The following is a 504,633-nucleotide window of genomic DNA, read 5'->3' on the forward strand; positions in this document are numbered from 1 at the left end:
AGTGACTGCTACCAGAGCTGTGCTCCTGCACCCACGCCTGTCCCTTGCAAGCCTGTGCTGGGCACCGTGCCCCAGCCATGCCCAGCCTGGATTAGGCTGACCAGGCAGATAACAGGAGCATTGTCAAGCCGTGGTGCTGCCCACAGGCTCTGTAACCCACCAGCCCCTCCACAGCTCAGTGCTGGCTGCACCACAACCCCCCCCAGCACGGTTTCCTTCCCAGAGGAAGGAAATTTTCCCACTCCAACTGGCCTAAGAGATACCGAGGGGAAGATGTTATCAGGGTGGAGCAGGCTCTGAAGCCAGAGGACAGCTCTAATTATCGAGAGCCAATTCCATTACAGCAATCTCAGCCCCAGGGCAATGCAGGCCGGATTTTCCAGAGGGGCCTGAGAGCCACAGAAGCAGCTTATCCTCTGTGCCCACAGGAAAAATGAATTATGCACGCACAGAGCAGACCTGTGGCAGCCCGCAGGGACCTTCACATGTGTTACCAAACCACACTGCTCCGGCACAGAGCTGATAGACCTCGGGGGCACTTCGCTCCTTGCTTTTCTTCTGGAGAGCCCCCCTCTCCCTTTCACCACCCACCACTTTCACCTTGAGCTTCAGTTTGTTCTGGCTTTGCCTGGGCATCCTCTTGGCCCTGGCTCGGGCAGATTTCAGCTGTGGCACAGCCCACAGCTCTGTGCAGGGGTGTCCCAGAGCCACAGAGGCCACAAAGACAGCCCCACTCCACCAACCCCATTCCACCAGCCCCTACAAGAGCATGAGAGAAGACAAAGCCAGAGTGTTAACCCTGCTATTCCTGGCTCCCAGAAAAACCTCCGGGGAGGGAGAGCAGCACATCCAACAAGCATCCAACAAGAAGGGAATAGTCTGGGATTCCTACCACCTGAAGGAAGGAGGGCTGCTCCTCCAGCCACCTCCCACAGCACAGGTGAACCAGCAAAACCCCCTGTCCTCCCCAGCTGCTTCCCACATCTGAAGGGACAGGAGAGACAGGGAAGTAGTTTAGTCATCCCAAAGGCAACAAGAAAGTGGCAGCAAGTCACGGTTTTAACCAACCTTCTTATTTCTTTATTTGAAAGGCACAGCTTGTACGTCCTTGATACAGCATTTTCAGTTCCTCTTATTATAGGTCAAGTGATTAAACACAAAAAGCAAAACAAGATCTTTCTAAAGAACTATATACAAACACCAGATTATTATTTATTTTTTTTTCCATTTTTGTTTTTTAAGAAGACACGCTAGCGCACGGAGATAAGAACAGAGAAAGCTGCTGTATCCTCTACACAGGGCAGGGGCACAGGGAGGGGGAGGCCGGGGAAGGCTCTCGGTCTGCCTGCCCCCTCTGCCCAGCCACCTGGGCCCCCAAAGCCAGGTGCTGTGCTGAGGGGGAGCAGGTGGCACAGGCTCCCCCTCCAGCCCAGGGTGAACCCCCTGGCAGCCAGAGCTGGTTGAGAACAGGTACATGCAGAACAGCAAGGCGCCGGCCTGGTATTAGTGCAGGAGGGGCGTGGGGGACGCGGGGCCAGGGCGATGCGACGAGACCAAGAGCGCCTGGGGAAGGGAGGAGATTGTTCTGGGCCAGGGATCCCAGCAGGGAGTTGTGCAGAACCGTTAGGATCGAGGGGCAATCTTTAAATACCGAGGGGGGAGCAGCAGGTGGAGGGAGGGGCCACATGGCACCGAGGAGCTGGGACAGCCAGAGGGCTAAGTGGCCCCAGAGTGGCACAAGCCAGGCTCTGGCTCGGCTCTGTGACGGAGTGGGAGGAGAGACAGGGAAGGCAGGCTGGGCACAGGGAGAGCACGATTGGCCACACGGGTAATGCTATGGCGCTTGCATTGCTGTGCAGCAGCCGGGGACGGCGCTGGGGACACCCCCAGGCCCTGCCACCCGCCCGTGGGGACAGGCCTGGCAAGCTGCCACCGAGCACAGGTCCCCACGGCCCTGCTGCACAGCAACTAGAGAGAGATACTGCATTTTGCACTAACCCGCCCCCTCCCTCCCCCAGACAGCCCCTTTCCCCCGGCCCCCCAGTCGCTCTAATCCGATTTCTCCCCATCATCATCTTGGTGGGCATCCCCATCATGGCCGTTCTTGTCCTCCTTGGAGAGGTGAGCCTGAGAGCCCAGGGCCGAGAGCGACAGGAGCCCAGTGCCGGCACTGACAGCGGGGAGGGATGGGGGCTGCAGCCCCACGGGGAGTGGAGTCAGAGGCAGAGCGAGGGCTTGGAGCTGCGACAGCTGGTGAGCTTGAAGCTGCTGCTGTAGGGAACGATGGACAGACACAGAGACACAGCAGGGATATTGTCATTTGGAGTGCACTTGGATGCCAAACCAAGGGCCCGGGCTGGCCAGACGGTGCCAGCAGTCAAGCTTAAACCAGGGACCTCAGGGAGCTTGAGAGCATTGCAGCCTCAGGGTTGGGTGGGAAGAGAGATTCTTGAGTCCTGCTGCTGTGACAGCCTCAAGAAAAGTCTGGACACTGTGTCCCCAGCAGGACACACAGCCCCTACCCCACAGGACATCTGGCCTCAGGCTCTGGCACGTCCCAAGGCTGCAGTTAAAACCCTCACTCACAACCTTGACCAAGAGCAGATGGTGTTTTCACGCCGAGTACCTACTGTGGGTTCCTGCTCAAAACCAAAGCTGCTCTCCTTGCACCCTGCTGAGACAGAGCAGGGAATCCCTGCTCCCCTGCAAATATCACAGCAAGCCTGGGGGGAGCCTGCCCTGTGCCAGCACAGCCAGCCCAGCCTTGCAGCCTCATCCCACTGCAGCTGCAGCACTGTAGCAGGGGTCCCCTGATGTCCCCAGGGTGTGACTCCACAGCCCAGCTCTGTCACCAGGCCACAGGCCTGCATTGCCAGCCCTCCCAACCCAAACGAAACATGCATCACGTACACGGATGATGGAGTTCAGTTCTGGCGCCGTGACCTGCTTAGCTCGTTCAATGGCTCCCAAGACTTGCTGCTGATGCTGGTGTGGAGAAAACAGAGGAATTTGGGGTCATTTCTAGCGCCACAGGGAAGCACTGGGGAAGCACCCAGCCCTGCTGGGTCTCACAAACACACAGACAGGCTGGTCACTCCACAGCTGGGGACACCTGCACACACTTTACCCATGGCAAGGGCCTCACATCCAGGCCTAGGGCAGCAAGGAGCAGGGAAGGAAACACACTTATCTCATCTATTTCCTCACCACAGGGTTAAGCAGGTCCCCTCTTACCCCCACCCTCATCCTGCTCTGCACAGGCCCAGCAATCTTTGGCCAGAAGTGCTCCAAGGTGGGCAATGGCTCTCATCCTGCCACCCTTCAACTACACAGACCCTCTAACAAACAAAACAAGCCCTAAAATCAGAAGCTCTTGGGAAACTTCACAGTCTTTTGCACACATCCTGGATGCCAACTGCAGCAGCTGGGTGTTCCAAACACAAGCAGAAAAAATGGCTGTATCATATATTTAGAAAAAATAAATGATAACTGTAGCTGCTCCTTGCAGAGCACAAGGTCTCTGAACACCAGCCCTGTCCACTGCACTCCAGCAAGGGGATTTTTCTTTTCACTTTGGCAGCAGGACAGGGTAAGGATTGCATTAAGATGCAAAAGATTTAGCTGGGGCTTAGTTATTAGGCAGCTCTGATCTGATCAGTAAGCGACTTTGTCTCTCCTAAGAACAGGTGGGTGGGAAAAACAGAACCTGTGCCCCAAGCCCACTGCTGACCCCAAGCAAGAAGCCTCCAACCCCCAAACAGCCAAGAGAACTGCTTAGCCTCCATGGGGAGGCAGACAGTTAAGGCACTAGAGGTGCTTAATCTTCCCCTCGCCTCAGACAGCAACTCCCAAGCACCCCCTCCCACAATTAATTTCCCAGGGGAGTAGGAGGAGCCCATCAGCTGCATTAATTAATGAGGCAGAGGAACCAGATCTCAAAGAGGAGCCATATGGAGGCATTTTTTTAAGTGTCCTTCTCCCCCGATTAGCACCCAAAGCTCCCACTGCCCCTGCAGACGTGGCTGATGGCTCAGAGAGCACAGGCAGGAAAGAGGACAATCTTTGTCCCCAGACACCACAAAAGGGATGGAGTGGCACATCACTGTGCTTGGAGAGCCAAAACTGCCTTGAAGACCCATGCAGGGTCTCAGAGCAAGCAAGGAGGTTTCCCAAACCAGGGGTGGGAGCTGTGACTCCTGTGCTGCCTCTGCTCCCTCCTGCCAACAAACCCCCAAGTTGGGGGACTCACCTCTTGTGAAAGGTAGGGCAGAACCTGTGCACAAATCCCATTTAGCCTCTTGACGATTTCAGCCTAAAAAGTGGAAGGAACAGAGAGGAAAGGTCAGGCAGGTCGGGACTGAGCACTCACAGCACCACAGCACCACCACATTCCCCCTCCTCTGGCCAGGCCTGAGTCCCCAAATGGCTCTAGGAAAACCCACTCTCCTCAGAAAGATTCTGGCAGCATCCTGGTGCCATGGGGATCACCTGACCCCCCTGAGGCTCCTCCCTGCACAATTAATAAAAGGATGCTGCTGTGAAGCCATCAGTCCTTTGCAAATCACTTTCCAAAGGAGTTAAAAGAAATACAGAGGCAAAGGGTTTAGGCACACACCAAAACCAGCTGAGGGGACCTTGCCAGCACCACAGGGCAGCAGATGAGGCTGGGAGACATTCGTGGGCCAGCAGTGAGGACTCGTGGCTCAGATTCTCTGACAAGATCCAGGTTTTCCCAGGGAAGCCAGTCCCATGGGCTTAGTAACAAGGGCAATGGGATCAGAAGCACCAAGTGCCTTTGTGGGGAACAGAACTGTGCTAAGAGGCTTAAAACTGAGCCACGACTTTGTGACTGGAGCTGGAGCCAGATAGAGACAGGCTCAGAGGAGGCTCATGTTGTTAACACCACAGGTAATTAGTCACTGGGGATAATTAACAACTTAACCACCAGTGAGGGTAATGAGCAAATTTATCCAGGCTGCCACAGTCTCCAAGCCATAGCTCCAGACCCTGCCTGGTGTCCAGTTCAGGCCCTGGGGAGAACCACAGGGTGCCCAGAGCCCAGGATGGCAGCCCACAGTCCAGCCTTGTGATCCTGAGAGGTGAGGGGGCCCTGCATTGCAAAGGCAGCTCTGCCATTTCACAGGCTGATGGCATTTCTAGTTCCTGAAACACAACTGAAGTGACAGAGGGCAATGCGCAGCAAACAATGCACCTTCCCCAGGAATTACAGCACTTGGAGATGCTTTTGCCCCTACCTGTTTGTGCATTTCAATATTCAGCCCGTAGGACATCTCATAGTACTGCAGAGCAGGAGAGAAGAGAACAAAACAAATTGTAAGTCAAGTCGCTGCCAGATAAGTGCTGGGAACCACCAATGCATTCTCGGCAGGGTTTTCTACAAAGGCTGGGCAAAGAGGGAGAGCACAGGCCAGCCCTAGGCAATAAAGACAGCAGGAGGCAAGCACAGAGACCTCCTTCAGGTGCTCCCTACCCACCCTGCTCCAGACCTGGAGATTTGCCCCACAGGACTCCCCTCACAGACGCCTCTCCCCAGTCTGCACCGAGGTGAGAGTGAGTGATGTTGTGTCAAACCTGGAAAAAAGGCTCAGGGCTCCAGACTTCCCTAAGCACAGCCAAGAGAGAGGCAGCCTGACTCTGTGAGCTTTGCCTGGCCAGTATCCTAGAGCCCCCATGACTGCTTCAGCAGCAAATGGAAGCAATCACAACTGGACTTCATCTAGCAAGTAACACATCCAGCTGCACACAGCTCCAGCTGTTTAGGAAGGAGTTATGTGGAAACCACCCCCCTCCACACACAAAAACAATCCACCCAGAAAACCCCTGCACAGCAGCAACAGGCAGCTACAGACAGTCTATTGGCAGAAGCAGCTAATTCCTGACCCCTGGAAGAAGCTGTTATAAGGCTGATGTTTTGAGAGTTTAGAGACCTCCTCCTGCAGCCTGCAGGCTGCAATCCTGATTCTTCCAAAGGGAAAAGAACAATCCACATCTGTGCTCATTTAATTGAAGATCACTGGCATCCTGGTACCGACGCCACAAGGCTACGAAGCGCCCGGCTTGGTATCGGAATGATCTCAGCCTGCTGCGGGCTCTCGAGGCTTCTTTGCATTCTGAAGACCGAGCAGGAAGCAGGAGCCCGTCCCCCAAGCTGCCAATTGTGACTTATTCAAAAATCAGAGCAGCTGTAGCAGCTTTGCACATTCACAGGAACCCTCCTCTTGGCTCCCCGTGACGGGGAGCGGCAGCAGCTCCGGCTCAGCCACGCAGACAAGGCAGGAGCTGCTGCGCCTGCAGAGCCTCCAGCGCTGCGCCACGAGTAACAGCCCTTCCCCTCTGCTGCTGACAGCAACCTGAATCAATTCTGGTGACTGCCAGCATTAAGGGGGGAAAAAAAAAATGTATCTCAGCCACAGCTGGAGATGAGGGTCTCCGTGCAGACTGTGAGGCACAGGAAGCAATTGTTTACCAGTGAGAACAGGCAGGTTCCCCATTAATACACCAGGAAAGCTGTGACCTCTTCTCCTTGTCCCCAGCCCCAAGCACACCTTGCTCCCCACAGCACCAGAGTCTGGGCACACAGGCAGTAGAGGAAGATGGAGGGGCCAGCTCCCTCATTTCTGGTTTTGAACTCTGCTCTGAAGAGCTGCTCTGTTAATTTCTACATGGTATCTCTTCCTTCCAGGGCAGGTGCAGCAGCTGGCAAGCAGGAACCAGCTCATCTTCATGGACAGTATTGCAGCCTCCTGGTAACTCCATGATTGGAAGAGACCACAGCCCTACCTGGCATCCCTCCCCTCTGCTACAGGGGCTCTTCCAGAGCTATTACCTGGCAGGCAAACCCTCACCCTGCTTACCAGAACATGGCTGTTTCCTGGCAGATCTCTCCTTGGAAAGCCACAGCTAAGCCTGCTGTCCACACATGGCACCATTTCTCATGCCTTTACCAGGCACTGCCTTGGGACTTGCACACTCTGTGCTGGACACATGTGCCAGCACTCAGCACCACAGGTCAGCAAGGCTGCAGGGTCACCAGAAGGTGCACAGGGCTTAGCCCTTGCACAGAAGCTGGTTTCTGCATCTAAAATCACACCAGGCTTCTGGGGTATCCTAGTTTCATGACTTCTCAGAGCACTGCTTTATCTCTCACTGGCCACGACCCTCCCAGAGTACCCAAACACCAGCACTTTCTCAGGTGTGTAAGAGCTGTCACTTCTGTGCACAGGGAGCCAGCCCAAGGACCCATCAAGCAATCAGCCCCATTTTCTCCACCAAAAAACTCCCTGCCACCCGGCATTTCAACAACCCACTGCACGCAGCCAACACAAAACAGCCCCATTTTCAGAAAAAGCCAATTCCAGCCCTGCTGAGAGCCCTGGAGCTCTGTGGGGCGTGGGCTCCCTGCCAAGCAGAGCCCAGGCACAGGCACCTGCTGGTGTTGCCACCCACACACTCTGCTCTCGGCTGCCGGGCCGGTCCTTACCATGACGTAGTGACGCTGCATCTCCGATTTCTCGCTGGCTAGTTTGTCACATTCCAACTTCAAGCTGAAAAGCCAGAAAACAGTAAGAAAACCACAAACAGGAGGTGAGAGAGTTGATCGCCACAGAGCAGCTGCTTCCTGCACGGCCTCGTCCCGGCCAGGCTGGATTCTTGGACATCACTATGAGGACTTCAAGGGGTGGCCAGAGCCCAGGGCTGGGCTGTGCTGGCACAGCAGTGACCACACAGAGCCTGCTCCCACTTTCCCAGCTGGAGTCTCACCAACACACACTCGGGAGAAGGACACAAGGCTATCCACCAGCTGAACACTGACCTCCCTCAAGGCAAATCCATTCCACAGGAAGCAGAGTGCTGGGTAGAAGCAGAGTTGGCTGCCCAGGAAGGGGTTTGCCTTTCCTCAACAGATCGCTGGCAGCTGGGGACAGATTCTGGCACAGAACCTGTCTGCAGCACTCAAGAGATGTTCCAATACAACATCAAAACCAAAGCCAGACCCACTTCTGGACGGGGGCGGGGGGGAGGCCCAAGTGCAGCACATCCCTCCAGAAGCAAGGATTTTTCCTCTCTCCTAGATTCTTCACACCCTTCAGAGAAAGTGCCGCTGCTCCTAGTGTTTTATGAGACTCCAACTCACCAGCCGAGCAACTGCAGCCAGCATGTGCTGTGGTTTTATGTTTCAAACAAGAAACAGCTTCACCTACACAAAACCTGCTCCTTCTTGAGCAGATTAAGTCCAAGCGGGTGGAGCGGCGTGGGGGGAAGCTTCCCTTTCAGCAGGAACGTTCCTTGGGCTGCCCTACTCCCCCAGTGGCACTGCCAAGGCACGGAGACACCAGGAAATGGCCACTTCCCAGCAGTTTTTCTGCCTGCTCCTGCCAGAATGACACCACCACAAACTTGCAACGTGCCTGCAGGCAGAGCCCGAGCTGGGGGACATTGCAGCCACATGGCACCAATGCACACACCACAACCAGCTCCAGGCAGTGGCAGAGGGCATCACCCAGTCAATTTAACCCAAGGGCTTCATGTTTATGTCACACACACACACACACACACACGCAAAGCAACAGATTGTCTCAAGCCAGCTTTTGGGTCAGCAGCACTATTTCCACACACACACACAGAAAAGTAGGAGCTTTTGGATTTAAGTGCTCCCTGCAGCATTTGCAGTCCAGGAATGGCAGCCAGCGAGAAGAACTGAGGAAAACTCCCAGCAAGAAGCAGGAGGCCTGGCAAGTGTCTGTGCAGTCCTGGCTGAGCAGCACTTGGAGGAAAGACCTTGGCTGGAGAAGGGAATGGGCGTTCTCCTCGCTGGGCTCCCATGTGGACACCACCAAGCCCGTGCCCGAGGTCCTCCAGCAGCCAAAGGTGTCCCAAGCTACGCGACCGGGTCCCCTTGCCCGTGTTCTCATCCGGTCCCCGCAGCTAAGCAACGAGCAGAAGAATCGCAGCGATTCCCGTGCACGGGCCAGCGGGACAGCCCCGGGCCCGGGGCAGCACGTACCTGTGGTACTGGGCCTGCAGCAGCTGGAACTCGTCCTTGATGCGGTCGCAGGAGTCGGAGGTCGTGAACTTCAGCTGCTGAGGCAGGTGAGAGGAGCCCTTGAACAACAGGAGACAGCGCTGGGGCTGGAGTCGGCGGCCGCCGGGCCCCCCCGCCCCGAGCCCGCCCCGCTCTGGCCGCGCCGGGCGCCGAGCCCCTGCCGGGGGCACCGCCGGGGCCCAGCGCCCGTGCCCGGGACGCGCCCAAGGTCACCCGTGGGGCCCCTTCCCCAGGTACCGCCCGCGGCCCCGCCGCCCCTCGGCACCGGCCGGCGGCGGGAGGCGCTCGATCGCCTCGACCCCGCGGGGGCCCAGAGAGGCCGGGCAGCCCCCGCGCCGTCCCGCGGCCCCGCCGGCGCCCGGCCCCGCCCCGCGGCCGCTCCGGCCCCGGGCCGCGCCGTACCGAGTGCCGGCTTTGTGGAAACATCATGTCAGGTTGCGGCTCGGTCCCCGCACGGAGCAACCCGGTGCCGCCTCCCGCTCCTGCTCCCGCCCCCGCCGCGGCTCCCCGCGCCGCCGCCGCCTTTGTCCGCGCCGGGTCCGGCCGCCCCGGCCCCGCGGCCGCCCCGCCCCGGCCGCGCCGCTCGCCCCGCGCCGCTCCCGCCGCCGGCGCCTATTGTCTAATGGCGGCTGCGGCTCCGGCTCCGTCCTGCGGCTGCTCGGCACCACCTGCCGCCGCCGCCGCCTCCCCGGCCCGGGCGGGCCCACGGCCGCGCCCGCCCCCGCCGGTCCCCGCCCCCGCCGCGCGGCGCCGCCGCCCGTGGACACCGGGCCGGGCTGCGCTCCGTGCCGCGCTCCGTGCCCTCCCCGCCGGGCTCCGGGGGGAGCGGGCGATCCGGCTCCGCGCTCGGGGCCGGCCTTGCCCCGCCGGCTCGTCCTCCCCGCGCCCCGGCCGGGGCTGCCCGGCCCTCCCCGCAGCCTGCCGGTGCTGCCGGGTGTCGCTGCCCGAGCCCCGGGCCCCTCCGAGCCCCGAGCCCCACCGTGTTTGCCCGGCCGGGGCAGAGGCTGCGGGGCAGGCTAGGGTCCGGCTGGCCTGAGGCAGGTCTAGAGCCCTGCACCGGCCCTTGCCGGGCAGTGAGGCTCCTCGCCCTTCGCAGCTCATTTTCACGCCCATCCCCGAGCAGAACAGGCATTTTGTTACCCAGGGTTTCGTTTTGCTTTATTTCAGCGCTGCCCTTGGCTGAGTGTGAGGGAAGGCAAAGGAAAAAAGGTAATTCACCTGCAACTGACCCCCCAGACAAACCTCTGATCTCCGAACAATGGAATATTCTGCTCTGCATGCAAACTTTGGTCCTAAATATGCTGCCTGAGGAGGAGACCCTGCAGTTCGTGTCCTGGGGGATTCACTGCATCCCTCCAGAGAGCAGTGGGGTGGGCAATTCAGCCAGAGACTTTATTTCTGGGAGGACTGTTGCCATGGGGCCTCTTGCAAAGCCACACACACAAATATGCCCGAGCTGAGGCAGGATCAGGTCCTTGGAAGCCATTCGGGGAATAACAGGCAGGAACACGGTTGGTACGTGTGAGCACACAGGGAGCTTTCATAAATTTCAGATGTTGCTCTGTGTCTATCTTTAAAAATCAGTACATTTTCTGATTAAAAATAAAACCCTACACGTCATGACTCCAGCAATGTGGGCTGGCCTGTTGTGGTATTTATTTTTAAAAAGAACAATATAGCAGCTGAGTTATTGTGACACCTCCTGCATATTGTGCAGTAGCTTTTTCACTTCAACATCTCCATATTAGTGGAAACTGTGACAGCTTCATGCCAAGGATTATTAATAGTGCAGGCAGGCTTTGTGTCCCTGCAGAATAAGGGTTGGAAAACAGGGCAGACAGTCTTCCCCCAGTGGGGTTGGCATCCCGGTCCCCCTTTTTACATGGAAGAAATTGAGTCACCCCAGCTTAGGCTCTGCTCAAGGGCACAGAGATGCAGTTTATAGTCAATGTGTGCATGAGAGGAGACCAGGTCCCTGTTGTCCCCTTCCTCTGGTCCTGGAGCAGCACAGGCACGCTGCCCTACCCTTGCAGCAACTTGCAGTCACTCCCTTCCAAGTGGGAAATGAAATGCTCCTTTATTGGCATTTCTCTTGGCTACAAAATGTTCCATTTTATCTTTTTTTTTCCCCTCTCCCCTTACATTCTTCCAGGAAACACACTAATTTATGGTATAATCTTGGCAAATCCCAATCCAGGGGAACACAAACTCACTTGTGCCTGGTAAATGACTTTTTAATGGGCCCATTTCCAGCCGGGCAATGCACCTGCATCTGAAGAAGGGGGGATTTTAGCCTTGCCCAGGCTGTGTGAATCAGTGGGGCTGAATATGGCCTGGGTACAGAGGAGCTGGCCCCAAACACAGCCTGGAGAACAGCAGGGGGTCCCACAGCCCACCTCAGACCTGGCTTGAGAAATGAAGGTTTTTCCAGCACAGGAAAGGGAGTTCTGTGTAGGAGCTCTCCAAGTAAACCAACATTTGTCTGCTGCAAAGCTTTTTGAAGGCAATGTTGGGAAGCCCCTTGCTCCCTCAACACCTTCACCAGGAATAAAGTCATGCTGGGCTCTTGCTACAACCAGGGCAGGGTTGGAGTTAGGCAGGTGGGTTTCCAGAAAGCCTTAGGGGCAGAAATATTTTGCATTTCTAATGGAGCAATATGCTGTCCCAGTCCCTGGCCCCACTGGAACAATTCATACAGGGATGTCCTAATGAAACCAGAGAAACTTCCTATTAGTTCCTAAAAGGAGCAGTCTAACAAAGCTGCCAAAAATAAATCTGTGTAATGAAGAGCCTTTGTAAATTATTCAGATATAATATCCCACTCCAGCACTGGTTCAAGGAGAGAGGTTGTACAGACATTTTCTGCTCTGACGCTCTGGACACAAGGTGAACGCCATGCTGTCATTATTATGAAAATGTAGGCTCTGAGATCCTGCTTTTACCCTGAGAATACTGACTCTTTTACCTGGAATTAAAGAAGAAGAAATTAAAAAGGCACAGCAGCAATTCAACCCTGAGACAAGGAAGGTGGTTTTTTTTTCCTTTCTCCACAGCCTCAGGATCTCTCTTGAGTCCCATCACCTCAAGCTGACCACATACACAGGGGCTTTGCAGGATTGAGTCTGAGGAATTTGGGCTTCCTGGGGCACTGCTCACCTCAGAGTGGCACAGACACGACCCCACTGGGTGTGGGGTGGCTGAGCCAGCGACTCCTCCTTTGCTTCTCAGTTGTGGTTTAAATGTTGTTGTCTCCTTCCAGTAGAAACAGGGCTGAGACCCACCAAACACATCAAACTTCAGCTGCCCTCCATACCCCACCTGCTAACAAACCCCAATCCCTCCCTGGGCTGCAATCCCCCACTGCCACCCCATATTCAGACATCTGTGAGGCATTTCTTGAGGGGCAGTGGTGGCAGCTTGTGGGCTGTTAGCCCCATGCCATGCTGCTTGGGCTCACAGAGTTCTCCCCTTCCTCCCTTCCTGCTTCCCCAGCCCCTCTGTTCCTGCTTTTTTATTTTTTTTGGTTTTGCCCAGCCCTGCCAGGTCTGTGCTACCTGGCTGGGATGGGGAGGTTGGGACTGGTGGGGGTGGCCAAGCAGTGGACCTTGGCCCCCTGCCACATCCAGGCCACACTGTCCCTTATCACCCCTTTTATCACAGGGATTATTGGCTTTTTATATTAAACTTTCTCCAGATAGCATAACACAATCAGCCAGACACGAGGCAAGGGCTGGGCAGAACTTCGAGTGATTTACAAGCGATCTGCCTCTGAAGTCTCTCTTTCACATACGGGGCTGTTTTCCTTCTCTCCCTCACCACATGCCAACTCTCCTGCTGCTGTTATGAGCTGGGCAGGGTTTTCCTGCTGCAGCAAAAGGCTGGGATGAGCAGTGGGGCTGCACAGAGTGAGCAGCGGGGCTGCACAGGCTCTCAGGGAGGTGAGGAAGCCAGAAATTGTCAGATTTCCCACACCCAGGGAAACCTGACAATTTCCCAAGCCACAGATGTCCCTCACCCCCATCACCCCCCAGCCCCAACTGCTCTGTCCCCTGGGACACCCAGGTGCTCCTGAAGGGACACAGCAGAGCCCCAGCACCTGAGTGCCCATGTGGGCAGCACACAAAGCACTTGTTCTGCACCATGTGCCCATAGTTCCATGCTCATTTCCTGCTGAAACTGTCTCGCTGCTTGCCCTCAGAGGCAGAAATGAACACCAGCCCAAATTCCTCGCCTACACCAAGAAGAAAAATGAGAAACTGTCCCTGGATGTGCATTGGTCCCAGCCAGGAATGGCCTGTAGGCAGAAAGGGCCTTTCTCCAAGAACAGCCGTGGTCCAGGCAGGCTTTTTACAGCTGGTAAAACATTCCTACCCTCTTTGATCCCGTTTTATCAGTGACTTGGAATAATTGGGTTCCATTCCTCATGGTGGCTGCCCCCCACCCCTCCCTTCTGCTGTGGCCTGTGTTTTTGCTGCAGACTGATTAGGGGCAATTATCATCCTTTTTACCAGCCAAAGTGCAAGGAACAGTTCACACTCCTTGCAGGAAGCAGGAAAGAGATTTTGCAGCTGAGCCGTGATTAGGAAGCACATGGCAAGGATGCCTGAACCTGCTTGCTCCCTGGGTGGTGTCCCTGAGGCACTTGGTGGGAGATAAGCAGGAAATTCAAAGCTGTAAGAAAGTCAGGAGATCCAGGGGAATCCACTGACCTTTTGGTCATGAGAAGGCTTCCTGGCACAATCAGTTTGCAGAAGCAGCACGTGAATCCCTCTGCAGACTGAGCCTGGAGGTGGGAGTGATCCACCTTCCAGAGGGGCTGGAATGGGCAAAGGAACAGCTTCTTGACCAGGCCCACTTGTGCTGTGGGCATTGCAAGGATTCAGGATTCTCCCCTCTCCTCTGGCTCCCTTGCTGGGCAAAGGGAGGAGCAAAATACTGATTTTAAGGTCAAATGGATCACCTTTGAGGCACAGCTTTCCTTCTGCCTCACGTGAGGCAGATTTCCTCCTGTTCCTGTGCAGGATCAGTGTTCATCTACTGCACTGGAGCTTCACCAAATGAATATTTGCAGCAATTTCTGAGATTTGCACAGGGAAGACACATTACTACACCCTTAAGAGTCTTTCTGTACTCGGCTAGTTCAGCAGCACTCCTCCAGGTAGGGAGAACATTTCTTCCTGACCTCAATTTATGACAAACACTGAAGCATGAGGCTGGATTGATTGCACAAGGAGATTGTGTCTTAGTAACTTATGTGAATGCTGCAGCAGCTATGCTAATTCATCATTCCTTTATTTATGAAATCTGTGTGCAGGTTGAGTGCAATTAAATGATGTGCTTTGGGATCCTAGGGGATGAAAGGATCATGGAAAATGTAGGTTTGTTATCCTAGTTTACTGTGCACTGAGCCCACCTACAACACCATGACAAACCAGATGTGAAACATAAGGTTTAAAAAAACTAATCCAGCAATTGCTGTCACAGGCTGCATTTGTCAGTGTTGTTTGATCTTGGTGCCTTTCCCCCTCTTTTCAGAGAACTCAAATCTCCTCGTGGCATCTTCCTGTGACAGGCAATTGAAGAGCTTGTAAAATTAATTTTGGGGGAGGCTGAAACATTTGACACGTGCTCTGCAGCTGGGTCCCCATCAGCACCCACAGAGCGTCCAGACACATTCCTCCTCTGAATATCAGGAGAGAAGGAGACTCTGGAACCTCTCTGGGCAACCCTTTCCAGTGCCCTGTCACCTGCACAGGAAAGCTCTTCCTCATGTTTGAGGTAGAACTTCCTGTGTATCAGGTTCTGCCCATTGTCCTATTTCCTGGCACCACTGAGCAGAGCCAGGCTCCATCCTCTGACATTCTTCACATTCTTCCTTCAGGTACGTATGGATATTGGTGAGATCCCTGCTTGGTCTTCTCCAGGCTGAACACACTCAGCTCCCTCAGCCTGGCAGGATCACCTCCCTGACCTGCTGACAATCTCTGCTCTCAAGCATGTGGAACTCACAAGCACCTGAGCAATGGGGCAAGAATGGAGAAAAAGGATGGCACTTTGAAATGTCTGCAGTGCTGCCCAGCATGGTGTGCCTGCATCTCAATGGGCCTCGGGATCTTCCCCTCTATAAACAAATGGGGGTCATCTTGAAGCTCAGCATTAACTGCTGCAAATGTGGGCCATGGGAACAGTTGCTCTGGAAGTGGCCTGACACGTTCAGGATCATCTTTCTGGGGGAACAGGGACATGGAGACTGGGGAATTGCACAGCACACTGGTGACAGAGCTGAGGGAAATCACAGGTCTCCTGGGAACCCTCTGAGCACCAAAACTTTTCCATTAGAGCAGAAAGGGAGGGAGTGGATGGGCTATTGTTGCTGTTCTGGCAGTTCTGTCATCCTTAACTCTTTGATCAGGATTCATCCAAACTCAACATCTCTCAATAGGAACCAAACAAGCAGTCCAAAGGCTGGATGCAAATTTTGTTACTCCTTTTCTTCTGGCAAACTGTGGAAATTTCTTCAGGATCTTCTCACCTTTAGATTTTGATCCTGCCCAGGAGAAGGCATCCAAAACAATAGCTTCCAGCATGCAGCACCTTGTGGTTCAAAGCAGCCCAGCAATCTGAACTAGATAACTCTTTAGCAAGCCCCAGATGTGTTATCTATGTTACCTTCACAGCCTGAGGACATGCAAAGAGGTCAAGTGACTTGCCCAGTCAGGGCAGTGCTGCAGGGGTTATAGGAACCTCAGTCCTCTGCCTCCTGGAGGATTGTCCAGAGATGGGAGCTCCAAAGGGCAACAGGTCACAGGGAACAGCCACTGGGCTTTGATCCTGGGTGTACTGAACACTTCTGTCTGCTGAATAATTTTCAGCTGCCAAAGGAAAATGACCACACTGCCTTTGTCAGAGGTCTGTGGTGAGGGAGGAACAGTCCTCTTGACTGTGGGGCACCTGGGAGAGAAAGTAGGAGTGTGTAACCAAGGGAAGTGAGTATTGATGCCATAAAAGGCCAAACTGTGGAGAAACCACTTAAAAAAAAAAGCTAGAATCTTCTTTTAATTGAGGCAAAGAACTTACGGGTATAGCATAGGCGTAAGAGGGTATTTAAGTGGAAAACAGAACCTGTTGTTTGTGAGTATCTTGTGTTTCTGTCTCAGTCAAACTGCCAAGAGGCAGGGACTGGCAAACCATGGCATAAGCCAGGCTGGTAGCAAGGAAGACAGATATGTAACAGCCCCATTATGCTTTTTTTTGACCTTCAAAAAGACTGTTTAGATACAGACCCCAGGCAAGGCAGGGCAAGGGCTGTGCTTAGCAGAGGGGTGTGAGTGTATGGAGAGTCCAGGTAACAGCTATTCTGCCTGGGGCAGTTCTCACAGAGCACGGTGAGGCTCCTCTGACAGATAAAGCTGCACTGGCAGCCAAAGAATGAACACAAGGCTGTGGCATGGAGGGGATGTGTCATGCTGCTGGCTGGAGGACCTGTTACAGGTCAACAGGCACCTGGGTAGGAAGTAATGAGGAAACCTGGGATAAAGGCAGCTTTGAGCCACCTCAAATATACAGAGAGATACAGAGCGAGGGAGGGCTCCAGGCGGCACCCAGAGAGCTCGGCTGGCAGGGTCTGCCTGGCCCCGGTGGGACACGGCAGCAGCTCAGGGCTGGACAGCGAGGCCTCAGCCTGCTCCTGCTGAGCACCGAGGGCTGCCGCAGACGGGGCGGCCGGGCTGGCGGGGTCTGCGGGCTGGGCTGGCTCCGTCCCCCGCAGGGCCGAGTCCGGCCCGCTTCGCGCACCCGCTGAGGGCTCCGAGCGCTGCGGGACGAGCCGCAACCTCCGGGGCCCGGGCCTGTCCTGTGCCGCCATCCCAGCGGCCGCCAAGGCCCTACCCGCCCCGCGGGGCCCAAGCATGGGCCCGTAAAGGGGGAGAGGAGGTGGCGGCTCGGTGCTCGGCCCGGCCGGGCCCGGTCACGGGAGGGTCCGGTCCGGTCCCGTCCCGCCCCGCCATTGGCGCCCGGTCCGCCACCTTCCCACAATGCCCGGCGGTCCCGCCCCGCTCTAGGAACGCGCGTCCGTGCGCCCTCCCCCCCCGCGACCGGCCAACCAAACCCTGCGCTCCGATTGGCCGCCGTGCCCCGTCCCGCCCGTCCGGGCCCGCCCCGCTGAGCGCCGCGCTCTCCCATTGGCCCCGGCCGCTGCCAGTCAGCGCTTGTTTTCGGCGGCAGCGGGTTGGGTTGCGCCGGCTCGTCGGTGTCTCGGCGGAGCCGTGCGGAGGGAGCGGCGGCGCAGCCGGGCGAGAGCGGCGCGGGGGCGGCGGCGGCGCTGGCGCTGGGCCCGGCCGCAGCACTCGGGGCCGGGGCGAGGCCGGGCCGGGCCGGCGCCGCGCAGGGCGGGAGGGTGGGGAGGGAACGGGGCGCGGGACCGGGCCGGGCCAGGCTCCCGGCCGTGCGGAGGACGGTGGTCGGTGCCGGGGGGGTGGGGGGGTGGGCGGGGGCGTCCCGGCCGCGACGCGACCATGACTCTGGAGTCCATGATGGCCTGTTGCCTGAGCGACGAGGTGAAGGAGTCGAAGCGCATCAACGCCGAGATCGAGAAGCAGCTGCGGAGGGACAAGCGCGACGCGCGCCGCGAGCTGAAGCTGCTGCTGCTGGGTGAGGAGCGCGGCGCCGGTCCGGCCCCGAGGGCCGCCGCGGGGCCCGGCAGGGGCTTGGCAGGTCCGGGTGGCCGGGCCGGGCGGGGAGCGGGTGTGGCGGGGAAGCGGCGGGAGCCATCCCCGCCTCAGCCCGGCGCTCGGGGCCGCTCCCGAGCCGTGCGGGGCGGCCGCCTCATTGGCTGCCCTTTGTTTGATTTTGTGATGCGTTCGCTGTCAAAATGGGTTTTGACACAACCAGGAACTAAGTAGCTGAAATTCCTGGTTGTGAAGGCGGGCACGCACACGGGCGCGTGAAATTTGTCTCGAGGAAACGATTCTCGGGAGTGTGCCGGCCTTCGTTAGCGTGTGGAAATCCGCCGGTGGAGTTAGTGCTTTTCGGGATTGTCGGTGAACTCCTGGGCCTTGGGTGAACATCTGTGGAAAAACTGGCCTCCAGCTCCTAAACCACAGAGTTTCCCCTTGGGCAAGACCTGGGAGAGGCAGCCGGGCTGGGAGCTCGGTGTGGTGGTTCTGGAGGGGGACGAGGCAGTAGGAATGTGCGAGTTGAGTGTTGGATGAGGAGATGTCTGTGGTGTTCAGCGTTGCTTTCAGAGGTAGAGATCACCTGTGCGGCCATAAGAATCTAGGTCTTCGGATGGAAACACAGTGGTGTTCTCTGTGCGGATGGATAACTGTGCCGTGTTTAGATGAGTTTGGAGGGATGGGTAGTCAGTTGCAAGCTAAGGCTTGCAGGCACGTATATCCTTCTTTTGCAGTGAGTTTGATGTTCATGCCTAGGTAGCCCCCAAATTTAAGTTACAGTTTTCATGTGTGCTGTGATTTAGCATTGCTTGTGTCTCAAATACATCCTGCTTTGTGTCTTGATTACTGTATCATGTTGAAATGAAATCTGAAGCTGATCTGCTGGATCTGTTGACAACCCATTAAGGTCCAGCTGAAGGAGGAAACTGACCCTTGGGAAAATGAACACTTTGCAGAAGTGAGGGCTGTGTGTGCCCAGCCCTTTGGAGGGTTCCAGTACCAGCACTGGTGCCTGGTGATAATTATTAAGTAAAGGCCAGGGCTTTCCTTCTCACCCTGAATCCTGTTTGCTGTTCTTTGTGTGAAAGGCAAAATTGAGGGTTTCACATTTTTGCTCTTTGGAGATGCTGTGGCAGTTTCTGTAAGGCTTCTTAAAGATGAGGGAAGGTGTCCCTCACTCTCATGCTTCCCTAAAAGCAGTCCCAAAGAAGCAGCTGTGTCAAAATAGGTTGTCGCTATAGGATAGATCTGGGTTAAGAAGATCCCACTGGATCTAAAGATTTCACTTTAGAAATAATTCAAATTGCTCAAGAATCCTTTCTGCTTTTCTAAAAGATACAGATTCAGCATCAGTTTAAAAAAACATACAGAAGGTGGTTATGATTTGATAAGCAACACAGGCAGTGTTTGCTGGATGCTTTTCACTGGACACAGCACACTGCCCACCTTCATCAGGGACAGGTAACCTGTGTTCTCTCTCCTTGCAGGGGTTTCTTCTGTCTTACTCCTGTTCTATGGAGTTCTTACATTCACAAGTGTTAGTGATAGGCTTAGTGAGAGGGATTTCTCAAATCTCCAAAATTTTGAATGTGTGGAGGGAGTTTCCACCTTGTAGAAACTGTTGAATTTTTCTTGTCATTACATCTGGTGACAGTTGCTTTGTTGAAGCCTAAAATAGAAAATTGAGGTAAAGAATCACAGTGCTAATCAATGATGAACCTGTTAATAAGAAATTCAAGGTGTTGGACATTGCCATCTGGTATAAGGTAGTCATCTGTCTTTTTACTGGGCAGGGAGGATATTTTGTACAAAAACTATTTGTAATTAAGCATGGGATACTGTTGGCTGAGTAATGCATTTACAAGAGCCCATGAGGTACTTGGGGGTCATTAGGAAGTTACTGTAAACTCTGCTGCTTTCACATGTTGGCAGAAAAAATGGTGAATTCAGGTTATCTCCTGTCATATTAAAAAAAGGGTTTTGTGCCCTTAGAGTTGTAGGGAGCGCCCTACAGCTTGCCCACCAGAGCTTGTAAGCTGCTGGTGTAGTGCTGTGCTGTGTTGTTGATGCCTCAGGGGAAGTAAAAGGCACCTTAAAAAAAAAAAAAACCCAAACCAAGAAGCCACCACCACCAACCAAAACCAACCCCCAAACCAAAAAGGGGCAATACTGGAGTGACAGGAAGAATCTGTGTTTGAACATTTAAGTTCTGAAGCAAGCCAAGGTCTGTTGTTGAGGTTTCTCTTACATTTTCATTGTTGAAATGCTTTAAAGCACCACCTATTTTTTTTTTTTTTCCCTCTCAGTTTTGGTCGCTGTGGTAAAAGACAAGGAAGTATTTCTCACCACAGTGACAGAAACCACAGAAGATTTCAGTTTCCAGTTTTTCCCCCGCTTGGGGTGCACCTTTTGTGTTCGAGATGGAGATAGTTGGCTGCATATTGATAGTGTCTGCAGTGTTAATTTCTGGCTATGCTGGCGTGATTTCTGTCAGTTCTTGCTGTTCATTTCGAACATTGTACTTCTGGTTAGGTGCTTGTTGCTTTTATCTGAGCATTTTTATTTGTTTGCCTTTTAGCCTGCCAAGATAAAATGAGTAACCATGTATCTACATGCGAGCAGTAATTGTGTATTGGGATGAATGAGATCCTGCCTGAATCCATCTCTCCCCTGGTGTGAGGAGGACCTGGTGGTGCCTGTGGGGAGGGCTCTGCCAGCATTGTAACTACAGGTCAAAAGGATTGGTATCACTGATGTGATATATTTTGAGTTTTTGGTCTCCTTAGTCAATTGAGCTGGGCCACTGTGTTAGTAGAGGTGTGGGGTTTTTATCGAAATCCTGCATCATGATAGCAAATTTTAGAAGATTGAACAAAAGCACTCCACAGAAACATCCGTGGTGTCCATTTAGGCTGATCAAGTGTGGATTCAGCTTATCCCAAATGAGACCTGGCCTGTGTGTTCCCTCCACAAAGGACTGTGCAAGGAGTGGGTATTGCTGGGGATGTCCCAGTTGAATTGTGAATTTAGCAAGGCTGTGTAGCTGCGTGGATGCTGTCTGACGGCGGTTCTCTCTCCTCCTCGCTCTGTTAAAAAGTTCCCACTGTCCTTTGGTATCATCTGGTGGCCTTCACATGCTAAATGACACTCCTGTGGGGCCATAAATGTAGGAGTGGAAGGACCTGCCCGAGTGACGGTGCAGGAAGCCGGCGCTGGGAGAGCTGCCCTGTGTCGTGCACGCGCCGTGTCCTGCCCTCCCATCTGCTCCCAGCCCGGCAGTAAAACCTGCGAGAGAAGGAAAAGAAGGAAGCAGTGGCCTTGCTGAGCAGGCTGCAGCCCGTGGGGACCCAGGCACAGCACCGACAGCTGGAGCAGTGGCCTACTCTGCTCTCCCTGCCAGACGCCATTTTTAACTCCCTCGTATCCAGAGCAGGATTTGAGGAATCGTGCCACGATCGGGGTTGTGGGTTCAGCCCTGAGGAGCAAACCTCTGCACAGTAGTTTGGGATACAAGGCAGATGTGCTGACTGGGTTGTTCGTGTCAGATGGATCAGCAAGGAGTTTCTTGGGCTCCATTCTCCTTTAGAGTTGATTTTTTTTTTTTTCCCTGTTGTGTTTGGTTCTTCCCTATGAAAAGACACGTCGTCCATAAGGCAAAGAGAATTTTGTGCCAAATTACAGCCAAAAAAAATTCAATTTTTACTGGGCTTCTCCTGGCCAGTCACTGTTGTCTGGGTCTGTAGTACTTTACTGGCTTGAGAGTGTGTCCAGGCCCTTCCTGGCTGGTTGTAGCATCTTGCAGGAGTATCTGGGAATAGGTCAGGTGTGACGGGCAAGGGCCTCTTGACGCAGGACGTGTGGGAGTGGCTGTAACGTGAGATTTGGAATAAGTACCAGAGCTACATTTGAAGGCTGCTGTAAAGGACAAGGTGTCTTCCTTCCATGCTGTCGGGTTCGTAGTGGGGATGAGCAATCCAGGCTGCCTTTTACCAGTCTGGGAAGTGGCAAAAAGGGGACTGGGAGTAGTGTGTGCTTGGGTGTAGTGATAGGGACTTTCATCTGTTGTGGGCTTTGCTCCTGGTGGCTCCTAACTCACTCTCTTGCATTCTGTAGGCACTGGGGAGAGTGGGAAAAGCACGTTCATTAAGCAAATGCGTATAATTCATGGCTCAGGCTACTCTGAAGAGGACAAAAAAGGCTTCACCAAGCTGGTGTACCAAAACATCTTCACTGCCATGCAGTCTATGATAAGAGCCATGGAAACCCTGAAGATTCTGTACAAATATGAACAGAACAAGGTAAGTTTCTCACAGTTTTTGCATGTGGCTTTAGGCAGTGAGGATTCTAAGTTCCTGTTTGTTTGTGTCCTCCTGCTTTGCAACCTCAACCTCCCTGAACTCTTTTCCATAAACTTTTTATGACATTTTCTTGATACCCAACTCCTTTTACTTGGTTGTATTGAGGGATAGAGCAACTTTGCATGGTTGGTGCACTGGTCTGCCTAGTGAGTGGTGGAAGCAAGGGATTGAGATATGATGGAGGGGATGGGAGGGGTGTTATTTTTACTCATTTCAAGGATTCAGCGTTGTTAAATGTGTCGGCATTTTCTTTGCATATGAGTTGCTGTTCCTGTTGGAACTTGGAACTGCCAAAATACTTGCTGGACCCAAAAGATACAGACCTTTGCTGGTAGTTATCCCAGTTATCCCTGTTTCTGCAATCCATCTGTTTTTCTGATAGCTACTGACCGAGGGTATAAACCTTTCTTGAAGAATTTTGGTCTCAACCACAGAAACATACTGATTTTGGGACCAGGAATTAATTTTAGACAGATCTGATCTAAATTATTTTATCTTTTTGAGGGGGAGGACAGTGAGAGTGAGGGCATGCCAGAAAAATAGATTTTTTTTTAGCATATTTTCCTTCTTTTAGTGCTTAGTATCCTTAATATTTTCAAGTGAAATTGTATTTTGTGTGTCCTGTCACCCAGTATCTTGGAGCTGAGTTTGAATAATTATTTATAGGGACTGGATGGTGCACCTTTCCTGTCTGTGATGAGAATAGGCAGGGTGTGAGGAAGCTTTCCCTGTGCTTTATGTGGGGCATGGTGGAGGGGTTCTGATAAATAAAATCTGCCAACTTTTACTTACCATAACTTGTGCAAAATTTGGCATTGTTTATTTATTTGGGGTATTGGCAAAAGCCCCGTGGTGTGGATAATCACCTCACAGACACCAGAGGCTGTGGGAGTTACTCTAGTCCTTCCTTTGCTTAGCCATTGCAGGGTGGGCATTTTTATGCCCCTCAGGTTTTTAGGTTTTCTACTTTTTCTTTCTTTTCTTTTTCTTTTCAATCTGCAGGCCAATGCAGTGCTGATCCGAGAAGTGGATGTAGAAAAGGTCATGACATTTGAGCAGCCATATGTAAGTGCAATTAAAACATTGTGGAACGACCCTGGAATACAAGAGTGTTATGACAGGAGAAGAGAATATCAGCTTTCTGACTCAGCTAAATAGTAAGTGTACCATCACTGGCATGCAGTGATGGTCTGACAAATTGTATCTGTCCAAATTCTTTTTATTGACATCTAGAGTTTGTTTCCTTACTATTTGCTGCTTTTCCTGAGAGCATGAGGTGTTCTGGATGGTGTTCAAGGGTGTTCACTGCTTCAGGGTATACCTGAGGCCAGGATCTCTGCATTATTCCATCTGTATTGATCCCTTGGGCAGCAGAAGTGCTGCTCTTTCTCTTCAGGTTTGTCTTTGGCCTACGGGTCTAAATGGATGTGTAACTCAGATTTTATTAGTTATAAATCCATTAAGTTTGGCAATGTACAGAGGATTTTGCATTTATAAGTAAATAAGTGTATGATTCTACATTTCTAAGTAGAAAACCTCAGATGATACTTGATCCTGAAACATAAAGCATCTACTGTAGTTAAACTTTCTCTGTAGTAAAGATTGTCTCCCACACTCCTAGACAAAGTTGATAAAGTTGTGTATCTGTTTATCCTCCAAGGGGGCTGGCTGGTGAATAATTGTCCCCCAAAGATGTTTTCTGTTACCTTCTCTCACCCTATTTTAAACAATTCAGACAACTTCTGCCTTTTCTCGTTACGCTAGGGAAAGACTTCATGTAGCAGTTTTTACATCTGTATTTTTACCTGCAATCTAAGGTAGTTTTTTCTTTTTCTTTGTTTTTTTTTTTTTCCCACTGTCCTGCTTGCAGCTATCTCAGCGATGTGGATCGTATCGCTACCCCAGGATATCTACCAACTCAGCAAGATGTGCTACGGGTTAGAGTTCCTACAACCGGGATCATAGAGTACCCCTTTGACCTAGAGAATATTATCTTCAGGTACTGGAGGTGTCTTCATGTTACAGATGAACTGGCACTGCAGGGAGATGGTTTCAGGAAGGATAAGTTCTGGGTTGCTTTAGGGTGTCCAGATGCTTTGAGTGGATGTGTTGTGCTGTGGAATTATCTGCTGGTGGGTGCTCCTCTCGTTGGAGTGGTCTGATGTTCTGGCTGTCAGAAAACAGAACCTGCTTTTGAGTCAGTGACACTTCAAACCCAGGGAACCATCTTAGTGGCTGTGCACTGCTGGCATCTGAGGCTGAATTCTTGACTTGTGAGGCAGCTGGGGGAAGTGTTGAGAGCTGAAGCCACCAAAGGCTGACACTTTAGGTGCAGAAATACTTCCCTGTACCCAGACCTGCCCTGAGAGGTGGTTTTCTGTGCCTACCTTGTACTCTCAGGATGGCACCAAAACTTGCTGTCTGTGCTGCTGCAGCAACAGATGGTCTTTGCCAGCAACAAAGCCTGGCATGACCAGTCTGAACACAGCAATATTCTTGTGTTTCCTGCCTCTCTGGTGCTTGGGTGCTCCCTGCCCTTCCCCATTATGCCAGAGAGGAATAAAGGAGCTGCATCCTCTCTCTTAAACCATTTGGTTACAGAGATGCAGAAGGCTTCTCTCCCTGTTCTGTTTTGCTGACCTAGGGAATAGCTGTAGGATTTTATCAAAGGTGGACCACGTGTGTGGCACTTCAGGTGAGTGGCAGAATAATTTCAGTGTACTGTACAGGTAGGACTTGGAACTGAGAGGGTGAAGTGCGTGGCTGTTAAACAGCACATTCCAACAAAAGTGTAACAACTAAAGAAAGCTTTGGGTGGGGGAGAAGCTTTGAGGCAAGCAGGTGCTTTAATTAAAAATAAAAATAGTTTGCTCATGTGACAGAGCACAGTTTTGAAGGACTTGCCTTTTCAGACTGCGTAGGAAACCAGAGCAGAATGCAACAAAAATGGCAGTGCTGATTTCTGGGGGCTGAATTTGGCATCACTCACCTGTGGCCATTCTTTCAGTTTGATGTATTTCTGCAGCAGGATATTTTGTAAATTTGCTGGTTTTGTTAGCAGGCAGATACTGTCACATCCCCATGCCAGGTTAACTGAAATGGTAAAGCACCAAATTCCTTCTCATTGTTTGCTGGTCCTTTGCCAGAGAACTGCAGCAACCTCTGTGATACTCTATGTACTTCTCTTCCTTAGAATGGTGGATGTTGGAGGTCAAAGATCAGAACGAAGGAAGTGGATCCATTGCTTTGAAAATGTGACTTCCATCATGTTTTTAGTAGCACTTAGTGAATATGACCAAGTTCTGGTGGAATCGGATAATGAGGTGAGCCAAAGAATGGGAACTCTGCAGGAGGGAGGAAGGAAAGGAGGGAGGAATGTCTTTCTAGTTTCTTGGAGGTTGGTACCCAGGTGCTTGATGCCAAGTTGGATTAGCAACTATTATTGGTTTTGGCCTTCAGTTCTTGTTGCAAAGGGAACATGAGCCTCGACGGGTCATGATGTCCCTGAGGATGGAAAAAGCAGAGGGCATTCAAATCATCTGAACTTCTCAAGTGCAAAATGAAATATTCTGAAGTTGCAGAGTCCCTTGTGCTGTGGAAGGCACTGTGCAAGTGCTCTCAAATCACCCCTTCCTGCACTGGGTTAATTCAGGCTTTGCTGTCTTGTGAGCTAGTGCCTGGACTTCTTGAAGTTGCAAATCTGATTTTTGGCACTTGTTAATAGATTAAAAACATGCTGTTAGATAACAGTAGTTATTCCTTTTCTAGTAGACAAAATATGCTCACAAAGTGTCATTGGCCACTTCTCTCACATGACTGTGAAAGCATAAAATGACTTTTAAGTCTTCTGAGATGAACAGTTTGGTAATTAAATGAACCTTGAGTCCCTCAGATTTTGCATTTCCTTTCCATTTGCTGATCCAGCTTGAACCAGAATCTACCTGGGGCCAAAGTTTCCTGTGTGTAGTATTTGAGATGTTGAATTACTACAGATCTGAGTGCATGTGCAGGCAGCAGAAAGGCATTTTAGTGTTCCTGTGTGAAAACGGGGCTTTCTTTTTCTGATTTCAGAACCGGATGGAAGAGAGTAAAGCTCTCTTTCGAACCATTATAACTTATCCATGGTTCCAAAATTCTTCTGTTATCCTCTTTCTCAACAAGAAAGATTTGTTGGAAGACAAGATCCTGTATTCCCACCTTGTTGACTATTTCCCAGAGTTTGATGGTGAGTGGCTTTTAAGGGGGAACGCTCTGGGATGGAGGTGATTTGGTTAAAAATCATTTGTTTCTTAAAGAAAACGGGGATCTAGAAGTGGAGAAAATATTAATTTGAGAAAGAATGCCTACAGCAATAGGGAAACATCACAAAAATATCTTAATCAGGCATAGACAACTTGAATCTGATAAGATAATCAAATAATGAGCCTCTCCTAAATGAAGAATTACCCCCTCCAATATGCAGTGCAAAGTATTAAATAATGGAAGTCTAACTTGTACAAATAACCAGTTTCATAAACATGACAATTTACTGGTATTGTGGACCTTTGAACCCTCTAATCAGGAGGTGACTTGAGTCTTTGTTTTGAGAAACTGACTGGTTGAATATCCAAGTTGTTCAAATGATGGTGCTAAAAAATCCTCAGGCAGCATGAAATTCTTATTAGCATGCCATCTGCTGTTGTGGGAAAATAATATCTATGTGAAACAGAGAATTTCCCATCTGAAACAAAACTTCTTGGCCAAAATAGTATTTCAGGCTCTTCAGCTGAGTGCGTTTTAAAGCTGGCTGGTAACACCTCTGTATAGGGCTGAAAAATAAGAGGTAAAGGAAGAATTACCATTTTGCAAACAGCTTTCATCTTTTAAAGCACCAGTGAAATTGCTCTTTTTCAGTTGTCCTCCCACATCTGGAGTTCCTGCTTGGGGCACTGGTGGGAGCACCATGTTTTTACAGCAGGCTGGGGATTGCTGAAGAGCTGCTGCCCCAACAGTGCCTTCTTCAAATGGAGTTTAACAGCTGGAGACAGATCCCAGCTTTGGGGGGTGTGCTGTATTTTCATTTTTTCCTACAAGTAGCTCCTTCAGGGATGCTGCATGGCCTGGGAGTGGGAGGTTGCCCATGGGCTTTGCTCTCAAGAGATGGCATTTGCCATGGGGAATGCGACAACAGCAGTCCTGTGGAAGAAATAGCAGTGGGTGACTATTTTCTGGGGATCTGTCAGCAATATGGATTAAAAACTGGCTGAAATTCCAGTTTTTAACTCCTGTGAGGTGACCAGTTGGATAAGACAGGCTGTATTTTTGACTGGCAATAACCCTGGTTTCCAAAATACACACTGGTGTCCTTCAGCCTATAAGATCCACCTGTATATTAGGAAGAAATTTACACCCCATTTCCATGGGAGAGCATTTTGTGGTGTCTATCCAGCATCTGCCACTGTCACCCAGTGGATTCTCCCACCCAGGGTTGTTCCAAGGATGCCAGAGCAGGGTCTGAACTGACCCATCAGTGTCTGCAAAGTGCCCAATACCCTTTGTGGGATTTGACAGCTGAAAAGCATAAGACACTTCAGCTCCTTTTATCCCATAAATGATCTTAATTTCTTCTTTAAAGCTCTGTCACCCATAGGAAAAAGTGCTGATGGATCAATTGATGGATCTGGGGGATGCATGGGAGTGAATCCATTCACTGGTGTCTCTGTTTGCTGCAGGCCCACAGAGGGATGCACAGGCAGCCCGTGAGTTCATCCTCAAGATGTTTGTGGATTTAAATCCCGACAGTGATAAAATCATCTATTCCCATTTCACATGTGCCACAGACACAGAAAACATCCGTTTCGTCTTTGCAGCTGTCAAGGACACCATCCTACAGCTCAACCTGAAGGAGTACAACCTGGTTTGACCTGCTCTGCTCTTGCCCCTTGAGAGGCTTCTTTGTGAAGAAAAGACAAAAAAATGAAATTTTAAATATGACAGGAAAAAAAAAAGTTTTAATTTTTGATGATGTAATGATTGCAAATTGTCTGATCTGTGGAGTGGCAAGTGCTCAGTGTTATCCTGGAGTCTCATGTCTCTGTCCACAGAGTAGTTGATTTCATATTTTTAACAAATTGCTTTTATGTCACAGTTAACGGGGATATGCCTCATTTCTTCAGCACCTTGCTTACTTCTTAATTTTTGCCAAGCAGCTAAGGCAGCCTCATCTTGATCTTTCCTTTGTTGCTAAGCCACTTTTTTTTTTTCCCCCCTTTCATTCCCGTGGTATATGTAGAGAAAAAAACAACCAAACCCAACACTTTCCAGCTGAGATTGTGAATTCACTGGACTGTGGGAGTGCAGAATGCTACTGGTCCCTTTGCCTTGTGCTATAGGGTGCCTCTGGTGTAATTTGCTAATCCTGCTTTACTTCCCCTCCTTCTTTCCCTTCCCTTCCCCAGGACACGCTCCATGGTTCACTGTGATGAAATGTTGGGGAGGAGCGATTGCTCTCCAACTATTGTGCAAAAAAAAAAAAAAGAAAAAGGCAAAACAAACAACAACAACAACAAAAAAAAGCCATCACTTTTCCATTCTTTATATGTTCTGAGTAATTTTTTGTTATCAATTATAAAAGGTATGGAGACTGTGATTTTTTTTTTTAAATTATTGATGTTCTATACATAGTTTGCTATGTGTTGCTGTATTTTGTTCATGGACTACAGATGATGGAAGCTCTTGGAGCAATAGCTGCTGAGCCTGGGGAAGTGCCTGACTGTAATTGTTCTTTTTTTTTAATTTTAAATTTTATTTTATTTCGTTTTTATTTCTTCTTTTTCACATACATAAACACATCCCACCCACACCACAAGCGCGTGGCCGGGTGCACACAAGGCTCAGTTTGCAGAGAGGAACTGTTTTGTTGGGTAGAGTTTTTGACATCAATGAGCAACTTCTCTATGCAGCAGTTACCAAAAGCACACTGAGTAATTGTGGCATTCGAACATCAGACTTTGCCTGGATTGAAAATCTTAATCTCGTGCCATCCTCTAGGTCTTTTCTTGCTGCCTAGTAGCAAACAAGCCTTGTTTTATTGCATTTTGTGCCAGTGTGTGAATGACTTTGTAAGAATTCCTCAGCCTTGTCCTGCTTGCAGAGTTTTAGAGAGGACCAGAGCTGGTGGGTGACAGACTTTGGGACACCGGTAGGATTCTTACTTGGGAAGACTGAGGATAGCTCTTGGAGGGAGCAGCAGTTCTCTGTCTCCCCTTTTTATGCATTCCCCTGAGGCACACCTGCTGTGTCCCTCTTTGGAGGAGTATGGGATCTTTGGAAGACTTGCACACATCCTTGCTCCAGGGTGCCTGTGGATTGAGTTACAGCAGAGTGGCTGCTGCAGAACCCAGAGAGTCCTGCCCTGGCTGCACCTGGTGCAGCAGGAGAGGAGAGGCAGCAGCACTTGCTGGAAGGCAGAGTGGATGTAGTTTTGGATTCTAAATGCCACCTGAATCTCCACTGATCAGGAGGATGGGAAGCCTTTGCACATTAGAGAGCTTTATTTTCCAGGAGCTGAGGCGAGTCAAGGTGCTGAAGGGCTGTTGGCAGCCTGGGAGAGAGAAGTGCATTGGCAAGGCAGGGAGAGAGTGGGAAGCAGGAGATGTGACCCACGTCTGGACGTGTGTCAGTCAGCCATCACTGATGCTTCTGTTTCAATTCCAACAAGTAGCATTGGGTCCAAATTCTCTGGATCAACCAGATTGCCCCCTTGAAGGCTGCCAGTAGAAAAAAAGCCTAAACGAGCTGCACTGTTGAAGGGGGCTGTTGATATTTTGTCTCTTTTGTAGACAGAGCACTACATCAGTGTTTTGCACAACGTTGTAAGAGTAAATCTAACTGTCTGAGATGCTTAAGATGCTTTGATCTAGAACACTAAAATATGGAGGGATATAATTCTGAATAATTCTGTTGATAGGTCCCTCTTGTTTTCCAGAGTAGCCGAGCGGAGCCTCTGTATGCTCAGAGCACTACAGAAGAAAGCAAGCTCTGCTCCAAGTGGTTAGAGAGCTCAAGTTGGAACAGTAGCCATGGGACCAACAGTTGAAGAGCCAGTCTGAGTGCTGATGCTGAGGGAAACATAGCATCTCTTTAGACTAACCATGCTCTGGACTGCATTTAACCTTTGGGAGGAATGAGAGGGATTCCCATGTGTCAGACAGCTTTGCATCAATTTTATTGCTTTTTTTTTTTTTCATCTTTATGCCAAAATGATCCAGTTTGTAGAAACTGTCTTATAAAGAGGAATTTATAATCATCTTCATGTATTCTAAGTGCTGTTCCTCTGAAGCAGAAGGCAGCACCAGCCTCTTCCGCTTCTGTGATCCTTTTGTAAATGGTTCACACTACAGCTGTTGCCAGCAACGAGCCTGGCACTGAGATACACAGGTTCTTGGAAAATAACTTCCCAGAAGTTTTTCTTTTCCAAGGTGAATGATGGTGGTACTTTCCACTTGAATCAGAAACTTTTTTTTTGTCTTGTTTTGTACCTTCCCCTTTCTTTAAGAGCTGCTGCCCTGGCACAGGAGGAGGGATCTTGGCATCTGTCTCTTGCAGAGTGACTCTGCATTGTCGTAGGCAACTGTGGGAGGCTGTGGGCACAAGGATTTAGGGAATGTGCTGTACCTTATTGAGCACCTGCTTGGGGTAGCTGTTGGCCTGAGAATCAGGGCGGGGAGGGATGGGCCGAGCATTGCGCAATGGCTCTCGCTGAGTGAACTCAAACCTCCTCCTGGATTGGGGTGGGAATGGGTCAGACCTGTGCACGTCACCTGGAGTTGTCTGTGACTGTATCATGTGTGAGAAGATACCAGTGTTAGCACGTGCTTTCCTTAGTAAGCAGTTGCTTGTGTGCCTCCAGCTTGGCCAGTGAAGTGTTCCTGCAGAACTGGCTCCTGTCTCTGTTGGCTGGCAAATGCCTGCCCTAGCAAAAGTGCCAAACCTTAAAACCAAATTTGCCTGTATCACCCTTTCTGAAAGTGAGGCCTGTCAGAGTTCTCTGCAGGTTGAGAGTGGCTTTCAGAAGAGAGGTAAAATTGGGTTGTTGTAGGGAATCTAGAGCCTGAGGAGTTGGTCTCCTTGCTAACCTCTGCTCCTTGTGCACTTTTAATCTTTGTTCTGTTGAAGAAACCAACCTACTTTGAACTAGTTTGAAACTTGAAGTCAGTGAGCAGAGGACCATCCTTTTTCCTTGCACCATTCCATGTGGATTGGCCATTCCTGGTGAGCAAAAGCCCCTTCCAGCTGCAGCGTGTCAGCTCCTGCCCTTCCTGCCTCCCCCCTTCTCCCCGAGTTGGATTCTTTGGTCTCTTGTTGTTGCTTCCTAGCAATGTTGGCCTTGCGTTCAACTATGGTTTTTCTTCATGTGTTTTATTGGTTTAAAAAAAAAAAAAAGGCAAAAAAAAAGACCAAAAAAAGAAAAAAAAAGAAAAAAAAAAGTACTTCCGGAGTGTGCTGACCATTGTATTGTCCTGTACAGAGCCCAGGTCGTTAGAGTCCAGCAGAGATAAAGTGTGTTATGCAGCACCCAGTTTTTTAAGAGTATGGTTTGTGCCAATGCCCCTTCTTTAGTAGTGCCAGAGACTCTTTACAAGTGCCAATGTGGTGGAAATTATTTGGTTATACTTGTATATTATAGGATCCTGATTTAAGACAATTTAAACATTATCCTATTTAAAAAGAATACTATATAAAATGCTGTTTTTAAACCTTGTCATTTGCAATGCATGTATTGTTGTGCGTGTTGGGGGGCGGGGAGGGAAGAGGGTAGGGTAAAGGAGTTTCTGAATAAGATGCCCAGTGTCAGGATCTATTCAGACTCCAAACTGTCTCATTCCAGTCCAGGAGTGTGATTGTTTCTTGGAATGATCCCACTCTGACTGCTGGGCAACACGCTTATTACAGAAATATCTGATGGAAATTGATTTTCATATCTTTCTCCTGAAATAAACTCTCTGTTTGAAATTGGAATAAATTTTGTTCCTAAAAGCCGTGGTTGTCGTGTGTGTGTTTCTTCACTCCTCCCCTCCCCTCTCCTCCTCCCTGGTTGGCTCAGTAATTTCTGTACCCTGTGGGACCTGCAGCTTATGGAAGCAGCCTCTGCCTCCTGTCACAAAATCAGGATTCTGAGGCATAGAAACAAAGCATTTTCGGTAAATAAAAGGTATAATATGCCATAATTATATATAATGCACTGCACCAATAATTCTGGAGGGTGAACAGTGCCTGACTGGGGTTTTAAGTTGCAGGGGTGCAGTGGTGGCATCTTGATTTAAAGCTTTCCAGGATTATGGAGTAGGATTGCTGAGTGAAGTTGTTGGTGTTTGCTGCTGCCTCTTGCTGTAGTGTCAGCCCATTGCAGGCACAATTCCAAACAGGATATCTGTTGCCAATAGCAGGAATGTTGGTGGGACAAGAACTGCTTCCAGTCTCGTCTGTTAGAAACGTGGACTGAAATATGAAACATGGCTTAAAATTATCCCTTCAGGAGTCCAGGGACGGATGATTGTGAAAACTTCCACAAAGTGATTTCCTGAGATGGAGTTCACAGAGCTTAATTCTTTTTCTCTGGGCTCATTCTCCAGGAATGTTGCATTAAATCAGCTGGGAGTGGGTAGAGATGGCCAACTTCCTTTATTGTAAAGGTTTCCTGTGTTTTCAGGAAACTGCAGCTGAGGATGTTCTGCTCCCTTCAAGGTGAAGCTGCAGCTCCTGGGCAGCCTGAGGCATTTTGTTGGCTTCCACCAGGACAGGAACTCTGCTCTGGTTGCCAGAGCCCTGGCAAGGACTTGTATTGTCAATGTTTTCTAGTTAGGGGTGAGGTTTTTTGCTTTTCTCAGTGGCTCTGTCCCCTCACCAGCTGGGGAGCAATGTCAGAGCTCACTGCCCCTGTCCTCAGCTCTGTGTTATGAGTCATGTGCTGTTCTTTGCACAGAGCCAAACATGCTGTTTAAATAAAGCAAAGCAACAGGTTGAGGCTTTTCAAGGAAAAAGGTGAAGCCTTTAATGCCCAGTGTTCCCAGCTGGCTCTGAGGGCCTCGTGTTTTGGCCTTTTGCAGCTCCAGGTGTGTGTGGGGCTGTCTCTGGAGGGTGGCAGTGGAGGAGCAGCCCAGGGAAGGAGGCAGCTGTGGCAGCAGCTGAGGGAACAACCCTGCAGGAGGCTCACAGTTGCTGCTTTCCCAAGGATCACTCCAGCCCAGGCTGGATAAAGTGTTCCCAGCAGGACAGGGAGCTTCTCCTCACCTCCACCTCTGCAGCTTCTCTGATCCTCCAGTGCCCATCCTGCCCGGAGAGGTCTTGGGAACGTGGGAGGTTGTGTCATGAAGCTGCCACTGCCTGGAGAACTCCTTTGGCCTGCAGTCTGCTCCAGAGGGAGGGACTCAGCACAAGAGGGCTGCCAGAGCTGGGCTGTGGGCCAGGGGAGTGTCCTGATAAGGTGAGCTGGCCCAGGGACTGTGGCAGTGCTGGAAATTACTTTAAACCTCGCCATTGGATGTCCCTGCTGACACCAAAGCAGGTCCCTGGGATTGTGTACGTGGTGGAGCAGACATTAACAAAATCAATTTTCATATTTAAACAATCCCACGTGGAAGACAAGGGCAAAGAAGAGGGAGTTTGGGATTTGCCTTGTCCTTGGCTCCATCATCCGTGTAACAGGAGGAAGCTCTTTCCTTTGAGCATTCCCTTTGCCCTCTTGGGAAAGAGAGTGAAGTATCTGTCCAGCACAAGAAGAGTAAAATACCATGTGTAATTTATAAAGCAGGAACATAAAGCCTCCCCCCTCTCACTTCAGCCTTCCCCCCTGTGTAATCCTGGCCCCACACAGGACTCTGAGGCTGATGTGCAGCTCAGGAGCACAGGACCAGCTTGGTCTGTGGAACAGCAGCTGCTCTTGGTGCAATGTTACTGTCAAGAGCTTCCTGGGCTCAGTGACGGCTTCTTCCTACCCCAGCTGTTTCCTGTGTGCTCTCCCAGTGATACCAGTTTGGTATAATTGTGCTTCAGCTGCTTTATCTTCTGCCTTGCAGCCTCAGCAGGAAGTTAAGCCTTCACAGGCAATTTTTGTAACATCTCCACCATCATGGGTGGAGAACTCATGGCTTTTGATGAGTTTTTGTGGCTCCCATGCTGGACTGTGTGACAAAGACTCCACAAGTGGGTTAGGCAAAGCTTTTGTGTAACCCCAGCTGCTGAGCTGGGTGAAGATGTGGCTCATCAGGGACTTCAGCTGCTGCCCAAGGCTGTCCTACACCTCTGGGCAAGTGCTGTTCCTTGTCCCTGGCCACTCCTGTGCACTGCTCCCAGAGCTGCTCCTCCCTTCATCTCAGTGAGTATCTGTAGCTCCTGGCCATGGAAATAAATGGTGTTTTTATGGAGCTCCCCAAAGACAGGTCTCTCCTGCTCTGCTGGTTCCCATCCTCCTTCCCAGTGACTCAGACCTTCAGTCTCCAGCTCTCCAAAAGGTGACAGGATCTTTGCCCAGGAGAGGTGGTGCAGGATGAGAACATCTCTTGGAATTCTTCTGGGAAAGATTTAGCAGCCTCATTAGAAAAGGAATCTTTGCCCAGTGATGGCTTTGCAGCCTTTGATTCAGAGCAGATTAAATGATGTAAAGAGCCTTGGGGGAAAGAGGTGCCTTCCCTGAGCTCAGCCATGGGTTTACTTCCAAACTGCAAGAGGTTTTCTTGGATCAATTCAGAAGTTGTTTTGAGACAGAGCCTTGAAGAACACACCCTATTGCCAACCCAAAGAGGGCACTCTGGGCATGGAAAACTCATGCTAGAGGTGCTTTCCTTGTGCAACATCACCCACAGCAAAAACCACTGATAACTCTGCTCAGCTGCAACTTTTCTGAGGCAGGTGAGTGACCTGGGAACTTTTGGACATTTTGAATGATAAGGTTTGGAAAATATTTGGAGTCTTCACGTCTTTGGCCCAGTGTTTTGTATCCAGGGCTGCCACAGATGTTGGAATGGCCTCTGACAAGTCACCTTTGGGCAGAGGTGAGCATAAGGAAAGGCAAACACTCCTCAGAAGTGTGTTTTTGTCAATGAAATCCTAAACATCTGACGGAAGTGTTTGTGCTTCTCTTGCTGGGTCTCTTGCCAAAGCCCCAGATTAATTTCCTCAGGTTGCAATGTTTTTAAGCTCTATTGGAGAGGAGGCAGTGGTTTGGGGGTTTTTTTGTCTTCAACCATGACATGTAAAAAGAAAATATTTGCTGGATGTCAGGCCACGGTGGGACTGTGTGGTTCTTCTCGTTGCTGCCAACTTGATTAAAAAGATGACTCAGTGTACCTTGATGAACACCTGTGTGGCACAGAGTTGCACTGGGGGGAAGATGCTGGCTTTGTGTGGAATGGCAGCCAGAGGTGGGAGGGGGTAGAGTTGAGGGGAGTTCACAGGCCAGGAGATGTGATAGAGAGAGGAAATCCCCCAAAGTACCAGCTTGGAGGGACATTCCTGGAGGGACATTCCACTCCCCTGAAGTGTCCAGCTGCATGTGAGGAGAGCTCCTGCCCTGAAATCCAGGCTGGACACCTATTCTGGAGGTTTGGGTGGGACAGAAAATGGAGGCTATTTGTTGGGGTAGAAACTTCCAGCTTTGGATTCAGCTGTCTGGGCAGTGACTTTTTCCTGAGCTCTTCAGGACTGGAGCCAGCGGCCGAGAGAAATACAAATCACAGCAGGAAAAAGGCTTTCAAATGCAGATGAAATTTATTGTTTTCATGAGTTCTTACAACACTGGAGCTACAGAAGAGAGAAGAAAGGAGGCAGCAGGTTTCAGAGGTAGGGGACAGTAGTGGTGAAGCAGGATCTGAAAGTGTCCTCCTTGGAGTTTGGGCAGCCCTGTAGCCCCAGGGCTTGGGCACAGGACACCCAGACAGACATATGGTGTCACAAATGACAGACAGGGAGGAGGCTGCTCCTTGGATCCCTCTGACCTCCTTGTCCAGCCTTCCCCAGAAGGTTACAGACATCCCCACAGCTCCTGACACCTCTATCAGGGCTGTCCTGCTGCTTCCTCTCCGGAGCTGTAGCCACCAAGGGCTGAATCAGGGCAGCAGTACAGGAGTGCAGGCACTCCCACTTTGAACAGGAAATAAATAGAGTTAAGACACAACTTCTGGACAATAAATACAGTTAAGGCACAACCACACACAGAGTTCAGTCTGGCCACAGAGAATTCCTTGCTTCATCCATGAGGATCAGTGGAAGATGTTTCCCATGGGGAAAGGAAAGGAAAGGTGGTGAGGATGAGGCTCTGGAGGGTGAGTTCTCCAAGGCAGCAGCTGCAGGGGGAGCAGGGTCATGCTGACTTCATGACACTGTTGACCCAGGGCAGGTAGGGATAGATGTGGGTGTAAAATCCAGGCCAGTTGTTGTGCTTGTAGGAGAAGATTCCACAGACTTTGTTGTTGCAGACCAGAGGATCCCCAGCATCACCCTGTGAAGAGGAGGAGGAGAGAGATCAGTGCTGATTGATGGGAACTCCAGGGAAGGAGTGTCTTTGCAAGGAACAGGGAGGCTGCAAACATCAGGACAGAATTTCCCAGGAGAAGCCTGGACTCACAGAGGGTGGGGATAACTCTGGGTCCACAAGGGACTGGTGACAGCCTTGTTTGAGACCCAGCTGGGGGAACACTGAAGCTTCATTTCTGCACTTCTGCTGGCTTCAGATCCAAAACACACTCAGACCAGCTAGGAGATTCAGGGTGAACCCCCCAGCTGTTTTCCCCCTGCGCCATGGGAAGACAAGGATCCTCTTGTCCCTTGTGCTTTTCCCCCAGCTAAAACCTCCCCTGCAGCCTCCTCCTCCTCCATAGCCACAGACTGACCTTTTCAGGTATCCCAGCAGATCTGCTGCGGCCACAGATCAAGTTGTCAGCAAGCCCAGGGTAGTGGCTGAGGCAGTCCCTCTGTTTGATGATGGTGACAGTGGCCTCACGGAGGGTGACAGCAGATGCTGTCCTGTAGCCCCAGCCAGCCAGGCTGCACTCAGCCCCACCACGAACTTTGGATTTGTCAAAGGAGATGGGTCTGACGTGGCTGTTGCTGGTGGCATTGCCATTCAGCTGGGTGAGGGGACAGAAAACACAGAAATGAGTGTAAATGTAAATGCACTGTCCCCTTCTGCATATCAGGGCCATGCAGGTGCCCCAGCCAGGTTACCTTCAGCAGGAGGATGTCCTTTCCCTTCTTAGGGCTTGTGAAATCGGGGTGGCAGTGATACTCCTCGACTTGGAAGGTTTGCCAGCTTTCCTCTCTCTTCTGGAGGGTGTGAGCTCCCAGGATGACAGTCAGGGGTTTGTAGCTGGTGAAATCAAGCACAGTGGGTGTCAGCAGCTTGTCCCTGTCTTGCTGGGCAGCACTGAGGCTCCTCTCCCAGGGGTGTGGCCAGGAGAGATCATGTACACATATATAGTGTGTAGAGTATATATTCCCTATATACAAAATACATTATATATACATTTATTTATTTTAAGAAGAATGGTGGGAACAAGGAGCTCTGCCAGGGAATCTGCCCAGCCAAGAGGCACAGCAAGTTTCCCATCTGACAGACCAGAGCTCTGAAAGGGTTCCTTTATCTCCAGACATCAAGCTGGGCACGTTTGGTCCAATGCTGCTGCTGTGTGCTGATTTATAGACTTTTGTTCCAGGCTTCATAGGCCTAGAGAAGTCAGGGATTTCTAAACCAGGACCCTTCTCTGTCCTTTACATCACCTGCAGAAGGAGCTGCCTCAGGAAAACTGGAAAAGTACCCACAGGAGTCTCTCCCAGTCCCCCAGGTGAGGCTTGGGCATCCTGGGTTCTGCTGCTCCTCCTTTTTGCTGCTCAGGTGTGAGGATTGACCCCAAGCCTGAAGCCCTGGCACCAGGACACAGCTGCCAGCCCTGAGCTGTGTGGGAGCTACACCCAGTGCTGTGCCCATCTGGAAAAGTCCTCCTGCCCATCCACACCCCAGCTGGAGGGATGGAAAAGGGCTGGGTGAAATAATTCTAACAAATTATTATAACAAATAACAAACTGGTGGCAGAAAGGGCAAAGCCTGACAGCAGGTCAGTGCCAGTGAGGGAAGAAGCCACTCTGACCTCTCATTGTTGACATCTGGGAAATATAAAATGAGTCATGGAGGGAGAATAAAAAAATCAAGGTGGATTGGTGAGAAAACCCAAAACCCTGGGGTGGGCTGGGGAGACAGATGGGGCTCAGGGGAAGCTGTGGCAGCCCCAGCCACGCCCTGCCCCGTGCTCCCTGCCGGGGAAAGAGCCTGGTCACGGCTGAAGAGACCCCAAATGTGGGACCTCCCTGCAGGAGATGTTCCCCAGGCCATGGGGGAGCAAACAGCTCATGGCAGGAGCTGTGTGAGCACAGCAGGAACTTACACAAGGCACTGAGCTGCTGTCATCACCCAGTTGGGGGCCACGAGGAAGCCCCCGCAGAAGTGGTTGTCCTTCCCCTGCAGATAGGCCATGTAGGGCGTGGGGTGTGTCCTGGAGGGTGGCTTGGCTTCTCCTCCTCCCTCCCTCCTCTTCCAGGGATGATCTGCAATGGATGGAGCTGAGGATGAGGGGCTTGGAGGGCACAGGGCTGAGATTCATCCTTCCCCGAGCCTCTCCTCGCCTCCAGCCCGCTCTACTCACCGCTGCTGACTGGGGGGCACATCACCAGCAGGAGAGGGACCAGGAGGGTCTGCAGGTGCTCCATTACGGCCTTCTGGGCTTCAGTGGATCCCTTAGAGGTGGGGCTGCGTCTGGGGTCCCTTTCTGCTCCCAGAAAGGTTTTATAGCCTGAGAGCAGACTCCAGGAAACCACAGACGGCAGAATCATCGGAAGAATCTCTCCACAAGTTGCATGTCTCAGCAACGTGAGAGGGGAATTCAGGCAGTCTTGGCCTTGAGCATCAACCCACCTTCATCATGGCTCTGATCTGAGGGATCTGACGTCCTTCTGAACCCGGAGTTAATTTTAGAACCTTACCTTTGTGCTGGAAGCTGTGCGGAAAGCAGCCACCCCTATCTCCGTGACTTCCAGTGAGGTCTTCCCTTGCAGCTTCTATGTTTTGTCAAGCACTTGCAAGCCCTCTTGATTGTTATCATGAGCCCTACATAAACAAGATTTCTTTCACCTGATGCATCAGTTCCAAAATGATGTGGCAGGTGAAGACCCTCCTACTCTCCCTCAGGAGCTGCAGTCGTGGCTAATGGAGGAAGATTGCTGTGGATGTGTTTGTAACATGGCACTGGTGGTGGGAAGAAATTCTTGGCTGTGAGGGTGGTGAAACGCTGGCACAGGTTGCCCAGAGCAGCTGTGGCTGGCCCTGGATCCCTGGCAGTGTCCAAGGCCAGGTTGGATAGGGCTTGGAGCCCTGGGATGGTGGAAGGTGTCCCTGCCATGGCAGGGGTGGGATGAGATGATCCCTAAGGACTCTTCTGATCCAAACCACTCCGGGATTTTACAGGAAGAGCAAACTTTGAACATCCACAGTTGAAATGACGAGTTGTGGCCAATATTTCCTTGCTGCCCTCCCTGCTCTCGCTGCCAGTAAATCTGCTTTCCTCTCTGCCTCCAGTGCCACTGGGTAAACCCCATTTTTAAGCTACAAATTGCCATTCTCGTGCAAAGCCTGCAGCAGCTGGAGCTTCAAGGAAAACCCTGACGTGACAAAGATTCATAATGCACAGATAAGCAGCTGCAGCCTGTTCATTTGCAGATTTGTGAGCTGATAGCAGCTGTGAGCAGAAGCCCAAACATGGACCCTTCTCAGTTTCCCCTGGGCAGCCTGGGTGACGAAGGCGGAGGTGACGCAGTTTCCCTTCATCCCAGGCAGGAACGTGGAGGATTTACAAGCAGAAGTCCAGGATGGACTGTGGAAACCTCTTCCCTCTGATGGAGGTGACCCGTGGGAGACTGGGAAAGGCCATGAGAGTACGACAAACACCCCCTTCCCTTGGACTGCTGACAGTTTTAAAATCCTCCACTGGTTTTTCCCACTGCAAACCAACTTTTGACATCACAGCCATCCGTCATCCCCTGCCAGGGAGTTCTGCACTCACTCATTCACCAGGGCATCGTCTCTGCCCCCATCACGTCCCCCAGGGAACTCTCTGTACACATGGGATGCCCCCAGGAAGGAGCTGGAATGAAGGAGATGAGGGCTCAGAGGCAGCCTGGTGCAGGCCATGGGAGGAGGTTCAGATTCCTGTGCAGGAGCTGTCTGAAAACAGCACTCAAGCATCCTTTGTGGGGAGAATTTGTCTTTGGGCATCATCCAGCTGAGGGAAGAGGTTTGGGCTGCCATTGGCACAGCCTCTGAGTGGGACAGAAATGTGCCAAAAGCAGGCAGTCCCCAGTGAGGACCTGTCCTTGCCCTCTCCAAGCTGGACTCCCCCTGCAGTTATCAAGGCAGGAAAGGAGGAAGTGCCTTGGGGTCAAGCACTTCTGTGAACCCTTCATTCGGGTCCTTTATTAACCCTTCCGGTTCAACCTTTTCAATGTCTTTACCCAGGACGTGGTGCAGCAGCAGGGAGTGAAGGACTGTGGCTGCTGGCAAATGGCAAAGCCTGGAGGCACTGGGTGTGCAACAGCTGGGATTTTGGGTGTGCAGCAGCTGGGATTTTGGGTGTGCCTCCTCTCCGGGATCCTAAACCCTGTCCCTGGCCTCTTAACAGCCACCTGCCTACGCCCAAGGGCACGGTCCACAAAAAGTCGAGCTCCCTCCAGCCGGTGAAGCCTCTTGCAGCTCAGACAGCTGGGAGATAAGCCTGGAGCGCCCTGTGACCAGGCTGTCCTGTGACCAGGCTGTCCTGGCTGCACTCTGTCCTAGGGTGCAACAGCTCCCCAGCATGAGGTTTGTGCAGAGGGAGCAGCCTTGGCTCTGCAGGGAACGACAGCTCTGGAGTCCTGGTGGCTGCTGATGGGCACGTCCTTGCTGCCTGTGCTCCCAGGGAGGTGACAGTGATGCTGAAATTGGTGAATGGAATGAGTGCCACTCACTTTCCCCAGAATATTTCTACCTGTGTGGTTTTCCTCCTTGCTCATCATCCCCGTGACCCCAGGAAGGGCAACCTTCCCTCTCGTTTCCTAGCCTGCCAGTGATTCAGGGTGCAGAGCTGTGATTGCTGCTATCCCAACAGCCTGGCCTCTCCCATGAGGCACCCAGACCCTCCCTCCCTCCCTCTGCCACAAGAAAGACAACACAGGGTGGGAGATGCAGCTTTGAGTTTACTGTGGGTGCTTTGAGTGCAGCAGGGTTCAAGCAGGAACAGGGTTATCTCTGAAGGAAGTGGGGTCTGTTGTGACACAGCCTCTGTTTGTGCCATCTGGGGCTATCTCTGCCTCTGTCAGGGTGATTTAACACCATCCTGAGATGGGCAGGGAGCAGGACAGGCAGCAGCCTCAGAGCAGAGGGACAGGGACTCTCAAGTGCACTGAGCAGGTCACTTGGGTTCCCAAGGAAAGAGGAGGGAATTGAGCCTTCAGCAGGGGCAGGAAGGAAGCTATTGCAGTATCCAGAGCCACACCAGAGCTGGAGCAAATGCTGCCACTGCTGCTACTTCTTCATGATTTTTTTGATCCAGGGCAGGTAGTTGGAGATGCGGGTGTAGACCCCAGGCGGGGAGTCGTAGCCAAAGGAAACGATGCCTTGTGCCACTTTATTGCACACCAGGGGCCCACCAGAATCTCCCTGGGGAGAGAGGAGACTGATTTTAGAGGCCTCTTCCCTGTGGGAACAGGTTTCTCCCTGGTCCCTCCCTGCTCCTGCCCCAATCCCACCCCTGAGCTGGTGAGCTGTGCCTCCACCCCTGTGCTGTGCAGGGCCTGTGGGTGCTGTCAGGGCATCCAGAGAGCCAGTCCATGTGGGGATTACTATCAAGTGCTTGTCTCCTGCCCTGGGAACTGGCTGCAGCAGCTCCCGCTCCCAGAGCTCCTCGTGCACCCTTCCCATACCTGGCTGGAATCCTTCAGCTCGTGGAAGCTGCCAGCACAGACCATGCCAGAGTCGAGGTGTGGGTAGAAGAGGATGCATTTCCTGCGGCTGTAGATGGAGACTTTGGTCTCAAAGAGTTTGCTGGTGGCTCTGTCCTCATCGATCTTCCCCCAGCCGGCGATCATGCACTTGGTGCCCGTGGGGAGGTCACTGCCGGACTTGGGCAGAGGGATGGTCTGGACGTATTTGTTGAGAGTGGCCTTTGAGGTCAGCTAGGGGAAAGCAGGGAGTTGGGAGAAGGATGTGAGCAGGACAGTTTCTGTGCAGAGGCTGGGGGGTCTAGCTGCTGCTGTGAGCTCTGGGGAGCTGCTGTGAAAGCCACGTGAAGCTCCAAACCTTGCCCAGGTTCCTTCCCAGTCCTGCCAGCCTCCAGCACTTTGGGCAGAAGCACCTTTGCAAAGGATCTAACAGCCAGGACGAGCTCTGCCCAGTCCCTGCCAACCCCACAGCCCCAGCCCACCCTCTGCCCCTGCAGAACTCCTTGCCTGGAGCAGCATGATGTCGTTGTACATCGTGTTAGGGTCGTATTCAGGGTGCTCGTGGTACTTGAGGACTCCCCGGACCTGCTGGGATTTCTCTGGCTCGTCGATGTTGTGAGCCCCCAGGATGACTGTGATGTTCCTGGCCGTGGCAGTGGAGGGGAGAAAGGGGAATCAGTCTGGGTGTCAGAGCTCCCTCGTTTTGTCAGGCAGGTGGGGAGAGCTGCCAAGCACAGGAGGAATCCAAAATTGCCCCAGGGAAGGACCCCACAGGCTGGGGGAGAAAGAAGAAGATAAAACCCCTGTACAAAGTACTCACCCCATGCAGTGTGCAGCTGACATCACCCAGTCAGGAGCCACCAGGAAGCCCCCGCAGGCCCCCTCCCCTGCCACCTTCAGGTATGCCATGTAGGGGTGGGAGTGGGGCTGTGCCTCGTGGCCACCCACGATCTGACCCCGCAGAGCACCTGCAAGACACCCCAACACAGGGTGAGCCAGGGGCTGCTCAGCTGAGAGCCCAGAGGAACCACCTCACCCCCAGCAATGCCCTGACTCACTGGCAGTGGCCCATGGGCAGCAGAGCAGGAGCAGCAGGGCTGGCAGCAGCTGGGGTTGGCACATCTCTGCCACAGCTGGATGCTCCTCCCCAGATGTATGGAACCCTGGAGTTTGCCCCTGGCCAGGGGCTGGTTTTATAGCCTGGAGGCAGCTGTGCCCAGCGGCCAGGAAACCATGTGCAAGAGGCTGATTGTGCTCATCAGGGCATCCCTGGCCTGGGCTGCCCACGTGCCTGTGGCTGTGATTGATGGGTGATAGCACAGGACAGAAAGTCCAGGACACCACAGGCACAGAGCCTCGGGGGTGCTGGCAGCCAGAGAGAGGTGTCCTGTGGTGGTTTTGAGGTGTGATTTTACATTTCTGCCACAGTTTCTGTCTAATGTTTTTGCCTTGAGGAAATGCAAGGTTCTAAAAAAAAGTCACTTAAAAAAAAATCATCAAAACTTTGCCATTTAAGGTCATGAATGTGGTCTAGAGGAGACAATCCTGAAACTTTCTCTTTCATGCTCTTGTTTTCCTTCAAATCAAAAGGTGCTCTGCAGAGACTTTTTTCTACAGGGATCCATTATAATCATCACTCCATTTTAATGAACAGACAGAGAAACAAACAGTTGTTGTGCCTGGGACAGTTCTTTGAGCACCGTGCAGAGTCAGATCTGCAGGGTTTGGTGTCAGCCGAGGTCAGAGGGGCTTTCCTGGTTCTTCTGGGTTTCTCTGGGGCCAGAAGCATCCTGCCAGCCTGGGGACTGGGATGTGTGAAGTGCTGCTGCTCCGCAGAAGAGACCAAAGCGGGGAAGTGCAACCACCCAACTGCCAGGAGTGATCAGTCATTTTCAAACCAGCCCTGCTCCACCCTTCCTGGAGCAGAAAAACACCTGCGGGCAAATGGATGCCTTGGGCTGTGCTGGGGCCACGAACAGGGGACAGGATGGGTGGGTGTGGAGGTGGGGATGTGGGACAGAGATGGGGATGGCTGATGTCCATGAGCCAGCCTGGGGGCTGCTTGACACAGAGCTCTGCATAAAGTTTCACCCATGTTTTGGTTTTTCTAATCATAACGTCTGAAAACACGAGCTCTAATCAGGACTGTGCAGCAGCACAGCAGGAAAACCTCAGCAGGAATCATCGATATTTTATCTGTGTTTATCGATATTTTATCTTGTGGTTGTAACTTGCTGTCTTTCCCCTGCAGCTGCCTGTGGCTCTCTACAGTCTGTGGCTGGCCACCCTCCTGGGAGCAGCAGCCCCAGGGCAGGAGGGACTGGGCAAGCCACTGGCCATGGACACAGGGAGCTGCTGCTCCCCTGCTCCTCTCTGGTGTCCATTTGAGTGCAGATGAACTCCTCACTCAGGGCCTGAGGTATTTTGGCCTTCCTGTTGACCTCTGAAAGGTTCCAGGGCTTCTCAGCTGAGGTGCCTCATCCCAGCATCCATCAATACCTGCTCTGGCCCTGGAAGTACAGCAGATCCATGGTGCTCCAGCTGCCCCCCAAGCCTCCCCTGGCCTTTTCCAGCCCAGCACTCAGAGCCACCAGGCAGTTTCAAGTTGATTGTGGATTTGATCTGAAGGGAAGAGATGACAAACGTAGCAGGAGGGGTTGTCCCTCCTCTGCCCCACTTCGTTTCAATGGAAGAACATCAGAACTGAAACGGCAGCAAAGGAGAAGTGCCAAGATAAAGCTCAGCCTGTGACTGCAGATAGCAGTGGGGACAAGGCAGAACAGGAACTCTCCCTCGGGTGGGGGCTCAGCCAAAAGGGCCTCTTTTGCCCCCAGACATAGAGCTGGGGACTCCATGCCTTGGATATGTTTTTGGAGGGGGTATTAGGAAAAGCCTGTGATGTTTTGTTGGTCCACAGGACGTTGCACCCCATGGGGGAGTGGGTCAAGCTGTCCCAGCTGCTCATCTGCCTCGAGCCCTCCTGCCATCAAAAGGGTTTTCCTGCCACCAGTCCCATGCCCTCCACAGATCTCACTCCTATCAGGAACCTCTGATACTCCTCCCATGCCACCAGCTTTCTGAGAAGCTACTTAAGGCCCCTGACAAGGCAAGTTTCTCCATCCTCTGATCTTTCAGGAACACTCCACCAGTTCTGTCTTCAGCAGGTACTTTAGCTGGAGGCTCATCCTAAAGCAAGAGCAAAGCAGGGGTGATGCTCCAGGATCACAGTGACCCTTTGGATTCCAGTGATTCGTGGGCATCAGCCCAGAGCATTTGGGAGAGAGCTCTTCGTGCAGAACGTGCAGCCCTGCTCCCCTCTGAGCACTCACAGCCCAGCCTTCCTGCTGATTTCCTCTCTTTCAATCTCGGGGTCATCTGCTGACTTTATCAGCTCGAGTTTCTTTCCACACTGCTGATAGAAAAGGCCAAAACCCCTTGAAAGGGGTTGAAAGGGCAAAGGTGGAGGATGAAGCCCTAAGCTTTTGATGAGAACCACTGTTGCTTGCATGTTTGCCTCCTTTGCATTTGCCAGTTCTCTCTACTGCCATCCAGGCTGGGATCAATCCACTCCCCCAGCAGTGGATGAGCTCCCTGGACAGCTCCCTGCTGATGGAAGAAGTCATTGCTGTGCTCTCATCCTGAACCTCTTCATGACTTCCTGCCAGCCTGGAGTGAGAACAGCAGGGCACAGCTTCTGCTGTGATCCTGAGTTAAAAGGTGCTCTGCTTTTGTTTTATCTCTGCCACTTTGCAGCTGATTTGGGTGGGGTCCACTCTGCACAGAAATGTGGTTGATGTTGCAACTTCCCTTTTTTCACTTTGGTAGGTAGAAGCCTCACTTATTTTGCACAAGGAGCTGTCCCCACTACCTGCTCCATGCTGGGCCTCAGGCAAACATCTGGAGAGCACTGCTGAACCTCTCTCTGGCGGCAGGAGCCTCCCACCAGCCCTGACAGGTGAGTCCTAAAGCAAATTCCCTGCCAGAGTTGGGAGCAGCACATTGCAAGGCTCTCCAGTTGAGTTTTGCAGATGTAGGGAATTAGGCCAATGATGAGCATTAACATTACAGTCGTTCTCCTGCCTTGGTTCTGCTGTCAGTGCTGCACCTTGTGCCTCCTGCAAAGGTGAGAAGCAGCAGCTCTTTGCCTCCTTCCCTGCCCGTGGCCCAGGCAATAGGAAGATCCTGATCAATGGGAAGATGAACTAGCAGATGCCTGGTGAGTTGAAGGTGTAGGTGCAGCATCAGGGCACAGGCTTAGCTCTGACCAGCTGATTTCCTTGGAAGTGGATGGGGCTGAGGCTCAGCTGCAGCCACACAGAGGCCTGGAGCTGCTGCACAGACAGGGCAGGACATGGGTGGATGTGGATGGATGTGTTCTGAGAGAGTGGCAGGAGCTGGGCTAGTGGAGGAGCCCAGAGAAGTGACACTGTGGACCTTCCTGGTGAAGAAGGAAGAAGGATGCATCTGGGGCAGTTGAGGAAGAGGCAGTGGCTCTGCCAGGCTCAGGGGTGAGCTGAGTACCACAACAGGCAGAGCACTTTGTGTTTCAAGTTTGCTGGGTGCTCTCAGCAGCACTTGGATCTGTTCAGCCCCACAGACTCCACCCGACAAGGTGTTGCCCCATTTCACACAGTCTGTGCCAACCCAAAGAGGGCTCTGGCACATTACTTCATTCATGTCACACCTAACAACCACAGCAAAGCTGAGAATAACCAGACCCTTACTAAGAAATGATGACAGCTGCTAGAAGAGATGTCAATAGTCTCAGTCACAACAGGAAATTTTATTAAACAACAGGAAGCCTATGCTCATAGGTGGACTTACAAAACACCTCACCCTCCTCTCCTCTTGCTCTTTCAGTGCTGCAGGGCTGGCAGACAGGGCTCTAACTCTCACCTCCACGCCAGGCAGGGCTGCTGGGCTCAGCCTCACGGCTGCTCCAGCCCTCAAACAGAGGATCTGCTCTGCCCCAAGCCCCAGCTGATCCCTTCCTCCATCGAGCATCCCCTGACTGCTGACCCAGGCTCAGAAGATGGATGCTCCAGTGCTGGGCTGGCTGGTGAATCACTCCCTCCTCCTTCCACTGGACTCTTCTCCACACCCCGAGCTCAGGCTCGACCTGCTCAGCACCAAAGCTTCCTGCCTGCAGCTGGCTGCCACGAGGAACGTCAACATGATCCTGCAGCACTACAACTTCTCAGGCAAGCTCACCCACCGGCACTCTGGGGACGAGGGCATGGGGCTGCTCCGCATGACCTTCGCCATCATCAGCTGCATCATCATCCTGGAGAACCTGCTGGTGCTGCTGGCCGTGCTGCGCTGCCTGCGGGGTCGGCGCTGGGTCTACTCCTGCATCGCCAGCATCACCGTCAGCGACCTGCTGGCAGGCATCGCCTACCTCTCCAACCTCTGCCTCTCGGGCAGGAAGACCTTCCAGCTCTCCCCCGAGCTCTGGTTCCTGCGGGAGGGCATCCTCTTCATCGCCTTGGCTGCCTCCACCTTCAGCCTGCTGGTGACGGCCATCGAGCGCTACAGTGCCATGGTGAGGCCGATCGCGGAGAACGAGGCCAGCAAGACCCTGCGGCTCCGCGGGCTCATCGTGTCCTGCTGGCTGCTGGCCTTCGTCATCGGGCTGCTCCCGCTGCTGGGCTGGAATTGCCTCTGTGACTTCCAGGCCTGCTCGGTGCTGCTGCCTCTCTACTCCAAGAATTACATCCTTTTCTCCGTGGTCATGTTCAGCATCATCCTCCTGGGCATCATCGGCCTCTACATCTCCATCTTCCACCTGGTGCAGGCCAGCTCCAAGCAAAGCAGCTCCCGGCACGGCCGCAAGCGCTCGCTGCGCCTGCTGAAGACTGTGCTGATGATCCTGGGGGCTTTCATCATCTGCTGGAGTCCCCTCTTTGTCCTGCTGCTCTTCGATGTCTTCTGTGACACCAGGACCTGCACCCACCTGCGCAGCCTGGACTGGACCCTGGCTCTGGCCCTGCTGAACTCGGGGGTCAATCCCATCATTTATTCCCTGAGGAGCGTGGAGGTTCGCCGTGCCGTGGGGAGCCTGCTGTGCTGCTGCTGTGTCAGGGTTGGGCTCTGCGGGCCTGCCAGCTGCCTGGTCATCTCAGACATCAATTCTGGCTCCTCCACGGAGAGCTCCCTGCGCTACCGGGACAGCTTCCGCAGCTCCGTGGCATGGAATGCTCGGCCCAGGGCACCTCTGTCCAGCAACTCCAGCATGATGAGCAATCTCCCCAGCCTGTGAGAGGCCATGGGGACAGTGAGAGATGCCAGACAGCCTGCAGGACCTCGTGCTGCTGGTCGTGGCCTGGCAGAACTGTGGAAACTCAGGCTGACCAAGGGCAGCCCCACCCCAGATTTTAACTGAGGCCAGGCTTTCCAGTCCCATCAGACTGGGATGGTGCTTCAGTGTGGGTTCAGCACCAGGACAGGCATTGCTCCTAGGCTGGGAGTGAGAGATACAGGAACATTTTAGGATTGGTGCTCTGCTGAGAAATCTGCAGTGCTCAGGTTATATGTGTGTGCTCTGGGAGTGCAGAGGGGTGCTGCACCTGCCTACCTGAGGGTGTTTTGCCCCAGGGCACAGTGGCAAACAGACACTGGCAGCTCGTGCTTCAGATCCCTGCTCTTCTGTTCCCTTACGGAGGGAATGATCAGAGCAGCACCAAAATGAATACTCTCACTGTGCCAGAAGGCCACTGAAGCACTGGGGACTCATATAAAACCTGCTGGCCCAGCCCCTCTGTAGGAGCTGAGTGTGCAGCCCATTTGTTTCACAATAAATCGAGGTGATCAGAAAGCCCCGGGCTGGTTTGCTTTGATTTTTTTCTCCAGAGGCCAGGTACTGGTGGGGAGGTGTCCTTGTAGTCTGGGGACAGCTGGAGCTCATCCTCCTGTTCTCAGGACAGGGGGATCACCCCACTCAGAGGGCAGTGGGAGCCTCCTGCTCTGTCCTGTTCATCCTGCCCCATCCCATCTCACCCTGTCCATCCCATCCCAGTTCCCCATCCCATCCCATCCCATCCCATCCCAGTTCCCCATCCCATCCCATCTCATCCCATCCCATCCCAGTTCCCCATCCTGCCCCATCCCATCCCATCCCAGTTCCCCATCCCATCCCATCCCATCCCATCCCATCCCATCCCATCCCATCCCATCCCATCCCATCCCACCCACCCACCACCACCACCACCACCACCACACCACCCACCATCCCATCCCATCCCAGTTCCCCATGCCATCCCAGTTCCCCATCCCATACCATGCCATCCCAGTATCCCATCCCAGTATCCCATCCCAGTATCCCATCCCATCCCATCCCAGTATCCCATCCCAGTATCCCATCCCAGTATCCCATCCCATCCCAGTATCCCATCCCAGTATCCCATCCCATCCCATCCCATCCCATCCCATCCCATCCCATCCCATCCCATCCCATCCCATCCCATCCCTCCCCGGCCGCTTGGGGGCGCTCGGCAGTGTCCAACCGCTCGGAGGCGCCCCCTGCAGGCCAAACTGGGGCTGTACAGCGGCCCGCACGGGCTGCCGAGACTACAACTCCCAGCGCGCCTAGCGGCGGCGCGCGAACTACAGCTCCCGGCATGCCGCGCGGGGGGCGCGGCGTGCGTGCCGAGCAGGCCGCAGTGCGGGCCGGGCCGCGGCGATGCTGGAGGAGGCGAGTGAGGTGCTGGAGTCGGTGCTCAAGGCCTCGTGCCTCCCGCTCAGCGTCCTGCTCTTCGTGCCCGCCGTGCTGCTGCTCCTGGGGCCGCCGCCCGCCGCCGAGGCGGCGCACGAGTTCACGGTGTACCGCATGCAGCAGTACGAGCTGGGCGGGCAGCCCTATGGTGAGGAACCGCACGGCCCGGCCGGGCTCGGTCCGCCCGGCAGCCGCACCTTCGGGGCTGGTGGGGCCGTGGGGAGAGAACCCCGACCCGGGGAGGAGCCCTGCGTGGGCCGTGAAGGCGCGGGCGGCCCGTGCAGGGTGGCCTGGCCTAGGGGAGGCCGCGGGGGGCTCGGGGGCTCTGGGAGGCGGCAGCAGCCGGGCACGGGCCGGGCTCAGCTACAGGGGAGGGCCTTGTCTGGCTGAGTTTCACTGCCCAGGCTCAGCACGAGCAGGAGAGTGCTGGGAGCTCCATCGTGGTGACCTAGAGGAAGCCAAGGACCCCTGTCTGTGGGCTGTGGTCTCTGTGTTTCAGCTGCATCCCTCCTGCATTCTGGAAATCTTACGGTTGTGTGCTCAGTTTTGTCCTTTCGCCTTTAACTCTTTTATTGGCAGGTTGATTCTTTGCTCTTCATCCTCAGCAGTGGCTCCATTTCAGAGCCTTTCCTTCCATTGGGTTACAATTGACCTTCCTCTGTTCTCTTCCTTCCAGCCTGCTGATTGTGCAACACCTTTCTTTGGGTCAGGGACACGCCCTGTTCTGCAAGTCCTTGAGGTGCTGTAACCCTCAGCCTCCTCTCCTGTGTGCTCATAAACCCAGAATCAAGGTTTTTTTCTGGGTTTTTTGCAGATGTTTTATACCAGACCAGGGCATCTGTTCTGTCTGTGAGTGACAGACATAAGTTTCAGAGTTATATTAACAATAAATAGCCTCATGTTTAGTCTGTGCTGTCCATGAGACACCATCTCTCAATCTTTCAGATCTGAATTGTTCAAATACATAAGTTACAAAGTGCAGCTGTGCCTGTGTACTTCTTAAATACTTCACCTTTCCATTGGCCTCTAAATATCTGAAATAATTTCTGGGTTCTTCCAGCACAGTTTCTCAGAATGTGTCCACATCTTGAGGGCTCTGTTGCTGACAACCTCAGTAGCTCCAAGGCAGTCTCCTGCATGGGGTAGGAAACTCTCTCTTTTCTCAGGTGGTGGGACTGTTGCCAGGCTTAGCAGGGGCAGCAGGGATGTGATTCTGCTGGCTTTGGTTGCCTGAGTGTTCCCTCTAACAGAGTGCTCACAGTTTGGAGAATTTTGTGAACTCTTGAAAAGCCAGGTGTTATGTTTTGAAGATGCTTCCAATTAACTTTTTATGCTTTTTCTTTTCCTGGAGCCTTTTAGCTCGGCGGGTTGTGTGTTTCCTTTGTTCCTTCCTGCTCCCTTTGGGTAGCTGCTGTTCCTGTTCCTTGTGTGTTCTGAGATGTCCTTCAGGATAAAAGTTGTGTTTCACAAAGCAGTCTGAGTAGGAAGGGACCCACAAGAATCATCGAGTGAATGACACACAGAGGGATCAAACCCACAATCGTGGCATTATTAGCATCATGCTCTGACCACTTGAGCTGATTTGTTGTTCCAGATTCTCAAATTCTTTAAAAAAAACCCCAAAATACAGGTTGCTGCTCTGCCTCTTCTTTCAGGGGGAAGAATTTTCTTGTCAGTATCACTCATAGAGCAATTGAACAACAAGCTTGGACTTCCTGTGATATTGATAGAATGAGTTCTTTAGTTAGATTCTTTAGTTTAGTAGATGAGTGATTATTAATTGGCTCTTTGTGGAGAAACTACAGAAAATCAACTTGTCAGAAAAACTCTGTTGTGGCTGCTCTGCTGAGATGTCAGAGAGTGGTGCTGGGAGCACAGCTTTAGGTCCACACATTGCTGTGTTTCAGAAATGGTGGAGGGGTTATCCTCATTTTGAATTGTTTTTCTCTGATTGAAGCAGGGGTGCTGTTAATATTTGTTTGTTAGCTAGTGTCAGAGCTCTATGGGAAGAATTTACATTGTGCCTGGACTCTGTTTGTGGGTGTGTGGCCCTCACTGATGCTGTGCAGGAGAAGTGTAGATTTTTCTCGTTTAGGTGATTCTATGACCTTTGATGAGGCCAAACTGATGTTAGAATTAAGCTAAGCCAGGTTTAAATCTAATTCTTAGCAATGTGAGGGAATGATGAGCTCTCCAGTGCAGGTGCCAGAGTTACAGGAGAAGAAATTGAATTACAATTTGTAAGGTGGATTTGACCCTCCCTATTTGTACAAGGTGTCCTTTTGGCCCTGCCTTGGAGGATGAAGGAGCAATTCTCTGGCAAGCCTACAGCCTGCTGTTCTCCCAAGGGATTGCATTTCCATGTGGGGGATTTGATCTGCTGCAACTGAGAGTAGGAGAAGGCGAGCCCTTAGCAGCAACCTGCTCATCTGAAGCTCTCCCAGCTACAGAACCTTCCTTGTAGCTGAGTGAGAGCAGCCCTTGGGGTGACGTGGGGCAGTCTGGTGTCCTTTCATCAGGTGGTTGTGCACAGCTTGATCCTACAGCTGCAGGAGGCTCTGGAGAGGCCAGGCTGTCTCCAGGTGTGTTGCTGTCTGCAGGTGAGCAGACAGCTAGCCTGTGTGGTTGTGTTGAGGAGGAAGACAGGAAGGTGAGGCTGTGCAGTGCTGGAATAAGGGGAGTCTGGCAGGATGTGGCTACACAGGAAAACCCACAGACCTCCTGAGGTTTGAAGCTCCTTCTCAGACGAAGAGGCAAACTCAGCTTTCTGCACCTTCTGGCTGCTCTGCAGTCCATCAGAGTGTCCCCAGGACTGTTCTGAGCAGGAGGCAGGCTGGAGCAAAGGACATGGGATGAAATGCCTTCCAAACCCCGTTGCTTTCCCCTCTGGCAGGCACCAGGAGCGCCGTGCTGAACACGGAGGCGCGCACTGTGGAAGCAGACGTGCTGAGCCGCCGCTGCGTCATGATGAGGCTGGTGGACTTCTCCTACGAGCAGTACCAGAAGGCTCTCCGCCAGTCAGCCGGGGCTGTGGTGATCATCTTGCCACGATCCATCTCTTCTGTCCCCCAGGATGTTGTACGGGTAAAAAGAAAGAAGTTTTCTTTCTCTTCCAATGGGAGTTGTACTGGGGAAAAGCTTGGGTGCTGCAGGGCTGAAAGCTTCTGTTGTAATGCACAACAAATCGTATTCTAATTTTAAAACTTCTCCCTCTGCTTTGGTTGTTAATTTTTTCCTGCCATCTCTCACTCTTAGCAGGTGCTAAGTTTGTGTCTTGCTTAAATCCTCAGCAATTCATGGAGATAGAGCCAGAAATGCTTGCTATGGAAACCATTGTGCCAGTCTACTTTGCAGTGGAAGATGAGGAGCTGCTGTCTATCTATGAACAAACACGGGCTGCTTCTGCATCACAGGGTTCTGCCTCAGCTGCAGAAGGTGAGTTCTAGCAAGGAGGAGAAACGTTCCAGGAGGACAGGCTTGGTCCCACCTCTGGGAGGAGTCTGCTGTGTCATTTGCATCATGAACCGGTGTTCTGTCACCTTTGTGTTTATTCTGTCTTTGTCAAAGTGTTTAGAGATTCAGTGGAAGAAAAACACAGTATAAGAAAGTGTTAGTTGACTATATTTGGAAGTGGTTGCATGAAGTTCTCAGCTTCACGCTGTTGCAAGTAAGGTAGAACTCAAAACTAAGTCAAAAACAACATTGAAGATGTTATGTGATGATTGTGTGTTCATAGAAGCTGAAGCTTTTTGCCTGACCACCACTCAGTTTGATGCTTTCATGTAAACTTGACTGTCTTACTGACCTGCTGCTTATGATTAGCTTTAGTACTGCTCAGGGAAAGTTTATGATCAGCTCAAGATACTGGGATTTCAGGACAGAATGAAAAAGCATGATCACCAAGATTCTGTGCCATTGCATAAGCACCAGTGACAAGTGAGAGAGCTTAAATAATTTAAAGCTTTTCTCTCCAAAGCTCAGTTAGCAGGGGAAATAAAGGGATGAAACTTCCCCAGGTGTACATTGTGGGGTTTTTTGGTGTTTTTGTTCTAGTTCTGCTGCACACAGCAACTGCCAATGGCTTCCAGATGGTGACCAGTGGGGCTCAAAGCAAAGCCATCAATGACTGGCTCATTCCCAGTGTGGAGGTGAGTTGTATATGTATTCAAATTGGCAACATTGATGAGGTGATGTCTTTTATTGGGACTCGATCAGACATTTGGACTGACAGGGTAAGTCAGGGCAGTCTGAGGTGAGTATCTGAAGTCTTCACAACTGAAGCCATGGCAGACTCAGCAGGAATGTAGAAGTCAGGCTGTCTTTGTACAGGCACACAAGAGGTGATGGGGGGTGACACTGCTCTCTTTCCTGTGCAGGGAAGGCTGACAGGGCTGGGTGGAGAAGACCTGCCCACTGTTGTGATAGTTGCCCACTATGATTCCTTTGGAGTGGCTCCAGTGAGTATTCTTTCTTCCTGCAGCTTTCTGTTCCTGTCTTTTTTCCCATATGGCCTCTGCCCATGTCTTTCCTTTGCCTAAAGGATGTGGGGCAGTTACAAGTTCAGCACAGTGGTGTGCTGGTCTTGCAGCTGAGAATCAGTGTGGGTTTGTCACTTTGTGTCTGTCCCACTTCACCCTGCAGTGGCTGTCCCACGGGGCTGACTCCAATGGCAGTGGGATCTCCGTGCTGCTGGAACTGGCCAGGCTGTTCTCTCGCCTCTACACCTACAGAAGGACCCATGCTGGGTAAGGAACTGCCCTGTTTGGGGTTTAATGTGCGTAGCTGATAAGTGGAGGGAATGATGTGGGAAATAGATTCCATCCTCAAGCCCTGGGAACTCCACCCTTTTAATCTGTCCTGCCACTGCCTGAGTATGTGGCATGTGGAAAGTGTTTGTTAATGGACAGTTTGCCTTGGATGTCAGGTGCAAATGGTTACGATTTCAGCACACTTCTAAGGCTGAGGAAAGGAATTCTTGGAGTGCAGCATGCTAACCCTTTTCTGCCTTCTTTGATGGCCAGGTATAACTTGCTGTTCTTTGCATCTGGAGGTGGCAAGTTTAATTATCAAGGAACTAAGCGGTGGCTGGAGGACAATTTGGACCACACTGGTGAGTAAGGGGCTGCTTATTAAACGTGTATAATTAATTGTCAGCTCTCCTGTGAGAATCTCCTTGTGTGAGCCTTGCTTTTTTGGAATGGAAATCCCAGCACAAGACATAGCAATGAAGATTTGGATTTTTCTGTTCCAGATTCCAGCCTGCTGCAAGACAACGTAGCATTTGTTCTCTGCCTTGACACTCTGGGCAGAGGCAATAGCCTTCATCTTCATGTCTCAAAGCCTCCCAAGGAGGGCACCTTGCAGCATGCATTTCTGAGAGAACTGGAGATGGTAAGGAAAAGCATTTTAGGCACATGGGGAACTTGGGAGTTACCATGGGGAGCTGTAGCTCTCTGTGAGAGGAAGGAAGATGTGAAGAAAGGCTGTGCCATTGAAATAATTCATGTATTGTTTAGGGTCACTTGATTTGAAGTGCAGGCAAATCCTCATGCCACAGCTCCAAATGAAGCCAACTAGATCTGCAAATGCTACCCTGTAGTGACATGAAAACAGCTTATACATGAAACCAGTTTTATAATGTTTTATAATGTCAATAACTGCACCTTACTTTCTGGAATACAAAAGAAGTGGGTCTAGGCAGACAGGGCAGTACAGGGTGGGACTATGCAGTGGGCAGCACCCCTGAATGGCTTGCCCTTTTCCTCAGGTTGTTGCCAGCCAGTTCCCAGAGGTGAAGTTTTCCATGGTGCACAAGAAGATCAACCTGGCTGAGGACATGCTGGCCTGGGAGCACGAGCGCTTCGCGATCCGACGCTTGCCGGCGTTCACCATCTCCCACCTGGAGAGCCACCGGGACAGCCTGCGCAACAGCATCATGGACAGGAGGTGAGGGACCCTGGGCTTTAAATCCAGCCCACAAACTCAAACTGGCCTCACAACTGCTTGTGTTGTGCTGATGGTCAGGGCACAGGTGACAGAAACGGTTGGGGTCTGGATTCAGGCTCGTGCTTGAGGCACTGAAAAAGGGTTGTTGCTAGAGGAAGCTGATGCCACTGGCAAGTCCATAATCCTTTCTTTTGCTCTAGGGCACGAATAGACACTAAAGCACTGACCAGAAATACTCAGATCATTGCTGAGGCTTTGACAAGGGTCATCTACAATCTAACAGAAAAGGTAAGAGGTGCCCACCATGCAGTGCTGCCCAGGCTTGTCCTGCCCAATCAATCTCACCAATAACCTGAGCTGTTTTTTTTTAATTTTCCCTTGCAGGGAGCACCTGCAGATATGCAGATCTTCACAGATCAGATGGTGAGCACAATGCATCATTTTTGTAACCTGTGGGAAGAAAGAATCTAGAGTCTGAGAGAGACCTCTGCTCTCAGCATGTGTGTGGTTGACTCCCTTTCTTTGGTGATGTTTTTCTGCAGCAGATCCAGCAGGAGCAACTGGAGTCAGTGATGGACTGGCTGAGCAGTCAGCCCAGGGCTGCCCAGCTGATTGATAAAGACAGCACCTTCCTCAACACCTTAGAATATTATATGGGACGCTACCTGAAGGATGTCAAGCAGCATCATGTGAAGGCAGACAAACGGTAAGAAAAGAAATGAAAGAACCATCCAGGCCGTGCAAAATGGCTTCCCTCTCTACAGAATTTTGTCTCTGAGCTACAACTTCCCTGGTTTCTTGGCAGGCAGCTAGAAGGCATTGCTCTTTTCTGCTCTCCTGTCAGTTTTGGTTCATGCTGTGTTCTCCTAGAGGAAGATCTTTACCATTCCTCACAGCACAGGAACAAGGCCCAGCAGCTCCCTCTGTCTGATAAACTTGTTTTTAAACTGTTAAGGTTCCACTGTTCCCACTCTGAGAGCAGAAGACCGAGTTTTGGTTAATTGCAACAAGGCAGCTTCTATCCTGTCCAACCTGCTTGGGCTGAAGCTTTTGAGTGAACACAGGGAGGAATCTTTCATGTTCAGCCTCTTTGGAGGTAGCTGAACAGCAGCATGAGTTCTGAATTTTGTCCTTAGGCTTCTGATTGTAGGGAAAGAAAGTCCTGATGACTAAAATCAGCTCAAAACCCGTATGGGAGGTGGTCATGTTTATCTGTCTCTGTGTGGGTGAACTCCTTGGGAACAGCTCTGGGCTGTCCTTACTGCAGGGTCAAGAAGTGCAGTAAACCTGAACTTTTTTTCCTTTGCACAGGGACCCCGAGTTTGTTTTCTATGATCAGCTGAAGCAGGTGATGAATGCATACAGGTATGGAATTCCCTTGGGCATGCTGGGCTGTTGTCTCACCCTCAGGCACTAACTGCTGCAGCAATTCCATGTGTACTTTTTCCTTATTCCAGGGTCAAGCCAGCAATCTTTGACCTGCTTCTGGCTGTCTGTATTGCAGCCTACCTTGGCCTTGCCTATGTTGCAGTGCAGGTGAGAGACACTGATGTATTATTTTCCTTATAGAACAAGTTAACTACAGTAATTCACACAGTCCCAGCACTAAATCTGCAACAATAATGCCAGTTGGCTGTGCTGAAGGCAGTCTCTTGCCATTCTAGTGCAAAACTGGTTTTTTAGAGCTGTTTCTTGTAGCCAAGGACATGTATAATTCACTTGCTAAGTTGTTTTGGCTCCAAACTGAAACTTTACAACAAATTTTAGTTACCTTGGTAATTTAAAGATTTGCAGTTAGTAGTGTTGGGAAATATCTGAACTTGGGATGTAGTTTAGAAATGCATCTTCAGAGTTTTGCTTTCTTTTTTCAATGAAACCATAAATACATCTTGTGTCCATACCTTTGGAAATATGATACTCCATGCCTTAGCCATGAATGAAAGGAAAGCTTTTTAGGTCACTCTCAATTTTGATCACTTTGTGTTACTTGCATCTATTATTTGTTTGGGGAAAGCATTTAAAAATTCAGTGTAACTTTATCAATAGGAGGGAAAACATATACTTTGGTTTCTGTTAGAAATCTGCATTACTTCTGTTATTTGAATTTGAAATAATTTGAAACCTGGATCTTGTTACATCTGTCAAATATCAAATCAAAATACAGTCAACCAAAGCAAAATCAAAAGAGGAATTAAGTGAATTTCTAAGTCACTGGGGAAATGGTGAAAGAAAAGATCCAGTTAAAGGATTGTGAATTACTGGGAATCTCTGTCTTTGCCTGGTTCATTTTTACCTTCCTGAAACTGCTGGCAGCAGTGTTTCTATAGAGACCAAGAACCTGCATGTGTTGAAATCTGAAGCTTTCTCCTCCCCTTCAGAAGGAGCAGAATTGCATTTTAAAAAAAAAATCTTTAACACATCTTCACAGTTGGGTGATGCACAAACACTTCTGTAAGCCATCATTTTCTGTTTAACTTGGCTTCATTGTCATAATTCCTCCTTACCCATCAAGTCCCACTCCATCTTCAGGATGAGTGGTTGATTCAAGCAAGGCATTGCATTTGCACACTTGGTATTGTTTTAAGCCTTCTGCTAAGTTTTCTATCTGTTTAGGACTGTCATGGTTACTTTTTCTCCTTTCTGTTTCCAGCACTTTGGTCTCCTTTACAAGTTGATACAGAGATTATCCCTTAAAACCAAGCAGCAGTGAAGCACCAAGTCACCCCCACCCAGCAGCACTGAGCCATCGGTGAGCCCATCGGGAACCTTCTGCCTTCCACTGAACCCTGCTATTTCTCTTCCTTTGTCTCCTCTTTGCTACTGTATAGAGGGGAGGAAGGCATAAAGAAAATGAAAATTTTAACTCTTGTGCACCTTTTAAGTGCTTTTCTTCACCTTCTTCCCCTGACTTGCACCATGTCTGTTGTTCCTTTGCATTTTGGTGAGGGAGAGGCTCAGAGATTTCTTCCTGCAGTCTTATTCTGAGCAGCTTCTCTGAGTGTAAAAGTCCAGCACCTTCAAGGACACATGTCACACATCCAGCCTGGAAACTGAAACTACAGCCTGAAGTGGTATCTCTGCCCAGCAAACAAGGACTCGAAACAGTTGTTTAAAAGAAAAAACCAAAAAGAGCACATGCAAATTAAAGAGAATGCAATTAGAATGTTCCTTATGGGACCTTTTCCTTAAGTTCACTGCCTGGCTTTAGGGAGTTGTGCTGGGCAAGCAGTGTCTGCAGCAAGCACCTGCTTGCATTTTGTCCAAACTCGCCCCCTTTTAGGAGGTGCACTGTGAATGATCTTGACTGTTATTGCCAGGGTGAGGAAAGATTGTTGAGATGGGTTTCTGATGTGAGGGTTCTTGCCAGGGACAGGTTCTCTCCTGTCTCTGTTGGAGGATGCATTTTGCTGTGTATTTGATTTCTCTGGAGGTTTATGGACCTTGAACAGTTCACAGCTGCCACCACTCTGTGCTAAACTCTTGCTTCATTTTTGAGGGGTGTTCTGTAGTCCCAGCTGCAGCAGGATCACATTCTGTGCTGCTCCATGTACTAACACAAGCTAGTTACATTAATAACGAGCAAGAGCAGCTCAGACCTGGAAAATATATGGAGATACTACAAGCCCTAGGCTGGTTGTAGTTCTAGAAGATAACCCTGAGCACTGTCCTGCCACCCAGCAAGTTTTGAGTCCTTTCTGTAATCTTCTACGTGAGGTCTCTTCACAAGCCATAGTGACACATTTTCTTTAATTTAAGCTACTATTTGTCATTAAAGTAGCAAATCTTACAGAGGCTGAAAAGCTGGTTTTGAATTGAGGTGGACCCTTTTTTTTTTGTATGGAAGGAAAATTTGAGAAGCCCTAATTTCCATCCTCCTTTGTTTGTTTTACCATAGTCTCCTTCTTGGAGTACCCTTACCCCACCATGTGTCCTTTCTGCTACTTTAAATGTGTAGCAACTTGTTCTTTAAAGGGTCTTGTCTTTTCCAGGAAAGCATGCTGGTGTCAGCGGCTCACCGTGGTGTCAGCAGGTGGCATGGTGCCAAGCACTCCAGAAATATCAGCCACACAGGGAAACCTGCCTTTTCCTGCTCTTTTGAGTGCTCATTTGAAATATGTCTCTCTGCATGCGTGAAGTGCTCATGACACTCCTCTGCCAAATGAATTTATAACGACTTCAGAAGTTGCTGGAGTGGCTGGAAGACAAGCCTTGATTGTTTTCCACTGGTTTTTATGCTCTGCCCATCGAGAGTGCATCTGCTGTGCCCTGGGAAGGTGCATGCTCTGGGCTGGATAGGTTTAGAACATGCATGGTGCAGTCTGTCTCTGAAGAACTCTGTAGGCTCTCAATATCTGGGAGTAGTTTGAGTCCTCTAGCTGCAACATTCATTTCTGGTGTGTTACACTTAGGGAGGTTGTGTTCCCTCCAATCCAGCAGATGACTTCACCAGTCTTAATGATCAACTCCATTTATTTGCTGAAAAAAATAGAAAAAATTACTATCAATCCTGCTGCAGCTTGAGTTGATGTGTGTAAAATTTGCCAGTAGTGGGCAAGAGTGAACAGAGCAGACCTGGAGTTTGTTCCTTGCAGTGGAAACTGTCAGCCTTCAGTCTTCCAGATGAGAAGCTCAGAGTCAAACTTCCACCCAGTCTGGTTGCAGCTGTGTCCCTGTCAAGGCTGTAGCACAGAGAAAACACTTTAGCTCTGTGTGAGCTGTTAACACTCCTGATGCAGTGCCAGAAGCCAGTGGAAACAACCTAAAAGAAAGAGGGATGAGATTAGTGAGGAGAGTTCATAAACCTGAGGGGCAGTTGGGATGGTACATTGCCCTCTCCCACACAGGGTTAGTTTGTCCCTTAATCCTTTTGTGTATCTCTCCCTGGCTGCCATAAAAAGTAGTTTTTACTACAGATTAGAGTATTTGCTTTTGATCAAAGTGCATGTGCACTGAAACATCTGTGCTCAAATCTGAGATAGTCAAATCCCAGCTTCCTCATAGCTGGAGCAGAATGCCCATCCTGGGATTGAATTTAGTTCCCACATTACTGTTCCCACACTGTTGTTTCCCTGGGTAAGTTAACAGAGAAGCTTGCAAAGAGACCCTGGAGCTGATCTGCACTCCAACATAACTGATCAATTCAGTTACCAACAGAAAGGCAGAAATCCAACAGGTGTTGTGATAAAATAAAAGTTCTCCACAACATTGCAGAAGAGCTCTGTGTAGCTGATTCTTGTTGCCCTTATTTTTATCTACCCTCTTTTTTTGAGGAGTTTGCCTGGCCTGTAAGGAAGAGCATGGAAAGCATTATATACACAAATGGCTAGCAGTTGATGCTTCTAGCCAGAAAGCCATTTTCTTTGCTATTTGCCTCATTTCACCTGTTCTCCTGGTGCTGTCAGAGTCTGCAGCTCACAAAAAACTGGTTTTCCAGCAAGCTGTTAATTCCTTGTCCACTTCCACCTGCATGGGCACTAGTGGGGATGGGGTGGGAGTAGTTTGGATTGTTGTAGTTCATCTCCCAAATAAGAGGGGTTGGTTTGTTATAAGGAGAGAAGTAATGCTGTGCAATATGAACTCCATTCTTCTACTCAGTGCAGAGAAGATCCAGAAGCCAAAATGGAATTGGGTATCACACTGCCTGTGGCTGAAAGTCACCACAATCTATTTAGACATTCAAAACCACAACTATACCCAAAATTGCTGTGGGGCTTGGTTTTGAGGGTGTTTTGTTTGTTTTAAATCTTGTGCTCTTACGTTGTTCATGGCCCAAGCCCAAATCCCAGGCTGCTCCTGCACCCTGTGTTTAAGCTGGGTTTTACATTTCAGAGGTTTTACATTTCATTTGGTCTTGACTCACCAATCTGAAATGCTGGGGCTGCTCCTGGATATCTCAGTAAATTGGGCCTCTAGGTACTTGAGTGTGAATTCCTCCTTTCTCACTTTGATCTGTTTAGTTTCCATTGGTAGTTACTGCATAGCAACTTCAATGTTATAATCTGGAATATTTGCAGCTCAGGAAAAGATTTGATTTATCTAGCAATATTGACTCAATTATTTATCTCTTGTGTGCCCTGAAGAACAAATGTATATTGAGGTGAATATTTAAAAGCTAATAGAAAATTCAATGCAGTTGATTTACATATTTTAGGACTATAAATGTAATAATATTTAAGTACTTTAACTTTTTTTGTTTGTCCCTTTTTCCCTTGGAAAAATAAACCAAGTGAATAGGTTTGATGGATAGATTTGTCAGAGAACTATTTGCTAAAAAAGAAATGGAATTTCCTTGCATTCTTAGGAGGAATAGACCCTTCTATAAAAAGGGAGAAAATCCATGTATTTAAAAGCTTCATCCTTTCTGTGTAGTCAAAAGTAAAATAGTATGACAAAAAACATATACACACTCCAAGCATGATTCCAGCACCTTGAGATGAGCAAATCCCTGTTTATTCAAAAGGTTTGTGCTCATGTAAAGTAATTAAAGTTTCTATGCAAAACAGCTTTGATACTGTGAAAACCTGGTTACCTCAGCAGCCAACACTGTGTGCTCGTGGAGATTGTTGTGCCTCTGTCCTTACCCAATGCCTATTCGAACCCTAAACTATTTATTCCAATTATAAGCATTGCAAGACATCTGTTCCCTGAGCATGAGTTTGTCAAAGTCGTGGTCAGTGGTATGGAGTGGCAAAGTAACCTAAAGGCGACAGAGGGGGAGAGCTGGACCTATGCTCATCCTGATGCTGAGTGGCCGAGGGGTTCTTAAGACCCTTCTAGAACCTGCTGTCCCCCTGTCCCAACCGCCTGCAGGGCTGGGCGGTGTCCCGGCGGTGACACCAGGCAGCCCCGCCCGTTGCCCGCAGGTCCCGAGGCGATGGCAGCATCCTCTGGTCCCATCCCCGGCCCGGCTCAGCCGCTGTCCCGCCCCGGGAGGTGCTCCCAGCCCGGTGCAGTGCCGGGGCGCGGCCGGAACGGCTGCCCCGGGATGCCGAGCGGGGCACGGGTACGGGCGGGGCAGGTATGGCCTCGGCATCTCCCGTTCCATCCGTGCCAGGACTCCACTTTCTTCCCCGCTTCCCTCCCGGCAGTGGGGACACGTGGCTGCCTGCCCGTGAGGCTGGGCTGGGGATGCCAAGGGGCCAGGAGGATGCCGAGGGACCAGGAGGATCCTGAGGTACCAGGAGGATGCTGAGGGACCAGCAGAATGCTGAGGGACCAGGAGGATGTCAAGGTACCAGGAGGATGCCGAGGGACCAGGAGGATGCTGAGGTCCAGGCTGTTCCCACCCGGCTGTTCAAAGTGGTGATGTGTCTTTCTAGAAAAAAAAGAAACACCTTCTAAGTCAAGGAAAAGGTTGAAAACAAAGGCCAAGGTGACAGAAAAGCCTACGGGACAAGGCAGTGAAGGTGTTCCCTAATTCTTTTGGCAGGGTGTCTGATGATGTGAGGTCCTGGCACTTTAGAACTTGAGTGTCCCATCAGAGCAGCACTACCTGAACGTGTGGTGCAAGCAAAGGCAGAAAGGGAGAAGAGGAAAACACAAAACACATCTTTCTCTAGAGCTTTTCAGATGATGGCCTAACACTCAAGCCTTTTCCTTTGGGATTTTCACAGTGATTTGCCAGCTTGCCTGCAATTTCACAGGCCCTGGACTCTTTCCACCTACCCTCTGGGTTGTGCCTAGCAAAAATTCAGTTATTGTGGAGTTTCTTGAGGAATCCTTTGGTCCTTGCTTTAGATTCTTGTGTGAGGGCAGATGAATTCGTTTCACCTTCACAGAATCAATTAGTTTGGAAAAGATCTCTGAGATCATTGAGTCCAACCTATTGGATGACTAAGCATGGTTTTCATTCCAGAAATAAATTTCTTTCAGAGAAGTTACAAGTATAAATTACTCTCTTAGAGGGAACTGTGTACCCTGTAGTGGAAATGGGAAGCAAAGCCCTCAAGCTTTTCTGTGCCACTGGGAGCAGAGAGGGAAAGGAGCATTGTGTGCTCCTTCCAGGTGGGGAAAAGCACACCCACAATGTAAGACAGAAGATCTGTCAGAAACAGAGATCATGAAGAAATATTTTTTTTTCATTTAAATACTGCCTCTGCTGTTTTTCTAGAACATTCTTAGCCCCTGATAAAGCTTGGCCCCCACTTCTTTGATATGATGCTTAACAAACCCAAAAGGAACAAGCTGATAATACCTGACTGGAAGCCCATGCAGCAATTTTGTTACAGTGTCTGTTTTGTAAGGCAAAGGGACAAGACATCAAGACCTTGTGTCTGCTGAATCTAAAAAGGAACCAATTATTCTTTATTTTTTAAGCCACACTAACGATTTCTTGTCAGCAACAGTTTTTTTTTTAACAGAACAAGAGCTACCATTATTTCCTTTGGGCAGTTCAAAGGATCATGTCTTAACTGCAGTGAGAAGTAAGGTTCTCCTGGAATTTTTTCCCAGCTCATGTGAGTGGGAATTTGTATTAGAGAATAGCCCATAAGGGATTGAGGGACTCATGAAAGGCAATTTGAGCTTTTATTCTCAGATGGTGCTTCTGTGGTAGCATTGAGTCGTTCTTGAGAGGGATGCTGAAGTGCTGTTACTGACTTCCATTTGGTTGACCATCTCTGAGTAAGACAATTTTTATTCCTTATGTTGGCATCCTCTGTGCTTCCTCCACATGCCATCCTGGGGTTTTTTTGAGTGAGGGTATTATTCTACTTTAGCAACTGGTCTGTCTGTAGAGGTTGAATATGCACAACACAGGTGTTTGCATTATAAAAAGGAGAGGCAGACAAACAACTCTTTGTTTCAGGCACCCTTCTCTGTAGGTCGCTGTTGGATTTCCCTTTTAGGAGAGTGCTCTGTGGTGTTTTTTTCTCATGGTATGTTCCCAAATACTCCTGCTCTACAGAAGCAGTCAGGCAGCAGTCTACTCCAGGTCATGGGAAGGGCACACTAGAATATGAATCATTCAAAGGAACTGGTAATTAGGAGGCCTGTTAAATAGAGGGGAAGTTAAAGAATATCCCTTTCCCTGTGGCAGAGAAAAATGACAAACTACGGGAAGATTGGAGAGAGGATATTTTATGCTTGAGCTCTAAATGGATCCCACTCTGCAATCAGCTGCAGCAAGCACAGCCTTCCTCAGCAAGGCTTTTCCAGACTTTACAACAGCTTGCGTCTTCCATCTATTTTTGGTTTTTCTCTTGCCCTGGTTTCCATAGTATCTGAATGCTTCATGCTCTTAAATATATCTGACACTTACAGCACCTTGGTGAAGTAGGAGGTACAAAGGCCCTTGCTCTTTGGAGCTGTTGGAGCTGGAACAGCCTGGGGATGTGTGGAAGATGTGGGGTGGAGTCCTGAATGGAAAATGTGCTTGTCTAGAGGCTGGGTTTGTCATTAGCCTTTCATTAGGGATAGCAGGAGAAAAGAAATCTTCATAAAGCATCTGAGAAATGTTTGAAGAGCTCAGTGGTGTAGCTGCTGGGAGCAGAGGTGGAGATGAGCAGATCTGACGATTGGCACATTCTCCTCTAGTCCTCTCTTCTCTATTCAGGTGCCACATTTCTTTCTCTCAAGTAAGTGAGAACATGAGGACAACTAAATGGTGTCCTGAAGGCAGGTTGCTCATGTTGTGGACTTATTCCTATGGAATATTTTTTATGTAATATCCTAATGTAGTGTAATGGGAAGAAATGGAAAGATAGAGAATGTACCAAAAAGAAAGAGGAATGAGAAGCAGATGTAGGGATGACCCCAAGATGCTAGGAATGCTCAATCCTTTTATTTTTAAGGGGTACCCAGATGAAAGCATGTGACAGAAACAACCATCTCTGTGCTCCAGGAGTGTTTGGAGAGCAGAAGAAGAAGCCAGATCAACACAGCAGAGCTTAATTTCTTTGCTGATTAAAACCAGGTCCAAACTGAGCTCAATCAGCTCAATTGAATATTGCATGATTGTAGAGCTGAGGAGTTGCCTCACATTATTTGGGAAAGGACAGCCAGGTGCCCTTGTTTCCTGACCAGTTTGCTTTCAAGCATTGGAAGAAACAGTTTGAGAACAACCCAAACTTCTTCCACAAGGTGGTGTGGTTTTGTTTGTTTATTTGGGTGGGTTTTTTCTGTTTTGTTTTGTTTTTTAAAGAAACTGTTTTTAAAGAACTGCTGCTCTTGGATCAGAAAGATATCTGGAATCTGAGATAGTCACTTCCAATTTACCCACTGTGACAACTTGGGTCAAGAAATTCACAAGCCTTAAAACTCAGTTAATGTTTGGTTTCTTGCAATGTTAAAATGTTAAAACCACCTAACTCTACATTGGTTGGTAAAACAGATATTCAGTGAAAGCTAAACAGCAAGGTCTTGGCAGACAAGAGAGGATAAAAGCTAATCACAAGTTATATCCTTTTACACAGGATATTTTTCTCTTAGGCTGGCAGTCTGGCTGCAGAATCTTTTACTCCAGACTGGAAGAAATCACATTACAGGAATAACTTTTATCTTCCTGAGATACTGTCTTATTGCTTGGGTATTTTCTGCCAAGGCTGTCTTAACTAGTCCTTTGGCTCTTCTGCTTGGGGATCAAATAGGTAAGGGAAGGCAGACTGTTTTGAAGGAACCTTTTTTTTATCCTCCCTCCCTTTTTTTTTTTTTGGGCTGTGGTGAGGATTTTCTGCCTTAAATGGTGTCTCCTAGGTGATGTGGAGATTCAGAGCTCCAGCTTGTATTTTCTCCATTCCTGAGTGCCTTTCGGAGCTGGAAGGATTGGGCAGACACTCCTAATGCAAAATGTACCTTGCTGTTCCTATGCCCTTTGTTTGGGCTCTTCTCAGATTTGGGCCACTGGACTGGACCTCTTCACCTTTTATCTTAGGCTGCCCCTGCCTAAATACAAATACTCATATGCCACAAGAAACCAGCGAAGTCTAGATGTGTGTGAAGAAAACACTTCAGGTGTTTTTTACCAGCAAATGTCTCTCTGTAGAGAGAAATGTTTTGGCCATACAATGTGGTTTTCACCTAGCAGTTCTTTTTTGAAGCAGCACCTCAGGTTTGGGCAGAATGTGTTCCTGTGCTCCTTCTAGCACTCTTGTGTAGGCTCCTCCATGACAGATGCAACATGTTTCTTCTTCCTCTGCCCAGGTGACCTGTCATTTCCCTTTTTCTGTCTTAGTGCTGTGACTACCTTTTATCTTCCCCTTAATCCTGTTAGTGTGGTATATAATTCTCTGTCTGGCTCTGTAAACTCCAGGTGCTGATTGACAGCTGTTCTGCTTTTCATTTGCCAGCAGTATTTTCATGTCTGTTGTTTTTTACTGCAGTCAGCGTGATTATATGTCCATTCCTGGACTCCAAAAGATACTGGATTTATCTTTCCTTCTAAATAGACATTTTCTACCCGAGGCAATGGGTCCCTTGAGCTGTAACATAAGCCTAGAGCAGCTTTTGCTGCAACAGCTGATGTGAAAAAGCAGGCTAGGCATGGAAAGGTGCTTGAAAACTTTACTTGCTTAGGTTTGATTTGTCCAAGGTGAGGATTACTGCTGTGGCAATAAAGGTTTCTTGTTTTAAAGACTGCCATATCTGTTTGCAGCTGTTAAAAATGAGAACATCTTGACTTGCCATAGGCTTTCCATCTGATGCATCTGTGGCTTTCAAATAGATGGCAGAACCCTGGTAGTCTCTGCAAGATATGTCAACAGAAAGTTTGACCAGTGTGGGGAGATAGTGGGGGGGTTTTAGGGTGAATTTTAGGGGTGGTGCCACCTTCAAACACAAGACAGCTCTCCAGCCTTGAGACACCTGGCAGTGTCCCTGGGTTCAGAGCAGGCTGCAGAAAGCTGCAGGCCTTTGTCAGTCCATTTCCATGAAAAACCTGGATGCAGATTCCAGGCTCTTGCATCTGCTGGCCCTCAGTAAGTGTTCTGGCACCTCCACACACAGGTGGGCACAACAGCCAGTGCTGCAGAAAGCAGGGAACAGAGCTGTAGCTCTGCTGAGCACAAGAGCAAAGAGGAATCCCCAGCACCTCTGGTGCTGCAGGGGCCTCTCTCATTCTTGCCATGACTTTGGCCTGGGAGCTAGGTGGGTGTTCATGCACCACCAGCATTCTCCATTCTTCCCTCTGCTCTGTAGGATTGGGATCCCTCTTCTTCCCCTGATAACACATCCTCATTTTCCTAACCTTCCCTGTACAGCTGGAAACCTGCTGCATGTATCTCCTGGTGTAGGGGCTTAGGTAAAATGATGCCTGAGAGATCTGGGTAGGGTTTGAGGCTCTGAGCACTGAGCTGGCATGTGGGGCACTGTGGGGACAGGGTAGGAGAAAGGTTGGCGCTTGGGGAGCAGGGAAGAGCATGCTGAATTTGGCTGCAGTGGGAGCACAGAGCTGTGGCTGCCCTGGCTGTTTGTGTTGGATAGCAGGGTCACCTCTCCACTCACTGCTGCCCTCCCTCCGCAGGATCCAGGGCAGGAGAAAAGGGGGATGGCAGGAAGCTCTCAGCAGAGACTACGCAAGGGGAGGTGAGGCCAGGCTGTGCCTGCACCACAATCCTTTCCACAGCCACAGGCCTGGCATGCTCAGTGGAGCAGAGCACCTGACTCTACCACAGCTCTCTCCGCAAACAACCCAGCCAACACCCCCCTCCTCCCTCCTCCCAGCACGAGGGCGCAGGAGTGTATTCATCTTCAGGGACACTGGGGCAGCATGACAGGCTAAAATGTGTGCTGTGACGACAAAAGCCGTGCACGCTGCAGAGGGAATGCTCTGTAGGAGATGCAGGCAGCATGTGGCTGTGGGCGGCAGAGCAGGGTTGGGCTGCATCCCTGCAGCACAGCTGCTCCTGATGGAGCTTCTTCGGCTGTGCTGTGGCGTGACAGAGGTGGGGCAGAGAGGTGACACAGCCCGGGGCCACCCGGGCCGCGCTGCTCAGAGCGCTGACATCCCTCCACTGCCTCACGGCATCTGCCAGAGCTGGAGAAGCCAGTGGGAGAGCAAACCAGAGCCTGACATGGGAAGGGAGGGAGAGCTGATCCCGTTAGCAATAATGGCTGCTTCAACACGGATACACAACCAGCTCCTGACCATCTGGCACGATCTGACACAGGACCGGGCTGGGCATGCCTCCACCAAGCCCCAGTGAGGAGGGAGCTGAGCTGCTCGGAAGAAAGGGGATTTTGCCTAGAAAGGCAGGGGCAGAGAGATCTGCCTGGGCTAGTAGAGCTGGGGCCATGTATGACCTCCCCTTCCAGCTGAGCCCCCTCCAGCCCTGCTGCTCGTGGCTGTGCTCGCCGCTGGGTCACGGCTGCGTTACAAAATTTTCTGCTTTAAATAATCTCTTCGCCTCCAGACCCTGGTGCTGAGGCACCGAGAAAATGGGGCGAATGCTAATTTCTGACACGGATGTGGAGCGGCTCTGCCTTCGTGGGTGCTCAGCGCTCTCCCCTGCTCCCAGGGCCCTCCGCGCTGCCGGGCCCTAAAAACACAGCTCTTCCCTCGCCCGCGGGGATGGGCATCGCGGCAGTCACGGCCGCCTTCCCTCCTCACCCACGCCGCCTTCACCACCCTCCCGGCCCAGCCAGCCGGCCCCGAGTGACCCTCCCGGCCGCTCCCGGGGGTCTCCCGGAGCCTTCCCGCTGCCCCCCGCTCCTGAGGGGCCGCGGCGGCGCGGGGCCCGGCAGGGGGCGCTGTGGCGCGGCTCTTTGTGGCGCCGCGGCGGCGGCGCTGGCGGCGGGGCCGTTCCCGCCGCGCTGCTTCCCCCGCCCGCCCGCCCGCCCGCCCGCAGCCGCGCCGGGCGCGGGGCATGGCCAGACTCACCGAGGGCGAGGCGAGGAGGCAGCCGCCGCCGCTCCCGCCAGCGCCGCAGCCGCCGCCGCCGCCGCCGCGCCGAGCCTCCCCCATGAGCAGCAGCGGCGGCGCGGAGCCCCCGGCGCAGCCCGACAGCATGAAGGACCTGGATGCCATCAAGCTCTTCGTGGGGCAGATCCCGCGCAACCTGGAGGAGAAGGACCTCAAGCCGCTCTTCGAGCAGTTCGGCAAGATCTACGAGCTCACCGTGCTCAAGGACCGCTACACCGGCATGCACAAGGGTGAGCCCGGCGCGGCGCGCACAAAGGGGCGGCGGGCCCCGGGTCGCTCCACGCGTGACCCACCGCGATGTGCTGCTCTCCCGCACCGCCCGCATCCCTCAGCGGGACTGGCGGCCCCCGATCCCCCGCTCGGGAACGCGTCCGCATCCCCAGCGTCCGCGGGCGGGGTCCGGCAGCCCCTCGGTGGAGCCCCGCGGAGCCCCCCGGCCGCGGCCCGCGCCCCGCCGGCAGCCCGGGCCTGTCGCCCGCGCGTGGGGTGCGGTGACAAAGGCGCCGCTGGCAGCGTGGGCCGGGCTGAGGCTGCTGCGGGGCGCGGGGGCCGCAGCGGGACCCTCGCTGGGCTGCTAGCCATCCCCTCAGGGGGCTCGGAGCGACCCCGGGCAGGGGCTCGGCGCTGCGGTTTTAAAACCCGCGCAACAAAGAATATTGGCCGCGAATGTGCTGCCGCTGTCAGTGGCATTTGGCGTAGGTGAGGGGCCTTCGTGATGGCACACAGGGAGATGAGGGGTCTTTCTTCGCTGAAGGACCTTTAGTGGGTGCTGAAAAGTTTGAGGTGGCTCCTTTAGCCTCGCTTATTGTTGTGTTTTTATATTGAAGAGCTGTCGCGTCAGTGTGGCAGCTCCCTTCCGTGGAGCGGCTCTACCCCACCCTAGCAGGTGTTTGGGATCTTGTGACCTGCGCTGCTCCAGCCAGGAAGGGAACTCACTGAGTTGTTTGCTGTAAGATCCGAGGGGGTGATGGCAGCCTCGCTCCCTGGCACAGGTAGAACAACCTGCAGGGAGCCTACAGTCAGTGCCCTGAAGGCTGCTGGTCCTCAGCCTATGCTGCCGTGCCCTAAAATGATCTGTGATGGGGCCATGTGTTGGTGCATGCTGGAGGGAGTGTGCCATGCTCAGTACTGATGCCTCAGATTTAGGAGGAAGGGTAGGAAAAACTGAGTGCCTTGGCAACGTGAACCGTTCTAGACTGACAGAGAGGGAAAAGGACAAGAGGAAAACAAGTTTATTTTCTAACAAAAGGCATAAATCTAACTTCAGCACAAAAGGAAAACACTTCTTCATTGATGCCTGTGGGGGCTGGGCTGACATGAATTTAGCTGGAGAAGTGTGTCTGGTTGTGACTGAAGAACGAGGATGCCATGTGCTTGTGTGTCTCTGTGTGCAAGGAACTGCATCCAAACCTGCTGCCAGGTGACTGTGAGTTGCAAGGTTTTCAACACAGCAAGGAGGAGAATGGGCCCAAGGCAAGAGGCAATTGCACATTTCATTCCAGTTGACATCTTAAATATAGACTGTGTGGTTTGAGGTCAGCTTCCAGGCAGGAGACAAATTCTAGGGATCTGCTTAGGTATGGAAATTAGAGGGGGCAGCAGTGGTATTAACCAGATGTGTGTGATATTAACTTGCTGTTAAATGCAGGATTTCTGCAGCAGAATACATCCGTTTGGTTCTAACGTCGTTTTGAGTGGATGCAGGTGTTGTTGGTCAGGGGTTGTTCAGCTCAGAAGGGGCTGTTGAGATGTGTAGGTTCTCTGGTGGTTGTTGTGGGGCTGTTTGCACACACCTTCAGTTCCCTCTGCCCCTCCTTGTCCTGTTTTGTACGAAGTGAGAGGCTGGGATTCCTTCCCTGGTGGCATGAGTTTGCATGTAGATTCTCAGCCTGTTTTGGGAACAGCCTCTCTGAAGAAGTCATCCGTTCACAAGGAAGTGTGTGGGGGTTTAGCGTGCAGTGAGGGAATTAGATCCACAATCCAGCCCACCCTGATGCCTGATCACTCTCATTTACCAGGTTTGGCTGCAGTGGCTTGGGCTCCATGCAGGGATGCCATCCTGGTGAGGAGCTGATGCTGGCATCAGCAGGCCTGGAGGGTGCCAGGCCTGACCCAGGAGCTGCAGTGGCCTGGAGCACTGTCACAGCCCCTGATCAGGGGACACTTTGGCTGCAAGCTTGTTCCTGCACTGTACAGAAACCCTACCCTTTCTGGGGCAGTTGTAGCAGCAGACTCAGTTTTCTCTCCCCATGTTCCCTGATCTGCAGTGAGATCCAACTGACAGCTCACATGCAGCTTCCATCTGCTTTTTTCCCTTTCTCTCCCCAAAGGGGAGGAAGCAGTTGTGTGAGAAGCCAGCGCTGCTGGTGAAGCCCAGCATGTCCTCTTGTATTCCCTTGCAGCTTGACATGGAGCTGAGCAGCCACCTCTGCCTCCAGGGAGGAAGAAAGGGTGGAAAGGGCCTTCCAGGGGCTGGAGGATATGAGCTGGGGGCTGCAGTGTCCAAGAGCTGGTCCTGTATGGGTGTTGAGTATGGATGAATTTGGTGGAGGCAGAGGGCAATCTTACAGATCTAGAAATGTGAGCTCTGCTATGAAATGGTTTTGTTAGTACCTGACTAGTCATGTCTCAGCAACCTAACTGCTGGTAGCTGATACTGTTCCAGCCTAATATTATTCATGAGGCAGTTTTTCTATTTATGTTAATCACAGATCCATTTGCATGTTAATGGCAGTGTTTGTCTCAAAGCTAATATTTTCATGGGAAGAGCGGGGAGGTGTTTGAACAGGCTTTTGGAATGGGTCAGGGGAGACTGAGTGGGGAGAATCAAGTGGAAATTTTTGGCCTTGTGTTCCAGGATTAGGCAGAAGGCAGTTACTTCACAAGTGTCAACTGGATGGGTTTCCTAGGAGTGCTCATGGTAGGGAAAGTGGAGAGATTAAGGAGTGTGAGGTATTAAACTCAGGGGAATATTCAGCAGGAGCAGGAGCAGCCTTCTTGCAGGCGTGTGGACAGATGGGTGCCTTTTCCAGAGGGCAAGGATACAACAACACCCTCAGCCCAACTTGCCTCCCTGGCAGCCCAGTTTTGACTCAGCTTCTGCAGGCTTGTAGATTAGCTCCCCACTGGTTCCATGCTTCCCCTGCTTGAAGTATTTGATGTGATTTCTGATGCTAAGCAGAATGTAGAGATCCCTCTCTCCTGCAAACTGGCAGCCTTTTCTTGCTCAAGGCTTTAGACTGCTGATGTGTGGCGTAATGTTTAGGATCTGAAGGGACTGTAAATTCCAGAGTCAATGTGTAGTTTGTAGGGAGGATCAGGCACAGAATATTTCTTTTTTTTTTTTTCTGCGGTCTCTTGTGAGTGGAACTAGGCAAGGCTCTGCCTTTGGGGAGCTGGAAACCCTGCTGGAGCCCATGGAAGTAGGGTGGCATTGCTGACAATGATGGGACACAGAGGTTGTTTTTGGCAGAATGATGGTGGCCTGGCTTTACAGACAGGCCTGGCTGTACAGACAGTGCTCGGGGTGCTGCTGTGCATCCCTGTGCTGGGCATGGGTCATTGGCACTGCCTGGGTGCCTGGGACCTTCCAGGCTGACACTTCTTAACACCCTGAGCACTTTCTAACACCACGTCCTGTGTCTCAGCAGGCACAGCTGACTTGGTGTTAGAAGTGCCCAAAGGGGCATCAGCCTGTCGGTCTGAGCTTGCTGTAAACTAAAGCAGGAAATGTGGAAGTGAGAAAACCTAGTGAGAGTGACAGGCCCCTCTGCACCTCTGTGGACATCTTTTCACTCTTGAGCAGCTCCTTGGGTGGCTCTGTTAAGCTCAAAGTTTTAGGAGCCCGAAGAACCCATGAAAGACATGGTGAGCAGAATCCTGCCACACCATCCCAGGGAGCAGCTGAAGAGTTAGTGTGCAAGAGATTATGGCTCTTCAGGAAGGAAGTTTGTTTTCCCTACAATTAAGCTTAGAGCACAGTGTTTCTGCCAAACCTTTTCCTTTATTTCTGACCAGGACTTTGCAAAGAGAATGGAATTGCCTTCTGCATCCTACCTCCAACACACCTGGTTGTGGAAGACAGTAATAATGTTTCCCAGAAGACATAGCTAACATCTTTAGCTCCCTCCTTTCCACAACCAGTAAAGCCTCCCAGATTCCTGCTGTTGGGGAAGTAAGAATGAGATTAGATGTACGAGAGGAATGTCCTTAAGCCTCAAAGCTGAGAAATATGAAGAGCTCAGGGATGGAGCAGTGGACCAGGCTGTCCTGTGCCTATACCTCAGTCCAGCCAGGACATTGAAGGCTGCCTGAGTGCTGTTTCGTGCTTGAGTGAAGGGAAGGAGCACAAGCTGGCTTCTGCTGAGCAAATATCCTCATCCTTGTAAAGCAGGGCAGCAGCAAGGATTGCCCTTGGGTTGAAGTTGGAGTGAGGCATCTTCAGGCTCCACAGTTACAGGATATTTTGTGTCTGGAAGCTGCTGCCTCTTGGTACCTGAGCTCCTAAAAGATGAACAGTGTTACTGCCTTTGGTCTAGGGAAGAGAAGGGCATGGGGACTCCAGGGAGGGGATTTATGGCACTTCTTCACATTGGTGCTGTTGGATGTAGGTGTTGCTGGGCTTTACAAATCCCTGATCTGGCATGATGACTTCCTTGTGTGAGGAGTGTCTCTCCTTTATCCCCTTAAATGGTGTGCTTCTGTCCAATCCTCATTTTTAGCTTGTCCTCCCATGGACTGAGGTTTTTGAGTGTGGCAGTGTGCTTTACCTCAGTTTTGACATTCCTGAGCACTGGAGTATGAGACTCGAGGATGGGCTTTGCATGTTTCATGTAGACTTAACTCTGCTCCTATCCTAAGTTTTCTTAGGTTTGATGGCTGCTGCTCCTGAGGCAGGGATGGTGTGTCTTCATTGCACGTGCACATAGTACCAATGCATTGAAGCTCTTAGTGGAATAAATTGCTTATTCCCAACTGCTGACTTCAGAGTTTTGTGAGCTGAACCTGACCCAAATTATTTTAGGAGTCGTATATGACTTGCAAAGTAGCAGACTGGAGCAGCAGGTGGAATTGGGTAAACATCCGTGTTTGAGGCTTTGGTGACCAGGCCTTCAAATCTGTTAGAAATAGATTATAGATGTTATAGAGTCTGGTCTCTGGTTTTGAGGCTTGATGTCAGAAAAATGCATGGGGGAGAGAGAAAGCAGAGGGGAGCTTCCCCACAACAACAGAGCCAGTTCCTTTGCCAGGAGCAGTAAAGTTTACCTGCATTCTTCCTGGCCTCACTGCATTTGTTAAATTACCTGTTAGTCCTACGTTTGACTTTGGTGCATCATTCTTGGTTCAAAACCTGGGCAAATAAGGAGCTTTAATTACCTCTTTGAGATATCTAGTACCTGTGTGCTGTTTATGGAGGGGTTTTTTTTTTCCCCTAGCAAGAGGTGTGAGGACAGATGTGATGTGCTTACCTGCAGCAACTTACTGGAGCTGGAATGGAAGAACAGGATAATCGTGTTGCTGTGTGTTGGGACTGTCCTGAGGAGCTTGCTTCTGCCTGACCTGAGGGTGTTGTGTACCATGGAGTCCCACTGGGGAGGAGGGGAGGGATCCAGACAGCCCCTGCACCCACCTTTGGATCCATGGAGAGCTGAAGCAGCTTTGGAGTACACCAAGCCAGGCACAAGAATGTGGAGGCAGAAGAATGGGCCTCTCTGGCCTGCAGCCCCAGCACAACAATGCATCTGCAGCCCCAGCACAGCAGTGTAGACAGAACTGTTCCGCAGCGAGCCAGAGGGACTTGTCCTGCCTTTGCTTGGGATGTGAAATGCCACTGTGGATAGGAGGGGGGTGAGTGAGGGGGTCAGATGGATTCTATTCTCCAGTGCTTTGCCTTTCCTCATCTGAAACAACTCAAGTGATGGAGCTTCAGGCAGTTCCCTGGGGAGATCATTCCACAGTCTAAATCTCTTTCTGCTAGGAAATGTTTCTTGATAACCAGCCAGATTTTTCCTTTGCTTATTCTTAGCATCAGAGCACCCAAAGATGATCCCTCTTCTTCCTGGAGGGGCTACAACTCCTCCCCTCCTCCCTTGGCTCCAGTATTCAGCTGAGATGTTGAGTCATATCTTGACTAAGAATGTCAGGATCTGGCCTTTTCTGTGTGCTTTTCATCTGGCTTCTTAAGTTGGTCCTTGCAGAATGCATGATGCTCTGCTGGGCTCTGTATTTCCCTTGTCATGCATATGTATGTTGTTGTGTGTTTATGTGCATCATATGGCACAGAAGGCCAGGCCTCTCCTCCTATAGCTTTCCCTGATTTGTGAATCTGGATCATGGAGCTTTTGTATAAGCTTAAAATCCCAGATACTCTTCTTCATTCCTTGCTTCTTCTCTGTTTTTAGTCAGTAATCATGCTGGTCCTTGCCTCTCCCCTGATCCTCGTGTTTGGGACTGTTTCTACCAGACACGATCAGCTTCCCTTTTGCTCTCCCATTGTGTCTCCAGCTTGTTCAACACCTGTGTCAAACCCACCTGATTCACTGGGACCCTTTTCCAGCTCTTAACAGACTTTAGATGTGGCCTGCAAGTCCTTTAATGTTGTTTCATTGTCTTTTTTTTTCCCCTGGAGCCTTAGACACATCCAAATTATGTAACATTTGTGTTGATGTTCATCTGCAACTGCCTGTCTAACTTGACACTCGCTGTATCTGCTGCAGGTTGTGCATTCCTCACATACTGTGCCAGAGACTCTGCCATCAAAGCCCAGACAGCGCTGCATGAACAGAAGACTTTGCCAGGGGTAAGTCCCAGTGAATTGTCTGGAGATGATGCCGTGGGCAGGAGAATGGGGAATTGTCAGGGGAGGGAGCGAGGGCGAGAAGTGGCTTAGATCAATTTTCCTGCTTGTGAAAGAGGAGGATGTTTCAGGGGTTAGAACAAGGATACCGGAGTGGAAGCACAGCAATGTTTTTCACAGAGCTGCTGCTTTTTTCTCTGGCCAGGCCTGTTCCTCTGCTGCTCTTGGCTCTCTGTAGTGTAATGTGACACCTTCAGCTTTCTGTCCCTGTCCCTAGGGAGCTGCGGGCTTTGCGTGAAGTGTGTGGGTGCAGCCTACACAGTGGGCATTGTTGGAAACTCACAGGAGATTAGATACCAGACCCTTTTTTCAGGTGTGCAGAACCTCCTGGTGCATCCAATTCTACTCTGCCATTGCCCTGCAGGGTGCCTGGACAGACTTCTGATGCAGTGGCTGAGTTGGATCAGCCTATCAAACATTGAAAAATACACTTGCCACATGCCATTGTTTGGAAGAGAGATGGGTTACTTAGGTGAGGGCAGGAGTTCTGGTCTGTTCCTGGGTCTTGCTCACTCCACAGCTGGTCTTGGGATCAAAGTGCAGTGGGGTTTGCAGTGTGGAACAGGTCCCTCCTTGCCTGGCAGTCCTCTGCCTCCCTGGGACCTGCTGGAGAGCTAAAAGGAGCTCTGGATTGTTGCCCTTCCCATTTTGGTATGATTTAAGAGCTTTGACTGGGCAGTTCCCTTGCTGTACTGAGGGGGTTGATCAAGCACGTTGAAAGGATTCATTTGGAGGTGAGTAGGAGGAGGAGTTGGGTACTTATAGATAGAAGCTCACAGGAGGCCCTGAGTGCTCAAGGCAACAGAATAATTAATGTAAACCAGGGGTCTCCGGAGGGTGGTTAGGAATTCTTAACCATAACATTTCTTCTTTAACCCATACAGGTCCAAAGAGCTTCCCTCATCTCTCCCAGCTGCCCTCCACACACACACATCCTTTTCTGTATTTGTTTACTTGTGCTTTTTTTGCATGGTCCTGTGCTGGCATTTGAGTGCTGGAAAATACATGAAACTTAATTATCACATAACAGGATCCTTATCTCAGGGCAGCCAAGGGGGAAGAGTACAGATAACCAGCACAGATCTGCCTGAGTTAATCTTGTGTGATGGGGAATGGTCAGCTTTTTGAGCTAAAGCAATGTAACCTTGTGTGTTGGTCCAGGGCAGACTGACAGTGTCTATAAGAACAAGTCAAAGGATGGAGGGAGGAGCAGTTGTAAGGAGTCATGGTACAGTGCTGTTAATGCAGTGGGGAAGTCAGACACGTCTCTCAAAAATTATTCATGTGAGGCCTGATGGATTCAAGGCAATCTCAGTTTTGCTACATTGGGAATTTGTTGCATGTTTCACTGTGTTCTCTGCTGTCTGTGCTCACAGGGGTTATAGAGAGCTGCATGGAGCAGTGTTTAAAGCAGCAATTTATCTATGATGTGGTGATCTAAAGGCTTTTTATGTTAAGGGAGGTGTAAGACACTACCTGGGAACAGTAAGAAGTCTGTGGTAGGTGAGTACTTTTGAACATACTTGTCTGGAGACAGTTAATGAGCAGTGTGGTGTAATTATGTTTCAGGATTAGGATGAAGATGAGCTGTGCTGCATTTGGAGCTGTCTATTTTCAGGCTGCCAATATACCACTTCATCACATTTAGTTTCTCTTTTGTTCAGTCCCTCAGTGACCGAGAAGGCACAATTCACTCTCTTTTTGGTCTTTTAGAGATGGTTACTTGGCATGGAAATGTTCTGGGTGAGCTGAGGTAGCTTTCAGCTGTGGTTTGCCCATGTCTGTGTAGCATCACCCATCCTTCTGGGCCAGCTGATCATGGGGAGCACTTTGGAAATTAATTACAGACAGGAGTGCTTGACAATTGCTTCCCTATTTTGGGAACAAGGCTGTAAAATTTTATCTCTGTACATTCATATCTGGATCATCTTTGGATGAACTCTGGGGCAAAGCCTGTCCCCAGTTTAGCCAGGGCCCCAGCACAGGGCAGAGCACAGAATGTACTGACCACACCACTGAGATTTCAGTCAATGGGCCACAGTCTGGTATACAAGTGATTTCTTGTGCATTTTACCCATATACTCTCTCTTCATTGCACATAGCAGTAGAAGAAAGAAAGTTGAAGGGTATATGAAGTGTAGGGTGACACAAACTGTCACCTGAATGCATGGCCAAGCATCAGCAGGTTTAGAGACAGCAGGGGATCAAAATGGCACAGGAAGGGTCTTGTGCTGATCCTACACTTGCTGTTCTACCACCAAGCAGTTGTAGATGCCACAAGAACCCAAGTAGCTTCCTTTGTTGGTCTCAGTGCAGGGAGCAGTGGTTGAACTCAACAGTTCATGAAACTGGATAGAGACAAATTGCTTTCTTGGTCTGCACTGAGGATTTGGTGAGGACAGAGTTACGGAAATGCTTTGATGTGGTTTCTGAGAAGTTCTTAGGCTGTGCTCAGGCAGCTGGGGCAGGACTTCTGGGTTTTCTTCTGGGTAGGTCTGAGCTCACAGAGGTGTTGCTTAGGTCCTCCAGGTCTGATGCCAGCAGTGTCAGCCCATCTAAGAACATAGACACAGAGTTCTTGCAGGGCCATGAGTGCAGTGCAGCTTTCCTAAGGTTTTATATATATAGTTATATTTTATGTTTACTACATAAGTCAGTAGGAATCACCATGGTCTGTATTTGATCTTGTGGCATTTGAGGCAAGTTCTCTTTGTGTGAGATCAAAGTTCTTTTTTGTTTCTGAATTGAGTGTTGTTGGATGTATGGTAACTGAATGGAATTTAAACTCTGAGAAGCTTATTTTTTGACAGTAAGGTTCACCATCTTTTTCTGAGATAGACAGAATTTTGGCTTTTACATTCTTTTGTATGGGCCAGTGTGCTCAGGGTGTAAAGCAACAAGATTGCCATAGAATCATCAGGTCAGGAAAGACCTCTGAGATCATTTAATCCAACCATTAACCCACCTAAGTCCACTAAACCGTGTCCCTAAATGCCACATCTACACTTCTTTTAAATCTCTGGTGATGGTGACCCAACCAGTCTCACCTGTACAGCTGTGTATTGTATCATCTAAAACACCTGTGCTGCCTTCAGAGCTTGAATCGTTGAAATGAGGCCCTTAATGCTTTTTCCTAAATCCAGTGTCCTCTTCAGCTGCCAGCCAGCCCAGCAGGGCAGTGTTTCACCTTCTCCCCACTCCCTGGCACACTCCTCCCTGCCTCAGTGAAATGATATTATATCTCAATAACCCATGCCTTTGATTCGTGATTGTGCCTTCACTTTGCTGAGTTCTGAAAGGAATTGGAGAGGTTATTAATGACACACAGTGATCACACAGCAAGTTAAAGCCTCTTGCTAAGTGAAATTTGAGGGAAAAGCATCCAGCTTTTCAATATTTCGCAGAAACGCTTTATATCTCTTTTCATTTGCAGCCAGACAGTTGCAAATTACATAAAATTGCTCCTGAAGAAGAAGAGGAAGAAGAATAGAGGGAGGAAGTGGAGGGGGGAGGTTTAAAAAAGTAATTCTTTTGGCAAGGTACAGTTACAGTTTTATTTCTATGCAGAACAAAGGAAGGCCTGCTGAAAGGTAGGCAAGTAAGTGGCAGAAATTGGTATTGATCCAAGCTGGGAATACGGGCAGTTTAAGAGCAGTGATGAGGGTACTGAAATGTGGCTACATCATAGGGAGAACTCATGGATGCAGGGACACAGGAATGGAAAATTACAGAGAGCAGCAGCATGAGAGCAGAGAGAGACTCTGGGAATGCACCAGGGGTTGAGAAGCTGCAGCACTAATTCAGGTGGTTGGGCACAAGGATTAGTGCAGAGACCCAGCAGAGCTTGAGCAGAGGGCATCCCTGTGGGTAGGCTGTGTCCTGTGCTGCCAGGAGCAAGGGCTCACCTGGGCCATCTGTCAGGATCCACAGCCCGTGGTGCTAGGAGGGAGCACAGGTGACTGGAGGGACTTTGGTGGAGAGGGCAAAGCATCTTCCCTCCCCTCTTGTTTGTTCAAGTGCTGGTGTGAAGCCAGCCTGGACCAGTATTTCTGAAAGTTTCAAGTGGCCTAAATGGTGTGAAGCCAGCCTGGACCAGTGTTTCTGAAAATTTCGAATGGCCTAAGTATTTGGCTGAGGGTTGAAGCTGCACCCCAGTTGTTAATCTTTGCAGCTTGAATCCTTGGACAGGGCAGGGTGGAGAAGCTTTTCCCATGTCCATGCTGCAGGTTTGATACACAGTGTCAGCAAGCTCCTGAGAGCCATGCAACATTATCAGTTAGCAATACAGAGAGCATGCCAAGGCTATCTCATGGAAATGGCAGCACCAGGACATGAAGGTACTGGGCCAAAGCAGCCCTTGGGCAAGAAGCAGCAGAAGTGCCTGTTCAGTGCAGAGGGAATTGCAAATGCTTGTGCTGTTGATTGAGGGGCTGAGAACTCTCAGTGAGGCAAGGCAGCTGCCCAGTGAAGTGCCTACACTGAAAAGCAAGCTGCCAAGGCAGACATTGCCTCCTGTTCCCTGTGGAATTGGAAGAACAATGAAATTAAAGATCAGCACCCACATGCTGACCAAGTGGACACATGCAGACTCTGTCCTGTGCACAAGGGGTCTTCCTTTCTCCAGAGAAATTGCTGCCTTTTGCACAGCCAGGCCTTGGCATCTCTTTGCAGCACAAAGCTTTGACTTTTGCCTCCCAGAGCTGGGTCTTCCCTGGTGATCTCACTTACCTGTGCTTGTGAGCACACCTGTACCTGCCCACCAGCCCACACAGACCTTTGTCTTTGCAAAGGCTCCACGTTCCCATCTCCATGGGGTGTGTGCCTGCACACAAGTGTCTGTAAATATGGATATAGATGGGAACATAAGATAATTTATGTTGGAAGAGACCTCTGGGGTCTCTGCTCCAACCCCACTCGAAGCAGGGCTGACTACACCAGATCACTGAGAGCCTTCTCCAAATGAGATTTTAGTGTCTCGAGGGGGATCCTGCAGTCACCTGGGGCCTCTTTTCTAGTCTGCCAGCACCCCTAAAGGGAAACAGCTTATCTCGTCTCAGCCCAGAACTGGCTCAGGGGATTAATGTGGTGGTGCTGGGGTTTGGGCCCATTTTGGGTGGATTTTCCCGTGGATGCATCATTATCGCCGGAGGTTTTGCTCCGCTCAGATTGTCGGTGTGAGTGGTTGCCAAGGGAACTGGCACAGCCAGTGTGTGTGCAGGCAGAGGGTCTCTGTGCCTGGCCCCCTCTGTTACATCAGCAGAGATGTCTTTCCTGGCCACTGTCATTACCCTGCCATGGGGGAGGAGAAGGGCATGGCTGCAGCAGCCCGATGGCAGCCTGTGAACCTGCCAGCACAGCCAGGAGAGGCCTGTGCGGGCTCTGCAGAGCTGCTGTGTCCATCAGCTCAGACATCTGTGCCCTTCCCCAGTTCTCTGGGGTCCTTGGAGGCTGCAGCTTGTGCACAGACAGGCACCTGAACATGCTCACTGGACCGGTGGTGCACCAGTGAGCACAGGGAAAGGCACAGGATTCTTGGTGTCTTTTCCAGTGGAAAAATCAAAGCCAGCTGAGTGTGGCAGTGCTCCCAGCTTTTTCCTGTCCAGCTTTCTTGCACTTGCTCTGAGTAACTGGGTGACCCATCCCACAGCATCTTACTCGTGCTTTTTGCAGGCCTTAAGCATTCCTTAGGCTTGCTAAGCACTTTCTACCTTGGTGGGAGTGACTCTTGTGACAAATCTTGGGCAAGTCTCTGTCCCTGCTGAAGCAAGCAAGATGCTGCAACTGACACAGGACTGTGGGTCTGAGCAGTCAGCTGTGCCTGGGTCCTCAGGCCCATGGCTTTATGGAGACCAGAACGATCTCTTCTGGTCTTGATGAACTTTCTAGAGGAGTTTTTGGGTTTTCAGTTTTATCAGTCCTTCTACGATCTTCCTTGCTCATGCAAAAAGACATAGCTGAGCAATGCAGGCAGGAGCTGTGTGGTTTGTACTCCAGGATTCACATCCTGCTTCAGCCACAGACTTTCAGCATGATCTTCATCTCCACATGCCTCAGTTCCTCCACCTGGATCACACTGCTCATAATTATCCTTGTCTCCTCCATAGTGGGATTGAATGAGGTGAATTTATAAGCAGCCTTTAGAGCTGTGCCAGAACTTGGTACTAATGTTGCTGGTGTTTGTGTAGGAGAAAACTCACCTTTCTCGGGGAAGAATGGTTCTCCTGGATAGGACTAAGACACACTGAGATGTCAGTGGAAAAATGTAAGTAGGATACTCGAGCACTGAGACTGGCACCAATCCATCCCTGCTTGCATTCCCGATCAGAAACGGAATCCAAATGAACAAATTAGCATTTAGATCTAGGTGCTCTGCCCAGTTAGAAGTGATTATCATCATTCAGGCAGGGCATTTTTAACTGGCCAGAGGAGGACAAACCCACAATTTGTAAAGCTGAAGAGCCCAGGACCTAATTCCACCAATGGCCTTGGATGCCTTTTGGTTCCTGACATCCCAGAGGAGCCAGCCTGCATTGTGTGTTTCATACTCTCTGCTTCTGACCCTCTTAACACCGTGAGGTTCCCCTGCATTGCACCTAAGGGGCTATATTACATCACTTACTCGTAATTAATAGAGAGGCTTGCCCTGCTGTCCCAGGGGGCTTTTTCCTTCCATCCAGCTTTTGCAGTTTGAAAGCTGAAGAAGCGGGATCTGGGAGTCACTGCTTCTCCTTGACAAACAGGGCTACCAGAGTGCTGAGCTGACTGACAGCTCATGCTGGGCACTGATGTAAACACGGGGAGTCAGTTCACCTCCAGAAGTCTTTTTTTGGGTGTGGTGAGAGAAGTGGTGCATTTTGGCCTTGGTGAAACCAATAGCAAAGCTTCCTCCAACTTTAGGAGTGTCAGGAATTTTTCTTAGGTCCTTGATCCCAAGAGTGCTACAAAGGTGGGAAGCATTTCCTCAAAAGCAGGGAGGAAGCCGAAACAGAATGGTGGTCCCTGCTTCTCTCTGCTTCCCATATCCTGGGGATGGGGTGAGATGTAATCCAGGCACTTGCCAGCAAAGCCTCTCAGCCTTGCCTCTTCCCTGGAAGTCTCTGGGCTCCCCTGGGCTGCAGTGACTCTCGCTGTGGGTGTCTCCTCACAGCTCCTGAGGCCTGCACAGGACATGTGGCTGCTGTGCTGTGTGACGCTCCCGAGGTTGGGATGGCCTCTTCCCCATCTGGCTGATTTGTTGTTTCCCACCAGTAACCCCCCAGAAAGCCAACAAAAGCAGCAGGCTTGTGAGAGGGAGAGTGATGCAGGCAGAGAAACATTGTCTGTGTGAGCTGTGAGCAGGGTAGGGACAGCTGTGCTCGGGAGGTTGTGTATCCAGCCAGGAGGGAAATGTGAGGGAGAAGCTGGAGCAGGGCAGTAGGAGCTTTGCTGCCCATCTGGTGCCCACTGCTGCTCCAGAGGATTTCTAGAGTGCAGTGGGTCACAGAGCTGACAGCCCTTAGAGTGTCATCAGCAGTGGGTAAGGAGGATGCTGAAGTGTGAGGGTGAGGGTCTCAGGGCAGGGGACATTTGGCCCACGGTGTCCTGACAGCATGTGCTAAATGTTAATGTGATGTTCTTAAGAAATGAAGACTAATAATGCTCAGCTGAATAATTTAACAGGGAAGATGAAGTTCAGCTTGCGAGGCAGGTGCAGGCTCATGAATCATTTGCTCGAGTTCTCCATCCTACACATGTGCTCACCTATGTGTGCCTGTGTGATAAAGGGCATCCATGTCTGTGCATGTCTGTCTACTCCACACTGGGAATTTAAAGCAGAAGCAGGTCCTCCCTGCCACCCTGTTCTCTTTCTCCCTCAGATGGAAGAGGTAAAGCTTGACCATCCTCACTCTGTGTTCCTGTAGGGGACAAAGCTCTTTGTCTGAGACCTGTGCACTAAGTTTAGGACCTCCCAGGGACAATTCTCCAGGCCTTGAGACCTATGTGGTTGAATTAAAGTTGCTGTGGACTCCCTGTGCTTGAGAGGCCTTTGATAATTTGTTCGTCTTCGGTGGCAACATGGGACTTGGAAGAACTAAAGTGGTCATGTTCTTTGTGGAAACCTCTGAGTGTTCACTTCTGTGCAAGGAGGACCATGTCTGCCTCTGCCTAAGCTTCTCCTGTTTCAGGAAGAAGCAGGCAGAGAATCCTGCTACTCTTCTCCAAGTCTCAGCATCTGGACAGATTTCTTGTATCTTGTTTTCTTCTCCTTACCCACATCTTCCCAAGCAGATGAAGACCAGCCCAGAGACCTAACTTCAGGCTGGTGGGTGTCTCTCAGAGTCACTGGAGCTGGCAAGACCTCAGGAAATGGGCAGCCCTTGACTGAGGGCTTGGTCCAACACAGGCTGAGGGAAAGTCTTCCTGTGCCCAGCCCAGGTGCTGTTTCAGGTGGGCAAGAGAGGAGCTGTGGCCGCAGCTGCGGGGTACAGGGCAGCCCTGCTTCCTCTTGTAGCCCCAGTCAGGAGCTGCCTCCAGATCTGTAACCCACAGCACTGTACTGGCACTGCCACCTCTCCTGCCATGGCTTCGTGCTGTGGCCCAGCTGTGGGCACGTCACCTCACTGGGTCAGTGGCCCTGTGGGAAGCACTCGCCCACGGTGTCAGGTTCAGTGAGGTCACCACCCCTGGGGTGAAGTCCCTGCGATGGGGGAAAGGATAGGGATGGACAGATGGATAGAGGGGGCCCCTTCCCCAGAGATCATATCAAAATGTCTCTTTTGTGCAAAGCAGAGGGAATGCCCCCAAGAGCTGGTTTCCATGGCAACTGCAAATGTCAGGTTCCATGTGGTGAATAACCGTTTCCATGACAACACCTCCTTTATCCTAGGTGCTGGGAGCTGGAGTGACAGCCCTGTTGGGGGAGGGGACAGGGAGATGGCCTCAGGTACTTAACCTCCCCCTCTCTCCCCCTTTCCTTCCCGACTCCTCGCCCTCAGCCCCTGCATCCCTGGGAGGGTGGTGCTGGATGTGTGTGCTCTGCATTTCCACAGCATCCCTTCCGCCCCTCCTACCCCCAAATGGCTCTGGGGCTTTGGCTTCCTCACAGGAGCCGAGATCTGAGTCTGTCTCTCGGTCTGCCTCCCCATCAGTTCAGTTAGTTTAGCCCTGGTTTTGCATCCTGGGTAGAAACAAAACTATTCCTCGGTGCTGGGGGAGCAGTGGGATGTGACGTGGCCAGCTGCCTCTCTTGGCTCTGCACGGAGCCCTCTCTTCTGAGCACACATCTGGGCTGCCTGCCCTCTCCCACTCAGCCTGCTCCCACAGCTCTGCCAGCCTCAGCTCACACGGGCAGCTTGCCAGGGCCCGTGAACAGTGACAGGAGCCTCTCAGCAAGGAAATTGGAGGCTTTGTGGAGCAATCTCTGACCGCAGACTCCTGAATCCCTGCCCCACATCCCACTCAGCTCAGGCAAGAGGTGCCAGGCCCTTGGCAGCTCCTGGGGGGAGCAGCAGCCCAGAGGCTGGCGAGTTCCAGTGCTGCAAGTTTTGGGACCACATGGCAGCAACAGCAGGACATCAGGAGCTCTGCAAATCCATGCAGCTGATCCAGACAAGGGAAAAGGACCTGCAGCCTCTGCCTCTTCCCTAAATGATTCAGCAGGTCTTGGGAGATGGGGTTGTTGTCTGTCGAGGCGCAGCACAGCAGCAGCTTGGCCTTCCTTTGAGGAGCTGCCAGCCCATCTCTGGGGCCATTAGCAGCAGCCCCATGATCAGTCCTTGAGGCAGGAATTGCATGGGCCTGGTCCCAGCCTCTGAGGTCTGTCAGTGAGGGGAAGCCAGCTCACAACCCCCAGCTGCCAGGCTGTGTGCCATGCCATGCCAGCCTGTCACCTCCTGGTTGGCATCTCTGTCCTGCGAACTGCAAAGCTACCTCACGGATTTCCTCCAGCTGTTGGGAGTGTGGGCTCTGCCTCTGGTTTCTGGCCAGTCTGGCTCAACCACCACTTGGAGACTGACAGCTCTCCACATATTGCATGCTGGCTTCTAAACACATTTCAGTTGGTGACTTTTATGGCTTGATTTCATTTTCTGTTTTGTTGCTGTTTTTCCTCAGGGGGTTTCCTAAGAGAGGGGGCAGACTATGCCTGGACCTGCAGCTCATGTGCAGGCCTTTCCTGTGATATTCTGATTGTTTTTTATTATGAATGTCACCGATTCAGGTCACTGTCAGCCTCTGTGAATGATGCTGAGAGACATGGAGTGAGATGTGCTGGGAATGTGGAAATCTGCCCTGTGCACCATTCCTTGGAGGATATTCTGGTGCAGTTGGATCCTGCTAGCTGGGAAAGGAGGCTACAGCTTGTCAGCTGCCTCTCTGGGCAGCACAGGACACACAGACCTGCCAGCAGATGAGTTTTGCCCTGCTTTTCAAAGCAGACAGTTAAAGCTGTGGGTTCCTTAAAGCAGCTACTTCTGTCTTACCTGGAGAATCCCCATACCATGTGAGCTAAGCTACCCTTCAGGCTTGTTTGTGGTTGGATTATTGCTGATGACACTAATGGCTGCAAGAGAAGGAAAAACCTCTTCTCAACACCCAGGCTAGAGGAATTCTGCCACTTTTGACCTGAGCATTGTCCCTGAGGGCCAGAGATGTTGTTGGAGAGCAGCACTGCTCTTCTCAAGAGCTAGTCTGGTGCAAAGAGCTCTGTCTGCACGAGGGCTGGGGAAGGGGAAACACGACTTGCCTGCTTGCTGTGCTTCTTCTAGCCAAGTTCAGAGGCAGTGTCTCTTCCCTGCTGCAAGGACAGTAAGTGGCTCAATTAGGTGACGTGGCCATGCCTGCACTGAGTCAGGGCAGACACAGGAAGAGCTTCCAGGCATAGTCTCACCTCAGGCCACCCTGACCACTGTTCAGGCTCCAGTCACATGGTGATGAGCTGCTTCTTCAGAGTCCTTTCTTTGCCACTTGCAGCACCTGAGGAGGCAGAGGTTTATGCATGGTGGGCATTTCCAGGAGAGCTGTTCTCTGGGGCGAGCAGCTGAGCAGGGAAAAGCGCCAGGTTTCTTTTGTGAAAAAATGCCCCCTTCTTCAAGGGTACTGATTGCCATCACAATGTCTTGGTTTCCCTTCTGCCACTCTGCTGCTGCCCTGTTGACAGTGCCTTTAGCAGTGTGTGCTGGGCACTGGGCCAAGCAATAACCTCTGCATTTCTCTTCCCTTGCAGATGGCGCGCCCGATCCAGGTGAAACCTGCGGACAGCGAGAGCCGTGGAGGTAGTTGTCATCTCTCCTTGATTCTCCTGTGGTGGCCTTGTGCTCGTGAGGGGGACCAGGAAATGAAACAGGGTCCTGACCCTGCCCTCCTCTGTGTGAGGAGTCTGTGTGTGTGGTAGAGGTCTGGGGGACAGGGGGGCAATGTAGGGACACAGCTGGACACAGCAGGCAGCTGACAGCACACCAGCTCCTAAGGGTGATGATGTGGCTGCCCCCTCCACTCTTTCCCAGCTATTTGAGGGTGCCATTAGTCTGTCCCAGGACATTACTGAAGCAGAGCTGTGTGGCTCCTGAAGCCCTTGGGAAGAGGTTTCTTCATTCCTACACCTGATCAACCCAATAAAAGATCCCTGCAGCAGCACTGGCTTTCTAACGTGTTCAGCTCACTGCTCTGCAGCTGATTCCCCTGTCTGCAGCTCTCTCCACTGCCTCCCCCATCAGTGCTGAGCTGTCTCAGCCCTGCCACTCTCAGTCCTGCAGTAGCCCCCAGCACATTGTCAAGGCCAAAATGCTGTTGCAGAAAAGATCACATGATGGGGAAATAATGTCTGAAGGGAAAGGATCCTGAGATGGAGGTGCTGCTAGCCTGCAGGGGACCAGCTTGGTCAGAGCAGCATATACTGAGAAGTTCAGAGCTGGAATGCTGGGAACAAGAGAATCTGGTAATTTAATGGGGAGCTCTCAGCAGCTCAAATGCCTCCTCCAGGTGGAGAAGGTTCGCAACTTCAGCCCTTTCCAAATCCATTAACTCATTTTGCTTCTTTTCCTTGCCTTGCTGATCTATTTCTTTTCCTTTTCTCTCCATTCCTACACCTGCCTCTCTGTGCCTTGTGTTGGTGGTGGTGCCCCTGAAAGCAGTTTAGTAGAGGCAGGGAGAGAGTTTGTGTGATGCTGTTTGTGCTGTGGGACAGCTTGTCCTGCATGCTTTATTTAGATTTGGAAGGCTTTTGTTTTAAACTTCCAAGCAGTTTGTAGTTGCTTTTGGTTATTGCACTGCCAAGAGGACGAGATATATTTTATAATATTTTATATGAATGTGTGTGTTTATGGTTGTGTGATCCTCCTTTTAAAAGCACACTCACCTAGTATTAAATGTTGGGATGTGAGATCTCTGATGCCTCTGTCAAATCGAGCTGAAACAGGTCAGCAGGTTAAAAACCAGGGTGTTGATTTGGAAACAAGCTTTTGGCCAAGGCACTGGGCTCTGAAATCTCTAAGCTTATGAAAAGTGCCACATTCCCTAATGATTACAAATGTCAGAACATCAACTCTGCTTCCCATGGACAAGAACAGGAATCTTTGGAGTCTGAACACCTGTCTCCTGCAGCCTGTGCTCCTCCCTTCAGGCTCATTGCAGAGCTCAAAAATAAGCAGCTCCCACAGGATCCATGACAAACTGGATTTTTTCCTGAGGCAGGAGCAGCATCAAGACAGCACCCGGTGTTTGTCTGAGTCAGGTTGCTCTCCTGAAATGTTTCTGTCGTGATGCTGGACTTGTCAGAGAAGTGGATGAGCAACTTTCCAGATATGGGAAGAACCATTCTCTGTAGCAATAGCCCCACACTGTCAGGAGGTAAAAAAAGATTTGGGGCAGGGCAGAACTGTATGGATTAGGAATTTATCAAGGGAATAGCTGCATGCATCAGTGAGGCACTGCTCTGCATTATCCTTGAAGGGAACCTCTTTTATACTCACCAGGGACTGACATTTCTCAAGTAAAGCACCCTGATTTAAGTACATGAAGTTAGAGCACCAGAATTTGTCTCTTGGTCTAAGAGATGCTAATTTTTCTGTCAAAGGGGCAGTTTTGGTCAAACCCTGCCAGGGGCTGGTGGGGATGTCTGGATGCTCAGTGTTCCTTCACCCTGCACAAGGAATTCACTAGGGAAAAATTGCTGCCTGCATTAGTTCAGAGTGGGAATTGTGATTCTGGGGCAGGCACTGTCAGCTTCCCCTGCTCTCTGCTGGGAGCCTGGGAGTGCCAGGAGGAGGTGGAGCAGAGGGGGCAGAGGAGTTTGTGTGCTTGTCTGGAGCACTGGGCTGCAGTGATGGGACATGACAGGTAACCCAAGCCGTTCAGCACTACCCAGGGACAAGGAAGCTCTGTGCTTCCCGAGGAGATTTGCTGCATCCCTTCCACAGCCAGTGGGCTTCCCTCTCTCCCTGCTCCTGGCTGCTGCCAGCTGTTGGCCAGATGACCTGAATTCCCTGGCTTTGTAGGAGCTGTGTCCAGTGCTAGTGTGCTCTCCCTCTTGGCTGTAGCATTCGGCCTCATGCCCTGCCTTGTTCCCGTAGCACCTTCATCAACAACGTGCTCTGTGCTGGCTCCCCTCTCCTGCTGCCTGCGTGGCTGACGGTGCCCAGAGCGTGTTTCCATGGGAACTCGACAGTCAGAGATCACAGTGAATTTCCCTGCTTGCTGGACAGCACGGGAAATTGCCAATCAGAGGGTGAAAAGCTGGAGCTGTAGGGAAAGTGAAGGGGAAAACAGCAGGAGGGGAGGGTGTGCTGTTCCGAGGAGGGGAGAGGAGATCTTCCAGTGCTGCAGAAATCCCTGCTGGATTGAATGATGAAGCTGATGACCTGAGAATGCCAGCGGGTTTAGGATCTGCCCTGAGAATGCCTGTGGGTTTGGGATCGATGGCTTTAGCATCAGCAGATCAGGTGGAAGGTTTGCAGCATTCCAGCCCGGCTGGAGGGGGATGAGTCAGCCTGGATATTGTGGGAGAACAGCCCTGTTTGGAAGCTGACGGAATCAGGAGGATCCCGGATCATGGGTTGGGCTCCAAGATACAGACAGGGAGAGGTGAGCAGCAGAAAAGCTCTTTCAGAGGTCCCCGGCTGCTGCAGAGGCATCCAAAGGGAACAGGCTGGATCCTTTTCCTATATGTGATATTCAGAACTGGGCTGCATGAAACAGGGTTCACTGTGAAAAAAATCTTATGTTGTCAGTGATTTCATTCCCTTTACTATTGTTGTTCTGGGCATTCAGAAAATATTCCAAACCCATTGGTGTGTGTATTTATATTGCCTTTATAGCCTGAGTTTCTAAGATGTCACAGTTTTAAGCTGTGCTGCGTAGCCAGGAAGACTGGCATTTTTTTTTCTCCAAAATTCCAAGAAGGAAAGCTGAAATTCCCACATGAAGGCAGGACTTCCAAAAGGTTCTGTTAGTGAGCCCTGTCAGACAACAGGGGACCTGCAGTAAAACTGCAAGGATGGAGCATTCACTGTTTCAATGGACTTTTCCCAAAGTGCAGGGTAAAGAAAAATGCTTTTGATTCAACAGAAATGGTGTGAGGAAGAAACCACAGGAATTACCCAGGAAATCTGAGGGCTCTTTGAAGGAGAAAATAATGAGTAACTCGTAATTTGATGTTGATTTGATTCCAAGTTCTCGTATAACTGACTTTCCCAGATCTCTCAACACCCCCTTACCATCCTGCCTCAGCCAGCCAGGGCTCTGCTGGGGTCCCTGAAGAGAAAGGCAAGACCATCAGATGCATTTCTGGCTGTCAAATCTTAGCCCCCAGTTATTTGCTCACTAGTTCAAAGAACAGAGGATTATTTCACAGCACCTAAAGCCAGTACAAGCATTTCCCAGGGTATTTCTCCCCTTTGTCGATGATTTTTTTAAGGAGCTCCCTGTTTTTTCCACCCAAAGGCTGCAGCATGGTGCACCTGTCTGAAATAAGGCCTGCTTGTAGCTGCAATGGAGTTTCAGGGTAGAAGAAAGGGGAACACTACAGAGCTCCAGTGTCCCCTGCCATGGCCAAACTGTGCTCCAGGTGATGTCAGTCAGAGCACAGAGCTACTGCTCCTTTAGTCTCAATGCTCCTCTTCACCTCCCAGTAAATCTGTTCCTGTCCTGTGCCATTTTTTTCACCCCCCTTGTCCAGTCAGGTTTTTCACCTTCTTTACGTGCTGTTTTTTGGTTGGTTTGACCACCAGCACTTCTGAGGTGGCCCTTGTGGTGGCAGGGGCTGTCTCCCTGCTCAGAAGGCAGCTGTCCAGTACCTGGTTTGTCAGCTCCTGTGCCTTGGCTGGGGATTATTGGGCATCACCAGTTTGAATGGACTCGATCAGCTGAAATAATCTCTCCAAATGCAGCCATTGCCATGCAGGTGCAGGGAGAAATGTAGAAAGAATCACAAGGAAAACAGAAGGGGATAAAATTCCCATAGGTTTAGTTACCCAGGGAATCATGAAAATTGGGAAGCTGGGAAATTTGGCTTTTAAAAAAGTACACAAGGCCATATATTTCAGCCACTTCTAATTATATAAATCAGGAGTATCAGGGTTAAGAGCCTTGGTTGTAGCACTTCTAACGCTTTCTGTGTGTGGTGGACAGAAGTGGCACTTGTCTGCCTGGGGCTACAGGAGAGCTGTGCCTGGCTGAGCCTGTGCTGGGGCTCTGGTGCAGGACGAGGTGACTCCCTGTGGTGTCTGAGTGTGTCTGTCTGCACATTCCTCTTGCTCACTAAGGAATCTTGTTCTGGAAGGCGTCCTCAGGGTCTGGGCATGTACAAGTGTGTCCCTGGGCGTGTGTGAGCCTTTGTGCTTGTCCATTAGTGCTGCTTGTGTGCATCTCCTTTTCAGTGAGGGACCCATGGCACGTGTAGGTCCTGCTGAGTGTGTTTGTACCTCGCTGAGCAGTAGGAAAGGTGCCTTCCTTCCTCACCTGGGTGGGGAGCCATCCCCTGAGCCAAGGGGAGCAAGGACAGGGCTGGGGCAAGCCTCGGTGACAGTGTGAATGTGTCATGTGCCATCCTTGCCTGCCATCCATACACACCACCCTCCCCGGAGCTGCTCTGCCGCTGTAGCTCCAAGACCTGTTGTTTTTCAGGTCACTGCACTCTCAAACAGAGAGCAGCTCCCTTGCTATTCCCCCTGACGTGCGTCACATTGCATTGGGTTGTTGGGAGGCAGCCCCTCTGATCCTGTCGCTAACAATAAGGAATCCTCTGGCACTGCTGCTCCGCAGCCACATCCCGACACGTTCCCTCCTGTGGGTCACATCTCCCCACGCAGATCTGGGGCAGTGGGGGAGGGTTATCCCTGGGGCTGGCACAACTGTTTCCTCACAAAAACAGAGATTGGGTTGGCGTTTAGGCTGGGATTTCAGTGCTGTGCTGTTTTACTGCTGTTCACATCAGTCTGGGGAAGATGTTGCCCCAAACCCTGCTGTGTTTGTGCTTGACTGGACAGCACCAGGCATGGGATCGATCCTCGTGGGTGCTGCTGGCGGGGAGAGAGAGTGGGACAACACTCTGCACCTTTCTTGCCTCCACACTTACCCACCCCAATAAAACCATAATCCTCACTTTTCTCTTCTGAGGAGGAACCCAGAAAGACTCTGAGCTCAAAGTCAAATGTGTTAGCCACTCTTCCAGCTGCCTGGCAGTGTGACCTGGGTACAAAATGCCACTGGAGAGGGGGGGAGCAGGGACCATGGAGCTGATGGTTGGCCTTCACCCAACTGTCTGGTATTTGGGTGATCCTATAGTGAGGCAGACTGGGATCCAGGATGCCAGGGTTTATCCCAGGCCTTAGGAGACAGCTGGTTAGACTGAAGTGGGGAAAGGCAAATGGAAATAAAAATGCTTGGTTACATGGCAGCTAAGATAGTGATGATCTTGGAAAGAAGGCAAAGGAAACATAAGCCAAAAGTCCTGGAGTTTATTTCCTTGCCTGGGTTGGTCTGCTGTATTTCCAAAGGTACCTGTTGGACTTCACATGCTGATCAATAGAAGTGGAATTGCCCAGACAGTTCTTCTTATTATAATTTCTGTTGGATTATTGAAATGAAAATGCTAATGAATGAACGAAAATTATTAATCTTTTGTTTCCCATTGGGGAGGGTAGGACAAGGGAAGCCACAGAAACCTTTGAAGGTGTGAGGAGCTTGGGCAGACCCTGCTTTCTCACCCCTGGAAGCATTTCAGCCAACAGCAAATCATTTCCATGCCAGGCATGTTTTTAACACTAGGCTGTTTTGTGCTTAAGTGTTCCTCTCCTCCTGCTCTGGACTGCAAGCCTCATAGAAGGTTGATGTTTCTGTGTTTGCCCCTAGGGGACAGGAAGCTCTTTGTGGGCATGTTAAATAAGCAGCAGTCTGAGGATGACGTGCTCCGGCTCTTTGAACCATTTGGGGTCATTGACGAATGCACGGTGCTCCGTGGACCTGATGGGAACAGCAAAGGTGTGAACCCTCTGTGTGTCCTGCCCTTTGTCCCTGCTCTTTGGGTAGTGCTCACCAGCCTCACCTTCCCAGTGGGGCGCTTATTCCCCACCCTGTATTCATGGGAACCCATAAACCAACCAGGAATAGGGAGCAGGGCAGGAAGAGTCATCTGCTGCCAGGGAGGATTGGGGAAGGTGGGCAGAGACTGAGGGAAGAGGAGGGGAAGTGGAGCACGATGAGTAGCTGAGCTGTCAGGGTCACTCGTGAGCCTGTAGTGTCAGTCTGGGGATGCAGGCTGAGGTGTTTGTATGCACAATGAGGAGTCCACAGAAAACTTGGGGAAGAGGTGATCGGGGCAAGGGTGGAGATGGTGACATCATCTGTAGATTATATCATTGAAGTAATAATTTGAGACCCTTCCTCTTTTTTCCAGGATAGAGGACTTGGGATGAGTCATCCTTTTTGTTCCCTGCTTCCTTGGGGTGGCTTTCCTTTGCCTTACCTGAGATACAGACACTGTCTCTTGCGTGATGGCACTTTCACAGCAGTCCTGTCACTGCAATCTCCTGTGCTCTTTCTGTCCCTTTCCAGGCTGTGCTTTTGTAAAGTTCTCATCTCACACAGAGGCTCAGGCAGCAATCCACGCACTCCATGGCAGCCAGACAATGCCCGTGAGTATAAGGCCAGGGGACCTACCCTCTTCCTAATCCTTGTCCCATTTCCCTGTTGCAGGGACCGCCCCACACTCTCCAAAAAACCACAACAGGCTCACCTGCAGTGTCCAGCTGGTTGTGTGTGGGGGTGTGAGTGTGTGTGCACATCTGTGCTCCACTCTTAGTGACCATCCTGTCTCCTGGGCTGCTGTTTGTGGCTGTGTTCGTCCAGACTGGGAGTGACAGCACTCACAGCTATAAAAGCTAAATAAAAGAGAGCCAAAAGTCAGACCCTGGTTTTGTCTGGGAAACAGCTACCTGGAGTGGTTCAAAACTGAGCAGGGTGAAAGCTGACAGTTCAGCCACATGGGTGGTCAGGGCTTCAGTGTCTGAGCACAATCCTTGGCTTCTCTTATTTAGGCAGTAGAGGAGGCCTCTGGGGTGGGCTGGGTGTGGGTGGGACTATTTTGGGCCTTGTGTGGGGTTGTCTTGCTGTGCCTTCCTGTGCAAGTGGAGCTGCAGCTGTGGCCTCATCTTGAGCAATCTCCAACCTGAAATCGGGGCACCTCATGGACAGGACAGTGCACTGCTGCAGCAGGGATATCCCAGCTGCCAGGAACTGCTCTGCCTGTCCAGCCAAGCTCATGGTGGTGGAAAGATGGTGATGGTGGCTGTCAATGCCCTGGGTGTTCCTGGCTGTACCATCACCTGGTGAATGCAGCCAGGGATGTGTGCATCCACTTAGGCAGCTGTGCGAGGCTCAGGGTGAGAGGGGAAGGGTGTGAGAGGGAAGGGTTGGATGGACAGACAGATGGGGAAGGGCACGGCCCAGGTTCCAGGCAGCTCCCCAGCACTTCCACGCCAATATTTGCTCTTCTGCTCCTCTTCCCACTCCTCTCTGCCGCCTGTCCTGCCCCATCCTCCCCTGCCTGACCGCTGACTCTCTGGCTGTCCCACGCCTCTTCTCTCCTGCCTCCTCTCTGTCTCCTCTCTCTGTGCCTAGGGTGCCTCCTCCAGTCTAGTGGTGAAGTTTGCTGACACAGATAAGGAGAGGACCCTCCGCCGTATGCAGCAAATGGTGGGGCAGCTGGGGATTTTCACTCCATCTCTCTCCCTGCCGTTCAGCCCATACAGCGCCTATGCGCAGGCTGTGAGTATCCCGCGGGGGTGGGTGGGGAAAGGCTGTCCTGCTGGCCCCGGGGCAGCACCTGGGAGAGCACAAACTGATCTCCTGGCAGCTGTGGGAAAGCTTCCCAGAACCTGGGAGTACTCCTGGCTTGTTTCTCCACTCAGCTGCCTTGTCTTGCACGGTTTTTGTGCATTTTTCTGCTGGAATGGGGGGGGCAGGGGAGAGCTGGGGCCTCCTCAAAGTGAGCCTGGGATTTCTGTGATGTGGAGGTGTTGGGAACAGGTCAGTCATGACCCAGTCTCTTTCTGTCTTGTTTTGAGGACAGCTCAGAGCCATGGTTCCTGGGTGATGTCTGCCAGACATGTGATACCAACTTGCGAACTCTTCCCTTGGGTCTGTGGCACAAATGTGTGTCTCTCTGGTTTTGGAGCACCAGGAGAGCTCTGGGGCCCAGCTTCACGAGTTTATTTCTCTGCTGAAATCCCCAGGAGGGCCCTATTTCCCCCAGTGCTGTCCTTAGCTCCCAGGGTTTCTCACTTGGCCAGTGGAACTGTGGGGTTTGCAAGGTGCTAGAGAGGGAGCAGTGAGTAGCAGAGAGCCAGAGGTGTCTCAGCAGCCTGGCTGTGCTTTGGATTTTAGTGAGAGAACCTCCTTACCTTGGAGCCATGGTGGCAATTGCCACTGATGTTTGAGGTAGGTCCCAAACTCAACAAGTCCCAGATCAGCTGTGGTGAAGCATCATTTGAGCCTCCTTGGTGACAGTAATTTTCAGATCTCTGCTGCCAAGTGTAAAGCCCATGGAAGGAGGCTCAGAATTGCTCAAGGCATGAGAGATTCTTGTGTCAACAAAGAACTCAAAAGTAGACACTGTCACTGAAAGGAATTTTCTCGGGGGAGTGCAAATAAACCTGTTCTTGTATACATGGACACCTCCTTCTCCTCTGGCTTCAGCATCTGCTTGATGTGCCTTCCTTTCATTCACATGACAGAGAAGGAATTGTTTCTCAGTTGTTGGCCATTTCTTCTCAGAGATTCTCCAGAAACTGCCAAATGCTTTTTAAATGTGTGGCAAGAGTATGAATGAGAAAAGAGGGAATACATATGAGGCTCCATAACTTTGGGTAATTCTGCAAACCAGACACAGAATGGGTCCAACACAGATTATTTGATTTGAAGCTGAGAACAGCTGACCCATTCCAAGCACAAAGGCTTCCAGCAGAAGCATGATTTAGTGGGAGGAACCATCTCTGACCAGGCACCATCTTCTGCCAGGATCCTTCTTTTCTGTCCAGCCCAGGAGCCAACTGCACCTGAGGTCAAGAACTGTGGCTTAGCTCAGCAGGGTTCAGCTCTGAGATGATCATCCTGGTGTATCTCCTGCTGTCCTAGAGATGGCACTGACTTGGGCACAGTGGAGAAGGCAGGAATGGATCACACAGTGATCCTCATGATGGCAGGAGGTGCTTTATCAGCTCGTGGTCCAGGCTGTGCAAGGAGGAAGAGCAGTGAGACCTTCTAGACTCAGTGTTTTAATCTTCAGGAACTGCTGCTGATGACAAGAAGGCAGTTAGGCTTAAGCTGTGCCTCCTTGCTTGTCTGCATCTTCTTTCTTCTCAGTTGTGTCTGTTGTGTTGCTCTGTCTCTGATTCTTCCCTGGCCTTCCTGCTCTGTGACTGTTTTGGCTTTCCCCTTGACTTGAGACTCAGCCTGTCTCCTACTTTTTTGGGATTTTTTTCCTTCTTTTCCTTTTACTTTCCACTGGGTTTGGTTCTCCTTTTTTCCCCCCGAGGCTCTGACCTCACACCTGACTGTTTTTTCTCTTGTGCCATCCTAGTCTTTGGTCTCCCTTCTCCTTTGGAGAGATCCCAGCCAGTTCTCATGCACACACAGTGCCACCAGCAGAGGGAGAGGGAATCAGCCCTTTGAAATGCCATTGAGAATCTCTAGAAGTGGGGGCAAAAGAGAGGGATTTCCATGCTGAATCTCCTCAAAATGCTCTGCCATGGGCAGCCCATGGAAGCTGGGACCTCTGGTGAGCCAGGGCTGAGGGGAAGCCCAAAATCCTTGATGCCTTCCTAAATCTGGGCTTGGAGGAGTAGCTGGTGCACCCAAGGTTCCCCCCAGGCCTGGGAGATGCAGCTGACCATTGTGGATGGGGCTGAATCAGACTGAAAGGAGTGAGTGCTGCTGGGGTGAACTGGTGCATCAGAGGCATCACAGGTTCTTAGAGTCATAGTGTAATAACTTAAATTTAATAATTTAATTTAATAATTTAATAATTTTAATAGGGTAATAATTTAATATACTTTCTCTCCCTGTCCCCACGGGGTTTGCAGTGTTACCAAGCCAAAGTGGTCCCCAGGAGTTTAGGAAGAAGTTTGGAGCCTGGGTTGTTTTTGTTTTGCTTTCAGTTGTCTGTTTTAAATTTATATTAATGGCTTTTTCTTTAAAAACTATCTCAAATTTAACATGAAATAATCATACACTAAGTTCAATCTAAAGTTATTCAGATCTATGCAAATATGCAAAATAAGATACTTAAAATAGTCAAACAGTGCATGTTATCTGAAAGTGTAAGAAAAAGTCTCATCTGGGAAGTACAACTGCCTAAGCATCTGAAAGCAGTTTGTTTCAATGCTTGAATCAGGTTTTGATCCCAGGTGTCTCTGCAAATGAGTTCATTTTATTCAACAAGTTAGTTCAGATGGACTCAGGGAAATGTTTGGGGGCTGAAAAAAAAATTACCAATACAAAAGAGGCCTGAAGTCTTAAGAAAGCAGCTAGGGCAATTTATTAAGTGCTTATAATGCTTGAATATTTCTTGCATATCATAAATTAATTAGTTCCAAACACAAAACATAATTTGTTCATACCTCCCCCCTTTTTATTTCTGCTCTTATGGTTCATTATGGTAATTTTATGTAAGTGATGAGAACAATTCCAGAATGCCAGTTTGGTCCTCATGCAGCTGGGTGCAGGTTTTGGTCCAGCCAGAGCCCAGCACAGAACAGGCATTAATGAGAATAAAGAAGATCAATATTCACATAGTGAGTAAGGAACATGTTGGTCCCTGAACCCTTGGATGGGGACAGTGTGGGGACAGGACCAGGGACACGTTGGGCTCTTGCACAGAGCCTCAGCAGGTTCCTGTGTCCCCAGCGTGGGTGGCTCCCAGTGACAGGAGTGAGTCCAGCTCCAGGGGAGCCAAGGATGAAGTGGTGGTGAACAGAGAGCTGATATCAGGGCTTTTCCTTTCAGGAATGGCACAGGAATGACCCCTGCTGCTGTCAGTCCCCTGTCCCCAGAGCCCCCACATTGGGATGGGTCTGGGAGCACTCACTGATCCCCCAAAAGGGCTCCAACCAATTTCACCCAAGTGGCTTTGCTTGTACCAGCCTAGAGAGGCAGCAGTGCCATGAAATTCCTCTTCTTTTTGTGCAAGAGCAGTAATCATACTGTAATACAGTAATCATCCTGTATGGAGGAAATTAGGAGGTTTAGCAAGCCATGAACTTTTCACCATTACCAGATCCTTCAGCTGAGACCTGGACCAGAATGACTTTGACTTCCCCCTTTGTGGATGAGGGAGGTTCCTGGAGAGCTGTGTGTTTGTGTTGCAAAACAGACAGTGGGATGTGGCAATGTAAGGAAGGTTTTTTGTCATTTTCTTGGGTTTTGCCTTGTGGCAAACCCTTGTGCCTCAGCACATCCTGAGAAACTATTTTCCAAAGGGCCTGTGCCTCCCGTGCTCTTCTTGCTTGTTGGTGAAGACAAAGCTGGATAATTTTGCATCCAGAACTAAGTCCTTGTTGCCACTGCACTCTGAGGGCATCTTATGCTCCCACTGATGGTCAAACAAGACCAGAAGGATTTTTTTCTTCTCTTAACCCTCCTCCCAGCCTTCCCACCCTTCCTTTTGTCCTGTGCATCTCTGCCTAGGCATGTGTGTCACGGGACCACACAGAGGTGATGTCCCCTGACCCCAGGGTGCAGGCCAGTGCCAGAGGACAGGCTGGGCTCAGTGGGGCATGGGGCAGACCTCTGATGGCAAAGGAGGCCACAAGAACCAGACCTGGGCACACAGCTGGCTGCATGGCAGGGTGCCCATGCCAGAGCAAGCCCTGCATGTCTCCCAGCACGATCTGCTCCTTGAGGCTGGGCAAAAGCAGACGGATTTGGACCCTGCTCCTTGAGGCAAAGCCTTGTTATTTAATATTTGGCACTGTCCCAGGAGAAGTGACCAGAGAGAGTGGCCTGTGCCTGACAGCACAGAAGGGCCTGTGGGGAGATGGCTGCTGGGTGCCAGGAGCACAGCCCTGCCCTGCTCCCCTCCCACTGCAGGGGCTCTGAGCTGAAGGGGCTGTCCTGATGCCCTGGTGCCCAGCTGAGTGAGCCACAACCCTTCGAGGCTGTTAGCCCACAGAGAGGGCGAGGCACAGAGGGTGCCCAGCCATGGCCCTGGCTGTGTGGATGGATGCCCACTGAGCTGTGTGCCCTGCCTGCAGGATGGGGAGCTGTGCCCAGCTCTCAGGGACTCTCACGGGTGGCTAGAGCACTGTCCCACCTCGGCAGGGGCAGCTGCTTCGTGAGTACCTGGCTGCAGGGACCTTGTGGGCCCTGGGTATGGGGCTGGGCCTGGGGAGGGCAACCACCAGTGCCCACCCCAGCAGGTCTGGCAGTGTCAGGGGAAGCTCCAGGGCAGGTGGCAGGACCTGGGGGAGGTGACAGCCAGGCTGGTCTGCACAGCCTCCCCCAGCTCTGCAGGGCCCTGGCAGCAGGAGGCCCTGGGCAGCACGGAGCCCTGACTGCACGGTCCTGCTTTGCAGCTGATGCAGCAGCAGACCACAGTTCTCTCCACCTCCCACGGCAGCTACCTGAGCCCGGGCGTCGCCTTCTCCCCGTGCCACATCCAGCAGATCGGTGCTGTCAGTCTCAATGGGCTGCCAGCTGCTCCCATTGCACCAGCATCAGGTGAGGACCTCCCCTGGCAGGGAACCTCCTGCCCCAGCACTCAGCACGGAGCAACCCAGGTAAAACAATTCCTGCATCTCTCCAGGCTCAGCATCTGCATTAGCTTGCTCCTGTTTAACAATCTAGGCTCTGAGCACAGCAGTCTCTGCTCTGCACAAACTCCTGCAACCCCCCTGACACCCTCACATGCTCAACACACATCCTTTTACCTTGCTGCTGTGCATTTGTGCTGCAGCTTCTCCCTTTTGTAAAGGACAGGGATCCCAGGCTTGCACTTGACTCTGAGGTCAGCAGTGTTGTTCATGATCATCATCCCACAGCAATAATGCATATGAGGTTCAAACCCCTGTCAGAACAGGCATGTGTCATGCCAGGTGCTGTGCAAAGCCAGATCAAAGCAGTTCCACCCCAAAGCTCTGACAGCAGTCAGGACTGGCAGTTCTGCACACACTCTTCCCACTAGTGCTGCCTCTTAATTTTGTGGAGGCTCCAGCAACAGTCTGTCATCTCCACGTGCTGAATAGAGAGAATGGCTTCAAACATAGCAGTCTTGCCAGGCAGATGGGTGGGGGGAGCAGGGGCTTCATGGGACCTTGACTTTCATGGGATGTCCTCTCTTCTTGTTCTACAGGGCTACATTCACCACCTCTCCTGGGAACAGCAGCCGTGCCAGGACTGGTGGCACCCATTTCCAATGGATTTACTGGAGTGGTACCATTCCCAAATGGGCATCCAACCTTGGAAACAGTTTACACCAACGGCCTTGTGCCATATTCAGGTAGTGAGGAAAAAAACCACCCATACCATGCACAGACCTGAGGAACTGCAATTAGTTCCTCTTTTCTGGATTCCCTACACAGAACACTTGTAGCTCCCTCCCAGCTAGGCACCGAGACTCACTTGGGGGCGAGGGTGGGAAGCAACACTACACACACACAGAATGCATGAGTGATTCTGTTTGCTGTGCTTCTGTGTTTTTCTCTACAGCCCAGAGCCCTTCAGTAGCAGAGACTTTGCACCCAGCTTTCACAGGAGTCCAGCAGTATGCAGGTACCAGCTTCCCTTGTCTCCCTCAGGCCCTTATGTGGCTGACCAGATCCTTAGGTAAACGGTTTGTTCTGTTTCCTTGGGCTACAGCTGTGTATCCAACCACCACCATCACCCCCATTGCACAGAGCATCCCTCAGCAGCCTCCCATCCTGCAGCAGCAGCAGCGAGAAGGTGAGGATCAGAGGGGGAATAGGTGCATCCAGGGGTGTGGGTGGGATTTGTGGAGCTCATATTCTGCACCACAGAGCCAGTGGAGAGGAGGTAGCACTAATTTTTGTCCACTGATCTTTAATCCTGGAGCTGGGTTATGGAAACATCTCTGCAGTGAGTGGACTGGGAAGGATCACAGAATTTTTGTTGTGCATACTGAGCTCATCTCTGGCCAAATGCTGCCAGGTACAAAGAGGGCAGTAGGCCCTGGAACACCAAACTTTCACAGCAAAGGGGATGAGAGTCAGCACCTTCCCTGTGCAGTCAGGGGAAAAGAGCACTCATCCCCCTCTCTACTGATGCTAGAACAGTGGTACCAGTCAAACCAGCCCCTCCAATGTACCTTCCTCAATGTTCAGCCTTCATAGCCTACTGAATTTATTTTCAACTTACTTCAAAACTGACCTGAATAGAATTTGGAGGCAAGGGCATTTTCTCTTTGCTCCTGACTGGTACAGCAAGTGTGAGCAAGGGAGCAGCTTCTTGTGTTCATAAGTGAAGGAGTGGACAGGACTGGGTCAGCCCATAAATTGGATGTGTGGCAATCCAGGAGGTTTCCAGTTAAGGCTGTGGCTGATGGACTGAAGGCAACAGTGCAGGGAGTGCTACAGCAGCAGCTTTCACACAGCAGTGTCTGCTCTCTCCCAGGACTGGGTCTGCTGTGAACTCTCACCTCAGCTGATTTCCTTCCACAAACAGCACCCAGACACTCCTAGAGTTGGTCCAGCATGCTGTGTAGGAACTAGGCAAACTTTGAAAGAGAATCTGCTGCCCAGAAACTCTAGTTTTGTTTAGAGCCTCCCAGTTGCTCTTAGACCCCTTTATGGAGCAGTGACTGAGAGATGAGCAAGGGGAGGTCAGAGCACAAGGAGGCAGTGCTAGGGCTCTGCTCCAGTGCTGTGCTGTGAGTTGAGCCCATTTCTCTTCCCCTGCCCTTTGGGGGCTTTCTGTTTTGTCCTTCCCCATTGCCCCCATACCTGCAGGTCCTGAAGGCTGCAATCTCTTCATCTACCATCTCCCCCAGGAGTTTGGAGACAACGAGTTGATGCAAATGTTCCTGCCCTTTGGCAATATCATCTCCTCAAAGGTGTTCATGGATCGTGCCACCAACCAGAGCAAGTGTTTTGGTAAGAGCAGGCAAGGGAAGCGTGATCAACAATGACACTCGTATTGGGCATGGCACCAACAGTGCCATTATCATCCACCCTGTGTCCTGTCCTTCAGGTTTTGTAAGCTTTGACAACCCATCCAGTGCACAGACTGCTATCCAGGCCATGAATGGCTTCCAGATTGGCATGAAACGCTTGAAGGTGCAGTTAAAACGGCCCAAGGATGCCAACCATCCCTACTGACAGCAGTGAGCAAGCAGGAGTCACTTCTGCAGCACAGGTAAACTGGCACCATCAGGGCACAGCTCTGAACACAGGTCCAGCTGCTCCCTGCAGTGGGAGGCCAGGAGTGGAGGCAATAACACAGCTGGTGGGGCAGAGGCTTCACCTGAGCAAGGTGACCAGAGCAGGCCTGGAGATGATGGCCAGGTTCAACAATAGTCAGACAAATTTGTGGCAATGAGGCAAGCCCAAAGCCAAGCTGGAGAGTCAAGATCAGGATCAGGTCTGGTGAAGGTGAACAGGGTCAGACATTGTCCAGGGTTTGCCAGGCAGGTCTGTAATGACAATACTAAACACTGAGGTGGGAATACAGTCCAAGGGTTGGAGTTCAGGTAATGAGATCTGTGGCCATGACCTGTCCATGAACAGATGGAGACTGGCACTGCCATGCTGTAGATCAGACAAAGGCTGATGGCACAGAGCTCTTGGACCCATGGGCAGAGTGTGGGCAGATGCTGCAGGTGAGGCTGGTCAAGCTCATCAAGGCCTCTGAGTGCACTCAGGGCCCTGACAGGCAGATGGTTCCAGTGGCCTGTTTGTGGTCTAAGCAAGGTTCCAGTCTGCTGTCCAACTGCTTCCAAAAAGCTTTTGACTGCCTAAAAAGGTTTTAAACCCCAGTAGTTTTCAATTGTTATATGGGCCCTGAAGTTAGTCTGCAAAGAATGCTTTCTGGGGTGAGAAGAGACAATCCCACAATTCACAGGGATCAGAGAAAAGCAGAGAAAAGATGGGATCTTGAAGGGCCACAGAAGAGTTGCCTCACATGAGAGCTGCTGTCCAAGAGCCAGCTCCTGCCAGCCTACAGACAGGGAGAGGCTGATCTGATTTGGGTCAGTCCTCCATGTTTAACCAGCAACAGCAGCAACTCAAAGCCTGAGGTTTGCATAGATGTCCTCCTAATCTTCCAATTCCCTCCCTCCTCCCTTTCTGTTCAGGTGAAGGGAAAGTCCAGAGGAAGAATTTCTGCTTCAGGTTGATTTACAGAGAGGCCAGTAAATTTATCGACTCTTTTGACACCACCCCTTTCCTTCCTCGGCTTCCCACCTTCCCCACCCCATCTTCCTCCTCCCCTCCTCTCCAAGACATGCAATGAAAGAGAAGGCTCAATATCTGCCCAGGAGGAAGATTCTTGCCACGCCTGGACTCGCATATTTGCTGCTAACGTGGTGCAAAGCAAAGGGACCAGCAAACCAGCAGCCCCTGGGGACACAGAGCTCTTCCTCTCGGGGTGTGGCTGGAGTCCATGGACCAAGCAAACCCACTGGTGTGTCTCTAGGTTACTGCAGTGATGTGTGGAAATTTACTTCCGTCCCTCCCTCCCTCCTGCTCTGTTTCTGGCCCTTTCATAGATAACTATAAATATATACAGTCTCTATTTTTTTTTTTAAACTAGCTCACAGGACCAAACTTTTCCATTCAGAGACTGACTGCTTGCAAGAGGTATTGGAAATTAGGGGTTTACCTTTGCAACAGTGTCTTCTCAGCACGCACTGCAGATAGGCCTGAACATTTTGGGAGGATGCTTGGAGAGAGGGGGGGCTGGGGGTGGGTTGGGGGGAGAGAGAGAGCACATCTCTCTGCTCAACACGAGCAAGAAGTAGGAGAAACACATTCCTCCAGGATTAGGGCACAGTCAGCTGCTCAGCTTGAGTCACTCATCCACCTTAGCACCAGCCTGGTTAAAGATCTTGAGAACTCTCAGTCTTACCTTTCCAAGGGCTTGTGCAGACAAAGCTCCTGGGATGTGGTGCCAGACCCTACCCTGAGCACTCCCTGATTAGGCTGAAAGCACAGGAAACCAGTCCCTTTACTTAGAGGAACTGCACTGCCTCCCCACACATGGCACAGATCCATGTTTCACAGATCTCCATGGCAACAGCATTTTCTTGATGAAGGCAGGAGAAGATAAGAGAGTGTGAGCAGATGCAATCTCCAGAACAGTTAGAGAAGCCTCCCAGGGGCTGCACAGTGCCTCCCTGTGTTGGATACCCAGCACTGGGGAGTGGGCAGTTCTCATTCCAGATCAGACAGGACCTTTTCTCCCTCTGAATTCAGCAGGAGGACTCACCTCACACAGCTGCTGCAAAGCTTTCCCCAGCAGATGCAAGGAAAATAGGATGAAAGAGGGTTCCATTCTGGGGCTCTTTCCCCCAGCACCCTCTCCAAGAAACATATTATACATTATGCAGCATATACATATATATATATATATATATATACATGTATATATATATATGTAGGGACAGCTCTATACACTATATACACATACTCTAAAGCACAGAATGTAGTTCAGAACTTGATTTAAAAAAGATCCCCTGGGAGTGGGGGGTGTGTCACGCTGACAAGGCACATCCCTTGAACAGTTTGGAACAGTCTCTTCAACTTTCTACAAAAATAAGGAAAGGAAAGCAAGGCAGAACAGACCAACAAACCCCAGAGTGATTAAGGAATGAACGATTTCAAGATTCCAGAGTTTGATAAGGTACCACAAACATTGGTGTGTGTGTGAGGGTGTGTGAGCACATTGAAATAGGAACAGAGAGTTGGTGGGGCAAAGTTGGTGCAATTGATACTGAAGTGAGCTATGGGGATTTTGGAGAATCTCAGCCAACTCTCATTCTCCTCCATTTGCCCATTGTTCAGGTGTTTGTGGCACAGTCCTTTAAGTACCTTCACATCTCCTCAACCACCCTTCTGTGTCTGACGCTGAGAGTTTATGAGAGGTGAATGAAGCTGTGAGAGTCTGTGTGTTTCTATAGTCCATGTTTACTTATTGTAAATACCATTTTTATACTTAACATCTATTATGTATGTGATTTGTATAATGTACTTTATTTCTGCTACAAGTAATTTCATGAAGTTTAAACTTAGTCTAATTTTGAACAAAAAAAAAAAAAAAGAAAAAAGATGAACAAATGCAAAATGGGAAAAAAAAGGACTTTGGGAATCCTAGGTCAAGCTGGTTTAAAACAAGCATTTACAGTTTCTTCCATCACAGTTACTGATGTGACTGTACAATGTTACAGGTGCGATACAAGCTTTGTCAATGTCAAATTCCTCACTCTGGTCAAAAAAAAATCCTAAATTTATTTAATAAAAGTTTTACTTGCTAAGTAACTGGGGCTCTACTTCATGTTCTACCTGCTTTTATGTAATGCTTACACTTGGAGACATTGCCAAAGCCCTGGGGCTAATTCCACAGGTCCCAGCAAACAGGGCTTTGCCCACAGAAACCAGGTGACCAATATTTCTTCACAGAGGAAGCATCAACACATTATACCAACACATTAAAAAAATGTTTAATTAAAAGAGAGATTGACATTCTACTTACAGGAAGCAAGAAGGTTCATGGAATCAAAAAAAACAATGAAGTGTTTTTCCACTTTGCCTATCCAAACTAGTGGAAGAGGATGTCCCAGGAATGTACAGACATTCCAGGACATCCTGTACAGACAGACAGAGGTTAAAGCTGGGGTGGTGGCAACCATGGGAGAACCATGGCTGAAGCAGGATCAGAGACCAAGAGTCCTCTTGGGAAAAGGTTACTTTGCCACCACCACTGCCCTGCTCTGGCTTGACACCAGCGGTTGAGTGGGATGCTTAGTGGGATGGCAGGAATGTGATTAGAAGTGATTTAGAATGGGAGAGGGGACTGGAATCCCTTAAGGGCTGCTGTAGTTATAGAAAGTCCGTAACACCTGGTTCCCACTGCTGGGGAAAAAAGCCCAGAAGCAGCAGAGCTGCTGCAGCCACCACGGGTAGAAAACCTCAGGCACCCGAGTGGCTCCTCCCCGGATGATGGCGAGTGCAGCCTCGGGAGCAGGACAGGCACTGAGATGCACTTTGCCCCTGCAAGGGAATGGTGAGAGGGTCACTCAAAGCCAGGTGGAGTTTGAACTGGGCAGCACCAGGGCTCTGCCTGCTCCTGTTCCATGCTGAACAACCCCCATGATGTGCTGGGCAGGTGCACTCTCCCCAAACAGATACACACACCATCCTAAACACAGCTGTGCATTTTTTTGCATGCTTTGAAGAGACACATTCCTGCAAACTCTTTCCCAGACCCTACACCCTGTTCCAAATACACACCTGGTGTACTCCATTGCTGAATCAGTATCAATCAGGCCTAGGATGCACAGTGTGATAGATACATCTTTCTTCTGCATGATAAGCTCGTGGCGCAGAGAGCCGAAGAATCCATCCAGTGCAAACTTGGTGGCAGAGTAAGAAGTGGTGAAGGGAGTGGGCATTCTCCCTGGAAATGGAGAAGAGAGAATAGAAAATGCCAGGAAACTGGCTGTAAGGTGGATCCATGGAGAGGGAATTGGGGCAAAGATGTAGGCTTTGTTGTCCTGTATCAACTCATGTTTTGTTCAGGTGAGTGTGCCTCTATATGTAATAAAGTATAACCTTAACAACAATAATATAATATTACTACATGCTAAAAAAAAGCACAGATTGAAAATGTGTTTAGGGGTTGAACAACAGAGAAATACAAACAGAAATATAAACAGTACTGGGGACCATTGTTTCCACAAAGCCAGAACTTACTCCAGGTAAAGCCACCAACCTGTGAGGGAAGAAACAACCACCAGAGAGCCTCTGTTCTTCTCCAGGGTGGGAAGAGCTGCTGTTGCAAGTGCCACATAACTCAGAAAATTCACCTGGAATGATAAATGCCGACATGGAAGAAGCAAGACAGTTTGAAAGCACGAGCCCAAAAGTCAATACAGTGGTCAGAAATGGAAAAAAGCATGGTTTGGATTTAGCTTTTCAAACATCAAGTGAGAAAAATCATCTCTGTAAAGAGAGCGACAAACATTGCACCTGTGAGTCTTTCAGATTCCAGAAAAAGCAGTGGAGAAGATTCAGTGCAAAAGTTATTCCTGGGCTTTAAGATACAGTGAAAGCAGGGATAGCTAATTGTATTCTATTCTTTACTCTGCAATCCCTGTCAAAGCCATCAGAGTCCCAGTTTGCTCCCCTTTTAAGTTCCTCTTCACTGAGCTCAGCCTACAATGAAGCATAAAATTCAGCATCTCTTCAGAGCTTGACTGCTCTCTTAAATTATATGAATTTCTTACCTATGTTCCTAGGTTCTCACTCTCCAGCAAACAGGCTCCTTCCAAAATGAAATAGAAAGTAGTATGACCCCCCTGAATGAAGAAGACTGAATCAAGAAAACAGCTCTTCATTTCCATGATCCCAAGACCAGGTACCAAGGTGATCCTAGAGGGAAACTCTAAATCTGTGAACAGAGACTGGGATGGCAGACACCATTTCAAACAACCTTAACTGTGTTCTGCAATTGTGCACATGCCATAGATCAGTTGGAAGTGCTGGCTGCTTACTTATTGACCTTCCTGAACCAGACACAACTGACTGTAACTGCCCATCAGTCCTAAAGTCCTGGGCTAATGGGAGAGAAGAAGGACAGAAGGAAGAAGTATGAAGTTCTCCCCAAACATTCCAAGAGCTGAACAAAACACCTCTCCAGCAACAAAGCCTCCAAAGTGTTTGACTTCAAACATGAATGAAGTAAAAGGTTTGTTCTCAACCATTGCCTTGGAGCTTCCCCAAGCTGTCCCAGGGGAAGCCAGGCTCACCCAGTTCCAGGAGAGCTGGGAAGCCTCACCTGCATGAGCCAGCGGGTGTATTCCACATCTCCAGTCCACTCCTGGAAACGGTTCGTGCCAATGTGGTTCAACACCAGGTAATCCAGGCCCCCTTGGACAGCAGAAAAAGCAGTCAAACAAAGGGCTCAACCCCTAACCATCAACCAGGGAGCTCAGAAATGCCAGGAGGGCTGAAGCACTCCCTTGGAAGACTAGAAGGTGCTTTACCGTGAAGCCAGATTAAATATGCCCATCCGGGAGCAGCTTTGACTGCACCTCAGGGGTAGAATTGAAAGGAAAACTCCTTGACTTTGGCAACAACTCTCTGAAATGATGTTTCAGCATGATTCAGACTCAGAATTTAGTTCTGGTGGTACATCTATGTCCTTAACACCTCTCTCAGTTCAGGGAACTGAAGTGGGAAACTCCTGCTAGAATGAGAAGTATCCACACACCTGAAAGCCAAAGAGATGCCCAGGATTCTTACCCAGCTTTTGGACAGCAAACTGAACCACCTTTTCAGGCTCTGAAGGGGAAGACATATCTGCAGGGATATAAAATATTTTCTTTGCTCCAAGTGTCAGGCATTTCTCCATCACCTTGAAAAAGAACACAGCCCCAAAGATTAAATAATATAGAAAAAGAATAGGAAAAAAGGGCACCATAAAGTAAGAGCATGGACAGAGACACACTTTCTGGACAGAGACACACTTTAATTTAAAATCTACTGCTATTTGGGCCATAGAGAGCTCACCCTGCATCCAGACTTTGAGTCTGCATCCTTCAAAGAGTTAACTCTGTTTGACTATGTGCTTAAACAATTGATTTACCTTTGAAAGGGATCAAGATTCTCCTGAAAAAAACCAATCGCCTTTAGGAGAAATCTTCTGTAATAAGGGTTCTGCTTTACATTATGTTCTTCTCTTTGTTCCAAAATAACTGGAAAATAATTCATCTTTCATAATTCCTTTGCTATGTTGAGTATGTGAATGTGCCTGGCAATGATATGCAGTTTTAGATATTTGCTGAAATAATGCCTTCCAGTCATTAGGAACTATTATTATGCTCACTGTCCCCAGCTCACCTTTTGCATCATTTCACTTTCCTTGGAAGTCATATATCCCCACATTTAAAGAGTTACCCTTTCTAAATATCGTCCCATTTCATAAAGTACAGATGAAGTCTCCTCTGTTTGAGCTGGTCAAAAAGCATTTAACCTACAAAAAGGCTTGAGTTTTTAACAAAATATCTACAAATAGAACAGTTTGGACTCTGAAAAGCTGCACAATATCACACAGGAATTGTAGTTCATGGAGTATCTCAAACTGAAAAGGACCCATAAGGATCATCAAATCCAAACCCCTGCTCCTCACAGCACTCCCTCAAAGCAAATCATATCCTTAAGGATGTGGCCCAGATGTTCCCTGAACTCTGACAGTTCAAGGCTTGGTGCCATGACCACTTCTCCCTGGGGAACTTGCTCCAGTGGCTGATCACCCTCTCAGTGGAGAATATTTTCATGACATCCAATCTGAACTTTCCCTGATGCAGCTTCACACCATTCCCTCACATAAATAAATGGTCAGGCAGTGAAAACTTCAGGCACTGTGTATGCATTGTCCTGTACAGACCAAGTTCTCTTCTGGGTTTCTGCTTAGCAACAGTTCTGAAGGAAAATTTATCATGCTGACAACTAATCTTTTTGTTGGTTTGGTAAAAGCCCAAATCTCTCACGTTTTTCCTCATACAAGGAAGAGGTTCTTACCTTCTGCAGCACAGCTTCCCTCCTGGCAGTCAACACAATTTCAGCACCAAATCTGGCATAGTGATATGCTATCTGCTCCCCAATGCCAGCACTGGCTCCAGTCACGAGAACACGGGCACCGGACAAACTCTCTTTTTTTATGAGAAAGAGAATAAAAGATATAGAATTAAGTGAAGAAATGCTTTCTGCATATAATTTATGCTTTGCCATCAGTTTGGAGACACGTTAGCCCTCTTGGGCACTGCACACCTGTAGAGATGATTCTTGACACCAAGGAATTTACAGCCAATATATAAAAAAAGAAAGGAAGTAGCAAAATGTTATTTTTTCCCCACACAGACAGCCGGATCCCTGCTCTTAAGAGCATTTTGTCTTCTTCTTTGTTTCAAGCTTCTCTTTGTTTCTGGGAATGAAACATTGCTTTGGGGACACCAGCTCTGGTAAGACTACGGGCAGGAGCAAGACCATCAGCCAAAGTTTGGAAATTCAACCTCTTCTCTTGTGTGACCTATATTTCAGCTTGAAATCATCCCCCTGGTAAGCCTACCTGGGTTAAAATCGTCTTTCCAGAAGAAAGCTACGAGCCCAGCTACAATCCCTGCAGCACAGAGCACTTTTCCAATTGGCTTCATCTCCCTCCAAACCGTGAGGAACAAAGTGAAGTCTTGAAGCTGAGCACTTCAGCCAAAATACTGTGTTCTCCTTCCTCTGCTGCCTGAAGCCAACCTGCAAGAGGCACGTAAAGGCTTTTGTAGAACCGAGACCCCACCTGAGGAGAACCACAACCACCCTGGTAATAAATAAAAAGGACCTTTCACCGGCAATTCCTACAGCCCTCTGCACTCCGACCCAGCCTCCACACACCGCAGGCCTACGGGAGAAAAAAACAACCCTCGTGTCTAATCTTAGAGAACGCTTAATTCATTAAAGACTGATAACAGTTGGCAGCAGTGACCCTGAAGGAGGGAGCCTCAGGAAGGAGCGGAGGAGGGAGGCGGCGGCAGAGCGCACAGCACGGAGGAGAGGAACAGCAGTGGGGTAAGCTGCTCTGCCGCCATGCAGCGACACAGCGCGACACTCGGGCGACGTGTGGGGACACGGCCACAAAGGGACAGGAGCCACGCCCGGCCCCTTCAGCCCTGCCCGCCCCTCAGCCCTCCCTCCCCTCAGCCCTGCCGTTCCCTCTCTCCTTCTCTCCTTCCCTCCTTCCCTCCCCTCAGCCGTTCCCTCAGCCCTTCCCGCCCTCAGCCCTCCCTCTCCTCCCTCCTTCCCCTCACGGCAGTGGAGCGGGCGGAGCCGCGCGCGGTCACGTGACGGTCCCGGCCCGCCGCCGCCATGGCCGCCCGCCTGCTCCCCGTCGCCAAGTGAGTCCCGCCGGCCTTTCCCTCCCGGCCCGGCCCGCCTGCCACACTCCCCTCCCGGTGTTTGCCTTCCCGCACTCCCCGCCCGGCGTTTCCCTCCGCGCCTCGGCGCTGCGCGGCTGTCCCCGGCCCGTCGCCAGGCCCGCTGTCCCTCGGCTCCGCTCACCTCGCTGCGCGCCCTTGGCCTCACCTGCCCCGCTCCGGCAGCTCCCTGTGTGGGTGTGGGTGTGGGGTGTGAGTTTGCCCACGGCGGCAGGGCTCGGGCGGGCTGGGGCGAGCATGGGCATGAACATACCCCGGGGATAGCGCGGAGCTCGGGTCTTGACGTTCACCCACAGCGGGGAGGTGCAGAAGGACATCCTTAGGAGCGAGCAGTGCATTTTAGCAGCGGAATCCCTTTTACCCAAAATGCGTGTGAATACATGACTTAAAAAATTGGATCTGTCGTATGTTTTACTACTGCAGTACCTCTGTCTGCCAAGTCTTGGTTTGTTCGTTTGTACAATGGCTTTTGCTGTTTTTTAAAGGGAAAGCAAATCTCTGCCCTGTGAATTTGGAAAAGTCACTTTCCTCAGATCTATGTGAATAAAGGCCAATATTCTCTTCCCATCTTCCCTTTTGTAGGTTGGCATTACAGCTGTAAAAGTGGTGACTGCACACCATGCAGGCAAGCTTTAAAAGCCTTGGCAATGCAAACACCATGGCCTGCTGTTGACTGGACTGTAATGAGCTTAACAAGATACTGGTGTCTGTCAGATTTACCAGATATATATCAGATTTATCAGGAAGAACCACATCATTAAGTGGGGTTTATCCACTGCAAAATCCTTTAGTTCCTTTTAGCAGAGATACATGCCAGTGATTCTCAGACTTTTTAAAGTGGCGCATGCTTATGAGGTGCTTAAGGCTTTCTCATTTTTTAATTGAAAACCATCACTGATAAAATGTGCATTAGGTATAGTTTCAAGGGGCTGACAGGGAATAGTTGTCCTAGGAAGACAAGGAAGGTTAGGCTGATTTTTGCCTGCAGTAAGAAATGAGATTTCTTTATTTATATCCTCTTTTTGGAAGTCACAACCATGGAGAGAGATGCACTGATGGTCATAACATGAACTGAACTGTTTAATTTTTGATTCTTTCAGGTTTCTCATCAAAGGAGGCTTGGCTGGAGCTGCTGTGTATGTGGCATATGACCAGGGGCTGCTGGGCAGTGGCAAGCAAGGTGCTGAAGCACTCAAAAAAGCTCAAGAAACGCTGCCTCCAGCTATCCAAGAGTGGACAAATTACCTGGGCTGGGAGGTAAGGGCTGCTCAGGTGATCCCTGCAACATCTCTGAATGAGGAAGATAAAACATTGGGGTGATATTCTGATTCCAGTGAAGCTGGCAGGAGTTTTACTGTTGAAATTAGATTTCACATGGCAAATATTTTGAAGAGAATTGAAATGGAAGGCAAATAACATTTTAAATTTGGGGCAGAGACATTGCTCACAGATGTTGTTTCACAGGGTAGGGGGTAACCAGCCCTGTGCAGGGTCAAGGAGGGGATTGCACATGTGCTGTGGCAGATATTTCACTATGTAATGGGATCCCTAAGGTTCTTTTGAAGGATCCTACGTTCTTTAAAAAAAAACCCATGAAAATATTATCCTCCCAATTTCTGACCTCACTTCAGTTGATTAAGCTGAATTTAAATTGCCTGAAGAAGCCCCTCCTCTATGAATAGTTCATAGTTTTTAAAATCCTCAGAAAACAAGAATTTTTTGCTTAGAAGTTTGAAAAGCATTTTTCGTATTATAGACAATTATAAACTGACAGCTGTAAGGAGAGAGCCATGGAGATGTTTTTTTCAGGAGCACCTAAATAATACATTACACCTTTTGCACCTATTTTATATTGCAGGAGAGGGCAAAGCCCAGACTTAGAGCATCATCTGATTCCTTTTGAGGGTTACAGAGTAGACACCTAAGTATTTTTGAGACCTGAGGTCAAGAGGCTTTGCCAGTGTAATATGAATTCCAAGTGAATCCCCTCAAGTACTGATATTTTGTCTTTCTCTTTCCAGCTCCCACCTACTCCAAAATTTGACTTTTCTGTCTCTGATTCCTGGAATAAAGGTAAAATAACTGCTCACTGAGTCTGAACTCAGCCTTTGGCTTTTCAGAAGGGATGAGTTCCCAATTAGAATTTTAGTCATTTTGTTTGAAGGCCAAAGGATGTTATAAATACCTAGCAATACATCGTTTTTTATGATGCAGCAAAAAGTTTTCATGTAATTTTGGGGAAACATGGTCCACAAATACTGTGACATGTCCAGCATCACCCATGGAGTCTGTGGCAAGGCCAGAAATAAAACAGGACTTAAACAAAGAACTGAGCTCAGTTTTGTAACTATCTTAACTCATCTACAGGCCCTGAAGTTGGAATTTCTGTGTCACAAATGCTGTTGAGACAATAAAGCTGTGATTGAACCATGGATCATTCAGGCCACAGTGTGTTCAAAACATGAGTTAGAGCTCAGAGTTTAAAGAGATCTACAATTCTGGAGTTGGAAATTGGGAAATTTGGCTTGAATTACGATCTTCCTGGGATAATTCTTTTTTGCTTTCCTTGCAGGAGTGCACACAGTCGTGTCTGCCTTGTCTGTAGCTCCCACCAGGGCCTGTGAATACACGACGGAAGGCTGGAAGTATGTGAAGGATCTTGTGAAATGAACTCGTTCCCCAGAGTTCAGGATTCTCTCAGTCCCTCCCTCTGGAGGGCAGCTTGGCCGTGTAAGGGCTACAATAAAAGACTTTGGAAGTTCCATTTGTATTTGGGTTGGTTTTAGCCTGCAGAGTGGAACAATTGCTTTGTCTTCATGCTGATCAAAGGCTCCAGGGATCCCAGATGAGTTGTGATGAAGTGCTGACCATGTGCTGAGTACAGCCTCTGTTCTAAAGCTTGGAAACTAAATAAATTATTCTGAAACTGAAATAATCTTGAAGGTGAATGCAATCTAGCTCAAACCAAGCCTACAAAAATTTTAAAACGTATTAAAAAATCCAAGGTAATAGTAAAAGGTGCTGTAAAGGATAGCCTAGGGTGGTTATACAAGCACAGGGAGAGTAACTGAGCAAGTTTATCTGTATGAAACGTTTTGTGAGCTTGCACTATGCCCCAGTTGGCAGACTGCACATTTTCATTTCAATATGGATGAAAACTTTCATGAGGTCACTTTTCAGTCACAGCCAAGGCAAATGTGAGGAGCACCAGTGGCCTGGAGGGCATCATTACTGTAAATAAAGTTACAGATTCTGTGTTTTTAACCCTTTGTGATGGGATTGTTATAATTACAGAATGAGCCAAAACAGCTACAAAACAGGAAAGAGGCAGTAGTAGGTGGGGAGAGCAGTATGAGTGCTTACTCTAATGAGGAAGCAAATTTAAAACACGAGCATGATGAAGGATTTGCAGTTTTGTTTCCTTTTTTAACAAACAGATACATGATGAAGCCAACTGCAAAGAGATTTCAGAGGATTTGCCTAAGATGCAAATGGCTTTAAAAAGTGCTTAAGTTAATTCCTGAAGGATGGGTCCATCAGCAGCTCTTAAACCTAATGGTCCAGATGGAAGCTTCAAGCTCAGTAAAGCTTGGAGTTGTGCTGTGCAGGTGGCAGATGTTTCACCTCATTTCAGGATCTTGATAACCTCTATCAATACCTCATTTATCCCTAACTTCCCAATGCCCACTGCTCTTGAAGCAGCACAGCTTTGGTTCCAGGTCTACTCCCCATCTCAACCAGGCCAAATCTCCCACTAAAAAAAATCTGACAGTGTCTTCTTATTTTCTTAGCTTTTGCTACACACTAAGTGTAACCACTTTGAACAAAGCACAAATAGGATACTGCACCTCTGGTATGCTTAGAAATTGAGTTCTCCGTGCTTTTCAGGATCTTTGTAACACTTTTTTTGCCCTTTCATGATTGCTCTCCAAAGCTTCATCATTGTAATATGCTTTCTCCATTGAAGAATGAAAAAATACATTCAGGCAACTCATAAAAAACCCTTCTCTAAAGATGGAAAAAACCCAGTGACCCTACAAATGAAAGTAACAGGATTTTTTCCTCTTAGCATCATAAAAGCCATCTTGGGTAAGGCCAAGGCCATGTTGCTCCAGAAACATCTGCACAAAGACAAATTATAATCTGGATATGACAAAGCAACAGATCATTTGCACCAACCTCAATTGTGTCAGTTCTCAACACATTCTTAAAATGATGCCAAAGCACAGCCAGTGGCTGCTTCTAAGGAAATTATGGATTACTCTTAAGGAAATTATGGATTGCTAGGTAAAACTACTGGGCTGAAACTGGTGGAGTTTTGGACTACCCTGATCTATCAGAAGCTAAATAAAGTGATTCTGACAAGCACTTGTAGAGGTTCACAAGCACCTCTGCATTGTCTCTTAGAGAAGCTGTGCTGCTATCACAGAATGTAACTCCTTTTCCAGACATTATATTGCACGTGAGACCAGATGAAAATAATTCTTCACCACTTGTCCCACAAGCTCCTGTGGCAATTTTGCAGTGGCAGGGTGTTCAAACTTTGACAGCTGTGATCCACTAACCTCCTCTCATGGTGGCATGTGGGCTGCTGGTTGTTAACTTTGACAACTCTGAGATAAACTCTGAGATAAAACAGCATTTCGCTTTTTCTGGGGGTGCAAAGGGACACCTGTAAGGCATTTTGACACTTCATCTTTGACACAAGGCTATGGTTTAACAGCTGAAGAACTCAGTTTGACAGGGACTGCTGTAACGAAGCAAGTAACTGTAAACTGGCGTTTATTTATGGAAAATGGAATGCTTCATTAACAAACATTTTTAAATGGGATATGAACAACACCTTACAAAACAAATGAGTTCACATTGGATTGAGTGACATAATATGGCAGCAGCTTAAAAAAAATTACACTTACAGTAGCCCATAAGTTACAATTAATGGTAACCCTGGGTAACAGATTTGTTTCACTTGCCACCTTGCATTAAAAATCAAACACAATCAGTAGCGACGGTTGAAACGAGGATCGTTCGGTCTGTTTGCTCTTTCCTGGCCAGCAAATCCTTCTCCTTGCATTCCTCCTCCGTGCATGATCTGACTCTGATTGCCACCCTGCATGAAACTGCCACGCCTGCAAAGGGATTCAGACATTTTAATGATCTCTCATGCTGGTATAGTCAGGTTTCTAGAATCTGTGTTCTTTCTGCATGATTTTTCACTCTTCTGTAAGATGCACTACATAAAAAACATGGGAAATATTTTATTATTCCTTGACATTTAAGTAGCAAATTAGATAACTGATACTCCCATACAATGTTTCTCTGGCCAATTTAAATAGAAATGTCCCTCAAAAGGACAACACTTTGCTCCTTTTAAAGTTCTTACCCTGACATGCCTCCACGATGCATCACATGGCCAGGTCTGCCTCTACCGCCACCTAAAAAAGTTCAAATGCTTCCTTTATATCCACAGCAATAATTTTACTTTATCTCCAAGTATAGTGCCTGTACTTTCTTCTTTACAGAGCACAGCTAAGGAGCTGTGCAAGAAGCATACCTTGCCATCTCTCATGATCCCGTCCTATCATCCCTCCATCCATGCTGCTCTGCCAGGAACGATCTTGGTGCCCTTCAAACTTTCGACTGTGATCTCCCCAGTCACGTCCATCCCTGTAAAAACATGAAATTCCCATCTTCTCACATGAGCCAGAGCACAGAAGATAGATTCCAATAAAAAAGCTAAGTCACCAATACTCAAATGCTCTACCAAGGCTCATATGAATCTTACATTTATATTGCTATCTCTTAAATCAAATCTCAGAAGAATTCTGCTCAAACCAAGACGACAAGTAAATAAGATATTGGGCAAGAACCACTACCTTGAAAATAGCAAGCTTTGAGAGGAATGTTAGTTAAAATTAATGGAAAGCATGACTTTAAGATGTGATGTTATTAAAAAAATCATGTCAAGTGCATGCTCTGATGCACAAAGCATCAAAACACTTGCAGTCCAACCAACACACTCGCGGTGAAAGCTGGAAAAAAACAAACTGTACTTCCAAAACCGTTCACATATAAAAATATTCCTTAGGTGCACAAGAAAAGGTGCTTTTAGCACTGACCGTGACTGTGGGGGTATCCCTCTGCTTTCACTCATCCTTCTGTCAGAGCCGTAGCTCCCCCAGCTCTCCCGGGAGTCCCGCGAGTGTCGCTCTGGGCCGCCGTGGCGCTCGTCTGGGTAATGCTGGAAGGCACAGAACTCTTACAGGGCTGCACAGAATAGATTTGTTCATCGTTTGAAGTTGCTCAGCTCTAATTACTCCATCTCAGAATCATCTGGAGTGGAAGGGACTTCCTGACCTCATCTAGGGCAACCTCCCTGCTCAGGGTCAGCCAGGACAGGATGTCCAGATGAGTTTCTCAGTGGGTTTTGAGTATCTTCACACCTAGAGACTTCACAGGTTCTCCATGCAAACTGTTCCAGTGCTCCCAGTTAAAGGGGATTTGAATTGTCTTCAGATAGAATTATATTTCAGTCTGTGCTCACTGACTCCTATCTTGCCAAGTGGCATCAGGCTACACATTATCCATATCCTCCTCCCCATCAGTTATTAATGAACATTGCTAAGGTAAATCCAGGACTTTGCAATTCCTGTGGTTGAACTTCAGGATATTCCTCTCTGCCCAACTCTCCAGCCTATCCAGGTCCCTCCAAATCTCACAGTAAAGGCCAATGAGGATTCTGTGACTTCCTAAAATTAATCTCTCACTGCTTGGATGTGGCCTGAAGGTCTTTCACCCAGCCCTCAAACACACTGCAAACATCTGCTAGGTTCAGCTGTTATTTTCAAGTCTTTGAATTGACTTTCATCTCATTGAAGTAAACTAGACAATCTGATTATTTAAACATATTTTAGTGGCTATCATGTAATTCTCAACTACTGAAATCTGATCTGACACACACAGTATAGAAAACCAGGTTACATGATGTTAAAATATTTCTGTAGCTCTATAAAGCAACTCACCTGTCCATCCCGATCTCCCATAATTGTCCTGGAGCCATCTCTCCTACAAAGAGAAACTGAGAATCAGACTGTGATAGTAAAACACAGCAGTCAGTAAAAATCCATCTATTTAACAACACAGATGAAAAATCCTGCTCCCACATAGTGCCACCATTATCCACAACAGGCATCAATAGCTAGAACATACGGAAAACACGACACATTTTGGATTCCTGGAAAACCCAGTTAGGTATAAACCAAAAAATTCTTGTTAACATTCTATGTGCCACAACATTATTTAGAAATTTTCCAGAATCCTACAAATATGTGAAGCAGAATTGCAAAAACACTTTGCCCAAGCCTGACAAGCCTTAACTCATGGCACAGTACAAATTTCTTCATGATTATAGAAGAAAAAGTCCACAGCCACTAAACCACACTTAAAATAAAATGTAAACCAAGCACACAGTAAAGGCAGCAAAATGTGACATTAAATACATATTTTTGTCTTTTGTTTTCAGGCACCAGAGGAGATAAGACACCAACCTGTCTATTGAATGCTCCTGGTAACGCCCACGATCCCTGTGATCGAAGTCATGGAAGCGATCCTGGCGACTGAAATCTGAGTGATACCTGTCATTCATGGCCATTCGTTTTGCCTCTGGCCAGTAGGGATCATCTCTCCTGAAAGAAAGAACAGACTCATTTTAGCCCAGATAAGTTTTGATATTGTTACTCCTTCCAAACCAAAAGAAGAGGAATTAAAAGGGCGCTGAGAAACCCGGGCTATTAAACACGATCATCTAAATGAAACCAACAACTGCTGAGAGCACATGTGGCTTTTCACAGCCCAGGCTGACAGACAAGAACCTGGCAGTGACGTTTTCCACTGGCATCACTTGGGTTTGGTGGCTTTACCTGCCATCTATGTCATAGGGTCTCCTCATGGCAGATCTCCTCTCCTGCTCGTAGCGCAGCTGCTCATGCTGGCGCCGCAGCTCCTCCCTCTCCCGCTGGATCCTGTCCTGCTCCCTCCTCCTCTCGTGCTCGATGTGCATCCTTTCCCTTTCCAGCCTCTCCCTCTCCATCCGTTCCCGTTCCAGGCGCTGCCGTTCGATTTCCAGTCTCTCCCGAGCAATCTCGAGCCTCTCCCGCTCTTCCCGTTCGCGGATGGTCTGCAGGTGCTGCTGCCTCTCCCGGCGCTCGCGTGTGCTGGTTGACATGAGACAAAAGTTACACAGGTAATGCTTCAAATAAATAAAATAAAATAAATAAAATAAAAATAAAAAGGTGTTACAAATGTAAACCCACAGCAAACTTCCATCACCTCCTTGAAATTACACCTGCAAAGGGTATTGAGGGAAGACTCTCTGTGTACACATGAATTAATTTAGACACTGATCAAATGACTCCCACAAAACCCAGCCCTGGGGGCAAATACTTCTAAACAGGCAGAAGAATGTGAATCCAAATGCCCACAAATACTTCTATATTTTATTCCTGTGAACCCAAATGCCCAAAGCTCATTTCTTATACTGAAATAAAGTATCTGTGAAGAATGTTTTATTTCTGTGAAGAAAGCCAGAATGGTATAGTGGATAATGACTCCACTAAAGGTCAGGAATTTAACTATGAGGGAGAAACTTTTTCCTCTCCAACAAAAATAACAAAAGCACTTTCTTCCTGTTCAATCCAACTACTTTTAGGTGAGAAATAAAAGTTTTGTAATGTGTGGAGAACATGGAATTGAGGTCACAGTTCTAGCAAGGAATCCGAAGGATGGAAATTATCATTTTTATCCTGTATTCAACATCATGAAAACAAAAAAAAAGACCCACAAAAAATACCAAAATTAAGTTCAGTAGATACCCATAAAAATAAACAAGTTAAAAGTGGGGGAAAAAAACCCCTGAAGTCCTTTTTCTGTCTCAGTCTTATTTTAATAAAAATAAAACCAACAGATATTATAGGGTAAAAAAATTTCAAACAATGTCAGTGCTGCTCTTACCGGCGCTGCTCTGCCTCCCTCATTTTTCGCTGTGCTTTGATTTTGTCAAAGGGGACAATCCCTTGTCTCTCTCTGCTCTCTGATTTGCGGTCCTGGCTCTTAACACTCTGTATTTAATAGAGAAACTTCAATTTATTAAAGGACAACCACCACAAACAATACTCTAAGCTCTGTTTCCATTCATACAATTCACATCTCAAAGCTGCATTTTTGCAAAAAGCTGTTCTGTTTTTAACATTACAGACATTACTAATACAGTAATACCTTCCCCCGTTTGTTTGGCAGCATTTGACTGCTGAATATGGTATCAGCCAAATGAGAGGTATTCTACTAATTAAGATCTAAATATACATTACAGAAACTCTAATTGGACAAACTGGCAAGACAAGTGGGGGTCACACACAGCCTGGCAGGATTCAGTATCTGTTTGTAAGGAAAATGTTTCCCATGCAAAAACATCACTTACTCTGTCTTTTGATGTAGTGGATGTTTTCACACTAATAACAGGTTCTCCTTTGGATTTATCCATGACTACTGTTCTCTCTGTTCCTTTACTTCCTAAATACATCAGAAGTGGGAAAAAAAATGAATCAAAGTACACAACGTACACCACTCATTGCCATGCTGGAAGTTCTGTTCTCTAAAATGGGAAAATGGACATTTAACCCTCTCTTCAAAACCAATTATTTCACTACCCCTAATCCAGGTACTTCTTTTAAGGATGACACAATGTCAAACATCTCCCCTTCCCCTTATTGATTCTGGATTTCTAACTAAGAATCAGAAACAATTCTAGAACATTTCTTTGGAAAGAACTACTTACAATTAAATATTCCTACATCAACGTATCTTTTACTCTATAAAAAAACAACAGCCAAATTACCTGATTTAATAGATTTAGGTTGATCTGATGAACCAGACTTCTGGTCATCTTTATCTTTCTTTTCCTTTTCATCTTTGTCTTCTGTCTTTTTAGGATCATCTTTTTGGTCAGATTTCTCATCTCGTTTAGCACCGCCAGGTCTGTGGATAAATATTGATACAGATTAGACCAATACAAATTAAGAGAAAATAAAATTCAAGGAAAATGCCAGCAACACAGCAACAAAGTGGAATTCTGATGTGATAACAACTGTAATTAGATTTCCAAACATTTCCTTCCACAACTTCCTGCCCCATAAAACAAGATATTCAGACCATCCTGTGCAGTTGTCAAAAAACTTGGCCAGGATTCAGGTATCTCAAATGGAAGCATGAGGACAAAGTCACCTCACCACGTGCTTAATGCCCACAAAATTTCTTACACAACATGACAATGAACTGCTTTTGTCAGACAACTAAGTGAAATAAAAGCAAAAAGTTGAGGAACATGAGCTGGGAACAGCATCTTGGACATCTTTTAACTGTTTGGGACCTGCAGGAAACCCTATTCCAATGAGACAAATGGTAATGAAGAAACAGTGACACATCAAAATTCTCAAATGAGCTTTCCTATATATTTAAGACATGAAAGCACCACAATTTGTTACTAAACCCTCAGTATGGCTAAATTAAAAAGTGTGCTTGAAAGTGCAACTTTCCAATGCCTGTGTTAAAGCATAGAAATATTTTAAGTTAGGCACTGAACATCATGAGTTTATCTTGTAGTAAAAGCTAAAAAAATCCATGTACTCCTCTTTTTAAATGCCACAGAAATTCTTACTGTAACTGTAGTTTTTCCTGACATCAACACAGACTGAAGAACAACAAAACACCTTTGGTAGGAGAATTTTTAACACAGTACCTCTCACTGACTGTTTCTCTCTTTGCTTCACTCTCTTTTTTTTCACTTGTCTTCTTCCCAGCGGGTTCATTTTTGGCCTGAAATTTATTTTGCACATCATCAGCTGAGAATGTGGCCTCGATCATTTGCACAATCTGGTGGGAACTCGGTATCTCTGAGGACCAGTACTCACTTTTTCCACAGAAATGATCTTGCCATGCAGCTCTGTTTTGTGCAGGTGAGTGATGCATTTTGTGGCCTCTTCAGCCGTGGACATCGTAACAAAGCCATAGCAGCGAGCGCCAGGACTGCGAGCGTTGGTGACCACCTTGGCACCCACCACCTTCCCAAAAGAAACAGCAATTATTCTCCCTGTTCCCAAATCCCCCGTGTTTTAAAAGCAAGAATTACAAGCTCTGTTTCTGCTCTTTTTAATTCCTGTTCATTGCCATGCAGGAAACTTCTGGTTTTGAGAGGTGAACAAATACAAAAGGAGCATTGCTTGGAGCCAACCATGTTTCTGTTACCAATGGAAAGTTACAAAAGCTGAATCAATAGATGGGAGCTGAAGATTGAATTCTTTTCTGGAGAAAGACCCCAGGGTGACAATAATTTTTTTTTAAAAGGCATCTAACTTTACATCAGCAACATCACTTTGCTTAAGGATAAAAGAGTAAAAACCAATACAAATTTTTAAAACCATTTCCACATAAATGTTCAACTGCTAAGTACAACCTTCCCTCAAAAAAATGTTTATATGTCACTGCTGAGGCAGATCATCCATGTCGTCTGCAAACTTTAAGAAAAAGGAAGTCTCCCCAAAAACTAAAGCTTGAAGAAGCCACATAAATGATGTTCACTTATGCTCAGATATTCAGTACAGCTCATTTTCCAATAGAGAAATCAATCATATTTCAGGTGTGATGTTTGAAAGTACAGCTGAATGAAGAACCTACTTCTGAGCATCTGATTTATTGCATGTGTATATCTACTTCCAGGAAGCTTTGCCTCTGCTAATACCCTGAAGAAAATAAAATTTTATTTAAACGACTTAATGGTACCATGGCATCTGTCTAGAGGTTTTTAATCACATTTAAGACTTTGTGGCACATCTCTATGATCAACATTTTAGGTTACCAGATGGAATTCTAAGGAAATCAATGTAAGTATTGCATTACAAGGAGCATTAAAAAGGTTTTACCAGTCCCATGACTTTCAGACTCAAAGCTGTTCTACAAATGAATCCACTTTTGTACCTATTTCTAAAGTCATACTCAAGTTCCAGAGTATTTTCATCAGTAAAACATTCAATGGCAGATTGTCAGCACATACAATTTGCTTTTACTACATTCTGCTGACAGTAATCTTTAAATAGGCTTCAGAGGTCTGACAAAAATCCTTACTGATCTCTCTGATATCAGTCTTTTATTAAACTCTTTCCATTTTCCAGCTGACAGGGAGATTTAATTTGACATTTTATCTGTCCTTAACAGCAAGTGCAGGACCTCCCCTGCCAGGAAAATCAAACAACAACTCCCCATATCTCAAACCACCCAAACAAGGGTTTTTTTAAGGAACTGCCAACTCTAGATAAAAATAAAACTTCAGGTACTAAGGCAATTCCTAAGATATTCCCCAGTAATTTTGTCTCAGCATTTACGAAATATTTTACTTAGTCCTTTTAGAAGTCTTTATTAAACATTAAATTCACAGTTGACTGTGGATTTTCAGCAGGTAAAGACACCATGCTGCAGCACAGGAGACAGAAGTGTGTGTAAAAAATTGCTGACTATTTCAAATAAAGGATGACAAATGGAATTTTGTATTTGTTTGGAAGTGAGCAACAGAATAAAAAAACCCAGCCATTCAGTGTGTACTTTGGTGATTTTTAACTTGGTATCCCACAATATTTTTGATAATTGGATTCCTTTCACTGGTACTTTCAGTGATGGGAGCTTAAGAAGTCTTATGAACAGAGCTGCAAGCAGAAAAAGCAAACAAAACAAACACCAAACCAAAAAGAAAAAACCAAAAATAACCCCTTACCTTCCCATATTTGCTAAACAGATTCTTCAGATCTGTAGCTCTGGTGGTGGAAGCCAATCCACTCACCCAAAAGTTTCTACCAGAACCGCTGGTACTGCGACCTAGTTGGGAAAACAAACAGACAAAAGCAAAACATACCCCAATCCCAATTATTTGCATTGATTTTTTGAATCATGTGAATTAAAACAGAGCAGTATCACCAATCTTTAATTTTTTATGATCACAGAGCAAGTGAAGTATGTGTGACATTCTCCTCCCATGATTTACTTTGCTGAAGGTAAGGAGCATTACAAGTCCAAAAAATTGGGTGGAGCAATGAGCTTTGATACAGAATTATTTTGTAACATTCTTCCAGAAAGCAGCTGGATTAGTGAACCTCTGAATTAACTCAGGCTCTTGAAAATGAGCCTGGATAGATCCCAGTAACTCAGTACTTACAGGAAAAGAGAGAAGCCCTGCAAGAGTTGTGGGAGCTGTGTTAGCACCCCATGTATGCTCATTATCTCAACTCCGAGGGAATGATGGTGAGATGCAGAATTTCCTTTTAAGGAAAGCCATTCACCATCAAGAAACCCAGAAAACGTCTTTATTTCTGCCCACACAGATCCACAGCTGGGATATAGAACCTGACTTCAGTTGCAGGCATTAGGAAAGACCTGGCCCTGCTTTAGCCCTGCAAGAACTACAGAACATCTGTCCAATTTTGCATCTCAACTACAAAGATGATTTCATAAACGCTAATGAATTACAAAGTCTGAAAACCCAACATGAAGTGATCAAAAAGCGACCTGAACTCCAAGTTTTAGTGTTTGCATTTCAGCATGAAGCTTTTACACAAGGATTACTGTTTCCAGTCTCCTCTGAAATGTCTTTACTGTCCTGTCAGTCTGGGTAGTGATCACTTCCAAGGCTTCAAGGAATGGATTTCACTCCAGCATGCTTCCATATCCTTTTTTTTTTTTGGTAATATATGAAATTTTACAGAACCTCTTTCATCAAGGGAAGAGATTTTTCCCAGAACCTTCCCAAAATGCTATTTTATTTGGGTGTCTTTCCATCTTCTATTTCCTGATAATTTCAGTCACTGCCACAAGTAACTGAGAACACAGTTATTAATATTTACACAAGTTTCCTAGGGAAGGATGCAGTGATTTGTAGCAACCTCTTACAAAAACACCCAAACCTAAAAGAGGTTTTTTGTATCAAGGTGACCAGGTATGAACCTGTCATCATCTATCTTAAAAGTGCTTGGATAAAGGTTTGTCATGCACACAAATATGTGGGAGTTGCATTGTCTCAGCTTTTTAAAAGCTGAGCCAAAGGCTTTGATGCTTTTACTCCATATATTTCTACAATTTAAAAATGACTAGCTGCAGTTACACTGGCACCAGAATCCTGGAGAAAGAAAGTGCTCATTTTTCTCTTTTCTGCTATTTTACCCGTGAGTTTTTTAAGATTATTTACACTACGTTGATGTCCTTCTGGATTATGGACTGATCAGTCTTAACATCTCCAGTTTTTGCCCTGCCATAAGACTTAAGAAAGTGCTCCTGCAATGGCACTGCACTTTTTAGACAAAGAAATAGTGGGATTTTAAAATATTCTCTAACTTAGAAACAAGAACAATGCAGGTACTGGAAGCCAACTATCAACGCTGGAGACATCTTTCAGATGTGAATCCACTGACTGCTAAATCCACCAGGCTGAGCTCATAAATTTGTTTTTCTGCCCTCTTGCTGATACAGGTCTCAGAATTAATACATGGAATACAGAAACTCTTCATTCCAAATAAAATCCTTTCATACAGGTGAGCAAATAGCAATGTATGAGTCAGAACTGACTTGTATATAGTTTTTTAGCTTCTTTCTGGCTCAATCATTTTGCTCTGCATGCAGAGAAAGTTACACAGTACAGCAGCTCCCTCTCTGCTGTTCCCTAAACCAGGAAATGAATAAGACAAATGTTATGGAACACAGCACATCCTTTGGAAAAAGGGATGCAGGAGGAAGGTGGTCATCAGACACCCAAGCTGCTGAAAGCTGTTTTGAATGCAAACTCAGGGAACTGAGTTTTCTCAGTCCACAAAAACAATACCTTTAAGTCTAGGGAAATGACAGCATGCAAAGAACACTCCTTGAAATATTCTGAAGAGAATGTGAGATTACAGACTGGAAGCAAGAGGTAAATTGACCCTAACAAAGCTGACAGGGAGGTCCAGCAGCTTGTGCAAACAGGTATAACCCAGGATCTTGGAATAAACAGAGAGGTGAGTTTGTGTTGTAAAACCCAATTAAAACCAAACCAATTCTTCCTGTCCAGCTGGCAGACAGACCTCATAATGAGTTTCTTGCTTTTTATAGGAATTGCTGGTACTTCCACACTTAAAAGTGCTGAAATACCTGCCAGCAGCATGTGAGAAGAATGTTAACAGTCAGTTCCAAATTTTCTGAGAACAGAGAGGTGGGTGAGGTGCAAAGACTCAGCTGCCTGGTGTATTAAAAGGAAGAAATAGGATGAAAACAAGGAGCAAGCATCTGACTGCTGATCAAAATATTTTCTTCTTGCTTATGATGTATATTGGCACCATAAGTAGGATCTGTGTGGACAAAGATTTAATAAAATCAACGTAATTTACTAACAACATTAAGTTGTAAGAATTGTAGCATTTAATTATGTGCATACTAGATCCCAAATTACTTCAGCAAAACAGAAGATGGGAAGGAGAACTGCAATTGTATAGCAGAGCAAACACAATTAGAAAAGGTTCCTGACTCAGTAACAGCTGTTAGTGTGCATCTTCGGTGCCATAAAAGGTGTATTTCCCATGTATTAACATTTACCTTTAAAAATCAAGATACAAACAAAATAGTGCAATGCAAATATTCTGAAAAAATGCATAAAAAGAAAATACTTATTTTGACATGAACCAAGAAAATCCAGAAAGAGCTGAATTTATGCTGTTTAACAACTGCACAGATTGCAATCAATTTCTACTGAAATACCCCATCCAATACAAACAGCTATCCAAGCAATCATTGAAGTTTTACATCTTGAAACAAACATACCTTTCTCATCTTTTGAGATTATCTTTGTATCTCTGTCCTCCTCAACAGGGCTAAAGACAAAACACCACATTATTCAAGTCAGAAAGAAAGGCGACAAAATATAAATTATGAAAAAAGCTAAAATTAAATACCTACCAGAAAATATGTTGCAAATGAAAACACACCTTTGTATACTTGATTTAAGAAATCTGACAAGAAATAACGAAGTCAGATTCTTAAACAGACTTACATTAAGAAGATGATTACAAATAAGAGTAATTTGGAAAAACAACCTTTGAAGGTTGATGAAGGAAAGAAATCAAACCCACTGCGTTTAAAAAAAATAAAAATATCTGCACATGGAGAAATAAAAGAGACCCTTTAGGAACAGGCTACAATTTCAGCAGTCTCGGAGGCCAATTGAAGGAAACAGCTTATTCGCATCACTTAAGGACCAATGATAAAAGATAGCATCTGGTCTATAACGGAGAAAAAACAAACCTCTTTTTCTGATCACCGCCCTCACTGGCTGAGGACTCTTTAGTGGCAGGGGAAGAAGATTCCTCTGAATTAGCTTTGTCTTCTGCTCTCTTGCCATCTTCTTTGCTATCTCTGGCTTCGGCACCTGCGCCTTTCTCCGCTGTCTCCCCACTAGAGGCTTCCAGGCCTTGGGAGCGTTTGCTACTCTGATCGCTTAGGCTCTCTACCACTACACCTTCAGAGTCCGGGGCCTCTTCCTCGGGGCTCTGTTCACTTGTCTCCCCTTTTGCTACCACTAAACGCTTTGCTTCCTTCCTTGCCAAAGCTTGGGCCGATTTGCTGTCCAAAGCTAAAGCATCTTCCTCCAACTGAGCCGCAGCAAGAGCGTCCTCTTCCTCAGCCAGCCTCTTGCCTGGCCCCGCGTTACTGGCTTCCTGCGCGCGCGGCCGCTCCGCTTCGGCACCTTCTTCGTTAAGTAGCTCAGATTTACAAGTTTCCCCCAAAATGTCGAGTATTTTCTCATTTTCTACGGATTTAACAGGAATAGAATGGCACAAGATTTAATCACCAGGGAAATACAGCAATCACAAATGTGGAACTGGCATGGCTGCCACACTAACACCAAGAGAACTGCTAAGCTACACAGAGATTGGAAAACCCTAGTGTACACAGTGTTACAGCTACCACGCTAACTGCTCTCTCACACACTGCCAAATCAGCCCTAACACCTGAACAGGGAAGAAAAATGCCCCCACAGATTTAACAAAAAACTTCGGGCTCAGCCTTCATATTCTTCAGCAAATCGTTCAGCTCTGTTTCTTCTCTAGTTAGCTTCCAGAGTCCGAGATGCTTAACTGAACGTATCAAGGCACTGAGAGTTCAATTTTTAAATTTCTGTGAAATTCTTTTAGCAGAGACAGTCCAACATGAGAACTGGGCATCTTCTGATGGTGCATGAGTGTGTTTGCAGTCCAGAAAGGGAAAAGTATCTGTATGAAATTTCCATGAAGAAACTCTCTTCTTTCTTCTGTATCCAGTAACTAATCTTTACATTTTAATGCCCTACAATATCTTTTTACTGCTTTCACTGCTCTCTACTTAGTAACAGAGTTAAGGTGTGTGCAATATCACAAGATCTGTTTACATGTAGAATATTTAGCTTTTAAAACTGTGATTAAACTTCTCTAAATCCATTTATGTAGTTTAACAGGTTTTTAAACCATTTCATTTCACTGGAAGTATTTCAAGCATCACTTCACAGATCTGGGGATATGATTGGGTTTCCAATCTCTATGACCCTGCATGATCTGGATTGTCCATTATAAAAATAATGTAAATTATGTTTGTTTGCTTGTTTTTTTTAATAGTTAATGGTTTAAAAAGTATTAGTTGAAAAGACAGGAATATGTTTTTCTTTAACAGTACCTGGCTCCAAGTGTAGCTTCTCCATTTTCTGTTTGGGGAAAAAAGATCACAGAATGAGGATTTAATAAAATACCTTTTTTAACACAGAATAATAGCAACTCCCTGCCCAATTCCAAAATTGAAAACTACACAAATTCATCTACTGTATTTAGAACTTCTTCTCACCATCCACTGGAAATGAGTATTTTATAAAGGTAACTTGTCTGGCACATTAAAGCCAAATCAAAATAGCAGCCACAACTGCATTCTCACAACTAACTCGGAATTTTAAAGAGACCAGTAAATTACTTTTGTGTACCACAATGGCTAGAGTAAAAACAAACCCAGCTACTACTTTGTATAATCAGTGGGAGAGAGAAGAAATCAACAGCAGAACAGCCTTTTTTATCATGAAGTGAAGGAAATCCTGAGAGCTGACTGAAAAGTAGGGAAAAAACCACAGGGCATCCTCATTTCACAGACTGAGCTGAGCAAGGTCATGAATGTCTTGGATTGTGCTACAGTTTTGTACTATGATCACACACTTTCTTTTTATGGGACATAACAAGTGAGTAAATATTAATAATTCAACACACTCGTAACATGACAATCTGAAATAGAGCTACATTTTCAGTTTACCTTCATTTCAATTAAATCAGAAGAGGAGGCTTCTATATTGTTTTCAATTTCATCATAATCTTCCTAAAAGAGCAAGAAAGGAATGAAAGCACTTCTTACCAAGAGTAGCTTATCAAGAACACACCTGTATTTAATTTTCCCTACCAAGAAAACCAGAAATATCTTAAAGTGTTCGACAGACCTCAATTGCTACTTCAGATTGTGACCCAAAAATGAGGAACGACATGTAAACATACCTGATAATTAAATATCTTTCTCCAATTATCTTTCATTTTAATTTCAACAGGACACTGTCTATTTCAAAGTTAAGACTCTTATTTCACATTTCTGTGGTTATTGAACATGTTTTTTCATTTTCCCACTTTTTACCTTTAGTTTCTAAATGAAAGAAACAAGTTAGAGATGAAGCTGACTTAGTTTCCACTTTTCCAAAAGGAAAACATGTCCCAGAAATCTTCCTCCCTTAAAGTGCCAAGGGTAAGATGCAACCAAAACTCTTTAGTTACATTAATTTAATTTACAAAATTACACAAAATTGCTTTTCAGGTTAAGTGGATGCTGTTGCAATGACTTTTGTGTTCAGTCCCACAAAAGGGGACATTTTCTCCAAGCCTTTGTGTTTGATTGGTCTGCTGGGGTGCAGATACCACAGCCAGGCTCTGTTGAAATCCCTGCAACAGGGGGAACTCTGTGGTACCTTGTAGCTGACAAGCCACAGAGCAGTTGTCAAACAAAGGAAAAGAAAGATTTCTTGTTGCTGAACTAGCAAAATGCATACCTCTGGCCCAAAGGTGACCTCAGATGTAACACATACTTCCAAGGTATGACCACCCCCACTGAACAGGATGCACAACTAGAGTCATTCAAACTCCACCTAAATGTAAAAATAGTATTAAAGTAAATTAAAAGTGGGGAGAAGTTTGGGGAGGCTCCATTGTGACAGTCTGAACCTGTCTTCTCCCCTCAAGGGGTGTCTGGTGGTAAGAATCATACTCTAAGCATGATGAATGATGAACTCCAGCCAGCTTTTGTTAGGAATTAAAGCTGGTTAGTGTGCTGGGTTTTTGGTTTTTTTTTTGAAGACAGATACTACCACCAGCAATCCTTGAGCCCTAAGCTGTCACAATTTTCCATTACATTAATGATGTTATTGCTTAAAATGTTAATGTGAGTCATTCAAGGGCACTAACAGCTGCCTGCAGTGAGTAACACACTCGACTGAGGAGATTTGGGACAGAGGTCTCTCTTAGGCTCTGATTGTGTGATTCTCACTTAGGCAGTGGAACCACTCTCTGATCCAGGGGACTGCTCAGTGAAGGGTCCCCTGAACAGGATGTTGACACTTTTTGGGCACAAGGATCTTGGTTTTCCTGTGGCACTGATAGACCAATCAAACACAGAGGCTTTGAGAAAAATCTCCCTTTTCAGGTGACAGTAGGTAAATGATAAAAGCTGAGACAGATCTGCAGGAGGCAAGGAAGAAGAATATGTTCCACCTTGTGAACAGCCTAAAATTAAAAAAAAAAACAAAAAAAAAACCACCCAAACCCAAAAGGATTCAAGAAAGGTAATATTTAGGGACTGAATGTGACACATGGATTACCCTGTGCTGTCTGCAAATGACATTGCAAGCTGCTCTCAAAACCAAGCCAAAAGCCTGGCAATGTCAGAACAGGGCAACGTAGAAAGTTCTTCTTTCATTAATCTCTATGAGAAAACAGAACAACACAACTTCCTTAAACCAGAGCATTCTTTCTGCAGAAAAGCTTTCCAAATTACCTGAGGTGAAAATTTATTTTTCTCTCCCTCCATATATCTAAATACCTAGATGGCTGGCTATATACATATATATACACACTTTAACACATGTAACACACAAACAAGAAGAGGGAATTCTGAAATTAATGCAGTATTTTCAATTCCAGGCTCCTTTCATGGCAAGCAAGGATGATACTGCAAGGTAAGGAACACAGTGACTTGTCTACTGAGAACGTTTCAAACCTCAAGAATATTTACCTTTTAAAAGAGTGGGACTTGAGAGCTGTGAATGGGAAACAGACTCCAGACCACATTAATGTCCTATATTCTACTGGACTGAAATACCTTGTTTATGTACATATATACCTATTAAATACCTTCTGGAAAATTATCAAGAGCTCTACTCACTCACCTCATTTTCTGTTAGCTGATCAGGAAGCTCTTTCATTTCTGCTTCAACATTATCTTTATTATCAGACAGAGAATCGAGAATATTGTCAGGACTATAATCTTCTCCACAGTCTACAGCACTGCTGTTATCTATTTCAGCTTCATCTAATACACTAATATCCATCATGTCAATATCCTGCAAGGTATCCAGATTTGCTTCAATATCCTCCTACAGAGAGAAAAAGGGCAAATGTGTATTTATTGCAGATTACATGATGCTTATTCCTAGTAACTGCAACCATGATTTCACTTACCTGCCCATCTCTAGAGTTTTCTTCTAGACCATTGTCTTCCACACCTTCTTCTTCTGGTTTTCTTCCTAAAAACAGTATCATTGCAGTGAGATATAGCACTACATTTTGTAACATGTTTAAACCTTTGAACAGAGATTGTTTCAAGAAGTAACCATTAAGAAGGTGATTCACAAGTCAAGGTCTGCAGGGATATAACCGAGGTCACCTTGCCACCCACAAAAGCAAACAGCAGGAGCATGAACTAAAAGCAGCACAGTATTTTTTCTAAAGCTACAGTCTTTTTCTATAGCTACAGTCTCACTCCACAACACTGCAATACCTAAAAAGACACAACACTCTCTGGGTAATCCATTTAAAACTAACACTTTAAGACTGTTACCAAAAAATCCTCCCTTAAAGTGGTTTAGAATTAGTGTTCACTTTCAAGATCCTGGACATACAGATCACGTTTATGCACATCTGTCACCCTCAAACTCCTACTGCTATTCAAAGACAACAGCTCTCTTTCTATTTTTAGGCCCTCTATTTTAAAGGAAGCAGCTTAATAGACAGTTTCTCTCCAAAGAATATTTTTTAAGAACTGGCTATAAGCAACTCAAGTAAGCCATACATAACATGGCATGCACAATATTTAATGTTTTGAAGCAAAATATAGTTAAATATAGTTAAAATACAGTTAAAATATAGTTCTAGAGATGTTCCACAGGACATTATGCTGCAGCTGCTTGCTCTATACCTGACACAATTCTACTCATGGTCACAAGTACTGAAAGACCTGCAATTTTCAGTTTCATCTTCAGGTTTCAAGATTTGCTAATAAAATACAGTCACTGTCATATTATTATTTAAAGTTATTACTGCTCACTAATGCAAGAGAGCTTTACCATTTTTTGCATGGTAAAAAGCACTGATTTTTTAAAATTAAAGTAATGAAACAGAAGACATCAAGTTTGTATTCCAAGTTGTAGCTACACGCAAACAGTGGAACTGCAAAAGCATCCAGACACCATACCTTTGCTAGTTCTTTTTGGCATTCTTTTGGTGGTCAGCTCTGAGGCCACAGGAATTTCATCAGGATCTCCTCCTTCCTCCTCAATGGCCTATTGGAAACAGCAGGATGACATCCACTGTATTATTTGTTGGTGTGCATTTGTGCTGGGCTTGGATGGGATGGTTAATTCCCTTCACAGCAGCTGAATTTGTGCTGAGAACAGTGCTGGTAACACAGGGATGTTTTAGGTATTTCTGAGCAGAGCTTACAGTGCCAAGGCCTTTCCTGCTGCCCTGCCCCAGGGAGCAGGCTGGGGGGGCACAAGGAATTGGGAAGGGACACAGCTGGACAGCTGACACAGACCACAGGGTGTTGTGCTCAGCAATAAAACTGGTGAAAGCTGGTGGGGCTGCTTCCCCCAGTTACTAGGGGTCCTGGTACCCCATTACTTGGGTCTGCCTCAGCATCAGTTGAGCTGGTTGACCATAATGAATTATTTTCTTTCACATCACCTGCTCTTCTTAAATGCTTTATTAATTTTCTTCATTCATGTTGACCTTTTTTTTGGCCCTTACGTTTTTTAAAGTTATAAAACTGTCTTTATCACAATCCCACAAACTTGCTCTCCCTTTTACCCTTCCACTTCTAGCCCCCCTCCTGAGTGACTGGCTATGTGGTGCTTGGCTGCCTGCTAGGATTTAACCCCAGCTGCATTTTTGAGGATTTTTCAGATGGAAACATTAGTGTCTCTCCCTCGTTCAGATCAGAGTCAGGCAGCTGTATCACCGGTCAGACACACTAAATAATTAGGTGCAACTCCCCCCCAACAGCCAAATCAAGCTACCACTGGGGAGCAAAGCTCCCTACTCTGCAAATAAGCACTTTTAACTGTGTAACACTGTAAGAGATTCTTCCAGGAGCTCAGGTGCATGAGTTTTTCCTAAGTGTGGAGGCCCCTTACAACCTGTAAAAGGGCCAGGGCTGACCATACTGATCTGGCTTCATGGAAATCTGTGAGAATGCATTCCAGAGAGGTCGGAGAGATGGAGTCGGGTGAAATGTGGTGGTGTCAAGCAATAGGACAGAAACTGATGCCTAAAATGTTCCACTTAAATATGAGGACAAAATTCTTTACTATGCAAGTGACCGCATACTGGAACAGATTGTCCAGAGAGGGTGTGAAGTTTCTCTCACTGGACATATTCAAGAACTGTGTGGACAAAATCCTGTACCATGAGCTCTAGGACTAAACCCTGCTTGAGCAGATAACCAACCGTGATCCCTTCCAACTTGACCCGTTCCGTGAACTTCTTAAAGGAAGCACGAGATATGGAAAAGGGGCACGCGTATGTATGCCGGGGGAATAGGGTAGTAAATGGGGAAAAGACGCGCGGAGGTCGGGGTCAGGCAACGACGGAAAGGCCAGAGCCATCTCAGATTCCAGCCAATGCAACCTGAGCAGCGCTCCGGAGCAGCGATGGAGAGCAGGCAGCGGATTCATACCACAGAACGGTATCATGAGCAGAGCAAAGGCAGCGGCTCTGTAGCGGTCCGAGGAAACACTGGTGCCCAACAACACTCGCAGGTGGCCGGGAGCAGCACCGCAGCCCTCAGAGCCTGGGAGCAGCACCGCAGCCCTTAGCTCCCCTCAGGGCCCGGGAGCGTCACGGCAGCCCTTAGCTCCCCTCAGAGCCCGGAGCAGCACCGCAGCCCTTAGCTCCCCTCAGAGCCCGGAGCAGCACCGCAGCCCTTAGCTCCCCTCAGGGCCCGGAGCGGCACCGCAGCCCGTAGCTCCCCTCAGGGCCGCCCCGCTGCAGGCCCAGCCCCGAGCGCGCAGGCGCCTAGAGCGCCACAGACAAAGGCCCCGGATGGCCCCACGCCGCTCCCCCCATCCTTCCCCGCCGCGCTTCGCCTCACCTTCCTCAGCCGCTCCATGAGGACGCTCTTGTTGCCGCCGCTGTCCAGGTTGCGCCGCTTGAGCTCGGCCCGCAGGTCGATGACGCGCAGCTCGCTCAGCCGCCGGGTTTCAGGCTCCGAACCAAAAGCCGCGGCCCCGCCAAGGGATGCGAAATCCCCCAGTCCGGCCGCTGATTGACTCTCCGCCATCAAGGCCCCTTCGCTGTTTCGCCTCGAGCCCGAACGCGCAGGAGAACGCGGCACAACCCAGCAGCAAACCAACCTTGCGATCACGGCACAAAATGGTGGGGAGCGAGACGCGCCGAGGGGAGGGGGAACAAAGCGCGCTGTGCGCAGGCGCGGGCGGGAGGCAGCGGGCGGGGCCTGGCGGGAGAATCTCCCCGCGCACGCGCAAACGGCGTCGCCCGCGTCCAAGGACGGCTCGCCAGCTCCCGCGCATGCGTCGAAGGGTCCGGGGCAGACCGGCCGCGTGACGTCACGGCCGCTCCAGAGTTGGCGGCGCCGCGGCGCGCGCAGCCTCCCCGGGCTCCGGCGCGCATGCGCGCTGCGGCTCCTTCCTTTTCCCGCCCCCTGGCTCTGCCCTGCCTCTCGGTTTGCCTCCATTTTGTGCTGCGGCTGCGGCTCTGCCCGTTGTTTTCATCCCGCCTCGCCCCGCGCGCGCCGCTCGAAACCACGGCCCATGGCGGAGAGTCACTCGGCGGCCGGGCTGGGGGAGTCTGCGGCCCTGGGTGGGCCTGGGGCCCCCGGCGCGGAGTCTGAAAGCCGGCGGCGGCCGCTGAGCGAGCTGCGCGTGATAGACCTGCGGGCCGAGCTCCGGCAGCGCAACTTGGACAGCGGCGGGAACAAGAGCGTCCTCATGGAGCGGCTCAGGAAGGTGAGAGCGGGCAGACGCGCCGGGGCTGCCTGAAGGGGATGTGACCGCGGCCCGGCGGGCACCGCTGGGGAAAATGGCGCCAAAGAGCGGCGGGGCCGGGAGAGGAGCTCTGCGGGGCACTCGGGGAGCTGCGGGGCCGCTCGGGGAGCTGCGGGGCACTCGGGGAGCTGCGGGGCCGGGAGCGCTGCGGGGCCGCTCGGGGAGCTCCGCCGAACCCGCCAGGAGCAGTGCGAGCGTTTGGTGCCCGGCGGAGGTCGGCCTGCACTTGGCCGTGCCAGGCTCGCCCTGTGACCGCTGCTGTCACCAAGTGTCATCGAGTTCCCTCCGGTTCCCTGTCCGGCATAGCCGCGGCTCTCGGCCCAAGTATTTCTAGCCTCGTGCACCGCAGTGTTCCGCTATCCTCTGAGCTCCTGGATCTGCAGTTTTGCACTCTGTCTGCGGAGCTTTTTGTTGCGTACTGATGTTTTTCTGGCTTTCCAGCTGGTAGCCTGAACGCTCTATCTTCATCACAGTGTTTCGTGTGTTAGTAGCGTGCAGAACTTTCACTGATCTGCTGCTTGCTGTGGCCCAGAGCCGAGATTCTTACTCTGTCACAACAGCCTGTGTGTCTGAGCACAGTCACAAATGGTGTAGCATTGACCTTTTTTGCTGACTGCTTTCCAGAGGACTTACACTGACTGCCTTCTGCGTCCTTGTTGCTCTGATTGGTGGTTGTTCGTTTGTGTATTCAAGTTGCTGATTCTTGGTTTGGATTTTTTCAGCTTCTAATGTCCAGGTCCTAAGCTCAGTGAAAGTGTACAAATGAAATTTTTTATGTCTGTCTTTATAGCTGTTTTTTATCTTTTTCTCCTGCTAGGCTATTGAGGAGGAAGGAGGGAATCCTGATGAAATTCCAGTGGTTTCAGAAAATATCATGAAGAAAACTCCCAAAAGAAGCAGCAAAGGTACAGGGCAGTAAGAGAGACTTTCCACTCTATCATCCTTGAGTTTTCAAGCAATTGTACTCCTGAAATGGAACCTTGATAATCTTTGTTACTGGTGTTCTCCATATTTGTGCCTAGGCTTCTAGGGATGGGTGATATGATATTAAACTTAACAGTCATTTATTCACAGAACTTTATGTAATTTAATAAGGCAGGAAATGGTCCACCCAAGGGATCAGTTGATTTGTTCTCAGAGTTGCCTGAAATTTGTGTCAGGAATTGCCAAGCAACACTGAAGCAGTGTCAGTGTTTTTAATAGATAGTTGGATTTTTATGTGACTGTATGTTTTGAGAAATAAAAGGGTTTTTTTTGTAGAAATGCAGAATTTCGAGCAAGTATGAAATAACTTTTATAGTGTTACACTTCATTGCTTGCAGACTAATGTGAAGTCTTGACCAGACAGAGAGCTAATGTCTCAGCTATGGGGAAAATCAGATTTTTGTAGTTGTGCTAATTTCTGAATCTCAGAAAAATACCTAATGCATATTACAGCATTTTTAGCATTGAGCTGGAAATAGATGAAATGTTCCTCTTGGCTTTAAAACCCCTCTCACTTTTCAGTTGTAATGTGCTTGTAGTTTTTGAGGAAAATAGAATTCATAAAAGATGAAAAAGCTGCTTAGCTCTGAGTTTGAGGAGTTGCTTTTTGGTGCTAAAGCTGCTGTAGTGTTTTCAGTAATGCCAGCTGGGACAATTCATGTCCAGCTGGCTGGACAGAGCACTGCAGTAAAACTCACTGCTAGAGTGGGGTTTTTTCATTATTTTGTTTTGTGGTTTTTGTTTACTTGCTTTTTTATTCCTCTAGTAAATGTCTGTAAAGGAATGGAAGGTTGAGGTAACAAATGGCTGCAACCTGAGCTGAGCCAAATGTCCTGGGGAGGTCACAGAGCTTGAGCTCTTGCCAGGTGTTGGACTGTGGCATGCTTGTCACTTACTGGGGTGGGAACAAACAGTTGTGGGAAACAGGGAAAAAAACTGAAAAGTATACCAACTCTGATGAAAAAGCAAAGCTTGAAGGATGCATCTCTACTTACTGTAGTTTCATTCTAATGATGGTAATGTTGCTAGGGCGTAGAGCAGATGAAGAGGGAGTAGAAGACAATGGCCTGGAGGAGGATTCTGGAGATGGACAGGTACATGAGGCTGGCTTTGGAGGGAGGTGATGGCAGCTTTGCTCTCCAGTCACCATGACTATGACATGTGCTTTTTTTCTTTTCACAGGACGATATTGAAGCAAGTTTGGAAAACTTGCAGGATATTGACATGATGGATATTAGTGTGTTAGATGAAGCTGAAATAGATAATGGCAATGCAGTAGATTGTGGAGATGATTACAGTGCCCATAATATTCTTGACTCGCTGTCTGATAGTAAAGAAAATGCTGATGCAGAAGTGAAAGAACTTCCAGATCAGCCTACAGAATATGCTGTAGGTAACTTGGAGGCATCCCCACAATTTTCAGAAATTAAAGAAGAATCGAGAGAAATACCAATAGTGATGGTATGCATCTCTTATGTATGTGGAATCAGGATTTTCTTTTTTTAATTTATTTATTTATTAATTAAATAGCAAAATGGTGGCTAAAGAGTACTTGGAACAATTTGGGGCTGTACTTCTTGTTGTGGTCATTGCTATATACTCGTATCGTATTCATTGACATATGAGTCATAATTTTAAAATACTTGGATATTGTTTATACACATGTGACTGTATTAATTAATAGCAGTTTACAAAGCATTTATTTCTATTCTTGCTTTGAACTCTACTTCACATTATGTTTGCATTCCTGTTTTCATATCTTTGTTTTAGGAGATGTGTGGGGCAGACAAATAGTGTAGCTTATTCTCCTCAACTGAACAGCAGCATTTGGGGAATTCTATTGTAGGTTATTTGTCTGTTAAGATTGGATATTGCAGTTATTCAGTTGCTGAAAGTATTTTTATGTTGTCTTTGTATGTTCATCTGGCTGTTGCACTGTTCATATGACACTGGGCTATGGGCTAATCCCTTCCCCCAAAATCAAGTGTTTATCTCTTGAAATGTAGAACAAAGCATTTGAAAAAAGTTATTTCTGCCCCATCTAACAGGGGAGAATGCTCTCTGTTGTGTGTGCACATTGGCTGTGAGGTTCTAAAGTTGGGTTCTTTCTTAAAGTTGTAGAAATAAGCTTGGCCCCCTATCCCCAAGCACATCCCTGTGCTACACAAATCAAACAAAAATACCCAGAAAGAGGGGTTTTTTTCAGTGACTTGAGGCCATCTTAGCTCCTGTGGTCTGCGTTCATCAGTGACGGAAATAATTATCAAGTCCCATAAGCTTTTTGGCTTGGTATTGTTGCTGTAAGTAGCAGAGATAGAAATCAGATAAATTTTACTGTTGGAATCCCCATATTTAAAAAAATATTTGTGAGCTGACTGTCTTAGTTAAGAGGTAAAGAACTTATTCAGTCAGTGGGGATCAGGAAGAGTCTTAGGGGTTATCACTCAGTTTTTACCATTATTGGTTGCTTAGGATGCTGGATATGTTTGCTGGATACCAGCTGTCAGTGACAATAAAAATCTTCAGTTTCTCATTCAGATTTCACTCAAAATAGAGATAACAAAATGTTTTCCCATTTATTTTTTAAAGGTAGAGTTTGAAGATGTTGGGAACAGTTTAGATGCTTCTTCATCAGATTTAACCGTAATAAAGGTAAATGGTAGCCAGTTTTTCTTTACAAATAAAAATACTATAAAGTACACTAAATAAGACTGTATGTTGAAACAGTGTGTGTACAGTGGGTGCATTCTTACTGTGCAAAGAATAGGAAATAATGTCTTTCTAATTTACTCAAAAAGGCAAAGATTAATTTCTCTATCAGGTCATATATGTGGTGTATGTATCATACTGAGTTTGGTGGTAGATTGGATTCCTTTATCTGATGTGAATGCCAGCTCAGTGCCTTACATTGTGTTTAACTTCCATTAAAAATGTACATAATGCCATGTTGAGAAGGAAGCTGTCTATTCCTGAAATGCTGGCCTTGTTTCCAGATCACTGCTGGTAGGTTAAGAGCACCAGCTCCAGGTGAAGCTGATGTTTCTGGTGATCCTGTTTGCAGAAGGGAGACTTCACAAAATACACTGTAGAGAAGGGTAACATGAAAATAAGTTGGTTTTTTTTTTTTTTTGTGATACTTAAATTTGTTGATTTATTTACTCATGTAAATGTGTACCCATGTGTTCAACAGGTGGCTGAATTTAAGAGGTGTTAAAGTTTTTACAGACTTCATAAAACTTTCAGGATATTACATACTCATGTTAAACCTTCTTCTGATAAATTTATTTAAAAAGTTCAATGTTTTCAAGACTGATACAGGCTAAATTGTAGTAATGCTTTCACTAAATTCTTTCCTGAACTGGGTGGTTAAGAGGTGTCATTCACAATAGCATCTTGCTTATGTAATAGTGATATTTCTCCTTTTTAAAATTTTTTTCACTACAGGAACTTGAAGAGTTACCTTTGGAGCCAGGTACTGTTTGTTTTTCTATGGTTAGTTTGATTTTTTTTTTAAATGGAAAAAAAAAAGTCCTGGGCATTTAAACAGTTTCATTCTTCATTTAGGCTTTTTGCGTCCCTGTTTGGTTTTTTGGTTTTTTTTTTTTTTTTAATGCATTACTGTAGTGTACGTTATTATGGTGGAAAATCCAGGTCATGCAGGGTCATAGAGATTGGAAACCCAGTCATATCACCAGATCTGTGAATAACCACCTTTGGAAAACGTGTTTAATGCCATGAAATGGTTCACCTAGAACTGTTACTGTGGAGTGGAGTTAAGGAATGAGCCTTAAAGCTGTAAAGGTTCTGAAAACAGATCTTGTGATATCACACTGTACAGTGGTTCTGTGAATAAATATAAATACAGGAGTGTAGGTAGTGCAAAGCTCTGGTGCAGAACAGAATTTAAAGAGTGACTGGACTTCAGAAGAAGGAACACGCTGCCATCACAGGAATTTGCTACAGATCCCACTCGCTTTCTGGACTGCATGCACACTCAGAACCATCAGAAGATGCTCAGTTCTCATGTTGGACTGTCTCTGCTAAAAGAACTTCGCAGAAATTTGGAAAATTGAACTCTCAGTGCCTTGATACGTTCAGTTAAGCATCTCGGACTCTGGAAGCTAACTAGAGAAGAAACAGAGCTGAACGATTTGCTGAAGAATATGAAGGCTGAGCCCGAAGTTTTTTGTTAAATCTGTGGGGGCATTTTTCTTCCCTGTTCAGGTGTTAGGGCTGATTTGGCAGTGTGTGAGAGAGCAGTTAGCGTGGTAGCTGTAACACTGTGTACACTAGGGTTTTCCAATCTCTGTGTAGCTTAGCAGTTCTCTTGGTGTTAGTGTGGCAGCCATGCCAGTTCCACATTTGTGATTGCTGTATTTCCCTGGTGATTAAATCTTGTGCCATTCTATTCCTGTTAAATCCGTAGAAAATGAGAAAATACTCGACATTTTGGGGGAAACTTGTAAATCTGAGCTACTTAACGAAGAAGGTGCCGAAGCGGAGCGGCCGCGCGCGCAGGAAGCCAGTAACGCGGGGCCAGGCAAGAGGCTGGCTGAGGAAGAGGACGCTCTTGCTGCGGCTCAGTTGGAGGAAGATGCTTTAGCTTTGGACAGCAAATCGGCCCAAGCTTTGGCAAGGAAGGAAGCAAAGCGTTTAGTGGTAGCAAAAGGGGAGACAAGTGAACAGAGCCCCGAGGAAGAGGCCCCGGACTCTGAAGGTGTAGTGGTAGAGAGCCTAAGCGATCAGAGTAGCAAACGCTCCCAAGGCCTGGAAGCCTCTAGTGGGGAGACAGCGGAGAAAGGCGCAGGTGCCGAAGCCAGAGATAGCAAAGAAGATGGCAAGAGAGCAGAAGACAAAGCTAATTCAGAGGAATCTTCTTCCCCTGCCACTAAAGAGTCCTCAGCCAGTGAGGGCGGTGATCAGAAAAAGAGGTTTGTTTTTTCTCCGTTATAGACCAGATGCTATCTTTTATCATTGGTCCTTAAGTGATGCGAATAAGCTGTTTCCTTCAATTGGCCTCCGAGACTGCTGAAATTGTAGCCTGTTCCTAAAGGGTCTCTTTTATTTCTCCATGTGTAGATATATTTTTTTTTTCTTAAGCACAGTGGGTTTGATTTCTTTCCTTCCTCAACCTTCAAAGGTTGTTTTCCCCAAATTACTCTTATTTCTGTCATCTTCAAATCAGAATTGTCCGTTTAGGGGTACAAATCCCTAAGTCCTGTCACTGTTTAGAAATTTGCAAGTACTAGTGTTTATTTTGGAACTAATTTACGGGTAGGTATCCAATTTTAGTTGTGCTGTCTAGAATTAATGTTCTTTTTGCATATGATCTGTTGAATAATGTGGTGTTTTGTCTTTAGCTCTGTTGAGGACAGAGATACAAAGATAACTGCAAAAGATGAGAAAGGTAGGTGTGTGTTTGGGGTTTTTTTTGTTGTTTTTAGTGTACAAAGGACCTGGAGTAAAAATGTGGTCTGTTAATTCAGTGAACCCTCAATGCATTTATATCTCATGCCTTCAAAATATAACTTAAAAATTTCAGTTACTTTTAAATTTGGTAACATTATTAACAAACAAAGTTGTATTTTGTTTTAAATAAGGGTTTTTTGGGAATTAACATTGGTTACTTTGTAATTCTAAAAGTGATTGAAGTACAGGGAGAAAATACCTAGCTACAAACTTACTAAGGCTGTTCAAATGCACGTCAACTGTGGATTTCAGAAGTTCATTTTTGTAGGCTACAGTGTGTATTGATTGTAAGAATGAATGGAAGAGATGGAAGTAAAATTGCATTGGAAGAGTTTTAGGAAGGAAAAACTTAGGGAGTTTAGGACTCTTAATTTTGCACTGCAGCATTTGTGTTTTACAAGGTCTTTCATATTTGGTGTTTTTGTACCCTAGGCCGTGTGGGGAGTGGTTCTGGCAGAAATTTGTGGGTTAGTGGACTTTCCTCCTCTACTAGAGCTACAGATTTGAAGAATCTTTTCAGCAAGTATGGAAAGGTATGTAGTGGATATGTAAATTAACAAACCATTCCATCAGTTTAAAAGGCTGACTGTAAATGTTGCTCTCATTTTCCCTAATGGATAACTGGGCAGGCTGAGTACTTAGTTTTCTTTGGAAACTCCTTATCTGAAAGCAGCACATTTCAGTAAAGAAAATTGAAATGGAGGGGTGGGAGCAGAGATCCAGTTTGCTGGGAGTATCTCTGCACATACCTGGAAAAATGAGGCAACTGTTGACAGAAGAGAATGGTAGATCATCATGTAGTAGCCTAATTATGTCTTGAGTATCCAGCAATAGTTAATGATGTTTTAAAGTGTTGCATTTCAAAGGGCATTCCTTGGAGAAATCCAGGCTTTGAGGGCAGCCTTCCATTTGTTTTGCAGTGCCTGCTAGGATACAAGAAATTCTGGAAGGGAATTCTTTGAGTGACCATCTCCCCTTCTGACAAATACATTTCTGAATGTGATATTAAATGTTTATGTCACTAAGTGCCTCTGGCTGTCAGAGATTTATCATCTGTGGATACAGATGTCCTCTAAGAAAACAGAAAGTGATGGTAGCTTTGTTTATTCAATTTTATTTTGATTATTACACCTCTACTTTCCCCTGTCTATATCTGTCTTCCTTAAGCTGCTGACCTGCTCAGCAACTTGGAAATTTTCTGAGCTGCATTAGTTGAAGATGTCCCTGCCTGTGACAGGGGATTGAACTAGATGACTTTTAAAAGTCCTTTCCAACCCAAACCACTCTAAGAAATGATGATTAGGTTAGAATTTATTTAGTGGCAGACCTGCAAACACAGAATTTAATTTTTTTTCCCCCCTCAAAGGTGGTTGGTGCAAAAGTGGTGACAAATGCTCGCAGTCCTGGTGCTCGCTGCTATGGCTTTGTGACAATGTCAACATCTGAGGAGGCCACCAAGTGTATTAATCACCTCCACAGGACAGAGCTGCATGGTAAAATGATTTCTGTGGAAAAGGTCAGTGGTAGCTATTTGTTGGCACTGTGAATGGAAATAAAAGCATGTGGTTTTAATCTCTCTCTGACTATGTAATTATTTCTGGCTGAATTTCTAGGCAAAAAATGAACCGGCAGGAAAAAAGCCTTCAGACAAAAAGGAAAGTGAAACAAGGAAGGAAAAAGACAGGCACCATTCTGAGTCCAAATCTGAGAAGTAAAGTGTTGTTTTGTCTTCTTTTTGATATTTAAAGACCACTCTCTTGAAATACCAAATACTACACTCTCTTGTGTGACCAAGTTGAACAGTAGCTGTAATAAATCTTGATTTAGTACTTCATTGTGCATCTGAAGTAGGAGTAATGCTTGAAAACTTGAAATTGATGTTTTACAGTAGAATAGGCATCTTAACTGGCCCTGTTTTTAGATAGGCAAAGCTCTTTAGGGTTAGTATAAAAACTTGTTAGTTACATCAGGAGATGCAAAATCAGATTGTTTCTAGATAAACCACTATTTTAATCAGTCATTTGTCCTCTGATCTGACTCTACCTTGGACTCTTCTTTTAACTGACAAATAGTCCTAGGATTTAGTTTCTTTTTGATAGACTGTGTGGTTAGTGAGTGATACTTCCAGCATTTTGGTTTTTTCCAGTGGTTTGTTGCTTTTGAAAGAATCATTTTGCTTTGCTGCTTTTTGCAGGTCTGTTGGTGTTAAGAAGGAGGAGAAGATCGACAAAAAAGACGATGCTAAGAAATCAGAAAAAGATGAAAAGGAAGGAAAAGAAAAAGATGAACAAAAGACTGGATCTTCTGATAGATCCAGGGCAAGCAAATCAGGTGATGCTGGCTGTCTTACAAAAATGTTTTCAAGGATATTTGTATATTATTAGAGGTGATTGATAATTCAGTAAAAAGAAGTGCACTTAGTAAAATGGACACAAACATCAGAAAATAACTTGAATTTTGACTTAGTTTTCTAATAACTTACAACTAAGTTTCTGTAATTTTTATCGAACTGTCACTGGGTTTAGAGCTGACACAGTGTGTGATTCTGTGTCTTTTTTTGGGCCTTTTTTTTAAACTCTGGGAAAGGGATGTATTTTTGTGGATAGGAGAATTAAATTAAATTTGTGTTCTTTTAACTGTCATCTCTGCCAGAAAATACTGCTGTAATTTTGTGATAAATTTACTGCTCCCATCCTCAACTTGGCCAAATGTTGGCAAGCTATTTAAATCATAAATAAATTTCATGAGTTATTAAAAACCTCATTAAAATAACTTTTTACAGTTCAGTGTCTTCACAATTTTAAATCTTGCAGGAATTGTTTTATGTCTTTCATACAATTTATTTTTGGCTGTATTTTGTTTTCTAGTGAGTCGAGGAACTGAAAGGACAGTGGTAATGGATAAATCTAAAGGAGAGCCAGTTATTAGTGTGAAAACTTCTACATCAAAAGAGAGGGTAAGTCCAGCTTCCAGAGAAGCTTTTGTGTAAAAATAGGTGTAAAATAGATTTATATGCTAAGAGTTGAAGGGTTTTTTGCCTTGCATATTGCTACAATAATCCTTTTATCATTTTCTGGAAAAAATGAGGTTAATGATGTGGCAGAGGGGAAATGCTTCTGTTTCACCTTCATTATAGTTTTTCACTGCTGGCCTGGTGGAAGAAGTAGAGTTGCAATATGAAAGTTGTGTTAGGATGATGTGTTTCCCTGAGCTTGCAATGTTACTGGTGGTGTAAAAGCAGTATATTGTTTGAAATCAGTGCAAGTCAGGTTGTGCTCCCTTAGTATTTATATATATTTATGATAATTACAAGTTCTAGCCAAATTTGGGGTACTTTTTCCTGGAATTCCATCAGTGTTTGCCTCTAGGGAAGGTGTGACAGCCTGTTTTGTTCAGGTTGACGTGAAACAGGCAATTGCTTGGGGAATTTTAGCTGGAAAGGCACTGTGTTCAGCTCACACATTGTTCTGATTCAACTCAGAGCACGAAAAGCCAGGACCGCAAATCGGAGAGCAAGGAAAAGCAGGATATTTTATCATTTGATAAAATCAAGGAGCAGCGAGAACGAGAACGGCAGAGGCAGAGGGAAAGAGAAATCAGGGAAACGGAGAGGCGCCGGTGAGTTCCCAGTTCCCTCCAAACTTTGAATGCCATTTTTTACTCCTTTATCTGTTTCATGGTTTGAACAGGCTGCTAATTAGTGCTGTGCTGGCCCTCCAACAGTGGTATCTTAGTTTGATTTCTTACTAATTATTGGTAGAGCGCACAATGCCAAATGATGGAGAGTTTTACTGCTGAAATCAGTGTTCTCATGAGATTTCTGTAGGTGCATTCAGGCTTTCTGTTGCATTTGGTCTGATCTGAATTTCCATATTTGATTTTTCCCCAGAAAGAAGCTTGTAAATACATTTTTGTCACATTTCTGTCTTAGGACATGCTGTGCTCTGTGGAAGCCTTTTCAGACCTGACTTAGAGTAGGTGCTTTGTTACTTATGCAGAATTCTCACCTGTCATTTGTATGGAGTTTATTTTCCCCTAAGCTAAGCTGCTGTTATTTAATTGGGAAGAAATCATTCACAGTTAAGGAGCTGGTGGGAGGAGCATAGAAACTTTTTTTTTTTAAAAAAGGCAAAACTAAACAAGAAACCCCACCCAAACCAAAGAAGCACTAAAGCTCAGACTGAAGATTCTCAATTAAAAACAAAGTATTTCTGTTAAATTAGAGAGAGAGAGAGACGAGATCGGGAGCAGCGTCTTGCAGCCATTCATGAGCGCGATGAGAGACAGAGGCTCCAGAGGGAGAGGGAACGGCTGGAATTCCAAAGGCAGCGTCTGGATAGAGAACGCTTGGAGAGAGAGAGGTTGGAGAGGGAAAGGATGCACATAGAGCAGGAGAGGAGAAGGGAGCAGGAGCGAATCCAGAGGGAGAGGGAAGAGCTGCGACGCCAGCAGGAGCAGCTGCGCTACGAACAGGAGAGGAGATCTGCCATGAGGAGGCCTTATGATCCTGACAGCAGGTGAGGATCATGGCAGTGAGGCTCCAAACTCCTCAGCCACCTCCCTTTTGGGAGCCTGTGTAAATTGTGAGCACTCTTGATAAAGCAGTCATGGGAGCTCACAGCTGGAAGACTCTTTATGTGCTGCTTTTAACACTTTAGTAGCAATTTTAAGAAGAGCGAATGCCATGCTTGTTAACTTGTAAGCACTGTTTTGTTACAGCAGGCTTACTCCTATTTCCCAAAGAGAGTGACCAAGAGTAGTAACTGTACCAACTCTAGATGGCAGTGGGAAAGATACTTAATTCTCTTCTCCTGTCAGCATGTGCTGAAATTAAGCTGTTTTCAGTAAACCCACCTTTCTCTGAAAGCAAACTTCCTGCTTAATGCACATAGATTTTTAATTGTTGAATGAGGTTTGAGCAGCAAAGGGGAGATGGTTGTGGGGTTGCTGCTGATGTTACCCACCCTGTGCAGGCGAGATGACCCTTACTGGCCCGAGGCCAAGCGGCTGGCCATGGAGGACAGGTACCACTCGGACTTCAGCCGCCAGGATCGCTTCCACGACTTCGACCACAGGGACCGGGGCCGCTACCAGGATCACTGCTTGGACAGGTTGGCAAGGCACTGCCTCCTCTTCCTATGCCTTTAGGGAAATTTGGTGTCTTGTTGTGGCTTGAAGGGTATCTAAAGAGAAAACAAACAACCTTTGTGCATTTCTCATGTCTGATTTCACACGTGCTTGCAATCCTTTGTTTCCATGGGTTATGGACATACCAGAAAGAGGCTGTATAAAAATTGTGCAAATTAAGTCTTAGTGTAGTCTGCCATGATGCCGATGGAGATACAGCAGGTTTTCTTCAGATTTATGGAAGTCTGCTTAATGAAGCCTTAAGACTTAGCCATTTCCTTTCACTTTAAAACTTTCCCTGTTTTCACCTTTGCAGCCTGGCTAATGCAGGTTTTTAGCGCCACAGAATGGAAAAATATGTTCTAGGTGGTGCCATTGACACTTCTGTTTGCTCTCAAAGGATCTCTGGTGAAAACTGTACCATTTGTTTTTGTTTGTAACTCATTTTTTACACTGGTAGGTTCACTCAGTATTCTCCCTTGGTATCACTGAGTACCTGGCCATCCTCAGTGGTGCCTTTTTTACCCATATTGCAGTGATGGATGTTACTTAGATCTCTTTATTCTACAAAACAAGAACTCAGTTGAGTATCGTGTCACTGAACACTGGCATCCAGATTTACAGCCAGATTTAAATGAAAATTAACTTTCCCTGTGTTATTTCACACAGCCATTGCGGTTATGATTGCTGTGTTGATTCAATTGAAACTTTTCATTTTTGTTCCAGGAGAGACTGTACAAGGGGAATTCCAGATCGAGATGGGCAGGTGCGTTATAGCCAAATTACTGCTTTGGCTAAAAAGCCAAACAAGCTGACCCCAAAGCAGAAAGAGCACAGTGTGCACACAGCCTCATTGTTAAACACAATCACCACTGGGTTTCAACAGAGATGTTCAAGCAGAACTAATTTTGTATGCTAAAGAGCGTAAAGTAAATTATTATGTTACCTGCTTGCGGGATGGGAGCCACAAATACAGGCAGAGGAAAACCTGTAAGTGATGGGAGCATCTTTTCAAGCTGGTGTGTGGCAGTAAAAGCTTTCTGGTTGACCATCCTAGGTGTTAAGAGAGAGCTGCTGACATTTCTTAGCTGGTAATGGATGCCTACTCTCATGTTTGTCTAAATAAAGCAGCTGATGCCATAATGAAACAAGGTTGTAAAAGGACAGGTGTGAAAGCCAATTCCACAATGGGATTCAAAACCTTTCATTTCTGAAGAGAGGTAAGAAGTAGGCAGGTATTCTGTGTGCAAATTAAAAATTTGGAGCCAGAATATAAGCCTTACCCAACCAAAAAAGACTTCTCCCACCAGTGACCAGCATGGAATCTGTGTCAATAAACAAAATAAATACCTGCAGTGAACCATGCACAACAGTGGAACCAGTAAAAAAAGACACCTACAGCTTTTTTTCCCTGACACCTTACAGGAAGGCAACATCCAAGAAGCCAAATTTTTGCAATCCTAGAAGAAAACCTGTGTGGATTCTTGGCATAACTGAGTCCTGTTTGCCTTTCAGCACTACCCAGACGAACGGCACGGAGGGCCTGACCGTCACTCCCGGGACAGCTGGGGTGGCTATGGGTCTGACAGAAGGATGAGTGAGGGAAGAGGGATACCCCCACAAACCCGGTTAGTGCCTGGCAAATCAGGGAAGTGATTGGGGGTTCTGAATATTTTCTCAGTGAACCTTTAAAGGGTGACAGCAGAAGCAGCTTGACGAGTGTGAATCCTCTCTCCAGGTCTTTGAGCATCTGTAGCTCCCATATGCCTCGGGAGAATGAAGCTCTGTAGTGAGTAAAGAAGAGCTGCTCTGTTAGCTCAGCTCCTGACTGTGGTTCTCTTGTAAATAACTTTCATTTCTACAGATGAGATTTAGTTCATTTCTTCAGATGAGATTTACAGTAAGGCTCACACAAGTCTCAGTTATGGCTGGTGGTCAGGTTTTAAGGAAATTGAGAAGTCTCTGCAGTGGTGGGGGCAGAGAACTTGGACTCATCTGGAGTCAGTGGTTTCTCTTTAAACCAGTTAATCAAGCTGGGCATATTCCAGCTGCATAATTTTCAGATAGAGGAGTGGCAGCCAATGAATTGATCCATGCCTAAGTATTTCAGTCCCATTGCACTATCACTGATGTCTCTGTCGGTCAGAAAAAGACAAGTTTTGTTGCGTGAAGGATGCCGTTCAGCGTCTCATTGTTTCTCTTTGACCAGTTTTCATTGCAATGATTGGGTGGCTACAGCTACAGCTTGATTAACCATTTAACACACTTTGGCATGGGGTATGGTGTTTGGCTTTACCCTGTGCTGCTAAGTGGGGAGGGGGACATACCTAGAAGATGTTCTTTTATTTTTTTAAGAGATGGACGTGACTGGGGAGATCATGGTCGAAAGTTAGAGGGGCATCAAGATCGTACATGGCAGGGAAATGTGGATGGAGGAGTGATGGGACGGGATCATGAGAGATGGCAAGGTACACTTGCTGCTTACCAGTGTGATCGTGGTTTTTTTCTGTCAATTACTGCTGCTGAACCTTCTAGTGGTAGTTAAATTGCTGAGAAAGCAAATGAAATTCTGGGAACAAGGTGACATTTTTATTAGGGAAACACAAAAGCCTGTATTTTTCTTTTCCTTTTTTTCTCTTTTTGAATTAGGTGGTGATAGAAGCATGCCTGGTCAGTCAGGACCAGGCCATGGGATGACTCGAGGAGGGACGTCAGGGTAAGAAGCTCTGTCAGAGTGCTTACAATATTTTTATAACAGTTACTTAATCAGTGTAAAGGAAGAAATTCCCATGTCAATTCTGAAAAAACACCTTCACCTTCTACTTAAATCTGAATTGGCAAGGGGGAAAGAAACCCCAACAAATTAAGGAAACATCTTTCAGAGTCACAGCAGTGTTATCCCAACTTCCCTGGGCCATGCTCAGTTTGTCTGGCGTTGTTTTCAGGCGCGGAGGCTTCACCCCGGCTGGGAGCCAGAGCCAGATGATGCAGAGCAGTGGAATCCCAGGTGTGTTTGGGGGCCAGGAGAGGACAAACAGACTGAGTGAGCCCCGTTTCAGCCGCCGCTACTGACGGCACTCGCTGTACATAGATGTATTTTTTTTAATGCCAGATGACAGTGGTCGTGAGTTTTATTAACCAGGGTCACCTCGAGTTTGTGATTCTAAAAAAAGCAAGACTGCTGCTGCTGCACTGTAGCCAAATACTATGTCAACTTGGTTTGGAGTTTGTTGTTTTTTGGGGTTTTTTTTTTTGTTTGTAATGAATATGGTGTTGGTCAAACATCACTTTAAGTTTCTGTAAGTGAAACATTCCATTTTTCAAAAATAATAAAATCGGTTTATGGCTACTATTTGCTTGTTTCCAGAGTCTTTGGCAATATGCCCTTCATGAGAGGCATAAAAGTCAGTGAAGAGGCAATCTGCTTTTAGCACTGTGAGATTTGAGAAGTGATAGATCTGTGGCATTGTGGATGTGGAGGGGCTTGGCAGACTCTGCCTGCCTTTAATTATTTCCTTTGTGCCATTATGTTGAAATCTTCTTTCTACATTTCCATTTTAGTTTTCTGTCGTTAACGGGAGTAGAAGGAGGAGGAAGACAAAGGAGGAGGAAGAAGGAAAGATGGGAGAAAGGGGGAAGGAGAGAGAGGATGAAGAAGAAGGAAGGAAGCCTGAAAAGTAGGATCTAGTTCAGTCTAGGGGTCAATGCTCACCTTTCTCAGGTGCTGCTAGCCTGCTCTGCTCAATGCTTTGCATCTTCAACATGAAAGCCTAAAACTACACAGTAAAATACTCCTAATAGTCGAAAGTCACATCCTTTTCCCCCGCAGCAGCACCACAGACACTTTGGGTCCGCAGGTGGGGCAGAGAGTGCCCCACATGCCCCTGGATGCTCCAGGCACTGGGGGGATGTTGAGGGGAAGGAGGAACCAAGGACAGGTGTCCCCTGGGGCTGTGCTCACAGGTTTGGGGTGATGTCACAGTGGTGGAGCCCCTCAAACACAAATTTTAATTCATCCTCTTCCCTATCGCCCATCTTTCTTCCATCTGTGTCTGGCTTCCTCTCCCTATCTTTTAATTCATCCCTTTAAAGCTCCTTATTCTTACACATATTGAAAAATAATTTATATGAAAACTGATTTCCAAATAACCCTCTTCATCTACTGTATTACACACAGTATTTTAGAAGGTAAGGAATTCTGAATACAGATATACAGGGCTTGAAATTGCAACTTCTGTGTGTATATAAAAATAAAACATAAAGGGCTTGAAAATGTACGAAAATAGGTTCTGTAAGGAGGAATTAGAAAGAGGTTTGTGCATTTAGAGGGTTTTCCTGTCTAACTTAGAGATTTTGGGTTAGTTTGAATTGCTGGCTGAGGAACTGCAAGGCTCTAAGGACTCACTGGTGTCGCCTGCTGGTTAAAGGTGGTACTGCACGTTGGGGACACACAGGTGTGACATTGGGGACTCACTGGTGTCCCCAGGCGAATAAAAGCAGGGCTACAGACACCTAACAAGTGCATGTGCAGTGGTTGCAGTCACACAGACGAAGATCCCAAACCTGGAGAGGTGCTGCAAGGGACAGAGGGGCACAGGGCTGCTGTTTTAACAGGAAGGGACAAGGGCAGGTGGGGACAGTAGCCCTGGAGCACTGAGTGCAGGAGCGGTGGGGTGGTGAGGCCTGGGGCTCACCTGGGGAAAGGTGAAAGATGCCACAGTGAAGATGGTGGCTCTGGCCCGACCTCAAGAGTGTGCCACACCCGAGGTGGCATGCTTGGCCCAAACTTGCTGTGCCACACCCAGTATGGCAGCTCTTGCAGGAACTTGGAGTGTGCCACACCCAGGATGGCAGGCCTGGCCAGAAGTCAGTTCTGCTCACACTCAAGAAGGCATTGCAGGCTGGAAGTCAAAGTTTCCACCTCCAGGATGGCGTGGCAAGCAGAGAGCCACAGTGCCACACTCAAGATGGCAGCAAGAGCTGGAAGTAGCAACACTCTAAAGATGGCAGTGCCACACCAAAGATGGTGACAAACAGTGACAGTCATGGCACCGAACTAAAGATTGTGACAAACAGCAAAAGTCACAGCGCCACACTAAAGATGGCACCTCAGGCCAGAAGAAACCAAAAACCATGAGAACCACACTCAAGAAGGCAGCTCTGGCAGGACATCATGGTGCCATGCTTGAGACAAAAGCTGTGACTGAAAATCACATGGAATTACACCAAGACTGGAGGTTGGAGCTGGCAGCTGTGGTGCCACATTAAAGATGGCAGCTGGAGCACAGTTAGGGATAGGGATAGGGTTAGGGTTAGGGTGGGGATTAGGATCCTGTCTGTACAGCCTTAGTCATGGGATGCAGTGACTTTTGGAGGTGGACAGGAGGGATTTCTACCTGCCCTGGGCCACCTCAGCTGCTGAGACACTGGGGTGAAATAATTTCCCTCCAGTGGAAAAGAACCATTGTTGGCAGCCAGGAGCTTGGGACCCAAATTGGGATTCCACCTCCTAAAATTTCAGACATTCCCAGATTTCTCCCAGATGAAATCTGCAAGTCTTTATTTTCAGGTATTACCTTCACTTCTAGGGTTTCCCCTCACACAGAGGTCACTCAGACATCCTCACAAAAAGGCAGAACTGTTTATTATCAACAAGATATTCTGTGAAGACCCCACTGTATCATCTACAGATATATAACCTCAGAACTATGGATATTCTCATGTATCCAAATAACTGATGAAAAATTAGTCATCATAGACTCTGACCATGATTCTGAGTCTCTCTGCTGTCCTGGAGATGCACAGACCCCAAATTTTAGCTTTTATATAAAAGTTTTCCCGCCAACACCAACGTTCCTGCCTTGCTCTCAGAGCCCCTGTGGTCACCCTTCTGCTGCCACATTCCTCAGCAGAACACAGCAATGGTTTATCCACAAAATGCCCCAAAAACTACAGAGGTATCCACCAAAAACCATCTGAACCCCAGGTTTGAGGCAGGAAGGAGTCCCAGGAAGTCACCAGTGTGGTTATTCCATAAGGGATCCCAGCAGAACCCACAGGGAGCTGAGTGACTTCTAGAACTTCACAAAACAAGAGTTTAAGAACAGGAAAACAACACAAAAAAGTGCATTTGCTGAAGGGCAGGATTTCACACAGGAACAACTGTGGGGTTGATTTGGGTTTTTTTGGAAACTCACCCATATTCCCATCAATTTATGGAGTTGCAATATAAAAAAAGCAACAAAGAAAGCTGGGTACTGCTTATATATCTACACACTGAGTGTATCACCTGTCATTTCAGGGTTAACAAACTTGTTTTACTGGCCTGGAACATCACCACAAAGAGATTTCAGAATGATTTTTAACAGCTCAAAACACAGCCCAGAAATTTAAGCCTTGAAAAAACAAATTTTTCTCTTTATTTATACTGCACCTGCTTCACAAAGAGCTACATGGCAGAAGTTCCTCCTGCTGCAAAATGCTACATCAGAAAAGTATGGGTTTGAACAGAGATTAAAAAGAAAACTTCCTGAGCTTCAGGAATCCTCATGAGTTGACCCCAAAATACCAACAAAACTTTTACAAATCACTGTGCACTCACAAAGCCTAAGTTGTGCCTCAATTTTATTTAGCATTCAGTTATTCAAAAACCACAGGCATTTTATCAGATGATAAGGATGCTCTTATCACCACTGGGTACTAAAATTGAATCTCCAAGGGGAATATTTTTAAGATATTTTGAAAGGGCACCAAATTTGGTTCTTTGGAACTACCAACAGAACACCCACATGGAGTGGGGAGAGATTGATTTTTGTATTTCTACGACTACCCAGGACTGTTTTGGGGAAGGATTTTTTTCAATGTTGTGATGTATTTATGTGTTAAAAATGCACAGTGGAAATCAAAATATCTCAAAGGATTCCAGTGTTTTAACACTGATTACAGCATTCCAATGTTGTTTCAGACTCTGAGGCATCACCCACAGCAAAACAACCACCCAACTCCTCACCAGTGCCCATGATGACTCCCAAAGCTCCCTGCAAGGAATAAACCCACACCAACCCCCTTGGCTTTGATTTAATAACAGGGGCATTGTACACAGTTGTCTGGATTTGCCCTTTTTATTCCAGTGTTTCTGTACTTTGCACAGTCCTGTGTACAGAGTTAGCCACACCATTCATTCACAAACCAGCTGAAAACAAACATCTCACTTCACCGAGCAGAAACCTCGCAGAGGTCCAAGATGAAAATGTGTATTACAGCAGAAACAGGAATTGCCTTTCCCTGAATGTGGGCAATATTGCTTAAGGACTGGGATTTGGGATCCAGCAAAACCACCCTGTGGAACTGACTGGTTCTAATGACACCTTGCTCCACACCCAATTATCCTGCTGACCACAGAGCTGAGCTCGAGGAGCAGCAACTCTGCTGGAGTCTCCAGGGAAAATTCACTCCCTGGGCCCTAAATGCACACATTATCCTCGTGGGATATCCTCATTTTGTGCCCTTTTCACTCTGCAAGCACAGTTTTGTTTCAGAGGCAGCAGTGAGGCCCAAATTCCCATGGAATCTGGAACAATTTTGAACAAGAAACCCTCACCTGCTGCCAGACTCTACAGAAAAAGCTGAGCTAAAGACCTGCCATGGTAGATGTGCAGTGCAAGCTTACTCTGAAAACACTTGTAAAAAAGGTCTGGTTATGTCCTTTAAAAGGAAACCATCTGAATATCTGAATAAAGCCTCTGATCTGGTCTTTTATTTACTGAGATTGTAAGAAGATGGCACAGCAGCAGACACAGCAGAGGATGGACAGATGAACTCAGAGTATGCCTGGACACCCTTGGAGGCCCCACTGCCACTTTTTTCTGGTATTTCCCCCCCTGAGATATAGAGAAGAATCATCTCCATTTTTCAAAAGGGAAATTGAGGCACAAAGACCACAATCCAGCATTTGCAGGAGTCCAACAGGTCACAGGCTGAAAGCAGCTGAAGAACTTCAGCCCCTCTTGAAAATCTCAGCCCTAATCTCTCATCCTCAAACCAATCTCCTGCACAGTCAGCACCTAATCCAAATCCAGAGTCCACCAAATCTTTGCTACTTGTAGGTAAAAGCACTGACATTTTGGGAAGTGAACCTTAGAAATACACATTTGGCACTTTCCCGTATTAAAAAGAAATAATAATACATATATGTAACACTGGAACAGGCAAAAGGGATTTCAAGTGAAGGAAAGCTTTCCTCGTTACCTTATTCACCCAGGTCAGGGACAGATTTATTTAGATTTTCTAACCTAAAAGCCCAAGTTCTCAGCTAGCACAAACAACCAACTCCTGTCAAGGCAAGGAAGTTCTGCTCACACACAGCAGCAGCATTTTTAACCCATCTCTGAAGTTGCAGGACCATTTCCTCTTTTGGACTCTCTGGTGGAAGGCTCTTTATGTAACTACCACCCCAGCAGCCAAAAGAATAAGATCAACTTGATTTTGCACTTAAAAATAAATTCTTTATTATCCAGAAAGGAGCCAAATCATCATCTCACATCATGGAAATGGTCATTTGTAAAGCAATAAATAAGAGGAGTGTTCTGTGCCACACCCTGAATTTTATCACTGGTGTCTGGTACCTCTCTGGTAAAAGCATAAAACTTATGCTATCAAAGTCTCACTGTACAACAGTCTGGGAAGGAAAGAAGGCCCCTAAAATCTTTTGCTAAAGCAATAACAGAAAAATCTGATTTCAGTGAAACCCAAGTTCCAAGTTGGGTTTCACTTCATTCAAAGGAATGAAAGCCAAGTTTCATCCCTTCCATGCACAAATGCAGTACCTGACACACACAATCACCTTGTCTAGAATTTATACTGCACCAGTTTTTAACCATAAATTATCTATTTACTACTGATTCCAATATTTTTTTCTTTAATTTCCTATTCGAGCCAGGGGAGTTGCAGGAACAGCACAGGATACAAAATTTAACTTCTTTCAGCAGGAAGTGGAAGTCAGGCGAAATCCACACAGCTACTCCAACAGCAGTAATTAAGTTTTAAAAAAACCCAAACAAACAATTTGCGGCGAAAAAGATTTAAAAAACAATTAATAATGATAATTGTTCAAATCAATGCCTTCAAAATCATGAATCATGTGAATCACATAAGAGAGCATAACTTGTGCATAAAACTGAGAACAAAACACCTTTCACCTTCCAATTTCAAAAGCAACAAAACAGTTTTGAAAGAACAGGTGTGAAGCAAGTAAAAAAATAAAATCATATTATTCCAAACACTTTTATTTGTGAAGGAGTTTCCTGCATGGCCAAGGGACAGCAATGTCTGAAGTTACAGGACTACATGATTCAGAAAAGAAGGATGATTTTAAGTTTGGCTTGGCTGTTCTGTACCACGAGCAGTGATTTGGAGAACTGTGTTTTTCCGTGCCTGAAGCAGTTCTGGGAGAGATCAATCCTTCCACTGCCTGCTCCTCCAGAAACACTCCTGGTTTGTCCTTCAGGACTGAAGGCAGAGGCACAAGAGCTGTGAATACCCACGAGAAGTTCCACAGAAGCTGGAGATGAACTCAAGTTTACCTGTCTGCAACTGATCCCCCTCAGTCAATCCTCCTCAGACAAATCCTGATAAGCAGAAGTACCCCTTGCTTTCACTTCTTTCTGAAAGCTTCGTTAAAAGTATCATTAAACCGTTATTAGAGAACAAGTTACAGGTGACATTACCAGCATGGAAACAAGATACTGGCCAGAATTCAGCTGCCAAGAGAATAAATAACCAGCTGACAGACTCTGCAAGGAGCAGTGACAGATGTTCCACTCCGCAGTGACACGTGCACCTCACCAGAATCTCTGCTCTGCTGTTTGGTTCCAGTGTCAGGTCTGGCTGTTCCAGGTTTAAAGCTCTGCCCAGCAGCAGCTGCAGGTCCTGCACCACTCCCCTCCACATGCACCTGCCCTGCTGCCAAACCTGCACAGTTAAATGGCTTTGTGACATTCATGGATGTACTAAAAGTTTTCTGATAATGCTGGGGACACTTTGACATCACAGTCTGTACCTGTCTGCCAGGATCCTAAATATCAAAACGATTCATGTTGTAGGATGTTGGATAGTTCTGCCTGTTGTACTGGAAGTGGTCTGTGAGGACATTGGTGCGGCCATACTGAAAGTCTCCATGCTGGGCGAAGGCTGTGAGTCCATTTTGGGACTTTTCAGGAGGATTTCGATGCCTTTCCAAGTTCACAAGGTCTCCAGTGGTGACTGGGAGCAGCTGCTGCTTCTTTGCCTCTTGGTTTGCATCGTATTTTGTCTGGGAAAGGAAGAAGGAATGTTGTTCACAGAATCACAGAATCATTTAGGCTGGAAAAATGTGAGATCAAGTCCAGCCTGTGACCAGTCCCCACCTTGTCACCCAGCCCAGAGCACTGAATGCCACATCCAGTCCCTTCCTGGACACCTCCAGGGATGGGGACTCCAAACCTCCCTGGGCAGCTCCTGCCAATGCCTGAGCACCCCTGAAGTGAACAGAGATTTTCTTAGGTATCACCTGACATACTCATATACCCAGAAAACAGCAAACATTTCTACAGCCATATCACTTTGTATGCCTGTTGGAGTCTTAAAATATCAGTGGCTCCTAATAAAACCTCACTCCTCTCACGTGCCAAACGAACAAGCTGATCTTTTGCTCAAGACATTCTGAGTTACTTCCCTATCTTCTCTTTTCCAAGAAGATTAGAAGATTCTTAATCCTTTTCAAAAAAGGATTAAGATCAGAATTTAGTTTTGTGAGAGGCCCAGCAGCTGGTGTGACCCAGGTCTTCCCCTCTGCAAAGCAGCTTTATGTGTTGCATATTTTGTTCCAGTAGCTCTTAACTTGTACAAAAACCAATTCCAAGCTGGTGGACTGTTTCAGCTGTGCTTCCTGGGTAAATAAATGAAGAACTGCCTCACCTTGTTGTACAAGAAGACCCCAAGGATGGCTGTCATCATGCCCAGGACGTTGGTGCTGGTGACAGGGTTGCGCAGCATGATCAGGGACACTGTGATCACCATGATTCTCTTGGTGGCATTGGCCACGGAGTAGCTGAGGGGGCTGATCAGGTTCAGGATGCTGAAGGCAATGACGTTCTGGGCAAAATTACAGAATCCACTGATTATAAGCAGCATCAAGGTCCAGGACCAATGAGACATGGTGCTCTGTGGTAAAGCAAACAGCAGGAGGAAAAGAATTAGCTCGGGTTTCAGGTAACAACACAAACACAACCTGAGTCACTGCTCAGCTGCCATTGGTAGGAGGAATATCTGCACTGAGCTCTAAAGGGGCCTCCAGGAACATTGATTTGTGCAACTCCCAGCTCAGAGAACCAGAGGAGGACATGTTCCACATGCTTTGGGACTGTTTGTTCCTGTCTCCAGCTCCCAATTCCCAAAATTTATGCTCCCCCATAAACAGCCTCTCCTAAGCCTGACAGGAATCCTCACAATCAACACTTTGTTAACTTGTGTGAAACAATTTGCAGGTGTTTCACAACCACTTCCTTCCCCACTGATAGGAACCACACTGAAACACTTTAGTGCACTTTTTTCTGGTCAGGTGGTGGAATTTGGTTGTTTTTTTGGGTTTTTTTTCTCTTTTCTTTCTTAATAGCAAACAGTTCTCCAAATCCAGCACTTACCAAGTCATTCTCTACCAAGAAGGAAGAGAGATCCACCAAAACCCAGGTGGGGATCATGAAGAACACAGCGTGGCACCCGAGGATGTTCAGCAACCGAAGATGATGGATTCGGGAATCTCTCAACACCTGACAAAATCCATCATTGGACAGCAGTCAGGAAACAGAAACAGCTTTAGGGAACAGGTAAGTTAGGAAAATAAGTAGAAAATAAGTAAATACTGTTATAGTATGAATTTCCTATAAGGGTGACCGAACAAAAACTGATGTCTCTTTGAAAAACAAAGGTTTTTCGAGTGGTGACTCTCAGTATCAACAAGACATCAATATTAAAATTAATATTACTATCAAAAGCTCTACAAAATAATCAGAAATAATTTTGTAACTAAACAGGGTCAAAACACACACTTTAATTGTTTCTATGATTTCAAGGAGTGCCCATTGACAGTGACTTGTTCAGCACAGAAGAATGATTTGGTATAAGATACATTAAAAGCTTTCAAATGAACTGTTGAATTTAAGCACTATTGAACTGCCATCAGGAAAAAAAAAATCCATGTTGAGAAGTAAAGAAAAGACTCAGGATAAACTCTGAGTTCTGCCCAATTCTCAGTGCTAATAGCTTCAACAGGTAGGAAGAGCCGTAGGGAACACACAAAATAACAACCATCCCTCTGGGCTCTTTTGACTGCAAAGCCAGCTAAAAAAATACATTTATGTAATTGAAATTACACACTATCCTGCTGAAGGGTGACACCAGTGACAAACACTGTGAATAGAACAGGTACCTTCTTGGAGAAGATATTCTGAAGTGAAAAGCACAGAGTAGCAGCAAGTGCACTGATGAGTCCCCACATGTCAAAGGAAAGCTCTGTGACTGTGGCCAGCAGGACACCAGTGATGATGGGGATCAGGGACAGGTACACCTGAAACAGGCACAGAGGGGTAACTTGCACCTTCTGAGAATTTTCAAGCGAGTTTATACATCGTGCTGATTTAGGAAGGAAAGATGAGGGAAGAATAAAGCAACAGAAGCAGGGATCAACTATTTTACTATTGTAGTTCCAGGAAATTGAGTGCAGTAGACACTGACAACTCCAGTGCATCAGAGAGCATCACCCTGGTCAGTACCAGATGTATTTTATGCTCACAATAAAAGAAAAAGGAGCTGGTGAAATCTGCATAATCTAATTCCAGTCCCAAAATCCAACCCAGCCAGCACAGCACCCCCCAAGCACCACCAAGAAAAGAAACCTCAGCAAACCTGTCCGCACCTTCGTCGTCTGCTTTTCCTTCATGATGATCCGTGACAGCAGAACCACCCAGATTGGCATCGTGGCTTTCACTGGGGACGGGAACAAAACACTGCTGGGGACACGAGGCTGGGGACAACTCCATCAACCACCATCAGCAGGGGATGGAGCAGGGGCTCAGTCCAGGCCCAGCACAGCCCACGAAGGGTTCTCCCTCCCTGTCACCATCCTGGGCACCTGTACAAACTGGATCTTGGTGCTTTGGGACACTGCTGGGCAGCCACAGAGCACACAGTATCCAGAGCACTGCCCCTGGATCTGGTGCCAGCACACACTGGGGACAGGGACATTGCTCTGGGCACCTGTATGAGCTTTTGGTGGCTACTGGGACACTGCACTGGGTACCTGCATGAGCTCACGGTGGGTACCGGGACCAGGTGCCCACATGGGCACACACGGGGCTGCAGGTCACCCCACCGGGCACGAGTCCAGCTGGCCCTCAGGACATCCCCCGGGCATCCCCTACAAGCACACCCCGTGCCGGGCTAATCCCCCCGGGCAGCCCGCAGTGCTCGGCCCTCACCTGTGTGCGCGTAGGACACGGGGACCCTCCAGAGCGAGACGTGCGCGGACACGGAGGCGAAGTACTTGCCGAAGGCGAGCGGGAGGATGTAGCGCGGGTAGGCGCGGGGCGGCAGCTGCGCGGGGCCGGCGGGAGGGACGCGCCAGGCGCGGAGCAGCGGCGGCAGGAGCCCGCAGAGCCCCAGGATGTGGAAGAGCGACACGGTGACGGGCCGGGGGAAGCCGCCCAGCAGCAGCTTGTTGACCACGTTGCCGCCGGCGCTGAGCCCGTACCAGGCGAGGCACAGCGCCGACACCCGCGCCCCCTCCCGCAGCGCCGGGCCGCGCCCGCCCCGCTGAGCGCCGGGCCCTGCCCCGGTCCCGCCCGGAGCCGCCAGCGGCGCCGCCATCGCTCCGCAGCCCCAACGTCACCGCGGCCGCCAGCGCGTCGCTTCCTGGGCCGGGCGGGCCGGTCTGGGGCGGGACGGGAGCGTCACTTCCTCCGCCAGCCCCGCTGTCCCTGCGCTGTCCCCGCGCTGTCCCTCCGCGCCGCAGCCCCGGCGCTTCCCGTGACCCGCAGCGCACACACCCCGCGGCTCGGACAGCGACGGGGCAGGGCGGGGGCGAAGGGCACCGAGACAATCGCTGCCGACCTTTAAAACTAAGGCGGGGAACACGTACCGCCGGCCGGGGTAAGGATGGGTGAGTAGCTGGCAGGCAGGAGGGGTGCTAGAGCCCGGCTCATCCATGCAACCCTGTCGAGAAACATTGCTACAGCGTTAATTTGCCCATTTAAACACGCACTGCAGGTAATGGCGATTCCCCCGAGATTTGCTGATGAGCCATTTCGTGTCATGCATTGACAAGAAAGAAATGGCAGCGTTTTAGCTTTTAGGATTAGAAGGAGAAATGTTGCGAGAGAGGTAGGAGGAAGCAGTAGCAGAGAAACTGAGTCATGCACAAATGAGAGTACACAGCAGGTACGCACATGGTAAACTTCATTTGAACTTTTTTACAAAATTGACAAAAAAATATCACCTTGTAAACTTATTCACATTTGTTGGAGCTCACAGAACTGGTTATACTGGCATGCTGAAATAAAGATTGTCAAGCCTCATCTCACCCTGGAGGACACACAAGTGAGTTGACCCCTTACAGCAGCAACAAACTCAGCAAGGAACAAGATTTAAAGCTTGCATTGGGAGGGAATTTCTCCAGCAGTTTTTGTACCACCAGGCAAAGGGCTGGGTCTGATTCCTGATGCTCCCTCAAGCAGATCAGCACGGACAGTTTGGATAAAATCTGAAAGCTGTGATGAGCTTCAGGCATCACCTCACCCAGTGCAGTCAAGGGCCATCAATTGCATCAGAAATGGAAGCAGTGGAGAAAAAGATGGAATTTATCAAGTAATACTTTGTCATTTCCTGAATTTTGCCCTATATTCAAAGGCCTCCAAAGAGCACGGACCCTGTTCCTAAAAGGGACCATTCAGGGAAGGAGGGGGAAAGGGCGGCAGAGAGAAGATGCACAGTATTTTTTTACATAAACAAAACGCAAGCATTTCCAAAATGACCAGCAGCTTAGCCCTCTACCATCAAATCTGAACTGCAAGACAGGAGGTTTCCCCAGCTCTAAACCACACTGCTCAACTTCAGCAACTGCAGAAGGACAAAATGGAAGTAAACTGAAAATACAGGCATTTTTTGGTAACCACTTCTTCTGGTTTCACTCTCAGACCTCAGATTTCAGAAATGGAAGCACACAGACATCATTTTTCTGAGATACCCACACATTGCAGTAACAGTCAGATCATAAATGGTGAACAAGTATGACTTAAAAATAAACCAAACTTCATCAGTTGTATTCCAGGGAATGAACCAACATAATGCAGACCTGGCCAGGAGCAGCCTCCTTTGAAAATCAGGGAAGAGCTTGACTCTGCCTTCAAAGGCAGGACAACTCTTGCCAAGGCTCATCTCCAGCACAGATGGGTTAACAGAGTTAGCATCACTAAACCCAGGAATATTTTTGGTATTGTGTCCCCTCCCCTGAACAGAAGCCCAGCACTGGGGACTACATAAAACAACATAGTCCCAAATATTAAAGCAATTACAAGTAATAGAAACCCTTCACTTTGTACACCCCAGGCTGCTTTAGAAAGCACTGTAACAATTGGGAATAAAACATTACAAAGTTACCGAGACGAAAAGATGAAGTCTGATCTCTTTAGACTTTGAGGTACATTATCAGCAGTTGGGTTCTCAGTCTCCAGAGTTAAAAACAAATCCAACCTGTGGGACTGAACACCACAGCAAGGTACTTGGAAGACATCCTGTTATCCCCACCGGCAGCATCCGTGGGATTCGGCTCCACCTCCCTGCTCCGATGGGTTCCCAGTGCCAGGGCTCCCTTAGCTGGGCTGAACTGAGCAAACTTGGAGGGTGGGGGGGGGAAAAAAAACGAGTGAAGTTTTTATATATAAATAATTCACAAACTGGTTTGTGCAAATTTTTTTTATTTCCACATTTATATCACAACGTGTCCACTTAAAGGACCAAATAGCAAAGTTGCTCCCTTCTGCATCCCAGGAACACAGAAGTCTAGTTACTGTACATTCACTAAGGCTCTTTGTTTTTGCAAATTGCGTTTATGATGGATATCCATAAGGCAAACAATATCTAAAGGAATGGTAACAAGTATATTTCCAGCATACAAACAGGCTTCCTTTTTCCCTCTCACAGTACAGTTACAAACTTGTAGCACCCTCATTACATTTAGATTCTAGAAAAGGTGATTTTTCTTTTTTTTTTCTCTTTTTGTTTTTTTTGTCTTTTTGTGTTTTTTTTTACCTATAAGTTTGCAGGAAGGGAAAAGGAGGAAAAATATTTGGCTGGTGGTGGTGGGATCAAAAAATATCGTTAAACATCTAGTTTTTGCAGCATTTCTCAGAGACTGGATTTAAACTGAAACCAGACTAAAATATGTGGATGCCTATGGAATGTTGAGCTGAAGCTGGTGGCCCAGCCTGCAGTGCAACACCTGCTGTTTAAAACCCAATCTCCGTACCACATGACTCTTAAATAACGCAATCATGTTCAGAGATGTGATAGAAATAAAACTACAGTTTTTGCACATTGTCTCTCGAATATCTCACTGCCAAATAAAAACCCAAATCAAGTCAAATAAATAGATGCATATTTTGTTAAGGTAACTTCCACAATTTTTTTTTTCTCTGTACCTGCCTGTAATAAGATTCCGGCATTCAGAAAGTGCTGGAAATCCTCTTCACTTCTTGGGGACTAACACTTTTTTATAGCTGGCTCGCTATAGAGTTTTGAACTCAACTGATCAACCTTCGTATGCCTTCCTTTGCAATTGTTAGTAAACTGGTAGCAGCATTTCACAAAAGGAGAATTTTAAAGGAACGAGCTGGAAAGGCCCAGCTCCCTCCCCCCCTCTGCTCGTGGGGCCTGTTTGTCCAGGACAGGAGGCTCTCTCCCAGCTGGAAGTGGCATCGTGTCTGCCAGTTTTGCTAACTGCAGGTGTAAAAAGCGTGCTTAGCAAAACTGCTCTCAGTCTAGGCAGACGTAAGGCAGGATGTTCAATCTCCCATCATCCCCGTGTGGATCTAAGGATATGCACTGTGTCCAATCATACCAGTTACCCTGTGTGTCATAACAACCGTTCACGCCCGGCCAGTTGTGGTCACGTATTCTGTCGAGGTCATCGCTCGTGACCTCTCTGGTGACCCCGGGCAAGTCTGTAGGTTTGCTGTTAGGAGCTAGAACGTGAGTCTTTCTAGCCTCTTTTCTAGTGCTTTCCTCCTGCTTTAAATACTCAGACATGAAGTAGTGAGCTCCTGGAGTCTGTACTCCTGATGAGGACAGCAAGCTACTCTGTCTGTTTAAATATGACTGAATGATTTCATTTCTGGACAACTCTTTCCAGTTCGTTTGTTCAAAGGGGCTTTGCAGGTTGGGTTTTTGCTCCTGCTTTTCCGTTTCTGTCCTGTGCTGTTCAGTAAGTGCAGGCATTTCTACCTGCAAAGGATCTTTCGGTGTTAAAGGTTTTATCTGTCCTGTCATGGGATCAAAAGTGAGTTTTCTCTCTTTTAACCTCACTGGTTTCACACCCCCTTCTGTCACGTGCCCATCCAAGTTGACTGTATAGTCTCTGGGTCGGTACCTTTTCTTCTTTTTACTATCAGACCCTGAAGCAGCATCGTCACTGTCCAGTTTGGAAGTGTCCTGTGGGAAGCCCACGTGTGGTGGAAGTGATTCCCCGGGGTGGGCTTTGCAGCCAGGAGCCGTGTGCTGCTGCTGAAGTGTCCCTGCCATGTGCCTGTGCTGGCCCTCGGCAGCTCCCTGCTGCTCCTGCCAGGGCTGTGCTGCCTCGGGGGCCGCCTGAGGAGGGAACTCCAGTCTCTTTGCTGGCATGGGAGGTGTGGATGGTTGCATCAGGGATGGTGGCGGCGATGGCACCTGTGCAGTGTCTAAGAACTGAGACCTTTGAGATGGACTGGGCATCGAATCCTTTGGTGAGTACGTGGTGTGCTGCCGAGCGAACGTATCATGCCTAACATTCCTGGGGCTAAAGGAGGAGCAGCGTGGGCTCTTGGGCTGGTGGGGGCCCGTGGCTTCTTCTGATTTATCATGCTGCTGAAGCACTGCAGTCTTTAGTAACGAGGAAGTGCTTGAAGGTTTTACAAGTCCTGGAGAACTGGTGTGAGGTTTTACAGCATTTACTGGGATCTTATTGTGTTTATCGTTTTCACTGAGATCTGTCCTGCTGCTTTCGGGCCCTGCATGGAGGTTTATGTCTACAGGACTAGGAAAATTTTCAGGACTACCTCCAATTCCATTGGTTGGAGGGGGTGAAGAGTTTTGTAATACTTCATGACTAGCTTTGGAGACCTTTGGGGGAGGAGGGCCCTGATGCCCATCCCTGTGATCACCTTTCCTTTTGCGATTTCCCAGTTTCTCTGGTTTGGGAGAATTGAGTTTCTGGATATCATTCCTGCTTTTCAGTTCGCTGATGGGCTTCGAGCCTGCCACGGTAGGAAGTTGTGTTTCTGGTTTGCAGTTGTGAGCACCACCATTTGCTGATCCCGGTGGGTTGGGCAGCCCCCTTGGCACTGGCTCATTCTGGGTTACAGGTTCGATCAACTTCTGCCAATTCCGCAACAATTTCTTGGCACGTTTGGCAAGTTCCTCGTTGGATGTCTTCTTCCTCACCTCATTGATAAGCCTCCCGAGTCTTGTTTCCTACAAAGACAGACAAGGTGTTTTACAAACATGTATCATTCCAAGTCAAATTCTTAAGGAATTTTCTGCTTTCTCACCCCTGAGAAACACCTGGTTAAAAACACTAAAGATTTAAGTGTTGAATTAATCTTTCTGGAAAGGATTAGTCCAGTGCTCTGCCACACAATATGAAATAGTAGATTTCAAGTCCTGCTGTCTTTATTCCCTGGGAAAAGCATCAGAAAGGAATTCTTTAATGAGGAAGAACCTTGAGAATAAAGGTGCAGATTCAGATTCAAGGAGAAATGCCCAAGAGGTGTGTGTTTATCACAAGGGAAATACGAGATCTGCAGAAAGAGCCAAGAGAAAAGAATTCTAGGATCTTTGCCTGTTACAGAAACTCATTAACAATAAAAATCTCCATTTGACAAACCTGACTACCAGGTGTGAGTTATGTCCTACCTTATTCCTCCACCTCTCTCCTCTCCCTTCACTGCCCAGCCTGGTGGAAACGTATGAAAAAGACATTTAAACAAGCATTCCCAGGGTGTCCCAAGGTGGTTTCATAAGCGGAAGGAAGTGTCTGATTGTTCCCAAAGCACATTTGAAAACAAAGAACTGTTCCACAAGTCAGATTTCTTAAGAAAAGTATTTCAAAGGAGAACACAGACTAGACTGTGAGAGAAATATGCAATCTGTTGGGATACATATGTTGAAATACAGGTGGAGTTGTAATTAAGCAACAGTTAAAAGTAAGAACACCGCTAATTTCAATACAAAGAGCGAAAAAGAAATATATAATTCAGCGATAAAACTTCTTTGGGCTGTTTCTACAAGTGGCCAGTGAGAGTGCAGCTCTCTCTACACCTGATCCCACCACAAAGATCGGGCCTTGAAACCTGCTAAACTGAATTTGAGATTAATTATATACACACAGAGCAACTCTATTCCTATTTCAGATTTTTGGTGCTTGGTCACCAAACCTCTGCAAAGGTGACTGGAACTGCAGAGTGATATTGCTGAATGCAACAGAATTAATTAATCAGTGGCAAGTGATGATTAATGTAGTGCCCTGCACAAACAGGAACTGTGCTGCCCAGAATACTGATCTGGGCCCAGAAAGGATCCCTGTGTTCAGCGAGATGTCGGAAGCAGTATGAGAGGGACAAAATAATATCTTAATTGTGAATCCTTTGCAATCCATCTATTGTTTCCAGAAAAGCTCTGATGGAAATTAGAAAGGCAGGAGAAAGTCCTTTTATACACATAAAAAATCATGTTCAGAGGGTGACATACCTCAAGTGCCTCTTTGGTTATGGGATATTTCTCCAGGCTGGAGATCACTTCCAGCACTGCCACCATGTTATGGATCTGCAACAAGGAAGACAAAGTCACTTCATGTTTCATGTACTGGTCTTAGTTAACAAATGTAATTTAAGACCTTCCACTTTATAATTGCTGGAAGCATTAATCACAAACTGCTATCAGACTGTCTGGCTTTAGGGAGCTGATTGTTCAAGGAATAGGGACAAGGACACTTTTACTGACCTAGTTGGAAACTGCAGGAGCTGTAACAAACACACTCTTATGTAAAATTCAAGGAAACAGTAGCAATAAAACCGCTGTGACTGAGTAACAAAGTCCTTAGACCCCTCAGCACAGCATCAATTAATTGTGCACAGCCTAACGGGAAACAAGCGCCAAGTGGAGCAAGAGCAGCAACCAGTCCAGTCGGAAATCTAGAGTTTAACACTTCAGCTTTATCCAAATCACTGCTGTACAGTTTCATTCCCAGCATCACTTCCTGTAGCTGCTCACAGGAGTCTCAGCCTGCAGGTCCCTCCTGGGCCAGGGCTGTCCCCAGCAGGTGTCCCCAGACCATCACAGGGCACCAGCCTGGGCTCCTCCAGCCACTCCTGCACGCATTGCTGGGCTCTGCATGGGGAGCAGGAGCTGCACAATTCCACATCCATTCCAAAAGTGAGGGTGAGGTTCTCTGATGGGCTGCACTGCACCCCCAGCACATCCTGCACATCCTCAGTGATTTTAATGGTTTTCACAAGAACACAGACTACACGTTTTAGGGACAACATGGCAGTGCTGGGTTGGATTCATAAATCTCAGAGAGCTTTTCCAACCTAAACGAGTTTATGATCCTACACTGAGATCCCTGTTTCCATTACCTGATGTTAAGAGAGCTGAAACCTGGAATTTCTAATTCACCTTTGGAGATAGATTTAAAAGATAAGTAAAGGAAAACTTGAATCACAGTCTCATTTATTGCTTAATTGCATTTGTGACTCAACTTGACGTGAAGTGCATGTGAGAAAAATCTCTCAGCAAGAACCTCTGCAGGGATCCCACATCATCCTGAAACCTAATCAGGAGCTTCATCAGCATCACCAGGCAGCTCTGCCCTCCCAGCCACACATTCCCCTGCACGACCCTTCATCTTAAAATTGTAAGAACTGGCTTTTCCAAGTCAGTTCTACTCCTCCATCAATATACAACAGGAGCACCAGGAGCTGAAGTCTCTTCCTTTCAGAAAACCTTGGGCACAGACCCTGTTTTGTCCATCCCTGCAGGACTGTTTAGTGCTGGAGATACCTGGGTGATAAAACACTTGTCTTGATTTTTTGATTCACTTTTATCAAACTTATGTTTAAAGTCTATACAGGCTTGGAGTGATTCTAACTCCTATAGGCTGTAAAACTAACTTCAGGCCAAAGATGAACTAATTTGTCCTCGTTCTTCCTTCACTCTGCAGATATTTAAAGCCCTACCATGAGGTCAGGTCTGGTAAAACTCTGCTTAACCTTTAGAGCAGCAAGATCACAATTCTGACATATTTTAGTTCTTACTATTTCACTTCAGTGCACTTTTTTCCACGTTTTGACCCTTGCCCTGTCCTCAGTACCCAGGAAGGACAGTTTAGCACCACAGTTTAAGCAATAAACAACATCAGGGTTGGTTTTTTCAGTTTGGAGAAGCTGAGTCCTTAGAATAGTTAAAGCTCAATTCTGGGATTTTCCAGCCAAATATTTTTAAACTTGCAAAACATGATACTTTCCTTCCCAACACATATTTTAGACTATGAATTACCAGGGTGAACAAGGCTCTACTGCACACACCAGTAACTGGTACAATTATTTTTGCAGTTACTGGTAATCCCCAAATATTCATTATCTAAATGACAAACTGATGGCAAAAAAAAGGGTCATTAGCCTATCAGAAGGTCAAGATGGGGAAAGTGATCTGTTCATGTGCACACACACTTACAGAAAGATGAAACTGCTCAGGGAATTCCCACTCTCAGCTTTGCCTTTGTTCAACACCCCCAAATACACACCAATAGATGCCCCAAATGCTAAATCACCTCCCAGCTCTGACAGACTGTGACTTCCCTCCCTGCTCTGGGGGACACGTGGTGCCAATTAAGGACAGTGAAAGTGGCCTTGCACCCTCAGCTCCTGCTGGAACACAAACCACCCATTTGGGATTCCTCACACATTTGTAACCAATTGAGAACTCGCTGTCACGGAGCAACTGCTGAGTGGAGCACGAACATCTCACACTCCAGACAACTGCAAGCAGCTCCTCTCGTTTTCCCTTCTTTTTTGACCTGTAGGGAAGCTTGATTCTTTAAAAATAAATACATAAAATGTTCAAGCATGCTCAACAACTTCTCCCCCCTTCCCCTTGTGTAGTTTTCTCAGAATGTTTCATCCAAACTGCCATAAAGAGAAGCTTACAATAAAAATAGTATTTGCCTATTTTAAAATAACACAGACTTATGAATTTTTTTGTGGCATAGTTAAACAGTGATAGGAACAAGAGGATCTCCCCAAACACCTCAAGTATCACCTATTCCATGAAAAGACACCATAGGGATAACAGCAGCACACCCATCTTGCACACCAGTATCCTTCCCTTAAACCAACTGTTACAATAAAATTCCTACATTGTCACATAACCAAGGTGACACTAATGTTACAAAACCTATCACCACACCACCCTACTTTGGGCAGCACCAGAAAAATAATTTATTAACACAAAGGGCTATTGAAGATGCTTATTGGGAACACAACAGACAGGTAAAGTACCACAGAGGAACAGGGAATTTCTGCTCTCTCTAGACACTGGGCAGGGCTGTAATGCCCAAGTCAGTGTCTCAGGAACTTGTATTTTAATTTCTCTGTGCCTCTGTCTGCCTCAGTACCTCCCAAAACAACAGCTTCCAGGACCACATTTAGGAGGTTGCAGCAAACAGCTCAGAATAATTGAAAAATAATTGATAAATAATTGACAAATAATTGATAAATAATTGAGCCGGTGCTCCAAATTCTGCCGCGCTGCTCCTGTGCTCCTGACTGGCACACAGACTAATTCACTCCAAAGTTTACTGGGGAACATCTGCTTTGAGTCATCCACGATAATCCTTTCCAGCCAACCCTAATGACAGCCACAGAAAACAAATCTTATTTATTCCATGCAAGGCTCCTTAAGTCATCCAGCCATTCAGCCATACTCTGGAGCTTACTACTGCAAGCTGAGATCTTTTCCAAGTTAAGAACTAAATGCTTTTACTTCGGACTCAGACAAAAGCAGGGGTTTCTGAACTCTCTGGAAAAGATCAAGAAGCTTAATTTCCTTTTCTTAACAGCCATCTTAATCTTATTTCAGCATTTATAAACCAGGACCAATTCAGGAAGTAACTTGAGGGTAAGTGTCACAGCAGTTTAAAGGAGGTTTTGGGAAGGTTGAGGTCCAGCTGTTCCCTCCCACCTCCACTTCCACCACTGCCTTCCCCATGATAAACAACAAACCAAACCTGAGTTACCTGGAGTAAGAGAAGGAGAAGCTCTTTCTGTGTAACAAGAAAAACTCAATGCACAATTCCAAACCAAAACCTTGCAGTGAAACTGCTCATGCAGACTCCAGTCAGAAAGGCTCTTTTCAATCACAAAGTTCAGGTAACAATGCTAAAAGGCATATTTTGATACAGTATCACCATCCTTCTGGGTCCCATTCGTACCTTCACAAGTTTCCAAAGGATACTTAAACTTGGCCTGGAGTCTCCCATCACTGACATTCCTCTAAAACCAAAGTGTAACACTATTACTGTCCTGAAATCATAGCTTACAACAATCACAGCCTGACTCCACCGTGGGCATGGTGGAACAGAGCACACAGGTATGAGAACACACTGCTTAGGAGAGAATGTATTTCACACAAATGACATCATACTTAACTGCTTCCTCAGAATATCTATAAATACTCAAATTTTGATGGTTTCAGAGAAAGTAGTTCTGCAACATTGTCCCACGTGTAGCACCAAAGCAGTTTGACAGAAGCAAGCAGAGAAGTAGAGGCACTGTGGGAGACTAAAGAGGCATTTTATCTTCCTACAAACACAAATCCAGGTGTCCTTTGCCAAGCTGGAGGTTTCTGGTGGCAGTCAATACCAGCAGCAGGGTCCAGACAGAAGTTCATGGGATCATTTGTACATTTTTTGTCTTCCTGGGACCAGCAGCACCTTATTGAGGAGTCATCAAAGTGTCCCAGAGCGCAGGGCTGTGTATCTCCTGAAGGAGTGCAGGATAACCCTCAAGGAAGTCCTGGGTTCAAGGTCAGTATTGCTGGAGAGGCCAGGGAGGCAGAGCTGATTGCCAGGAGGTGCAGTGCACACTGCAGGAGCGATGGCATCGCTGGTGTTCCTCCTCTTGGAGCTCTCAGTGGTACCTGCAGCCAAACATCAGCTCCTGCCCCAGACTGAGGTCCCCCTCGGTGTCACACCTTGTCCCCAGCACTGCTTTAGGATAAAAACTACTTTGCCGAACAATAATCTAAAACATGGAATAAGAAGTGAGGAGAGAAAAGTTGCTATTCACAGGAGGCTTTATTGAAATGTGACAATCAGAAATACAGCTGTGCAGAGTTTATTTAGTACTTTGTGTAGGAACTATAAGACACCAGGCACTGACAATACACACCACCAACAGAAAATTGCAATGGCATTTTTTCAAAGGTGCAGACCAAACACACCAAGTTAGAATTCAGGTTACAACCTGCTGGTATTTAGTTCAGTTCCCTTGCAGCTGATCTATTAACAGTTCCCCCTAGCCCCATTGTGACATGATGTTGTCTAAAGATAGGGAACATGAGATACTATTCACAGACACAACATACTGAAAGGATGACCATGCACTACTTTGTTCACATTATTGAAAATGTCTGAAAGTCAGTTTGCCAAGCTAAGGTCCAATATTAACCAGTACACAAAATATATTCTCAAAGGTGGAGGCCAGTTTTCTAATAGGATTTAGTAAAACAGATCTTTAAACATGAAGGAATCAACTATTTGGGTTGAAAGTCATTCACTGGAAGAATCTTCTACAACAGAGAAATTCATATGGAGTCCGTGCTTTGAAAACTGATCAGAAATTTGTGGTGCAAAACCATAGGTAGAAGGAAAGCTCCTTGAGTACCAAGAATAGTCCAAAGAGTGACCAGGCACAGGAAGCACTATCCACACCTCCAGACTTCAAACTCCCAGGTCTAATTTAAAGAGTCAAACCCATTTGCATGTATTTCATTTGTACTTAGGCTTTATTTAATGGCAAAGTAACATCCTCCAGATACCTTCCTGCATATACTTTACAAAGCCAGGATCATCAAACAAGAGTAAGGTCAGACTCCAATAAATTCCGCAGTGCGAAGAAACCAGTGGACCTGAAATATTTCCCCCACTGCCTCCTGGCAGTGCCCACGCACATCCGTGAGCTGTGCAGACACCACAGCAGCCAAGAGAATGAGAGGAGTTTGCCAGCACAAAACACAGTTTGCCCTGGCACTTACAAAGGGCCTCCAGACACAGATCCACAGCAGCTGGGAAGGGCCATGAATGCTCCAGCTCTTCTCTGCAGGGCCAATTCCCAGGGAGACATCCAGGATCCCCAGCACAGCAGGAACAGACTCCATGCTGGGGCAAGGCAGGGGAAACCACCCAACAAAAGGAATATCCACTGGAGGAAGCATTTAGAAGGTCCAAGAGGCAGTAAAATACAGACTATGAAGACAAGACACACCCCCAGTTCCCAGGACAGCCCCTGCACTACAGGAAAAGGTCTTTAAGGCAAAGAGAAAACACCAACAGTGAAACACTTTTCTCCATTCACATTTATTAGCCAATAACTAGAGGACATTTTTGTTACTACAGAGAGAAATACCTGTCTGTCAGCTTCAACAGTTAGTAAACATTTTGTATAACACCATAAGAATCATACCTGTAGTGCCAACCCTGAGCTGTAAGGGAAGACTCACTGCAAGATAACCCCTCCACTTCTTTTCCCACACCCCACAACAAACCCACCCCACCAGACTGTGAAGCTGGACAAAGAAAAATTCATTAGTCTGATTTTAAAGAGCCCAGCAGCTGAAGAGGTTACATGAAATATTGTTCAACAGGAAAGATGTGTGGCACAAATTCCTGCTGAAGGAACAGAGCAAGAACCATGGAGCACAACCCCAGACAGTCACTGCCACTCTCGGTGGCATCTACTACAGCACACTGCAAGCAAGATAATTTAGTGTTCTTTCCCACTCAATCCCAAACTGTAAGGAATGGTATAGGAACCTAATTCAGCTGGAATTACATCTTCATCTCAAGGTGCAACAGTGCAAGAAGAACAGACACAAAGAGCAGGTCAGAGGATAGCAGCGATAAGAGGTTTTGTAAACATGGTTAATAACAAAAAGTTAAAGCTTTCATTTCACTCAGCATTGAAAAAATAGGAAAGAGACACATGAAGCTTGAAATAAGCCTTCCTATGCATTATTAGTCATAATAAAGCAAATGTTAATCAATTGTTTTCATGCTCACTGGCCTAATATGCAACAAGACAAATACTGATGACACATAGAAATAACCAGTGAGCTACCAGTGCACTCAAATAATCTCTCCATAGCCCCCAGAGCCACTACAGCAGTTTAAGAACACATCAGACAAGTCCAGAAAGAGCTGTTTTGTGAAGGTGAAGGACCACATGAAGTCCCTGCCAGCTATGCCACAACTCCTGGGGAACAGACACTGAACTACAAAGAGCAGAAACACATCAAAATATCCATTTCCATCTATTCCAAGCTAGACTCAGGGCAGCGATTCAAAGAGATCCATACAGGTAACTCTATGAAACAGCTTGTATTGTGAAGGACCTAAAAATTCAACACTTCAAACATCACTGCCCCAGCACAGTGCTCCATGTGAATGGGATCCCAAAAATCCCAAAAGAAATGCCCAAAGTTTCTCTCACCACTCAGGCTCTGTAGCTGCTCCCTGACACTATTTCTGCCACTTCACATTCACCCCTCAATCACTGCACAAGAACACCCAACCATGATAGTTTCCCTCCCTACAGGATAATCATTTCTCCTCCTCTTCCACCAGTACAGAAACTTCAACCAGACAAATCCTGGGAGTTACTACTTAATATAAGCCATGAACTGAAGTCCAAAATTATTGCTTCAAAATTTAGAGAGCTGTAAAATGAGGTTGCTGTGCAAGCAAAGTCACGGGGACAACTGGTCCTACTTCAACAAGACAGAAACGCAGTTGGATGATTATTCAGGCAGAGTAACACAGAATATACACAAAATGTGGCCTTAAAATGTGCACCTTGTGATTCATGATCTTGGTGCTTTCTGCTGTAAGGAACTCACTGCTGGTACCTCCCTGGGTTACTGTGAGAGCACAGTAAGGTACCACAGGAGCCCTAAAGGCACTGCTTGGACAGAATCATTCTGTGATCACCTGCTTCATCTTCATCCACTCCAGAGAACATTTAAACATTTAAAAGTGAACATTTAAAATCATGCATTCAAGGACTTGATGAGAAGGACCTCCAGGGATCTAGACCTTTGTGAAATTCTTAAATATTATGTTACCCATCCCACAGAGTGTCTACCCAGAGCTGTCAACACAGAGCAGTTTGTGTCTGAGTGCAATTCAGAAAGGCCCTACTGACGTCCCCACAATACAGGATTTTCATTCTTTTCTTAAAAATAAAACCATTTATCATTGTGTCAGTGTACTTTAAATGCAGCAGGCCAACTTTTCTCAAATTTTTAGGGAAGCTTCTTGGCTCATTTCTTAAATGATGGAGGATAGGTTGAGGTAGGAGCCTGGTGAATACAATGTTGAATACATTGTGGAATGGATTAATTCACACTGAAGTGCAATATGCTCAGGTGACTGCTCATGAGAGTTTAAGCATGGTGTGTTTGTTCACAAAACCTGAGAAAAATAGGGCTACAAACTGGGAAAAATTGTGAAGTCACTGTACCCTTTCAACAACTGTTACCAATAGTGAATTCCTGTCAGCACATACCATAAACAAGTTTTATGGATATGCAAAAAAACCACCCCTGAAATCAATTTACCCATCTCCTAGAATTACTGCACTCCAAATTCTACATTAAACACTGCTGCCAGTCACCCATTTACAAATACCTCCATTCCCTGAAGACTGTGCAGGTCCTCAGGACAATGTCACCTGCCAGGAAAGCAAAGCCCCCCAGTAATCCCAGGAGAATGCTTGGCCATTCCAGCCAGTGGCACAAACCTCAGCAGCTCCTTAGAAACAAAATGCCTTTTCTACCTTCGGCTGGGGAAAAAGTCTTCCCTGGAGAAAGGTGAGCATGGAGCCTTCTCAGCTCAGGGTTTTTAAGAGCAACTATCCAGTGTGGTCATGGCAAGACAAAGGAACCCAATACCCATCCACATTTTTTTTTATATTTAACCCCAGAACATGGAAACATGAAATCATTAAATCCCAGACTAGTTTGGGCTGGAAAAGGATCTTAAAGCCCATCTCATTCTACCCCCTGCCATAGGCAAGGACATCTTCCACTAGACCAGGCTAGTCCCATCTGGCCTTGAACACTTCCAGAGATGGTGCAGAACATTCATGAAGTTCCAACCTGGTGCTTGTTATCTCTAACCTAGTGGCAAAAACCTTCATGATTTCCACTTCAGAAAGCCCCAGTGAGGCTTAAGCCCTTTGGCAACCAGTCTTAAAAAGTCCAGAGAAGAAAACACAAAGTCAAAACCCAAAAGCTTCTATTTTGACAAACTCTTCCTCACAAGACAATGGACACGGAGTTTTCCAGGATTCAGCCAGGCTCCTAAACAATGTACTCAGCCCATGAGCTGCAAGCACCCTCCTTGAAAAATACATCTGAAACAGCACCTCTTGCATCTTCTCCTCCACCTCACCACGCTCAACTCTATTCAAGAATCAACTGTAGTTTCTCCAAGGAATAACTATAATATTGAAATTTTTTTTCCTGCAACTTTCAGGAAGATAAGTTTATATACAGACATATATAAACTTACATATGTTTATAAGTTTATATACATATAGGGACAGACATTAAAATTCCCTGTCCCTTCCTGCTGCAGTTAATTTACAGAGCACAAGGAATGTTATGTAGTGACCTGCTCAGAAAGTTTTGCTCAAGTGATGGCTCAAGTTACAGACACTTGTAGATCTGCTGGAAGTTTGTTCACCAAAGACAATTTATGACTCTGCATCATCACCCTGAGAAAACAGCCTGTTCCTCTACCTTCCACAGTTCTACACTCCTTAAAAAAAAAAAAAAAAAAAATCAAACCCTCCAGACCTGTACTATAACTGTGATACTCCGCAAGCTGATCCTGCATGGAAACTATGTGAGAAAGCAGCTCCACAGAAGTGCTGGCTGTCACTCTGAGACACGACTTCCACCTCTGCACAGTCATCTTCACAGCACAAAGTTTGAAAACACGCCCAGCTGAGCGTGTGTCGCTGAATCCCTGGGACGCAGGATCCCTCCTCCCCAGCTGCTGGCTTAGAAACCACTCTGTTCACTAAAACAGAACTAATTATGTTTTACTTCCAGTGACTCCTCAGCAGAAATTGCTACCACTGACTGTTTGGACATGCTGAAAATTGTACACTTTGATATTAACAATCACACTCAGGCATGCACTGCTGCTCCGGGAAAGCCATGCCCCTGAAAACACCAATTCGCTGCCGAGTTTTAGCAGATTGCACCTCAAATTAAAGCAATTTGCTGGCACTTAAATATTGTTCCAAACACCAGAAGCGTGAATTATCCACAGAAAAAGTAATTTAGCTGGTAGAATACTGAATAAACAAACCTACATTTATATTAATGTGAGGCACTTAGTTACCTTTACCTTAAATTATTTCTCTAAAGACCAAATGTAAAAGTGTGGCCACATCCTACCACATTACACAGACCGAAGGAAGTATGTTTGGACTTATCACTAAGCACAAAACTGGTGAAAAGAGAGAGCAGCAAAGTGTTATCAGCCAAAACACACATGGTTTTGATGTAAAAAAACTACGCTGACAAAAATTTTAACTCCAAGCCTAATATAGTGGAGTAACTATGCCTTAAAAGCAGTGCTTCTTGACTAACATCAAACTTCTGCAGCAGGCAGAATCGATTCCTCCTTCCCCTCTCCTGAAACTTTTGTGGTTCCTGAAAAAAAAAGAAAGCTAATTGTCAACTGCAGCAGCTACTTGAAGAAAGTGGGAAAGGATGTCAGAGGGAGAAAAAGCTTCAGCTGCAGTGGAGTTACTTTGATCAGGAGCCAAAGGTGCCTGGATGACAGTGCTGTTGTATCACATAGCTGCAGCAAAACCCCAAAGAGAGGCAACCACACACATTTCATCACCCCTAAACTGGGCCCACCCTCAACTTACAGGACAAATGCCCCCCAAAACGACAAATTGGAATTCCCAGCCCAGGCCCAGACTTCTGAAACACAGCCTAAGATGAAAGTCTTCCTATATTTTAAGGCACAGGTTGGGTCCCTCTCCACGTGGGAGCTTCTGAAGTGTTTCCCCTCCTGCCCGTGCCAGTGTCAGGCTGCAGTGCCTGGGCAGCAGGAGCTGATCCAGCTCAATTCCATGCCTACCCCATGCCAGTTCCAGCCCTGCCAGGATGCTGTGCTCATCTCCCTGCCCTCTTGGCTTCAAGGTGTGCCAAGGTGCACTGAAATGGCCTCACAAGATTCAGAACATCCCAAATCAGAGCAACTCGGGAAGCACCAGCCACAGGTTCTCTGCTGCCTGGGAAGTCTGTTTCAGCACATCTCTCCTGGAAAGACCCACACCTTGCACATCAGTTTGTTCCAAGCTGTGACTCCTGGTGACTGCCAGAGGTTATTCGCCATATTTATGCTACCTACAAAAAGCTGGTGCTTCCATTGAGGAGATGTTTCATGGCTACACCAATAAAAACGTGTTAATGAGTTATTTCCCTGCAGCCTCTGAGCATTCAGAGTGTTCACTCCCCACCAAGGGCCCACATGCAGACAGGTACTTGCTGCAAAGTTTTATCATTTGGATTTAAAAAACTCTTCAATGATCCCCTATGATGACCCAGCCTGACAATGTGAAGGGGGTCAAGCTGCTCTATGACAGCCTCAGCTGCCATCCCACTTTTTGTCACCTCTCTTTGCCACATGCTCCCCTAACTGTGCCAGAACTGCCACCTCTCCAAGCCCAGGAGGAGCTGGGCAGGGAAAGAGGCCCCTGAGGAGCTCCTGTTCAGGTAGGGGTTGGCCAGGTGAGCTCCTTGGCTGGGTCAGCACAAGGGAGGGAACAGGACCAAGTGGAGGTGGGGACAAGGATGGGGATCGCAGCAGCTCTCCCAGCTCCACTGGAAGCTTCAGCTGGTGTAAAGCTTCAAGGGTTTAAGCCAATTCAATCCAATTTTTGCTCATTTGGAGCACTGGACACACAGCCTTTGGTGGAAGGTGGTGGTTTACTCTTGAGGTGCAGCACTCACTCATGACATACAAATCAGGAGCATCCTCCTGCTATCTATAAAGATGTTTCCCAGCAGTTATTCCAGGACACATTCCCAGCCCCTGTATTGCTGCATCCCCACTAACACAGGCTAATTCCAGACATCTGTGAACCATGGAAAAGCAACAGTGACAGAAAAGGTTCTGCAAATGAAACTTGACCATAAGGCAGCCACTGTCACCTCAAAAAACCCAGACAGGCGTGGTTAACTTTTCCAGGTAACAACACACCTCCTTCCTGCCAGGTCCCAAGGCAGCAGGGAAGCACCAGGAAGCAGCAGCATTCCACTCCTCATAGAATCACAGACTGGGATGGGTTGGAAGGGACCTTAAAACCCATCCCATTCCACTCCCCTGGGCAGGGACACCTTCCACCATCCCAGATTGCTCCAGGCCCCATCCAGCTTGACCTTGGACACTTCCAGGGATGGGGCAACCACAGCTTTTCTGGGCAACCTGTGCCAGGGCCTTCCCACCCTCACAGCAAGTTGTTCTTTGCTGTTTCCACACTCATTTAAATACTTCAAGACCCAATTCTGCTGCCAGAACTATTTGTGATGCACCAGAAGTTTTATCGAATAACTGAGCTACATCAAAAACTACCAAGAAAAAGATACATATATTGCCTTTTTCTTCTTTAAACCCTGATCAATTCCTCGGTTTAGTTCACCACACGATCCTGCACACATAAAATGGGTGTGTGTAGCAGGAATAAGAAGTGGGTGTTATTTAAATTGTCACTGCTGCCGAAACAAACACTCAAATTACAGCTTCAGAGCAAATGACTACTGCCATCATCACTGACCTGGGGAGTTTCAAGGAATTAACAATGGAAAAGCAGTTTGGTATTCCCCTTGCTTTGACCCCTCAATTCAAACTCTCTGATATTTCTGCTTACTCTGATTTTCTCTTAAGCAGCCTCAAAGTTCAGAATGATATCACTGCTACAAGGGGCACTGTACAAATGAGAAGTTTTTAAACCACCAGCCCCCCAAACCCCCTCAAGAAGTGACAGCCTGTGCTGCCACCAAGCCAAATAAGCTATTTTGGATAGAAGTGGACAAGCAAGATTCAAAGCAAGGCCAAAAAACCAACTGTACCATCACCCTCACAAGGTAAATTCAAGAGAATCCAAGTGTTTGTAATAAAAAACACTAAGAAACACAGTCCTCATTTAAAGTTATTATGAAGAACCTGAACACAATGGGACTCACTACATCAGACCCAAATCTTTATTTGGAACTCAAGACTGACATGATAACAACACTCCAGACCTTGCACATTAGGAAATGGCCCAAGCCCCTGCATGTTCTTTCACACACCTGGAACAACTTGCTGCCTTCACGCACAAAATGTGAGACTGCTCAAAACAAGATGAGCTGCAAGTGAGGAAAGGGGCAAGAGGTACAACAGGTTTTCTGCATCTCCCTCAAAACTGCTAAGCTCATTAGGGCCTCACAGAAAAGGATAAAGCTCAAGCAAGTGCCATTCCTAGTCTACTTTCGCCCACACATAACACTTCCTGCATCCAAAGAAATCACCGAGACCCTCAGGAAGTGAACCACCAGCTTCCTCTGCTTTCTATATTTATATTACTACAGCAGCGTCTTGCACTTTCTGGAAGCACTACTAGAAAGCACCTTCACCACTGATGAGGGAGGTTTTGTCTCCAGGACCTTGGTAAAACAACCAACAGAGAAAACAGCCATAAAAGCATCTTTAACCATGCAACTTGTGCCAATGCACCACCTAACATATTCCAACACACAGGCCTATTAATTATTAATAATTCAGACCATGGACCACTCCTGAAGGTCCATGCAGTAAGTCCAGCTGAGATACTGCAAGAACCACAGCCCGAGTTACAGCCAAGCCCAACCTCACAGGGAGCACATAATACAGACTGTTACTCAAACCAAAGCTGGATTTGTGTCACTGAGGGGTACTAACGGCAAATAATGAAGTTATTATCTAATATTTAAAAACAGGAACAGATTGCTACATATTCAGCATGAGGAACCATTTAATTGCGAGCACAATTCTAGCAGCTGGTTGGAAACGACAGGTTTGTGCACAGAGCAAAATCCAACAGATCTCATTACTCCTGACATTGGGGAAAAAACTCCCCCAGGAGCACAGAGCACAAGTTACCTAGCAAAGGTGTTCTGCTGGGTGGAAGGGGTGGCATATCAGCACACAGAGTCTGACAGAGGCAGGAGCCTTGTTCCCACCAGAACCAAGGAATATCTCCCCTGTCAGACCTCACAGAACAGACCTCCTCCTCTCCTCCACCTCCTGCTATGTTCTCACAGAAGCTTTGGAAGGAAAGTGATGCTGGTACTCGGTGCTTAGGTCATGGAGCAGAAGTGCTTTGCCCATATGTTTCCTCGAGGAGAAAAGGCTGAATAAATGAAGACACAATACCAGACATCCCGGGTGGCTTCTAGGATGATGTAAGTTCTTTTAAAAATAGCTTATTTCTTATAGGTCTCCTTCGAAATAGTTCAGAATTTACACAGGTAACCTCTAAGTGAGGGAAACTAAGTTATAAATATATTCTGCAGCAATTACTAGAGGAGGTGCAAGTGCTAAACATGTGTGTAAATTCAATATTGCTCCCGAGTCAGCAGGGCTTTATGGAGCAGCTGGAGATGAACAATCAGCACAGGAGATGATTTCCTGAGGCCAGCAGGTTCTGCAAGCTTGGGGAAACGATTATTTTGACCAGTTCAACCCAACAGAGGTAGAGAAACTTACGTCTCTCTATTTTTTTTTAAGGCATGACCTGCAAGTTGACCAAGATCAAAATAACCACTCAGAAATGAATATCCACAATGGCACCTCATGTTAGGGGATGTTATGGATGTGTTATGGAATTTAAGTGAGACTTAAAATTTACAGACCCTACAGTAAAGCACAATGAAGAACCAACCATCTCCTCCCTCCTCAGCCCCACAGAAGTGTTTTTGCCCACCTGACACTACTAGTGCAGCTTTCACCTCACCCAGAAACATACAGCAGCTAAACTGAAAAGCCTGAATTAAATCCAGGCCTCAAAGCTCAACTTTCTTGGTAAATGAGGAAGTCAATGACAATAACAAATACTGCAGGTTTGAGAGCAACTAATTCTGTCACGAGAAGATTCTAAGAGCCAGCAGAAGGTAGCTGGAGTTTTCCATGAGTCCCTGCAGGCACAGAAGTCATGGCTGCACAGACTCTCCCAGCAGGAAAACAGCAGAGCAGCTTCTTGTACTTTCACATTGGTGCCCAAGTATGAATAAACTCAGAATCTGCTTTCTAAGTGTGTTCAAAATGTAAGTCTGTTCCCTCTGTGCCAGTGACGTGCCAGGTAGTGAACAACCAACACCACCACCTATTCCATGTGCTTTGGAGCCAAGACTGAGTTCTCAGCCTGCATAACGAACCTCAGCTACACCACCTCTGCTCTCCTTCAAGAAAAGGTTAAACTGGAAGACAGACCCTGCCTACAGGCACTTTGGAACAATGGGCTGATTTTTCTGCCACCAATTATTGCCCTGGATAAGTATCAAGTATGTAGAATTATAATTTAACATACATCACTCCTAAACTTAAGGGGCTACTGACCTATTGGAAGTTCTGGCCTCCCCTTGCAGGGAGCCTGGTTATTTTGGGTCCACTCACAACAGCATCCTGCAACATCAGTGTGTGGAGAAAGGGAAAAGTATCCATCACAAAATTCACCTCCTGGCTGCTTAGCTCTGCACAGCCACAGTGTCTGACAAAGTAACACTAGAATTAGGGTAACCACTGCAACTGACAGTTCTGAAGTCAAAAGACACCACAGATCTGCTAGAATTTTATTAAAGTAGGTTGGCACTCGGTCTCACGTAGAGTGAAAAATCTGCAGCCACAGAAAGGGAGCTCAGAGCAAATAGGATTCATGAAGTGCACTAACTGACATTTCAGCAAGATCCACGTTGAAGTACTGCAAACTCAGACAACGCTGACATTTAACAGCCCACAATTACCACCACAGTTTGTTACTGTTACTCCAATGTGTAACACTGCAGCTCATGATAGATGCCCAACCCAGGGGCTCTACAGAACCTACAAGGTCAGGGTGATTTTTCTTCAGCCCCATGTCACACGCAGGCCACTCCAGAGGGGGGGGGCTTTCCAAATGACAATAACTTTATTAGCTACTTTAGGACTCTGATACAGGTCAGTCATGAAAAAAAGCACTTGTTCAGACAGGAGCAGGTATGACTTTAATAGAACCAAAGCACCATTTCACACACACAAGCCCCAGGAATAACACGTACACGTTCAGCCTGACGCACTAGAGGCTGCCCCCACAAACTGCAGATGGCCACAACAGACCCACCTTTGCATCCTGCAGTGGTGACTCTTGATCTAAGACTCAAAAATTGGACAGATTGAGGGCCCTGCAGTCCTCTCACAGTAATAAACACCTATGCGGAGAACTGCTCGGATGAGCCAAAAAACCTTTAAAAGGAGCAAATAAGCCTTTGGATAACTGCCACTTAAGGCCACTTACAGGTAAAATACACGCTGACTTCTGTGCTTACACCACATCCCAGAAGGAGCAGATAAGCTCATTACGCCGCTGCAGGAAGGGATAAAAGCGAACACCGAGGCTACTCGGTGCTGGAGCAGCTCCAGAGCCCCGCAGCCACCGCCGGAGCCCTCCCGGCGTCCCCGCAGCCCGGGGTCCCCCCGGCCGTGGCCGGAGCGGCCGCAGGGCCCGAGGAACAGGTGGGCGCCCCGGAAGGTCCCGGCGAGCGGCGGCGGGGTCGGCCCAGAGCCCCCTGCAGGCCGCGCCCGAGCCGCGGCCTGGCGTGGGGAGGCGGCCGGGCCGCCCGCCGCATGGCCGGGCAACACCGGCCGGGCCCGGGGCGCCGAACGGCGGCGGGGCGGGGGCGGCCGCGGCCCCGGGCGGGCGGAGAGCTGCCTCCGGAGCCCCCAGCGGGGCGGCCCTGCGCTCCTGGCCCGGGGGGCGCGGGCGGGAGGCGCCGCCGACTGCGGGACCCCGGGCGGGCGGCGCGCCGGGAACTCCGCGCTACCGCCCGCAGCGGAGGCTCCGGCGCCCCAGGGGCGGCCCCGGCGGGAGCCCCGGCGGCACCGGGGGGGGAGAAAGGCGGCGCGGCGGGAGCGCCGGGCGGGGGTCGGCCCGGAGCGGCGGGGGCCCGCGGGGCCCGTACTCACGTTGCTCTGCGGGTCGATGGCCTGCAGCAGCCGGTCCCTGATCTGCTGCGGGGACGGGGCCGGAGCCGCTGTCATTGCCTGGGCGAAGCGGGGCGGCTGCGGCCGGGGCGGGCGGGCGGCGGGGCCGGGCCGGGCCGGGGCGGCGACGGCGGCGGCTCCTCACTCGCCGGCGGCGGCGGCCTCGGGGAGCCGGAGGGGCATGTTCGCTCCCCGCGGGGCGGGGGCGGCGCGGGTGGCCGGGGGGAGCGGGCGGGCCCAGCGCTCCGCTCCGCTCCGCTCGGGCCGAACGCGGGGCGCGCTGGGGGCAGGGCCGGCGCCGCGCGCGGCTCCCTGGGACGCGCCCGACGCCGTGACGTGCGCGCGCCGCGCCCCGGCCCCCGCCCGCCCGACCGCACCGCCGGGGGCGCGCACCGCGCGTGCGCGGGGGCGGGCGGGCGGCGGCGGCAACGCGCGTGCGCGGTGGGGGAGCGGGGCGGGGCTGAGGGGGGGAGCGCCGTGAGGGGAAAAGGGACACGGGGAGACGGGGAAACACTGGGGGGACACCGGGCCATGCTGGGGGACAGGGAGGACACCAGGAGCTCCGGGGGCAACGGGGAGAGGGAAGAACGGGAGGATCGGAGGGAGAGGGGCGATGCTGGGGAGACGGGGGGGGCAGGAGAGAGCGGGAGCAGTTGGAGGAAAAGGGGTTGCCATGAGGGAGCAGTTGGGGCGGCGGGAGCCCGGCGGGCAGCCCGGACCCTACCCGCTCCCGTTGGCACCTCCCCGGACCCCGAGAGACCGAGCACTGTACGCAGAGAAATAAATAATGCAAATAAGTAACGGGAATAAAGCCCTGCGGGTGGTTGGAAGGGGACGCGGGGGTCACCTGCACCGACAGGGCCGTGTGGGTGTGAGGGGGTGTCCCGGAGCCTTGAGCGAGGTCAGCCCGGCATTTAAACTCCTCAAAGAATTTAAAAGCAGCCCAAAATTAACTTCCGATCTCACTGTTTTAAAGCAGCTGCTTCGAAGTTGAATCACAACTTTTATTCTTTTGCTCAACCGTAGTCTTGTGGGGACAGCACTTTCTGGAGCCACGCAGTCCATGCAGGGTGATAAAAGTGTTTGAATTCCTTCACCAGAGGAGCTCCATCCTCCTCTGTTCCCTCAGAAAGCACTGTCAGCTCTGCACACTGTCATCATTTTACAAGGAAGAATAAAACCCCCGAGCCCAAAGCTCAGGGGCCTCAGCAGGTCACTCACACACAGGGATGCCACATCCACCCTTCCCTTCACACTCGGTTTAAGGAACAAAATGTTTTCCAAGAACTGTATTGGTTCAATCCCTGGGTTGTGTTTTATGCCCTGACAAGACAGCACGCTATTTTTTTTTTTTCATTCTAAAGAATCAGAAAAAGGTTGAAATATACAGAAATTACAGACAAGGAAAATGTTTAAATTTAACCAAAGATTGTACATATTTCTGGACAGCTCAAACCACGTTTGAAGGAGCCTGTCCTTACTTTTCTAGGTTCATTACAGCTAGACATCCTCCCTCAAATGACCCTTGCCCTGTCATGTTTGATTAATGGGAAAACTTCAGTTCAAGCAAGAGGGTGACTCAAGTAAAATGCTGCAGGTGCCCAACACTTGCATCTCAGTGTTTATCTCTACCACATAAAATTCAAAATATTCCCTAAAACCTGGGGCTCAGAATAATTTAATGAGGCTTCTTTCTCCTCAACAGCTGAAGAAGCTGAAGAAGAGCCACTGATAGTTTATAGTTTGATTTAAAAGATACTCAGCACTGCACTCTCTAGAATTATCTTGGTGATTCTGGGGAAAAGCTGTTGGTCAGAGAGGCCAACTCAATATAAATAACACAAGAATCCAGACAGATTACAAGATCAGCTACAATTTCCCAAAATACACTGATACAGAATCAACGTCTCCCATAACAGAATGAACATGGCATCAAATATATATTTTGCCCTTAAATAGAACAACTTTATTCAACCAAATCCAAGATTATTCCAAAATGATCCCTTAACATTGGCTTAGAGAATTATTTTTGCCATTTTTACCCATTCAAAATCCCTTACATATTGCTTAGGAAAAAAAACATCTCATTGAAATTTTAATTTAAAAAGCATTTTTTTTTCCTGGAAAAACAGGGAGAAGGTGAGAATGGCTTTTTTTTTTTTTTAGTATTTCTTTTCTACTCCTCCAACAAAACTAATGGAATAGTGAGAAGTTACAACAACATTCTGCTCAACTTTTATACAAAACTGAGAACTAAAGAGTGTGACCTGGACAGAGGTGACACAAACTGGCACAGCCCACGTTGGGATGGCAATGCAGAGGTTTGAAACTGGGGACTGCAGCTCCAATTCTCCCCTGCTCCCCCCACTCTGAGCTTAGAAAACCAAGTTAAAGTTCTCTTTCAGTGAAGTCGAGATAATTTGTGTGAAAGTTGTGGCTCAAAGCCCTGGCAGAGAAGGAACCTGGAGGGGACAAGCATGTCCTGACCCTCCATGAGCCTGGGCTGCAGCTGGAAAGCATCAGAATCTTTTATTCCTAGAAAAGTTTGTTCCCGGCCAAAAGTCTCTTCCGATGTGTTCATGACTGGCTTTCAAGATCCAAACAACCTGTGGGATGCAGCAGAAAAACAGTAGATGAAAAATAGTCACAGCCACACCAATACAAAGCTGATTTAATCTGATTAACTTGCTGGGTTTCCACCCCCTCCAAATGAAAATGTCCCAAAATTCAAACCCAGGTGATGTTTGATTTCAGCAACCCCCAACAAACAACCTCTGCCTGAGACTGAATGGACTCAGGTGCTGGCACAGGTGGTTTTCATGCACAAGTGGTTTTTTTGCACATTAGCAAAAAAAAACCCACGAGGACAACCCATATTTGAAAACTGAAATAAAGAAGTGAAGTGAAAAGAATTATGGATAAACGAGTGGGAGAGAAAGAGATGTGTGAAGTGCTACATGTGCAAGAAAAATGCCAATATATGACTTTCTAAAACCAAGTGACAAGATGCTGCACAGGGTTACTTACACAATCATGCAGAACATCATGAAGACATTCCATAAGGCGATGAAGACTCGAAAATACCTGAGGCTCAGCAAGAATTCTCTGATATTGTCACCTACAAATCAAGAGGAGAAGCCTTTGATAGGCAAAATACACCAGACAAGTCACATTTTCAGCACCGTCTGAAAACCACAAGCAACTCTGACAAAAAAAAAATACAACAAAAATTTCAGACTGAAATTTGAGGTTGTAGGTGAATGATGGATGCTCTGCTCAGTGCAACCCTGTAAGGACACATGGCAAAATAACTAATAAACAATAACAAGGGGTCACACTGCAAAAAATGGAAGACCAGTTGTAGTTCAAAGGCTTCCCATGATTTTTAACCAGCAAACAGAGCTACAAGGGAGCAACACAGGTATATCCACGTGGAAATGGCAATCAGGGAGTGAGCAGAGTGTTACCTGTAGCACAGGCACCTATATTGAAAAATGCTGAAAGAAATGTGGGGGTTTTTTTTGTCTCTGTGTGTGTGTGTGTTTCTCCTCATTTCAGTTTGAAAACTAAGATGTTCGGAACATTTCAGTTTTCAAATTAATAAACCAGTTATTCCAGCCGCAGAGCAATTCACATCCAACAAAAAGGGGTGGAAAACTGTGGCTTGGCCAAGGATTTCCTGCAGAAAAGGCCACTCCTGTGCGAGTCCAGGCGGCCCAGGGCAGGGCTAAGCCCAGCTCCCGCGGCCCGTCCGTTACCGGTCGTGGGTTCCCTCGGCTCCTCTCCGAATCCCTCCGTGTCCCTCCTCCTCCTGCGGGGCAGAGCGGTCGTGTCAGTCAGATGAACCCCAAAAAATCCTCCCCGTTCCCCCGCCCGCCCTCCCTCCCCCGTTCGCTCACAGCCTGAAGTTGAGCACGGCACCGGCGTTCACCAGCAGCGTCCTGCGGGAAAGACGGGGAAACGGGGACGGGGAGGTAGGGGATGGAGAGGGGGAAGGAGAGGAGGACGGGGAAAGAGGGACAGGGAAGGGGGTCGGGGACGGGGAAAGGGACAGGGGGACGGGGAAAGGGACAGGGGGACGGGGAAAGAGGGACGAGGGAGGGGAGTGAGGACGGGGAAGGGGGCCGGGAATGAGGAAAGGGGTTGGGGAAGGGGGTCGGGGAAGGGGGACACGGACAGGAAAAGAGAGGGGGAAGGGGAGGGAGGACGGACAGGGAAGCGGGTCGGGGAGGGGGAACGGGGATGGAGAGGGGGAAGGGGGGAAGGGGACGAGAAGGGGGACAGGAACAGGGTCAGGGTCAGGCACAGCCGGGTTAAGCTAACCCGACCGAGCCGCCCCCGGCCCCGGTCCCTGCCCCGGTACCCGCAGAGCAGCAGATCCCCGATCATGGCTCCGGCGGCTCGGGGCCGAGGGGAAGCGGAAGGGGCGGGCACTGTGCTCACCGGCGGCGCCTGCGCTCCCCGCGGCGGCTCCGCGCCCGGACACCCGCGGGCAGCGAGCGGCCCCGGCCCGGGCAGCGCCGGCCGCAGCTGCCGCAGCTCCGGGACGGGCCTGCGGAGCCGGGTCGGGAGCCGAGAATTGAGAGCCGGGAGCTGAGAGCCGGGAGCCGGGGCCGCGATGGATCTGGCGGAGGCGCTGCCCCTCGGGGAGCTGGCGGCCGCCTTCGCCGCGCTGCCCATGTTCCCGCTGTTCGACACCGCCTACTTCATCATCTCCGTCCTCTACCTCAAGTACGAGCCCGGTGAGTGCGGCGCTGGGCCCGGGGGGCACGGGAGGAGCTCCGGTACCGGCAGGAGAGTGCATTGCCCCGCGCCAACAGGTTCTGCCACCTGCCTGTCCCCTTGCTCTGCCTGCTGTCACCGGTGCCTGGCACGGGCCATGGCACAGCTCCGACACCTGTTCTAAATAGAAAGAAAAAAAAAACAACCCACGAACCCGTGACTGTGATTTTGTAAAATAATCTCGGATTTTATTTAAGAGTGGATTCCGGCCGCATTGAGGTATTAAAGTTCGGCCGCTTGGCTGCCACCCCAGGACTGAGATCTGCGTTCCTGGCCAGTCCCTTGGCTTGAATGTTTTTGTGGCAGCACCTCCCTCCTGTTTATATACAAAGAGGCTGGAAGTAAAAACCTTGGTTTTTCCCACCCTCTGGACCATGCCCTGAGCTGTTCTCAGGCACTGTAACTGACCTTGCTTTGTTTGTTCTCTTGGGCTTATCTTGCACAGATCGATAGATCTGCGCCTTGGCTTTCACCTTCTGCTTGGCTGCACCTCATTCGTGTCCAAACGTCACCTTCTCTCTGTGTTTCTGATAATGTGTGCACCCCTCGTGCTCTGTTTTGAGCAGTTTCACTGTTAACTGTGCAGTGACTGAGGGGAAAACCACCCCTGAGCTCGGGAATGATTTTCAAACCTCGTGTTGTGCCACCTCCGAGCCGTACAATCCACACGCTGTTCCACTTACACTCCCTGTAAACAACTGCTGGGTTTTCCAGGCCTGATCACTCCCAGCTGCCTTGAATGGAGCAGTTAACAGGCAGCCCTCACAAAAATAGCTTTTAAACGTATGCAAGCCCAGGAATCCACTTGGGACTGGATAAGCCCGGGGTGTACTTTTCCCTGGATTCCTGCAGTGCTCCCATCCCACAGCCCCTGGGCTGACATCAGTGTCAGGACAGAACCGTCCTGTTTCCTCCTTGGAGACAGCATGGCTTCGTGGAGCCAAGCAAAAACAAGTGTTACTAAATTTAAGCCTCAAGCTAAACCTCAGGTTCCTATAGAACCAGTTTCATGTCTCGGCTGTTGCAGCTGTCTCGCTGCCGCTGTGTTTTCAGCTGGTTCAAATGTCCCTGAGGATGGAAGAGCCTGGGCACTCACAGCTTTGGCTCATGCTGATTCCCTTACTGCTGTTTAAGGTGGAGCAGGTAATCATGTTGACATGACATTTTTAGCATTTTCTCTCTTTGGCTGCTCACTGAACAGAGTTTTGTATCTGAAATGCTGCGCGAAGGATTCTGGAGCAGTTTAAGGTGATGAAAGAATCTCACAGAATTGATGTTATTGGGAGGTTTCCCTGAAAACGTCCAAATGTAGATGAAAATTGCTACAGGAATTTTAAAAAGGCCATAGCAGGTTGTGGGAGGAGACCACAGGAGTGTGGAAGTGGAAGTACAGGAGTGGGGAAGAACCCTCAAATCCTCTTCTCTCAAATAAAGCTTAAGAATTCCTGTTCTATTTTTACAGGTTATCTTATGAATGAAAGAGCTGAACAGATTGTTCATGAATTCTAGAGGGCACCTAGGTTGAAGCAGTGGAGAGAATGGTACTAGTATGAATTTTATTTTTAGACTGTAAAAACACATTGATTTCAAGTGAAAAAAATGTTCTTTCTGATAGCAGCAAATAAAGGCGAGAAACTCTCAGCCATAAACTTCTAAGGACTCTGTTCACGTCAAACCTTCTGGGGGGTCTGCAGTCTGTGATCATTTCTTGACCATCTCTGGTACTTGTTTGGGCTTCACACTTTGGTGTTTTGTTATACAAGCACTTTTCTTTGAGTTACTTTGTGAGAGAACACACACCGCAAGCCTCTTTCTTAGTGGGTCTTGAAGTTTCTGCTTGATCTGTAGATCCACCTTCTCATCGAGGCTGAACTAGATGGCCTTGAGTGTCCTTTTCACCCCTGGTGACTCTGTGATTCCCAATCTGCTTCCCAGGAGCCGTGGAGATGTCCCGGAAGAGCCCTTTTGCCTCCTGGCTCTGTGCCATGCTCCACTGCTTTGGGAGCTACATCCTCGCTGATCTGCTGCTGGGAGAGGCACCCATCGGCTACTTCAGCCACAACTCCAGTGTCATCCTGGCCACAGCAGTGTGGTGAGTCCCCTGCACCCCTCCTGAGGTGGCACAGGCTGCCCTGGCTGCAGTGGGGAGGGAGGTGTGGAGGGAGATGTTCTCCCTGTGTGACACAGCTCTGATCCCACTTGGATTAACTGGGGAGAGCAGAGGTGGGCTGAGGTAGTCTTTGAGGCTTTTGCATTCCTGGCTCTAGTTCCCAGTTTCCCTGACCAGTTGCCTAATGCTGTGATTATCTGGGCTGGGGCATTTCTATTCATAGCAGCCTCTGCTGAGCCAGGGCCAAACCACAGGAGCAGCAGCACCCACTGATCCCACACTGAGGGAGAGAGGAGTGGCACATCCTGAAGATTTGGGGGCAGTTTATTCATTGTATTGGTGAAATGTGCTCAAATTAACCTTTAACGTCCTCCATTTGTATGGTTTGTAGGTGCTTTTGAGTGGCAGAATGAGCATTGTTAGGAAACATTCTGAGTGAAGTTTTCATTAATTTTTCAGAGTACATCCCTCAGCTACGTGGTTTTCTATACTTGAGAAAATAAAGAGAAAGATACTCTTGCAAGGCTGAAAAATATGGCAGCCTTCTGGAAAAAGTATTTGACATCTGTCCTCTGTCTATAATATCATTTCAGTATATGTAGCTTCTTGTTCAATATGAGCTGATGCTTCTGGACCGTACAAGACAGAAACTTCTAAAAAATTCTCAATTAAAACTATTGGATGTTATTCAAAATGGATCATTAGTAGTGAGGGCTCACTGAGTTGTTGCTATAGAGAAGCTTTGTTGCATGCTGGTCTCCCTTTAGAATTAACTATGAAATTAAGAATTTTTTGGGGGGGGGGATGTTGTTTTGTTTTGTTGGGTTTTTTTGGTTTTAATTTTTTTCTTCTCCTTCACCCCCACCTGCCATAACTCAGTCTGCCACACTACCCCTCTGCACATCCCAGCTCAGAACAAATCTGTGTTCTTTTTTCAGGTACTTGATATTCTTCTGTCCCATGAACCTCTTCTACAAGTGTGTCAGCTTCCTGCCCGTGAAGCTCATCTTCGTGGCCATGAAGGAGGTGGTCAGAGTGCGCAAGATTGCAGCTGGAGTGCACCACGCCCACCACATGTACCACCACGGGTGGTTTGTGATGATGGCCACAGGATGGGTCAAAGGTGACACTAGGGATGCTCCAGAGGCTCTGGGACAGTGTTGGAGCAGCTCAGGGGGAGCAGCAGGGAGATGTGGGTTGGGTCACTCAGGTTCCCACCAAGGAGGTGTTTGTTCATCCTCACACAATGCGTGAAGAACTGGAAGCAGGAATTCTTTATTCTTTCTCCTGTGGTCTCTGACCTCACCTGTGTCTTTTCAGGGAGTTCTGCCAGTCAGTTTTCCCTTAGCTTGTGTTTGGAACAAGCACTTGAGCATCAATAACTGCAAGAGGCAAATGCCCTTTCCCTGCATCAGGAACCACTTGGCAGAAAGTCAAGGAAGTGTTTGCCCTGCTCTGTTGTTTTAGTCTAACTTTTAAATTTGGGAAGAATGTCAAGAACCCTCTGTCCCCCTGTGTTATTCTTCTCCCTTGGGGATCCAGAGCCCTGTGCTGTGGCAGTTCCAGCTCTTTGACAGGTTTCTCTGTCTCACAGGTTCTGGTGTGGCCCTGATGTCAAACTTCGAGCAGCTGCTGCGAGGGGTCTGGAAGCCAGAAACAAATGAAATTCTTCACATGTCTTTGTAAGTCCTCAGCCTGGAAATTCCCAGTCAGGCCAAGAATAAAATGTAAAGAACCAGTCAGGGCTGGGTGCAAACCTTCCGGAAAACCTCTTTCTTTCTCTTCCAGCCCTACAAAGGCCAGTCTGTACGGCACAGTCCTCTTCACCCTGCAGCAGACTCACTGGCTCCCCATCTCCGAAGCCAACCTCATCTTCTTTTTCACCATGTTCATGATCGTTTGCAAGGTGAGTTTACAGCAGCTTTGCTACCAACAAATTGCAGAACCTAAACTGGGAATGTTCACCTTCCTGAGCCACTGCAGAGCTCATTGGCTGTAGGATCTGCTCAGGGAATTCAAGGCTGAATTCTCCACCATACAAGCAGATCCTTGTGCCTTGAGACATGCAGCAGCAGTGACTTTACCTGGGCTCAGCAGTCAGTATTTCCTTGCTGTGTGTGATCTCTGAGTGTTCCCTGTTGCCTGGCAGGTTTTCATGACAGCCACTCACTCCCATGCCTCACCGTTTGCTCCGCTGGAAAACCTCGTCTGCCCAGTGATCTTTGGCTCTGTTTCCAGTGGCCACCAGAGCCACCACCACGACCACCATGGGGCCTCCCACGAGGTTTCCCACCCTCCTCCTCCTCCTGCCAAGTCCAAAGAGGAGCTGAACGAAGGCACGAGGAAACGGAAGGCAAAAAAAGCTGAATAAAAAAGCAACAGAAACGCGGAAAATAGGCCAAGAAAATTCTTCCGGAGCTGAGTCTGCAAGCCACCTGTGACCTCCTTTATGCTCCAGTCCTTCTCTCTCAGACTCCAGAGGAGAGGTGGAAGCCAGGACACTGCCAGGCGGGTCCCTGAATTTCATTTTTGCTCTCTGTGCTGCTGCTTGCTTCTCGGTCTCTGCCTCTCTATTCTGATCAGATTTTCAGGGATTTGTAGGTTTGTGCCAGGGTGGTAAGTGGGTGCCAGTTCCCAAGCTGTCAGCAAATCTGATGCAGCATTTTCAATTGATGTCAAATCTTTCACTGTGTTTATTTATGAATGGAGGGAATGGTTTGTGCTCCTGCAACTCTTTAAGTTCCTTTGAGGTTTCACTGACCTTTTTGGTGTCTGCCAAAACAACAAACTGTTGAGACACAATCAGGGTGGAAATCAGGTTTCATATTCGAGGAAATTAAATGGCCTGGTATGAGCCTGATCTGGGTTTTCCCAGCTCCCACACCTGCCATATCTCCAAATAATGTGACATTTTATATGCAATAAGGACATGGCCTTTGGCCAAGCCAAACCCTTTTTCCCCTCACCTCAGCTCCCTCTTACTCTAATGGACAGGACATTGTTATTTGCTTAACCAAGTCTGTGTTTGCAAGAGCTCTGAAGCTGTGAAATGCTCCCAGTGCCATGTGTGGCATTGCTGCACGTTGTTAGTGTGTCCCACCCCAAACCTGATCCTATTGAACCAGGGGAGAAGCATGGCTCTGGTTTGTTTGTAATCCTGTGGGATACAAGAAGAGTGTGTGTGAGTGTAAGTATTTATTACTATTTATTTATAATTGCCAGGGCACCTAAGTCATGGACCTGAATCTGGCTTTGTTGGTTTTTTTTTAACATTGCAGTTGGAACTTCTAATTCTGGCCCTGAGCCCACAGCCACTGGCTTGGGCTTGCAGTGATCCTGGTGTGCTACAGCACAGCCTGAACACTCCCTGGATGCAGGAATCAACCTTCCCTGCATTTCACACCAGCTGATGAAAAACTACTTTAAAGGACTGATAAAATACTGAAAATCCTGATTATCTTCTGTCAGTCCCCTCGGGCCAAACTGCTGGGCTATGAATGCAGCTTGTGCCCAATGAGTGGAGAATCTGAACTGCGTTGCATGGCTCAGGAGGGGTCTGTCAGCTCATTGGTGTTCTGCTTAGTGAACACTGGCTTTTAGAGTAGTTTAGAGCTGTTGTTATAACTGATTTTTGTGATCAAAAATGGTATCACCCAAGGGCTGGGATCACCACAGTGAGTGGTACATACAGGGATGTAGCACTGGGCTCCCTCAGCAGCATTTTCCATCTCTAGCAGTGAGCTTTGCTGCTGTTTCCATTCCAGCTGGGAATGGAAAGAGGATTTAAGGAAAATGAGGGATTTTGTGTGTGTGTGTGTGTGTGTCCCTGTTCAAAACTGTAATTCCTGATGGTTAATTACAGATAAGAAACTATCCTTGTGGACAAGCAGAGGAAAGCCAGTAGGAAAGGTCAAATGGTCTGTGAGCTTGGGGTTTGACAGTGCCTTAATTTTGTGAGTTTCCCTCCCCTTCAGTAGAAAACAGGAATTCTGCCTGACAGCTCCACTGTCTGTCCTGCAGATTCTGCTCTACTGGAACCTGATGTACCACGAGCATGCACGAGACTCTAAATAAATGTTTTATGAGGTGTCTGATCCAAGGGGAATTTTGTTTTATAAAAGCTGTCAACAAATAAAAATTGTGAAGTGACTCTGATTGTCCAGTGGCACCTGTGGAAATCTGGGTTTCTTTCACCCTTCCCAGTCCCAGCAGGAGCTCTGTGTCACCAGGACCTGGTGACAAAATGATCCTGGTTGAAGAAAGGGATCAGACTTCATGCCCTACAACTGTGCCTGAACGTGTTACAAATGGAAATAACAGGGTAAAAGGTGTTTGGGGTGTTGTCCTCCCAGCAGATTTCCTGAGATTTCAGGGGAGGAAAGAAGGAAATTTATTCCTTTGGTGTTTATACCAGTTTTCTCTATTTTTCCTTTTGTCACCTATGCAGGGGGAAGGCATTCACCTGGAACTGGTAAATATACACACACACAACACACACATAATTCCAGCATATTTATGTGGAATATCAGTACTTAAAATGGGAAAAAAATCAAAATGCCCTGCATAAGTGTGAATATTTAGCATGGTCCCATAGGTGCTGCTCTGTTCTCTAAGTGTAGAGTTCATGCTCTTCAAACTGAGTCAAATCACAGCTTATAACCAAGAAAACACAGGAAAAATATTCCAGGTGAGGTTGGAATTTAAGCTCTGTGCACCTTCAGAGCATCTAGGAGGAATGGGATTAGTATTGAGAAATATGGAATTAGTATTGAGAAGTATGGGATTAGTATTGGGAAGGCCACAGGGGAGTCACAAGTTCCATTTAGTGAAGCCTTTCCCAGTGAGAGGGATGGAATTTGTCTTGAATTTCCATGGCTCAGCACTGGCAGTCTGGTACAGTTCCAGCCTGGTGTCCTTCATCCTGAGAAGCAAAAATGGACCTTTCAAAAAGCACATTTTAACCACTGCAGGGACGCAGGGCTGCTCCAGCACCTCTGGGAAGCCCCACCTGCCCTATACAGACACTTATTTCCTTCAGGCTCTGCTCCAAACAGAAAAAAAATGGGAGGGAAGTGTTTCCTAAAGCAATGGAGTAACTTCTTTCCACAGCTCAGAGATGGAATGATGAGGAAAACATGACACAGCCAATCAAACTAAACAGAAATCTGCAAAGGCCTGGTTGTATTCTGAAGGGTTTCTCTTGTCTCCCCACAGATTTAACTTAAAACGTTTATAAACACTCCTTAATGTAAAGCAGATGAGAGGGTAAGTTGCCCTGGAAAAGGGAATTTCCACTGGTATGACCCACCAATGGAAAAGGTCAGTGCAAGCCTTACCCACACTGAAAAAACAACTCCAAAAAGAAGGGATAACAATGGTTCAGGTGGTTTCACCATTCTCCAGCCCCATGCCATCCAGTTCAGGGTTCTTTTGCTCAGGACCTGTAAGTGAGCAGGCAGATGAGAGCAGGTATTTCATGTCCTTTGAAGAATCCCACGATGTCTCTGGAGTCTGTGGCTCCACAGAATATTCCCAGCTCTGCTGCAGCCCAGGGCAGGACAGGAGGCTGCCAGGGCTCAGGGGCTCAGACTTCCACGGGACAGACGTCATTCCCTCCAGAGATGTCCTGATCTGATAACTTTTGATACTGACTCCAGTGAGACCAGGCTAAATTTAGCTGTAGGTTTAATCCTCAAAGAGGCCCTGGGTGCCTGCTGGGAAAAGCAAATGTTTCAGTTGCTGTTTCAGCATTTCATGTGGATTGACAGGTTTCCCTTTCCTGCTGCAGAGCCAAACTCGGTGCCTGCAGCTTTTTCATGGTGGCAGATCAGCTCCACAGATAGGGAAAGCTCTACAGGCCTCATGTATTTGTAATTTTAAAAAAACCAGCCAAACGCAGAGGATAATTTTACTCAGAGCATTAGTAATTCTTCACAGTAAATGAAGTAACAAAGAGAGGAGGACAAAGGAAAAAAATTCTGTACTGAAGAGTTTGTGTAAGGAAGGGCAAAGCCAGTACAAGAACACCCAGCCAGAGCAACCAGTGCTCTTGATGTTCACTTTTCCTTTTGTTATTGATGCCAATATTTACATTGTGCACACTTTGTCCAAAGAATAAACAAATTATGTAATCCAGTGAAGCAGAAGGACCCAGAGGATAAAGATGGATGTTACCTTGGCCATCTCGTGAGCAATGCAAAAGTTGTTCCTTTTAACACTTGCCAGGTGATATCTGCCAAATGCCTGCTCCTTCCTGTTCCATGGTGCTTTAAAGGGCACACAAAAGCAGTGAAAAAAGAGATTTCTGTGTTTCACAGTGGCACAGCTTTGATCTGGCCCTTAGCTATGATTCTCTGTTTTCTGGTTCTTGTGCTGTTCTTTAGAGGATGTATTGGCTCCTGTAAGGATGATAAGGAAGGTAAGGCTGGGATAACATGGCATTTCCTGTGACCTTAGCAACCCAGGATTTTTGCTGCAGCACAGATTTTTCTCTCAAGATATTTTCGTTCTTCGCCCAAATGATAAGAAATCGGAATACACATCTATACAAGACTTTCCAGAAAGCTCTCAAAGGCAGTTCGGATTTGTGTGATCTCCTTCCATCCACGAAGACAGGACACAGCCAAGGCAAACCACTCACAGAGGAGAAATGATGCTGCTGATGCCAAACACCCTGCAGAGTGGGTTGATATTTTCCTCTTTAGGATGCTCTTAGCATTGCCCCCAAGGCATCTGGTTCATCCTTGGTGCCCATCCAGCACAAGGAAATGCCAATTAAAGGGGTTTGAATTTCCTCAGACTTGGTAAACACCCACAAAATTACCTCCCAGCTAAGAATTTAATCCTGCTCTGAACGCAGCAGTCTGTGAACAAGCTGGTGGGGGCTGATGGCTCAGGGAACAGGCAGAGAGTGAGAAATCAGTTCCCTGTCATGCCAGAGCCCACGCTGCCATCCTGAGTCACAGTTGCTACTCACTTCACCTCTGTGGTGACATCTGTGACAAAAAGATGTTGATAGTGCTAAGATCAACAGTCATGAATACCTTGGAGTCTGGGCTTTCTTTCACACTTGTGCATTTGCATCTTTCACACATTATCCTTAGCAAAAGTGCCATTTATATTTCCTTATCTGCTTCCTTTACTTGCCAAAAGCGAATTTGGGGAGGGAATTTTTTTAAGAGCTTGTGAATGTCAGGAAGAATCGGTGTGAGACAGTGATTCCATCTTAGCCTTAGGGTACAGGTAAGCTATAGCTCTGGAATGCAGGAAAACAGGTCTGAGATGTTTAGAGGCTTCAACATTTTTATAGCCTGAGGAAATCCAAAATGTCCCTGGAGAAGATTTCGTTGGCTGACTTTGCTTGGTTTTGATTTGCAAATTACGGCGAGCTCCCCCCAAAACCGGAACACAGACTGCATCCCTGCAGAAAGCAAGCTGCTGCTTCCCCAATTATCCCAGCCCCTGATGCTCCTCAGTCGAGCTGTCAGGTCTTGGCATTCCCAAAAAAAAAAACCCTCTGCAGGCTGGGGGACTTCTGGTCCCACTGCAGCCAACTGCCCGAATCGGCGAGTGAGTTGATTTTCTTTGTGTGTGACAAGAACTGGTGAGATCAGTGACAATGACAGGGAGATGCAGTGGGAGAAGCACGGAATACATCCCAGACTGCAGTGCCTTGAAACGCAGCCTAAAAATCCATGACTTCAGAGTGCTGGTATTGGCTTAAATTAGATTTTAGAATAATGTAGGCTAAACCCTAATGTAGGCTCTGTGCTGTTTGTCTGCCTCTCAAGGTAAAATGCTTCATCTCCCTGCCTGTTTGATTTATGACAGATTAGGATGTCGGTTAAGCTCTTCTTATTTGGGTTGATGACTGTGGAGATTAATCCAGTATTGTCTGCAGAAGGAGCCCATAAATGCAGATTACTAATTTTGCATTAATTATTCCTCTGTATGCCAGAGGGATGCAGCCAAGGATAGACACCAGCCTCTTAAATCTCATTTCATGAGAGAACCAGAAAAAGCACAGCAGCTGCTCTGGCTGATACTGGTTCTCTCTGACATGCTCAGCTCAGTTTCCTGGAAAAGGCAAAAATCTACAGAAATTATAGATTATGGTCTCCTGTGAGCAGCAGAAAGTGGCCATGAGCAGGGAATGTGCTTGGCTGGCATCTCTGCATGCACAGGATGTGGAGAAAGCAGCATTCCTGATGGGAAGAGCTATCCTGAACACCTACAGGAGCACATACTGGAACAAACTGAAACAGCAGCGTGCTGGGAATGATGTAAACCCGAGCAGCCTGGGAGAATGGCACAGGGGATGCTCTGTGAGCAGGATGGGGGTCGCCTGTTCTGCCAGGGCTTTGCTTTTTCACTTTCTCTCCTTCTGCATTCCAAGGGCATTCGGACAAAGATGTTTTTTTCCTCCTGGTTCTCTGCTGACAGCTGCAGTTTCCTGCCTGTGAGCTCCAGCCCTGACCCTGGGGGTGAGAGCTGCAGCAGCCCCGCTGATCCCCCGGGCCAGGATCCGCACGTGGGGCATGGAGCTTGTCCTGCCCTTTGTGACAAAACCAGGAGCAGCAGCCAACCAGCTCCTGCCTCTGCGATTCTGCTGTCAGCTGTAGCATCCCTCAGGAAGGGGATTTTCTTCTCTCCTGATTTCTATCTTGCTGGGGTTTTTGTAAGCGATTACATTTTTCTCCCTATCCTTTCGCACGTGCTGCTCTTTTGAGGGTGGTTCCTCACTCCAAATGTTGCCTTATTTGTGCTCAGTGTGAGCACCTTTCAGTGAATTCACTCTCGCACAGCTTGCCAGAAGGCAGAGGCAGGGCACAGGCACACTCTGACTGCCTGGGTGTTCAGGAACCTGCTTTAAATGCCTGAACCATAAATGATACTGGTGCTAAAATAGAGAAAATTATTTCTAAAATAGTCAAGAGTGGTGAACAAAGGGACCTCAGGCGTACAGAACCTGACAGGGAGCACACCCAGTGCCTCAGGAAGAGCTCCTGGGGATTCTGCCCCAGTGACAAACACTGGTTGCTATAGAGATATCTGTCCTCTTCAAACACAGATGGATCCTGCCAGGATGCAGTGAAGTTTCAGTCAACCATTTCCTATCAAAGTAGCTGAAATTTTCTCAGGCTTTCCTCAAAACCAGGAGCAGACAGCATTCTGGAGAGAGAGGCACCACAGACTGGGGTTCACTGCCAACACTCATCTCCCCTTTAAAGGAGAAATCTGTGCTGAGGGAGCTCGGGGAGCCCAGGCAGCACCTCGAGCTTCAGGCCAGACACACACCAGGATCTCCTCTGTGGGAAGATGGCTCCTCTTCCTTTCCAGCCTTCCAGCCTGGTCTGAATCGGTACCAGCTCAGCCTTTTTCAGGTAAATCAGCTGAAAAGTCCTGGAGCTGCTGAAAGCATCAGGCACTCTCTGCTCGTGTTGCAATGCGGTGCTAAGAGTGCTGCTCAGCAGGGAAGCTGCAGCTTGCAGCTTTTGGGACTGAACACGCCTTAGGAAGGGGCAGGGGTGGCAGAATTCTGCATTAATCAGGAATTAACAGCATTGGCAGCAAAACCACATTCAGTCCAGGCACTGCTGTGCATTTCCAGCTCATCCAGGCATGAGACTTTCCCAAAATCCTGGACAACACACGCTCCGTTCCCATCCACTGCTGGAACAGCAAGAAGTGTTTGTGGAGAACGTCTCCTCTTGGACAATGCCCAAATATTTCCCACTTCCTCTGCCCACTGGGACACAGTTGCCAGACTGAGCTCCTAAAGTGGTAACTGGCAGTGGGTAGCAGTGACTCAGATTTTCGGGAATTACAAAACTGTTTCCCCCTTCTGCAAATCTCTCCCTCGGACTCCATTTTTGAACAAGAAAGCACAGGCTTAGAGGGGCTCTCAATTCCACAAAAAGTGCTTCCCAAAGAAAGGAAACAGTGCAGGATCCCCTCCAGTGGGTGCAAGGTGGTGAATGTGCTGTTTGGACAGGGAGGTGCCTCCAGCCAGGGATCTGTGTTTGCAGAACAGTTGGAACTGCAGCTTCTGGAAGGAATCCATGAGAACTGCAGAGAGGATGAAATTTAAGGTTGAACTTGGTGATTTTGGAGGTCTTTTCCAATCTCAGGGATTCTATGATTAGTCAGCGTGGAAGGACACAGGCACTGGGGTTTTACATACAGCTCCTGTCCAAGGCGTGTTGCACCTCAAGCACTTTCAGGAGCAGTTTTGGGATGAAGGATGTAACATGGGATCAGATTTTCACCAAAACACAAGTTAAACCCACTCTCTCCCGCTGTAAGGTTTGGAATTCCTGTGGGTTGGAGTGTAAAGTGACACAAGAATTTCCTTTAACTCCTGCAGTCTTGGTGAGAGCTAATGAATTATTCCAGGGCTTTGTGCTAAGCCTTGCTCCCTGTGGGACAGCAGTGCAGACAGGAGAATTCCCAGCCCAAGGGAGCTCTTTCCTCCTCTGACACTGGCACAGGCTTCAGCAGTGATCACTTTTCACTCAGGCCAGTCCCAAGGAGAGCTGCAGATATAGCCATTCCCCTTCCTAATTTTAGCATTCCCTCTTGTACTACTTTATCACATGATTCTGTAGTGCCACGAATGTTTACATAATTTTGGGGAGAGAATATGCCAGTTCTCAGGAAATTATAATTTCACGTGATAAATATTTTTATATATTTTTTTAAAATTTATATTCCCTGTATCTTTTAATTGTGCAGGTGTGAAAAGTATCCATAAATATAATATTGTGTATCAGTGAACAGGCGAGGGGCCTGCAGGGAGAGAGCTCCCATGCTTGTGGTTGTGTGCATAGATATGCTTAATCTCTTTCTATTTGCTTTGTCTTCTTAATTAATCTTAAATTTCCCTAGCTGGCTGTTTGATTTAATTCAGTGAATACATCACTTAAAAGGTGTCACACAGATTTTTCTGGAAAGTGGAAATCTCTCTTGTAAAAGGCACAGCAGGGGAAGCAGCATAAGAATTTCAGACTTGACTGTGTATGAAAAGCTTCCCTGGGAGCAGAATTGCCTTTTATTGGGGCTCTTTCTCACTGCTGAGCTGGCCAATAGCACAGTGGGGGAGCTTAAAATGGGATGGAGGATTTGCTGCAACAAGGTGTAAGAAACCTATTTTTCTGTCCCAAAGCTGCTGTATTGTATTCTGTAACTATGCAATGCAAAATGGCCAGATCCAGAGTTTTCATATTCTTTTTATTTTAACCACAGAATCCCAGATTGGTTTGGCTTGGAAGGGACCTTAAAGCTCATCTCATTCCACTCTCTGCCATGGCAGGGACACCTTCCACTGTCCCAGGCTGCTCCAAGCTCTGTCCAGTCTGGCCTTGGACACTGCCAGGGAACCAGGGGCAGCCACAGCTGCTCTGGGAATTCCATTCCAGGGCCTCCCCACCTTCACAGGGAAGAATTCCTTCCCAATATCCCATCTAACCCTGCCCTGTGGCAGTGGGAAGCCATTCCCCCTTGGCCTGGCACTCCATCTCTTGTCCTAAGGGCTGCTGCCATCTGTGCAATGCTGCCAGGGATGCCCAGGGTGGGATTGTTGGGGTGTCTGTGCAGGGCCAGGGGCTGGACTGATGATCCTTTTGGGTCCTTCCCACTCTGAGTATTGTGGGGTTCTATTTCATGACTCTGTGATTCACATTCTGCCCAAATCCTTGCATGCAGATGTGGCTGCAGAAAGATGCCCTCCTGGAGAAGGTATATGCAGAGGCACAGGGCTAATGTTTGAGGTAAATCACTTCTCTCCTGCCTGTCCCATCCAAAGGCCATCAAAATGTGGGTGATGGAGCAAAAAATGCTCCCAAAATGCTTCTAGATTTTCCATCTCCTCGTAAGTCAAATCCTGCTGTACTAGTTTCCTAGAACCAGTGAATAAAGTGTATTTGTATGATTGATTTGATGACATTTGTATGAGTTGTTTGGATTTCAAGGCTGAGTTAAGTGGCTCATCACCTTCAAACATGAGGGTTTATATCATCCTTTCATTCCTGTATTCAATCAGAAGAAAAGCATCATGTATAAATTCCACTGGATATACTTCAGAGGTAATTTAGTCCTAATTATATTAATTTGCATAGAATTTCTGGTATAAAATAGGCTATTAGAATGTGGGGGATCATTCTGTGACAGAAGATAGGCTTGAAATGTTGCAGCAAATAACCTGCAGTCATAAGAGTCCTTGTCCTGTAAGACCAAGTTGTTCACTGGGTCATCCATGGTCCAAAATCCCCGAGTTTTCCACAGAAGAAATCCTTAGCAAGAAACTTTGAATATCTCAGTATCTCTTGCAAAGTTCTGCCAGTTAAAGTTGCCTGTCTCTGCTCATGGCAAGGGGTTGGAACAGGATGATCTTTAGCCATTCAGTCACAGAATTCCCCAAGCCATTCTGTGATTCTCCACCACTGATGGTCAGACTTGTCTAAAAATTAAACCTGATGGAACAACTTAATTTTTAAAAATTTTTCCCACATCACTGTTTTTACACCAGTAATGCCTAGTCCTCCACACTGCTGAGGTTTCCTCAGTAACTAGGCAAAAAAAAATACAAATCCCCCTTGCAAAGAAGCAGAAATGAAAATGCCATAGCAACCAGCAGGGCCAGAGCAGGGTGTCACACTGCAGGCTGGCAGCAGCTCCATGCTTCTGCCTCTCCCAAATCCTCTGCTCACTCCTCCTGAGCCCTGAGAGCTGCAGCCCAGCTCAGGGTCCTCGAAAGACTTTGAGGAGAAATCCACACCCAGAGCTTTAAGCCTTGCCCAAGGGGAGGCTCAGACACCTGCAGAAGGGCCAGGTGGCTTCCTCAGGTTGTTTTGGCTTTAGAAAAGGGGGAAAGTTTTGCTGAAGTAAGAGAATAAACACAAACTCTCAGGGGATATAACTGAAGGCACAAGTAAATAAATAACCAAGTAAGTATTTGTGCAAGTTATGGACCTTTAGTCCTAATCAAAATTCCCAGGCTCAGCCCTTTTCCCTGGTTCTTCTCCACCTCAGAGCCAATCTGACAGCACCACTGCCCAGAGCCCCAAATAAATTTTGCTCTGTGTTTTCACTGCCTCACCTTCCTCACTGGAAAGGCCTGAGAAACAGCTTTTAAAATGCTGTTATTCCTTACTTTATCCCTTACTTTATTCCTGCCCAGGGTTTGTGTGTGTGGCTGATAAAGCTCTGACCTCCACACAGACCCTGATGCAAAACTTTGTCCCTTATTTTCAGCAAACAAAGGAAAAAACATCCATTGGTTCCAAGTTACATAATTCTCTTTGTTAATTAGTATTCTACCCTCTATTGGTTGTTGATTTCTCGCTCTTCATGCTAATTTTGTCCACATTCTTTAGCCCTTTTATCATCTTTTTTCTCAGACAGGGAGTCTCCAGATTTCCAGGCCTCAATGTCCTCTGTGTCTTCTGGTAACTCCAATGCCCTTGAAGGGTCATAAATTTAAGATCCCAGATGCTCAAGCTTCAACTCCCTTTGGCTCTGTTTATTGAAGCTGGTCAGGCTTAGTCTTTGTAAACTTGGGATTTTGGTGATTAAGTGATCAAAGTAACAAGAAGAGCCCATGAAGAAACTTAGCTAAAAAAAAAAAAAAAAGCTAAAAGTGGGCACTGCTTAGAATTAATTAAAACAACTAATTAAAAATTATTCAGGAAAGTTATATCATTCTGAAAAACTGCAGCAATGCATGAATATCAGCCCTTTTCTTCCTGGTGCAAAGACTCCTGAGTGACCACTGCAGACACCTGAGGATTCCAAGAGAAAAACTAGACAAGGGATAACCAGTGAGCTGCTAGAAAAAGAGGATGATTCAGACAGTGAAGCAAAACAGCTGCTCAGAAACCTTAAAACAAGAATTGCAAGCCACTGTCCCCTGCACCTCACAGTACAGACTGGGGCCTGCAGTAAAGACTGGCAACCCTCAGCACAGGGAGGATAATAAATACCTGAAACAACTTTATGAGCAGTTCACTGCTGCCTCCAAATCCAGGTTTTAGAGACTCTTCAATGCTGAGGACAGATCAGTGAGGAGCCAGAGCAACTTCTAGGAGCTGTGCAACCACACAGCTCTGGGCCTGAGGAACTGCAGGTTTTTCTGTGCAAGACAGAATTTATTGAATAACATTTTCCAGTGTACAGGCAGGACAATGATAAACCTCACACAGCCCTCATCCTTTATGGGCACCAGGCTGGGAAATGTGCAAATTATCTGAGCAAGTGCAAACTGCTGTAGGGCAGGACAGGGTTGTGACTTGATTCCTGGGGATATCCCAGCTCAGTGCTGCCCTTCCCAGCCTGCTAAGGGACATTTGCCTCCAAATCTGTTTAGCATTTGATTTGCCACCACCTCCACTCCAGAGCAAGCAGGCTGGCAGTGACTAGTCCTGTTCCTCAGCAAACTCCTCCTGAGTCTGTGGCACACAGACACTGCTGCTGCTCCTTGGCTCCATGGGGAGTTTGCTGCCTGATGCTGGGGCTCAGATTCCCCTGGCTCACATCAGACCCTCCAAGGGTCCTCATCATCATTTCCATTTCCACAGCAGAACCTGGCACTCTGAGCACCCCCAGCACGCTGTGCCTGAGGCTGGGGCACACTCTGAAGTAGGATCCTTATCCAGTTAGGAAGGTGAGGAGATGCTGGAGCTGCTCCTGGCATCAGACAGGAAACACATAAGCCCAGCTCTAATGGTTTATTTCCATCAGAGCTTCCCTTGTGGCTGCAAGCCCTGTTTTCCCAGCTGGCAATCCAGGAGGCCAGAAATGGGCATCACCTCCCCTCCAGAGCTGGTGATTGCTGGCACAGCCCAGGATGTCTGTGTGGGAGATTGGAAAATCTCACAGCCCCATCCTCGTGGCTCTCATACTTGGCTATTTTGCTTCCTCACGGTGAGTGCTGCTGGATCTGGTGGAACAGCCTGTATTTCCTGCTGTTCATAGGCAATCTGTCTCAACACAGCCAAAGCTCTCCATTCTTTAAGCCTGTTAATGTGTTCCTACATATATTTAGCAAGGGTAACATTCCCCTCATGCCTGGCAGCCTATCTAAACCGGAGCCTTGAAGGAGATGTTCTGGGATTACTTGGAGAAGGAAATGATCTCCATGGCTTATCCAGGGTGTAAGCTCTCAGCTGGGACTGCCATGTGGGCATGTGAGCTAGCAGGATGTTTGGTGACTCGTTCTGAGCAGCCAGAAAACCCCTCACCCTCCCTCTGGGGCTGTCAGGGAGGAGGGGGATAAATAATTTCCTTTCCAGTATCTCACTTTTTGTAGAAATGGACTGTCAGATATGAAACTTCTTCCCTGGCAATTTGTTGAAGCAGTGCAGGGTCATTATCTATCAAAACAAAACCAAATACACAGGCATTTTCTCCTGGCAGATTTCTTCAAGGGGACCTGGAGCTGGGGAATGAAGAAACCTCTTATGTTGCCACACATTAGCAGGACCTTGAGTGCTGACAGAAAGGTAAGGAATATCAGCAGGTATTTCCATATCTGTAAGCTCTGGACCAGAGCTCTGTGCTCTCCAGGCTGTTGGACACTGTCTGAAATCAAAGGACAATAGAAATAATAGTAAATAACTCTATTCAATGCTTCCAATGATCAATATATATATATATTTTAAACTGGTATCCACAACCAAGCAGATCTAAAGAAGTTTTACAGACTCTGTCATCCACTCATCAGACACGTAAAATGCTGCTGCAGCAAGGAAGGAAGTAATTTATTATTCCTCTGCAGAAAGGCAGCCTGCCTTAGATTGCAGCAAGAGAAAATTAGTCAGGAAAAACATTTCCTGCTAACAGGAAAACAATGGAAGCCCTGGAAGTGCTGTCTCCACACCAGGAGCTGAGTGTCTGGCACTGAAGCTGTGAAAACAAACAGATCAATCCACATCCCACACCTCAAACCCACTGCTCTGGCTGCTCCCAGATCTCCCCTCAGCCACTCTGGTTCTCTGACACTGTCCCAAACCTGAGGAAATTAGGTGAATTGCCACTTAATTTACTTTATGCTGGATGAATTGAGGAGCTAAAAAGGGATGTGGTGGGTAAGGAGAAGGGGAATACTGAGGTGTGCTTTTCTTCATGCCTACAGCCACAGGTAAGGATCACATCCTTTCTGCTGTGCTGTGAGAAGGAAGCTTGGAGAAGGGAAATCACCTAACTTTACAAACTGTTATCCCAGAATTCTCACCACACTCCTTTAGTATCTGAAAGAAATTATCTAGATACTCCAAAAGGAAGAACACATATTAAAAACACCCCAACCCCATAGTGTTTAAAAGGTTACAATAGGAACTGTGACATTGGGAGTGCTCCACATCCCCAGCAAAGATGTCCTAGTTCCCCTGCAAGTGGCTGTTTATCCTTCCATCTCCTCCTTCCCCAAAACAGCATTTTTTTACCTCAGTCTTTTCAGAATAACGGTGCATTCTCAGGGCTGATGTTCTGTGTTCCAATAGCATTTCTCACTGCAGGGAATATGAACTGGATCAGTTGTAAAATGACTGCCTCTGGAATGGGGAGTGTTGCTGATGACTCTGCCATGTGTGCTGAACCTGCAGTCCCCTGAACTCAGAGCCCTGAAGGTAACACCCATCTCAGGGACACAGTGGGGCACAAGGGTTTGCCAGAAGAAAGAAAGGGATTTTTCCTTTCCAAGCAAAAGTACTTTTAGGAGGAATTAAAACCAGTGACTAATTTATCCATTCTGGGAACCATATAAATATTCCCACACTGTCAGCCATCTGGATTCCCTTGCAGTTTTGAAGGAAGCTGGAGGACAGGGCACAGAGTGCTGCTCCTGGCTTCCCCTCAGAATGCCCACTCCTTCCTCAGGGAAAAATCCCACCACACCACTGAATTTGCCCATGTTTTACACTGGAACCATCCCTGTATTACCAGATGAGGCCAGCTCAGCTCATTTCACATTGTACATCACAGAAATACAGCTATGGCTGCTCTCACAGGCCCACCAGAGTCATGTTCTAAAAGGTTTTTCTGTCTCTGCCCTCTCAGGGATGAGTTTAATCCACACAAAAGTGTTGGTCAGACTTCTTTCCCTGGTGCCTTCCTACCCAGATCTCCTGGGGCAGCTGTGCCAGCAGTACCTGAGCTGGTGCAGGGTCTGTCCCCATCCCATGCTCTTCCCACTCTGTGGATTTCTCCAGGTGGGAAAAACCCCCAGCGGATTCCTCAAAGCTAGGATCAGTCCTGGGGCAGATACAGCCCAACAATAAATGTAATTATCCCTCTGTTACAAATGAGATGCAAGAAACACAATAGACAGAGCAAGGAGCAGAAAACCTCTATTTCTGCAGGATCCCAGCTTGGAGACAAAGGCAGGAGGAAGGTCCTGTGCCTTTGTGCTCGGCCATGCCCTGGCCCCATTGGCAACTGCATCCACAAATGAGGGGAAAGTGGGTCATTTTGTCGTCAGGACAACAAAAGCACACACTGACCTAGATATGTCTGCAGGAACCTAATCTTGCTCCTGGCACAGACCACGGGGTTCAGACAGGACCGGGGGTTCCAGCTGGGGAAGCACAGCACATAAACAAGCTCGAAAATGTCCCTTTTCTGCCTGTGGCAGCAAGAGCAGCCTCTCCCTCCTCTCTGTGTGTCACAGTGATGGCAGTTAGTCCTGACTGCCAGCAGCTTCCCAGGATGGCTCCAAGATTGTCCGGAAAATGGAAGTTTTTGAGATGCTGCACGCCCTTCCTGGGCACTCTGCTGAGCCTTCTCCACTTTCTGAGGCTGGAAAGCTCTTTTTGGGTCTGAAAGGAGCTGTGACAGCTTGGCAGTCCTGGAGCTTTAGGCACACAGACATCTCCCAGTAACCAGCATCCTCCCAATTCCTGAAAGCACCAAGAATCCCTCATTTTGTGAACACCTCTCTTATTTTATAGCTGAGGTGAGGTGTGTGGAAATGTTTGGAAAAGGAACCTGTGCTGTTTCCACTGCCCAGGATCATGGCCTGTGCATCTGGAATTTGATTTCTGGCAGAGCCAGGTTTCTTATCCAGGATCCACATCCAAAAAAATAGTATTCACATCACCTTCATGTGGATGAGGGGCGCAGGATTGTCTATTCTTCCTCGGGTACAGCCAGACTTTAGCTTAAACGTGCTGAAAGAACCACATTGCAGCCACAACCTTGAAGGCTGAGCACAGAGAAGCCACCTCAGGCCTTGTGATTCCTGTCTCCTTTTCCATCTCTTTCCTAGGCCAATGCTTGGCACTTGGGGACAGCAGAACTCATCTTCAGATTTCTGGAGAGGTGACAGATGTGTGGATATTTTCTGCAGTGCCTCAGGCTTGTGACTGTATCTGAGGGAGGAACTCTGAGGATGTGGAACAGCAGCACCGGTGAGCTGAGATCCCAAACTGTATTTCTTGCTGATATCCATGGTACACACCTATCTGTTCACTTTTTTACTGTATTTCTTGTATTTCTAATAACACCCAGAGGTTTCATGAGCCAGACAACAGACCTGGTAATCAACAGGCCTTCCTTCTCTATTCCAAACAGAGCATCCTCCTCAGACTTCCATAGCTCCCAAATGGAAAAGCAAAACACTTTCTATCCTGCTGCACTTCATAGCTTTGCAAGTGGCCAGAACAAATTCCACTGCTAATCCCGCTTTCCTTCACTCAGCTGCCCTGGCTTCATGTCGTACTCTTGCCTTTTTTCGTGCAGATCTCTTCTGATGGGGACAGGCTGCTTGAGCAGGATTTCCTCTGTGGTGGTGGCAGATGAGTCTGTTCTCACTGCAGGTTCAGCAGCTCCCATTCCTTAGGGAAGTGTTGGCAATATCAAGTGTCCTTTCAAAGGAGCCAGCATGTGGAATTTCCCACAGTGGAGAGCACCTTATCCATTCAGGGGCCCAACCTCGAGCCAGTGTGTGCCTGAGGCCTGAAACACAATTTCATTTCTGAAATGTTTTGAATGTGAACTCCTAGAAGCTGCCTTGTTACCCAGCTGGGGGCAGGAGCCAGATGGCACTCACATCTGGAGCACCATCTCTTGCCACAGCAAGAGGTGAGCAGCCAGCAGAGCCCAACCTGGGCAGGTTCTAATCAGGCACCTTTGAGAGCAAAGGAAGCTGTGGCTGAATGGCTCCAGGTGCTGCAAACAGAGTAAGAAGGAAATGTTTTGCCTTCTGGCATTAGGATATTACCATTTGACAGAGATCGCTCCTTCCTGCTGCTTTAAAGCAAGAGATTTTGGGAAATCTGTTTCAGGCTTGGAGAGCTTTTTAATCTCACCTCCAAAGTTTTTGTCTGGAAGAGCTAGTGACAGGTGAAAATCTGAAATATGAATAATAAGCAAATTTTTTCACAAGAAGCCAATCATGAGCCCCATCTAAGGGCAGATATTCACAGTAGGAACTGCCTCTCTGACTTCCTTGTTTCACAGGTGAAGGATGTGACACAATGGACACATCTGCCTGAGTGAAATGCTTGGAAACAGCTGAACAGCTCCTTTCCATAGGACTGATGTCTGGGACAGTGCTTGTCTTCCCACTGAACTCCAGGCAGGATGTCCCTTGCCATCCCACCTCCAGAGACACAGAAACCAGTGAACTACATGGCAATCAACAAGCAGGAAAAGCAGTTTGCCATAGCACATGATGATTTAGTCCTTGTGCTGGATATTATCCTGCAGATCTACGTCTGGTGATCCACAGGGATCCAGGGAACTCAGATCCCTGGCTCTCTGATTTCCTTGGGGATTACAGAGTCCTCTAAGGCCTGGCCAGCAGGGATTTATTCCTTCAGGACTGCCCTGGGGCCCTAGGGTTCCCTTTGGAAGGTCACAGAAGGCAGATCTGCTTGGCAGGCTGCCTTGGGGAGCAGCAGGCAGGCAGTGGATCCAACGATTCCCTGCAGTGTCTCTGGGACTTGGAATAGCTCAGCTCCTGTGGCTGCTGAGAGCTCCAAGGCACCACAGCAGTGAGTGTCAATGGTTAATGAATGCCCCGGGCTGGCAGGGAGAGTCCAGCTGGCAGGAGTCCCAAGGAAAATACCCAAATCCTGTCAAACTGATAGTCACAAGCTTTTCCCACCATCCAGGGTTGATTTGGAAGCATCCTTACAGCTGGATACACCACCAGGTGTTGGTGCTGTCAGTGGCTGAGGGCTCCTAACTCGATTCTGACAGAAAACACAACTCACAGCTTTTTGTCTACAGCTGGTTCTGCTCATGTCACCAGGGTGAGCTGCATGGCACAAACCAGGGAAGAGGATGAGACTTCCCAAGTTAATAATAGTAATGGAAAACAAAAATTGGGCCAGCTCAGGAGAATCCAGGAGGAATAAACCAAAAAAGTGGTGGAGGAAGTTGTACCAATGCTGATTTTCTTTTACCAAACACACCAAGGATTTGTCTGAGCTACTCCTTTCCATAGGTGGAATAAAGGGAATAAAGTCTGACCAACCAGGCTCTTTTTTGCACAGCTACAGAGTGCTAAACAAGCTAGGAGCTGCATTTGACTCCCATCATCACTCCTGTAAAAATCTTTATTTATTATCTCTATTCTTGAGCGCTGAATAACCACTGAATACTCGAAAACATCTCCACTTCAGCCTGTATTTGTCAGCACAACAATCTAATGCCAACCATCCATTTTCAGCCCAGAGCTCTCCTGAAGGGCCTCTGCTGTGCCTGCTTCTCCAAAGATGATTACTGCTTGTGCATTGGGGTCGCTGGAGCAATCCATCACAATCTGGGATGTTGTAAGTGTCGAGTAACTGTGAAACAGAAAGTCTGTATTAATTTAATCCTTCCTGTATTAAACAGGCCTGTGGCATCCTTCATGTTGTCAGAAGGGGAATGGGCCACAGGGCAGGAGTTTGTGCAAGCATCAGAACAGAGGATGGAATATCAAATCCTGCCTGGAAGCTGCAAACAGCTGGAATATTCCAGCACAATAAAGAGAAAAATATTCTGGGTTCAAATACCAGCAGCAAGTTTAAAGGCAAAGCAAGAAACGCTTCTGTTACATAAATCATCAATAATGCTTTAAGGAAAAACAAGCAGCTTGGTTTTTTTCTTCCTCCTCTCCTCCTTGCTCTTCATGTAACTCAGTTTTACTGAGTTCAAATTGCCTGGTGACAGGGACCAGTGGGGGAAGTGGCATATTTTAAGCCCACACTTATCCTGCTACCCCAGAGTAACCCCTGAGCTCAGTGAACACCAGTGTAGGGCTCCTGCAGTCCTTCTGGGCTCTCCCAAGACCCCCCGGCCTCACTCAGCCTCCTTCCCCGGGGTCCCCAAGCCCCCCACAGCTATTCCAACGCCGGTTCCCCCACACTCCCTCACTCTTCCAGCCCCCTGGGCTCCCCCAGCCCCCCTCGGGCCTCACCAGCCCTCCCGAGCTCCTCCGTGCTTTTCTGAAGCCCTCCATCCCCCCGGCTCCCTCAGCCCCGCAGCAGCAGACGCGCTTCCTCCAGCCCCGGCGGTTCTAGTTCCCAGCCCCCGGCTCCTCCAGGCTCCCTGGGATCCCGCAGCCCCCCGGGCTCCTCCAGCTCGGGCTCCTCAGGCGCTGTTCCCCCAGCCCCGCCGCAGCCCCGGCTCTCCCTGCTCCTCAGGCGCTGTTCCCTCAGCCCGCCGCAGCCCCGGCTCTCCCTGACGGGCTCCTCAGGCGCTGTTCCCTCAGCCCGCCGCAGCCCCGGCTCTCCCTGAGGCGCCGCTCCCGCCATGGCGCTTGAACCGCCGGAAGCAGCTGCGGGGGCGTGGCCTGTGGTATGAGGGCGTGGCCTGTTCGACATGGGCGTGGCCACACGGGGAGGGACACGACGGAGGCGTGGCCTAACGGTGGGCGTGTCCAACCGGAGGGTGGGGCACTGAGGGGGTGGGTCCTGCCGGGGGGCGTGGCCTGGTCCGTGCGCGCTGACGCAGCGGCCGCGCGCGCCGCCGGGGCCGCGCTCGCCCGCCCGATTCCAACATGGCGGCGGGGGGCGGCGGCGGCCGCGGGGCCGGAGGGGGCAGCGCCCCGCGCTGGGGCGGCGGCGGCGGCCGGGCCGCGCCGCACGAGAAGCTGCCGGTGCACGTGAGTGCGGGGATCGCCCCGGCGGCCGCGATCGCCTTTTCCCCACCCTCCCCGCCACCGCGAAGGGCCGCTCCTCGCCCCTCCGGGACGGCCCCGCCCGCCCCCGCCTTGACCTGCCCGGCCCCGGCCGCGGTGCCCAACTCGCCCCCCGGGGCTTGTGCCTCCCCCGCCGGTATCGTGGGGTGTCCCGGGGGCTTGTCCCCCCTCGCGCTGGGGGCTCCCCCGCCCTCCTGCGCTGGTTCCGTGGGCTCCCCTGGGGCCGCGTCCTGTTCCCCGGTACCGTGAGGCGCCCCGGGCTCGCTCCCCTCTCCCTGGCCCCTGCCCTCATCCCCGGCCCCGCTGTTCTGCTACGGTACCGCGCTCATCCTCCCCAGGGACCTGTTCCCGGCTCCCCGGTACCGTGTCCCTCTCCGTGCCGTGACACCCCCAGCACGCCAAGCCCACCCTGCGGTACGCGGTGCCCACCGGGGCCTGCCCTCCTCCGACCCCCTCACCGGTACCGAGTGCCCTTCCCCGGTGCACTGGGGCTCCCCCGAGGCCGGTTCCCACCCCCTCCAGGGTCTTGAGGTGCCCCCGCCCCAATTTTGGGCCCCCAGAGCCTGTTCCCCCTGCCTGGGCCTCACCTGTGTTCCCTCCCCGCAGGTGGAAGATGCACTTTCCTACCTGGACCAGGTGAAGATCCGCTTTGGCAGCGACCCTGCCACCTACAACGGCTTCCTGGAGATCATGAAGGAGTTCAAGAGCCAGAGGTAAAACCCAGGTTCTGTAAAGCTCCTCTGGGGAGCTCCTCAGCCTTTCACAGAATACCAGAATATCCTGAGCTAGAAGGGATCCACAAGGATCATTGATCCAACCCCTGGCCCTGCACAGACACCCCAGCAATCCCACCCTGGGCATCCCTGGCAGCATTGTCCAAATGCTCCTGGAGCTCTGGCAGCCTTGGGGCAGGGACCATTCCCTGGGGAGCCTGGGCAGTGCCCCAGCAGCCTCTGGGGGAAGAACCTTTCCCTGAGATCATCCCAACCCTGACCCAGCTCCAGCCATTCCCTGGGCTCCAGTCTTTGTGGGATCTCTCTGCCTGAGCAGAGCCCCCCAGCCTTCACCCCATCATTCCCCTTCTGCACACACACTGCCCTGTCCCCCAGTGGTGCAGTCACATGGAGTTGGAGTACTTCTGCCCATCCCATCATTTTCCAGAGGTGAAATCCACAGGAGAAGGCAAATCTACTTTTACTTTCCACTCTGAAACGCAGATCTTGAAAATAAGTGGAGCAGCCTGAGCACATAACCTGTGACCTGCCAACCCTGGAGGTGGTGGGTGTCCTGGCCCTTTGACAACCTGCACACTCCTCTCTCCTCTCCATGGATAACATTCCCAGGGCGAGGCTGCAGTGGTCATTCCCTCTAATTGGGCTAATCTCTTTTTAAAAGAATTGCATCCCTAAGTTAACAGATGCTTCACATACCTCTGGCATTTTCTAGGCTTGACTTGTTTTCTAATTTGGATAAAAGTAAAAAACCCTTCTCAATTTTAGCATTGACACACCTGGAGTCATCCGACGTGTTTCTCAGCTTTTCCATGAGCATCCCGACCTCATTGTAGGATTCAATGCATTTCTTCCTCTGGGCTACAGGATAGAAATTCCAAAGAATGGGAAGTTAAGTATACAGTCACCTTTGAATAGTCAGGTAGGTCACAGAGCTCTTATTCTCTAAATAAACTGTACCATGTGTCACTGGACATGTCTGCACTGTTTAGGCTGTGGAGATTTATGTGTAGTGCAGTGTTGTTGAGGTTTTTAGATGATTTTCAAAGCCTATGATAATGGGTATAATATAAATTTAAATTTTATTCAAAGAATCCTAGAGTTGTTTGGATTGAAGGGGACCTTAAGGATCACCTAGTTCCATCCCCTGATTTATTCTCAACCTGTTAGTTTAACTTACACAGGGATGATGATTCTGCATAAAAACACCACTTCAAGACCAAATACTTCAGTCAGATTTGGAAATTGAAATTGTAATTGGTCTGACATTGTTAAATGGGTTCTCAGTACGTGGTGTGGCCAGTGACAAATTTCTAGGAGGGATCCTTGGAAGGAAGAATTGCACTTCCAATCTTCCACTGAGAAACCAGGAAACTTGTTTAGACAATAGGCAAAAGTACACAGAACAGTAATTGAACTGTTTAGATTGGGAAAGGTCTTTAAGATCATGGAATCCCCATCAGGTGTTGTTGCTGTGGAACACATCTGCTGGATTACAGATGGATGTTGCCCCTGCTTGTTTTTTGTTGTTGTTGTGTGGTTGTGGTGCTGAAATAGAGCCATAACCCCAATTCTGCTGATAAACTTGTGGTTTAACTCCAGTTAGTAGCAGGAACTATCTTTTAAATCTCAGCTCCCTCTGTTGCTTAGGAATTAACATCTGTAAGAGCCTTATGTGTAATATGCTCCTTAAAACTGGCAGTGCCTCTGCACTGACCAATGGTAGCAGGACCTCTTTGGTGCAGCCTCTCAGGTGAGGTCAATATCACTGTGACAGCTTCAAATCAGGTGGTTTCTACACTAGGGAGAACTTTGGGGATTGTTTTAACTGATGGAGTTAATAAACTGGGTAGGGAAATTAATTGGTGACTGAATACTTCTTCTTTCTTCTTCATGGTCCCAATATTTTTTAGCTGGAGAGCTGACCAGCACTGCTGCTGGGTTGTTGTTGAGCTGATCCCTGATCCTTTTCCAACACATCTCGTGTGTCCTGTGCCCCCAGGTGCCCCCAGAGCCTGTTCCCAGTGCACTCCCTGGCAGTGGGCTGGTCTTGCACTACTCCCAGGAGAACTCCCACAACCACAGCGACTGCTCCGAGGAGTTCCGGCAGCAGCTTCCCTACAAAGAAGATAAATCCCAAATTCCCTTGGAATCTGATTCTGTGGAGTTCAATAATGCCATCAGTTACGTGAATAAGATCAAAACACGTTTCCTTGACCATCCAGAGATTTACAGATCCTTTTTAGAAATTCTTCACACCTACCAGGTAAAAAGTCTTCAGTGGAAGAGGTGGGGTGTTGGCACTGGAGCTGCTGGAGTTGTGGTTGTCAAATTTAATCTCTGCCTGTTGAACAGACTTAGAGTTCCCAAAGACTGGTCTTTGTCCAGCAACTGTCTCATAGATATTCATGTGAAATGACAAAAAGTGTGAAAATTGTGGAACTTTTCAGGGTGTAAAGAGGTTGTAGCCAGATCTGTCTTTAGTCACCTTCAGTTGATGTAATGATCTTATAAGAACCTGGGGCTGGCTCTGAGTCCTTTCAAGTTCTGTGGCATCAAGATTTTTGGCCTCTGGATGAGTTTTCTGGCAGAGTGAGGTTATCTTTTGGCTCTGTTGAACATCTCTGTGTATCTTTTCAGAAAGAACAGCTGAACACCAAGGGTCGACCCTTCCGGGGCATGTCAGAGGAAGAAGTGTTCACTGAAGTGGCCAATCTGTTCCGGGGACAGGAGGATCTGCTCTCCGAGTTTGGACAGTTCCTCCCAGAGGCAAAAAGGTCTTTGGTATGTGCTGAGAACAGGGCAGGACATTGAATGCTCTGTCTGCATGTAGAATATGCAAAACATGGAAAATCATGCAGCCAATAATGAACTTTGCTCCTCTTCATTGTTTGGATTTTCTCAGAACAGGTGACTTAACCACATGCTCTGTGTCCTGTTAGGATACTTAATTTGCAAGGAGAACGTTGAAATAATTATTTATTTCCTTCAGTTCACAGGAAATGGACCATGTGAAGTGAACAGTGTCCAGAAAACTGAGCATGAGAAGAATCTGGAGCACAGCAAGAAGCGATCCAGGCCACTGCTGCTGCGTCCTGTTTCTGGCCCAGCAAAGGTATCTTTCAGCAAGTAAAAACTTAGAATAACCTGATATTACTTGTGCTTAGTAATTGCTCAGATAAAGGTATAATGATATACATAGGTGATATGAAAATATCAATATATTGATATACATAGGTGTATGAAAAACAAAATTTAGAGTTATTTTAATTACTGTAGAAAAAGGGAAATTTTAATGCATGCTTAAATGTGTGTGATAACAAATTTGATACTAAATATCAAGACCCTCTGTACTAAGTATTGGCCCTGGAAAGGGACAATTTATTGCTTCTATGCAGAATCTCAGGTGATTTTCTTTTTTTTTTGTTTCTTCTTAGCTGGGAGAAATTTGACAGAGATTGCTGTGAGGATGTGACACAGCAATGCCAGATCACTGGTGGGGAAATTCAGGGTCTCAGCCTTTGCAGGGAGCTGTTCTATGTCAACAGAGTGGAATTTGATGGCATTTGAGTCACAACATGTTAAATATAACTGCTTGTTCTTTTAACAGAAGAAAATGAAGCTGCGAGGTACCAAAGATCTGTCAGTCGCGACAGTGGGGAAATATGGGACGCTGCAAGAATTTTCCTTTTTTGACAAGGTCAGTATTTGTCCTTTTCCCACATTCTCTGGACTTATCTTCAGCCTTTTATGTGGTTATCAATTGATTTGGTTTCTGTACAATTTGTCTGTCAGCACTTAAGACATTCCCTGACTTTTCAAATGGTAGAGAAAGACAGACAAAAATAAAAATGGGTGGGTTTGGAAGATGAATAGACTGATAATTAAACTTTTTCTAAATACAAGTGGCATTCATATGATGTGATCATCTTTCCAAACTGCTGTAGGTGCGCAGGGTGCTCAAGAGTCAGGAGGTCTATGAAAATTTTCTCCGTTGCATTGCTCTCTTCAACCAGGAGTTGGTCTCTGGATCTGAGTTGCTCCAGCTTGTTACACCCTTTTTAGGGTAAGTTACTAACTTACCTCTCTGCCCTGTGGTACTTTGTAGGTCCTACTCTGGCATTTTGTGGACATATTGTGGACTTTGTTACCAAAGTTTTGGATTTAACTTGAAAGTACCTCCTCGGTAGCATGGAAAAAATTTATGGTTAATCCAAAAAGAAGACTAATAAAATCTGAACCTTTTAATGTTTCTATACTGCTCTTAATAAGCATTGTGAGGAAGATATTTTCCTCTGTCTGTTCACACTCCATATTTAATATCTCAAAGTGTAACAAAGGTATAAACATGAAATCTGAGAACAGGGCTGTGAGAAGGATAAATAGCTCCAGCTCTGCTGTGAGCCTCCTGAGCTGTTTGGCTTGCAGCAGAAGAGAGAGAGTCAAATGGCAAGGATCAGTTTCTCCTCAGGCACTAAAGGGGAGTGTTTGTGTAGTGAAGGGAAATTATTTTCCTACCTTAAGTAAGAAAAAAACCCTAAAGCAATTCAGAGAGAATGATAACAGAGGTGAAATGTTGGTGAAAGATTCCTCCCTGCCATGCTGACTTCATTTAGATATTTCTGCCTCCCTTTTATGACACACATTAACCACCCTAAAACTGTCACACTTCAATAACAAAATACTTGTGTTTTTGAAGGAAATTCCCAGAACTCTTTGCACAGTTCAAGTCCTTCCTTGGTGTGAAAGAGCTTTCCTTTGCTTCTCCTCTGAGCGACCGCTCCGGGGATGGAATGAGCCGGGAAATTGATTATGCCTCCTGCAAACGCATCGGATCCAGTTACCGGGCTCTCCCCAAAACCTACCAGCAGCCAAAGTGCAGTGGCAGAACAGCCATTTGCAAGGAGGTACTTTGGGATCAGGCTCTTCAGTCCCTGAATGCACATAAATTGGAGTGGGGCTGTTCACGTGCAGTCCCCTCTTCAGTGCTGATTCATTTTATTCAGCCAGTGTATTGAAATAATATCCACATTTTATTAATTCTGTCTAAACCCATCTCAAATCGCATCTTTAATACCTTTTGAGTCTGTGTGCAGACAGAAATTTATTCTGTAGACAGAAAAGAATATTAAATACCCTGGAATTAATTTTCTAGCAGTGGGCCAGTATGGCCTTTAGGAACAGTTTTTCTCTGGAAGAGCCTTGTGGGGCACCTCAGCCCTGTGAGTACCTGAGGCACCATTCCCACTGTTGTGGGCAGCTCTGTCTCCTTTATTTACAGCTGCTGATCACTGCAGAGTGATCTGTGTGTGAGGTGATAGTGAAGGTGCTTTTGAGTTTTCGGAGCAGGGTCCCACACAGACCTCAAATCTAGGGAGCAGTGACCTGGGAATTAGGTCTGGAATGTCCAGCAGAAACTCAGGGCAAAACGAAAAGAGAGAAAATGCCATGAGAACAGCACTGGGCTCACAAGGCTCAATGTCATGTCTCTGCACTGTTGCAGGTGTTAAATGATACTTGGGTTTCGTTTCCATCCTGGTCTGAAGACTCCACTTTTGTCAGCTCCAAGAAGACTCCATATGAGGAGCAGCTGCACCGCTGTGAGGATGAGCGCTTTGAGGTACCCCTGCTGCTGAGCTCCCTTTCTGCTTCCTCAGAAAGCAAAACCTCTGCCTTTTACTGAATTAATTTGTTGCCAGTTCTTGAAAGTTCTGTTGGTGTTTGCTGGTTTGAGACTGAGTTTTGTGTGTTGTGCTTGGAGTCTGATAGTTCTTTCTAGGCACGAGTCCAGCTCTAAATTACATGTGGCCTTTGGGAGAACTGGCAGAGGTGTATTTTCCAGTAAAAACCTTCCTGATACTTCCTGGCTCCACCCCATGGGGCTGGAACACCTTCCACAAACCTGGGCTGCTGCTGTTCCTGCTCAGCCTGTTCTGACACTGCATTTCCTGTGGACTCTCAACAGCTGGATGTTGTCCTGGAGACCAATTTAGCCACAATCCGTGTGCTGGAGAGTGTGCAGAAGAAACTGTCACGCCTGACCCAGGAGGATCAGGAGAAGTTTCGCCTGGATGATTGTTTGGGAGGAACATCAGAGGTGATCCAGCGCCGAGCCATCTATCGCATCTACGGTGACAAAGCACCAGAGATCATCGAGAGTCTGAAGAAAAACCCAGTAACTGCTGTCCCTGTGGTTCTTAAGAGGTGATTCCCATTGTTCTGTGTTCTTTAAGAAGCTGAAAAAGGATTTTTAAAGCATTTTGAAACAACAGGCTGAGGGGACATAGCCTCAGACTGTGCTACTGGAAGTTGTGGTTGGATATTGAGGGGAATTTCTTCACAGAAAGCATTTTTAAACATTGGAAGGAGCTGCCCAGGGAGGAGGTGGAGTCACCATCCCTTGGGGTGTTCAAAAACCAGCTGGATGTGGCACTTGGTGCTCTGTTGTCATTGTCAAGGCAGTGGTTGGTCAAACGTTGGACTCAGTGATCTCACAGGTCTTTTCCAACCTAAATAATTCTGTGATTCTGTGAACTGTTTTCCATAGGTGTTGTTTCAATGGATAAGTTATCATCAGTGGTGGTGCTCTTTCAAATTTCTTTATTACTTCCAGGAAATATTTTTCCACCAAAAACTTCTTGTTGCACCACGGTTGGCTACATTAAAATGTTTTGCGTGTATTTCTGTGCTTGTCTCTCTGAACTGAACTAGACTGTTCATTTATGCAGATTGAAAGCAAAAGAGGAGGAATGGAGGGAGGCCCAGCAGGGTTTCAACAAGATTTGGAGGGAGCAGTATGAGAAGGCCTATTTGAAATCCCTGGACCACCAGGCTGTCAACTTCAAGCAGAATGACACCAAAGCTCTGCGCTCCAAGAGCTTGCTGAATGAAATTGAGAGTGTTTATGATGAGGTGTGTATGACAGGAAATGACTCCTCCTCCATGCCCTTCTTTGATAGCGTGACCTAGATGTGTACATAGCACCTGGAACTGTGTGGAAGTGGTTGGAAATTGGGAGATTTCTCAGTGAAAAACAGCTGTCCCAAGCACAGTGTTAATACTGGCTTATTTCTCCTGGCAGGAATGGCTGTTGAGCATGGATTGGAAGGATCTTTATCTGTTTGTCTCTTGATTACAGCATCAGGAGCAGCATTCAGAGGGGAGGAGTTCATCCACAAACGAGCCTCACCTTATCTTCATTTATGAAGATAAGCAGATTTTGGAAGATGCAGCCTCTCTTATCAGCTATTACGTGAAGAGGCAGCCAACCATCCAAAAGGAGGATCAGGCAACCATCAGGCAGATTGTGCATCACTTCATACCTGAGCTGTTCTTCTCCCAGCCACCTGAGCACAACATTTCCGAGGAATCAACAGATGAGGACAGAGAAAACCACCAGGGGCAGAACCTGGATACTCCTGAGCTGCGGAAAAAACATGTGCCTGGGCCTCCGAGCAGTCCTTTGGAGACCAAAGCAACCTTCTGTGATGTGACAGCTGCTGAGCCTCACAACACCCTGGATGATGTTTACAGCCTCTTCTTTGTCAATAATAATTGGTATTTCTTCCTCCGCCTTCACCAGACTCTGTGCTCCAGGCTCCTAAAGATTTATCGCCAAGCCCAGAAGCAGCTTCTGGAATATCGGACTGAGAAAGAGAGAGAGAAGCTCCTCTGTGAAGGGAGGAAAGAAAAAACCAATGATCCAGCCATGGAACTAAGACTGAAGCAACCAAGTAAGAACAATGCAGGGCTTAGTTCACTCTTAATGCCCTGATTGCCAGTGCTCCAGTGTGTCTATCTGGGAAACTGGGACCAGCAGGCAGGTCTGGAATCCTCTTGTGTATTTGTGAGTTTTGGACACAGCTCCTTTAGCAGGGCTGTCAGGGTGTCGTGGGCTCTCAGATGTGGTTCACAGAGATTTCTGTGAGCCCACTGTGCTCAGGTGTTCTCAAGTATCTCATTGTAGGAATCCGTTACTTTGATTTACAATGTAAAAGGCCCCACAAATAGTTCCTGCCCAGGGCAGTCCTGGAGGTGCATGATGGAAACTGTCCCAGCCTGTCAGGGCACCTGGCAGGGAGCTGCCTGTCTGTAATTCATTCTCCCACTGCGTTTCTTGGTTCTTGAGCTGTGCTGCCTCCTGCATTACTTGACTTCACTCTGCCTTTTCTGTGTGTTAAATGAGTGCATTTCCCCCCCGGCCAGGTGAGGTGGAGCTGGAGGAGTACTACCCAGCCTTCCTGGACATGGTGAGGAGCCTGCTGGATGGGAACATTGACCCCACACAGTATGAGGACACCCTGAGGGAGATGTTCACCATCCACGCCTACATTGGCTTCACCATGGACAAGCTGGTGCAGAACATCGTGCGCCAGGTGAGGGTTTGGGCTGGAGCTGGGCTGGGGCTGGGCTGGGGCTGCACAGCTCCTCTCACACACAGGCTGTCTTCTCCCAGTGCCCTGCAGAGCAACAGGGCACTGAGCTCAGAGCAAAGCAGGGAAAAGTTACCTGTGACAGGGAAAAAGTTTAGTGAGAGAATTCAGCTTCCATACAGGGACCTCCTTAGGTTTACTCTTTCTGGCCTTTCCCAACACTTTCGGAGTTCTAGTCTTTTCAAAATTCTGTCATTCCCAAAATACCTCCAAGGCACCACAAAAAAAAAAGTTCAGTCCTTCTTACTCAATTCTGTCTTTCAGTTGTAGTTTTCTAATTAAGGCACATCAGCCCCTCACTCTATCCTGTTCCTTTTACTGTAAAGTCACGAAAAAGAGGGAAATGTGGGAAGTCTCTGGAGTCTGCTGCTTCAGCTGAGTGTAATGCTGTGCTGAGTTTTACACACCTTTCATGACACACTAGAGTTAATTCTTGGCCCGGGCTTGCTGACTGAATTCCCCCTTTTTTAATGGAAGCTTCACCATCTAGTGAGCGATGACATCTGCTTGAAGGTGGTTGAGCTCTACCTGAACGAGAGGAAGCGAGGAGCTGCTGGGGGTAATTTATCATCCCGCTGTGTCCGGGCAGCAAAGGAGACCAGCTACCAGTGGAAGGCTGAACGATGCATGGCAGATGAGAACTGCTTCAAGGTAAGACCTTGCTGCCAGGGAACTTCAGAAAAATCACTGTGAAACTTCAGAAAATCTCCCAGCACTTGGCACTTGATGTGGGAGAAGTGGGTTTGGAAGCTCCAGGGTGGAAGAGTGAGCATTATGGAGAGAAGGTACCAAAATCAGAGCATAGGCAGTGAGGGGACATTCTGGCTCACTGAGAAGCCCTGCTGCTTCTCTCCTAGCTTCTATTTGTTGTCCAAATGACTTGTGAATATGCAGCTTTTTATTGTGAACCCCTGTGGAAAATATTTTCTGTAACTTCATCACAGGTCATGTTTCTTCAGAGGAAAGGACAGGTGATCATGACCATTGAGCTGCTGGACACAGAAGAAACCCAGACAGAAGATCCTGTGGAGGTGCAGGTAATACCACAGTGACCATGGAGTCACAGTGACCATGGAGTACCACAAAGCAGATGTCTAAGAATGCTTTCCTGCTTTCTTGTTCCAAAATATGAGACTTTGCCAGGAGGACAGGTTTGCTCAGGAGGTGGGGAGATGGCATGTGGGGTTGTGGTCATTGACAAAAATGTTGTATTAGCAAAAGAGTTTCAACATAAATCAGCCTCAGAACAAACAGCCTGGAAATACACAGGTTCTTTGCAGTGATCTTTGTCCTGATGAAGTGAAATCTCACTGGAATTGGTCTCCCTTGTGTAGCACCTGGCAAACTACATGGAGCAGTACGTTGGGGTGGAAGGAGCTCCCAACAACCAGAACGATGGCTTCCTCCTGAAACCGGTCTTTCTGCAAAGGTGAGCTGCTCCCTCCCCTGAGCCACACCTGCAGCAGCTGCTGCTCCTCCCTGCCCGTGTCCAGTGGGTTTGGGTGATGTGCCAACCCCAGGGAAAGGCATGAGGGGGCTGCTCCAGGCCAGTGAGCTGCCCAGGGATGTTCAAGGAGAAATTCATGACCATTCCACTGAGTTTTGTTCATGGAACTGTGTTTGGAATGGAGTGGGATGAATTCTGGATGGGATTCTGGACCTACCTTGTTCCCATTTCACTAAATGTCAGACCTTACAGAGGAAGATCCCGGAGAGAGCCTGAAAAACGAAACACGCGAATCCAAATTCCCTCCTTGTGCCATGAGCCCTGTCAGCTGAGGAGCATGGATAAGCAGCTGTATGACACATGCTTTGTCATCCTTGTTTTGTTCCAGAAACCTGAAGAAGTTTCGCAAGTGGCAGTGCAAGCAGGTGAGGGCTCTGCGCAGCGAGGTCAAGAGCTCCTGGAAGAGGCTGATCGGGGTGGAGAGCGCCTGCAACGTCGACTGTCGCTTCAAGCTCAACACCCACAAGATGATGTTCATCATGAACTCCGAGGATTACATGTACAGGAGGGGAGCTCTCTGCAGAGCCAAGCAGGTACTTCTCGCTTTTACTCCCTCTGCAGCCCAGGCAGTAGCAGAGGTTGAGGGTGGGAGCTAAAATGTAGGTACCAGTAAGTCCAGTGGCTGAATTCCTGTGAAGTTACTACTCTGTGTTGGGTGAAACTTGGAGGAGAGCTGGTAAATGCCCTGTACTTTGGATTAGTTTAGCAGTCTTTTCTTTACATGCAAATTTTAAGTGGGAGTGGCAAACATTAAGTAATAGGGATGGTTAAACGCAGCTCTGTGGTTTCCTGTTTCCCTGTTTGTGTTGTGTCCAAGACATTGCACATCTCACAGAGAGCTGAGGGTTCTGGCTTTTTCCCCAGGAACCTCTCCATGATCTTTCCCATCCTTCCTGCTTGCAGGTCCAGCCTGTGGTGCTGCTGAAGCACCACCAGCAGTTCGAGGAGTGGCACAACCGGTGGCTGGAGGAGAACGTGTCCATGGAGGCTGTGGATGTGGTTCAAGACTGGCTGATGGGGGATGAGGATGAGGAGATGGTGCCCTGCAAAACCACCTGTGAGACAGTGAATGTCCACGGGGTGCCAGTGAACAGATACAGAGTGCAGTACAGCCGCCGTCCTGCTTCACCCTGAGCACCCAGACATGTCACAGTGTTGCTGGTGAAGCACATTTCCTATGAGAATAGTGGTGGGAATGCAATGTATGTATTAATGATATTTATCCAAACAGCATTTTACTTTTGGATTATCATGTATTTTCCATATGGCATAGACTTGTCTCCTTGCAGTGTAATCCTCCAGCCATCATGAAGAAACTTTTAAAAGCTTTTTTGGGAAGGGGGCTCTTGGCATTGCCACATACTTTTTAGTAGTTTCCTGGCTTTAGGCCACTGCTGACCAGCTCAGTGAGAGGGTGAACTACCACTAGTGGCTTTGTTGGAGAGGTGGAGCTGGGCTGCTGTTTGAGCAGATGCTGGCAGCTGCTTCCACTTCTAAGGGTTTAATATTCCCTATCTTCCTGACTTTGTGCCGCCTTGGAGCCTGCAGAACTCTTCACTGTAACCTGGGAGTGCCAGCGTGGTTAGCACAGCTCTGGCACAGCTCTGTGTCATGCTCTGGGCAACTTCCTTATCCCTGTGAACCAACAAGGCAACAAATGATGCTTGTTCCTGGTGCTCTGGTGAGAAAAACGCCAAAACTGACGTGGGGATGGCCAGCACACTCCAGGCTCTGACTCTCCCTCATCAACCAAGTGTTCTGGAGCATGAACTGAGGGGATGAACTCTGAGCTGTGGTGCTGGGATGGGAGTGATTCCTGGCATTCCTGAGACCCCCAGCCGCCGATGTTGCTTTGGGAGCTGAGGACCTGCTGCAGACTGCCTTCTGGAACATCCATGGGGAGGAATATCCATGGAGAGGAATATCCATGAAGAGAACTATCCGTGGAGAGGAATATCCTTGGGGAGGACTATCCGTGGGGAGGTCTGGCCCGGTTTTTGGTTTGTGTTTTGCATGTGGATGGGCAGCTCCGGAGCCGGGCGGTTCCCGGCGGTTCTGTTCCTGTCCCCGCCCGGCCTGAGCGCTCCGCGGGGCTGCAGCATATCGCTGCCATCGGCAGATGGAGCTCCCGGAGCGCAGCTGCGAGCTCAGCTCTGCCCCATGGACTCTCCTGTTTCTGCTGGGTCAGCACAGGCGCTGGGTTTGCAGGGACACTCGGAAACCTGCGAGGAGCAGGGTGAGATTCAGCCACCACCATCTGAGACGAGCTTTCCCACTGAAGCATCTGTACTGCTGTCAAAGCTTTTTCTGCCATGAAACCTAACACAGCCTGCCCTGATCTGTGCAGAACACTACATCTGACTTAATCTAGTGAGAAATCAAGGAAATTTACTCGTGTCTGTCCTGCAGCCCCACTGTGACTTCACTCCTGGTTTTCAGGGGCCAAGGGCAAGCACGCTGTCCGTGGAGTGTATTACAAATGACGTCTTGAGGCATACCCAGCCTCCTTTCAGCTTTGCTTCCAACTTTTTCCTGGCTTTTGGGGCAATAACCCCCCACCCTGAAACTTTTTGTGGCTTTGATTTTTAGGTTATGATTTCTGCCAGACCTAAGGAGCAGCCTGTAGGTTTTGTCCTGGGTTATTTCCACTGGACGACATTCGGTTTCGCAATTGTCTCACTTGACAGTAGAAAAATTGGCCTTTGGGGTACGTTTAATAGGAAACTGTCCTGAGTCTTTGTCTTTTTTGCAAAATAATCTGTGGGAGGGGAGGAGGGAGGCCACTCTCTGGCATTCGTGGCCACTTGCACAACCACTGCCAGCAGAGGCTTTTCATCAAGAATCCTTGTTCTCCTGGTCTGGGTCTCTGCTAAATTTTGGTTCCTGAAATGATCTGAAGGTTCTTTGCCCTGCTGTGGCTGCAGGGAGTGATAAGAGACCATGTGGCTCTGCGAGGGCTGGGGGGGAGCAGGGGGACAAGCCCAGTGCAAAGCACAGTGTCCCCCTTTCCCTTTCCATCCAGCTCACCAAAACACACCTCAGTCCTGCTCACCTCTCTGCTGTCTCTCAGTGGAGATGACAATTGTGCCAAATTTTATGGTTTTATGATACAGAAAACTGTTTACTAGAAAATAGGTGGCAACTTGTGGCTTAAAACGCTTTTGATTCCAGGTGTCCCAAGGTGGGCAACACCCCTGGGCACCATCCCGTTCCATCAACCCATTCTAAGTGTACTTCAGGTATTTTTAAGCATCCTTATTTTGTAAACCTTAATTTATAATCTGAACTGATTAAGCAAGACTTTTGCCCTTCACAGTGCTATTGTCTCAAAGCTGAGAGTAGCAAGGGATGTGAAGGGAATACCAGGCAGGTTTGAGAGGGGCTTGTTCATGTCTGAGGGTTTCAGCTGTGTATCTGCACGACCTTGAGTCAAGAGTTTGTTCTTCCGTTTGTTTGAAGGATCTTTGCTTTTGGGCTTGTAATTGCTTTGCCAGCTCCTTGAATGTAGTTTTTTTTTATATTTATTTGCACATTCAAGTAAAATAAAATATTGATTTTAAAAGTCTGCAGCTCGCACTGTTTTGTGTTTCTTTTCTATTAATTTAAACTCTGTGACAACCCACAGAACTGATTGTGTTGTTTAAATGGTAGAAAAATGCAACTGAAATGTTGGATGGTCTTCCCTTCACGCAGTTCCTGGAGAGGCTGCAGGATGTGCTGATGCAGCTATGTGTCAGCAAGTGCTCAGGGAGGGTGTGAGCAGTGCACTCACTCATGGAAAAGGGAAATACATTTCCTGCAAGCAGAGATCCCACGCAGGAGCTGGGGCTGCACTCAGTGGGAGCTGCCAAAACCTCTCCTGGAGCTGGAGGGGAGCAGAGAGTCCAGGCGGTGGCACAGTTGCTCCAGCAGAGGGAGGTTTCACCGGAAAACACTGGGATGATCTCAGGGAAAGGTTCTTCCCCCAGAGGCTGCTGGGGCACTGCCCAGGCTCCCCAGGGAATGGTCCCTGCCCCAAGGCTGCCAGAGCTCCAGGAGTGTTTGGCCAATGCTGCCAGGGATGCCCAGGGTGGGATTGTTGGGATGTCTGTGCAGGGCCAGGGCTTGGCTTTGATCCTTGTGGGTTCCTCCCAGCTCTGGGATTTGTCCTGCCAGGCAATGCCTTCCTGCAGCACCTTTGCCAGGGGTGAAGCCCAGCCCAGGATCACACCCTGAGCACAACCAGGGCTCAGGAGAAGGGGCTGATCCCAGCTGATTCCACATCTGCTCCAGGTTAAGACAACACAACTGCAACCATGCAAATAACCCTCCACCCGCCTTCCCCTCGACCTCCCCAAATTCCTGGGTAATAACATGTTGAACTGTGTTCCCTGTGAGCTCTGCACGACACATGAATGAGTGGATTCTGCAAATGAAGCCGTAGTGATGTGACCCAGAGCTGATAGGAGTTTCCTTTACATCATCCCCAACACTTCCGTTGCCATAACAAAAGGCAGCTCTGCTCTCTGTGCACCCCCTGCTTGCTCTCAGGGAAACAAACTGTTGTTCTCCCAAGAACAATCCTCTGGTGCATCGGCTGCACGGAATAATTTGATTAAAATGCTGGTGGTGAGGTCTCAGAGGACGCAGCCCACTTTGCACAAGTCTTCTCTTGGCCCTCTCACAAAGGGGAGCTTCCCTGTGCTCCAGGGGAGGGACAGCCAGATGTGACAGGAGAGCACTTGGAGAGCTCAGCGAGTGGACAACTCTGGCAACAGCAAACAGCTTAAAAATATCCTTCACATTTGCAGGGTGGAATTAGTAGAAAAGATTTGCTCAATTAAATTCAGAATTGCTAAAGGGAGTACCTGAGTTCAGCATTTAACATTCCACGACTTTTTTAGCATTTCCATATAACAGTGATGCACTGGGTCCTGACCCAGGAGAGTCAGGGCTGTGAACAAGTGAGAGACTCTAGAAGTGCGTGTGCAAACATAAATTGAGTTTTTCTTCATGTTTTAGCCATTTCTCTGCATTAGAACTAACTCAGTGTTCCACCCATTCAATTTAAAGACTAAACTAAAGTCTAGCAACACTTAACCTGTCCTAAAGAATGAATTTAAGGAGTCCTGGTGCTGAAAAGGGATGATGATGATGGTTATGATGATGATGGTGAGGATGATGATGGTGAGGATGATGATTGTTATGATGGTGAGGATGTGGATGGTGAGGATGATGATGATGGTTGAGTCAGGCCAGGCAGCCTCCACCCCAGGGTCACTACCTTGCTGAAAAATGCCCCAAAGAAGTTATTGCAGAGCATCCAATGAGTTGCAGGGATATTAATAAGCATCAAATATTTCTGGAAAATGTCTTCATGTGGACTTTTCCACCATGAAGTGAAAACTGCAGGCGAGCAGAAGAGTAGGTGTGACAAACCTCCCTGGTCAGAAGCATTGCAGCAGCAGAAGGCTGTGTGGGATAACCCAGGAAAAAGACTGGGTGGGATTCCAGTGGAACAGGAGAGCTGTGAGACAAGCAGGAGGGAGAGGCAGGGGTATTCTCTGGAGCTGTGGAGAGTCCCAGGCTGTGCCAGGGAGAAGGAAGGGAGCTGACAGTATCTGAAACTCGAGGGCACATTTATGTGCAGATCCTGCAGAAACAGCTCCGAGTTGCTGCCCAGGAACCTTCAGGAGCCCCTGGAACAGAGCAGCAATAGTGAATCCCATCATTTACCCACCACAGCCTGCTCTTCCAAGCCTCCAAGATGTATGGGACAGGCCAGGTGGTGTCCATGCCTTCCCCCTGAGCTCTGAAATCCCCAGCCTGTTTTCCAGCATGACATCTTTCGGGTTCAGAGCCATGGAATAAAAGAGCGCCTGCTCCCCGGAGATGATCTGTTGCACAATGAATTACTTTAAAACCAAATTGTTACCCCACAGGGCAGGGATCACACGACTTAAAGAGATGTTAACAAGCCGTGACAAACCTCTGGCATCAGAATTTTCAGGCAAGCTGTTCTGCATCTGAGGCAGTCACTAAAGATCACACAGCATCTGAGAAATGAAGGATACAGCGATGAGCAACTCCTCTCTGCTCCACTCCAGAGACCTGCCCCTAGGAAGCAGGGCTGTGATTTGCACACTATCTGAACCTGATTATGCCTAATTTTTTGCATACAGAGCATGGAAAGGATCCTGGCCGAGGCATGGAAAATATGTGGCCACATGAGTCATTCTGTAATGGTTCATAAATCCTGGGAGAATCACAAAAGCAAAACATCTAACATTGCATCTTCCCTCTCCCTGCCAGTGGAGCTCCACCTCTCGACACGCTCGGCACAAGGATGTGGGAATATGGTGAAAGCAAAGGAAATAGGATCATTTTCTCCTTGGAATAGAAGAATCTCATCAAACAGCAGCCAGGCTCAGATTTGCAACCTTCACAGAAGAGGCCATTCATAAGGCGAGGAGAAAGAACCGAGCTGCTCCTCAGGTTGCCGAACCAAATTTACAGTTCCTACTGCCTGGGCTGCAGCTCCTGGCCTTCCTCCCCTGCAGAGCCAGGCAAGGACTGGACAGAACAGCCCAAAACCAGCACACTGTCCAGCCATGACCTCCTGTCCCACTGCCCTGTGGTCTTGATGGCCACACTGGTGCTCTGACATGGGAGATGGGAGAGGATTTGGGAGCTTCCCAGCGCTGCTGTGCAGGGCAGAGCACAGAAGGGATTTACTCAGGGGGTTAGAGAAGGACAGACCAGGCAGCAGAGGATCTTAAGGCTCAAGGTAACATCTGCCAGTGCCTGTTACAGCATTTCCTGAGTTGCCCTCTGGGCACAACCAACAGCTCCATGTGCTGCTCTGAGTTCTTATCCTGGTGATTGTGCAGGATGGGACTGCTCAGCTCTGGGAAAAGATGGCTTTTTGTGGGGCAGGAGTGGCTGGAACTCCCCATTATCTGCCCAACAGCAGGGATTTCCTGTGTGCCCTTTGCAGGCCCCTTTCCTGCTGGATGGAGCTGCTCTCCCTGTCCCAGGGGTTTTATCAGCGGAAGCAAAGCATCTCCCTCACTTTGCCACTTGCCCTTGGCGTGTCATGGTGCTCCTGCTGCTGCTTTCAAGTGCAAACAGCTCCAGCCCAGAGGACTTTTAATCATCCCCTGCAGTAAAATCAGGAAGGTGCAGGAGCCTCATCCCCTCTTTAGCCAGGAAGCAGGAGCAGAAATTAAAGAACAGAACTGTGAAGGGCCCAGCCTGATCCAGAGGCTGCAAGGCTGACACTAAAAACTTTCATTTGCCAGAACACGAGTCTGTAGAACCCCATGTAATCCCTGGGAGGTTTGTGTGGTCTGATATCTGGGGTATCTTCCCATTTGCAGTACCAGTGCTGCGACTCAGGGTTTGGGAAAAGACCTGGGATCACCCCAGAGCCACTGAGTTTCCACTCTGTAGTGGAAAATGCTTGACATTCCCACGGGCAGAGGTGTGTGGGTTCTGTTTATGTGAGAACTGCATCAAACTCAACCACGTTTGTTATTTCCAGGAACATTCCGCAGCAGGAAGGAGACCCAGATGAGTCACTTGAGCCATCATCTCGCTCTGAGGATGAAGTGCAGCCCTGACACTCTTTAGATCTGGATAAACAAGCCCCTCCCAGTCCCACTCTGACGCTGGAGATGTCCAGCCTGAGCTTGGGCAGCCCACCCAGGCTGGTGCTTGCCGTGACAACCCCTCCATCCCTCACCCTGCCCGGGATCAGCCCTGTGGCTTCCGAGAGTTAAGGACCAGCAGGAGGAAATGCGTAAGCAGGGTCACTGATGGGAGCTGCTGCTCCCACACAGCTCTGGCACTGCAGTGTGGCACTGGATCCTGCTCTGGGATGGGGACCCTCGGGAGTGGGATCATCAGGATTGGGACCCTCAGGACCAGGTGGCTGCCATACAGACTCCTGCTCTGCTGTGCCTTCTGGGGACTCTGCCTGGCCTCGGACTATGATGGTGAGTGTGTGTCTTTGGGTGAAAAGTTGCTGCTTGTTAAAATACTGGGTATTTGGGATGTTTGTAAGATGCCTGAAAAGTCATTGTTTAACGATTTCATGTGGGAGGACAAGGATTGGGTTTTGTGCAGGCTCTCGTTGAAGCAGGAGGGGACAGAAGGTGGTAGAAGTGGTATGGTGGAAGAAACCAGAAAGAGAAAGGAAAAATAGAGGGCCAATAAACCAGAGAGAACTTGAAAGGCAAATCTTTAGCTAATTAGACTCCCACAGCCATGACTTTACACTGGAGTGGTTCCAAACCCTTGGATTGTTGTGAAAGCCAGGCAGAGAAATTGTTCTCTGGATTCCCAGGTTTGCTGATGGCTGTACAGGGAAATTCTTCTCTGGATTCCCAGGCCTGGTCATGGCTGTACAAGGGAATTGCTCTCTGGATTCCCAGGTTTGCTCCTGGCTGTACAGGGAAATTGCTTTCTAGATTCCCAGGTTTGCTGATGGCTGTACATCATCACACTCCATCGTGAGCTGTGGGAAACCACAGGCCAAAGGAATGGGGTCTGTTCTCAGAAAGGCTCCCGAGTGTGGCTCTTGCACACCTAATTCTGCCAGCCAGCTTTTCCTGCCTGTCACACAGCAGCCTTTCCAGAACATTCCCAGCTGCAGGGACCCCAACTGAAAAGGTAAAGAGCAGCCTTTGGGGTGAGCTGTGTGTGCAGAATGCTCCGCTGAGAGAGTAACAGGCAGAGTGAGTAACAGCTGAGAGAATAACAGGGGGAGTGAGTAACAGGAGGAGTAAGTAACAGCTGAGTGAGTAACAGGCTGCCTCCCTGCCCCAGATTACTCCCAGAACAGCACCAACGACCAGGCCACCCCACCAGAGGTCACACCGTGTCCCCGAGCCATCCCGGGGGACAAGGCCACGGTCAACAACGTCACCTATCTGCTGATCCCCGAGGCCACGCGGGCCCAGCTGGGCAGTGCCATCACCGTCCGGCTCATCCCCTGTCTCTACAGCCTGGTGTTCCTGCTGGGGCTGCCGGCCAACGCGCTGGCCCTGTGGGTTTTGGCCACCAGGACCGAGCGCCTCACCTCCACCGTGTTCCTGATGAACCTGGCTGCTGCCGACCTGCTGCTCGTCTCCGTGCTGCCCTTCAAGATCACCTACTACTTCCTGGGCAACCACTGGCCCTTCGGGGAAGGGCTGTGCCGCCTCACCACGGCCTTCTTCTACGGGAACATGTACTGCTCCGTGCTGCTGCTCACCTGCATCAGCGCCGATCGCTACCTGGCCGTGGTTCACCCCTTCTCCTCCCGAGCTTTCCGCACTCCCACCTTTGCCTGCAGCACCTGCGCTGCCGTCTGGCTCTGCTCTGCCGCCTTCACGCTGCCCCTGACCCTGCAGCAGCAGTCCTACCCCCTGCTCGGGGCAGGCCTCACGCTGTGCCACGACGCCCTGCCCCGGCACGAGGACGACGGCTTCTACTTTTATTATTTCGTGGTGCTGATCGCCTGTGCCTTCCTGCTGCCGCTGCTGCTGCTGGTGCTGAGCTCGGGCGCGGTGCTGCTCGTCCTGCTGCGCGGCGGTGAGCGCTACTCCCACGCTGTGAAGCTCACGGCCCTCGTGGTGCTCGCCCTCGTGGTTTTCTATGCTCCCAGCAACGTCCTGCTGCTGGTTCACTACTCCAGCCCCTGCTCCAAGCTGCACGGCCGCCTGTACCTGGGCTACATGGTGAGCTTGGCCCTCAGCACCTGCAACAGCTGCGCAGACCCTTTCATCTACTACTACGTGTCCGAGGATTTCCGGGAGAAGGTGAGGAGGAGAGTCTTCAGGAGCAGCAAAAAAACCACCACTTCCCTGAAGACCTCCAAGGAAACACTGCCCCGGTCCAAGCATTCGCTGGTGTGAACCTCCAGCCCAGCTCGCTGCTTCAGGGCACTCAGTGGGGATAAGGATGGAGGCAGCACTGGAAATCCATGAGTTTCACCCCAGAAAAGGGAGCAGCATTTCCCAGGAGCCAAGTGCTATCCCCTGTCTGCACAGATGAGGCTGAATAAAGCCAGGCTGGGGATTCTTTACAAGGTGTGGAGTGCTGGACACATCCATCCTTTGCTAGGACACTGCCTGCAGCTTCTCAGCTGGTCACACAGCACTGGGGATGTTCCTACCCATCCAGCTGGGGCTGCTGCTCCTAATTTTGCTATCTGCCTGCTAGTCTTGCTTGCTGGCCTCAAATACATATTCCCTTCCCCTAAACCTGAAAAGGAATAGGCACTGCAACCCCAAATTCCTAAATGTTTCAAAAGATACCTTCCTGTGCTAAACCAGTCTGTCAAGAGAGTGCAGAGCTCTGGCTTGTGGGACAAGGACAGTTTTGGTTTGACTTGAAAGCAACCCCTCAGTAATGTCAGCCCATTGTTTGTAACAGGTATGAAAATCCCATTCACTCATCCCTGTTTTTGCAAATGACCCTTGGCATCCACATCATTGCTTTGAGGCAAAGGTTGTATTAATGGATTTTGTAACAGAATTATGTCTCTTGAAGGGAAACAGTCAAGCAGGAATGGAGTAAACCCTGTAAAACTCCACACTTCCTTTGTGCAATGCCACCCCCAGCCAAATCTGTCTCTGATGGAAAGAGGTGCTCAGGGTTGTTGCTTATTGGACCCTGCTGCAAATCTGACAAAATGCAGCCAGGTCATCTCTCAGACACAACTGGGGCACAGCCCTGGGAGCAGCCAGGTAGAAAATGAGCAATAAACCTCCTCAGAGCTCCTCAATTCTTCAGTTTTACCAGCATGGACTCAACAGCCTAAAGCGCGAATAAGAGGCAGACAGGATTGTCTTAAAATCAGTTTTTAATAAAATATTTATCAGAATCTAAAACAAACACTTTTCTGGACTCAGACTTGCTAAGATGTGTGTGAACAAACCAAAAAACTGGTCAGAGAGCTGTCTGTGTGTAGCTGTGTGTGAGGGGGCAAAAGGCAGGGCAAACACCAGAGCTGGGCTCCAGTGCTGGGCACTCAGTCAGAAACAGCAGGGACTAAAAAACCCCAAACCCCAACCTGGGCTGGTAGAGTTTTCTAAAGAGTTGCTTTATTCAGAATAATGAAAACCAGGTTATTGTGCATTAAATGTCAACAGTGTGAGCAAAGCAAGTGCTGGTGTGTCAAGGAAGCTCTTCAAGCAAGCTGAACATTCTTCTGGTATTTGTTTTCTACTGAGGCTGATTAAGAAGGAGGGGAAGAGGCAAGACCAAAACACTAGGACAAGAAAGAACAAGGGGAACTATTGCTTTAAAATAAATACCATGGTAATGATTACTCTGCATAATGTACAGTTACAAATATATAAATATTAATTTCCTTGAAAGGATTGCAAGCATCAATCACTGATAACTAGCACTGCTGCAGCTATTCAGTCACATAACTTGATGGAAGAAGCAATTTCTGTGTCTTACAAACCCACTGGCACTTTTCTCCTTTTGCAGTGACGGACCAACAGGAAAAAGGAAGGAGAAGCATCTGACAGAGGGAGGCAAATTTCTCTAAGTCAGGAACAACCCAAAGCAGCAGCAGCTGCTACTGGCCTTGCTGGCTTTGGCTTTCCAGCACCCAGCTGGGCTTTTCTCCTTGGTGGAAAAAAAACCCCAAACCAATCCTTCTCTTGGAACTGAGTGGCTGAGGTGCACAAAGCAGGAGCCTGAGGTGTCCTTGTGCTCTCAGGGACAGGAGGGAGACTGATCAGCTTCAGAGCCAAAAGTGGGACAAAGCCTGCAAATGGCTTGGAGTCTGTACAGCTCTGCTGTGGCCAGTGGTGCTCAGGAGCCCAGTCCTAAAGTTTCTGTATTCCAAGCAGGATGTTGAAGAGTGGAGGAAAAATCATCTATGTTTTTTTTCCCCTAAATAAGCATTGATGATGAGTATAACAAACATGAACAGCAAATGTGGGGCAGGGGAAAGCTCTGGAGCCTCAGCTGTGGTGGAGAAGAGAGCAGACATCTGCTCCTTTATTCCTGTGATAGGGGAAAAAGGCAACCACATGGTTCAACTGCAGGTTCCTTGATTCAATTCCTTAAATAATTTATTTTTTTAAGCTACAAAGAGAGCTAGTTTGGTATAGCAAGAATGGAGGGAGGCAGAGGCAGCCAAGAAGTGCCAAGGCTGGGAAGAAGCACTGGAGGTGAATTCAGGATCCAGAAATCCTGTCCCATCCCCTCCCACACACTGCCCTGCTCTGTCTGCCTCCAAGGACACAAAGGCTGCTCTGCCTTTGCCTTCTGAGGGTCCAGGGCTCTCTGGCTTTACTTTGAATTGTAAAACAGAAGCAAAACTCCTCTGCCTTAAGCACTGGCACAGAGAGCCCTCAGACAAGGCCCTGATTGATGGGCTGGCACCTCCAGCAGGAATTATTTACCTGGCAGCAACAGGGGGATGTCTGCATCTGGAATTAGGACATTACACGTCCCAGAGCCTGAGGAAAAGTGAAGAAAGCCAGGTTAATACTTGGCTGGAACTCCCCATCCTCACCTCCTCATCCCCAGGGGGAGGTCTGAGAGCCAAAAGATCTGTGAGAGGACCAAGCAACATAAAATGACTTCAAATATCTCTCCAGAAACATTCAATGGGGATACAGTGGGCGAGAGAGAGCAGGAAAGGAAAGCCAGAAAGGGACTGAGGACAGGAGACTGAGGAATGCAGAAGACAGATCTCATCTCCTGGCTGCAGCTAGGCACACAGACATCAGCAGGGTGACCAAATGCCTCATCCTCCCAGCTCACAGCACTCAACAGCTGCAGCCTGAACCAGTTTTGAGTTTCAGAAAAGAAAAAGAAATCTTGTTGCAGCTCACACTAAGTCTGTTATTTACCCAGGGATAAATATTGACTCAGTCCTGTGTGTGTACACAATAGCCAGTGCCTGCCAGGACAGTTGCTTACAGGAGGTGGAATTTAGTTTAAAGGCATTTATTTACCTGCCAGGCAGGAATGCAGCTGAAAGGTGAGGAGAGGATCTGCCCCTGCACACCCCAGACACGTGGCAGAGCCCTCAGCAGGATCCTGGGGCAGAGCTGGGAGAGCCACGAGGGAGGCAAGGCTGGCAGAGCTGCCAACAAAGGCAGCTCTGAAATTTCTGGGAACTTCAAGACCTTCCAGACCTTCCTCATGTCAGCTGCATTCTGCAAATGTCTGGCCCCAGACAAAAAAGGACTGGAAACTACACATGCCCAACCTCTGGGATACCTCCTGGTTTGTCCTCATGTGGACATTTTTCTGGAATAAACTTGTCTTTATTCTGGAATAGAATGTCTATACTGGGATATATTCTTGTCATGGTTCCTGTGTAAACAAGCCTTAAAAATGAATGGAGCTGGGCTCTTTTTTTTCCTGTTTCCATTCATCAATAAACACCCTCAAAAGGAGTTTCCACCCTGCTCTGGGTCCTGGTAACAATAGAAGTGGGAAGATAAAATATTAACACTATTTTGCAAGAGGCAATTGCATGCAACTCCTCCAAAGAGAACAATGCTGCTCCAGGCAGGAAGGGAAACTAAAAAATCTTGGCTCCTGAACTTTTGGAAATACAAAGCTTTTCTTTTTAGTTTTGCCACGTTGCTTGGGGCAGGTCAGGCTGAGGGAGCCCAGCCTGTGGCACCAGGGATTGGCACAGCAGAGCCAGGGAGCTCCAGGACCAGGACACACCGTGCTGGATCCCAGTGGCAGCAGAATAAAAGGGATTGGAGAAGTCAGGCAAACATTTCCAAGGGCTGTGTCTTGCTCGGGTTCATTTTCAGGCCAGGGTTTGAGGAGGAAAGGGGCTGAGAAGGCTGCAAGCAGCCCCTGTCAGCACATAGTGCAACACAAAGGGGCCTCCCCCACCTCATCCTGGCCCCTGCTGGGGCTGCAAACGCCCACCTGAGCAGCAGACACGAAGCCTTTCAGCCCTGGCAGTGGATTTCAGTTTTCTCATGTAAAATGTTACCTCCCAACAGCTTTTCTCTGAATTGTGGAGCAGCAGGGAAGTGTTTCTCTTGTGGGTACAGTAGACTGATGGGCTGGGGAAGATGAGCAGCCTCTTGCTATTGTCATAATTGGCAAAACACACTGATTTTATTATTATCATTTGAGCAAAAAACCTCTCAGCCATCTTTCCTCAAACAGCAGTTCAGCTAAGCACAAGGTCTGGACTTAGCTTCTAAGTGTAGCTAGGAAATGGCATTTGCAGAATATCCTGATAGCAGAGAAAACACTTGGAAATGCTCTATAGGTTTGAATTCCAGCCCCTATTTTTCTCACCTAGAGGGCACAGCATATTGGTCTCCCATCACTGGAAGGGTTCCAAAGAGGATGCACAGAAGGCAGGAAAATGGACAGAGAAATAACGCTGAGTGTCCCCCTTAGAGCTCCAGATCTGCCCCGTGGGGCAGCAAAGCCTACAGTTCTGAGGGCATCAGGAAGTAGTCATCATTCGGGTTCTGTTCTGCAGCAGGTCGTCTGGAGGAACAAACTCATACAGGAGTTGATTCTGAGCCTCTTCTCTTGATTTAAATTATGGATTTCTGTTGGGAAGAGAACACAAGGAAGAGAAGTTGCCTTGCTCTGATGGACCTTTGGGAGACATGGCTGAGGATGGGCAGGGAAAAGCTGAAAATGTCACAGAGCTGGAAATGACCTACAAGGATCATCAGTCCAACCCCTGGCCCTGCACAGGCACCCCAACAATCCCACCCTGGACATCCCTGGCAGCATTGTCCAAACACTCCTGGAGCTCTGGCAGCCTTGGGGCAGGGACCATTCCCTGGGGAGCCTGGGCAGTGCCCCAGCAGCCTCTGGGGGAAGAACCTTTCCCCGAGATCATCCCAAGCCTGACCCAGCTCCAGCCATTCCCTGGGCTCCTGTCCCTGTCCCAGAGCAGAGCTCAGCCCCTGCCCCTCCGGCTCCCCTTGGGAGGAGCTGCAGCCCCCAAGGAGTCTCCCCTCAGTCTCCTCTGCTCCAGCTGAACCAGCCAAGTGCAAGGGTCACTTGTTCCACTGGGGATGAAGCCACTGAGGCCATAAAGCTTTTCACAGCTGCCCCAGCAAGACCCCATTCCCATTGGGACATTACACGTCCCAGAGCCTGAGGAAAAGTGAAGAAAGCCAGGTTAACACTTGGCTGGAACTCCCCATCCTCACCTCCTCATCCCCAGGGGGAAGTCTGAGGGCCCAAGGATCTGTGAGAGGACCAAGCAATATAAAATGACTTCAAATATCTCTCCAGAAGCATTCAATGGGTATACAATGGGTGAGAGAGAGAGCAGGAAAGCAAAGCCAGAAAGGCTCAGGGTGATCCCTAAACAGCTGTAAAAACACCTATTTTTGAGGACCTGAACCATCCTGCCCCAGCACGAGGACAGCACAGGCTGGCTCTCCAAGCAGATCCCTGTGGCATGTGGCATGTGGCTCACCATTCTGCAGGGGTGGCCTCTCCCTGGCTCCTGTCCCCTTCCCGGAAGGTGCTGGCTGTGCTCAGCTCTGCCACCACCTCGAACACGTCAGCATCCACGGCAAAGGCGTCAGGGTCGTACTCGTAGGAGTAGTAGGACAGGTCTGTGTGCAGGGGAGGTCCCTCCTCGGCTGTGGGGAGAACCAGAGCTGCGTTCAGGATCATCACAAGAGCAAGGGAACAGCAGGAGAAGGGAGAGATTTGAGTCGGGGAGGTTGGAGATAAGGGAAGGAGGCTGAAGGTGTTTGCTTGGATTCACAGGGGAAGGGGAAAGGATGCTGGAAAAGCAGGGTTTTCAATTTCCCAGTCTGGGAACTGGGAGAAAATGAAAGAGGGAGAGCAAAAAGAGGTGGAAAGAGGAAACAAGGAGGGAAAGGGAAAACGAGGGGGGAAGGCAAGAAAGGGTGGGAAAAGAAGGAAACAAGGGGGGAAAGAGAAAAAGGGGGAAAATAGGAGGAAGCAAGGGGAGGAAAAGGAGGAAAAGGAGGAAACAAGGGTGAAAAGGAGGAAACAAGGCAGGAAGGAGGAAAAGGGGGAAAGAAGGAAAAAGGAGGAAAAAGGAAAATGGAGGGAAAAGGAGGAAATGGGGGAAAAAGGAAAATGGAGGGAAAAGGAGGAAACAAGGGGGGGAAAGGAGGAAATAAAGGGGGGAAAGGGCCATGTAGTTTGAAAAAAAATCTCCAAGTCTCCTTTTCCAGCATGGAATTAAAGGAGATGCTGAAGTTCAGACCCATCAGACAGTGAGATAAAAGTGCCGTGCAGAGGGCACAGGGGAGTCACTCTGCAAAGCTCTGCTCTGACCTGACCCAAGCCAGGCACCTCAGGGAAGGAGAGCCCCATGGATGGGGATGTGTACTCTGTGCCCTCAGCTGAGCATCATTCCAGAAAACAGGTGACAAAGCTGGAGGGGAGACCCTGAGGGAAGAGCTCACTTAGTGTGATGCCTGATTATTTTTGCCTTTTCTTTTATGTATCTCCTTTTATACATTTGCTATACCCTTATATATATTTAACATACCCTTTTTATATTTTCTGTACCCTTTATATATTTTTTGTACCCTTAGCCTACATACTCATAATTTTTGTAGCCTAATATTCTAGCTGAGTTTTAGAGCTCTGCAAGGCAGAAAAACCAAACATTCACAATAAGAGGCCAGAAAGCTCTATACTATCTCAAAACTCAAGGTTTTAGCCTTAGTTGAAACCTTCTCTCTGGGACATATTTTATAAACTAGACTCTAGCCTCATTTGGGGGGGTGTTTCTTTAGAATAGGGGGACATTACTTCATTTATTAAGCTTCTTATTGGGAAATCCTAAACAGATATGATAATTTACAAAGTCCATAAAAATTGTATACGTGTTATATGGAAAGTGCATCTAGTCATGTTCCACCTTTGAGGAGCTGTACCCCTAAAATCCTATTAAAATACATTAAAATACCAAAGTAAAACCCTTTTACCCCTTTAACTGTGTTTGCCTCATAATTCTAAGACCAGCCAAAAGGCAACAGGGGACTGAGCAGTGTAAGGAGCTACATTTCAGCCCAACAAGGATGAAGATTTCAGGGCCAGGGAACCACAGCAGAGCCATTCAGTCCACCCTAAATGAGGAGGAGCTGCCCCAGCACAGCCACACAGAACTGAAACTTCTATCATTCATGGATGGACAGAGCCAGCGCAGGCAGGAGTAGGAATTTCTCCTCTTCCCACTCACTCCAGTCTGTCCTGCCACTGCCACTGTCACTGTCACAGCACACACCCCACTCACACCAGGCTGTGCCTCTGTGCTGGGTGGCTGCTCCCTGGCCAGAGGGTCAAACTGCAAGATAAAACTTCTAGGAATATCAGATCCGTGTTTCCTAAACTGCTCCTGGAGCCAGCTCAGCTGTCCATGGTTCCTGTTTGCTCTCTGTGTACTCTGCTCTAATCCAAACCAAAGCAAGCTCTGGAGCAGAATTATTGCAGGGAGGGGAAGTTCCCTGCCCGCCCAAAGCTGGCTTGATTTAAAGAGAACACTCAGCAAGGCCTTTGAAAACGTTTGTTCTCCAGAAATAAAATATCTGAAGGATCTTCCCTGCTGCCTCCCACATCCTCCCAGCAATGGGCAGGGGAGTCAGGGCTCTGCTCACTCCTCCTTGGCCTCCTCCCTGCGAGAAGCTGCCAGAGCATGAGCTCGTTCTATGAATGGATGATTGCTGTCCACCAGGGATGAACATCACAGGCCTGGCTCTTCCCAGGAATTCAGCACTGGAGGCCAAGCAAAGAGGATAGGCCGGCGTTTCCTGCTGCACAAACCACTCCCCCAGCCCCAAATGTTTGTGCTGAAGCCAAGGTTTGCTGAGCAGTGATGGGGGGAGAGGGAAAATGGCCCTGTGCCAGGTCAGTCCATGCTGGAAGAGCAACAGCCCTGTGGGTAACACAACAGCCAGGGAATTTTTGGGATGCTGCACCTGGAAGCAGAGCTCAGGCTGATGTTCGTGGTAGGACCTGGTGTGGGTGGTGGTGTTTAATTAAAAGAAAAATAAAATAACACCACCACCAAAAAAAAGTGTCATAATTCCACCAAACAAAAGTGTCATAATTCCACCTAGAATTTTCTTCCCATTCCAGCCATTGGTCCTTCTCTTTGCTGGAGCAAAACTGTGCAAAGGACCTGGCTGTGGGGAGGAGGTTGGGGGTCAGAGAGCTGATGCTGGGGGGCTCCTGCTCACTGGTACCCTCAGCACTGCTGCCCCACACATCTGGATATTGTTTTCCATCAAATCTGTGCAGAATCACATCACTGTGATGTCAACATATTATCCTCCAGCATCAGTGGCTGTACCTTGAGTGAGTTTGGCAGAGGAGATTTGGGTAGGTTCAGAAGAGAATTAATGATCTAGGGAAGCAATCAAAGCACCACTTCATCAGAGAGATGCTAATCAGAGCTACTAGGGATCCCAGAAACTCTGAAATCCCCCCAGATTCCTGTGGCCAAGAGTGACAATGATCTCAGGACAGCCTCAGTCAAAAATTCAGTGAGATTTTGATATTCCAGTTATTAACTCAGCTCCTGCTCCAGGTTTTTCAATCCAAATATTGCAGCAGGCTGGGAAGGAGCAGTTTCAATCCTGGGTCCATCCTGCTCATCAAAACCCTGTTCCACCCTTTTGAGACTCAGCAATTCACCTGTGAGAAAGAGCAGCTGAGGAAGGGGATTTGCACAGGAATTGCTTCAGCTGAGTCCTTCACTCTGCAAACTTCACTCTGAATCTAAAGGACCTACAGCTGCAAAGAGGATCCCAATCATCTGTACAAAAAAACCCTGCAAGTTTTAGGGTCAGACCTCAGCCATTCTGCCTTGCTGCAGGCTTTGGAAAAGCACTTTAAAATGTTCTGACAACAGCAACAGCACTGCATCCTGGTCTTTCAAGGCCATCTATGTTCAATTGCTTATCCTGAACAGCTGGAACTTATTCCAGCAAACCCACTGGTGTGTGTGTAACTTCAAACTTCAGTGTGGGTCTGTGTGTGCCAGAGGGGAATCCTGGAATCCCCATGGATTGCTGGGAGAAGCTGCTTGTTCCCACTGCTGGATGAGGTGGACAATCAAATCAAATCAAATCAAATCACCCATCACCCCAAACTGAGCTGTACAAGTCTCATGGCAAACACAGGAGGCTCCCAGACAACACAAACACCACGAGAACGTGGCATTTCCTGCAGATTAAAACACCCAGGCGCTTTTACACCAACCTGCCCTAAGCTCGATTTGGCTCCTGGAGTTTTGCATCCTTTTAGGAAGTCCCAGATTTAGGCACGGCTCAGCAGAGCCCTGGCTGGAGCACCTGAGCCGACTTAACCCCATCACATGCTCCAGTGGCAGCCCAGGAGTGAGGAGGGTTCATTCATTTGCTGCACTTTGATTCACATCCCCTGGGCTTGACCTGAGAGGAGCCCAGAGGATTAATGAGAATCACATGCTGAGCCTTCTCCTGGTGCAGGATTTAGGCAGTTTTAGTGCTGAGGGCTCCCTCTGCCATGCCTGCTCCCAGCTCAGCTTCTTCCTGCCAGGAAGTTTGGGTTCTCCCAGACCCCAGGGCAAAGCCAACTCTAAGTGCTTTGATAAACATTCTCATGGCACTTGGGGTTTGTCCATCTAAAATCTGCACAACAATGCCAGCATAAAAATCAGGATTTCCCTTTTTGCTCCTTCTGAGCCAACAGTTTCTGTCCATTCAGAACAGAAACCAGAGGGGGATTTCCCCTTGGCTTTATTGCAGGTTATTTCAGAAACTCTGTCCTGAACATTTTTTTGGATCGTGGGTTACCATCAAGTAACCATCAAGTATTTCCCCCAGGCAATAATATTTTCACTATCAAATTTTTATTTGAAAAGAATGTAATGGCAGTCTCATTTTGTAGAGTTCAGTGTGGCCTCACATTCCAGCAGTGCCCAAATGGAAGAGTTTAGGAATTTCTGAAAGGGTTCAGATTGCAGGGTTTCCATGCTGAGTACATGGAATAAAAGGCAACAAGCATCCATCTCAGTTATACCAACAGCCAGCAATCTCATACACTGATATATATATACACACACACACACACACAATAAATCCAGGAAAAAAAAGGGGGGGAAGTAGTAGAGATATTAAACACTCAGACTGAATGACCTATAAAAACTGCCATAATAGAATATTCACCACGTTTTTATACCTTCACAAGAAAACTGTCAATCAGCTAATGTCCAGAAGAGAATATTTCAATATTTTAACATGGTGTCTCATGTTGGACATGTGGAGGCACAGAGGCTTCTCATGAAGAATTAAACTGGTTTTACCAATTTGTTGGAGGCCAGGGGAAAATTAATGAGTGGAAAGCAGCCAGGAAAAATCTAGTCCAGTTTATTTACTAGAAACAGCATGAAACAAGCTATTCTATCGACTCTCCACTGCTTCTTGGTGAGATTTATTGTGAGCCACGAGCGAGTTCAACACGAGTCTCGGAAAAAAGTGCAGAACATAAGCACCAAATAAAATGAGCAGCCAAATTCCTGGCTACTCCATCCACTGACCTGAACATTTTTGTTCACTAAGGCCCTTTATTCCAAACAGCAGCTCTGAGAGAACCAAGACTGCCAGCTCTGTTTTTGCCCAGAACTGCAGGGACAAAGTTAATCCACCTGGACTGGAGTCCTTGCAGTGCTTTGGGCTGCTGTCACGTCCTGCTCTGCTGTTTGTTGGAACACATTACATCAGCCTGGTTTGAAATAGGATCTTTCCAGCTTAATAGTGGAGGAAAAAAAAAAATCACAGTGTGTTGTTCAAAACAGCAAAGCTGAGAAAATAGGAGGGACAGTTGCCCATTCCTAAAAGCAATTACCCAAATCCTGCAGGTGCTGGACTGAGCAGGATTCCTGCAAGATTTCCTGAAAGGAAAAGGACTAGGAGAGCTGTCTGTTGTTGAATAGTTCTCATCCTCAGTTTCCCTGAACTCTTGACTTTTTTCCTGATTTCTGAATATTCTGTCTTTTCTATAAGATAGAGTAATTCAGATTCTTCACTTAAAACATGTTTGAGAGCCACCAGTACTTTATAGAGGGATAGGACAAGCTTAACCTTGCTACAGAAAAAGGCTTTGGATAAATGCAAAGGTGTTGCATTACCTGCTGGAGTCTGGGGAACACTGGGCTGCTCAGCTGTGTGGGAGTGTGTCTCCCTTTCTTCTGGCAAGTTCTTGGCTGCAAATAAAAAGAAAAATAAACTCATTGGCCACATTTTTTTTTTTTAATGCATCTCTAGAAAACACCTGCATTTTCAGAGGTGGCAAAATCAGTACCCCGAGCTACCATGCCACACACCCTGAAAGCCCAAACAGAACCTCCAAAGAATGTTACATTTCAGGGGTTTAATTTTTATCCAGGAGCATTCACTTCAGATCAAACAGTATCACTAATTTCCTCTCCAATTCATTCTGATTGGCAAAACTTGGATTCATGAGAACAGAAAAGTGGTTATTTCAAGCTGAAAAGCAGCTGCTGTTATCACTTAATCCCCTCTAGAATGAACAGCAAAATAACACGTGGGAAGTTTGGAATTCTCCTCCTTTTCCTACCATAGGTGAGGAATATTAACTTGCTTAGGTGAGGATTAGTAGTGATGCCTGATGATTTTTGCCTTTTCTTTTTTATATACCCTTTAATACATTTTTTATACCTTTTATATATCCTTTGTATCTCCTAAACCCTAAACCTACATGCTTATAATTTTTGTAGTCTGATATTCTAACTTAGTTTTGGAATTCTGCAAGGCACAAAACCCCAAACATTCACAGGGGTAGGCCAGAGAGCTCTATGCTATCAAAAACTCGAGGTTTCAACTTTGGTGGAACACATTATATCAGCCTGGTTTTAAACAGGATCTTTCCAGCTTAATAGTGGGAATTTCAACCTTCATTGAAACTTTCTCTCTGAAACATATTTTATAAACTGAACTCTAGCTTCATTTGAGAGGAAGTTCCTTTAGAATAAAAGGACATTACTTCACTTATTAAGTTTCTTATTGAGAAATTCTAGACGAATATACTAATTTACAAAGCCCATAAAAATTGTGTTCACATTATACTGTGTGTGCATTTCGGCGTGTTCCACCTTTAGAAAACTGTGGACACCTAAACACCTAAAACCCTATTAAAATACCGAAGAAAAACCCTTTTATACCTTTAGCCTCATAATTCTAAAACCAGACGAAAAGCAACAGTAATGTTCCATGGGTGAAAATCACAAAAAAAGCCCCAAAAAAAAGAAAAAAAAAAAGGAAAAAAAAAGGAAAAAAAAAGGATATTAACAAAACCTACAGGCAGAGCACTGAGCCATGGGCATCTGCTCGATCCTGGTGTTGTTCCTGCAGGAAGCCACCTCCATCTGGCAGTGGTTGGGGTAGATGTGGCCATCAGAGCCACACACAGGCTCTCCGTCGTAGCCGCAGTCCCGCGAGCACAGGCACTGCTCGAAGTACTCATCCTCCAGGCAGCCAAAGATGTTGTTGCAAGGGCCAGAGTGGACAAAGCCTGGGAATGAAACACAACCAGTCAAGGCTGTGGTTTTGCATAGCACAGGGAAGGTGGAATGGAAATGTTTCAATGATGTTGATGCCTGGTGATTTTTGCCTTGTTTTTTATATACCCTTCAATACATTTTTTTATACCTTTTGCATATCCTCTGTATCCTCTTAACCTACATCCTTGTAATTTCTGCAGTCTGACATTCTAACTTAGTTTTAGAGTTCTGCAAGGCAGAAAGATCAAACACTCAGGAAAAACCCAGAGAGCTCTATGCTGTCAAAAACTCAAGGTTTCAACCTTGGTCGAAACCTCCTCTCTAAAACATATTTTATAAACTGAACTCTATCCTCATCTGGGGAGGATTCTTTAGAATAGGGAGGCATTACTTCATTTATTAAGTTTCTTATTAGGGAATTCTAAACGAATATACAAATTTGCAAAGTCCATAAAAATTGAATACATGTTATACAGAATGTGCATCTCAGCATGCTGCACCTTTAAAGAGCTATGCACCTAAAATCCTATTAAAATACCGAAATAAAACCCTTTTACCCCTTTAACCGTGTCTGCCTCATAATTCTAAAACAAGCCTAAAGGCAACAATGTCAGTTTTCATGTTGAATTTCCTAAGATTTCTAACAGGAATTTACACACTTGGCAGAATTAAAAGCTCCAGGAATGAAGTTGCCTTTCTGGAAGAACCATGGTGCAACAGCTTCCAGACTTGGGATAAAGCAACTATTTTTATGCCACAGAGCACAGAAAGGAACACAGAGTTTCTGGGGAAAGTTATTCCTTTCACCAGTGCATGAAATTGTTCAGTTTCCCCCCAGTTAATTGTAGAACTCTATTGCAAAATATTGGAGGGAAAGAAAATCAAATTGCATGGTAAAGAGTTTGTACCTCTTTGTTTACTGACACATCTCACCTTGTGCAAGGTTCTGCCAGAATCAGACATTTTATCTTTTCTCTGAAGCAAATCACAGCCACTTTGGTGCCTGAAGAACTGTTTGTCACCAGTTTAATATTGCAAATCCCCCCAAACCTTTGTCAAACTCCCACTAACACAGCGAGCAAAACGGAACATTTCCCTAAATATAATTTTGAGATCACATAAAATTTTGGGTCCCATTTTTGAGCTCGAATAAAATATAATCAATATTATATTTTGAGTTCAAATACAATTTTGAGCTCAAATTTAATTTTGGGTCCCAGTTTTGCGCTCAAATAAAATATAATTGATATTATATTTTGAGTTCAAACATAATTTTGAGTTCACATAAAATTTTGGGTCCCATTTTTGAGCTCAAACAAAATATAGTCGATATTATAGTTTGAGTTCAAATACAATTTTGAGCTCAAATTTGATTTTGGCTCCCATTTTGTGTGTCTTTGGGGTAACTCACCAACCCACTGGCTGGCTGAGCTCTCCACCTCGTTGCAGGTTGGGCCATCGCAGAGCTCCCTGGCCAAGGGGCTGTTCTCACTCACGTTGTAGAAACGAGTGGCTTCAAAAGCTGTACAGAAGAGGAGAAATCCCAGCTGAGCCTCCTGCCTGGAGCTCTGACAGCAGCAGGGACCAGAGGGACACAGGGACAAACCTGGCTCGTAGTAATCGTAGACTTTGATGGGAACAGGAGCTGTTTTCCCAACGATGTGCTCTCGGAAAGCTTGGAACTTCACACAGGTCATGCACTGGCTGGGAATCTGTGTGGAATGGGGTAAAAGATTCAAAAACTGCATTTGAGGTGAAGAGAGAGACAAATGGACACAGCATGTGCCCCAGTGGAACACATCAAGGCACCTCCAATGCTCCAAGGACAGGGACAGAGGTAAGGAATTAAAGCCAAACACCAAAAATCCAATGTAATTATAAGAAATGAAGTCATTACCTCATCAAAATAAAATAGGACTTTTCGTCCATCCACTTCATATCTTTTTAGCCCAATTTGCTTGTTCATCAATAACTGGGGGTAAAAAGAAAAATCAAGTAAATTGACACGTTTTGTTTGAGCTAATTTTACAGAAAACAGGTAGAAATGAGAGAATAAGAAAGATTCCAGACTGCTTAGAAAACTGATCACACACTGGACTCCAGGGATTTCTTCTGCTGGAAAAGATGGTTCCATAAGAGAGAAAATGCAAAGAGATTGAAGTTGCTGTTTCACAACTGAGGTGGGGAAAGCCACCTGTGGAAATTCCCTTTCCTGTGGGGAATTCTTGCAGGAATTCCTGGTGCAAGAGCTGAGGGATCTTCCTGCTCCCCGGGGCTTTTATCTCCCTGTGACTCTGCTGACACCTCTTCCACAGTCTCACCCAGCAGCTCCCAGATTGTTTTCAGTGCCAAGGCAAGACCTCAGAGACCCCAAACCACTCCATAAAATCTCTTATTTACGCCCCTTCAGACCACCAGGGAATCTCACCGGGTATTGAAGGTCCCCTCCTCCCACCAGCTGAAAAATCCAAAACATTCTCCTGCCAGGAAAATTAATCCTCACATTTGAAAAGAGCAGCCATTGGAAAGAGCCCCAGGCACCCTCCCTTCTGACAAATGGGGTCAGGCCAGGCCTTTGCTCCTCATCTCCTCTCCCTTCGAAGCCCAGGGATTTGGGAATTGGGATTTAGGAACTGGAATTTGGGAATTGCACCAGTCAGGCCTCCAGACTCACCTCTTCTGCTTTTTATCTGCATATCTAAGGAATATCTGAACACTATCTAAGGGCACTTCTCACATCTCCGAAGCTTTATTTTAATTTTTCCAAAAGTTCCTCCCATGATTTCTTCATTTGGAATACCAACATCTCAATACCATGACTGTCCTGCCTGATTAAGTATCACTATTTGGATAATTTGTGTTTAGAATGCATCTGTCAAGTGGAAAATATCTAATCCAGAAGCTGGGGAGGATGAGAGTCTGGGGAAAAGGACTTTTGTGCTTTAATCCCAGTTTGGTATTAAAGTTAAGGCCAGAGTAAATTCCAGAGCACTCTATCCTGTATTCTGTAACTCTGTTCTCCAATCTGTCCCGTTACTTCAACCTCTGTCACACAATCACGTTTGTATCATAAGGATAATATTCCCTTGGGTTTTTTTCATTTTTTAATGTTCTTATTTTGAGACCTTACACTAAAATTTTTGCAGAACGGCAAACATTATTATTATCATCCTCATCATCCTGATTACTATAATAATAATTATTATCTAGAATGGGATGTATTATTATTTATCACAATAAATTAATACTAATAATAAATTCATTAGAATTATTGTTATCTAGACATGAAACAAGAAGCATTCCCACTGCAATTGGCCCAAACCTGCCCTCAGCAGAGGAGAGCAAACCCCTGCTATTCCTGGAACAAGCACAGCACCGTGTGTTTAAGTCCCCCACAATATGGAAAGGGCCAATTTAATTTGTCCTTATAATTTGAGGGGCCTGCTGGTGGCTGTTATTACTCAGCAGTCCAGGGCTGCAGACAGGCCTTTTATTAGGGCTGGGAGATGCCGGCGCCACCGGGAACTGCTCAGCTCAGCTAAAGCTGCATTTTTCCTGCATTTTTCCTGGTGAGGTTTGATAGATCCCAGCCCGGGGTGACCTCCTGACCCTGTCGACACCCAGCGTGATTAGGGGGATTTGTGGCCCCGGGTGTGCACAGAGCTCTCATTAAGCACTGCTGCCCTGGGGCTGCACGTGGGGCTCTCCCAGCCTGCTGCCCCGGCAGGGAAAATCCTGATTTACAGCCCAGATCCTCCCCGGCAGGGCAGGGAATGGCTGGGGGAAAGGAAAAGGCAGCAGGGTAAGGATGGGACTGGGCTCTGCTCCAGGTGGGGTACAAAGCATGGAGTGAAACTGTCCTGGGGCTCCAGGGGGTGGATTTCGTGTTGGGTCCACATTTGGGAGCCATGAAGAAATCCCAGAATGGTGTGAGGTGGAAAAAAACTTAAAGCTCATCTTATTCCATCACCTTCCATTATCCCAGGCTGCTCCAAGCCCTGTCCAGCCCGGCCTTGGACACTGCCAGGGATCCAGGGGCACCACAGCTGCTCTGGGAATTCCATCCCAGGGCCTCCCCACCCTTGCAGGGAATAATTCCTTCCCAATATCCCATCCATCCCTGCCCTCTGGCACTGGGAAGCCATTCCCATGTCCTGTCCCTCCATCCCTTGTCCCCAGTCCCTCTCCAGCTCTCCTGGAGCTCCTTTAGCCCTGAAGGGGCTCTGAGATCCCTCCAGTCCTTCCTCTCCTCCCCAGTCCCACAGCAGAGGTGAATCTGCAGGTGAGGTTGTATTTGCATCTTCACTGCCCCCCATAGATGTGCTTGGGCTTTGTCACCACATTTCATTTTTACAGATGCAAAAGGGTTTCTGCAATAAGAAGCATGGAATTCAGCTCTTCAGGGGGAACATTCTCTCCTGAAGAGGCAAAGTCCTTCCCAACTTAGGAGAATCTCCTGCTTTCCAAAGGAAGGAATTCTGATCTGGTTATGGGAATGGCAGAGCCTTCTGGGCTCACACAGAAATTCTTGGCTGTGAGGCCCTGGCACAGGGTGCCCAGAGCAGCTGTGGCTGCCCCTGGATCCCTGGAAGTGTCCAAGGCCAGGTTAGACAGGGCTTGGAGCAGCCTGGGACAGTGGGAAGTGTCCCTGCCATGGCAGGGGTGGCACTGGATGGGATTTAAGGTCCTTCCCACCCAATCCATTCTGGGATTCTACTGCAAATAAAAGTGTTTTGAAACACCATAGTCAGTTCTTTGGGGCACCAGGTTCCCTTGAAGGCAGCATATCCTCATGTTAACAATTTATTCCCAATTTTTCTCAGTGTTTCTCTCCTCAGAACACACCCAGCATCCCCTGAGCAGGCTCAGTGCAAACCACCCCAGGCAGCAGCAGCCTTTGGGCAGTAATTAAACACAAACAGAACCTATTTGCTTCCCAAATCCTTCCCTGGGACACCTCTGTCCATCCCAGCCACGTCCACAGCCCCAGAGCAGAGCACATCTGCCCTGGCAAAGGGGAAAGTGTTCAGGGACAGAACACATGTGGGACCTGGAAACCCTCAGATGTCCCCTGCTGGCACCAGGAAAAGGAGACATTCACCCCACACAGCCCAAAGGATGGGAGCCCCTATTTTTGGAATTTCTTCTTACCCCAGGGGGAAAAAAAAAAAAAAAAAAAAAAGAAAAAGGGAGTACAGGGATTTGTTCCTCAACAACTTTCCTGTTCTTCTGCAATGAAAACCCCTTCACTCTCTCTCTCTCACGGAATATTCCATGGGTTTAACACCATGAAGATATCCTGTTGTTCTCCTCCTGGGCCATTTGGAGCTCTCTCTGGTTCTAAGGTTTTCATTCATATTTTTTCTGCTATTATTTACATCAATGACTAGCAAAGAGAACTCACTTGACAGTCCTACACACAACTGCCACTCCTTCAGCAGAGGAGAGAAAATAGGAACCAAACCCACTGCAGGCCCCCTTATCTAATTTTCCTCCTTTCTTGTCCCATGGGAATACTGGGGAAATCCTTGTGAGAAATCCCACTCATGGCCCTGCCTCACCTGAACTGAAACTTCAAATATTCAGTTTGTTGCATGAGAGAGGATGTCAAACTCAAAGGCAAATAAAAGTTGATCCATTTTACATGATTGGGTTTGAAAACAGCTTTCTCAATGTGCAGCTGATGAACTGATATAAATTCAATTTTTCTCTTTATAGGAATAATTTCATATCTGATCCCTAGTTCTGAAAGGATGCAATTTCTTCTCAGAGATTAATTTCTTCAGGAGACATTTGACAGCAGTTTCTGACATGGATTTTAAATCCCTCCAGAGGGTTTTTTCTACAGGAAAGTGCAATGGTTTTTCAATCATAAATTAGCCAAATCAAGTGGTGTTTCAATTATAAATTAGCCAAATCAAGTGAAATCCTAGAGAAGATAAAGCAGGTCCCCTTGAATTAGGATATCAAATTAAACTGCCTGGTCTTCACTATAGTTCTACTTTAAAATTCTTTTCCCAGATCCCTTCTCTTCACAGTATAAGATGATAAAGTTATCAACAGAAGAGAACTTTCAGAAGCAAAGTATTTTTTAAGTTATTAACAGAAGAGATCCTTTAGAAGCCAAGTATTTTTTAGCTCTTTCCCAGCTCTCAAGGATGCAATGATTTGACACCTTTTTAGTTAAACAGTCCTTAAAAAAAAAAAATCTTTGCAGCATAAAACCCCCACCAGCAAACACCATGTTCCACAAAATGCAATGAGTTGTAATGAATGCAATGCTTGCCCAAATATAAAGCAAAGCTCAAGATTACAGTTCCTCTGCCCTGAAGGGCTGGCTGGGCACGAGGCACATTCTGTCCACCTCAGCTTGGCTGCAAGAAACACGATGTTCTCCCAGAGAGAAGGGGCTGAAAAAAAAATAGGGCAAAAAATTCCAAGACACAGAGCCTCCAAAGAAATGGGATCCAGATGTTGGAGATAACACAGCCCACTAAGCAGCCATAAACAGCTCCTGTTAGAGCACATTTGCACTTCAGCTTTTCCAGAGGGGCTCAGTAATTACTGTGCACTGGCTCAGGAAAGCCTTGGCTTGGCCTGGGTGAGTTTGTTCAGCCTGCTCTGAGCTCTGCTTGCTCATTTCAGAGAGGTTTTGACAAGTGAAATCTCATTCCACCCTGAATAATTTTAATTATATCTTTTCAGGGACTCCTCATTTGCCTCCTTTTGCCCCCCAGAGGGAATCCTCCCAGGCAGAGATCACATCCCAGCCCTGCCACTCCCATCCCAAATCCTTACCTGCTCCAGGCTCTCAATATCTGCCCGAAACCCTGAGAACAAAGGAACTTCCAACACTGCCATGTTTGAGGAGCCAGAGTGCAGCCATCTTCCCATGGGAACAAAAAGAGAGAGAAAATGGAAACAAACTCAAGATCCAAGACAACAAATGGACAACCCGACTTCAGAAGGAAAAAAAGTATATTAAAAGGCTCTCCTTGTTGGAGGGCTTGTGGAAAACCAGTTTGTTTGGTTTTACAAAATCCTCTTTTCTGCTTTTATTTGACAAAATTAGGTAGCCCAGCTCACAGAGGGCAGAGGTGCAGGAGGTGTTCTGGCACCTGTGGGGCTGCTTGCTTTGTTTTTTAGTTAATCACTGAGAAAATGCCCTTGGTAAAAGGAAATAAACCCTTGGAGTAGAAGAAACTTCTGTTCCACCCTAAGAGGAGGGCTGTGGATGAACAGTGGTGGAAGGGGGATGTGAATTCCCAACACCAGTCAGGGTCAGTCAGTCCTGGGGTTTCATCAATGGCTGTTTCACCCCAAATTGACACTGAGAAAAGTGCTTTTGGTAAGGAGTCAAAGTCACTGCCTCCTTACTGGGGTTAAAGAGTTCACTGCCTGAATCTAGACTGTAACTGAAAACTCAGAAAACTCACTGAAATTCAGAGTTGTTACAAGCATGCACAAAAAAAAAAACCCACAGAGGAATGGGTGGAGAGAAATTCTGTTGGGGTCATTGCAAAATCTTGATTTTTGCTGCATGGCAGAGGAGTCTCCATCTCAAAGCAGCTCCTGGAATCCCAGAACAAAGCTCCTTTTCTCTGCATTTCCAGCAGCTCTCAGCCCTCCCTCCTTGGCACCTCACCTGTTTGCTGGGCACCACCTGAGCCCAGCAGGGCTCATTAGCTCATGGCCAGCACTGAGAAAACACAATTTCACAGCTTCCAGGAGCACATCTGCGAGCTCTGAGCTGGCTCTCTCTCCCTGGAGCCCCTCAGCTCGGGGTGGGTGGTGAGCTGGCCCAGGCTGGGATGTCACAGCCCAGCCCAACGCCCACAGTAGCGTGAGGTGGCCTGGGGACAGAGCCAGCTGGCTCGAGGGGAGGCACTCCAGGGCTCCCAGAGACATTAAACCTCCTTAATTCCCATCTAACTCCACACTCCCTAATGAATCGTCCAGGATCCCTCTGCCTGCATTTCCCCCCATCTCTGTTATATATCACAGCTTTCAATTTTCCACCCTGTGTCCTCCCTAACCCTTCAAAAGTGCCCCAGGGACTTCCCTGAGCATGACAACACCTCATTACATCCCGAGAACACCCCCAGCTCCAAATATATCAACTGTCATCCTTAGCTGCACTCCTCTCTTCACTTTGCCTGAGATGATGATGGAGTTGAGAGCATCATTACAGGAAGAAGGGGAGGAAAGGAAGATTTCATTTGCTTTTGTTTTCTTTCCAAGCAATCCATCTCCTTGCACTGGGCTTCCTCTCAAATTTCTGTCTCTGCTCCAGCAATTCCCAGGGCAGAAGTTTCAGAGCTCTCAGCAGAGAGGCTGTGCTGATGCAGGGCAGCCTCCTCAGCATCTGACAAGGCTGTGGAAGTGGATCCTCCCCCCAAAACAGGCTGAGAGCTCGGCAGGGGGAGAAGAGATTGGCACAGGGACATTGTGGCACTCAGGGGCACAGTGACATTGTGGCACAGTGACATTTGGCACTCAAATTTGCCCCTGGCATTGTGGGCAGGGGCAAATCTGGGACAGGGAAAACAAGATCCCTACCTCGTGCAGGTCTCCAGGATGACCTTGTACTCTCGATGGTCCTGGTCTGAGGCAGGGTCCTCGTCGTCCCCCAGCGCCCTGTCCCTGAGCAGAGTGTCAGGGAGGTTCTCCTCAGCAGGGCTGGGGCGCAGAGGGCTCGGGGCTTGGAGGTGCTGCTCTGCCTTGGGCTCCTTCAGGGTCACCAGGAGCTGGAAAGCTGGTTTGGCAATAGGATCAGGTACATTGTAAGTGACATCGATCTGCAGCGGGAAGAGGGAAAAGCAAAACGGATCAGGGTGGTTTGGGAGAAATCCAGTGTTTCAGAGCATCTGCAAATGTTCCACAAAAACCAGCACAGGCACAAGGTCTCTTCAGAGGGAGGATGATGCCTGATGATTTTGCCTTTTTTTTTAATATGCCCTTTTATATATTTTATATGCCCTTTTATATATTTCTGTACCCTTAGCCTGCATGCTTGTAATTTTTGTAGTCTGATATTCTAGCTTAGTTTTGGGGTTCTGCAAGGCAGAAAAACCAAACATTCACAGTAAGAAGCCAGAGAGCTCTATGCTATGTAAAAGTTGAGGTTTCAACCTTGGTTAAAATCTTCTCTCTGAAATATATTTTGTAAACTGGGCTCTAGCCTCATTTGGGGAAAGATTCTTTATAATATCAAGGCATTATTTCATTTATTTAGTTTATTATTGGGGAATTCTAGACAGGTATGCTAATTTTCAAAGTTCATAAAAATTGTATACATATTATGCAGGATGTGTATCTTGGTGTGTTCCACCTTTAAAGAGCTGTGCACCTAAAATCCTATTAAAATACTGAGATAAAACCCTTTTATCCCTTTAACCATGTCTGCCTCATAAATCTAAGACCAAGGGGATGGCAGGCACAGAGGCTTTATCACACATTTATATCTCTATGTAAGCTCTACCAAAGCTGGGACTCACATTCACTTCCATAAATTAAAGCAACACCACATCATAGAAATATTTTGAGAGAAATTCCAAGTGTAAATCCTTCCTTGCAGCAAAATGTGGTGATAAAAGCAGCAAACTGTGAGTTTAGAGATCATCTGCTCCCATGCTTTCTCCAGCCTTACCTGCATCAGGCAGCAGCCTTCACCCTTGGCACTCACAAACAGCCCTGTTGGAATACTGGGGATCTGGGGAGAATCCACAGGTGAGACACAGACAAGACATGGCACTCAGAATGGAAATGGATATTAAATTTAGCTCTATTCTGTACAAATATCTTTAAAAAGGATATTGCAGCAGTGAAGTGAGCATGGCCTGATCTCTTCACCACCTGCAGCCACAATGGCAGAGACAAGCAGCAACACAAAATGAGCGTCAGGCATTGGTTATGGTGGAAAATGCCTTTAGTTTTGAGTGCTGCCTCCTTCAAACCAGAGCCCAGCCACAAAGCCACAGAAATTCCCACAGATCTCAGTGCTTCACTCGTGCTTTTACCATCCCTGATCCAAGTCCTCATCCAGAGCTCAGCTCACATGGACTGCTTTAAAAATCTGTCTGCACAGAACCACCTACCACTGCAGTCTGAAGGACTTTTTTATTCATCTTGTTAAGCTCAAAAGTCTCCTGGTAGTCCAGGTTAGTGGAAGCCAAGGAAATGGTCAGGTTGACTCCTCCAACATAAGAAAGGATGGCATATTCAGCCAGAGCCTGCAGGGCCACACAGGTGTCCTGGGGGACAGAAGAGGAGAAATCAGAATAGTGAAGAATACAGGAGCACAGTGAACTTCCAAACAACTGTGCTCAGCTCCAAGCAGCAGAGTCTTCCTTATTAATTCATGTGGCAAAAGAAAAGTCAGGTTTTGCTCACTTTTCCTGTCAGAGGAACTTGTGAGGTTCAAATTACCAGTCCGAGAAGGAAGCAGTAAAGAGCACTGGCATTTTTTTTCTTTTTACCAGAGCACAATTTCTGTCAGGATAATGGAAACTCTGCATTCCTGAAACAACTGACAAGGCATCCCATCCCATCCCATCCCATCCCATCCCATCCCATCCCATCCCATCCCATCCCATCCCATCCCATCCCATCTTTTCCAGAGGCAGCCCACCTGAGTGGATGAGAATCCTCCCAGTGCATTCCTCTGCTGAGAGAGCCATTTGACCACAGGCAGTGCAGAGGCCACATCTCCCAAGAGTGTGTAGGTCAGGAGGGCATAAGATGTCATTTCCACTTCTGCAGAAACAACTAAAAGAGGGGAGGCATTAAAAAAAAAAAAAAAAATCAAAATACCACCTAGAAGTGAGGATATAGGCAGGTCTAGAGATAGTTTTATGAACGTTTATTAACTGAAAAATAATTTTAAAAGTTAAGAGTCTGCAGAAGTCAGCAGGAAAAGGGAAGTTTGAATGTCTGCACTCACCTCCCTAAGATATCTCTGCTTTCAACATAAGCTTTCCCTGCCACAGTAAATAACCAACATTAAAGACATTCACACAATAAAGAACCTCCTTTCTACCTGACTGTATCCCACAGGTAATTTCCCTCCCACTCCAGTTCTACTCTGCTGCTGCCCACACTGTTTTCCTGTCCTAGAGGATTTTCATACAAAATCCAGTCAGATCCCTCTTGAACATTGCTGCACCTACATCATATCCAATGAGTCAGTGGCCTAAAAATTACAGCATCATCCACTGCTTTGACAGTCAAAGTGTAGAAAAATCAGCTGAAGTGTCAGTGACTGGTGATACAATCCTTGAGTCAGTTTGAAAACACAATGATAAATAGCTCTAAAATAAAATATATTTGAATTCCCCATGACTTCCATTTCCAAGTATTACTCCCTGACAGAATCCCAAATGGCTCTCACTCTTCTGTCTGCATAAAACTGGAGTGAAAGCTGATTAGACAGTGGGGGCTGAAAAGCCAATCTTCTCTGCTCTGTCTCTTGTTTGTTCTTCCAGCATAACCTTACCTGCCTTTCCTGAGTTCTCTTTCCTCTGAGCCCTGCCCTGACTGACTGACAATTCCAGAACACCTTGTATTTTATCAACAATAACTGGAATATGTGGCAGCCACTTGTCTCTTCACTGCAAATTCCTGATTACCTGATTGAGAGAGTCCATCATTAAAGCCCATGAAGGTGTCTTCATCAGTGACAAGAGTTCCTGTGAGGCTCCAGTGTGTAAAGCCATCTAGGAGAAGGGGGCAGTGAAATATGTGAGTTATTAGAGTGGGAGTCCAGCACGAATGCATGGGAAGGGTCAAACTCCACTTTTGCATTGGCTCAGAAGAGCCCCATGCCCTGAGCTGTCCCTCCTTTTGGGAAACCATTCCCTGAGCAAGAGGCTCCCTTTGGAATTATAAAGGGGTAATTCCCTTTATTGGGCAGGACAAATCAGGATAAAGTGGGACAAATCAGGTAATTCTTGGATTTTGGATTAAAATGCACCATCAGGGCATGTGAGGTGTTACAGGGCAAAGTCTGTCACTGAGAGGAAAGCACTGAACAACCTGAGATCACTGCTGGTGAGAGTGGTGCTTCTGAACCCTAAAGTGTGGGTCTGACCTCTCAGTGGGTCTGACCTCTGTGTGGGCCATTCACTGAAGAGTTTATCCCTTCCAGTTCAGGATATTCTGTGATTCTGCTGCACTTGAGCAGAGTGGAGCTGAACTCTCAGCCCTCTGCAAAGATAACCCAGAGTGCTCCTGCCTTAAAAAGCCAAACTGTGCTGTGGGGAATCCCTCATCCCACAGGCTCCATCCTCTCCAGCAGCTCAAGGACAGCATCCAGGCTGTGTTTTGCTTGTTCCTGTGAGGGGATATGGTTTAGGGCTGGCTCTAGAGCTCATACCTTGGGTGATGGCCATGCTGTTCATCCTGCGCAGCGTCACGGCTGCCGAGGGGCTGTGCAGCAGGGTCAGGGCATAGGCAGTCAGGGCAGTGGTGTAGGGATCTTCTGCTGAGTACAGGTTGGACTCCAGGAAGTGTTTGGCTTTGTCAACAGCTGTTCTTTCTTCCTGCACCCAGGGGAAAGAGCCCAGACACATTTGCCAGTTGCAGGAGTTTGAATTGCTTTATTACTCGTTATATCATGGCCATTAAAAAAAATGCCAAAACCAAAACCAAAGCAGAACACAACAACAGAAAATCCAAACAAAAACAACAAAACCAAATCCAAACCAACAAAACCAACAACAAACCCTACCTACAATAAACCACCTACAGAATAAACTAGGAAAGACATATTTTGCACTCTGCAGAACTGCAATGACACTTTCCCTAAGAAAAGCCATGCATCAAAAATTGAAAAAAAAAAGGAGCAAACAGCAGATCAAGAATGATCTAGGCTAACACTGAGACACATTTTTTCCCCCTTAAAGCTGAAGAAATTCCATGCCCCTGCAAGGCAGCAGATGAACAGGGCAGGGGTGAGTTCTGTAGGTTTGATTGCGTTCCTGACACTCCGGAGCGTCTGGCAGACGCCAGAGGATAATAAAGGCCAAGGTTCCCAGGGGTCCCTGCAGCCAACAAACATGTTTTATTAACTCCCCCAATGACCTCACCAGGCAGGAACGTGGCTCTGATAATTTATAGAAACAATTTAATTGGACTTGATGTAATTTGGTTTCCTTTGATTTCCCTGTGGCACTAACCTTCCCCTTCCCCATTTCCGAGCTAAGATCATTAGGAACACTCACAAATCTCCTCTAGGAAAACCATTAGAAACCACAGAAACTGCACTTCCAGCAAGGAAAAAATGCTGGGGCAGCCCAGGGAGAGCATCACATCACTGCTCAGAGGGGGACACTGCGGACAGGAAGGCAGGAAGTTCCTCTGTGAGCACTGCGGGGTTTTCTGAATTTTTAATAGGGTTGAAAGCCTTCCACTCCAGCAGAACAGGGGGTTAGGGGCAATCTGCTTGCACGGGCAGCCTGGGATGGATGAGGAGTGCTGAGTTTGTCAGAACTGCCCATCCAGGAGCTTTGATAATTCCATAAAATCCCAGGGTTTTGCCTCAATGGACCTTTTTGTCTGACAGCAGATCACCAAGAGATGCTGCAACATCTACTGCACCTCCCTCCTCGTCTCCCAGGCAGTTCCACCTGCACAGCCACCACCACCCTGTCCTGTGGCTGCTGAAGAGCCAGGGAAGAGCTGCATCCATGGCTCTTCTGGATCCTGGGAACACCTTCCCAGCCCTAGTCAGTGGAAAGGTGTAACTATGACCTTATTTAATATCTCCGTTCTAGTGAAACTCCATGCTGGCAAAAACACATCAGAGGGCCAGGCCACTTTTTTCTCATGAGTTTTAAGGAGGAATCCCTAAAAAACCAGTTGTACTGGAACTTTGGGGTTTTTTCCCAGCAGAATTGCCCATTCCCACATAGCTGTTTCTCTTTTTTGCAGCATTACTGTTCTGTCTCACTGCAAAGAAGAGAAACATTTTTTCTCCAGAGCCCTCAATTGCAGGAGCTCAGCTCTCCAAAGGCACTGGAATCTAACAGCAGTAGCATTTTGGCCACTGCAGCCAAGCCAGACCACAGAGTTCTCTGGATCCCCAAGTAAAACTGCTTTTAGCACCAAGCCAGGATTTTTGAGTCTCTGCAGGCAAGAGAGCAGAATCTGCACAGGCTGCAGTCACAGCCTGAAGCTGCAAGGCAGAAAACAACTTTTTGCAGTAATTTCTGGGAGAAGTTGAGGGATGGGGCTGCAGGGAAGTGCTTTGCTCTGGTGGAATAATCATGAGCTGATGGTTGAAGGGTGGAAGATTACATTGAACAACTTCAGAATAAATTCCTTAACAGCAAAATAATCCCAAGACTTTCCATTCAGTTCCCTAGATGCAATCAATCATTCTAGAGAGCACAGAACCTCTGAGGGCAAACAGCAGCAAAATGAAGTTTGAAATAAAAAAGGATAAAGAGAATTTGTAGAGCTGTTTTAACCGAGTTTTTGTTACCTCAGAAGTGACACCTGTTTCCAGAAGAGATGCAACCACATAAGCTGTCAGGGAGATCTTCCCATGGATCCCACCCTGGAGGGGCAAATAACACAAACCAGTGGATGAAAACTAGAGAAAAAGACATTGGAGAAAAAAAAAAAAAAAGGCTCCTGAAGCAAGGCAAAGGTTGTGTTAGAACTACAGGAGAAGCTGAAGCATCACCGAATTCCTTTTGCTTTGCACATAAGGAGTATGAAATCTAGGAACTTTGGTGGGACCCAGCTGTCCCTGGCAGTACTCTGAGGACACATTTAATGCAGTATTGTGTAAGAATTCACAGCTTGCTTTCCCTCCTCTGGGGCACCCCACAGACACATTCTGAGAGACCTTTCTGAACTGAAATCCCCCTGCTTCTCCCTGTACCATTCCAGCCTTCCAGGTGCAAAATTCATATTCAAACTGCATCACTTCATGCTTTGATAATAACTTTGAAATGTTCTTGTTGCATGTTGATCCTGTGTGGTTTTTACCTGAATGTCCTTATTGAGTATCCTGCCCATAGCAGGGAAAGAACCATCTTCCTTCTGGTGCTGGATGATCCAGTCTTTGGCAGCTGTGAGTTCTTTGGGGTCAATGAAAATAAACCCACGAGACTGAGCAAAGGACTTGAGGACAAAAGCTGTTAACCTGTAAATATGAATTAATCATCTTTACTGAGAAAACAAATTCAGAATGAGCTATTAGTGAGGCAAAACCAACATTCTTAGAAAGCACAAGTTGAAAAAATCTTGTTGGGAAACACTAAACATTGTTGTTAAAAAGTTCATGGGACATAAAAGCACCTGAACACTGTCCAGGTTTTGGATAAGAAAATGATCAAGGGTCAACAAGCTGAATTGAAAAGCAGAACTTAAAGATATATTTGTTGTAATTATGGCACACTCCAAAAAATACAGAGGTGTTTTTATAGGTGTTCATCTGCTGCCCAAATTATTGACGTTTCTAAGCTAAGAATCAATACTTCCAAATTAAGAATCAATGTATTTCTCCTAAGAAATCCAGATCCTCTCCTCAAGCCCGAAGCTGTGTTACACTTTATACAGAATTAAGACTCAAGAAAGCACCAGAAGTGCTTTTGGAATTCTAAACCTCTGACAACAAGTGTGAGCCCTGGCCAGCTTTGGGGGATTGAGTCATTCCATTTACAACCCCCTGAGGAATGGGAGGGTAGCAACCACGCTGCCTGGCAGGGGATTTGGGGAGTGTTAAGTAATTCTGTGTCACCACATTTTGCATCCAGGGACTGGGAGATGCCAGAGCTGAGAGAAAAGTTTGCTGTCTCAGAGAGAGTGAGACTGCAGCATCGGTGGTGATTCCCCTGAGCTGGGCTGGGGAGGGAAATCAGGGAGATTGGGAGGGAAATCAGGGAGAAACAAACCCAGAGCAGATGGAGGAGGCAGCTGAGAGCACAGGGAGATGAATGAGCAGCAGGATCTCCTCCAGCTGAGCCCCCAGGGGTGGTGACACTCTGGGCTGATGTCACCCCAACCTCCCAGGCCGAGGCTCCTCGGGGGGACATCGCTGACAGGAGCTGATCCTGCACTTCCACAATTCCTGGCTCTCCTGCTGGTTGACCCTGGAAGGTCCTGTGCTTATTCCCAGAGCAGAAATTCCATCTGGGAATGGATGGAAAGCACATGGCAAAAGGGCTTCTTTGGGGGGTTTCGAGTTGGATGAGAAAAGGATTCAGGGTCAACAAACTGAACAGAAAAGCAGAACTCAAAGATGTATTTGTTGTAATTATGGCACACTGAAAAACACAGGGGTGTTTTTATAGGTGTTCACCTACTGCCCAAATTATTAAAGTTTCTAAGCTGAGAATCCATACTTCTAAATTAATAATCAATATATCTCATTCCATATATCTTTCCATCTGGGAGGGAATGGAAAGCACATAGCAGAAGGGCTTCTTTGGGGGGTTTTGAAGGGTTTTTTACCTACCCTGGTAGAAGTCTCTGCCATTCTAGGGACAGCACATTTCCTGTACATATAAGAAAAAATTCCATCCCCTAATAGAATTAGGTGCTTAAATACCCCATAATTGCTACTCCAAGTGCAGATACAATTCTTAACTACAACTTTTGTGCCTGAAGCCTGGACCTATTTGCAGATTTGACTCTTTTAACTGCTCTTGAACCAGCTACAACACATCTCCTGATGTAGTCAGAGCATTCAGCAGCACTGAAGCAGCAATTCCATAATCACTGAATATTCCTGTATCATTTCTATTCTCCACTGTTTGTGATACCCTGAGAGAAGCTGGAAAATTCCTCCTCCTTCCCAGCCTAGTGTGTATTTTTCCTGTTTAGCAAATACTTGAGGCTTTTCTAGCTGGGTTTTAAATAACCACTCACCACATGCTCCCTGACGAGTCCCTCTCCCCAAAAGCACTGTAAGAACCATCTTGCCTCTTGTAGGTCAGCTGGCGCTGGTAGCCTGCAAGCACAAAAGGATTTTGGGAGTCCAAAAGCTCCTCACACAGAGAAAAATGAGGATTTAGAGTGAATGAAGACTCAGAGCATCTGGCACTCGTGTAAGAGATTCTGCTGCCCGAGGCAGCTTCTTGTTCTGCTGTGAGGGAGAGCCAGCTCTGTGTGCAGCTTATCCAGAAATCTGCTCAGGAGAACATCTGGGATGCTGCAGCTCCTGCATTTTGGACACTGGAAATGTTAAAAATCTGTTACTTCTCTACAAAAAGAAAAAAAAACCCGCATTATCAAAAGGTTTTTACTCAAGCCTACAGCCACTCTCCTTCCATTTTACTTCCTTTTACAAATGAAAATGTTTTGCCTGTAATATTACAGCTGGATCCAGAGATTTTTGTGCAAAGCTGTTTTTTGGAACAGCTTGGTGTAACATAAAAATAACAGCTGGGATCTTAGTGCATGAGAACACCTCCCAGCTGCAAGGGCTCTCCTAAGGTGGTTTTAGGCAATATTATTAACAAGGTGAATGCTGAAGTTAAGAACTCTCTCCTGGAATGTCTTCTAAGATTGAAAATGAAGAAGAGTCAAAATGCTCTTCCTACCTGGAAAATAATTTGCTTTTCAAACTTGTTTGTCTATAACCATGAGCTGCACATCCTAACAAAGTCTCCACACTGATAAATACAGAATACACACTTGGATAAAGCTCTGAAACACCCATTGGAGCCAAACCCTCCAGAATGGATATTTCTGATAGGGGAAAGTCCAATCTGCAAGAAGATTGTGTCAAAAGACATTTAATGCCTGCTCAGTTCTGCAGCACAGGAGTAGATGTTTCACTCCACACCACATGGCATTTTTATGGGAATGATTATTGTTCTATTTCCAGAGGTGCAGTTTCTCTGCTGAGCTCTCCAGGGACAGGCAGCTCCTCCATCCCTGAGCAAGGGCTGCCCATGACTCCCACAGTTCCCAATATTCACAGGGAATGGTGTGAAAAATGGGAGGAGCAAAGACCTGGAGGTTGATGATGCTCTTGTAGTTAAGATCTTTGTCCAGGGGTTGTGGGTTAGGCACAAATAAATGGCAGAAAGCCCAAGTAATAGCATTATTTCTTTCTTCCTCCGAAAAATAGGTGTTAAATTAAATTGTTTTTATCCCCTGCAGGCCTCAGGAACAATTTACCACTGAGCATTTCCTGCTTCAGCAGTTCCTAAGTGTTCACTCCCAGTGTGTAAATGGACACATCAACTCCTTGTATATCACTCTTTCATTGTCTCTGTTCTTCTCTTTTTACAATGTTCATGGGGCAAATACTGCCAAGGCTGTGGGTTTGATCCCAAATACTGCCAGGGCTGTGGGTTTGATCCCTGTATGGACCTTTCTCAATGGTCACTGTGAGTTCCTTCCAGCTCAGGATATTTTGTGATTCTGTGATTTTGTGCTGAATTATGCATCATTGCTCTTACTGTTATTCTTACTAGGCAGGCAGTGGAGCTTTATGTCTTTTCTAAACACCCCTCCAGATGCTGGAACTCACTGGAGAGTGAGTTCCCCTTTCCAATTTTCCCCTGTTCACCAGCTTTGGGGTTTTTTGGTTTTTTTTTAGTGTTGGGTTTTTGTTTGTTTGTTTTTTATTTTTTCTTTTTATTTTTTTTGTTTGTTCGTTTTGTTTTTGTTTTTGGGGGGTTTTGTTTTGTGGGGAAGTAGAAAAAATACTGACTGGTTTAGCCCAGGCCACTATTAAAGAATAGGAAGTGCACAGGAATTGTTGGGTATCAGCACTTTCCATGATGGATGATGAGGGGATGAAGAAGTTTTCTGGCTTGGTAAAGTCACAAAAGCCTTCTAGAGTGAGCATTTCCCATCTAAACCTCGTACTTGGCAGGGCTCCAATAAACACAGAAGGGTTTAAAGCTCTTGGGGGTTTCTTCTGTAAGGGTTAATTAGCAAACAGAGTTTGGAGCCAAAAACCTGGAAGGTTTGCAGATTCATAAAAAGAAACAAAAGCAAATGATGTTGCAAAGGAAACACTGACTTGGGCCATTAACAAATTCCCTTTGCCTCACTGCTCCCAGCAAGCACAAAAAATTACAAGTGAAATTACTGGAGCCAGGCAAAAGAAGCAGCACTGGGCTTTTGCTGCTGAATGCAAGAAATATCTCACATATTACATTTTATATTTATATTTTCAGAGGAGAACCACCTAACCCTGTCACCTCTGATTTCATGACATGACTATTGTCTGACTCATACACAAGAGAGCTTTGTCCCTTTGGGTAATTCTTGTTTTTTAATGATCTCTGAATTCTTACTTGTCCCAAGATTCGCACTTGGTTATAAAACTATTTTGCACGTGGCTTTTCCCAAAACAAATGCTGAGAAAAACAGTGGGGGGGAAAAAAAAGGGAAAAAAAAAAAAGGAAAATAAGGTTGTTTTGAGCTGCTTAGTGAAGTAGGACAGGACACTGGAAGAGCAGACAATATAGAGACAAATAATAAAGGCTTTAACCACTTTGGATACTAATTTTTGATTTGGGGTATACTGTTACTATAAAAATATTGTTAAAAAAGAAGTCCAGAAATGAGCCATGATTCTAGGCACTAAAGGCTTGAAAAGACAATTTATGAATAAGGCAAAAACCTTACAGATTTTTACTAAATTTCATTTTATGTGGCTTTCTAAAAATGTTTCAACATAGAAATCAGCTATTTAGGGAAAAATAATAAAGATAATAAGCATCTAAACTAGGAGTTCCTGAAGGGAAACACAGGCTACATATCAAGGGAAAACATCTTGCCATCAAAATCTGTCAGCCTGTGAGATTATCCTGCAAGAAACAATGAATCCTCAGCACTTGGGCTATTCCTGATTAGAAGAAACAACACGACACAAGGAAAACTTCTCTTTTAAACTCTTTTCTCCATCTAGAAATTGAATTGCAATGATTTACCTTGAACCAGGTAATCGGTGGCTTCCACCTCCACCTCGTGACTGAGCTGTTTGGTTTTCTGCAGGTATTTCAGGACAAACACATTGGGAGCAAAATGGATCATGTTCTGCTCCCCACAGCCAAAGGGCAACCTCAGCAGGTTGTCCAGGTTGTTCAGAGTAGGACCCATCACATCTCCTGGTTGAGAGACAGAGAACACGGTCAGGATCAGGCAATTAAGGTTTACTTTTGATTAATGATTATGATTAAACCCCACCTGACTGTGCTGAGATCTCCTGGCTACCACAGAGTCAAATAAATAAACTGTAAGAGAAGTGGGAAGTCCTTCAGCTGTTAAGTCTTAGCCCTTCAATCTCTTGTTGGATTAAAGAAATTCCACATTTCAGAGTTTGATTATCCATGACTTCCCAGTTTAGAAGGCAGCACAAGTTGTGATTATGATGATTAGAAAATAAACACTATGAACTGTAACAGTGCCCCTGCAAATCCCCTCACACAGTATCAACTTTAAGCCACTCTCAACCCAAACAGACTTCAAACAAGTGCCAAAAAACCCCCAAAAAGTTATCTGCCCCAGAATTAAGCAGTAAAAAATGTTTTTAAATGCCTGTGACTATCTTATCTGGTGTGCATTACTCAAGTACTGGTCAGAAGTAACAGCTGGAGCATCTCTTCCCATTTGATAAGGGGTACCTAAGTGATACCTCCTGATAATTGGTACCTATTATTGAAGCCGTAGCTCTTTCTGATCCTGGAATTATGTTGTGGGGAACTCCAAGAGTAAATGCTTCATTGTGATTTTCATCAGTCTCTTCTTTTCTCCAAATTTTAAACTCTCCCATTGACCCCCAGCCTGTGGAAAAGCCAATGTACTTCACCTCGAGCTGTTTGGGGACTGTCCACTCCACAATAATAGATTCATTTAGCACCCGAGTACCATGGCCAACCTGGAAGGAACAAGAGGTCATGGAGTTCCAAGAGCCCACACAGGTGGAATCACTCTGCCACATTGTCCTGGGACACCTCCTAGCTCAGGTGTGCACTGGAGATGGAGCAATGCCTCGCTCCTTCCCACCCACAAAAAAAAAATTTCAAAATTCAATGAGAATTCCTCAGGTTTGACCTTGAAGGAGTTCATAAAAACGTTGAAGAATGAGGTCCTGAGAACAAAAATTTGTTCTGATAAAAACAGCCTGATCAGGACTTCAGAGGGAGAAGGCAACAGGAAAAAACTTCCACCTTCTACACCAAGGAAAAGCTGCTCTGTGTGTGCTCAAACCCCATCTAAAAATAGACTTCCAGACCATGACACAGCTGAATTCAGTACCTGGACAACTCCATTTTTCCAGCTGATCCAGAAGCTGCGGAATTCATCCCAGGAGAGGATCCCAGGTGTGTCCCTGCTGGCCACTGGCTCTCCCATTTTGCTAATGGAAATCCAGGTTTTGGTGTTTTGGTGTCCCCCGATGACAATCTCGGTCATCTCGGCCATGTCGTGGGGACCAGAGGACAAGGCCAGGTGAGCATCGTTGTGAGCCTTCACAGCAATGTCAAAGTGGCTCATCTGGGCAGGTTTCTGCATGTACTGGTACTCGTATTTGTTAGGGGTAGAAATGTGGATTTTCTCTAGTCAGAAAAAGAATGTGATGTTGTAAGAATTGCAGCTCATCTCACAGAAATAAAATAACTCAGAGCTGGTAACTAAAATTCAAACAAACAGACCTTTCCTAAGTACATGGGGGTTTTTTCCCAGCTTCTTTTAAAGATTTTTTTTCTTGGGGAAAAAAAATTCCTTCAAAATAAACTATTTTGGCAGCATTTTGATTATGAAGGAAATTCTCTGTGGTTCAGCACAAGCGTCTTCATTGTCTTTTAAATTACACATGGATGTTTCTTCTAATCTTTTATTTTTACCCCCTTCAAGGTAGAAGGTTCTTCAAACTGCTCAGCTGAATTTCTTCTGAACTCAGTTCAGAATTTCTTCTGAACTCAGCAAGTGATTTTTCAGTTCCAATCTAGTGGTCAAAAGCATCTCTGTTTAGCTACAGGAGCCAACTCTGAGCTCTCCAAATCTCTGGCAGAAAAGACAGACTGATTCCAGAAGTGAATTTTTAAAACACCAGCTGAAAACATAGTACAGTCCCAGTTACTGTCCACAGTGCTGAATACTGAAACTGTTCCATAAAGTAAAGGAATTTAATGGCCATTTCCAGAAATCGCTTGGGCAGTTAGAGCAAATTCATAATTAGCCAGCCAGGTAAGAAAGACTCTTTATTCACAAGTTCTTCCTCCACACCATAACTCATCAATCACAGAGAAATGGAAAAAGATTTTTTTTAATTTTTTTTTTAAATGAGATGAAGCCAAGTGTTCCTTTTGAAAACTGAATCAAACAAACTGAATATCTCATTCAAATCATGAACTTACCATTTGGGCAGAAGAACACACTGTAGGTGTATTCTCTGGACAGTCCCTCTGGCTATAGAAAGACAGAAATCCACACATAAATTCCACACAGGGCTTGGATTAGCAGGAACAGATTTCAGTTTTACTTGGAAAATACAGAACAGATATTTTGCTGCTGCACAGTGGTTTATATCCTTTCTAGAAAAGTGATGGCACTGTGTTCTGTTAGCTAGAGGTGTGCTAACCTTCCATCTGATTATATTTCTTAGATGAACAGGGCAAACTTACCCCATAAAATTTCCATTCTTTTTTCTCCTGAACAGTATTGAAGAGTCACCAGAGGAGCTCACAACCAAATGGGTCCTTTCTGCACAAGCACCACTAAAGCTGATTATTTCCAATCTCTCTGACACCACAAATCAACCCTAGGATCCTTACAAATCTATTCCCCTTCGATTTCACAATTTGCCCAAGCTTTTTTTTTTTCTGATTTATCATAAATCCATATTTTCTCACCTCAATAATGACACTGCTGCGAACATAATCCACTCCCACAGGGGTCCTTTTGTCCATGTAAGAATCCTCTGAGTGTTTGCCATTCTTTAGGGGCTGCATCCCCTCCTGGCAGCAATTGGTGCCACCATAGGCAAAAGCTTTTGCTAAGAAACAGGAGGGAAAAGGAGCTGAGATTTTGAGATCTAAACTAATTAGAAACAGCTGATTAACTGATGGGTTCATCAAGTGTTCTGTAATTACAGCTCTCTCACACTCCCTTCCATATTTGAATGGTCACACCTAAAACTAGGCAATATTTGGACAGTCATGGGGAAACAGAGAAACTCTTCCCTAGTTTTCAGTGCTGCACTAAATAAAATCCCAGTTTTCACAGGGATTATTTGTTGAAAGACACACAGAATTCACTGTCATTCTCTTGTATAAAAGTTTCCACTGATCTCTTCAGGGAAATGTAGCAGGTCCAACCTTACATGAACAAATATCACAAAAGGAAAGCTGATGGTCAGGGAATCCCCTGATGTTTGTTTGTACATTCTGTGCATCACAGGCAGGAAATTTGTTTCTGCAATAAATGAGGTTGTAAACCCAAGTGGAATGAATTAACTGGGGCAATAGGGAAATAAGAATTTTCTCCTGAGAGAGGAATAAAAAGAAACACTTGTAAAACCCCTGCAAGCCGCAAGAAGCTGTTTTCAGTTGTGTCCTACCAGTGATGTTGCTCAGGCCCAGCTCATTGAAGGCCAGAACGATGGAGGTTGGCTTGGCTTCCCCAGGGGCCACACACTTCTTCCTTGTCAGGTGGTGCTTCCCAGGGTGCCCAACAAACTTTATGCCTTTTGGGACAGAAATCTTCACGTGGACCTGTGAAAAATCGGGAAGTGTCATTCATGGGGAAACATCAAACTGGTCTGTGTGAGCAGCCTGCAATCACAGAATGCAGATTATTCATATTTCAAATTTCTAGACATGTATTTGACTGAGAGCAGTACTTTCAGCTCAGCAGTTCTACAAGTAATTCCAAGAGATGCTGTTGGAGCTGGGCAGGTGGGGAGTGTGAGAAGAAAATATCAAGGGGGAAAGGATTTCTCGGGGGGAAAAAATTCCTTAAAAATAAACTATTTTTGGCAGCTTTTTTACTATGAAGGAAATTCCTCTCTGTGGTTAAGCATGAGCTTCCTAATTGTCTTCGCTCGCAACATTTTTCAATATTTGTTTTTCTGAAGTGCTGCAGGACACTTCAGGCTACTACTCTAATCTAAAAGTAAACAAACCAACAACATTTATGAGAATGGAAAAAGCAATATTTATCTTTTCAAGGCATCTATGCTGATCTTACCTCTACATTACCCTAAAATCTTTTCTACTGTGAGCTGCAGATCCCTCCCCAGCTGGGATAACCCAGAATCCAGGCAGGAGAGGGGATGAGCTGTTGTTACCTCTGCACACACAGGCAGGTAGTTGTAGACAGTCAGGGGGATCTTGGTCTGCTCGCCCCGGATGACATGGTAGGGCAGAGTGAAGTCGATGAAGAAAGGTTTGAAGGTCTTCAGCTCTGTCTGGCTGGCAATTCCCAACCCCTGCTGCTCAGACAGAGCCACAGCCTCGGTGATCCACGTGGTGATGGAGTCAGGCACCTCCACCTGCAGCTGGGCTTCTCCTGAGGTGCTGCTGCCAAGAGAACACGGAATTACTTGGGTTGATCACCTCAATTACGTGATTTTAATGAAGTTAAAGACAGCCATACATTTGGGGAATTCCCTGTGGATTCAGATTTATAAGATAGCACCAGTGTCTGTCAAAGAACACAGAATTACTTGGGTTGATCACCTTAATTACATGATTCTAATGAAGTTAAAAACAGCCAAACATTTGGGGAATTCCCTGCAGATTCAGATTTATAAATAGCAAGAGTGCCTTGAACCTTACAAAAGGCTCAGTGTTTTCTATCAGTTTTGAGAGCTGCAATTCTTCATTAGCAGCAGAACAGCAAATTGTTGCTTCTGCAAAACACAAATTCTTGCCGGATTAAACATTTCATTTGCAACCTCGTTTCAGAGAGACTTTTCTTAGAGGCAAATGTCTGCACAAAATAAAAAAAAAAAAACCTAAATAAAACTTAAAACCAACCAACAAAAACCAAAACAGAACTGAAAAAAACCCACACCAAAACCAAAATAACCAAAAAGAAAGACAAGAAATAATCCCAGATTGAAGTCCTAGATACAAACAGTTCAACAATAATTCATTTAACAGCTAGTGAAATAAAAGTGGTTTTTGTTGGAACCTGTTGTCCCTATGTTTATCACCAAATTGCAGACTCTGCTTGAACACAAGGAAAGTTTTTAAACATCAAGTTCAGCAATTGCTTGTTTTGATTCAGAGACATTTTGGTTTGCTGAGTTTTGGAATGGCTGACTCAGAAAATTTCCAAACGTATCATTTTCTTCCAATGAAGATTGAAACTAATTACAAAAAAATCAAATCTCTCAGTATTTAGCTTTCCTGTGCATCCCACGATGTGATATCGCGAATCTGATATCCTTTTCCATGCTTTATGATGAATTTAATAATAGAAATTCAGGTTTATTCTTCAGAACTTGCTATTCCCCTCTTGCATAGCAGCTTTGGCCCTGCCCAGAACAGAAAACATTTCCTCTAACACAAGAACAAAAGCTATTTCATGGCTCAGCTGGCAGAGTGATTGGTGCAGTTGTGAATACACCCTAAGGTTGTTTTCTCTCAAGTTCTTATTTATTCCCCAAAGCCTGACACACAACACATGCTGCCAGATCTCAGAGCTTTTGGGGCCATGGAAAATGAGAATGGAAGATCTTCAGGATGAGCTCTGCAAGTCTCCAGCACAACACTGTCCTCATCTGCAGATGATCCACATCCAGAGCACACCCGAGAGATGAACTTCCACTGATTTCACACGAAGGTTTTTCACACTCGAGGCACCACTGAAGCACCTCTGCTCCTCTAAATCAAGAGTTTGCAATTCCCAGTGAGCCTGGAGTGCTGTCAGGAGCCAGGCAGCTCCTCAGGGGCTGCTCTGGGGTTTGTGTTACAGCAGGGAAAGGATTGAAACAATGAAATTGGAGATCACTGGGTCTAGTTCAGGTTCAGTCAGACTCCAAGCACAGGAATGTGTTTCTCCCAGCTCAAACTCCAGAGGGAAAAGCCTTGGGAAGTACACTTGGATCATAGAAATCTGGAATGGTTTGGAGTGGAAGAGACCTGAAACTCACCCAGTGCCACTTCTGCCACAGCAGGGACACCTTGCACTGTCCCAGGCTGCACCAAGCCCTGTCCAACCTGGCCTTGGACACTGCCAGGGATCCAGGGGCAGCCACAGCTGCTCTGGGCACTCTGTGCCAGGGCCTCCCCACCCTCACAGGGAAGAATCTCTTCCCAATATCCAATCTCAACCTCCTTAAAGTTATTTTAACTCCTTTTAAGCAGGCTAGTTCCTCAATACTCAGCTCCTCAGCCCGACCCCAGTGGTACAGCTAATACCTGTGCTGCTCTCCAGCCCTGAGGAAAAGGCACAGGGATGTCCTGGCTCCAGGGCTGGCAGCACTCCAGCCTGTTTAACCGGACAATTTGTTGCAGCTGATGTTCTTTCCACTGGGATTTCAGCCCATAAGCAGCATTAACATTATTTTCACACATGAGGGCACTTACTCTTCTGGGCGGGGGGCCAAAGTACACACTCATTTCCAGCCATTAGACTCTGCAGCCAGGCTCTAGGAATTTTTAGAATTGGTTTGGGAAGTTGACATTAGGCTTTTGTTTCTTCTTTTTTTTCTTTTTTTTTCTTTTCTCTTTTTTTTTTTTGAGGATTGTATATTATAATTACAAATGGTAGGAGAGAAAAAATAAATTCTTCCTGTTCAAGAGAGTGGAAATGAAGGAATGCTCCAACTCAGTTGTTTCTAATGAAATGAAGTGGAGAAAATGCAATCTGCAACTTTTTATTCCACACTCTCCCACTTATAATTAACTGCCCCAGCTTGCTGAGGCCCAAACGGGCACTTCTGGAATTCTTTGTGTATTTCTACAAAGCATATTTCATGCTCAATTGAACAGATTTGAATACACTTGCTCCAAGTTCCTGTCAAATTTAATTTACAATCATTTATTGAGAATGAAGTTTACTTGCAAACCTGGAGAAGCCTTTTAATAATTGCTTCAAATTATCCTAGATGTGCTGTTGTGGGAAGGATTAGTTATCTCTTTAGTAATTTTTTTTTTTTTTCCCAGCTGTACCCAGAGGAAACCATGATTTCTGAGGCAGTAAATTGAGGTCTGGGGGAGATGTTCTTGCAAGAAGGACTCTGTGAAATTTGAAAAGCAATCAATAAAGAATCGATGTGGGCACAACTGACAGGTTGAACCTGAATACACTTCAAGACCAGACGCAATGTTGCAAAGATTATGGGTTAAAGTGGTAGTGAAGGAAAACAGGAACAATAAGGGGAGGAAAAATCAGAAAATGCCAGTGCAACTCAGTAGGTTTTAAAGAGAATTCAGCCCTCTGGATACAATTAGAGAGTTCTCTGTCAATACCTGACATTGAGGCAGTGCCAAATCCACGTTTCAGGGAAGAAGGTTCTTTTCCTCTTCTCTGCTCTGCTAGAACAAGAAATAAGTCATTGCAAATTAATTCTTTTAATAAGATATTTCCAACAGCCACTGATAAATCAGAGTTATCACCTGACTGTGCCTCACATGACCACAACCCCGGCTGGTACAGACTCACTAAGGAGGGAGGGGCTGATCACTCATAACACAAATTACAGAGTCTTTTCAAACAATCCCTTTGTTGCACACACACTCTGCAGGCAGAAATAAGAATCCAAAGAAATAGTACGAATAAGATAACTTTTGAAACTAGCATAAATAATATAATCTAAAAAAATATATATGTTTATGATCCCAATTCATTCACCAAATGAAATCAAGGGGAGCATATACAACATTTTATTTCCAACCACTACTTTATATCCTCTCCCCATTCCTTCTCTTTGTATTGTCTTGATTTCTAATATTTTAATAATTTAGTTAGCTTTGCTACACCTGTGATACTCCATTATCTATTTCCTCACTAACCCCCAAAATTCCCTCTGCTGTTAGAGTTTGCCAGGAGGTTCAGGATGCAGAGGGAAGGCCCAGCCTCAGGTTCAGCATTATTGTAGTAATTCACAATGTTTTATTCATGCAGACCCTAATTTTATTGATTTTGGCCACCAGCTGCATGGTCAAAATAACGAGCAATGGGTGATTCTGCAAAGCCAGCTGTAGCTTGCAAACATTGCAAGAAATTCACAGAAAATTGCAAAGCAATACACTTCAAAATGATAATTCAGGACCCTTTGCATGTGTCCTTTTCCCAGAATTAAATTAAATTTAACAAAGCAGTGCCAGTTAAAATTTTTGTTACATCTACCAAGATGCTGGAGGAATTTCCCCATCACTGTTTTGTCTAAGTCTGAGGGTGCAGAAGTGGAAAACAGCTGAGAATAGAGAAAAAACAACACTTTGGAGTATCAGAGAAATAGAAATAAAACCCCAAAGGTTACCTTGGTGCTATTTTGGAGTGCATGGTGGCCACCAAGGTGCCAGTGTGGGGCTGGAAGGCTGGGACAGCCTCGTCTGTGTACATCCCACCATTCTGCCTGTGGTTCAGGCTCACAATGTCAGTCATCACCACCAAGCCAGTTTCCTAGACAATCCAAAAATCAAGAGCACAAAACAAAAACCAGCAAGGAAAAAAAGAAGTAAATAAAAATAATTACATAAAAATAACTAAATAAAGAGAATTAAATAAAAATAATTAAATGTACACTTTTTAAAACAATATAATCCCTCAATCCTATTTCAACTATTTTCCCCTATTTATGGGGTAAATCTCAATTCAGTCTTGAGGATTATTTAAAGCTTTGTATAAAAATGATTGTTAATGCGAAGATACATGGGCAGAGGCTTTATGAGAAAGCTGGAAAACACTTGGAAAATGCATTTAAGTCAGTATCTAACATTACTGGGCAAGTGTGACTGCCAGGCAGCTACAGGTAAAAAACCATGACATGTCTTTTTCCCCTAGAATAAAACATTACAGCTTTTTACCCTTCCTAAAAGTTTCCAGTGTGCTGTGCTGCAGGGAGCAGGCAGCTCTCACATCAGGCATCACCAGTTCTGCACTGCCAGGGATGCCAAGCAAAATGAAAAGTGTCCAGAGCTCCTGAGGAGGCTGCCAGTTCTGTCCCCTAAATGCTCTTATTCATGAGAGACAGCAGCTCCAGACACCCCTGGAGAATGAGCTTTGTTCTCTGCACACACCCAGTTCTTCCCCACCAGGTGTGCATTCACAGCAGCTCCCCAAAAATGAACCTTTTCAAGAGTTTATGCCTCTCAGTAATAAAAAAAAAAAGCAACATCAGAATCAAAACCCCTCAGAGCCCAGGGAGAGAAGCAGCAGTGGCTCCTGCAGCAGTGGGGAGCAATGAGGATTTAGAGTTTGTGATTAAGAGATTGAGGCGTTGGGGGAATGTGTGGAAACCTCTGAGGTTTAAAGCAACTTAATAAAACAACTTAAGTAAAACCAAACGAAGAACAAAGAATGAAGAGATGGGGGATCTCCAGGAAGGAAGGATCATTATTATCAGCAGTTGTGTGGATTAAAAATGGAAAGGACATCAAACATCAGAGCTGTGCCACTGGTTCTCAAGGCCAGTCTGCATTTGAGAGGAGCAAGAAGGAGAAGAATATGTAAAGAATATCAAACATTTATAGCTCAGCCTTTCACGTGGCATCTTGGTGTCCCAGGGAGCAGAGGCTACACCCTACAGGGGTGTGGAAGGCAGAGGAGTGGGATGTGAGCAGAGTCTGAAGGGGTGGATGGACTCTGCTGTGCAGCTGGAGGAAGGGAAGGAAGAGGCAAACAAGCAGAACTTCTCAAACAGATGAGGTAACACCCATTTGAAACAAAAGGAAAGCAAAAAGCTCATGGAAAGAGTGGCATGTCTTAAAAGTTACAAATTACTTTTTCAGCTTAAAAGACAGCACTGTTAGTATCCAAAGCAGTGAAGAAATGAATTAGTGCATGAGTACATTAAAAAAAAGAGCTTGTTTTAAATGCTCAGCCTGAAAGTTGACTCAAATACACAGCACAGATCGAAGGAAATCAGATTTTTAAAGTCTGGCCAGGTTTAACTACTGAAAGACACCAAGCAAACAGAAATATATAACATTTAAATAGTAACCTGATCAAGGATATAAAGAAAGATCTTTCATGCAGATGTCAACAGAAGTTGGCAGAACCAAGGCAGGAAAGAAATTGAAATTATTTCCAAAGGACAGTCCAAAAGGTTACAAGGAAAGACTCAACGTTCCATGTTCCTTCCCTGTCAGAGCAGCTGCAGAGCATATCTCCAAGCTCACCCCTGCCTGAAGGAACCTCCTGGTCCTTGTCTGATTCTCCAGAGCATCACCATGAATTCCTTCACCCAGCAGGATAAATGTCCCTCCCAAAACTGGCCAAAATCAAACCATGTTTCTCCAATATCTTTGCTAGAACAGCCTACTGTTCTCAAAAAATTCTTTTCAGCCTAATCCCGCTGGAGAAACAGCTCTGATGTGGGGAGAAACACCAGCCTGGGGAGCTGCAAATCACCCTGCAAACATGAAAGCAACACAGAGAGAGAGAGCCCAGAGAGCAAGGCAGGCTGATTGTTCCTACTGTAAAGGCGAAGCGAGCGTCCTTGGTGATGTCCCAGTGCCACGGGAACACGGAAGATCTGCGGCGCCTGCGGGAGGACATCCCTGGCCACCAGAAGTGTCCTTCTTCCTTTGGAGCTCCAAAAGCATCAGACACATCATACTCTGCCAGCTCCTGGAATACCTGCAGGGAAAGGGGCTGCTGGCCTTGGGGACAAAGGCTGCAGGGTGGACGAGGATCCCAGGAGAGAGAAAAGGACATTAAGTCCTAAAGCTTCTCTTACCTGGCTGGCTGTCAGCTGGAAGCCTGGCTTGAGCAGGTAGACACTCTTGTCCACAGTGGCAATGCAGACACAGCTGGATTTTGCAGCTCTGACCTTGATGTTCACAAGGTCACCAGGCCTGGTCTCGTTGGCTGAGAGTGCCACGGAAACCTAGGGAGGTTAAATCCCATTATTAACCCTTGCATTGACTCTTGTGTTCATAAGATTTCTTCAGCACCTTCCACTCCTCACCCTCCTGCCATTTAAAGCAGAGCAATTTCCAACTAAACCTGTTCAGGATGGATAGAAAATCCCAAAGAAATCTTTAGAAAAATCTCTTTTTTCAACACCAAGCATCCTCCCTCCAGCATGGCACAAACCAAACAAAGGGTAACGAGCCACCAGCCCTTTCTCCCCACCCCAGAGCCCTACCTGGTTCTCAAAGGAGGAGTTGACAGAGAACTGCAGGCTGTCTGTGACTCCCTCCCCATTCTCCCTGACGTAGTACACGAGGAGTCTGCCCAGGGGAGCCATGGAGTGAGCGACTGAGAACCGCAGGAAGGTCATGCACACCTCAACCTCTGCTGCAGGCGTGCTGGGAGGGGCTGGAACAGCAATTGGGGGAGAAAAATAGCTTTATTTATCCAAAAATAGCTTTATTTATCCAAATCATTCCCTTCCTGTCCCATCCTAGTGCTGACAGGCACAGAACTCTGCATCCAGGACTTGGATTTTTCCTTTGTTCCTTTCACCTTCTTGAGCTCAGAATCTTTTCCCTTTTTCTCCTCTTTGTGAAAGGTAATTAGCACTCATAACTTAATGAGCAGCATGGAGAATGTGGGTAGGCAGTGACTACTCAGTGGTTTTCGAGCCATAAAATCAAGGAAGCACACAATTAAGTTACCAAGCCATTGCAAATAAACAGAAAAGGTTATCCATTGCTGGAGAATGCTGATGAGAGAAAAGGAATAAATGAGTTTGAAAAGGAATGATGCAGTTTACAGAATCCCAGAATGGTTTAGCTTAGAAGGGACCTTTAAAGATCATCTAATTACCTTTAAAGATCATCTAATTCCAGCCCCCTGCTGTGGACAAGGACATCTTTCACCAGACCAGGTTGCCCAAAGCCCCACCCAACCTCCTTGAACTCTTCCAGTGACAGAGTAGCCACAAAGCCCCTGAGCAACCTGGAAATGCAGCAGCTCAGAACAAACCTTTAGTGCAGAAAGTCCTCAAAAATCCTAAATTACGGATTGCCAGAAGCTTGGTGGGTTGTATGGAGTATGGAGAAGTATGGAGGGAGTTCCTGTTATTCTTTCCCCAACTCCCAGACTGGTTACTGGGATAGCCAGACTTTTCCTTTGGCAGCTCTTATATCCATCTTTCCAATCCCATCATTTTTTACCCACCGGTTCCCCAAATTCACCAGATTTGTGTCGTTCTGTTACTGCTTGTACAAACCAGAAGTCCACGTTTCATTTCCCTTCCTTCCCTGTGGGTTGTGGGATTTCCTTTATCCTGATCCATGTTATCAGTCCATTTAATTTTCTCTTTCCATCTCAAGTTCCCTTCTCGGTTCAAGCTCAACCAGTTCAGCCAACTGAGCTGTCTGTCACACACTTCCCTGCCACTCCACTCCAAGCAAATATTAGAATTTTCTCAATTGAGAAAGACTGCAGAAAGACCAAAGAAAAACTTTCCAAGAGTAATTCCTCTTGGAGATTTTTTTACATGACCGAAAGCAATGTATTTCATTATTTTGCTTGCACAAAATTACTTATATCCTTTAAGGAACATCACATTAAAAAAAAAAAAGGTTGTGGAAAGATTGTTTTTCCCTGAAAATAGGGGTGAGCTGCATTTCTGGTGCTGGTTACCTGTTCCTGGGAAGTGAGTGAGGTCAATGTTCTTCTCAAAGGGGACAGTGGCTCTTTTGCTCCTCTGCTGGGTGACATTGCTGGGCTGCAGCCCCGACAGGACAATGTTCCCTCGTGAAGCCACTTCATAGTGGAGAGTGAAGTTGCAAGGACATGTGGACTTCACTGCAATCCAGGCCTCCTCTCCCACCTGCAGCCAGGGACAGAAAAGCCAAAAATTTGCCCTGTTACAATGCTTTTGGTTGATAAAACACACAAACCTGTTTGGCTTCCAGGCCACAGGAGGTGTGAGCTCTGTCCTAACAATTGTGTGCATTGAAAAGTGTATTATTATATTAGCACTGTTCTCAGGGACTTTCTCCACAATCAAAAGGGGTTTGTGTTCAGCTCTCCACTCCCTGCAAATCTACAGGAGAATGAGCTGGGGGTTGTGTGCATTAATGAAACAATAAAGGAATCTCTGGAATCCTGAAAGTTAAGCCTTTTGGCACGGAGCAGCTGTCAGAATTGGTTGGATTTTAGACACCCCTTCGGCAGCCCAGCCCTAAAAAGGAAAGAGGTGGGTTTGGGGGTGGGAAGAGATGTGTGTCTGATAGTCTTTGCAGTTTAATTCTGATTATACACAGTGATTACTTTCATGTGGCAATTACCAATTCAAACATAACCATTGTAGCATGAAATGGCTGGGAATAGATCTGAGGGAAAATGCTTTTAAATCACACAAAGTCTTGATAACAGTTTGTAAGTCTGGCACTCAGGTAGGTGTCAAACACACAAAAAAAATGAGAAGAAAGGTTATTTTTTGCCTTGGAAAACTCATCTGATGCCTGCAATAACCTCCAGAGCAGAACACCTAGGCACTGAAGCCCTGCAGCCAGAGGGGCTCACCAAGTACTGAACACCCCAAAGATAAAATCCCCCAAATCCCAGTAATCCCACCAGGACAGAATCAGTGCTCAGTCATGGGATTAGCACTGGCAATGTTTGGCTGAGTAATAATTCCTCTGTGGAGCAGCAGATGTTCCTAGGAACACAAACTCCATCCTTTTGGGATCTGAGAAGCAGCTCACTCTGGTGTTCATGGGATTTCTTCAGCACCTTCCACTCCTAACCCACCCATTCAAAGCAGAGCAATTCCCAAATAAAACTGCTCAGGCTGGATAGAAAATCCCAAAGAAATCTTTAGAAAAATCTCTTTTTTTCAGCACCAAGTGTTCTCCCTCCAGAATGGACACATGGCACAAACCAAAAGGGCACAACTTACACCCAAGGAGCTCCTAATGGTTAAATACAGCGAGAATGCCACAGAGTCCAAGAGGTGCCTCGTGACATTAAATATTTGAAGTATTAAGAATTCCCCAGTGCAAACGATGAAACAATTCATTAAAAAATGAATGTAGCTAATTGGAACACCCAGTAAGAGCTGGCAATGCATGGAAACAGTTCCCACATCAGCTGGTCATCCAGCCCTGAGCTTTCCCACAGAAGAATTAGTTCTAATCAGGTTATAATAAGAACAATGTGTTCAGATTAGCAGTGTATAATCCCCTTTCCATACCTCAGGAAACTTGTAAAAGATTAATTAGCCATTAAACTTCCATGAAATGCAATGATTAAAAAAAAAAAATGCTCTTACTTGGATACAAAGAGTCTGAAACCAACCTGACGGACCTGCTGGTAACAGAAATCTTAGTGTGTTTATTGCCAAAACCCACTTTTTTTTTTCACAGAGCAATATGCAGACCCTCAGAACATCTTGTTGGGCAAGAAGAAACCCTGAACAACTCTGAGAAAACATTGTGCAACAGGAATCATGGTTGTATTAGATCTTTCCTTTAGGAGAGAAATCACAGCAACTTTTATAGGGCAGGATTACATTTTTCGAGAGGCTCCTACAAAAACTACCAAAGAAGAAAAGGCAATAACGTTCATAGTTCAATAACTGGAAGATCAAACAGATCCAGCTGAGATTTAAACTGGAAGTTCCCGTGAGACTACATAGCCTTAATTTTGATCTTTAGCAATTCAGCCACTTCCAATCATTTTCAGCAAACAATCCACATCTGAGTGTTACTGGAGGGGCACAGAACACACATTCAAATGTGAAAAACTGAAATGTTTTTCATGCCTACAGCCACCCTCTGTCTGAACAGAAAGGATTGGAAATGAGGTGCTGCACAGAGCATCAGGAGTGTTTTGCTTAGCACTGAGTGTAGCCCACATTTAACAATTATTTGGTGGCTGAAGTACAGCTCCTTCACCCTTTGTTATTGTGGGAACAGTAAATTCTCAGGATCCCAGAATCAGGAATGTCCTGAAATATTTAATTAGAACAAAGTACTTTAAGCCAAGCAATGCAGCTGTTGCCATGGTGGAATGGGAAACAAACATACCTGGAAAGGTTTATCTGGTGCCTGGAGCTGGATGTGACACTTGCTGGGTGAGTACCAGCTGCTGATGGACAAGTAGTTGGGCAGATATTGATCCCCAGAGGGTTTCCCATCAATGGCTGTCACTTTGGTCTTTAAAAAAAAAAGTTGCATCTGAATTTTATGCACAGAAAGCCCATTTTCTTCTCTTAATCTCTATTCCTTTCTCCCATTTTATTCCTTCCATCTTTCATCTCTTGTCGCCTTTACTTCCCAAATATTGGACCCTTACTATTAATATGGAGAAGCATCTTTTCATGGTGGTTATCGATATCAGTTCCCTTGGCAGAAAGAAATAAGTGTTTGCTGAGTCAAAATCCAGAAGCTGAAGCTAAAAGGCACTGATTTCCTGTTTGTAGCACCAATTTATAAAGTGCAGGTTTGACAAGATTAGTTACATTAAAGCCTGCTAATCCTATAAAGAGCTTTTACCCACCTCTAGCCAGACATATTGGGCAGCTGTGGGGATGGAGGGGATTTCAAACTCCACCAGGCCATTCCTTGAGACCAGCTCACTTGTGTAAACGTTGTCCTTTGGGGTGAGCTCAGCTTTAATTCGGATGGTGATTCTGTCAGCTGGGCTTCCATCAGGGTAAGTGACTTCTACCTACACAGTGGGGCATTTACAGAACAATGGGCTTTAAATGATCAGCAGCTTCAGGTGGGATAAAACCCACCAGGACATGGTGGAACATGCTGGGATCAAGTCAGTTCAACCTTAAACCAGCCCCATGGTCATGGCTCTGCTTTTAATCTCACCTTCCCCTTGTAAGGCAGCCCAGGCTTGAACTGTTTCCTGGTGTCCTTGGAGTACTTGATATCAATCAGCTGCTTCTGGACAGGTGTGGAGTCATCAAAGGTCACCTGCTTGCTGCCATCAGAGCTGATCACAGTGGCCCAGATGTTGACTGTGCCTCGGAAGTGCTCTGGGACATCTGCTGGCATCATGTCTTTGACACACACATCGAACACGGCAGAGCCATCAATCTGGGCATGGGAAGAGAAAGGGAATTGGCATTTCACACCCTCAGCAGGGTCTAGAAGGCAAATCTAAAGTACAGGCACTGGAGAGGAGTTTGCAGGAGGGTTTTGAAAGGATTAGGATTGGAGAGAATTGATTGGGAAGAAAAGGAAGGATGGAAGGACGGGATGACAGAGAGATGGAATGATCACTTTCTCTGGACTAACTCTGTTACAATCCCTCACTCTCCTGCTCTCCTCAGCCCCATCTGCTCTAAAAAACAGATTAATGCTATGCCAATGAATTCTCATCCCACCAAATCCCAGAATATCCTGAGCTGGAAGGACCCACAGGGATTATTGGTCCAACTCCTGGCCCTGCACAGACACCCCAACAGCCCCATGCTGTGCATTTCTGGCAGCATTGTCCAAACACTCCTGGAACTCTGGCAACCTTGGGGCAGGGACCATTCCCTGGAGAGCCTGGACAGTGCCCAGCCAGGCTCTGTGAAAAGAACCTGTCCCTAATATCTAAAATCATAAACATGCCATGTAAAAATAACCAATATTTTCATTATGCTGGCCCCAGTTATTGCATTTACTCCTTTATTTCCCGATCTTCCATCAGTGACAAAACAGAGCTGTGGGATTAATGTTAAAGAACACAGATCAGGTATTTTATCACAGGTGAGTCACTGGTCTCCCTCACCTGGGTGGTCTTGAGGACAGGGTGTCCAACTTCATGTCTGTAGTACCCCACACCATTTATAGTCATATTGACAATTAACTTCCCTGTCACTGGCTTCCCAAATGTGTATCTGAAATGCAAAGGAGATGATTAATAACTTCAGGCAGGTTTCTATTTTTCTGGTTGTGTAAAGACAATTACCACATTACCTGCACATCTAGAAAACAGTATCACAGGGAGTTTTCCAGATTGTTATTTTTACCATGTTTTTGAAGGCTCTTACATAAGAAAGTTTCTCACAATGATTAGAAATAATCTGAAAAGCCTGCAGCAGGTGAGATCCAAGCTCCAGTGACTGCATTATAATCCACATCAAAGAAACTCAGTTTGGAACATGTTCCTACCTGGCATGGACAGTCCCTTTCTCACACAGGGAAAGGTCACGGATGTAGCGAGGAGGGTCAATCAGCAACTCAAACTTGGGCAATACTACAATGAAAAAAACACAGCAGAATCTTTTCAAGGAGATATTACTGCCCAGATTATTCAAAAAGCCCCCACAGCTCTGACAGGACCCTGGTTGTGGTCAATGAGAGTAATACCAACACCCAGCAGAGGATCAATCAACCACAACAGCAAACTTCGGCAAGGTTGACCTTAGCAAAACCCCCAGTTAGCAGTGTCTGTATCCCTGAAGTACATGGCTCTAAAAATTTTTCCCCATGGCATTTTAAATGCATTATTTCAGGTGTTTCATCTCAAGAGAAAGCCTTTCACAGTGTTCTGTTCTTCCAAATGCACAGAGGACTCACCGTATTTCTGCACTTCAAAGGATTTGTTGTAAGTGTGGCCCTGCATCTCAGCAAAGATGAGCCATTCCCCAAACACTGGCTGGTCAGACAGAGGAAAAGTCATATTGACAATGCCTGAAAAAGGAAACAACACACTGGGAACTCTCTGCCACTCTTCAGCGCTTGCCAAGCCTTACTGAACACAGCTCAGTAGAAGCAGAAGTAAAGGCAAATCACAGTACACAGAGGAAGAAAATAATCAATCTGGAACTTACCACAACAAAATGGCTTCAAATTATTCCATTCTATCATCCGAGACCCCCGAGGATCCTGCAGGGTGGTTTAGAGATGAGAAACATCACCATGAAAATGAGGATCACTATTACATTTAACTCAGTGCTCAACAAAGAACTTTGTTTTGTAGTATACACACTTCACTAAGAGCTCAAATATAACTAATACCTGTCAAAAGTCCTGAAAATACTTTACCAGGGGTATTTGCTTTCTGGAATTATTTAAGACTTTTGCTGTAACCAAAGCACACAAGTAAATGCTGTCAAGCAGCAGATCTTTCCCCTGTCTTAAGACACCTGTCTAGGATGGGATGAACTCTGAAAACCCTTTTTCTCTATTCCTAAAGGGAGCTGCACCACCAGCAAGACAATTTTTAGATGACAAAATCAGATGAAATGAATCTTGATGGTTTTATCAGCATTAAATCTGTGCTGAAGGCAAAAGAGAGTGAATTATTCTGCTTTCTGACAGCAAAATATGTGGTTAAAAAAAAAATAAAAGACAAAATGAAAAAATAGGACTAAACGCAGAAGGAAGCTCTCACTCTCCTCATAAAGAAGAAGACAGGAGCACCCTTCCCTTGTCATGAATTTCCAGAGTCCACAATCACAACGTTTGGGTGCAGAGGTGAGGGTGGCTCTGCCCTACCAGCCCAGCAGATGGACAGGAGTGGAGCTGCATGAAAAAGAAGGGAGAGGGAGTGGGACTGCCACAGTGATAAATCCCAGTGAATTTAGCCAGTCTTTCTCAGGCTGAAAAATGGGAATGGATTTCTGAAAGTGAAGTAGAAAACAAGGATATTTGGTGGTGACAGCAACAAAAGGCACAGAGATCAGTTAAAGACACAGGGATAGAGATGACTGCACAGGTTAGGGTTGGGAATGGCCATGATAGACTGGAAAAGCACAGTCTTGTTCCTTTAAAGGCAACACAAACCTCTCCAGGACAGGCTAGATGGGCACTCAGATACTCACCACCACATAAGCTTCAATCTGAAAGAAAAAGAAAAGGCTTTATGAAACAAAGCCACTTTTCTGCTTTTTGTGACAAACTGTTGAGTCAACATAAGCAAGGTGTGAGACCCAAAGTGACAGAGTTTAAACATCTCCTCTTTGCTAAGAGTAGCCTGAGAAACACACATTTAATTTACACATCTAACTGGGAAAGTAATAATTTGCGTATCTCTGCACTACTTAAATAAGGTGAAAGTCTCTGAAAGGTTCTGGTCTCTGCTCTAGCAAAGCTGCCTCTTATTTGCCAGCACTCCAAAAGTTTGTATTCTCCTCCAAGAGGAATATGACCAAGTGAAAAAAGCTAAATTGCAAACAAGCTACCACAAGCTATGCCTAAATAGGTTAAAAATCCAATTCTGTTTCTGCATAAATGTACATTAGAATAAAATACAGACTACCAAGTATTCCCTCATATTCTACAGTGTGAAAGAAAGCAGTTTTTTTACCCTGTCATTGACGGGTCTCAGGTCAGAAGTCACCATAAAGAGGTTTATCAACACTAAAAAAAGGAACAGAGGAAATTTATTAAACACCACAGCTGAGACTGAACAGAAGTGCTCATCTTAGAGCTCCCCTTGAAAGTAGCCTGGCAAATTGTCCAGTTGTCCACTTTACCTTTCTGCTTGGGTTTGTAGACAGGTTTGTCAGTCTGGATGAACACCGAGGAGCCTTTGCTGTCGATGGTGACTGTGGTGTAGTTGTGGAAAATGTAACCTTCCTCTGCCAGGTGCCTGTTGCCCCAGACCTTCAGATGTGCTTGTCCTCGAAGCCCTGAAGGCACCTGCAGGTGAGGAAGACACGGAAACACCTTGGAGCTTTTGGGGGATATAACTGACACTGAGGTGAGTGAGAAGAACCACCTGCTGCGTTTGGGTGTAATTATGTGTTAGTAATAAAAAGAAAATTAAGAACATAACTAGATCTTCTACAATATGTAAACTTCAGAGGAGGTAAAACCATGCTGAAAACATGACAGGAAATTCTCTGCTGCCCTTTATCACTCAAGCGAAGTAATGGTTGATCTATGATCTACATGAGAAACTTCCAGTACAGAAGGTGTGTGACATGGGGAAATCATCCCACAGCTCTGCCAACAGAGGGAAAATCCCTAATACCCAACACAAAAAAGGCCCAAAAATGAAAAGTGCACACTTGGACATTTTCAAACAGTTGCTCAGAGAAATAAGAATTTTAAAGTTACATCCAATTAAAAATGACAGAGTAAAAAATCTGATCATACAATTCCAGAACCAGATTGCAATTGAGTATTTTGTTCCACCTCCCCTCCCTTCACATCCCAAAGATGACAAACCCAAAGTAAGTCCTAGGTTAAGAAAGCCAACACTTTTAAGGTCTTGCTCTTCAATGAAGCTCTATTTTGCCTCCATTTGAAGTCACAACCCCAACTTCACTCACAGAGTTCTGTGCTGCTATTCTTATCAAATCACCCCAACACGGAATTTTATGTTGAGCCACTGATTTTCTTTAGTGGTGTAAGGGCCTAGCAGGTGAGCTGTGATGGATTAAGCTGTGTTGTTTTCCTCTGGTGAAGGTTGTTTCTTCCTCAGTGTGTGCCCCACATGTGACATTTATTTGTGCCACAGCTGCTCAGAGAGCATCCCTGATGTGGCTGAGGGAAAGTCCCTGATGCTTTCACCAAAAAAATCGACACTCACCTTCAGTTTAATCGTTCCTTTATCTAAAATATGAGAGAGAAACAGAGAGAGTTATTCTCAAGATAAGGCACTAAGACTTTAGGTATTTGCAGTTGAGTGAAAGGAGACCCCACAGCACAGAGCTGCTCCCTGCAGTATCCCTTTGGTATGATTTCACCTGAAGCAATTTTCCTGCTCTGTGTAAAACAAGTCAGACCCAGTAGAGTTCTCCAAAATAAACCTGACCACATTTATTTCCAATTTTTGCCCAAGGTAAACTGCAAAGTGCTCTGTGACTGGGGAGCACCACCAAGCCTGAGGTTTCAGCATAGCTTACAGAAGGGTTTTGCTGTAAAAAGCACCTGGCCTCTTTTGGGACTTAAATACTTCTCAAAACAAACACTCATAGGATGTGTTTTGGTTGCTGGACACAGCCATACCTAGAAGTTCTCTTGAGCATGTGGTGCCCACATGTGTGAGCATCACTCCCTTTGAATTGCTTTGCAATTGTCAGCCAGTCTCAAACACAACAAGGGGACAACACAACCAAAGGCAGTCTGTTCCAAGAAAGGGAGTGGATTTTATAAAAACCCCCATTTTAGCACAGAGAAGGGTTAAAACATGATGGTAACAGAGCCTGATTGCCCTGTCTGCACTGCAGCTTCCACCACTACTGACAGTGGTACAACAGGGCTAAGGACTTCACTTGCAGCAGTGTAAATTCACTCAGTGTTAAGCTGGACATAATCAAAACATGTCTACTCACAAGGCAGAGGTATCTGACTTGGATTTTAAAGACTTACCCAACTGCACAAACATTATCACTTCTCTCAGCAATACTCAGTGCTGAAGATGGGGAGAGTGCAAACCCAGCACTTGTTTTGGAGAGAAGAAATCTATGCTGCTGATGATTTAATATTTTTCTTTAAAGTAAACTTATCTTATTCCTTATATAGCCCCCCACTGTTGGACATTCAGGCATTAAAAGGAAGCATATTCACTATAAAACTCTAGGGTATGAGTTATACAGGGTCTCCGTATGTCTTGGTGCTCCAAAAGGATCAGCCTTCCATGTCTGAAATCACACACATCAAAACCCCATTAGCACAATCAGCTGAGAAGGTGCCAATTCAACATTAGTTTGGTTCCAGTTCCACCATCACCTAAAGCAATTCTTCAGGAGATTTCAATGTGCTCCCACAGCAGCTCAACTCATAAATCAGTTCTCAAGTTCAGAAACCCAGGAGCTCACCCAGGACTGTTCCGTGGCTCCGTGACACAGTCTCTCCTTTGACCACCAGTTGGATCTGCACTGTTGTCTCCTTGACAGAGTTGAAAATGGTCACACTTATGGCTTCCTCCACCCCGGAGCGGAAAACAGAAGGTGCTGCAATCAAATAACCCCTGAGGAGGACAATTGGAAGTGGTCAGTCAAGACACAGCCACAAGAGCCACTTTGGAGCCACTTTTTTGTGGCAGAAAGAGAAGAACAAACTATTTTGTGATAAATATGTGATATATTTGCCCCTGTGTGGTCATATTTGTGGCCACCGGCAGTCTAAGCCTGTATCTAATATGTATAAATGAACAAGCAGAGGCTAAAGAGGCTTACAAATGGCTCACAAACCCTTAGGATTTAAATAAAAGCAGTAATATCAAGTTTATTGCACATATATAATAAATACACTCATTTATCTGTTATATGTAACAAACTAAACATACAACCAGCTAATCATAAAAGAGCTGAAGTTTATGAAGGATTAGTGAGGTAGCTGAACCTCTGGTAGAGTTTTGTAGCAAATGCTTTCTTTTGAAACAGTTCAGATATTTTTGCCTCAATTATTTTTCACAGCTCCATTTTCACAGTTCATGTAAAAGAAGAGACTCTGAGCTGATTTTTGGAGCTTTCTACATGTCAGACTCAACACACATGACACACCTGAACTTCTAGTTTTTACAGAAGTAGCCCAGAAACTGCAGCTACACAACTGGGCTCAGATTCCCAGTTCTACTCCCACATTTTTGCTCAAACAATTAGATCCTGCAAGTTTACAAAAGGCATTATTTTAGAAGGCACACACAAAGCTTTAAAGCCACCCAAAACGACCTCCCATGGATGCTGCAATCCGAGTGTTTTTGAATGGAATCTGCACCACTCCTCTGTGAATGGCACAGTGCCATGAACTTGTCAGCTAAAAGCATTGCAGGCTCTGAGCTCTCTGATGCATTGGGCTGGAAGCAACACATTTATATTCCCTTCATGACACACCTTTCTGGGTTTTTTTTTCCCCCTACCCCAAAGGATTTTTTTAACGCAAGGCAATTCCTCAAATGCCTCTTCAAGCCCAATTTCTCAGCCTATCATGCCTCTCTACAGTCCCACGAGTCAGGTTGCTTTAGCTCTTGATTAATTATCACTTTGGGATGAGAATGATGGTGTTTTACAGCCCCCAAGTAATCTTTTATCAAATTCCAAGCCCATGTTTCTCTCTCAGCAGGCCTCATTGCCATGGAGATCCAATTACCCCCAAAGGAAGTTCAGAACTCTGTGGCATTCGAGTTAAATTGCACGGGGTACTTGCAGATTCAAAACCTTATGGCTGCCAGGTTTGCAAATTCATCAGAATGGTAATAAATAACAATAAAGAGTTACTAGTGAGCCTGCAAATCCTTAGTAAGAGAGATAGCTGATCTAGTTCCCCAGGGAGAAAGAGTACCAGCTGCACTCAGGATAAAATTATCAGATTTAAACTGTCATAAGCCCAGCACTGCAGTGCCATATGTGAAGCACATGTAATCACGTTGTTCTGAATCGCTGAAACTTTTTCTGAAGTATCAGTCCCTTGATACAACCACTTAAATCACGTAATAAGGGGTATTTGAAAATTAAATATTTAAGTTGGCGATCAAAGAGTTAACTTGACAGGGACTGGACAGATCCTTAAGTACATTTAACTAACAGCTCTGTCAGGTTACACCAAAATTTGGCAGGATGTGAAGTATTTTCTAGTAAGCAAGTGAAAATAACTTCTGCATGGCACTCAGCTAATGCAGCTATTCACGGTGCTGATGGGCTATAATAAGCCAGGGATAAAGAACAAAGCAAACCTTAATCAAAATTAACCTAAACATACTGGAAAAGAGCTGTGGGATTCAGTTTCTGAAAGTCAAAGAACTTTCCCCGCAGTTTCTCCCGGGCTTATCTTCCCCACAAAAAAAATCTTCACACGCTGCTCGGGAGCGCCCAACGCTACCTTCAACCACCCCCAGCACCGCGGCAGCCAGATTCCTTAAATAATTGCTTGCAGATAAAAGCTTCGCAGCCGCTCTCCGGAGCAGCTGGAGGCAGGTATCGCATGGGAGCTTTTCTTCTCTTCTCCCCTTTCCCCGCGCTCGGCACTTTCTCACCGGCGGCGACAAACGCGTGCCTGCTGCCCAGGACGAGCCGCGCTCCATCCGCGACCCCTCCGGGCGCTCCGCGGCTTTGTTCCGCGGCTGCTGCGGCTACTGCGGCGTCCCGGCCGAGCAGAGCCGGTTCTCCCTCCGCCGCCCTGCCCGGGGATGCTCTCCCGGGGTCCGCGGTACTTACTGGCGCTGGCGGGGCTGGGCAGCGCTCAGGCTGCAGAGGGCGAGCAGCAGCAGCAGGCGGCAGGCGCGGCGGGGCTCGCAGCGGGCCATGGTGCCGCGGAACCCTGGCCACCGCTCTGCGCGGGCAGCAGGAGCCTTTTGTTCCCGGCGAGCGCAGCCCGAGGCTCCGCCGCCCCGCGCCCGGGCTCGGCTCCCCGGTGACTCTGGCCGCCGCCCCCGCCGCGTCCCCGCCCCCGGGCCGCCCCCTCCTGGCCCCGGTGCCCGCTCGGCTCCGGCCCCGGCTCTTTGTCTGCGGCTCCCCGCCCGCTCCTGACAGCACCGGGGAGGAGCCGCGCCCCGCCCGCCGCCCCGCCCGGCCCAGGTGCGCTGAGCTCCGCGCCTCCGCCCGCCCGGCCGTGCTCGCCTTCCCCGGGGCTGCTGAGGCATCGGCGCCGCTACTGCCGAGCCCAGAGAGCCCCGGGAGCACTGCCCGAGCTCCGCAGATGGGAAAGCTGCGAAAGCCGAGGTCCCACGGAACAGGACCGGGGCACGGCACTCTCGGCATGGTCCCGTCCCGGCAACCGAGCCTCTGCGCTCAGGGACTTCACGGAGCGCTGCCCAGGAACTGCCTTCCAACCCAAAACCCACTGATGCTTCTCCATCCTCCTCGCTCCCTAGGCCCTGATCTCTCCATCCCCATCTCTCTGTCCCGTGCTTCCCGGGCCGTGGGACAGGAGAGGGAGCTCTCCCTGCACCAGCCTGGGCAAGAGCTGCAGCCTAAGATCAGAGCTCACACAAACCGGGAAAAGCAAACCCAAGGCAAGAGCAGAGGGTCGAGGTGACAGAAAAAATGCCATCTCATAGAGATATCAACGAATAATTTCTCTGATCCCTGCTGGAGAAAACCCAGGCAGACCAGGATCCCAGATGTGCTTCAGAGTGGAATTCTTGCCCCAGCAATAAATGAAAACCCTCAGTGTAGGTAGTTTGAATAATATTTTTTCCCCCAATACACCTGGCTTACACACACAAGTGGTGCTTAAATTTTTATCTTGTGTGAAATTTACACTCATTTTATTGTCTTCTCTTAAAATCACTCACTCAATAGCTTTTTGATAAATTCGGATTATCTTTAGTAATGGGTAACATCACTACATGTGGCTACAGTTTCCTACTTAAATATATCCCAAACCAGCATTGTCTTATTTTTGTGGAGAGGCAGAACAAATCTAGAAAAAGAATGAGCACTTTTTGACAAATTAGACAAGATTAGAACCACATGGATCACTTCCCAAAGAAATTATGAGCTAGGCATTATGAAAAGGAACTTATTAGGAAGTACAGTAAAGTAGGAATGTTTTAGATTTTCTTTGTTCAGGATTATTTTTTGTTTTGTTTTGCTTTGGTTGTTGTTGGTTTTTTTGTTGGGTTTTTTTTTGAGACAAACTGAAACAGGCAAAGAATAAAATCTGGTTACCTCCAAATTCTTTTCCAGCTTCTTCATATTCTTAGCTACAAACACAGAACCCTGTCTGCCTCAGTGTTTCCCCATCTGCAAAGCAGCCGTACTGATGTCAGCCTCTCCTCAGGGTGACACTTCAGGGGATGCTGGAATCCTTTGGTTAAAGATTAAAAGAGGCAAAATGAAAATGAAGCACCTCTGCTGTTCCCATGGCATGGCAGAGAGCAGGTCTGTTCGGGCTGAAACAGCACCATGCTTTCAAAAAAATTCATTAACTACCTCTACATTTAACCCATAGCTTTCTAGAGCAAACCACAAATGGTTCATTACAGAGTTAAGCTTGAGATCTACGGGGAACCAGAAAAATCACAAAGTGCCACTAAACAGCCATCCTGTCAACCACATTTTATCTTTGAATAAGCTCTGGGTAAGAACTCTGAAGGAGCAACATGATTCAGCAATGGATTGATGAATGCAGCAAAGTGCAGTTCTAAAATTGAGCTCCATCATCCTCAGAATAAGACACAAATGTGTATTTCTACATTTCAAAAAGCACAGCTAGAAATTACCCTTATGTGGACTATAGCCCTTTTGAATTGCTAACTCTCTTAAATGAGAGATTTCTTCTAAATTGAAGATTTTCCATTTGATATTTACTGACTACAAGGAGTCTCAGGCAATTAGAGCCCCTGAAGACTGCAAACCATCTTCCAATTATGAAGGTATGTGCAATCCTGTAAATAAGGCTGGAATCAGCTTGGTCTGAAGAAAAAAAAAAAAAGGCTTTAGATATAATTTCAAACTATTTACTTACTGAAATGGAATTTTCTGTGCTTGCCAAAATGAATCCCATTCAGTGTGATGCAACAGGTGTTGGAATTCCAGCAGCCGCCTGCAAGCCACATCTGGTAATGGTTAGGAGTTAAAAGGAAGTTCTGTAAGAACTGCTCATGTATAAAAACTATTCATCAGTCAGATCTATGGGCCATATTCACCCACCCGCTTGCACTGTGCATAGTTCGGATTTTTATTTCGTTTACAGAAAACGTAATTCTGCTCCTCATAAAGTCTCAGGAATCTCAGGCACTTGAGAGCATGTGGGGGATTGGTGTTGGCCATGGTGGTGGCAGAAAGGTGAGGGAGGGACAAGGTTTTAGAGAACAAGGTGTGAATATATCTGGATTGGTTCTGACTTGATCTGATTTCCATCCTGATCACTCAAATGGCCTCATCATTACTCTGCAGAAGGAATCCTCCCCCCGTCCCATCCACCTTGTAAATAAACTGTGTGCAATGTGAAAATGATCAGACAGGGACTTGTCAAACAAAAAATAATGCTAATTCCCAAGTACTGCTACTCTCAGCTGGGAATCCCTTTGCTTTTCCCCCACCTCAACTGTAAAACTGAAATGGGTAAGACAACTCACAAGAAACTATGCCATCAATAGGACCATGCCATCAATAATTAGCCCTTGCTAACTGCTTCAGCACGAGTGGTGCTACTAAATTGTCCCACAGATGATGAGTCCAAAGGTATAAACAGTAATACTCACCTATTTAAAGATTTTAAGATGTGTAAATTGTGCATATAGAAGATACTGTACTAAAGAATCTAGTTTTGTGTTAAGTTCTGTGCACATTAGATTTTAGAAGGTGGGTGAAAAATAAAAAAGTCATCGATTTTCAGAATAATTTCTCCCCCTTTCCCAATGGAAAAACATTCATCTCGGTCATTGCACACACCAGACAGGAACAAGGCCTTAGTTAATTTTTACAGCATTACATTCATGGCAAAAAAGCCACACCTATTCTTCAAGTCTCAGTTTTGTTCTCCCTTCATGTTTCTGTGACAGCCAAACAGAGATAGCAAATGCAGAAACCAAGAACTGCAGAACAAGTGTCCCAGGCTTTGCCACACTGCTGCACCTCACCAGCACACAGGAAAATGGTTTAACAGAGACCACACCAGTCCAGACAGAGTGGCAGAAACCAGACTGATCCTGCTCCCCAGGAATACAAATATCTCTAGAAGAAATTATAAGGAAAGGATAATTAAAGAGCACTTTTTAACTAAGACTGTGATCTAAGTAGCATATAACAGGATAATGATATTGAGAACATAATTATTAAATACTTCTGTCAAAAATGGTTATTATTAATCTATAGAAGAGGTAAGTCTGATCTTTCACAGTAACGTAACATTTTAATTCCTGACAAAGTGACTGAAATAGTATTAGGAAAGCATTCAAATGAAGGATTTTGAATGATTTAGAAGGAAGAGCACTGTGCTTATCAGAAGGGGCTGCCATTGAGACATTTAGTCAGAAATAACTTCCCAATTCTCATCTCAGCTCCAACATGACTGGTGAAATACAATTTGTGCAGTCTGAATGAAAAGTAGAGCCACCTCCCAAGGTGCATATGGATAAATGCATAAATATGCAAGGGATATTAAAACAAGTAATTAAGTTTTTATATCCTACAGACCATCTCCAAACATATGTTACCTACATAAATTAAAAAATTAGCTATATATGAAGAGGAACCATAACAGAAAATTTAAGATCTTGAAACAGCAGGAAACTCAGTAGGGTCTTGCATATACATTACCACAGAATTATTTTAAAATAAACTGGTCAGAGGCATTTGAGCCCCTTCTGCAAACCTCATGCTTGCTTTACAGACCACACACCAATGCAGCGGAAGAAACAACCAAAAATAATTTCTGTGAGTTGAGCAGGAATGCTCACATAATCACTGGAAATGCTCTTAATTGGTGTGGCTCAGTGGTGCATTTCAGAGCTGTTAGATCTTCTGCCGCTCTGGAACTCTTTTCATGTCCTGGCAATCCCAGCCCAGCCAGCAGTTTGTTTATCATATTCAGTATGAATTTCCGGATCTCCAACAAAGTGGTATTTACTCCGAAGCAGGGAAGACTGCAGTAATCCAATAAGTTCTCATTAGCCTAAAATGCAGAAACATCTGCTGGGGTCATGAGCTGCTTTGCTTGCTGTTGATGAGCACAGCCTCAGCTCCGTTTGCAGCTTGAACAAAGAGTTGGGGGTTTGGGGTGTGGTGAGGGGAAAAATGAGCCTCGATGATTTCCTGGGCTGCAGCTCCACCCCAGTGCACCCCGGGCAGGAGGGATCCTGCCTTACCTTGACCCCGGAATTACAGCAAAAAATGCCTTGACTCAGCTCTCCCGAGCTGGTGGTCAGTCTGGCACCACCAGAGGCACTGAGGGGAATGTGGTCACAGTTCCCCGAGACACACCAGGACCAGCCAGACCAAGCTGCAGGGCAAACCCAGCTTCAAAGCTTTGCCCAGGTCTTTTTAGCCAACTAAGAATTTTGCAGGGGATAAATACTTCCATTTCTGGGCTCCCCCTCCTTCCCAGGCTCTCACCTACCTGGTTTATTTCACAATTTCTTTCAGTTTTTAGAGGAAGAAAAAAAATCCCTTCTCTCCCCATCAAAAAGAGGTCTTAAAATACATGAATGTTAACAATTGGTCAAGAAGAACTTCTGGTCTAAAAGATTAATAAATAAGTAATAAGTAAGTGTTGCACAAGTTCAGACAAAACAAAACTAAATCTACATTGATATAAGTTACAGCAGGGAGAACATTATTAATTCTATTGAGAAAAAAAGACACATAACCTGAATAAAAGGAGCCCTTAATTTGTTTAGGATTCCAACTGATTTAGAGCATGTGACATTGTCAGAAAATAAGTGGAAAATACAAAATAAGTGGTGTCACATCTGTTTAGTTCCTGCTCCAGTGATTCTGCAGTTCTTTGTTGTTGTTGTTTGTACAGTCTTAAATGACAGCAGCCAATTCTGTGGCTATTTCAAGGTGGAGGAGCCTAAAAAACTTCTGCAAAGAGCCCACAGAACCACTTAGAAGGAATATTAAGGAAAATCAAGAAGGAATAGTCTCAGTTCAAACTAATTTAAAGGTCTTTCCTGGAGAGGTTGGGCTGCTTTAGCCAACACTTGTTGTACGATTTGTGCAAAGAATTACACAAGTGCTCATTTAAGGAAAAGAATGGCCAGAATGCTGAAATTAATGCCTCTGATTCTTCTGAAACAATGAGTGCACATCCCCGGGCACAGAATTGTTCTGTTGCAGCAGTTTGGCTTCAGCCCCAGGACTCCCCTGTGCCTTGTGGGAGGATAACGAGTGCAGCGAGTGCCGCCTGCAGCAGCAGTGCTGAACTACTGCCCCCGAAAGATTTACAGCCTTTAATTGTGCTCACAGCAAGCACCTCCCGGGGGGAGAACTATCAGCATTCCACTTCTTTTCAGAGTGAAAATTTAAATTGCTGGCTGTTGCTTAAGTAACGTTTGGGTGCATGATACACATCCAGGAGCGGAATATCACTTGATTGAAAAGTGATTGAAAAGGGTGGGTTTAATTTAAAAGTATTTCTTAAAAGAAAAATACTTTTTCAGACCACCATTTCATTGATGGTAAGGTGTACCATCAAGAAATCCTAGGAAAAACATTCTGATATGTCTATTATTATCAAGACACTACAATATTGATTTCCATTTCATCCTTCCCCTCTCATATTTAAGATGACCTTTCCCAACTTTCAGTCTCGGAATTGACACAGTGATCATAAAGAGATTGAAGGTGTGAGGACACAGAGCCCAGCAATAATCCAAACCCAGCAAAACCAGTTTCATCACATTTGAGCCTTTCTATCCCCATCTCCATCTGCCAAAACCAACCAGCCCACACACTTACAGCCAAGGTATGACTTGGCTGGGCAAAGTTCCCCATCCAGTGGCCAAATTCATGGATGCAGCTCATGCTCCTGACCCTGAGCTGGATCTGGCTGCATCCAACACCTATTGATGCTCTGACTGGCAGCCACACAGGTGAACTACCAGGTGCAGATCACCTGTGAGGAAGAAGACATAACAGCTAAGCATGCTAAAATAACACTGAGTCACAGATAAGCTGCTGCTAAACAAATGACACTGACATGGTATGCAACCAGGGTCTGAACATTTTGTGTGTGGCACATCCACTAATCCAGTTAACTAATTTACTCCTCCTTTGTAATAAAAGGAGACACGAATCTAGTTAGACCCTTAGTAGTGCCAGGGAGAAAGCCTCAACAGCCCTTGAAGGAGTGCAAGGAGATTCCAGGTGTGAATAGGTCAAAAAGCCTTATAGACACAGCTTCAGGTAGAAATGTACCACACCGAACAAAACACAAAGCAAAGCTTTTGAAAAACCATCCCAGAAAGAGGTTCCACAGGTGGAATACAGGTTACAGCACGTCTTCCAGAGCAAAATGAATTCCATGAATGAAAAGGAAAGTATGTTGAAGAAACACGTCAGATCTGGCATGTATGCTCATAGCACAGCACACTCACTCAGTAACTGGGTTTGTGGTTTCTTTCCACGTTCCCAATCCTCTGGCCTCAGCTCTTTGGGTGCTCATGGCTGACCACTGGGACCACTCAGTGTGTACAAGGCCATCACTGGACTGTGTATTATTAGCCCTAAGTAAGCTCAGACGGAAACAAATGCTGCTGTAGGAAACCAGCTAAGATATTCAAACATGAAGGCTGTTGATAGAGCAGTGGAAAATACTCTTTATTATTCAAAATAATAAAGTCCTTAAAGAATAGTCAGGTTTATATAATAGCATTTATGATTTCAATAATTTATTTAGAAGGCAATTAGGCAACCAGTTACCAAAACTTTTCACTTGTTAAAAGTGACAAGGCTCCTTCCAAGCGAGTACTTTGTACTCACACAACTTTTCCTCTCAGCACATCCAGAAACATGGGACAATTAAAAGTTCCTGCAGAAGTTGTTCAGTGAGCAACCAATGTTCAGGCTGTACCTTAACAAGAAGTCAGATTTGCCAGGAACAGCAGTTTTTATCATTTACCTGTCAGTACTGTTAAGGCAGAAAGTGATGGAAAATGTGTCACAGCAATCCACATTAAAAGAGAGCAGCGATGTCTCCCTGTGGGAAAGCCTGGAGGAGAACAACTCTCCAATTTCTCTATCAGTGAGCACTCCTGCTGCTGGCTTCACTGAAAAACTGGGCAAGTTGTGTGTCCATACAAGATGTAAAAGGATAACAAGCCTGCTAACATTGTGTTAGTACCTACCCAGTAGTAAAACAGTACAAAACTTAGTTGAAATACCAGCGTTTGACAACATCTACTCCATATTTCTCTTCGCACACATACTGGTTATGCAGAGAAACTTCTTTACTGGCTTCAAACGACAGGTTCTGCACGTCTGTGAAGCTCCTGAAACACATGCAGCTGAATCAGTGACTCTGAAGGACAATAACTCTGCTTTAGCCCAAAGATTACACACCTGGACGTTTGCATCTTTCTCCTACTACGGCCTCACCAGAAGAAAAAAAATGTGAAACATGAATTTTCTTCCCAAAAGCAAGAATCTGGAGGAGAGATGGGGCAGTTTGCAGGAAGGGGAGATGAGTGGCTTAATGGTCTATTAATCTTCAAAGATTTTAGCTACAATCTCTTCTGGGGCAATGAAGGAAGAGAGGACATTAGTCATGCTTTATCTCTTCCTCATCCTCCCAGTGATGCTTTGTATTTATCATCACAACACTTGAGGAGAAAACCCTTCCCTGTGCTCCTTGTATCTCCTAAAGGATGACACATTTGCAGGGCTGTTATTTAAGACAGTTTTGAGTTCACTTTTCTGTCTCCTGGGCTTCTCCACTCCTACATATCTGCACTTACCTGGTCTATTCTTGCTCACTGAAATTCTCAGCTGAAGTGTGAGGCACACTGAAGCGGTTCAGTTGGAATACATCAACACAAACAAACCCAAACATCCTACTTTGACTGTAGGTGGGGCAGGAACAGAAACAGAGATGGCTGCTACAAAGAGAATTAAACTTGGTGCTACCAAACTCTCAGTTAATGCTCCCAGTCTACATTCTGGAAAGGTTCTAGCAAGGTTTTTCTTCTGAATTTTCCTCTGCATATGAAATCAACAAGTCTTTCCACCCAATTGTTGTAATTACCTTTGAAGCCCTTTATGCAGTTGCTGAGACACTTCTTTAAGCTCTTTCACTGTACTAAGTGCTTTTGGACCATCTTCTGAGCAGCTTGGCATAATTTCTGCCAGAAGCTCCTGTGTGATCATTAACTGCTTTCCCAGTTCATCTGGAAGAGATGTTAAACATATTATTAAAAATGCAGTGGCACCAGTTAATACAAGAAATTAACAACTGGAAGAACCCAGAGACAGGTGAATTAGAAAACAAAAAACTACTGTGCAGCTATGAAAGCAAAATTATTTTTCACTATTGTGACTAGCACCAGCAACAGGCTATCGGAATTGCTAAAAAGTTCTCCTTTAGAGTATGCCAAAGATTTTTGAGACAAATGTAAGAGAAAAACCAAGTTTGAGACATCCAAAATTCCCTGGCCAGTTCCATGTATTGCTATTGGCATGTAGCCACCCATGAAATTTATCCAGTCATTTTGTTCAACATACACAAAAAAAAAAAAAGGACCTACTCCTTTTTAATCTCTTGCAAGAATTTTAAGTTATTCAATAGCTTTTTGCATTTGTTTTTAAGTGCAAGATTATTGTAAATGCTTTAAGAATCTTGTTTCTTGCAGACCAGCAGTTTCAAAATGTAACTTTTTGTCCAGACTTCAATACAAAATGCATGTACTGATTTATTAAACATGCTCTGGTTCAAGACAAAACACAGTATAATTTAAGCTCCAGCTCTGCTGGAGAAACATCAGCAAGTCTACCCAGGTGACTGTCCCTCAAACACAGAAACAAAAAGAGATTACAGTATTTCTACACCTTGTTTACACAGTAGGAACAACAAAGGGAAAGGAATGACATGAATACAGTTAAAATATGTAGAAACCTGCTAAAAAAGGTGCATATGAAGACTGAGCTAACTTAGAAAGTTCATTTCTTCTCTGCTGCAAGATACAAAACTGTGTAAAGTGGCTAAACAGAGATAAAAATTACACACAGCACAACATGTGACTATTGCTGCAGCCCAGTGTCCACACAAGCTCTAAGAGCAAACAAAGTTCCTCCAGAGGCCATAGACAGATGTAGCAATAACAATGTAAAAAGTTTTTTTAGCATAAACCCACTATTTCTGAAAGCAAATTTGAGAAATTAAATTTTCATACCAAGGTAGGCTTGCTTATCTCCTTCTATGTGAATGTTCTTTATGGGTAATTCATGTCTTGCAGCATCCAGAGAGGCTGCAAAGCTTTTATATTGCTCTTTAAACTGTTCACAGACAGCAACAAGGGGAGACAGTACTTCTATCTGAAAGAGACACACAGTGAGCCAGAACTTCTCCAAAAGCACACATTTTCTAATTACACACCTGGCTCACTACAGAAGAAGATGCTCATTATTCATTAGAAACCTGTCTTCTTACAACCAGGCCAGGACTACTGCTGGCTAACACATAAAACCAAGACAAATAAAACCAGAAGATGTTCACTTCTCATTAAAGGGTGGCATCTCAGCTCTAACCATAACTGGAGTTGCCTAAGTGCAGGATGTTCACGTGATTTTGGGCAGTTTCATCTCCTGTGCATCACCCAGACCCTGCCCTGGCAGCCACTGCAATCTCTGCCCTTGCCCAAGAGCTCCAACTTCTCCTTCCTGCCCATCCATGACGGACAACACAACAGTGACAATGGCACTTGCTCAGGTACTGCAGAACATTACAGGCCTCAACAGGATGTAGATGTTTGTTTTGTTTAAGATGCATAAAATTGTACCTCTTCAGGCCACAGAAGCAGAGGAATCTCCTCTGGATAAAGGACTACTTCACACCCGAGCTTGTTTAACTATCAGAGAAGCATAAATTGACAAACTTACCTGTTTGTCTAATTTTTCATTGAGTTTCTGCTCTCTCTCCTGGAGCAGAATTTCACGTTTCAGCTCCCAGAGCTTCTCCTGTTGTCTCTGCTTTTCTTCACACAACATTAACAAGTTTTTTTCTGCTTTTTCCTCCATCTCGGCAACTTTTTTCTCTGCCTATAATATCCCAGAATATTCAAAGTTAAAGGAATGCTACATCTAAGCACTTACATATTCTGAATAAACAAATGCAAGCCTCAGACCAGGCCAAAGAGTTTCAATTAATGACTAGGAGACCTCACACAATAAGCACAGAACATCAGAGTTACAGACCCCTTAAGACTTCCCCCACCCCCTGCTCCTTTTTGTAAAGGAAAATACACACAGCACTGAAGGAAAAAAATCACTGCTACAACTTTGAACTCCAGACAGACTTGCAGTTTTCCCAAAACTTCTGCATCTCCCTAATTCCTAACAACCAGCAGCAGCTTAATAAACTGGAACTGAATTTGCTCTAAGAGTTTTCATAGCAAGTATTATGGCTTTACAACCACAAACTGACACAGTCACAAAAACCTAACTTTTACAGGTCAGGAAGCATTTAAGAAATTAAACAATCCCTCAATAACAAATTCTATCTGAAACTACTTGACTACTACCAAACACTTGACTAATGCTCACCTTTATTCTTAGGTAAGTTAAAAGCAGTGTCTCGGATTCCAGCTCTGCCATCAGATCATGAGAGTCAGTTTCCTTCAGAAAAGAAAAGAATATTCTACATCAAGTTTGGTATTTAAACAATTGCTTTTTCAGTGGTCAAATTAATTACCAAATAAACTACCAATAGTCCAGTTCATGCCTGGAATCATCACTGACAACAAGCAGCTCAATGAGTAAAGCTTGTGGCTTTAAACACTCCTGTTAATTAAATAAACCTCCTTGTTCCACAGGAATGCAAGAACAATCTACCTGAGGAGATGCTTAATTTGAACAGATTCTTTACCACAAGAAATGGAAGCAAAGCTCTGGTCAGTGTCCAGCTACCTGACAAACACACCAAACATTGCCAGCAGTCTAAAGACTTCTGCAAGGAGGCTTTAGATCATCCCAGGACCTTAGCTGTAATTCAGATTAAACAGAAAATCTTAATTTCACATGTTTCAAAATATATATCCTTACTGATGAAAGCAGTGAGACTCACCTTATCAGTTGCTCTGGCTATTTTCTTTGTCTCTGAAATTCCTGAAGCAGATTCTGAATGAGAGCTCTGCTTGGGGTCAGTTTTATCTGTAGCACAACAAAAAAGTTAGCATGCTCTTCTGTCGAGGTCTACAGGGTGGGTCAATAGACCACCAGGTTTTTTAAAGGCAGAGGTAATTTCAAAATTATTGCGTGTACCAGTAAAGAAGATCTGTACTCTATTTCTGGCTCTGATTTACTCATGAGCAGATGTGGATCACAAGAGCTTTTAAATTTAAGTGACAAACAGATGTGATCTACTTTTCAGAAAAACTGACAGTCTAACACCCACCTGTTTATAGGAACAAAGACTCAAGATTACTTTATTCTTTAATTTCTGACTTTAAACAAAAACAGTGTACCCAAAAGATACTACAAATCAAGAGGCTAATTTAAACCCCAAAGGTCTTGGAACCTCTTCTTAAAATCCTTTTGTGAATATACAAGAATACAATAATTTCTTATCCCCAAGTTTCAGCACATACATTAAAAATTATAAAACCAGAAATTGAGTATGAACAGGAATTTACCATTAATAGCAGAAATATCAAGGTCTGGCAGCTTCATTTTCCCTTCATCTAATAAAGTGGACTGCAAGTCACCCTTCTCAAAAATACTCTGATTTAATAAGCTATGGTCAACACCTGCAAAAAGAAGCTGTTATCAGACTACAAGAATTTGAACAGGTTCAGCACAAGTTCACAATTCCACGTTGTAGAGGTCCAGAGAAGCTGATTTGGTCACATCCCTTCCCTCACACCCCACTACAACCTGAGAAATGCTCGTTAGGCGTTGGCCTTGATGAGCTCTACCTGGATGAGGCCACTCTTGAGCTTATCAGAAACACTGTTTCCAGGAATGCCTAATGAGCACCTGTTTTTTAATGAACAACCTTGGACACCTATTTTTCTTGAACCTCCAAAGAAAGTTACCAGCTGGAATTGTGGCCATGATAGAAAATTACTATGATTAAATCAGACTCTGTAACCCCATAAACAGCAGTTCAAGAGAGACCCTCTGAGGTCCCAAATCCCAGAAAAAAAAGGGAACAATTTGTCTCAAACATCAAGCCAAGGAGACAACCAGCAATACCAGACAGGAATTGTTATAACAACAAAAGAAAAAAAATGGACAGTTTTGGAGACCGAGATTTTCAGCCACTTACGCTGGGTTTAGCAGAAAGATTAAATAAAAAAAAAAGCAGAATAATGGTGAGGGCGTAAGAAAAGAGCAGCTTAAAACCTTCTGCAGAAGGCAAGAAAGATACTTGTTTTAGACAACTCAATCACTTAATTCCAGATCCAGGACCTGATTTCTCTTAGTGCCACATCAAGTTCCTTAATTTCCTTTACATACAAATAATAACTACCAGCGATGCAAGAAATGTAAAGTATCAACATCTTGGAGTTAAGAGTTTCATAGCTTAGAAATACAAAAAAAATAGCTTTTAAACACTGGTAAAACCTACCAGCAGAAGTTTCATTTTTTTGAGAAACAACTGATTTCTCAACTGATTTCGGTTTAGTTCCAGAAGATGGCAGAGAAGTATCCGATGAAGAGGCACTTGATGAGGCATCCTGACAATAAAGAAACAGCTAAGACAGAACATAATCAGCAATATATCTTGCCTTCAACTCTGACAATAAACAATTAAATGCCAGAGTATCTTGGTGCTTTGCAAGTCACCCGAGTACAGCCCCAAGCTCCCAAGCTAATAACACACCACAGGTCCCTCATAACCCCAGCAGAGTAGGATTTCCCCCAGCTCTCGCTGCCACACCTCCAAGCCACCCCTCACACCTTTCCAGCTTTTCGCTGAGCGACGCCTGAGCTCGACAGTCCCGGCACCTTCTTGGTGTCTTTCTTATCGTACTGCAGGTAGCGAGACTGCACGATTCTTCCTCCTGTGAGGGGCAAAGGAAGCTCAGCCGGGCCCACCGCGGGGCTTCCCGCCTCAGCTCGGATCCCCCCGCCTCCCGCTTCAGCCAGCGCGGCCCCACGCTACCTTGCCGCTTAGTTTTAGACGCTTGTCCGCCCGCCGCCGTGTCGCTGCCCTCCGAGGACATGGTGCCAAGGCAGCGGAGGGAGGGCGAGGGGCCGGGCGGGGATCGCTTCCCCTCAGCCCTGTGCCGCCTCAGCCGCCATCGCGTTTGAATCACCGCGCATGCGCGCGCCGCCGGGGACAGCGCTGAGGGTGGGGCAGCGCGCCCCCTGGCGGAGCGGAGGAATGAAGGAGCTGAGTGCTCGACCCCGGGGAACTGCGGTGCCTTTTAAATAAAGCGATAAATGATGCAGGACTCTGGCAACTCCTGCAGCACGGCTGGCTCTAAAAGTCCTCCTTGCCTTAGGCCTTTCCCGAGAGGTAGCTTCAGCTAGTGAAATCTGTTCTGGGCTCCACAGTACAAGAAAGACTGGAGAGGATCCAGCGGAGCTCACAAAGGTGATGAGGAGTCTGAAGCATCTCCGACAAGGAGAGGCTGTGGGAGCTGGGCCTGGTTAATCCAGAGAAGAGAAGGCTGAGAGAGGATCCCATCGATCCATACAAATATCTCCAAGAGGTGTCCAGAGGATGGTGCCACTGCTAAGTGGTGCCCAGAGACAGGACAAGGAGTAATGGGCACAAACTAAAGCACAAGACAAACACCTCAACGTGAGGAAGAACTCCTTTAAGTTGAACATGGCAGAACACTGGAACAGCTGCCCAGAGAGGGTGTGGAGTCTCCCTCACTGGAGATATCCCAAATCCACCTGGATGGTTCCTGTGTCACTTGCCTTGGCAAGGTGGGTTGGACTGGGTGATCTCCAGAGGTCCCTTCCAGCCCAAACAATTCTGTGATTCTGTGAATCCCAGCACGCTACACTCGAGAGCTCCCGCGCTGCCCCAGTGCTCCGACAGACCGAGCACCAGCCACCTCACCATCCCCGCAGCGGGAGCCCTCACAGCGCCGGGCGGCGCCGCTCCCGGCCCAGCACAGCACCGCGGTCCTTTGGTTTTGACAAGAATCCGCCCCCGCTGCCTCAGACAGACAGCACCTGGCTGCCGCCGCCCAGCTGCGTCGGGAGCCGCGGCGGGGGCGAAACCGAGCTCGGGGCTCGAACCCGGCTCGCCGGGAGCGCCGCCCGCCACATCCCCTCTTCCCCCGCAGTCTGTGGGCTCCGCTCCGCGCCCCCGGCCCTCCCCGGCCCTGCCCTGCCCTCCCCTGCCGCGGGGCGGCGCATGCGCGGGGCTGTGCGCGGCGCTGAATGGGCGCGCCCCGGCCCCCCCACCCGGAAGTGGCGCGCGCGGGGCCTGTGGCGGCGGCGGGCCGGGCGGCCGCGCTTCGGTACCGGCGCAGGTAACGGGCTCCGCGGGCCCCGCGCTCCTCGTCACCCCGCTGCACATCCCTCCCGCGCCCCCCTGCCTCCTGCTCCTTCCCTGCGGGCGAGCCAGCGCTGTGGTGGCGATGCCTTGCAGGGACTGGGTCTCGCACCGGGCGCTGTGGGGCGGCCGGGGCAGTTCTGAGGGGGTGTGAGGGGGGCGGCTCTGAGGGGGTGTGTGGGTCGCTGCCTCGGGGCAGATTTGAAGTGGGGTGTTGAGGGTCGGCTCTGAGTGGGTCTGTGCGGGTCGGTGTCGCGGGGCAGGTCTGAGGGGGTGTGTGGGGTCAGTGCCAGGCTGGGGGGCTCCACCGGCGCCCTCAGGAGCTCGGGGCCGGAGTGGTTCCCCGGGACGCTCTCAGGAGCTCGGGGCCACTCCGAGCCGGGGCTGTGCCGGCCGCAGGGCTGTGCCCGGCTGCGGGGCAGATGCGGTGCTACTGACTGACTTTGTGTCAGCTGTGCCCGAGGAGCTGGAGGTGCCCAGGGGAAGGGAAGTGTCTGACGCCCGGCTGTGTCTCCCGTCTCTCGGGCAGAGCCTGCGGGGTACGGTGCTACTTCCATCTCTTGTTTCTTCCGTCTCCTGCTTGTGATCTTTCAGCCGCACAATCTTCTGCTTCTTCATGTGATGTCGCTGACTCTCGGTATAAATAGCCTATAATCTTTCACAAAAATACCTCCTGATCTTTCAAAAAATTCGTTAAAACTCTCAGGGTTCTTTTGTTTCTTTGTGTTATTTTTGGGCAGCTCCTGACAGCTGGGGCTGCTGCTGTGCTGAGGTCGTGCTTTATGGTGATGACTGTCATTGCCCAATAGAGTCATGCCTCTGGCTGTGTGTATGTCGGTAGTGCTCTGTCTTTTTGGCAAGCTTGGTGTTGCAATCTCTGGGAAGTAAAACTTTTGCAAGCTTGGAACATCCTTTGTTACATGTTTCTAGACTAAAAGTATCGGACTACAATCCTGACCCATGACTAGCGTGGCTGTAGGTTTGATACAGGTATGTGTGATCCTCGTGGAAAATGAATTCCCAGTATCATTTTTGCTTTGTTTTCTGTTATGCTGTGAAGTATTTTGGCAAAATTCTTGCCCAGCTTTATTTGCAATTCTTGTTTGTGAAAAGCGAGAAGCACTTTGGATGCAAATGAGCTCAGCATTCTTTGATTTCACCTTCTGGAAATGGGTGGCACTGGAGCAAAGGGCTGGAGATGATCTCAAGCTCCTGGCAGATGCAATTAGCCTTTCAAAGATGTCATCAGCATCCTCCCACGGTACTCCTAGAGGTGGATCGGTATCGGTGTGTCTGCCAAGCTGTTTGCAAATAAGTTTGTCATGGGTAATTAGGAGCTCTTTGATTTCAGGCCTGTTAGCTGGAATCCATGGCTGAAGTACTTGCCCTAAAGTAACAGCGTGGGGTAACCCTGCATTCCGGTTTAGGATGTTGGTGTCACACCCAGCAAGTTTTAGTAAGCCCTGGGTGTCTTTAACTCAGAATCTTGTCAGGAACAAATCCATTTAGTGTAGGAGAAGCAGCTTGGGGAGCTTTTAATGCATATTCCTATTAGCTCCAAGACTCATTGTGACTTTTTAATAGAAAAGAGTTCATCTTGATTATTTTTGTCTTTGCACTATGATGGGGTTCTCTGCCTGCCCTACATCTGAAGTCCAATAACATTGTGCTTTTCAGGATGATGCATCTAAGACCACTTCCTCAATCTTCAGTCCTTACTTATTCACATAAAACTCGGGAGTTACTGCAGTGATGAAAGGCTTTTTTAGAACTGTACAGTTTGGAGCTTGGGGATTTTTTGTTGCCCTGCTTGAGAACGTTTGTTTCAACAAAAAGCTTTTTCACAAGTTGAATGTTGCAGCTCCTGCAGTGGCAGCTGCCTGCACAAACAGTCCATTCCCAGTGGGAAGGCTCCCAGGTTTTGGGCTTTTCTGTGGAACCCAAAACCCCTGTGGAACTGAATAATTTAGGAAGAGTAAATGCAACTGATGAAAGATTTGAACGAGGTTCACCTAGAAAGGAATACTCTGTCCAGACAGTTTTCTGACCCATAGTGATTCAAACATTAGACCTCTTGAATAATCCTGTGCATGAATAACTGTTTGACTCACATGCACACTGAGGCTAAATATGGCCTTTCCTCAGCTAGAATGTCAAAGGGCAGGATTTGCATATCCTAGACATTTAAAAATGAAGAATTCCTAAAAAATGCAACAATATTGGCTATCTCAACAGTTAAGGAAAAGAGTGAAAGACTCTGATTCAACAAAAAGTTTGTGGCTCAGTGCTTTTTTGTGAATTTGAAGGCTGAAGGTGTTTATCACATTTCTAAGAAACAAGGCCTGTTTATGCTAATATCAAGGAGAAGTAAAGCCTGAGATGCTGATAAGGGTTTATTTTTCTAATAGCAAGGAGTAGGAATGTCTGTAGAATATTGTGTTTTCTTGGTGTACCAAGTGACTTAAGCGTGGCCTGTGGAGTTGCTTTTATCAAGGCTTTAATTGTGTTGTGTCTCTGATTACCAAATGAAACTCAATGCAGATTCTAGAAAAATCTGCCATTACTTTAAAGACCAATGGTATATAACAATAAAAGTGTTTTTAAGGATATTTTTGACATGTGTATCTTCTGTTCACACAAGAGTTCAACCTAAAGTTTCGTAATAAAAAGTTCTCATTGGTATAAATGCAGCATTAGAGCTGTGAAATGTTTATTTCCTTTGTTGACAGCTGTAGTGCTGTTAAGGAAAAAATTAAGAAAACTGCAAAAGGTGGTAGAACAGCCCCCAAGGTTCTTTTGGCTTGCATTCTTTATCTCTGACCCTTTCAGTTATTTTGCCTTGATTCCTCGGCAGGGCCATATTTCCTGAATCGTACTCCCATGTACATCTGTAAATGTGATGTCACACTTTTTATAAGGTAGAAACACATAAAAGATCTCTAATGCCACTGTAAAACCTGATAAGGTATCCCTGTCTTGAGGTGAGATTGTGCATTTGAGTCATTCAGAGGAAGTCTGTCTGCATCAGGGGTGGTTTAGGGTGTGGATTGGAATCAGGGTCCCAAGAGCAGGTAACTGAGAAGGAACTGCCTGTAACAAAAGTAATTTTTTTTTACTTTTTCCTGTGTTACACTGCATTGCAGCCCAGCTTCTCCTTTGTCAGACACTCTGGGGCAGTAACTTCCCTGGCAGGGTATATTGCAAGGAGTAGTAACAAACATGTTGTAATTTTTGTGTGGTCCATTCAGAACTCCTCTTTTTGGAGTAGAAAAAGCCAAGAGATTTTAGTTGAAGAAAACCAAGGGTCCAAAATAATTTGGTCCATCCGAATTTTTCATAACCAAGGAAAACAGTGAAATGTGACTAGAATGCGAAGTGATTTTCAGGTGATCTACAAATGCCTGGAATACTGAAAAAAGTTAAAATCAATTATGCTCGATTAACAGCACCTGTTTGTCCTTATGACATGAGGTAGGACAAGGAACTTTGCCTTACCTGTACTCCACAGTTAATTGTGGCAACTCTGAGGTGTTTCTGTAGCCTGTTTTGCTGGAAATTCCTTGCTTTGGAAATCAAGGTCAGTAATAGCTGAATATTTTTGAAATTGCTAAATGTTTTCAATTTGACCAGACAGATTGGTCACTTTTGGGGATCGTTACTGGCAATTCTGTTGTTAAAGAATGTTACAGGCCAAGTAGCTGTGATACATTTCCACTTTTGTGTTGAGAATTGCTTGGTGAGAAGTGGGAGAAGCTTGAATCTTTCCCTTTGAGGAATGCAGCACTGCAAATGCACATGAAAATGCAAAGAACTGGAATATTATAAAGTTCATCCTCAACAATTTTGCTGTAATGGTAGCTTTCCCTTTTTAGCTTCACTGTGATTCATTGACTAAATATGTGGCTTCAAATTATGGCCTTATTTAAACTAAAGAGATACCCTGCACTGATTGGGGCAAAGCTCTCTGCTGGAGTTCCATTCTGTTACCAAGTGGACACTGTGGGCTTTAATGCATATTAAAAAATTAATTGGCTTGATGTAGTCCAGAAAACCCTTACAAAATACCATCAAAATGACCATCTGGAATTGGAAATTTTTGGTTTTTATTAAAATTGTCTGAGCAAAAAGTAAAATTACAGATTTTTTCCTCCTCCGTATGTTGAAAAGGGATTTCTTTTAAGAAAGGGTATTGAAAGAACTTGAGGTAACTGCAGAATTTCCACCTACAGACAGAACCCAGCAGTGGCTGGGTTGCAGGGTTTGCAAGCTGACCATTTGGCTTCAGTATTACCTTCTTTCTTGTATTTCTCCCTTTACTTCCAGTGTTGTCTGGACCTGAATGCAGGCTTGTGCTTCCTTGATGAGCCAAATCACACTGAATAAATATTTCAATTGCTTAAAAATTGTCTAAATAATTTGAGATCATAAAATGAGAAGGAATCACTGCAGTGATCTCTTCAGACTGCTTTTGACATAAACAAGAGGATGGTACCTAATTAACCTTTCTAGTTATGAGGCACATTGGCTGATTTTCTAAAAAGAGCTTTGGCAATCATCCCTCATCGTTAGTGTCAGTTAAGTTTTTGCAGTGCAGTTTAACCTTCTGGTGATGTTTATGTCTTATATTTGCCTGAGTTTGCTTAGCTTTGAATTCCAGCCTGGCTTGTGTTGTGGCTTTGTCCTGTAGCCTGGTGATTGTACCCAACTGCAGGTCCTGTGCAAGGACTCACACTGATAACAGTGTCCTCTGTGTGCTCCTCACAGACAAAGCTTAGAGAGTGTTTGGCTATAAGGGGGGGTATATTTTAACAGATTTGGGTTTGTTCTTGTTGTTGCTACTCCTAGCTCTGTAATTGAAATTTGGATTTATGCTAGATGTTGTACTGGTCATGTATCTTCTGAGTACAAGGGTAATATGGCTACCTAACAAAATATTAATTTATGTTTATTTGGGGATTACATTCACTGTCTTGCTTGTGGTGTTATGGTAGATCACCGTGTTTAAATGATTCCTTGCTAAGGTTTTCAAGCCTATTTCAGCATAACTACCATTCCATTCCTCTGATATGGATTGTTTTTTGGATGTAATTGAAGTTTTATATATCTGTAAACTCAGCTGAAATTTGTTTAGCATTTATTTTCTTGCTCCTGTGTTACTGAACTATATATTTGATTTAACTTCTTGATCACTTGCTGCCTTCTCAATCTCTCAATGATGTGTTCTTTATCGGTAACTCTTTTCTTTCTTTTAGAACCATCGTGAAAATGTTTACTTTGATGCCAGGAATCCAACTTCACTAGGAACTCATCCTCCAATTGCTTGAAGATACTCTGTCCTTAGTTGAATACTGGGACTGATTAGGTAACCAATTTATAATCTGTCCAGTGAATGCTCTTTTGCTTTTATGTTCTAATTTGTGGCTTGAAATACTGTTTAGTGTGAAGTCAGAGGTTTGTCTCTTCTAGAGTAATATTTTCCTCAAACCTCTGTAATGTTTGGACATTCTCAGACAGAAAAATTCAATTTGCCAGTCATACACACCTGAGCAGACCCTACTGGCTCTAATGGCCCTGGGTTTGTCACTTGTAGACAAGGGGCATCTGCACTCTGGTTTCCTCTTTGGAAAGTGTGAGCTGGGATCTTGAGCAATGTCCCACCTTTTGGTGGCTGACATGAGCCAGGGTTAGGAAACGTGTGTTAGTAAAGTCACAGGTCAGCACCGAGGTTCAGCTCTTCAGTGTTGGCAAAAAGCTGGTGCCACATTTTTTTTTTAGGGAGCTGTTTTGGCCAAAATGCTTACTGAGGGGACTTCCTCTATCTTAGCAGACTGTGTGTCTGAAACTAATCACAGGGGGGTGAAAAAAGGAAGTCTGCAAAAGGCTTTCTCCCTTGAACTGGCTGAGGAGCTTGAGAGGAAAATGGTCACTGTTGTTCTGTTTTTCTGTCTGTGCTCAGACTGATCTTCCCCATGAGCAGCAGTCTGCTGTACATTCTGCTGTGTGTCAAGATTTGAGTTTTTATGTATTAAGAATGCTTAACACTTGCATAATTGCTTCAGAGGTGCTTCAGACTTCTTTACTGGGCAGTGATAATTACAGGAAGTGGAAAGGGGACTTGGAGCTCACTGCTCCAGCCTTTTGTGTGACCAGGTTCTTGGAACAAGTCCTCCTTAATGAATGAAGAATGACACTTAATGGGGAAAAAACATTCTTGGGTGGATCATACAGTTTGATCAGAGATGTATTGTGGTTTGTCTTGCCATCTGTGGCTTATTCAGCCTTCCTTTTGATGAGTAGCCACTACAAATGATCCAGCTTGTGTGGCAGTGTCTTCTGTGAGCTGTCTGAGCAGAGTCCCTTAAAGCACAGCTCTCTCCTCAGAGGCTGTTCATGAGGCACAGCTATGTCATATGTTTCTGTGAAGTGATTCATTACTTGCAGTGGATGTGGCAGCTAAAAGCCTCCAACCCTACTGATTTTAATTTGAAATGATTACTCTCTGTGGCCTTGTGCAAGTTCCTGTGCAGTTGTTTAGTGGCAAAAAGTAACTTCTTTGTCATTTCTCTGCCTCTTTCCTCTCTTTTTTTAAGTGTATTTGGCATGTCAATGTATAATTAGAACACTTTGTTCTTGAAACAAAAATTGAACTGCTATTCTCAGTATGAAGTTTTGCTTCTGCTAAAACAAACTGCTAAAACAAAGGGGTGCTTCATTATCCTTCTGCTTTTAGTACCCCTTGATGAGCAAATGAACTGTGGGGCTATAGCAATGTGGGCAGATTTAGTCCTGGTGATCAGGGGCCACTGAACTGCAAATAAGAGAAAAATCACCAGCAAAGGCACAGATAGTAACAAAGTCTAGAGACTTTTAACTTGGCAGTTGCCTTCTGAGGTTGGCTTCTGAGGTTGTTGATAGGCTGGAGTTACGTTTCTGGCCTGCACCAAGGCTGAAAGGAAGAAAAAGCAATTGGTGAATGATTTTTGGAGACTTGTGAATGAGGTTCCTGAGCCCAGTGAGGAAGGAGTTGATGTGATGAGTATAAAGGCTTGGGAATGAAGTGGGTTATTTTGAATCTTGTTTACTGCTGAAATGTAGTTGCAATAAGACTAACTTTACTTTGTTGCCTAAAATGGAAGATAAAAGTCATATTCAAACCCTCTGCAGCAAGGATGTGGTTCATTTAAGTGAAATGAGTAGTCTCTTGTCTGTGTAAATGGTGTGTGTTGGAGAAATCCCTATGGTGTGTTGGAGGAGCTGACAGCAGAGTTTGCTGCAGTCAGCCTGGGGCTCTGCTTCCTGAAAGTTCAGGGGTAAATGCTTGCACCTCTCATGAGAAGAGCTTAGCTGGGGGAAATGAGGAAAAACAAAAGCGGATCTCAGTGTCACAACTGTTTTCCTCCTTGCACTATGCACTGATCCCTGTGCCATAGCTCGTGGCTGCTCTGAACTGTCACTGCCGAACTAAGAAGGGACCAAACCCTGTTTCTACCTCAAGCTGCTTATGCAACTTTAAGGGAGAGAGTTGCTGTGGGAGGGTGGATAAATGTTGATGTGAACCACGTCAGGGAAAGTATTTGGGCTAAAACTGACATGGGGAAACAAGGAAGTTTTGGTTTGGACATTGATCCTGGTTTATTTTGCTTTGTCTGTGTGAATTTGTGTGTGCCATGATGGGGAGGAAGGGGTGGCATGGGCATAGAAGCAAAAGTGAAAGGAGGCTGGGTGCTGTGGCAGGTCTCCATTCCATAGGATACACCAAACAGGCTGTTTGGAATAATATCACTGGTAGTTAAATTATTAAAGAACAAATGCACTATGTAATATTCTCTGTATTCTCATCCTGCAAAAAATAACACCTTGTCCTAATACCTCTTGTACACACTTTGTAACACCTGATTTTTAAATTTTCCTTTTTTTTTTTTCAGACAATGGGCACTGCATATTAAGCAGGGGGGGAAGACTGAAGCCCATCTGGGGACAGAATGAGTTTAAAAGATGCTGACAGTGCAGTTTGCCAGGCAAAGGCAGCCTATAATCTTCATATTTACCCCCAACTCTCAACAGAAAGTGCTCCCTGCTGCAAAGTGACAGCAACCAAGGACAGCACGTCATCAGATGTCATCAAGGATGTGATTAATATCTTAAACTTGGATGTCTCCAAACATTATGTGCTCGTGGAGGTGAAAGAATCAGGTGGAGAAGAATGGGTACTTGACATAAACGATTCTCCTGTCCACAGGGTTTTGCTTTGGCCTCGCCGCGCTCAGGATGAGCACCCGCAGAAGGATGGCTACTACTTCCTCTTGCAAGAAAGGAACACTGATGGCACCATCAAGTATGTCCAGATGCAGTTGCTTTCCAAGGAGACGGAATCGCGGCGGTTGGTGGAGAGGGGTTTTCTCCCCTGGCACCAGGAGGACTTTGATGACTTGTGCAATCTCCCCAACCTGACAGAGACAACGCTCCTGGAGAATCTCAAGTGTCGCTTCCTAAAGCACAGAATCTACACTTATGCTGGGAGCATCCTGATTGCTATTAACCCCTTCAAGTTCCTGCCCATTTATAATCCCAAGTATGTCAAGATGTATGAGAACCATCAGCTTGGGAAGCTAGAGCCTCATATTTTTGCCATTGCTGATGTGGCCTATCACACAATGCTTAAAAAACATGTTAATCAGTGCATCGTTATATCAGGTGAAAGTGGGTCTGGGAAAACCCAAAGCACAAACTTCTTAATTCACTGCCTCACGGCACTGAGCCAGAAAGGGTACGCCAGTGGTGTGGAGAGAACCATTCTGGGAGCTGGACCAGTTCTGGAGGTAAATTTATGCTCAAATTGCCTTCTGTGCAAATTGTTTTTTAAAAACAGCTAATAGTTGCTGTTGAATGCTACTTTTGAGTCACCTACTTGGTTTAGGTTTGAAATGTCACTGGTTTAGGCTTGTTACTTGGTTTAGGTTTAAATGTCACTGGGCTGCAGTGGTGCTTGGCAGAGTTACCCGACTGCTTCTAATTGATTTTCCTTATTATGCTCACTTCACTTCCTGTTGCTTGTAATTTATATATGACTTAACTTTCCACCGCTAAACACCAATAATCTAGGACAGAGGTTACCTGTATTTTCCATCTGAAAGTTTTGATGGCCTCTGAATCAAATCATAAGCAAAATTTTTCATAAATATTGTTCCACTGAAACATCAACTGCTTGGTGTGATCCTGCCTTTGTGCGTGAACTCACTTTTTGAAGGAGTTATTTTCTTTCTACAGCTGTTTGTGGAAGAGAGCAACATTGTTAGTTGGGGGAGAAAGTGGGAGTCTGTTCAGGCTTTTAATTATTACAACATTTCCAACAGAAAGCAAAACTAAACATGTGAGAAGGAGGGGATACAGCTTGCGATAGGTAATGTCAGGATAAACTGGTCTCTTGGTCTCTTCCCGAATTCTGGAAGTGTGGATGGATGTAATGCTCACCCTGTTTTGAAGAACAAAATCTTCAACAGCAAAGAGCTTGAACACCACCATTGTAATTTTTAGGCTTAGTTTCAAATGTAACAACACTTTCATAAAAAGAGTGTAAGCTTTTTTAAAAACTCTTCTGTAAAGAATGAGGAATATAGGCAAGTTTTTTTTTATTGCCTTGCTTTCTGCTGCATGAAAGAAGAAGTAAAATTGAGGCTTGTTGGTTGCTGGAGTTCAAGTTTGCAGTTCTAAACAGAAAACAGGAAGGGGTCACAGTGGAAAGCCCTGTTTGATCAGCTGATCTCTCTGCCTTTGATAAATTTAAGTGTTTCATATCCTCGTCTGCAGACCTGGTACAGCTGTGCCAAACCAGGCAGAGATGTGAAGTCCTATGTGCCTATTTGTCTGCTGAGTGACAAATGCATATATTCTGGAGTCAGAACTAAAACTCAACTTTGCTGGAATCCCAGGCTGATATGTGAATCTGGGCATGTTCATAAAGAGATATTTGTGTTTTGCTATGCTAAGGTTGGTTAAATACCACAACTTTTTTAGACTTCCACTGAGCACTTAGTAACACTTCTCATGAGAAAATAGTCTCTCAAAATTGAATACATGTTTGTGTAAATTCAGTGTGCATCAAAAAGGTAGACTTAGAACATAATAGGTAAAATCCTGCTTTGATGCATCAGAGTTGATTCAGCTGACAGTGAAGCTTCCCTATTTTCCAACTTCAGTCACTAAGCATAATTAAAAAAGAGAGAAAAATGCCAACTCTTGGTGCTGGGGAGGGATGCACAGAAAGCTTATGTTGCTTTGTGGAAGTTAAACTGACTGCAAGCTCCTCTTAGAACTGGTGACTTCTAAATCCATCCGTGGTGACTCATTTTGGGTTTTTACTAAAGGGAACTAAAGTGCTACAAGGGAATTTTTCTTAAATGGATCTTTCTGGGGATTTTTTGCACAAACAGTTTTGCAGTGTACCCGGACTATTTGAGAATGTTCTGTTTAACTTTGAAGTTTTATTCTGAGTCCTCATCAAAGCAGAAAATGTACTCTTGACTGAAAACTTTCATGATGTAGAAATGGGTTGTGTTTTGGGTCAGAGCTTCCCCATTTTAGTGAACTCTTATTTTTCTGCCACCTAAGTAAAATGGGTGTGTTTGTAGGCTGACCTTCTGTAAAAGTTCAAGGGGTTAAAGCACCTGTTTCTAGCACAGAGGGGTGAGCACAATTAGGGTGCTATGCAGGTGGATTTATAATTTTATCTTTGTATGCTTAGGGAGTTGGAAACTGAATCCTGTTTTTGAGTTGGCTGGTTAATCTGAGTTCAACTCTCTAAGCAATTTACAGAGAAACTGTTGTTAATATTTTTGCTCCTTGTTTACAATTTCTAGACTGAAGAATGGAGTTACAGCTGGACCGTGGAAGATTTGATGTTAAATGTTGCTTGATGTTGCCTTGTCAAACATCTGAGAGATGAAAGATGTGATGCTGAGACAGTGTAGTTAAAAATTAAACACAGTATCAGCACAAGTGCTGTCACATGGGCTGGGGAGGGGAGCATGGTCATGGGGCAGCTCTGAGCCTCTGGTGCTTCCTGCTCAATCCCAGCACCCATTTGAGATGTGTAAAAGTTCCTTATAGGGGATCTAATGAGCAGAGGTAAATTCCTGTAATTCTGTTTGGCACTGCTTGCAGCTTTTCAGAGAAAAGTCAGAGAAAGAGGCTCCTTCCATGGGGCAGTGGTGGCTAAAGCTGTGCTTTGTGCTGTTTTTTAACAGTTCACGGACATTGTTGCCTTTCCTGTATAGGAATTGCTCTCAGATTATAGCTTGTTGTTTTCTTTTCATTTTTTTAGTTGTACCTCCACTCTAAAGGAGATCATCTCTAGTGAAGAGCAGTTTCTTTAAAACTGGTGGGAAGATAAATATAAGCTCTGTTTTAAGATAATCCTGACTTCTTCAGGACCTTTTCTAAATTTAGTAATTAAAATATAGTTCCCTGACTTGAAGCTTTGCCTTCTTGTATTGACTGCTAAGTCCAAATTACTTATGTTTTAAATCCTGAGAAGGAATTTGCACTTGGGAACTATTTGTGTCAAATTGGGAATAATGAATCAAACTTTTGTTTATTTTATAGTCTCAAACAAGACAATTAAACCTTTCCATACACACCAAAGAAGTTTCCAATAAATTTATATTTTCCTTTCATCAGGGAAAAATGGCATAACTGCATGTTTCAGCTATAAAATGCACAGTGTGCTATCTCAGACTCTGAATTTATTTTGGAAACCTAAAGTTACTCTTCAAGCCAGTTAATTTAGTAAAGTGGCAGAAAATTGGGTTAGGGGATGGGAGCATGTGGTGAGGGAAGAGAGGGAATGGGAGCTTTGTCTTCTGGCAGCAGAGCTCTCTTGGCTTGCTGTCTGTTGTTAAATTGTAACCCTCAGTATCCCGGGTTTATTGCAGCGGTTAAGTTACTTTTTGAGTGTGCTGGAAAGTTCATTTCCCTCTGAAATGGGAGCTGAGGAGAGTTGGGACAGATGGAAATACTTGGCCTGTCATAATTCTTCATGAATTACTTTGAAAATCATTGCTTATTCCCATTTGGATGTGTTCCTGATTTCTCAGTGATGCTGAACCAGTCTTTGGGAAGAATTAAGGCCCAAATCAAATAGAAAGTCCCATGGGAAGCATTCATTAACTGGTCTTCTAAAGAGGAATTATTATTGACAGCACAATCATGTGGCAGAATCAGATTTTCTAGACCTCACCATATAAAAAAGTTTTTAAATTTAATCGTAGAAAGTTTTATGCTTTATGATTCTGTGGAAAAGAGCAGAGCAATTTGCTGTCAGCTCTGTTCCACTCATGACAGTCCTGCTGTGCTTGTGGCTTTGGTATGACATGGACTGAAGCTCAGTGGAGCTTCAGCTCTGGATTTCATTTATATTTGCCATCAAAGGTTGCACATGCATTTGGTGGGTGTAGCCTGTTCTGTTCCAGGGAAAGTGGTTGTTTTGAGGCCATTATCTGCATGTGTTTGTTTTAAGAATCATAATCAGAGGAGGAATGGAACTTCCTTATTCCATTGGCTTGCATGTCCCTGTTTTTTCTGGTGGACATGTGATGTTGCCTGCTTTTCCCTGCTGCACACAACTCTTGGGGAAAAATCACCCTTTCCTCCATTCAGTCCTACTGTGGGGATTGCTCAGAGTTCCTGGGACATCCCCCAGCAGGAGGGGTTGCAAAATTACCCTGAACACTGCAATTTCCCTGTTGTGAGTGGATACTTAACAGCATGGCTGTGAAGACCTCTATTACAGAATCACAGGGTTGGAAGAGGCCTCCAAGATCACCAAGTCCAACCCATGCCTAACACCACCCCAACTAAACTATGGCACTGAGTGCCACATCCAATCTTTTTTTAAACACATCCAGGGGTGGTGACTCCACTACCTCCCTGGGCAGGCGATTCCAGAACTTCATCACTCTTTCAGTAAAAAAACTTCTTCCTAACATCCAACTTACATTTCCCTTGGCACAGCCTGAGACTGTGTCCTCTTGTTCTGTCAGTTGCTGCCTGGAAAAAGAGACCAACCTGCCTACAACCACCCTTCAGGTAGTTGTATAGAGTGATAAAATCTAGTTCAGCTCTGAAGGAGTAACTTCCTCTTCCAGGATGTGGATTTAAGATTTCCATGTCCTTTGGCACATTAAAAGGTGGGTCTGTGCAGTGGTGGTTCTGCCATGGAGTTGAATAGTTTCCATGGAAATTCCCAATATCTTTTTCAGATTTTGGCAATTCTTATGAAACAATTAAATGATGCTTTTAGTTGTGTCCCTGAGGTAGATGCTGGGAGTATGTATGTGGGTTTTTGGGTTTTGTTGTTTTGTTTTTTTAGCAAATAAAAGGAGAATTTGGTGGTTTTCTGAATACTTTTATATCTTTCCCTGTTGTAAGAGTTCTAAGTGTCAGACTCCAGTTTATGCCTCTTGCATTCCAAGGTAAGAGGATGGCTTGAATGACTTCCTGCCTCCCAGAATAGGCTATCCCAGCTCTGATTCCTGCTGGCATTGGTCTGCTATTTTTGACTCACCCTGTTTTACACAGCTGGTGTTGTGCATTGCAGTGATTTAGTTTTAGTTTTTTGGGTTTATTTGTCTCCTCGTGGACTCACAAGGGAAAACAGTGAATGGGTTTGCTTATATAAAGGATTAATTCTCTTTAGCTGTAATTTTCTTCTCCCCTCAGATCTTCTGAATTTATTTTGTACTCGTCAAAGTATATTGAAGAACATGGTAACAGTGAATAAAGTTAAATGTTACCAGAAAAAAAAAATCCCCACCCAAGCTGTTAACCGACTTGGAATGTTCTTAAAAAAGTTCTGGATGTTAAAGGCTCTTCTGAGGAAAGCAGTACATGAAAACTTTCCTAAAAACTGTTAATATTAGATCAGCTTTTAAGAATTTGCTGTATGCTTTGACTAAATACCAGACACATGAGATCATAAGAGCCTTTAGTTTTAAACTGTATTCATTGCTTACATGAGTAATCACTGAGAAAAGTTTTTCAGGAAGCCTGAGTTATGGGATTTCTTAACTCTATAATGCCAAAAATATTTATTACTAAGAATTAATGTTGCAAATGTAGCTGTACTGTAGTTTGGCTTCTTGGATATAACTGGTGAGCTGATAATTCACTGCTGGCTTAAGCTAGAAGACTTTATAAAAAAAAATTTCTGGGATCAATTTGCAAGTCCATTACTCTGCAGCCTGGCAAAGTTCACTGCAACAGATTTCCCAACGCCCAGAATGGGAAGTTGGATGGTTTTTGCTGAGAGCAGGAGCTGAGCCACTGTCCTGGAGAGGAAGAGGGGTTTGATTTACTGACAATTCACTCTGCTGATGTCACAGGACTTTCACTTCTGGTTTGGTAACTGGAAGGACCTGACCTGGATTTTATGCATCTATTAATTTGCATATGTATGCAAAATGGGCTCTAAAAAAGAAACCTGGATGATACATTGGTGTATAAAAGCTGCAAAGATATTGATGGTTGTTCAATGCTTGCTTTGGAAAATCTGAATGGGGCTGCTGTTGGCATTATAACATGTGCAGTGTGGTCTTGGAAAATCCAGAGCTGGAGCTCAGCCTCAACCAGCTGTGAGCACTTCTGGATACAAATCCTCTCCCATCTGAAGCCTGTTGGCTTTTCTGGAGTTGCAGCACAGTCACTCTGCACAGGAAGAGCTCCTTTAGCTTATTCCTTTAGGTCAGGAGTAACAGTTGGCTGAAGAATTATGGACATTCTCCCAGTTTATAGGAAGTTTTTCAGACCCTCTGAATGCAGCTGGTGGTGGAAATCTGCTTGTGGGAGAGCTTGGAGGGCCTGGTTTGGAATCAGTGGTTCAAAAGTTCCACTGCAGCTCTGCTGCAACTCTTAAGGAACTTTAAAAGAAACAAACCAAAACCAGAAGAGAAGAGAAAACTTCCATCCAGATAATATGACTGTCATGAAAACAATGTTTGCCATGGAAATACCCATAATTGGATGTACACAGCATAGCTGGGTGTATGAAGTTCTGTGCTGTGTGCAGTGCACTCACACATCCATCGTGCTCCGGATGTGGCAGTCTGTGTGTGTGTGGGGAGGAAGAGATTACACAGCTCTGTGCAATCATTTCACAAGGGTTCTATATTAGGGAGGAGGATTTCCTAATGGAGGACTTCAGTACTTGGAGCTTTAAGAGGAAATATCTGTGGCAGGAGATGCTGGGAGAGTCTATCCTGAGCAGTGTATTTTTGCAAATAATTGCATTTGGCAGAGGTTTCCCTCTAGATGCTGTGTGGTAGAAGGGTGACAAGTTTCCCTTGTCCTTGGAACACATAATTAAAGAGTTTATAAAGTTAAAGACATTCCCAGTAACTTAATTCCACTGGACTTTAGTGAGTTTTCTTTGTAGTTCTTAAGCATGGCTCATGAAGAGGATTTTGTGTTATGTGTGTATTAGCAGCTGTCAGAGGACTCATGATCTGATAGAAGAATTAGAGATGCACAGTTAGGGTTTGTGCCATGTGTATTTTTTCTTTCCTAACACCTCATCATAAAACTCCATTTTCCACTGTTGTACATCAGAGTAGCTGTCCTGTGAGTTGTCCTGTAAACCAAAGTTGTTCTGTTTGTCTTTTTTACTGGCTTTTTGAATATACAACTTTGAAAATTCCTGGTCCAACTTTACAAATGAGATATTGATGTACTGTCTCACTTGAAGAAAAGTTGTGTTTAATGTGAATTTTTTCAGGGGTAGCAGTATGTTGGGGAATAGGATGTGGTTTGTAACTTTTGTGTGGGAAAAGTGATTTCATGGTGGTTGTGCTGTCTTCATCCTGATGAATGTCTTCTCTAAGGTCCTAATTGTTATTGATTGAGGTTGATTTGCACTCTCTAGCCATGGTTGCCTGTCCTATACTTCTAAAAATATCTAAAAGTATTAATCCCCTCCCTCAGTCCCTCAAATATTACTACATGGGTCAAATAACAAACATATATAGTTCTGTGAGGGACATGGGGGCTTCCTAAGCTGCCTTTTTGGTGTTTGTGTGCTGCAATTTCCACAGTATTCTGAGTTTATTCTGGAAGCTAACAGGAAACTGAACAATAAACAGAGGAGCTTGGAAAGCTGTGTGTTGATGTCTTTAGTTTAATTGCAAATTAACTCATTTTGCTTTATTGCAGGCATTTGGAAATGCAAAAACAGCACATAACAATAACTCCAGTCGTTTTGGGAAGTTCATTCAAGTCAACTATTTGGAGAATGGTATTGTCCGGGGGTAAGTACAGGGTGAGCTGGTTCTGGGGGTGATCTCTGTGCTTTTAGGAACTGGGAAGCCTCTGTTGTATATAAAATGCTGCCTTGTTGAAGCTCTGCTCATGTGAGAATAGCTTGGTGCTGTGCAGTTTAAAATTCTATAACTGAGCTTTATGGAATTGTCAGGTGATGCATAATATTCTGACTTTGCTGTACAGCTGGCTCAGGTTAAAAATCTGCTGCTTCATCTCTACCTTCATGCTAAATGAAGGTTTTGGCATAACAGCCCCTGCCCTCTCCATTTTGCATTTAAAAACAGAAGATACGAATTTTTAAGAGGAGTGAAGTGAAATAAATTTGAGGAAGCCATTTTAAAGAAACAGTTTAACCACCAATTAGAGAGATAAAGAAAACTGTAAAATTATTACTTAAATTTGTGTGCTTATGTCTGAAGGTCTTAAAACATGAGATATTTCATGCCTACATTTGCTAGTTCTGGTTTTATTATATATATAATGATGATAACTCTGACTGTGGAGTGTCATGAGCAATCCCTGACCTTTATGCTCCTGTGTTTCTTTTCTTTGGCTCATCTTATTTGCAATAACATTAATGAGTGGGAACTCTGTGCCACATTTGCTTTGCGTGTTATTCTGAGTAAATTTGACATATTTTCAGACCACGTCACACTAGCTCAGGAGATTGGTACAACTGGAATTCACTTGTTTTGTCTTCAGCATGAGAAAAAGGTGCTCAAACTTTGGCCTCAATCACTGTACTCCTTGTCAAGGGCTTTGAATTATCATTTAGGAGGTTGCTTTGTCACACTGTGAGGGCTTTTCTGGCTGGCTGGCTTCCATTCTAGGCTGACTGATGTCTACACTGACATAAAAATCCAGCGAATTTGTTGGGGTGAGAACCAGACAGTTTTCTGGTGTATTGTTGGGCTCTTGAAGCCTTTGCATTCCTTGGCAGATAATTGTTAATCTCACAGGAGAACACTTTGTTACCATTCTGGGGGTCTTGTTTCTATTGACAATTTTCAATAGCACTTTCCTTGCTTGGTCTGCCACTAAACCCAAGCTCTGCAGAGAGGTGTTCCTTGGGTATTTCTTTGTTGTAATCACAATATAGGGCCTACTAAAATTCTTAGTTTAGGTTTAAGATAGTGACTAAGTTCTTCTCTTGCATATTTTAGTGCAGATCTCCTTATTTGAACTCTCTCGGCAGTTGCTGTCTGAGGTTTTCTGAGGTCATTTCTCTTTGCCCTCACACTTGTTTCATTTTCTGTGGCTACTTAGGGCTGTGGTTGAAAAATACCTGCTTGAAAAGTCTCGTCTGGTTTCTCAAGAAAAAGATGAAAGGTAAGAGATAAATACAGTTTTCCAAGAGAGTTAAAATCAATGGAAGAGTTTAAGAGCATGTGAATTAGATAGAATAAAAGAAAATCCACTATATTTTCATGAGAGAAATGTATTGACTCTGCAGGAACTACCATGTCTTTTATTATTTGCTACTTGGAGTCAATGAGGAAGAGCGTAAAGAATTTCACCTCAAGCAACCTGAAGATTATTTCTACCTCAACCAGGTAATCTGGGATTTACCAATGCATTGATAAGGGTTGTCTGTGTGTTGTGTCAAAGATGAAAAGAAGCAGAACAGATTATACTTGGCTTTTTGTGATATTTGGGTTTCACCCTTTGCCTTTGATTTTGGATTTCTCTTCACAGCATAACTTGAAAATTGAAGATGGGGAAGATCTCCGACATGAATTCGAGAGATTAAAACAAGCCATGGAGATGGTTGGCTTCCTTTCAGCGACAAAGAAACAGTAAGTGGAATTCTTTAAGCTTTTGTTCCTGACAGTTCCTTTTGTTCATGAGTTGCAATGAACAGTTGGGATCACACGTGGGCAGCAAGGAGAGCTGAGTGTTTGAAGGCTTCCAGAAAAAATTCTTGCAGTAGAATTAGGTCCTGCTAACCTCTTATAATGAACTCTCTGAAGAAAAATTCTTACCTAATTCAATTTTTCTTCCTTAGGATTTTTTCAATCCTTTCAGCTATTCTTTATTTGGGCAATGTCACGTACAAGAAGAAAGCCACAGGTCGGGATGAAGGCTTGGACGTGGGACCTCCTGAAGTGTTGGACATTCTTTCCCAGCTGTTGAAAGTAGAGTATTTCCTTTTAGCATTAATGTTTGATACACCTGTTTGTCATGTTCTACCTCAGCATTTCACTTGGATATCCCAGTTGCTGTATCTAAATCTCCTTCATGCTACATCCACAATATTTGTCTTATGGGAGGGGAAACGTGGAATTGGTGAGATTATTTGGGTTAGAAATGGAATATAACCCATGGCATGGAAATAGAATTTGTTTAGTTGCCAGTCACAGGGCTGAGCAAGAACAGATTCAGTGTAGGTGTGTTCTTTGCCACCACAGGGAAACATCTGAATGAATGTAAACAGAATAATTTAAACAAGTTGTAGGACTTGTAAAGCCACTGATGGATGATAAATGTGGCTGTTGTCAAAGAGCTTGGGCTTCTCTGTGAAAGAAGGCTTCACTGCTGCAGTCAAATAACTCTGCAGTTGAGGAGCTTGATGGTGACAGCACTCTTGTTCCCTCTTGTTTTGAAGGTTAAACGAGAAATCCTGGTAGAAGTGCTAACAAAAAGAAAAACTGTGACTGCTAATGATAAGCTTATTTTGCCATATAGTCTCAATGAGGTGAGTAAAAGAGCACCTGTGGAGTGATTTTAAATAACTGAAACTTGGTTTTTTGGATTAAAACAGCTATTTTGACACTTTTACATTTTGTGAGGGATATTTGGAAAGTTAGAAGTTTGCATTAAAGGCAAGTTGTGGTTTTATTTATCTCTGCTAGGGTTGTAACCGGTGAGTGACACTGGTTTGGAATGGAAATGATATTTTTGTGAATAAAGTTCTAAACATGGTTTGATCTGCAGGCAATAACAGCCCGTGATTCCATGGCAAAGTCCTTGTACAGTGCTCTGTTTGATTGGATTGTCCTGCGAATCAATCATGCACTCCTTAACAAGAAGGACATGGAGGAATCTGTTACAGTAAGTCTATTTAGACCTAATAGTCAATGCTATAGATGATGTGTTTTGATATCTGGGATAAATGTTGATACTTCTCAAGCCCATGGTAAATTTCATGGTAATATTTAATCTCTGTTTTCATAATAGACAGAACTATGAAATATTTTTTAAATCTTTCAGCACAAACTGCAATACTTTCTGTACTGTTCATCTGTTGGGGGTTAAGGCACTGTATGACAGATTGGTAACTAGATTTCCACATCTTCTTTTAGTGTTTGTCCATTGGTGTACTTGATATTTTTGGATTTGAAGATTTTGAAACCAACAGTTTTGAGCAGTTCTGTATAAATTATGCAAATGAGCAACTTCAGTATTATTTCAATCAGCACATTTTCAAATTGGAGCAGGTAAGAAATGACAGTTGCTGAAATAAAACCTGTTTTTATCAAGTGCTTATGTATTATGCAAACGCAGCCTCTATTCTGCAAAACCCCATGGCAAAATTGCTTGAATATTTCTGAAAGTCTTTTGATTTCTTCTTTTGCTGTTGCTTCACTGTTGCTTTACTGTTATTGTACTAATGGTAGTGGGGTCTTTCTTCAGAGGGCTGGCACTGAATTTCTGCTTGACTGCAAAAACTAAGACAACATTCAGGTGATCCCAGACAGAAGTCAGCTAGAACTGTGAACTTTGATATTGAAAGTCTTTAGGTAAAGGGTTGGATTCAGGTGGTTTTGTTCTAATGGTTGGAAAACAGCTTCTCTCATTTTTGTCAGTCTGGAATTATTTAATAAGCAGTCTTTGCTGCTTCTCCCACCCAGCTGCATTTAGGGGAACAACTGTGTTTTGCCACCAGCAGTAGTTCTGAAATCCTGGTATTACTGGCATGTGTTGATTTACTTGTTTGCAGATGGTGTCATCTGACAGAGCACTCTGAGTGCTGCAGGAGCCAACAAATCCTTTTCTGGACTGGGCTTTGCAGATGGGTTTGCTCTAGACTTGGATTTTTTCTGCTTTGTGCAAAAGTGTGGTTCTCAGGTCATTCTGCTGAAAGAAGTCATTCTGTAGTATGTGGTGTTTTGTCAACAACTTTAGGCGAGCATTTTAAAGAAAATAAAATTACCAAACATCTAAACTTCGTGTGTAAACATAATGTTGAGGTCCCTGTTTAGTAACTTATGACAGACTTGGCTATCCAGGCTGGCCAGAGTAAATAGTTACATTGTCTTCTTTTTTTTTCCCTAATGCCATTTTTCCAAATAAGCTTAATCCTTGAATGACCCATTTCCTGTATCTCTTGCAGCCTGAGGGCCCTCAGGGGGATCTCTATATCTTTTTAAAGAAAGGCTTTTTTGTCTGTGGAAAATGGCATTTCAGTTCTGTAACACGGTGTGCACTGAGCAGTCTGTGTTGGGCAGACTGAATTCTACCTACTTAAAACTAATGCATTTATCAGCATCATCTAGAGCGCTGAGAAGGACTCTTTGTCCTTTGTTAAATGTAAAACTTATTTCATTTTCTGTATGATTCTTTTTTTTACTTAATACCTTGTCATTAGCTTGTTTCCTGTGGGTATTTACAGCATTAAGAAAATCTGATATTTTGGTTCTGTATCTTAGTGGGAAGCTTGTTCTGTCCAGCATTTGATGGATTGTCACTTCAGCAGACGAGCTTCATGCTCTCTTCATGTTCCAAATTTTCTGAGCCTAAGCAATATCCGTTGCTTCCTCAGGGAAGTTCTGATGCTGATGTTGTGTAGGCCTTAACTGCCTGTTTTGAAACTTCTGTTATTTCTTCTGACGGTGCTATTTGAAAATTCTGGAACTTGATATTAGTTTAAATTCACTTCCCTTAATACAAAAATTATGGAAGAGAAAACTAGACTTAAACTCCTCCATGTCTGCCCAGTTTTACTGGAGTGCTGTAGATGTGATGTCTAACTCCAGGGCTGCAGGCTGCTGATTGCTGGGAAGGCAGAGCACAGCAGAGCATTCCTTTCACAGCTTTGGTTTTGAAATAGTTTTACCCCAAACATGCCTTGCTGAGTGACGTGCCTGAGCAGACCTTTGATCTGTGCAACTATCCCTGTTCTTCGTATTTCTAAATTTTCCTTGTTTTTGTCTCTGCTGCCTGAACTAACAAACTCCACTTGCTGAGGCTGTTCAAGGCTGTGTTTTAAGCACTTAGCCCACAGAACATCAAAGGCCAGGGCACTGTACTGATAAGGAAATTTTCTTGAGCTACACAGGAGGAATATAAGAGTGAAGGGATCACTTGGCACAATATTGACTATACTGATAATGTGGCCTGCATTCACTTAATCAGCAAGAAGCCCACTGGCCTCTTCTATCTTCTGGATGAAGAAAGCAAGTAAGCAACAAACATCTTCTGAAAAAACATGTGTGGCAGGGAGGAGGGAAGGACTGTGAGAGGGAACAGAAATACTGCGCTTAAAAAAGGAGAGGAATGTTGTGGGAAGCAAAGGGTCATTTATGACTATGATTTACAATGTAGTTTGCTTTTGATGACTCCAGTATGGTGGTGATATAAATTGATGCTAAAACTGAACTTTGGCTTAAGCAAACTTCGAAACTTCCATGTTTGTGGCTTACCATAGAACTGCAATTAAAGTAAAATGCATGTCTATAAGTCTGTGGAACATTAAGTAGCAAGTGTGGTAAATAGTTCATGTGGTGCTAACTAAAATTGGCTGGTGAAGTGGGAGGAAACATTGATGTATATGCTTGAAACCTCAGAATATTCTGCTGTGTGTGGAGCTGCTTGGCTTGCATCCATAAATTGAACCCACCTTTAAAATTCAAAGCAGGTGGAGAGACCTTAGATAATTAATACTTCCCAAAGGTCAATAGGTGTTTGCTCTGTCACCCTAATAAACATACCTGTATTGGAGAAACAGCTGACCTCTTTTGTCTTGTATTCCCAGTTTTCCACATGCCACCAACCAAACTCTACTGGCAAAATTCAAACAGCAGCATGAGGAGAACAAGTTTTTTGTCGGAACCCCAGTGATGGAGCCGGCTTTTATTATTCGCCACTTTGCTGGCAAAGTGAAATACCAGATCAAAGTAGGTGATAGATCTGCTGGGCACAAAATAAAAAACTTCTTTGCCTTTCTGAGAGTTTTTTGTCAGGATGTAGAAAATTTGCTGGGAATGGGCTGGATCAGAAGGGTTCTCAGAGGTACTTCGGATTTGTTATCTGGGTGGTGGTGTTGGCTGGAGGGTAACACTCACTATTATTCAGAATAAACAAAACGCAGGGAGCTTTCCCAAGAGCTTGCAGCTCAGCATTGCCTGTTTTGTGCAGGATTTCCGGGAGAAGAACATGGATTACATGAGGCCTGACATCGTGGCTCTGCTGCGCAGCAGTGACAGCGCGTTCGTGCGGCAGCTGATCGGGATGGACCCGGTGGCAGTGTTCCGCTGGGCTGTGCTGCGCGCCGCCATCCGCGCCATGGCCGTGTTCGCCGAGGCTGGCAGGCAGAGGGCTCGGAAAATGGCAGGTAGGGCTCGGGAAAGGGCAGGTAGGGCTAGGGAAAGGGCAGGTAGGGCTCGGGAAAGGGCAGGTAGGGCTCGGGAAAGGGCAGGTAGGGCTCGGGAAACGGCAGGTAGGGCATGGAAAATGTCAGGGCTCAGGAAAACAGCAGGTAGGGCATGGGGAATGGCGGGTAGGACATGGAAAATGGCAGGTTGGGCTCAGGAAATGGCAGGTCGGGCATGGAAAACACCTCTGAAAACACTCAATACTCTACAGTTGCTCTGCTGGCAGAATGAGTTTGTGACAAAACCTCACCAAGCAGACATGATGTTCAGAACTAAGGGCAAACTGAGTGCTGGAAATGGTTTAACATTCACACATGGAGGGGATTGTCACTGTTTTACCTGAGGTCATTCAGCTTTTCTCCTGCCATCAGTGTTTTGCCAAATTTGAAGGCCTATTTGTAAAAGTTGGGGGTGATAGTTCTGATATGTATTCTCATCTTATCACTAGTTTTGATCTTCCTAGACCTCTCTGAAGCATCAAATGAGTATTCAGGATTAGCTACTGACTTTGAGCAGCTGCAATTTCCTTTCTAGTAGAAGGGAGTTGGAGAAGCAAAGTGCTCTAGCTTGATAAAGTATTAGATAAAACCTCCAGGCCCTTAGATAGATATTTTGCTTGCTAAAGTTGGTAGTTTGTTTGGGGTTTTTTGTCTGCTCATCTCTTTGTCAAAATGCAAATTTTTGGTTATTTCCTAACAGGAGTGGTACGTCAAAGCCCCAGAGTTCCCCTTGGAGAACTCCAGAGATCAAATACGCCAGTAGAAAAAAATTATCGGTGAGAAACACATCCTTAACCCCTGCAGGGAAAAGAGCTGAATTGCTGAGTTGGATTTTCATATATCAAATGTCCACTAGATCTTTCCACAAGGAAAGCAAGTTTTATTTCTTCTTCTGTCTTGTTTTCTTTGACCTTTTTAATACTATCAAAACAACACTCTAGCTTATTTCATGTAAGACCCAATGCCACCACATGTTGGGGACAGCCTCAGTTCCATTTACCACTGGGGTTTTGAGTTGCGTGTGCTGCTTTTAGCACTATGTGCTCCTCTGCAGCCTGTCTGGGTCACTGAAGGGGACAGAGGCTGTTATTTGCTATGACATGAGTAGGAGGCAGGGCCAGTCCTACAGAACTGTATCTCTATAGGGAGATTTGCCTTTCCATGGATATTTAGGCTTTGTACATGTTCCTTTTGCAGCCGCTCAGTGCTCGATTTCTCATTTGATTGTTCTGAGGATTTCGATATAAATGCTTTTCAAGACATCATTTCTTTTTGTGAAAACAAGAAGTAAGTAGCAATAGGCCTGAACTCCCAGGCCAGGGAGGCACATTTCCAGCACACACTGACTTTCTGAGCGTGCTCTGGGAGACAGTGAAGCCATGGGGCACTTACAGTAGTGACTTCATGCTGCTTCCTAATTACTGCATCCTGGACAGCCTCTGTCACTTGGGGCAACAAAGAACTAAATATCCAATCTGGGGGAAAGGATTGGTCACAGCATAACAGATTCTGTTTCCTTGGGATATCTTAAATCTTGATGTTCAAAAAAGTTCAGAGGTACCCAGGGAAGCAACAACCCTGTGTGATAATGTTGCTGCGTCTGTGAGCAGCTCAGAATGGGGAGAGCATCTAAGAGTCAGAAGTGATTCTTATGCTTCTGTTATTTTTGGTTTGTGCCTCTCTGGAGAGTAAAGAAGGTAAGTTCTGTGCCAGGACACAGCACTTCACAAGCACGGTGCATGCTTAAAGAATGGAACCTGCCACGAATTAGGGACCATCCCAGGCTTACTTTGAAAAGCTAAATGTGAATAAGTTTGAAATGGAAAGGAAAGCCAAAATTTCTTCAAGTATCCCTCTAACAGCTAGTTTATAACTCACTTTTCTGATGTAAGTCTGCTTAAGTAACCTTATTTTAGTAGGCAAATCTGTATATTAAAATGTTTACTGTTGATTATAAAGAAGCTTATATCTATTTGAAAAGGTTCCTTGGCTTAACCAGAAGGGTTCCCTGCATTTTAAGTCTATTTTGCTAAATTTCCCTCCATTTTCTGAATTGATGACTCAAGAATTTACATTAAAAGGTAGAATTAGAGAGTAAGTTGAGTACAAGACCCTGGCAATTTAATTTTAGGGCACTGATGGAGTAGAAAGTGCTGACTTGTCACCAAATTCATGTTTATGAAAAAGTAGCCTGGGATTGACCTGCTACAGTTTGAAGCACACTTGGTGATGGAACCTTTTGGGGTTTTAACTCCTTGTTTCCCCCTCTCTCACGGCTCTGTATCTCTGTTTGCCACCTTTGTTTTGCTGTGGATCATTTTAGAGACATGCATGAACAAATCATCGCCAGTATTAAAGGACTGCCCTGGCAGGGAGATGATCCCTGTGAGCTGCTTCGGTCCCTCAGTCAGCTTCAGCACCGCTCCCACCTCCTGTGAGTCCTGCTGCTCTGGGTATTGCTTTGACAGTGCAACAAGAACCAAGCACTTATTCCAGTCCCTAACAATGATGCTTGTCCCAAGTTTGTCTTTTGAAAAACACTAAGCAAGACAATTAAAAATAAAACATCCCTTCTGCAAGTAGGCTATAGAGAACATTTTGTTGTTTAATTGCATTAGCTGAAAGTTAAACCTGCTTCTCATGTCAACTTACTTTAAAAACCTCAAGTATGTAGTATGAACTTGTTGCAAAATATTCCATAATGAGATCTCTCAAATGGTGTAACAAATGTTTCCTGAAATTCAGGGTGCTGATGTTGGATATATTCCTGGGTTAGGGTATTTGCACATGCAGTTCTATGCATGTGTAAGGAAATGAATCTGTGCTCTGTTGTATAATAAGTAGCTGTAAACTGGGTGGCACAGAGCTGGAACCTGCCCTGTATTAGAGTTACCATGCTTAGAACCAGGAGGATGTGAACTGCAGCCTTGTTTGTGAGAACTTCCACTTCTTCACCTTCTGTGTGGGGATGAGAGCTGTGCCTGAGGTGTGTGTCCTGCTCAGACATTCCAGAATGGCTGGGTGCTGGGACATGCATTGTCCTCCTGGGAGCAGTGAGGTGCTTTCACAGGAGTTCTGGTGCAAGCAGCTGTAACTGCTAAATCAAGTATTTTTATTTGATTTGATTTATAGCCATCATGTTATAATGGGAGTTTAATGCATACAGTTGCTAAAGAGAATAACTCACAGTACACTAGTCTGTGCAACAGTGCAGTTTTGAATAGCTTTAACTTCAGAGAAAATGTTTCACTTCTGTTGAAAATGTTTCACAAGCTTCCAATACTTACAGAGTTTATTTAAGAAAAAAAAGGCAACCCAATGTTCTTGTTGCAAAGCAGTTTGCATTTCTTGCACTGATCACTTGTAAGAGATGTGCATGAACACACCCTGGTGCTGTTGTGCTCATTTTCTTCTGTCCTTCATCTTGCCTCATAAATTGCACCAAATTATGGCTTGCTGAAATAATCAAAAATCATGTGTATTTTTTTTCTTAAATGATCTTTAATATTTTAACAGGAAAAGTAGAGGTGTCAAGCAAAAGCAGATCATTCCCAAGGTAATCAGAAAATTTTGATTTTTCTTGGTTTGGTTTTTTTTGCACTGTGAACTTCATTTTGATTGGCAGAACTCACTTCAGAGCTGTTTTATAGTGTAGGAAAGTTGTGTTATTTATCCTGACAAGATGAAAAATAGATAAATGTTCACATTAAGAATTGTTTAATTAGACTAGAGATACCATAAATGCATAAAGTCACTTCAAGTCAGGGAAGACAGATGCAGTGACTATGTGATTCCCCTTGTTCACCTTGCACTCTTTGGACAGGGCAATGGAACAGTTTCACTCTTAAGAAGTGCTTTGGCCCAAAATAGAAATAATCATGAAATGTAACATGCCATTGAATGTGGAACTATTGTTTGGTAGCTGGTTTCATTCTGACTCATTTCACACAAATATTTCCCTTTAAGTGGAGAAACTTGCACTTTGTTGATTATGAAAACTTTCTTGTAGAACTTGCTGGATTCCAAATCTCTGAAGCTCATCATGAGCATGACTCTGCATGATCGGACTACCAAGTCCCTTTTGCACTTGCACAAGAAGAAGAAGCCCCCCAGCATAAGTGCCCAGTTCCAGGTAGGTGACACCCCTGAGGGAACAGGCCCTCCTGGGCTGGTCTAGGCTGGTCTTGCTTGGAAAACAAAGTGGGTTTTATTTTTGGGATTTGTTTGAAGTGGGGTTATTACTTGATTAGAGTCAGAGTATATTTTGAGATGCCATTATGCTGTGGAATGTGTCAGTTCTCTGAACTGATCATCCTTGTGTGCAGATCCAGTACTACCTTTAGAGCATATTCAAACTCTGCTTTAAATTCTCCTGAGAAAAGCTAAAAGCAAATACCAAATACAGGGATGTGTCTGCAATATGGGAGAATCTGTGTGGGGATGTTTTGTAGTCATCAGATCTGAAACAACCTGATTCCTGTGGCAGAAGCTGTCCTGCTGTCAAACACCACTCAAAATGCTGAGATCTGAAGACAAATTTTGTGCCTGTTTCATTTCAGACTTCACTTAACAAGTTGCTGGAAACACTGGGTAGAGCTGAGCCATTCTTCATCCGCTGCATTCGCTCCAATGCAGAGAAGGTGAGGCTGCCTCAGAGCTGAGCTCTGCTGAGCCCCAGGCCTCAAGCCTTGAATTCTCTTTATTTCAGCTGTCACTCTGTGTGCAGGTAGAAGGACACCAAGGTGTTGAAATAAAATGTGCTGTCCCTACAACAGAAGTTGGGTTCCTCAGACCCTCACTGGCTGTTTTCTGCTGCTCTTTTACAGAAAGAGATGCTCTTTGATGAAAGCTTGGTGCTGCAGCAGTTACGGTACACAGGCATGCTGGAAACTGTGAGGATCAGGAGGTCTGGATACAGTGCCAAATACACATTCCAGGTATGGTGGGAACTGGAAGTGGATTATGCTTTCAGAAATACCTGCTCTCTTTGTAAAACACACATTGCTTCACCTTTTGTGTCTTCATAGTCTCTCATAACCACTTGGGATGAGCTGTAAAAATGGACTGTACCTTTTAGAGAACCTGCATGGTAAAAAGTTGTAGTTGAACTGTTGTGTGAATCATCTGCCAGTAAATTCTTCCTGGTTGCATGAAGGAAAACATTCTGAGTGCAATCAGACAGTGCTGTCTCCATGTGGAAATTGGTTTTCTGTAAAAAATACTGTATGTAGGTTTAGAGATCCCATACGTTGACTGGAGGCTGACTGAAGCCTGCATTTTATATGGAAAAATAGCTCAATTTGAAGTGAGAGGGAAGTACTTTCAGATCCCCTGTAACTTCAGTGTTTTAGCTTTAAAATAGAAACCTATCTAAAACTTTAAACTTGTGAGTTGTCTTCTAACTTTGGTCTCTTGTTGTCTCTGCTTTTCACAGGAATTCATCGACCAGTTTCAGGTGTTACTGCCCAAAAATGCCAAAGCCTCCAAGGAAGACATTTGTGCTTATTTGAATAAACTCAAACTGAATGAAAACTACTATCAAATAGGGAAGACCAAGGTCTGTGAAACTTTCTGTAAGGCAATAAGAAACACTGCTGTACACTGCAAAATTCAGTGCAGTTCATTTACAAGTGTTACTCTTTGCATTTTATACCTAAATTGGTTATTTTAACTCTTGCAAGTGCTGCTGCAGAGGTTATGCTTGACTCCTTGACAACCTGGTTTCTTGACCACAGTAAAGAAACTATCTATCTAAATCCATGTTCTGTAGATACTGTTTCGGAAATCGTTGCTGTTGGCATCTGTCAAACAGGTCAATGTTTTTAGAAGGGTTCTGGGTTCTGTGACTTGAAGGCTGTAAGGACAGTTGTAGCTATTAGAATCCAAACTCTGAAATTTAAAAGGACTTTAATTTTTTGGGGCAAGCTGTCACCTGGTAAAGTGTGATGCGGGGATACCAAACCATTATCTTATCCACTATCTTAGTATACCTGCAGTGGGGGCTGAAAGGCTCCTGTTAACTGCTTCTTAATGAGCCTTTCTTTCACTGAACAGGTGTTTATGAAAGAGGCTGAACGGCAGATACTACAGGATACACTACACAAGGAAGTGATCAGGAAAATCATCCTCCTTCAGAGCTGGCTCAGGATGGTTTTGGAAAGGAGACGCTTCCTCAGGATGAGACAGGCAGCCATTGTTTTACAGGTATCTTCAAGAATTGCCAACCTTAGCTTACTAACAACAAACAAACTCTGTCATGTAACACTCCCCACCTTGAAGAATCCTCCCCTTACTTCCAAAACCTCCCTTCCCAGGCGTGCTGGCGCTCCCGCTGTGTCAGGATGGCTCTGCAGAGGAACAACGCTGCCATCGAGATCCAGGCGGCCTGGAGGCGACACCGGCAGAGGAAACTCTTCCTGCAGCACAGGAGGAGAGTTTGTCTCCTGCAGGCTCTGGTCAGGGGGCACCTACAGCGTAAGAGGTAAAGGGGAAAGACATGAAAACATCCATTTAATCACCTGGCTACTTGGCTTCACCTGCCAAGCTCAGTTTGTGAAATGGGCTTACTTAGTAAACAACTTGGTAAATTGTATCCCAGAGAAGCTGTGGCTGCTCCATCCCTGGAAGTGTCCAAGGCCAGGTTGGGTGGGGCTTGGAGCAACCTGGTCTAGTGGAAAGTGTCCCTGCCCATGGCAGGAGGATGGGATTGAGATGATCTTTAAGGTCCCTCCCAACCCAAAGCACTCTGGGGTTCTATGAACTTCAAGGTAGTTATTGCCATGTGGTATTTCAGTCAGTATCAAGTGGACACTGGGTAAGAGCTCAGGACATGAGCTTTATTCAGCTGAGCTTTATTTAGGACTGATGCTGCCAGTCCTGTCAAGCAGACACCTCCCTGCAGTCCCAGTATAGGTGTACTTTGGGTTTGTGTTTAGGTCTGCTATTTGGGCTGCACTTATGCAGCTGGTATTTTTTTTTGATCCCTGGGCATAAAAAATTTGTGTTTTCATCTTAAAAATTCTTAACAGATACCAGAAAATGGTTGTAGAAAGGCAGAAAGCTGAAGAAAAGCAGAGAGAAATGCAGGAAGATGAAAACAAAGAGGATGATACAAGCAAGGATGAGCAGAGTGAGCCAGCAACAGATGAACTGCCTGTGAAACATGAGTCAGAGCTGGATCAAGCTGTTGAGGATGAAAATCAAGCTCAAAATGAACAAGCTGAAAACCTGAGCTCATCTGAGAAAGCCACATTACCCCAGAAGAGCACGATGGAGAGCTCGGAGAAAGTACCCAACAGCCGGGAGAAGCGGGAATCCCGTCGGCAGAGGGGGCTGGAGCACAATGACTTGCAGAACAAACATGCGCTCCTGTCCTCTGAAGGACCATCTTCATTGTGCCGTGAGGAGCCAACTGTTTCTGAAGAGACCCAGGAAACTGCTCCAGTGCCTGAGAAATCCACAGCACAAGAAGATGATGTCCTTCAGGGAAGTACCGAAGGAGAGAAAAGTCCGAGTGAAGAAAAACCTCTTTCAGACATTCCACCATCAAGTGAGATAAAAGGAAGTGGTTCTGTTCCTGAGCTATCACCTGGATCAGAAGCAGAGGACAGGGCAGCTGACAGACTGAAAACACAAGGGAATCAAAATAACCAAATAAAAGGCAGCCAAAGCTTTAACTGCCCTGAAAGGCCGACAGATCTTGCACTGAATGTTCGTAATACCCTGTCTGCTACTGGGAGCTTTCAGAGCCCTGCTGACTCCTGGGCAGAGAAAAGCAGGCGTCAGAAGGCAACCAAAGAGCTGGACAGTCCCACTTCTGCAATCCAGAGATACGTGGATGACCCAGAGAAGCTAAAGTACAAGAGAGAGAAGTGGAAAGGAAAGAGACAGTCTGATGCTGGCCAGAATGATGTGCTGAGTCAGTCTTTGGATGGAAGGATACGTGTGGACAAGTCCCCTCAGGATGAGCTAGAGTAAGGGCAGCTGCCTTTTTTTTGCTTTACAGAAAACGGATATCTGTAGTGTTTAAAAATAGATGGAGAACTCCTGAGAGCCTGTACACTTGGGCTGTGTTATGGGAGCAAATGGAGCTGAACAACTCCAGCTTTTCCTTGGCTTCCAGTCCTGCAGTGAATCTGTAAGGGCAGAATGTTTTTAGAAGCTCACAAAAGATTCAAGGCCTGCCTGGCTGAATTAAAATGGAGAGTCAGAGCTTTAGTTGAAATAGTGTCTGGAGTTTATTTTCACGTGTCTTTTACCCATTGAAAACAAGATCTTAGTGGCCTGCAGTTTGCAAGCATCATCCCTCTGATATGGCAGGAAATCCAACATTCTCGTGCGTTTTTACTTCTCTGGTACATTTTGCATTTAAAAGTGAATTGCAAAAGCTGATCAGAGTTCTGTCCCAGATGTAGCATTGATATGTGCGTTATTTAAAAAATATGAAGAGGCCACAGACTTTATTAAAATGTATATTCTGAAACTTATTACAGGAAGAAGGGGAGTTCAGCTTCATTAAGTGACCTCTCAACGCTGGTCCAGGCTGTTGCCATGAACCAGGTACTGATGCTATTATGCTTATATTATACTTAATTATCATTGTTTATAAATATTACAGATTTGTGAATAATTGTCTGTAGTGTGTTCTGTATTTCTGTGTTCCTTCAGGTTTTTTGGGTTTTTTTGCTTGATATCCATGTAGAAACAATCATCAGCAAGTATTATATAATAATTTGAAGACTTAATCTTTAATAAATGGATCCTTGATCAAAGCATTAAATATATCTGGTTCTTATATTAGTAAGCTAATAACTACTGGGTAAAATGTTTTGTTTTGATGAAGCAAACTTTCTTCTGCCTTTCTAGTTTTTAAAAACCATTTTGAGATTCTTTGTCACTCGATATGCATGCCGCTCTCTCCTGTAGCAATCACCAGATCCAGTAGAAGAAGAAAAAGGCAACAAGAAATACTCTTTGCAGAAGAAGCCCAGTGACCACTTCCCTACCTCAGACACAGCTATTCCTGTGCAGCCAGCGAGTCAGCAAGTGGATGCCAAGTATGTGTTGTGTGTGTGACTGGCCTGTCTCTGAGAAAATGAAAAAAAAGGAGATTTTGTTGGTATTTGAATTGGGCACCTTGAGACTGTGATTGTGGAGAGGCTCACGCTGGCATCAGCTACACTGATGGCTGTGTTGCTGCTCCTTATTGCTCTGAGCATGACATCTGACCCTGCTGAGGAACAGATCTTCTGCTTCTTGCATAACGCTTTCTTTGAACTGGTTCTTTTTAAAATAAGGACCAACTTACAACTCGGATCAAAGGTTCGTGTAGTGTAATACAACACCAAGAGAAAAGCTGAAGGACCCAGCAAGCATGTAATGCTGCTTCCCTGGCCTGCTCCAGCCTCTGGCATTCTGCAGCCCAGGGACTTCCTGAGCCAGAACTTATGTTTTGGATATGTGAGGTGTTGTCTCTGTGTGTGCTGATCTTGTAAATACCAGAAAATCCAGGTGTGCTTTCACATTGTCTCCTTTTTTTGTGCTGCTCAGTTTTTCTGCAGGTTGGGCTTTAAATACTCCCCATAGCTGTGAATCCTGTTGTGGGTTATTGTTAAGAGGCTGTTCTTGTAGCAGAGCCAGCTTCTAACGGGACAGACTCGTATCTGCTTTTGTATTCAGGTCTGCTTTCAAAAGTCCTCTGCGTAGACTTTTGGGGAAAAAGCCAGACAAGAAAATTGCAAAGGAGAGTTCTGATGTGATTGAGGAAGGAGATGGCCTCTCCCTCGTATCTTGTGTCCTCTTTACAGACACAGGAGGAGCCCAGAAAGTTCCAGAAGGTGAGTTTGGTTGATTTAACCCTTAGCACAGTGTGTGTTTCCTGTGAGGAAACAAGTACTGCACAATTCAGTCTCCCTGCTTGAATTAATTTCTTTGGCAGGTTCTTCAGGGCAGCCAGGCCGCCCCCAGGCTGGGGAGCGCCACGGGAAGGAGAGCAGCAAAGCAAAGAAGAACAGAACCATAAAGATCAGCAAGATCTCCAGTGTGTCTCAGAACTGGCGTGCCTCCATGGTCCGGGAGATTGCCAATGCCAATGAGCTGAAACACCTGGATGAATTCCTTCTAAACAAGGTAAAAGGCTCCCAGCCGTGATAAAATTCAAGTCTGTGTTCACTGTTTGTGTGGAATTTTAAAGCCTACTGTTCTAGGTGCCAGTTTGTGTTATACTCTAAAGGAAAGGGGAATTGATTGGATGGTTTGACTGAGTTAGGTCTGCATTAGGTCTTCCTATTTTTTTCTTCAAGTCTCTGAATACATTATATTGCATTAAACACTCAGGCCATTTGTGTTAGATCTTTATTTGTTTACAAATGAGTGGGCAGCAAAAGTTGTATTAAAAAAAGCATGATTTCTAAGTAAATAGAGTTCTCTAAAGCCAAACTACCCGACTCTCCTATTATGTATCATGAACACAGTGCATTAAGAAACATAGTTTTAAATAATTGGAATGGTCATAGATGACTCAGCCCAGCCACTGAAGCTTAACTCTGCTCAGATGTTCTTGTTTTAACAAAATCTGATGCAGATGGCTTTTTTTCCTAGATCAATGACTTACGCTCCCAGAAGTCTGGTGTTGAATGTTTGTTTTTTGAAGCCACAGAGAAGTTCAGAGGAAACATCAAGACCATGTACTCTGCTCCTGTAAGTAGTAAGTCTCAATAAAGGAAAGTTGGCAGGCAATAAATGAATTGAGTGTGCAGGTTAAAGGCTTGGCCTGCAGCTCTTCAACAAAGCAGTTCAGCAATTCTTAGCATAGAATTCAAAGCTGAATGTTAGACTCATTTTACAGTTCTGCTGTAATCTCAAGCAGCCTGCTTTCCTTCGCTTCTCTTGTTCACTCAGCCATAAATTTATTTTTAGAAATGGATGGATTTTGCTGTCTTCAGCCTCTTAATGCTGCTGTGTTCAAACACCAAAGAGAGTTGCCAACAGCTTTTCCAATATTCTTCTGACACTGCCTTGTCTCAGCCAAGTGCTGTTGGACAGTGCAGGAGGGAAGTGTGTTAACTTGCTTCTGTCATGGGCTGTTATCTTTGACTTTGATCATGGCTGTGCTTTCTCACCCCTGAACTTTAAGTACATCAAAATATGAAACTGTCTCAACAGTATCAAAAAAAGAATGTCTGTCAAGTATTTTTCCTTCTCTAGAATGGACAAATCCATGTTGGCTACAAAGATCTGGTGGAAAATTACCAGCTCCTAGTTACAAACCTGGCCAAAAAAAGGGAAGAGAAAGAAGTCAAGCTGGTTTTGAATCTCTTTCAATCCCTTCTGGATGAATTCATCAGAGGATATACAAAGAAAGAGGAGTCTGAGCAGCCCAAGGTATAAAAGTTATTCTGTTACTGGTTTATGGGATGATGAAACACTGTTGCTCTCTTAACATAAGGGACCTGAGTTACCTCAGAAACCTTTTCCATAGCATTCTGTATTATTTGGGAAACACTTGCCATGTGCACATCGCATGTGAAACAAGTTCTGATTGCTGATGCACCTTTTTGGAATTGTTAATTTTTAAGCTAATATTTTCACAATCTGAAAGTGTGCATTTTCTTTGGTAAAAACATAGGAGTTCTCTGGAGGTTTGAGAGATGGAGTTGCTTTGTCATCAGGCAGTGAGCTCAGCTGGTTTTTAGGAAGTTGATAGTGTGAGCTCAGACAACCCTCAAACCAAGCTGAAGCTGCAGGATAGTATTTCGAATGTCTGAAGGTGAAGTAAAGTCTGGGAAACTCAATAGGGGGGGGGAAAGAAAGGAATGGAATGTCTGAATTTCAAAGACTAAGGCCAGTTTTGTTTCCCACTGCAGCAAACCAAAGCCCAGAAGAAGAAACGGAAACAAGATCGTGCAGTAAGTGCTTTCTTTTTTCAATAATCCAAGTCCTCAGGCGCACTCCCAGAACACAAACACCCTTTGCAGAGCTTGATTTTTCACTGATGCTCTGGTTTATTTTGCGTTCTCATTCATTTACCTCTTATGAAGATGTGACAATATAAAACTGGTTTTCACAAAGCAGAGATCTTGCTCATGCAGTGATAGGTGGGACTCTAGCATTTTCTTCCTTGTCCATCGCTTCTTTTAGAGTCTAAAGGCTTTCTCAATCATGGGCTGCTTAAAAGAAAATATCTATTAAATATTAATAACAAACTATAGTTCATGTATTGTAGTGATGAACTTTAAGGCAGCAAGTCAATTATGAAATGTGCCAGCAAACCCAACTGCTTTAAGACAGGGTGAAATTTGGTTTTAGAGTGAAAGGTTTCAGCTGTAATTGTAAAATAAAAGTGGAAAATCTGAGATAGGTTTTATTAAAAATGATATTTCTAAAAAGGCAAAAAGGGTTCACTGGTTCCTTGCTGTCACTCACCAGATTGAAGAGCACAATGGCCACGTGTTCACGAGCTACCAAGTGAGCATCCGGCAGTCGTGTGAGCACTGCTCCTCCTACATCTGGCCCATGGAGAAGGCCTGTCTGTGCAGTGGTGAGTGAACACACCTCCTTCCTGCTGCTTAAGTTACCATATGTGCAGATTGCTTGTAACTCTGGCTGCTGCAGGTGGGCCTTAGTGAAGAAACCACATAGAAAGTGGGTAAGATAGGATACAGTGTTTCAGTGTGATCTGAATGCTTGTAACAATTGCTCCTCTCTCTAGTTTGCAAGTTGACTTGTCACAAGAAGTGCATGTCCAAAATCCAGAGCAGCTGTACCTCCTGTGGGAAAAAGGTAAGGCCCGTGGACCTGGGATGGCGTTCTGTGGTGCATGCAAAATGCTGCCTTTATTTCTCAGCAAATGAACAGTGAATGTCCATATATTGAATAAAAATTGCTGAAACAGTTTGCTTCTCTGTCTGCATGTAGTCAGAGAGGGGCCCTGCACTTGTAGGATCAGAGCATTCTTCGAAGAGGTGGTGCTTGAGCTAATTTAGGAACCCTCAAAGTGTGTGTGCAGTGTTAGACAAACTGATAAGAAATCCTTCACTATGAACCATAAAGATTCCTTATGTCTGCAGCTCAGGAAATCTGCCTTGTGATCAAAGGCATGTAGCAAGCTAGAATAAAACCCTCAGCTCTAGTTTCTGGAAGCATAAAGCAATGTAGCAGGGAGTGAGGGCATTTTCTAGCTTGGGAGAGGAATTCACAGTGGTGTCACACCTGTGTCACTGCAGAGCGAGCAGGACACGGAGCCGCGGCACTTTGGGGTGTGTGTGAGCTCCCTGACCAGCGAGAGGAACTCGGTGCCCATTGTCATGGAGAAGTTGCTGGAGTACGTGGAGATGCACGGGCTCTACACAGAAGGCATCTACAGGAAATCAGGGTCAGCAAATCGGATGAAGGAGCTGAAGCAGTTGCTGCAAGAAGGTCAGGCAGTGTTGTCCACCCTTTGCACTTCATTGTGTGATATCAGTTTTCCCTGCAATTCTCTTCTATCTGAAAGTATCTGGCAGTTCTTTTAGTGTTTTAAAAACAGCTTTTTGCTGGCTGTGCAGGTTGTATTATTTTTGTTGGCTGCCAAAAGCTTCTTAGTACCTTTAAATTACCATCTTTTGCCTTTTTTTTTTCCTTCTGAATTGCCATTTGAATTCTGTGAACAGGAGATTTGAATGTTTCTACTCTTATTTCTATGGCGTCTCAGTGTGTGCATCAAAGAATGACCTGCTCTAAATAAAACATTTCTTTTCAGACCCAAACTCGGTGAAACTGGAGAATTACCCTATTCACACCATCACAGGGATCCTTAAGCAGTGGCTGAGGGAGTTGCCAGACCCACTGATGACCTCTGCACAGTACAATGATTTTCTCAGAGCTGTAGGTAGGTTTTAAAACCATTCTTCAAGCATTTCTTCTTTAACCCATTGTGTCCTTGGAAAAAGAAATTCTTAAGATGCTCAGGCTGACTAAACAGCTCCTTCTGCTGCACTTACAGCAGTGATTTTAATATTTTTCAGAAAACACTTTTCAGGGAATTTCACTTCTAGCTTACTTGATCTTGCTTCAGGATTCTTTTTTTATTTTTAATATGTCACTTACAGCTGCTCTTTCTAAAAACAGTGAATAAGTATGTGAATAAGTTTCCTTTCAGGCAGGGTTTTTCTTCTTGTTATTCTGAATCAGATCAGGATATACAGATACTTTAAATCCCTAGATTCTTTTAAGTTCCGTGGGATTAAGGCACCCTAGATATTGTTGGAGGTCTTGATGTGTCAGTTGATGACTGCACTATCTGAAAATCCAGGAAAACTGCAGTGCCACGAGGGGTACTTTAGTATTCAGTTATAACAACTGGTAAATGAAATGGCAGCAAGACTTATCAAAATTCAGGAATTTTTAACTTTCCACTAGCCTTGCACAACAATTACAATCTTGTGCTTTCTCCCTTTATGCAGAACTGCCAGAAAAACAGGAGCAACTCTGTGCCATTTACAGTGTCCTGGAACAGCTCCCACAAGCAAATCATAATACCTTGGAACGACTCATCTTCCATCTTGTCAAGTAATGAGTTTAGTCTCTTCATTGGTAGAGGAACTATGATTCTGAATGCTTCTTGGAAGCTTTTTAAAGTGTTAAACCCCTTCAGTGTAGGGATTGTGCTGCTGGTTTAGAGATGAACGAATTGAAGCTGGTAGTCATGCTTACACACGGGTGTGTGGTTACTTCTACCACCTGGTGTATTTGGATCAAACGAGGTAGGAACAACTTTGAAGAGAAGGTAGATCTCAAAGCCTTGGTGAATCATCTGAGCACCAGGATTTGGACAGAGGGGCTTATAGTGAAATGAGGATTAACAATTGTGAATCCCAAGAGCAGGGATAGCTGGTGCTGGTAAAGGAGCTGCTCTTACCCAAGGAACCTGAGGATTTTCCAAGTGGCTCTCTGAACATTGGCAAAAGGGATTTTTGAAGAGGAGAGACATTGAATCACCAGATACAGTTTTGAGAGGCTACCAGACTAGCTTAACCTGGATGGCTCCCTGGTCCTTCTTCTGATACGTGAAATGTTAGCTACTTAGTAGGTGTGGAATAATTTTAAAGCTTCTTTGGACTGCTGTACATACTGAGTGTCCAAGAGGCCTCCTCATACATTGTTTGGGAACTCTGGCAAGGTGTGAGCAGGGTGCTTGTACTCTAGCAAGGCCTGCTTAGGATCTCTTTTTCTGCATGTTGGATTTCAGAGTGGCTTTGATAGAAGATGTGAACCGCATGTCCCCCAACGCCTTGGCCATCGTGTTTGCTCCATGCCTCTTGCGCTGTCCCGATACCTCTGACCCCTTGACCAGCATGAAGGATGTCTCAAAAACAACCATGTAAGTTTTGGCAGTCTGCTGAGAAGCAGTGTTTTGGAGTGGGATGGAAGGCCAGTACCGCTACCTGTATTTGTTATAACTTTATTCTTATCAAGCTGAGAAACTGAGAATGAAGAGTTGCTGAATTCTGGCTCTGCCAATGCTGCTAATTTATATGTCCCCCTCAGACCTTCTGCCTGTCTCCACTTTACAAAGCATAAAGTAGGATAACCTATAAGTGTTAAATATCAGTTTGTTTTGTTTTTGCATCAAGATAATCTTTTGGGTGGCTTGTACACTAATCATTTATTTTGCTGAGATACAAGCCATAATAAACAATATGATATAGAACTAAGCTGTCTCCTGCATACTTGGAAACCCCTGATAATCTCTTCTGCATTGTTCCTTGAATTGAAGAAGGTTCTCTCCTTGACTCTCTCTGTTTTCCTCACCCTCCAGCAACTCTGGCTGTGAGTGCCCCTTGGTATCCTCACCGCATGGCTGGCCTTGCACCTGCCTCCAATGAAAACAGAGTTTGAAAAATGACAGCTTTTTGTAACTCCTTACTGACCCCTGGGGCCATAGAGGTGGAGAAGGGCAGTTGCAGGCTCTGTGTCTCTGCCAGCCTGTGCCAGCACAGGCACAACAGGTAGAAGCAGCAGAAGCTGTTGGCAGCTGTGGTAACGTCTGTCTGCTCTCATTGTGTACAGTCAGTGTGGGAAGCTCAGGTTATCCCAGGAGGAACACGTGCCATTACCTGTCACCATTACCTGTCCTGTTCTGCCTGCTGTGTTGGACTCTTCACCCTGTTAGCATGCAGTGCTGCCTGTGAGGGATGGGCTGGGACACTCAGTCTCACACCAGCCACATGTGTGTGACAAACACCCCCAGCCTGCAGCATCTCATCCCAGCATGGTTGTTTCAGAGCTTCTATGGTATGAGGCAGCTCAATAAACTCTTGCTTTTCTCTCAGGTGTGTAGAGATGCTCATAAAGGAACAGATAAGGAAGTACAAGATAAAAATGGAAGAAATCAATCAGCTGGAAGCAGCAGAGAGCTTTGCTTTCCGACGGCTCTCGTTGCTTCGGCAGAGCACGGTAAGTGTTGAAATAAAGCACCAACTTCTTGGGAAGGGAGTGCTACTTACCCATTCTATTCAGTAAGTCAAAAATCAATTGGAAAAAAAATTGGCCAAAGCTGTAGGTAGGAGCTAAATGTACAGCTGCACTGAAGTTCTGATAAATGAAGGGTGGAGGGGTGGGGATCTGCTTTTGTAGTGGTCAAAATCTATTCCCATATAATTCTGTCAGTGGAACTAAGAGTCTCTGACATGGCAAAGGAGTTCCTTCACTCCAGAGATAGCTGATGTGCAAAAACATGCTGCATTCTATTAGGGCAAATATGCTTATTCTTTGTTTTTGTTGTACTGATTAATACAAACTGAACTGTGTCTGACCAGAGGCTTCATACAGTGAATTTGGTCTCCATCTCTCTCTAGCTGTGGCCTGTAAAACTTGGGTTCTCTTCCCCTTACGAGGGGAAGCTGGTATGTACAACTGCCTGGCTCCAGTGCATGGGTTTTTCTTATGGTACTGTTTCATGACTAAAATACTTACATGTCTTGTAACTCAGTTTTAAACACTCTTTTGAACAGTCAAGACTGCATGTATTGGTGTAACTTCCTCCCCAGACTGCATGCAGGGCTGCTGGCCTCTTCTGTCATCACCCAGTATTTTATAGACACTGTTTGTAACTTACGTTGGATGTCATAATATTACTCATAAGTGACTACTAAAACTAAGCTGAGCCTGACAGATCAGAAAAGGTAATAAAACCTCAGAGATCAGGTGAACAGGAAATTTTCTCTTACTTTTTGAAACATTTGTATGGATAACTAACAGCTCTTCATCAATTCCATCAGCCTCTCCTTTGACATACTCATTTGTCTTCCACCCTGAAACTTACAGACTGGTGTAGCTGCTTGTGACTGAGAAGTGTTACATGTGAATTTGTCTTGCAGAGTAAAAGCTCTCAGGTCAAAGGAAGTGACAGTGGCACCTCAGAGCTGGACTCTGTGCATGAAGAGGAGGACGTTTCTGAAGCCAATAACCGGGAGAAGGAGATTCTCATCGATCGCATACAGTCAATAAAAGAAGAAAAGTAAGTCCCCCTTTACCTGGATAGGCCATATCCTTTCCACTTGGAGGTAACACAGGTAGTAAAGCAGGATACTTTTTGTCTGAAAGGATCTAATTCTGTTCTGTAGGGCTCTGTGAGGGGGAAAAGGAAAATACAAAGCACTAGCTGAGAGAAAATACTCTAAGCATTAATATTTAATGACTACATGCTTTACCTCTGAACATGAGCTGCATAAAGTTGCTTGTGTCAGAGGCGCTGTCCTGGCTGAATACTGCAGCCTCTGTTTGATGCAGGGAGGACATCACTTACCGCTTACCTGAGCTTGACCAGCGAGGCTCCGACGAGGAAAACGTGGACTCGGAGACCTCAGCGAGCACAGAGAGCCTGCTGGAGGACAAACCAGGCCGGATGGATACCGAAGGTCAGTATTAAGGTAGTATGTGCTTTTTTTTATTCTACATCTTTCACTGCGTACAGCCAGGTGACCAAACATTATCTGGTCACAGCGGCTTGTGTCGAGTTACATTTATGCCTGCTATCAGTCTCTAAGTATCTTGTTTCTTTAAAGCAATTATTGGATTACACTGCTGTGCTCAGAGCTCCAGCGTGCCTGCCAAAGACATTTGCAAAGTGCCTTCTCTCCCGCAAACCTCTTCAAATTCTTACTCTGCACCCCTGGCTTCAAGGCGCAGATACTCCTTAACACTGTCCAAGATTAAAGTGCCCCGTCGAACTCCAGTGATGCCAACAGCAAACATAAAACTTCCTCCGGGGATATTCAAATGTACAGAATCCCAGGACAAGGTTTTGGCTGAGGAAGAGTCTCAGATGGTGCGATGGAGGGAGCAGCCAGCAAGGCGCACTGACAGCATCCACTCGGTGTACATTGCACAAGGGTCTGCACTGGCCCACGCTCAGGAACTCGTGGATGAATATGAACCCACAGCAAAACTCAAACGCAGGTTCTCGGACCCTTACTCTCACATTCCTTGTGTGGAGAAGTGAAATTCTTCAGCTCTCTGGACTATTCTTGAAGTTGACCACAGCTTTGCCTTTAACCCTTTGAAGGCTGTGAACTTCTTCACGGTCTTTTAAGTGGCTGCGGGTAAGGCAGCCTGGAAATGTACAGTACTGTAAGGGTTAAGCAAGGTTGTTTAAAGCAAATACTCTCCACTTTAAATTAAAACTTTGCAAAGAAAGTAAAACTTAATGTTGAGTCAAATCCATGGGTTGAGTGTACAGGAAACAAGTCCCCCATTCCGCTGCCGTGCCTTTTCCATTTGCCTTACAATGGACTCTCATGGGACCAACAGCAAGTTTAGGTCAATGTGTGTTGCCTTAATTTTTTTGTATGATTTTATGACAATTTTCTCTATGGTTTACAGGACTGTTAATGTGGTAATAGCCTTAACTGAGACCAACATGTATAAAAACGTTTATTAAAACATTGCACTTTTAAAAAATACATGTGGCAGTTTATCAGTGTCTGTCTAACAAGCGATTTATTCCCAAGGAAGCCTTTACTCTGGGTACTGTTTTTATGATAAAGGACGGGGGAAATGAAGGCACTAGCGAGGCTGGGGTGTCACGGGGGAGGATTTTGGTGCTCTTGGAGCAAAGGACGGGGGAAGTGAAAGCCCCGGCGAGGCTGTGGTGTCACGGGGGAGGGTTTTGATGCTCTTGGCGCACAGCCGGAGCTCCCACAGCTGAGGGCGAGCTGCGATCCACAGCGGCCCTGCCTCGGCCCCTCACGGCGCTGCGCCAGCTTGGAGTGAGGGAACAGCTCAGCTCGGCCTCAGCGCTGCCCCAGCGGCTCCGAGCCGCAGCCGCCTCTGTGCCCCTGCGCCTCGGGCGGCTTTGGGGTGGTTTAGGATAGTTTTTCGCTTTTTTTAAATAACCCGGGGAGCGCACAGCGCTTCCCGCCCCGCCCCGCGCCCCGCCCCAAGATGGCGCGCGGCGCTGAGGCGAGTTCCGGTGCCGCCATGGCCGCGACGCGGCTGGAGCTGAATCTGATGCGGCTGCTGAGCCGGTGCGAGGCGCTGGCGGCGGAGCGGCGCGACCCCGAGGAGTGGCGGCTGGAGAAGGTGAGGTGAGGCCGCCGGGCTACTCCCTCTCCTCTGTCCCCCAGCACCGCGTCAGGCCCTCAGTCACAGAGTGGGGAGCGCCGTGGTGTTAAGCCCCTAGCCTTTGCCGGACCGGGTGTTGCTCCTTAATGCTGTCGCTTAAAGGCTTGTTTTTGTCCTCAGTATGTGGCTGCTCTGGAGGACATGCTCCGGGAGCTGAAGAAGCAGTCCAGGTGAGCACTCGGCCCCTGGGTGGCTGTTGTGGGTTTGTGCTCCAGGGGAAACACCTTCAGGCTGTGCCAGGGGAGATTCAGGCTGGATCCCAGGAAAAATTCATTCACTCAAAGAGTGGTAAAGCACTGGAACAGACTGCCCAGGGAACTGGTGGAGTCACCATCCCTGGAAGTGTTCAAAAACAGAGCAGATGTGGCACTTTGCAATATGGTCTAGTGGGAATGGGGGGATTCAGTCGAAGATTGGGCTTCGTGACCTTGGATGTTTTTTCCAACCTTGGATGTTTTTTCCAACATTAATGACTCTGTGATTCGATTATCTCCTACCTGTAAGTCAGTCATAGCCCACAAACACCACAGCAGTGTACATGCTCCCTGTGGAAATAACCTGTGCCCCGAGCAATAGCTGCCTTGCAAAAGGTGATTTGCAGAGGGTTGCAAGTGTGTTCCCAATCTGAGGCTATTTCTGCTTCTTTGAAGAACCCAAGTGAGTTTTTTAAAATTTTATTTGGAAAGTAGAACAGTAGAAAATGCTGGTAACTTCTGGTTTTCATATTATTATCTTTCAATTCCAATAGCAAGCCAGCTCCCGAACTGCTGAATGAATACTCTCGCAAAGTGGACTTCCTAAAGGGACTCCTAGAAGCTGAAAAATTGGTAAGATCTACTAGTTCAGCTTGAGGAGACTTCAGCGTCCTGTGCTCATGTTCACCATATTGCTTGGTTCCTATGTTTACTTTTATGCATTTTAAAATAACAGTTGTTAGAATCTTACTAGACAGTTCTTGTAAAAGCCTGTGTCAGTATATTGGATTCATATTGTATAGAAATCTGAAGGAGGTGTTGTATGAAATCTGAAACTTCTTTTCAAAATCAAAGTACACATTGCTTACATCTTTCTCACTCCTTTGCTGTGACATGCAGGGCCAGGTACTGTCCCTCAGGCCTGACACCTCTCTTGGATAGTCCCAAGTGCACCTGGAGAGCTGTGAAATGCCACTAAGCTTGGTTTTAGTTAGTGGGGTGCAGTCAGTGCTGCTGTTCTCTCTGACTTCACTGTTGGAAAGCAGCTGTGGGATTGCACCCTCATCCTTGCTGGTCACACGTCAGGTGTCTCACACTGCAGAATGTGATATCCATGAATTTTCATTGCTTCTCCCCACTCCCAGTCTTCCTCAACAGAAAAGGCTCTGGCAAACCAGTTCCTGGCCCCTGGCCGCACCCCTACGACAGCCAAGGAGAGAACCCCAGCCACCAAAACCGTACACCTGCAGACCAAGGCGCGGTGCACAGGCCAGATGAGGAGTGAGCTGCTTGGCACAGTATGTTCAGTGCTGCTTTGCTGATACTTTACAGATTGTCTTGGTTGTGTTCAGCTGCCATGGGTGGCTGTGTCTGAGAAGTGTCCCAGGCTGGGTGGGGAATTACCTTTTTATCTCTAAATCCTGGGCAAAGGTGCTCTGCCAGGCCTTTGTCACTGACCCTTTGTAATCTGCTGTTTTGGTTCTCTTTCTCCTCCCAGGATCCTCTGGCTACTGATGGTAAGTTTGATCTGTTGTGTCCTCTACCTTTAGTCAACCTAGCCTACCTTTAGTCCCCTTATAGAGAGGGGAAAGGGAAGGTCAGGTGTTCAAGATTTCCCAAAATGTGCTTTTAATTTAGTGCCTCACTTCCTTTCAAGACAGCAGATTTTAAAAACAAACTAAACCAAAAACCCTGACAGATGAAAGCAGAGGTGTTGTTATCAATGGTAGCAGGGACTTGCAGGAACCTCTTTTTGTAGCATTGGTGCAGAAACAGACATTCTAATTACAGAATTAGCAGGGACAATTTATTGTTGCTCCTGTTCCCTTCTGCTGTGAGCAAATCATGTGATTCTGGGTGCTTTGAGTAGGTGTTGTTCAGTTCCTCTGGAATACGCAACCATGTTATTCACGTAGGGAACTGGGAGGAATTAATTTGAGGTTTCCATGGCTACTGTTAGAGCGGCTGGAGCTGGGCCAATCTAACGTGTCCTGAAAGAACACCAAGACACATGGGCTGAAACCCTGCCCTGAGGGATATGATTCAGCTGGGGTTTTTCCCCTCTTTTGATGTTGGGTGTCCTCTTTTCCCTGCAGAAAGCAGGTAAGCATTTGACACCCGTGTTCTTTGGGGTAGAAGCTAAGTAGCATTTGGATATCCAAAAAGCCCTTACAGGAGACTTGTTTTTTCAGCCTATGATTGCATGGGAGTTTATAACGTGCTAAACACATTTTTTTTTTTTGTCAGATTCTGAGGAGTTGAACATAAGGAAGCGAAAGTAAGTAAAAATTTCTCATTCCTGTGCTCAGTGTTTTGGGAACTGTTTTCCCAATGACCTTTAAATCCCAGATATGCTTTAAATTCTGTGAAGTGTCTGCTGGTAAAAACCAAAATGTAGTGTCTTCAGCTGACTTAACAGGCCTTGTCGTCTTGTAGAGTCACGAAGTCTGAGGAAAACTTGTGAGATTGCCCCACAGGGAAGTATGAATCCCTTTTTTTCCCCTTATGCTCTTGCAGAGGCCTCGCATCAGATGAGAAGCAGTCGGCAGTGGAGCTGGATGCTGTGCTGCAGCACCACCAGGACATGCAGGAAAAGCTGGCTGAGGAGATGCTCAGCTTGGCTCGAAGCCTCAAAAACAACACTCTGGCTGCCCAGAACGTGATCAAACAGGACAACCAGGTAGTGCATGCTGAGCTGCAACCCCTCAGTTTTGCAACCCAGTGCTGATATGTGAAATCCTGTAGCTCAATTCCAGGTGGGATTGGAGTGGGGAGACTGGGGGCAACACCTGTCTGCTATTGTTCACAACTGAACCTTCTCTCTGTTGGAGGAAACTGGCAGCTGTGAGCCTGACACTGTTTGCTCTCTTTGCTCCACAGACACTGTCACACTCCCTCAGGATGGCAGACCAGAACTTTGAGAAGCTCAAGGATGAATCTGATCGCCTAGAGCAGCACGCCAAGAAATCAGTCAACTGGCTGCTGTGGATAATGCTAATTGTAGTTTGTTTTATATTCATCAGCATGATTCTCTTCATCAGGATTTTCCCCAAACTGAAATGATTTTATTTAGTTTTATTCAAAACTGTCTGCAGGGCAGTGAGAAACCCAGCTGGTGTGAGAACTCTTCCAGTCAGTGTTGAGGGCCTACCCTTGCAATGTCTTCTTGTGCAGGCAGTGGAGGGATTCATGAGGAAGGCTTTCCACACTCAGATACTTGTTTACTTGGTGTCTATTGTTGCCTGTTGAGGAGAGAGCTGAGGTAATTATAAGAATTTACACAGAGCTGCTAACAAGTTCTCTAGTGGATAAATACATTTATTTTTAATGTGGTTGTGACAAATGTTACAACTCCTAAAAGGTGTTTAGTCAATGGAAATTTAAATAACAGTTGAAGTCATACACTCTTTCCTGTCTTCACAGCTTTTCTGTACTGACCTAGGAGCTTGCTGCCAACAGGATATTTAATTTCAGTTCTGTACATAAACAGCTGCAGGTGTAGGAAGAGAATTCTGCTGTTCAGGTGCTTGCCTGGCTCAGACTCAGAGTCAGATTCAGAGTATCAACAGGTAAAACTCTTCTCAGGTTCACCTTCTTCCCAGATGGGTATTTGGGACTTTGGACTTTACCATCTTCTCCAGTTTAGACTTATTATAGGACTGGAGTTGCTTTCTGTGCAGTGTTTGTTTTTCTTTTGTATGTGCAAATGTTCTCACTTCTCATTGTTGTTGATGCCGTTGCGTGAAGGAAACACCGTGACCCTGCAACCTTAGAACTGTACACACAGTTCTGCAGGTGGCACAGACCTCACCTGTGCAAACATGTTTGCACTGTAAGATGAGGGCAAAGGAAGGTGGTGTCTTCAAGATGGAAATAATAGTTAACAAATATTCAGCCTTTCCTTTTGAGACAAATTGTTCCTGTTAAATGTTGTCTTAAGAGTTCACTAAAACAGAAAAAAATAAACTAATATTTTTAAAATGCTGCTGCTAGAAAAACTTGGAGACTGCAGTAAAGCAGGGTTTGTGTGACAGCCTAAGAGTCTTTGTAGGTGTTTGTGGTAAGCTGAAAGCAAAGCCTTCTGCATCCCTGCTGGTGTTTGTGGAGTTGTACTCTGGAAGGTGTTGGTGTTCAGGTGTGTGGGGCAGCAGGTGACCCTGGCTGTGCTTTGGTTCAGAACCACCTGCTGGGTGTGCCAGGCTTGGCTGCTGATCCCAGCAGCCAGGGGTCAGGGCAAAGTGGGGGAAAAACTGTTTGTTACAATGTGGCTCTTAGGAAAATCCAGGTTTGCTTTGAGCACATCCCAAAAGCACCAGGCTCTGTGTTGGAGCTGTACTCTGTTCTGTACAAATCCATCTCTCTTAATGAAGACAGTTAACATTTTTTACACAAAGTATTTCTGCTCATTTAACAGGATGTTTGCAATTTAGTATGCCACTCACTTATGGATTATTAAATTAATAATTATATTACGGGATACAACTTTTCATTCCAGCTTCTTGGATATCTGTGATATGCTCCTTCTGTTCAAACTTGTAACTTGCCTTGAACTTTAGAGAAATTTATAGTTGTAGCAATCAATTTATAGACATTTCTACTTTTCCCAGTTGTTTTTCTTCAACTGTATCTAATGTTTGACATTTCACCATGCTTCATTAGTCAATGCTGTGTCACCAAATTATTTTTCAATTCTAATTGTTTACTACTTTCCCCGCAGGCATTTCAGTGCTGAGCTCTTCTCTTAAAGGCTGAATGTGGTGCTGGAATGGTTTTTGTGTGTGAGATTTTGGGATCCAACGTTAATGCTTCATCTTCCATAACATTTTCCTCTTTATTAATTGAAATAAATTTTTTTTCCTAGCTTGCAAAAGATTTGGTGCATCACTGCAGACAAGTTTAAAACTGAATTTTGCTATCAGCAAAATGGGTTGCCTGTAACCTTTTGGCACTTATAAATTAGGAAATTTTCAATTGGAAAGACATGAAAGGGAACTGCTAGTAATAGCTTGTCTCCAAGAAAACATCCAGCCCTCCAAGTCATAACAATTGATTTACAAAGAAGTCTGCATGGAGTGAAGTTCAGACACCACTTAACTTTTGACCATTAACATTTCATGGGTGTTTGTTATTTTGAATGAACAGCCAGGATTGAACCCTGTAACACCTTTTGTTATCTCCAGTGGCAGTTGAGCACTGAGCCTCTGCTTCCTGGGGATTCTTTCCCAGGTGGAGGAATGTTCCCTTCTTCCCCCAACCCACCAGATCCACTGCCTCAGCAGCCAGCAACCCCTGCACACAAAAGCTGGGTGGTTGTTTTTGCTTTTCTCGAGTTCATTTAGCAGTTGGAGTCATTCAACACCACTTTGAAGACGAGAGCCGGTGCTATTTAGAATAAACAATGACTCAGGGCTTTGTGACATTTCCCAGATGAATGACAGTTTTTATTTTTGACTAACCTGTGGGGGGTGGTGGATGCTCTGCTGCTCCAGCCCTCAGCTCCATTTTGTGGCACAGGGCTCTGATGTGCAGGTCTCCACAGAATAATGTTATGTATAGAAATCACTTTCTGTGAGAGTTGCTTAACTTTCCCAAAAGCTTGGGAAATCCAGATGGAGAGATGTTTATCAGGCACAGGGTTGGGCCTTGCTTGGCTTCTTGGCAGACTACCTACTTTGAGACAGCAAGGAAAATTAAACCAAAAATCTTTTGGAGTTTTGGGTCATGTCAGGCCAGTGGATGCACCGATTCAGAGTCTGGCAGCGGCAGAGACTCTGGGTCAGTCTGAGTTTTTCTGGCAAACATCCTTGGTGGCAGAGACTCTGTGTGTTATAAGGCTCAGTGTTAAGCATTGTCCTCAGTCACAGGCAGATGGGATGTTCTGGAAGGATTGTTTACAGGCTGTGGGTGAGGGTGCAGCAATGGCAGGAGCAGAGTGCTGGATATGGTGGCTCCTGTGCCTGGGCAGTCCCAGGTTTTGGTCATGTGTTGCCTTGGGCTCTCTTTACACTTTGTGCATCAGACTTGAGAGGCTTTGTGCAGCATCCCCAAACTGGCAGCTATTCTGCCAAAAGGGAATATCCTGTAAGGAGTGAAAAGGAGGGAGTGGGGAGAGAAGAGTTCTACTCCCCTGTGTGACACCAAACAAGTCACCTCCCTTGTCTGCTGTAAACCTGCCATGAAACCTCAGAATCTTACTGATTTATAGTTGCAATTTAGTTTCTTTTATTAAATAAATTCTTCCCTGTGAGGGTGGGGAGGTCCTGGCACAGGGTGCCCAGAGCAGCTGTGCTGCCCCTGGATCCCTGGAGGTGTCCAAGGCCAGGTTGGACAGGGCTTGGAGCAGCCTGGGATGGTGGAAGGTGTCCCTGCCCATGGCAGGGGGTGGCACTGGATGGGCTTTAGGGTCCTTCCAACCCAAACCATTTGGGATTGTATGAATCATAAAAGCTGTACTGACAATGCTACAGCAGCTTGGAGCACATACTCAAATGTGGTCTGCAGCAGAATTCCCAATATAATTCCTGAGTCCCAGGGCCTGGCATGGGGCTGGCTGGGAGCTCCTGTCCTGAGCTGCCCCACTGCTGAGAATAGTGTGCACTGGCTGTGTCCCACTGAACGAGAGTGACATTAAACCCCAACGATGCTAAATCAATACCACCTGTCACATGATGCCACCGTGACATTTCTGGCATGAGCGCTCCCTCTAATAGGAGCTGGAAGTGGGAAGCAGCAGCAGTTAGTGAATAATGGATCAGATACGCCTGATTTGTAACATTTACAGAGAGAGGGCGTGTCTCCCAGCGACAGAACAAACCGGTTATCAAACGGGAACTGGGAGTTCTGGCTCGTCCCAAACGCAGCCCCTGAGCAGCGCGGAGCACAGAGCCAGGGTTTGTGAACTCCTGGTGCTGCCCAGAGTGCCAGCGCTCCCCCCAAATTAGGCTCTGCATCAACAAAAACAGGCATTAGTGTCAGGAAATAACCAGAGAAGGAGGGGCTGGCAGTGAGATGTGGACCAGAACTGGTGTAGCCGGTGGCTGGGCTGGAACCAGGCATGCCCATGCTGGGGGCAGGGATGTGGCTGTGGCTGTGGCCACTGCCCTGCCCGTGGTGGCTGATGGAGAACAGGGTGCCTGGCAGCAGCTGTGCAAAACACACCTGGGGCTGGCTGAGGTGAATGGCAGAAGCTGTAGGGAAGGATGGAGGATGAGGAGGCTCAGGGGGCTGAAGGTTCACCACAGCTGTCCGGCTGTCTCACATCTGGGCCCTGCTCGCCAGACCCAGGTTGGGAGTGCTGACAGTACTTTGGTTCTTTCAAGTTGAAAACTTTTGTGCTTTGACCCAAAAATATTCTGACAAGGAATTGAGAGTGAGTAGAATATTGCAGTTGCCTTTATGGTGTTCAAACATCAAACTGCAGAAACCCAGAAACTGGACAAAAAAGGGCTAAAACAAGGTAGTGCTGCAGTTGGCCATGGAATTTGCTGAGCTGGAATTTGCATCCTTCATCTCCAGGGTCTTTGACCTGCATGTAGCAGAGAGATGCCCTCTGCCATTTTCACCCTGACAAAAATTTGTATTTGCTCATTTAACAATAGAATTCTCCAGAAGGATCTGACAGTGTTTCCTGTTTCAACAGTAAAAAGTCAAGACTTGTGTCCTTAGCACATAAAGTGACCGGATCTCCATCCTCTGAGCCTTCTCACTGAGAAAAATCACTTATCGGATTTGGTGTGGACGGAAGGAAGGGTAAGAAAGGAACTCTGTCAATCTATGACGTGAAATATTTTATATTAAGAGATTTGGCAAATGGTTCTGTGTGACTCTAAACAGGATGAGATAATTTTCCAAGGTCAGCTCTCCCGTACTCTCAGCTTTAGGTTTAGTCACTGAGAAGTCAATCCCGTAAACCTTCACAGCAACATCCTGCCAGTGATGCAGAGACTTGGGTGTTGTCAGCTTCAACAGCAGCTCTGCTGCTTCTTCAAAGGACAGAAGGCTGGATAAGGTGCAAATTGCCTGGTGAGAAATGAGTGAGCAGGAAAATGTGCCTGGCAAATCAATAAAAACAGAGCAACCCGAGCCATGGGCTGACTCTTCACTCAGGCAGTTGCAACCTGCTGTTAAGAGAAGGCCACCCTGAGCTGGTGGAGCAGAAAGTGAGAATTCTGACCTCAGCTCCAGGCTGCTGTGGGCTTTGACTCATGAGCTGGTTTTCAAGCAGTTTAGTTCTTAAAACAGAATTGGTACCGATGAACCTTCTTGGTGAGTCAACTGCTCGAAAGCTCCTTTTGGGCACAAAGTTTGTGTTCCTTGACTACTCCCAGGCTGGTTAATTAGCAAGGAACTTTAATTTGTATGGCTAAAGACGCACAGCCTAAATCCCACCCACGTGTGTTTGGTTCCAGTGTATAGAGAGAAAGATATATTTAGTTTTCAAGGTGTGAAGTTTCAGCAAGCTCCGTGTGTTGGTGGTTGGGAGCTGAGCGGTGTTCTCTCTCCACATGCACTTATGTCAGTACAGGGATGTCACTGCTGCAACATTCAAGCTACTTTACAAAGTCATTTTCCTTCCCTGTTTGTGCAAAGGTGGTTCCTGCAGGTGGTCCTGGATGGGCTTCCAAGGACTTCAGTTCCAAGCAGCATTGATCTGAAAGAGGCATCTGTTGGGAAGTTGACACACTTAGGTTGGTTTGATGTGGAAGCATCTGTAGGACAGAGCAGTAGGACTTTGGAGAGGAGCCTGGAGTGACAGTACAAGGGGGAATGGCTTCCCATTGACACCAGGCAGGGTTAGATGGGATATTGGGAAGGGATTCCTCCCTATGAGAGTGGTGAGGGTGCCCAGAGCACCTGTGGCTGCCCCTGGATCCCTGAAAGTGTCCAAGGCCAGGTTGGACAGGGTTTGGAGCAACCTGGAATGGTGGAAGGTGTCCCTGCCCATGGCAGGGGAGGTGAAACTGAAAGAGCTTTAAAGTAACTTTCAACCCAAATAATTCCATGGTTTAAGTAAGGAATGGACCTAACCAAAATAAATAAGTATTTGTAGGGTCAAACAGAAGGATACACTCTATTGCAAGTCTCTCTGTCCTTATTTTCTTAGAAGGATTCAAATCTGAACCCCCATGGGTTGTAATTGTCAGAATTCATAGCAGACACTTATCCCTGCTTATTTCCAAGTTATGTTAACAAAGCCATAAAACATCTGTAGAGGAGAGAAAGAAATGTGAGTGTTACCAATATTTAATATATCAAACTATTGATTTTTAGTAGCTTCTTGAATCAAGAATTAGAGAAGAGCCTGCATTGCAGCTATTAGAAAAAAAAAAAAAAAAGAGTAAGCAGGTGTTGGCTTAGTTTCTTAGCGCCCACATTGCTCCTGTTGGTTTATCTGATTGCAAACCAAGTGCACTGTAGCGTGATGAATATGTAGCAGTGAATGTATGGGAAAGATGCTGGAAAGGTTGCACCCTGATGTTCTTAATCAGTAATTAGAAACTAAAAATAGTATTTTAAGGGAAGATAATAAATCTGTAGCCTTTAATCCTCGTGTGCCAATGTGTAAGCTGATATCATTATTACATGAAAGGCAATGAGAACATAAGTGAGTAAGCAAGAGCAGGTTGCTGTTGCAGTCACAGTAGAAATTCCACATGGCCTGAGCTGTCCAGGTGATGTTTGGCTCTGTCTGTTTTATGCAAAGTCTACAGTCATAAAGCAGGTTAATTTACAAGCAGAGAATGCATACTTTTGTTGTTTATTTCCATTCCTTAGCTGCCCATACTTCCTGAAGTATTCCAGAATGAGTGAGGTTCTAGGCCTCTCTGCACTTGTTAGCTCCAGGCAGCTGCATGGATTTGGGAATAAAGGACAGAAATGGGGAAAATGCCTTCCCATGACGGTGGTTCTGACGCACCAGTGGGCTGAATCAACAGCTCCTGTGCTGTGCAGACACACATCTGCTGTGCTGATGACAGAGAAAGCATCCCCACTTAAGCAGAGCCTTTCATCTCAGCATTTAAATGGTCTACAAATACCAAGATGTAGTTATTGTTGCACAGGTACCATCCCAGCTAATCCTGCTTACGCTGGTCGAATCAGGCCGCCAGCATTACCCTGTCCAGCAGGGAAACCTCAACCAACGTCAGGGAGTGAATCACACCAGCAGAGTCATGATTTCACTGACCAGTCCTCCTCTCATTCACACTGTGTTGTGTCTCTGGGAAAACTGCAGCACTTCTTTACATGGAAAAGCAACACAAAGTATTTTACAGAGGGTAAACTCACAGTGAAACTCAGTGTCCAGACAAAGGAACTGTGGCACAATCAGCTGCTGGTCACCGCTGGCCTGGCCAGGGGCCTTTAGTGTCATACAGAAGTGAGAGATCTGTTGTAAGCTAAAGATGGTGGGGGAAAGATTTTAAAGAATGTCTATTTGCCAAGCATTTTTTAATTAAAAAAAGGCTTTATTCCAGCAGTTTATAACTCATTTGTCTCGCAGAGATGGCTGAAAGCAAGAGCCAGATAAAATTACTGGAAGTTGCCAGGAAACGTACTGTCATGGCTTAGCGCGAGTGCAGAGCAGAGATGATTAAAAAAGGCACCAAATGGTGAATCCCACTGGAAAAAGAACCAGAAATTTGCAATAGCTCTTTGGGCTCTGTGATACTGAAAGCAGTGCCAGTGGGTAGGCAGCACCTTCACCCCAAGCGCTGTGTAGCTCTGGGGCAATTCTTCCTTTCTGTGAGGAGGAGGGATATGGGCACAGCCAGGGCAGCAGCCCCGCTCTCAGCCTGGGCTGTCAGCGAGATGGAATCATGGAATGCTTTGAGGTGGAAGGGGCCCTTGGAGATCCTCTCATTCCATCCCCCTGCCATGGGCAGGAGCATTTCCCACTATCCCAGGTTGTTCCAAGCCCTGTCCAGCCCGGACTTGGACACTTCCAGGGATCCAGGGGCAGCCACAGCTGCTCTGGGCACCCTGTGCCAGGGCCTCCCCATGCTCACAGTAAAAATCTTTTTCCTAATCTCTAACCTAACCCTTCTCTCTTTCCATCTCAACCCACAGCGAGATGAGGCTGCTCAAATCCTACGTTTTACTCTCTGAACGCTACCGCGGCCGCAGCGGCTCTTCGGGCAGCACCAGCAGGGCTCACAGGCGACCCGGGTGGGTGGGTGGATGGACAGATGGATGGGTGACGGATAGATGGAGCGGATGGATGGAGGATGGGTAGATGGATGGATGATGGGTGGCTGAATGCCGCCGCTGCCGCTGCCGCTGCTCCTCCCCCGGCCCGTCCCGTCCCGTGCCCGCGCTCCGCGCCGCCTCTTGCGGCCGCCCCGCTCGGCTCCCAGCTGACGGGGGCAGCCCCTTGTTTACTGGCCGGGGCGCCGCCGCCAGCCCGGCCTGCGCTGGAAGGGGCCGCCGGGCCGGGGCCGACACCGCGGGCAGGGAGGGGCCCGGCGCTATAAAGGGGCTCCGCGGGGGCTCCCACCGGCGATGCTCGGCCGGGCCCGGCCCCCGCGCCCGCCCCGCGGGCTCTGATTCGCGCCGGGCGGCGGCGGCCGCGGCAGCGGCGCGGGATGGGACCGAGAGCGGCAGCGGCGGCGGCGCTGGCCGTGGCCGTGGTGCTGGGAGCCTGGTGCGGCCGCGGCCGCGGCGAGAGTGAGTCGGGGCCCGGCCGGGAGGGTCGGGGGCGGTGGCGGCGGCGGTGGCGGCGCGGGCCTGGCCCCGCCGTGCCCTTTGTACCTGCGCGGGGCCCGCGGGCAGCGCGGCCGCGGCCCGGAGCGCTCCCGGGTCACCTTCACCCCCGGCCCGGGGCCGGCGGGGAGGGCCCGGCGGCGGCCGAGATTGGAGCGGGGACGGCCCCGGGGAGGGCAGCGGCTGCCCCGGCGCTCTCGGCGGCGCGTCCCGGCCCGCGGGGCCCCGTGCGGGCGGCGCTGGGCCGGGGGTCAGCGGGGGCCGCGCCCGGAGCAGGCAAGGGGAAGGGCACGGGCCGCTCTCCGGTCCCCTGCCCCGGGGCTTTCCAGGGACTCTTCCCGGGTCCCTTCCCCGATTCCTTCCCGGCTCCCCTGCCCGCTCCTCACCCCGGGCCCTCCCAGGCAGGGTCTTTTCCTCGGTCCTCTCCCCGCTCCCTTTCTCGCACCCCTCTCCGGCCCCTTCCCTGGGTCCCCTCCCCGGATCTACTCCCTTGTTCCTTCCCCGATTCTTTTCCTTGTCCCTTTCCCAGGTCCCTTTCCCAGTCCCTTTCCCACGTCCCTTCTCGTGTCCCTTTCCAGCCCCTTTCCCAGGTCCCTTTCCCGGGTCCCTTCCTGGCTGCCCTCCCCGGTCCCTTCCCGAGTCCTTTGCCCAGTTCCTTCTCGGGTCCCTTCCCCGGTCCCCTCCCTAGCCCTCTGCCCCCGCCGCTCCTCGGCTGCCTCAGAACCGGCTCCGGTTTCAGGAGGGTTTAGTGTGGCCAGACGCGGAGGTTTTGTCTTTAACCACTTTTAGGTAGTGTGCCAAATCCACAGGTATTAAGATGGGAGAGCTCCGAGGGGAGGCTCTGTGTGTACACAGGGGCTTGTAAAATACAAGACAGGGGTATAAAGATGTTGTGTTGGAGGTCACAAGCTTGTTAAACCCACGACTGGCTCGAGGTTAAGCCTTACGAGCTGTTTTGATGGGTTACGTTAAATAAACTTGCTCAGGAAATCCTTTTAATGAGAGGTTCTTTAATACTGGGTGATTTTTGCAAATTTTTTTAACAAAAGGAAAATATTTATATAAAGACAGCTAACTGGATCTGTGGATCATGTCTCCCATAGACAATCTGCCTGTTGGCTTTCCCATTGGAAAAGGCGAGAGCTAGAGAATCAGTTCAAGACAAAACAGTGATGGACATTATTGGGATATGAATGGGGTTCAGGGAATAAAGCAGGATGTACCTGTAAGACAACCTATTTTTCCAGCAATAGAGCAACTCACGTATTTCCAAAATAACCCAGTTTCTTCCCTCATACATGTTTTTACGTTTGAAACCTTAAAAGAGGCTGGTGACACTGTGTTACCTTGGGAGGGTCAGTCCCAGCTGCTGTGGGCAAACCTGCCCACTCCCAGCAGAGATGGAAAAGGCAGTTGACATATAGCACTAATAATAAATAAATACGTGTGCAACTGGAGTCCAGCAGTTCCCAATTTGAAAACACTATTATTACTGCCACAGCGAAGCCTGTGATTTGGTTATTTATTTAAATCATATTTGCTTTTTGGGGTTCAAGCATGTTTATGCTCTAAACTCCCTAATCTTTGCTGTGTTACAGTGTGGTAGGAAAATGTGCTGTTGAGTTCATGGATGGAGGAACAGGGGCAGAAACCAGCAAAGCAAAGCCCGGGCTGGAACATTTCCATATCATTTTTACGGCGCAAGTACTTAATGAAGTATTTTACAGACAATTCGGACCACCAAGCCCCTGATTTGAAAGGTTTTCAGCTGCTGTGGTGTTTGATTCTATTTTCTGGGCGCTTGATTCTGTTTTCTGGGAATGGTGAGGTCACGGAGCACCACGGTGGGGATGGAAAACAAGGCGAGGGCCGACACCGGGCTGGCTGGGGGGAAATGCACGTACAGGAGTTGCATAAGCAAACAAGTTGTTCCCTGAGCAACGGCTCTGATGAAGGCAGCTTTCTTGGAGATCTGTGCCCCGTGTTCACACAGACAGGCCCCGAGGTAACGCTGCTCCCCAGTGACAATATTCCCACCATCCGTGGTTTTCCTTGTGCCCTGGAAATTTCTCTTCCCTTTGGCGCCTTTAGGCAGCGTTGGGGAAGAGTTGGGGGGAAGCAGCAGGTAGAGGGAGGTGGTTCAGGACACCAGTGGGGTGGATGGTAAAGTTCACATTTACATCCAGATGATGAGTTTTTCCTCCTCAATCCACCCCATTTTCCTAAATATTTTAGGAATACTTCATGGGAGAGCACTCTTTCTCCCTTACACGTGACTGAAGGTAGTTGGTGAGTTCAGAAATTACTGACAGGAGTAGAAGCAAGAGTTAAGGAAAGAAAGCCTGACCTGTGCATGAAATTAAGATCCATATATCTTGTTTTGGGAAGAAAGTTTTGTGTATTTTTTTTATCACTGTGTAAACATAATGCAACGTCTTGAAATAAATCTCACACATGACTCACGCCTGTCAGTTCATTAGCTCTGGTATTTGGGGTGGGATTTACCTCACCTAGTTTTAGGCATCTGCTAATGGAGCAGCTTACTTTGGGCTCCTTTTGTGGTTAATAGAAAACTGATCAATGCAGTCGTGGGAGTTTGGAGTACTCTTCCTCCCCCTCTGAGCTCTTCCCCTAAATTTGGGAGCTGCACATGTGGTCCATTGCCTGCTGCTGATGTGGGAGTTGGGAATCTGGTAGAGATCTCTACCTAAATTGTCCTGCGGCACAAATTGCACTGTGTATTGCTGTAGTAACACACTTACAAAATAGGTTACTTCTTAGTTATTGTATCTAGCTGATACAGATACTTTTGGACTCGTAAACTCATTAAGAACTTCCCTTGCCCCACCTCAAACGTGTTACTTTTTGATGTTGAGAGCCTCAGTCTAGAATGACATTTTGCTCTCAGGAGTATAAAGAAGGAAAAGTGAGTGCAGGAGGGCAGGGCTGTACCAAACCTAGCCTCAGTGTGTCCTGTCTCTGTTTTGGGCAGAGGCAGCACAGTGGCTCTCCCTGAACTATGTAAAACCCCAGAGCTTTCTGGAGGTCAGTTTTGGGGTGCCTGTCTTGTGGATTATAAATGATGTTGATACGGGCAACGTGCAGAACCTGTTCGTGCTGCCTTTGGCACAGGGAGGATCTCAGGTGTGTCAGCCCAGCTCTGCCGTTACCCTGAGTGATCCTGCTGCTCCTGGGATGCTCTCACCCCTCTGCTGGTGGGCTTTGAATGGAAACAGGGCATGGGAACAGGATGAGTCGAGTTTGCTGTTTAGGTTTTGGATGAAATGAGGGGAGCATAAAGACAGCCCAAGGCGGGCTTTAAAGGGCAGACTGTGAGGGGTTTCAGCAGCACCAGCTTGAGCAGTGAAAGACAACAGGCAGCTGATGTTCCCTGAGAGGCTGGGGGTTTAGAGGGGCTCACTTCAGAGCCCACATCCAGTTTGCTCAGACCGAGGTACCTGAGGTGCAGAACTGAAGCTTAAAAGTCCATATTTCACAATTAGATGGGTTTTATGTTCATAAACAATTGGTACAGTAGGCTAGAAGCTTTCTTACAGTCCTCCCCACTAACCTGTCACCAGGATGTTTTCCTCTCTCAGCAGTTATTCCAAGAAACTCCCAAAAGTCCTTTTCCCAGTTTCCTAAAGCCACTTCTAAAAATCAGCCTTATGTAGAATTGCAAAGCTTTTGGCCCAACCAAAGCGAGTGTGATTTTTCTGCAATAGTTTGTTTATTCAGTAGGCAGCAAACACTATAAAAAAAAGCAGAATTAACTAATAGTTACCTCAAATGGTTTGTGATCCTTCTGTGCCATATTACACTGGTCTTGATTGTTAAAGGCCAGAGCTCTGAAGCAGTGAATCATTAAGGTTTGGTATCCACATGATTTACTATAAACAAGGTTTAAGTTCCAGTTATTCCCCTGGTTAGACTCTATATTGAAAACTTAACCTCTGACATCAGCTCTGGTTTCTTCATTCAGGACCTGAAGGTTGTTACCAAACCAGTTTGTCCAAGAGGATTTGGCATCTTGGGATTTGTTTGTTTGTTTGTTTTTTAAAAAGCGTGGCTTCAGCTTGGTTTTCTGGGGGGGCTGATGGAACATGTCTAGAATGATTTAGTAGTTTTTTGAGTGAGTAGCTTGGTAGCAGGGATGGAGCAGTGCTTCCTCTGGCAGCTCAGCACTGTGCTGCTGCTTCTGCTGAAATTTAGGAATTTATGTGTAGTGGAGGTTTTGCCAATAGTTTGCACAGGAGCAGCTTTGGGCCTACTACTGGAGAATCAATTTGTGATTTTTTTATTTCCCTGAAAGCTGATTTATGTGTTTTTTGAAACCAGGTTGTCTGTGTTATAATTGATGGCTCAACTTTGCTCTCCTTCTTCTGGGATCAAACCTGCCTTGCCTTCCTACTGAATGGTTGATTAATTCCCCTGTCCCTGCAGAAGAAATACTATTGAGAGAAGCTGTGGAAAAACACTTATTACTTTGCTTAAAACTGCTTCTTGTTGTCTTGGTAACAATAAATTTATGGGGTGACTTAAGCTGCTACTGCATGAACAGGAGATATAAACTGCTGAAAATTCAAAGGCATGAAAAGATGGAGAAATCTCCAGCTAAAAAGCATATTTTGTTTCAGATGTTCTTAATTCCTTATTATTCTTTTTTATCCTTGAGGTGTTAAAAAGGAGTTCAGATACCATTTGTCACTTAAAAACTAAATTGAAGTAGAACCTGAAAAATAATTAAGTGGGATTTTTCTCTAAATGTGGGGAAAAGTAGCTGATGGACCATGGATGTTGTACTTCCAGCTCTGGTAGATTTATATTTTTAACTCTTCAAAAGCTTCACTCATCTCTTTTTAGATTCACCTTCAGCTAACCTTTGTTCCTTAACACATCTTTTCAAAATATTTGAAGTTGTTAGCCTTTGGTCACCTTTTCTGTGGTGTCCTGTGGGGAATCTGTGTCAGGATGGGGAGAACTGGGAGCGAGGAAGGTTTGTACCCTGTGGGGGTGTTTAGATTTCTGCATTTTTTGGAGAGAATGGAAGATCTTTGAGCAGCTTTTGGGCTTTTTGGACCAGGGGCAGCACTGTTCATATTAATGGTGATCTCCAGAAGCCTGAAAGTTTCAGGAGCAGAGTAATTTCATTGGTTTTGAGTGGTGAAAGAAAGGGGTGAGAGCTGTGAACTGCAGGGCTGCAGAGATCAGGAGTGCCAGGACACAGGGAATGGCTTCCCACTGCCAGAGGGCAGGGCTAGATGGGATATTGGGAAGGAATTCCTCCCTGTGAGGGTGCTGAGGCCCTGGCACAGGTTGCCCAGAGCAGCTGTGGCTGCCCCTGGATCCCTGGCAGTGTCCCAGGCCAGGTTAGACAGGGCTTGGAGCAACCTGGGATAGTGGAAGGTGTCCCTGCCCATGACTGGGGTGGGATGAGATGGTCCCCAAGGGCCCTTTCCTACCCAAACCTTTCTGGGATTCCATGATTATCCTTTGTGAAACTTTTCTGGCTGTGTAGCCCTTCCTCTGCCAGGCAGGACCATGAATTCCCTGTTTGCTGAGCACCCAGTCTCAGATACAGCAAGGGCCCAACCAGGATTGCTCCTCCAGACCAAGTTCCTTAGCTCTGTTCCTGGAGAAAAAGGAGATTTCCACAGCCTGAAGTGCAGCCACTGCACTCCTGCCTGTACCAAAGTGCAGATCTTTTCACCTCTGCTCAAGGTCCTCTTTCCAGGGAGCTGAGCAGGGCAGTGTGGGTGAAGGGCTTGTCTGGGGGCCAGCTCTGTCCAGCCCCTGGTGACTCACCTAATTTACCCAAAATGACGAAAGACAGAGGCAATTGTGCTCAGTGTATTCATGCATCTCGTGGCCTTCAGCCACAGCAATAGCCTGGAGCTCTCACTCTCAAAAGTAATTCATGGTCTGTATTTTTTGACCTTTCCTTTTCCTTAAGGTCAGCTATACATTCCAGCAGGCACTGCCTGATCCTGTAGTACAGCAGCTGCTGGTGGGTATCACCCCAGAATTGCCTGTGTGCCCCAAAATAATGAGAACCAATAATAAATAAGAACCAAGATGCTGGATTCTGAATTTAGCAGGTAATTTCAGCTGCGCTGGTGACTTGTGCGTTGAATTCAATCTTTCGCTTTCTTCTGTTCCCTTCTGTTACTTCTCCTTTCGTGAAGAAACCACTGTCCCGACCTGCCACACACTTGCTTCCTTGGAAACACCAATTTTATTTATTGCAAGTAAATATTCAGGGTATTTAAGCTGAATCTGTTGCTCTCCCAGTTCCTTTAGCCCAGGCTGGGCTGTGCAGCAGCACAGTTTGGGGCAGAGAGGTTGCTGCTGTCTGGTCATCGTGTTCCCTTTCCCTCTTTTTCCAAGTACATCCTTAATCCTTGAGGCACCATGTGCATTGGCTTTTTCCTTCCAGAAAGCAATTTATGAAACTACTTGGATATAGTGCCAAAAAATCCCATTGGGCAATAGCATTGCTTCAAATCCCATATTAGTATTGCCAATTTGTTTTTTTTTTTGGTTGCAGTCAGTGGAGCAAATTTTTGAATAATCATTAAGATATTTGCATAGAATTTGGTTTTAACCCCTACAGCAGTGGTCTGTGTTAAACCACGAGGAGTCAGACAGTCCTAACTATGAAATATTTATGTCCACATCAGTTTTGTAAGGCTGGGTTAAGGCTGGGTTGTTGCTGGGTGATCCCTTGGAGCTGTGATGTGGTGGTTTTATAGTTGGTGAACTTTACATATAGTGACAAAAAGAGGAAAGATCCTGTGTGTTTAGTTCTTAAGTGGAGAGGGAAGACACTGGCTCAGCTGCAGACAAAAGAAAGTATCCTTTGGGTGCATGCAGTCTTCAAAAAAGAAAAATTCATAAAGAATCCACCTGGATTTGAACATTAAGGTCTGGTGGATGTTTCTGTGAAGTTGGTTTCAAAAGGATTGTCACAGGAAGTTTTGTTGTGCTGTGCAGGCGTGGGGCTCCAGATTTTCTTCTTGATTTCTTACCTGTGCTTAGAGTTAAAAACATATTTCCCTATTCAAACATTTTCCTTTTGCTGGTTCCTGGATTCCTATTATTCAGTTTGCCTTCTAATTCACGCTTCGTGTATTTGTTCACTTTGCCAGTTCTTTGGTTACTGGGTTCTCCTAAGTAAACTGCCCAGATAGTCAAGACAGGGAGATTTGCACCCTTGAGAAAATAATAACAAAAAAAGCCCCAACACCTCATCTGAAAAGAATGCTCAGGGCAGAAATTACTAATGTAGTAAATTACTCCTGTCAGCAGAGTCTGGGCAGGAGCGTGGGCTGTGCTCCTGTGCATTTCCAGGTTTTTCTGCTCTCTTCCCAAGCACTACCATCTCTAGCCATTATTCTTTTCCTGTCTTCCCCTCCCTGCAACCATTCTAAATGACTCCCTCTAATCCCCTGGCATTAATTGCACAACCTGAGATGGTAGGTGTGTTGCTGGCAGCTGCCTAAAGAAAACAGCACAGACATCTCTTCCCTTTGTGAGTGCCAAGTGATGGCCCAGGACTGGTGTTCCCACTGCAGTCGTGATAGAGGCAGCAGGCAGGGACTCAAGATGGCAGAATAAATGATGAAATCCTCTTGTTTTGTAACCATATAGCAGGGAATGTTCCCCACAGTGTATTTCTTAACACTTGAAGCCTGCTTTGCTGAGAGGGCCACGTGTCCTGAGCGGAGCTCGGCGCGGTGAGACAAAACCGCGCGTTTAGAAAACGACAACAGTTAACCTTTTGTTAAATAAATAAATTGTTCTTTGCCTTCCAGTTTGCAGGAGCATGGACATCCGCAACAACCTGACCCGGCTGAACATGCTGGAGAACTGCACCGTGATCGAGGGCCACTTGCAGATCTTGCTGATGTTCAAAACCAAGCCCGAGGATTTCCGCGAGCTCAGCTTCCCTAAGCTGACCATGATCACAGACTACCTGCTGCTTTTCCGTGTCTACGGCCTGGAGAGCTTGAAGGGGCTCTTCCCCAACCTCACTGTGATCCGAGGGACTCACCTGTTCTTCAACTACGCCCTGGTGATCTTTGAGATGGTTCACCTGAAGGAGATTGGCCTCTACAACCTGATGAACATCACCCGGGGCGCCGTGCGCATTGAGAAGAACAACGAGCTCTGTTACCTCTCCACCATCGACTGGTCCAGGATTTTGGATTCTGTAGAAGACAATTACATCGTGGCCAACAAGGATGACAAAGAAGAGTGTGGGGATGTGTGCCCAGGCACTGTGAAAGGGAAGAGCAACTGTCCCCCCACGGTGATCAATGGGATTTTCATCGAGCGCTGCTGGACACATGATCGCTGCCAGAGAGGTGAGTGCAGAGTCAGGGGTCTCAGCTGGGGCTTTGCTGCAAAGTTTTAACCTGTCAGAACCTGTGAGGCCCTGGCACAGGCTGCCCAGAGCAGCTGTGGCTGCCCCTGGATCCCTGGAAGTGTCCAAGGCTTGGAGCAGCCTGGGATAGTAGAATGGATAGCACTGGATGGGCTTTAAGGTCCTTCCAACCCAAACCATTCTGAGATTCTTGGAGGGCTGATAGGTACCTATTATTGCTGCCTGTAAGCACAGATTCCTAAAAGCAGGGCTCAAAACTGACATTAGAAGGTGAAGAGAAAACCTTTGGGATGGGGCTGTGTGAGCAGTTCTTTCTGTGTGTTTAAGGTATCCAGAAATGTGTGTTTGGCTTCTCTGGAGAGTCAGGAGCTGCCCAGAGCTCACCATTTTAATGGACTGTGAGTGTCTTGTGCAACAGTTGGTGCTCTGAGTATCTTTGTTGGGGTGTGGGTAGGGGATAAAAGTCCAGATTGACTGAAAGGGTGCAGCAGGTGGAAACAAACAGTGGGGAAAAGTCTCTATAGAATAAACCCCATTCTGGAAAGGTGCAATTCCATCTTTACCAAAACCTTCCTGCGACACTAAAGGTGTAAGAAATGTGGACGAGTGAGCAGCATTTGCACAGAGAAGAAGCTGGAAGCCAAGTCAGACCTGAATTGGAAGGGAGAAGGAGGAGAGAGGAGCTGGATGGGGTAGAGGGTGAAATAACAGGGCTTGGAGCCCAGGGTTTTGGTTCAGGGGAGAAGCTGTGTTCAAAAAACTCACTGCTGTTGCCACCCCAGCCCTCAAATGTATTAGAGCTGCTTTTAATTTCATACAGATTTGTTTTTTCCAAACTTGGAACTGACCTTAAGTTTAGCTTTAATTACATATTTGCCTTGATTTATGTTAAATCTGACTTGACGCGGAGCAAAGTGAATTGAGGTGAGAGTGACACATTTAGGGTTGTCTGCCTTTCTGGAGGTCGTGCATCCAAATAACCCAGTGTGTCCTGAGACGAAATTAGGAAACTTGTGGGCTGGAGAGAAATTCTTGCCAAGCTTTAAAGGGCAGCCCTGAGTGCTAAGTGCCAAATTTGAGGAGGAATTCCTACCAGTATGCACAAACTAATGCAATTAATGTGGTTTCCCCTCTGCTACTCCTCACCCCAAAATCGTCCAGCTTCCTTTTAAAGAAAGTGGTTATTTTTTGTGGCCAGAATAACAGGGTATGAGCAAGAAGATGCAAGTGTGTACGTGTGTTCCTTTTTTAAAATGAAAAATAAGATTATAAAGCATTTTATTTATAAACTTTCGGCTGCGCAGTTACATCAGCACTGAAACCTGGTTTCTTATGCATTTCAAGTGTTGTGTTTTCTGCTGTTTCAGAAGGTTAAAGGTCTGACTGGCACTTTTTCAGTGCCTGGACCATAATGCCCCTCATTCCTGTGAATTTTCTGGCTCTGTGCTACAGCAGACTGGCATGGATGGTTTCTCTCCTTTAAACAACTGCCTGTTTCTATGAAACCTGGGGGAATGTAATCCTTTAATGGTAATATTTTACAATTGGGACAGAAATCTCAGCTCCTGAGCCTCTGGTGCAAGAGATTGTTGGAGGACACCTGTCCAGTACCTGCCTCAGCTCAGTCTCCATGTCTGTTTGAATCAAAAGTTGAGATTTCAATCAGAAATTGGTGTCAAAAGTCACTATACACAGACGCTCCCACCTGGTTTTCCGTGTCCCTTGCAGCAGGAGCTGCAGGAAAGCAGTGCTCCTGCATATTTGGGCAGTGAGCAATGCACTTCCCAAACCTCTTAACCAGCCGAGCTTATCTTCGCCGTGAGCGCTCGGATTTGGACTTTTTTTGGTCACTGCTGTTTTGCACGAGCTGGGATCTGTGTGATCCCCTTGTGACACCTGCCCCTGTGCTTCTGCCGTTGTTTTGACAGCCTGAGAGGTCTTTGAGGCTTTTTTGTGTGTTTGTGAGTAGCCTTTAGACTCTGAGCACACGCCGATGGTGGAGATTAAGTGACATTTATTTAGCGAACCTGCCGGTGGAATCGCTGCCTCCTCTGTTCTCTTGCCAGCCCTAATGTATCCTTAGCATGTGTAATTGTTTTGTCAAGATTATTAAAAGCTTGTGTGAATTGTATTTTGGCTTTCCTTAGCCTGAAGAGCCTCGCAGCAGCTCCCAGTACTCAGGGTATTAATGTCATGAAATCTTTCCCTCTGCATTTCTGCAGCTTATCTGGGAATCTTCAGCAGCTAATGCAGTGCTGGAGTCTCCTGGCTCTCTGGTTTTATGTGTATTCTCCATTATTTTTTCTCTTTATCTTCTAGCCAGAATGAAATGTAGCAATCTCAGTATCATTTTCACAGGGAAGTTTGGTTTTGTGTGGAGTTCTTACCCAGGTTATTTGTACCCCTGGTTTCTTTCATGAAACTCAGTGTAGAATCTCCTGTTTCTCTTTTTTTCTTTTTTGCATCTCTGGATGGGAAGTTGTTGCTGTCTAAACTAGGAGATCAGTGCTGCCTTGGGACTGGAAAAAACCCTTAAAGGATATGTAAATATTGATTGTTTTGATTTTATAGAGTGGGTGTCAATTGACAGAGACAAGTCCCAAGCTGACCGGCTTTTCCAGCCTGCTAAGCTTGGAGTCTGGCTGGAAAATATTAGGAGATGGGCAAGAAATTTGGGGAGAACACATGTGGGAAGGCTGGAAGATGTCACAGAAAATTAACAAATGAACTCCCTGGCAGGAGGGTGCAGCCGGGGGGAGTTTGGTCTCCTCTCCCTGGGGCCAAGGGACAGGGTGAGAGGAAATGGCTTCAAGTCACTCCAGGAGAGGTTTAGATTGGAGACTGGGGAAAGCTTCTTCATGGAAAGGGTTGTAAAGCATTGGAATGTGCTGCCCAGGGAGGTTTGGAGTCACCATCCCTGGAGGTGCTCAGAAGCAGTGTGGATGTGGCACTTGGGGACAGGGTTAGTGACGAACACAGTGGCACTGCTGGTTGATGGTTGGACTTGATGATCCTAAAGGTCTTTTCCAGCTTTAAGGACTCTGTGATTCTCTCAAATGTCTTGTGTGTGTGGGAAGTGGCAAAGTCGGGGTTGCAGTGTCCCCCATCCCTTCCACCCCATTCCCTCCACACCTCCAATCCTCCTGCACCTTTGATATTCCTTTATTTAATCAGTGCAAATATCCCAGTTGACTCCAAAACTAACTTTTCGGTTATAGCATGGAATTATCTCCAAGGCACACATCCAAGCCTCTGAATCATCCCTGGAGCTACAATTCCAGCCTGGATTTTTTTTTTTTTCTTTTTTTCAGTTGTTGATAACATGTTCAGGACAACAAAGTAAAGAATCCTCTTACAGATGTTGGAGCAAAGTTGGGGGATGAAACCAGTGGGGAGGAACTGAAATAATTTCTGGGCAGCTGCACCCTTGGAAAAACCAGTTGCAGTATTGAGAATTCTCTGTCTGAGTGCAGGGATGTGTAGGTGGAAGCACCAGGGATTGGGATCTGTCAGGATTTGCTTCCTCAGAGTTCTCTTTTTTTTTTCCTAAATCACTCACGTTGGTGTGAAAACCAAGGCGGTTCAGTTAAGGCCAACTCATGTTATATTTTGGGTAGGCAGGGAGGGAAATGTGTAGTCTGTTTGGAATTTGGGTCTAGCCTGATGCTGTTTATGGCAGCCAAGTGCTGTTCCTGTTCTGGGGGTTTTGTACCTCTTCACTGACATTTTTAACAGGGTTTTTTTTCACATACACAGTTATTTTTTTATTGCCATCCAAACGTACTTCTTGGTCCTGCACTGCAGAGAGCATCTTTGCTGAAGAATGCAGACAACAAAAATGCTGGAAATGCCACGTCCTAGACCTTGGTCTGGATCTGCCAAACATGATTTTCATATTTCGCATTTTTTCCACGTTGGGTTTTTTTTTCTATATGTCTGTCACTCCTCTTGCGGAAGGAACAATTCCCTGTGAAATAGGATTTCCTGCCAATTCTCCCTGCAGTCAGGCTGCTCTGTCCATACAGAACTTGGAGCAGTCTGATGGGTTTGACAGTCTAATTATAAAGCTTTTTATTGCATGTCAGGTCATGTGGAAGTGGAATAAGGCAATAGGAAGGAAAAGTGGAATGGCCAAATAAATGTTACCAGCAAAATTATCTGCAATATCAGAGTCCCTTGGTGAGCATGGCAGGGCCACATTCCTGGAATATAAGGAGGGATATCTGAAATACTTTTTACAAGGCCAGATAGTGATAGGGAAAGAGGGAATGGTTTTAAACTAAAAGAGGAAATATTTAGGCCAGATGTTATGGAGAAGAAATTCTCTGCTCAGAGCGTGGTCAGGCCCTGGCACAGAGTGCTCAGAGCAGCTGTGGCTGCCCCTGGATCCCTGGCAGTGTCCAAGGCTAGGCTGGACAGGGCTTGGAGCAGCCTGGGACAGTGGAAGGTGTCCCTGCCATGGGAGGGGTGGCACTGGATGGGATTTAAAGTCTCTTCCAATCTAAACCATCCTGGCATCCATTTTATAATTCTGTGAACTATAGGCATCATTCCTTAGAAGATAAGATGAAATTCACATTCTCCTCTTCATCTTGAATGAAACCTTTGTAGGAATCTCTTACCTGTTTAATCCTGGGACTTCTTGTGACCAGGAAATTTGAGTTATTAAGAGCCATTTCAGGTCTGTCAGTAGACTCCTTTTTCCCATCTATTATCTTGTTTTGTGTGACAAAAACAAAAGATGTTTTTCAATTAGTGCCATTTAGAATTTGTGGCAAAATAGTAACTTTGTGGAAAGCAGATGAAACAATTTGTGTCCATTGAAGAGGACATAAAGCAGCAGATGGAAAGGATGACAATCTGGAATAACTGACATGCAAAGAGCTGCTAAAGAAAGGTTCTCTGTGAAAATAATAATGTTTTTCCATCATTTTGGGTGTGATTTCTGCGGTTGTTCTGTCCAGAGCCAGGAGCTGCTCTTGATGATCCTTGTGGGTCCCTTCCAAATCAGGATATTCTGTGAGGGTTTTTTTATTATTATTATTATGTTGGGAAACAGGTCTAGAAACAAAGGGATACAACAGGATCTGTCTTTCATTTCCCTGTGATTTATCTGGGGAATATTCTGGGACAGATAAGGGACAGGTAAGGAACTGAGGAGTCGCTTTGTTCCCAAGTCCAAGCAGCAGAACAAAGCCCTGAGAAAAACATTGCTCAGCCTGAAATGTCTTTCAACTGCTCTGAAACAGCACCGAGTGCTCTCAGAGAGAGCAGTGCCAGCAGAAATCCTGCGACTCTGAACATCTTCAAGGCAGGTTTGAATAACAAAGTTCAGAGGTGTGTGTGGGAAACGCTTTGCGATGTTTACTTAGGTAGAAATATTACTTAGCAACAGCTTCCTGTAATTTTTTTATGTGCTGGGAATTTCTGTAACCACGAGCTCGGTTTTATTACCTTTGTATGGGAAAGGGGTCTTGAAGTGCTGAGCAGCCAACCTCAAGGGCGAGATATTTTTAAAGCTTCAAACACAAAGGAAATTTTTCCAGTTGCCACTACATGAAGTGGAAGTGCTCCTTTTATTTGGAGATCTGATAAGGGCTGCCTTTTTTTCTTTTCCCTTGCTCTGACAAATGCCAGATGGAAGCTGACACCGGATAATCTCACTGGGTGTCTGTGCTGACCCTGCCAAGCTACAGCTTTATTGAGGGCCCAGAGCTGGGGCTGTGGTGACATTTTGCCAACGCTGAGACATCCTAAACTAATTCACTTGAGCTTATTAAGAGCAGTTAAGAGATTTATGGTGCTTGGGGCTGTGATACAGCCCAGAATTGGGGGAGAACGGGTGGAAACAATCCCTCCATACAAGTGATTGTTTAAGGATATTCTCCTTTGGAAGCACCAAACAAAACTGGGGAAGAAGCATCTGGAGCAGCTTTTCTGCACTGAGCAGGGGTGATGCAACACTGCGGAGTTTCAGCTGAGAAATCCACACATGTGCAGCTCACCTGATGTTTCTTCAGGTTGTTCACTGCTCCAACTTTACCTCTATTTAGGACTGGGGAGTGAAGATTTTCTTCTCCTGCCCCAATTCCCAACCAGAACTTGGGACAAAAGCAACTGTCTGACTCATTTCATCCTCAGAAATGTAAATACACAGTAAATCCAGAGAATTCTTCCCCATAGTCAAGAGATCTGAACTCCTGTATGAAAGTTTTTTCAAGGCAAAGGTTTTCTGGGAAGTTAAATGGGAGAATGGGGTATTTTGCTGCTGATATAGTGAAAATTGGAAAAGTTTCTGGTGTGCAAGGAGGAAGTCAGAGAATGTAAAAAAAATAAGAATAATAATAGATAGTGACAGAGTTAACTGTGTTGGTGCTGCATGAATGGGAGAGCAGGAAATGGCTCACCTGGTGTGATGTGTTTGTTCAGGGAGGAGGAGATATGTTTCATTCAGAGAAAATCCTGCTGGATGTTCAGGGTGCTTTGATGCCGTAAGAAAGGAGAAGAAATTAGCCAGCTTGTATATCCTGTATGTTTTCCTCCCTTTACACCTCCTTCATGAAGGCAGGACAGTGAAATTCTGCATTTGAAATCTTTTAATTAATTGTAAAAGTATTCTAAAGCAAGTGCAGTTCTGATGGCCCTTCCCAGATTTAGGCAAAATGAGCAGAATAAATGTAAGCTGTGTGATGAGAAAACAGCCTTTGATTTTAGAGGGAAGGGACTGGAAATCTTTGTTGTTAAGGCTGTGAAGGGATTGTGAACTGTTGGGTCTGTACAAAGAAGTGCATTCAGAGTGTGTGAGTAGACCAACCGAAATATGTCACTTGGCAAAGCTCTCCGAAACATCTTTCCCTATCAGGAATTGGATTTGACAGGGATTGCCTCTGTAAATAATTGCTGGGCTTTAAAAATATCCCAACAAAATACAAAAAAACCCCAAAACAAAACACAAAAAAGGTCAAACCCCCCCAGGTGTGACCAGCACAAAAATTGTTCCTAACTGAAAGGTTGAGGATTTCAGGACCTTTTGATTAATTACAGAGCTGGGGAATAACCAGCCGTGTCCTGGAGGAAGCAACACTCACCCTCCTCTCAGCTTGTAACAATAGCTGGGTACAAGTTCAATGATTAGGCTTCCCAATTATATCCTATAATTGTCTGTAAATTCCCACTGAGGGATGTGAATGAACTTGCTGGGATGTTTATGCTGCTTCATTAAGGCTGTTGGTGAGGTGGGAAAGAAAAAACGTTGGGTCAGGGGAGGTTGTGAGGGTCCTGGCTGGGATTGCCTGCTTGGGACAAGCCTGCAGTTATTCCAGTTACTGCTTTGATCCCAGGTTTTTATCTGGCATTGCATAAGTGGTCAGGGAGAGACTGGATCACAGCCATTGCCCTCGTCTTTATCTCAGTTTTTTAGGTGAGGGTACTGGGGGGCACAGGGCTGACGTCGTGAGCCTGGCTTTTCTTTTGGCTTGTGACACTTAAAACAAACAGAGAATTAACTTTGGCTCCGTGCAGTGCTTCAGTGTTGGCTGAGTGCTTTAATGGTTTCATGTGAAGAGTCTGGATTCCTTGTGAATCTGGGTTTAAACTGATAAAACAGGGCAGGACACTCAGCACCTGTTCTTGTCCAGAAAAATTTATAATTGGAATTGGGTGCTCTGTACTTAACAAGAAGCTTCTGTACCCTCAGCAGGAATTCCTTAATTTGAGATTGTGCTTATTTCTCTGCCTCCTGGACACCTTGAGGGGGTGAAGGCTCTGAGGAAGAAGATGTTTTGAAGGAAATCCCACCAAAGAGTTGACAATATATTAAGTCCAATTAGAACACCATTCAGCAGAATGTTGGGATTCATTCTCTTCAACATGTTTTTAAAGAACACAGTGTGTGCATGGTTTTGGTGCACTCCAGAAAAAGAAATGTGATTTTAATCTTGTGTATCACATTAGAGGTATCCTTTTCCAAGAATGCCAAGAATTGCTGCTCCACTGGAATTATAACTTGGGCAGTTTGAGCTTTTGCAAAGCTCAGCTCCCTCACTGGAGCACTGGTAGGTGCTGGACAGGGGAACTGCCAGGAACTGTGATTCTTCTGAGGAATTATGCCTTGTTCACAGGCATAGAGTGGCAGGTATTTAGCAGGATTGGTCTGATGAAGAGTGTATTACTGGCAAGGTCTTTTTAGTCTGTTTTCAGTGCAATTTGGAGGCTTCTGGAGCTGCACATGTCATACTCTGGTCACTCAGGACTCACACAGAATCACTGCTGATGTGTGGCCACACTGCAATTACAGGGATCTGACGTGATGAGCTGAGCCTGAGCCCAGATTGCAGCACAAGAATGATGGTTTTTAAGTCAGAGTTAAGGCAACTTAGGGAGCAGGATTGTCAGAGATCACAGAAAACACCTGTGAGCTGAGCAGCAATGTCTGCAGCTCTGCCTTTCTGCTCCCTCGTGCTCCTCTCAGTTCTCTTTGCTCTGACCCCTGGGCATGATTCCTCATTTAGTGGTTTTTAAAGTGGGAATTGTCTGAGGCAGGGAGAGAGTGGGTTGGTCCCAGTGTGTCCATCAAAACAAAGCCTGCTGGACTGTAGGGTGTGAGGAAGGGAAGGTTCATAGGGCAAGGGAGCAGGCAGGGTTTGGAGTTGTGCAGCCATAATTTCCAACTCAATTTGTGATGTTTTTCTCTGGTTTTGAAGCTGTGGGAGTTCAGTTATGCTGAGAGCACACAGCATTGTTGCAGTGCAAGGCTCTAACTCTGTGGGCAGAGGTCCCAGGGAAGGCTTGGGCTCTCCACAGTATTCCAGAGGTGCTGGAGCAGATGCTCCTTCCCCAGAGGAAGGAATTGGGTGCTGGGATGTGACATCCTCACATGGCACCTTGGTGACACAAAATGGGGCTGTCTGTTGTCTGTTTGCTGGTTGGTTTTCCTCCATGGATGGGAAGAGCTGACCCTGGGTGTTCCAGGGATGGATTATTTGGTGTCTGTGGCAGAGCTGCTGAACTTGGCAGTGTAGCTTCCAATGATATGAGACTTCCTCAGCTTCTGAGTTGTTTGTTGTGAAATATCTGCAGTGACTGAGAGTTCACTCAGCAACCTGCAGCAAAAAAGGCAAGTTCCAGCTATTGTACTCACCTGGGCACTGGGAAATCCCTCACAGAGGCTTCCAGACAAACTTTGTTGTATCAGCAGCACTTTATGATTGATAAAGTACATAAAGAATGTTTGCATTCAAAGGTGGGCTTGAGTAGAAAATCTCAGGAAATTATGAAAATTATGCAGGAAGTCTTATCCCTGTGTGTTGGTTTCCTGGGAATAAGGCATGTGCAATTCCACAGACATCCCAGGATAACAAAGCGTTTTCCTGTTACCATTTTCAACTTCATTAAGCACATCCATGTTGCGTTACAGCACTGCAAGGATTTTAATACTTCATGAGCAATGAAAGGATTCATTAAAATTTGAGTATCAGACAAATGTTCTTCTTGTCTTTCCTGCAAAGACAATCCAATTATATTCTCTGGGTAGTGAAAACATAGAGCAGTGACTTAATGAAATGAGCAGGATTGGGTTTTTCTGGTCTTCGGTCTTTTCTGAATGTCATCTTTCTGGAGTCTGGCTGATCACTCTGATGTGTTTACACAGCTTCAGTTTGGGATGAAGGAGTCCAAGAGCTCCCTTTAAGTACCCCTCAAAAGCTCCCAAAAGCCAGAGAGGAAATGGAGCTCCTCAGTGTGATGTCTGACTGTCTGAAAGTCTCGCCCAGTGCAGCCTTAACAGGGCTTAGAGGAATAAGGCTTTTGTTTTAAAATAGTACTTGAAGTGAAGCCTTTAAAGCTCAATAAACTATTTCTCTGTTCATTCAATTCCCTGGATTGTAGGCTCCAGGAATCTGCCTGATACTGTTTCTGGCAGAGGGGAGCATGGCACACAGGACAATCTTACCTGGAGATGTCAGGAAAAAACAATTTATGTGGAAGCTGGTGCTTTATCTGAAACAACTTCTCACCTCATCAGCATGTCCACAATTATTAGATTAGCACAAGAAATGCCATGTGTAGATTTTCCTTAGGCTTCTCTTCCACACTCCAATACCCTTATCTCCAGAGCTGCTTAAATAATTTGTGTAGCGTTTGGCTCCTCTCTCAGCGCTGGGATATCGAGTTTCTAGTCCACAAAACCAGTCCATTCGAGCTAGGTCTCTGCATCAAGCGTCGGTTTTTGTTCTGGGAAATATGTAATGTTCTCCTGTGAGCGTGTACAGTGTGTGAATTCGGTGGGTGTGATAAGAAAAACGTCCCCGTGTTTTGCATGGCTCCGGCGGCGACAGGAGGAGCAGCCGCGTGACGCTCCTCGCTCCTCAGCACCGGGGGAGAGCCTGTTGTTTTTCCACATGCTCTAATCTGTGATAACAAAAAGGAACTTCAGATTGTGTTTTTCAAACACCCACGCCGTGGGTCTCTCAGATTTGCCAGTGACTCTTTCTGCTGTGAGAACTCATCCGTCCACCCAGAGCCTGATTTGGAGTGGCTCAGGTTCAAACAGGCGCCTTGTTTTGGTGCTGGAGGAGGCTGAGCACTGCTCAGCAATCAGCTGAAACCAAGTGTTTTGCTTTGCTCTGGGTGTTCTGCAGAGGGTTAGTGCTGGATGTGGACTTGGGTGCCACCAACGTCTTCCTGGCACTGCCAGGTTTTGGGCCCCTCTTTGTGACTTCCATAAACTTCAGCTGGCCAATGCAGGAAGTGCCACGGGGCAGAATTTAACTTTAGGGTGGGTTTAGACAAACAACCATCACAAATGTCTTAGGTGGAGTATTTGAGGTGGCCTGGGACAGGTGGATGGACTGGGTAGCATCTCCAAAGCTCCTTGGGCTCCCTTCCATTGGCAGATTGGTTCCAGTGCTGGCAGCTCCAAGCTGAGACTTGAAACCTCTGGAGCTGGATGAAGAAAAAGACTCTTTGTCCCTGGAGAAACTGATAGGGCTTCAGGTTACTTGTAGAGGAAAGTCTAATCTCTTTTTCTAGCTAGGTAATGCTGGTTTGTGTCATTTTTTTCTGCAGAGGGTTGTCTCCATTGTGAGGTGATTTCCACAGTAACTGCCCCATGAGGGATCCGCAGCCTGTGGCATCAATTAGAGCAGCTCTGATTAGTCCTAATTGCTCTGCAGTGGACAGTGCTGATGGCCACTGGTGATTAGACCATATCTGAGTCCCTGCTGATAATGTGAAGGTTTTCAGCACAGTTGCACACACCTGCAGGGCTGGAGGATATCAGCAGATCCTCTTCCTCCCTATGGCCCAGTGCAGCTTCTCCGATGGATAATGGGACTTCTGCTACTCCTGCACTTCCTTGTGACCTCAGTGACAGCCAGTTTTATTTTAACAGCTTGCCATGCTGTGAAATAAAGCAGAATTTTCACAATTCTGACCACTGACAGTTGGAGCCATCAACTGTTGTGGAAGAAGGATTGAGAATCCAGGATCTCCCCTGAGTTCAGTTTGGATGATTCAGTTCCCCTGTCGTTGGCCGTGTTGAGATGGCACAACTAGTTTGGCATTAAATGCCTTCAGATTACAACTTTCTCTTGCATAATTTACAAGGAGAAATAGATTAGTGGCCTCCAAGGGTGGCTTGTGCAATGTAGTTAATTGTTTTTGTACTCGTCTCCAGTCGTTTGCTTTTCCTCAGGGTTGTGTTTGTGTGACTTTTGGTCATTTTTATCATTTCTCATTTGGCATTTGGGTTAGAGCAGCAGAGGGATGTGGCACAGTTACAGAAAACTCTAGGGATCAGTGTGTTTGTAAGGGGAAGCTGTTAAGCCAGTGGATATCTGGATATCTGGGAAGAGCCGAGCTGGATAATTTGTGCAGTGCCACATATTCATATCCAGTGAATTACTTGAAAATGGGCATTGCTGGTATGCCAAGGATGACGAGGGCGAGTAGTAAATAAAAATACATTGCACATTGCTTGGCTCTGCAGGCAAACAGTATCTATTTCAGTCCTGCTAAGGAAATTCTTACGCCTCGAAATAAACTGTGGTGAGCGTGCACAGAGCTTTAGGCAAACAGGGGAGGGTGTGCAAAGCAATGGGCAGGAGCTGAGAGAATTTTGTGTGGGTGCATAAAATCGATGAATTTGATACTGGCAATGAGATACTGCACCCATTTCTCCTTTGCACGGCTCAGGTATCGCTTTGGAAAAAATTATTGTGGGCTCAGGGAAAACTGTGGCACTTGTTGAGTGTGTGAAGATGTAATACAGTGTGGGGCTTGGGATGTATCCATATGGGAAATCAGTAGAGGATGGATGTGTTAGTGCTCAGCTGGGAGGTGAGGCAGGGTGGGGGATCTGGAGTGAGAAAGAGGGATCTGGAGTGAGAAAGAGGGATCTGGAGTGAGAAAGAGGGATCTGGAGTAAGAAAGTGGGATCTGGAGTAAGAAGGGGGATCTGGAGTAAGAAAGGGGGATCTGGGGTAAGAAAGAGGGATCTGCTAATTCCTCTCTCTTTGTTTTCAGTCTCGTCACCCGCAAACACAAATTCGGTTTTAGTATCGATGTTTACAATTCTTGACTGTGCCGTGAAATCTGCCCGGATTAAAATCTTAACCTCTGCCTGACATTTCGGTGTAGATCATTAGTTATCAGCATAATCTCCTTGTGGTTAATCTTATACTTCCTCCCATTCCATTGCCTTCCTCAGTTATGGACAGCTCCCCTTGTGCTGTAAACTGTGCCTCTGTTTTGGTGAAGATTTGTTGTTTTCTGTCTGGATTACGTTTATGTAACGTATCTAAAATTCCATCTTCCCTCATCCCCACGTGTCAGCATAGCTTTCGTTCTTTCATGCCTTGTTTACTACAACATCCTTCCCCGTGGCCTTGAGGAAAGGAATCTTGTCCCTCCCTTATCTCTGCAGAAAGCAGAGGTTGGATGTTTTGCCTCGTGCCTTGATTGTATCGCTCTTCATTTTCAGGACGGGGTTTGTAGGTAAAAGTAATAACTTGTGTTTGGAAAAATCAGATGGACCTTGGTCTTAAATCATCACCAAGTCCTTGTGTGTAGCTCCATTTGTCTCTGTTTCTTATAGCAGCTCCTAGAATCATAGAATCATGGAATATCCTGAGCTGGAAGGGACCTGCAAGGACCATCACTTATTTTTAGGATGTGGCCTGGACCACTTTCCTGTGATTTGGGCATTCTGGGCTAGCAAGGAAGGAGCAGGTTTGGCAGGAGTAGGTTAAAGTGAACAGGGATGTTTACAAGATGCTGTACATTGGAGAGTAATAAATAGTTAAATATTAACATGAAGCTTTCATGAGGCTCCCAGGTGGCATCAACCGTTGAATGATAACACCAAATCCTTGGGTTGTAATAAGGATTGAAATTTAACAAACCATAACAACAAAAAAACAACCTCACTGCTGGGAGTAAAAGTATGATCAAAGCTTTACAGGAAAATACCCCAAATTAATGTTAAAGATTCTTGTCTTGGTCTGAATTACAAATTGTCTCTTCTGCTGTATGGAATGAAGTACAATATCCACAGGTTTTGCCTGAAGATGTGCTGTCAGTTTTGGGGCTGGCATCTTAAAAAAACCCAGCTGCCAAGCAGAGTGGGTGGTTATTTCTGATCCCTTACACTAAGCTCCCATGTAATTTTGAACACAAAGTACAAGGAGCAGGCTTGACCTGCTTGCCAGAGAATGGCACAACAGCACTGTTGTAGACACTGGGTAAAGTATTTACAACTCCTGCTCGCTATCCTGGTGTGCACTTTGTGACACTTGTCCCACCTTTAACAGTTGCTGCTGTGTTTTCAAATCAAACTCCATGTTTTGGCAGTTTGAGCTCGATGGCCAACAGCTTTGTTTGATTTCTGCAAGTTGTTTCTACCTGCATGGGGAATCAGCTCAATTGAAAGGTGCCAGGAGGATGAAAACAGACCTACTTTTGAGTTTTAAGTTCTTTATTAATTCTTGGTTTTTTTTTCAGCATGAGGTGCTTTGCTCTGTAAGTTCAGTTCACGAGGGGCTTGCAGCTGTGGTGAGAACACCACATACCCTGCTTGAAATGCACAAAACGAAAATATTTCTGTGGTCTTTTTTCTGTCTGGTCAATATTAGGGATACTTTAGTGGGAAATATCCAGTTCTCTGTGTAAATAGTTGGGGTGACAGGGGAGAGCAGGAATGAAACCTTCAAGGGAGAGAAACAAAAAGGTCTAAAAAATCCATGAAAATGAAAGCCTGTCCTGAAGGTTCAGTGGAAGAAGATGGGGTCCTTCCACAGGTGAGGTTTGTAGCCCAAGAAGTCTGTCCTTAAAAATAAGAGATGATATTGGGCTGTGGAACTCCCTCCATGGGATGTGAATTTGCACAGGACTTTGTGCCCCTGGGCTCAGGCCCTGCCTTGTGCCTCAGTGTGGAGCTGGAGAAGGAAATGAAACCTCATTTGCAAAGGTTGGCACTTCCTAAGAAGATGATGAACAAATGACCAAAAGCATCATGGATCCATTGAGGTTAATGACTCCTCCAGGCTTCACCATATTGAGATGACTTACATATATTTTATATATTGTATAAGTAAAATGTGTGTATACAGATGTGTGAGCTCCTCTCAGCACGTTTCCCATACTCCTTGGCATAATTCACATAGGAGTAAATATGCATTTCCAGAGCAATGCTCCACCAGCAGGTGTAGTGCAGGAGATAATGAATTACCCCTCAGTTTAAACAGCAGAAGGTTGGCACAGAGGAGGCTGTTTCTAGAGAGATCTCCTGTTATCTGCCCCTGTCCTCTGTAAACAACTGAGCTCAACCTTTCCCGTATCTCCATTCAACAACTTCTTCCACAGCCCCCACTATCACAGCTGGACAAGGTGGCACACAACTCCAAACTCTTTTATCTTGTCTAAAATTCACATTTGCTGATCCTCACAGGTCCAGCATTCCCATGGGCTTCAGCTGTTCCTGGTGGGAAGCAACCAACCTTGGCCCTGGTTTGGAATATCTGAGACATTCTGTGTAGCTCCAATTGAGCACGTAATTTGTGAAAGGGCTGGGAGGAGAAACAGTTTTTTCCTTATCCTTACTGATAGATGAGATAAGAGGTGTAATGTTGTCCTGAGAAATGTCAATGGGAAGAGCTTCCTTGACGTTGTAGCAAGTGTGTTGTTTTTGGAAGTCACTGTCCATGGGAAGGGAGGCACCTGCAGTTAATTTTATCTGTTCCTGTGTAAATACAGACCTCCTAACATTCCCAGCTTGCAGTTCAGAGGGGTCATGGCATTATGTACTGTAATATCTAATTTTATAAATAACACTTTATTTTAGTGCTGATTGTTAAATCTGGGATTTGTTTGGCACTTGCTCCTTCCCAGGCTGGTGCTGAGAGCTGCAGCCCTTTGTTGTGGGTAACAGCACTGGAGTCGATGACTTTGGGAAGGGCTGTTCCTTGGTTGTCTTTGGCGTTGGGGAAAAGGGAGGGATGAGTTTTGTCAGAGCAGCTGAGCTCTGGGAATAAGTGACATCAAATTTGCTTGAGCATCTTGTGATACTTCCTGAATTTTGCTTGACCACTGCATTCAGTGCCGGGCGTTGCTGGCTTTTGGTATCACCATGTTAACTCCTTTTTTTTTTTCTCTTCCAATTTCTCCATTTATTTTGTAGGTTCAGGAAGGGCTGGGGGAGCTGCTGTTGTTTGTCACCAAGGAGAGCAAAAGTCCTTGTGCTTTTTCCAGTCCACTGGAGCTCTCCAGCCCTGTCCCTCCCAGGCACGTTTCTGCCACTGTGGTGCCCTGGAAGCAGCATGTTCAGTGCAGCTCAGAACTGCTCCTGGTGGGGTTTGGGGTTTAGGTTTCTCCCTCTCTGGTCTCTGGGACATGAAGAAATAATTGAAGGAACAAGCCACAGTGCAGTGGGGTTTGCAGCATGCTGGTTTTCTTGCAGCAACCCTCTGTCCACCCACTCTGCTGTGGGTTTTAGATTTATTTTTTACTTTGTCTTCACCTGACAGTTTTGTTTAATTTAATAGCCCTTTTCAGCCTTATGATACATTAATGCACTGGGGATTAGGTGTTGTCTTGACATGTTCAGATCAAATAAATGCTTACAAGAGAATAGATGATAATGAGTGAAAAAAATTAAAAATTGGTTTAGGGATAAAGATTACATTTGTTGGACAAGTTGCACTTAACAACTTACTGAATTAGGGGTCTTCCTGACAGGAAGAGAATGAGTGAAAGAGGAAAAGCGATCAAGTAAAAAATACTGTATGTGTACAACGGGATTTAATACATAATTTGATAAAAAGTAAGATCCATATGGATTTCCGTAATAGCGATGCCACTCAGCACTTGCAGCAGGAAACAAGCCCAGGCTCTGTAGTACTAAATTAAGATCACATGCTTGCAACACACTGAGGAGTTACTGCCAGGGGTGATTAGTCTTTGGGTTTCCTTTTTATTTTTTTTTTCTTTTTTGCCTTTCCTTGTTGGTTTTGTTTTTGTTTAGAACCACAAGAACCCATTGCTGCCGAGGTCATTACCGTGGCTGTACCGTTAGGAAATGAAATTACAGTTCCCCCTGCAGCCGTAACTCAAGCAGGACTCAGCGTGGATAAATTTATGTGTCACATCTCGCAGCCATTTACAGTAAGAGGGGAAAATAAGCCTGTGATCCTGTTTCTGTGGGGCTCTGGCTTTGGGTTCTGTGCGTGTGCCTGGCATCTGACACCAGCCCAGCCCTGGCACCGAGGCAATCTTGTCACAGCCCCAACGAGCCATTTTCAGCTGTGGCAATGGTGGCAGTGCTCCCTGCCACCTTCCCCTCCCACCCACAAATACCCCACACGAATTCTACCGGGCAGGAAAACCCACGGCAGCCCTGAAATTGCATTAGATGGCGTGAAACGGCACCAGGCTGCTGGTGTTTTTGGCCGTGGTGGGAGCTGGCAGGGTTAAGGCTGTTTGCCTTGTGCAGATAGCGGCTGGGTTGGATGCCTCCCCTGCGCAGGCAGCAAATGCATTGGCTGAGGTTGAGGGCGGTTCTCCTGCCGCAGTTGTTTTGTGTCCTGGACTCCCTTGGATCTGGAGCCTCCTAATTGCCTTGTCTGTAATCAAAACAAAGTTGGTGCAATCCGGGGAGAGGAGCTGATGGGACGAGGGGGGTTTGCCACCAGCTCGGCCCAGGCTGCCTCCACTGACCCCACACACACAGGACTTGCTGCTGCACTCTAAAAAAATCCCATTTATTCACAACAAATCAGTCCTAAAACCATGTGGTGCCTGGACAGCACGTGTGCAACATCTCCATGTTCATATGTGTGGTTTAAAACTTATCCCTAATGGATAAATAACCCCCTAACCATGTTCCTCTTCCAAACCACCACCCATCTTCTTTGGGTTCCTACCCAAACCACCACCAACTCAGCTCACCCAGGATGTTGCTATTTAAACCCACCCAGTGGCAGAGCACCCCAAAGGAACAGGAAAACTTTCCCTGAGTGATCATTTTCCCCCCTCTTTTTTGGACAATTCACCGTTTTATTAACAGAAAACAAAAAAGACCCAACAAAAAAAATTTGAACAGCTTAATGCTCAATTGACTTGCCTGTTAAATATGAATCTCCTGGCTACCTGTGCTGGCTCGGGAATGTGTTTACAGTATCAGTGTGTTTTGTTTCCACCTGGAGCACGGGGAAGTGGTGAAACACAGCAGCAATCCACCGAGGTGGAAATTCCTTTGCGCTGACTCTGCGGCCGCCTGTCCCCCCCAGCTGGGCCTCAGCAGCACCAAGAAATGTCCCTTTGAATCCCTAATCAGAAAGCTTTGGGAAAGGCATTGTTCCCTCCGTCTTGGGAGCCACGCTAGCAGCGAGTTAAATATTTATTCACCCCTGGAACAACAGGTTTGAACCTCTCGTGGTGCTGCGTTTCTTCTCGGTTTTGTTAATGCTGGGCTTTTTGTCAGCTTTGGGATTTTGAGCTCAATTCCTACAGATGTGCTGAGGAGGTGTGGTGGCTGTGCTGGGCAGTTTTGTCCCGCTGCTGCTGCGGGAGCCATGGCCTTGTTGCCTTTGTAAAATTCTTACTTTTGTTACTTTGGCTAATTAGAGAAGCATTCTGGGAAGGATCCTGTTAAACTAGAGGTGAAAAACAAGTTACATAGTTGCAAAACAATTATTAGAAGCACTAAGTGCTCACACCATGGGGCTCATAGTTGGTTACACCTGATGCTGTTCCTATGGTGGTCTATGGTAGTTAAGCACATTTGTTGCGCCTCACAAGTATGTAAACTCATAACAAACTAACAGTTTAAGAACCCTAGAAATTTACAACAAAGTATCTTCACCATATCATGGTGGAGATCATGCATTTAACGCTGCAAATAGCCCTGCAGCAGCTTTGTGGTGCAGCATGGTGGCTTCTGCCCCACCTTGAATTTGCTGTCCCTTTGTCCCTCGCTGGTGTTTGTGGAGTTCCCTATGGGCTTTCTGTGAGGAATGGACAGAGTTCATTTTTTCCCTGTGCTGAGAGCAGAGCCCTGCATTGTCCAAAATTTTCCCAGAGCCTTAACCAGAGGCTGGAGGGTGTGGGTGTCATGTCTGAGCCTCCCTGAGCCTCCCCATGAGTTCCAGACTGTGCCACACTCCCAAAAGTGCCACCCCAGAGTCACAGAATGTCCTGAGTTGGGAGGAACCCACCAGATCATCAAGAACCACCCCAACAATCCCACCCTGTGCATCCCTGAGAGCTTTCTCCCAATACTCCTGAAGCTCTGGCAGCCTTGGGGCAGGGACCATTCCCTAGGGAGCCAATTTTTTAATGCAAAAAGGCAAATTTCTGTGTGCCATGGCAATTATTGGGGTCTGCAGACCTCACTGGAGGAAGGTGATGAGGTGCACAAACCTATTCAGTGTTGACCTGCAGTGAAAGCACAGCGTGGCAGTAAAACCCCCCCAAAAACCCCCATTTCTGGCCCACCTGAGTCACATAAACTGAAGTAAGAGTTGTAAGAAGCTGTAGTGAAATACTCTGGAGAGGTTTTACACGACTTGAGGTGCTCTCTAGCATGCAGACTTTGATAATGTCATGACATCTGTTCAGGATCTTGGGTAATGAGGATTTGCACAAAATGGTGATTGACAATTTCTGGTCTTGAGTGCTTAATGGAAAAAGAGCTGTTGCCTTGGTGCTTTGCTTTCTTCAAGCTGTCTTTGAGACATCAAAAGCTGTCGGAACAGGAAAAAGAGAAACGTTAAGAACGGTTTAAAAATAGTTTAATTGTGTCTTCTGAAAACCTTTAGAGTGGAGACTTCAGGCGGTTTCTGCCCTGTGAACACTGGCAGCTGAGTTCAAAATGTGTAAATAAGCACAGGGCTTTGAAGATTAGTTTCCATAACAAATTAAATAAAAATATTGTGTGTCAGAATGTTAAGTAGGTGCCATGTGTCACCGGGTGCTTTGCATGAGGGCTGGCTTTTCCCAATTACCTGTCTGCTCCTCTGGCTCCTTGGAAAACAAATGCTGCCTTTTGGATCCTTTAAACTTGGAGTTCTTGAGCATAAAAGAGACGCGGGAAAATTCCCTCGTGGAGGAAATGCTGGTGAGGAGCACTGGGAGTCGTGTTGGCAGCACTCACCCTCCAGCTCCCACAAACCATTCCTGCATTTGCCTCTGCACTTTGCTTCCCAGCTGGAAGCTGACCCTGCTCCAGGGAGGAACCACCCAGTGTAGGATTCCTTGCAGGACATCTCTGTGTCAGAGGAGCTGTGGGAGAAACATCCCAGGCTTTCCCCTTGCTCATAAACCTTGGTATTCTGGACTGGAATTAGTAAATTTGATAGTGTTTTGGATTAAATTCCAGAATTTTCTGTTGCAAATATTTCTGATAAACTGCAGCCAGGACACCTGTTGCTAGACTGTGCTCATCTATGGCCTGGTAAGGAATGTATAACCATTTAAAACATCCATGTAGAACCTGTCTTTTAAAACAAGCTTCTCATTTTATATTTAGTCTAATGTAAAGTGTTACCTGCAAGCTGCTGCTGTTTGGCTGTTGCATTTCAATCAGGTACTGTTTGTGACAGGTCCACAAAATAAGATCTGAAACCTAGAAAAGGGGGGAAAGCTGGTCAGCGTGAAAGGAAATGAATTTGAAACACACTCCTGTGTTTCTTGTTAATGGATGAATTGTGAGTGATGCAGTGACTTGGAAGCAGTAAGATATTTGAGATTAAATTGTCCTTGGGGTAGAATTTCAACTTTATCCAATTCATATTTCTTCAAGGGATTTATCAGGCTGCAGCAGACCAGAGGTTGCTCATCTTTACTACCTCATCTACTGCTGCTTATTCCAAGAATGGTATTAACAGCTTTAACACACTTAATTCTGCAATCCCTTAACATGGGGCGGAGGGGGATTTTCTTCCTAACACAGCTGGGGATTGGATCATCCAAACATGTTGTGCTGTGGATCCCACATGCTGCTCCTTTAGCTGGATAAAACCAGACCACATTCCACTGCTCCTCTGCTCAAGCACCTTAACCAGAAATTAGAGATAACATTTCACCCCTGGGCATGGCTGTGTCTGGACCTCACAAATAAAGCCCCTCCTGCCTTGACACTGAGTATTGGTCAGAAAGCTGGGGAGGTTTTGAGGCAGATGGTGTTAATTTAGGATTTATCTGTCTCCCTTCACCCAGAGCACTCAGGCAGGACATGAGGAGCTGTTCATGTGCTCCTCAGACAGAACACTGTGGTTTGGTGAAGACAAGGGGATGTCTTAAGCTGCGTCTTGGCAATGCACAGCTGCATCCCAAAGGCTGCGTGGATAAATCCAGACCCCTGTCCCCCTTCCTCCTTCCTCTAAAGCCCTGCTTGGCCTCGGTGTTTGCTCTTGGAGTGCTGATTGCAGCTCTGCTCTCTTTCCTGACGGGAAGTTCTGCAGGGTGTTCTGGATTGTGGAGTTGGATTTAATGGGTTCAGCCTCGTTTCAACTGCTCAGGGGGAGTGTGGAGGTGCTGAGAGGCAGGACTGACCTTCCCCCTGGAGCTTCCCTGGGTTTGTTCGTCCTGCCCTGCTCCTCCCCAAGTTACTCACAGTGTTTGCTCCTCTTGGTTCCCAGTTCAAAGCCCAAACCGCTCGTTAAAGGTGTTGTGGGGCGCTAAGTAATGAGTAATTAAAAAGTGAACCATAAAAACCTCAAGCAATAACACTCGTGGGTGTCTTTCTTTGTGCACTTGTTGGGAGAGTCACTGAAGAGCTCATGTTGGTGCCAGGGCTTCCTTCAGGGAACCAGGGACAGGGTGATGGGACAGATGGGAAGCAAATCCTGATTAAGCCAAAGGGTTGTGTAAAAGTGCTGTTGGACATGTGTTATTTGCAAAATTACTGTAGGAGACTTCAGTTTTTTAAGCTGAGAAACAAGAATCCTCTGGCCAAAACTGCCTGTGCCAGGCTTAGTAGCTCTTGCTGTGGAGTCTCACCACTCCTGAGCTTCAGAAATAAAGTTGGAGTCACCAAGGCTCTGCTGGAGCCTCTTAGTGCTGGACCGAGGGAACAGGAAAACTGTTTTCTTTTTTGGAAGATGAGCATTGCTGAGTTGGGATGGTGAACAATAACACTCCTCAAAAATGTTCTTAAAGTGTGGGATTTACACTGACAAGTGGAGATGAGGCAGAATTTACCCTGAAAGATGGAGATGAGGCAGAATTCATCCTGAAAGGTGGAGGTGAGACAGAATTTACACCGAAAGGTGGAGATGAGGCAGAATTTACCCCAAAACGTGGAGATGAGGCAGAATTTACACTGAAAGAAGGAGATGAGGCAGAATTTAGAGTGAAAGAAGGAGATGAGGCAGAATTTAGAGAGAAAGAAGGAGATGAGGCAGAATTCACACCGCAAGGTGCAGATGAGGCAGAATTTACACCAAAAGGTGGAGATGCAGATACCTGCACTCCGTGGCTGCCCCTTTGCAAAGGAGGCTCCCAAGGCAAGCAGCGCCAGGTGTCACAACCCGTGAGCTCCCAGGGTCACTCGTGGCCAGGCTCTCTGTGACACTCACCTGCCTGTGGTGCTTTCCCCTTCCAGTCTGTCCCCCTGCCTGCAAGTCGCAGGGCTGCACGTCGGACGGGCAGTGCTGCCACAGCGAGTGCCTCGGCGACTGCACGGAGCCCAACGACCCCGACAAGTGCGTGGCCTGCCGCAACTTCTACCTGGACGGGAGGTGTGTGGACAACTGTCCCCCTGGGCACTACCGCTTCGAGGGCTGGCGCTGCGTCACCTTCGCCTTCTGCCAGGAGCTGCACAACAAGTGCAAGAACGCCCGGGAGTCAGGCTGCCATGTCATCCACAACAACGAGTGTGTGCACGAGTGCCCCTCGGGCTACATCATGAACTCCAGCAAGTGAGTAGCTGCTCTGCAGGGGCAAAACTGGGGGGGCTGGACTGGGCTTTGCTCCCCCTTGGATGTGGGGTTTGAGTGCTGCACCCAGACTGGGAGAAGTTTCTGGCGTTGGCAATCACCTGGTCTACTTTAATATGATTTACAAACTAATACCTTGCTAATTCGAGCTGGTAAAAGCTCTCCCTGCCATGGCCTGGTAGTTTATTCTCCCCTTAGCTTCCCTCATTTGCTCTCATTTTGGAAAAAGTGGGAAAGGGAGATGGAGAGAGGATGAGCAAGAGCATCCTCAAGCTGGAAGGGTCTTTTTGTAAAGGCGTGGGAGGAGGGAGGTGGGCAGTGGAGAGGCTTTAGCAGCCCTGCTTTCCTCCCCTCTGGAGCATCCTTGGGCTGGAAAAGCACAGCAGGGAGAGGTCGTGGCTAATGAAGAGAGCGCAGCGTCCTCGGAGTGCTCGTTCTCAGAATATCTGTCCCTCATCCCTGTAATTACTTTCATTGAGCAGGTTCAAGCTGTGCCAGACACAAATGCACAATGTAACAAACAAGTGTAGCACGAATCAAAGCAGGGAACAGCCATTCTGTCTATTCCCAGGGGTTTTTGCCAAAGGAATTAAATAATTTACGTTGCTGAGCTGTTTATCACTGAAAACTTAGTTGTTTGTCCCTCAATACTGTTCTATATTGTGGTGACTCAGATTTCCTATGAATATTGCTCGCTTTGTGCTTGCCTGTATTTGCTCCTGCCATAATAATTTCAGGGAATTCGCTCTTAACAGGACTTTTTATGCCATTTCCTGTTTTGCTTTTCCAAAGAATGAACAAGCAGCCCCCAAAGTAGCTGTGCTGCTTGTGCAACAACCCCGTGGCCTCCCCTGTGCTGCTCCAGGCTGCTGCCAGTGGGACCTCACAGCTCTGCTCCCTGCTTTTCCTAGAGCATTTCTTCCTCTGAGCTAGCTGAGAACACATTTTTGTGGTGGTGTGACCAGGGCAAGCCATCAGCTCATACTATTTAAGCAGCATTTCCCCAGAGCACAAAGCACATTCTTGCTTTTTTTAAAGCTACATTATGTGCAGGGCTTAATCAGAGGATTCCCAGATGAAGGGCCAGCTCTCCACTCATCAATTACATGTTATGTTAATGATCTTGGGGTGAAAAGTGGGCTGGGATTTATCTTGAAACCCCTGGGATGGAGAGCACTGAGCAGCATCGTGGCACATTGGCTCTTCAAAATAATCCAAATCACTTTGTTCTGTTATGTAGGAGTGGATGGAAGGATTTGCGTTTGAATTGTGGAAATGACAATTTAAGGAGCAGGCAGTCTAAGAAGTTTACATTTATCAGCAATTCTTTTCAAGGCCAGGTGGGAGGGGGCTTGGAGCAACCTGGGATAGCAGAAAGGGGGTGGAATGGGATGAGCTTTAAAGTCCCTTCCAACTGAAACCATTCCGTGATTTATTCGGAGTTCCTAAGTGCTGCTCACTGTGAGCACAGCACATTGTCACTTCAAATCCATTCCTCTGCTTTTGGGAACTGCTGGGGACATCCTGCCTCACCTCTGCACCTTTTCCCTCCTGTTCTGCAGCCTGCACTGCACGCCCTGTGCAGGACCTTGCCCCAAGGTGTGTGACTTCGGCAAGGAGAAGACCATCGACTCGGTGACATCGGCGCAGGAGCTGCGGGGCTGCACGGTGGTCAACGGCAGCTTGGTCATCAATATCCGGGGAGGAAGTAAGTGGGGCACTGCCCTGGGTGGGGCTCTTTTGCTGTGACCACCCTGAATCCTTGAGGGATCCAGAAAAATAAGCACAAAGGCTCTCGAGGTGTTCGTTTGGGATTTTTTTTTGTTAATTGATTTTTTGCAAGTTCTCGTGAATGAGCATAAAGCAGTTGTTTAATATGTTTGGGATCCACTGTGGGTGTTTCTCTTTGTGATACCAGCAAACTCTTCCCAATGTTTTCCTCTCCCTAGATAACATAGCAGCTGAGCTGGAAGCGAATCTTGGCTTGATAGAAGAAATCTCAGGTTACCTAAAAATTCGCCGCTCTTATGCCTTGGTTTCTCTTTCTTTTTTTCGGAAACTCCATCTGATTAGAGGAGAGACGCTTGAAGCTGGGTGAGTTCTCTCAAAAGATGCTTTATTTGAATGCTTTGAAGTACAAGAAGTGCCAGTTCTATCAGGGTGATTTGCTTGTGATTTGATTGTATTGGGAAACAATTCCTAAGTTATTTTTAAATGTTCCTCCTGCCCATGGCTTGTGCTGTACCAGGGAAGACAATTAGCATTCATTATTCTTTGGTGTCTGGGTTAGTGCAAAACCAGTTTTCCACACATCCCCTCCCAACCCATGTTTTCATTCTGCTGCTTTCAGGAATTACTCATTTTATGCCTTGGACAACCAGAATCTTCGCCAGCTCTGGGACTGGAGCAAACACAACCTCACTATTGCACGAGGCAAACTCTTCTTCCATTACAACCCCAAGCTGTGCTTGTCAGAAATCCACAAGATGGAAGAGATCTCTGGGACTAAGGGGCGTCAGGAGAGGAATGACATAGCCCTGAAGACCAACGGGGATCAAGCCTCATGTGAGTCTCTCAACTCAGCCTTGCTTCCATTTCCTCTCCATCTGCCTTGCCCTCCTCAACCTCCTCTTCCTCCCAGCCCAGCCCATGGTGTTTTTCCACAGCCTGTCCTTGTCCCTTTGGTGAAACACCAGATTTGCCTCTTGCCTGTGCACTCTGTCACTGTGCCACGAGTGAAAGTCCCCACGGGATCTCCCTCTGCCTTGACAGCTTTGGTCCCACAAAACCCTGGGAGGTTTTTGGGGCTGAGAGTGCATTTATTGTGTCTTTTTGAAGAGTTTAGCACGACGTAACCTCGGCCCAGGCTGGGACTTTGTGTTACTGCTGAGTACCTGATTAATAGTCATAATCTGCTTTTCCCATGTCATGAGGTGACAGGGAGCACACGGAATAAACATGAGAGAAACAGGATTTCCACCCATCCCTGCAGCCACGTGAGGCAATTGCCATGACAACAGTCAGAGGAAATTTTCCAACAATTTTTGCAATGCCTCTCTGAGGTTTTTCACCTAACAAACAGCTTTCTCCAGGATCAGACAGCGCCTGTGTCAGCAAACAGCATGGGGTTGGCTTTATGCTCTCACTGAAGTTGTGCTGCTGAAGATGGAGTTTTGTAGACACTTATTTTGGCAGCAATACTGCTATAAATATGGTCCTTTTCCCCCTCCAACCCTGCTGCTTGTTCCCTTTCTGTGCCACACAGTCCCCTTTCCCTATTTGCACCAGGGCTGCATGGTGAACCAGGCTGTGGCAGTAATGAGGGGCAGGAAATGCCCAGCTTTGTTCTGAGCTGGTGACATCTCTCTGCTCTGATTCCCTGCTCAGCCCCACAGAGATTCACCCTGTTTTTACACAGCAGGTAAAAACACACCACAGGAATCCTACCTGGGGCTTGGGGTAGTCCCATATCCAGAGATTCACCTGCACACAGGGACAGGGCAAGTGCAGGTGGACATGGGCCTCTGCCAGCCCAGAGCATTGTGTGAAGGACAGATTCCATGGGGACAGAGGCAGTTATCCATCCATGCAGTGTTCCAGCAGCTGTGCTGTGATCCTGGGAGATCCTCAGGCAGGTATTGCCACCAAAAAGCCCAGCATTAGCTGAACTGGCATTTCAGATCCTTGCTCACAGCCTGCAGGGCAGCTTGGGTCATTCTGTGGCTAAAAGAGCCAAAACCATTCCATGATTGTGTGATACCCCAGTCCTGCCCTTGTTGCCCTGATGTAGCTGTTTGTGAACAGACATAAAAAGTGCAGGTCTTTCAGTTGACTCAGTTTCCTGGGCTGGTTTCCCACATATCAACACATGCAGCCAGGCCAGCACAGTGGGAGAAGGGAATGCAATGTGACCTAAAAACTGGCAGGACCAGGGAAAAACACACACACACAGAGCCTCTGGGGCACCACAGCTCCAGCCTGGGCACAAGGAAGGAACACAAGGAATCAGCTGTCTGTAAAGTTCATCTCCTCCCATGAGACATGAAAAAGCTCTCCCCACATTGGGGATGAACCTGGATTTGGGCAGATCCAGCTGTGCCTGTGGCTGTGAGCAGCTCCTGGGCTGGGGTTTGGTGTGAAGGCAGCTGGAGGAGATGTTGCTTTTCTCTTTGCCAGCTTTACCCTGCTGAGCTGGTGTCTGTGCCACCCCCACCTCAAACCACAGCTTGCCAGGGTGTTTGGCTTTTTGTTTGCTTTTACATTGCAAGCCCAGCTTTCACACTGGCAGCATCCTGTTTACTAAAAAAAAAAAAAAATAGAAAGGGGAAAAAAAAAAGACCTTGTTTGTTCTGGATATGGTGCCAGTGAAATGAATGTTCTTCCTCCCTTTGCAGCTACTGCAGGAATAGCAAATCCAGTCAGAGCCACTTGGGCTGGGGGCACAAATCAAATTGTCCCATGTCCCTTGAGCTCCATCCTCCTGCAAACACCCTCCTGTTTGCAAAGGAGCCTCACCAGTCCTGGGGGAGGCTGGAAATTCTTCTGCCTCATTTTTGTTGCCTCTTGCCTTCTGGGTTCAGCTGTGCAGATCATCATAAATTGTAAAATGTATCACCTTTAGATTCCCCGCTTTTTAGAATTTAGTTCAGCTCTTCTGTAGAGTCATTTTCATGAAATCATAGAAAAATTGAATCTGGCAGGAGCCTTAGGAGAGCATTGATTCCAACCCCTGACTTAAGGCATCAAAGTAAGATAAGGTTTTACTGGGCAACTCTTCTCAGTGCCAACATTCTCACATTTATCTTAAACTTCTAAGATAATTGAAAATAGAAACCTTTATTTTTTAGCATTAATAAAATTATCGTTGCTTCTCATTTTTTCCAGGTGAAAACGAACTGCTGAAGTTTTCTTCCATTAGAACATCCCATGACAAGATCCTGCTGAAGTGGGAGCCCTACTGGCCCCCTGATTTCCGTGACCTCCTGGGATTTATGCTGTTCTACAAAGAGGCGTAAGTGACTCCCTCAGGTCCCACACTGGTGGCTTTTTTGGGCTCCCACAGGCAGCATTTAGCACTGAAGGGTGGATGTTAAACCTGCTGCAGGCCAAGCTGTTTAGTCTCTGGTTTTGTGCTTCCACACTAAAGTTTCCAGTGATATCCTTCCAAAAAGTGTTCATTAAGATCCCTGATTTGTGCACAGTCACAATTCCTCATTTAAGAACAATCCAAACTTTAGTTATTCCTGCTATTCCAGACATACTCGAACTGTGGAGTTTGTCATCCCCATGGGATGCTAAGGGTTTTATTCCCTTTGAGATGGGAAAGATTCTTTTAGAATCAAGGTAACCAAGCTGACTTTCATAAAGCTGGCAATAATTAGTCTGGGTTTAGCTGTTGGTGTCTTGTGTGGAACAGAACCTGCTCTGTGATGCTGTCAGAGGACAGAGTAACAAAGCTCCCAGAGCCTCCCATTCAGAATAAATACAATGAGATAATTTTACTTCCTCTGAAGGGTAAAGGGTGATAACTTGCAGTGGTGTCTTTAGAAATGTTTTTTTTAAGAGCCTGAGGGAGGATTGTGTTAATTGGAGCCTTCTCTTCCACAAAGTCCCTACCAGAACGTGACAGAGTTCGATGGCCAGGACGCCTGTGGCTCCAACAGCTGGACAGTTGTGGATGTTGATCCCCCACCACGCTCCAATGAGCCCAAAGCCCAGGCCCAGCCAGGGTGGCTCCTGAGGGGTCTGAAGCCCTGGACACAGTATGCTGTGTTTGTGAAAACCCTGGTGACCTTCTCAGACGAGCGGCGGACGTACGGCGCCAAGAGCGAGATCATCTACGTGCAGACCAACGCCACAGGTCAGTGCAGCACATCCAGGGGGTGAAAACACACCTCAGCAATCCTGCCTGGGGCTTGGGGTAGTCCCATATCCAGGAAACTTTTCATTACCCTGCTTTGGTAGGGAGGAATTGCTGGTGTGACTCCTTGCGTGGGGAGATGGTGCCAATGTGCACCTCTTGCACCCAGCTCATGTAGCTGTGGCATTGAAAACAGGATCTCCACAATGGTATGGTGAGAATACTTTATTGCAAAAATCCAGGGTTCTTAAACTGTTAGTTTGTTATGAGTTTCCATATATGTGAGGCACAACAAATGTGCTTAACTACCATAGACCATGACAGGAACAGCATCAGGTGTGACCAACAATGAACCCCACAGTGTGAGCACTTGGTGCTTCTAATAATTGCTTTACAATATGTAACTTGCTTTTCACCTCTAGTTCAGCTGAGTCATTCCCAGAAAGCTCTTCTAGTTAGCCAAAGTCACAGAAGTGAGCAAGGATTTTCCAAGGGCAGCAAGGCCCTCACTTTGCAAAGCCTTTCTGCTCCGCAACATGTGGCCTCGTGTAAGAATTACTAAGGCTGGAAAACACCTCCAGGATCATCCAGCCCAGCCTGGAAGAGCCTGCTGGGTGCCAGGGAGTGCCTGATTCCCCTAGAGATGGAAGCTGTGCTGTTCCCTGCTCGCCAGGCTCTGCAGGGCACTGCAGTGACCTCTGTCTCTCCCCACCCATGCAGTTCCGTCGGTGCCATTAGATCCCATATCTGTTTCCAACTCCTCATCCCAAATCATCCTCAAGTGGAAGCCACCCTCGGAGCCCAACGGGAACATCACACACTACCTGGTGTACTGGCAGCAGCAGGCAGAGGACAGTGAGCTCTATGAACTCGATTACTGCCTGAAAGGTGAGTGGGTGCTTCTCCCCCGATGCCTTTCCTTCAGTCTCCCAGAATTTCTGGAGTTTTTGCCTTGGAGGTGTTCTGAGAACCCAATTCTGCTGGTTTCAAGCTGTTATTCTAGAAACAGCTCTGTCCCTCCCTGTTCTGCTACATTATATGTGAGGTGCTACTGCCAAAGTATGTGCAAAAGGTCTGAAAACACTATTTTACAAAGTAATCTTTTTTTTTCCTTTGGGGATCTCCCTTCTGCCTTTGTTCCTTTTAAATTGAGTTAAAATTTTAATAGCAGCAATGGAGATGGTAAAGTTAAAAATTTCAGTGCTTCTGTAGCTCAGATCCAAGTTAATTTCTGAAAGAAGCTGGTGCCTGGTTTGGAATTCCTTGAGAACACAGAATTTCACTGAGGACTCCCAAAACCTCACCTGCTGCTCTGTGTTACCTGAACTGGAATAAAGCAGCATCTGAACTCCATTTCAAAAATAGCATTTTTGAGTCAAAGGCCTGTCAGAAAAGAGGGAACTGCTCAGCCCTGGGTGTGAAAGCTTGGGGTGCCCAAGTATTCCATGAATCCTGTGTACACTGGTTTGGGATCTTTGTAGGTTCAAACACCTTCTGCCATAGAGGCACAAATGACACTAAAACTGTTTTGTCCCCAGGGTTAAAGCTGCCCTCGAGGACGTGGTCTCCACCTTTTGAATCTGAAGACCCCCAGAAGTATAATCAGAGTGAAGCTGAGGATGTCAGTGGGGAGTGTTGTTCCTGCCCTAAAACAGACTCCCAGATCCAGAAGGAGCTGGAGGAGTCTGCTTTCCGCAAGACCTTCGAGAATTATCTCCACAACGAGGTTTTTGTGCCCAGGTAAGAACATCAAACAGGATTGTCCAGGGGTCAGGAGGGGGGAAATGTAATTAAGGATTAAATAAAAATATCAGGTTGGACACAGCCACACTGCCAGGCTTCCACAAGTCTGTCCAGTCCAGCTGGATGTGAGTGTGGGAATGGGGAGAGCTGAGCACCTACCAGAGGTGTTCTGCAGATTGGGAACATCCTGCTTTCATTTCCTGTCCCTGAATTCTCCTCAACTCGAGAATAAAGTGAAAATCCTTAACAAACAGCCTGCAGCTCGTTTGGCATCAGATGATGCCAAAAATAGTGAGGTTTTTTTTTTGCTGTCTTGAAATTCTGTGGTCAGGTTTTCATTGACTTGAAAAGAAAGGAAAAGGGCAGTTTACCAGGCCACAGCCTCGTCCTTCAGCGTGGTATTTGTGGTCTTCCTTGCACTTAGTGTGGGAAATACCTCCAATACCATGAGGAATGTGAGTGCTGTGGGTGGTGAATGTCCTGTTTAGAGTGGCACACACAGTGTCACTTTAGGTGGTGTTGGATGTCTTCACACTTCATCTGCAGCTCAGGGAGGAAGTGCTGGGGAGCAGGGTAGGATCTGTGGTGATTTACCCTCTTCCCTCTCACGCATTTTGGGCTCTAAATTTATTCTCTGCTTGCTGCCCTCATCCAACAAACCTGCATTTACAGCTGCTTGACAAAAGCAGGGTCACTGCACTGAGGATTTTCCCTGTTAGAAGCAACCCTGGTGTTCCCTGCACTGCTGCCTGCAGTTCTCACCTGGAAGTTGGGCAGAGCTCCTCCTTTTGCTGTTCCCTGGCTGTTGGTGCCCATCAGGATGAGTTCCAGTGTGCCAGAGGATGCCAGGACACAACATATTCCAAAGCAGAGGAGAACCAAGCCATGTGCCAAAGCCAAACTCCTCCTGATGTAGGCAGACTATTCGGATTTATTTTTTTTTCCATTTTACCCCCCAGTTTTATAGTGCAGTCAGCCCAGTATGCTTCTCAAGCCAGTTTCTGGGGGTCTGTACTTTAGGAAGAAACCAATCACCAGGATTTGTGATTTTGCCAGCCTCCTGAGGAAGAAATCCCCACATCCCATGGCCAACTAATCCTTTAAAACAAGCCAGTGGCAAAGACACCTCCCTGCTGCCACGTGTCCTGCTCGTCTGCCCTGGCAGGCCCCAGGCTGTCGCCACATAAATCAGAATTCTTTTTCCTGTGAATTCTGTGCCATCACCTGCTCACGGAGCCTGGCAGAGAGCAGGGAGTGTGGTTTACTTCAGGTGCTTTTTCTGTGGCTCCTGAGGGTTCAGTGACCTCTCCCAGGGTGCTGGGTGGCCTCTCCTGGAGAGAAGGAACTTGCCAGTCACGGGAGGAATGTCAGGGATGAGGCCAGCAGGGAACATGAGACGCCAGGGGAGCAGAGCCACGGCAGTTTCTCCATGATGTCTCCTTGTTTTCCATGTGCCATTTCACCCCTCCTGCCCTGTTCCCAGAGATCTGACCCTGGGCAGGATCCAGCCTCAGTGCAGGGCTGATCTCACCCCTCTGGAAATCACAGTTCCTTCCCCCTGTGCACATTGATTACGCACTCCAGGAGCTACTATCCCAGCTCCTGGGGCTCAGTTTGCTCTGGCACTGACAGAAACCCAAACTGGCAGTTCAGGGATGTTCCTCTGTGCAGGCAGAGCTGGCAGGGTCTCACACCAGGTCCCTTTTGGAGCTGAACAAAGTGGCCCTCAGAAGCTGATGCTTTGTTTCTTCTTTCCTGCTCTCATTTTAGAGGAGTTTTGCCCAAAATGGTTACTTACACCCTGCAACAGGCTGCCCAGGGATGTGTGGAGATATTCAGATCTGGTCCTGAGCCATCTGCTCCCTTTGCCCCTGGGCAAGTGGCTCAGATGAGACAATCCCAGAGGTGCCTTCCAGCCTCACCTGCTCCATGACTCTGTGGAAAACAGCAAAAAATGTCAAAAAACATCGTGAGAGGCAGAGGGGAACTCAATGGCTGCTGTTCAGGATGTCAGTCCCTGTATTCCCTCCATCACCACTGCAGCAGGAGCAGGAGCAGTCCCAGTTTTCTGTCTCTGTCCTCTCTGTCACACACACTTGTGCCATCCCCAATATCCTTGGGGAGCAGGATCTGAGGAATGACTCACATTAAAAGTAGTTGTTTCCCCTGCATTTCCCAATTCCATTGATTTAGACAAATCTAAAATGCTTTTGCTGGCAAAGGGGATGCCAGGTGAGCTGAGCTGGGGTAGTTTCAGGTATGTGGAAAAAGCTTGGCTTGAGGTACCAAAGGCAATTTTGGAATCCCCCAGGCCGTGCTGTGTGTGCTGAGGTGTCACTTGCAGCCCCTCACACCCCCTGGTCATCTGTGAGAGCAGGAGGAACCTGGGCCTGAGAGTTTCACAGGGAACTCACTGGAGCTGCTGAGATGGCCCCAATGCAAATCACACTGGAAGAGCTCTGAGAAGAATCAGATGTTTGAAAATACAGAGAATTTGGCAAGAAAATTGCTGCAAATCCAGGATAATACATATGGGAAGACTGGGGATTTACAGCTTCAAAAGCTTTTCTTAACCTTCTGTGACTTGAGAAGGAAGGAATTCTTGCATTTCACTCAGTGTTGCATCAGTGGTCAAATTACTATTTTACTTGTGAAAAACAAAATTCCCTTGAACACGAGGATCAGCTGAATTCACACTTGGTAAACAGAGAGTGTAGCTCTGCTTTTATGCAAACCAAGTTCTGTTTGACCATAAGGAATCCTTCCCAAGGAGGGAGGTGGCATGACCCAGAGCAGGGTCCCTGAACTCTGCCCCATCCTGAGGGGACACTGCTCACAACACCACACAGGCTCAGGGAACAGCAGCTCCAAAAGGAGTTAATTAGTAATTAAGAAAGAGAAAACTTAAAACTGGAATGTGCTTTGCTGAACCTGCTGTTTGTCATCCCATTTTGTCATCAAGGTGGATGAATATTCTTTGGGAAGGAATTCTTCCCTGTGAGGGTGGTGAGGGGCTGGAATGGATTTCCCAGAGTAGCTGTGGCTGCCCCTGGATCCCTGGCAGTGTCCAAGGCCAGGTTGGACAGGTTTGGAGCAACCTGGGACAGTGGAAAGTGTCCCTGCCCAAGGATGGGGGTGGAATGGGATGATCTTAAAGGTCCTTCCAACCCAAACCATTCTGTGATGATGACTCTGAATATTTGTGTTTTGTTGTGTTCAGTTTGGGAACACCTCAAACTGCTTTCTGGCTGGTGGCATTTGCTGTAGGAGGAGAAACAGCACCAGGGGAGGCAGAGGGAAGCTGGGAAGGTGGCAGAGACCTGCCAGAGCAGTCTCTGCTGGGTTTGGGGCTGATCATGGCCTGGTGGTCAGAGGTGGCAGCGGAAAGTTCAGTTCAGCAGCAAAGATTTGCTTCAGCAGCTTGTTACATTTTTAGAGCCTGGAGATGCCTCGAGTGTGGGTTCAGTTCAGGTCACTCTTTGTACCCTTTAATAGCTGCACACACTTGCACACACACAAAAAGATCATCACCCCCTTAAAATACATGGTCTGGATTTCCACTGGCATTAATTCCTTTTGTGTAACTGAATACTGTTACTGATTCACCACCTTGGTTAGTTCCCGACCTGGAATTCCCCATGGCAAATGTGTGGCAGGACATAAGAGTGTTAGAATGAGCACTTTTGGTTTGGTACTGATCCCATCTTCTTTTTTTTTTTTTCTTTTTTGCCAAGAAAATGCAATTTTTGCATGGTTCTTAATTCTGTTGAATTTATTCTGTTTATTTGCTGATAAAACCTGACATTAAAGCTGGCTGGTGGCACTCACGTGCAGACAGGGTAGGTGACACAGTCACAGTGCTGGTGCTGGCTTTACAAGTGAAAAAATCAGATTTTCAGACTGAAATGCAATAACTGGAGGAGCGACATTTGGTTAACAAAACCACACAATGAATATGTAATCAGAATAATGAGTTTTAAATGCATGCCTTGAAAAGGACTTAATAGATTCGATCTCCTGGGAAAAGGTTAAAAATGCTTTGTGTATCCATCAAGGTTCGGCCTTAGGGTTCAGAGTGGCAAATGTGAGCTGGGAGAGTGGCTTTGTGCTTTCTAAATGCAAGTTGGTGACACTTGGGACATGTGGCACATCTGAGGTCACCGAGTCAGGCCATAGTGTGACCTCATCTGCTCTGGAGCTGAACTCCAAAGCATTGCAACCCTGCCCGAGGCATCTGTGAGGCAACCTGGCAAAGTTACACTCAGCTGAGAGATCCAGAAGAACTTGGATTCTCAAGCAAATACCTGAGGCTTGGATTGGTTTATTTATATTTTGTGTGCAGTTGTGCAGGGAGAGAGGCTTGGGGATACAGAGTTTTATAAAGACACGTTGCTTGGTTTAAAAAAAAGAAAAAAAAAATATCCTGAATTTCTTGGTTGCATTGCAAATATCAGGCTTCAATTTGAGTTTTCAGTGGTGCTCTGAGCTCTCCCATTTTAACTCTTCCTTTCCAGCTGGATGTGTTGACACTGAATATAACAATTAACATGGTGACCTGTGCTGTTTAACAGGCCATCGAGGAAACGAAGAGACCTCAGCTCCGTGGCAAACTCCACCGTGGTGTTCCCCACCATCCCAACCTCTCCCAACAGCTCAGCAGCACCTGAGGGTGCAGAGGAGCAGAAACCTTTTGAGAAGGTGCTGTCCAAGGAGTCTCTGGTGATCTCGGGGCTGCGGCATTTCACGGGGTACCGCATCGAGCTGCACGCCTGCAACCACGATGCCCAGGAGTCTCGCTGCAGCGTGGCAGCTTATGTCAGTGCCAGGACCATGCCAGAAGGTGATTCTCTCTCTCTGCCTGAGCCCTGCTTGGGCTTGGTGGCTGTTCCCAAAATCCTGCTTTTCCCATGGCAGCCAGCAGAGCCAGCACACAGAACCAGGGAATCCTTATGTCCTGGTGGGAAGGGAGGGTGGATGAGGTAATGGTGATGCCTGGAGGGGCTTACTTAAAACAGAGGCTAGACAAGGTTAAGAGAATAAAAAGCAGTTATATTTATTGGAGGCCTTCAGGTGCATTCAGGGCACTCACAGCCCACCCAGAGGCTACACCCAAAATGGACAACAGTTCACAGGTTTTTCATACTTTATAAGTATTGTCCATTTGTATATTGAAGTTTAATCCTCCAATTACAGCTTCAGGTAATGAAGTCAATTACTCCAAGTTTGCTCCCCCAGTTCACTGCTGTTTACATATCTTGGGGCCTGAGACACTAAGGTGTCCTTGAGTTTCAGGCCTAGAGAGGAATTGTTTTGTCTAAAAATGAGAGCACAGCAGCTTAGCACCCTGTATGGAGTCCAGAGTTATACACTAAAGAGTTACAGGATAACAGATACATGAAAAATATCAAAGTTAAAATCCTTAAGGCATCATTCACAGGTGTGAATTTTGCCCAAGACTAAACTATTCTTAATCACAATCTTGGTTCCAGCTAAGGCTGATGACATCGTTGGCCCTGTTTCCCATGAGGTGGTGGAGAAGAACACAGTGCATTTGAAGTGGCAGGAGCCAAAGGAGCCCAACGGCCTCATTGTGCTCTACGAGGTGAACTACGGGCGGCTTGGGGAGACAGAGGTGAGAGGTTCTGCTGTCACAGCACCTTTGGAGAAGGGTAGGGTTTGTCTAGTGGAGCTTCCTGGTGAGGGAACCAATGGAATATGAAACTTCACTGGTGAATTTGTCTCCTCTGGAAGCCTGGGATGACATCAGGAAATAATCTGTCTCTGTGGTGCCTGTTTGCCCAGCAAGTTTGGCTGATTTGCCAACTTTCTGCATGGAGCTGTTTTAGAAATGTTACTTCACAGAAGGACAAAAACCACTCATTGCTGTGCCTCAGATGAAAGGACAAGATGAAATGGCCTTAAGTTGCAACAGGGAGGTTCAGATTAGATATCAGAAAAAAAAATTCCTTGCAGGAGTGCTCAGGCATTGGAATAAGTTGCCCGAGGAGGTGTTGGAGTCACCACCTCTGAAGTGTTCAGGAGGTGTCTGAATGTGGCACTTGGGGACACATTTTAGGGCTGGTGGTGGTGGTGCTAGGTTGATGGTGGGACTTGATGATCCTCAAGGTCTCTTCCAAGCTTGATGTTTCTGTGATTCTGTGACATTTAAGTTGCTTAGAGGAACTAGGAAGGCATTGAGCAGCCCAGGAGCTCATGGGGACAGAGCTGGTGTCAGTGCCAGGGGGACAGAGCTGGTGTCAGTGCCATGGGGACAGAGCTGGTGTCAGTGCCAGGGGTACAGTGGCACTCACCAATGCAGGCTCAGTGTCAGGGCTGAGGACCAGGACAGCACATGGTATTTGCTCTCTGTAATCTGAACTACTGCCCTGGAAAACACAACCCCAGCACAAACCACTAGACTGAGAGCTCTTGGGTGTGTTTGCCAGCTGGGGAGGTGCTGCAGGAGCCCCAGGGAGCTGGCAGAGAGCTCTGGGTGCTGCAGGAGCTCCAGGATCTGGGTGCTGCAGGAGTCCCACGGAGCTCTTGGTGAGCTCTGGGTGCTGCAGGAGCCCCAGAGAGCTCTGAGGGAGCCCTGGGTGCTGCAGGAGGAGCCTGACACAGCCCCTGTCCCCACAGGAAGGCCATTTCTGCGTGTCCCGCAAGCACTTTGCCAGCGAGAACGGCTGCAAGCTGCGGGGGCTGCAGCCTGGGAACTACAGCGTGCGGATCAGAGCCACCTCCCTGGCTGGGAATGGCTCCTGGACAGAACCCACCTATTTTTACGTGGCTGATTACTGTGAGTTCATTTTATTTTTGATATTTAATTCTTGACAGAAACTCGGGTTAGTTTTGGAGGATGGAGTGCAGCAAGCAGTGCACAGAGAGCCACAGGGAGTCATTAAATATTTACCAAATCCATCTGCTCTCAAGAACCTGAAATCACTTGGAAACACAGAGCTTTTCTTAATGAGTCCTCACTCTGACCAGCCCCACATTCTGTATCTGAGATAGCCTCTAGTTTTGTGTTTGTTTCAATTTAATGAAGGGGGAGACTTTATTGAGGAAAAAATTTAGGTTTTGGACCTGTATAATACCTCCAACTCTCTCTTTCTCTCCTAGTGAATGCTCAGCCAAATATTGCTGTTATCATTGTTCCAATTATTTTTGCCATAATAATTGCTGGAATTATTGGAGCTGCTTATGTGCTTGTGAAAAAGAGGTGAGTGCAATTTTGTCTTGTTTTCACCAGAAACTTATATCCAAAACTTATATCCAAAACTTATAACCAAAAGTTCTGTTGCTTTGTTGGGAGTCAGTTTTTGTTTAGTTTTTGTTTAGTTTCTAATTTCCGTAGCAATTGCAGCATTAATTGAAGTGGAGGAAATAGTTTGTGCCTTATGGGGACAGTTTATTTGCTGCATGCCTTGGGGATTAATCAAACTGCCCTCACCTCAAAAACTGCAAATATGCTGAGGAATTTGTTTGGTTTCTCTTCCAGACAAACCGAAGGACCAACAGGACCCCTGTATGCATCCTCCAACCCCGAGTACATCAGTGCCAGTGATGGTGAGAGCAACTAGGGCTTATTTCTTGGAATTATTCAGTCAGTGCAGCAGGATGGGGTTGGAATTGTCTTTGTGGAGTTTCCTGATCCTTTTGTAGAACTGATCCCCAGGGTGCCCTGTGGCAGTGCTAACCCAGGCTGCTGCAGGAGCAACTTTCCCAAGGCACTCCCTGAGCTCAGAACTGTTCCCCTCTCCCCACAGTGTATGTCCCTGATGAATGGGAGGTGCCACGGGACAAGATCACCCTGCTGAGGGAGCTGGGGCAAGGCTCCTTCGGGATGGTGTACGAGGGCATCGCCAAGGACATCGTGAAGGGAGAGCCCGAGACACGCGTGGCTGTGAAAACAGTGAACGAGTCTGCCAGCCTGAGAGAGCGCATCGAGTTCCTCAACGAGGCCTCTGTCATGAAAGGCTTCAGCTGCCATCATGTGGTAAGTGCTGGGTGCCTCAGCACGCAGCTCAGCTCTTCAGTGCCTCCAGAGCCCAGCCCTCAGCTCACTGAAGCAGCAGATCCATCAGAGCTGGGATCTTTCCTTGCTGGATTCCACAGAACCCCTTCTGCCCATGTCATTCCACTCCTGCTCTTTCTAAAGCTCTCAGCCTGACAAGGCTTTGTGGAGCTCTTCTCAGCTCTGTTTCAGGGGTTGCTGGCTTTGCCCGCTCTGTTTGGACACAGTCTGGAGGGAATTTCTCACTCGTTTTCCAGGTTCGCCTCCTCGGGGTTGTTTCCAAGGGACAGCCAACTCTGGTGGTCATGGAGCTGATGGCACATGGGGATCTGAAAAGTTACCTCCGCTCTTTGAGACCTGAAGCTGAGGTAAAGGCAAGAGAGAGGGTGTTGTGTAACAGAGTGACTTGATTTGGGGTATAATGCTTCTCTATTTAATGGCTTTAAGCTGAAAGACAGTAGATTTGATTGACTATTGGGAAGAAATTCTTCGCTGTGAGGTGGGAGGCACAGAGGTTGCCCAGAGGAGCTGTGGCTGCTCCATCCCTGGAAGTGTCCAAGGCCAGGCTGGGAGGTGTCACTGCCCATGGTCACTTGCAGCCCAAGCCATTCTATGCCTGTGTGATTTGTCACTGCAGAATAACCCCGGGCGGCCGCCGCCCACGCTGAGGGAGATGATCCAGATGGCAGCAGAGATTGCTGATGGCATGGCCTACCTGAACGCCAAGAAGTTCGTGCACAGGGACCTGGCGGCTCGGAACTGCATGGTGGCAGAGGACTTCACTGTGAAAATCGGGGGTGAGCACTGCCAGAGCAGAAAATGATCCCTCAGGTCCCTTCCAACCCAGGCCTTTCTGTGATCAGAGATGATTCTGTGTGTTGTGTTTGTTGTAAAGTTAAAGAGGTGAAACCAATGTGTCAAACACAGGAGAGTCTCACTGTCTGCCTTTGGAAAATGGCAGCACTTCTCTCTATTTCTTCTCTGTGACAGTATGGACTTCAGTGAGAACAGTATCTCCTGTAGAACCAGAGCAGCTTTTCTCACCTTCTCTATTCCCAAACCTCTGTCCTAAAAGTTCGTTGCCTTTCCAGCCTAAACTACCTGTTTGTCTCACTGGTCTTTGCTTCCATGAGAATTAGGACAAAGAAGGTTGTAAAACCCAACAAAGCCAGTGCTGATAATCCTGTTGTTGGGTCAGGTGGCTTTTAAAAGCAATTTAACCCAGTTTTTAACCCAAACCCTTTCAGAAATAAGTAAATACAACATTTAAAAATAACCTGAAACCCCACAGTGTGGTGATTTTTCAGAGCTCTCTGGAGTTAAAGCCAAGGCAGTGGGATTTCAGGCAAAGGGAGCTCTGTTTTACTTACAGAGGATGAATAAAATAATGTTTAGAATAGAAGCTGTCACCAAAAAATTTAACTCTGGAGTCTCTGTTGTGGCTCTGGAGAAAAAATGCAGGAAAAGAGCAATGTTTTTAACATTAATCACGAGGTGACAGATGACTGCAGGCTGGGCTTTGGCACTGGGGGGAAGGCAACATCCATCTGGAGATGTTGCACAGGAAAAGCAGGATGGAGGGAGAGACATTTAACTCATCCCAATTGCTTTCCTCAGACTTTGGGATGACCAGGGACATCTACGAGACAGATTATTACCGCAAGGGAGGCAAAGGGCTGCTGCCTGTGCGCTGGATGGCCCCGGAGTCGCTGAAGGACGGCGTGTTCACCACGTATTCCGACGTGTGGTGAGTTGTGCTCTGCAATCCCAGATGGATTCCAGCTCAGGAGCTCCTTGTTTTAGCACACATCCTTTAAACTGACTTGTTGAGAGCACAGACAAAACAAAGCCGTTGTTTTGAAACACTTCCATAAAAATACAGCCGTGCTCTTTTGAAGTGTGTGTTTTCCAAAATAGCCCTGTCACTGGGAGGGCTCCAGGATGTTTTGTTCTCACCAGGAGTCTTCTCTCTCCCTCAGGTCATTTGGTGTTGTCCTTTGGGAAATAAGCAGCTTGGCAGAGCAGCCATACCAGGGACTCTCCAACGAACAGGTGCTAAAGTTTGTCATGGATGGAGGATACCTGGATCAGCCGGACAACTGCCCAGAGAGGCTGTAAGTGGGGGAGCAGGGACAACCAGCCCAGCTGCACTCAGTGCAGCCAACAAAGTTGCCTGACCTGTGGCACCTCTGAACCCTTCCTTGATTGCGGAAGAGCAAAACAGGCTTTAGTAAAGCAGCACTCCCTAAACAGAAATTCCACCAAAGCATCCTTAGGGATCCAGAGAAGGGCCTGCCAGGGAGGTTTGGAGTCCCCATCCCTGGAGGTGGCACTTGGTGCTCTCGCCTGGGTGACAAGGTGGGGATTGGTCAAAGGTTGGACTCAGTGATCTTGATCTTTTCCAACCTCCATGATCCTGGGATTCTGTCTGAGGAGTCACACTGGAGCAGTTGTGAGGGAAAAGAGCTCTGGCTGGAAAAGGGAGCACAGATGGTAACTCTCTGGTTCTGGTAGCCTCTTCCCCCTGCTGCTCCTGGCCAAAACAGCACTTTCAGAGTCATAAAATAAACATGTTTTGTGAGTATCCCTATGAAAAAAGCCTGCTGTGCTGGACATTTGTCTGATGGCCAGTTACAAACTCCAGTTTGGAACTCTATTTGTGTTTGTAAGTTCTTTCTCCATGGTGTCTGATAACATGTGACCTCTTGCTGCAGCCTTTCTTTTGGGTGGGATGTTTACAGGACCTCTGCCCCCTGCCCAGCCTCCCATTTTCCTTGAAGTTTTGGGAGCTTTGTTATCTTTCAGGCTGAGTTAAAATTAAAAGGGAATTAATTAAAAAATGATGACCTGGCTGTAAGTGCATGTGCACACACACAGAGTCTGTGAACCACAGCCCTGCTTCCTTCGGGAGCCAAGTTAAGAACAATTGAAGGAATTGGAAGGAATTTTTCATCTAGACAGAAATAGAGAAAAAGGAGTGTCAGGATCTACAGGCAAATGCGGAGGCTGGAAAGAGAGCAAACAACCTGGGGTGTCAGGGGTGCAGTGTGGGCTGTGGGAGGTCTGACACGGGTGCCAGCCTTGGGCTGCACCTGGAATTGTTCCTCCTGCCCTGACTCTGCTCTGTCCTGCCCCAGGCACAGCCTGATGCAGATGTGCTGGCAGTACAATCCCAAGATGCGCCCCACCTTCATCGAGATCATCGAGATGCTGAAGGAGGATTTGCACCCCAGCTTCCACGAGGTCTCCTTCTTCTACAGCGAGGAGAACAAACCTCTGGAGACGGAGGAGTACGAGATGGACTTCGAGAACATGGAGAGCATTCCCCTGGACCCCTCCTCGTACTCACAGAGGGACAAAGCTCTGGGGAGGGACAATGGCCCCTCCATGGCCCTCAAGGGGAACTACGAGGAGCACATCCCTTACACTCACATGAACGGTGGCAAGAAAAATGGGCGGATTCTCTCCATGCCCAGGTCAAGTCCCTCCTAACACTTCCTGTTTGGCCCAAGGGTTGTGTCTGCTTTTTCCCCCCTCCACAAATCTCAGGACTCTTGTTATTGCTGCCACAGTGTATGACACACATCTACAAACTCGTCAGATTTTTAATCATCTTACGATTTTTTTTTTTTTTTGCCAAGTTGACTGGTTGTCAGTGGACTTATCTGTGAACATAAATGGAAGAGGTTTCCATGGCTGCTGTCCCTTCTGTAACCATGGTTTCACAACAGGAAGCGACCGTGTGAGTTCAACTGAAGGAGAAGCATCCGCGTTTGCCAACAGAAGACGTGAAGTCCTCTGGTGTCTGAGCTGCGGAACAAGAGCATTTCCAGTAGAATTCCAGGCTTTCAGGCAGGCTCTCCACTACAGCTGAAGGATTCAACACATCAGTCGGACGTGCCAGATCCTCAGATTGACCAATAGCTGCTGCTTTCATACTTTTTTTCAAGGGGTGAAACCCCAGGGGTGCGTGCGTGGGCGTGTGTGTGCGTGTGTGCAGTATCAACATGTGGGGTGTGACCCATAGCTAAAGAGACACTTCTGGTTTTGTACACAACTTACAGCTCTCCCAGGCACATGGTGGGATTCTCGGGGTGTCCTGCACAGGGCCAGGGGTTGGACTCGATGATCCTGGTGGGTCCCTTCCAATTCAGCATATTCTATGATTCTATGTTCTCACAGGAGCTTTCCTCTTCTTGGAAGTGTGTACTTATCTTTTTTCCCTGTTTCCTTGGAGGGACTGAATCCTAAACAGATTATTTTTATACTGAGGACTCTTGGGAGCAGGTTTTCTCTCATTAAAAATGAGGAAAACGTGCTGGGAGCTAAATGAGCAGAAAATCTGAGATTTGTGGGTACTTTTAAGACCAAACGAAGTAGGAGTCCCCTGACCTGAGACACGGAGTTTTCTGTCCTTACAGCATTGAGTATATATATTGTTTGTTGTAACATATTTAAAGATGTCTTTAGTTTAAATTTTAACTTCATATAAATTATTGACTGTTTATGATCCTTTTGGGGCGGGGAAAGTTTTGGGGGATTGTTTGGTCTTAAAGTGGTCCAAAGATTTCAGAGCGAACTAATTTTAGCCTTGCAGGAGCGATGAAGCACACGTTCAGTTCATGCTTGACAAGGCTTTGTAACACTTTCATGATTTATACAACACAGTCAGCTGGCTCCAGTCGAAGCCCCATCTTGGCTGCTGGGAGCTGAAGGACACAGAACATCCTGGCCTCGAGTTCTGCTCCTCCTTCACCGCCGTGTCCCTCGCTTTGCCTTCTGTGCCGCAGAGAGGACAAGCACAACCTGGAGCTGAGCAAGGGACACTGGAGCACAAACCTCTGGGCTCTGCACGCTGGAGATGACCATGGTTTGCTGCCTGCCTGCTGCTCCCACATCCAGCCTTGGTTCCCCTGAGATTCCGGCTGCAGAATTCCCAGGATGTTGGGCAGTGTTGGGCTCGTCGGGATGGCAGCTCTGGCCGTCAGGACTGTGCTTTGTTGTGCTGCTGTTTGCAAGGACAGAGCTGATTGGCAGCCTGTGTTAGAGTAATGGTGAAACTGAATTGTGTCTGGAGGGAGAGAGCTGGCGGGAGCAGCGCGGGAGCAGGAAAGGAACATGATGGATGTCGCAGGCCCAGCTCATGCAGGAGGTGCTGGAAAAGCAGGGAGAGATGCTCAGTCCTTCACTTCTCCTCCTGGAGAAGATGTGTTTTGTGCTCTCTGCCAGCAGAAGAGGTGTCCTGCCTGGGGAGAGCAGGAACTGCTCTGTGGTCCCAGCCTGGGCAGTGCTGCTGCTGTGAGCGAAGGAGAGAGGCTGGAGCTGTAGGGAAGAACTCTCCCAGCCCACACCCATGGGTGCAGCTGGGTCTGGAACCTCTTCCCCAGCTGCTTCTGGCCAAAACAGCACTGCCAGAGCCATAAAAGGGGGGACAGCAGACTCTGGGCAGCACCAGGAGCTGTCAAGCCCTTTGCTGCTGGAGGCTGGGTGGTTCAGCCCAGGTGGAGGGTACAGGCTGCTCCACAAATTTGGGTGGAAAACACAGTCCAGACATGGGTGAGAACCTTTGGATTTCAAAAGGCCTCGTTTACATTTCTTCTGCTTTACAAAGTTGTAACTGTTTAGCAGCTCTATACTACACTGCAGGAAAGAAGACATATTCTCACACTTTTCTAAGGAAGAGAAGTTTTTCTTATTAGAATTTTTTTATTTATTTTAATATATAAAACACTGTAAAAAAAAAAAGCAACAAACAATTTGTTTTCTTAAACACACAGAACATGTAAATTTGTATCCGTAAAATCTTGGCAGGTGGATGTGGTAGGATTATTTTTGTCCTGTTCTGGTGCAGTCTACCTCAGTGTTTCTTAAGGATATTTTTTAATACTACGCACCTCTAAACCTGTTTAAATATTCTGGTCTGGACCTATTGTGGATCAGGGAAAATCAGTATCAGCTGATTCCAATACCAGGGACCATTCATGAAGGGAATGGGAAGGAGAATGGCTTGTCACTGTTGATCCCTAATCTGAACAGTAGTGGCCAATGAACCCATTTACAAATTTGGATCTGATCTCATCCCTTAGTTCTGTTGTGATTTATTTAAAAGAAAAAAAAAAACAAAAAAGCCATTTAAATGTTTGGACTTCAGTGAACTCATGACCTAAAAGGAGCAGGCTGCTTCCTCCTGGAGCAGCTTGTGCCAGCATGGAGCAGGGATTGGGGTGTCCTGGTCACTGCTCTTCTTGCTGTGCACAGGTGACCCCAGGTCCTGCCAGTGACCTCCTGAAACAATCCCTTCCCAGCACACCCTTGCTTTGATAACATTTCCAATGGCAGCGACCAGAACTGTGGAAATAGAAGATCTTTTAGCTGAAGGAACATTGGAACCTCGTATTGGGTCTGGCTTTCCCCTGTGGTTGATACTGGTTGGCCCTGTGAGTACACATGGTTTGCATCACTCGGATGGCCCAGCCAGGGAGCCTTGCTGCTCCATGGCCAGGCAGTCCATCCATGGCTCATAGTGTCACCTGCACTCTGCACCGAACAGAGCAGCTGTTTGTACCCAGCACTGTGTGTGAAGATTGCTCTGCTCATCCTTCCTCCCTTGTGCCCAGGGTGAGGAAAGGCGTGTGCTACCAGTGGTGAGGCTGTCGTGTTTCTCCTCTGTAAAACAAATAACACTAGTGGTTGCTGCTCATGGCTGTTCCAGATCACACTCAGCTGTAGAATTAGGAAGAATAAATGAACATCACCCGCAAAGCCCAGCTCCCACTGCTGGAAAATCCTTCCTTGGCTCACAGCCGACACTTTGGTCTCTGCTGCTGGAAGATGCTCGCCCTGGGGATGCCCGAATGCCTCACTTGGATCTCACTGATTCCTGCTCGGAGACACGAGGGCTGTGCACAAGTGGAGACTCAAGTGCTAATGAAACCTCTGGCGTGCAGCCAGGGACCCCAGCCTGGGCAGAGGTGATGTGCTGAGCCTTCCTTGAGGGAGCTGCTGCTCTTTTCTCTGGCCAGATCCTTATGGGGCTGAATTCTCCAGCTGCAGTGGAAGCACAACACTCACTGCTACTATTGCTCAGGAGGAGCCAAATGCTGGTGCAGGAGAGCAGGTGGGATGGCTGGAGGAGGGCAGCCAGCAGTGGGAAGCTCTTTCCTTCCTTGCATTAGTTGGAGGGCTGGCTCCTGCCCTTTGTGGACAGAGAACGCTCCACTGGCAGCACAGGGCAGCAGGACATACCTCTCAGCCCATCCAGGAGCAGCTGGAGCCTCCTGGGCACACTCTGGCACCACCACGTAGCCAGAAATTCACTCTGGAGAATCTGGAGGAACAAGAAGCTGAGCTGTGCTGAGCTTTCAATGAGAAAATGTCTGAAGTGCGAGGCTGGAGAGGTTTCTCAGAAAGGTTTCCACATTAAACTCAATTGCCACTTCCCGAACGGCTCTTGCCAATCTGGAACTTCTCTGGCTGGCCAGTGCAGCGCCGCAAAGCTTGGCTGCTGGGGTAGGAACGTGTCTGTCTTGGCTGCTTGTAAATACTCTATTGTGTTGTAAAATAGAAGAGCTCAGACATCAACTCAGTGCCAGCACTGGGTTGGGAAAGGTGATGGGAACTAGACCATGCTGCAGCGATGATCGTAAAGCAGCTGTGTGGGTATGAAGAGGCTGCTTTTAGGTTGCTAAAGGGTACTCTTAATTTATGGGTAGTTTATCTCTTTCCTCCTAAATTTGTATTATAGCGATGGGACACTTTGCTTCATTTTAGTCTGTTGCATATAGTGTTGGTATCTCTTTGGAAAAAAAAAACAAATCTCAAAGTCGCTTCTTGTGTTACTGAGCTGACTGTGCTGAAGGCAAATAGGAAATGACAGGAGCGAGAAGGGTGCTGAGCCTCTGCTTCAGAGGAGGGAGGGAGGCAGAGTTCCCTCTTAATGCCACTGTGACACGAAGATGGAGCCTGAGGTGTCCCAGGCCCTTCCTGCTACCAAGACTGGAACCTTGTTTTACAAGCCAGAACGTAAAATATCTTTGTGCCATAAAACCTTACTGTCAAGGCTGTGCCAGGTGCTCCCGTGATCCATGTGGGGTTGGCTCAGAGCCTGGAGGGAGCACAGAACTGCAGATGAACCCTGTGATCCTCTGGGAGCTGGGGACTTGCAGGAACCCCAGCCCTGCCGCCCTTTGTAGTGTCCTGTGGTCCAGGGAAAGGAACTGCTGAACGGGTTGGAATCAAGAAATAGTTACTTCGTGAAATTCAACATAAGATTAGTTTGGTATTTGTATGAACTTAATGGAATTTGGCCTTTTTATTACCTTCTGCTTGGCTCTGTGTTCCCTCTGCTTGGATTCTGTCCGTGAGTGTTGGTGTAAGGCCTTGATGTGTTCAGCCTCGTTAGGAGCATCACAAGAGTGAAGCCAATCATTCAGTTGACTTTTGGAGGAACCTGACTGTTGAAAAGCAACTCTAAAGCTACCGTTTTTAGCAAATCTGCTGTCATTAAATGTGTATTTCTTTTTAAAATGAATTTGCTTGTCCTTCTCAGAAGGAAGCACTTATTCTTGCAGTTTGGGCAAATTCACTGCAGCACAATGCAAGCTGTAAGGGGACAGGTAGAGAAATGACTTTTTAAATATTGTATAATAAAGTTAGTATTAACTCCTATGGTGTTGTTATTTTTTTGCCTACAGATTTGCAATCAGCCAGAAATGCTGTTCCTGGTAGTGGTTTTTGTTCCCACTCCAGTGTTCCAACTGGTGGTAATAAATAGTCTGTTTTCTCAGCCCAGAAAGGAACAGGGAACAGGGTCTGGTGGCTGGGAGGACCTGGAATAGTCCTGGCAGCTAAAAAGGAGCCATCAGAGGAGGTTAAATGTGGGCTGAACCCCAGCCCCTATTCAGTCCCAGCAGCACCAATAAGTCCTGAGCTGAGGACTCTTTACCTGAGAGCTCCAAGCTGGACTCAACACCAAAGCTCTGTCAATCCAGACTCTCCCAGCAGCATCCCAACACTTCCACCATCCCCACTTCCCATAACTGAGTCCCATGAAAACTGATGGAGAATTTTAGAAAGGCCACTTCTAGATCTGCAAAGGTAGAGTGTTACTTAAGCAGGAAAAGCATTACCTTTTGCTTTGGTTTGGGGAATGATTTTATTCTTGGGAGAATCAAAACTGGTTTGTGTTTGAGGACCCTCCTGGATGGGGGAACTGAACATCACCTTCATCCAACACAGCCCAAGTGCTCTCTGCTTCACTTAAGTAAACCACAGACAGTTTAAGTTACATGTTAAGTGATGTTCTGTGAAGTCTTGGAGTTTTTATTTTTTTTCCCAGTTCATTCTTGCTGCTCCCACCTTTCCCTCTGCATATCTAAGGTTCCAGAATACAAATAGTACTGCAGATACCTCTCGTTTGAAATAAAGGATCAAATGTGCCATGATTTTTTTAAAAGGAGGAAAAAACATAGGAAAACCTTCCCCCTTGATTTATTTTTTCAATGTTTTCATATCTAAGAGCCAAGCAGTGACATGTACAGAAAATCTTTGAATAGTAAAAAAAATCTTGCTGTGTGTCAGAATATTGAACAATTAACTGTTTATATTAAAATTCTGAATAAATTATCCAAGAATAACTGTTCATTTTGTGTCTGCTGTCTGTGCAGCACTGAAGGCTGCTTTGCCACCGAGAAAGCACTAAATCTGTACCTTGTAAGTTGGAAAATAGTGTGAATGGAAAAAACCCAAAAGCCATAGATCTATAAACTCTAGACTCAAATGTCTTTCTTGGGGTGAGAGGCCCACAGCTGGACACAGCACTCAAGGCTTCATCATTGCCCTTTTTTCCTAAGCCTGTCCAGAATTCTCTCACTCTGAGAATGATCATAAACAAACTGGTATTTTAAGATGTTTTGGAGTTGCTTCTTCTGGCACTGGTTTGTTCTCTGGGGATCCTAAAATGCATAAATAAGCAAAGCCACCAAACTTGAACTTGCTGTCCCAGGAGGTTTGCTTCCCACTGGGCTCTCTCTGGGATGCTGTGGGGAGGCTGCTGAGTGCCTTTATCCCTCATCACTCTTCCAGGCTGCCTGCACAGCTCAGCTTTGGCACCCCCCAAACCGTGTCAGACACGTGGCAGGGGGAAAAGAGCTCCTCCTCGTCTGAGCCAAGGACAACTCACCATCCCATCAGCCAGAGCAGCTGCCTGGTGTTTAGGAGCTGCCCTGATCTCTGATGCTAATTGAGCTCTTGTGGACTTCAGAGAAATTAAACCTTAATTCCTCTTTGCTCTTGTGGTTTCCTGGAGCACAGGGTAATTGCTATTCTAAATGCTGCCAAAGCTGCGGTCTCTGAGTAATTGGAGTGTGAGTGGTTCTTGTTCTGATTAGGGCTTGGCTGGGGCTGGTGAGTGCTCGGGGCTCTGGGATGAGGAGTGTGTGTGCATCAGCCCACGGGGCTTGTTGGGAAGGAGGGAATGGCTGGGCTGACAAACCTGAGCCTGGACCATGCCAGGGGCTCTGTCTGTTGGGCCGAGGGCAGGGCAGAGGCACAGGCACCACCCCACTGGCCTTGGAGCTGAAGTCTTTGTCTCTCACCTCTATGGGGAAATATGGTCAGTGCAGGCTTTTCTGTGCTTTGCTGTCACTTCACCCTGTGTAAGACAGACCTGCTGGGCTTCAGGGTGGGTGTTGCTCCATGAGGTCAAACCATGATAGCAAAGAGCAGGGACTCGTTCAGAGGAGCCCTGAGTAGGAGGCTAAGGAGCTGTGGTGCAAGGAGCCCACGGGCTGGGCATGCAGGGTTTCAGGGCACACACAGCGGTTTTTCTCTGAAGGGAACAGGAAGCAGTTGTGGCAATAGCTGCTCCTCGCAGCCATCACAACTTCAGGGCTCCCAGGACCCCTACACTGCCTGTTTCAGGATCCACAATCTCCCTGGTGACTCTGCTGGAGCCTCCCAGAGCCCAGAGCCCTGCGAGGGTGGGAGTGAGCAGCGCTGGGGCCACTGTGGTGGGAACTGCAGCATGGGAGAGCTGGGTTTGTTTGTGCCGTCGGAAAGGGGAAGCGGTGAGAGGGTTGGGCCAGCAGCCCCCGTGAGCAAACCACCCTCATGGCTGCTGCTTCCCCAGTGAGGCTTTGCTTCTCACTTTGCTCCAGCGGCTGGAGAAGAAGCCAGGGCTGTCAGATCTGAGTGTACACGAAGATCCTGCCACAGAGATGCCTTCAGCCCTCAGGGTAAGTCGCTCTCTGCACGAGCTCCATCCCACAGCAGTGGGGTTGTCACTCAGCTTCCTCAAGGCCTTGTGAGGAAGCAGCTTGTCTTGAAGCCAAAAGTTCCAGCGCTGGGTTTGGTGCAGCCTCCCCCTGCACGAGCTTCAATGCAAAACATGGGCTGGGGAGGCTCAGCCTTCAAGGGGTTTTTCTCTGCTGTGAGTGAAGAGGAGAGGATGAGGTCAGGGTTAACCCCCAGGTGTCCCCATGGCTGGCTCTGGGGCACTGTTGGGCTGGCTGGGCACCCTTTGGGTGCTGCTCTTGCCTTCTGCTGCTGCTGTGCCACAGCTGAATGTTTGCAGAGCCACCCTGGCACTGCACACGGCTGGGTTTGCGCCGTGCACAAGAAGGGTCCATGCCTGGGACCCCCAAATTCCACTACAGGGCTGATCCCCAGTGTCATCAGGGAGATGGAAACAGAGGGGGTGTGGACAGGGCTGTACTAGGCAGGTGACACTGGGGTTTGTGGCCAGGCAAGGAGACACACCTGCTTTTGTGTACTACCAGCCCAGCCTGGGCTCCAAGCCGTGGAGGTACCTGTGGTTATTCCCAAACTGGCTGTGCTCTGCTCAGCGAGGCCACAAAGAGCAAAGAGGAGTTCTGGTCTGGCCCCAGAGCCCAGCAGCTGCACTGGGTTAAAGCTTGGCATCTTCAGCCTTATTGAGCAGTTGGGAGTGAAGTTTGGAGCCTGTCTGGGCTGTGGGGTTGGTGCCAACTGGAGGGTGGGGAGTTGGGTCTCTCGGGGCATTTGGAGTTAGCTGAGATTGCTCTCACCTGCCTCCCTGTGTGGGAGAGCTGAGGCCTTGGAGAAAGGGCCTTGCCAGGGGACTGGTACCTGCTCTGAGCTGCAGGGTGGTGCTGATGGTGCAGAGGGACAGGGTCTCTTGCAGTCCCTTGCAGAGGCTCTGCCACAGCACTTGAAAATGAGAAAAAAGTGTAAATATTGAGCCTTCATAAATGTCTTGTTAAGACACCAGTCCTTGTAAGTATCAGTTCTGACCCTTCACTGAAGGTGAAGGTGACACTTACCCAGGTGAAGGTCGTGCTCCTGCTGAAGTGCCTGAAAGGTGATGGTTTGTCACATTCACGGCTCTGAATGGAGCCGGGAGGCTTTGGCAGAGGGAAGGGGGCTGTGGAGTGTTAACAGCTTGTTTTCTGTTTCTGCCTGCAAACTTGGAGCAGCACTCAGGGGCTGTGTGTGCTCCGAGGCCACTAATCCCCAGGCCCAGCTGTAGGAAGTCACTGACCTGTCACACAGGTGGGAACGCCAGGGACCAGGAATTTCTCTCTGGCTACAGCTTCCATCAGCTGATACTTCTGACAAAACACTTGGCTTCTCCACTCCCCCCTTGGCAGCCCCTGGGCTGCAGCCTGCAGCGCTGCCTTAGACCGCGCTGAGCTCTGCCGTGCTCCGTGCTGGCGTCTCCTGCTCGGGGCTGGACCTTGCCCGGGGCTCCCCAATGTCAGACTCGCTGCTCAACCACTCCTGGCCATCATTTTCCAAGCGCTGGAAGAAGAGATGGTCCTTTAAGCGAGGTAATGGCCTGTGGGGAGAGGGGGCTGAGCGTGTGGCGGGAGCTGGGCTGTGGCAGGGACAGCCTGCCCTGGACTGAGCAGGTACCAAAGAACCCCGGGGGCCCCAGGCAGAGCTGGTTTTGAGGTGCCCCACGCTCCTCCCTGCAGGGGACACTGCCTTAAGTGCTGGTTAATGCTTTTCTTTCCACTTAATCTTCTTTTCAAGGCACATAATTGCCTCCAGGAGCTGGCTAATGGGTTAAATGTCAGCTTTCTGGTTTTGTAATAAGTTTGTTTCTTGGCTGGCAGAGAGCTGGAGGTCCCAGTGCCTGCGGACAGCTGTCTATGCACGCTGCCTTGCCAGAGTTCGGTGTTTGAGCAGATGTGGAGGAAAAGATTTCTCCTGTCTTTCAATGAGGGCTGGAGAGCAGAGCCCCCATGTCCAGAGCCCAGGCGGTTTGGGTGGCCCTGGCTGGGCTTCCCTGTGTCCAGCAGCAGGGGTGGGAAATGGCAGCAATTGGTGTGAACTGGCCTCATTTCTGCAAGTGGTGTCGTGACTTGGAAGGAGGGAAGTGAGAGCCCTGGGAAGCAGGACATTTGCAGTCCCAGAGGAGCCAGACACTGCTGTCCTTGTGTGCAAACGCTGCCTTCAGGCTGATGCTTTTGGGGACCTTTACCTGCAGCATTAGAGCTCCTGCTACTCTTTCTCCTTCATTATTCTCCACCCACTCACAGTTCTCTGCTGGACTGGATGTACAGCAGACCAAGATCCTAACGGAGTAATTGAGGAAAGGCTATTTCAGAGCAGGAGGCAGGATCCTGGAGGCTCTGATGTGTGGTGAGCCTCAGGCAGCCCCTCCAGGCCCCAGCTCCAGCCTCCCCCCTGCCTGATGGGGTAGTTATGGGTTTGTTGGGATGGCTCAGGTGGGCTGATCTCTCTGAGAAATGAATCAGCCTTACGGTGCTCCCAAGCACTGACTGCTTTGGAGGGGGCCTGGGTACAGCCAGCTCCCTTTAACAGGTGCTTGCAGAGCAGTTTGTCCCATTGGGGCTCATGCTTGGGCAGGACACACTGGGGTCTCACTCAGCCCCTCTCCCATGCTGGCATTCTGTAGTGTGGCTCTCGCTGGTCTACACGAGCTGTACCTCAGTGCCCCACAGAGCCACTGCAGGAAGCTGCAGAGTGACTTGGAGGGAATCAGAGGGGCTGCAAATCCCCCTCAGCCCTGCTGAGACCCTTCAGCTGAGAGAGTGTAGAGAACAGTCCTGGCTCCCTGCTCCTCTGTCCTCTGTGCCCAAAAGCCCAGCCCCAGGCGTGGTGATAAGGCAGCAGCTCTGTGCAGTGTGTTACAGTGTGGGACAGCTTATCTTCCCCTGCTCCTGCCCAGAGCCAATCACCACTGCTGCCAACTCTGGCCATGAGGGGCCCAGAGCAGGCCAGGGACTGCACTTGAGCTGGTCTTGGCACGGGGAGTTCAGCACTTGTTTTCCAGAGGTTTTTCCCTATAGCTTCAGACACCCTGCCACAGGATGTGTGAAGGGCAGCTAGTGCAGGGCCAGCAGGGCAGTGGTGGGTCAGCAGGAGATGGAATTATTTTTGTTTCTTGCCCCGTGATGCTCTTCATGGTTTCCCAACAGTCTCTATCCCTGACTGCTGGGAAATGCCCAGACATTTCCATCTTTCCTTCCTCCTGGCATTGTTTCACAGGGCAGAACTGCCCAGTGCCTTTGTCCTGCCACATTTGGTGTGGTCTTTCCCCAGTGGGAATGCAGACAGTGTTTGATGTTGGAGGATGTGACTGGTGTGGCCAGAGCTCACATCCATGTTTCCTCTGACATGTCCCCTCCCAGCGCCAGTCTGGTTCCAGGGTCATTCGGGGACATGCAACATCCTGCACCAAGCCAAGGGACAGGCAGGTGAGCATGGGACACTGCTGGCAGGGATTGTTCCAGTGCTGGCTGCTCCAGTGCTGTCACCTGCTGTGACCTGCTGTGACACTTGTGGGCGCAGCTGCAGTAACAGGCCTGTCCCAGGGAAATCAGCAGAGCTGGTTACAGGAGGGAGGGTTTGAGTGGAGGTCTGAACTGGAATTATGAACATTTCTGTTGGGATCCCAGTGGTCTTGGGCACATTTACAGCAGCATAAAGCCTTCTTCCTTGAGCCAGAGCAGCTCAGCCAGCTGATCCCACTGTCCCCACAGCATCAAATCCCCTGAGACCATCCCTGACTGTCACATGCCGTGGATGCTGGTCACTGCTTCCTTCCTCCCCACGCAGCAGTCCAGAGTCATCATGTTTCACCCGTGGGAAGCTCTGGCAAAGTTCAGGAACCATCCCAGCCCAGCCAGGATGCTTCCTCCCCAGCTCTGCCCTGGGAATTCCTCTGAGGAGGCTGCTCCCTGCAGCAATAACCTTTTATGGTTTCCAGCCAGAGATGAATTAAGCAACTGCAATACCTAATCTGCTTAATGTTCTCCTAAAGCAAACAGCATTTGTTCTTGAAAGTGTCATTTTGTTATCCCATCTCCAGCTTCAGCTGAGGAAAGGTGACTGCTGCTGGCTGCCAGTGCCTGGGGGGCTGAGATTCCCTGTCCCCTTGCCACCATGCTGGAGACTGGGTCCTTCGAAACGGGCTTGAGGGCAGAATGTGGGAGACTGAAGGGGCTCCAGAGCTTGCCACACTTGCTGACACATTGGTGGCCACCGTGATCATTGATCTGGGGATGTCCACAGCCCCCCAGTCCTGCCTCCCTCCTATGTGCAGTCCATGCTGGTCCTTCCTTGCCCATCATCCCACAACCTGAAGGTTTTTTATCCCCACGAGTGCCTCCATTATTCCCTTGCCCAAGTGCTGCTCCATGCATGGTGCCAGCCCAGCATCCGGAGCAGGAGCCCTGAAGTGCCATGCCTGGTGCTCACACATTGCCTAAAATGGTGTCCCCAATGCAGGCTGCCGCCTGTGTGCACCGCGTGCTGCTGTCCCGACCCCGCGCTTGCACGTCTGATTTATCGCGTGTTGAACCGAGTGTCTGAAGCCTCCAAGGAGGATTTAAGTCCTTTGGTGGGTCTGGATGGGGTCTGTTGACTGCAGCCTATGCCTTGGCCAAATCCTGAGCCCTGCGTGGCACAGGCAGAGCACAGGGAATATTTTCCAGGCCTCCGAGGAGCTGACTCTGTTCCAGGCATCCACTTTAGGGCTGTGAGGAGCCTGGTGCAGGCCCAGAGTAGCCTCGGCGGGATGGCTGGACCGTGTTTGGGAGGAAAAAACTCCTTGTTTTAGTTAAACCTTCAGGCCAGGGCTCTGGCCTCTGTCAGGCCACAGCCCTTGTCAGCTCCTGCTGCCTCCCAGGGCTTTGCTGCGTTCCCTGTGGGTAGTTCACTGCTGAAGGGATGGCAAGAGCAGGGAATCTCCTTTTTCTTTCTTCCTTGGACTTGTATGAGGGGAAGCAGCATTTGTCCTGGTCTCCCTGGGATGCTCCCCACCTCCTGGTTGCTCTTCCTGGGTTCATTCTACCTTAGCCTTCATCCCAGCCTGTTTGGGGGCTTCAGTGGCTTTCACTGCCCGCTGAGAGCTTTGGCTGCTGTTTCCTACAGGCTCATGCCAAAACCTGCACTGGTTCAAGGGTGTATTCACTTCAAAATGCTGATTTTTGATTGCAAACCTGAACCCAGGTGCACTGAGGAAAGCAAAAGGTGATGTTTAATAGCTCCCTAAATCTCTGCCAGTTGCAGATGCGGCTCAGGGCCATCCTGCACAAGAATTGGTCTATTCATTAAAAATGTCATGTGAAGTAATTTTTACAGCCTTGCTGGAAAGCCTGTTTCAAATTTTCCCTGGTCTTATAGCTAGAAACCTCCTAATTAAAATAGTGCCTTCACAGAGTGTTTTCTTTCTATATTATTTATAGTCCTTCACTTGAAACCATCACAGACATTTGGACACACCAAATGCTCCTTAAACAGAAAATCTGGCATCTGCAGTGTGCAGTGGGATCCAAGGAACAAACCTCCACACTCTCCCTCACGTTTGCTGCCTTTTTCTAGTTGGCACCATGCAATTCCTGGCTGAATTGTGTAGCTTTATAATCCACAGCAGGATGCAAGCTTCCCAAGAGTGTGTTTTTTAACAATGTCTTCCTCCTATCAATGCTTTTATGCTTGACTTTCCCAGAGTGTGATGGGTTTCTAGCAGTTTCTTGCTGTTTTTTCCCATTGGATAGATAGATACGGCTGCTTACAGTCTCTTGCTGCTGTTCTCTGCATCTTCAGAGATCCACCACAGTGCTTCAGCCAACAGCCTGGCTTTTTTCCCCTTGCCTCAGCTGTGTGTGTCTCTGTGAGTCATGCAATGGTTCAGAGATTGTGGCTAAGGCTTCTAGCGTGTCTCGCTCCATAGGAATGTGCTTCAGTCAGCCGGACCATCTATTGTACCACGAAACACATCCAGACCTTGTTTTTGTTCCTCAGTGAGTTATCAGATGGTGTACACACACTCAGGTTCATGCTCCTGCTTGGGGAAAATCCACAGGAGTGACCTGAAACCAGGAGAATTTTGTGCTCCCAGTATTGTTCTGTATATCCAGTGTTTTCTGGAGCCAGAAATGTGCCTCCAATTTGCCTCCCGTGTTGCTCCCAATTTGCTGCTGTGTTCTTTCTTCCTTTTGGATGAAAATAAAATTACTGTGGGTATTTTTATTCCTAGGTTTCTGATTCAAAGGACCATAATGTCAATAACAGACATCAAAATGTGCTTAATTCTTTTACTGTGGAAAAAGCCTCTGCAGCATAGGATATCTATGAGGGTCTGGCTGGAACCGTGCAAGCCTGGTCTCTGCCCTTGCACATGCTGCAGGGATGAGGTTTCTGTTGAGGGATGAGGATTCTGGTGGCAGGAAATCCCTGCACCAGGTTCCTACAGGATCAAGGCTGCTGTGGTCTGGAGAGTGCTCAGCATTGCCTGTCTGTGAAGGAGCAGACAGCATGTGGAGCATTTCAGTGCTGCCTGATGTCACCTGTGGGTGTGCAGCTGGTTTTCCATCCCTCCCAGATGTCTGGTTACCTGTTGTGACCTTCTCTGTGTTGCAGGGTCTGACTGCAAGCCATGCTTACAGGAATTCACTGATCACCGCAGCCCTGCCTTGGAATATCCCACCCCCAAAAGCTTCCTTCCATCCCTGATCGCTGAGGATGATTCCTTCTGCACCAGCATGGCTGAAGAGAAGGCAAGTGTCCTCTTTCCTGCTGCTGCTGCTGTGCAAGGCAGAGGCCAGGGGCAGCAAACAGAGACCACCCGGTCAGCACCATATCCAGAGGGGTTTGTGGTGGAGTAGGAATGGGGGAAATGAGTACTGATCTAGACTGTGGAGAAATAGATACAAGGTTATATTGCTGCTGGGAAAAATTGTACCTTTGTGTGGGAACACAAAGCTGCGGGGGAATAAGGCACAGAGGGACCCTGAGGTGGCAGGGCTGGGGCAAGCCTGGCTGTGAGGCGCAGTAGGGGACGGTGACTATCAGAAAGTCACTTGCCCTGCTCTGCATCATGAGTTCTGCACTGGAGGTGTCCCCTTTGCAGGATTGGTGCACCACAACAGCGCAAGGCTCTCAGATGGGATTTGTGCTGCCCTTGCAGGAGGACTCGTCTTCCACAGAGCTGGATGTCCCAGCAGCAGACTTGCACAGCAGCACGGAGGATCTCCTCTCAGACTCTGCTCTCCAAGGCACAGAGTATTACAAAGATCTGGGACTCCAGAGCCTGCCAACTGCCAAAGCAGAATCAGACACAGCAGCACAGCCAGAACAAGGATCCCAGACTGCGTCTGCCCTTCGCTCATTGGAAGAGAGACCAAGAGCTCTGAGCAAACTGTCTGTGGATGTTGCTTTTTCCAATCCCGTTTCCTGCTCGGTACGTTATGGAGAGGCCGACTGTCGTTTTCTGAACAAAGGCCACCTGTGCTCCTGTGCAGCGGTGCCAGATGATGGCACCAGCACTTCTGAGTGTCCTGCAGAGGCAGACAATGAGCTGGACCTGCAGGAAGCCCAGGATTCTTTCCCCACACTGGTGAGATCTATGTCGACCTCCCGGAGGCACAGCTGGGAGAGCCCTTTGTCACCCGTGGACTGCAGGCGCAGGTACGGCGGGACTGTGAGTGATGTTTGATGTACACAGTACAATGGAGGTGTGAGGCTGGAGACATCTCACTGCCTGGAGCTCCAGCTGCTGCTGGGTGGTCTCCCTTGCCTGTCGGCATTGGCCCAAAGCAGCTGGACACCCACTGCTCATGTTGGGTGGGGTGTGGAAGAGGAGGTGCTAGGGCAGCAAGAGGCTTTAATGTCTCCTTGGCTGTAGGAATACCCTCTTTTCCTGATGTAAGGGTCGGGAAGAGGATCTCTCATTTCTGTTTGGAGGGAACCTTGAACAGCATCAGTTACCCTGATGACCACCATCCTCTAACTCAAAGGGAATTTTTCCCATCAAAGAGGGATTAAGAGAGCTCAGTCAAATCCTTTTTCTTCTTGTCTGTGAGTTGGCTTGGTGGGATCTGTGCCTGCAAGCACTGTGCTGTCCTCCAGCCCTCTGCCCTCCACGTGGCTGCAGAGGAGGTGGTGTTTGTAGCATGATGCTGAGCTCTGGCCAGGAGCAGAGTCAGGCCTGGCATTCCTGCCATCCTCTGCTCCTGCCATGTGAATGCCTTGAGCTCTGGGTTCTTACATGAATGCTTTCCCTGCTGACAAATATATTGATCTCCCAGCCGACTGGGATTTAGGTGCAAGCCGGCAAAGACTATTTTTATCTATCCACCTTATATGGTGCCCTAAAATTATCTCAGCCTGAAATCTTGGCAGTTCTTTATCAAGCTCAGACTTTGGTTTTCAGACCTATTGTTGTCCCATGTGCCATGGATCACTCACAGTTTATGCTCTAACAGGCACATGAGTAACAGTGGCACAGAGCGGCTGTTGGTGTCAGAGACACGTTCTGTCCTCTCGCTGGGTGATGAAGCACATGTGAGCAGGAGGCCAGGGAAGGGGAATACACCCCACTGTTCCCTAAGCAAATGCTTCCTGAAGCCAGCAGGAATGAAGTGACAGTGATCTGCAGACAGAACCCATGGAGAGACTAAGATTTTCCGCTGAGCTCTATCCATCATTTTGCTCCTGTGTTGTCATCACTGCAACAGTACTTGGTGTGCAGGACACTGGGGCACTGAGGGAGCTAGTCCACCCCTCATTTCCCAGAAAATAATTTTTTCCTTTCTTAAAGCTGGACCCTGGTGGGAGCAGGATTTATGGCTCCCACAGTGGAGCAGGATTTATGGCCACAGTGGTGATGTGATAAACAACATCATCCGCCACTTCTAAATGCCCAGAGGGACTTTCCTGGATGGCAGCTGACAGGGCAGCAGCTCTGGGGCAGGCAGGACAGGCTGCTGCCAGGCTGACTGCACAGTCTCAAGGGTTGCTAAGAGATCAGTGTGAGCCATCCAGCACTAAACATCCTGGGTCACCAAGGAGCTGGGGACTCACTGGTGGCCGCCAGAGAGGCTGCTTTTAACAGGCTCAGGACTTGGTGTCCAGGCTGACACTTCCTGTCATTTCCTTTCCCACATGCCTGCTGTGGTGAGCCTCCTTGTCCCAGTGGGATGAGCTTGTTATGGCCACCCAGCCAAGGACATTGCAGGGGCTATGCCATGCCTGGCACAGTGGGTCAGATCTGCTCAACTGGCTTGTTCCTCCCCCCTGCTTAGGTTCAGCCTGGATGTCACAGAGCTGGGCAGTGACCCAGAGCAGGACGATGTGGAGAAGAGGAGCCAGTTGTGCCTCCAGCCTCACGTGTCCCTTCAGCTGCCCAAAGGGGAGCTGGGAGCCTGGAGCAGCAGCCAGGGTGGCAAAGTGATCAAAGTGGAGATAGAGCCGCTGCGCCCAGGACTCGCGGGCCGCCCTGGTGTGCAGGAGGTGGTGAGTGTGGAGCGCTGTGCATGGGGCAGCAGGGTGAGCTGGGGGTGCAGAAGGCACACACAGGTGTCAGCTGCAGGCTGGACTGCCAGTGTGGAACCAGGAGGTCTGTGGGGATCTCAGCAAGGATGGGCTTTTCCAGATAAACTGCCCCATCTGGTGGGATAAAAGCCCAGGGAGCTGGCTGTAGCACAGCCCTCTTTTCCCATATATCTAGCTGGAATTTCTCATGTGCAACTTGTGCCTGTTGCCTCTTGTCCTGTCACTGCACCTCTAAGAAGAGTCTGGCTCCATCTTCTCTCTAATCCTCTGTCAGGTAGCTGAAGACAGCAGTGTCACCCCACTTACACACTGGGGAATGTGCTTTAGACTCAATTAATATTAAAGGGACAATTGCAACATGTCAAATAAAAGTGAGAAGTGTCTAATAAGGTTTTAGCCACAAGTGTAATTTGTTCCAACCTCCCTAGAGCCCACAAACATCATACCCTGTCCTGCATCATAACCCTGACAAAACAAGGGGGAAGGGGTGAGGAATGAGCTATGACAGAGGCTCCCTTGCTGCACAAAGCACCAAAAATGTCTGTGACTTTTTACTTCTCCAGAAATGTGTCAGCAGTGGGAAGAGACTGAGGTCCATGTCTGTCCCATTAGCCTGTGAAAGCGTTGCCTCCCCCCAGATTCCTCACAATTTCAACACTTCTCTTCCAGTGGAAGGTTGGTATAGACCCTATGCCATTAAATGGGTTCAATGTATGATTAACAAGATAAAAAACCGGAGCTGTAGCCTCTGCAAGCCCAGACATCCTCTGCTTTCTTTTCCACGTGGTCCCAGGAGCTCCTGAAACACAAAGCCAAGCTGGCTTTGAGTCTGGCCCTTGCTAGCAGTGCAGTCTCAGCTCAGCCATGCCCACCCCTAGTGACAGACTGCCAGATAACCTGCCTGTGTCTGGTGCATTGGTCACTCCCTACTCAAGTCCCACCTGTGAGGATTGGCCTGGAGCAGAATGTAGAGATTTCAGAGCCTGGGAAGTGGAGGGGAGGCTGGCTGTCCTGGAGAGGGGCTGTGGGGAAGCTATTCTCTGCAGCAAATATAATGCCGACTGTGGAGGGGAGAAGTAACACAGAAAAGTGATGTAGCCTTCGCCCCCCCTACAGAAACTCAGAGCAGAATCTCCCTCCCTAACTTCTCTTGGCATTTATTCCTCACCAATTAAGACAGAAAGGGAGTCTAGCAACATTAACAGGGTACAGCTGCATAGATTGCAACGTGGTGCTCTGCAAAGGCAAACCAGGATCCCTGCTGAGAGTGTTTTGTGTTCCAGGTGTTGAACCGCCTGCTCTGGAGATGCTGGAGAAGGACCACGTGTCCCCAGACCACGTGTAGGTATTGTCAGTCCTGGCTGGTTTGAGATGAAGGCTATTTTTGAGTGTATCTGAGCTACTGGGGATGCAACAGCAAAGGAGATCCCACTCCATGCTGGGCACAGCACAGCTGAGTAGCTGGTAATAAACCAGCACCTGAGGCTTAGTGGGGTGTAGAATGTCTCTGCAAGGACATTTTCTAATCCCTTGCTTTTCTCTTGCCCCATCCTTGGTAGGTTAATTGTCCAGAAGGTACTTCAGGAGCTGAAACATTACCATGGGTAAGTGTGTCTGGGAGGGGGACCTCTGGGGGTGGTCACAGGTCTGCCTAAGACCCACCTGGTGAAGGACATTTGGTCCCTTGAGGGGCAAATCCCCAGGGTACCAAAATAATTGATTTATCTCAGTGAAACTAGGGTGGAATTGCAAGAAGGGGCATTTCATGTGCTTCTTCTGTAACTCTAAACATGTTCCTGCCCCATCCAGAAGATTAGACTTTCAGCTGACCCAAAAGTTCTGCTCTTTTGTTCTTTGCCGTGTCTGATGCCTTTTCCCTGCCCAGGGTGAAGCAAAGAGCTTGTGTGCAAGAAGGCAGTGACTCTTCCCAGCAGAACATCACTTGGTTTGAGTTCCTGTCTAACGAGTAAGTGACACAGTGAGTGACACACACACTTTGTCTTCTGACAGCAGACTTATTTCTCCATCTATGTTCCACTGCCCTGCTAATCCTGCAGATACCAGTGCCCTGCAGGGCACTGGTATCTGCAGGGGTTCAGCCAGGAGTGTGGCACTGAACAAAACTTGCACACACAGTTTGAAAGTTCAGCTCCTTATTTGCAAGTGTCATTAATAAATTACATGGCTGATGCCAAACCAGATCCTCCCGGAGATGGAAACTCAGGCTTGGGATCCTAAAGTAATGCTCCAATGAACTTCACCAGTGATGTCCCTGATCTGGGCCTGGTCAGTGAATTTCCTCTTTTTTACAACGTTTTGGTCTCCTTTCAGAAATGAGGACAGTGGGAAGAGTGATAAAGCAGAGAAAGGCACAAAGGTGATGCGACGTCTGAGTTCCCTGCGGAGCCGAGTCACCGGATCCTGGCAGAAGGATAAGGTGAGGGAGAGATGTTGAATTTGTGGAAGAAATTGTTAAACTCTTCAAGTAGAAAATCCCACTGTACCTGCTGCCCACCAGCTTTCTGCTCATTTGCACCAGCTGGGAAAGGAATGTGTGGGCAGTGCGAGGCCTGTGACTGAGCTGTGTTCTTCTCTCCTGCCAGGGTAAGAACAAAGAGCAGCCCAAGGAGAGAGAGAAGGAGAAAGAGGCAAAGGAGACAAAAGAGAGGTGGAAAGATATCAATGGGCACCAGCTCGTGCCAGGTGTTTTCTCCAGTTGCACCAGCTGCTCACTGTGTGCCAAACCTCTTGGGAATAAAAGTGGTCTGCAGTGCCTGAGTGAGTATGGCTGTCACTGCCTGGCTCTGCCCCAGCCTGTGCTCCCTGCCTGCCCCAGGCTGGCTCTTCTCCTGCCTAAACCAGCCCCCTGGATTGCTTCACTTCTCTGCCTGCCTCGACTCTACCCCACCACCCTGCTTGGTCTGGCTTGGTTGTTTCTCCAAATAGTCTAAATGGTCTTTAAATCCTGCCTGGTAATAATTTATCCTCATTTTCTTTGGCCACTTGACCATTTCCTGCCCCCTTCCCCCAAGGAGGGTTCGAAGTCAGCTCTTACTAATTTTTTTTCTGTCATGAAGTTCTGCTTTGCCTGAACAAATATCCCAATTGCCTGAGTGTAGATGGATCTTTTAGGCTGTTTTACATGGCTGCAGTGATGTTTCAGCTCAGCATCTGCCCTGTGCATGGGCACAGGGACTTCTAGAGCATCCAAAACTTTATTAACTAACAAAAAGTCTAATGTTGCCTCCCAGGACCTGCATGGGTGAGACTGTTGCTTTTTGGCTCTAAGTAGTGCCAGTGTGCATGAGCCTCTGTGCTCCCACTGCATTCACTGTGGCATGGCTTTGGCTGACAAACCCTGTCCCTCCTCTTTGGGGCAGGTACTCAGGGCACTGAAGAACATTTTAATTCCCAAGGGATTGTCTGTGGGCAGAGAAAATTTTCTCAAAATGAAAGAATTGCTCTCTTTCTCCACCCTGTACCCTCAAGCAGTGCTTGCTCTCTCAGAGGCTCTAAAGGTCAGTAAAACCTTTCTGGGGCATAAGGGGACTGGCTGCCCTTGGACACGTGTGGTGAGAAATATATTTTCCCTTCAGGGCAGCTGGAGGGAAATTGAAAAGGGGCGCAGAGCTGGCTATTAGCGAAAAGTAGGAAGCAGGGAGCTGAATAAGAGCTTTGTGGTTATTTAGAGAAAACCTAAATATTATGGGAGGAGGCAGAGTTATGCCTTGTCATTTCTGTGTGAGGAATCTCACAGCAAAGGCTCCATTTGCAGTCCTGCACACTGCTTCTCAAAAATACTTTAAACTGGGAGGATACAGACAGTCCCTGATCCCCATGAGCATGGAGCCATGCTCTGTATGGTCTTGGGAACTCTGAGGGCATTGTTAGTGTGAATGATTCTTCTCTGGACAGCCCCCATGGAGATCTGTGATGTGGAGTTGGAGTTGGCTGTTGAAATGGGAGTGTGGCTCAGCATGGCTTGTCCATCATAAACGAACAGGGATTGGACACGAGTGATAGTAACTTTCACTTTGTTTCTGAGCCCTTCCGCATGAAATCTGTGTTCTGTCTTGTGAACATTCAGGAGAAAATCTCCATGGTGGCTGAGGCACTGGTTTGTGTTTGGGACTCTGTGACATGTCCTTTGGCTCTCAGCTGCCCAGGCTAATGCAGGCAGCAGAGCAGCACAGCTTGTTTTATCATGTTCCCTTTGCAGTGGCTTGAACTGAGGCTGAGCAATATTGGGCAGGGTTCTGAGATGTCTGTTAAAATTAATGGCCTGTCTGTGGTGAGAGCTGGGCTGGGACTTGTGCTATGACAGCTGATGGCCTGAGAGTGCCTATATTTGGATGATGCTCGGCTGAAACTTTGCGAGCTGCTGCTGAGCTGGGAGTTGATATCAGCAGCTCCCGTTACTGCAGCTCGGAGCAGTGTGTGGTCTCCTGACTAGCCCCTGATAGAGCTCTGGAACAGCAAGCTCCGGGGCCACCGGGAAGCAGGAGCAGCAGGCCGACTTTTCAGAAGTGTGAGCTGCTCTGAGCAGTGGCTGCTGCCAGGATGTGAGGATATTTGGCTGCACCTCTTGTTTTCTCCTCGTGAACTCACATTTGACTATCCCCATGCCTTGGCCCCCGGCCAGCCCTCGGCCCCATCGCTGGTCAGGTGCTGCTGTTGCTGTTGCTGTCTCTGTGGTATTTTTAACTGCAGCACCACCACGTGGTCCAAGGCAAAACGGGCTCATGGAAAACACAGGAGAAGATGGTGGTTAAGGAAAGAAATAAGCTGAAAGGGGAAGAAGGATGGGGGGAATGATTGCAAGCCTGAAGTCTTTTCACTGTCCAGTAGACACCAAAATTCTGGTGACTTCCATGGCTGTGATGAACTAGAGGAGTGAGAGGTCTTACTAGAGACAGTAACAACAGGAGGAATTCTGCATTTAAATCAGAACAAAGAAACACTGTTTTATGCTAGAAACACGTGTGAGCTTTGAAGAAAGTGGGCAGCTCAGATAGCCTGGTACATGGTAACTCGTTTCTCTCTCAGACTGATTCCTCCCATCTATCTTCACCCCACACAACACAGAGTCTCGCAAGGAAGGAGGCTGTGCTGTGTGTCGAGGATAGAGATGCAGGAGAGTCTCTGCAGTTCACAGATGTGCTGTTAGCAGCCTGGCAGGGATGAAAAACAAAGAGGAATGATTGCAGTCACAGGATCTCAACAACAGCGGCCACCCAAACTCTGCTGTTACGTAAGCTGTGAGACTCCAGGTTTATTGTTCACCTGGAAATGAGAAAACTCCTCTTGAGCCTTTGCTATCACGGGTAGTGAAGATTCTGTGCCTAAATTAATCCTGTCTTATAAACATGCTTCCAGAGTTTATGCAACAAGAGTTAGATGAGTCCCAGGGAAGCCCTGACAGGAGGAGAGCTCTCCAAGCAGGCTGTGCCATGGAGGCAAGCCAGGGATATGCTGTGAAATACAGATGGAAGGAGGATTGCTTCCCTTGAGCTTGAGAACTGGGGTAGAGGTGGGTCTTCGACATCTTATTTAGTTGACAGTCACATCTCTACTACTTCATGGGAAAGACAGAGCCCGGGGCCCCCACAGGGGTGTCAGATTGTCCATCCTCTTCAAAAGGAAACCTAGAGCTGCCACCAAAATTAGTAGGCTTCAGACAAACTCCTCTTCTTTAAGAGAGGGGGCTCAGTTTAATGAATCTTCCTGAACAATACAGGCTGGACTGTCCACCTGTCCTAGGCTGACCCTTGCTGGCTGCTTCAGTGCACTGGCTGATCTCTAACTGGTTGCTGTAACAATTGGTCTCCAGGACTTACTTAAGGCTCATTGTGAAAGAGGTTTGGAGAACCATTTCCTTTCTCACGCATAAGAGAGAGGACACAGGTCTCCGCAGTTTGTCAGGCAAACATCCCCCATCCATGGCCAAGGAGCAGCCAGAATAGCTTTTGGTTTAGACCTGAAATTTGGTGTGAAATTCACCTCTTAATTGGCACTGGTGCCTGCACACTTTTGGTTTTAGGATTCCCAGTGCAGCACCAAAAAGCTAATAGGTGAAGGACAGTTTTGGCTTATGATAAGGAAGAATTACTTGATTTTCTATCCTGAAATTTCTGTTCATAGCCCACACAGAGTCCTGAGAAATCTGAAAAGCAGCCGGCAACCTGGAACTTTGCATTTCCGGAGAGAGACACAGCTGCCAAAAACCTTCTGGTTTGGGGGGAAAAAGGAGGTTTGGCTGCCGTAACATGAAGACAGTGATAAATGGACTGGGAGTCCCACTTGGAATAAACTATTACTGACAGGAGTCCAAACAAACAGAGGCAAAACCAGAGCCGCTGTGTCTGGCTGTGGGTTGAGGTGGTTCTGAGCCAAGGGAGCAGGATCTGAGGCAAATGTGAAAGCAGCTGTAGCGCTGGTTGCAGAGGAAACACTGACTGAGCTGTGTCCTGACACACAGCTGGCTCAGCCAACATGACAGGGTTTAGAAAAGGAAACCAAAGTACATCCTATTGTCAGTGCTTCTCCTTTTCTGTTTGTTACTTTCTTTTTGTATCTGGGCAGTACTACCTTGATCTGGAACATCTTCAAGGGCTGCTCCTTCCATTCGCTGATTCGCTGATCCCAACCTCAGGATCTTGTACACTTGGGCTGACAAATGCATAAGGCTGCAGGACAGCAATTGACCTGAGACACATTCAGCAAGAAATCTTTTGTTATTACAGAATTACAGAGGATTAGACAGTTGGTGCTCTTCTCTTCTTTGCAATCCAAACCTTAGCTCTAAGCTATGGAGTCTTGGAGCTGGCTGCTGTACCAGATTTTGCACTGATTTTGTGGCGATGCCCTGAGGCTGCACAAGCACAGCACGTTCTCTCCATGACAGCTGCAGTTGGGCAATCTGCAGTGCTTTACTTTTATATTACACCAAAGCACAAAGTTTGAAGTGCCTAAGGATTAATCAGTCACCAAGCGACAGCCAGCTGTTTACCCCCAAACCGCTTTATTCAATGATCATTTCTCTGTAGTGCTGACAGGCCCCAATAAACAACTGGGACCTCGGTGTACTCAGTCCTGCAGAGAAGCAGCACGAAAGGGAACATTTTGGAAAAGCTTGCAACTATGAGACGAAGATAAAAATAAAATCGATTAAACAGGTGGCAGTGTGGAAACCAGAGACCACATTGGCCCCATAGCAGGATTTCATCACATATCCGGCCCAAACAGTGGCAGACACTTTCAAAGCAGCACGGGAAAGCTGCAGGATGGATTTTGAGAGGGAGGTTTGCTCTGTAATCATGTATGTTGTGTTTTCAAGCTCAACAGGCAAGTAGGATACGTGTGATTCAAAATATGACAAGCTTTCAATCAGTACTGTAAATCCTCAGAGTGAAATCAGGAGGTGAGGTTGGGTGGAGAGCTATTCCCAGTTTTCCGCCCTGCACTGAATACTCCAGCAGCCTGGTGCTAGTACACCAAACCTTACTGGTGCTAGGGAAAACGTGTTTTTTTCCAGCAAGCAGTTTGGTTCTATGAGTCAGTGCATGGATCCGCTGCTAAGGAAGATAATTCCCCTTTGCTCTCATCATTTGTCTGTGCAGGGGTCACTGACAAAGGCCTGGGAGGCACTTGCTGTTGAGGGGGGGATAGGGAATCCAGTGCCTGCCAACCCTCCAGGCACCCCAGCCTGGCCTTGGCAGGGTGTTCTTAAACACTTCAGCACATTGGGATGGCAAATCCCACAGGGCTTTTAATAACAAATTATGTATTTCCAGTCCCAGGCGCTGTGCAAACACATGAAGTGCCATGCTGAGGGTGTCACTGGGGTGCCAAATCCCATTCGTTAGGGGCCTCTTTAGTCTGGGAGCAACCGTGTGCCCTCCATGAGAGGAAAATGTAGGCTAAGGAGGACCATGTGCCCTCCCTGAGGGGAAAACGCAGGTTGGGGGTCATGCGTCTTCGCTCAGAGAAGTCACAGGTTCTGGGCTGTGACTTCTGTATTGTGTCCTCCTTGAGGAAAAAATGTGGGCTTGGGGTGGCCGTGTCCTTCCTTGAGGGGAATGTGCAGGCTGTGGATGTTCCTGCTGTCCCTGAGGGAGACATGTAAGTTGGGGGCGCTGTGCAGTTCCTGAGGAAAAGTGCAGGCCATGGGTGGCCATGCCTCCCTGAAGGAGGAAGGAGCAGGCATGTGCCCTCCCTGAAGATGATGGATGCACAGGCTGAGGATGCTTGTGCCCTCTGTGAGGGAGACATGTGGGTTGGGAGCCCTGTGCCCTCCCTGCAGGAGGAAGGAGCTATGGGAGGCCATGTGCGCTCCCTGAAGGAAAGCATGGGCTGTGGGTAGCTCTGCTTTACCTGAGGGAAAGCACGGGGCTGGGGGAATGCATGCCCTTCCTGAGGGGGAAGACAGGGCTATGGGTGGCTCTAAGCTCCCTGAGGAGCGGGTAGAGTGGCTGTGTCCTCCATGAGGGGAACAAACGGGTTGAGGGATGGCATGGAGGGTGCTCCCCACTCTGAGGGGCACCCTGCCTCAGGGGAGGTGAGGGCTGTGGGTGGTCGTGTGCCTTGCTGAGGGAAAGCATGGCCTAAGGGTGGCCATGTGCCCTCCTTGGGGAGCGGGCACAGGCTGCTGGTGCTCATGGCGTTCCTGAGGGGCAAACACGGGCTGAGGATGTTTACGTGCCTTCCTTGAGAGTAGTGTGCAGGCTAAGGATGCTCACGTCCCTCCCTGAGGGAGAAGAGCGGGCTATGTGGGGCCAGTACCCTCCTTGAGGGGACGGTGCAGGGTATGGGTGCTCGTGCCCTTCCTGAGGGGAAAACACGGGGTTGGGGTGTCCCTGTGCTGTCCCTGAGGGGAAGGCGCGGGCTCAGGGTGTCCGTATGCCCTCCCTGAGGAGAAGGCGAGAGCTAATGGTGCCCCTGTCCTACTCCTGAGGGAAAAACACGGGCTCAGTGTGTCCGTGTACCCTTCCCTCAGGGTAAGCGCTGTTCCCTCGCTGCTCCCGCAGGAGCAGGACCCAGCGCGGCCGTGCCGCCCCGCGCAGGCGCACCCTCGTCCCCATTTTTCCTTCCGGGACACGGGGGCGTTTCCTGTTGCTGTGGCGGCGGCTCCCGGGACCGAGAGGGAACCGGCAGCTCCCCGGGGAGTCCGGTAAGACACCGGGCTGTCAGCGCGCCCGCCGGCCCCCGGCTCCGCTCCCCCCCGGCCCTAGCGAGCCCCCGGGCACCGGCACCCCCTCCCCGGGGCCGCGGCGCGATGACCGCCCGGCCCCAGTCCCTGTGCGGGCAGCGGGGGCTCACAGGGCTCCAGGGCGTCCCGGCGTTCGGCGGGGGCAGCGGGTTGATCTTCGCTTTGTCCCAATCCCGCAGGTTTACAGCCGTCCCGACCTTTGCAGCTCACGGCTTCAGCTGCGGGACGGGACGCAGCTTGAAAGATGCAGTGTTTACATTAGAAACCTCTTGTAGGGGCTGCCGAAGGAGTGAAAAACGTTGCTGTGTGCGGTAGGGAGGCGAGCGGCTGTAGTGTGTTAAACAGAGTCTCTTTATGCCACAGCTGGAGTCTGAGCATCCTTGTGATCATTAAATCCCGCAGCTCGTATTCTTGTTTCTCACACATATTGTATGTACTGGTGCCGCAGCAGCGAGAAAAGTCTGCGATATTCGTGAAAAGACCTTAAAATGCGTTAGGAAAAAAAATGGTGAAAACTTCCACTTGTCCACAATCGCGAAGACTGACCCATTTTAAATATTCCACGGCCCCGGCTCCTTGGGGAGAGGAGCGGGAGATGATATCAGCTTAGCTTGTGTGTGCTGAAAGGAAACGCCAGCAGGAGATAGGAGTGGTGATGGATTTTGGAGGAGGAGCGGGGAAACAGGCAGTGATTCGAACAAATAGCTTTCTGAATGTTTCTGGTACTATATTTTGTGTTGCTGCTCTAATAAATAAGCATAATTTCTAAATATTGCTTGAAGATGTTGTGTGTCACCAAGAGACAGAAGGGCTGCTGCTTAGTTCCTTCGTATTCCCCTCTTAAGAGGGTTTTGTGGGAGGATTTTTTATTTGGCACTTTTAGTTGAAATTTTAAAATGTAATAGTTTGTCTTTGGCATGATAAAAATAAAAGAAACCCGTGAAACATGGCTCTCAAGCAGGAGCCATCGGACATTGTGTGTTGTAGTTCCACCTACTGTTTACCTATGAAATATTTTAAATACCTTTTATGATTGTCATAGTTGCTGCTTCAGTTTTGTATCGTAGACTGGGGGAAGGGTTCAGTGGGTGAGAACTGAATTGGGACTCCTGCTTCTTTTAGTATAACGTGGATTTTATGTGTCACTGTTTAAAAACCAGAAACATAGGTTGTTTGTGTGTTTCTCTGCCTAAACATGGCCTCCAGAACTTGCGGTGTTGGGAATCACACAACCCCTCTCTCTGCTTCATCCAGCTGATATTTTGACGATAAAACCAGATACAGCGAGAAAGTAATTATAGATTGTTTTGGAGACAAAGAGGAATGCTCTAACAGGGAGGCTGAAACTTGATAATTTAGTGCTGTTGCTCTCTGGCGTGGACTGTCTCTGTTTCAGAATGTGAAGTATCTCATCTCCCTGCACCCTTTCAGTTTTTGGTTTCTGCCTCTGCGTAATTAGGCAAGTGAGAAAACAAGTAAACATCGACCACCAGAGCCACTAGGACAAAGTTAAATCTACTCTGAGTTCCTGAAGGTACCTGACCTGGATTTACCCTGTACAGAAACTTCCTTGTGTTCCACTGAAACGCTTCCTCTTTCCTGGGGAGTTTTATCACAGTCACTCTGCTTTTTCTGGAATGCTGTGATGCTTTGAAATGTTTCTTGGCCACTGTGTTGTGTATCTCTTTATATTCAGTGTTTATCATTTATAGGCGGGTTGTTTCCTTTGTCAGTTCAAGAGGGAGGAGTTCCCTGTATGGGAAGGAGGGATTACCTTTTTCCCTGAAGCACTGGACAGTTGAAAACAGGGAAAAAAAATTAAAATTACTGATTTCACAATGAAATTATTTTGTCCTTGGCTCTCTTCTGCTGGTTGGATTTCAGAGGTGGTGAATATATCCTTAGTATTGAAAAGGGGGCTTGAACTCCTTGTATCATTACAATCACTGTTAAAATCTGTCCCTGTTTGAACTTAGCTGCCTAAAGTGTTTTTTTTTTCTTTTAATCTGCCATTTAAAAAATAAACAAAATATTTGAGATAAAGAAAGACAGTAGTTCAATTTTAGATTAATCACAACATTTTTGTCTGTTAGTTGTTGTTTGCAAATGGCCTTTTAAGAGTTATTAACGGCAGTACCATTCCAGACCAAAGGTCAGGGTCATAGCGCTCATAATGTCTGGTGAGTCATAGATTTGTCCTGGGATCCAATTCTGGAAGACATTTATAGGATATTGGCAGTGTCTGATCCCCTGGAAGGTATTCCTGCTGTGGGAAAAAAATGTCTTTGCCTGTCCCTTTCCAGCCAGGTTTGATGCCCTCTCATACTGTCAGCTGGGCGTTGTCATATCTTGTCCAGTAAAATTCTCCTAAGTTGTAAATTACTTTCTGTGAGCCTTTGGGAAAACAGCTCATTAATAAAGGAAGGTTTTTTGTTATACCAGATATTAAATTAATTACCCTCAGTCATGAACAGCATCTTTTCTGATGTTTATGAGCCTTTTAGTCTTAAATATTTCTTTGCTGGTTGAGGTCCTTGCTTTAGTCACTCTCTCATTAGGTCATTGTTGGCACTGGCCCCTGCAAAATGCTTCAGAGGGAGTGACAGTCCCTGTAGTAAGCAGATCTGGGATAATGTGATGCTCCCAAAATTCTCAGCCTTAATTCCAAAACAGTTGATTAAAGCCCAGAAACAACTGTGGTGGGTTTGCTCAGTTTCCACACCGTGAGTGGTTCAGTTGCTCTAGTACCTTTAGCTGTGGTAGTGGTGCTTCTGTCCCCATCCAGTCGAGGTGATCCAACTCCTTGGACCTTCCAGTGTGTTTGCACTTTTTCTGGTGTTGTCAGCACTGGCCAGAGCTGCAGCCCTTCTGCATAGTCTGTATCAAGAGTAAATCCTTCAGAGGGTCTGTTTCTCCCTGCCAGATTAATTTTCTTGCTGTTCTGTGAGTGATTGAGGGAGAAGACAGGGAGGAGCCTGGGTGCAGTCCTCTGAGTTTTTATCTCTGCCTTTCTTAGGAATATCTTCTGTGCCTCTCCATTTGGGAAGAGCTTGCTGACAAAACTGTCCTTTTTTTTTTTTTTTTTGGTACCTTCCCAAATTACTGATCTGAGTAAGACCAAAAGCTACCGATAATTTATGCAAAAACAATTTTCTTTGTCAGTTTGAGTTTACTGGTGCTGCTTTACATTGGATGGCTGGAAAGGATAGAAATCAGGTATTTCTATACACCTATTAGATATCTGTTATTTCTATGCACCTGTAAACAACCCTTCATGTGTGTCTCTGCTCTTAAACATCAGCCTCCATGTGTGCAGGCTCCTGTCCCTTCTTTGTTGTCCCCTGTTCCTTATTCTTTCTTTGACCCCTGCAGTTCTCTGATACCCTTTTGAGAGAGGCTGAATGAGAATGCCGAATAGCAAGAATAGATGCAGAAATCTTACATGCACAAAAAGGAAACCACGGTCACTAGTATTCAAAATCTCATTCTCATCCTGAATTGGAGTGTCCTTCCTTCAGCACTACAAAATTGTGTTGAATAGAGGAAGCTGGAGCATGTTTTACAAAATGAAGTATGCTTATAAAACAGTTTTCTGTCGGTTTTCAGAATTCTCCTTTGTGGGCAAAAATAATGCCACTTTGAAATCATTAAGTAAATGCATTTCAAATAATCTCATAGAGAATCAGGTCCTTGGATTCAGCTGCAGTTACCTGCGGCTTTTCTGTAGCATTTTCCTGTTTTCTAGCATGTTCTCCACTGTTGTGTAAAGAACCTTTCAGCAGCATAGGGAAGTCATACACAGCACTATTAGATATGTCAGCTGATTAAGTGAAAAATACCTACTGAGAGTGCCACAAGCTGTTATCTTTAACAGAGCAAGGGCATGGTTTTAAAATTGAAATACATTTTTAAGTGAGATCCCTTTTACAGTTGCCTTAACAAGGAACCCGAGGTTTTCAAGTGGAATTAGTCCTACTAATCATTGATAAGAAAAAAATTACTGAATGTAATCACTGAAAATGGGTAAATGTCAAGGAATATGACCACCCACTTGAAGTTTGATGTTTCTAGATGACTATATCACAGAATTCTAGATGGGTTAAATGGATTTCAGGACCGTGTGGGCTGTAGGAACATCGGGCATCCATTGGGCTCCCTGTTCTGCCCTGAAGGGAACCCATCTGTAAGCAAGACTTGAAACCAACCCAGCCTGACGTCATGGAGAATTTTCTCTATTTCCTTTTGTGTGGTGATTTTTGTCCTACAGTTTGTTTCTTTGTCTCAGGAGAAAAGGGATTTCCATTGTCAACTCCTTGTTTGTTGTTAGGGCATGTCTTTTAACAAGCTCTTCATTCCCTCGTGGTAGGTGGAGGCCTTATCATTGCTGAAATAATGAATATATTTGTTATTCTCTACACAGTTTTAACAAGGGAATAATTTTGATACATTTTTCTCATGAGTTTGCAGAGGCACATACATTTGAAATGAGATGTGGTGACTTTTGGTTTGTGGCGTGGGGTGTGGTAGTGGTAGGAATATCCCAAATAAGAGAGAAGTTGTGGGAGGTGATAGTTTTTATAGGATTTTTGTGTGTGTGGCAGGCGCTCGGGAGCAGAACTCTGCACTGTATTTCCCACACTTGGGGAAGTTGTATAACATGTAAGCATCTTGCAGGTCTGTGCACTCAGTCTTTCTCTCAGTCTTGTTTTTATGTCTTTATTAATTTATTTGTGTTTAAGGCCAAGGAAGTATTTTGGTCCTGTTCTCAGGCTTTTGCTGAAATTATGGAAAACACAAGTGAGCATCTCTCTAGGTTAGCCAGGAGCCTTAAAGCAGATCCCAAGTCCTGGCGCCAGGCGGGGGTGGTTCTGAAGAGACCTTAAACAGTTTTTCCTCTGTGCTTTAAACATAAGCTGGCTTTTCTCTAGCAGATGTGGTGTTCATCTTCCCAGTCTTGTTCTATTTCTCTCTTAACAGGCATGTCTGGGAAAAGGCAAATCCTGGTGTCCTTTACTGGGTTGTTGTCCTGCTTTGCTTTTTATGAAGGATCTTGTTTTATAGATGGGCAGAAAGGCTGCAGAAAATACTCGGCACTCTCAGTTCCCCTCCTGTTTTCTCAATAAGTGGTTATCAGAAGGAAAAAAAGAGATTGGATTTCATTATACTGTTAATAGTTTTATGGCTCTTGGGTGAGAGGGCTGCTTTGGTTCCTGTATCTGGGAACAATTCCTTTGTGCAGCTGGAAGGGTGGTGATGCTGTGGTGCTGGTAATGCTCTGATGATTCTGGAGAGTGTTTTGATCTTTAATTTACTGTAGTTGCTGCAGCTCCTAGCAATAGTCTGTGCAGAGAGGCAGCTATTCCTGTGGAGCCAAAGAATTGCTGCCTTCTTGATTGGTATCAATTTTGGATGGAGAGGCATAAGAAATGGCCTTTGCAAAGATGAGAAAAGCTGTGCTCCACTGAGTGGAGGTTGGGCAGAAAACTGCTCCTGCATTCCAGAGTGGCCCTTGGTTCTTGCATGTGCAAATTGCACTCAGTGGCTCTGAGTCTCACTGAAAAAACTCGAGGGTTTGGTATAAAATCAAGACCAGAACATGCGCAACAAGGATGCTTGCCACAACACCTGAGCTTACACTGCATCTCTTCCAAAGTTAAGATCCTTTATGTGTCACTTTTCCTTTCCCTAAATGGGAAAGAAGAATAATTAAGATTTTTTTTTGTGTGTGTGTGCATTTCAGATTGTGCAGTGAATGTCCACAAGAACTGCAAGAGTTTGCTGACTGAATGCAGCAGCATCAGACCCAAGGTGGGCTTTAACATTTGCTCTTCATTTATAATAACAAAGCTTGACTTCATAAGCTTAATTTATGCGAGTGGTTTAATTTACATCAGTTCAGAATCTTGCCCTACATCTTTGAGACATCGAGTAGTTATTAACCTGTCATTATACTCATTAATGATAATGTATGGAGGGAAAATAAAGTGAAATCTTTTATTGCTATACTGTAAATTACTTACCCTGTGCCCCAGAACTGCGACTAACCCTAAGAATGCTCAAAACTATCACTTTTTTGGGGAATATAATTGAATTATATGGTACCTCTGAATGTTGTGCCATCTCAGAGCTGATGGAAGAGCATGAGGCGTGGAAGGGAATTCTGTCATAACAGTTGCATATTCTTTGTAAGCTGGAATGCAGAATAAGTGATTTCATTTGGGAACTGTGATGACCTTTGTCTTGCTAAGCTGTTTGTTTATTATCTCTGTCACTGTGGTGCCCATGATTGCATGTAAGGTCACAGGTTGTTTCACATAGATGTCTATCTGTTGGGGTTTTTTGTTCTGGTATTGGTTTTGAAAATCATTTCCTCCTCCTTATAACTAATAATACTTGAGGGAGTTTTAGTTTGTTTTAACCTGCAAGTGCTGATGATTTCAGAGACTGATAGCAGATTAGGGAGTAGTGTGAGGGGGAAAAGAAAGATCAGAGCAGCTCAGACCTGAGCAATTAGAGGTTAGAGGAAATGTGTTCAGCCATTGATGATATAGAATGGAACTCTTCTGAGGGCAGAAATGTTCTTGTGGGGGTTTTGATGTATAATTTCAGACATTTCAGAGTATTGTGCATTTTCCTTTGAAACCAAAAAATTCACTTGCTCGCATGCTTTCATTTCCACTCTTCATCACCACCCAAAACTTCATGGTTGAATCAGCCCTGACAAACCACTGCTGAAGAGAGCAGAGAGGGAGTGGTGGCACAAAATGGGGCGAGGAATGACGTCAGAAATGGGAACCCCAAAGGGAAGCTCCCCAAAAACCATGTCTTACAGCCTGTATTGTTTATTTAACTTCTTTGCATCTTTGATAACTTGTATCTCGATGGTTTTTAATATCCTAGTGTTGGAAGAAGGACTAAGTTTACCAAAGATTACCAAAGATTACCAAAGATGCAATTTGAAATGGACAGTCTAAATTTTTGTCAAAAGTGTCTGGGTTAGTTTAGTCACCATTGCTATGAACTAAACAACAGCAAAGTGTAGGTGAAGACTGTCAACGTAAAGGGTTTGCTTTCATCTAATAAATTAATTATCATAGCTTTAATTCAGCTGTACCTTCATTTTTGGTTCTATTTCAGCCTGATTTATACTTTATGGAATTTAATACAAAGTGTTGATGTCTATATGCCATTTGTCTGGCACATGAAAAAATCAAAGCTGTTATTGTATTAAATCTTTTATATTCTCCGTGTACATCTTCACTTACAGTTAATGCTATAGGATAGGAAAACTCTGATTAATTTTGGACTGAAAGTTTGGTCTATATGTGTAAGAATATTGTATTTTTTCCTATAGCAGAAAGATTTGCAGCACAGACCTTCTGGATCTCCACAAAGTTCGCCCCAGTGCATTTCCCCAGGTTTGTACTAAAGAATGATTTCTGTGCTCAAGGCTTATCTGTTCAATTGTATTTTTTTTCTTTAATATGTTTTAAAGGCTATACACAGTGTGTTATTGAAGTATAGAGAAGGTCTCTTTTAATAAGATGGTTTCATTTTTTTTTCTATTGGGAATGGCTTAGAGGCTCCTAGCAATCTCCTGTGTGTTTTTATCTTTTTATCTTTTTATTTTTCTTTATACCTTCTTGCTGTGTAACCTCAAAATATCATGGTGAAAAGGGATCAATAAGCTCGTTTTTCATTGATTGTCTATTCTCTGGCCTCTGAAAAGACTAGAACTGTGAACTTTGTTTTACATCAGATTTTCATAATTGTCTATTTAAAACTTGCCTGCAGCTAGTGGTTGCTAGAAATCTCTAAGACAAGCTAGCACTAATGGTCTGAACATAAATCTTTGTTGAAACAAAGTGAGGAAAAAGGATCTGGGAGGAAAAAAAGCCAAGAAGAAAGAACATCTATATTGCAGCATAGGCTTTGAAATACCTTTTTGCTCCTGGAAAAGACCATCCCAGTCACAGGTGTTTGAATTTTAGATGTTACAAGGTCTGCATTAACAGAACGACTGACTGACTGTCAGAACGCAGCTGACTTGGATGTCTGAGCATCACTCTGGCTGTTTCAGGTGTTTTCAGGTACCATTTGCATTGCAAGGTGGCTTCTTCGTGAAATGATTCTTCCCAAGAGGTAGCACAGGGGATAATTGTTATAAGGAGATAAGTGGCTGTTTGCATTATCAAGAGTGGGTCTGTGCATTTAGGGGAAAGTGCAGAGACTAAAATAGGAAGCAGTAAGGGCTAATGAAAATGGGAGAAGCTGTCTGTAGGGCTGGTCGGTGAGGAGCTCTGTGGTACCCAGGCTGGTCTGTGTGAGGGGAGCAGCGATCGATGTGGGGCACAGCAGTGTGCAGACAGTGCTAATTGAACTCAGAAAATGGCTTTTGGGCCGTGCAGACTCTGCTAGGCAGACAGTACTCATTTTCCTTAGTCAAAAGCAGAGGCTGGAAATTAAAGGAACAGCTAATAACCTGGGCATTGTGTGTTCTTAGCCACAGCATAATCCTGCAGACTGCAGTGCCCAGCAAAAGAACCCAAAAATGTTGTATCATTGTAAAAGAACAATGCATTTTAAGAAATATATAAACTGTGTTATGTGTCCCCATCCCTCTCTCCTTGTTTTGCCTCTGGAGATTTTTAGATCTGGCCTATCCTTGTGTAACAGAACTTTATGTTCCTGGCTTGTGGAGCACAGAAAGAGAACTTGATGGCCAATAATTTCAATACTTCCCCAAATGGAAACAGAGGGACATTGCTTATTAAGCCTTTGTTTAAGCAATCTGACTTGGCAAATCTTGAGAATATCTAATTAGTCTCCTTTTGGGGCTTGGAGGTGATGGAAAGGACTCAGTTTACCCAGTTTGTTGCAGACTGACAATGTGCTGTGTGTGTAGCCAGGAGGTTTCAAACCCAAACAGGTTTTTGGAGAGGTATTTCCAGCAGGAAAAGATGTGGTGATATAATTTCTATTAAATGTCATTGATGAAACCTCCCCTGCAGCCCCAAAACAATTCTTCTGTCAATGAAGATGAAATGAGAGACAAGCAGGCGTAGAGCATGGGATATGAAAAAATGTGGAAAAACCTGTTTCATGACAAGAACCACAAATACCTTGATTTAACTGTGCTTCACTGAGCAAGGCAGAAGTGGGAAACATAATTATTAGTGAAGGTACACTAAGGAAGGCAGGCTAAAAAAAGGGGAACTTTTAGGGATGGGTGGACACCAGTGTTTTTACCAGAAAAGTGATGCATAAGCCTTGTCTGGGAACTGGGGACCCCTTGAACTGCTACTGCAGCAGCCCACTTGGTCCTGGAGCAGCCTCCTGGACGTGGGACTGGGAGAGGAGCTGGGTCTGTCCCTGCAGCGACAGAGCACTGGCTTCAAGGATCTGTGAGATCTTTCCTACTACCATGTCCTTAAAAGCTCTTTGAAAAAGGGCAGCTACAGACCTTGTCAGGGATCAATTCTAAAGATTGTCTGGCTGAGTCTTGGTCTTTGACTTCCCTGAAGTTCTTTTTTTAAAAGGATGTATTTTGTCTCCCGTTCCTTATCATTTATTACAGACATTAGTATTAAATAATTGTATCCATTTTTTATAAGTCTATTACAGGCTTCCACATATTGTGTGATAGTGATTAAAGTTTCAAATATCTTTCCAGTTCACAGTCTGTCTAGATTTAAAAAGCATTAAAAAGCTGCAGTATTAAAATTAAATTTAGCTCTGGTATCTATTATGTGCAGTGTGTGTGCATGCAGATATAAATCGTTGTGAGCAATAAGCATTGCAGAGAACTTGTGGGGTTTTTTTCTGTGATCTCTGATTTTTCTTGTTTGCCATGAAATGTTCTGTGCCCTTATACGGTGGGGTGTGAATAATTGTGTGTAGGTTCTGGTGTTTTACTAAAGGAGAAGATACTTTGCAATTTCCACACTAAATGGGCACAGTAGGGACCAATTTCCTGCACTTCAGACCTGCTGATTTAGCCAATACAGTAAGTTAAGTGGCAGCTTTACATTTCTAGAAGGATCACAGGTAGTATAAAAACAGAGCATCTCTGGGGCCACTTTACTGTGCCAGGTCTGAGGGCAGCCAGTGGTGAGCATGGGGAATACAAATTCAAAAAGCAGCGGCAGAAGCAATGCGATTCCAGCTCACCCCGAGCTGTCTTTTTGTGGTTCCTTTTCAAGAAAATGGAATGAGAATGTTTTTTTGGACAATGAGCTCCTGACATCCAAGATCCTTTCAGTTCTCCGGCCGCATTCCGAGCGAGGGCTGAGAGCAGGCGAGCTGCAGTGCACGCCTCATTTTCTGAGTACCAATTCCATTTTTGCCTCTTTAGCCACTTCTCTGAAGGAGCAGCCCCGAAGTCTTCTCCTGGGACCGGATGGCACCCCAGCACTGTCCCGGAACCTCGGGATGACTATCGCCCAAAGAGGAAATTCTCAGCCTTCACTGAACACTGCTGGAGCTGTTAATAAATTTGGGTGAGTGAAATGCTTCTCTTCTAATCCGCTGGCTTCAGCTGGCCCCCTCCTCCCCAGTGTGAAAAGGAAAACGAGAACTTATGTTGTGTTTTCAAGCTCAAAAGAGCTTTATTGAGTTTTTAATGCTGAAAGTTATTTCCCTGAACAATATGCTTTTTGAAAATTTGTCTTTAGTCCCTCTGTCCTGTGTCATGAAAGATATAATACAAAATAATGCAGTATTTGAGCACCTGTGTCTAGATTATGGTTTTCATGGATTTATTTGTCTTGAGAATTGCTGTGAAATTCGGTGATCTTGTCTAAGTTCAGCTAATGTAGCTTGGGCTGGTGCTGACTGGTGTAGAAGACAGCAGTGTTTTAAATTGCAGAATACCTTCATTAAAATAGTAGGCAAACTCCAAGCTATCTGCTGTTTCAAGTAGCTATTTACTTTTGATGCGCCTCAGTTATGCTCCCTTCCCAGTGAAAGTGCCCTTTGTACTCTGAACTGGCTGTGGCTTGTCACCAGGTGATGTCCTTGTAAACTGTCATACCAGAAGTTACAAGCTTTGCTCAGGCTGCTCTAATTAAACTGCAGTATTTAAGTATTGGAGTTGCTAAATTGATTTAACTGTTTAAAGAGTTCAGTGGTATCTTTTATTTATTTATTTATTGTAAGATAATTGCACTATAGTTTAGGAAAGATGCTTGTTAAAGACGTTGGTTTTTTTTTTTTTTAATTGTTCTGGTCTAATTTCTTTGGCCATTTAGACTAATTTCAGGAGACATGGATGAAGGGGATTCAGGCTTTATAAAATTTAAGCAGACTTCAGATGACGTTGTCTCGCTTGCACCTTCAACAGCAGACTCCATTTTTCTGGAAGGTATGGAATTTCTGTGCTTTTCAGGATTGTTATGCAACTTCTCCCATGGTGCTGGGCTTTAAAGCAGCACCGAGGTGTTTTTATTCCTGTTGTTACTGATGGTAAAGAGAGATATGGTGAGAAACAATTTAATAATAGTTGAAATTGAATGTGCTTTTGGTCTAGATGCATATTCTGTGTCCCTCCGGAGTGAAATAGAAACAGATGCTCATGAGTTTGAGGCAGAGTCTTGGAGTGTTGCAGTGGAGCAGCCTTATGCAAAAAGGCAAAAGAGAGACGTTATCAAAAGGCAAGATGTCATTTATGGTAAGAGTATTTGTTAATCTTAAAACTTTTTCTATTTCAGAGTGCCACTGTTCTGAAACAAAGCAGAAATTGTTCTTACTGGTTCTCATTTTGACTTGTGCTTGAAAACTAAAATTGAGTGAAGACCTTTGAGTCTGTTACCTGCCTTAGTGTGTATAATTCCTTTTGTGAGTGCCTTTAAGCATCCAGTGGGTTTCAGCAGGGCTCTGTAAGCAGCAAAGCCCAGCTGTACAATTAGAGAACAGCTCAACTGCTACTGGGAGATGTCCTTAAATAAGCAGGGTCAGTCGCTGCTGGGTTGGGACATTAGCAAGGCAAATTTAAGAGCTTCTCATGTGTGATGCAAAAACTTGTGGTGAAGAAGATGATGGTGGCTTTCAGAGCATGCTCTTATGTCTCACTGGTCACTGCACAGCATATAAATGACTTTTGATTTTATTTTTGTATTTCCCCTTGCCCAGAACTAATGCAGACTGAAATGCACCATGTTAGGACACTGAAAATAATGCTGAAGGTGTACTCCAGAGCCATGAGGGAGGAACTGCAGTTCCCAAATGCAGTCATCAACAAGCTCTTTCCCTGTGTGGATGAGCTGCTGGAGATGCATGGGCAATTCCTGCTCCAGTTGAAAGAGAGACGAAAGGAATCCTTGGAGGAAGGCAGTGACCGAAATTATATAATCCAGAACATTGGAGACCTCTTGGTAAAACAGGTGTGAATTAAATCCTACCAGTGATGTTGACACTATAAAGCTTCTGAAAAGCTACCTGTAAGGGTAAAGTTATGTGATGTACAGATTGATTTGATCCTGGGTTTATGGTTGTCTTCCCAGTTAATGTGGGAGCATGACTCCCAGGTATATATCTAGTCACAAATAACATGGAATTGCCATTAAATGTTCTTTGGGCATGTACATACTCATGTTGTAGGATATGTGACTTGTTTGGTTCTATTTCTCATCTGTTCCAAAACTAAAGTAACATACTCCTGGTGTCCATCCCAAATATGGCTCTCTTTCAGATAGTGCCAAACTTCTTCGTTCTGACTTTTTAAAAATACAGTCAGAATCCTTTGAACTCCTGGCAGCTTTAGCACCATTCTGGCATGGAGTGGATGCAACAATTTTCATCATAGATCACAATGTTTTTCTTTTTTTTGCCCTTCAACTTTTATAGTCCTCAGACTTTTTAAGTGCAGAAGTGCAGAAATCCTTTGTAAAAATTCTCATAATGACAACTGTCATTTATTTCATATGTGGTTATCTTGTGGTTTTTCAAGCCCTCACATGTCACACTGCATAAATCTCTCATTTTTGGTACAGAAGAAATTGAAATACAGGAGAAATGTCTCAGAAATCAGTCACCATAAAACCTTGTTAAATCAGAGGTTTATAGTGGATGTAGGTTTACTCTGAATGATTCATGTCTTTCATTCTTATATTTCCAATTAGTTTTCAGGTGAAAATGGGGAGAGAATGAAAGAAAAATATGGTGTGTTCTGTTGTGGACACAATGAAGCTGTTAGCCATTACAAAGACCTGCTGCAAAGCAATAAGAAGTTCCAAAACTTAATAAAGGTAAACAGTAACCAGAAATCTCCTATTTTGCCTATGCAAAATATATTTCACTGCTTTGGCCTTCATTTTGCACTTGATCTTTCAAATGTGAATGAGCAGGATTAGAGGCATATTCTCATTGTTTGATGGGTTGTGAGCTTCTTGTATTTGAGATCTTTTGAGCTATTTGGAGACAAAGTCACAATTAGCAAGGGTTATATTTGAGGCAGGCACTTGAGAGCACCTAGGACTGGGGAATAGTGTATTCTATTCAGGGCTCTGTCCTGCTGTGTGGCCATCAGGGTAAATTGGTTTGTTAATAAATTAAATCAATGATAAGTGCTGTTGATGAGCTGCTGTAGAAAAAGCAGGAACTCCTAGTCAGGTTTTGCTCTCACCATCATCTTTGCAAACCCAGAAGATTGGCTCCAGGGTGGTTTGCTGATCTGCTGCACACTGTAATGTGCGGTTAATAGGAAGGGCTGAAGAGACACAGCCCAAGTGAAAGCTGTAACCTGAATCTCAGATGGCTTTGCAGAGGCCTAAATATTCTCATTTTCCAGTCACCAGTAAGTGATACTGTGTGAACTTTCCAGCATAGCTCTACACTTATATCTTGTTTTAGCCAGGCGCCTTTAAAGTGAGAGCCCTTCACTTCCAAGGAGCTAAATAAGTGACCAGAGTTTTAAAATACGTAGCTTCAGTCTTTGTAAAGGAAGATCTTGGTACTGTGTTCTCCTGCTGCCAGGTGTGTGCTGTACCTGCAGTCAGAGTAACTGGTGCTTTACAGTCCTCCCTTTCTAAACAGGAATGTGTTTCTGTAGGTCAGACTGCTGGGGAACATACAGTGGTAAAATAAGCACTTAATTTCTTCATTATTAATGTAGTTTGACTGTTAAGGTGGTTGAGCCTAGTTTTAAAAACACAGTACTTTTCTGTTCATTTAAGGTCTGACCCTGTTATAAAGGGCAATCAGTTAGCAATAGGCAGTTGAACAGTTCAGATTTGGAGGTTTTCCCTATTGACTGACTCCACATTTATTTAACAGTAGTTGAAAAGAATACCTAAGATAGTTTCCAGTAATAAAAGCAACTTTTTGAGTGTTGTCAGGAGTTTTGCTGTAGTAGAAGAGTGCAGCTAATTCTGTGCTGCTGGGTCTAATGTACAGAAGTGTTTTGGGACAGCAAATAAGTGAATGGAGAGGGAGTTAGAAGAGCACCATGCACAGTGGGTGTTTGTCTTGTTTTCTAGAAAATTGGGAACTGTTCCATCGTGAGGAGGTTGGGTGTTCAGGAGTGCATCCTCCTGGTCACCCAGCGCATCACCAAGTACCCAGTCCTGGTGGAACGGATCATTCAGAACACAGAAGGTGGGATGGTTCCTGGAAGCCTCACATTTGTCTGTTGGTCCTTTTTCTGCCATGTTTTGCATGTTCTTACCTCACACAGGCTCTTACCTGCTTTCCCACTTGTTTGTTGGCTGAAGATGCCAGATCAGTCTCACCTCAGAGGGTCAAGAGAATCACAGAATCACAGAATGGTGTGGGTTGGAAGAGACCTTAAATCTCATCTCATTCCACCCCCTGCCATGGGCAAGGACACCTTCCACTGTCCCAGGCTGCTCCAAGCTCTGTCCAGTCTGGCCTTGGACACTTCCAGAGATCCAGGGGCAGCCACAGCTGCTCTGGACACCCTGTGCCAGGGCCTCCCCACCCTCACAGGGAGGAACTCCTTCCCAATATCCCATCTAACCCTGCCCTCCTTCAGCTTAAAGCCATTCCCCCTTGTCCTGTCACTCCAGGCCCTTGTAAATAGTCTCTCTTCATCTTTCCCGTAGACTCCCTTCAGGTCACGCTTACATCACCCTGAAACTTCTCTTCTCCAGGCTGAACAATCCAAATTCTCTCAGCCTTTCCTCACACGAGAAGAGCAGCGTTTAAAGTCTGCAGCCACAAACCCATATAGTAGTTAAACCTGTTGGTTCATTAGGTTTTCAGAGCTTTAGGTCATTACATTTTATTTTTAAACCTAATCTCTTAGGAAATTCTGGTAGATGTTCAGTATGGAACCTTCATGCTGAAATACATTTGGATGGCTCATGTCTTGTATTCCAGAGTTGAAAATGTGGCTGACTGCTTCTCTTCTCCCTTAGCTGGAACTAGAGACTATGAAGAGCTGACCCAAGCCCTTGGTTTAATTAAGGACACCATCACCCATGTAGATGCCATGGTAAATGAGTGTGAGAAGGGGCAGCGACTCAAGGAAATCATGCACAAAATGGAGCTGAAATCATCTGGGAAATGCAAGAATGGGCTTTTGTTCCGGAAGGATGACATGGGCCAGAGGCGACTTCTCCTGGATGGGATGCTCTACTGGAAAGCTGCATCAGGGCGCCTCAAAGGTAAAGGACCAGCAAGGGTCAAAACACAACTGGGAAACAAGATTTATGTTGGGCTTTTTTTTTTTTAGTAACTGTTTATTACTGATCGATTTGGTATAAAATAAGATGACAATAACCTGCTTGTTTAATAGGATATTGGAGGAAATAGCACTTGTTCTATTCTTGGCTTGTCCAATAAGCATCTCTGTAATGGTGCATGATAAGTTCTTTATGCTGTTTGCTTATTATCTGGCTGATCTGCTTCCCAATTCAAGAGGGAGGTCTTCAGATGGATGACAAAGCTTTGAGTCATCCTGACTTAGTCTCCTGTGGAAAGGCATTATCTTGTGCGAGCTCTGCTTCACACTTTGCAAAACCTATGTCGTGTCAGCCCCATGACACTTAATTCTGCATTTGCCAGAAAATCAAAGCAGTGGCCATCAGGGAATATTTGAGCAGCTTCATTGCTCAAGTGTTCAAGGAGAAGCTTCAGTGGCACAGGAAATGCAGCCAGGAGTAGGTGGTACTGTGAATGACTGCAGTTCCAGAAGAATCTGCTGTTGAGGGAGACATGTTCCCTCTGGAGTGCTGGAGTCCATGTGTAGGATGTCTGTGTGGGTGTTTTCAAGCTTTAAATCAGCTCTGTTTAAATCAGCTGGTTCTGCATGGTGCAGTCTGGCTGGGGACAGCCCAAGTGGAAGGCAGTAGCAGACTCAATATTGCAAATGTTGATATGCTATTCCCTGATCCACAGGAAATATAAGTTAAGTGATTTTTGAGTCTGGACTAGTCTTTCTGCTTTAAAAATGTGACTTTTTTTTCCTTTTTTTTTTGTCTCTGTTGTTACTGTAGATATTCTGGCAGTCCTGCTCACTGATGTACTGTTGCTCTTACAAGAAAAGGACCAAAAATACACGTTTGCCTCAGTGGTAGGTGTTGTTCTCTTTATTTAATACACACACTTAGAGGATTTATGAAAGTGACAGTAATTATGGAAGAAATACAATTAGGGATGTTAGATACTTGTTACAGGAGCTTCAGAAAGAAAATTAAGTGAATAAACCAGCCAGTTGTTATAGAACCACTTTCCCTAAAGCAGTTCTGGTGCTTGATGAATCTCTCCTCCTCTTCTTTTGCTGTGGCTTTCCCTTTCACTGAGCTTTGCTAGGCTGAGATTTTGTACAAGTCACAGACATTGCACATGGTAGAACTGTGCTTTGAAAAACACTTGCAAATAAATCCTGCTTCTGTGTAATGTGCAGGGAAAGAATCTGCCATCTCAGTTAGGGACATGGTAACTGCGGTCATGGTGCCCTGAGATTTACTGGGGACAGAGAACTTTATTGAAATACATGGAATAAGCACTAAATGCAGATGTTATTACTGCAGCACGCTAGAACATTCAGTGGATTCACTCACTTTTCTGTGGCATTTCCACAGGTGTCCTCAGAGCAGTTAATTTGTACATTTTGTCCTCATCTAGTTCACTGATGGCTGGAGTAGAACCTGTAACAGAGAAACTCTTTTATGTAATTGTTTTCTTGGATGTATTTTTTTTTTTCAAGACATCAACATTAGAGCTGAATTCTAATGGCAAAAGCTGTTTTGGTGATCTCAGGGCTGTAAAAACAACTGCTTTTCAAGTTACCCTTCTCCTAATGCACAGGATGGGGTGCTATGTGGTGGATTTTTTTTCCCTCTGGAAACGTGCTCTACACTTAGAGTAGTTAGACCAATTTTTTTTCATCTTTGTATGTATACAGTTCATTTGAAATTTAATATCACTTCTCCATAAATAAATCAAGTGAGAGGAGCAAATGGATCTGCTCAGTGATTCTGTTTTTCCAGTGACCTCTGTTCATGGCTGGAATTGCAGTACAGCTGCTCAGAAGAGCTGGCAGAAGCTGCTGTTCCTGGTGTTTGCTTCACAATTCAGTTCTCGTATCATGTCTCTAGATTATTCTGTGAAGGTTCAGCAGTCACAAAGACCTGCTTTATCCTGGGAAGGAACTTTCTAGGCTGCATATGTTGGACCTATGCTGTAGGAAGCCTTGATGGATTTTTAGTAACTAACACCCCTCCTGTAAATGTATTTTCACTGCACAGGCTGGCAGCTAATCCAGTTAATCCTCATTATACAATACACTACCTATCACCTGGTGTCATTTGTATTAGGGCCTGACATGGTGCAACACCTCTGTTTTATTTCTTTTGTAGCCAACTTAGAACCTCTAACACTTCCTCTTGTTATCTTCTTTCACTTCACAATGTGTCATTAAGGCTTTTGTTTTCTTTTTCAAATTTTGGCTTTGCCTCCTTCTGAGCAAAATCTTTGAGCATGTTCTTGGCTTCTGAGATGCAGTGGGAATCTTTAGGTTGACACAGGCTTTAATATTCAATTAGGTGTCAAGACCTCTTGGTTTTGGCATGTGTATTCTTAATTCCATATTTTCATTACAGATAAAAAAATGACAACACCAAAATTATCATGTGAAAAGGTCAGAGTTCTGTCATGATGTTACAGCTCCTGGTGGCTCGGGATAATTTGGAAGAGGGGAGAGCTAGGAAACATAATTCGTAAAAAACACATATAATGTACTGCAATAAATGGTATTTTGTTTTACAGGACTCTAAGCCACCAGTTATCTCATTGCAAAAACTGATTGTAAGAGAGGTAGCTAATGAGGAAAAGGCGATGTTCTTAATTAGCGCTTCCTTAAAAGGACCAGAAATGTATGAAATTCACACCAGCTCCAAGGAGGAGAGGAACTCCTGGATGGCACACATCCGCAGGGCTGTGGAGAGGTAAGGGAGGAGGCAAAGCAGGAGCACCAGATTTCTTGCTTGTCTTCTCTTTGCGGGACTCACAGCTGTAAACTTATCTTAAAAATCCATTTGACTCTCCCTAAACTTTCTTTGTAAGACTTCAGTGTGCAATTCTGTTTGTGTTCATTGGGAAGGAGCTGCTGATAAAGATGAAATAAAAACTAGTCAAAGGCTTTATCCTGCTTTTATTAAAAAAAAAAAAAAAGGCTCACTGATGTCAAATGCAACAGGGCTTTGGAAAAGGAAGGAAGATTGACACCCAGGATAAACCACAACTGAGGCAAAAGCTTCAGGATGAATCCTGAGAGAGTTTTAAATTATCTAACATGCAAATCAAACATAGATCTGTCTTTCCCTTTCCCTTTGGACAGCTGTCCTGATGAGGAAGGAGGAACATTTAATGAACCTGAAGCAGAGAGGAGACTGGCTGAAGCAAGAGCTGCAAAGTTAAAAGATTTTCAAGGTAATGACTTAGTTATATATTCCACAAGCTGCTTCTCAGCATTATTTGTGATTTATGACTGTCTAATTCTTTATCAAGATATGATCAAGTTTCTCCTTCATAAGTCTTTCAAGGTGGTGTAAAATTCTGTAGAAACAGTGGCTAAAGAAGTCTAATAAGCTTTGTCTGCTCCATAAGTTTTCTCCTTAACTGTTAATTGTATCTCTGCATTTGATGCCCTGACCATAAAATGAATGATAATCTCCCAAATTGAACACAGTGACAGTGAGAAGGAAGTCAGGACTGAATTTGTTTCTTCCTTCAGAGCGTTTGAACATGAAAGATGACCTGATTCTGCAAAGTCTCACTGAGAAGCAACAGATTTATCTGGAAATGTCTGAGATGAATGGCTTTGAAGACCATGCCCAAGGGTCCCGAGCCAGGCTGCTTCTTCGGGGGGATATCTCAGAGAATCTGCAAGGAGAGGCAATTTTGAAGTCTGCAGTGACTGAAGGTGAATGGAATGTGGGAATGTGTGGGCATTCACTCAGGTGCTGGGGTGGGGATAAGCACCCAGGATCTAAGTACAGGCCCTGAAAATCATCCTCTAATAACATAATGCTTTTATATAACACGACTCAGACTTCCTTGTTCTCAGAACCAACCTGCAAGAAAGGTAAAATGCATTTGTGGGTTTAGGTAAAAGACCTGCACAGCTTGGATTGTTTTATTTTTAAGGATCAACCAGTGGAGTCTTAGCATGAGTCTGTTCAGAAAGGGTAACTGAGTGCTCTAATAATATACAGTCCTGAAATATAATATTATAGGAGAGTTATCTGTTAAAAACAGCCTATCTAAAGATAGTACGTTTAGAAAGAAAATAAGCACAAACATAACTTCTATTTTTAAAAAAACACAAACAACAAAAACCAAACACTTAAGGCTTGATAGTCCAACTTTGCAATTAAGGAAGAGCTCATCTTTGTATGAAGAGCCTGTCATGCAGAATTGCTCACAAAGGAAAATTCATCTGTACTGCAGGACATCTCTCAGACTGCCTGATCTTTTCGTGGACTTGATTGTTGAAAGGTTTTTTTAAAACTTGTCAGCATGATAACTTGTATTGCTGCACAGACATGGCTGTTTACCTCATGTGTTCTCCTCTTCCCTAGCTGAAAATCTCCAGAACTTTATCTTCACTCACTTTGGCAGTGGATCCTCTGAGGATGGCTCTGGATCAGGACTGCCTCGGAGAGCAGAGACCTTTGGAGGATATGACAGTAGTCCCTCAGTTTCAAGTAAAAGTAAGAAGGGGACCATTCAGCATTTTTCTGAGCTTCTTACTGTACAGAGAGAGAATAAGGACAAGGAATTGAGGCTCTCAAGTAAGGAAGCTTCACCAGGCTCTAAAAGGAGGATCAGAGCAAATCTCCAGCGTGTTGGATCTTTTGCTCATGATACCAACACTAGAGAGCAGAGTAGGGCTCTCAGTGTTATGCTAAGGGCACTACTTTAACCTATTCTTTATAATTACCACAATTCCACACAGAATTTTAATTTTGTTGAAAAAAATTAACTTGACCTAAAAACCTAGAAAATTTTATTTCAGCTGTCTGCTTTCATTATTGAGTCATGAACGCTTTTTTTTCTGCTTTGGATCTGCACAGTCACTAAAGGTTTGCCGAATCCTTAGATAATAAATTGTCCTTTTGGCACAGATGATGTATCAGTTAATTAATGAAATAAGAGGAAAGATGAGATGCTATTTATCTCAATTTTTGCCTCATGCATTTATTGAAAAAGCGAACGGCCTTTATTTCACTGGCTGTTCATCTCCGGAATACTTTCTGCTGTCTCTGGAAGGCTCCATACATCTGTCACGTACTTCTTACTACATAGGGTTCATCTCCCCTTTGCCTCCTTCCACACTCACAGTGGTGCTGCTGTGACTGGAATATTTCTGCTAACCATTATTCCATGTCATTAAGCTTGCAATTCTGGGAGCTGATTATTTTCATGCAGACGTTGTGGTTGCTTCACTTAAAATAGTGTCACGTAATTTGAACCTGCCCTCTCTATTTATCATAACCCGGTCTTCTCAAGTTTTTGAACTTTTTTGAGCAGCCCTACGTGTCACTGTTGCCCAGTCTTCCACTTGGGATCAGCATGGAGAAGCCATGCAGTAGCATTTTAGTTCAAAGCCACCATGTTTTTCTGCTTGCTCTGTCACTCACTGAGTTATCCCAGGCCCTGTGCTGGTATGGCCTCCTCATACTCCTCTCTTCTTTCAGGTGGCAGGAAGAACAGTGGTGGTGACCAGAGGCAGTGGGACTGGAGAGGCCCTGCACTGAGTTCAGAGGTGCAACTCCATGACCTTTCTTCTGATGCAGAAGAAGGATCTCAAACCGTATGTTGAGTCTATGACTGATTTAAATGCATTTCCTTGTGTTCCTCATCATGATAGTGGTGCAGAGCAAATCTCACAAATTTAATAGTTGTAATAGCTCGCAGGGCTGTACCAGAACAGTTTTGTCTGCAAAGTTACTTGACTCTATTAAGGATGTTTTGTGGGATGAGTCAGTAGCTCAGCACTTGAGAGGCAAGATAATTCCATTTTCCATTTGCTCATTTGATACTCATTAACACAGGCTTTAATCACCACGCTTCTGTTTCAGCCTGGCCTCTGAATTCAGTATTTTTGATGTCTGTCCTTCAGTGCATGGGAGCAGTCCCTGCTCCAGCAGTACCTGTTCCCTCATGCCTTGAACCATTCCAGCTTGTTCTGGCAGCACTGCCAGTGTCCAACAAGTGTCCCTAGCACAGATGTTGATTTTGTCTCCTTTACAGAGTGATGGGACGAGGCTGGATGACAGCAGTGGTTTTCAGCCCACCATAGAGTCTCAGGTATGTTATTTCTGCTGTTTAGAAATCTAATAGCAATGAACCATAGTATAATAATAGCATGTAAAATCAAACCAAATCATCAAAAACTCAGTATTTGTAATGTCTGTGGAACCCAGTACATGGACAGCTCACTGGCCAAACTTGCCTCTGAATCCCTGTGAGGGCTGTACCTGTGTAGTGATTCAGTGCTGGGGCATGGGAGGAAGTGATCCTTAAATAGCTCAAGTGAAGAAAAGATGATGAGGACTTCTCCATGGAATCCCAGGGAGATTTGCTGGGCAGTGATTCACATCTGCACAAGGATAATATACTGAAATTCCTGGTACCTGCATATTGGCTCTTGCTATGTTAAAATACACTGGTGGCCATGCTTCCATTGTGTGTGCTTTTGTACAGATACTACGGATTATTTTCACTGCTTAAAATTTTTAAAAAGGTCTAATGCCTCAATACAGAGCTCTGCTCAAGTGCCTAATGTTTTTTCTCCTCCTCTTCAGCTTGTCCAGAGGATACAAACACTGTTACAGTTGCTCTTCAGTCTTCAGGTAAATCACTATTTACTATCCAAAATATTTGTTAGGCAGTAAATGTAATAAAATTTACGCAGGTGTGGAGAGGAGCTACATTGAAAATATCCCCTAAAGCTAAAGTGAAGTGCAGAATTTAGACCTGAGACTCAAGGAAACTGTGCCTGGTATTTTGAAGGAAGTGTCAGAGCTGTTGTCTTAAGTGATTGTTTCCTTTTTCCTGCTCACTTAATTCTTTTGCTGCTTTGACCTCCATCTGCCCTCTGTGCTCATTTTCCCTTTGAATTGTTGGCATGCGTATATATATTAGTTATTTTTGCTGTAACCTTGTAATCAGCAATATTTTGACCGTTTTGATTCGGGGTAACAATTCTAGGTGCAAGACATATCCAGTTTTACATATCCAGTTTTACACACATAAGCATGATTTATGTGCTTGGCCATCTTCAATGTCATGTCAGTCACCATGAGCTATATGAGCTGCAATTGAAATCTGCTGTGGAAGACAAAAGACTCTGTGACCTAACCTGGGAGATGCTGTTGTCTTCTGCTTAGCTGTGCATCTTTTTGGAACCTTAGTGCCTCATGCTGGACTTCTTTCCCCCTCCAGGCCGTGATATCTCAGCAGGACAGCTACATCGAGGTGCAGCGAGCCACCATGGCAGACCGGGAGAAGCAATACCGGCTGCAGTCCACCCGAGGGAATCTGCTGCTGGAGCAGGAGAAGCAGCGGAACTTCGAAAAGCAGAGGGAAGAACTGATGAATGTGCAGAAGCTCCAGAGCCAGCTGAAGCTGGAGCAGCAGCGCCTGGAGCGGGACAGGAGCCGGCAGCAGAGGGAATTTGAACTGACGGAAGCGCGGCTGCAGGAACGCGCGGAGGAGATCCGGCAGCTGCGGGAGAGGCTGAACCAGGACAAGGAGGAGCTGGAGAGGCAGAGGGAGGCCTATCAGCACGACCTGGAGAGGCTGCGGGAGGCCCAGAGAGCAGTCGAGAAGGAGAGGGAGCGCCTGGACCAGCTAAAGAAGCTCAAGAAGCAGAACACAGTGTCAGGCACATTCTCTCCAGAGATGGGCCAGGTGAGGGATTTTTCTCAGAGTTTTATTCCTATTAACCTGCTTGCTTCTGAGTGAAAGCAGCACTTGTTGCAGCACTAACACATTTGTGCCTTTCACTGGGCCTGTAGAACCATCCTCTGAAGTAGCTGGTGATGGCTACTCTCAGAGAGATCAGAGCTTGGCAGTTTTCCAGTGTCTGTGAAGTTCCACCCAGACATCTGGCAATGAGAATATTTTTTTAAAATATAGAAATGGAGAATAAGTTTTATTTCCATTTGTGGCCAACTGAGCAGTTTTCAAATTCAGGAATTGTCCTATTGCAGGCAAGTGATTGCAGAAGCTGAGCTACATCAATAGCGTTTTATACAGTTGATTTCTAAAAACATTTCTTGTGTTTGAAAATGTAAATCTTGAGGTTTGATTAAACTGGTTCATTGATACTCTGAAAGTCCTGCTTTCGCTCTGCCCTATCATCACCCAGGGCAGTCTGCTCTTTCCTGGGTGCAATATTAAGCAGTTTGGAGCTGCTGAGGTTCTTCTCAGTGTCCAAAGACTTACACTCTTGCTCTTCTTTGTTTCCCATCATGCTTTAGACTTTGTCTAACCTGTTCTGCTTCACTTCACGAAAGCAAAGGAAATGCTTCACGCTCTCAGGGCTGGGGGTGATCTCTCCTCATGCTGGAGAGGGTAATTTACAATGCCTTTTTCCTCATGCAGAGCCAGATGATCAGTCATTCCATCAGCTTCAATGGAGAAGGGGTGGACCCATCTCCAGCTGGCTCCAAATCCTCAGTGAGAGTGAGCTCAGTGGCTGGGCTGGAGTACCTGGAGCGGCCAGACCTGGTGCGCAGGGACAGCACCACCCTGGAGACCAGGCCCTCCCTGAAGAACGAAGTGCCAATACATCTCCTGAGTGCAACCAACCAGATACAGAAACCAGCTGCAGTCCAGCAGCAGATCCCCACCAAGCTGGCCACCTTCACAAAAGGGAGCAAGGAGAAGGGTGGGAAGAGCAAAGTGTCTCATAGGACAGACAGTTCAGGTATGTGTGATTTTAAGTCCATTTAAATGCGTTTCTCATCTCCACCAGGATCACAGGGAGACAGAACACTGCAGTTAAACCTCTGTATGGAACTCAGACATTAGTATGTTACAACCTATTGGTGTGTTTGCTGCAGTTAAAATCTCTTAAACTGTTAGGAGTTACATGTCTCTACTATATAAATTGGAAATACACCCCAAAGGGATAATATTGAAAACAGAGTTGTGTATTCCAACACAACAGAATGGTGGTGAGCGGTTGTAAACCTGAATGTGAAATCTTCTTGTCCAGCTGTAGTATTAAAGAAAAATAGCAAAACAACAACAAAAAAAATCTGTTGTGCATGAGTGAAATGTTTTGAGGCTGGCTTAGCCTTTTCTTACTGTCTGTCCAGACTTGTAGTGACATTGAATTCAGGGCTTTTCTTAGCACCAGTCAGTCATTAAATACGGATCTCCAGGCCAACACTGCGATGCTCTGTGTGTTGTGGTGTTGAAAGGGGATAATTTTGTCACAAATAGAAGCAAGTAAAAATGCAGTCACCCTGTCCTGGTGTAATTTCTGCTGCAAACTGCTGGGTACTGGAGTAGTGGTCTTTGCCAATGACAGACACACTAAAAACCACTTTATTTCTACCATGTAAAGTAGCCCCATTGCCAGCTTAAGGGAATGGCCTATAATTTTAAGTTACAAAATTATCTTCTCAGCACTGTTCGGGATTCAGACTTGGCAAGTTTGTCCATCACTTGGCTCTGCACTGCTACAGAGGACTTGGGGCCAAACCTGACAGAGAGGAGGGGGAGTGGCTTTGGCACATTGCAGAAACATCTGTCTCTGTCGTGCCTAAAGTTTTCTGCCTTTGCAAACTTGCTTATGGTTTTGCACACAAATGAAGCCTGTATCCTCTTACCCCGCATACCAAATGCTGGTAAATAAAGTTCTAATGCCACATTTCCCCATGTTTATTTTTAATAGCTCTTACATAATGGTCTCTGCATTGGAAATGGACTTAATGGTGTTTTTCTGTAATTTATATGAAAGGTATAAACCACAAATACATTGCTCTCTGTTCTCTTGTGAGCATTAGTGGGCTGCATGCTTGTTATGCCCATGTGTAGATCTTAGAATAAAATGGAACAAAACTTTCTGTACCAGAGGCAAAACACTGTGTATTGAATTGGGGTTTGTGACGTGTAAGGAATGTGTACTGAAAGAGAGAAGTTCTTTAGATCCAGAATAGTCCTTCCATGAATTGCTTTTATTGTTGAAATTAAGAAACTAGAGGTTGTAACACCAGAATCAGTGGGCTGTGCTGCTGAGCAGCTGTGAGACAGATGGAGAGCAGAGACAAAAGTTCGACACAGCTCTGTGTGTTAGAAGCAGCACAAATGGCCATTTGCTATTTGAATGCTACAAAGATTTTTTTCTCTCTGCTGTGCTTGATAATACTGGGTTTAAATCTGAAATTGTCAGGGTCTGCCAGTAACTGAAGTCTCAAGGAAAAGTATTCATAGTTTAAACAGCTGAAGAGAAAATTTAAGTAGGACCAGTTCTTTGGTTTTGTAGTTTCCTTGAGTGTGTAAAGGTGTCAGTACAGTCGCCCCAGCATGGAGTTTGTGAAGTGCTGCTCGCCTCAAATACTAATTTATAAAATCTTTTCTTCAGCCTCTGTTGATCAGAAGCAGCTGCTTCCCCCCAGGCTTGCTGGACGAGAGGAGGCTGTCCTGAGAGGCAGGCGGTCAGCAAGTCCATCCCTCCCAAGCAGCCAGACCTCTGCATTCCAGCCAGGTATGCCTTGGCCAACTTGCATATCCATGAAAATGCCTCAGGCTCTCTCTGCAGTGTCATGAATATGTCTTCTTCCATTTTTTTCCCTCTAGAATTGTATGGCCCTACAGATGCTCAGCCAGAAGCACTTTCATCTGCCTCAGCGAACCTCTTCAAGCCCAATAACGTTCAGGTTCAGCCCCTGGTGCCCTCTCAGCCCAGTCTGTTGAATGTGCAAGATGATACCAGCAAAGAAGATGTCATTTTCTTCTAATTGTTTCCATATGAAGATGAATCTCCTGACACACTGTTTCAAGAACTCAGGCCCCAGTGTGCACCGTGATGGAGACCCAACATGGATGTCTTCTGATCCCTGCCCAGTTACTACTAGCAAGGACCAGACCAGGATTACTGTCCTACTTTGTTGGCTTCTCTGCCAGCAGTTCAGAATGAGGGCACAGTAACTATTTGCTTTTAAATTCTCCAATATGTTGACACATGGCATGGGTGTATCAATTCAGAGCATGTTAAAATTCTGACATATATTGTAATGTGCTCTTTTTGGAGAATGTAACTGTTCATGGGCACCATCTTGTAAACTCTTATCGGTGATGTTGAACCACCCAGATTTTTATGTAAGAAGTTGTAGTAGTAGGCCCCGAAATGGCTGCAAATTTTTAAATCTGTTTTCCCAGGTCCAGGTCAGTAATGGGTTGTGTGTTGGTAGCCAGGTGACAGCGAGCCAGTCCCCTCCCAGCCAGGTGTGCCAGGCACTGTGAACCCGGTGGCACAAGCCCTGTGGCCAGGTACAGTGGAAGAGAAGGTAAGGTGAGCTTCTGACAGCATCTTCAAGGGGCAGGAGCTCCCCCTTTCCGTGGAGGAGAAGGGTTGGACATGTGAGAATTCACAGTGATAATGAAGAGTTGGACTGAATGCACATTTCATTGGCCACCAGCGTCACTGGGATCCTGTCTCCCTGCTGGGGAGAGCAGTTCAGGTTCCCAGGCAAACTCATGAGTTGGCTCAGAATGAACTTAGAGACTTGGATTTTGTTCTTTGCTGAAGACATGTCTAAGAAGCGTTCAAATGCAGTAATTTATTGTCTTGTTTAATCCTGTTTTCTGCATCTTTTGTTTGTCTGTTAATTTGTTGGGACTTTACTCCCAGTACCAGAAGATATCAAAGCTGCTGTTACTGCAGAGACTTCTCTGCATCATGTTAGGAATGAAGGGAATAAGAACTGTTTGGTTTTAAAATTAAAAATAATTATAATAAAAAAATACTCCTAGCTAAACCTGTGTTTAGCTGCTTTCAGCTAAACCAGCTTTGATACCTCTTGTCAAATGGGTCAGTTCTTGATCATGGAATGGTGATGACATTAAGTGTTCTGCTGAAAAGGCATTATTTCCCTTTGTAGTAATTTGCACAGTCGTTTTGTGTTGTGTTTTTCACTCTGTATCTCGGATTCTTTTCACACACCTCACCCAAGGATGTGTGTTCTGGTGTATGTTGAATGTGACTGGTCAGATAATGATGCACAGGAGAGATTGTTTAGGGGTATTGTTACAGAATTAAAGGAACCAGGATCTTGAAGCTTAAAAACTTGGATTAATACCTTTCAGAACATGATTGATAATAGTTTTTTTTAAATGTATCTTTAACTGATTTAAAGTGATTTTAGTGGCAGTGGATGGAAGGCCTGGTCAGTTCTCCATCCAGTCTCATGGCAGTGGATCCAGTGGCTGTTTGCCAGTCTCCTCAAATCACTGAGCTGTCCCTGTGATTTGGCCCTGTGTAATGTTAGTGATGTCTTTAAGGCCATAACTTCACTTTGCTCGAGAGTTTTAAAATTGTTTCAATAGTTACAGTGCAAGAAGCTTTATCAATTTTCAGCAGAAAACACAGCAGTTTATTTTCAAGTGGTGATAATTTGGGTTATTGCCTTCAGACGAGAAATTGAAAAACCCAAATTTAGTGGTCAGGGGAGAGATAAGCCAGAAAATACTGAATTTGTGTTAGGGACAAGTACTTCTGCTGGAACAGTTCTTGGATTTAAGGATCTTTTTCTTAGCTGAGTGGTGCTAATACAAACCTGAGGCAGTGGCACTGAGTTCAGTGAGAGGAAACTCCCAGCTTGTCTGGCTCCTTACCAGATTGGGGATGCTCCCCCAGCCCCCAGCAAGAGAAATTGGACATACTTGGCTTTAATACCAAAGCACCCTTGGCAGAACCTGGAGTGATTGTCAGCAGAAAACAGTGTGGGACTGTTCCATGTGGTGATCTGGTGTTGTTGGGATATGATATTGTTGGTGGTTAGAATGTGGTTCTGCTCCATATTCAGTTTCTGCATTCCTAAAAGTTACACTGGGATGGAGGGGAGTCCTTAAAATCAGTGTAGCTCCTGATCAATGCAGCAGTGTGAGATCCAGCAGCTCTGTAGGGCTGGCACTGATTTTTCCATCGAGTGATGTGCAGGCTTCAGTCACCTCCAATCCCCTGTAATTCCTCCTGGAAGCACACAGGTAAGCAGCAGGAATGCACAGTAGGTCCTCTCCTTCCTGCTGTGGTTTGGGCCACTCCTAGTGAGAACTCGATGCCCCCATTGCCTTAAATTACCAGGTTTTTAGGAGTTTTAGCCTAAAGCTAAGTTGCATCAGTGGAATAAACCACCTTGGCCAAAAAGGGATGTCAGTTTGGGTGCTTGGAAGCAATTTTTGGAAACATTTATTTAGCTTTATTTTGTGCCTGTCCTAAAGAATGGGAGGCAGTGTTGGAAGGGCTGGAGCAGCTCATTGGCTGCTTTCTTCTTCTGTGCAATGGGTGAATTTGAATAGAGAACAATGACATCTGGAAAATAAAGTCTGCAGTGAGGTCCCATTTATTTTAATGTTTTAACATAAACATAACTTTTTTAATACTTCTTGTCAGCAGTGCTTGAAATAAGTTTTGGCTGTTAACAAATGGACCCAGGCCTGTGACAGGCCAGGCTGTTGGTTCACCACCCCAAAAGCTCCTTGGAATATGGGTCTTAAATCTGTGACTGAGAAATGACCTTAAAAGTCATTCTCTGTCCTCAGTAGAAGTGTCTGGCTGCAGCTGCCTTTATGAAACCTGTTTGCACCCTGAGTAGGGACAGTGTCTTCTGTCACTTTGGTCAGCCTGGAGAAGGTTCTGGAATTAGCAGGTGCTGTGATACCTCATTGCTAGTGCAGGGTCACCCTACCAGAGTGTGGGCAGGTGATCTATAGGAGGCTGAGGGAAGCAAGTGAATTCTTTTCTTTTAATGAATATGACTTTCTTTAAATAAATAATGGGTCTCTTCACTTGTGCAAAGCTGAATCTGTGAAATTGTTAACAAATCACTCCAGTTGAGTGAACTTGTTTGGGACTCTTTACTCAGATCTTGTTCCTAGAAAAATAACTCTTCTAGGTAAATTAGTTTGCAATGTACTGCTGTGTCCTGGGCTAAGGAACCTGCTATTGATTCTGAGTCACATCCTTCCTATTGGACTTTTTGATCACTTCAGAAAAAACTTTCCTTTTCAGTGATTTCTGAGGATTAGACAGTTCAAAATTCTGTGCCTCCCAGGTGCCTTTTGGCTTCTCTCTGAGCTGGGGTGTGGAGGAAATGCCAGCACGAGCTTTGAACTGCCGCTGTGTTTGCTTGGTGTCACAGCCTTAAAATTATCAGCATGTTTGTCCTTCAATATTGTGATGTTGCAATGTAGAGGCTGTTTCTATGGCTCTGATTTCAATTTGAGCTCTGGTGTAAAGGAGGCTTCCTCTTTCTCTTCCCATCTGGAATGTATTCCATATTCCAGGCTGAGGATCCCTCCGTGGTCACTAGTGCTGAGCACAGCTGCCCTGTGTGTGTTGTGGATGCTTCCCTAGTTTTTCTCTGTGCTGTCTGTGGGTTGTAGCTGTGGCATGTCCCACGAATTGAGACCGCTGATCATCCCCCAGCATGAGGCAGAAGAATTGGTGTTCCTAGAGACGCTTGCTCACCCAGGTGCTCGCCTTCCTGCACAGCTAGGAGCCATTCTAAATAATTTGCAGGCAGTTTTGTCTTTCTGAGTAGTAGTCAGATGATTCTGCTTACATGGAGCTTGGTGTTTGTCATTTGCATTTACAATGAAAGTCGAAACTTAAACTAGGAAAGGGTTAAAACTACTTACTTCATTTTACTTCTAACTCTGCGGAATGGGAGCTGAGGCTCCCCGGTGCTGCTCAGTGGAGTCCCTGTGTGTTGTGCCCCCCATGCAAGGGAGTTTGGAGATTTTGTTGTCTTCCCCAGCAGTTCTCACATTTACCAGGAAACAGATCTGCATGCCAGGTTACACAAGTGCTGTAGGCAAAGCAAAGCCTTTCCCCTGCTCTCTCTTTGAGACCAGACCCAACATCCTCGTAACCACTGGCGACTTCATCATCCACCATCAGCACGTTCCTCTTCAGACAGCATCTGTGCGAGCTCTGGTTCATAACATTTGTGCCATGTTTATAAATCAGTTTTTTATATTTTTGTACTGAAAGAAATTGGAGCACTTTAGAAAAGTTGATTTCAAATTCCATTTCTGTCTGTACCCAGAAGGAGATCTCTCATGGGTGTAGATCCTGTTGGCATAACTGCATGCATCTCACTCAGAGCTGTGAACTCTCTTGACGCTCTTTAGTCTTAGGTCTGGTTTCTAGGCCCACCTTGCACTGTAAAGATTTAATAAATAATCATGGTCCATGGTTAAATTGACCATTTTGTTGGGGAAGAGTTTGGTTTTGTTTTTTCGTTAGGGTGTAAACATTGTAAATATTTCCTTTACTGTTGATACTGCAGTAGCAACATCTTTGTAGTCTTTATTTTATTTGTAAAGTTGATGGTTAAATGTTAATATTCTGTTGAATTGTGCACTCTTGATTAATTGTAAACTTGATCTTAGCACACCAAATGATGATTTTTACAATGATTGCAATGTTTCTCCACTGAAGGATTTCAGAGCTGCAATAGGACTGAAACCAACTTCTAGCAATAAAAAAAAGAACATTTAAAAACAGTCTGCCTTTATATCTATGTCTGTTTATTGTTTTCTGTTTGAATGAAGATCAAAGCAGCTGCCACTTCTCACATGCTTTTCATTTTCTGCCCTGGACAGAAATAATGTGCAACAGGAACAAAACTCTGACGGTTTTCCAAAGGAGAGGACGGAGCATAGGAGGTGTTCAGTGCAGAATTCAAATAGCTGCAGCCCTTGGCAGTGAGGTGAACACCTGAGGGAAAGATCAGCTGATCCCAAACATCAGAACTCTGCTGGTGAGAGAGGGAACTTGGTTCAGTTGCTTACATTAGTGGGGAGGTGCTTTGCATGGTGCCAGCCTGAGACATGCCTGGCTCTGTCCCAGGCAGTATCGGTTCCCACTTGGAACAAGGATAACAAAAATAGAAACTTTCTCCCTAGTGCTCGTGCCAGTTTGGCAGCCCTCCCTGCCAGCACCATCCCATAGCCTCTGGCTGGGGCTGCTCTTCCCAGCTCTGCAGCAGGCTGTTTCCTGGTGAAATCCCCACTGGTGGCACAGCTGGCAAGTGAATCCAAGAGCTGTAACCTCCAATCATTGCTAGAGAGGAGAACAGATGCAAAACCAGGGAGACAGTGGGAGAACTGGGCCTTGGATTGGTGCTCTCAAGGAAGAGGGAGAGTTTTCTCAGCAGAATCTGGTGCTGCAGCTAGGGTTGAGGAGAGCCCTAAGCCAAGGCTTGTGGCAGTGCCAGCAGTGTGGTCTGCCTGTCACTGCCTTTGGGACTTATCAAAGCAGCTTTGGGAGACCCTAGGCCTTTGTGTGCAGGAGGCAGTAAAACAAGCCAGCATTTGTCAGCCTCTGAAGTGCATGTGACATCTGGGTTGCAACACAAACTGCAACTCCACTGGAAAAACAAATTTTTTTCTACTTTTCCACATACGTAAATAATCAAAGACTTCTAGGCAGACCACTGTTTAAAATTTGGTTTTTATGGGAACTAACAGGCTGACATGTGAGAGAATGACATCTCAAAGTGTGTGTAGAAGCTTTTGCTTGTGCTTCCTTTAGGAAAATATTCCTTCCATCTGTGGAGCTCCTGGGAGCTGAGCCACAGTGCCCGCTGGAGATCAGTCACTGCCTCTGTGCTTCCAGACCTCGTGTCTGTGTCACCACAGCAAGGCCAGTAACTCCCTGTCCATTTCTAAATATTTTTTGGCAGCAAGAAATGGAATCAAAGTGGTTTTATGGGGGACAGCAGAGAGGGACAGTCTAGAAGAGAAGCTAAGAGGAGCGGCACTGCATTCTCGTGCAGCCATTTTCATGTGTCAGACCTGTAGGAATTGTTTCTAGAAAGACAAGAAGAGCCTGGATCAGGGAGATCCAAGGTTAACGTGGCCAAGAGGGATCTCTGCAGCACAGTTTCCCACCGGGAACTGCCCAGCTGCAGCAGCCCAGAGCTCAGCAGAGACAAGTTAAAATCCTGGGCAGAATTTGCATGTGTTAGAAGTTAGGTGCTGCCGCAGCCATCCGTGTTCAAAGGTGTGTAGGTGTTGCTGTGTTCAGTTTTTGACACAACAGCGGCGCAGACATTCCTTGGGGATTGCAAACACCTTGCCTGGCAGTGGCGCTGATAACGCTGTCACTCCTCTGTGAGACACGGAGGGTGTGATTGCAGGGGAGGGTGTGACTTCAGGACAAGGCTGGCGGTGCCTTCAGAGCTGCTAACTTGCTCACGCCAATATTCCAGCAGCTCCGCCCTGCCTTGTCTCTCGCTCCAATCTGTAGCTAATTAACCCGAAACCCAAACCACATTCTTTCTGTGGATGAATCATGCCGAGGCCATCGGCAATGACCAGCTTTATGCTAAACTTCCCTCTTTCATGTGGGTGAGACAAGGCTGATGGTTCCCATACGTGCATCTGAGATCCATCTGCAAACCAGATGCTGGAGGACAAACATGCACAAAGGATATTGGCGCTACAGTGTGCTCCGACAGTGGGAATGTGCTGCTTGCTGCCTTTCCTCAGCCCTGTGACTCAAATCTGGTTTAGTTTCTCATCCCAGCGATGGGGCCAGCCCAAGGCTCAGCAGGTGAGGGATGTGGGGCCTGCCCTACATTGTTTGCTGCTGCTGTGCCCGTGGGATCTGGCAGAGGACAAAAGCCAAACCCTCCTGGAGCTGGCAGTGCTGAAGCAGCACTGGTCCCCAGCTCTGGCACTGTCACATGCACTGGAGGCTCAGACAGGGCAGGATCCTGTTATGGGGCTCCTTGATTTTGCACAAGGGCCTGGAGGTACAGGACAAGAGAGAATGTTTTCACACAGACAGAGGACAGGGTTTGATGTGATAATGGGAAAGAATTCTTCCCTATGAGGGTGCTGAGGGTGACACAGGTTGCTCAGAGCAGCTGTGGCTGCTCTGGATCCCTGGAAGTGTCCAAGGCCAGGTTGGATGGTGCTTGAAGCAACCTGGGATAGTGGAAGGTGTTTCTGCCCATGGCAGGGGGTGGGACTGAGTAAGCTTTAAGATCCTTCCAACCCAAACCGTTCCATGATTCCCTGTGCACAGGAGCATGAACACTGCTGCTGACACCACAATGCAGGTCTTCCTCTCCCATGTCAGAGCAGCAGCTGATGTCATTTCACTGTGTGGAGCACAGTGGCTTGCTTAGACCTGAAACCAATCCCAGATGACTGCATGTGGTATGCAGATCTGCCAAGGAATTTCAGGTGTGCAATGTCCCTTTTCCCTTCTAGAGCATTAGAAGTCATGAACAAAACCACACTGTGCAGTTAAAACTTAGCTTTTCCTGGGCTGCCATGAATTTTCATTCTAAGAGTTCCTTTCTAGGTGTGTGGTGGGTGTGCTGCAGAACATTTGAATGATCCATATCCCATTTTAACTAGGAAGGGGAATTTCTCAGCCACTGCTGTGCTTGGAAGGGAGAAAGGCCTCATGCTGTCTTGGTGCTCTGGCAGCAGGAGCTGCTGAGCAGGAGGAACTGAGCAGCAGTTCCCTTAAAATCAACCCTGACTGTCTGTCTGGTGGCCAGGAGGGAGGTGGATCAGTCTGATCCCATATTTCTCTACCTGTGGTGGCTTGTAGGCTTTGCATGAGAAGAGGAACATCCCATGGGACAGCACTGTCACCCTTGGATTGTTTTGGCTTTGAGCTTAGTGATGCCCACATGTATTGCCTCTTCCAGATGTGATTGTGGGCTAGGGTCTACTCCTGCAGCTGGAGGTGCAGACACAAAGCAGGGATCTGGACTATAAGAGGTCTAGATTTAAGCTATCTTGAGATTCTAAATTAATTCCATTAATTCAGGAGGATTTCTACCCCAGCAACCAAACTCACCTCTAAACCAAATTCACCTACAGCTCAGTTGGCCTGAACCTTCTGGCCTTGGCACTGAAGCAGCAAGTGGATCCATGCATGGAAATGTCAAACTGGGAAAACAGGTCTGTTGGGACAGCTCAGGCACGCACCAGTGAAGCTGCCTTAGTTTTCCCCAGGGTACTCCGGGAGCTGGGAGCTGGTTCCTGCCAGGAGGAGGTGGAGCAGGAGGGACAGCACGGGGCTCTCTGCCAGGTGAAGGAGGATGAAGCGACGTGATGCAGCCCAGGCTGGCTTTGTTGCTGGCTTTGTTGCCAGCAGCAGGGAGCCACCAGCCCAGGTGCGCTCAGAGTGCCAGCTCTCCCTGAGAGGTGGTTTGATTGAACGGAGGGAACAATGCCCAGCCCCTGCAAAGGCTTCAGCAGCAGCAGAGCTGGGGCTCATTCCCCCAGCTGAGAACACCCCAGCCTGGCTCAGATAAGGCCCAGGCAGACAGACCTGTGCTGCTGGAAGCTGCTCCATCCCTGGAGCGGGAGGCGGATGTGGCAGGGAGCCAGCGTTTATTGCTTGGCAGCATAAACAAAACAGCTGCTGCTGCTCAAACAGCCATGAATGAAACCCCCACTCCTCTGACTTGCTGAGCACAGTCGGACTCTGTCCAGCCCTCAGGAGTAGCTGGAGATGTAACAAAGGTGAAGCAGCTCCTGGCTGGATAACAGGGCTGGAGACACTTCCAGACAGCTGCTGGTCCCAGCCGTGTCCTGTGCCGTGACATTCCCTGCTTGTGAGCACAGACAGGCTGGGAGCTGTGGATAGTTGGATTCCATGATCTTAACAGCCTTTTCCCATCAAAATGAGTCTGTCTCCCTGCTGCTGCCTGTGTGCTCCAGGAAGGCTGTGGGCTCCTCTCCCTGCAGCCTGACCAGCTCCCATTGGGCTCAGCCAGCAATGGAGAGGAGGCACAGCGAGGGTGCATGAAAAAAGGCCCAGCCTGGGGGCTGAAAATGGCAAAGGGATCAGAAAACAGGGTGGAAATGAAGCTGGTGCATCTGCTCCAGCCCCTAGCAGCAGGGCAGCTCCTTTCCTTCCCATCCTGCCAGCTCTTGCCTGTGCAAGCAGCGCGGAAGAGCTGTGACATTGATTTATTTAATTCTGAAATAATGGATCACACCCAAACCATGCTTCTGTGGTGAGACAGTTGGTTGTACCTTTGGTGCCTGTTTCCTCTGACCATGCTGGTTCCTGTCTCACTTCCCCCCCTTAACAGAGCTTTTCTTTCCCAGGCACTGCCTCCCCTCACCTGGAGCAGGGCCCTTGGGGACAGAAGGGACAGTGCTTTATCCCATTCTTTTGGATAGTGAGGAAACTCAGCTTCAAGGAGACTGACCAGGTAAGGGCAGAGAATACCTGAATCTTTGAAGTTTTGAACAGATTTGTATCTCCTTCAAAGCTAGAAGGCAGTGTGAGATCTGAGCTTTCCTCCAGTGTTACAGAGATAAAGGAACACCTAAGTCCTTGATTTGGACTCTACCAGGGAATGCTTCTCACTATTCTACAAAATACAGTCTCAAGTGTGGGCTGGGAAAACCTGCACCTTTAGCACACAGAGCAGGCAAAGGACACAATGGATTTTATTCTGATTTATTGAAGCAGCTCCAGGCTGAGTAATAAACACACAAAACTGCTGTATAAAAAAAAAAAAAATGTACAGAACCAGCCCATGGGCAAAGTACTGTCACATGTTCTGACATTCCAGGCAACTGCTTGGGTGCTGCGAGTCCCAGCAGTACAGTCCAGAGCCTGCAGCCTGTCAGGAGTGTCCTTTGACCTTTCTAGTAGCACTGAAATCAAAATAATCCCTCTGGTTCCTGCTCTGAGATCACATAAGTTAGGAGAAAACTTGGAAACCTTTTGCTGTCTCAAGGAACAGCGCAAGCTGTCAGCCCAAGGAGGTCCCTCTGTGCTTGTCCCCTCCCTGGCCTGACCAAGGGCATGGATTTGCAGAAGCCATTCAAAGCCAAAACCATGTTGCCTTGAGCCCTGCTGGTGCTGATGGCATCCATGCTGGCATCCAGCTCACAGACTTGCCAGGTGGGAGGAGGTGCTCCTGCTGCCCGTGTGTTCCATCTGGATCCTCAGTCAAGGGAGGCACTGGCAAAATCAGGTGTGCAGCCTGTGGTGCAGAGCAGAGTATTGTAAGACCAGTGCACAGCAACCCCAACCCTGCTCCTCAGGCCTCAAATCCCAGAAAATGCTGCTGACTTACCCCCAGAGCCAGGAATTTTCTAAAGGTATCACTGGATATTTTATTACAGTAAATAATCTTATTTAGATACTACAGCTCTTGCAAGGAGAAAAGAAAAACCCTGCAGGGTCTGTGATTCACTGGCATGGTTTCTGCCAAAAGCCTTCAGAAATGTTTAATTCCAGTTGCAAATGTTGAAAGTCAATCTCTGTGTAGCAGGAAAGCAATGGCATGAAAGGGACACCAGGGAATAATTAGAAGCAGAGAAACCCTGTGTTTATACATAGACAGGGCTTGTCTTATAAATGCAATTACCCACCATTCTGGGACTAAATCCCAGCTATAATCTTGTTCTGGCACCAGCTCACAGCCCTGGCGTCCCACAAGACATTTGGGTGCCACTGGCAGATTAAGCATGGCACCAGGAGGAGGAGGAGGAGGAGGCTGTGCTAAAAGCAGCAGCCGGACCCGGTGGCACCACAGGGTCTGTCCCAGCTCCTGCAGACAGCCTGCCTGCAAAAACATCAGCTCCTCCAGCTCCCTGACCCAGGGACGACACCCAATCCTCACACACAGCATTCCCCAAAATCTTTGCACAGGCAAGATGCCAGGTTAAGAGTCTTGTTATTTTTACTGATCTTCTCCATGCAGCGTTTCAGCACCTAAAGAGACCTCTCTCCTGCAGGGGATTTAGATTCCGAACTACCAGCCTGGAAGCTCTGGAGCTGATGTTCACACGAGGCTGTTCTCTAGGACAGCTCCAGTCCAGAGCCACGTGCATCTACCCTTTGAGGTTTAACCTGACACAGAGGAGCTCTGGGCTGACCCACAACTATTTACCTTCCAGGTCCTTCGCCATGCTCAGGCTGACAGGTACTTCCAGGTGCTGACGAAGGCAGTGGGGATGAGGGAATAAGGCACTGTGGTGACACTGCTCCAGGTGTCAGATGAGGGGTCGTAGCAGTCCAGAGTTTTGCAGCGCTGAGCCCCGCAGTATCCCCCCACCACGTAGAGCCTGTTACCCGAGGTGACAGCGCGGCAGCTGATACGCTTGGCGGTGACATCCCCAAACTTGGACCACTGGAAGGTGTCGCTGTGGAAGCGGTAAGCGGAGCTGGCGGAGAACTCGGTGTCCCCACCAATGACGATGACGTGGCTGCCCACCACAGCGGCGGCCGTGTAGCGCCAGGGCTGGGGGCAGCTGGCAGGCACCGTCCAGCGGTTCTGGCAGGGGTCGAAGCACTGCACCTTGGGCAGCTTGTTCTGGTTGGCGCTGGTGCCCCCAAAAACAAACAGCTTCATCTTGGCTCCCACCACGGCGGCGTTGCTCACGCCTTCCCGGAGAGGAGCCACCAGGGACCACTTGTCCAGCTGAGGGTCGTAGTGCTCCACTTGCTTGAGGGACACGGAGGGAGAGGCTGGGAAGGCCCCACTCATGGCCGTGTGACCCCCCACCACGTACAGGCAGTGGTCCAGCTCAGCAGAGCCATGGCCAAACCGTGCCACCAGCATGGGAGCAGCTTTGGCCCACTCGTCGTGGAGTGTGTCGTAGACCCAGACGTCCCTGGAAGCGCCGTTCTCAGAACCCTTGCCACCAGTGATGTAGACCTTGCAGCCGATGGCGCAGGCGCTGCACTCCTTGCGGGGGCTGGGGATGTCAGCACGAGGGATGATCTCGCTGGTTTTATGGTCCAGCATGTAAATCTTGTCACACATGAAGGTCTGGCCCCCGAGCAGCAGCAGGTCCTGGCTGACCTTGCGGGGTCTGGCGCAGCACCCTGTCACCAGGCCATCGTTCTGCAGGATCTTCATTTTGCATCGCACGGCGTTGGCCACGATCTCCTCCCCCAGCTTGTGGCTGGTCACCAGCTTCTCACAGGCCACCTGCTTCCGCAGGTAGGACTCGGGCAGCAGGGCCAGGCGGACAGAGCGCAGCAGCTCGGGCAGAACTTCGTGGCGTCGGGGCAAATCATAGCGGATCCAGCCTATAACAGCTTCATAGACCAGCGTCTCATCCTCCACCTCCAGCTCCTCGCTCTCCACCAGCTCCAGCAGCTTGTCTTTGGGCAGTCGGAGGAAATCTTCGGTCTTGCAGAGTGAGGTGAAGTTGGCCAACGCCATCCTCCAGGACAGCTCCAGCAGCCGCTCGCAGCAGTAGGCATCGGACAGCAGCAGCATGTTCAGGCAATTCCCAGGGTACAGATTCTTCTCCAGAAAGTCAGCCGAAGCATCTCGGATATCCTGGAACTGCAGCATGTCCCCGGCCTCCAGCAGGGACTCCGCGTTCTCCTCATTGATCAGCACCCGGGCTGAGTAGGCATAGTCCAGCAGCAGCTCCAGCACCTCAGGGTGCAGGGTGTCGTGGAAATTGACTTCGCCAGCTCTGCTCTCTTTCAGGCCCCCGCTGAACATGGCATTGAAGTAGCGGCTGCAGGCGGCCAGGACGGCGCGGTGGCACGGGAAGCTCTGGTTCCCCGCCCGCAGCACCACGTCGGTGAAGAGGTTCTGCTGGCGGAGCAGGTTCAGTTGGGTGAGGAGGCTGTCGGCGTGGCCCGGTTTGTGGAAGAGGTGGATGTTCATGGAGCCGGAGCTCGAGCGAGATTTCCGGTTCTCGTGGCTGCTGACGGACATAGTGCTGAGGCCGCTCTGCGAGGCAAAACCGGCGAGTCAGCACGGGCAGCGCGGTCACCGGGCCGGGCGCTGCGGTGGGACAGCGGCCGCGGAGAGGAGCCGGCGGCGGGAGCGCAGTACCGGCCGGTAACGGGAGTGCGGTGGGGGCGTTCCGCAGCCGCGGGGCACTAACTGGAACGGGGCACCAGGAGCTGCCGGACCAAATGCCGGTGCAACGCACGGCTCCGCCGGGTTTCACGTACCACCGGGGAGGGGGTGATGTGCGCTCCCGGTAATGCCCACGTCCAGCCCGCCCGGCGGTCCCGCAGCCAGCCCGCGGCCACCTACCCGGCTCCGCTGTCCCACACCCGGCTCAGAAGTTCCGCACCCAGCTCCGCGATTTCCCACCTGGCTCAGAGGTCCCGCACCCGGACCCGCAGTCTCCCACCCGGCTCCGCTGTCCCGTGCCTTGCTCAGTGACTCTGCACCCCGCCCTGCGGTCCCGCACCTGGTCCAGTGGTCCCGCACCTTCCCCCGCTATCCCATACCCGGTTCTGTACCCGGTTCCGTACCCGGTCCCGCACGATCTCCGCTATCGCGTACCCGGTTCCGTGCCCGGTCCCGCTATCCCGTACCCGGTTCCGTACCCGGTCCCGCTATCCCGTACCCGGTTCCGTACCCGGTCCCGCTATCCCGTACCCGGTCCCGCTATCCCGTACCCGGTTCCGTACCCGGTCCCGCTATCCCGTACCCGGTTCCGTGCCCGGTCCCGCACGCTCCCCGCTCCGCTCCGGCTCTGCCGCCGCCCCGCCGCCGCCGCGTGGCCGCCCCGTGCCTGCTCCGCCCCCGCCCGCCGCATAGCCAATCAGCGGCCGCGGCGCCCTGCTCTCGGTCTTTGTGAATGGGAGGCGGTACCGGCCGTGCGCATGCGCAGCGCATTGCCCCGCCCTGCCCGGGGGCAGCGTGGCTGTGTCACCTCCCCACGTGTGCGGCTGTCCCGCGGTGTCCCCCGGTGCCCCCGGTCCGAGCACCGCAGTACAGCACCGCAGCACAACCCCGCAGCACGGCCCGGACCGCGGGCAGCCCCGCCTTGGGCCCGGGACGGCGGGTCTGAGGCTGCCGAGCGCGGCGGAGCTTTGGGGACAGTCACCCGCCATAAAGGGCCATAAACGGGGCAGCGGGCTGGGATCGGCAGCGCCTGCCTGCCCGCGGCCTTTGGATCCCGGCCTGCTGACAAAGGCAGCTCGCGGCCCGACAAACCAGCCCTGCTCAGCAAATGTTTTCCTGCATGGAGCCCACCTCAGAAATTTGGAGCCCAGCCCATCATCTGCACCACCAACATCGGGGTGCTTTCCTTGCCCAGGAAAGGTGCTATCACCCTCTCTAAGGAGCAAGAGTTGGGCTGATGGCTGCATCTGAAAAGAGGAAAAAACACCAAGTTTCGGGAGGACTGGGTCTGCCTGAACAAGGTCTTGTGCTAAAAATGAGTGAATGCTGCCCTGGAGAGGCAGCAGCATCCACCACAGCTGTTTAAACACTTTGTGTCAGCAGGGATCCAAACCACCTCAAGAAAAAAATACAAATTCTTGAAATTCTGAATCACCCAATTTTGATTTATCTCTGCACATTTCAGCTTTACCAGCTGCAATTTAAAGTCAGTTGTTGAGGAATTGATGAAGTAAATGCACTTAGGGTAGTTTACAGTGTCCTTACTCTATGTTAAATGCACAGTTTAGAGATTTACTAATTTGGCATCAGAGGTTATGTGGGGCTTTTTGTTTTGTTTTGTTTTAAATTGCTAGAGCTACACCTTGTCCTGTGCTGAGCAGTACAGTGAGTCCTGAAGGTATGATTTAATGGGGTTAAGAATACAAAATAAATCTGATTTATTATTAAAAAACACTAACTACAGGAGCCAGCAGAGTGGGTGACAGGACCAGGCAACAGCCAGAGCTGTCCCTAAGCAGAAGGACCTGGGTGCTCCTCCTGTTCAGGCACAGGACTGAGAAAAGTAGAGAAAAAAACAAGAGTCTCCTCCAGGTAAGCCCAGCCTGCACTCAGTTGTACCAAAACCTGTCAATCTGGCAGCAAATTCGCAGCACAGCCAGGAAGGCATCCTCAGGGACACTGCAGGGTGAAGGTCCAGATAACCACCAAGGACAGAGCAAAGGATAAAGCGTATCCAGACCTTGCTCTGCTCTTTGAACACAGGCAGGACACAGTTCCCCGTGCCCAGGCCAAAAGCAACAACAAAAATCCAAGGTCAAACCTCCTGGAAGCATAGCATGTGCCGTGCTGGGGGGCAGGGACACGCAGACTAAGCAGAACTGTTTTCAAAGGATGCATTTCCCTGGCAGTCAGGCAGGGGCTGGGAATTATTTCAGCAGGAAAGGAAGGCTGGTGACACATGTGGAGCTGCAGCTCACACAGCACTAATGCTTTGGAGCTTTCCAGAACCAGATAAAGAACTTTTCCCTGTTATCAGAAGGAATGATCACTCAAGGCCACCTTTGAAGCATTTGTGTTTATTATTAGCAACACCCAGAACTGTAACTGCAAACCCCATCTCGGCATTGGTTTGATTGCTCCTTTGAAAGCTAATTAATAAATTTCCTGCTTTTTTTTTTTTTTAATTAGAAAAAGGTCCGTTGGCAGCTGCCAGAGCCTGGTGGAAGAGCTCCACCCGGTGGCATTCCACAAAGGCACAGCTGGAGCCTCAGCTCTGTGGGAAGTCTCAACTTCCAACATTTCTCCTTAAAGGAGCAAGGCAGGCTAGGAAGGTTCACACTGCTTCCAGCCGCTATTTCCTTCCCCCCAGCCTCGAAAGAAACAGAGCTGTCACAAACAACATCCCTGCTCACTCCTGGCTGAGCTCTGGGCATCAGCTCTGACCTCAAAACCCAAACTACCTGGAGAGCTCACAGGACAGGGGTCACTGCCCTGGCTCAGATACAGCACCAAGCACCAAGCCCAGAGTGTGAACTCGCAGGATTCATCCCATACCAGTTCTCTGTGACAGAACTGTGGCCACTCACACTGACTTTGTACTCTTTTAAGTGGCAGAAAACACTGGATTTGTCTTTTGGAACAGAGGAAGGAAGGATGGAAGAAATATTTTCCCCTCAGTTTTACCAGTTGTAGGAGATTCTTGATTTTCAGAGGATTCATCTGAATTACTTCTCTGACGGAGAGCAATAAAAATTGTCAGTTGCAAACAATCCCCTCTGCAACAGGCATCTTGGTTCCAGTCCCAATTATGGGATATTTGGAATGACAATCATCGACCCAGGAAAGTTAAAATACACCCTACCTCACTAAAGGCACTTTTACCATGTGGAAACTGGACCCTGAAGCTCAGTTATGAATTAAGCAGCTTCAGAATTTCCTCCTCCTGATGCCTGGTAGATTCCAATCAGGGAGGAGATGGTTCCCAAAAGCCCTACTAACCACGGAGGGAACCTTCCTGCCCAGAGGAACCCTGGAGGCAGCCAGTGGATTGCGTTGGAGAGATCTGCTGTGTCCATGAGGATTCTCAGAACTTCAGCCTTCACCTGGGCTCTTAACTTCTGCTGGCTCTGAGGTGAAGTGCTGGTAAAAGAAAAGATGATATTAGTGATAGCCCAGAATATTGTAATAATTGTGATGGGTACAAGTGAGAACTGACAGATGTGGGTGAATTACAGGAAAGATGGAGAGGGACTTTGGACGAGGGTTGGAGGGACAGGAAAGGGGAGAAAGGACTTCCACTGCCAGAGGGAAGGGTTAGATGGGATATTGGGAAGGAATTGTTCCCTGTGAGGGTGGGGAGGCCCTGGCACAGGGTGCCCAGAGCAGCTGTGGCTGCCCCTGCATCCCTGGCAGTGTCCAAGGCCAGGCTGGACAGGGCTTGGAGCAGCCTGGGACAGTGGAAGGTGTCCCTGCTGTGGCAGGGGGTGGCACTGATGGGCTTTACGGCTCCTCCCAACCCAAACCATTCTGGAATTCCATGATGAGCTGTACAGCCACGGAGGGGAATCATACCACTTCTGCTGGCTCAGTTTTCTTCTTAACCGGAACAAGATTCTCAGGGATCTGAAAAGAACAGAGTTATTTCTCCTAGAGCACCAAACAGGAGCGTTTTTTTCCCCCTTGCATTAACTGCTTCAATGAGGAAAAGCACCTCTTGCAGCCAGAGGGCCTTTGCTTCACGCCGAGTCAGGGCACTGGGATCCCCCCGCCCCTGCCGTGCCCAGCCCGGCCGTACCGCAGGATGCCCAGCAGCAGGGCACAGCCCCACAGCGCCGTGCTCCGCGTCCACCACTTCTGGGAGCCGGCGCGGACGATGCCGACATCCGCCGCCCACGCCAGGTGCTCGCAGGGGTAGTAGAGCTGGTTGGCCACGTTGCAGAGCACCGAGAGCCCCCGCACCAGCGCGTCCTCGCCCTGCGGGGAGCGGCACATGGGGCACGCCCGCGGCGGGGCCGGGGGGGCTGGCGGGGACCCCCGGAGCCGCGCTCACCTCGGGGCCCAGCCCGTAGCTGCAGCTGTGCCGGAGCATGGCCAGGTCGTCGAAGAGGCGCAGGGCGGTGCGGCAGGAGCTGAGCTGGGCAGAGGCGGCCAGCAGCGCCCCGGGCAGCCCCGCGGGCCCGGGCAGAGCTCCCCCCGCCAGCTGGCAGCCGTAGGACAGCGCCCGGACCTGCGGGGACACCGCCCGGTCAGCGGGACCGCAACGGGGCTCAGCGGTGCAGGGGGACAGGGAAGGGATGCTGGAACCAGAACTGGTGATCTATTTCCCCCTCTATCTCCTCTCTTTAATCCTCTCTTTTTCTCTTTTTTCCTTTCTTTAACTCACCTCTCCCTCTTTAACTTCTTTTCCCTTTACCCAAACCCCATTGCCCTGTGCTCGAGGACTCCCACACACATTTCCATCCCACCCCATCGGTATTATTTACCGATAAAACTTTCTGATTGTTTGTGGACCCTCTGACTTTTGTCGTTCCTTTCCACCATCGAGCACGTACGAATCTCTCAGGTGTTTCCTTCCCCTTAAGGGTGGGTTGTCACAGCAGAGTCTGGCCTCGTCGTTCCTCGCCCGGTACCGGTGGGCTCAGACCCCTTTCCCGTCACTCCCCGCCCGGTACCGGTAGGCTCAGGTCCCCCTCCCCACTCCCCGCCCGGTACCGGTGGGCTCAGGTCCCCCTCCCCGCTCCCCGCCCGGTACCGGGCACTCAGCCCCTCCCTCACCGCCCGGTCGCGGCCCCGGTGAGTCTCCAGCGCGGCCACGAGCCCCCGGAGCGCGCCCGCCGCCATGGCAACGCTTCCGGGTGGGACGTCGCGGTCGGGCGCGGGGCACGGCGGGAAGGAGGCGGAGCCGTCGCCATGGCAACGCGGCCTGGCCGCCCCGCGGCCTAGCCAGGCCTTGTCCTGGTGTGGTGCCTGCCCGGGGATGGGAGCTGCTGTCCCGCTGACCTCACGGCCTCCGCATCCCTTCAGCGAACTCCTCGTCAGTTCTGTTCACACCCCTGGTTTCCCCGTTTTGGGGAGTTCCAGGCCGGCCCCGCCACGGGGATGGTGCAAGGAGACCTCGGAACCCACCCTGAGAGGCCCCTGCGACGGTGGTCCCGGTTGTGTCCCTACGGTCCAGTGTCCACATGCACAGAGATCCCCACATCCCCATGTTCACCTAGGAGACAGGGAGAGCTTCCCCGTCCCACCTTTAGAGACCTCCCAGCCCCGGCAGAGGGATGGAAGGGGAACATTCCGTGTGCAGAGAGGGAGAAATCGACCCTCTCCTGCCTCCTACAGCTTCCCATGCCCAGCAAGTGGATCAAACCCGTTTTCTCCCAGTGGGTCCAGTGGCTTGGCACAAAGTTACACTCATACTGCTGTTAATTAAAGCTATTAGAAGTGCTTGGGTATTTTGCTTTCTCTTTTTATAGCTGAGTATCACAGAATCCCAGAATATCCTGAGCGGGAAGGACCCACAGGGATCATCAGTCCAAGCCCTGTCCCTGCACAGACACCCCAACAATCCCACCCTGGGCATCCCTGGCAGCATTGTCCAAACACTCCTGGAGCTCTGGCAGCTTTGGGGCAGGGACCATTACCTGGGGAGCCTGGGCAGTGCCCCAGCAGCCTCTGGGGGAAGAACCTTTTGAGTAAATCAACCTTTTGAGTAAATCATCCTTTGAGTAAATCACTCTGATTTCATAGAACAGGTTCATAGCACTAAGGAGAGCCACTCCCAGCCAAGCTTTTGCTATGTAGCCTCTCCAGTCTGGGATTTGGACTCAAAATCCTTGTGGATCCCTTCCAACTTAGGATATTCAGTGATTCTGCTTGTTCTACACTTGCTGTATCCTCAGATGCTGCAGTTATCCCACCTGATGCTCCACATCTCTTTTCCACCGTCTTGTGACTCACCTCACTGCAATCTGGTGTCAATCCCTTTGCCATTTCATTACGTAAAATGAATAAAAATGAATGATTTCTGGGACATGAATCAGTGTCTTGCTCCTTCTCCATCGTTACGTTTGTTTTTAGAAGTTGTTTTGAATTTATTTTTGGGAGGAAGGAGTGGATTTTGATCAAAAGCTGTGCTTATGCAACCTCAGGAAGGGATGTGGTTAGAGATGGTCATGGAAGGCATTAAGAAAATCCTCCTCTGACATTGCCTCCTGTTTCTCCAGCAGTTAAGAGAGAGGTCCCTTCATGCCAAGGATCTGTGTTTAAGCCATTTGATTGACTAAATGTGGAACAGATCACAGTTGAATTGGTCTTTTCCTTGGCCCTAATCTTCTGGAGCAGCTCCATAACTACCATATGGAGTGATATTCCCGTAAGTGCCATGTGAATTTCTTCATTTGCCTCCTCACCCCGAGAGTTGTTTTCTGTTTGGGCGAAGGTTTTGAGCAAAGTATTGACGGCAGAGCCGGCCTTTTCCTGTCTTCAGGGGAAACACACACAGATATCTGTGACTGCAAACCTTTCCTGGTGCTGCCTCCTAATTTACTGCTTCGAATTTAATTTTTATTTCGATTCCATCTGTCAGCAGATGAAAGTTCTGTCACAACCACGCAAGCCATGCTGGTGCCACACAGAAACAGCGACTCCCTAAAGATGTGCTACAGCAGGTCCAGCCTTAATAGGCTTGGATTAACCACAGGGAAAGTGGGTTTATAGCCAGCAAAGCTCCATCCTCCCTTTAACTCCCCTTGGAGTGTGCTCCTGGGCTCCTTGAGATGGGCCAGTGTGCACCAAATCCTATCTGCTCCAGCCTCAGTGAATCCTCTGTAGGAGCAGAGTCGTAGATCAGAAATGTCTTGAAGGGAGAGGAGGGACAGGCAACCAAATCCTTAAACCAGGGAATGTTGGAGAGAGGTAGAAGGTGATTGGGGTCCTCACAGAGGAAGAAAATTGTCATGGCTAGAGGTGTCCAGCCATGATAAACATCTCTGCACCACCAGCAGAGAAGCTGAGCATCCACCAGAGGCAGAGGGTGCTGCAGCTGCCCAGGAGGGGTGACCTTTCAGGTAACAACACAGGGCTCAGATGTTGGTGCTGCCAGTTCAGTGGTGCCACCTGCCCCTTCCTCAGCCCCATCCCAGTGAGTTGAAAGCTGTTTTCTCTCCTCAGATGAGCTGCTGTCACTAGGGGCTGCCCAGGAGGACACAGAACCTCTGCAGGACTGAGCAGAGAGGTGAGTTCATGCCCAAGCCCAGAGGCCCACCGAAATCCAAAAGGCAAACTCCCAAGTGAGCTGTGTCTCCATGGGGACCCTGGAAGGGCCCTGTCCCCAGAAGAAGGTGATGTCCTTCCTTCTCCAGCTTCCACTGATGCAGTGTGAGCTGCCTACACTGCGTGGGATCTTGGAGCTGTCCTTGTGCTCTGCTCTTGGCCCGTCTGTGTGTTGTTACCGGGAACATCTATTTCTCAGATTGAATGAGGACACAAGGAGGTGTTGTGACAGCAAGAATAAACACTAGGAGATTAGCCCAAAGGCGTGGGTGACACATCCCTCAGGATTGCAGGACCCACAGAAAGCCTCTGGGCAGGCACCAAGTGCCTCTGGGCAGGCACTGGGGTGGAACAAAGCCGGTGGGGTAGGGGGAAGCAGAGAGGAAGGGCAGAAGATCAAACAGAGTGAGAGGCACCACCAGGGCTGTGTGGGGGATGGAATATTCCCTCATTATTTATCTGTTTGGATTTTGGTGTCAAGGCCTGGAACCAAAGGTCAGCGAACAGTAGGACAGCGAGGCAGCTCTGCCCAGCTTGTGATGAGTGGGCTGTTTTCCTAGAGGTGAGCTGTGTGTTTTTGTTCAGTTGGTCACTCACGTGGGCTTACTGACTGCTGAGCTTGCACTAACTCTGTTTGGGATCTAGGTGTGTTCCAGAGGGATCAGTGGGGGCTGGTCAGCCCTCACCCTTGGGGGTTGAGTGAGCAGGGTGGCACAGCTGCCACTTCACAAGCTCTTCTCAGCCTTTTCCTGCAGATGGGTTTGATTCCTCGGGAGCCAGCCCTGTCAGAGCTAGTGAAGTTTCACAGCCGCTTCAGTCTGTGTGTGAGCAGTGCCTGGGCCCACGAGCCTCGTGCTTTCCCTGGTGGATTTGACTCTATATTTCTCAGGAATGGGACAGTCTCTGCTCCACGTGTGCTTCAAAGAAGCCATGCACTCACATCTTCCAAGTGCAAGCAGGAACCTCTCATCAGTTCCTCAAGCCAGCATGTTGTAAACACCTCGATTCAAACACCTCAGTTGCACAATTTGGTGGAGTAACAGGGACTTGCATCTGCGCCAGGTCCACCCCATTACTGTGATGTGACCCTGAGGTGGCATTGCCACCTGTGCTGCAAGAACAGCCACGGGGATAAGTGGCAGAATCACCCTTGGAGGCACCAGCTGGCTGGGAGAGCTGTTGCTGGGAGTCACTGTGATTATTCACTTTCTTTATCATGTGGATTTTGGTGCAACTTCAAACACAGAAAGCAAAACTGGCTTTTGGAGTGAGGGGCTCTGCTTTCTAAACTCCTCTCCCACCCCTTCCAGCAATGCCCCAGGAATGCCTGAACTGGGAAGGCCAACCAGGCTTTCTTTGATTCCCCAGCTCTGTGAAATCTGCCAGTGCGGTTGGTGGTGTGGGACACCCCTCCCTGCCAAGAGAGCCACCAGCATGTCCCAGTGTCACGTCGCCAGTGTCTGTGACTCACAGATAAGATGAAGTCACATTTTTTTCTCGGTCGGTTCAAAAACACGTCCCTCGTCACTGCAGCCCCGTCCCGGGCACGTCACCAGCCTCAGCACATGAGGTCAACACTAAAGCATCGCTGCAAAACAGGGGCTCAGTCCAACCCCTTGGAAGCCCTGCAGGGTGGGGCCAGCTAAGAGCCAGGATAAATTCAGGGATTTTGGTGTAGCCTTTGCTCTTCCTCCTTCCCCTGGAAAGCTCCAGGCAGGCACCAGCCTCCTGGAGCTGCGGGCTCAGCGTGGGCAGCAGCCATGCAGCCCCTGGGGCGCGTGTGGAGGTTGGAGGTGAAGCTGGAGGATGGCCGTGCCCATGGCAGTGGGGAGCTGCTGCGCGGGCTGGTGCAGCTGGAGCTGCGCGGGGCGCTGCGGGTGCGGGCGCTGGAGGTGTGTGCCCGTGGCCTGGCCACTGTGCACTGGCTGGAGAGCCGCAGCATCGGCCTCAACGTCGTCTACCGGGACTACACAGCCTACCAGACCTTCCTGTACCGCCGCTGCCAGCTCATCCCCGGTAAGGCCATGGCACGGGGCGGGTGTGTGTGCCAGGGTGTTGGATTGGAACCCCCTTAGATGCATGTGTGTGCCAGGGTGTTGGATTGGAACCCCCTTAGATGCATGTGTGTGCCAGGGTGTGGGGTTGGAACCCCCTTGGATGCATGTGTGTGCACCAGAGCACAGGGTTGGAACCCCCTTGGATGCATGTGTGTGCCAGGGTGTGGAGTTGGAACCTCCATGGATGGCTGTCTGTGCCAAGGTGTTGGATTGGAATCACCTCGGATGGGTGTGAGTTCCAGGGTGGTAGACTGGGACCCCCTTGGATGGGTCTGAGTGCCAGGGTGGTGGCTCAGAACCCCCCTGGATAGGCCTGTGTTCCAGGATGTGGGGTTGGGACCCCCTTGGATGGGGTCTGAGTGCCAGAGCATGGGGTTGGGACCCCCTCAGGCTGCACATATCCCCTCTGAGGAACTTCTGCCCTGGTGGGTGTTGCCAACCCATCCAGGGCTCTTTGCCCCTCCTCTCACCTCGGCCAAGGGTTTCTCTGCCGCTGGTTTCCAGGAGGCTGCTGGCAACCCCAGGGCTGGGGAGCACCAGAGATTTGTGGCTTTTGTTGTGTTTGCAGAGGAAAGAGCAAACACAAGTGTCTGTTCACAAGTGTGGAAAGAGCACTTAGTGCTTCAGCCAGTGTTTGTTTTCAGGTCCCTGATGCTGGGACCGCGTGCCCAGCTGGCACGTTGCTCAGATCTGCTGTGAGAGGACAAGCCACTGGCATGCCACAAGCCATTCTTTGTGTGCTTGGGATGAAATGATCCAGAGCCGAGGGGTATGGCACATCTCAACTGTCCATCTGCTCATTAGCTCTGGCTTTTCTTAGGAACATGCAAGTCTTTTATCCTCCCCTCCAATAACAGTGTCACAGCCATTCCTCTGTTGCTTTTCCTCCCCATTTCCCTGTTTCTGATGGCCTAGTGGCCTGGTTGCCCAGCCCTGGAGAGGGCTATAGGACTTATGCTGAGGGCATTTAATTGTGTCAGTGACAAAGAGCAACCCAGAAAGTGGCGCCAGCCCAATCTGGCAAACGTAGAGGCTGCAGGAATAAACTGGAGGGATGGAAAGAGGACCTGAGTTGCCTTCCTGGAGGTGTTCCTGTCCCTGGACTGCAGTGGGGGGCCATTTTCTCTGTTTCTGGATGACTGTGTCCTGCCATCTGCTCCCAACACCTGCACTGCTCTGGAGTTTGTGTCTTTTGGCAGCAGCTCTTCCATGCTGTGCCTACGGATGGCTTCTTGGCAGCTGCACCTCTACCAAGTGTCCAAATTACAATTAAGCCCTTGCCCTGCAGCGAAGGTCCTGAGCACTTGGTCATGCAGTCCTTGGTCACAGTCTCGTTAGCTCTGAGGTGACAGGGTGAGTTTTATCACCCATTATCCCTGCAGGGAATGTCTGCAGGGAAGCCACAAGCTGCTGCCAGCATGTTTGGATTCTGCTGCTGGGATTGAGTGTGATAGGAGCCCCTGGAGCCATCTGGGGAAGGGCACTTGGCCAAAGGCTGCAGGGATTGCATGGGCTGCTTGGTCTCTCTGGCTCTCTGCACACCTGGAGCTCGGAGCTGGAGGTTCCTGGCCCTCATCTACTGCACAGGGAATGTTCAGCTGGGCTTCCTGGGGGGCAGAGAGCCTCGCCAGAATTTGGGGCTGGGATTTTATTGTCTCTGTCCACGCACAGATTCCTTTTCTGCCTTGTGAGAGGGACACGTGTAATCACCAGGGCGTTTTTAAGTTTTAACAGCAGAGAGGGGCTGTCCTGCAACCAAAATAACTTCCTTTGGATCCTTCTGTCCCCTGCTCTGTCCCCAACAGCAGCGTGAGGGCCTTCCTGATGTCAGCTGGTGAGGAACGTGCCGCCATCCGACAGTCCCTGTGACTGCTCCTTTCTTGTTGCTTCTCCATGAGATCAGCTGTGTCTGCGTGGTGTTTAAAAAATGCAGGTTTTGTCATGGTAACAAGGCAGTGCAGAGGAGGGAAGCTGGGCTCAGATAAGTGCCCTCCCTTCTGCTCTCCCCTCAGCTGAGTTTATCTGCAGTTTCCTGGCAAGGCGGTGAGTGCTGGCACTGGGGTGCTGCGCTGAGAGACAAGAAAAAAGTGTGCAAGAAGGATGTTCAGGCAGGGCCTTTAAACGTGTGTTGTGTAATCATCTGAGAGAGGGAGCAGGAAGAGAGGAAAAGACAGGGGGTTAATGGGCAAAGGACAGCCCTGGACTCTTCTGCATGAAGTGATGGGACAATGCCCTTAGAAACATAAATGATTGTTGTGCAGTGATGTTTTCTGTCCCAGGATCCTGCAGCACTTCCCAAAGGTGTAGTTCCTGCCCTGGTGGGAGGCAAACATCCAGAAGCCATTTTATTTTCATGGAGACATCCAGGAGAGTTATGGCATCAGGGCTGTTCCTCCATGGCAGGGTGGCTCTCAATCAGCACTTTAATCCTTGAGCATGCTCAACAGTCCCAAATCCAGCAGGGATGGAGCTGGTTCCTCAGTCTGGGAGTGTGTGCATGTGCAAGACTCTGTTGTCCCATCTTGTCCCCAAGTTGGGCCAGGGTAGAGCACCTGACTTAGCTCTTTACCTGCTGCTTTACCTCTTTACCTGCTGCCTTCCATTCTCGCTAGCATTCCAGGGCCCCTCGTGTGACTCTGGGGTCGGTGGGGACAAGCCACCAGGTCTCAGCAGTGCATCGGGGAAGGAGCAGCTCCCCCATGAGCCAGGCAGGCTGTCAGCTCCTGCTGGGACCGATTCCAGCCTGGCCAGACTCTAGATGGGGCTGAAGAGTTGGAGATCATGCCCTGTGTGCTCTGCCCAGCCTGAGCTGGGTGTTCCTCGGGCACCCAGGACCATTCCTGAATGGAAAGCCCTTGGCTGAGCTCCCACATCTGCTGGAGATCACAGGGTAGAGGAGAGACCCTCTCGGTGCTCTGGGGTCCCAGAGGGGTCGGGGGGGCTGCCCTCCCCACGTGGAGGCAGCGAGGGACAGGCGAGGGCATCGCGTGTGCTGCCACGGGAGGGAGGTTCGCAGGATCCGCATCCCGTGGGCGAGGCTGAGTCACGGCCAGGGGTGTGTGCCGGCAGGCGGGAGGAGGAGGAGGAGGATGCCAGGCAAAGAGAGGGGCCCAGCCAAGGCTCCAGCCCCTCTCAAGAGCCTCCCCACCTCTAATGTCACTGTGGGGACACCAGGCGCCTTCCCAGAGCTGGTGTCACCGGTTAACTCATGCTCTGATATGACTTCCTTCCTCCTTTCCCTCTCCCTTTGCAGCGTTTGCTGTGATTCATGTTTGCCCGTGGCAGCACATAAAACAAACCACAGTCCCCTTCCCATGGGGAGGGAGACAATTCCAGTCCGGCCTTGGAAAGAGCTAAAGTAGTGCCAGGCTTCAGCCCAGCTAATTTTAAATGGCTGTGATCTACTGAGCTCAGCACAGCAGTCCTGCCCGGCAGGGCTGGGAGCAACTCAGAAATCCCGAAAATTTCGGCAGCCAAATGCTGAGTAACATTTTTAATGCCTGTTTTGTCTCATCCCCACCCGTGCCGGGGGTGCAGGGCTCTGGTGCTCCGCAAACATAACAACCATCATTAAAGTGGAAGTTTTTAAGGCTGCATTAACCCTTTTGGGGAGCACAGATTCCTTTCTCCTCCCTTCTACAACATCTCGGGGCACTGCCAACGGTGATATCCACCCTGGAAATCACTAGTTCCCAGTTTCCATGATTTCACCCCAGCTGAGCACCAGCAACCGCGGATGCCACCGATGGAACAAATCCCTGCACCATTCCTGCCCCTGCAGGTGGAATTCATCCCTGAGTTTTGGACACCAATCCCAGTAGGAGCTGGTGGAAAACTGGTGCTTGCCCGTTTAACAAGCGCGGGGAAGGATTGCTCACCCTGTCGTTGCACAAGCTGAACTCCAGCCAGTTCTTGATTTCTTAGAACTAAGGGAAGTGATGTCCCAGACATCACCGCCAGTTGGCCTGGCTGTGTCAGGAGCCCAGATCCAGTTGTGGCCTGTTCTGAGCCCTGGGAACAGCCCTTGGGAAAGGAAGGATGTGGGTCAATATGTGGCGTGGCCCTCTGCGGGCACTGGAATGACAGTGAGGAATCCCCCCTGGCCACAGCCAAAGGCTGTGACCCTGAGAATGGGGATTCTGCCAGGATTGGAGCTGCAGGGGGAGTTTGAGGGGCAAAGATAGGAGTTGAGTTTTGGAGGACAAGGATGGAGGGGAAATTTGGGGGGTAGGACAAAAGAAGGTGGCTTGGGACTCAAGGATGGGGATTTTGGGGCACACAGATGGGAACTTGAAGGGGATTTTGAGGGTCAAGGATAGGAGCTGAAAGGGGGGCAAGGATGGGAATGGAGGTGAAATTTGGAGTGCAAAGATGGAAGCTAGAGAGGGGTTAGAAGTCAAGGATGGGAGCTGCAGCGAGCCTTGGGGGGCACTGAGTGACCCGGCAGCGGTCAGGGGGTCACCCCTGAGCACGGGCAGTGCTCAGCCCTGTGACCCAAGGCACACGATCACAGCACACGATGTGCAGCCCCGGGACGAGCCGGGGAGCCCCGCTGGGACTGCACACACACCCCGCTGTCCAATATCCCCCGGGAGCCCCGGGCAGCCCTGTCCGTGCGGCGGGGCCGATCCGCACATGCTCCCTGCCTTGTTTTGCAGAGCCCGGCGGGGCCGCCCCGTCCCGTCCCGTCCCGCCCCGCCGGGGCCGCCCCCGGCGCTCCGGGCTATAAAGCCGGGCCGAGCCGCGCCGAGCCGGGTTGAGCCGCATCGCGCCGGTCGGGGCTGAGCCGCGCCATGATTTTCGATCGCCTCAAACGCTTCTCGATCGTGCTGGAGGGCGCGGAGCGGGACGGCCCGGCCGCCTTCAGCCCCGGGCAGGCGGTGTCGGGCCGCGTGGTGCTGGAGCTGGCGGCGGCGGCGCGGCTCGGGGCGCTGCGGCTGCGGGCGATGGGCGCTGCCCGCGTCCACTGGACCGAGTCCCGCAGCGCCGGCTCCAGCACCGCCTACACGCAGAGCTACAGCGACCAGGTGGAGTTTCTGAGCCACCGCGACACGCTGCTGGCACCCCCAGGTAGGGCATCCCCTGCCCGGGTGCGGTACCGGGTTAGGCACCCCGCCGCCGGGCACCGGGCACCGTGCGGGTGGAACAACGGGGGAGCGGGGCGGTCTGGACACCCCTGGTGTTGGGTGCTGCACGCACCCCAGCCGGCTGAAATCTGGGCGCCTGGGGCAACCGCCGGTTCTGGGCGCGTGGCACCCCAAAACTGCAGAAATCTGACCGCCAGGGACAGCCTGGCTGCTGGCAGCATGACACCCAGCCAGCTGAAATCTGGGTGCCTTAGGGTCTGAGCGCTCTGGGCACGGGGTGTGTAGGTCTCTGCAGACATCTCAGATTCTGGGTGCACCCTGAAATCTTGGGGTGCATGGTTGGACTCTGCTGCTGTGCAAGGCACCCTGGTTAGGAACTGTTCCCCACAAAATTCCTCCTTTTCTGTGAGCTTCCCAGCAGGGAAGCAACGTTGGAAAACTGCAGATGTTCAGGAGCTTGTTTTGAGCAGAGGGGGTTGGCCTAAATGATCCCCAGAGGGCCTCTCTAATCCTGGGGTGCAAACTCTAGAGAGCCATGGGGGCTTGGCTGGTCACCCTCCCTCCAGCTGGGCATCTTGGGCTCTCACTCCAAAGCTGTGGGGCAGAATGGCTGCAGGATGAAGCAGAGCCCACCTGGGAGGGCTGGGAGAGGTGCCCCTGGGTCGTGCGTGTGTGTCTGGAGACACTTGGAATGCAGACAGTGCCCAGCTCTTGTGTCACAGCTGCTGCAGCTCTGCCCTGGCACAAACTCAGCTGTGCCCTCGTGCTGCTCCTTACTGGGTGCTGCACATCCCTGTGACTCGCCCCAGGAGGAAGTTCTGCAGGAGGGAGCTGATCCTCCTCAATCTGTTTTGCCCACAGACAATGGTGAAGCCACTGTCCTGCAGGCAGGAAGGCACGAGTTCCCCTTCACCTTCCAGCTCCCCGAGTAAGTTGGCTTTTTTGGTGGGGGAGAGGACATCTTAAAAATGAGAGGTTTTTGAGCAAAACCCGTCTAAAAATGGTTTGTTGCTCATGCCCAGGACCTTGGCCACCTCCTTCGAGGGGAAGCACGGCAGTGTGCGCTACTGGGTGAAGGCCAAGCTGCACAGACCCTGGTCGACAGTGAAGAAAGCAAAGAAGGAGTTCACAGTGATTGAACCCATCGACATAAACACTCCTGCACTGCTGGTGAGCTCCCTCTGCTCCACCCCGGGGCTCTGGCATCCGAAACTTTCCTAGGAAACCCACGGGGAGGGTGTCTGCCTCCCCCTCAGCATTACAATGCAGGCCTGATTTCCAGAGGGAATATTTTCCCCATGAACCTCATGCCCTCCAGCATTACCTGGGCTGGGCAGAGGTCAACTGTGCCTCTTTGGTTTTGGAAACTTTAATGTGTTGCAACAACTTCTTGCATCAGATACCTGAGAAGTTGCTGATGCTCCCTGGCAGGTTCTTGGTGCCAGGGAGGTGATTGCTTTGAGTTTCATCCTCGGTTACTAAATAGCTTAAATATTTCCCTTTCTTCAGGCTCCCCAGGCAGGTGCTAAGGAGAAACTTGCTCGTGCGTGGTACTGCAACCGTGGCCAGGTATCTGTGACTGCCAAGATTGACCGAAAAGGCTACACCCCAGGTGAGACCAGGTGCTGGTGCCCTTGAAGCTTGGTGGGCCCTGGGGAAGAGCCCAGAGGAGGAGATTTTGGGGTCACTGTGAGCTGGCGTGAAATCAGAGAGCTTTAGTGTGCACTTGTGGTGGGCAGCGCCCTTGGGACACTCCTGGATGAACCCCTGTGCCTGCACTGTCAGACAGCTTGGCCAACCCTTGGTGGTCCTGTGCAGCAATTCCTTGAGGCAGCACTGGGCTCTGCCTCCCCTCCTCCAACGTGTGTGTGTCTGTTTTGGCAGGTGAGGTCATCCCTATCTTCGCTGAGATCGACAACTGCACGAGCCGTGCCGTGGTGCCCAAGGCAGCCATAATCCAGACCCAGACCTTCGTTGCCCGGGGCACCAAGAAGCAGAAGAAGTCGGTGGTGACCAGCATCACTGGGGACCCCATTCCGGCCGGGAAGAGGGAGGTGTGGCACGGACGGGCGCTGAAGATCCCACCAGTGGGGCCATCCATCCTCCAGTGCCGCATCATCCAGGTGGAATATTCCCTGAAGGTGAGGGGACCTCTCTAGGAATTCCCTCCTGGCCAGCTCAGGGGGGATACCTCCCCCTCCAGAGTGGGAAAGCACCACCAGCTAAGCTTCCCTGCTCTATCCTGTCTCTGCAGGTTTGTGTGGATATTCCTGGGACTTCCAAGCTGCTCCTTGAACTGCCTCTTGTCATCGGGACCATCCCACTGCATCCCTTCGGGAGCCGCACCTCCAGTGTCAGCAGCCAGTACAGCGTCAACCTCGACTGGCTGAGCCCCATCCCAGAGCAGCCAGAGGGTGAGCATCTCCTCCTTTTCCCTGGAATAAACCCCATGGTCAGGACAGCAAGACTCTAGGACTGGTTCAGTTGAGAGCTTGTTTTTTTTAACTTAATTTTTTGGTTGTGGTGCCGAATCTCCTGGGTTCCACACCCTCAGGGAACTGGGTTTGGGAAAAAGTGGGTTTGAAGCCCTTTCACCTGTGTGTCCCCCATTTTTGGAGAATGTTTCCTGTTCCCTGATGGTTCTCCTTTCTCTTCAGCCCCCCCTGAGTACTCAGCAGTCGTGTCCAGCGCTGAGGCTGAGCAGAGCCTGGCTCCACCGTGCCGCAGTGAACTCGGGGACATCCTGGAGGGTCCCTTCTTTGCCTACATCCAGGAATTCCGCTTCAGACCACCTCCTCTGTATTCAGAGGTAACTAAACTGGGCTGGGAGGCTGCTGGAGATGGCTGGGATGTCCCCACTGCTGAGGTTTTTGACTCTGAGCTTGGCTCTGCAGGTGGATCCAAACCCGGCGTCAGACAACATCCGCCCGCGCTGCATGACCTGTTGAGAGAAGCACACGGGCTGTGGATGACAGTGTGACAATCCCTTGGGATGGAAGCTTCACCCTCACAGCACTTCGGTCTGGGAAGGGGGATGTGAGACCCCAGCTCCACTCACCGCTCTTGGCCACTCCTGACTGTCCCACGGGCCCAGAGCCAGTGCTGCCGTGGCCTCAGGCAGGGTAGGAGAACACGAGGGGCCTGGCAGTGTAGAGCAGCTCTGTGTGTGGCTGGGCAGGACATGGAGGGTTCAGAACTGCCCCAGCACTTTGGGGTTAGAACAGGGACTACGAGCCGAGATTGCTTTCCCCTTGCCTGCAGTGCTGTGCTTCGAAAAACTTGTCAGCTCCTGGGGAAAACAGGAGCTTGAAGGCTTTTCTCAGGATTACTGGAGAATGTTTTGGTGTTGCTCAGGGTTGGGCCCTGCAGGCACAGCTCTTTGCCTGTGGCTCCCAGGACTGCAGGTCCCCAAGGCAGTGAAAGGTCCTTTTCTGGCTGGATGAAGCAGAGGCCTCAGCCACTGCCGATAATCTTTGCCACAGACCTGTGAATGCCTGTGGGGGGAATGGTTTGGGCCACTTAACCAAGCTCTAAAGGCCTCCAAGGGCTGTGACGAGGTCTTGGAGGATGAATTTATGGCCTGTGGCAATGTTTTGGTGCCATTTACCAACAAACAGGAGAGGTGGTTCCTGAGTGTCAGTGCCAAACCTGCTCAGTGTGCTGGTGCCTCCCCCGTGATGGGGCTCAAACCACAGCCCCCAACTGTGAAACCACCATGGGGGCTTGAAGCTGTGGCTGTTGGTCAAGGAAGAGAGAAGGAAGCCCAGTCCAAGGCTGCTGGCAGCCAGAGGTGCTGCTGGGACATGTGGAGTTGGGATGAATCCTTCAGGGCGGGGAGTCCTGCTCAGGATGGGCTTGATCCTGTGCCCATGCAGGGGTTGGTGGCCCTGGTGGGGTGAGGACACAGCAGCAACCTGTGCTCACTGGTGTGGGAAGGGTGAACTGGACGTTGGGGTGAGGACCCCTCAAGTGTGTAGGTGCCAGGGGCTGACCCTGCTCGCTGCAGGGGCACCTGAGCAGAGTTTGGGGGCCGAGGACCTTTGCATTCCCTCACTGAGACAATCCTTGGCTGTGCACAGCCAAAGCCAGCGTGCCTTGGGCTCTGTGCTGGGGTTGCTCAGATGAGTCTTTTCTATCTGTGAACACTTTTGTAATGACCACTCTTTGTCTCTACTCTTTTTGTACGACTTTTCAGTGAGGAATTTTTTGTCTGAAATAAATTCTTTAAGCCAAGCTGTTGCCTGGATAGTTTTCTGTTCCTCTTTCTGCTTCCCATGGTCTGGAGCCATACTGTGGCTGTTGGGATGTGGGACTGGGAGTGCTCCCTGGCCTCTCTTCATTGCCCTGCAGGCTCCCAGCTCCACCCTGTTCCCAGTCCTGCACTGGGATTAACTGGATCACTTGGCCATCACTGCTGCCCAGCAGGATTGGTGCCTTGTGCCTCCAGCTCCTCCACGTCCATGCAGTTCTGGCACTTTTCCCCTTACCAGGGATGCAGGGCTGCGAGCAAACCTGTTGTATTTTTCCACCCTTATGTCCAGACCTTCAGACCTTGTTTCCTTCCTCTTTGTGTCCAGACTCTGGGAGGACAGACACATTCTCCATCCTGAAAGCCTGGCAGGGACCCAGCAGGTCCAGCTGGGAGCTGGGACACTCCTGCTCTGGCTCAGCCAGTCCCAAGGAGGGTTGGGATCAGCCCCATGCTGTGCTGCTGGGATCTGCTGCCGTGTGGGAAGAGTAGGGAGGCTCCTTCACCTGCTTCCTCAGGCTGGAATTTGATTTTTTCACAACATTTCTGTGCTTCACATCTCCGCTGGGCACAGCAGATCTTGGTGTATGTGAGGCAGGGCTTGAATCAGGGCTTTAGTTTCGTCTTCCATGGACTGTGCTGCTTAAAAATACTGCCACTGGAATGTGATTTTTTTTTTTTTTTTTTTTTTATCCCCCTTTATTTATTTTTTTTGTTTGCTGAGCCGCTCAGCGCCGCAGCTGCATCAGAGCACGTGGTCCTGCCCTGGGCCATGGGAGAGAACTTGTCCCTGAGTTTGCCTGCGAGAACCTGGTGCTCCTGCAAGCTCTATTCAAATCTGGTTTTTATTTGGCATCCCCGGTGCTCTGATTAATTTTTCCCAGGGGAGGATTAACCAACCTCGCGGGGAATTTGTTTGCATCCCCGTTTGGGGGGATTGTGTCTGGATCTGCCGCTGGCAGCAGCAGTGGCCGGTGCTGCGGTGCTCTTGGGGGTGTTTTGGTGACATCAAAGGGGACACGAAGCACAGCGCTGCACCCCCCAGGTGCTGGTGCCTCCGAGGGCAGCCCTGTGACCAGGCTGATCCCAGCCAGCTCCAGCCTGGCACAAGGGAGCCATTCTGTGCCGGCAAACGCCGAGCGGCAGGGATGGCCGGGGGCTGCTGGTCAGCCCCGGATCATCTGCCCCGGCTGCACAAGGGGATGTTTATTCCCCGGGCCGGAGGGGGAGGCGAGCGCCCAGCACCCCGTGTCTGTCCTGCGGCGTCTTTCTGGGAAACCACATCACACGGTGACGGGACAGGCCATGCCGGGCCGGGGAACCCAATGCCGGTGGGCAGCGCTCCCGGTGCCCATGTGGGAGCGATCTCTCTCCAGCAGGGATTCTTGTAAATGCCTCCAGGTTTTTCTTGTACAGTCGGGCAGTAGCGCAGCGAGGTGTGGGGGGGCACGGCCAGCCTGGGGCTCCTGCCAGGGAAGGGCTGAACTCCTGAATCCTGGAGGGCCTAAAAATACCTCGTCTGGACATTTGGAGCCAGGGCACGGTGCAGACCCTTCCAGGCAGTGCTTTCACAACTGCTGGCAGTGCTCCCTCCAACCTTCTGTTGTTTATCCGCCCCGGCTCCAAAGTCCTGATTGAACAGCCCGGGCTGTTCCAGGTTTATTGGCACAGGGGTTTGGGGCTCCCTGGGGGTCTGCTGAGCCGGAACGGCCCCGTGCCCTGCGCGGCGATGCCGCGGCAGCACCGAGACTCGACCTCGGGCAGGAGGCGCGTGATGCAATTACAGTGCCGGGATTATTTATAGCTCTTGGCCCCGTGCGCTGGAAAATGCTGCCCAGACCATCCGTCAGAACCTGCTCCTTGCGAGGGGCACGGAAAGCCACCCCCACCCGCTGCTCTGCTCCTCTCTCCTGTCGTTTTTGCCTTTCCGCCCCAAAATTGTAGGACCCCCATGCCCCGGCCACAGGGGTGCTGGGAACCCCTTTGCCATTAAGCTCATGCATCTGCAGAGCTCTGGGATCTCCCCCATTGTAGCTCACGGCTCTGCAAGGGGCTGGGATCCCCCGGTCCTGCGGCCCCTTCCTACAGCATTTTGGGGGCTCCCCCGTCCCCTCAGCCCTCCCTGTCCCTGGAGGATGCTCGGTCCCATCCCGGTGGCCACAGCCTCCAGCTGAGGCTGTTGTCCTGTGGTCTGGGGGGTCAGTGGCGGGGCCAGCGCGGCCGTGTCGCGGGGAGGGTGACACGCGAAGCTTGTGGCCGTCGCGGCGCTGGCAGGGACAGAATGTGCCGGAGCGGGCGCAGCCCTGCGAGGGATGGTATTAGCTACGTCGCTGCTACCTCCGGCCCGGGCGGCCGTCCAGCTCCCAAAACAAGCACCGCCTTCCCCCATCCCAGCCGGGCTGAGCCCTGCGGGGTGCAGCTCACCCGAGAACCTGCCGAGGGGCACCCAGCGGGAGCTGCTCTGTTTGCACCGGGGGCGGTCGGTGATAATAAATCTGGATTTTGGCCCAAGGGGGATGCCCCGCTCTGTCCCTGGGCTGGGGTCGGGGTTCACGCGCTGCCCGAATTCAGCATCTTTGGGCCAGTGGAATGCTGGACTCTGAGCGTTCGCACCCTGCGGAGCAGCAGTCGGTGCTGATGGGGCTCAGGACTGCCCAGCCCGGGGTTGCGGGGTCCCCGAGCACCGCGGGGACACACACAGTCCCCAGCAGCACCAGGCCTTGCTTTGCGTTTGCTCCAACCTCCGGCGCTGAGCTGAGGATGGCACGGCTTGGCCCTGGCAGCATCTTTGGGGTCTGGGATTCTTGTGTCCCCCTTCATGCAGCAGAGCTCTGCCAGGGCTCCGGGAAGCAGCCGTGCACCCCGACATGCCGGGGCGGCATCGCGGCTGCCCTCCGCCCGCTGACTCAGCCGCCTGTTTGCCGGAGCTGCTCCCGCCCACGGAAACCGCAGGCAAAGTCCCCGCATCCCTGCGCCGGGGCTTTCCCCGCCGGCTCGACAGGAATCGCAGCTTTTCCCCAGCCTGATGCGGGCAGAGAGCCCCTCCGGCTGCGGGGAAAACTGCGGAGAAACCACAGGTTTTTGTATTCCAAACCTGCTTTATAAAGCCAAACCCCGGGGGTCTGGAGCAGCCGGATGGCCGTGCTGCCCGTGCCACATGTCCTGTCCCCTGTGAGCATCGTGCCAGCAGGATCGTGGAATTGTGGCATCACCGGGACACCCCACAAACCCTCATGGTGGCAGGTCCTACCGGCGTTGTCTTTGCCGCAGGCTGCCTGCAGCAAATCGCCAGCTTTATTCCCCATATCCAACCCAACCCCTTGTTTTTTTTGGGTCTGACCCCTCATTTGGGGTCCCTCGCTGCTGGCACTGCCCGGCCCCTCGCGCAGTCACTCCTTGCTCCCTCCCTTCCTCGGGCAATGGAAAATTTTTATGACGTTTTGACTTTTCTCCAGTTGTTTGGGAGCGAGGAAGGGGCCGGAGCAGCTCACAAACATGTCTATGTATAAACATTGGGATGGAGCCGCCGGCACCGGACCCTCCCCACGGAGCCGGGTGTCCCCTCTCCTGCCGGGACCCCAGTGTGGCGTTCCATGCTCAGTGACCCGGAGCCGTCCCCGTGGGGATGTAAATATTTTGGTTTTGTTCAAAAAAACAACAACATTTAAAAAAAATAAAAATAAACATCCCCCCCCTCCTCCCGGGTCATCCAGCGGTGGCACGTGATGTGTTGGCACACAAACAGGGACGGGACAAGGCTCCCACGCCACGCGAGGGACAGGCTGGGATCTGCAGGTGACACGGCCGTGCCCGGTGCCAGCGCTGTGGCGCGATGGGACTTTGCCCCCAGCGCCGCTCCACACCCCGGCTGGCTTTGCTGTCACTCCCTTCACGAATCGCAGAGAAGTCCCCGTGCCGCCCCGGGTGGGCGCGCGGTCCCCGCCGCGTCCAGGGAGATGTGGCACGGTGACATCCCTCGCCCTGACCACCACACCTCCCCGCAGATAAATTGTTCGTGAGGCGTTTGGCACCAGGGAGGAGCGAGAGGCACCAGTCACTGCTGGGCTGCTCTGGGTGTCAGTGGGACACAGCTGTCCCCAGGTGAGGGGTGCGGGGCTGTCAGCCTCACTGCTCCCTGTCACCTCAGCCCTGCTCCAGGGCAGGAGCGATGGGGTAACCCTGTCAAACCCCACAGCTCTGATCCCTCCTCCCACGCCCCAATCTCAACATCTTCAGATAGAGTTGTGCTCCATTTTTCCTTCCCTATCGCCCTGCAAGAAGCAGAATTTTGAGCCGATTTCAACAAATAAACTCAGACCAAGCTCAGTCTGGGGGGGAGGAGGATCCAAGCCAGCTCTCAGGGATGCCCACACATCACCAGGAGCCTGCAATGACCCCCCTCCCCATTTCCCAACCTCATTAGCAAGCCTGAACGCGGTCATCTTTAAATGCAAGGGGTTATGTGGAGCAGGGAGAGGGATTTTCCTGCTGAGCAGCTGTGTAAATGCCACCACATCCCTGCCCAGCGATGGAGGCAGCGATAGCCCGAAGGGTCCCAGCCGGCTGGAGGTGGCTGCGCCGGGCAGTGCCGGTGGGAAGGGCGGCTGCGGCTCTGCCGGACGGTCCCGGGAGGGGCTCCAGCCGGTTCCCTCCGCTTCCCCGGCGGTTTTGGAGTGTGTAAAAGTGAGGGAGAGTCAATCTGCCTGCTAAGAGCTGGTAAACACCCCGGGAGCGGATCTGGGAGAAGGGGGGCTGCTCTGGGTCCTGTGTTTATCGCTGCAAAGCTGGGCTGGCTTGCTCTGGGATGAGACAGATGGGGGAGGCTGCTGTAAAAAAAGGCGATTTTTTGGGGGCTCTCTGGTTATCGAGTTGTCCTTAGCTCAACTCTGGCCGCCTGCTTGAGCAAAATATGTTTATGCTGCAAAACCTCTGGCCGGCTGCGCTTGCCAAGGGGGCAGGGAGCGCGTGTGGCGATAAGGGCGCAGCGTCCTCCCCTTCCTGATCACCCGATACCCGGCGAAGAGCACGGAGGCGGCCGCCCGCCTCCCAGCACCCTGAGTTTATGATTTCTTTTACTATTATTATAAAGTTTCCTTTGAAAAAAAAAAAAAAACCCAAACCCAAAAAACCTAAACATAATTCAATAGCTGTGGCTCTGCAGCTGCCAAAGCCTGGAAAGCTCCGGCCGTGCCAGAGGCTGAGCTGCCCGTGGGGTTGCCAGCCCTGAGTGCAGCCATCCGAGAACATTCAAACTGCAGGGAAGAAATGCTTCCTGCCATGGCCCGGGCGTTCCTGGGAGGGAGAAGATGGTTTTCCAACCACTGGCGTGCTGGAGCTCGCAGCATCCCGGAGGGATTTTGCACTGATCTGAGCATCCAGTGCAGCCCCGAGGGCAGCTCCGAGCCCCTCTCGGTGGGGGAAAAATAAGAAATATTCACTTTCGCTGCTGCTTCGAGTCATTTTCCGTGGCTGGGTTTGGAAACAGCCCTGGCCCGGGTGAGGCTGTTGCAGCTGACGTGAGCAGGAAAGAGCCGGGGCGGCCCCGGGGCCTGCTTGAGAAGTAGAACCAAGTTGTTGTTGTTGTTGTGACACCGAATGGTTGCAAAACGCCGGCGCTGAAATACCCGTGACTTTCAAAACAAGCTGAGCCCAGCTGTGGCCGGCGGCTCTCTGTCCACATGTGTCCATCTGTCCAGCTGTGGGCCCTGCAGCCTCTTCCCTGCCTCAACCAGCAATGCTTGGAGGGTTTTGTGGGGGAGAGAAGAAACTCAGAAAGCTTTTTTTAGGGAGGAAAAGCCCCAATTCCCCAGCTGCAGAGGGAACTGCCAGGTATTCTGCCCACGGGGGCTTTGCAGTGCTTGGGGGCGTGGATGAGATGAGCTGTCTGCAGCCCTCGACTATTCTTAAAATATAATAATAATAATAAAAAAATCCCAGGGATCAGTTTGTTTTCTTAGCGATTAAGTCACCTAATCTGCCTGGCAGCGGGTGGCATTGTGGAGGTGGTGGCAGCGATGGCTTTTTGCCCGGCAAATAATCCTGCCCCCGGCCACGGCTGGTGGTCAGGCTGGGCTCAAACTTCCTGCTGGCAGCAGCTCTCCTCCGGGATGGGGTTTAGGGAGCAGGGAATGGTGCTGGGAAAGGGATGGATGGATGAGGTGGGGGATTGCAGATTTGTGACCTTCTCTGGGTGTGTGTTAAAGCCAGGCTGTGGCTCTGCAGGGCTGCTTCCCCGAGGCTGGAAAACAGGTTAGGCTTCTCAGTCTGGGAGCAAAACATCTTAATCTGGTGTTAAAAAAATAGGTCTGGGCCTGCAGGGATGGACTTTTCCTTCCCCAGGGGCTCGGAGCCCCCAAGATCTGATGGTGATGGCGCCGTAGCAAACCCCTCTGGCTATTTTGTGTTTCATCTCTGGTGCCATCTGAGCTCACCTCCCCCGGAATCAAGAGGAAATGGCTCCAAGCTGCACCAGAGGGGGGTTTAGGTTGGATATCAGGAAGAATTCCTCACATGGAAACAGTTGTCAAGCACTGGCACTGCTGCCCTGGGCAGTGGTGGAGTCACCAACCCTGGAGAGATTTAAATGTGGATGTGGCACTTGGGGACATTGGTTAATGCTGGGCTTGGCAGCGCTGGATTAGTGGTTGGACTCAATGATCTTAGAGGGTTTTTCCAACCTTAATGATCCTATGATTCTGTAAAATCAGGGAGCCAAGGGTAAAGCCTCAAGCTGCCACCGCCTCTCTGCAGCTCCTGCTGGCTGCCCCACCTGCTCTCTTGGGCTGCAGAGCTGAATTTTCCATTTTGCAAGAGCAAGTGGAGCCAGGTCAATCCTGGCACATGTCCCCAGTGCCTTTTGCTTTAGAGGGCACAGCACTGATACCCTGTGAGAATAGGGAGGATAAGTTTTTTTCCCTTTAAAGCAGGGATGCTCCACACTTCTGCCAGCAAATGACATTGTCACCGGTGGTGTGTGGGCAGCCCTGGGACTGTTGGGTACAAACAGGGAACCCCATGGGAACCCCATTGGGATCGATGCACCCCAATGACACCGGGCTGACTTTCACCTTCCAGCTGGGATGGATTTCGGCTGCTTATCCCAGAGCTGTCCTGGAAGGAGTCCCCGTTGGGTGTAATGAGTCCCCTGCTGGGAATAATGAGTTGTTCTCAGGCTGTGGGAGGCAGTGGCTCTTGCCAGGCATAACCAATGCCCCGTGGCATCCTGTCTGGAATAGAGGAGTAGGGAAGGTCACATTCTGACTGCAAAAGCTGGCCTGGCGGCTGTCCTTGGGTCACCAAGCTCAGCGTGGCTCCCAGGGACCCATTTGGAAACCAGTCCTGTGAAATTTAAACTAATTAGCAAGTCCTGAGCCGCTCGCTCGCACTAATTGGCAAGCCTGGCTTGATTAGTTTTCCTTGGCACCTCCATGGGCTCCACATGGCTCTGTGTTCCTGGCAGAGCACTGGCCAGCTCGGGACATGTGTGGGGAAAAATGCACAAGGACATTGGTGGGGACAGGGCCACCCCTGAAGGCGTCAGAGGGGACGTGAGTGGCACCGGAGGTGGGCTGGATCCCTGGAGAGTGTCCCCATGAGGGCACTGAGGGGGTCTCCTGTCCCCTCCCTGCCCAGGGTGTTTTGAAGGCAGCGACAGGGACTGGCTGTCCTGCTGTGAACTCGTTCCACGAGCTGGAATGATTAACTGGCATCGGTGCTGGCCCCGAGCCGGCCGTGTGTTTACTGCTGCCACCCAACCGTGCCGAGCTGTGACCCTCAGCGCTTTCCCTCATTGCTCTGAGCCCCAAAACGGGCTGTAAACAGGGGCTGGGGCTGAAACCCCGGTGTGCCCCCGCGCCCGTAACCAAATACTTCCTCCACGTGTGCCCGCAGTACTCTGACAGCGAGCCTGGCATCGCCCAAATCCCAACAAAATCCCTAAATCTGATCTCTGCGCTGTTTTTCTGTGTGGCAGAATGCCAGAACTGCCCCCTCCAGCCGATCCTCGGGGATTTGGGGGGCTGGAGGAGCAAAGCTGCCGGACGCAGGGCCCTGACACACACCCCTGACACACACCCCTGACACACACCCCTGACACACACCCCTGACACACACCCCTGACACACACTCCTGACACACACCCCTGACACACACTCCTGACACAGGCAGGGAGGGAAGGGTGGATTTGCTCTGCCAGGAGGTTGGGAATCGCCGTGGGGACGTGGGGCTGGTGCCACCTCGTGGCTCCGCCGGCAGCTGAGCCGGGCTGGACGCTCGGGGCCGGACACCGGTGACACGGCAGAGGTGACACCGTGCCGGCGGTCCTGCGTGTCCCCATCCGGGTGAGACCCCCAGCCAGGGGAGCGACACCACGGCAGCCCGGGAGCTGCTGGGAATGGTCATAAATCGCACGGCAGCCCTCACTGGCCGAGGTCCGGGTGGAGGTGCCGCCCCGGTGAGCTGGCTCCACTCGGCACCGCCGCGGTTTCCGCCCGTGGGTGCAATTTTGGTGAAATACTTAGCAAAACACGAGTGGAGCCAAGAGCAGCAGCGGGGAGGCTGAGTGGCAATGGCTGAGACACCGCGGCTCTGCCGGCGCTGCCGTACCTGGATTTCCCCGCGTTACTAACCCCACGTAGCTTTCGGGTTTTGAAGATTTTTTGCTCTCTCAGCAAGTAAACACCGCCGCGCCAGGCAGAGGAAACCACAAATCGCTTTTCATCTCCAGCTCTGCCCCAGATAAGGCCCGAGGCGGTGCCGTGGCCCCACGGGAAGGGGCTGGAGGGGCCCTATGGATCACCCCCTGCCCTGCTGCCTGGCTGCATCCTCCTCAGCGCAGTGGATTGAACCTCGCCTCTAAATCCTGCCTGTAATCTGCCCGGGTCAGGCGAGGAAAAACCATCTCAGCCCTGCTGCTTTGTGCAATTATTTTACTTTTTTTTATGCTTGTGTTTTTGGGGTTTTAAAAATTTTTTTCTTTATTTTTT

General features: G+C 47.3%; 25 protein-coding genes and 1 long non-coding RNA gene across 63 annotated transcripts; 15 read left to right on the top strand and 11 right to left on the bottom strand.

Annotated features, from left to right (window-relative positions):
- Positions 1-1,057: 1,057 nt before the first annotated feature.
- On the bottom strand, positions 1,058-9,743 carry TLE5 (TLE family member 5, transcriptional modulator). Of its 2 annotated transcripts, none has more exons than XM_085040447.1 (7): positions 9,467-9,743; positions 9,026-9,123; positions 7,502-7,565; positions 5,256-5,300; positions 4,250-4,312; positions 2,911-2,985; positions 1,058-2,268 (listed from the first exon to the last, which is right to left on the bottom strand). In XM_085040447.1, the coding sequence occupies exons 1-7, from the start codon at positions 9,491-9,493 to the stop codon at positions 2,050-2,052; spliced, it is 591 nt and encodes a 196-aa protein (XP_084896573.1). In that variant the 5' UTR covers positions 9,494-9,743; the 3' UTR covers positions 1,058-2,049. The 2 variants fall into 2 exon arrangements, with proteins under 2 accessions (XP_084896573.1, XP_084896572.1); XM_085040446.1 differs by having other exon boundaries at positions 1,058-2,271; positions 9,467-9,738.
- A 7,791-nt stretch (positions 9,744-17,534) lies between these two features.
- Positions 17,535-32,111, top strand: GNA11 (G protein subunit alpha 11). The gene is made up of 7 exons (XM_085040751.1): positions 17,535-17,713; positions 21,850-22,034; positions 23,097-23,251; positions 23,965-24,093; positions 25,288-25,417; positions 26,166-26,319; positions 27,806-32,111. Exons 1-7 carry the CDS (start codon positions 17,578-17,580, stop codon positions 27,994-27,996), a joined length of 1,080 nt encoding a protein of 359 aa, XP_084896877.1. The 5' UTR covers positions 17,535-17,577; the 3' UTR covers positions 27,997-32,111.
- Positions 32,112-35,823: 3,712 nt separating this feature from the next.
- On the bottom strand, positions 35,824-39,173 carry LOC146426242 (granzyme E-like). Its single transcript, XM_085040506.1, has 5 exons — positions 38,768-39,173; positions 38,510-38,669; positions 37,296-37,437; positions 36,962-37,198; positions 35,824-36,570 (listed from the first exon to the last, which is right to left on the bottom strand). Exons 1-5 carry the CDS (start codon positions 38,952-38,954, stop codon positions 36,433-36,435), a joined length of 864 nt encoding a protein of 287 aa, XP_084896632.1. The 5' UTR covers positions 38,955-39,173; the 3' UTR covers positions 35,824-36,432.
- A 2,155-nt stretch (positions 39,174-41,328) lies between these two features.
- On the bottom strand, positions 41,329-43,445 carry LOC146426243 (mast cell protease 1A-like). Its single transcript, XM_085040593.1, has 5 exons — positions 43,151-43,445; positions 42,913-43,060; positions 42,600-42,735; positions 42,075-42,326; positions 41,329-41,811 (listed from the first exon to the last, which is right to left on the bottom strand). The coding sequence occupies exons 1-5, from the start codon at positions 43,212-43,214 to the stop codon at positions 41,677-41,679; spliced, it is 735 nt and encodes a 244-aa protein (XP_084896719.1). The 5' UTR covers positions 43,215-43,445; the 3' UTR covers positions 41,329-41,676.
- A 2,421-nt stretch (positions 43,446-45,866) lies between these two features.
- On the top strand, positions 45,867-48,910 carry S1PR4 (sphingosine-1-phosphate receptor 4). Its single transcript, XM_085040568.1, has 2 exons — positions 45,867-46,047; positions 46,953-48,910. Exon 2 carries the CDS (start codon positions 47,125-47,127, stop codon positions 48,349-48,351), a length of 1,227 nt encoding a protein of 408 aa, XP_084896694.1. The 5' UTR covers positions 45,867-46,047; positions 46,953-47,124; the 3' UTR covers positions 48,352-48,910.
- Positions 48,911-49,720: 810 nt separating this feature from the next.
- NCLN (nicalin) lies at positions 49,721-62,385 on the top strand. Of its 3 annotated transcripts, XM_085040781.1 has the most exons (16): positions 49,722-49,951; positions 52,697-52,887; positions 53,094-53,238; positions 53,857-53,951; positions 54,180-54,260; positions 54,445-54,548; positions 54,825-54,913; positions 55,055-55,194; positions 55,571-55,749; positions 55,950-56,037; positions 56,134-56,172; positions 56,292-56,455; positions 57,061-57,114; positions 57,207-57,285; positions 58,400-58,498; positions 59,739-62,385. In XM_085040781.1, exons 1-15 carry the CDS (start codon positions 49,771-49,773, stop codon positions 58,457-58,459), a joined length of 1,689 nt encoding a protein of 562 aa, XP_084896907.1. In that variant the 5' UTR covers positions 49,722-49,770; the 3' UTR covers positions 58,460-58,498; positions 59,739-62,385. The 3 variants fall into 3 exon arrangements, with proteins under 3 accessions (XP_084896908.1, XP_084896907.1, XP_084896906.1); XM_085040782.1 differs by having other exon boundaries at positions 49,721-49,951; positions 56,295-56,455; positions 58,400-62,385; XM_085040780.1 differs by having other exon boundaries at positions 58,400-62,385.
- A 7,110-nt stretch (positions 62,386-69,495) lies between these two features.
- Positions 69,496-106,417, top strand: CELF5 (CUGBP Elav-like family member 5). 4 transcript variants are annotated; one of them, XM_085040783.1, is made up of 13 exons: positions 69,502-69,834; positions 76,321-76,403; positions 87,664-87,715; positions 93,786-93,914; positions 94,488-94,567; positions 95,553-95,699; positions 100,505-100,649; positions 101,281-101,427; positions 101,637-101,699; positions 101,787-101,870; positions 102,893-103,036; positions 103,134-103,298; positions 104,236-106,417. In XM_085040783.1, the coding sequence occupies exons 1-12, from the start codon at positions 69,549-69,551 to the stop codon at positions 103,259-103,261; spliced, it is 1,488 nt and encodes a 495-aa protein (XP_084896909.1). In that variant the 5' UTR covers positions 69,502-69,548; the 3' UTR covers positions 103,262-103,298; positions 104,236-106,417. The 4 variants fall into 4 exon arrangements, 3 of the variants coding, with proteins under 3 accessions (XP_084896912.1, XP_084896909.1, XP_084896910.1); XM_085040784.1 differs by having other exon boundaries at positions 69,503-69,834; positions 87,664-87,712; XR_014846290.1 differs by lacking the exon at positions 104,236-106,417 and having other exon boundaries at positions 69,496-69,834; positions 101,637-101,695; positions 103,134-103,273.
- Positions 106,418-106,697: 280 nt separating this feature from the next.
- HSD11B1L (hydroxysteroid 11-beta dehydrogenase 1 like) lies at positions 106,698-112,273 on the bottom strand. Of its 4 annotated transcripts, XM_085040788.1 has the most exons (9): positions 112,208-112,235; positions 111,492-111,551; positions 111,228-111,406; positions 110,681-110,811; positions 109,403-109,514; positions 108,936-109,027; positions 107,871-107,964; positions 107,390-107,555; positions 106,698-107,149 (listed from the first exon to the last, which is right to left on the bottom strand). In XM_085040788.1, the coding sequence occupies exons 3-9, from the start codon at positions 111,310-111,312 to the stop codon at positions 106,963-106,965; spliced, it is 867 nt and encodes a 288-aa protein (XP_084896914.1). In that variant the 5' UTR covers positions 111,313-111,406; positions 111,492-111,551; positions 112,208-112,235; the 3' UTR covers positions 106,698-106,962. The 4 variants fall into 4 exon arrangements, with proteins under 4 accessions (XP_084896914.1, XP_084896916.1, XP_084896915.1 ...); XM_085040790.1 differs by lacking the exon at positions 111,492-111,551 and having other exon boundaries at positions 112,208-112,273; XM_085040789.1 differs by lacking the exon at positions 112,208-112,235 and having other exon boundaries at positions 111,499-111,825.
- Positions 111,914-114,845, top strand: MICOS13 (mitochondrial contact site and cristae organizing system subunit 13). The gene is made up of 4 exons (XM_085040791.1): positions 111,914-112,044; positions 113,184-113,340; positions 114,105-114,156; positions 114,656-114,845. Exons 1-4 carry the CDS (start codon positions 112,016-112,018, stop codon positions 114,751-114,753), a joined length of 336 nt encoding a protein of 111 aa, XP_084896917.1. The 5' UTR covers positions 111,914-112,015; the 3' UTR covers positions 114,754-114,845.
- A 2,003-nt stretch (positions 114,846-116,848) lies between these two features.
- On the bottom strand, positions 116,849-136,168 carry LOC146426249 (scaffold attachment factor B1-like). Its single transcript, XM_085040777.1, has 21 exons — positions 135,838-136,168; positions 133,942-134,029; positions 132,930-132,994; positions 132,638-132,844; positions 130,468-130,530; positions 129,850-129,877; positions 128,446-128,950; positions 127,966-128,015; positions 124,901-125,001; positions 123,048-123,197; positions 122,876-122,952; positions 121,976-122,115; positions 121,559-121,650; positions 121,093-121,199; positions 120,003-120,296; positions 119,631-119,768; positions 119,106-119,148; positions 118,203-118,324; positions 117,638-117,750; positions 117,467-117,518; positions 116,849-117,212 (listed from the first exon to the last, which is right to left on the bottom strand). Exons 1-21 carry the CDS (start codon positions 136,024-136,026, stop codon positions 117,083-117,085), a joined length of 2,754 nt encoding a protein of 917 aa, XP_084896903.1. The 5' UTR covers positions 136,027-136,168; the 3' UTR covers positions 116,849-117,082.
- Positions 136,169-136,216: 48 nt separating this feature from the next.
- Positions 136,217-151,682, top strand: LOC146426250 (scaffold attachment factor B1-like). 3 transcript variants are annotated; one of them, XM_085040778.1, is made up of 21 exons: positions 136,217-136,711; positions 137,568-137,655; positions 138,764-138,828; positions 138,917-139,195; positions 140,324-140,386; positions 141,179-141,206; positions 142,161-142,665; positions 143,095-143,141; positions 143,636-143,736; positions 144,570-144,719; positions 144,817-144,914; positions 145,398-145,534; positions 146,071-146,159; positions 146,685-146,821; positions 147,427-147,720; positions 148,177-148,314; positions 149,057-149,096; positions 149,846-149,958; positions 150,686-150,798; positions 150,980-151,046; positions 151,276-151,682. In XM_085040778.1, exons 1-21 carry the CDS (start codon positions 136,517-136,519, stop codon positions 151,400-151,402), a joined length of 2,874 nt encoding a protein of 957 aa, XP_084896904.1. In that variant the 5' UTR covers positions 136,217-136,516; the 3' UTR covers positions 151,403-151,682. The 3 variants fall into 3 exon arrangements, 2 of the variants coding, with proteins under 2 accessions (XP_084896904.1, XP_084896905.1); XR_014846289.1 differs by lacking the exon at positions 150,686-150,798 and having other exon boundaries at positions 151,276-151,348; XM_085040779.1 differs by lacking the exon at positions 138,917-139,195.
- Positions 151,683-156,812: 5,130 nt separating this feature from the next.
- SLC35E1 (solute carrier family 35 member E1) lies at positions 156,813-162,289 on the bottom strand. Of its 2 annotated transcripts, XM_085040643.1 has the most exons (7): positions 161,842-162,289; positions 161,280-161,350; positions 160,794-160,931; positions 160,009-160,134; positions 159,284-159,529; positions 158,388-158,639; positions 156,813-158,299 (listed from the first exon to the last, which is right to left on the bottom strand). In XM_085040643.1, exons 1-6 carry the CDS (start codon positions 162,227-162,229, stop codon positions 158,403-158,405), a joined length of 1,206 nt encoding a protein of 401 aa, XP_084896769.1. In that variant the 5' UTR covers positions 162,230-162,289; the 3' UTR covers positions 156,813-158,299; positions 158,388-158,402. The 2 variants fall into 2 exon arrangements, with proteins under 2 accessions (XP_084896769.1, XP_084896768.1); XM_085040642.1 differs by having other exon boundaries at positions 156,813-158,639; positions 161,842-162,285.
- A 2,028-nt stretch (positions 162,290-164,317) lies between these two features.
- MED26 (mediator complex subunit 26) lies at positions 164,318-185,468 on the bottom strand. 3 transcript variants are annotated; one of them, XM_085040639.1, is made up of 3 exons: positions 185,151-185,468; positions 168,359-168,433; positions 164,318-167,083 (listed from the first exon to the last, which is right to left on the bottom strand). In XM_085040639.1, exons 1-3 carry the CDS (start codon positions 185,223-185,225, stop codon positions 165,392-165,394), a joined length of 1,842 nt encoding a protein of 613 aa, XP_084896765.1. In that variant the 5' UTR covers positions 185,226-185,468; the 3' UTR covers positions 164,318-165,391. The 3 variants fall into 3 exon arrangements, with proteins under 3 accessions (XP_084896765.1, XP_084896766.1, XP_084896767.1); XM_085040640.1 differs by lacking the exon at positions 185,151-185,468 and adding an exon at positions 178,296-178,314; XM_085040641.1 differs by lacking the exons at positions 168,359-168,433; positions 185,151-185,468 and adding an exon at positions 167,525-168,340.
- Positions 185,469-189,618: 4,150 nt separating this feature from the next.
- On the top strand, positions 189,619-196,210 carry TMEM38A (transmembrane protein 38A). 2 transcript variants are annotated; one of them, XM_085040879.1, is made up of 7 exons: positions 189,772-189,910; positions 191,413-191,491; positions 191,886-192,042; positions 192,999-193,183; positions 193,655-193,742; positions 193,849-193,966; positions 194,210-196,210. In XM_085040879.1, exons 3-7 carry the CDS (start codon positions 191,897-191,899, stop codon positions 194,429-194,431), a joined length of 759 nt encoding a protein of 252 aa, XP_084897005.1. In that variant the 5' UTR covers positions 189,772-189,910; positions 191,413-191,491; positions 191,886-191,896; the 3' UTR covers positions 194,432-196,210. The 2 variants fall into 2 exon arrangements, with proteins under 2 accessions (XP_084897004.1, XP_084897005.1); XM_085040878.1 differs by lacking the exon at positions 191,413-191,491 and having other exon boundaries at positions 189,619-189,910.
- Positions 196,211-214,011: 17,801 nt separating this feature from the next.
- SIN3B (SIN3 transcription regulator family member B) lies at positions 214,012-228,418 on the top strand. The gene is made up of 19 exons (XM_085040126.1): positions 214,012-214,147; positions 214,790-214,896; positions 215,683-215,836; positions 216,917-217,180; positions 217,555-217,698; positions 217,907-218,029; positions 218,525-218,614; positions 218,862-218,980; positions 219,614-219,821; positions 220,418-220,534; positions 220,880-221,118; positions 221,643-221,826; positions 222,053-222,647; positions 223,120-223,289; positions 223,824-223,997; positions 224,291-224,383; positions 224,681-224,775; positions 225,182-225,386; positions 225,757-228,418. Exons 1-19 carry the CDS (start codon positions 214,043-214,045, stop codon positions 225,985-225,987), a joined length of 3,417 nt encoding a protein of 1,138 aa, XP_084896252.1. The 5' UTR covers positions 214,012-214,042; the 3' UTR covers positions 225,988-228,418.
- A 3,951-nt stretch (positions 228,419-232,369) lies between these two features.
- On the top strand, positions 232,370-235,713 carry F2RL3 (F2R like thrombin or trypsin receptor 3). Its single transcript, XM_085040143.1, has 2 exons — positions 232,370-232,829; positions 233,662-235,713. The coding sequence occupies exons 1-2, from the start codon at positions 232,712-232,714 to the stop codon at positions 234,729-234,731; spliced, it is 1,188 nt and encodes a 395-aa protein (XP_084896269.1). The 5' UTR covers positions 232,370-232,711; the 3' UTR covers positions 234,732-235,713.
- CPAMD8 (C3 and PZP like alpha-2-macroglobulin domain containing 8) lies at positions 235,664-291,663 on the bottom strand. 4 transcript variants are annotated; one of them, XM_085040141.1, is made up of 43 exons: positions 291,450-291,663; positions 289,113-289,264; positions 287,882-287,904; positions 286,821-286,986; positions 286,652-286,704; positions 286,167-286,184; positions 285,174-285,228; positions 284,920-285,033; positions 284,512-284,596; positions 284,129-284,237; positions 283,219-283,446; positions 282,896-283,066; positions 282,424-282,552; positions 280,031-280,220; positions 278,586-278,758; positions 278,175-278,324; positions 277,913-278,074; positions 275,754-275,896; positions 274,741-274,803; positions 271,608-271,836; positions 270,879-271,032; positions 270,172-270,314; positions 269,677-269,728; positions 268,577-268,875; positions 267,971-268,196; positions 267,250-267,426; positions 264,224-264,305; positions 262,340-262,496; positions 261,828-261,902; positions 259,719-259,884; positions 258,973-259,059; positions 257,976-258,112; positions 257,443-257,598; positions 256,995-257,057; positions 255,905-256,143; positions 254,144-254,231; positions 249,243-249,317; positions 248,952-249,057; positions 248,757-248,867; positions 247,144-247,356; positions 245,954-246,028; positions 240,272-240,440; positions 235,664-239,384 (listed from the first exon to the last, which is right to left on the bottom strand). In XM_085040141.1, coding segments are annotated over exons 1-43 (5,553 nt in total). In that variant the 5' UTR covers positions 291,539-291,663; the 3' UTR covers positions 235,664-239,383. The 4 variants fall into 4 exon arrangements, with proteins under 4 accessions (XP_084896267.1, XP_084896265.1, XP_084896266.1 ...); XM_085040139.1 differs by having other exon boundaries at positions 271,608-271,839; XM_085040140.1 differs by having other exon boundaries at positions 274,741-274,806.
- Positions 291,664-298,481: 6,818 nt separating this feature from the next.
- HAUS8 (HAUS augmin like complex subunit 8) lies at positions 298,482-306,097 on the bottom strand. Of its 2 annotated transcripts, none has more exons than XM_085040687.1 (10): positions 305,002-306,097; positions 304,797-304,900; positions 304,465-304,591; positions 303,527-303,640; positions 302,959-303,044; positions 302,439-302,510; positions 301,776-301,934; positions 301,070-301,211; positions 299,926-300,067; positions 298,482-299,173 (listed from the first exon to the last, which is right to left on the bottom strand). In XM_085040687.1, exons 1-10 carry the CDS (start codon positions 305,060-305,062, stop codon positions 299,053-299,055), a joined length of 1,128 nt encoding a protein of 375 aa, XP_084896813.1. In that variant the 5' UTR covers positions 305,063-306,097; the 3' UTR covers positions 298,482-299,052. The 2 variants fall into 2 exon arrangements, with proteins under 2 accessions (XP_084896813.1, XP_084896814.1); XM_085040688.1 differs by having other exon boundaries at positions 304,465-304,573; positions 305,002-306,086.
- Positions 306,098-306,215: 118 nt separating this feature from the next.
- Positions 306,216-348,195, top strand: MYO9B (myosin IXB). Of its 11 annotated transcripts, none has more exons than XM_085040689.1 (43): positions 306,216-306,331; positions 311,607-311,716; positions 314,280-315,173; positions 322,555-322,649; positions 323,929-323,991; positions 324,116-324,215; positions 324,358-324,458; positions 324,668-324,797; positions 325,268-325,357; positions 325,597-325,713; positions 325,965-326,099; positions 327,941-328,062; positions 328,637-328,778; positions 329,020-329,215; positions 329,955-330,030; positions 330,452-330,541; positions 331,578-331,688; positions 332,771-332,810; positions 333,264-333,386; positions 333,814-333,894; positions 334,081-334,191; positions 334,689-334,811; positions 335,309-335,458; positions 335,569-335,735; positions 336,283-337,227; positions 337,747-337,813; positions 338,180-338,310; positions 338,933-339,090; positions 339,192-339,382; positions 339,854-339,952; positions 340,460-340,636; positions 341,119-341,160; positions 341,681-341,792; positions 341,964-342,034; positions 342,478-342,670; positions 342,993-343,121; positions 343,696-343,801; positions 344,481-344,612; positions 345,565-345,688; positions 346,090-346,137; positions 346,612-346,751; positions 347,024-347,151; positions 347,299-348,195. In XM_085040689.1, exons 3-43 carry the CDS (start codon positions 314,337-314,339, stop codon positions 347,733-347,735), a joined length of 6,630 nt encoding a protein of 2,209 aa, XP_084896815.1. In that variant the 5' UTR covers positions 306,216-306,331; positions 311,607-311,716; positions 314,280-314,336; the 3' UTR covers positions 347,736-348,195. The 11 variants fall into 11 exon arrangements, 10 of the variants coding, with proteins under 10 accessions (XP_084896815.1, XP_084896825.1, XP_084896819.1 ...); XM_085040699.1 differs by having other exon boundaries at positions 347,024-347,163; positions 347,299-347,436; XM_085040691.1 differs by lacking the exon at positions 306,216-306,331 and adding an exon at positions 306,875-306,893.
- A 458-nt stretch (positions 348,196-348,653) lies between these two features.
- USE1 (unconventional SNARE in the ER 1) lies at positions 348,654-354,478 on the top strand. Its single transcript, XM_085040236.1, has 8 exons — positions 348,654-348,814; positions 348,977-349,026; positions 349,605-349,683; positions 350,196-350,348; positions 350,549-350,567; positions 351,298-351,328; positions 351,568-351,730; positions 351,931-354,478. Exons 1-8 carry the CDS (start codon positions 348,677-348,679, stop codon positions 352,111-352,113), a joined length of 816 nt encoding a protein of 271 aa, XP_084896362.1. The 5' UTR covers positions 348,654-348,676; the 3' UTR covers positions 352,114-354,478.
- A 778-nt stretch (positions 354,479-355,256) lies between these two features.
- Positions 355,257-359,524, top strand: LOC146426260 (uncharacterized). Its single transcript, XR_014846200.1, has 2 exons — positions 355,257-356,799; positions 359,112-359,524. It is a non-coding gene; the product is annotated as an uncharacterized LOC146426260 (long non-coding RNA).
- Positions 359,525-360,414: 890 nt separating this feature from the next.
- On the top strand, positions 360,415-416,823 carry INSR (insulin receptor). Its single transcript, XM_085040661.1, has 21 exons — positions 360,415-360,714; positions 368,565-369,116; positions 391,233-391,548; positions 393,129-393,274; positions 393,516-393,660; positions 393,917-394,131; positions 396,451-396,577; positions 397,176-397,426; positions 398,147-398,314; positions 398,965-399,166; positions 403,741-404,009; positions 404,659-404,801; positions 405,806-405,965; positions 406,289-406,388; positions 406,668-406,735; positions 406,936-407,165; positions 407,441-407,551; positions 407,821-407,980; positions 408,801-408,930; positions 409,163-409,297; positions 410,321-416,823. The coding sequence occupies exons 1-21, from the start codon at positions 360,633-360,635 to the stop codon at positions 410,673-410,675; spliced, it is 4,065 nt and encodes a 1,354-aa protein (XP_084896787.1). The 5' UTR covers positions 360,415-360,632; the 3' UTR covers positions 410,676-416,823.
- A 1,259-nt stretch (positions 416,824-418,082) lies between these two features.
- On the top strand, positions 418,083-468,385 carry ARHGEF18 (Rho/Rac guanine nucleotide exchange factor 18). 3 transcript variants are annotated; one of them, XM_085040660.1, is made up of 31 exons: positions 418,083-418,417; positions 425,055-425,191; positions 425,602-426,101; positions 427,718-427,928; positions 428,531-428,642; positions 429,251-429,308; positions 429,527-429,571; positions 429,853-429,933; positions 430,299-430,404; positions 430,571-430,745; positions 442,916-442,983; positions 444,530-444,593; positions 447,530-447,674; positions 448,425-448,537; positions 448,703-448,843; positions 449,305-449,555; positions 450,294-450,419; positions 451,650-451,767; positions 452,550-452,798; positions 453,630-453,706; positions 455,404-455,582; positions 455,975-456,066; positions 456,371-456,559; positions 457,218-457,349; positions 458,337-458,452; positions 458,893-458,949; positions 459,447-459,494; positions 460,087-460,554; positions 461,251-461,575; positions 463,241-463,363; positions 463,456-468,385. In XM_085040660.1, exons 2-31 carry the CDS (start codon positions 425,177-425,179, stop codon positions 463,614-463,616), a joined length of 4,545 nt encoding a protein of 1,514 aa, XP_084896786.1. In that variant the 5' UTR covers positions 418,083-418,417; positions 425,055-425,176; the 3' UTR covers positions 463,617-468,385. The 3 variants fall into 3 exon arrangements, with proteins under 3 accessions (XP_084896786.1, XP_084896784.1, XP_084896785.1); XM_085040658.1 differs by lacking the exon at positions 418,083-418,417 and adding an exon at positions 419,837-419,989; XM_085040659.1 differs by lacking the exon at positions 418,083-418,417 and adding an exon at positions 419,837-419,989 and having other exon boundaries at positions 444,533-444,593.
- Positions 468,386-473,310: 4,925 nt separating this feature from the next.
- LOC146426263 (ectoderm-neural cortex protein 1-like) lies at positions 473,311-477,376 on the bottom strand. 6 transcript variants are annotated; one of them, XM_085040678.1, is made up of 3 exons: positions 477,292-477,376; positions 474,771-476,576; positions 473,311-473,858 (listed from the first exon to the last, which is right to left on the bottom strand). In XM_085040678.1, exon 2 carries the CDS (start codon positions 476,559-476,561, stop codon positions 474,792-474,794), a length of 1,770 nt encoding a protein of 589 aa, XP_084896804.1. In that variant the 5' UTR covers positions 476,562-476,576; positions 477,292-477,376; the 3' UTR covers positions 473,311-473,858; positions 474,771-474,791. The 6 variants fall into 6 exon arrangements, with proteins under 6 accessions (XP_084896804.1, XP_084896803.1, XP_084896800.1 ...); XM_085040677.1 differs by having other exon boundaries at positions 477,272-477,360; XM_085040674.1 differs by lacking the exon at positions 477,292-477,376 and adding an exon at positions 477,156-477,255.
- A 1,673-nt stretch (positions 477,377-479,049) lies between these two features.
- Positions 479,050-481,912, bottom strand: PEX11G (peroxisomal biogenesis factor 11 gamma). Its single transcript, XM_085040681.1, has 5 exons — positions 481,764-481,912; positions 481,039-481,215; positions 480,784-480,962; positions 480,550-480,611; positions 479,050-480,120 (listed from the first exon to the last, which is right to left on the bottom strand). Exons 1-5 carry the CDS (start codon positions 481,827-481,829, stop codon positions 479,906-479,908), a joined length of 699 nt encoding a protein of 232 aa, XP_084896807.1. The 5' UTR covers positions 481,830-481,912; the 3' UTR covers positions 479,050-479,905.
- A 3,893-nt stretch (positions 481,913-485,805) lies between these two features.
- ARRDC2 (arrestin domain containing 2) lies at positions 485,806-495,633 on the top strand. Of its 2 annotated transcripts, none has more exons than XM_085040184.1 (8): positions 485,806-486,272; positions 492,262-492,328; positions 492,423-492,570; positions 492,910-493,012; positions 493,285-493,541; positions 493,655-493,814; positions 494,058-494,209; positions 494,295-495,633. In XM_085040184.1, the coding sequence occupies exons 1-8, from the start codon at positions 486,017-486,019 to the stop codon at positions 494,346-494,348; spliced, it is 1,197 nt and encodes a 398-aa protein (XP_084896310.1). In that variant the 5' UTR covers positions 485,806-486,016; the 3' UTR covers positions 494,349-495,633. The 2 variants fall into 2 exon arrangements, with proteins under 2 accessions (XP_084896310.1, XP_084896309.1); XM_085040183.1 differs by lacking the exon at positions 485,806-486,272 and adding an exon at positions 491,050-491,383.
- Positions 495,634-504,633: the final 9,000 nt, after the last annotated feature.

The sequence above is a fragment of the Lichenostomus cassidix genome, chromosome 28 (assembly GCF_008360975.1).
Source record: "Lichenostomus cassidix isolate B80296 chromosome 28, HeHo_3.0, whole genome shotgun sequence".
Taxonomy (NCBI): domain Eukaryota; kingdom Metazoa; phylum Chordata; class Aves; order Passeriformes; family Meliphagidae; genus Lichenostomus; species Lichenostomus cassidix.

Coding starts and splice junctions, on each gene's coding strand:
- LOC146426250 (XM_085040778.1), top strand. CDS start 136,517: ATGGCGGAGAGTCACTCGGCGGCCGGGCTGGGGGAGTCTGCGGCCCTG. Junction 137,656..138,763: donor TCCCAAAAGAAGCAGCAAAG/GTACAGGGCAGT, acceptor TAATGTTGCTAG/GGCGTAGAGCAGATGAAGAG. Junction 144,915..145,397: donor TCTGAGTCCAAATCTGAGAA/GTAAAGTGTTGT, acceptor TGCTTTTTGCAG/GTCTGTTGGTGTTAAGAAGG.
- MICOS13 (XM_085040791.1), top strand. CDS start 112,016: ATGGCCGCCCGCCTGCTCCCCGTCGCCAA. Junction 112,045..113,183: donor CGCCTGCTCCCCGTCGCCAA/GTGAGTCCCGCC, acceptor TGATTCTTTCAG/GTTTCTCATCAAAGGAGGCT. Junction 114,157..114,655: donor CTCTGATTCCTGGAATAAAG/GTAAAATAACTG, acceptor CTTTCCTTGCAG/GAGTGCACACAGTCGTGTCT.
- TLE5 (XM_085040446.1), bottom strand. CDS start 9,493: ATGATGTTTCCACAAAGCCGGCACTCG. Junction 9,124..9,466: donor TTCCACAAAGCCGGCACTCG/GTACGGCGCGGC, acceptor CTGTTGTTCAAG/GGCTCCTCTCACCTGCCTCA. Junction 2,272..2,910: donor AACTGAACTCCATCATCCGT/GTACGTGATGCA, acceptor CGTTCCCTACAG/CAGCAGCTTCAAGCTCACCA.
- SLC35E1 (XM_085040643.1), bottom strand. CDS start 162,229: ATGGCGGCGCCGCTGGCGGCTCCGGGCGGGACCGGGGCAGGGCCCGGC. Junction 160,932..161,279: donor AGGAAAAGCAGACGACGAAG/GTGCGGACAGGT, acceptor TGCCTGTTTCAG/GTGTACCTGTCCCTGATCCC. Junction 160,135..160,793: donor AGAATATCTTCTCCAAGAAG/GTACCTGTTCTA, acceptor GGATTTTGTCAG/GTGTTGAGAGATTCCCGAAT.
- HAUS8 (XM_085040687.1), bottom strand. CDS start 305,062: ATGTCCTCGGAGGGCAGCGACACGGCGGCGGGCGGACAAGCGTCTAAA. Junction 302,511..302,958: donor TAGCCAGAGCAACTGATAAG/GTGAGTCTCACT, acceptor TCTTTTCTGAAG/GAAACTGACTCTCATGATCT. Junction 301,935..302,438: donor TAACTTACCTAAGAATAAAG/GTGAGCATTAGT, acceptor GGGATATTATAG/GCAGAGAAAAAAGTTGCCGA.
- TMEM38A (XM_085040878.1), top strand. CDS start 189,787: ATGGATCTGGCGGAGGCGCTGCCCCTCGGGGAGCTGGCGGCCGCCTTC. Junction 189,911..191,885: donor CTACCTCAAGTACGAGCCCG/GTGAGTGCGGCG, acceptor TCTGCTTCCCAG/GAGCCGTGGAGATGTCCCGG. Junction 193,743..193,848: donor GAAATTCTTCACATGTCTTT/GTAAGTCCTCAG, acceptor TTTCTCTTCCAG/CCCTACAAAGGCCAGTCTGT.
- LOC146426242 (XM_085040506.1), bottom strand. CDS start 38,954: ATGATTCTGCCGTCTGTGGTTTCCTGGAGTCTGCTCTCAGGCTATAAA. Junction 37,438..38,509: donor ACAGCAGCTCAGTGCCTTGT/GTAAGTTCCTGC, acceptor TGATTTCACCAG/CTACAAACCCCTGACTGTCA. Junction 37,199..37,295: donor AGGACATCCTCCTGCTGAAG/GTAACCTGGCTG, acceptor CCCCTCACCCAG/CTGAATGGCAATGCCACCAG.
- CPAMD8 (XM_085040138.1), bottom strand. CDS start 291,538: ATGGCCCGCTGCGAGCCCCGCCGCGCCTGCCGCCTGCTGCTGCTGCTC. Junction 284,238..284,511: donor AAAGGGACTGTCCATGCCAG/GTAGGAACATGT, acceptor TTTGCATTTCAG/ATACACATTTGGGAAGCCAG. Junction 256,144..256,994: donor AAGGCTGCTGCCTGATGCAG/GTAAGGCTGGAG, acceptor TTCCCGCTGCAG/ATCGATGTCACTTACAATGT.
- F2RL3 (XM_085040143.1), top strand. CDS start 232,712: ATGGGGACCCTCGGGAGTGGGATCATCAGGATTGGGACCCTCAGGACC. Junction 232,830..233,661: donor CCTGGCCTCGGACTATGATG/GTGAGTGTGTGT, acceptor TCCCTGCCCCAG/ATTACTCCCAGAACAGCACC.
- HSD11B1L (XM_085040790.1), bottom strand. CDS start 111,312: ATGAAGCCAATTGGAAAAGTGCTCTGTGCTGCAGGGATTGTAGCTGGG. Junction 110,812..111,227: donor GAAAGACGATTTTAACCCAG/GTAGGCTTACCA, acceptor TCATAAAAAAAG/AGAGTTTGTCCGGTGCCCGT. Junction 109,028..109,402: donor GTTTGCTGTCCAAAAGCTGG/GTAAGAATCCTG, acceptor CTGCTGTCCAAG/GGGGCCTGGATTACCTGGTG.
- INSR (XM_085040661.1), top strand. CDS start 360,633: ATGGGACCGAGAGCGGCAGCGGCGGCGGCGCTGGCCGTGGCCGTGGTG. Junction 398,315..398,964: donor ACTCGATTACTGCCTGAAAG/GTGAGTGGGTGC, acceptor TTTTGTCCCCAG/GGTTAAAGCTGCCCTCGAGG. Junction 406,736..406,935: donor GTACATCAGTGCCAGTGATG/GTGAGAGCAACT, acceptor CTCTCCCCACAG/TGTATGTCCCTGATGAATGG.
- USE1 (XM_085040236.1), top strand. CDS start 348,677: ATGGCGCGCGGCGCTGAGGCGAGTTCCGGTGCCGCCATGGCCGCGACG. Junction 349,027..349,604: donor GAGCTGAAGAAGCAGTCCAG/GTGAGCACTCGG, acceptor CAATTCCAATAG/CAAGCCAGCTCCCGAACTGC. Junction 351,329..351,567: donor TTGAACATAAGGAAGCGAAA/GTAAGTAAAAAT, acceptor ATGCTCTTGCAG/AGGCCTCGCATCAGATGAGA.
- LOC146426249 (XM_085040777.1), bottom strand. CDS start 136,026: ATGGCGGAGAGTCAATCAGCGGCCGGACTGGGGGATTTCGCATCCCTT. Junction 130,531..132,637: donor ATCAGCTAACAGAAAATGAG/GTGAGTGAGTAG, acceptor TTGCTCTTTTAG/GAAGATTATGATGAAATTGA. Junction 117,213..117,466: donor CATCGTGGAGGCATGTCAGG/GTAAGAACTTTA, acceptor ATCCCTTTGCAG/GCGTGGCAGTTTCATGCAGG.
- MED26 (XM_085040639.1), bottom strand. CDS start 185,225: ATGACAGCGGCTCCGGCCCCGTCCCCGCAGCAGATCAGGGACCGGCTG. Junction 168,434..185,150: donor CCATCGACCCGCAGAGCAAC/GTGAGTACGGGC, acceptor TCCTTGTTGCAG/ATCCATAACATGGTGGCAGT. Junction 167,084..168,358: donor TAACCAAAGAGGCACTTGAG/GTATGTCACCCT, acceptor CTGTCTTTGTAG/GAAACAAGACTCGGGAGGCT.
- ARHGEF18 (XM_085040658.1), top strand. CDS start 419,914: ATGTCAGACTCGCTGCTCAACCACTCCTGGCCATCATTTTCCAAGCGC. Junction 430,405..430,570: donor GATCCTGGCAGAAGGATAAG/GTGAGGGAGAGA, acceptor CTCTCCTGCCAG/GGTAAGAACAAAGAGCAGCC. Junction 449,556..450,293: donor GAGACCTCTTGGTAAAACAG/GTGTGAATTAAA, acceptor ATTTCCAATTAG/TTTTCAGGTGAAAATGGGGA.
- MYO9B (XM_085040689.1), top strand. CDS start 314,337: ATGAGTTTAAAAGATGCTGACAGTGCAGTTTGCCAGGCAAAGGCAGCC. Junction 325,714..325,964: donor ACATGGAGGAATCTGTTACA/GTAAGTCTATTT, acceptor ATCTTCTTTTAG/TGTTTGTCCATTGGTGTACT. Junction 332,811..333,263: donor AAAAGCAGATCATTCCCAAG/GTAATCAGAAAA, acceptor ACTTTCTTGTAG/AACTTGCTGGATTCCAAATC.
- SIN3B (XM_085040126.1), top strand. CDS start 214,043: ATGGCGGCGGGGGGCGGCGGCGGCCGCGGGGCCGGAGGGGGCAGCGCC. Junction 217,181..217,554: donor AAATTCTTCACACCTACCAG/GTAAAAAGTCTT, acceptor GTATCTTTTCAG/AAAGAACAGCTGAACACCAA. Junction 221,119..221,642: donor GTCCCTGTGGTTCTTAAGAG/GTGATTCCCATT, acceptor TCATTTATGCAG/ATTGAAAGCAAAAGAGGAGG.
- S1PR4 (XM_085040568.1), top strand. CDS start 47,125: ATGGATGCTCCAGTGCTGGGCTGGCTGGTGAATCACTCCCTCCTCCTT.
- GNA11 (XM_085040751.1), top strand. CDS start 17,578: ATGACTCTGGAGTCCATGATGGCCTGTTGCCTGAGCGACGAGGTGAAG. Junction 17,714..21,849: donor GCTGAAGCTGCTGCTGCTGG/GTGAGGAGCGCG, acceptor TGCATTCTGTAG/GCACTGGGGAGAGTGGGAAA. Junction 26,320..27,805: donor CTATTTCCCAGAGTTTGATG/GTGAGTGGCTTT, acceptor TGTTTGCTGCAG/GCCCACAGAGGGATGCACAG.
- LOC146426263 (XM_085040678.1), bottom strand. CDS start 476,561: ATGTCCGTCAGCAGCCACGAGAACCGGAAATCTCGCTCGAGCTCCGGC.
- LOC146426243 (XM_085040593.1), bottom strand. CDS start 43,214: ATGTGCCAACCCCAGCTGCTGCCAGCCCTGCTGCTCCTGCTCTGCTGC. Junction 42,327..42,599: donor ACGACATCATGCTGCTCCAG/GCAAGGAGTTCT, acceptor GCTTTCCCCTAG/CTGACCTCAAAGGCCACTCT. Junction 41,812..42,074: donor AGCTGAAGGATTCCAGCCAG/GTATGGGAAGGG, acceptor CTCTCTCCCCAG/GGAGATTCTGGTGGGCCCCT.
- PEX11G (XM_085040681.1), bottom strand. CDS start 481,829: ATGGCGGCGGGCGCGCTCCGGGGGCTCGTGGCCGCGCTGGAGACTCAC. Junction 480,963..481,038: donor GCTACGGGCTGGGCCCCGAG/GTGAGCGCGGCT, acceptor CGCTCCCCGCAG/GGCGAGGACGCGCTGGTGCG. Junction 480,612..480,783: donor CTGCTGCTGGGCATCCTGCG/GTACGGCCGGGC, acceptor TGTTCTTTTCAG/ATCCCTGAGAATCTTGTTCC.
- CELF5 (XM_085040783.1), top strand. CDS start 69,549: ATGGCCAGACTCACCGAGGGCGAGGCGAGGAGGCAGCCGCCGCCGCTC. Junction 93,915..94,487: donor ACCTGATGGGAACAGCAAAG/GTGTGAACCCTC, acceptor GTCCCTTTCCAG/GCTGTGCTTTTGTAAAGTTC. Junction 103,037..103,133: donor CAACCAGAGCAAGTGTTTTG/GTAAGAGCAGGC, acceptor CCTGTCCTTCAG/GTTTTGTAAGCTTTGACAAC.
- NCLN (XM_085040780.1), top strand. CDS start 49,771: ATGCTGGAGGAGGCGAGTGAGGTGCTGGAGTCGGTGCTCAAGGCCTCG. Junction 55,195..55,570: donor TTCTGAGAGAACTGGAGATG/GTAAGGAAAAGC, acceptor CCTTTTCCTCAG/GTTGTTGCCAGCCAGTTCCC. Junction 55,750..55,949: donor AACAGCATCATGGACAGGAG/GTGAGGGACCCT, acceptor CTTTTGCTCTAG/GGCACGAATAGACACTAAAG.
- ARRDC2 (XM_085040183.1), top strand. CDS start 491,107: ATGATTTTCGATCGCCTCAAACGCTTCTCGATCGTGCTGGAGGGCGCG. Junction 491,384..492,261: donor CACGCTGCTGGCACCCCCAG/GTAGGGCATCCC, acceptor TTTTGCCCACAG/ACAATGGTGAAGCCACTGTC. Junction 493,013..493,284: donor CCGAAAAGGCTACACCCCAG/GTGAGACCAGGT, acceptor CTGTTTTGGCAG/GTGAGGTCATCCCTATCTTC.